Genomic DNA, 488,696 nt, shown 5'->3' with positions numbered 1-488,696 from the left:
CCAGTTTATCAGACGGCTATTCCTGTAGTCCTAGTTTAGATCCAGTTTATCAGACAGCTATTCCTGTAGTCCTAGTTTAAAGCCAGTTTATCAGACAGCTATTCCTGTAGTCCTAGTTTAGAGCCAGTTTATCAGACAGCTATTCCTGTAGTCCTAGTTTAGATCCAGTTTATCAGACGGCTATTCCTGTAGTCCTAGTTTAGATCCAGTTTATCAGACGGCTATTCCTGTAGTCCTAGTTTAGATCCAGTTTATCAGACGGCCATTCCCGTAGTCCTAGTTTAGATCCAGTTTATCAGACAGCCATTCCTGTAGTCCTAGTTTAGATCCAGTTTATCAGAGAGCTATTCCTGTAGTCCTAGTTTAGATCCAGTTTATCAGACAGCTATTCCTGTAGTCCTAATTTAGATCCAGTTTATCAGACGGCTATTCCTGTAGTCCTAATTTAGAACCAGTTTATCAGACGGCTATTCCTGTAGTCCTAATTTAGAACCAGTTTATCAGACGGCTATTCCTGTAGTCCTAATTTAGAACCAGTTTATCAGACAGCTATTCCTGTAGTCCTAGTTTAGATCCAGTTTATCAGACAGGCTATTCCTGTAGTTCCTAATTTAGAACCAGTTTATCAGACAGCTATTCCTGTAGTCCTAGTTTAGATCCAGTTTATCAGACGGCTATTCCTGTAGTCCTAGTTTAGAACCAGTGTATCAGACGGCTATTCCTGTAGTCCTAGTTTAGATCCAGTTTATCAGACAGCTATTCCTGTAGTCCTAGTTTAGAGCCAGTTTATCAGACAGCTATTCCTGTAGTCCTAATTCAGAGCCAGTTTATCAGACAGCTATTCCTGTAGTCCTACTTTAGAACCAGTTTATCAGACGGCTATTCCTGTAGTCCTAGTTTAGATCCAGTTTATCAGACGGCTATTCCTGTAGTCCTAGTTTAGAACCAGTTTATCAGACGGCTATTCCTGTAGTCCTAGTTTAGATCCAGTTTATCAGACGGCTATTCCTGTAGTCCTAGTTTAGAACCAGTTTATCAGACGACTATTCCTGTAGTCCTAGTTTAGATCCAGTTTATCAGACGGCCATTCCTGTAGTCCTAGTTTAGAACCAGTTTATCAGAGGGCTATTTCTGTAGTCCTAATTTAGAACCAGTTTATCAGACGGCCATTCCTGTAGTCCTAATTTAGAACCAGTTTATCAGACAGCTATTCCTGTAGTCCTAGTTTAGAACCAGTTTATCAGACGGGTATTCCTGTAGTCCTAGTTTAGAACCAGTTTATCAGACGGCTATTCCTGTAGTCCTAGATCCAGTTTATCAGACAGCTATTCCTGTAGTCCTAGTTTAGATCCAGTTTGTCAAACGGCCATTCCTGTAATCCTAGTTTAGAACCAGTTTATCAAACGGCCATTCCTGTAATCCTAGTTTAGAACCAGTTTATCAACGGCCATTCCTGTAGTAATCATGAACATTCAATGATCTGAAATCCGCCAACGACAATATTTCTCATGTGAATGAAACCTTAGGAATCTGCAGAGATTGTGAAGTCAACAATACACTTTATCAACTGTATATAAACATTGGCAGCTGGGAGGAGGGTGGGCGGCTTAAAGAGATTTTTTTTTTGCCTCTTGCATAAAAGGGGGAAAAGATGATCGACCTTCCGATGCCCTCTTGTCTTATATGTAGCCCAGACAGTTTAGATCGGTTATCCTCTGTAATTTATACGATTGCCTCAAATCAAATTACTCCTTTAACGCACTAACTATTGCAGGACTGTAGTCAGCACACATGTTATTCTGTATACAGCAATTTGACTTTAATGTTACTCATAAACCTGAGTTAGAACTGTAAAGACATATTTTGACTCCAGAAGTACATGCATGTAAATCGACCCTTAGTGGCACATTACGACAAAGAAAGTAAATGTGTATTTTGTAAAGTATGGGATGACCAGTCGGTAGCTGTGGTTTTTGTAGAAATTCGTACTAAGCTTAAAAATTGGAATGGCTGTGAAATTGAACGTCCCATTACAGGCTTTATTAAATTCGTTTTGTCATCATGTTCAGTATGGATTAACGGCCTTTCAAGATATATCTAAACTAAATGATAGAGGTCCGATTCCTCAAAGCCATTTCTGACAGATGAAGATTTTAGAGCTTAGTTCTGGGCCCAAGAAATGAAAACTTTGATCAACTCAGTCCACGAAAACCATGACAAGAAAGAAGGAAAGAAAGAAAAAGAACAAAAACACGATAGAACAGGTGATGTTTTTTCGTATACGGACTAAAGACAGATAAAATCCAATGTCTGGACTGGGTCACCTTTAGTTCAGTATTTTGCTTATTTGTTCATTCCTCTTTGAACTGTAGGTGTGAACTGTGAGGGTAAGCCAAACTAACAAGGTTCAACAAAGAGTGGGGGTGAGGATAGATCAAGCATGAAGGCTAAGAATCAACCATTTCTCATTAGAAAGTGCATGTTCGTGAATTACATTAATTTTCAAAAACAATCATTTCAAAAATGGAGTTTTCAGTTTTCACGATTCTCAAATTTAAAGCTATTTCAAATGACTTAGTGAATGCATCGGTTGTCTATAGGGCAGAGGATAGTGAAAACAGTCACTATATCTTGGCTGCTGGGAAATATAATAAAGTTTTTCAAGAAAGGCTGTCGACGGAAAAGGAGTTGCTTGTTTCTTGGACATTAAAGTAAATCTACAATAAGCACAATGTGTAAGAGGGATATTTGGAAACATATTCGTTGGTTTAGTAATTCGTATGTACAGCCGGACGTTAGGGAATTCCACGAAACGTGGCCAAATCACAAATGGCGAGCCTTTGACCGAAACAGCTAGTCATAGTTGAACAAGAAATGTAACACCATCCTTTCATAACTAAACAAAATTGAAACAAGAAATAAAACACCATCAGATTTTGTTTGTAGTCAAGGTTGCATTTACCTTTCCTCACTTTTCTTTTTTTATGAAAAAAATTTAAAAAAGTAGTTCTTAGATAATAAATTTTGAATATTGTAACACAATGGCCTATGCCTGTACACAGTTTAGACCTTTTGCGGTCAGTTAAAAAGTATATCTGGTTGCAAATTATGAGAAAAGTGTTTTGAAACCTTTGTTATTTAAATGCAATAAGAATTATCTGAATAACCATGCCATATTTTGAAAACGTTCAAGTCTGCTCATATATATTGCACCGAAACTCAAATGCTGCCGCTAGTTCTTCACGGTTGCTGTGAAATATTCCATATAGCGAGGTATGTCACGCTAATGAATATGAATATATGCAAGCCAAATCGCGTGGATAGGTTTGACGTCGTGGAATTCGAAGATATCAGTCAATTCCTTGATGTCAAACCTATCCGTGTATATATCGGGTGGGCATAAAAAATGGGCCGTACTTTGACACTCAATATCTCCGAAACCCTCTTACGTCAGCTTCTAAAAATTTACACACTCAAAAGCCATTATGTCCTCAGTATGCAGACCAAATTTCGGGACCGGTAGATCCAGGATCAATCCTTGATCGAGTCAGATCAGACTTTAAAAGAGGAAGTTGTAACTTCCTCGCTTGGCGTTCAGCATGAAGGCGGGATAGTGCAACGACTGGCTTACTTGCCTTCGGTAAGTCGTCTCAGTGAAGCAGCACTAAATACAAGAGCGGTGGAAATCCGTCCTGCAACATGGAGGTACATTACACGTACATGCACTTTAAGGATTCCTTCGTCGTCATATGACTGAAAAATTGTTGAGTACGACGTTAAACCCCAAGCACTCACTCACTCAAAATGATGTTCAACCTTTTTTTTTTACTTGAAAAGGTGGTCAATTCCTTGTCCGCCACAGAGGAAAACCATCTTGATTCAGTAAAACTTGTGCCTATCTGGCAGAAGAGTTTCTAGACACTAGAGCCAGAAAATTTTTCCAGACGACACTTGATTTACGCGTGTCACACAGGTGCAGCGCGCACTCTAATCATGACACCTGACAGGTGATGCAATGTGGGTCACCGGAACGTGCGTTTTTGAGGCTAGGTTTTATTTTAGCCCTTGTGAATAGACTACTCAAGCTATGACCTTGAAATTTGGTCAGTATATTAACAAAGTCATGCTATTTGAATGTCTAAAGTTTGAAAAGGGTTTTCGTTATTTTACGCAACACCTGGTTGAAAGTTGTTTATCTTGGGATTAAACAAGTTAATTCATGAAATGTATTTTGTATGGAATGTTTTTCAGCATTCCGTAAAAACCCTTTGTGTTCTATAGTTCCCGCAGGTTTGGTACAGTACGTCTTTGCATCAGAAGATCTCTTATACAGATACCAAGCAATGCATATAGTGCCGTTATGAACCGCCATCATGGTTCACAGCTGGCACACGAAGTCTGGCTATTATATACACAATTGTATGTTTTAACCGGCGTAGGTTTACTTCACTCATAAAATGGGAAGCGGGTCGTGACCGAGTGGTTATGACCCTTATCTTTTAATCACTAGGACACACGAGTTGCAGGTTCAAACCCGTTTTTGTTAAGGAATTTGTGAATTACCTCGCCCTCACTGTTTGCAGGGCTGTAGTACGCATGGACGTCTGCACAGCGTAGCCTTAGTTGAAAATCAACTGTCTTTTTACCCAAATGTTGTGCATATATGTACGCCAAATGTAGGGCAAGTTCGTCCGCAATTTGCCAATGGTCGGTGGTTTACCCCAGACACTCCAGTTTCCTCCACTCCTAAACTAACCGCCATCGCTTACATGTATAAGCGGAAAATTCTTGAGTATGGTGATAAACAACAGTCAAATAAATGACTAAACCATAAACCTCACTGCCATCATATAAATGAAATATTGTTTGTATGCAACACCAATTGAATAAATATACCTCAAACCTTCTTTTTCCATCCGAAATTGTTAGGACAAAAAATGGATTAATTTAATTAACTGTTTTTTAGGGAACGACCGATATCCATTTAAACAATCGAGAATCGCCTCTTACACTAAAGAATTGTGTGCAGTAAGTGATTACCAGGGATATTCATAATTATCATAATCATATATTCATATTCATTATCATACCCATCATAATATCAATATCAATATAAAATATTCTGGTTATTTTGGAGTGAGAATCCGTGTCATCTCGTGGGACACGCGTATTTAATAACAGCGTTCATTTATTTATTTCAAACTAGTATGATTTAAAACTTCATGTGAGTTTATACACCGTGCGAAGCGTGGAAAATGGTCTTCTTATAAAGTTGCACTTTTGGGTCAACTACCGCCATGACGCCACTTCTTTTCCACACTATAACCTACGTGTATATAAAAAAACAGAACGAAACCCGCCGTTTGCTATCAACGCAATTGATGAAATCTTACTTATCTGAAAATAAACAAGCCACCTGTCATACAAGCCACCTGTCACCACTGCAAATGACGTATCATGGTCAAGGAGTGACGTCAAGTTCTTGTACGTTGACACTTTCGTCGCAAATATATAATCTCATAAATGAAGTCGATCTCTGTCAGTTCAGAATACCTCTGACTTAGTTACCTATAGGCATGTATACGGCTGTGATATAACGAGAAGCCCCACACTTGCAGGCATCAAGTGATTGTAATATAGAAATTAGTAGGTAATTAATTGATTTTCTCTGACTATCCAACAGAAACAAACGGAAATGATGACTTGTTGATCGACTCCTGGTTTTAGATACCAAAGGCAGATTAAAACCAGTGGGAGGGTATAATTATGTGAACTATGTCAAGGAAGCCTTTGAGAAGCGTGGCAGTGACCGTGATGAATGCATTACGGGTGTATCACAAGATCGGCTGTCTTTGTACACAAGTGTACATCCTGTGTGCTATGTGACGATCGTGTCAAGTTGACAACGGCCCTGGCTGCGTGCTGGACGTGAACAGAGTGAAGTCAACTATCCACGTTTACTGTCTGCTGTAAGCAAGTGTATAGTATCTGAAATACACGAAGAAACAACAAGTGAAAACGACGATTGCCACATGGTATGACAGATGGTAAAATGGCTAAACGAGCAGGCAGTGCTTCGGGACCCAGTAAAAGGCTTAGCTGACACCCGAAATTAGGTCGTCGACAAAAGACAGGAACTTTGGGGGTAAAAAATCGAGCTTCTGGAATATTTTACCCATCTGTTTTATAGCTGACCGAATTTTGAAAGCCGCGTGGTTTGTGCGCGCGTGGCGTCTGTGTACACTACAGCGGTAAACCACAGCACTGGGAAGACAATGTCACAGTACAGAAAGCACATCGCCATCAGGGTATTGCTAATAACCTTGCTGAACATCAGTATTTGTGAACGAGCTCAGTCCGCTGGTGCTCAATATTCAACCATGTCCAGGCTTAGTCAGAGAACCAAAGAATTCTTCAAACACTCTCTACAAAGAAACCACACAGTACATGATACAGAAGCTGGAGAAACAGGCATAACAGCAGCAACAACCGCCGGTAACACCGACGAGGTCGACTCTCCCCCAAAGGTCCACGGGAAAAAGAAGCACGTTGATGTTAAGGAAGAAATGGCACAAACAAAGGAAGGTAGGCCTACTGAATTTGGCTCAAAGGGCAGCTCGAAGTATTTATTAATGGCACAAAAACAAAAGCATAGCCAAAAGACAAAACTAGCCCGTCACAAAAAGTCTAAAAGCCATCATCACGTAAAGTCGAAAAAGACGAAACCTAAGAACAAAACAAAGCGAAAGAAGTCGAGGAGTGAGGTGGACAGCTTAGCAAGAAACAGTGGAGATGTGGACACTGTACCTAAATACCAGCATCCTGTGGTGGGAAAACTAAGCCGATACGCAAAACATGAAGGACATGCAGTACAACCCCTATCCATGCCACTGCGGACTAACAAAAGTACGATGAAAGGGAAAGACAAGCTGGAATCCCGGACAGAAGAACGAGGTAAAAGTTCCGCCAAATCGGCACACTCATTTGAGTCGTCAACAGCTATTTCCAACGAAACGTTGCGGGATGCTGAGGAAGCTTTGCTCCGGGAGAGTCTTCGGAGGATGCACATCGAACTGATTAAGCTGAAAATCCTGAGGTTATTGCGCATGGAGAGTCCACCGAACATCACAAGACCCATGCCGATGATCCCGCCGCAGTTTCTGGAAGATTCGGCTCTGAGGGATGAGCCGCCTATCCCAGACACCGCCGACTCTTCCCTGCCCTCACAGGCGGTTGTCTTTGCCGAACAGGGTAAGATAATTCTCCAAATTATGTAACTTAACATGCATAAATATCTAACATAGCTGACTCGATTTGCAAAATTTGTCATTTGTCAGTTGCCATTTGTGCTATTGTGTTACCACTCCCCAATCTCCACCCCATCCCCTCCACCAACACACACCCTCCGCCACCACCAACACACACTCGTCCTCGGAACAAGAGTATTTATGCTAGCCTCTTAATTGTAAGAACTCGGCTTTATAAGATGTCACTCTTTTTTTTTTGTTCGCCCTTCAACAGGCCGGGGCCAAATCTGGGACATGTTCCTTCAATCTGTCCGTGGTATTATGGTTATTTTTGGTTCGAGTGTTAATAAACATATTTTTTCATCAGTTCGCCATTCAAATCCACTGCCATCTGTTCGAAAATTCACCATAAATTATTGGTCCTACTACCTTGAGATGATCTTTCAAATGTAGGTGGCCACGATATGGCTGAAATATAGCCCATGTGGCGTTAAGCTGGGGACACACTAGGCAGGTTTTTTCGCCCGCGAAATACGCTGACGATATTCGCAGCATGGTTGCAGACACACAAGGTGGATTTTTTCCATGAACATCGTCAGTAGGTTATATCATGTGACTAGTAAACCATTTGACACAAACAAAATTTCATAGTTCAACACAATTCCGTGTCGATCGCTTGTTATTGTATTTCTTCGCTAGTATCTGACATGTTTGATACAGGCGAATTTCGGGGCGGACAAGATTGCCTGCGTAATGCGCCGTAGAAGGCGCGGACACACTAGGCGGCTTTTTAAAAATTCACAAGATACGCCTGTACGAGCGAAAAAGTCCGTATATTTTTATTTTGTCTAAATGTAAATATCTTCTTTGTATATATAAGTTGCATGGTTAAAATTATAAGCATCTGGCTCGTTAGTGTTACACGTGCTGAACTCGGGGACTCAAACCCATGATGTTAAGGTCTAGAGGCCGATTCCAACTTTCCTTCGCTCATCCCCAATCATTGCTCATCAGAACTTGCCAGTTTCGTTAAAGTGAAAGGGTGGGGAAGTTGATAACTTGGCCTCTCAGGGACATAAAGCTTTCGGGGATTTGCAGCGCGCAGTAAATCATTTTTGCGATTTTTTTTTACACCTGGTTGTTCATAGATTTAAACCCTGGCCATCAGTAATTCCAGCTACATGGATCGGGGTCAGGGTTTTTAGCATGTGCTTCAGACCAATTCTGTTCTGGAACATTGCAATGTAACAGCCGTTGCTGCAACGTTGTTGGTATTAAAGTTAAATGTGTCTTTCCTGCTTGAGACCAGTTGGTGAAAGCATATATTTCTTCCACCCCCGGTTATTTTAAGCGAACACTGGGCAACAATGTAGAAATGCGAATTAATCCTGTTTACATTAGTACGCTTACGTGCTTTAAGTACTGTACAAAGTTCAAGAGGAGACAGACGTTTTGCCAATTTTGAACTGTTATGCGTTATAGTTCGTTAAAACTATACCGGAGGGCTAGGTTGTAAACTCGACTACAATAGCTGCAATTAGCTCCACATAGCATACAGATGTTTAGGCAGTGCATAACATTTTCATTTCGCTTCAAATATTTAAAACATGGACGTTAAACTATTCCGTATTTTCGTAATGCATATGTTACTTCCCTTGATAGAAGGTATCACGGCAACTGTCAAATGCTGTCAGCATTTGGAAGTACCGGTGTGACACAGGTGTAATCAACCACCGAATTCAGTATTTTTGTACTACATAGGTTACTTACCTTTCAATGATTTATCTCACTTGACGGCAGGTATTTGTGCTTTATTTTTAGTATTAAGGCATATGGGATATGGAAAATATTGCCGTTTACCTTGTCACTTTCGCAATGCACAAAAACGATTCAAAAGTAGTTAACCTTATAAGAAATGACACAAGCGTATTAGTCACTAGTCACAGTCAATCATTGTGGTTGATTAAATTCCATGACACTGGTACTTCTAAATTCTTACATCATTCCATGGATAATTGCTCTGATACCTTCTAGTGGGGGGGGGGGGGCTCCGTAGTCGACAGGTTTATCACGACAACATGGCGCAATGACCCATGTGCCTCTCACCAATGCGGTCGCTGTGAGTTCAAGTCTAGTTCATGCTGTCTTCCTCTCCGGCAGCAACCTGTGCATGTTCGTGGGTGCCCCCTGGGCTCTACCCGGTTTCCTCTCACCATAATGCTTTGTTCAGAAGGCTCTTATAGAAACTATAGAATTATAGGGTATTGAAGCTATGTGAATAGATCACCTAGTCGTGTTCAGTAAGACAAACTACATGTAACTGCATACTTGTAAACTTAAAATTCAAAAATAGGTCATAACGTGACGTCACATGACATTTGCAAGCTTCTGTATTTCATTGGAATTCATCGTCCTTGCATAACAGCACACCAAATATCCATTTGATCGGTGCTGTGGATTTTTTAGAAGAAAATTGCTAAAGTTTTCATCACCAAACTATATGGCGGAAAGAATCAGTCAGACTAGAAAATCACTTTTTTACGGCCTGCATAGTATTTTTATGTTTCATTGATCGCTTTGGTTTAATCTTGATGAACAGTTTTGAGGGAAATCAGTAAAAAGTAAGTGCAAAGAACACTTCTTCATTCGTCCAAGCAATATCAACAGTCTTCCAACCTTTTAGCTTGGAAATAACTTCCGCCTAGCATGAGCATCACTTTGACTTCTTTCCCTTGCAGAGCTGCTGGCTTGTCCGCAAAAAACTGCTAAATGCGTGAGCTTTGATCTGGGTAGGTACTCCGGCCAAAGGGCCGATTCTGCAGAACTGTGGGTGTACAAGGAGTTCGACCCCCAGGATCATTACAACCATACTTTGGTAGTTTACGAACTGGAGGAGCCCGGGGATGAGAACCGTCCTCAGCTAAGACAGGTGGTCGACGCCCTCGAAACAGACAGACACGGCTGGGTTAAATTCAAACTGCGGAAAACCGTGGATTTCTGGCTGGACAAGCCACACCGAAATTATGGACTACAGATATTCTGCAAGACGTGCAAAGCGGGACGGCATCGTCTGACACCAATAGCCACTTCAAGCGAGACTCGACCTGTGCTTATTGTGCGTTTCTCGGAACGCCATCGTGTGCCGAGGGGACTCCCAGATTACTGCCACTCACGGAACAAGGTGTGCTGTAAGGAGAAACTAAAGATCGACTTCGAGGAAATCGGCTGGGGAGACTGGATTATCTTTCCCAAAACTTTTGAACCAAGTTTTTGTCGCGGTACCTGCGAAACAGGTGAGAAAAGTCGCCTTTTTCTTCATTCCACAGTAATAAGCAATAAGTATTTATTTATGTATTTAATTGGTGTTTTACGCCGTACTCAAGAATATTTCACTTACGGCGACCAGCATTATGGTAGGAGGAAACCGGGCAGAGCTCGGGGGGAAACCCACGACCGTCCGCAGGTTGCTGGAAACCTTCCCACGTACAGCCGGAGATGAAGCCAGCATGAGCTGAACTTGAACTCACAACTACCACATTGGTGAGAGACTCCTGGATCATCACGCTACGCTAGCGCGCTAACCGACTGAGCCACGGAGGCCCCGAATAAACAATAAGTAAATACATCTCTCATACTATACGTGAGGCAATGGTAATGTCATTTCACCGTTAAAACTAATATGTTGAATTTCACACAGTGAAGATCATGAGGAGTGACTGCACTTATACGAGTTATCTGACCACTTTTATAAAGTGTTAATGTTTTAAGACTCGTCAAAGTGTTCACATTTCAACTGCATTAAAAGTTGGTTAATCAACATCATAAACCAACCATTGAAACAGAGTTTTAATAGAGTTGAAATGTGAACACCTTTGAAGAGTGTTTAAACATTAAGTCGTAATAAAACTGGTCAGATACATGTAATTCGCTATCATGTAAGTGCGGTCACTCCTCGTGATACTCACAGTGTTAAATGTAACACTTCAGTTTAAAGAGAGTTGCCTCCTTCACTCCAACATTTCGACTCAAATCGTCTTACATCTAGGGGTTAAAGGCCCTTGCCTTTCGATCGTTAATAGAGCCCGGCCTAGGACAGGGAATTTGTAGATTCCTGGGCTCTCACAGCCCCTGGACGCCAACAACCTGTCGAAGATGCTGGTGTGACCGTTTGTACTTTCTTTGAAAACCACTTGTCTTCCACAAATATGATGTGCACATGTGTTCGCCACGTGTGGGAAAGTTTATCAGTTACTTGCCGACGGTCGGTAGTTTACTCCGCGAAATCCGACCTTCCCCGCTCATAAAGCCCATTGTTATCGTATATGTGAAAAACTTCTTAAAGTACACTTACAATCACACTTTAGCGCTGTATAGTCTAAGCTTTGACAATTTCTGCTGCTTCCGACGCTCGCGCTTTTGTCAGGCATCTAGCAATAGTCTCTGGTTTACTCTCTGGCACTTCGGTTTTCTCGGGGCTCTTTGGTTTCCTGCGGACACTTTGCTTTCATCCAGGAACTTCGGTTTCCTCCATTTATAAACCTGACCACTGTCGTTTTAGTGAAAACTTGAGTAGATTATCGGTGAATATCGGAACACCAACCATCAATCTATTTATCTAAGAATTGACGGTTGAATACCGTGCATTCACAAGCCCACCATTGTCATGTCGGAATTTGTCATTAAATTTACACAGACACAGAGGGAGTTGTCAGCCGATTGGTGTAAAAGCTCTGTCATAAACTCACCTTGGCAAGCTGCGGTTACAAGCGTACCTGGGCGAGAAACATTTCTCAGTTCTGTAAACTTTTCCAGTAATTTTGGGTAAGAGCTACTGTGTGCTGTACGGTATGTGTGAAAAAAAAATCCAGAGACGTATATTTGTGCGTAACAGGTTATTCTAATGTCTTACCTGCAGCAAGAAGTATGCCAGGCATCAACACTCATCATTCTAACCTGCTGAAGACATACATCCACTCCATTGCGAACCCTGCGCTCGAAGAGGCCTTGCATACAGATTTACAGACTTGCTGTGCACCGACCAAGATGAGGCGGGTGTCAATGCTTCTGATGGATGATAGACAAAACGTCATCAAACAAGATATGGAATTGGTGGTTGGCGAGTGTGGCTGTGTTGTATAGCCAGCATTTCCAGTCAAAGGCAAACCAGAATGAGTTTAAATATTTTGATGACTAAAGAATACTTGAAAAGGTATTATAAAACGAAGATTATGATTTGAAGGAAATGAAGAAAGATATGCCCAAAAGAGTATAAAAAAATATATATATATTTTTAAGGTATATATCCTCTTTCTATGCATATTTTCCGTGTGAGGCCGGAAATATACGGAAATGACCTCATCGATGGACATACTGGGAACGCGGGGACAGCTTAGCACCCCAATTCGGGCTCTCGGCCCAACAAAGTTGTTTTGACAGCTACCATCGTTGACGTAACCACAGCAGGCTACTTAATTTCCTGCCTGACCACTGGAACCTCAGAAGAACTGTTGCTATTTTCACGTCCCAAAAAGACAGCTGATAGGCTTTTTTTGTACTTCAATTCCATGTTATATAGACCCTACCCTATCTGAAGAAATATAAACCAAGCGCTTCAGGTGTCCCTTAAAGCAATGCTTCTTCATTGGAATTGAGCATCATTCGCATGCGCGATAATGCCTGAAGTCACATTAAAAACGTTTACAATGCTAGTACACAATGGATGTGTATACTCGTGGTCTGATAGGAAGTAAAGAGACTTTCGTTTTAAAAGGGTATTTGACGATTATCTCCGTGAAGTGTTATGCGCAGATTCCCAACTGTCGTGACATATGGTGCTCAAACCTATTTATCGTGCTATTAATTTCTCCAAGCTTGTATCCCAATGTATCCAAACTGTAGAGTCTTCAAAAAAACTTTAACTCATCTGATTTGCATAAAGCCACGTTCACACGGTGCGATTTTCGCGTCAACTCGTTGAATTCAGCAAGTGGAACGAAAATAGGAAAAGTCCATTAGGCACGTTCACGAATCGACTTGACAATCGCGCCAGTTGAACGCGGCTTTATAAAAGAGATGGTGAACTGGCGTTTCTGTCTTGTAACATTCTGTCAAAATGAACGCAAAAGAGATCGCGAGCTGATTAACTATTAATTTCTGATTTATAACATACTGACAATTCATATCACAAAAGATCTGTGAATTTAAATATGCCATAATGCAAATACTGAGTTAATCTCTTCAGCCCAAAAAATAAGCTTTGTTGTCGGCATTTTCATAATTCCCTTACCGATTGGTTATTCAAACACCCCTTTTGTAGTTATAGATCAGACTATTTTTATCCTGTTTTTGTCTTCTGATGTTTATATTATAACCTGTTAATTAGATCTGAGTACGCTACAGAATGTCTCTCATGACACCCACACATATGGTATATTACTGTACGAAATCAATATCCCCTTATTAATTCTGTGCAGGATATGCTTAAAGTGGAATGCTATATACTGTAGACCGACTCTGAAGGAATTTGAGACTTTCAGTAATCTTTGATTACCAGCTCGCAACTGGAGGCCTGTTGTACTGTCATTATACGAGGCCCGTTGCACTGTCGTTATGAGGTTCGATGCACTGTCGTTATGAGGTTCGATGCACTGTCGTCATGAGGTTCGATGCACTGTCGTTATATGAGGCTCGTTACACTGTCGTTGTGAGGCTCGTTGCAATGTCGTCATGAGGTTCGATGCACTGTCGTTGTGAGGCTCGTTGCTTCTGTCGATATATGACTTTTGACCTCCAACTCCTGCTCTAAATTTCCCGTACATCTTTCAGACAGATGAGTGTTGGCTGAGATTAAATTGCTGGATTTAATTTCAAAAGCTTCGGTACTAATGGGACTGTTCTAATGGCGATTGGATCACTTTGTAAACAGCTTAAAAAAGTGTGCTGAACATTTCAACTGGGTGTATGCAATTGCTTAAACACCTGAGAAATGGCCATTGAACTACAATGGCACTACCGGTGCCATTATGCGATACTCCATTTCTCTTCACACAGGAGATGGAGGATAGAATTACGAAAACGCTTAAAAAATGAGTATAAGTGAGGTTTGGTTAGACAGATAACAATCCTGTATAATCATTGTGTCGTCCAAAACAAAAAGCTTATCTTTACAGTGATATTTCGTTGTATAATATCTATCTGTCCATTTGTCAGATGGAGATGTATATATAAATCATGTCCATATTTCACCAGGGCCTGAAAAATGCTCTCCCCGCTCCTTCGTTAGTTTGAGATATCAGCCCGAGAAAGTTTGAGTTCATTGTTCATCCCGGCTTGAAAAATATTTTCCCCGCCCCTTCGTCAGCTTGAGATATCAACCCGTGAAAATTTGAATTTATTGTTCATCCCGGCTTGAAAAGTGCTCTATCCATTCTTTTGTAAGTTTGAGATACCAACCCGTGAAAATTTGTGTTCATCATTCATAACGGCTTAAAAAGTGTTCTATCTGTTCTTTTGTAAATTTTTCAACCCGTGAAAATTTGTGTTCATCATTCATAACGGCTTAAAAAGTGTTCTATCTGTTCTTTTGTAAGTTTTTCAACCCGTGAAAATTTGTGTTCATCATTCACCACAGCTCGAAAAGTGTACGCCCTGGTTTCACACGACTATACGCCTATAGGCAACATTTATTTACATGTAGCTATACAATGGGACGTTATGTCGTTGCAAAAAGCTACGGAAGACAAAGTTAATACTGTTTTCCAGATAGCTTTGTGGACATTGAGCCACAGCACAGCAGACCGGAAAGGAAACGTTTGTCGGGCGCGGTAAGTACATGTGCTTCCAAACTTTAAAAAGCAAATAATACATAAAAAATGTTGTCAGGTTTAGGTTTTGCTGCACTAACTGTAAAATGAAGGTAATCCCTGTGAGAGATTTAAGCTCAGCCCATAAGCGGGGAAAAAAGGCAAAAATGACTCGGATTACTTGCACCCGTGTCAGGAACAATGTAAGCTGAGCTGTTTGTGAAGGCCTAACAGGGGTGGGGATCCACTAAACCTTTCCGGTCTCCTCAAGAAGTACACTTTACCCTCTCCTAGGTCATAGTGACACATCTGGGTCGCTTTTGTCCTTTAATCAGGTCAACATTTATCCCAAGGGTAGAAAAGACAGAGATGAAGTATTTGAAAATAGCCGGTGGAATACCGCATTGAGCTGATTAGTGACTACCCAGGCAAGAACGTTAGCAGGCAAAAATCTGTTTTACGATTACAATTCGAATTAAATTATATTGAGATATACCCTGTATGTGTTAAACACAACAGACGGCACTCATCCAAGAAATTAAGTTAAGATACAATACATAAAACAATATAGCCAATTTTGAGATGTAGTTGCCTGTGGTTTCCCTGTATACACTGGCTTTATTTATGAGTTTATCTTTCCCGTTGAAACTTCAGGTAGATCATTATTCGAAGCCGCCACCCTTGTTCATTGCTGTCAGTTTACTTAACAGGTTCAGTGCGTGCATGTGCACTGTTATTTCTTGATGTCTCATTTTTCTATGCGTGTGTAACAAAAGGAGTGATTGTTATCATTTCATTAAACCCTTTTGGATGTATTTATAGAATTTATATCTTTCGCACTTGCATTTGCATCGCAGTTATCTTTATAATTAAGTGACAATGTAGTTTATCCAGCATGTAAGCTGTACAACACATTTTCATCATTATTATAGTTTGACAATTTGACCGTATTATATTGAGAGCATGTCCAAAACGAAAGCTTTTTGTCAACCGATATAGCTAAGGTGTGGAACTCGACTACCATACGCGTACTTGATCACTTGGGGCGTCATTATGCATATGTCCTTCTGGGGTGACCCTTCCGATTCCCCAAAGTTTTGTTGGGCTTTTCATGGTTTCTTTTTGGTTTTTCTATTAACTTTAACACATAGTTTGGAACAGTGATGAAGTTTAGAGTGTAATGTTACAATTTGCCTTCAATGCTGAGAACCTTTTCCTGTCTGCAAGGGGTATTTGAGACAACCTCCTGTTACAATTTGTTTTTAACTATTATGATATGTGCGTGATTTCTATGCGTAACGTTAAATGATCGCAATGAGCTTATGTGCTGGTTTTGAAATACTGCAGTATTATTGTTGAAAATATAACTAACTGTCACATTTAACTGGTATGAGAGGATGAGAGCAATAGATGGCACACCTACTATAGCCTCTAAGAGTAAAACAGTGTAAAACATTAGTGTTTTTTTCACTTTATTCACTGAAAAAAATCATGAAACGACATATGGTATCTGTAGGAAATGGCCTGTCAGATGATGCGTACTTTATTTATAAATGGTGTTCTCTTTAAATGTAACCTTAGCATCACGTGGTAATAACTAGGCTATTAGTTACTGTATCTAAATAATACTGTAATTGAATGGAAAATGGTTGTTATAGCATGTAGAAACTGCGGATATTGTTCCCAGATTTGTTTGTATAGATGTCATCAAAATGAATCTTACTATGGTTATTAACGTAATTATGTGATGGGCATGGTTAAGTCAGTTAAGAGCTACCCAAACTTTTATGCGCACAAAAGATTGTATGAAAGATTCTCAAGATTCTAGTATTAACATATAGACGCTTAGTTTATTGTATACGAGAAAACATGAGGATAACTGTCGTTGTAATACATACCTTCCAAATTATAATATTCAGTGCAAATTTTTTACGTTCCAAACGAAGTTATCAATGCAAATCTTATTATAACGTTCCAGTGAAGTTATCAATGCAAATCGTAACGTTCCACTGAAGTTATCAATGCAAATCGTAACGTTCCACTGAAGTTATCAATGCAAAATCACGACTTTCCAATAATGTCATCAGTGTACATGTATACTGGAAGTGGTCCAAGATAAAGTCATATCAATGCAAACGTATCAATGCAAAGTTATATATGGTATCATTGCAATATTTGCCAACGAATTAATGCACAAGTTTGCATTTGTGATACATTTTTAGGGGTCACTTTACTGATTTTTATCTCATCACACCATACATTATTTCTAATCATGTTTGACTGTGAAATAAAGTTTGCTTTTGAAAAAAAATCGAGAATGCATTTGCCTTAGTTTGTTTAATTTTGTTTAGATGCACGTTGACGTGGCTAACTCTACATTATCTATCTGAAAGTAACGTTCCTTGACGGCGCATACACATTCTTTGCATGATAATTTCAATTTCGCTGATGTCATATCTATAATAGTATGTGCTGGTCCCTTATACTATATTTGAAGTAACACCTGCCTCCATCATCAGGCCATGACCCTACTTCAAATGAAGAGGTCAGGTCTTGTAGTTTTAAAGAGCATTGGCATTTAAAAACAAACGCATATAGAAAAGTAAAGCAGACAGCCGACTTTTCAAAATGCAAAAGCATAATTTTGAGTGAACGAAGAGTAGGTGGTCTGGGACGTACTCCTTACAGCGCATGTACCGCACTATACGCTCGTTTACATCACTGCCACCACTAGACAAGCTTGACCTTTGGAAGAACTTAGGCTTGTACAGACTTAGCCTCAGCACTGGTGTCCTCGCGTAGAACTATTTAATCAGCATTCATGAATAAACTTGCTTCAAATTTTGATTACAAACTATTTTGCATACCTCAGGTAAAGATAAGGCTATAGAGTATTAGGCTATAAAGTATTATTAAAAACAAAGGTCGAGACGTAGATTTGTGTTTCCTGGCATCACTTCTTGCCTCATCACTGTGATCCCGATATCAACGGTGTTGTTCAAGATGTGTGTACAAAATTTTATAATGGTGGCAGTTGAATGTACAGAGCGACGCGTGCCCTGTAAGGAGTATGGATCTGGGAATATAGGTGATAAATTCTTAAACGAGTACAAAACCGACACTTTGTTTCAGCTTTGCCCTTGTCACGCAAAACCTCCAGAAAGAACAAGTATATAGACTAGTGAGAAAAACATAAGGCAAAGGGGTATCTGAATATGGTTCAGACACTTGGACTGGCATAAACAACTGACAAACAACTGACAAGGTCAATGGCAGAATGCCTTGCATGGTTAGAATACTGTCACTGATACATGGAATTGGGCCTTAGTGGGTTTTCAGTGAAATTCACTTCACACGTTCCCGTGTGTAATGGAACCGAGTGGGCCATAGTCAACGAACTGACTCAACCACAATCGGAAACGTAACCACAATCTTAGTAAGAGAATAAGAGTTGTATAAAAGGAAATATAAAATCTACATCCTTGTATTGCCTGTTGGATTCGGTGTTTACAGCACCCGAGTGGTAATCGATGAAATGTGAACATCTACTTGTAGAGGGATTTGCCTGTCCTTCGTTTTCGCAACAGGATAAGGCCTGCTCTCTAGCGTTTTTATGTAATTACCATTCTCGAAAATATATCGATGGACAAGTAATCGCAAACGCAATCACATCTCCGTGCCTAACTGGATAATAAATATACAGGCTGAAGCGGTTTCGATTCCTCACATCAGCAGTAATATTACTAGGCCCATTGTCACTATACGCCTATTCCAGAGTGTCCCAGGCTGTACGTCCTGCTCATTTCTTAAATGCGTGTTTTAAGTGAATTCGAAACTTTCACCCATTTATATATTAACATTAGGACTCTTACTGGTACCATATAGGATTTAACCTCTGCTATCAAAGATGGGTCATCGGAGGGCTCGAAGGGTGAGGATGTCTGGGAGTAGGTGTTAGCCTACTTCACATGAATTACTCCTATCTCCTGTAATATTCTCATGGATGGAGAGTTATGCAGAGTAATAAGAGAAAGCCAAAGAAATAAGTGGGAAACAGGCGTTTAGGCACGGATCCTTGGTTAAACTAAAGATATTACATAAAACTGAGCATATACATGAAAGTAAGAAAGTCTTCCACGGCCTATCTACGTGTAGTTGTTCTCCACGTCTCCCATATAGTCCGTATACTGCTTCAATACCCTCCTTCTGAATTGGAAGGGAAGTTGAAGAACAATATATCTAGTCTCATTTCAGATCTAGCGATAATAATGGTAAATTAAAAGGCGCCGATCAGCATTATATTTGACTGGGATCGCCCAATTTATTCATACGCAACCAGGTGTACGGCAACGGTATACCAGGTTTACACACAAGGTCATACCAGGTGTATAGCAATGTCATACCCGCTGTACAGCAAGGTCATACCAATTAAATAACAACCCTACGCTAACATCACAAGAATTCAATTACAGTATTCATTTCGTTTATGGCTTTAAATGTCACTGGAAATTGCGATGGCAAAATTAGTTAACACTTTCACGGATCACAATTAAAGGGCATTTCATAACACTCGCTGGCTGAGTCATCTGTATTGAACGTCGAACTCATACTTGTATAATGAGTTAGAGGTGATTTATAGACTTTTTTGTATTTCCTAATAACCCCTCTGTTTAATGCATACTTTGCGTCAAGGCTCGGAGATATTCGGAAATGACGTCATCGATGAAAGACCAGCTAAGCGCTCCAAATTCGGGCTCTTTCCCCGATGCAAATTTGCTTTAACCGCCATCACTGTTGATGTCACCAGAGCAGGCTACTTAATCACCTCTTGGGCCTTAAGAAAACTGTAGTTTAAACCATGTTACGCCCCAAGAAAAGCCTTTTTGTACTTGTAACCGTTAGGCCTCACCATCTAATAAGAAATGAAACCAAGCGTTTCATTTATCGTTTTAATGATGAGCATGTGAAACACCCATTTTCACCCGCATACCGAGCTCAGTGCGTGTGTCAGATATTAGGCAAGTGTTCTGTGACGACACCTCAGAGGATGGCAGGCTAAGAAGCTTTCGATTTAATATTTTCATTTGTGTGTAACAATTATGTGGCAACGCGGTCAGATTACAGGTGAAGGAAACCTAAGAGTGCCCGGAGTAAGCCGTCTGAATTCGCCAAGTACATGGCGCATATTTTGATTCAAAACCCAAGAAAAGTAGCAGCAGCTGGTGTCGAGTCCGCGACCTTACTGCGTGATCATTGGTCGAAAGACTGAGGCTAGAACAACGCTCTGTCATATCTAGCCAAAGAGATTTACATCTCTTTAGCTAGACATGATTTTATTATTTTTGTATCTGAAATGAATTAGGTTGTTTAAATATTGACGTGGCTCATCTGGAATCGGCAGGGACTTAGACGTGTTTTCTCACAGCCACAGCAAACTCCGGCTGGTTTCAAACGAGTGGAATAGCGTCGTAACTATACTGAAAAAAAAATATCAACGCAACACCCAATATTTTGATGAAATTATCTGCATTATCAAATTCCTTTCAATACCGTTTTCCTGGGGGTGGGGGTGGGCATAAAATGACCTCTTTCCGTACCTGATGGAAAGCGGACATTGGAAATGGTTACGCTGAGACACTTAGGAAACAGGTGTGGGGGTCAGTTTGGGTCCACATTTCGATACCGAGTATGCCCGCCGTTTGCTGCTGCACAGCGACACATCTTCAACGTACAGACCTGATGAGATCGTGAACTGGGACTTACGAAATGTTCTCCCACACCTGTCTGAGGGTGAAACGCAACTCCGCGATGTTACCCGGAACTGGAAATCGCCGACGAACACGCCGTTCGAGAACATCCCAGAGGTGTTTAAGGTAATGCCAGTGTCGAGCATGTCGATAACTGTGTAACAACTGTGGCACCGTGCCTTGTACTGTACCGGTAGCCCCTTGTACACCTGATGGTAAGGACTGTCATGGAAGACCTAGCAGATCACTGAATACTACAGATAGGGTCAAAATGGTGAATAAATGAGAGCTTGAAATCGACAACATTTTGATTTTGGAGACTGGAATGTCCACTGGTGTAGGGTTTTGATAACCAATTAATTGTTACGTGTACACACGCATATAGGCCACCCGATGAAGTTCAGTCTGAATTTAGGCTTCAGGACCGACGTTCATAGACGTTCGGAGCGTCGCGGGATGCGCGAAGCACGTCAAGAATAACGGCAACAGTGTGGACAAAAGTTGGCTCTTGCAATAGTTTGCCTATGGTCATTTTCAAAGATTGTTGGTTCAGTTGTTGGAAAAAGTCATTTACACGAACTTTCTGCAGGTTCATTCAGAGATGCTTTCTACAATTCAGGTACCGGCCCCGATAGCACAGTTGGTAGAGCGTCCGCTTCGGGAGCGGTGGATCCAGGATTAATCCTGGGTCGTGTCACACCTAAGACTTTAAAAGAGGAAGTTGTAAACTTCCTTGCTTGGCGTTCAGCATGAAGGGGATAGTGCAAAGACTGGTTGAGCTGTATCAGTATAATGCTCGGGCGGGGCGGCTTACTTGCCTTCGGTAGGTCGTCTCATTGAAGCAGCACTAGATAAAGAGCGGTGGAAATCCGTCCTGCAGTAAGGAGGCACATTACTGGCACTCTAAGGATTCCTTTGTCGTCATATGACTAAAAAAAATGCTAAGCACGACGTTAAACCCCAAGCACTCACTCACTCTACAAGTCGGGCACCCCTTAGAGAGGCTTCAATCATCATATCGTGTATTTTGTTCACCAGCCTCTGAATAAATGCTTCCGCATTGCCTTCCCGAAATTCAGATGCAAACATGGCGGATGTCGGTTTGGACTTCTCGATTAACAAGTTTCAACAGTTACATTTGTTTCAGAGAACTACAGCAGGTTTTTATATTTGTACAAAACGGTCGAAAAGAGAAAAGGGAGTTTCTTCCAAATATATAGGTTTCCTCCGTCGTATAAGTGAAATATTCTTGAGTACGGCGTAAAAAATAAATAAATCCAAATATATATAAAATAAAGAAAGTTAGCTGTGACGTTCTATTTTGACCAAAGAAGAAAGCTTTGCTAACGCGTAAGTTTGTTTCTTAAAGCCATGCAGGTTCAGGGTTCAAATGAGTTATCTTCTCCGGCTGGTACCTTAGCTGATTGTGACTTCCACAAAAAGCTCGTCAATACAGCTGACTTCTTTCCGTAATTTTAGGCGGCTGATTCTTGTTGGAACAAGGATGACGACAAAGCACATGGAAAACTCCATGCTTTGCAGCCCTCTTCAAGTACGCTGTGTGGTTCGGCTAGCCGACATGGGATCAGTTACATCTACTAGTACGTCTTGTGGGTAGTACGCTTGTGAAGCACAATGACCCAGAAGCCTCTCACCAGCTCATGCTGGCTTCCTGTCTGGTCGAACGTGGAAAGGTCTGTCAAGCAAACCCGATAGTTTTCCCTTGACTCTGTCCGGTTTAAACCCACCATAATGTTGGCCGCCATCGAATAAGTGAAATATTCTTGAGTGCAGCGTACAACGCCAATCAATTACAACATATAAACATCATTTTACGTGGGTTCTTAAAGTATGAGCTGATTTAAACACAGAGCTCTATTTGCCTTGACCTCTCTTGCAAGAACCGAGAATGAGTATTTAAAAGACAAATCGGCAGAACACAAAAATATGTGTATCAATATACAATATCGTCTTAATACATCAAAATATACTGTATATACTAAACTAAATTTACATTATCACAGATAAAAATGGGTGAACAAAAAAACCCCCATAGACATCGTAATACTGCATACTCCTTAATATAAAGTACAATTTTACATGTACTAATTTACATGTAGGTCTGAAAACAGACGTACATGTAAATTAGATGTACTCTTCTGCAAGATATCACAGTTCTTATTATAGAGAATATTTAATCCTTTACATGAAACTCTTGATTATATGGATCGTTTAATTTGTAAGATTCTTCCGCATTTCACAAATCACTATGCACTGTCTATCTTGTTTGCCTCCATCTCTTGTGCACTCTAACCTCTTCTTCACGCCACGTGTTCATGGTCCCTTCTTCACTCAGTTCTTCATATCCACCCCACTTGCCACTCTATTTTTCTCTTTCCTTCAGAATCCCTCCTTAGTTTTTTACCTTCATGCATTCAACACTTACTCTATCATCTATTCATCATGACACATGGTCACAATTACTTTTTGGTCTGTTGCTTTTCAACCTCTTTACTCTGTCTTCTCTTCAGATCACGCCCTCTCCGTGTCACCTATTCACAGTCCCTCTTCAGCTTGTTTCCGTTTTACGTCTTCAGACTCCTGGCGTGCTGCGGCCACTTTGTTCATCTTTTCTTGCACAAGACTGCGTTCCGGTGTTTTGGATGTGCTCCTGCGATTTCCAGAGCGTCCTGTGCTGTGCGACCTGGCTTGTCTCTGTCCTTTCGGGCCACTGTTCCTGGTCTGAGCGGGTCTTTTGCTTGGAGCTGCTGCCGCTGGCTTGGCCATAGGTGTCTCTACTAATCTGGGGTTTAACCTTTCCTCTTCCTTTTGCTTGGCCACCTCTATTGCTTCTTCTATCATTGTTATGCACTGAAAAGTATAGAATATATATACATAAAAAAACATTAAGTTAAATCAACTTTATAATTTCTGTAAGAATGTGAATACTTTAATTCATCATTCATCATGATGTGATTCCACAGCTTCAATGATACATGATGCATAGGGACCTGTCAAACGCTCAACAGTAGCACCTTGACGCCATTTTATTATCGTCATACTTTCGTTTCTCAGCTCATCATTATGACGTCATCATTATCACAATAAAGACATAATGATGTTACAGAAGAAACTAATACATTGCAGACATTTTGCTATAATAAATTTTTGGACCTAACAATGGCTCGAGGTCCTATTTCACACTATTCTTAAAAGTACTCTGCAAGCCATACTTCAGGGATTAAAAAATATGCCACCTAGACACTAGAGTTATAACCATGCAATAGAATTGTTGGTACAATCTTCCAGGTGCTATCAGGTCAGTGCCAATGCTGAAGAAAGACAACGGTTGGAAATACCTTGCTTATCAAAGTTTATAAATAAAACTCCATCGAGTGTTTGAACTCTGAGGCATGTTTCATTTATTTGATTGCTGTTTTACACAGAGCTCAAGAATATTTCACTTATACTATGGTGGCCAGCATTATGGTGGGAGGAAACCTTGCATAGTTCGGGGGAACCCACGACCATCTGCAGTCCAGGTTGCTGGCAGAGGCATGTTTCATGAGCTTTACTGATAACTTTTGCAGCCAATGACATCACGATCAGTTTTTGCATGCTATACTAAAAATTTGGTGTTGTAATAGCCTTTTATGAATCAGAGCACAGATTAAAATACGACCCTTCCAATAATTGAGTTCTATTTGTCCTTCAGCTTGCTACCTAGAGCTGCACAGTATCGTTCAATGTTTGGCGTCTTTAAGGCCACATCAATTTAAATTGTTGTTGTACTTGCAGAATAAATCTTTTCCTAATGTTGGAGGACATAAAATTAAAAATAAAAAAAGAGAAAATCATTTGACTTGTGGTAAATGTTGACTGTCCCTGCAATTTTTTCTCTTGAAGACACATTTGTACAATATAAAATTTTGGACAAATAAAAATAGGGATTTTGAAGATTTTTTAATTCCATTTTTGGAATTTTTGGTGTTGTCTCACCCGTAAAACACAAAACAACCTGGTGTCATGTAAAAGCGACATATCTCTTTGCAGCTGACTGGCTCCTGATTAAAAACCTTGCAGTTTTGAATCTGCAGCAGCTTTGACACCTTGACAAAGGATGACAAAGTCATACGATGAAGACACAAGATAAACATAATTCTACTCCTTCCATACACAGTTCACCTTGTGCTTATTGTTATGTTACCTGGAAAAAAACCCCAAGAGGGATATGACTCGTCTAGGGTAAAAAAGTGACTTCACTAGTGCAGTGACAATAGTGTTGCCTCACCCAAACATAGAAGGTAGCTGCTCCAGCTGACACGTCCCTGACCTCATCCAATTCGTGTTTGTCGAGCAGTGCTTTAGCACGTGCTGTAGCTGATGGATTTAGACTACCAGGATCACAGCCCAGACATCGTCTCTTTAAGCTCTCCTTCCCAGTCTTTCCTACCAGGGCTTGTACAGCTTTCCAGATCTTACACAAGAGACAAACAAGAGATTTTATTGACTACACAGATGTTATTGTTCACTATCTACAGGGCCAAACCCAGCTTTTTAATTTGGGCACCCTTTTAGTAGACTAATCTGAGCTAAAATAGTTTCATCTATGAAGTAACCTGAACTTATACCCAAATGACCACAATTTTTATACCAAATGATAGTGTCAAAAGTGAATCTTTTTCACTTTTGCATGATCCTATCAGATGTCACACAAAAGCTATAGCCATACCGAAACTGACATTGTTCAAGCAAAACTGCCTTACTTAGTATCATATCTCACTCACCTTACATATTAAGCCAAATGGTATGGATATTATCAATGATTTTCCTTTTGAAAACACTTCATTTAAACCCATTAACCCGACCATTATGTCAGTTCTCTAATGTATCCTTGTATAATTTTTAAAATTCTGTCTAGTTTCTCTCGAAAGTGGAGTGCAATTTGATAAACCTTGAGGCTATGTATACTCTCTTACCTTAGTTTCTTTTTCTGGGTGACCTAGCAACAGGAAAGTGCAGGTCATTACGGTGTGAACAACTTCTGGAGGATTCTGATAACTTCGAATCTCAGCTACAGTTGCTTGTTTCAGTTCCAGAATCTCATGGCGAATACGCTCAAGGCGCCGCAAACGACCCAGCATCTTGTGGGCAGCAATCATTTCCTTTGCCAAATTTGCCTCCAAGCCGTGCTTCTTGACAGTTTCTATTGCACTCTCAAGTTCTGTGACTTCTCGCTGAGTCATTGCTCGCTTGAGATCTGTAAAACACCCAAAAATGACAGTGCAGGTTGCTGTGTTGCTTAGTAATTCTTCAGACAGTTGGTCAGTCGGCATGATTGTTCAACATTTCTTTCCTACACAGGCTCCTTCCAAACTGTATAAAAACACATCATTTTCTGCTGTTAGGCTGCAGGTTCATTAACTCAACTATGCAGAAACTTAGGTGTTATGGAAACACAAAAAAGTACACAGCTTTGACCAACTTGTTATAGGACAACTTTCCACATTGACATCAAATTCAAAAATTACGCTATAAATACATGTATGTCAGCAATGGACAACCTGCTGTTAGAACCTTGAGGGTTTGCCAACAAAGAAACCGATCAAACACAAGGGTGGATTCCACAAAGTTATTTCTGACTGAAGTTTTTGACACAATATTTAGATTTTATTCCTTGGGAATATGTAATGTGAGTGGATTCCTTAATTATTATTGTGTCAACTCGCTTCATCCTACAGTTTTGAATGGATTTTCACTTTGTAGACATGGCATGTGCAAGTGCTATCTGGATTTTGTCGCATCAACTATTTCCAGAGTTATTACCCTTTAAACATAGAATGGGGACTTGTAGGTAGTTAGTCCACACAACTCCTCCTACAGTTACATGTACATGTATGTTCTGACTTTCACAAAACTTTGCAGGCAAGACAGAAGCCATGTGAGGATGTGAATGTGGTATTTGGGTTGGCCACATAGAGTTTTTGCCTTCTGAACATAGACAAGGTACTTGTAGATACTGATAGTGAATGTTTTTTTGGAGTTATACAATAATCTCTCCATGTCCAAGTCCTGGTTTACATGTCTAAATCATTGTTGTCTGAATTATACTTGTAAACCATATGCACTTAGATCTCTGAGCTTTCATAGATCTTGCTGATGTGTCTCGTCAACTTTCACTATAGCACATATGTATGCTGAGTGGGAGGGCAATATAATACCACACCTCCCACCACCCTGTATACAAATCTGACCCTAATATAAGCCCATAAGGCACAGAGGATGCTGCTGATGATGTTATTTTGCAATCAATCTATTGAGTAGTCCAGAGGAATCTGCCATTTTCTGATGACTCTTGGTTGTACTGAAAGTTGCAATTCTCACATTTATTTTCACATAACATTTATGAGGTAGTAAAAACTTCAAATTTCTAGGGCCCATAAACCAGCTTTACATCAAATTTTGACTTGAGTCATTAATAACTTTGTTGAATCAGCTCCCTGATGTTTATAATCAACTCCATATTGCTGTATTATAGTGGGGAGTGGGGGGGGGGGGGGGCTTGAGCAACGTCTACTTACTATCCCCAGCTGTTAATTCTCTCAACAAACGTTCAGCCTTCATTAAGTCCATCTCATGATCCTCCAGTTGCTCATCTGAGAATTCTTTAATGGAATGCTGAAGGTGAAATTTGTCCCTTGCTTTAATTGCCACCTTAAGATCATAGCGAATCCGCTTCCTTCTGTGATCTGTACATAAACAAAACAAGAACAAAATGCGCTGTAAAAAGATCCCCGATAACAGGATAATGAGGTTCAGATTCACACACAGCTCTTCACTAAACTCTCAGCTCTCAGCATATGATATTCCGTAAAAAGTCAGGCGCAAAATGAAACTTCCAGTAAGTGATTAATAATCCCATATCCCTCGTTCACCAAATAATTGATAAATTTGTAGCCACACCACTTTAACAAATTCACAGATTAAGTGTAGGCACATGTAATCGGTCTTGAATAAAATCTGACAGCTGGACTGGCCCAGGGCACTTGGAGTAACAATATATAAGCTATTACAAACTTCGAAGCCTGCATCCATTGCCGTTCTGTCAACACGATATATGTACATGTATCCCATAACGCAATAATCCCATTTTAAAAAAAAATAGGCACAAAGGAACATTATTGGTGTCTTGAGTACCTCTAAAATTGCGCAAAGGACTGATTTTGATCACAACTTACAGGTGAACTGCTCACGAGGTTCCCCTGGGCTCATTAAATTTCCTAAAAACTTACTTGAACAATGACTTCCTTTGTGAATTTTGAACATGAGCTTCATTTATACACTTGCCATAATGTCTTGACCGCATCAGATTTTTCTGATTGGTGTTTTGTACAGTATTCAAGAATAGTTCACTTATATGACGGTGGCCTGCATATGGTGGGAGGAAACCAAGCAGAACCCATGACCATGCGCACAATGCTGGCAGACCTTCTCATGTATAGCCTGAGAGGAAGACAGCATAAGCAGTCATTGGTGAGAGGTTCATGGGTCACTGCGCTCTTACTATTACTCTAAAATGTTTTGAACTACTTAACTGACTTTAACCAAATATACTGATTCAATGTTTCTGTACACTTGGTCAGATTTCCACCCATTATCATTATGAATTTGAGGCACAGCCTTAAAATTCGAATATTTTAATGCATTAAATTCTTTAAAGAAAATTTAGAAAAACAAAACAGTGCACAGCCTTAAAATTCGAATATTTTAATGCATTAAATTCTTTAAAGAAAATTTAGAAAAACAAAACAGTGCTTCAGTTTTCAATTCAGATGGCCTTTTCTATAAAAAGTGAACACACCTGACTTTCTCTGAGCAGCATCCTTCTCATCTGTCTCCGCTTCCTTCTTGCTTCTAGCGTCTTGTGCCTTCTGCTTGCGCTGTTGAGCATCTTGAAAGTCTGTCTCAGCCTGTTTTTCTTTCTCAGCTTCCTCCTATTCATGATAAAATACAACAAGTACAGATGTAATGTTATGACTAATTGATTCAAGAGACAATAAATTAGTTGAGGTTAACCACGTATAAGCCACAGAATGCTGTATCTATTAACATATCTTCACTTTATGAACTGATAGAAAATCATGGCCTTTGATCAGTACATAGTTATGAGCTGATAGGCAATCAAGGCCTTTGTTCAGCATGTAGCTTTGGGCTGACAGGCAATCAAGGCCTTTAGTCAGTACGTAGCTTTGAGTTGACAGACAATCAAAGCCTTTGGTCAGCACATAGCTTTAAGCTCACAGACAAGCAAGGCCTGTGTTCAGCACACAGCTCTGAGCTGACAGACAACCAAGGCCTTTGTTCAGCACGCACCTCTGAGCTGACAGACAATCAAGACCTTTGTTCAGCACAAAGCTCTGAGCTGACAGACAATCAAGGCCTTTGTTTAGCACACAGCTCTGAGCTGACAGACAATCAAGACCTTTGTTCAGCACGTATCTTTAAGCTCACAGACAATGAAGGCCTTTGGTTAGCACACAGCTCTGAGCTGACAGACAATCAAGGCCTTTGTCCAACACACAGCTCTGAGCCGACAGACAACCAAGACCTTTGATAGAGCGTATAACTTTGAGCTGATCGGCAATCAAACCCACCTAGCTCCAAATAGTACTTAAGAAACAGTAAAATTAACAACGTCTTGTTTTATTTGTAATAATGTTTCTATACAGGCCCTAATGTTGTTTTCAGGCATTGGTTTAAAAATGACATTATGATCTACAAGCACATAGAAAAATTACTACAAATAAACCAAGAAGTTCTTATCCATACGTAATCTTCCTGTTATTGTTTATTATACAACAACCTGGCTCATAAATGCCTCTGGAAGAAGCTGAGCACTTAAAGAGTTTAGGAGGAGAATGAGGATCAAGAATGTCTCACTGCAGCTAGATGTTCCACATTGTGATAGAGCTGATCCTCCACTGCCTTTCTCCTCTCTTCCTCCAGTCTCTGCTGCTCCTCTAGCTCTCTCAGCCTTTGCGCCTCCTCCTCTTCTTCCTAAGGACGACAAGAACATTAAAAACAAACACCACTGGGCCCTATGTTTCAAGCTTCCATACCCTTCTTACCTGATGGCATTTCATCATGCATTCCTTTTGCACACACTGGTTCTCTGGTATAAATTTAATAGCCCTTACTACTGCATGCTGTCAGTACAGGGAAATAAAGATAGGGTGCAATACGATCAGAGGAAGAATGAGGTGTAATACTAAGCATAAAAGGCATTAATAGATATTTTTCTTCCACATCAGATGAAATCAAAGTGGTCTACATTGTTTAAATTAGCAAAACTCAGTAAAATGTCACGAAAAGTAAATCTAAAATAAGGTTTATTGTTATATGGAAAACAAAGAAAACCATGCCCAAATAATTTTTGTTTTATCTACTCTGCCAGGAATATTTCCATCAATGGTTGGAAATTTTCAGACTTTTATAGGCGGACCAGTTTTGTACCCACCCCCATCGATGCCCACCCGTACCCTGACATAGTTGTTTTGACAGCTATCACCAATGATGCCACAGTTGCATGCTACATAATTTTCAGACTAACTGCAGGGGCCTTAAGAAGGCTGTCTTTAAAAGCAATTGTTACGCACCAAAAGAAAGGCTGAGAATTTTTTGAACTTTTATATGTTAGTACATATAATAAAATAGGATATTAAGTAATGATACATCCTTTAAGGGTTAGATTAAATGGTACATTTCAGATCACTACACATTACCACTGTGTCATCCATATTATAGCAATAATTAACCATACATAATAATCAGTTTCAAGCCATATAATGTCATTTTCCAGGAATTGATACAGGGTCTGTCAGACTCTTCTTTGAAAACATTGCATGATTTTTATCCAACAAAATGAGATGTTTTATTATGAAATTTGTACTTAAACTTACTTCTGAGTAATTTACAAAAGAAACAGTTTAAAATGGCTGAGAATGCATTTCCAAGCATACACAAAATCGGCATGGCATTAATCAAATTGTCTTCTACACATTCTCCAAAAATAAATTTTCTCAACACAAATGCTTCAAATCATCCCATTTCTTTAATAAATTCATAAAACCTAAATCAAGTCAGCAAATGCAAACATATGTGAGTACAATCAGTTCATTAATCATCTAATACTTCTTACATGTAGCTTTTACTAATTACAGGTATTTACAGATTATAAATTGCTGATTATATCACTCACCTTCTCTTGTAATTTCCTTTGATGATCTGCTTCCTCTCTTGCAAGTTGCTCTGATTAAGGCAAAGACAACAGATATCATGTTTCTGTTAGATGCACGTTTATATGAGAGGCGTCGATGCCATAAAACAGCTTATTTCACTTGTACAGCGGTATTTCAATTTGTTAATAATACATAACACATATGGTGAAAGATAGCACAAAAATATCACAAAAGATACAAAAAAAAAATTTATTTAGAATGTTGTACACAGTTTTATTTGGCAGAGTTGCTGACGATGCTGTTAATATTCATTTCTTGAAAACTACTGCCCTATATTATATAACATAGCTTTCATACATTACTATATACAATTTTGTCTATTATAAAAAATGTCAGTGTGGTTTTGGAATTTTAACTGAGGTATGTATTATATAAACTGGTGTTGATTTTGGATCTGCTCAGTATTGCTTCAGAATCAGTACAATGCCATGATATGGTTGGAGTATTGCCAACTGGGCGCTATAACATCAGGATTCATTCACTTCGGTCCTTTTCTGCCATATTTCAAATAACATATGAAATGTGATCATACAAACCTTCTTCTTCCAGCTGTCTTTTATGTTTGTTTTTAGCCTACAAAACATCAGAACAGTTCTTTAAACATGCTGCTCAGGCCTAAATTAGGAAAACATAAATGCTGTTACGTGTGAACAGGTACCTTCCAACCGTTCAACCTCAAAAATTCTTCCTGCTACATTGCAGTTTCAGACTCATTTTAAATGCACTCAGGAGAATAAATCATTCTTGGTGTTTAGCGTCATACTCAGGCTTTATAATTCGCTTAATATATGACAATGTTCATGTTCATGGTTGGTCGAAACTGCAGCACACCAGTGCCTGTGACCAGTTTCCTGGGAAACCTTCTGACTTAAAGTTGCAACTGAACAAGCAAACTTTTGGGGGGAGGTGGGGTATTGGGGGGGGGGGGGGGGGGGGGCGGATGAATTACCTTAACCAAATTAACCAGAGAGGGTGCCTGCAGACTCTTTTGTCATGGTAATAAAATAATAAACTTCATAAATGTACCTGCTCCTCTCTCTTCAGTCTTTCATTCTCTTTCTCCTCTTGAACAAGTTTCTCTATTTCTCTCTGCCTCTTACGTTTGGCTTAAACACAAAACAATTCATTTCATAACAGACATGCAATTTAAAAAGTACTATTACACCAATTCCCATCGTGTTCACAATGACAATTATGGGAAGGAAAGTACAGATCTGTGTAACAAAGAAATTAGACACCAATCAAATATTAATGCCTGGATCCCCAGACAGAAAAAAAAGAAGAAGCAATAACCACCTGCAGTAAACTTTCAATTTTCAGATTATCTTCTGAATTATAATCATTCTAAGACAAATTAATAATCTGTAAAATATGAGAGGTATTGTCCAAATATCATGAATGTTTCTTGATCAGAATAATTTAAGAGATTTCCATGGTAAAAGGAAAGCCATTAAAGTTAAATAAAAAGTTCTCACCTTCCTCTTCTCTTTCTGCCTCTTGTAACTCGTGATCCACTTGAAGCTTACTTGGGATTTCGCAAAGCATGACCTCAATCTCACCAAAACTTACTCCACCACCTGGGATAAGCCGACTGGTTAAAAACTTTTCCCATCGTCGGTTGGAAAAGTACCTACCATGCACTGCCTGGACTAACCATCTAATTAATGAAGTAAAAAAACAAATCATTAAGAGAACTGCACCCCACTATACAACATTAAAAAATTCCAGAAATATGATTTGTTTGTTTACTTAAGGCTTAACATCGCCTTCAAAACCACATTGTTTCATGGTCCCCAATGCCATAAGCCACATCGTGCTACCTCACTAGAACACAATGCTAACACCTGACTGACCGGGGCATCTTTGGTTAGCGTGTTAGCATGGCGTAATGATCCAGGAGCCTCTCACCAATGCAGTCGCTGTGAATTCAAGGCCATCTCATACTAGCTTCCTTACCAAATGAAAGAATATTTCACTTCTATGATGGTGGCCAGAATTATGATGGGGAAAAACCAGGCAGAGCCCAGGGGATGCCTATGACCATCCGCAGGTTGCTGTCAGACCTTCTCACGTATGGCCGGAGAGTTTTTATATGTTATGCCACATTCTTAACTCCATCATGTCTATATTAAGAACTACAAAACAAGCCTTTCATGTATCCCTTAAGTCAAAAGCGATGTGCAGATGAGGGTTGGGGAATGTACATTAAATTATTGATAATAAAATATCACCTAGTTTATTATATTTAAGTCCTGTAAAACTGGTTACAGCAAACATACTTGGCCTGTTCCTCAGAGATGGTGTTGGACTGAGTCCTGTCTAACATGGAGAATTCCCAGCGCAGGTCCTGTATGAGGTAGTAACGTCGATCCAGCTCCTGTAGGACCTCATACAGCTCAAAGGAGTCACAGGTCCAGTCGTCTAAGCACACATAACTCATGGCTGCCTTCACCTGTACAAGATCAATGGTAGTGAGTGATAGACCATACAGGCATAAATAATTTCAGCATATACTAGTATCTGAAAATATACAATCAAGAGAGTGTTTTTACTTTTCAAAACTTATTTCAATCCGAGAGCAAAAAGATCTTATATATGATAATGTGTGTAAGTTCATACAAGAAGCAATGATAATCCTGCATAGGCCTACAGGAAATAATAGGCCACCCTGAGTGACAAGGGGTGAAAAAAAATGAACTTGAAATTGAACCTACATGCCAGAGTAGTTTTGAGTTTAAAACCACACTGAAATAAATAAACATAACATACAGTCCATGTCTGAATTGTTGTTTTCAGTGAATCTGAATGTTGTAAAAAAAAATACATGTCCTACATGGTTAGTCATCAGTTTTGAAAGAAAAGCAAGTCGCCATATATATTACGCCATAAAGAGGCCATATGAGACATCTCATATCATGGACATCTTTTCCAGAACTGGATAAGGTTAAACTAACAGAAAAACATATCAGAAAAAAAAACACAGTTGGTAGGGAACTCTTTGCTTTCTTTCCTCGTCATTCTAGTTAATGAAAAGGATAGGGAATTCACATTTTAAAGATATTAACATTGAGAGAAAAATAAATTATAAACTTTTATCAAAATCCCACTAATAAAATCCAATGTAGGGCTTTGTCTCAGAGGGCTGGCCATGTTACACCCAATGAACACATTTTTGAAGATGGCTTGGTGTGTAACTATATACATGTAAATATTTTATTTATCTCAATATGTGTTAAAATATTTTTTTAAGTCCAAAAGGCCTGCCTGAATTTTGGAACATTACACCAAATCTTTGTCAGTCCTCACAGAGTGAGTTTAAATGAAGTTCAGTATTCCAGAGAAGCTTTGCTAAATGTTTTTTTTTTGTCTGCATGTTAATTTCTTTAAAATTCCCATCTTCTTTGTTTATAGCCAAAATAAAAAAAGAAAAAAAAACAGTAAATTCCATACTGACCATCACTCCTTTTTCTAACAATAGGGTCAGGTTATGTTCAACGAACAATTTGTTAAGGATGGCCTGGTAAACATAATTTTTCTATCATTAATACTGGCCATGGTCATTCTATTGTACTAGAGTTTGGCCTAATTTTAGAAGGATATTAAGGCTTTAAAATGATACTGTTAATGCCAACACTGAAGTTTTTCTGATTAAAAGGACCCTTAAGATGGATGAATCAATCATCAGAATTAAGCAAAATGCTTCACTTAAAAAAGGTCAACAAGGTTACATGAAGTACAGTAAATCAAGTCACTAAACTGGAGGTTACATGAAGTACAGTAAATCAAGTCACTAAACTGGAGGTTACATGAAGTACAGTAAATCAAGTCACTAACCTGAGGCATACTGACTCCACCCATTCTTAAGTCCCCATGCAGTCTCTGTAACTGTTGAGCTGTTAATTCTCCACACTGTGACTCATCATAAGTCTTGAAGACAGCTTGTAAAACCTGCCTCCTGTGATCTACTTCTCCCATTGTAAGCTTTTATCTCTCGTGTAACCTGCATCATAAGTTCTATTGATTTGAAAGGTGTCTTAAACATTACAAACATATATATATATTTATTTATCTATTTGATTGGTGTTTTATGCTGTACTCAAGAATATTTCACTTATACGACGGCGGCCAGCATTATGGTGGGTGGAAACAGGGCAGAGCCCGGGGGAAACCCACGACCATCCGCAGGTTGCTGCAGACATTCCCACGTACGGCCGGAGAGGAAGCCAACATGAGCTGGATTTGAACTCACAGCGACCGCATTGGTGAGAGACTCCTGGGTCATTACGCTGCGCTAGTGCGCTAACCAACTGAGCTACCGAGGCCCCTTATATATATATATATATATATATGTGTGTGTGTGTGTGTGTGTGTGTGCTTGGGGTTTAATTGTCGAATTACTTAACAATTTTTCAGTCAAATGACGACGAGTAGTTATTAGATGAACGCACATATATTGTGTCTTCTTGTGGCAAGACGAGTCCATGCTGCCAGTGTACTGCTGCCACTGAAGTTCCATGACGACGACACCAGACATGGCACCCCACCCAGTCACATTATACTATACCCTTAATTTGCATGGGTGTTACAAAGACTAGGTTGCTTTCACTTAATAGAGTGACGGCAGTTTACTGAAGGATTTCCTTTTTATAATGAGCAACTAAGAAGTGGGTCAATGACCAACAAAGGCATTTGTTTTTCAAAAAAAAGTCTTTCAAACTCCCATTTGCACTAACCCACGTCACCAATCTAGTCCATCCAGATGGACTCAGTGAACTATTTTAAAATTTCTGACAGTCATCTTAACACTGATGACTGACAGAAATGCTAAAATAGCACACTGAGTCCAGTCATAATAAGTTGATCCAAACAATCGAAACTTATTTGTGGGCTAAAAAGAAGAGTCTAATAACCGATTTGTTTTGAAACAGTTTGCCTTGTCAGGAACTTGGGTCTGGCATGCCATTACTGAATGGAATATACATGGGGTGTTGCATGTGTGGGCATGCTGAGAGGTAGTAAGAGCCACAGGTGAAACAATTTGGGCTGCACTCTGCAGACACATTTTCAACAGTATTTATTGGATTTAGCGTGAAACGGTGTATGATTAAGGTTGTCGCTGTTGCAACAAATCTCCGCCAGTCTGGTATAACGATAGGAGCTGAAACCACCATTAGGGCTAATGCCACTTACACGTATCTTCATGTAGTATTCCACTTGGTAAGGACACACTCGACCCAAATTTATGTCACAGTCATCACTAATGCATCAACCATTTTGCCGTCACCACAGTTTTGGTCTTGAAAAACTTATCGTTCCTAAAGGCCACCTTGGTTATAAATGCTTTGTTGTGTCGTGAATTTGAGGTTGGTACGCCAGTAGGCATTACCCAATAGAATATACCTGGGATATTGCGTGTGCGGCCAGCTGAGAGGAAAGAGACAAAGTTGACACCTGTCTTGCACAGCAACCATCGTTTAGAATTAGAAAAGACTTATCGGGCATGGCGTGAAACGATGTTTGGTTTACCACTGGCGGCCGCTGGGGCTAATCTTATTCAGATAGACTCATTAACACATACACTATTGGTGAAGGGCCTATTTCCGTCACCTTTAGCTCTCACCGGGAATACATAAACAGCAAAAGTCCAAACTACCACTTGATCTCACCTTTGTTTCAACTGAAATTACTGGACATTATTTCTGTTGCAGTTTTTCCAACATATACCTATCCGTTACGCAGATAAGACATAATAAAAAGGATGTTGAGCTTCTAAATGCGTCTTTGACAACATGTTCAGCAGAAAATTATTTCCTTCCGTATTATTGGTTGAAATTATGATCAAGCCATGGTTCAGTGCCTTTGTTACCTCCCCTGTTTCTCAAGCCAGGCTAAGACACATTGGAGATCACGCGCCTTTCTATGTGATCCTACGGTACCGAGACAAGGCTTGTGATAGATGTGCGCCATCAGGGCAGTGATTCCCCCCCCTCCCCCCCAAATTTGGGGAGGATTATTGATAGAGGAGTATCAGATATTTAATGAGTATTTTCGGATTTCTTGAGCCTAAATGTGTACCAATGGTAAAAAATAAGGCACTTACCTATATCAGAGTTAATTAAAAACATTCAAAATAGAAATGAACTATTTACTCACGTATCGTGCGGCATATGAGAAAAAAGATGTGACTGCATCTAATCGGCTGGGTATGGTAAAAATCTTATATATCAGCTCATGCCTCACAGGGAAGAACCCACCATAACAAATGTTGTATCCCCTCTGAATTCTGTTATGCAAAATCAAGCGGTAAGTTTGTAAATATAGGCCTATTTAAATCGCTACGGTTCAGCTTGAGCACGGACGGAGATGATAATCATACCCACGCACGCCAATAAATAGTGCTCTACTCAACACTTCAGTAGGCTCGCCATCACGTGCAGTTGTTTACATGAGGCCAAAGTAGTCATCTCAGATTAGGTGACATAATGAGCGAGCCTCGCTTTCGACGTCGCTGTTGTAAAAAGCATGGCGGCCACCTGTATTAGGGGTGTAATCTCAACGGAGGCAGTAGGTACATTTCTAGTGTAGAATGGGCTGAGACACTGAGCACTACGTTAAAAGTGTTTCAGCCTAGCATGAGCTACAGAGCGACTGTCTGCGCTGTTGAGAGAGAGAAAACTCGTGTGTGAGTAAGGTAAAGTGCTCGAGTATGTTTGTTGTTCATTTAGAAATCACACTGGAGTATAGCGGTCAAAAAAAACAAACCTTGATTTGGAAACATGTGTCATTGTGTTAATTTATCATAACCCAAAACGACGTTATATAAGAGAAAGAGTGTACAATAAAAGGGGACATTTTTAGGTTTGAACAGGAGTAAAAGTACGCCTAGTCCATCTAGATGGAATTAGTGTGACTTGAAAATTCGCGTTTAGTTAACAAAAATGGCCGTGTAGAAATATAGAATTGCGGTCTGAACTAAATTATATATATATATATATATATATATATATATATATATATATGTGTGTGTGTGTGTGTGTGTGTGTGTGTGTGTGTGTGTGTGTACATGCGTCACCCTGTCACAGAAGTGTGCATGGTTTTATTGTCCAGTGGCGTTTAGACACACGCATGTTAAGTAAAAGTTTGTCGGACGCTAATAGCTTAATTGGACATAGGCGCTTTGAGTTTCATCCTGAGTTGCATCTGTTAACATTGAGTTTGTCAGTTTGAACTCATTAATTAGTTAGTATCATTAATTAGTTTGTACCCGTTCACATTGAGTTTGATGCTTTGAACTTGCTTGGGTTATAGTTTGAGCTGTTTTTTACATTGAGCTTCAGTCAGTTTCTATCCATTCACGCTGAGTTTCAGTCAGTTTGAATTGTTTTACATTGAACTTTAGCTTGTACTCGGTCACATGTAGCTTCAGTTGTTTGTACTTGTTCACGGTGAGTTTAACTTAGTTTGAGCTTGTTTCACACTGAGCTCCCAGTTAGTTTGTACTCGTTTACACTGAGTTTCAGTTTGTACTCGTTCACGATGAGTTTCAGTTATTTTGTCCTCGTTCACACTAATTTTCAGTTAGTTTGTACTTGTTCACACTGAGCTTCGGTTAGTTTGGGCTTGTTTCACACTGAGCTTCATCTAGTTTGTACTCGTTCACGTTGAGTTTCATATAGTTTGTACTCGTTTACACTGAATTTGATGCTTTGAACCATTTGCAAGTCAGTTTGGACTTGTATATTGAGGTACGAAGTTAAGTCAGATTGAACTCATGTATCATGGGGTTAAGTCAGGTCGGACCCCCTGTATACTGACGTGAAGTCAGAATTAGTTTTGGTATATATGTATCTTACCGCATGTGAGAACATAGAATGTATGATACGAATATATTCTATACCAAGCACAGTCAGAAACTCCTGGAAGACTGTACTTCTACTATTTTTATCTAGTATCTATGGGGCCCTACTGGTGGTACTTTTCCTTTGTATCTTATTCATGAAGGCTATAAGAGCTGGAATCATCGCTGGCTCAAACGCGACTATCAGGCCCTTGAACAATATGGCCGCGTGTTCGAATCCAGCTCTGGTCGCCTCGACTGCGTCTTGAAATTTATGTAGAAGTATACACGTCGAATAGCCTAGCGATGTGTAGGCCTTTCCTCCACCCATAAACGGGACTGGCGTCATATACGTGCACAATTTTTAGAGCACGACGTTAAACAACAATTAACAAAAAATAATTATAAAAAATAAATCGATTTCGACAGTTAGTGAAAATCAGCCTCTAGCCTTGTTCCATACTACGCATGCTTATATGTTTATAAAAGGTTAGCCCTGACCATTCATTTTTTCAGATGGTTGTTACCGTTCTTGTCACATAATCCTTCCTGGAAATCCGGTGACTTGTGGGTGGTGATGATAACCAGGTGTCCGCCGTATTATAAGTGAAATAATATTGAGTACGGCGTAAAACACTAATGAAATAACAACTTAAACGTTACATGAATCTGTTGGATTTAATTTTGTGTGTGTGTGGGGGGGGGGGGGGGAATTATATAATTCTTCATTTTCCTTAAAACCATACTCTTTGTTTTATATGACCTTTATCAGGTATCCTTTAAATAAATGAAGACATTGGCAAACTTCCTACGTCAGAGCTAGGAAGCATCAGTTCTAGATTGGGATTTTTGCATGATCTGCACTTCTTGGGGAGAAAATTCGCAAAGCCTATAATGCACCGTGCTGGCGTGCTAACCCCCTCCGCCACGGAGGCTCTTGCACCTTTTAATCTGCCAATGTTTGTATTGGCTACCTTGTCGGACAACAACCTTTATAGGGCGAATATGAATGGACAATGAGTACATCTCCTTATGAGTATCAAGCGACATGCATGTACCAGCACACAGGCTGTACAATGGCTGTTAACAGAATATCAATCTGTCCTTCCGACTTCGATAAAACACACCCAAGGAGAATATGTTTGAACGTGAACATGAGATTTAACGAGCAACGCTGAGAATGAACTGTACGAACAGCTGAAAAGGCTCAGAAGAAAACATGTGCTAAAAATGCAAATGAGTGTGGATCAGGGTAGAGAACATCTAAAGTATCGAAGCTGCTACATAATATGAATTTACTATTGCGAAAGGAATCTTTGAGGCGGAAGTCTTGAGCGCTCTGAAAGCCCCGATTTGAACGTCCTTTGAATCATTGCAATGGCGGTGAGGAACATATCCAGGCCATTACTGCCGGTTGTGTCGTCTAGGTTACATTCGTCCATGTCTTTGCGATGGTGATTTGTGGGTTATGTGCTGAAATTTAACACGAGAACAATAGTCAATCTGGCTTGGGCCCAGATCTCGATTGCGCATGATACTGGTTCTATTATATGCAACCTTGAATGTTGTACTTGAATACTGATGAAAAAGCTTTGAAACTATAAACTGATTTAAAGGCATTCTGGGACGAATCTGTATAACAGATATAAATATGTTTGTCAGAGGAGAGCAACATGATGTAAACATGCGCCAAAAAGAGAAAAGGCCTGCACTTATATCTGATCCTCTCTCTTCTTGTATTATATTATATAAATGAAAAGGGTTGTACCTGAAGACTGTGTTTGCATAAGAGTGCAACCACCGTCTTTAGGTAATTGTATTGTGCCTATAGATAAATCTTGAATTGCAATATATTATTGATGAGCAAATAAAATTCTCAGTAGCCTTGCGAAGGCTTAGATATGGTTTAGTCATTGATGTATGTGCTTGCACGTTGCTACCATATAATCTCCAGGACAAAGGCCAAAAATACAAAGATTGCAGACGGCTATACCCCATCATATACCCTGTGCAAATATACCACATATTTGAGGTAAACTACTTCTCTAAAGAATCGGCCTCATAAATTATGCTCTTTTTTCATAATTTAACTTGTGAATTATGGTTTATTTTATGCTTGGAAAAGCAATTACCGCATATCTCAAGTGATGGTTGGCTTGTTGTCATGAACGCATTTACAGCAGCCTCGTGACACATACATGCCAAACTAACTTGTCCCATGACAATAAAAAAGCTCTAAAAACTATGAACCATTATTAATACGTCAATGTTTGTGATATTAGATTGGAAAGGGAAACATGCAAGGCTTATCGCAGTGAAACACAACCATTGAAAAGCCAATAATGAATGCAGGGAAATAAGATTTAAAAGGATATAGTCTTCAACACAACAGTGCAATTTCGACCATTAGAAGTTTCTTTGTCAGATAAATTACTATCACCATATATTCTAAATTAATGGTGATTGACTGAGCCATAGTAATGAAATAAGAATATGTGTTAGTGACGGTAAACATTATATAGACCTAGCTATATAGCACTACAACCATTTAAAGTAAACCTTGAAATCTGTTTGGATGTATTCTATAATCTGAAATTCAAACATAAAGATGTTAAGTTGAGAATTAAGTAATATCTGTATATAAAAATGTATGTGTAAATCACAGGAATTACATCACAAGAGTAAATCACAAGAGTTATATTGTCAATCAATCAAGAAATCAACATGCGAATAAAACTAATCAATTAAGCAATCTATAACCAAGCTAGTATCATGGATTTATGATCAATAAAAACCCGAACTAACCAAACCTGGCATCAGGAATAAGGTCATCTCTCAGATCGATGAGTGATATATGTATGTATATGTATATGTATATATATACATATATATATATATATATATATATATATATATATATGAAGAGAATAGGTGGTAAAAGGTGACTAACCTACATGTTGTTCTGTCACTAAGACCCTGATTTTGGAAGTTGGACCATGAGTTCAAGCTGAAGCCAGCACAAGCTGGACTTCACAGCGAACTCACAGCGCCTGCATTGCTGAGAGGTTTCTGGGACATTGCGCCGCGCTGGCTTGCCTTCCGCTAGGGCACTATCATAATCATTCTTTCGTTCGTTCTGCTTCATGGTGCTTTAAGCTCTACCGATTGAACGATTCAAATAGTTATCGACAGCGTTATTCAGGTGTATAAGCCTACTATACGTACTATACGCGTACAAGTATTTATGACGATACATAAGTATTTATGCTTATACTTAAAATAGCCATAGTCGGTCTGCTTGTGTACCGTACGTTGTTTGTAGTACGCTTGGCATGTAGGCTAGGCCTATATATACACACGCATTATGCCTGCGTCTACCTGTATTATCAATACAGACATCCCGGTGAACAGACATGAGTCAACCACAGACGTTGGCCCATTTTTCCAGATCTCGTAGGCTTATACTATACCCAATACACTGTATTAGTTACAGGCTGCGTGTTGTTCACAGGTAATATATGTAGTGCTTGTATAGGCCATCATGCTCTATGTTACATATAACATAAGTATAAATAATTCTGCATTATTTTTCTGGCATAAACTGTTGACAATATTATGGCCAGGAATACGCGTATGTCCATGTATCTGTTCGCCCTTTCAGTTGAATAGATAATTTCATATATACGCCCAACACGCTGTATATCATGGAGAGCTGATCGACGCACGGGAACAGTCATTGCTATATATATATATCTATAATATTTCTGTATATGGTCTTATGATTCAACGACGATATGTTATAGTGAAGAAATGAAAAATGTACAGGCTATAGAAAAGAGGCAATTGTACTTTGGTTGACGACTGTCGGGGGATTATCCTGACCATATATGGAGGTGTAAGCTATTTGCATGCAGTTATCGGTCTTAATAAGCACATACCCCGTAGGCCTACCGGTATCACGTTTTCCATATCTGCACTGAACTGAAATATATAGGTCGCTTTATGTACTTAGAATCGATGTAACATCAAGTATATAGGCACATGTTTTTATGTTAGACCGAGCAACTTTTTCAGTCTGCACATACGTACGTTACCGGCTTAACATCTGATGATCTGTGCTGTTTGGGCTGGTCAGTGAAGATTATAGAAGTGAAGATTCCCTTAGTTCTTAAACAGTACGACGAATGCTCCGGCATTATACATTTCAAAAAGAAACATTAGATTTAATAATGAACTTTAGCTTTGCAGCCAAATGTGTACATAGGCTCCAAAGATATATGAGGTCATATATAGGTAGTTACACGATATTTTCCAAGCACAGGCCTAGTTTATTATTGATCAGCTAAGCATCTGAAGTGCAGTATAGACTCAGGTTTACAGATACAGGGCCTATGTCTTACAGGACGTCTGACACCATTTTGATGACGTGAAAAAACTTCAACATTTTTATTTTCAGATTTTGATTGGAGGGTTTTTCAATAGTTCGCCATGGCCGATGATGTGTTACAAGCGATCGTCATTGACAGTGGATCTGGAACGACTAAGGCTGGATTTGCTGGAGATGACCCCCCACGGGCAGTGATTCCGTCTATAGTGGGAAGGCCCAGGGGACAGGTAATATATGCACGACTCAACACAGCTCATAAACCAGACGTGGTTTATTTATCAAAGTACCGTAACCGCCTGGAGATTAGCTTCCTGTAAATTTCTTTCATGGACCGTTCTAGCCAGCATAAACGGTCACACGAGCGTCGTCGACAAGTTTATTATTTGATTTTTATTTATTTATTTGATTTATTTATTGTTTTACGCCATACTCTAGAATATTTCACTTATACGACAGCGGCCAGTTTTATGGTGGGAGGAAATCAGACAGAGCCCGGGGAAACCCACGACCATCCGTTGTTGACAGGTTGTTGACAGATCTTCCCACGTGCGGCCAGAGAGGAAGCCAGCATGAACTGATCTTGAGCTCATAGCGACCGCATTAGTGAGAGGCTCCTGGGTCATTACGCCGCGCTGGCGTGCTAACTCCCGAGGCCACAGAGGCTTCCGACCGGTTCTTGTCACTAAGACCGTACAACTGTAAAATAAACCAACAAGTACTTGTACAGCAAGAGAGATATCAACGAGTTCTGAACATAAGCAATAGTATGCCCTATGCAATGATTCTGATGAGTTTTAATGAAATACCTGTGTAATTTTTATTAATTTTGAGTTGTGTTATCATCTGCTTAGAGTACAATGTAAGTTTCCAAACTGTAAAACTTAGAAGAATTTTGGGCATGACTTTTCACCTTCACCACACATAACCTTTAATTTGTCGATTCTGTATCCTTTTTTTTTACCAAGTCACAGAAGAAGAAATTAGTTCACAACTGTGGTGTGCTTTCTTAATAAGATTGTAGAAAGATAGGCCACCTGACACTTTAACTAATTCGGCATGCGATTATATTATATCAAAAACACACGGTCTAGGTGGAAACAGACAGAAAGGGGCGTATCGCGCGTGCTATGTGTGTCATCATTGTAGATCATTTTACTGATATACACGTAGCTAGCGTTATCCCTGAATATGATGATTTTATGATTAGCGTTTGACGCCTTATTGGCAGTGCTTCAGCCATATCGTGGCATACTTGCTTCAGCGCTTTAAATCACTACGTGCCACTAAGCCTGCTATCAAATTTTGTACAAGACTTTTTCTCAGTTAAAACGACAACAGGATTTATTCAAGGCCAAACTGAGCCCAAAGAAAGACAGCAATAAACATAGATAGTAAATAGTTATATCATGACCACATACAAATCAATGGTATAACTGCAAGTGTGGTGATGTTAACAGGCCAGGCAAACACTCGTACAGCATAGTCATAATACCCCATAGTATTCAGCATGCTATAGTCTAGGCTAAAGCTACACATTGGCCTTCTATGTATGTGTAGTAATCAAATATAATTCTTTATTCCATATAATTCTCTATATTAAAGATGCTATTTAATATAGGAAAACCTCGAGATGCACACCTTATGGGTAGAGGTATATCCGAACACATCTGAGGTCAGACTGACATCCGCGAAATACACCGAGGAAACCTCAATTTACACCCTTAGGTCATATGACCAACCAACGCTAAATTTCTGCTAAAACGGCTCGGTAAAGCTAATTAAATTATGTTTAAATTTTAAAACCACTTAATTTAGTAGTGTTTACTAGTAGGTTTCAATATCAGCAAACAGTTTCATGTAGAGAGTGTGCAATGAGCATAACTGGGTTCATTTAGGTGCAAATGACGCAATCAACTAACGAGTAGCCAAACATGGCGGTGATTCGTAACGACCAAGTGGAGATCACACCAAAACAGTGTGATCACTATTAAACTGGAATGGAGCAAGTTTCCAAACCACATAATCTAGGCAGGGGCCTCCGTGGCTCAGTCGGTTAGCGCGCTAGCGCAGCGTAATGACCCAGAAGCCTCTTACCAATGCGGTCGCTGTGAGTTCAAGTCCAGCTCATGCTGGCGTCCTCTCCGGCCGTAAGTGGGAAGGTCTGCCAGCAACCTGCGGATGGTCGTGGGTTTCCCCCGGGCTCTGCCAGGTTTCCACCCACCATAATGCTGGCCGCCGTCGTATAATGGAAATATTCTTGAGTACGGCGTAAAACACCAATCAAATAAATAAATAAATCTAGGCCTATAATCTTCAAAGACTGTAGAATCAGAATCCATATTTCATTACAGTACTTTAAGTAATAATTTCTACAAACTCACTCAAAATAGGCAGTAGGGATCGAATATCGCGCCTAGAATAACTTTGAGGTCAACCAGTGCAGTACTTTGACTCCTACTCACCGAAAAAGTAATCCCGTAAGGATTGCTTTACACAGATCATTAAAGCTACCAAAATTAGCTAATTAACAGTAGTTAATACCAGAACAAATAACAGTGGAATAGCATCATGACCTATATAAACAGTTCTGATGCACGGAGAGGAGTCTAGTGCACATCATGTGAACATTGCGCCAACAACATGGCCGACACGATACAACAGAGGCATGAAAAACAGTCAATTTATGTATATAGCACTAAGGCCTCTCCTGTTTTACAATTCTAGTTTTATTCGGAATTTTATGAAATTCTGTTTGGTCCAAGTCGGAGCGTCCATGTTACACACAAGCACAGTTCATGCAATACATAGTACATGGGTATGGCAGTGATGTCGTTGCTCTTGTTCTACTCTCAAAGCGGGCACGTAGCGTTGTGACAGCTTTGTGACGGGCCGTTATCGTAGACTTCTCTGGCTCTCTAAGCGCACTAAAACTTATATGTCTCGCTGAGTAAGAATGCTGATCTTGACCAAATGTTGCGTTTTGGAATTGTAGCTCCGGCTAGTTCTACTGCAGCTGTAAGTCAGGAGGTTTGCCAGATACATTTTCTTTACCAAATGCGGTGGTTTCATTTGTATATATATATTGCGCAATAATAATAAGTATGGAGTGTGCAAATGCTGCAAATGTGCTTTTCTCTGAACGTAATGTTCGTTTCACGTTGTGTGTTGTAGGGGCAAAAGAGCGTCTATGTTGGGGATGAGGCCATAAGTAAAGCAAGTGCTCTTGCTTTGAAATTCCCGATTGAACATAGTTACATATCCAACTGGGACGATATAGAGAAGATCTGGCAGCACATCTTCACTAAAGAGCTGCACGCTACCCCTGAAAAGCACCCGGTCCTTCTCACAGAGCCACCCAGAAATCCTAAGGCCAACAGAGAAAAGATGATGCAAATCATGTTTGAGAGGTTTGGCACCCCGGCTACATACATTGTCACGGGGGCCGTTTTGTCGTTGTATGCTTCTGGACGTACAACAGGTATCGTGCTGGACTCAGGAGACGGTACCACCCACGCCGTCCCTATTTACGAAGGACACGCTCTCCCCTATGGTATTACGCACATTGATCTTGCTGGTAGGGAACTGAACGGATTTATTCGAAAATTCCTCACTGACCGCGGTTTTATTCTTTCGTCAGCCGAAGAAAGAAACATAATCAGGGACATCAAGGAAAAGCTCTGCTACGTAGCTTTGGATTTCAAACAGGAAATGGCCACGGCTTCTAGCTCGTCATCTTTGGAGAAGAGTTACAAACTTCCCGACGGTCAAGTCATCACCATTGGCAACGAGAGGTTCCGGTGTCCAGAAGCCCTATTCCAGCCATCCTTCCTCGGTATGGAGACGGCCGGCATTCATGAAACCACCTACAATTCCATCATGAAATGCGACGTGGACTTGCGTAAAAGATTGTTCGCTAATGTGGTCTTGTCTGGTGGCACAACGACGTTTCCCGGTATTGCTGATCGGTTGGAGAAAGAAATCACCTCTTTGGCTCCGACAGGCATGCGCGTCAAAATAAACACCCCGCTCGAAAGGAGATGTTCCGCCTGGTACGGTGGATCCATGCTTGCTTCTATGCCAACTTTCATGCAGATGTGCGTCAGGAAAGACACTTACGATGAAATTGGTCCTAGCATTGTCCACAGGATGTGCTATTAAATGTTCACAATCCTCTTGTTCGAATCGTATTGAACTGTTGGGATTCAACCCATTGCTTATATACAGTTGGTTAAAGCTTGTTGTATAGGTCTGACATTATAATTGTTTCAATATTTAATCATTAAACAGGACACCAAAGTGCTTACGTTCTGAGGTCTTCAGATAACATCGCCCAGGTTTCATGCTCTATATGTCAAGCAACCACAAGGGGTTGAGCAAACATCTTTGTTAATTAATCATGCATACCAAAAGATTTTGAGGAGTGAGTCAACCAATTCTCGAAAGGGGCTTAGCAAACATCTTTGTCAGTCGACCTCCTAAACCAAACGATTTTGATGAGTCAACCAATCACTTCTAGAAAGGGGCTGAGCAAACATCTTTGTCAGCCAATCACCCATACCAAACGATTTTGATGAGTCAACTAACCACTTCTAGAAAGAGGCTGAGCAAACATCTTTCTTAGTCAATCTCCAATGCCAAGTGATTTTGATGAATAAACCAATCACTTCTAGAAAAATACAGAGCAAATATCTTTGTCATCCAATCACCCATACTAAACGATTTTGATGAGTCAACCAACCACTTATAGAATGAGACTGAGCACATATCTTTGTCAATGAATCAACCACACCAAACGACTTTAATGAGTCAACCAACCACTTGTAGAAAGACACAGAGCAAACATCTTTATTAATTAATCAACCATACCAAACGATTTTTATGAGTCAACCAACCACTTTAAGGAAGAGGAAGAAACATTTCTCATAACTGACTGCTTTGATCAGATCAGCACCATCTTTTTGATTGACCGCAAAATTCCAGGGGCTGTATGCACGAAAAAAACCCGACGATTTAGACTTACATTTACACCGTCAGCCTACCAACTCCGGGTATTCCAATGTGAAGGGAAAACTCTGGCATCGGAAAACGACGTTCATGTGGAACTAATTTTAACCCAAAGTCTGCTGTAAAGTTTCACATTTATTGACGATATTTACCACCTATTGCATAGACGGTCTGCGAAAAATAACACATAATGACAGTCAACTGCACTGAGAGGCTTCGGTTTTGAAGAAATTTATTTTGTGACCTTATTTTTATTTGTAGATATATAGCGTGATATATTCCTTTACAAAAATGTATATATTACTTTCATGAGACATGTGGGCCAGTGAGCATACAGTGCGCAGTAAATTTACATTAGGTCTTATGTATATAGTGGGGGGCCACCTTGGTTAGCGCGCTAGCGCAGCGTAATGACCCAGAAATCTCTCACCAATGCGGTCGCTGTGAGTTCAAGTCCAGCTCATGCTGGCTTCCTCTCCGAGCGTACGTGGGAATGTCTGCCAGCAACCTGCGGATGGTCGTGTGTTTCCCCCGGGCTCTGCCCTGTTTCCACCCACCATAATGCTGGCGGCCGTCGTATAAGTGAAATATTCTTGAGTACGGCGTAAAACATTAATCAAATAAATAGATAAATAAATTATGTATATTGTGTAAATGTATAGTTCTGCTAATGATTGCAAAATGAACAGAAAACTAGAACGGATGTATTTAGCGAATGACTCCCCTATGATGATGGCAAACTGTTCGAATGTTCAAATTTCAAGTCTGGGTAAGTCTTCAGTTATACGCTATGCTCATGTATTGTTTGTTATATAAGGACCTCAAATACATGTACGATACCCTAATTCCTCTAAAGTTTGGGACAGATATTAGTAGTGTTGAAAGTAGAATATTTTTCTTTACCAGCCTTTTGGATAAGTAAAGATATGAGTATGTTCATTAGATGCCCTAACCGTGTGAGAAAACAGAAACTCAATACTTCTGCTAGAATTACATATATATTAGCTAAAATGAGCAGGCCAGGTGATCTAAATGTTAGAAAAAATAGGGTAGGCACCTCAGCCAAATATCCAAGGAGCCTCCCGCAGAAACAAAAGGTGAGTTTTATTGAAAGCCATTGTCTTGTGAACTTAATTAAAAGCATCATGGCATCTATTTATTTATTTATTTGATTGGTTCTTTACGCCGTACTAAAAAATATTTCACTTATATACGATGGCGGACAACATAACCACGTAAGGCCGGCAAGGAAGCCAGCTGGACTTGAACTCACAGCCATTGCATTGGTGAGAGGCTTCTCGGTCATTGCGCCGCGCTTGCACGTGAATCACCTCGGCAACGGAAACTCCTTCCGACAAGTTTAATGTTCTAATGTTTCCCTGATGAGTGCTAAGCAAAACGAAGAGAAAACCTTCAAAGAGCGAACACAATTTATTTTCGGCACGGATTTGGTTTATTGTGATTTAAACAAACATTATACCTACACCAGGCTAGGTAGGCTATATTTTGCTGGTGTTTATTTCTCTGTCTGCCTTTGTGCGCCGCTTTGCTTTGGAGCAAGCACCAGTTTTATCTTGGTAGCGATCTCGATCTGGATCCATATGCAAGAATTTTTAAAATAATTCTTCACCATTTATTTATTTATTTATTTGATTAGTGTTTTACGCCGTACTCAAGAATATTTCACTTATGCGACGGTGGCAAGCATTATGATGGGAGGAAACCGGGCAGGACCCAGGGCTGACCCACCATCATCCGCAGATTGCCTACAGATCTTTCCACGTACAGCGGAAGAGGAAGCCAGCATGAGCTGGACCTGAACTCAAAGCAACCGCATTGGTGCAAGGCTCCTGGGCCATTGCACCGCACTGGCGTCCTAACCACCTCAAACCTTTCCACGTAAAGTCGAAGAGGAAGCCAGCATGAGCTGGACTTGAACTCAAAACAACCGCAATGGTGCGAGGCTTCTGGGCCATTGCGCCGCACTGGCATTCTAACCACCTCGGCCACAGAGGCCCCTAATTCTTCACCATGCATTGCCAAATGTCGTAAACATTTTTCTCTTGGATTATGATAAAACTATTTCACAGCTCGGACTTAGCACGAACATTAATCCCTACATTTTGGTGGCGATCTGGGCTCAGTTGCATAAGGCAACGTAATGCCTTCTTTCCCGTACCTATGTTTCACGTACATTTTGTTGAGAAACACTCCATGTTGAACTTTTACTGGACTAAAGAAATTTTGTGAAACTGAGTCTGAACCCTGGATTCAGGGTTTTACTAATGATTCTTCACTATTGCCTAATTCTCTGTCACTAACTTTATAAAAAAGTTATGCACTGGTTTTGATGAAATTTGTACAAACCTTGGTCTATTGGTGATCTGGATCTGGAGCAATTTTTAAAACTATCCTACATCATTGCGAGATCATTATAGAGCACAAATTTAGAGTATTGTCCCTTTGTAGTGTGGATTTGTACATTGAACTCTGCTGTGACGAGTTTGCACACGTGACGTATGTTGGCGCTCTCGGAGTGAGATCTATTTTATTTATTTATTTCACTGCGGTCATATACTCAAGAATTTTTACTTACATGATGGCAGTCTGTCATACGGGCGGAGGAAACCACCGACCTTTGGTGAGTTGCTGACGAAATCCCCCACAGGTGAAATAAGGCATATTAGTTATGGACAACAAGGTAAACTTTATGTAAGAGCACACACGGCATTCTAATGCCATGGAGATCAACACGCTCTACATGAAAAGGAATTTATGTTTTTATCTTTCGGAGTTTTGATAATGTATTTGCTAATGTTTTGCAAAATGAAACACAGATGCTTTTCAGAATTCTGCCGAAATCGGATATTTCTTTCAAACGCATTTAAAGCATCAATATATAGTAAAAGTGCAGTGTTAAGCCCTACCGAGTAATTAGCTAATGATGTCATGTGTTTATTCATTTATTTATTTACTTTAGTGTTGTTTTACGACTGCAGAATATTTCACTGAAAGGGGACAGATCCGGCGGAAACTCCCAACCATCCACAGCTTTTTGGCAGACCTTCCCACGCTCGACTGGAAAGGAAGCCAGTATGGGCTGGACTGGCAGCTATGAGTTGCTCCTGGGTATTCACCTGCGCTAGCACACTAACCACTCGGCCAATGAATTCCCAAGACAGTCAATAGTTCTTGATGCCATAATGAGAACTTCCAAAATCTAACAACAATAGACAGACATATTTACGGACGGACATATTTTGGACACGGATTTGGCAAAAAAAAACCCGACAAAAAACAAACCAAAGGTCAGCTAAAATTAATACTAATGTCAAATTTATATTCTTTTAATATCTGATATGCAATGAATGAATGACCAGCACCCGGATCATGAAACTATCTTAGACTTAAGTCAATATCATTAAACTTGGTATGTTCCTTTCTCTTATTTCAGGTCAAATTTGTTTTACAATAACTTATCCAGGATTTAAATTGTCAAGCAGTAATTTGACTTTGTTACGCAAGAAATAACAATTTTAAAGTTATTTGAAATTTTGACTTTAGTCTAAGATCGCTTCGTGCTTCCAGGGCCAGGACCCATTATAACGAAAATCACATAAAATATAGTGGTGTGTGTCACAATACTACGTGTTCCACACATAGCGTATATAATCTCTTATGTATCACCAGGTCAGATGGATTATCTTGCTAGCCAGGAAATTTTCTACACTTAAAAAATGAATCTGTTGATGTAACAGAAAGTCTGTTCTTTTTGTGATGCTAGAATGTATTCTGCTACTGTAACATATTATTGTGTTAAATATAACACATATATTCTATTAATTCAACATAAGACTTCTATTAAATTAACAGAATATTATGTTGAATATAACACAGTATTACGTAATAACAGAATACACTCTAGCATCGCTCTAAACAAGAGATTTTCTGTTAAAGTTAACAGATTAATTTTTTCGGTGTAGGTTAGTTGTCTGGGTTGAAGACACTTGAATTCTCTAAAACAACCTTCGAAGTTTATACCACCTAACTTTTTGTTCATCATTTCCTTCACCGCTACCCACTTACGTCTTTGTTTCTGTGTCAGTATTCCATCATGCACTGATAGCTTATGGGAGAATTGACTTCCTTGTGCTATCTAGGCCTACATTTGTAAAGTGCCTGCCCACTGAAGTGGTTTTTCCATTAGCTAAGAAGTGAACCGGCGATTCTTATGAACACCAACAAGAAAAATCGTTTGTTTTAAAAAATCTCTTTATTAAAAACTTTTCATATGCATAAACATTGCACCTTGTACATTGAGCAAGAATTTCCAAATGGATTCTCGATGATGAAACCAAGATGGAACAACTTGGCCGAATCAGACTATGAACAACCTTTGAGATAAAACCTGGACCATACAGCTTCTTTTTTGTACATTTTGTCATGTTTTACAATTGTTAATGTTGTACGTGTTTTGCAGAAGTAATAATGAGTCAATAAATAATTCGAACTCTTTCATTGCTACATAGCACGTTCCAGCAGTGTGATTTAGAAGCACTTTCTGTGTACAATGCTTGGGCCAGATTCATCATACTCCTGTTTGCTGATCCACATCTGCTGGAAGGTGGACAGAGAGGCCAAGATGGAGCCACCGATCCAGACGGAGTATTTCCTCTCCGGCGGAGCGATTACTTTGATTTTCATGGTGGTAGGTGCAAGGGCGGTGATTTCTTTCTGCATACGGTCAGCGATGCCGGGATACATGGTTGTACCTCCAGACATAACAACATTGGCGTACAGGTCCTTACGAATGTCCACGTCGCATTTCATGATGGAATTGTAGGTGGTTTCATGAATGCCTGCCGTCTCCATACCGAGGAAGGATGGCTGGAATAGGGCTTCTGGACACCGGAACCTCTCGTTGCCAATGGTGATGACTTGACCGTCGGGAAGTTCGTAACTCTTCTCCAAAGATGACGAGCTAGAAGCCGTGGACATTTCCTGCTCGAAATCCAAGGCTACGTAGCAAAGTTTTTCCTTGATGTCCCTGACGATTTCTCTCTCGGCTGTTGTTGTGAAGGAATAGCCGCGCTCTGTGAGGATTTTCATGAGGTAATCAGTTAAGTCTCTGCCCGCAAGGTCAATTCTCATGATGGCGTGAGGCAGAGCGTATCCTTCGTAAATAGGCACATCGTGAGTGACACCGTCTCCTGAGTCCAGTACAATACCTGTTGTACGTCCAGAGGCGTACAACGACAACACGGCTTGGATAGCAACGTACATGGCGGGGGTGTTGAAGGTCTCAAACATGATCTGTGTCATTTTCTCTCTGTTGGCTTTGGGGTTGAGGGGAGCCTCAGTTAGAAGCACGGGGTGCTCTTCTGGAGCCACACGCAGCTCATTGTAGAAGGTGTGATGCCAGATCTTCTCCATGTCGTCCCAGTTGGTGACGATACCGTGTTCGATGGGGTATTTCAGGGTGAGAATACCTCTCTTACTCTGGGCCTCGTCTCCAACATAACTGTCCTTCTGACCCATACCGACCATCACACCCTATAGAAGAAAAACATAAAGTCAACAAACATAATGCAAAGGTATAAACTCTGCCCGGTTTCTTCACGCCATAATGATGGCCGCCATCATATAAGTGAAATAGTCTTGAACACTTGGAACACCAATCAAATAAATAAATAAATAAATAAATCAAACGTATAAAAGCTGACATCGGTTCATGAATGGAAGAAGGCTCACTTTTAATCACATGATTAATTAACGTGGCCATTATCACTGAATTAATCATACCTCATTGGTTCAAAACTTCCTACTTTTTTAAACATCTACATCTACAGTATCGCACAGCTTTTATATACACAATAATCTTTTCCATACATATCATTTGAAAGGTTGTAAAACACAGATTTGAAATACATTATTATGATTTAAGCTACATGGATGCAAGAGCACAACAAAACTGCCCATATACAGCGCGTCCATTGAACTGATAGACACAAATTACATAGTTTATAAAGCATCCAACGCAGCGCCGTACAAATATTTTACCCTGCTTACACAGCACAACATTGCTTACAATATTACTTCATGTAAAGACTGAAATTATATTTTGATCCATTCAGTGTAGCGCTATATTTCCATACATGCCAGCTCTTTGTTTCAGTCGTGATTGGGTAGTTTTTTACCCAATAAAAAGAAATCATTGCTAGTGTTAGTGTCCGGATATAATTCCTTGGGTTATATTTGTTTTTCCTTAAGTCAAGCCTGTGCTACTAATCATCTCCAAAGCTTGCAACTAAAAATCCCTAATGTAGCATACATGTATACATGTAGGCTAATATATACTTAATCCCTCTGAAAGATCGTGCAACGCCCCGTAGCATTTGACCTAAATTAACTGCATTGTGCAAATATGTCTGTATTGGGCGTGCTGTGTGATCTGTTAGTGACAATTCCAAAAGGGGGAATGTATGGTTGATTGATGTTATAATTAGATGTTTACTGATTTTGATATTCAGATAATATATTGGTTTATGTTTTTGGTATATATTTCTCCTTCCAGACAACCTTTTGTAGATTAAGTTAATGATAATTTTTATATATAGACAGCTAACTGTATATTATCTCTACCACATTTAATTTATGGCCATAACGGATTATGTATACAGTGAGGAATTATTCTCCTCGTTGTGCTTTCGTTATATGTGGCAAAATGTCCGGTTTCTAGCTCAGAGGTTTATCCGAGGCTCTCGCAGATACGATACTTAACGCCACGCCCCCTTTTATAGCTGTAACATGCCGGTATATTCCGGAAGAAAAATGTACTGCAGTATGTACATTCTCTTGCTGACGTACGGTGTATAAAAATGATGAGCCAGAAAGGGGAGTAGATCACTACACTGGTACTAAATATGACACGTTACTTTCAATTGGCCTCGGAGAAAGTTCTAGCGTGAAACTAACAACTATATTAATATTTAGAAAGCAAAGTCTGTAAATGCTGCGTACAATTACTTCAGTATCTATACACAATAGAACGTGATATGAAAGAAATCTGACAGGATTTGAAATATTAGATTTATATATTTTGTGAGTTAACATGCATATATAATGAAATTGTAAAACAGCTGAACGATCAATCCAAATAGTTAAGAATTACCTGATGCCTGGGTCTGCCGACGATGGATGGAAACACAGCCCTGGGGGCGTCATCTCCGGCAAATCCGGCTTTACACATACCCGAACCATTGTCAATAACAAGAGCTGCAACATCATCATCCATGGTGAAAGATTTAATAGACTGGAACAAATTGATAATTAAAGCTAAATTTTCTTACACGACCTGTCCTAATGCCGATTTCCAGAGGAGCAGACGACGGTATAGTGGTGCAGCTGCTTAAATACTCCTCACACCACTCAAGTCCCTATCTGCTTTATTATGACTTCCCCGTGCATTGATGACCATTTATGGTACTCTGTGACCATATTTGGCAACATACACTGAAGTTTTATTTCTCGGGTATGGTTTTGCGTGCTCCGGACATTACCGAAGCTGTGACGAGCAAGGCACGAAGTGAACTGGGAAGAGCCAAGCAGGTCAGTTGACAATTGAACAAATGTGAACTTTATAATTGACCTTTAGTCTGCCATATAAGCTTACATTACAGATACTGAAGTGCAAAGTGTAAGCACACCTAATAACAACATCAATATACACGCCTCCCGATGAATGGGTAAAATAGTGGACATATACATCAGCTCTGTTATCAGCCTTATATGGAAAGCACACTATAATATGTGTTGTGTAGCATGTATACATTTATTATGTATACTATGCTTGTTTACATGCCTTTATATGGTGTTTGAGAACAAGAATGATGAAACATCGACAAAAATATAAATGATTTAAGCCCGTGCCCATAGACTTTCTCCACAGAACTTTAGTCGATTAACGTCATGTGCTATCCGAGATCGGTCGACCTTGTCCCTATAGCTTAGTTTTCACATTCACAGTTTCTGTAGAAGATAATCTGGGAAGAATGAAACCTACCTGAGCTGCAGATACTATATATTTATATAATGGAATATGCATGAGAAAACGAACAACAGATGGCCCAGACCGATGTATATCGGCCTATAAATACGCGTAAGAGTATATACAAAACAAGCAGGAGTCGTCCGAATAAGCCTATTTTCTGTATAACTTCCTTACGTGTGTATGTTCGACCATCGCACTTTGTATAGCGCACTTGCCTGTACAGCGAAGTGCTGGTTGTATATAGAGCGTAAATCGACCCATTTTCATACAGGAAGAAAAGGTGCTGATAGCAAGGTTTATAACAACAAATATCTTTTGAAAGGAACGTGATGTGAACCGAGTTCATGACACTTGGTGTTTACGGGAAGAAATATATACGCATGAATGATGAAGACACATATTTATCAAAATGGCAGAGAATGTTTCTAAACACAGGATAGGCTAGTGAAATAAATTTTACGCAGTTAAATGACTTATCTAATTCGGATTATGTATAAATGAACAGTGTATGGTCTACAAACAATGAGAACCCGAGAGAAAATTTCGGCTGTTACAACCATATTGGAACCATATTGGCTTTTTCCGGTGTAACAATTTCATATCCCAAAAATATTTGTTTAATTAACAGTATTCGTAAAGTACAATGATTTTTGCCCCAGGTTATGATAGCTGATAATGGCTAGACCCGAGTGTCTCCGCGAAAAACCAGCGGAAGGCCCACGAGGTTTCATTTCCATGCATCTGACTATTTATTCGTATTTTGTTTTGAAACATACGAATCTCGTAAAACGGATATGAGAAATAAAATCATTTTGGTTCAGATGACATAATATTCCCTTCATATATAAATAATCTCTCGTTGGAACAAGTTAGTTGACGAAGGAATATATAGGAGACATGGTAGTGGGTGGCCATATGTTACGTACAGGTATAGTCGATCCTTGCTACACCCATATACCTCATCGCCGTCATATATCAGTGAAAATTTCTTGCTCATGCACGGCGTTAATCGTACACCATTCAATCAGTGAATCAAAAAATCGATATACCTATCGAAGCCGTGCACATATATAGGCTTATATATATGCACATTGAAGGAAATGATCCGTTTTGCTCAGTCCTTTTCACCTATCAGCTGTCCCATACATAATCCGCCAAACAATCATGCAACTCGTGACAGAACTTATAACGCTGCACGGAACGCCATGCAGAAGACACCAGACATGACGCCTCACTGAGTTTCGGATTTGACACCGTCAACCATGGACCGATTCCACAAAGCCATTTCTGACTTAAGTCAAAATTTGATATGGAATTATAAAGTTTATTTTACGCTTTTAGAAATTAAAATTTTGTCCACCTTATCAATGTTATCGCAAGACAAATGTGTTTAAATTTCAACTTCAGGTTCCCAAAACTGAGCATTGTGAAGAGGTTTTTAATTTTGATTATATTCTTTAATACTGAGCAAGACATAGTGCCACGAAATTGCAAACTCCTTGACGCTTGTAGTGGATACTGAACCTGTGTTTCCTTCATATAATATACATTCCGCACAATCGACTCCCTCCACCAGTGTAGATTGTATTGCCTTGTTGATGAGTTGACATCTGCCCCTATAAAATTCAAATTCAGTTTATTCAGTATGTAAGACCACAGGTCTGAATACAATTTAACAGACATTTCCGATCATTCCCATCATTTGCACATACAAATGCATTACACCAGCAACTTCTGTAGCAATGTTTGTCGAATTTTAAGGCTGCATGAATGAACTCAGAAAGAGCTTTCAAAACCGTTACATTCTTAGCAGACATGAGCATATTGAAAGGATTTAAGTTTCCAGTTTGAACAAATTTCTGCGGTAGCAGATTCGCACGCAGGGGTATTACGAAACCTGCCAGTCTATTTCAAGGCCCGCAATGCCCTCACGGAACTTACCAAAATCTTTTTTTTTTATACATGGCTTACGTGTGACTTTGTAATCACAGTAGAGGTCATATCTACTGCCCGACTTGAGTGATGCAGATCATTCCTGCCTTCAGATATGATGCAGTCGCTCACGAAAATTCCTAAGAAAAGACCTAACATCCCCAACTCCCTGAGTACCCACACATATCCAAACCCCAGGCTGAACAACATTCCCTTAACAGAGGTAGCCCAATTACGCTTCCCTTGGGAGTCCAGATGGAGCAGCATATCCTAAGCCTTTTTTGGGTATCGATCTTCAATATAGCTCACAACTCTTAACTAATACTTAACGCTGAGGTATTACAGACCAGAGGAAATCAGCCCCATTCGCTAAGAGTCATCAGCTTGCGGATGCTTTTGCCCGTTTGTAGAAAATTGTTTACATGCTAAACATTGAACTCTTTCTAGCATACCTCATACCTTTGGAATCCCCATAACTTGGAGCCGTATGTAAGTGTAGGCAATAGTTTGGTATCAAACAGTTTAAAAAATTCTGCGCATGACATGTCAACAAGGTACAACATGGTTCGCAGCACCTCAGTAGGAGTCCGTTTCCACTACCAGGCAGCATATTCTACAGATTTACCCTCACTTAAGGAAGAAGTAAACATCACACCTAGATATTTATATGATGGTACGACTTCCATCGGGTGTGTCCCAAGCCGCCATTTTTCATTTTCACCCAACCTGCCAACTTTCCGGAATACAACAACTTTTGATTTATCTAAATTTACAAAGAGGGTTCATTTCTGACAATAATCAAACAGTGTGTCTAGTTGTTGTTGCAATCCCTTGGGAGTGTAAAGTAATTGCTATGTCATCTGAAAAAAAGAAATATAAATATATGAATAAACTCGGAAGATACTAGTAGTTGAACCCCATCATTACCAAACATAAATACATCATTACTTAGCTGATTAATATATAACGAAAATAACAACGGGCTTAAGACATAGCATTGACGGAGACCGACTGGGCACAAAAATGCATCCGTTAAATCTGACGCACAAAGTACACAAGCTTTCACAGCATTATTAACACCCTTGAGACAACTGAAAATCAATCCCCCCCCCCCCCCCCTGCCATTAGTCCAAGTGTAAACAATAGATACAGCAGTTTTTGGCGATTAACTAAATCATACGTTTTTCTATAGTCTATAAATGAGACACGTTTCCCCTTACATTTACTGAGATGATTTTGGATACATGACAAGATGGTAAAGACACTGCCCGAAGGACAATGTGTCCAGACCTTATATTCTTCGGCCCAGTCTGTCTATAACTGTTGTAATTAATTTGCCTAATATACTTAAGAGCGAGATTCCTTTATAATTACTAGGATCACTCCTACCGCCACCTTTATGCAGGGTGACAATTACACCCAAACTCCAAACCTCTGGGAACTCTCCTGTGACAAATACATGGTTGAACAGTTTCAGCGTATATTACATACATAATGGGGAAGAAATTCTAAAAAATTCTCCAATGAGACTGTCCAGACCTGGGGCTTTACCTATTTTACATTTACTTATCATAAATGCAATTTCTTCCTCACAAATTCCGCTGTTCAGGATTTCATTATTTTCAAGCTGTTCTAAATCTTCATATGTACTAATGCATTATCTTGACCCACGTTAACGTTAAACAGGTCCTTAAAGTAGTTAAACGGTTCATGCTTTGGTATGGGATTACGAGGATTTGGGGAGCGAATGCGATGGAGTATGGGCCAAAAAAATTTGTCATTTACCGATTGCTAACGTGTTTGTTGGATCGTCCACGGGATTTATACTTATTGCGAAGCGATGTATATGCGGAGAGATTACTGCTGCAGCGATCCTTTCTAGGCATCTTTAAGGTAAGCCTACATTCCCTTTCCAATGCCCTACATTCCCGGTCATACCTATCATTCATGAATGTTGAGAGAGACGCTCAAATTTTCACTTTACAGCAATCTGCAACACTTAATAGTCTTGGAAAATAATTTCAAGTCCCCTCCAAAGATCAGTAACGGATCAGACTGACAGATCGCTAAGGTAACACCAAAACACCGTTTTTCTCCTACCCGCTACCGGTGGAGTAAAAAGGGTGCATTACGTGGAGGTACATATAAACAGCCGTACACAACGTCACGTTCGAGACTTAGAAATGAACTCTTTACATTAAAGATGGTCTAAGGTGGTTTCTGATGACAGGGGTAAACCATTTAGACACTGACAGACGTATAAACACACACGGTCAGATTGCACAGCCGGCACACAAAGCGCAACATAGTCAGTTAAAAATTCAGACAGTACGACTTCGGAATGTTTACACAAGATTTCAACAAAGCCTAGAACCTTGAAACCCAATGTACTTAATAAAGTCAGAGTCATTAAACTTAGATTTCAACTCTTCAATGTTCCCGAACAAGAACGATAATTCATCCTTACGCTCATTGTCCTATTCCTGTTCCGGCTCCACGTGGTTGACCTCATTTGCTTCGACGCCATGTCGCATAGCCAATGTTCTCAACCCAGACGTACATCGTTGCGTACCCTCTCCCCTCGCCCTCGAGTCACCATTATTTTGCTTTGTTTTATTCTCAAGTTATCAGTACAGCTATAACATTCCGGGTTCAATGAGTATAAAGTCGCCAAGGCAACACACATACAGATATACCGCACATCATATAACCCTATCTGCCAGTTAAGATTTTACAATAGGCAAATAGCCTGTATATGTGGAGAAATACGGCGTTAGGATATTCCCCACTTTCATGTTTGGGGTTGTAAATGCATCCGATGCACACGTATAGACTAAGACCAACTGAATACCGGTAATACTGAGGGATTAGTTGGTGAAAAAATCTATGAAAGTATAGGTCATATAATACATGTATTTATAAGTCAAACAGGCATTTCACTATATGTCGGATGCCATGGCTGGTCTACACACCGACGACAGAATAGGCCTATATCAGTTCAACAAGTCAACGGTCTACTGCTATTTGTCGGCAACAAACCGACAGTATAACAGCCCTATATATGCCACTGCCAAAGCAATAATAATTTAAGTTGACTACACGTAATTGCCATGGTAACATACATGAATGTGTTTAAGATGTTTTACGAAGTCTCATTCTTAACTGGCTGCTCCATCACACCGACTAACTCCTCAATAAAGTTACAGCTAAATTAATATAGCCTAGTTGACTTTTTAACTTTTAAAAAACACATTTAAAATGAAACAAGATCAGTCCTCTTCGAAAACACACCATGAAAGCGAAACAAGTCGGTGGCTAGTGAATAAACTTTAAACCAATCAGAGAGCGCGTTATAGAACGCCTAGGCTGGGCTTCCGGTTCGGGAATTTGTAGCAGGCGACAACATGGAGGATCACATATGTAGGCGGAACTGTTTTGTGTTGACGTGTTGTAAATAAAGAGGCATATTTATGTGGATGTGAGGAAAGCAAGAACGAAATACAAAATGAACTCTGATGTAGAATACTACATCAAACATAACTATACATGGGCAAAACTTCCTGCCAACATCAAGCAGGTAAGCGAGTATCACTATAGGCTGTCAAATTTTGGCAACAACAACATTTCCTGAATATGCGAATTTGAGTATTTGCAAACAGCCACAAATGCTAGTGCACAAAATCCTACCCTGCAGATTGCAATGGACCGTCACATGATGATTATTGACCATTATAAATTAGACACAGTGTGCCGTCAGCATGCACTCTCTTTGCCCATCAGTGATAGTCTGTTTGCTATTTTAGAATTCCGACATTCATCGTAACTACGGACCCCTCTGTCAAATTAGTAGCCCGCTTATGCCATGCTATATACCCTATACCCTTAACCTTATAAAAAATTAAAGGTTGGTCACCAAATAAAACAGTACTACCCAATTTCGATACACATCTCTACTGTAGTTCATTTTGATGGACTGGGTGTACTATTTTAAGATGCTGACATTCATTATAACACTGAGTTCATCTACGCCTCCCAAACAAATCGTCACACACCTGAGAACTTCAACTCCATGGGGCTGAGTTCAGTGATTTCCTGCACCCAAGCTTACCTGCACAAAAAACACATGTTCTTTTTTATGCCTTTTTGGGTTGAATTACGAAGATTAAAGTTGTTCTTGGAGACGGCAGTGGAAATATAACAGTTTTCTCAAGGATTTCAATGCCAAAACTCAGTTGCAATTAACCCAGAAGTAGGTCCCGTGACACATCAAAATGGCTGTCTACGGCAATGCACTCGGTTCCACCGCAGTCATTGTGACAGCAAGGCAGCAAATGAAAATCGTTTGGATTGGTGTGGAAAGTAAATTAAGGGGATGGTATTAGAGAGTCCAGTGGAAAATTTTATATGAATGCATAGAGGAAGTGAGTTTGGTTGCCCTAAGTTGGAAGGTGATGCAAGTTTGAAAAATATGTCATGGCACACTGCAGATTTTACTGATAGAAATTAAATGCCATTATTAGTCACTTAGTTCAGACGAAAAGTTGACCATATGCTGGATTCTACATGTCTTAGTTTTAACAATAATATCGTAAAATGTGTAAGTATAATCATACATGTATATTCTGGTAGAAGATGACTACAATTTGAGGTGACTATGGAACAAACTGAAGGTCATTTTGGGTAGATTGATTTTGGTGTGAAGTGAATTGAAACACACTGATTAACAATTCTGGTTTTTAGTTGTATGTAAAGCTTACTGCCCTGTATAGTGTAAGATTCATCCTTTAATCACAGATGCTCTAAGAATCGTGGATCTCTGATGTAGACTTGACAATAGTTTTAAAAATTGAGAGCTGATTATACATAAAATCAACATATGCGTATACTGTTTGAAGGTATCATGATTGTCTTTTAATATTGTCAGGTTGTGGGAAATGCTCAGAGGGAATATGAAAAGGCCATACTACTGTTCAGTGTCAAAAACCAGCTAAGGTACAAGGGGAATCTTGGTAAGTTGTATCAATATGTCCTTCATCCAGTGTAATTTTATTTTCTACTTGACAAAGTCACCTCAGACACAGGTAATGTCCTGCTGACAGTTTCAGAGTACACTATCTTCAGTCAAATGAAATCATTTAGGCGCTATTTTCTGCTCTAGCACCCCTCCAAAAGGAAGAAACACATGGAAAAGAAAATGAAAGTGCAAGATGAAAACACATATAGAAATTAAACCTTAATGGCCAAGCAGCCTAATGGCTTCTCCCAGAAATCCACTTATCCAAATATGTTGCAGGCTCCAATCCAGTTTTAGGCTAAAGCTTTTAAACAGGAGTTTTGTCATGTGCCTGGGAATGTCTTTGGTTTTCCCAGAGTTCTGCTCGGTTTCCTCCAATGCTGTCGTATAAGTGAAATATTCTTGAGTGTCATATGCTTATCCTATTAAACTTAAACAAGTTAATGGGTTTTATTGTGTGATCCTTGTAATGTAAGATTGAGTTGTTTCAGTTGTTTTCTTTGAAGACAAGTTGATATGGTATGCTCATGATTGCTTCCTGTTCTCTCATACATAGGAAGCCTGTCAGCAACCTGCAGACGGTTGTGGGTTCCCTTCTGGGCTCTGCCCGGTTTCCTCCCACCATAACGTTGGCTGCCTTCATATTACGGAAATATCCTTGAATGCAGTGTAAACACAGCAAGTAAACAAGTAAAATATGTTTATGCTTCCAGTGAAGACAGTAAGGAAGGATGAACGTCGGTATTATGAGGAGTTGCTGCAATACAGCCAAGATCACCTGATGCTGTACCCATACCACCTGTCAGACGTGATTGTCAAGGGCCTCAGGGTGACGCCCTTCTCCTACTATATCAGCATCATGTCAGACATAATGACCCAGGAGAAGAGCTATGACTCCTTACCCAATTTCACAGCAGCTGACTGTAAGTTCAAAGCATCTCCCCAGAAACTAGAAAATTTCAATAATTTGATGAATTAGATTGCACCTGGTTAAATTGTAATTCGTCAGGGATGTATGGTAGAGACAGGACTCTTACTGGCTTATTAAGCTTTGATGTCTGTCTCCCACAGCTTACCTTCTCCTTTACTGATGAGCTCTCAGGCTTAAATTCTGTTCTTATTACTTCACGTACTGTTTAAGGCAGTAGATTTTTATGGTAATGGGCAAAGGTTTTACTTGGCCTTTACAGGTTTCCTCCACCGATAAATGAAGATTTTATTGTTAAACACCAATAAAGTAAATAACTGAATAAATGTAATACATGTTCAACAATAATAGTTAGGTGTGTACATGTTGGTTTCTCCATATCAGTGTTTTATCTGTCAAGCTGAGGAGGGTTTTAATGCATTCAAAGTCCTACAGAAAGCATGCGTAATCAACTGGAAAGGTGTGAAAGTTCTTTGGGGGAAGCTACCTATTAGCTTGCTTATTATCTTGGCAAGGGAATGAGTGAATATCGTTTGAGTTTTCTACTGATACAAACATGTCTGAATGACTAAAATTATGTCCCCCTTGTGCAAATATTGGCTTACTGAAGTGGTTTTGTTCTCTTTTTTTTTTATCGAATATTTTATCAAACTTCGAAAATATTTTGTAAAAAAATTAAAAACTTCTTTTAATTGTGAAATATCTTGACAAGGTGCTCTGTTTATTTGTTTAAATGCAATAAATTGCTGTTGTATATGTAAATCAGAAAGAAAGTTTTGGTATGCTCTTTCAAATCTTATTACTTGATGTGAAAACTAAGGATTGAGTACTTGCATGTACAGTTAAATTACTGGCAAAATAGTGCTGTACTTCAGGTGTTAGGTGAACAAATCCACATCTTCATTGATTGTTATCTGTTATGACAGGCTTACGTCTGCTGGGCATAGGAAGGAATCAGTACATTGACCTGATGAATCAGTGTCGTTCCTCAAAGGTTTGTATAATCTCAAGCCAAATCAGTTTTAATTGTTAATTTATAGGCAGAGTAAATCTATTTTCTGTGTCGGAGAAGCGTATAAAAATAAGTATTAGACTTGAAAATCCTCTAATTTCTGGATAATGTAGATTTCTTAATTTCAATTCTACTTCTTTAAACAGAAATTCTTCCGTAAGAAACCGGTGAAGGAATTACTTCCAACCCAACCTGTAGAGTCTGTGAGCATTGACAGCTGGTGGCTTGTCAACATAGGGTATATCACAGAAGATGACATCAAGGTGAGAGTATGGCACCAGATTCTGAAATTCATGTTATGAATTGTATTTTTGCTATTTTATTATTTGTAAAATTTATTTATACTTTGCTCTCTTTCAATTTGCAAATGTACATGTTCCTTATGACAATAATGTTTGTTCATGATATGGTTTGTTCACATTCACTAAGGGAGATAATACATAACTGAATACAATGTTGTGGGTGAAAAAAGCTTCATTGACACCAAAAGTGATACATAAACCCCAAAACATAATCCAAACATTTAGCCACATTTAAATCAGTGAAAGTGAGTAAAGGTAGTCTAAATTAATATTTTCACTTGTCTTGTCAATATCCCTTACTTGGTTTTCTTAAAGTTTTCACTTGCACTGATATTGATTTAGGCACAAGTTTTCTCTATGTTATGATTACTTAAAAAAAGATTCCTCACTGGCTGTGATGGTTAATGGACTGACTCATTGTGAGTGTTAGGTCCTTGATCCTTGGGGTTTGAATGCAGCTCTGGCTGTTTTGGCTGTAAGGTTTATCAAGTACCTGGCAATGCTTCTGTGGTTTACTCCGATTTCCTTCAACAGTAAAGCTGACCATGGTCTTGTAGGTAAAAATTATTGAAACACCAATGAAAAAAATGAATAAATATAATCTGTTATTTTTCAGATGTGTATGATAATTGAGAAAAGTGTCATTGATGTCATCATAGACAGTGGAACACAGACAGCTGGTGATCTGGATTACAGGGTTCTCCACAGTGAGTTGCCTCCCTTTAACTCAAAACATTGTTGTATAAACACTTATCTGAGATATACATTTGCATGTCCCATGATTGTATAAAGCTCTCTTCAGTAGAATTTGATTATGTTTGAATCAGCATCCCACTTAAACTGTGTAAATGTAAGTTCTGTTTGTGGACAGCTCTGAATGTATTTTACGCATTAGAAGGAATAACGCATATTCCAAGGCAAAAGCTTCTCATAACATTTGCATGATGTTTTATTATTTGAAGAGAAAATATTTAAAACATTGTGTGCCATATATGTTCTGGTCCTGCTTTTACACTTTGTCACAGGACATGCAATGAACTCTGCCTAGGTTTTATAAGGCATTAATGATCGATTGAAAACGTCTGTGGTACTGGCCAAATCCAGCTAGTTTTCTTCGTAAACTTACGAACTTTCATGACCAACCAAATCTGGCAACACCGGCCTTTCAAGATAAATTTGATTGTATTCAGTTGAGAACCTCGTATCTCTATGAAATTCCATATTGTGTAATTTTGAATATAAGTGCCATTTCATTTATGGTGTCCAGAATCATGGTGCATTATTATTGTGGTTACACAGGAGAATATGTGACATATTGATCAGTAGGAATTCTGTGTACATTCCTTTGTTTTGCTGTTGTTCAGGTTTGTACAGGAAAGGTCTGGTCTACTTGGACGTCCCAGTCTCAGATGATGATTGCATAATAGGTAAATAAAAAGTCTTTATGTATACAGATGTTAATAGGGGCCTCTGTGGCCTAGTCTTTAGCTTGTTATCACAGCACAATGACCTAAGGGCCTCTAACCAATGTTTTCGCTGTGAGTTCAAGTCCAGCTTCCTCACCAGTCGTACATGAGAAAGTCTGACAGCAACCTGCCAATGGTTGTGGGTTTACCCCACAGTGTGGAAATGCAGAGTCATGAGTATGGCATTAGATCTCATAAAATGAAATAAATTAATAAATCAAAAAAGTGAAATGAGCTTGTTCATATGTTTGGTAAACATTCTTACCCATGTTTTGATTAGTACTCAATTGTATTTTGTAGTAAATCAGGATAAAAATGTGGGAATATGTATTAATACATTTATTTCTGATGTATTTCTTGCTTTGTGACTTGTATGACTTGTATAATGTTGATCTGTAATTTCAGTTCCTCCACTGGAAGGCTTTGTAATGAACAGAGTACTGGGAGATTACTTTGAAACATTATTGTACAAAATATTTGTGTCCATTGATGAACACACTCCAGTCAGTGAGGTATGTATGAACAGATTTTGGACATACATGTAGCTGTATTGTCTCTGTAAGTCCTGGCTATATTTTAAAACAAAACAGTAAATTTTTAGATCTAAACATTGGCTGAAGATAAAGTGTTGCTATTTGATTTAGTGTGTTAAGAAGTTCCACCTGTAGTATTACATACAAATGTTGCTGTCACATGATTTTATCAAGGTGAATAGGTTTGATGTCATCTCTGTACCATGTCTGTGAAGGTCTAAACCATCCCTGTAGAGTGCAACAGTGAATGATTGAGAATTGATTTATATCGGGTTTGGAAAAAAGGACCTACCAGCCAAGGGCCATTTCATCACAAGCACTAAATTTAGACTGGTTTGAATGATGCTTCAGTAACACTCAGTGTTTTGAGAATAATACAGAAATGTATGTGTACCTTGTCCATGATTGTAAAAGGCTGTGAAATATAGTAGATTTATCGTCAAGCCGATGAAAAGGAGATGGAAATGTATTTACTCTGTGTAACTACATGTATACTTGAAACAGACAAGTCTTGGGCCTCTACTTTTAGCATTTTAAGTCATGAGTTCCCCCAACTGATTTCACTGATGAGAAATGAGAATCAAATTTGGTGTATTTTATTTATTTATTTATTTCTTTGATTGGTGTTTTATCAAGAATATTTCACTTATAAGACAGCGGCCAGCATTATGATGGGAGGAAAACCAAGGGAAACCCACGACCATCCGCAGGTTGCTAGCGGACCTTTCCAAATATGCTAGCACGCTAACCAACTGAGCCATGGAGGCCCCCAATTTGGTATATTTGGTGCTATTAATACATGGTTACCGATATTCATTTGCAGCAGAATGGGACGCTTGCTAAACAATGTAACTGCATATGACACTGTTTTATTTTCAGCTGGCAACTGTTCTTGAAATTGACCTACAACTAGTCAAGGTAAAATTTTCATATATGCATGGACATTTTCTACATTGCATGCTTCCCATTGTTTTCATCACTTTCCTTTTATGATAGCAATTGTTACCCAAAGCAGTAAGGTAATGTGGATATTACAGAAAAAATGTTGCGAAGCAAAGATAACTAAAATGAAGTATATATCAGATGAAAGACCATTAAACTTTTGGTGGTTTGTAGTGACCCAGACCATATCAGTGACATAATATCCATAATTTTTGCTCGAAGTAGTTCGTTCCAGTGTCCATTCTGCAAATGCATTCAAAGATCTATATGTATATGCATTATGTACATATATATGTCTATATGTAAATGTATTCAGAACAGTATAATCTAGAAGTCTGTTTGTGTAAAGTGGCAATACCCTGATGTGGCGTCACTGGTCCCAGTATGGTCAGAAAAGACCACAGTAGAATATATAGGTTCAAATGTATTTTAATAGGTAGAAAAAATTCTTAAAAAATATATTTTTATGGCCTCAGTCAGGGAACTTTCAAGAACTCCCGAAAGTTCTGTTCTTAGAGCCTTAGTTAAAATAGGATTGTTTAGGTTGCAATTCAACATAGAATCAGATTACTTGCCTACCACTAAGATAACAAACACATTTCTCTCTTCCTGTGGGTAGAAATCCGTTTATATCAAATGGAGAGTTTCTTTTCACTTGCCCGAGGCGAGTGGTTTTCTGCAGACACTGAGGTATCCTCCACCCATGAAACTGAGTGTCATTTTATAATTGAAATATTGTCATATTGAAACAAGTCAGTCAGAGATTTTGAGGCAGTGGTGAAGATTCTTTTATGATGAAGTCATTAATGCTTACCAAAATGTCTTCACCTTGAATGGAGATAGTCAATGACCATTTTCTGTTATATAGAATATATTATATAATCTTACTGCTGTCTAATTTTATTATCCTACGACTGAGTGTCATTTTATAATTGAAATATTGTCATATTGAAACAAGTCAGTCAGAGAATTTGAGGCAGTGGTGAAGATTCTTTTATGATGAAGTCATTAATGCTTACCAAAATGTCTTCACCTTGAATGGAGATAGTCAATGACCATTTTCTGTTATATAGAATATATTATATAATCTTACTGCTGTCTAATTTTATTATCCTACGACTTTGTAGAATACTGTTATCTGTGTTTGTTTAAATTTACCCAGAATGCTGTTTCGATGTTCTGCCGCTTGGGATTTGCCAAAAAGAAACAAGTGGAGTCAGCTCAGGAAGATCTTCACCCTTCATGGAAAGGTGCTCAGTCATCAGCCAAAAAGTAAGACTGAAAAATCTTTAAAACTTACCAAAGTAAGTAACTTCAAATTTATCAACTTCCTCTAGTCTTACAGGAAAAGTATTGTTTTTTTTTTTTTGTTTTTTTTTAACCTACAGTATTTAAGATTCTCTTTTGAATCATGGTATAACAAAGTAAGCTGTATATTTGTCTGGATTTACTACATTATGTGTTGATGATGTTATAATAGTGGTTAGTTTGCCTTCTGCACGTGGAGTATATAACAAGACCCACAAACAAAAACAAATATAAACCGTACACCCTTTCATCTTGGAGGAAACTTTCTTGGCCATATGTAACTGAAAACTAAAAAATGAGTGCAGAAATACAGTACAGCTCAGGCTAAAAGTCAAAGCCAGGCAGGAGGTTAGTGCGATCCTAGAGGTCCTTTAGAGAGTTTGTAGATAGTTTGTAGAGGGTTTGTAGGGCACCTGTGCAGAGGCCCTCCTGCCGAGTCAGTGATCTGTCCACTTTGACTGATCACACACACATGGGTGAACTTTGATATGCCTACGCGCAAGCTGTGGAAAGTTAACAACAGAAAATCTAGTTCTTTGTTTGAATGATTTAAAAGTATTTTTGAAAGAATGACACCATACATGAAACTGAAGTAAAATATATGATGTATATCTTTTTGATGGTGAAGTGGCAGTCTTCTGTTAAAGTAGTGATTTATGACGGAATCCGTGCGAGATTCGTAGTGGATCACCTCGACTACTAAAACTAGCTCATTCTTCATCTCTCCTAAAAAGTGGACAAACAAAGCTATCTTTCGTTTCTTTCGTAGAAGGTTTTCCTTGTTGTGTCACTTACCAGCGAAAAAATATCTTCCACTCAGTAATTTACAAGACTAAATTGACACTTTCACGCCGACATGCCGAGCAACAACAACAACAGTGCGGTGTTACAGCACTAATTTCATGTGCGAATAGTGGTAATAAATGAAAACACCATAAATGACAAATCAGATTTTGTCTATATAAGTTATATGGAGAATTTGTAGTACGTATCAAACCATGTAGGAAAAGCACCCACACAACAAACACATGAAGGAGAAAAAAAATGATTCGTTTGAAAGGTTTTTTTCACAGAAAAAGAAATAGGCTAATTTTCCATTTGCATCAGTACTCTGTATTTGAATGTTTTGCTTACGAGGCACACTGTACCTTAAATATTTCCTTTTACTGACTCGCATTAACTAGAAAATGCCTTCATGGGAGTAATTTCGCTCTGTTAATTTATGTTTAACAATACATTATTTGAACGAACACTCAGATGAAATTGCATATCAAATTTAATTGTGAACTTGAATAAAAGTTGAAGCAAACTGTATGTGAATAGCTTATAGGTGTATCAATAACATATGTTTGTGAGTTGGTTTTTTTGGGGTTTGGACAGTAATGTTTTGGTGTATACTATATTTGTGTAAAATATCATGGATGTTAATAGCAACAGCAAAGTGGATTGTTGTAGGCTTAATTAAAATACTCTAAAGCTTCGCGCAAAGGCCTGGATGAATAACTCATGAAGTCTTAGTGTCCACATTTTGCCAAGATTGAAGAACAGTAGGCATGTGGTACTGGAGTAAGTAAATAATACTTACAAGTGTCAGACTTTATCAACTGACACAGACTGTATGGTTTTGAAAATCTTAAACAATAGAAATGAGTGAGTGAGTGCTTGGGGTTTAACATTGTAATGAACAATTTTTCAGTCGTATGACGACGAAGGAATCCTTAGAGTGCATGTAATGTACCTCCTTGCTGCAGGATGGATTTCAGCACTCTTTTATCTAGTGCTGCTTCACTGAGGTGCCGTACTGAAGGCAAGTAAGCCGCCCCGCCCCGAGCCATTATACTGATACAGGTCAACCAGTCATTGCACAATCCCCTTCATGTTGAATGCCAAGCGAGAAGTTATAACTTCCTTTTTTAACGTCTTAGGTGTGACTCGATGCAGGATTGACTCAGTAATTTACCGCCTCCTGAAGTGATACTCTACCATCTGTGCTATCTGGCTGGTGAATAGAAATGAGTTTATCTCTCAAAAACTGCTGTGGCTGAATTTACTGTTTCTTTGTAAATCCCTCTTCTCTACAACTTGTTGGGTGGCATTTTGGTTCGATTCTTACAGTAATATAAATACATAATGTTATTTAGATGTGACTTTTTTACAAATGCAATAAATGTTAAGACACAAGTGTGAAAGATCAAGCAAAGGCACGGCCACACGAGACTGCTGCCTGCCTGTGTTGGGGCAGTATTCTAGGCGAGAGGCACGCTTTATTGCATATGCTTTAGCCAAAAGGAATTCGTGTCAGTTTGTGAAGTTTATATGAAGATTTGTGTCTGCTGTACAGCTCTATATGGCATAACTTCAATGTAGGCCTGTATCAAAATTAGTACGCCAACCGTCGACACCAATCGGTGACTTCTATTGCATATTTTCTCCCTTAAATCACTTAATCAAGCAGATGAACTGATTTTATTTTGCTGAGATAGGTTACATATTGCTACATAAACTTTCCACTTTTCACAGTTAATATATGTTCACATAGCTGAATACACGAGGACTGCACCTTTGCTTGCAAACTAGCTAGTGTTAGTTATTAGACGGAATTTTATTCACACCTTTGACGATAATTCTATGCGTCCCAGCAGGTCACCAACACAGTTCACTAGAGGGTTTGTGTTGTGTCAGTAGAGCTTTATTCAGTATCTCGGAGTGCGATTTTGAGCGGTAAACAATTGACTTTTAGTCTGAGCTGTGCTGTACAAGTTTTCTCTCTGTCTTATTATACTTACTATTTTTATATTTCTGAAATCACAGAGGATAAATAATTGTGTATGAAATCTGGAGATGCATCTGTAACCGTCATGGTAATTCAGCATGCTTTCCTAGATGCAGACATGAGTGCTAAGAGATTCCAGGGAATCTCTGGTTTTACATAACTTATTTTGCTGGCTTTCCATGGCATCATATTTACAAGTAAAACAGTGTGTGAGACAAGTAAGTTTCTTCCATTCATTTGTACTGCGCAGACCATCAAGGACAAGTGAGGAGCACATGCTGATAGACTGGACAAGTACCACGCTGACAGAGATGTCCCTCCATGCTGAGACTAGCAGCACTTCACCAGAGACCAGCAGTGTGGAGGGGGTCATAGGTGAGTCTAATCATTATCATTGTTACATCTCATTGTGACTTACAACTCCTCCTCATTGTTACACCTCATCGTTGTTACACCTCATTATGACTTACAACTCATCCTCATTGTTACACCTCATCGTTGTTACACCTCATTGTGACTTACAATTCGTCCTCGTTATTACAACTCATTGTGACTATCACAGCTCACCTTCTTTGTTTCAACTCATTGTGACTTTCACAGCTCATTCTCATTGTTACACCTCATTGTGACTATAACAGCTCATCTTTGTTGTTACAACTCATTGTGACGATCACAGCTCATCCTCATTGTTAAACCTCATTGTATCACAGCTCATTCTCATTTTTACACCTCATTGTGACTGTCATAGCTCATCCTCATTGTTACACCTCATTGTGACTATCACAGCTCTCCTTTGTTGTTACACCTGATTGTGACTATCACAGCTCATCCTCATTGTTACACCTCATTGTGACTACCACAACTCATCCTCATTGTTACACCTCATTGTGACTATCAAAACTCATCCTCATTGTTACAACTCATTGTGATGATCACAGCTCATCCTCATTGTTACACCTCATTGTGACTATGAAAACTCATCCTCATTGTTACTACCACAACTCATCCCCATTGTTACACCTCATTGTGACTATCACAGCTCTCCTTTGTTGTTACACCTGATTGTGAGTATCACAGTTCATCCGCATTGTGACACCTCATTGTGAGTATCACAGCCCATCCTCATTGTGACTATCAAAACTCATCCTCATTGTTACACCTCATTTTTACTACCACAACTCATCCCCATTGTTACACCTCAGTGTGACTATCACAGCTCTCCTTTGTTGTTACACCTCATTGTGAGTATCACAGCTTATCCTCATTGTTACACCTCATTGTGAGTATCACAGCCCATCCTCATTGTTACGCCTCATTGTTACTACAACAACTCATCCTCATTGTTACACCTCATTGTGACTATTACTAGCACATCCCATCTGTTGTGTTTTTGCCTCCAACACTGCTGAAAACTCCAAACTGACGATTTTGAAACACTGTTTTGGAAATGACCCTTGCTTATAATATGGGGTGTTATCTCATAATGAAAAGTTATCACTTTGCTGTTGTAAGCTGCTGTGTATAAAACAGTGTATTCCTTAAAATGAATATAATGTCTGGAATAACAGTGTAAATATTTTTGACTTACCAGTATGTTTCTAAACATTTTCACATCTTCTTTAATGTTTTGTGTGATAAACTATTCCTGCAGAAATTTGAGTATTAGTTTTTGAGTAAATTTTTCATTACATAATCAAATGGTCAAAACTTGTATGTTAAAAACATTTAACTAATTAGAGGAAATTATATTAATTATTTTCAGCAGAGTCCAGCAGCTCTTCTAGTCAGATAGCAGCACCAGTGGCAGGCACAAAAAGAGTGGCGTTTCTCTTCGACTCCACACTCACAGCATTCCTCATGATGGGCAATTTGTCACCGGTAAACATACTCAGTCTGGCTGTTTGTATCACTAAGTATTGACAGCTTGTCTATTTTGAATGGATGCCATGGTATTGAATGAGAGTCTCGGGGATCACAGCATATTTTTACATCATAGAAAGCACTGTGCGAGAGTCACTTCTGTTCATCTGACTATCATGTGTTGATTTATTAATTTTTTAGATTGCTGTTTTATGCCGTACTCAAAAATATTTCACTTATAAGACCGCAGCCAGTATTATGGTGAGAGGAAACTGGGCAAGGCCCGGGAGGAAACCCACGACCATCCGTAGTTGGCTGACAGATCTGTCATGCATTGACTGCCTGTTGTACTTTGGTTTCATATTGAAATACCTTGGCAGTATTTAATATTAAATACTATAAATATTAAGTATCAGTTAGTGTGGACTCATTGAACATCACTTGTGTCTGGCTGACAATTCTGGATATCCCATCCCAGGGCATGCACTATCTGTATAATGTGTACAGAATGGTATTCCTGCCATGTCTAGCCTTGTTGTATAAGAAATATAGTCAGTGCTAGAGACAAATGTGAATGTGGATGTCCTATCAGAGTACTAGCCTTGAACAGTGTGGTTCAGTGACTTCAGATACAGCTTTGAAACCTCTCTTGTGGACATATTTTAATAGGATTTATCAGGTGCTGGGTTTGATGCAGTGGATAGTTCCTGACTGCCGTATGCAGTTTGTGGTCAAAAACTGTCATTTTTGTGGTCATTTCAGGGACTGAAGAGCCATGCAGTAACAATGTTTGAGGTGGGAAAACTCAGTGATGAGTCTTTAGACAGTTTTTTGGCAGAGTTGGAGAAGGTGAGTGTTGCAGTCGCATGTGTATCATTGCGTTCACTTTTAGATTTGACTAATGTTTAGAACAGTTAGGATTTGCCTGCGTACTGCTACAGTACACCCATGCTGGCTGATCAATGTAGACAAAACCTCAATTTAAACCAGTATTCTTTGAACAATGAGACCACAGGCTTGAATCCAATACTTGCTAGTTCTGCTGTGACTTAGTTTTATCAGGCTGGGTGCAGTGGTTTCCTTGGTTTCCTTCTGTCTGATGCTCTCCACACTTAGCCTTGGGAAGTTTGTCCTATCTTTCTAATGACAGTGGTATCCTCTGGGATCTGCTTGGTTCCTTTACCCTGTCACTTTGCTTTGGAAAGTTTATCCTGTGCCTTGTTAGATGGTGATATATAGCTGTTTCCTTGGGAATCTTTTTGGTTTCGTCCACCCTTCATCTTAGGCTGGGAAGTTTGCCCTATACGTGGCTATTTGCACTGGTTTTCTCTGGGATCTGTGCGATTCCTTCACCCTGAAACTTTGCTTCGAGAATTCGGAAAGTTTGTCCTATTCTCATTAGATGGTGTTATGCAGTGGTTTCCTCTGGGATCTGGTTTCCTCCCGCCTACATCTTACTTTTGTGAAGTTTGTCCTATACCTGGTTAGATGGTTATATGCAGTGGTTCCCTTGAGATCTGTGTGGTTCCGCCTGCGTCTTAGTCGTGGGAAGTTTTTCTTATACCTGGCTAATTCTAGTGGTTTCCGAACGGTTCCGTTTGGTTTCGTCCTAGAAACATGATCTAGGCCTTATATATAAGTGAAAAGTTTTTGAATTTTGTATATAAAATTAGTACTAACAAGTACCATAATCAGGAATGTAATGTGTAAGGTTTTAAAACTCCAGGAGTATTTTAAATTGGTGCAAATGATGCCCACACTGTTTACTCTGATTGTCAGGTAGGTGATGATGCAGAGGGTGAGGCTCGCAGGTATTTTGATCATGCTATCACACTGAGGGACACCATCAGGTTTTTGCGTCACAACAAGAGCTTATGTCCTGACCCAGATCAGCTGACCGCGGGCCTGGCTATTGACCTGATTCGCTGTGAAAGTCTCCTCGGTTTGGACCCAGCCACGAGAGCCAGAGTGCTCAACAAAAACTATATGTATGTTCTTCACTTATGTCAACAAAATGGCCACAGTTGTTTAAGGCTTTGTCAAGGTTCAGACTTGTATTATTATACATAAATTGAGGTTCAATGAGCTCTAAAGGACTTATATGATGTTTTTTTTTTTGAAAATTTGAAAATTTTTTAAAAAATTTTGGATGCTTTTTTTCTTCATATTTCAACAGAATGGGCAAACACTCACACAAATGCAAAGGTGGATTGTGGACCTCAGGCTCCTTAGTTTTCTCCATCCATGGCACTTACTTGTCTTATACACTGTATTTCAGCATTTTCAAAGTGACACAGTTTGCTTGATTCCGACTGATTCATCCACTTTTTAGGGCCACTTAACAGGTTTTTTTTATCAAGTCAGTTAAGTGTTGGTATCATATGGATCAATCTAAGGCCTATGTGTGTTTCTTAAGGTGAAATACAGTAATGGAGAAAATCCAGTGAATGCCATTAAAAACACCAATTAGTCAAACAACTACAAAGAAGTCAATGAAAACCAATGTATGGCTGTAGCTATATGCCTTACTACAGTCAGTGACCAATGTGTACTTGAACAATTGGCCCCATTGTGAAAAAAACTTTATGGCAAATTGAATCTGATACACAAATACACCTCCATGTGTTCTTCCTCGGTCAGGCTGCTGGTATCCATGGCACCCCTCAGCAATGAGATTAGACCAGTTAGTAGCTGTACTCCCCAGCATATAGGACCAGCCATACCAGAGGTAAGGGCTGAATCCCCTAGTCTTCCTTGTGTTACCACATCTTATCACAGTAAGCATTTAATTTTATTAGTTCCTTTACGGTACCAGAAAAGAACATGACAGGTTTATCAACTCTTCTGTCAGTCTGCCTGTCGGATTGATCCTTAATCTGTTAAGAAAGTGAAGTAGAATTTGTTTGTGTTTCTTGCATTTTCCCTACTGAAAGATTACTGTATGTTACAGGTGAATTCAGTGTGGTTTAAACTGTACATTTACCACCTGACTGGAAATGGTCCTCCCTCAGTGTTGCTTGTAAAAGGCACCAAACTGCGAAAGTTACCCAAAGTACTGCAGGTATTGTCTTAGAACTTGTATATTCATGGTGACTAGAGGCCCTCTGTGGGTGATAGGGCTATCACGCCAGCGCGGCGCAATGACTCAGGAGCCTCTCACCATTGCGGTCGTTTTGAATTCATGCTGGCTTCCTCTCTGGCCATACATGGGAAGGTCTGTCAGCAACCTGCGGATGGTTGTGTGTTTTCCCGGAGCTCTGCCAAGTTTTCTCCCACCACAATGCTTTACGCGTATGGCGTAAAACCTGAAAAAAATAAAATCAATGTAAAGGTATCATTCTCACTTCAGAATAGTTGCCCTTGGCCCAGGAGGATCACATGTTCAAATCCATCTCCTGTTGGTTCAGCTGTAGCTTTATGTCCGTATGTTTGTCATAATTCTACAGCCTTTTCGCGTGTTTGCAAGGTGATTATTCCAGCATATTCTGAAGGATTTATTCTGTGTAGACTGATAAAGTTATAATTTTTGTGAAGCCCTGAAATTGGTCAATCTAACCAATGTTGTTTTGTCTCGAAAATCAAATTAAGAATGTGCATAGATTGCACTGAAAGTTGTCTTTCATTTGGAAAAAGTTGAGGAACTAGGGTAGTCGCTGAACCATTCTTGGTGATCTTACATCCAATTCGTGTCCAGCTCATTATGCTGGCTTCCTCTCCAGTGATACATGGGAAAGTCTGTTGGTAACCTGGGGTCCCTCGAGCCAGTTTTTCTCCCACCATATAAATGAAATATTCTTGAGTATGGCGTAAGACACCAATCAGATAAATACAAGCTACCTGTATGAATTTTTCAAACATCTGGTAAAATAAGCTTCCCTGTGGTGATACTATTGAATGAAAAGTTGGGTATTCATGAAAATCAAGTATCTTATTCATCGATGTATCACTGTATTAGGAATGACCTTTTTCTTTGAAGCACTTTACTTGGATTGGCCGAGTGCCAAGAATGACAAAAGTTTGCTTGTTCAAATCTAGTCACTGCTGACTTGACTACGACTTTTTAAGTCGACATTTTTTCAGGTAGTTGGTTATGCCAATTGTTTACTCTAGGTAATCTGGCTCCTTCACCCAAAATTAATTAAAATTTTCTGAAGAACACCTTGCGTTTAATGTCTATCAATTCTACATCACTCTGTTAGCTAAAGTGACATATCATTTTATACTTGGTGACTAAAGATGTGATTCAGCCTGGCAGCAACCTGCGGATGGTTGTGGGTTTCCCCCCGGGCTCTGCTCAGTTTCCTTCCACCATAATATCTGGCAGTCGTCGTATAAGTGAAATATTCTTGAGTAGGGCGTAAAACACCAATCAAATAAATAAATAAATATGTGATTCCTGTGTTTAATCCTACCTTATTGTTGCATATCAGAATTATTCACCTTGGATAGTTGTTGCATGTCACTATCAATGTTTCCTGATTTGGGGATGGAACAAGTTCTTTGGAACCAAAAGCTGAATATATATATATATATATATATATATGTATATGTATATGTATACTTCTGTCAGGTTTTAAATATATGGTGAATAAAATGAAATGAACACCAATTAAATAAATGCTGTGTATGTTCTGAGGACTGTGACCGTCTACTGGTGACAACATGGGGCCATGATCCAGGTGTGATAGCCACCTCTAACATCATGTTAACATTGAATGATGCCCTGACACACTCAGCTGTTTTAATACAGGTTAGTTGCCAGAAAATTGTCTTTCTATAACATATTGGTATTGCAAAACTATCTTTTTAAGCTTGGCGCCCACATGTTTTGATGTCTTGTTTTTGATGAATTGAAGTGAAAAAAGCTACAGTTCATGAGATGTACAACTGAAAACCATGTAAAAATACATGTACATGTTTGTCCACTAATTGTTAACAATTTTTCAAAGAAAGTTAAATGCATTCATGTGTTTGAATGATATGATGGGCTTTATTTACCATATAGCAGGGGTTGAGTTACTCTGACGTTGCAAACAAATTTCCCCACTATAATCACAGCATTTAATGGTGAAATAGCTCTTATAACCCAAAAGTTATAGATAATTTAAGTAATGTCCTCACTAATTTCACCGGTGATTGAACTTGTGAATTCAAACAATTGAATGCATTTATTCCATTAGAAAGAATCTAAAATAAGAGTAAAAATACTATATACTTATCAGCAGTTGTTAAGTGATTCTTACTTCAGTATTGAGCTGTTATTCATTTGATCTCATGTTATCCAATAACATGGATTGGAGTTGTTGTTTGTATGTGAGCAGGGTCACAATACCAATTAAAGAAACACAAATCCAACCGCTGCTAAGGATAAAAGTTGTTGTTTGTGTAAAAGCAGTGTCACAGTACTATTTAAAAAAAATTTAAACACAAATCCAACCGTCGAAGATAAAACTGAAGTTGTTTATGTGTGAGCAGGGTCATGGCTGCCATTCAGAGGACCAAACTGTGTTTGTACCATTCCCGCTGCAGAAGGACACAGGTATGTACTTTACTAAACCCCCTATAGCCCAGCCGATAAGCAACTGGTTCAAATTCGACAAAGTCCACCAACATGCACGTATCGTTTCTGTCAAAAAGTTTGAGAAAACTTTTCGATTGTGAGCTTCTGATTCAGATTCAATTTTTTTTGTGCATAGATAAAACCAACCTTGATATAGCTGGATGCTTTGAGTTGCAGAAATTGCCCACAATTGTCGACGATCAAAAACCTGTGTAGATCGACTAAAACCAATTGCTCTATTGAAGTCACAAGGTTCTGTGTCGGGCTTTAGGTATAAGGCAGCCTTAAAGAATTCTTTGGTGGATGAAACCCAACCCTATTTTTGTTCATATTACCAAAGATCAGTAGTTTACCCTCTGGTCTGCTTCATCCACAATACTGACTGCATCATGTCTGTGACAAATTCTGGGGTATGGTGTTGAATTACAAATAAACAGATAAAAAGTGTACTCCATTCCTTGATAAGGCCAACATGTTTGAAACTGATCAGGATACGAAGGTATAGGAAGTTGAGAATGGCTCAGTTCTTTTCTTATTTTATGATTTCTCCACGTCAGAAAAATCATAATTTTATACCTAAATATGATACATAAACTTGTCACTGGCTAGATCTGAGTTAACGCAAGGGTCTAGCCTGTTAAACTGGTATCCTTCTTTCAGAATCATTGTTACGTAATTTCAGTTGGAGTGAGAAAAGGTGTTCCTTAATATGTATTTAGTGACAAGCCACTATATGAATTGTCTACCAGATCCACATTTAGTAAGATGTGAGTCACTCTTGTCTACAACAGAAATAATTGTGAAATGATTTTATAACTATCAATCAGTCATCTTTATGGATAACTTTTTCTCTACATCTTAACCTCTTTTTTTTTTCTCCAGGTCCATTTTCAAGACATCATTTACATAATCATTCCGCAGTACAGAAACTTGCCTCTCTCCTTGACTTGAAACATACCTGTGGTTACATCACTCTGCTGAATCAGGGAAGGTATCACCCTTACTCTGGAGGGAGACAAGCTGAATATGATCCATTCATGGAGACTCCAAAACTCAGTGGGGGATCGTCTGTCAGTGCAAGCTCTGAAAACATTGACAAACCAACAAATGGCATAAAAGACTTAATGTCTGCAGAAATGCTGGCTTCTGAAATAGATTCTTTAGATCCTGCTACTGTGGAAAAGGAATCTCTCCAGGAAAGGGACAAATTGACATTAAATCTGGCAGAGACAGATGCTAAGGGTCCGTTAGCAGCTGATGGATTAGGAGAACAAGACTGGTGTCTGCTTGACTGCTTTTTTGGAGTTCCACTATTTGACTCTGATTTGAACAAGGAAGTCTGTCAGCGAATATCCTCAAACAGTCTGTGCACAAAAGAAAGGTAAAAGCATAAAACTGTGATGATTACAAAATTTATCCTTTTTCAGGACCATGCATGGTGATCGCAGTAGCTCACTGTCAGTATTGGTGTGGTCTGTTGAAATTCATCTTACAGGATATTGAAAGCTTTGATGGGTCACATGGAAGTGTGGTAAAGCCGACTGCTTGTACAGTTGTATTACTGAAGTGTTCTTGAACATGCCATCAGACCCCCAAGCAAATAAATGTAATGTGGAGAGTATATGACTTTGTTTGGATGATCTTTGAAGCAGAGTTGTTGATCAGCGGCATACTCGTGCTTGAGGCTGCGTTTCACAGCCAGTCTACCCTCCATTTTGTCCAGACATTTCACCCTTTTTAAATCTGACTGCCAGGATAATTTTACAATAATCCAGGGCTCTCAAGGTCAGTTTTAGTGGTGGCCCTCTAGGTAGCCAAGCCAAGTTTTTTAAAATTGCTTGAAAGAAAGTAGGACGAGAAAAAGAAGAATAACAAATACAACTCCAAAATGTAATTGACAGGTTTTAATTTTGGCAACCATAATGCTGGCCAGCGTCGTATAAGTGAAATATTCTTGAATATGCCGCAAAACGCCAATCAAATAAATAAACAATTTTGGCAACACAATAACAGAATCTTATAGCAGTATAAAACACTGTTAGCATCATACATATGACACATCATTATGGTATTATAATAACATTGCAAATGAAACAAGTTTAATCATAAATAAAATCAAAAATTTTAGTCTTGTAAGATTGTTTTAACTTCTGTAATTTCTGTATGTAAGTGATGTTTCTGCTTTGCCATTATCAGGAAATAATGAGTGTAACATAACTTCAGAAAAATTAAAAGATTGTACTGTAATATGCAGTGGAAAGTATTATTTCAGAATGACCATCTTATCAAATTTCAACAGTATAAGTTGATCGCCACAACTTAGCTCTTCTTGTTTGATCTCTATTTCTTTTAACTATAAACTAAGAAAATACAACATAGTAATGCATACATTTACCTTTTCAGAGAAGAAACTAATATATGTATTTTGATATTGTTTCCACAGCTTGCAAGATTTACTCCACTCCAGTCGGAAGTTGTCTTTACAACTCTTGAACTTCATTTCTCAGTACCAGGTAATCTATCATTTTTTTCAAATTTGGGGAAGAGGTAGGTAGTGTAGTGAAGGTGTATTAAGGTAACCTATTTTGTAAAAGGGTGATATTATAATTAATACCGATAATTGGAGGAAGAGCTCTCGGTGAGTGCATGGATTTGCCAGTACTGTACACTTGCTGGTTTATATCCTCTTGGCAACATCTTCAATGTTCCTCTATCTACATTTAAGTTCTCAGTGAGTGCCAAGCTTTGCCAATACTGTACAGTTTCTGAGTTTTCTCCTCTTGTCCCATTATCTTCTTGATTAAACATGTGTTAAAGTGCGAGGGAGTCAGGAAATGTTTAATGATGAGGTGATGTGTTTGAATCTAGATTCCACCTGTCCTGGGAGTTAGGAGGTGTGTCAGACAGGTGGTAAAGTGCGAGGGAGTCAGGAAATGTTTGATGATGAGGTGATGTGTTTGAATCTAGATTCCACCTGTCCTGGGAGTTAGGAGGTGTGTCAGACAGCTGGTAAAGTGTGAGGGAGTCAGGAAATGTTTGATGATGAGGTGATGTGTTTGAATCTAGATTCCACCTGTTCTGGGAGTTAGGAGGTGTGTCAGACAGCTGGTAAAGTGCGAGGGAGTCAGGAAATGTTTAATGATGAGGTGATGTGTTTGAATCTAGATTCCACCTGTTCTGGGAGTTAGGAGGTGTGTCAGACAGCTGGTAAAGTGCGAGGGAGTCAGGAAATGTTTGATGATGAGGTGATGTGTTTGAATCTAGATTCCACCTGTTCTGGGAGTTAGGAGGTGTGTCAGACACCTGTTAAAGTGCGGGGGAGTCAGGAAATGTTTGATGATGAGGTGATGTGTTTGAATCCAGATTCCACCTGCTCTGGGAGTTAGGAGGTGTGTCAGACACCTGTTAAAGTGTGAGGGAGTCAGGAAATGTTTGATGATGAGGTGATGTGTTTGAATCCAGATTCCACCTGTTCTGGGAGTTAGGAGGTGTGTCAGACAGCTGTTAAAGTGCGAGGGAGTCAGGAAATGTTTGATGATGAGGTGATGTGTTTGAATCTAGATTCCACCTGTTCTGGGAGTTAGGAGGTGTGTCAGACACCTGTTAAAGTGCGGGGGAGTCAGGAAATGTTTGATGATGAGGTGATGTGTTTGAATCTAGATTCCACCTGTTCTGGGAGTTAGGAGGTGTGTCAGACAGCTGTTAAAGTGCGAGGGAGTCAGGAAATGTTTGATGATGAGGTGATGTGTTTGAATCCAGATTCCACCTGTTCTGGGAGTTAGGAGGTGTGTCAGACACCTGTTAAAGTGCGAGGGAGTCAGGAAATGTTTAATGATGAGGTGATGTGTTTGAATCCAGATTCCACCTGTTCTGGGAGTTAGGAGGTGTGTCAGACACCTGTTAAAGTGCGAGGGAGTCAGGAAATGTTTGATGATGAGGTGATGTGTTTGAATCCAGATTCCACCTGTCCTGGGAGTTAGGAGGTGTGTCAGACAGCTGGTAAAGTGCGAGGGAGTCAGGAAATGTTTAATGATGAGGTGATGTGTTTGAATCCAGATTCCACCTGTCCTGGGAGTTAGGAGGTGTGTCAGACACCTGTTAAAGTGCGAGGGAGTCAGGAAATGTTTGATGATGAGGTGATGTGTTTGAATCCAGATTCCACCTGTCCTGGGAGTTAGGAGGTGTGTCAGACAGCTGGTAAAGTGCGAGGGAGTCAGGAAATGTTTGATGATGAGGTGATGTGTTTGAATCTAGATTCCACCTGTTCTGGGAGTTAGGAGGTGTGTCAGACAGCTGGTAAAGTGCGAGGGAGTCAGGAAATGTTTGATGATGAGGTGATGTGTTTGAATCTAGATTCCACCTGTCCTGGGAGTTAGGAGGTGTGTCAGACAGCTGTTAAAGTGCGAGGGAGTCAGGAAATGTTTGATGATGAGGTGATGTGTTTGAATCCAGATTCCACCTGTCCTGGGAGTTAGGAGGTGTGTCAGACACCTGTTAAAGTGCGAGGGAGTCAGGAAATGTTTAATGATGAGGTGATGTGTTTTGAATCTAGATTCCACCTGTTCTGGGAGTTAAGAGGTGTGTCAGACACCTGTTAAAGTGCGAGGGAGTCAGGAAATGTTTGATGATGAGGTGATGTGTTTGAATCCAGATTCCACCTGTCCTGGGAGTTAGGAGGTGTGTCAGACAGCTGTTAAAGTGCGAGGGAGTCAGGAAATGTTTAATGATGAGGTGATGTGTTTGAATCTAGATTCCACCTGTCCTGGGAGTTAGGAGGTGTGTCAGACACCTGTTAAAGTGCGAGGGAGTCAGGAAATGTTTAATGATGAGGTGATGTGTTTGAATCTAGATTCCACCTGTTCTGGGAGTTAGGAGGTGTGTCAGACAGCTGGTAAAGTGCGAGGGAGTCAGGAAATGTTTGATGATGAGGTGATGTGTTTGAATCTAGATTCCACCTGTTCTGGGAGTTAGGAGGTGTGTCAGACACCTGTTAAAGTGCGGGGAGTCAGGAAATGTTTGATGATGAGGTGATGTGTTTGAATCCAGATTCCACCTGCTCTGGGAGTTAGGAGGTGTGTCAGACACCTGTTAAAGTGCGAGGGAGTCAGGAAATGTTTAATGATGAGGTGATGTGTTTGAATCCAGATTCCACCTGCTCTGGGAGTTAGGAGGTGTGTCAGACACCTGGTAAAGTGCGAGGGAGTCAGGAAATGTTTGATGATGAGGTGATGTGTTTGAATCCAGATTCCACCTGTCCTGGGAGTTAGGAGGTGTGTCAGACAGCTGTTAAAGTGCGAGGGAGTCAGGAAATGTTTAATGATGAGGTGATGTGTTTGAATCTAGATTCCACCTGTTCTGGGAGTTAGGAGGTGTGTCAGACAGCTGTTAAAGTGCGAGGGAGTCAGGAAATGTTTAATGATGAGGTGATGTGTTTGAATCTAGATTCCACCTGTCCTGGGAGTTAGGAGGTGTGTCAGACACCTGTTAAAGTGCGAGGGAGTCAGGAAATGATTCAGCAGAATATTCATGCCTTAATTATCTCTTCTTTCTTCATCACTAACAGGATGTTCCGGGTCAAGCTGAGCCCTCAGTAGACAAATCTCTATCTGAAGACCTCTCTGAAGTCATCCCCTACCCCACACAAAACTTGGTATTTGCCAAGGGGAAACTTCAAAAGTGGAATGGCCAGTGATACTCCTCTCTTCAAGCTGTTGGTGGAATTTTAAAAAAAAAAATTTATTACCATTTTTTGTCAAGACAAATGACTCGGCGAAGAGGGCTTTGGAGCTGTGCATGTGAATTACAACAGTGACATGCAGAATAGACTGTTATTAGTATTCGTTTATGATGATGAAATGTATAAGGCTCTTATCTCTCATGTTAGACATATAGAAACAACCTCCTTTGCTCACCAGAACAGTGGCAACAAGTTGACTCTAGAGTGTCCAAAATTTTTTCAGTGGGGAGTCCCAAAACTTTTGTTTTTCATCTCACGTTCAACTGTATACATAGAGAAGTTCTGAGCTATGTTTGAAAACATCAAATTTGATTGGACAGATTCAACCTCCCTTCAGACAGCTGGGCTCATATTTATCAAACTAACTTGCTTCAAAAATTCAAACCCACTAGAATAATAATGTTTTGCTCTTGGAAGTTCTAAATTTGTACATTGATTCTTTACTGCAGAACTATGTACACGTACCAAACACAGTTTTTGTTCTTTCCTGTTGCCAGTATGACTTTTGAAACACTGCAGTCTTTGACTTAAGTCTTACATTGTTCGATTAGTAAGAGCCTGGCTCCAGGATCATAAAGCCATCTCAGACTGAAGTCAAAATTTCATATCACTCTTAAAGTGTTATTTCTTACGTAGTAAGGTAAAAAATATTGCTTGACAACGTAAATTCTGGGTAAGTTACTGTTCAACAAATGTCAGCTAAAATAAAGGATAGAAACATACCAAATTTAATGATTGAAATAATTTTGACTTAAGTCTAAGATTACTTCATGTTCCCAGGGCCTAGACTCCTTTGGTTAAGCTTGTACTCAGAATTAGTTAAAGTCAGTTCAGCCATCTTGTTTCAAACAGCAGGGTTATGTTCTACCGATATGCATGTACATTTTACATATTGGAGAACTCATTTGTAAACAAAACAGTCCAAAAGCTAGAGTTCAATTTGTGTTTCTTGTAATGTCACATTTTCTATATACATGTACAGTTCTTTATAAGGCAATATTATGACAGTTCATGTACAGTATTGAAACCTCAGAGAGAAAAGGCATTTTTCCTTGGCTACACATCTAGGATTTGTATTTAGGTGAGTTCCAGTGGCAAAATGCTAAAAAACACTGTAATTCTATAAGCCATTACAATGTACTAGTACAAGGTATTTAATAATCTAATGCTGGGATTGTAGGGTATCACAAGTTGCCCATTATGGCTGAGCCTGAATGGTTTGGCAAATGTACTTTTACTCCACACTCATGATTATGATTCACTATTAGCTTACTTATGCTTCATCATATGCCTTTACGCTCATAAACTTGTTAAACATTTAGAGAGCAATTATCTAAGCAATAGTTATTATTATCAATAGGTATTATTTATAGTTTGTTCAAATAAACCTCCCAGATATGAAACATGAACTACCTTGGCTCTGAAAATAATTGTTTTGAACTGAGCAGTAGAGTGCTTGGGTGTGAAGATTATCATCACTTCATAGATCGCTTCATTCAAAATACACTTATAGATCAACTCTTTTCTTGCAGTTTTAGTTTCTGTTATTTTTAAAAGTGGGCTGGTTCTTGGAGGAGGCTGATTTATCAAGTTTCTGATATTTTTTAAGCAAGATAGCTTACAGTAATACTCCCAAACTGACACAGGTGATTAGCCAATGAGAAATGCAGAACTCTTGCCAGTCATTAAATTTTAGACAGCTTTTCAGATTTTATTTTTCATGAGAGAGGCATTTGCATTGTGGGACATCATAGGGCATAAGTTCTTGTATATAAGTAATATCATAAAAGTATGTATTGTTATATAGAAATTGCACTTATTATTGTCAGCTAAGGCATTTATGGGCTGATTTCAGTGCTGACTCACTAAAATGTAGTGGTGATTAATATTGTTGTACTACCTCTTTTGCACGACAACATACACGACACAGATAAGGGACCTGGAGCCAATTCCACAAAGCCATCTCAAAGCTTGTTTTGGGTTTTAAAAATTAAAATTTTGTACCGCTCATCAGTGTTATCTTAAGACAAATGTGTCCAAATTTCAACTTCCAGTACCAAAAGTTAAGCATCGTACAGAGTTTTTACATTTTGACTTAGGTCAGAAAGAGCTTTGTGGACTTGGCCCCTGGTATGCCTAAGTTACGTAAAGCATTTGCCTCAGAACAACCTATTGCCCCTTGGCCAATAAGGTCACAGGCTCCAATACAGCTTTTGCTTCCTCCTCCACCAACTGCTATTAAAAAAAAAAAAAACACTAATCACTAATTACTTTGTTGCCTTCAGCCCAGAAGGCTGCAGGGTCTCATGGTTTGGACGTGAATGTTTACTGTCCTCCTGTGAACGCTTACTGTATTTAGGTGAAATTTCACAGTAAAGATGTGTTGTGTACATCACTGTTTCTTTTTTCATGGTTTCTATAGCAACAAATTTGGAGGATAGACTCTGTCCGCGTACTATTTATTCCTTACTTTCTCTAGACAGATGACTGTGGTTTTAAATACTTGTATCATCAGATTGTGTTCATCATGACATTTACAATACCAGAGTTGCCTGGCATTGCACATGCATGTATTATTAGGTTTCACCTTTCCTGTATGTGTTCCAAAATGTTCTTGTTTATTAAAATGATGAGGCAAAGAGAATGAGACAGAATGGGGTATTCATATTTAATATTTAAATTTAAAATTTATAGCATTAGAGTTGAAACAGCTGTGTGAAGAACAGCCAGCTGTTAATGTTTGGAAAAAGCTTCAAATGTTTATTCTTAATGTTACGCAGGTTTAGAGGGCAAAGTATAATAACTGTAGATTTATTGAAGAATAAAGATAAATATGTTGAATATTATATATATTAACTTTCATACAACTGATCCCCGCCCCCAACCCTATTCATTATGTGGATTCTGGGTACCCATAGTTATTACCTTTCTTATTTTCTTCCCCTTTTGGCATAATGGCATTGTAATGTATTTTCATGTGATACAAACCCAAACCCATTATGTATATCAGTGACTGTTGCAATGCAAAATGTTGTAAATAATCTGTATATCAATGACTAAGAGTTGTGTTGTACAGCAGGCTACGCTTGTATATATGATTGACATCACACGTAAATATTATTTTGTCAGCCACTCTGGGTCTGGACATACACAGTATCCCCCAGTGGTTATTTGGGTCCAAAATGGAGTTGCAGCAGCCCAGTGACATACTACTTACTGCCCTGCATGTCACAGTGTGCAAGGCTATACTTCAACAAATTATGTGTTTGGTGCAACTCAACCCTATCTGAAAAAATAGGGTCAGTTGATAAGCAATTCTTGTTTTTATTTCAGCTAATTTTATTTTTAGCCAATTTTATTATTTTAGACGAATTTTTCCGAAATCAACATGGAGAGAAAAGAAAAACTACTGTAAATCCAAATAATCATTTCCCTTTTATTGGAGAGTCTGTTGGGTTATCCCCAACCAACATATTTTTAATGATGGCCTAATGAAGGTTATGCTTGTGCAGAAACATGTATAGGCATGATTAGTGCTTGATTTTAATTCGGGAACTTTATCAGATTTCTGGCGACGGATTGTGGTTTACTCTGGCCACTCCGGGTTCCTCCACCCACAAACGCATATATATCTGTGAATAGCATTGATCTTCCCAGTAAGACATGTATTCACACATATGAAAGCATTACAGCATTGAACAAGTCAAATAAATGAATAAATTACACTGCAAAGAGACCTGCAAACTTGTTTGCTAAGATGGAAGTAATTATTAACCCTTTCTTTGGCTAATAAAACATGAAGATAACTTTGTAATGGCCTGGTACAAGTGCTTCCAAATTTCATAATCATTCCTTTTCGTGATGTTAAATTCTTCATCTCATCCTTCTTGCAGTGGTGAAGTAAGGTCTAGTCATAAATGTTGTTGTTTGATGTTATGGTGCAGGCGAAACATTGACTTATACGTTAAAGTAAGGCAGAGAGAACAGGAATACAATGCATGAAGTGATTATGTAATTATTGCGACTTTTAAGATTTGTGACTTCTTAGATTTAGGCAAGTAAGAGCTTTTTTTGGCAAACGCTTAAATGATCGAATATCATTCATCTGTTTAGACTTGTGTTAACTAAATACGTCAACATCAAATAGATTGTGCTTTGCTAATTAACAGGTGAAATTATTATTAATGTTGCTTTCAAAACTCTCTTTTCACCTTTTTATAGACATGATTTATGTTTAAATGTCGTCAAAATTAATGGGTAATTATTACAATACTTCTATATTGGCATTATGAACAGTAACAGTTGTCATTGGCTGTGCTGTATTGTTGGTACATCACAGTCATTGATGTTGTGAGAAGTGTGTAAATCATGTATATGTTGTACCATATATGTACAAATTAATGTTGTAAAGCTATTTTGATGCTGTGGGGTATTTTGAAAACCTTTGAGACAAAGGCTTAATAAAAGTGCTGTAATTATGACTTTTAAAGTTTGTTGTGTATTCTTTCTACATTGTTATATAGTACATGGCCTATATGTTTTCTTGGTGAGCAGGTGGTGGTTGAGGTACTAGACATTAAATTGCTGGTACATGTGAGGTGTCAGTTCAAAACTGGCCTTGGATGGGGATTTTGTTGATTTCTGCATTCTTCTTGCTTTTGAGGCCTGGGCGACAATATGCGATCAACACCGATTATGTGACCTTTAGTACAGTATAAGATTTGTTGGAGACCAAACATGGAAAGTTCATCAGTAACTTGCCAAATGTCAGTGGTTTAACCCTGGGCATACCTCAGATTTCCTTCATCAATAACACTGACCACTATTGTATACATGAAATATTCTTGAGTATGGCGTTAAAAAACAATCAGATAGTTTCCTTGCACTCTTACAATTTTGGGAGATAAAACTGCATTAAGACTTCAGAAGGCATCCGGTTTTTGTTGGGGTGAGAAGCCCAAACAAGCCTGATACAAATGTTTTTCACTTGGTTTGCCACCCTAATACATGTACTTCCATGTACACATGCACATGTCTAAAATCAAATCATTTCGGTGTATTATTTTCAAACACTGGCATTTAAAAAGTAAATTAATGTACTTCATGTGAAGTTTGGTATGTAAAAGTGCACTACTAACAAGTGCACAAAAGCCTCACAGTGACACTTTTGATGCCACCACTTCGGTTTTTCTGATAAGAAATTAATAAAACTCCCCAGAAAAACCTTGAGTGACACTATAGCGTGGATGAACAAATAAGAATCAAGCAATATGTGTAACTTTAAAAAAGCTATCTTTGGGTGAAATGCAGTTGACTAAATTGAAGAAATAACAAACAATGAAGATTTAGCAGAAGCACTATAAATATGATAATGTTATGCATAAACTGATATCAGTTAAATAACACTGTGCCAAAAGTTTAACACGTAACAGACTCCTTACTATTTACATGGAATCATAAGCATTTTAAAATATGTCCAATGACTTTTTAACCAAACTGTAGAAGAAATTAGACATCAACAATGCATACAAAATTAAATATATATCCAGGGCTTAGAACTGCAGATATAGTGGTAACATAAGCACATGAGAAAGAAAACAATAAAGTTTGAAAAATTATCACATTTTAAATTGACAGAGAACACTTTTTTTTTACTAAATTAGACCTTTCATGTCAATGAATTAAAAATACATTTATGTGAATGTACATAAGTACTGTTAAAATTGAATCAACTCAGAAAACACGAGCCTGCTCTTTCCGGTTTGAGCACTGACAACAACATAAATGTAACTATCACTATTACACACTTTCCACTGTTCATCAATCAACAACTGAGGTCAATGTCTGCAGTCAGAACAAAAGTCAGCCACAGCTAAAAACATATACCTTCATTCTTCAACCTTTTCAAACACTCCTGCAACCAATATTTTGAAATATTCTATAGGTTTTATGGAGTTGGCATCTTTAGTGACACAAACAAATCATTTGGTCTCATTTTCAAAATAACTGTATGCATAATTTCCACTGAAAAAAGTGCATTAGATGTCGAAAAGGCTGAAGATAAACAGTTCCTATAACAAGTCCATGGTGCTCTATGGAAAAGCCCAATAAGTCACCACTTCTTTTACACACCATGTCAAAAAGCTGACAAACTTTGGATTTATCTTAAGAGACTTTTATCGCCCTTTGTAGTTCACCATCTGCATCATTCATCCCATGGAAACATATCAGTGTCAATAGCAACACAGTTGTAAGCTGCATAGCGAATGTTTTCTTCAGCCACTTTACCACTGAAAAAAAAAAGATGTAATAATGATTAGATGGTTTGGGAAGTTGAAACAATTTACCTATGTTCAAATTATCAAAAATGAAATAGATTTTACAAAAGAAATGCACCCTTCTTTAATATATTCCAATCAAAAAGCCAAGTGTCCTGCAAGAACACACAGTCATTAATACTCCTTAAGTAAGTTGTACGTAGGCCTTTCTAAGTCTCAACATAAAACTTAAATTTAAATTTGCATATCATTAATATGGATGCACAGATATACAGGTACATCAAGCAACATAAAATGCCTCCTTTATAATGGATAAAATATTTGTATTGATTTATTTCTTTATTAACTCCCCTGATGTTTCATGTTGTGTTAGCCTGGCTTATGGGTGAGAGAAACTGGGCAGAGCCTGGGGAAAACCATCAAGTCCCTGATTAACTTTCTAAGAAACCAAACTTCCAAAATGATTTCTGCTCCACTCAAGCTGTACCTGAGCGTAACTGGTTTTTACCACCCAGGGAAGTGAACTACCAATGTCTAAATTTCCAGTCCACACTTCTACCACTAGGCTAAAGGGGAAATTCTCTGCAGTCCTGAGGTTCATGTATTATAAAATACTGCTCATCTCCTGGCTTTTTACCTAGTTAGTTCTGTTATAATATGACAGAAATTTACCTTAAATCATATAAAAAAAGACTGATATACAAAATTATGCCAGTCGCAATCCAACAAATGACAGTACCTGCTATAACTAGGAAGATAGAGAATGTTTCCACAGGTTGATGACTCAGGCAAGACATCTACAGCATCTCTGAAACAGAGATCACAGTCCAGGGCTTTGTCATTACTTTGCGAAAATTCACATTCAATTCCAAATACTTAATTCAACCACAAGTGCCTATCCTAAATACAATGATGGCTTCAATTATTCATTTATTTGATCATGGTATTACCTTGTACTGAAGAATATTTCACTTACAAGACTATGGTCCGTCAGCTTTATGGGCGGAGGAGGAAACTGAGCGGTCTTATTCAATGCCACAGTTTTTCTATTTGCTTTGCGCTTTAAGAATCTAGTGACGAAAGTAAATCTGTCACTTCAGGTCTATTTCAGAGTTCTTCTAAAGGTTCTGCAATAATGGATGGTCATTTTTAATGACTTTGTATGGGCCATAACGAAATCTTGTCCATGTTCCAATGTATCCACGTGGTTCAGCTGAAAATAGATGCTGTGCATAACCCTGTTGGAAAGGACTGCATCTTAACTAAACTATTATACATGGACAAGTTGCTCACCCTTTGCCCTGACACACATACATTGGGGCTGGCAATCTTCTGCGACCAGTGACAAAGCGTAAAAAACGACTTCTGTCTTCATTAGAGAAAGCTTTTAATGCTTCCCACAGGTACTTCACCCTCATGTCTGTCTCCTCTAGGTCATCATAGTGAACTGCAAATTTACCATGAAATATAACAGGTAATTACTTCAATATATCTGATATTACTGGTACACTCAAGAATATTTCACTTAGATGAAAACACCCACTATTATGGGTGGAGGAGACCAGAGTGCTAAACAGTGTACAGCAAATCATGGGGCATTGAGAGATACCTGAAAATTTTCACACATATGAGTCAATGATTTTCACCAGTTTAATGTGAATATCATATTAGTGGAAGGCAAGTGATCCGCTAAGCTTCATGTAACACCACTTAAATGACCACAACACATTATAGGTGCTGTCCAACACTTATTGTCACCAATGGCATCTATATGTAAAACAATGGACGCACGGGAAACTAAAAAAAACTCTCTAATATTAAAGCTGGTATAAAAAACCATTCATGATATAAAATACCTGTGGGCTAGCCCTTATCATATAACACAAAATGACACCACAGTATCATTATTTATCCAGCTTACATTAAATCATTATTCACACATGTATATTCAAAGCTATAACCTTATAAGACCAGCTCAGATGACGCATAAATACAATTACTTATGAAAATAATTATTCAACAATTTGGCAAATGAATACATACATCAATATCAACATGAACCTGCATTGAGTTTCTAATGACATAATTGCAATAACCTTCATTAACTCAGAAAGTCTTCAACAATTAACAAAATATGAATTAAAACTTCTAAAACATTTATTTCTTAAATTACTTGACATTTTATACCATACTCAAGAATATTTCGCTGATACAACAGTATCTTGAATTATGATGGTAGGAAACTGAGGGAAACCAACTTTTATAACATGTCCTGCTAATTTTCAAACAAAAAGACAAAACAAAACAAGGATCATGACTGAAGTTACCCGTTCCTCGCAGAGCTTCTAATGTGATTTCTGGATCCCCACAAATTCTTTTCTCCAGCTCTTGCCATGTGAGAAGGTCTAACACTGCTTGCGGTACTACCTTTAGCAGACCTTGTTTGATTGCCTGGATCTGAAAGTAGTCATTTTGAATATTCCCATACATACACCTTAAAGCATTCTCTGAAGTACCGTACTCACAACCCGATTCTAACCAACATATGAAACTATTCTACTCTATTGCTGAATGATGATTAAATATATGTAGTTCCATAAGAGGAAAGCAGTATAAGTCTGAACAAGACTACGCACACAGCACAGGCTCAAAAGATTAAGCTTGTCTAATGGTGGCAGTGATATGAAGTGAGTGTGGAGAGTGGCACATGCCCTGTAACAGGAGTGTGTAATCCCGATACCAGTACACCCCACAGCTTAATCAAAGGAATATATCAACACTGCGAATGCCGTGCCTTTAGATGTAGGCCTAAATCATCTGGCCTGAAAGTAAAGGATTGTATAACTAAACCAACAAGCATTCTCAGACCACTACAGACGCACTACATATCTGTTACTGGTTTGAGCCATCAGAATAATAGCTATGTCATAGCCCAAAATGAACCAAAAAAGTCCATCAAAATATTGTTGAAAACAGATGAAATGGTCAAACTGACCCTTTAGCCTAGTCTTAATTGTTATTGTTATATATAAATACCATGTTTCAATTCAATATATTAAACTATTTTGAAAAAAGAAAAACTTTGTGACAGATAACCTGCAAGCCAATAGTTCCCTTTAGCATGGCGAGGGAACTAATAAAAAAAAAAAAAAAAGAAACATGTTCCCTTCTTGACATCCTTTTGGTATACTGACAGACTATCAGCTCCGGCACAGAATGTGGTAGACTCATCAGAAAAGAAAAAATATTCACGTGTGATCTGACAGATTTGTCCATACATATTTGAATAGAACAAAAAAAATTAGGCATTCCATGGAATTATATTGACCTTTCAAGACGAGCAATGTAAAGAAATTAATCGGCCATAAATAACAATCAACTAGTAATACATGTAAAACTCTATTCAAAATTTGTGAGATCCAGAAGCAACCAAAAAACTGGAAGTAATTGGAAGAAATTCGAATTCTTTTGTCCGTCTTTACCAGTGCGATACCTGATAACCAAGTGGAGTTACTTCCCTTGAAGAGGTCTTTGGTAGGAGAGATGTGTTGTTGTTAACGCTACGATCGAATGCCAAAAAAAAACCCCCCAGCAAAACGTTTCCTTGAAGCGTTTGGAATTTCTAAAGGACAATGGACAAGCGCATTCGGATGGATTTTGACTGCAAGTACTTCAACAGCTTGTATATCGACGCAAATGAGCTTAAGATCAATTTCAGTTTAATGCATGTATGCGTGAGCCGACTCAGGCTAGTACTGTACGGTAGCACTGACAGGTCAACCGTGTCCAACGTTACTATTACTAGGTCGTACTGGCCTACTGGCTAAAGGACAGGTGTAACCGCCATAACGTTCTTTTTGGCGTGATTCATTGACATCCCTTGCTTGCTTAAAGAATTCAAAATATATATAGGCCTACACTCAGATATATATCTATATCCGTGAGATGGGGTGAAAATACATGTAAGACATGCTAGGCATTGTAAGCCATGCTAGGCTTATATGTATGCGTGGCATGGTAATTACGAGAAACTTTTGTGTATGAGATGCAGTTTTACTTATCAGTTCGAGACTGCAGAGTTCGTGAAGACAGGAAGTTTACATTAATTGTTGTTGGTAGGTAGGGCTAAAGAGTTACCATCAACTATCAGGTGACTTGGGGTACCTAGTACTGGTGTGGTCTTTATTTTGACAAGAACTGAGTCACAACTAGACCTACGCTATGTACTGTACACGTTGAAAAATAAACTTGTCTGCACAATACACAACAAACATCACAACACAAACATGTTTTAATTTTACTGCCACACAAAGCATATTTTGGTATGTGCTTCAAGACGTCAACATTCCTTTCGGTGTAGTAGGGCACTTAGAGGACATTCAAGGCTCTGTTAAGTGATTTATCGGTGGTGAGGAAGAAGGCCTTTGGTAGGTCTGGTTGTGTACGTAATGTATCACACATCAAACTGTGTATTAATTTACACAGTGTAGAGTTGTTGTCCAAATCTTCTAGCTCGTGCAAGATTCGTGTTACACTTTGTGCGACAGGTGTGATTGTGACCCTCCCCTTTCCACTCAGGCATGTACTTTGTAAGACTGAACTGGCTTGAACTCCATTTAAGTGAACAGCTGTTGACATCTTCATAGTCTGGAATACACCTCTCCCTCATTCATGTCATTTATATAGCACACTTCTTTATAACACATCCTTCAATATTAAACAGTCACAGATGGGTCCTTCAAATTTATGCACAGGTATGTGCACACATTCAAAAGTTTCAGTGGAGAAAACTTTGAAGCTTGGTTATCATGTAAAGACTCATCAGAATCACACAATGTATGTTCCTATATCATATATATCAGATGTTATTAGTAGCTGACAAACTTCATACAATATGCTTCACTTTAACCAGAGAAGGCAGCTTTGTCCCCCAACATCTGCATTGCACTGAGGGTGGGGTGTACTGGCAGCAAAATTGGCATGCCACATGTATAATGAACAGTTGGATTCGATAAAGTTTCGCAGAGGTTTCTTTACATTGTAATGCTAATACATATAGTTTGCTTCACAGCAGAATTTTGCATATGACACATTGTTGCTTTTTTGTTCTGGTTTTCTACAGAAAGTTACAGTACTTACATCTTCATGGTCTAAACTCTTCTGTACAATGAGTGGTCATGTACTGATTCTGGAATGTGGATGTGTGCTATAATGCTGGGTTGGTTTGGTAAACTGCTATTCGTTTGTGCTGTGGTTGGACTTAACCATGAAGGTAAATATGAACATTGTTATGTAAAATATGGAACTGTAATATGCCATTCAATCAATAGGTCAGCCGGCATGTGAGTTCAGTCCTATTCCGAGACATCTTTTTCAGGGCCTTAGTGGCAATAAGTGTTAAAGAGCATTTTCTTGTGTCATCATACACAAAGTTTATTCATGGCTTCCACCAATACAACTCCGCTTTCTTCCACCCAAAAGCATGAATTGTTGTGCAGTAATTAACTACATATATCTTACAGATCAAGCAGCATTTGTTTATATGAGGACAAGTCGTTCTTCATAACCTTTGATTAAAATCTTTATAAAAGATGTATATGTATACATCATGAAAACGAATGTATTACAGGAATTCAGTTAAAATATACATAAACTCAATATTCCAGTGTTGACATTAGAAACATACATCATCTCAAAAGAGTGGCTTTTCTTGGTACAGTATATGTATTTTTTGTGTATAACTATTTATGTGCAAACAAGTGCTGGATTTGAACAGTATTGTGACAAAAAAGGATACCCATCAATGTTTCTGTGCTAAAATAAGGTGACCCAAACCTGTAAACTAAATCCTCTTGCATTTTGTAAGCTTAAAAGTAATGTGTCCCTTTTTTTGGCCTGGCCAGGCCAAGCCAGGAGAGCTGGAGAAGAAGTGGAGGAAGATGGTTTTCAGGAACTGGATGAGGAGAAGACAAAGAGACTAAGTGATGGTAAGGACAAGCATATCCCCGCTATACCAAGACCCCAGGAGTCAGCTGTCCCTCTCCAGTTCTACACGGCTCCCCATAACTGTAACCCTCATAACTACAGTTACATCATCAACCAGCCTACTCTGTGCCTGGACCACAAAGAGGTGTTACTGCTGGTCATGATCCGCTCAATCTTCTCTCACTATGACCGCCGCATGGCCATGAGGGAGACCTGGGCCATGCAAGAGAACTTCAAGAATCTCACCGTCAAATTTGTCTTTCTTTTCGCCCAGCCAGCAGACACACAGATCCAAAGGGCACTTACCAGAGAGAGCCAAATTTTCGATGATATTATTCAGGAAGACTTTGAAGAGTCCTACTCAAACTTGACCCTGAAAACTGTCATGGCATGGAAATGGGCCAAAACCTACTGTCCTCATGCCAGTTTTGTCATGGTAGGCGATGACTCTATTATAGTCGACACCCACAAACTTGTCCAGTACTTGCTCTCTGAGATATCCTTGGAGACCACTAAGGATCACTTCACACTGTGTTATCTATTCCCATGCTGCACCAGGGCCATCCACGGTCGTTCTAAATACGCCGTGTCTGTTAAAAAGTACCCCGGTTCAGCGTATCCTGCCTATTGTTCAGGAACAGCTTATGTTGTGTCATCTGACATCATCACTAAACTCTACCTAATGTCCCTTGACACACCTTCTTTTATGCCTGATGATGCCTGGACAGGTGTCCTTGTGGAAAAATTGGGTTTGAAATTCAAGGATACGTTTGAGGCATATGTGGGCATTTCCACCAAGGATTCTGTGATGGCAACATATTTACACCCTTCGTACGCTCACGGCCCAATCATGATAGGAATACTGGACTATCACTTTGCTGGGAAGGAAGCCTCAATGATGCGCTCCCTATGGAGGACGATTATGCAGTCAAAAGACCAATCCATTCCCCTGGGCAAGTTTCCTGTGGGCCTGGAAGTTACACAAAGTCCTGAAGTGCAGACGAACAATGTGTGGATGTTTGCCATCTTACTCATGTTTGTCGACGTAGGGGTGATATTTTTTATATTTTTTATGGTGTTCTGGCGAAAGCGACGCAAATGAGCAGAATCTAACCAAAGGTAAAACTATGTGTTTCTGTCTACAGCATTATACACATGCGCCATCTGTGTTATCAGGGCTGTGAGTCTAACTCATATGGTTGTGAGTCTGGTATCCAGATATCCAGATATCAGTTCCCAAAGGAATCACATCACTTTCTTTATACTAGTCTGTTTACCATTTAGTTTGAGGGGACCAAAGATACAACATACCTTAACTCTAAATTTTTAACTTTAAATGCTGAGTAAATGAAAGTAGTTTTAATTTACATACACTGAATATTGCCCTTAATCATGTCCATTTTACTAAAACTTTTACCGTACTTTCATGGTCATAAGGGTATAATATTTCTGAATTTCCTCACTGGATCTGGAAATGTGAAGACTTTATCAGACTTAGGACTGTTTCACATTTTTTCAAAAGGGTATATAAACTTCTCCAGATCTCTGGCATTTCATGCAGTTTTTAGAAGGGTAAACTAATTTTGCAAGACAAGGCTCTCTTTTACATTGGTTCTAAAGGGTATATAAACTTCTTCAGACTTGGGGCATTTCAAAGGTATTAGATGGGTAAATGAAGTTTACACCTGAGACTGTTTCACATTTATTTTAGAAGGGTATGCATATATAAACTTTTAGGACTTGGGACTCACTGGTTTTGGAGTGAATGATTTTACATCAAACTGTTCCACAGTCTCAGAAGGATAATAAACTTCAGCAGAATAGAAAATATGATACACAGAGGCAACATCTTGTTGTTAAGTCCTCTACATAAGTATTTTTATCAAGTTTAGATTGGGTATTCTCAAAAGGGGTAATTTCATTACCATGGTATCAAAAAAAGGTAACAAAATTATGTCCCATGGGATAAAAATTATATGTATTATTATATAATTATAAGAAATATATATATATATATATATATATATATATATATGATGTTTAGTAGCCTACACAGAGCATGGCCCAAACAAAATTATGTCCCTCGTGATAAAAATTATATGTATTATTATATAATTATAAGAAATATACATATATATGATGTTTAGTAGCCTACCCAGAGCATGGCCCAATACAGATAGCTTCATTGGGCAGGGCCAGTCTAACAGACATACATGTACCTTGACTCAGCACGGCCAACCACGCAGACATGCCATGGCTCAGCAGGATCAACCACACAAACATACCTGGACTCACCACAGCCAGCCATACCTACATGTACCTTGATTCAGCAGGACCAGCCACATAGACATACATGTACCTTGACTCAGGACAGTCAACTACACAGACATGCCTTCACTCAGGATGGCCAAGCACACAGACAGGCCTTGACTCAGCAGGGCCAAGCACACACAGATTTCTTGACCAGACCCCTGGCCAGGATTTGAAAAGGGCACGGTGGAATATCTATCTTAAAGGGCATGCACCGTGAGTGTAGTGAGTGTCACTATAAGGCCGGGGTCCAGGTATGCTCTGAGATGCAATCTAAGCCATTTATAGCCATTAAATTTTACCAGAATTTCACTATATTTCATGTGGAGAAAAACAGTTTTTCACAGTTAGTCAGTGTCAAATCCAGGAATTTTTGTAGCGTCAAATCAAATGACACTTGTAAACTGAAAACTTGAAGATAAATTTGGTGTAATTATGCTGACTTAATGTGCAAATATAACATTTCTATTCATCCTTTTGCAGATAACCATTTTCAAAGTGCAAAAAATTCAGAATTTCTGAATTTCATTTTGTTTGTAAATTTTAAGTGCATTGTCTTTTTTGGAAGAACCCTTTTGAAAGACGCAAAAAGACCCTGCGTTCAACCCTAATTTTGCCTACAGAGTATTACTGCGGTGAATGTAAAAAAGCAATCAATCATGCCAATGAAATGTTGTTACATAATTTACCCTGAAAAATCACTTCCAAGTAAAATACTGTCAAGAAAAATATAAACTGAATAAAAGGTTTATTCACTTGAATAAAATTGAATCATGAAGTGTTATGCTGAATTGACATAAAGGATGCCAAAGTCATGGGAAGTCTTGTAGTCTTCCACAATTAAATCATTAATATTATATGAAACAGCTGTCCATGTTTTGTTCCCATCTGGAGCGTATGTCTTGTGTTTATGACACAGGGCACAGTATGACATCGCAATGTCAGCTTTGGCTTTGTCATTCCATTCATAATAAATTAAAAGCTAGTCAAAATTAAGACTTAAAACTGCTTCTTTTCCTATAGAATGTTTTGATTTTTTTGGTTTTGACGTTTCACAAGGCACATTAGCAGTAACAGTTGCAGATTCCAAGGCATTTTCATACATTGAATTCACTATGATTTGGGATTTTGCCAAATTACAGCATGGACAAAATCATGTTTTAACAACACCTGAATTCTGGAGATTGCAAAAATAACACTAGTGAGGGGTCTGGAGAAAGGGACATGAGGAGAATTGTTTGGGGGTAGTGTGGCGCTGGAAATTGGGGCGTGGCGCTGGAAATTGGGGCGTGGCACTGTGCCAGGGCAAATAACACTGCATAGGTGCCTGTTGACTCAGCATGAAAAGTCAGCAAACAGGTATAGATGTACTTTGAGCAAGGCCAACTACATGTCAAATACCGAATCACACTGTGACTGAACAGGGTCAACTGCAGGTCAAATACTTAGATATACCTTGACTCAGTAAGGCCAATTACACGCCAAATACACAGACATGTACCTTTACAGAATAGGGCCAACTGCAGGCCAAATACATACTAGTACATCTATAGACATACATGCACTTCGATCAAGCAGGGCCAACTGCAGGCCATCAAATGTCAAGAGACAACTTTCAGATGGTATTGTTTTCAATTTACAGCATTTTCTCTTTTCAAGATGACATATCATATTTTAGTTATAGATCTATGTGTATAACAGTGGTACATTTTTCTTTATTTCTTTTGTTACTATAGCATTAGTATTATTGCATAGGCATAATAACTGGTATACATGTGCTCAGAATATGTTTTACCTGTATATGTTTGTACCATTTATACAAGCACACCAATTCTTTTTCTTTTCCAAATTGTTTATCCTATTATACATGACGGATACACATATTTGTGAAATATGAAATGTTAGACACAATGCCCTCCACCCCCCATCACCACTCCTCACCATCCCACCTTTGAAAGTTCAGAATAGATACATGTAGCTTCAGATCCATTAAAGTTTTCCATTTAATGGAATCAATCATGTGTATGATGAATGATGAGAAGGTTGAGAAATTTGCAAAATATCGTGAACATTCCACTAGATAAGAAGTACATTCAGCTAGCTTGCAAGAATAAAAATGGAGTAAACAAGTTTCTGAATGAATTGTCTCCCTTGGCCAAAAGACAGCTTTACCTGTCACAGCAAGGAAATGTCACCCACAAATATTTATGATAAAGTAAACCATGACCTATTAAAGTAGATGAAATCAAAGAAGTCAGCATTAATAGCAGGACCTCCATGCTCTTTGTAAATAAGCTTCTAGAAGTAGATCAAGCAAGATGACAAACAAGGAGGCTTTCTATTGATCCTCACCATGCTCAGTTTAGGTGCAAGTCTTTGTCTTTGGTAATTTTGTTCGTAAAATATATTCAGGAAGATTGGCTGTATGATTTTTAATATAGTTGTATTGAATATTTTTAGAAAATTGACTTCACCTTGGCTTTAATAAAGAACACTGCTCCTAAATTTCGTGGAATGTATTTTTTTTTCTATTGTATGATATGTTTATTTTATTTATTTCATTGTGTTTTATGCCGTATTGGAACTTGGGATTATTATTTCTGCCTCTATGGAATATAGCACAAAAGTGGTTCACAGGGTCAGATTTCTGTATTCTGATTGGATGATTGGGAAACCCGAGCCAGGTTGAAAGCTATTTTGATAGGTGAAAGCAGAAGATGTGGCTTATAAATATATCCATGCTGGCTTCCTCTCCGGCCGTACGTGGGAAGGTCTGTCAGCAGCCTGTGGATGGTTGTGGGTTACCTTTGGGTGCTGCCCGGTTTTCTCCCACCATAATGCTGGCTGACGTTGTTTAAGTGAACTATTCTTAAGTACTGCGTAAAACACCAATCAAATAAAATAAATCATAAATATATCAATCACAGATGGAGAAAACACTTGTGACTGTATATCTGAACAAAAAGGGACTGAAGATTGTAATGAGGTATTTTTTTTACAAAGTTTGTTGGATAGGGTTTTAAGTGTTGATGTTTCATTTATGGATAAGTTGCAGGCAGTCAGTCAGGCATTGTTTTCTGTTGTATGAAATCGGGGGCTGGCTTGTCCATGCTACCACCATAGGGGTGTAACAACCTTTTTACCATTAACATGAACTTAACATATACACCATGCTACCAGAAATGGTGACATCTTGATAGCGAATGACAGCTAACAATTCTTTGGATTTATAGGAAAGATATTAGTAGTGTTGAAAGCTACAAATAGCATATGTATCACTTTTTTTCCCGGAAAAGTAAAGATATTGATATGTTCTTCATCAAATGGATTTAACGAGTAGCTATGTATTCCTATTACAATTGCATACCGGTATGTATTAGTTAAAAACTGTAAAAAAAAAAAAAATTAGAAGCACAAGGATGGACCAAAACTGTCAAATCTGAAAGTCTTCTAGCTTAATTCTTCTCAGACCTAAACCCCAGTGGTGTGCTGCTGCTAAATATTTTTGAATAATTCATCTGTAAAAATGGTGCTCTTCTGATGGTAGGAAACATTAGGTGCGAGCTTGTTATGTACAAATGGCCATTTTAGTTGTAACACAGCAAATGACCTAAGTTTTACCCTTGACTTAGCTCCACATTTTGCCTGATTCTGAGAGTTTTAATCATCTCAAAAAGCTATTCTGGAGTTTGTTTGGAAGGTAGTTTGTTTGGAAGGTAGTTCATTTGGAAGGTAGTTTGTTTGGAAGGTAGTTCGTTTGGAAGGTAGTTCGTTTGGAAGGTAGTTTGTTTGGAAGCTAGTGGAACAAAGTATTCAGAGAATACCCGTAGCTCACCTGACTGAGCAGTTTGTAAAATTGCATAATGTTCAAGTCAAGGGATACATTCAAATACTGACCTCTTAACCCCCCAAAAAGTTGAATGATTGACACTGCTGTGATTGATTGATTATCACATCAATATATTATCATCTAATTATACAGTGCTAAGATCCTAACGTTTAATCAACAAGAAAGACCAAAATTATTATACTGTCACAACTATGACTGTTTATCCTATGTGTAAGGATTGCAGAGCAGCGACATCATAAGTTGTAGAGTTGTAAATCATTGTGGTGGTAAAAGACACTGTGGGGGAATTGGTGCACAAATTTACCCCAAAGGTCTCTGATGTGCAATTGCGAACTGCATCTGAGAGTCAATGTACTATGGGAACACTGTGAATAGCTGAACAAAATATTGAGCTATGAGGTAAGACTTCATTAGTCTCTGATATTTATTTGATTGTTTTTTTATGCCGTACTCAAGAATATTTCACCTTTATGACGACAGCCATCATTATGGTGGGAGGAAACAGGGCACAGCTGGGGGAAACCCTTGACCATCTGCAGGTTGCTGCCAGACCTTCCCACGTAATGCTGGAGAGGAAGTCGGCATGAGCAGGACTTGAACTCACAGCGACTGCATTGATAAGAGGCCCCTGGGTCATTATGCTGCACTAGCGTGCTAACCAATTGAGCCACTGAGGCACCAGTCTTTGATATGCAAATCGCTATCGATAACTGGCTATCTGTGTACTTTGAGTGGCCACTGCAACCCAATGATTGGCCAAAAACTTTAACCAAGCTGGACATTGCCAATACCACTGACAGCATCTGATCCTCCTATGGCCCTCACAATACCTCTCCTTTCTTGGTAAGGCGAATTGAAAATGTAAGCTTAAGCATCACAAGTAATATTTTTTATGGCATTTAAATTTCTTCATAAATGCACTTTTCTTGGGTGAAATTTTAGGTTATTCACCCTAACCCTAACAAACATGTCCTAGTTGGTGTTTACCTGTAAGTCTGATTCAGCCATGCGTATTTTCTTCACTGCCTGACAGTAGTCTCCCCTGTCGGTGTATGAAAGCTCTGGGGAAGTACCATCAGCACTGATCTTTAATTGTATAACAGTGCCATCACTCAAGAAAGTTGACCAAGTCCTCTTCCCAGCTATCTTTACATTAAACTCACTCTCTTCCATGCTCTCCAAAATGTCAATGAGTTTTACCTGAAAAGGTACCAAAGCATAAAATTAAAGAATGTCATTTACCCTAATTCTTCAACCTTGTCCATTGCTTCCGCAACCAATATTTTGAAACATTTTCAAAGAGCTATGGAGTGGAGAGAAATAAGGTGCACCTTTTTATGAAGCTTGTATCTTAATTCTTTAGTGACACAAACAAATCAATCTAGCATCATTATCATAATAACTATGCATAAATTCCACTGAAAAAGGTGCTTTAGAGGTTGAAAAGGTCGAAGATTTACAGTATGTTAAATGCCAATGAGAAACAATGAGAGAGAGAGGCTTTGGTGAGAGACTTCTGGGTCATTGCACTGCGCTAGCGTGCTAACCAACTGAGCCACGGAGGCCCCCAGGATATACTACACAGCCCCTCTTTATTTGTTTGAGTGAGAGTGCTTGGGATTTAACGTCTTTATTTCTTTGTGCAATGCTCTGTATTCTGTCTGCTTGAGAATAAGACTTAAAATTGGCAATTCAACTTTCATATATCTTACAACTAGGGATCTTTGTGCTGGTATCATGAAAACTTACTTGCGGTTGATTTTTTTTGAAAATGCGAAAGACTACAAATCTGTCCCACTATTCCATGATATTCATTTATTTTATTCATTTGACATTTTGTATAACACTATACTGAAGATTTTTTCACTTGTACAATGGCTATCCAATTTATTGGTAGAGCAAACCGAGGTAAACCATTGACCTTTCCCAAGCTACTGACAAACTGTGACATACATACATGCACAATACACTGGTGAAAGTCAAATGGTCTTCAATGAATGCTAGACTGCACAAACAGCCACACGAGCATCGTCAACTTAATTTCACCATGGTCCCACCAACATCTAAGGCTGGGATTGAACCTGTGTTTTAGCCATTGAAAGACACCAGTCCTAACCATATGCACCCCTTACACAATATCATTTCTCTGTGAACAGCTCACCTCTGCTGCATCCACGGTGAAGAAATCCCTCTGCCAATTAGTTTTTTCCCCAGACAATTTCTTCCACACAAAGGATGGTAGAGATAGAATCTGTAACAAAGAGAAGTTTTGTTGATCTGAGTATGTACCCTAAATACATCTCTACAACTGAGGCATTTCCTGAAATGAGAGTTATGGTAAAACCTTAGATCACCACTAATTGTTCAAGAAAGTGTGATTACATCTGCTCCACAAAATGGCTAATCAGCCAGATACCAGGCTGTGATTAACTATAAATCATTACAGACTAGTGGCCACAGACAAACCACTGGCTGACTAGTGGTTGGCCAAGGACAAACCACTGGCTGACTAGTGGCTGGCCAAGGACAAACCACTGGCTGACTAGTGGCTGGCCAAGGACAAACCACTGGCTGACTAGTTGCTGGCCCCAGAAAAACCACTGGCAGATTAGTGGCTGGCCACAGAAAAACCACTGGCAGACCAGTGGCTGGCCACACAGACAAACAACTGGCTGACTAGTGGCTGGCCTAAGACAAACTCTTGGCTAATTGGTTGCTCGCCACAAACAACTGGCACACCATAGACTGTCTACAGAAAAATCACTGGCAGACTAGTGGCTGGTCACACACACACCATCAGCAGACTAGTGCCTCGCCACAGACAAATCACTGGCTGGCTGAAGGCTGGACACACAAACAACTGACTGACTAGTGGCTGTCTACAGACAAGCCATTGGCAGACTAGTGGCTGGCCACAAAAACACCACTAGCAGACTTCTAGCACAGAACCCAGCGCTCCAAATTTTACTGATTTGATGTATACATTTATGAGTTTAACTTGGAATACAACTTAATGCTAAAGCCTGAGACAGCTTTGTGGAGAAAAGATTCAGAATGCCCACATAGAGCATTTCTACTGATGTTTATTGACATGTATACTCACCAGATTTTCCTTTCCCCTTAGACACGCTCCCATCAGCTGTCCGATCCACTCATATTTCTGAAATTCCTTACAGCTTGGGTTTGGTATATACACATCTTTGTTCACATTTGAATCTTCATTGGACTTCATGTAATTTTAAATGGAAAACAAGATAACTATCAGAAAACATCACAACCTTTACCCCTTTTTTTAACTTCATGTTAAACCACATAATAAAACTGCTTTAATTATTCAGTATATGTGCATGCGTGGTTATATATTTTTTTTCCATTTCCTTGCAATTTTATGTTTTTCATTTCTGACAATGCAATAATACTAATGTATCAAGCAGATTTATTCAAAAATGGTTAAAAGATAAATGCCAGAAAAACAGACATGCCCTCTGTTTGAGGATAAGGCCGCAGGCCGAGTTAAAACTTGATGAGTATTTTGAAAAAGAAAGTTGATAAATGCTTTTCCAGTTTTTATTTATTCTGAAACAATTTTGGACCACTTAACCAGTGTTTAAGTTGAGGCAAGTCACCTGGTTTGGAGAACGGATGAAAAAGGGAAGGGGTACGGGTGTGTCCATGCTACTAGGGCACAGTTCTTCTGACAGATCAGACAAGCTGTCACGAAATCCTCCACCCTGATCGATGATACCTTCTGATAAAAACTTACACTCCCACCACTGGTCGTAACGACTTGGCCACCTGAAATAGTCAAAATTGATTGATTGACTGACTGGTATATAATGACAGATGCAAGAATATTTTACCTTTATGTCAGCAGTCAGTGACATGGAAAATCACTGACCAATATTCCAATATGCAAATTACACATTTTCACCTTAAGTGCGCTCATTGTGTATGCAGAAGCCAAGTGATATTCAGGACCTCATGTAAGACCACACAAATGATCGTGTTGTGAATCACTTACTACATGTACCTTCAAGGCCTCCAGAACAATGAAGGAAAGGCAATCTTAAAACTTTCCTCTCCATAGCAGGGGTTGAACAAACATTTTCTGTGTCCAAGCAATTAGAAAATTAGAAGACCTCTAATCCATCAGCACTCACCCACATAATCTATGGCTATTCTGGTATTAAATTCAATCACGTTTTTCTTCTTTGTTATATGTATTTGCTTAGGATTGTAAACGTCATTCTTATTTTGTACCATGAAAACTCTTAACACAGGCACAGATGTTTCTCAGACAGATGATGGGGGGGGGGGGGGTAACTATACCTTATTAGTCTGTGCCAAGAAAACTTTTAATATAGGCACAGATGTTTCTGAGACAGATGATGGAGGGGAACTGTACCTAATATTCTGTGCCATGAAAACTTTCAATATAAGAACAGATGTTTCTGAAAGACATGATGGAGGGGAACTGTACCTTATTAGTCTGTGCCATGAAAACTTTCAATACAGGAACAGATGTTTCTGAGACACATGATGGAAGGGAACTGTAGGCCTACCTTTTTAGTCTGTGCCATGAAAACTTTCAATATAGGCACAGATGTTTCTGAGATGCATGATGAAGGGGAACTGTACCTTATTAGTCAGGGCCTTGAAAACTTTCAACATAGGCACAGATGTTTCTGAGACGCATGATGGAGGGGAACTGTACCTTATTAGTCAGGGCCTTGAAAACTTTCAATATAGGAACAGATGTTTCTGAGAGACATGATGGAGGGGAACTGTACCTTATTAGTCTGTGCCATGAAAACTTTCAACATAGGCACAGATGTTTCTGAGAGACATGATGGAGGGGAACTGTACCTTATTAGTCTGTGCCATGAAAACTTTCAATATAGGAACAGATGTTTCTGAGAGACATGATGGAGGGGAACTGTACCTTATAAGTCTGTGCCATGAAAACTTTCAACATAGGCACAGATGTTTCTGAGAGACATGATGGAGGGGAACTGTACCTTATTAGTCTGTGCCATGAAAACTTTCAACATAGGCACAGATGTTTCTGAGACGCATGATGGAGGGGAACTGTACCTTATTAGTCTGTGCCATGAAAACTTTTAACATAGGCACAGATGTTTCTGAGATGCATGATGAAGGGGAACTGTACCCTATTAGTCAGGGCCTTGAAAACTTTTAACATAGGCACAGATGTTTTTGAGACGCATGATGGAGGGGAACTGTACCTTATTAGCCTGTGCAATGAAAACCTTCAATATAGGCAAAGTTTTACCTGTAGTCCAGTGGCTTGGTAAAGCGATCTCGTGGTTTCAATCCCTCGTACATCTGGGTGAAGATGGAGTGTTTATATTCCGGGTCCTGGGATGGATCACATCTGTGCTCCATTGCTTCACGGCGATTTATGTACAGCTTGGGAATGTCTGAGGGTTGACTGACGAGAGCAAACACGAGGAAAATGTTTTAAATAAAGGATACATTAATTACTTTACTTATTCATTTGATTGGAGCTTACAGGATAAATTGAATGCTTGCTTTTCATTTCTTAATATGGAGTTTAGGATTTGGCCTAACATATAAAAGTCCAAAAAAGCTTCTCTGAGTGTAAAAAAAAAGGCTTTAAGCTAGACTTTTCCTTAGGCTCCAGTAGTCAGTCCAGAAAATAAGTAACCTGATGCGGTAATGTGAATAGTGATAGCTGTTGAAACAGCCAGAATTGTTGGCGCTAAGTTGGTCCTGCTTTCAATGTTTATTGATCACATCATTTCAGAATGTTCCCAACAACTGACGAGGAATATGAATAAAATAGAAGGCTTATTGAGAAACAAACAAAAATTTCTCATGCCAAAGACACTAGACATGATACCACCCAGTTACATTATACTGACTCCAGGCCAATCAATGCTGTTTAATTGCTCTAACCTCAGTGCTGCCTAGCTTTGTGCCAATTCTAAGGTTTTTGGTATGACATGAATTAAGTTTGATCTTGGGTCTCCAATTTATTTGATTTATTTATTTGATTGGTGTTTTATGCTGTACTCAAGAATATTTCACTTATACAACGGCGGCCAGCATTATGGTGGGAGGAAACCGGGCAGAGCCCTGGGGAAACCCATGACCATCCGCATGCTGCTGACAGACCTTCCCACGTACAGCCGGAGAAAAAGCCAGCATGGACTTGAACACACAGCCACTGCACTGGTGAGAGACTCCTGGGTCATTACGCTGTGCTAGCGCGCTAACCAACTGGGCCACTCCAGACTTTAAGGTGGATGCTTTAACCATTAAGTGGTCCTGTTCCAATGCGTAAAAGTGCTGCTTACCCAAGTGAGGAATCCCTCAAGAAGGTATCAATCAACGACAGCCTCTTTTTGGACAACGGCAGGAGCTGACGAAGAGCCTGAAAAAATAACTATGGGATTACACAGAAAACAAAGACTGTTGTCTAATGACATACTCAAGAGTTTTTCACTTTATGATGGCAGTCAGTTTTATTGGTGGAGGAAACCGAAAAGCCTTCAGGCAGTTAATGACGAACTTTCCCACATGAGACTTCCACAGACTTCCATGCCATACTGGAGGAAGACAAGATATAAGCAACAAAAGTAAGACGGCAATCCTGTGTTTGATGCTCTCTGCTATTAAGGCTTCTACAGTGATAGCAGGGAATATACATAGTCATATAATTACTATTTCATTCTTTGAAAAATTGTATTTACTTGCTTGTTCTTTAATGCTGTGTTTGAAAACGATTCTCCTGTCACCAAATTTAATCAGCTTACAACATCAGAATTGGAAGCCATTCTCATCAGGATCCCATTTAACACTAAATGTACTATGTATAAGAAAATATTTGAGGATTATATGTGTTACCTCAAGGGCATCATAAGAACCAACTGAATACTCCCAGGCCGGAACTATGTATGGTAACACACTGTCCAAAATGGTGACAAATCTTAAATTGAAAGACAATAAAAACTGTTCTATAAAAATATGTGAAATTAGTGATACCTTTTTATTGTTCAATGACTCGTGCGACTAAGCTCAAATTTAAACTGCAGCGGCACACAGCCTTGGCATGTTCAACTTGTTCTTGAGGACTTTTTTGTTGAAAATTGTCCAAGCTTGCTATTGGGTGAAGATGTTATGTGACCATAAAACTCAATATTTGCCTACAATTTTTACTGTTGATTTCTATTTATATCTTTCAAAATAGTGTATCTCCAGAGGTAGAAAGAAAATATCCATGAAATGCTGTATAACAGAAAGGGATACTCTGCCAGGAGATATGCCTTGCGGACACTGAACTCAGCTGTACAAGAAAATCTATGTGACAGGGTATTACCATATACATGTATGGAAATAGATGACTCTTGTATCTATTTGTTTCACAGATCAAACCTTGAACAAGGTAATGAGACAAAGTGAAGAAAGAAAAAAAAATAAAAACATAAAAAAGTAAACATCAACATAAAGACAACTGCTTTATTTCTCTGCAATTAGTGTATTTGAACTAGTATTTCATCCAAGACAACGTTACTCACTTTACATGATTCTGAGGCAAATAAATGTCATAAACTATCAATTTTGGTGTTGGAAACTTACATTTTCTAGTATGATATCATTACATCCATCTCCCAAACAAACATCAAAACACCTTTCTAGATCAATGGACGCTCAAAATCAAGCGCAGAGAGCGACTTGGTCAAGGATGAAATTCAGGTCAATTAACATAGGCAGTTTTGGAGATACTTAGTTTTCAGTGGTCTATCCACTTATGACCATATTTTTTTTTTTTCTTTTTGCTTTCTTTCAGTTACACATGAAACCAATATAACATTGTGCAAAAATAAAAATGTGTCCCAGGCATTTGGCTTCCCATAACTTGGTCACTCAACGGGTGTGTCTGCTGTACATACCTGTGTAATAACAGCGCCCTTCTAAACAGAACTTCAGGGGAATAAGGCTCCAGTTTAGGGTAGCGCACAAGACTGTCCTTTGTGAAAAGTTCAGTGCTGAAACCAAGTACCCTTTCTTCCGTTGACTTGATTGTTATACCATGGATTCTTGTGTCAATACCACCTGCTGCAAAAACACCCACACAGAGCAAAAAACACAACGTCACAAGCAATCCGCAGGGAATAATGATTGTAAAAAACTGCTATACTGTAGATGCCCACCCCCATAGCTGCAGTAATTCAAATGTAATAAGTTGAACTAGGTACATCTTGTTGCTGCTGTTTCACCTTTGACTGCTAATGGCAGATATGACTGTTTGAGCTTTTATGCAACTCAGTGGTCTGTTATTCACAACATAATGAAGAATTTATGCGCTTATGAACTGATGAAGGGCTTTTTAAAACTGCTGGGAAAAAAAGTTTGCCAGTAATCTAGAATACTGATGTTGAAAATATCTTTCATCTCCCAGCAATTCAAGGGCAAATTCGTCTTTACACATGAATAAACAAGCCAATTCCAGTATACCACGCCCAGCCAATTTCATAGTTCACCTTTGTGAGAACAAACTGCGAAAACATAGTGCTTGCCATACATTGTATGTATTTTACTTTTGAGCCATTACACATACATTGCGAAACGTGTGTGAAAGGACCTACCTTTGCACTCCTGTATCTTGATCATGATAATGGGGTAATGCTCTGTCAGGTTCTCCAGAACACAAATATCATGTGTATCAGAGACATTCCTACAACATACGACAGACCAATCTGAGGCACAAATTGCATTAACCAATATCATCTGTGTCAGAGATGTTCCCACAACATACGACAGACCAATCTGAGGCACAAATTGCATTAACCAATGTCATGTGTGTCAGACATGTTCCCACAACACATGGCAGACCAATCTGAGGCAAAAATTGCATTAACCAATATCATGTGTGTCAGAGATGTTCCCACAACATACGACAGACCAATCTGAGGCACAAATTGCATTAACCAATATCATCTGTGTCAGAGATGTTCCCACAACATACGACAGACCAATCTGAGGCACAAATTGCATTAACCAATGTCATGTGTGTCAGAGATGTTCCCACAACACATGGCAGACCAATCTGAGGCACAAATTGCATTAACCAATATCATGTGTGTCAGAGATGTTCCCACAACATATGACAGACCAATCTGAGGCACAAATTGCATTAACCAATATCATGTGTGTCAGAGATGTTCCCACAACACATGGCAGACCAATCTGAGGCACAAATTACATTAACCAATATCACGGGTATCAGAGACATTACTGCAATATTCCAATACAGACACATTTGAGGAATGGATCACATTCACAAATATTGTGAGCACCAGAGACATTCTTGGAACCTCTCAAACCCAGGGACTCATACAAGTCCAAATTAGAATGGGAAATTCAAACTGAGATTTTTTCTGGTCCAGATTGAGTTTATTTGTATTCTAAACGCTGACTATTGAGTTTAATTCCCCTTTAGCAACCGGTAATTTTGTGAATGTGAAAGTATATATGATATACCAGTATGTATATACATATGAGAGAGAGGAAGTTTAATTTCATTTGAGGTTCATTTTGATCATGATTTTATTATTGGTACATACACCTACTTTTACAAGTATATTATCCTGATCAGAGATATACATTGTATATAATAAAACAGTTATACACCATGGTGATGCATGTTCAGTTGCTGGTTGTTATATTAAAGGAAAGACAGGAACTAACAAACATCATATCAAAAATAAACATGTGTAAGATAAGGCAAGATAAGGCTTATCCTGCTAAGAGGCATACAGTGAAATAAACCATGCATGTTCAGTTGTTGGTTATTACAAATATTAGAAGAAAAAAGGAACTAAAAAATATTACATAAAAAATAAACCTATATAGGCCTACAAACACAAAAGACAAGAATTATTCTGATCTGAGCTATTAACGGCAAAGTATTTTTATTTTTGCACATTTACTTCAAAAATGGGTTGGCAGGAATTAATTTTCGAGTAATTAATCAAGGGAATACTGAAAAAAAATCTTAAAACTGTTTAACTTTCCCAGTTATAATATGGCAAAATTTACGCAAGCATGTCACACAGGTATTATCTAAGGTGGCTATAATCCTCTTTTGTTTCTTGAGGTGTCACTAATCCTTGTAATCTGGATCAGAGATTAAAACAATGGGGCATGGATTATCACTGTAAGAAAACCACATTCGTGCCAGTATGAGCAGTATTCAAAGAGGTGTAACTTTTTTGAATCAGCCTTTAACTGTCGAGTGAGTACTTTTAATCAACTGTCAAAGTGACCTGTCACCTTATAAGCAGTTGAATATGAAACGTAAATTCACCATTATCGGAGCCCGTCATTCATGACTGATCAACACAACCAAGCAACATGTTTAGTTTTGGATAGTTTTCGGTTTTAATCATCCTCAGTAGCCAGTCAGAAACCGCTATTACGCATTACGTATGGCTGTCAAACGGTCAGTGGTCCACAGGAGATATACAGGCCAACAGGACTGCGTGTATCAAAGCGACACTCATGGGAAACCAGCATGTGTTGTACCTACTTTTCTTTCACTTTCCCCACATACCGGAGATTGATCAAACTAAATACGAACGAACTCCCACATTGTTTTATACCCACTTAGCCGTATCACCATAGTTTGAATACATTTAACGCCTAATTTTAATTTAATTACAGCTAATACACACATGACCACTTCTGTTTGTCATGCATGCACCCGCTGGCAAGTCGACTGCTTATCTCTAAGCGCTTAGTTTCGAAAGCAATTCAGTTTTCATCCAAAATTTGAGTATTTGCACCAGAAATACACAGACTCGATTTTTTTTTAATGCAAATATTCAGTTTATAACTGAATTTTACTACCAAATACTGAGATCTAAAATTGATGTGTATGAAGCCCTGCAAACCTGATAAATCCTTTTGTTTTCCTTAATTTTTCCTAAAAAAAGTCTGAAAAAAATGAAGTGAGTAAATATGTGTGCAGCTAAAATGAAATCTGTTGAGACCATGCTTCCTTAATATTTTCTGAGAATCTGAGGAATATAAGCTTCAAAATGACACAACATGAGAAACCTATCAATGTAAGATAATTTTTTTTTCTTTTTCTTTTGCACAGAATTTTAACTTACAGAGTTAACATAAAAAATTACTGCACAATACTAAAAAGCAGAATGATGACTTATAATAGTACATGTAGTCTCCGTAGTTCTCCATCTTGAAATGAAAACATGTGCTAATTATGTAACCTAAAACAAAAGAGAGAGTAAAGTTGTTTTATGACCTTTGTTAACCAAGTCAGAGTCTGAGCTGAACTGAAACCAAAAGCCATACTCCGGACTGTAATAAGAGGTAAGACATGGGTGCGAGGGGCAGTACTCACCAGTCCTGATTGATGGTGTTGAGGAGTTTCATGGTGTCAGGCTCCCCACCCATCACTGACATCATCACAGGAAGGTAATTATCATCAGCGGTGTCCACAGTCAGGCAAAGCTTTCTGCAAACAAATTAATTATGTGAATAAACTGATCTTCCTGAGCCTTACAGTCCTTAAATTTGAAGATTTTAATCTGCCCAATGTGGGTCAGTAATGAAAGAGAACATACAAATGCAATTTTTTCTCTATCCAATAATGGCCCTTCAACAGATAGTGTTTTTCAATATGGCTTCCATACCTTTTGATGTATAATAGTTAGAATCCTCTGTCTAAATCATACTTACACGTTGGCAAAAGATACACTTATTTGAACCTTACGTTAAGAATCACAATCATTCACTCACTGTCAGATACCAAGCACCTACTTGATTATAACCCCCTTCTTCATGTGGAGCTTGATCCAGTGTTGGCCCTGACTACCATCACTCTCCCAGTAGGTTTCAGGATCTCCGTCTGTCAAATTCTGAGGGCCGTCTTCGTCCTGAAACACAAGCCCAAAAGTGCAAAAAGCCCTATAGGTATGATTTTAAGAAATAAAAAAGGCAATTTTCGGACAGCCAAATTTTATAAAAATTTAATTCACTGTATTTCACCTAAAGTTTTGTATGTAAAAATGCACTTTCAGATATGCATGTGAAATATACTTTTGATACCAACACATGAAGTTTTTCTGATAAGAAATTTATCAAACTGCACAAACAACTTTATAGTAACTCTGCAAGATAGATGAATCAATCAGAAACAAACAAAAAATCACTTGAAAAATGACAAATTTTGGATTAAAAATTTTCTCCCTATCTTCGAAACAAACCTTAAAGCACCTGTCTCAGTAAACAAAACTCTTTCCCTTTTAAATTAGCAGTGAAATTTTAAGTCATTTACCATAGTTACAAAATTGAAAATATGACTGCTTACAAACTAGCCTCACAAACTTACAAAGGAGGACACGTCAATGGAATCCACATAGTTCTTAATGCTGCCAAGCTGTTCATTATCTGGAGGCATTTGATCACAGAGCAGTTTGACAAGTGCTTCATCATTCTCTAAGCTCCAGTTGACTGGCACCTGACATAATCTGTTCACAGCTTCCACATCTTCCTGAATCAAATCGGCTTTGTTACTCAGCTTCAGGGAATAGTTGTACTCTACCACCTCTTCAAAACTGAAAGTGAAAGTCGAGAGTCTTAAAGACAGTTCTGTTTTTTATTTATTTGACTAGTGCTAATTCACTGCCCTCAAGAATTTTTCACATATGCGATGACAGTCAGGTTTACAGGTGGAGAAAACCAGAGTGCTTGAAGTACACCACCAGCTACAGCTGAATTTCATTTTCAGCAGTTGATTGTCTGCACTAAGATCAACACTTTAGCCATGTGATCCAGTGAATTAAAGCTAAAAGACAGGCCACAGACTATACTTTAAAATACAGGTTTCAGTTATGTCATAGCACTTATAGACAGTCTTCAACTGGTCAAATAATGCAATGCTTACATCTGGTGAAAGACAAGTGGTTTCAATGAACACAGGCTGTACTAATATCTTTATGGCCCCACAAGAACCATCAACATCTTACTGTACCAAGGCACAGGGGTACCTAAAAATTTCCAAATCAAGATCAAGCAGAAAATAAAAGTATTCAAAACTACTATCGTTTTATCTCACCTAGATAAATGAGTTTTCTTTCCATGTGACCCTCCATCAGCTTTCGTCAAGGTGGTGGAAGAGCTATCATGTGCAGGCACTAAAAGAGGGGATTCCCCAGGGGATTTCCCTGGACTGATCAGCAGTATCCAGGAATCCTCAGGAAGACTGATAAACTCTCCAGTCTTTTTGTGTTGATACTGAAACAAACGAGACATGCAGGTCAAAATACAATCTGCCCAAGAATTCATTCAACTGAGAAATAAGTCATACAAACACATGGTATATTGGGACTTTCTGCAAGATATGACAGCAGCTTACCCAAGAGAGAAACTTTTGACAGATTAACTGCAGTTATATGTGTAGCTTGTATTATTTGCATTTCATAGCAATAAGCAAAAAAGCACCCACTGTTGTGATTAGCTTAGCATCTTGTACAAAAGAAAGCTTGATATCTGAACCTGCTACGCAATCTATACATATATGCCATATAGTTAAAACAAATTCAGGCTAAGAGTGGTTATAATAAGTAGACACATTTGAACATCAAGATCATGTTTTGTTTGTTGTAGTAATCCTAATGTGTCCATGTCCTGCCCATCCTGTTTCATGATGGAGAGGAGTGACAGGATGAACAATACACTTAATTGAGGAAGTCATAGGGATAAACATCTAGATGGACAATCGACTGTGTGTGGCATTTTGAAATCTCCCATTTATCAGTCTCGCTAGCAAAAGTTCTATACAGCCCGCAGGTTTGATAAAAAGCAAAATTAGAAAAGCCATTAATCCCATTTGAAAAAGGCATATCTCCATCATTTTCCGATTGGCACTTTGCCCTGATGTACAGGACTGGGTGATCAGTATTAATGCAAAGCCCATTATTCATGCAAGTGAGGGTGATGATAGCCTGTAAGCCTACCATTGTTTTGTCACACATACAGGACCTTTTCAGCATATGACTGTGTTGATGTAGTTCAATGAAGTTAAACGTCGATTGTGGTGATATTTGATGATCTGATAGTCGATGGCCGGATAACTATCAGATTTTCAAATATCGCCACAAATCGACTTTTAATTTCTTTGAACTATGTGTCTATTCAGAACAGGGTATAGATAATAGAAACTGGAGCATATTAATAATGGCTGTGTGTAATTAGAGAATAGAGAAATGTTGACTGGCTGTCAATCTGCAGTGTCATGCCACAAATTAACATTAGGCTAATCATAGCATGTCCTTGCCTATTTCTCGCACCAACCAATCAGTGACGATTTTGTATCCCTTTAAATAAGCAAATAATCTTTGATTGTGACCGTCAATTCGTTGATCGTCAAAAATCATCACATTCGACGTTTAATTTAATTCAACTATTGCAATATTAATTCAGCGGTCTAAATGATCTCTCTCCTTATTGAACATTCTGACATTTACTTTACTGACGGAATGAATGTCAGAAATGTCAAATATCGAGGTAGTACATTTTAAGTTGTTTAATTAATGTAATATGAGTTTCACCTTTTTCCCTTTCACCCATTTTCCAAAGTTATTGTAAAACTCTTCTCCTGACACAATGACTTTAGCGTCGGCAGCGCATATAATTTCCTGAACCTTTTTGTTCTTTGCTTTGTTAGGTTCGGAATATAAAGGAATGACAGAATTGTTCGGGCATTTGAAGTGGACTTCCGAGGGAACGAAACACAAACTCCTCGGAAGAGGTTCGTTTTCTTGAAATCGATCTGCACAGTCCTGTAAACATCTTATCCTTGCCAAGCGCCTACGAGCCCTTGGGACGCTCATTATTTGGAGATTGGTTGGTTTTAGAACAATATCGTCTTGTTAGGGTAACTTGCTCATCTGTTGTTGTGGTTGTGAGAACGTAGTCACTTCACATTCCTAGCCGCGTTTCGTATTCTCAAAAATGAAAGTATGTAGACTGGTACATTTCTGACTTCGTTTCTCTGCGGTTAAAGTAATAAATGCATATATATTCTGTAAGATGGGTCGGAAGTTGTAAGTCACGTGACCGCCCTTCAACGTCTCAAACAAAATGGCCGCCACTTCGCAAGCGACCAGCAGGGCATAGTTGTACAAAATAACGGTACGAAAGCTCTGCAGAAATACTCAGACTATCTGGAAATCTGACAATTATACAAATACAACGGATACAAGATCGATGACAGCGATTGAAAAATAGGCATTTGGTAGAACCGTTTTTTTTCACTCACGCCGTTTTTGTTACTAAGGAGATCACGTGGTCTCTATCGTCCGATCCGTCTTACAGAATACATGCACACTGTCAGTTCGTGTATATGTGTGATTTGAGCTTTTCACGTTAGTCTCTTCTTATGACATTTTATATTATAATATTTAATTATTTTAGTAAACATGGGCAGATCGACACATTCAAGTTTTTCTTCAATTGAAAAACTAACTTGTCGTCAGCTACTGCATGATACTTACAATGAACACCTATGGCCAGTGCGATCGTTACAAATAAGCTACCGTACTGATATAGATAAAGATAAAGATATATAATAGTGGAAGGGGTGAAAAGAGTTTTTACATTTAAGACAGAAAGTGTGTAAAAGAGAAGAAAACATAAAAAATAATGCAGATGAGATGAAAAGGTGGGAAAAATTATAAGTAAACAAGGTGTTTCAATTTCCTAAAAATGGATAAAAGCAAGTACATTTGAAAATATTTCTTGTATGTTGGGTGTCTGGGACCTCCTCTTGGTGTATATCGTTTTTATCCCCGCGTTTAATATCATAGGTTACCATGGTGATGTTTTTATTAGTGTCTATAGGGTTATATTTTCAATATATGTTTCTTCCAATTGATATGGATTTCAATTAGAAATTTTAATTAGAAACTCAAAACGCATCCCGAAATGTTACGTGTAGGTACAGGCAGGCCATCTTTATTACCGATATTGAACGGTAACATGTTCACAGAGGAGGCCGATATTTAGTGAAAGATAATAATCTTGGCATTATAAACTACTGGCAAAAAAGATCTATTAGATTTATTCTTTTCGATTTTTATTAAAAAAATCTCCGGTATAGCCTCTTTAAACAGTGTACTGAGTGGTAAAAGGGACGAGGCGGTTTCTTTTTTTTTTAACTGTACGTTTTTTTCCCCACTTTTGGAGTTTTTTTTTGTTTTTGTTTTTAAGTAGCCCCAAAACAAAAAGAAAAAACTCCCAGAAAAAGAGGTCGGGTTGGAGCTTTTCTGTTTTTTAAGCAGACAAAGAAATAAAAAGAAAAAGAAAAAAACTTCCAGAAAAAGATCAGGGGCCCCGAGATAATAAGGCAATTATAGTGTCACATACATGAATGTTTCAACAAAAGCGTGAAGCAAAGCGTAATCCGATTAGCTTATTATCTCGGGGCCCAAGATCTATTTCCGGGTGTTTTTTTCCAGCTGTTTAAAAAAACAAGACAAACTCCAATCCAATCTCATTTTCTGGAAATCTTTCTTTTTTTGCGGGGGGGGGGGGGGGGGCTCAAAAAAAAAATAGTAAAAGTGAAAAAAATTAAAAACGCACGGTTAAAAAAAAGCAAACCGTCAGATCCCTTTTACGGCTCCTTACACTTATCAGATCTAAATCACGAGTGCAAAATTAAAATTAGCAATATTTTAGTAATAAAGGTATGAGTACTTTATATATTATTACTGAAAAATATCATTCACTTCGAGGTATATACATGTACAGGCATAACGACTCTTTGAAAACCAGAATGGAATTGAGAATACACCTAAATTTAAGAAAACCGCTAGACATTTACTCCACATTTTTTGCACAATTTTTTCTTCGCAGTTTTTCTTCATGTCTTCGTATAATGTACCGTCTCCATGAAAGATTTAAAATTCCCCGATAGTGCATTTTTGGAGGAAAATAAAGGTCACAAATTATCTTTTTGATGCTGAAAACCTACATTTTCCAGGTACGATATCAGCCTCTACCTTGAGACAAACCTCAAAAGATATTTATAAGAACAGCAGAGCCCTTAGAATCGAGAAAAATGAGTGACTCGGTCATAAAGGAAATGTGTATACCATGTGATGCAGCGATCAAAGGAATCAAGCTTCTCTAGTGTAAAGACAATTTTCAATCATATGACGACGAGGAGACATTAGGTTTGTGTACATATAATGTGGCTGTATATACAGGGACACAAGCTCATTATGTACTCAGACCTGTTCTAATTAAATTACATTTGTCCTTGAGCGATTAATTCTGCTCGTTCGCAGTTAGGCTAAGTCCTCGAATAAAATGTTTATAGATACAGCGAAAATGGCTCAACGTATATTGCATGGTTAGACCTCAATTCATATCCAAACAAAATGTATATAATTACTGTGGTTTGCCTCTTTTATTGATCACATCCCTGGGATAATTAATAGTTTACCAGACTATGATAAACCCGATAAGCGAAAATATATAAATGAGGTCACCGTGACATGCGAGCTAATCTATATGGATATAATTCATCAAACTGTTCTGCATTACTCTAAGTATTCAGAACAAAAACACAGAAATGTCTGAATTCCTTTGACGCTGAAGCTAACAAAATCGTTACCCAGGCAGACTGGTATATACAAGCGGCTATAATTCGCTACATGATATCTTTACAGGCTTGTTTCTCTCCGTCGAGGCCTTCGTCATCTTGAGAGTGAAAGTCTTCCACACAAGCTATACCCATATGCCATGAACCTTATTCAAATGATATACATGCGTCACCGCCACTCACTTGACGGACCATAGACCTTACTCAAATGGCGTGGGTGCATCGATCGCTTGCTTCCACTTGAAAGATGGACCATTTGAACCTTATTCAAATGGCACATAAGTGCGTCAGCTCCATTTGAAAGACGAACCATAAACCTTATCCAAATGGCATAGGTACCCCCTCCCATGTAAAACAGACCACACATCATATTCAAACGACGTAGAGGTGCGTCACTCACATTTAAATGATGGGCCATAAACCTTATTCAAATGCGTACGTGTGCCGCTGGCCACATGCAACAGATAGGCCTACCATAAACTATATCTTGTTTATAATGGCGAATATGTACGTATATCTCCGCTTGTATAGGACGTATTTATATACCACAAGCCCCATTCAAACCCCTTGCGTAGGCTACGTCGCATCCAGTGTAAAACGTATCATGCATGCATACCATATTCAAACAAGCATTCTGAAAGTACCAGAACTGCAAAAGTAATACATAGGGCCTACGTGTCCACTATCGATTTGGGTCCCCAGAATAACAGAAGCGAAGACTATATAACTGGAGAAAAAGGGACATAATTTTGTTGAAAATTGATGAAATGGTCTGAAACTTGATCTGTATTTAAAGTAGCATGGTGAAGGTATTCAGAAACAGTTTTTCGTGACGGATAATGAGAATGACAGGCTGAGAGACGAGGTGTAAACCCAGTAACGCCTCATGTCATTTGTGTAACATACGCATGCATGCACAAACCGTTGTTCTAATGATGCATGTCAGTTAATTATAACGAATTTACGTGCATAAACCTTATCTATATTACGCCACATCTCATTTACAGAGGTAATTACGTGAATAAAACCAGGCCTAAGCATATTGTAAGCCTGAATTGCGGGTGACCTGTGGTTAATTTTATGTACATATAGATTGTATGGTATGATGTGTGATGATTGTATGATGTATGATGATTGAATATATTGTATGATGTATGATGATTGGATATATTGTATGATATGAAAACAATGCCAATTGTTGCCAACGCGATATGTACCAGCGTATATAACCTAGCTATACACATATTCTCGATCTCTTGGAATGAGTGTTGTTGTAGGCTGCATTCTTCATATATCCGATCTGTAGTTTTAAAAAAAGACATGCACAATTCATACAGATGTGTTGTCATAGTCATTTCCATTGGTTTAATCCTTAGCATATATATTTGATATCCTGGTGGACTCGTCAGCTTTGCTGCGTGGTCAAGAATATTTCCCCCATTAATATGCAGAAGACCACTAAATACTTTTATTCATTGAAAAACAAAAACTGGCATTTAGCAGTGACGGGCACCAGAGGGCCTCGGAAGCCTTTGTTACAGCATGTAAAGCCAGCGCAAGTCACAACACCTATATATGTAAATCGGTATGTTCCAAAACCAGAATTAAAAGTAAGCGGAGGTAGAAGTGTGTGACAGACAGTGTCGGTTGAGGCTTGCACCCTCAACCCTCTGTGCTCAATCCTTTGTTTTACGTCAATCTCTCCATATAACAATAACCAGGCTAATGATTATTAAGATTATTGGTAGTCGTAAGAGGTGTCCACATACCAGAGCCCTTGTCAGTTATAGCTTTGGAACTGCACGCAACAACACCATAAGAAAAATACGTTTCAAATTGTTATTAAATCAGTACGTTAATATTTATACCAGTTAATTACCGGTGATCCAATATAAGGCAAAGGAGTAAAATAAGTGCTTATTGGATTTTTGTTTCTTATTAAGTTTACAACTGTTTATTAGATACACTTACAGTATGTATAGTGTCAGCATGTGTGTATAGACCTGTGTTAACAGAAATGTCAGAAACGTATGGTTTGACTCTGTCGTACATTTTATTCCAATGTTTAACGTATGATCCTATTAAAGTTTTCACTGTTCCCATGAGTACAATTATTTTTCAATGCCACGTTGAAATGAAATACAAGTTGAACGCGTAGGCGAGGTTTGACAGATGGTGACACGTGGTCAAGGGGCAGTAACTATGCACGTTCAGATATGAATCACTTCTGAGCACGCATGCGTCGGAAGACAAAATGGAAGAAAATGGGATAAACAACAGTCGAGTGATGTTGCTCTCCGTTGTTCTATAAAGAACAACTGAAGATTGAGAGAACAACAAGGCAAGGAGTTTGGGTACGACGCTAAGGGATGTCTTAATTTGGGAAGGTAAGCTGGCCGTTATTCGTAATCGTCTTCTTGAAATTGATCGTGGAAGATTCGGAAGTGTGCACCTTGTCGATGCCATCTCGCGCTCCTGTCTCAGTCCCTTGTTTGAGAATGTCATGGCTTCACGCCTGACTGGCCGTCTTCTCTTCCATCCCCTCAATAAATCAGCGTGTCATTCAGGTACGATAGTGTTGATTTTATTGGAGCCTGTGGATTCAAAATGAAGGACGTTGACTGTATTGATTGCGCATATAAACCTACTGAAATTTACCTACGAAACAACGTCCAACTCTTTGACAGAGTAGCCCAGAAAAAGAGATAGGGTTTTTTCCCTGAGATTGCTCAGACGTTGCTAGGATTGGCAAAATTTTGTTTGGCCAAGGATGGCCCACAGACGCCAGCCCTTGTAGCATGTATCCTAGTTGTAATGTATTCATCCGTATAGTGCTGGCGCCTGTGTATGGCCCCAAGCAATGTCCGAGAGTCCGCCGTTCCCTTAGTTCGCTGACGTTAGTTTTGGCTAAATTTTGTATGACTAAGGATGGCCCTGAACAACACCAGGGCATGCTCGATTGAAAAACATGATGCAGTTCCTGTGACAGTTTGTCACAGCATTTGCAAGGAAAAGTTCCCACAAAATTCGTCTCCGTGGCCTGAAGTTTGCTGACACTTACGCTTCTTACCTTTTCGTCTGTTGAGCACAAATGTCCAGTGGTTATTTCTTAGGTGGTAAGGACCCGAGATTATTTGATACTGAAACTGAATGGCTCTACTGACAGTCTGAACATGTTTGAAAACCAGCATGGCGAAAATTTTCTGTTGAGGAGAACACTTCAACCGGCACCATACAATATCTCTGAAGTAAAAAAAAATGAAGCATTCATTCTCCAACCTTTCCTCTAGTTTCCCTCCCTGGAGCTCCTATCTGCTAGAATCCACCGTTAGTAAGTCCAAATTATTTGTATTTTGTACCTTTGGCACTTATATGTTCTATCTGAGGCCACTGGTCGTCACTTGTGTCAAATCACCATCTTACTCTGCTCTATATATCCCAGAATGCTCTAAATAATGATGTTGACTGTAAACTTTTCAGTAACATGTGCCGGAAAGACACTTTTAAGGGGAGGTAACTAATAAATTTTTGACATGCATGTCAGAGTTATTGCACATAGCGCAAACGCCCTTGTTTTATAGCTAGTGAACAAAAAAAAAAGATTTAAAATATTCACCGTTTCAACTTATTTGATTTTTTTTTTTCATTGGTGTTTTATGTTGTACTCAAGGTTATTTCACTTTTACCACAGCGGCCAGCATTATGGTGGGAGGAAACCCACAACCCTCCGCAGGTTGTTGCTAGACCTACCCACGTAAGAGCATGAGCTGGACTTGAAATCACAGCGAAAGCATTGGTGGGAGGCTCCTGGGTTATTGCGCAGTGCTGGCGTACTAACCCTCTCAGTCAGAGAGGTCCCCACGGTTTGACTGTATGTCATGCTAAATTATTGTATGCAATGAAGGAAAGAAGCCATTCTCAAATGTTTGGGGAAGTTTTGACATCTAAACTCTGACATATCCACATGCTGGTAATTCGATAAATCTCACTCGCTGTAGTTTCACACCTCACTTTATAGCCATTCATTATTCGGATTAAAGCTTTCAGGATTTACTGAAAGTGTACAAATATTAATCCTTTCATTAGGTATGCCTGTCACAGTGAGCAAGCACACGTGAAAATAATGCTGCAACAACATCATGAAATCGTGCATTTTGAATCAAAATGTAACCCTCTTCCATTATTCATGGCAAAAGTCTTTTCTTTTTGCTGATATTGATGTAATATTCAACATCTTAAACCTAAAATTTCAAATAACACATGGGTCATTCAATCAGTAGAAAATGAAGTGGGTTATGTCGCACTATTTACATATTTTGTATTTCTTGGTGAAGGGCTTTGTTCATTTGCAGTTTTAGGGTTCATTTGAACTTTATCACTTCTCACATGAAAGTACACCACAAATTTTAAGAGGACAAGACTTGGGTTGCGTTATATCTGATTACATGCTATAGCGCCTTATATAGCAAGACTGGCACAGGTAAAGTTCTGGAGAGACAGGTGAGAAAAATCACTTGACAGGTCAAACCAAAAAAACATTTCGTGCCCTGCTATGGCTGCTATTTTGATCATATGTTGAGAAATGCAAATGTGTGTAAAGAAACAGGAAATCACGGGTGAAAAGGAGTGAATATCAAAATTTATCTTTTATTCTGAATATTAAGTGAAGTTTGATCATATGGGATAAAGCTGTCCTATAAAAGTGTATGAAACAGAAGTATATACATGTACCACTGATAAAATCTATCATTTACATTTTTGACACTGGTTTCAGTGTTGTTTTTATTAAATTATTAATATACCATCAGATCTATATTGGGGCCCAGTGATCCAGCTATCAATCTTGACACTTGTTTTTATATTCATGTTAAAACTTTCCAGCACCTCCACCCTCATGTATTGCTATGTTTGCTTGGATCAGCTGTTTCCAATGCAATAAGTTAAAGTTTAGATGATTAAAGTTATGCATTATGTGAAACCCGTTATAGTTTTAGTTATTCAAGTTGGGTTACAAAATGATTAAGAATGTCTTCATCTCTGACCTTTGACAGGGAATTTTTTTAAAGAATACAATAAAAGGTACAGTAAATCATATTTTCGTCACTAGTTGAAATTACTTAGAAATGGCGTTATCGATAAACATAGAAGGACCGCAAAACCATTTTAGCACCTCCAATTTGGGCTCTCCCCCACTCCCCCTCTAAAAACAAACCCTTTCCCCAACTCCACAAGCCCCACTCCCTCCCCATCCGGCAGAGTTGTTCCGACAGCTATCATTGTGAACATCAGCATAGCAGGCTGCTCTATTTGTGGACTGCTGGATGCTTGAAGTAGTCTGAAGTAGTACTTCTGTATGTTACTCTGTATTGGGAAAATGAAAAGAGTTTCATGTATCCTTTAACTTTCCCTGCCTCCACTTTTCTCTGACTGGCCTGGTTAGCACAGTTGGTAGAGCGTCTGCTTCGGGAGCGAACTGTTAATTTGGCTGTGGCTTTAAGTCAAGATGTTCCTCAGTTATCCGGTGTTGGAAGCTACATGTACATCATCATGTACTCCATTTTTCTCCATCCACTAAAGTGACTATTGCTGATTCAATGAAACATCTTGAGTTTGTTGGCAAACCAGTGAAATAAATACACAGGCTGGTCAGTACTTTCACATATGCCTTTCAGATGAATGAACTACAGGCAACACTTGAATTTTCGGTTGAGCTCAACAAATTCTACAATGTGGATTTATTCCAGAGAGGGTATGTGTTCAAATATTTTTATATTGTTGTTTACATGTGTCATCTTGTTACTTTGTCTTTATTAGATATCTTGATTTTTGGATCTAAACCTTCTATAACAAGGTTATGCTATCATGTGAGTGAAACATTCTGATCAGAACATAATAGATATATTAAGAAGCTGTGTATGTCTGTCCTTTTTGTATTCGGCAAGTGAAGCTCTTGCTGTCTTCCTGTCTGGCCGTAAGTGGTACGGTCTGTCAGCAACCTGCAGATGGTCATGGGTTTCCTCCCACCATAATGCTGGTCGCTGTCGTATAAGTGAAATATTCTTGAGTATGGCAAAAAAAACACAAATCGAATAAATAAATAAATAAATATTTGGCTGACATTTACCAGTTCTAATATTGGTATTTCCACACTTGTTAGTTATTATGCCCAGGTAGAAGCTTGTTTATGTTCCATGAAGCCCACTTTGTACACATGATGGTGCAAGCACTCATATAATCGCACAATCTATAATTGTATAATAAGCATCATGAAAATGTTAGCAGCCACATACGTGTACATGTATAGGCACATGTACACGATAAAACAGTTGTCAAAACGTTTGATGTTTCAAGTTCTTCATGGTGATGGCCTTGACAAAACCTAAGGTCATCCAATACGATTTTATAATAAAGGTATGAAATGTATTCCACTTAGAGTCATTGAAAAACAAATGGATAAGGTAGAACAAACACTCATTTATGTTTCTGGTATTGTGAATATTTGCATGATTCAAAGTCATCTTCTTGATGACCTTGGCTCAGTTTGTCGTCGTTTTCATTTTGAGCTCTTGAAAATCCGTGAATGACCAAACATTTTGACCCCAGCAAAATATGTACGGGTTTTCCATTTAATGGCCCAAATATAAGGGACAAAAGGTGGATGCATAAACTTGTCAATCACTGATATTAAAACCTGAAACTATAAGCCACCTTATGCTTCAAATATTGGCATATGTATCTTTAAGTTATTTTTCGGCAAATTTTGTTGCCTCTGTCATGTGATATTTGGAGAGATTAAGAATTGTAATGATATATGTCCCTTCAAAACTAGATTCAGATAATTTTATTGTTATTTTCTATCCGTTTCCAAAAGGTATTATCAGATAAGAGTATCTTTGAAGACTCCACCCAAATCTCCAGCTAAGATTGAAGTTAGCTTGCCCAAGAACTCAGGTAAGTTTTCACATTTATTTTGAAGCATCTCCATTTCAAGCAGAAGTCAAATGAAATGAAAATTGGTTGGATGTATTGAACAGAATAAGATATTATTTGGTGTAAGTGAGGTGAAATACAAGTTTTGTCAGGCCCATATCTATGCTGAGCTGAAATGTAAGTACTTTGACATTTGGATCCAGTTATACACATTAAATAGATACATATTTTGAATAATGGCCTGAAATTTCAAGCTTATTGCAGTGCACCACTTTGCATGTAATGTTTTCAAATGAAGACATATGTACATGCAGATCTCAAGTACATGTCCAGTTATTAAAGACGTATTTGTATCCAGGTTCTTTATGGGCTGCAGTTACATATAAAGCACAACATACATGTAATAGATGCTTATGATTCATAAAGTAAGAACTTATGATTCATATAGCCTGTCTTGTAAACAGTATAGTGGTTATGTTATTTTGATTGATGTTATGAGCATGGTTGACAGATTATTGTTAAACAAAATCAGCCTGAGTGGGGACACAGTAACACAGTCTGAAAGGCCAAATCAAATATCTTTATCAACTTTTGAATAGCATTCTGTTAACCAATAGATCTATTCCAGTGTTGATGTTTTTTGCGTGCGGAATGTAAAATTTAAATGTGCTGCTCAAGGACCTTTCTCAGGAATTTTGTTTCCACAGTAACACAAAATAGGATCAGTATATCAGAATTTTTTCTAAAATGTCAAAACAGCCCAATCAGGGGACTGGCAACTTAATTTTTGTTGACAGATCTGGTTCAGTATACTTCTGACAAGTCTAACACATCTTTATTCAGTGTTAAATCTGATTGAATATGGGTCATGTTATTTTTTTTACACTCAGCTGATTTCTTTTTAAAATAGGTTAGGAACCGTATCAGATATTCAGATAGCAATTTTTTTCTCTGATTTTCAGGTTTCTACCAAACGGATATGGTTATTTCGTTAAGCATTTCAGCATTGTTGTAGGAATCTGACTAAAATATGAACATGAATCATTGTAACCTAATCTTGTTAACACTAAACAGACTGTAGGTGTAGTGTGCAGGCTTTGTGGCTCCGTTTTTTAGGGCAGGTGTCATGTAATTACAGGTGATCGTTATCCTGTATTGATCATATTATCCCAAGGTATTGATTTACAGGGACATTTATAAGCTAGGTGATTTGCACCTGGCTCAGCCTGTTTGACTACTCAGAGAGTAGTGCTGGATATTGATTGTCTTACCTGGCTACCTTATCCTCTGGTCTATTCACAGGAAGTCATGGTGGCAAGCTTTAAAGTGCTAATTTCTCTGAGAAGCTTGAAGTTTGTCAGCTGGCAGGGCTGGGATACTACAGGATTCCTGGATTTCATTAGGGATAAAAGGGGGGGGGGGGAATCAGAATATATTATGCTTTACAAGTTTGTGATGCCAGTAAAATGTTAACCTTGGTATTTTGGAAGATATGATAACTTATTAGTTAATTAAGTACATGCACATCTTACATTTAGTCTGCTTTGTGCAAGTAGTGCGTGTTTCAGAGGATGGAGTGTAAGGAATTGCCAGCTCAAGACAAGTAATGCTAAACTTTGGTGGAGCATGAATTGAAACATCACTTTTGGCCAGCTAACAATTCCTGATATCCTATCCCACTGCATGTATTCATGCATAGCATGCCAAAAAAAAGTGCAAGAATTAAAGGCCAAAAGAAAGCTTGGGGTCTTACAGACAGTTGGTACACATGTGCTGTAAATCTGGGCTAAGCATCATCTGATTGTTTGATATGGATTTTGTTCGGTATTGTTTAATAAGCTGACAACGGAAATCTGACAATGGGTAGTTAGCTAGTAGTAGAATGAAAATACAAGATGTTGGCGCAAGATCAATGGTCATTGCCTTGCAAACATGGGATATTACCTGTGTGAAACACTCCCCTGGTTTTTTTTCTCAGTGTATTCCATTGAAAGTAAAGACAAATAATTTAACCTTAGTTATTTCAGAAGAGACATGGAAGCAGACCTATATGTAAATGAGCACAGCCATCTTTCTGATGTGCATGATATATACATTAACTTTTAATGTGGAATTTTTATTAGGGATGCGGCATATATAGATCAGAAACAAGCTCATTCAGTCTATATGGAGAAAGGCAATGGTGTATTCTAGAGTTATATTGAGAAGTTGTGACTGATTGGTTAAGATTGATAGCATTGCATTGCAAAGTTTGTCACATGGAAACAAGAAAAGGGTTTGGGAGGCTTAAGCGTTAGGGCTAAAAAAAAATGTGCCTGAAAAGAGTTGTTGTCGTTGTAATAAATGTTATGAAACCAACTGCAGAGTGTGTATGGATTGATTATGAGCCTCGCCCACACGATTCCCACTTTACATGTGCTGTCATGTAGACAGTAGAGTATAATTGATCTGGCAAAGCTGGGTTATGCACCAGCTTACTTAGCCAAAGCTTGTTCTGGTCTCTCCAGAGCACCTCCTGACCATTGAGGCTGCAGACTTGAATCTGGCTCCAGATCGGGCAAAGCTGCCTGATACACTAGCTCATGCATCAGCTCACTGAGTTAAAGCTTGTTCTGGCCTCAACAGTGCAGCTCCTGACCATTGAGGCTGCAGGACGAATCAAGCTTGATATCTGGCAAAACTGCCACATGCACTAGCTCACTGAGTTAAAGCTTGTTCTGGCCTCAACAGTGCAGCTCCTGACCGTTGAGTCTGCAGGACGAATCAAGCTCCATATCTGGCAAAACTGCCACATGCACTAGCTCACTGAGTTAAGGCTTGTTCTGGCCCCAACAGTACAGCTCCTGACCATTGAGTCTGCAGACTCTAAATCAGGCTTCATATCTGGCAAAACTGCTACATGCTGTAGCTTGCTCAACTAAAGCTTGTTCTGGCCTCAACAGTGCAGCTACTGACCATTGAGTCCGCAGACTCTAATCCGACCCCAGCTGGTTTTGGTTAGGCTCTAAGCTAGGAGACTTGCAAGTAACTTGTAACTGGCAGTGTCTTACTCAAGGTACTATGGTTTTCGTGCCGATCCCCCAATAAGCTTAGCATTATGCAAAAGCTTAGATTCTCTGAAAAAGTTGACAAGTCGCATATCGTCACATATCCTGGAGATGACAAATAAAATTGACCAAGGTTATGTATGTGAAAACGTGGGGTGTGGCGCTAAACAATCTTGAGTGAAATGAACGTAAATATTATTTCAGGCATGTTTAGTGGCTTCTGGTGACGTGGGATTTATGGGGAAAGCTCATAAAAGCCAATTTTGTTTATAGCCAATTGACATGTGCCTTGAAATTCTAATGGAAAGTATTAACACAATGTAGGACTTTTTGGGCACTTGGTGCGGAAGGGTGTTTGTAGTGTAATGTGATAACACTTAACATTGTTTCATTGTTCGAGTCAAATCCTGAGACTGTTCAGGCTTTTTCTTTCACTCCCTTCACCCAGGTCACTTTGGGCAACTACAGGTGACCTAGATATTTCCAAGTATGTCTTTTTATTGTGTGAGGCAGGAGTCCACAGATATACTTGATATAAACCGCTGAGCTCAGATTGGAATTTTGTGAAACAAAATGTTTCTTTTTGATGTCATGGTGTCTTGGTGTGAAACCAGAAATGTGGTTACAAAAGTGATATCAAGTATAAAACATGCGAGATAGCACTTTAATCACTGAAGGGAATGTTGATATTTCATATTTACATACCGTATCTTCTCAATAATTATAGACACTGAGACACACTGAAGTAAATGGGTAGATCATAGAAGTCTCCCGAGAAGGCCTGACAGCGGGTAATATCGCCATGCCACCTGGCCCCTCTGGAGTATAGGCCTACCCTGGTCTACAAAGCCAGTCTTTCTTGACAGCTTGTACAAGGCAACTCATGATGTCATTTTTCAAAAAATGAAATGAAAAATTTCAAAATGAAAGACAGAAATATTGAGACTGGAACATCGATATAGTTAAAATATCTCTTCGGCATTTCTCTACCCAAAACACTGGCCACGCTGTTTTCCCGGCTGTGTTTTACAAACTATGCTATCCAATATTTAAGTTGTATGACATAATTTACAGGGGAGCATTCAACACCCTACCACATCAGGCATTATATCTGCAGGATTGTCTTGAATCTACTGATCGCTTGTCTTCTTCCCCGTGTGTTTTGAGGCCCATATAAGAATGGATCATGAATGTGGCTGTTTGCTTATTGAATTAACAATACTGCCTTACAAATGTGGATAAAACACCTGTAGCACACATGTCCGACTTGTAGGTAGACTTCCCATTTATTACTGACCACGTGTCTGCTTTGGCGGGAACATGACATAAATCTGACAGCTGAGCCTCAATGAGGAGGGAAAGGGGTGGGGGCTACGCCCTTTTAAAATTAATTTTAAAAAGATGGTAACATATTACCACAGCTATTTCAAGAAGGAGTTAATAGTGCATGTACATTCATGTATATGTGTCATTAAATTATCTAAACTGGGCTTTACACCTTTATTACATACCAGACGACCTTCAGATAAAAACAACCTCTGAGTATATATGTGTTGCCGTGAAAGGCATCACTATGACAGAAAGTGTATAAAAAATGTTCACCCAGAAAACAAAGTTCAAGGGGTTAGATGGGTAAATGTAAAAACCAAATTCACCAAGTTAACAAGTTAAAATAGTTTTATTTACATGAACATATGGCATGAGCATGTCAGGGAGGTAAACAAATGTACCAGCTGTTATGTTGCGTAACATACACGGTGTTTGAAAGGTCATATCTATTTGAAATGTATATTTATACATGGTCTGTGCATGATATTGGGGAAGTCAGATTTGAAACCAGGGTGTCTTTATTTCCTATTCTTCTAATATTTCGTGTATTTAGTAGAAATACTATAGGGTAGGGTAAAATAATAGGGTATTCCAAAGACAGTGAGACTAAACCTATGGGTAGAATGACCTCAGGTGTCATTGCCTCAGGTAATTGTCGGATTGATCAGTCTGATCACTGTGATTTACATCTACAGCGTACATGTAGTTACATAAACAGCTCTGCTTGAAAAAGTACTTCTGCTCCTGCCGTTGCTGTACAGATTTATGTAGTGTTATTCTACTAATTTTTAGGACAGATATTGGTAGTGCTGAAAAAAGAAAATTACAACTCACACTCAGTTTTTTCAGAAAAGTAAAGATATGTATATGTTGTTCATTTGATGCACCAACCATGTGATAAAAGAGATACTGTGTATTCTTGGCACAATTGCATGTGTATTGCCTAAAAAGAGATGAGATATCCCAGAAAATAGAATGACTACAGGATGTGAAAAACAGTTATTGCAATACTTGATAGTCTGTAAATAACTGTAAAGATATTTACTTTGCCCAATTCTGGCTATGATTATTTCAGAGACACCGTACATTGTCCCAGCTTGTATCCTTCATGGAGTGGCAGCCAGTAAGACATTCCAGATCCTGTATCGCAATGAAGAAATCAGCATCAATGACACCGTTCTCTACAGACTACATACACTGGCTGAGAGTGACAAGGTATGCTGGCAGTCACACATGTATATCACTTATGTGAGTTTTCACTACAGATGAAAACTGGTATAATGTGATCCAGTTAAGTGTTATCCAGATATTAAGATGATTTATTGTCACATCCATTCTGGAAGAATTGTCTTTATAACACATGTGCCTTACCGGTATGAGCTGTCAGAATAATAGCAGTGTCAAACTCCATAGTTTGGTTGAATGAATGAATGAATGATTTTTTATGGCGTATGCCACATCAGGAATATATAGTTGTGGTGAATAATTTGTTTGAAAATGAACAAAAGATTCCTAGGATAAACATCATGTCTCCTACTGGTTTGAGCTGTCAGATTAATAACCATGACAAAATCCACAATGTCTTGAAGTGAACAAAAGCCCCCTGAGGTTCAGCACCTTGTCCATTCTTCCAAAAACAGCCTGCTACAGGATGTGTGATTGAACACAAACAAAGGTGAATGTTCAACATTCAAATTCATGTCTGTAGCTACTTGACATGGTAACCTTTACAGTGATTTGTGTTGAAGAAAAGATATTAATTTATCAAACAGTTTGGTTGTATTTTTAAGGTGGAAGAGACACTTGAAAAGATGGAATTTCAGCTAGGGATAGAATTATGGTTTGGTGATGAAGAACATGGGTAAGTGTCTGTAAATTAAAGGTTAATTGATTTACTCTTTGCATCGTACTGAGACTTTAACTTTCCTTAAAATTTAAAGGCATAACTCTAACTTCTGAATAGCTAGAATAAGAAATATTTAAATCCACTGTCACACCCATGTTCACAAGCCCAGAGCACCATACTTGGCTGAACCTATTTGACCACAGCCCAAGTGTAATGGTTGAAAGATTTACTAAGTGGCTGACACTTACACGAGGATTTGAACCTAAGATTTCTACATCTGAAGTCCAGCAGTCTGTGGTTGATGACACTCATGTTATGAGTACTGTCTAATGATCATTTAACAACATTTGTTATTCACAAATAAAGCTTGCATATCTGTACATCTCACTTGGGAAAGTTTGTCAGTAATTTGCATTGAATATAGCACTAAACAACAATCAAATAAATAAAGTATAGATGTAAAGATGGCATCCAAAAAAACAAAAACAAAGAAAACGTCACTGAGCAGGTAGTGTGTTGTTCTTTAGTCCACAGGTACAGGAGAAGTTGGAGTGTGTGAGCCAGAGGGTGCTACTGCTTCATTTCAGTCCCACCAAAGGCCTGCATCATCACGTTCCTGTCATGTTTGACTATTTCCATCTGTGCTGCACGGAGGTCACTGTGCATGCCACCCTCATTGCCCTCCATCAGCCATACATCAGGTAAATACTATATTCACATGTGCAACTGGCGCATTTTTGTCGCAAAACTTTCCAAGCCATATTCACATGTGCAACTGGCACGGTTTTTTTTTTTTTTTTTCGCAAAACTTTCCAAGCTCATGTGCAACTAGTGCACTTTTCTACCCAAAATTTCCAAGCTATAATCATGTGCCCATTTTTGTAAACATTTCCGATCCCTAGTCATGCAGGTATATAAATTCTCCATCCGTGAACATTGATCTGTTTGGGAATTTAGTCAGTCACATCTGTTGGTAGCAATCAGAAACCACTCACATCCAACCACGTAAATGGCATGAGGTAGCAGCAAGTAGATGAAAACATTGGACAAGATTCTTACAGTTACAGCTGATAATAGCTGGAAATTATAGTATGTTAGACAACAGAGCCTTCAGCACAGTATATGTAACAAAAAAAAAAGGCTTAAGAACCCATGTTATTTTGACAATGGTTTTCACCGCTATGTCTGTGTGAATAAACGTGTTGGCACGAGTAAAATGGACAATGTCCGGATGTCCCTGGTCACGAATTGCAGGCGAAACAACAACAAATGTACATGTCAAGAAGACCAACTAGCCTTGTAAAACCATGTGTTCATCACAGGCCATGTTTTGGCAAGACAAAAGAAAGACAACATGACATGTCAACAAATCTAATGGCTAAGTCAGCCTCATAGTTTTCCACAGGAAACTATTCATAGATGGAGTCACAGGAGATTGGAAAATTTCCTGGTTAGCCCACTGAGAATATGGTTTTCACGCCTCTGGGGATAATCTCGCTAAATGGTTGGTGATAGTCAGCTGATCTGAGGGAAAGCTAGATCCCCAAATTTCACAGCACAACCTATAGGTACAAGAAGTTGTTTATGGGATTTATCTTCTTAGTTAGGAGTGTGTCCATTTTACCGTGGAGAAACAGTTTCACTTGAGCCCCAGGAGCCTCTCACCTCTGCGGTCAGTGTGAGTTCATCTGGCTTCCTCTCTGCTTGTACATTAGAAGATCTGCCAGAAGTCTGCGGATGGTCATGGGTTTACCTTGTGCTCTGCTCGATTTCCTCCTGCCATATTGCTAGCGGCTGTCGTATAAGTGAAATATTATTGAGTATGGCTTGAAACACCAAGCAAATAAATAAATAAATTCCACGTAAAAATAGTAACCTTACTGTTTAAGTCCACAAGAAGTTCTGAGTGGTATGCAAGAATTAGATGTGTAAGTGTTTTCAGTTTAGTATTGAATTGTCTCTTTGTATATTGCTGGCAATATACTTGATGAAACTTACCAGTTGTGAAATTGGCTTTGGTTGAACTTTGATTCTGACTTTAACCCTAAGCGTTGTTGAATTTATCTGGTGGAACATGGCCACACCATTCAAGATTCTTCAGTGTGAAAGGTACAAAAAATACTAGCCAAGAATAAGGAATGTGAGGAAATAATTGAGTAATAATGTGAGATAAGGAAATGTATAAAAAAAACTGATGTATATTTTCCAGTATGCCCAATAGACGACCGAGCTCTGGATGGGCTGGCCGAGGTCAAGATCAGTCCACACTAGAGAATATCTACTTTGGCAACAGACCACTCTCAGGGGTAAGCAGTTGTCTGGCTGGCTGTCTGTATGGCTGTGGGTTTGGCTTGATGCTTATAAGTACCTTGTAGTTGTCTAGACATATGGGTCTGTATAGCTGTAATGAAAGGCAGTCCTTTTGAAATCATATTTAGTAAATTTTAGTTAGTAAAAAAAAACCCTGACCAAGTGGGAGGCTCTTACTGCTTCAGTAGCAAAATGAAGTCAGGAATTTTTTTTTTATAGAATTGGCCAAGGGCTGTGGTTGACTTTGTTAACTCTGGTTTCCTCCACCTGTAAACCTTATAAGTGAAAAGTGCTACAGTTGGATCTAAAATGGCAGTAAGAATGATGATAAAGGAGTTCATTTACCGCAATTTTATATGTTAAGCCGTACAGCATTCCTGAGATATCTGGTGTCCATAATGGCAAGGAAACTTCCCAGAAACATGTTTCAAGTTCACAGTTAGCTAGGTTTATTTTTGCTGTTATGAATGAACACTCAATCTCTCAGTCTGCTGTTTGTGGATTTGGATTGTAAGTATGAACCTCCACATATTTTTCAGACAGCCTCAAAGTTTTTCCTCAAATCTCGACTACAGGATGCATGTCAGGTCCACAGGAAAATCTGCAAGATTCTCCTTTCTGCATATGAAAGTCTACAGTCCAACTTTGAGCTATATTTGAGCAAGATGTCCCCTCCACCAAATGTTAAACTTGGTAAGACTCTCTGAATGATGTCGGGAGGAAAAGTTGTTAACTTGTTTGACAGTGCTGGTATCCCAAGCGTATATGTACACTAAAGTGTTAATTATAGCTTAAATGAGATGTTAATTGTTGCTTGTGGCGTTATGAAGAATTACTGAAAAAATACCATGAAAGATTGTGTGAAGAGTTAGTGTCAGATGATGTATGTATATGTATACGTACCATGCATATGCCTTCATGTGTGAAGAAAGGTAAAACAAGAAACCCAGTTTAGCTGGGCTGCATCAGGGCTTGGGATCTTCTGAACAGTCCCAGTCCTGTTTGTGGTCTTCTAACTTCAAAGCATGTGTGCTTTAACAAGGGACCAACAGATAAGAATCAACATCATTTAGATTGCTTTACTGAGTTATAGCCAATTTACAGAATCTTGCAAAATTGGAAATTTAATGTCACTTTCAATTTCACATGACTTTACAACCTACAGATACAAAAACACTTGACGACAACAATTGCTATTCTGTGGTGACTGCAGTAGGTCTATAAATATCAGGTTGGCTGGATGTATAGTCATGATTATAGTTTCCCCGAATCTTGTTAAACCTACAGGCTTTGTGGATTGTGTACATAGGTCCCCACAGTATGTAATTAACCAGGTCTTTTTCATCAATACAGTGTGATCTGCTTTATTGCATAGACTAAATGCAAAAAAATATTATGCAGTTAACCGATCTATTCGTTTACCAGTATATATATATATATATATATATATATATGGAGTTGTCTCCCTTGGTTGGGGAAATGTATGAGAAGTTGATAACTCTGGAACAACCTCAGCCTTTGTGTTTGTTTTTTTTATATTTAAAAAATATGTGTATGAATGCTGTACATTGTGCCACATTGTCCCAATTTGTCCCTTTTAGATGAGATGAAAAAAATGCGTCATCTTCTTTTGTCTGGAAACAGACCCAATTCCTGTTAAAACGTTTTTTTTTCTCATAAAAGTCACTAAAATTCTGGTCCATTCGAGAAATCTTCCGATATAGGCAATGGACTTCAACAGTGGGGGTAAATCACACTCTTTGTCATACGTTGGTTTGCTGTCCTCTTCAGCCACCTGACAAATCTCTGCACCAGTTTCTTCGCTGACACGCAGCATGTCCATGTCACAGTTAACAAGTCACGAAACTGTGCCACTGTCATGTCCCATGCTGAATCCACATCTTTTGCCTCTTCTCTAACTGTAGTCAAAGGTCCAGGTTGTTGACAAAACCAGCTTTAGGGAAAAAGTTGCTTATTGTTTTGGGCTTCATGTTCTCCCACACTGATTTTATCAAGTGGATGGAATCCAAGACCATGAACAACTTTGCAAGATTCGTCCCTGTCATAGTTTCCACTGCCAATCTCTGCTATGATTCTGGACAGCATCATAGAGGCTTTTCAGGTTTCTTACAATCCCCTGATCACATGGCTGGATATCTGCTGTTGTGCTTGGGGGTAAGAATAAGAGTTTGATGTTTTTAGTCGTACATCATTTGGGTGGGCTGTGCAGTTACCCAGGATCAATTTATTTATTTGATTAGTGTTTTACACCGTACTCAAGAATATTTCACTTATACGACGTCGGCCAGCATTATGGTGGTAGGAAACCGGGCAGAGCCCGGGGGAAACCCACGACCATCCGCAGGTTGGTGACACACCTTCACACGTACGGCCGGAGAGGAAGCCAGCATGAGCTGGACTTGAACTCACAGCGACCGCATTGGTGAGAGACTCCTGGGTCATTACGCTGCGCTAGCGCTCTACCCAGGATCAAACAGAGCCTTCTTTTTTGCTGCATATTGTTCTTGTCCAGGTCAGTGAGCACGTCGGTGAAAATGTTGCCGTTTTGTTGCCGTTGTACTGCATGGGGAAGCCACTGGGTCTGTGCTGTGAGCGGCCACTGGCATGCTATCGGGCTTATCTTTTAATCTGTGATAGTCACGATGTGCCGAGTTGGCCTGCAGTTTTTTTTTTTTTTTTTTTTTTTCATAACCAGGTGTTCAGGTGTTTTTATCTCCTGACCTGAGGAATCCCTAAGTGTTTATTCAAATAAACGGGGCTCAAACTAGCCGATCCCTGGACATGCAGTTAAGCAGATTGTCCATTAAAACAATATGCAGTTATCAGGTCTTTAAACAGTGTGTGGAAATATGATTTGGTTTTGTCATAGAGTTTACTATGCAGTGAAACAGGTTATACATTAAACCGATATGCATTTAACAGGGCGTGACTGTATTAATATTTGTTTGTGTTTTTCAGAGCATGTTGACTGTCACAAGAGACTGGAATTGATTCTTGAGGTGTTGCAGGTAGGCTGAAGTTAAAGTAAAAAAGTTTACAACTATTTCAGGAAAACAGTTGAAAGTAAAAGTTTGTGTCTATTATGTAAAAAAAAAATCTTGATCTACCTGCATAAAACCTAAATACCCTGTTTCCCCTAACCATCATGCTAGCTGCCATCATAGAAGTGAAATATTCTTGAGAATGGTGTAAAATGCCAATCAAATCAAGTAACAATAAACCTAAATAAATCAGATAGTAGGAATACTTGATCAGACCCTTGTATCCAGCTTTGATTGGTCATGGTTAAGTCAGGGTGTTTGTTGTGCACCTGAAGAAGTCTCTGGTCCTCTGCAGAGCACAATGTTTTTATCCACCAATTAAAATGACTGCTGTGTTGTAAATCCAAGTGTTTTGTTGTGTACGACATTCAGTAACTATGAAATGCATAAATATATATGGCACTTTCTTTCAGTGCAGGAGCAGGCCATGGTGTAGTGGTTAGAGGTACTTGCATTTCTACCTGTAGAACAAATGAGGTGTGGGTTCATTTCTGGCCATGCGTAGGGAATTTGCAGGCTCACAAATTTTGGTGGCAGTAAGTAATCATCGCCACACAAATCTGCACGGTCAAACTTTTGTAGAGGAAGATTAGTCTTCCGGTTAAGTGTGTATATCTGTACATACACATGGGAAAGATCCATAGTTTACCCCGGGCACAATGCCTTCCTGCACCACTCATGACTATGGTGTTAAATGACAGTCAAATACATACATACATAAATTAATACTTTCAGGGCTCTCAGGAAGAAGAGGACCTGATTCAGACTGCAACTACTGATGTAACCCAGCTGTGTGCAGAGAATGTGATTCTGTGGACCCAGTTCCTGGACGCTGTCACTCTCCAGGAGAAAGTCTTGGGGCACCTCTCTCAGGAGCACCATAATCTCAGGGTAGATTCTCTGACCTTTTTCTCACTTCAATCACTTTTTCACTTGTACTGAGGGGTTTAAAAAGGGGGGTTTTAGCCTTTTATGCCGTCTCTTTGTTAACTGAAAAATCTTGAGAACAAATTCATGTTTTCATTTGTAAAAGATTTTAAAACATATTGGAAAGTGAATATTACGATTTAGTACTTTATGCCCCGTTATTTGAGCATTCCACTTCATATATGTACTGACTGTTCTTAAGTCCACTTGAGCTTTGACCCACATGTGGTTATGACAGTGCTTGTTTTTAATATTTATGTGTTCATTTTTTTGTTACAGGTGAAAAGGCTTGCTGAAGCCTTTTTTACATTTGAATATCCAAAGCAAGAATCTATAGCCTGTTATGAGCCTAGGTGAGGAAACCTAAGTTAGTGAATGAATTTAAATTTAAACCTGTTTACATTGTCATTCCTGCTTTTGGACTTATGACCCACAGGCTGTCTGCCTGGGTCCAAACTACATTTAACTGTTCAGATGCATGTAAAATTACATCTGATAATATAGTTTTAGCTGTGGTAAGAATTGAGAACTAAAGTTATTCAGTTATATAATCTCATTAAGTTTATAATTACCTACATGTAATAGGATAAATTTTTCAGTTAAATGTAATTTCTCTTGGTCAGCCATCTCATTTTAACACTGATCATTGGCCTATTCAGTGATAATCACAGATATATAGCTTAGTTAAAAAGGGAATAGGAAAGCCTATACCTAGTGAGTAGGAAAGGACTTCGGATTTGTCCATATTGTTTACTGCAAAATTATCACTTCTATTTGTAAACTAACAAATCTATATCTCCACTATGTCTTTTAGTAGGTTTGTGTCGTTTTTGCATTTCTCCGTACGATGTTTCCACCTTTCTCTGTTGGTTCACAGTATTCATGGTCACAGTGACATTGCCACGGTTGTGAGGAATTCCCCCTATTTCCAGAACATTGCCCCTCTTCCTGTTGAGTCTCCAGAGGTGGACGGAGACGCCAATTCCCTCCCTATCATTTTTGAAGACATTTACACAGATCATTTTGATAGCCCAGGTACATTGTTTCTCAATATTTGACAGGTTATTAACTTGCCAAATTCTGCTTTATATTAAACTGTATTTACAGTTTAATCTTAAGACATATGTTATAAATCCATTTGTCCTTTTGCCTCTGGTTCTTTTACATTTCACATAATCTGTCTGTTTACCTGTGCTTCGTATGGTAGTTTGCATGTCTGTATTGTATTCTGACTGTGCCACTGAAGCAATGTTGCTTAAAGTGCTACTTCAGTCCTGAGAGAACCTGCGAAAAAATATCAAAATGATATAATGGATACTCTAGGGGACAGAGCTAACACCAGGGTTGAAAAAGATTTACGATGAATAACACTGTTCAGCTCGTATAAGTGAAGAGTCCTGAGAAACAAAATCTTCGTCTGTTTCCGTAAAATTTTCCTGATGTGGTGTGATAATGTTCCTTATGTGGTGATGAGTCAAGTAGATGTGCAGTCAAGTAAAGCAGTGATGCTGGAATGATGTCATGCACGTTTGAAATTGCGACGTCATTTGTTGGCATACGTCAGCGATGGGTGACGGCAAATATTCTTGCCTGACGTCACACCAAGCAAAATTGGAAACGACAGAAAACTTTTGTTTCTCTACTACCTTTTGAAACTAGAGACAGCGGTTTTAATACATTGCTATTTTTTAAAAATTTAGTAAAGTTATTCAGGCTGTCTCAATCCTGATCATTTAACCCTGCTTTTAAGACATTCAGGTCTTTACTGTAGTAGCTCTTTAAGGAAATCGACATGATACTAAGAAATTAAGAGAAATACTTTTTCATGTTGTTGTTGTGATGATCAATATTTAGCAGACGGGACTATGGTGGGTATTACGACAATGTTGGTTGCTTTGTCAATCAGTTTCAGGTTATTCAGCAGGGGTGTGCTATACAGAATCCTATCATGACACTTCTCCCAGAATATTATTCCAGAATGCATCATGGCGCCTTTGAATATGAACATGAGTTTGTTTACCTCTGTGATTGAGTCCACCAGTCAGTGTGTAAATATAGAGGTGCAAGATGGGAATCATGGAAAGAGATTGACACACTTCTATCTATTTATGTACTCTTCATGTTTGTCTTTCCATCTGTGAACTTAGCCTTAAGCCTGTTTTCTATTCCTAGCCATATCTGTGAAATACTTATATTTGCATATTCAAATGAAAACTTACACATTGTTCAGTCATACAACATGCCTCTGCTATTCTATGTCTGTTGCACATAAGTGATTAATAACTTGCTTATTATGTATGTATTTATGGAGAACTGGGTCATGACATCAAAATGTGTGCAGCATTAATGTCTTTTTCATCAAGCAAAACTGGGTTTTTTGATCGGTGTTTTACGCTGTTCTCAAGAATATTTCACTTAAACGACGGCGGCCAGCATTATGGTGAGAGGAAACCAGGCAGAGCGCAGGGGAACCCATGACCATCCGCAGGTTAATGGCAGGCCTTTCCACATACGTTTGGAGAGGAAGCCAGCATAATCTAGACTTGAACTCACAGCGACCACATTGATGAGATCCTGGGTCATTATGCTGCGTTAGAGCACTAAGCTCTTTGATCGTAGAACATGAATGTTATGAAGGTTTTGTTTTTTCTTGAAGAACCCTTGACTGCTAGAAAGAAGAAAGCCCAAAAGGAGAACAGCTCAGAAACAGGGAGCTTTTTGACTCCAAAGATATCTAGATCTGATTCATCGTCTAGTCACAGTGGAGACTCACCCAATTTACGCTCCAAGGGAAAGAAAAAGTTTATAAAAAATATCAAACCTGAGGCTTTCAAGCGGCCATCGTCAACCTACAACATCAATGCAGCTGAAATGGGTCCTGCAGCACGCAAAGACGTTGTTCTTGTTGGTTATCGGAAGGTACCCCCAGCAGAGTCAGTTCCACGAGTGGAGCCTGTGGAACTGGGCACCTTCAGTCCTAACATGGCCTCCATCCTGGACGAGCTGGACTTGTCTGGGGCGGGGCTGGCAAGTAGTTCCTCCATGCCCTCGCTCTTGGTCCGATCCTGCTGGAGCCGAGCCAGCAGCAACTCCATGCCTGAAATAGATCCAGAAAGTAGTCCCAACATGGCAAACATGGGCTCTAAGGCCGATAGTCCCACGAGGTCGAATTCTTCACCTAGAGAAAGCTCAGGGTCCAAGGTAGTGTTACGCCGACAGCAAGAGGCTGCTGTGAAGTCTTCTGATGGTGTTACTAAAGTAGGTAACCCGGATTACAGGCATACCATGTACGAGCCTATAACACAGAACTTGTACTCTCAACACTTCAAGGAGACTTCGGCAACTGGGAGCGGCTCAGCTCCCTGTACCCCTGAGCTTCCGCGCACATCCAAGGATGATAACTCTGTCCTGTCCAGTGTGGATTCTGGGGAAACCTCAGACAATGTCAGTCAGGATCTATCAGCTATGCATATAGGCAAGAAAGATTATGATAATTTAGCTAAGGGCATAACACAAGCTTTAGGGGAGGAGGAAGTGGTAGAGGAGGCAAAGTGTAACCTGTCCAGCTCCAGTTCTGACAGCAGCATCGTCCTAGACAAACTCATCAATGGAGAAGTTCTAGATGACAGTTGCATGAACTTTGACAAAGACAGTGGCATTTCTGAATCGGTGAACAGGAGTGGTGGCAACCTATCGGAGGCTGGACTTGGGCAAGGGGAGGCAACTGGTGTCAACAGTATGACAGACGGAGACACAGTGGTTGTTTCTCACAGTGTGAGTGATTCGTCCATATCACAATCTGGGACTGTCGTGAATTTGACTGATTCAAAATTGCCCACGGACAAGTTGGAGGATAGTTCTGGTAGTGAAGAAAAGTTAACTTTGATAGAACTTCTAAAAGAGGAGTACGTCAAATTGCAACAGGAAGGTTCACTTTCGGATAGCGCCACTGAGGAAGTGTGTGCGAACAGACGTCAGAATTCATTAAAGAGCAATGTCAAGTGCTCGAGTGATACAAATATCTGTGAACGTCAGGAGAAGCTTTTGCAGCCAGATGTCCCGCAGCATTCAAATGCCATGGCCATGTCCATTTCGTCGTCCACACCTGAACTTTCACAGTACAACGACCAGGCGGACCACCCAAAGCTAGTCAACTTAGTGCCCAATCAAACTATTAGGTATGTGAAGTCTTTAAAGGGACAAGTGGTGGACTTTTATTACTCTACTTCATTTGTTTACTCCATTTGGATACTCTGTTTCACCATTTGTTGACTCCATTTGCTTACTCTAATTCACCATTTGTTGTTTCACCTAAGATTAACAATTCTTTTAGTGATGCATTTTGCTTGATTCTTATTGATTCACCCATCCTGTATGGCCAATTAAGTTTTTTTTTTTGTCTGAAGTTTGATTAATTTCATCAGAAACACCAGAGTGTTGGCATCAAAAGTATCATGTTAAGGCCTTTGCATGCTTCTGAACATGCATTATTACCGACCAAACTTTTGGTGAAACACAGTAAATCCAGCAGTAATTTTATGTGCATTTGTGTATCATCTCTGCAATGTTCCAGTTGTTTCAGAGAACTGATGAGCTGTTTTGCTTTGATGTTTTCAACTGGATATAAAGATCTGAAGATATTTTCTTCTTTCTTCACATAAATTTAAATCCTGAAGCTAATAGTACCTAGCATTACTTTCTGGCGTTACCCTCGAGACTAGGCCAGAGCAAAATCTCTTGTTTGAGTCCAGTTACATGAATTTTCACAGAATGCAATGTTGTAGTATTTATTTGTTTTCCTTATGCAAGTTTCAAAACCAGTAAACTTTAAGAAAACAAACTTTAAGAAATAACTTCATGGGCTTGGAAAGGCCTGGAATTTTAAATTAAAAAAAAAATGTGGGAATGCTGTTACCAGTACTACTGTAGTGTGCAAAATCCACATTTTAAGTACATATATATGGATAAGAATTTAGTGAAAAAAACCAGTTTAAGTTCTTTTTGCTGTGTTTGGTGGAAATTTCATAATCAGTGCTTTTCCTGTCAAGATGCTTTAAAGCTTCTGATTGGTTATTTATGATGGCTAAACTTCATTTGTCTCTCAAAAGACCTCAAAATAAAATAAATGCATTTCTTGGTTCACCTGTATGTGAATAACAATTGAATGATGTATTAAACAAGGTTCTTTTCTCTTCCTCTGCCTACAGCTTTGTTACTATGAAAGAAAAATTAAAAAGTCAGCTACGGTTTCAAGGGCAGCTCTACAGGTATGCACTTAATGTATTATACTGCTGACAGATGTTCTGAGATTGGCTGCCAGATCAGGAATGCACTCAGCATTTCGTGCTGTGAGGCCCTGCAAAATTGGAATATTTCCCATACATGGCCTCACATTACTGTAATTTACATACAGTAAATGACCAAAAAATCACCCAGGACTATGTTACACATTTTGCATTAGTCTGAGAGTTCTATTAATTTAGACATTAGATCTGCTCATATTGAATTTTGAGAAAGGAAGGATGATATCCAACTGGAAAATATTTATGACCTTTACATGTCTCTAAGAACCTATTCTTTGGGAATTTCTCTTTAGGTGAAGCACAGTGATTTTTTTAATCATATTGAGTGTCACTGGCATTTGTTACCTGTTCTGTTGGATATTTAGAACAATCTCTCAGGCACATGTATATGTACAATGCAGCTTAAAGTTCAGATATGTCCTATCTTTTCAGCCAAGTGATGTCTTTTTTTTTTCTGATAAATACTGACTTTGTTTTGTGTTTGTTTAGTGATTTTTCCTCACTGGCCTCGCAGAATCCTTACTTCATGGTGCCAAGTGGTGTTGAGGACGAACAGGAGGGCCTCCACTTAGTCATTTGTGTTCATGGCCTTGATGGTGAGAGGCTGTTCAAATGATATACTCACACGCAAGACTTCATTACACTGCATCTGCATGTAAATGTATTTAATTAGGGGGAACTGCCAAAACAATTTTCTTGAAAATGGTGTCTGTATTATAAATTCATTTATTAATTCCTATTAATTGTGTTGGCAGGGGGGTGGGGGGTGCTCTGTGGCCGAGATGGTTAGCACGCCATCGCCCCTCTATTACCCAGGAGCCTCTCACTGATGTGGTTGCTTTGAGTTCAAGTACAGCTCATGCAGGCTTCCTCTCCGGTTGTATGTGGGAAGGTCTGACAGCAACCTAGCATGCTCGTGGGTTCCCTCACCCACCCCGGCTTCCTTCCACCATAATGTTGGCCACCATCACAAAAGTGAAATATTCTTGAGTAAGGTGTAAAACACCATTCAAATAAATAAATTAATTAATTCTGTCCAGATGATTGGAATTTATGGGAAGTAGAAAAGGTTGTATTTGTATTTTGAAGCTTTTTTCGTACATGTAACTTTGTTGAAGTCAGATTGTGTGTGTATATTTTTACATGGGCACTTGTTGCTTATGTTACAGGCAATAGTGCTGATCTGAGGTTGATAAAAACTTATTTGGAAATGTCACTTCCTGGTTACAAACTGGAATTCCTGATGTCAGAAAGGAACCAGGTAAGTCAGTAATGAGGATTTTTCTTTGCAGGACAAGTTAACCTGTCCAGCAAGATGGTGGTTTCAACAAATATCAAGTATTCTAATTGGCTGATGTAGTACATGTATTTTGACTTATCTGTTGTGGTTGGCCAGATTATTTTGATGGACAGAGATGATGGGGCAGTCAGGCAGCATTAGGATAAACATTAAAGCATTGAGACCCGCCTTGTAGCTAGGGGTGAGCGATATTACCAGTTTACCAGTAAATTGCGGTACGGCCAAGCCGATTCGATGTATCATGATACGGTTTCTCCATACCGGTTTTTGTGTGGATGTTTGGTAATTTCCGTGGATACGGTCGGAAATGCTCGGAATGTTTCCAAGCGTAATTGATAACATTTTCTTGTTGTGTAAATATATAATTAAATAAGATTTCAAAGAGTTTACACGAAAATAGGTGTAACTGTACATTGCATATAAGTAAACAAAACTGTGAAGGTTTAGTAGAAACAATTCCCACGTGTACGTGGCCGTGTCGTGCCCGTGTAACAATATATTGTTATACGTACGGCAATACAATTTTAGGGGCAATACCCACCCCCACTTGTAGCAGTGAAGGAAGAGGATCATTGGACATAGATTTAGCCAGATTTTAAAACTATTTACAGTTTTTCTCCTATTTGAAGAATGATATTAATGTTCATCCTATACTGCATGTGTGCAGAGGACAAACATTACAGCATTGGGACCATTACACCATTCGGCATAGATTTAGCCAGATTTGGAGATTTAGTTGTCTCATTTTTAGATAGCCTATCCCTCCTATTTTCCCACTATCTCTACATTGTTAAGTTCATCAGAACAGCACGTCTCAGAGACACTTAAGCACTCCTGGCCAAACATACCCCAGTCAGACCATTATGATGTTGTAATTGTTTGTTGCCTACAGGACACATTCTCAGATTTTGACACAATGACGGATCGACTGGTAAAGGAAGTTCTGTCCTATATTGAGATGTTTTCCCTGCAGCCAAGCCGAATCAGGTGAGTTGATTTTGTGTTCAGAAGTACATTGCGTAACCCTTATCTTATCTGCATTTTGCTAAATCATGTATGGGTAATGTATGGGATATAATAACAAAAGCTGAATATGTTTAGATGTGTTAAATACACAATGTATTGCCATGCGACCAATGAGAACTCATTCACTTAACTTTCATGTACGTTTCATTGGCTCAGTTTCATTGAATTTAAGAATGTCCTTTAATTTCAGCTTTGTGGGCCATTCCCTAGGAAACATCATCATACGTTCAGCCCTATCGCGTCCAGAGTTGGCTCCCTTTATCAGCAAACTCTACACATTCTTGTCCCTGTCTGGACCTCACCTAGGTACTCTGTACAACAACAGTGGCCTGGTCAACATGGGTAAGCGACCAGGCATCCACGAGGATGTAATCAAATAATTTACCTTCTTGGTATAATATCTAAGTTTAAAGGTACGGTAAATGACCTAAAGTTTCGTACATGAGTTACTGTTGGGAACTTCACATGATCTGATCTGAGCAAGATGACAGAAGAGAGCGATTAGCCTCCCGCCCGTTTCATTACCTCGCATGGCACTTAGTAGCTCTGGTCGCTGATCCTGGCCACATGGGTTCAAGTTACTGATAGTGAGGGGTGCAAGTCTCCTGACAAATAGGCCTACATCTGGATTTCCGATACACGCGTGAATGAAATCGAAGAAAGTATGAAGACTTCTCTGTGCGATATCTATTTGTTTGACCGCGCCAAACAAGGAATGTACGTTGCAGAAGAACCGATTATTGGGGTTAGGCTTACATGGAAGTCATCGCACACCGTTATATGGTGAATGGTTGTCTGCTGAGATCTCTCATTATGCAGCGAATATGTGTAAAGATGTTTTCAGCTAAAAACGAATTTTACTGAGAAATGTCTGTCATCAGTTTCCAGTATCAGTCTACACCCACATTTTGTTTCTTTACAATTGGAACAGTCATCCTATTGATGAAGAAGATTTTTCTCTGCCTTTTGAAATTGGAAACCTCCCAATAAACACAGAAAACATACTGCATGCAAGGTTTCTGAAAACTACCACGATTTACTTTTACAACCTATTGATAGCACTGTGTTTGAGGCCGGCATATCGGGAGAACGATTCGTTTGAGTTGTTATCACATTAGGAGTTAGCACAACACCATCCCTGGCTTTATAAACAACATGGTTTATGATATGTTTATGACAGTTTTGCCCAAATGTGATTTATGTATCGCGTGCGACCGATAAGATTATTGTTTTCAGCAAATATTGTATTCGCCAGCAAAAATCATGTGATCAATGGGTAGACACATGGAAATAGTGAGTCTTGTGACTGTAAGTGACTTGTATCTACGTGTAGATAAAACCAGTCTGTGTGACTAAATTCAGTTTTATGTAAATTAGGTGTGCATGTTTACGAAATATGGGCGGAACTTTGACAATCTTTCAAATTACGTCAGAATGAACAAGAAATGTTTAGTTGCGGCAGTGCAAACGCACATGTGTAGATGTTGCTTTGATCGCAATCTGACATCTTCATCTTGTCTGCTGCTAGGCCTAGTTTGCAAGTATTGATTTACACTATGCAAAATTCTGCTCCAACTTTGTATACGAAAAGCCCTTCAGTTTAAAAACGGATATTTGACATGACACTCCACATGCGTAAAGGTACTGGGTAATCACACTTAATATCCGTATTTTCTCCCAAATTCCAGTTTATTACAAAATAACGATAATAAACTGTCAACCTATTGCGAAGTGCATGTACTAAAATTGTTATGATTAAAACTGAGGACAACATTGAACTGTCGGTGGTAGGAGCATAGACCAACTGCTTGGTGAAGCGTGGGCTTGTTTATTACATTCTTGTACTGTCAGTATAATCCCCTGACCACCCCTGATGCTCTCCTGCGGCGTTCAGTCAGTAACAACCACAATCAACGCAATGAATCCTGGGATACACTTTCCGAGTCCCAGGGTGAAACTTAAGGTCATTTACTGCACTTATAAGATCATGTTCACTTGTCTGGTTGTCCTGTGTAAAAATACTAGTGGCCGTGTCTGAGTGTCGACAACCAGCTCCCTCCTTTGCAGGTATTGCAAAGGTACAGTTTAACATGGATTTTGATGATGTAAAAACGTTTTGTGATGCTTTGACCATAACATGTTGTTGTCATGTCATTTCATTTGCCTGTTGGTCTGGCATTGGAAATCTTGAGAATATGTTTGTATATGTTTGCTATAATTCGTGTTTGTTCTTCTCTTGACTACGATGCTGGTCCTGTTTGGTGCCATTTTAAGCTGCGTAGGTATTATAAGTTCGCAAAGCTTGTGACAGCCATTACCATTACGGCTAATTTGATTGTGAAGTAGTTGGATAGATTAGATTGATCCTCTGTTGTCTCTGATGTAAACTTATGTGATAAGTGTGTAATTTTTGCCTGGGTTTTCAGGGATGTGGTTTATGCAGAAGTGGAAGAAGTCGGGTTCCCTGCTTCAGTTATCTCTCAAGGATCACGCTGACCCTAGACAGACGTTTCTTTACAAACTCAGTATGAAGCCAGGTAAGACTTATCCACCCACATCACAAACAAACGAATCAGGAAATAAAGCTGCCATAAATCATTCAATAACTTATTTGTTATGTCTCAAATATCAAACGGTGTCACTAGGGAACAAAATTTAGTTGCTGAGTATGAAAATTGGAGAAGATATATGTGAAAGGTATATAATAATCAAGGATATTGGCTATCTTTGACAGAAACAGACTACTGTGTGCAAACTGAACTTAAATTTTAGAAGGGCTCAAAATTTAGTTCAAATGTACTAAAGACCAGCATAAAGATGAGCACATGTATTATTAGACATACAGATACAAATAGGATAAATGTGTGGGAGTATACTTCAACATGCAGCTGACCTCTTTGTTGGCCTAGTTCTTGAGAGGTTAAAGCAAGGAAACAGGACTCAGGACTGGTTGTCCTGGTGTCAGTATGATGTGACTGGGTGGGGTGTCATGTCTGGTGCCTTCAACATTATAGGGGCCTCCGTGGCTCAGTCGGTTAAAGCGCTAGCGCAGCATAATTACCCAGGAGTCTCTCACCAATGCGGTCGCTGTGAGTTCTAGTCCAGCTCATGCTGGCTTCCTCTCCGGCCGTACGTGAGAAGGTCTGCCAGCAACCTGCGGATGGTCGTGAGTTTCCACCCACCATAATGCTGGCCGCCGTCGTATAAGTGAAATATTCTTGAGTACGGTGTAAAACAACAATCAAAAAAAAAAAAAAAAAAAAATCAACATTATACTTCAGTGACAGCAGCCCTTTGGACTCGCCCTGCCACAAGAGGACACAGTATATACACAAAATATAATTATTATACTAATATTTGATGCCCATACCCACCCACAAACATAAATCAGAATATTAATCAAATCCTGTTTAATTACATGTAGTTCTCTGTATTCTCTGTGTGACCCTATGTTAAAATTAGCTGATTCACCCGGCTGTGAATAAAGCTATATTGTTGTAATGCCTTATCTCAGAAAATGCATATAAAATTTTCCTTTTAAACTGATGTTTGTTTTTTATGGATTGTCATTGAAGGTTTGGAGCTGTTCAGGTACGTTCTTTTGGTGGGATCTGCACAAGATCGTTATGTTCCATTCCATTCCTCACGGATTGAGGTGTGTCGGCCAGCTCAGAGGGATAACTCAACGTTTGGTAAGAATACATCCTGATCACATGACTTATTGGTTGCAGCTGATTGGCCCCTGACGACTGACTTGATTTCCAGCTGTTGCTTGTTTTTACTGTGGTTTTATTTTAGGAAGTGTGCCAGGTTCCTGCCAAAGGGTGGGTAACTCTAGGTACTCTAGAATAAATAAACATGAACAGGAAAGAGAAAGAAAGTTCACAGCTAATACCATATTTTGGGTCAGTCAGTCAAACTTTGTTCTTACCGTCATTGGGAGTGAAAGTGTTTATCATTACTGACGATGATTTTGTAACGAAACAATTATAGTATTAGATCAAACCAGAATTGTGTGAGTTTTTGACTTTTTCGATAAATTGGCTTGCTTTATTAGGTGAAAATGGGATGTTTTTAAAATGGGATTTTATTTTCCCAACATTCAGTAGACTAATGGCTTCTGTTGGAAGCCCACTAGATCACGGCCAATGAGGCAGCATTTTTCATTGTATCTCCCACCGATTGGCTTGTGGTTTTAAGTCAGGTGGTTGTAATAAGATGTGGCTAGTGTGCAGTTGTTTATCCAGGTATCTAGCTGGTTTCTTCTGCACACTTTCTTCCTACCATAAACCTGATTGCTATCTTTATATGTGAAATATTCTGGAGAACAGAATAGAACACTAATCAAATAAATAAATAAATAAATACTGGAATTTGTGAAAAATCGACTGATGCTTTTGACCTTATACAGGTGCTGTCTACTGTGAAATGGTGGAGAACATCATGCGACCCATCATCCACAACTCTGGAACCACCCTCATCCGCTATGACGTATTCCATGCGCTGCCCAGCACAGCCAATACCATCATTGGCAGAGCTGCTCATATTGCTGTCTTAGACTCGGAGCTCTTCATAGAAAAATTCCTCATGGTGGCCGGCTTGAAATACTTCCGATGACATCGTGTGATCTGTCTGGAAATAACGGTCATTCATTGTGATCTTCTGGTAGAAATTCAAATCAGCCATATGTACAGTTGATTTCCACAGTGTCTGAAACGTGGGACCTGTGGTTATCTCATTCTCTGTACCTTAAATCTTGCCTCAGTGGAGAGTTTGACCCCAAATATCCAAAGAAATCGATTAAAGTTTATTATTATATGGCATTTTGAATTTTTTTTTTTTTTTTTTTTCTGGTGTCCATGTCAACAACAGTGGCTTCAAGACACATTATGGTTAAGTATTGAGTATTGTGGCAAAATAGTAAAAGGTATTAGTATGAAGTCTTGGTAGATGATGGTATTGATTTCATTTGATATCTTAGAAGCACGGTTATCAGTATTCCTACCTGGCTTTGAATACCCCGGCCTTTGTTTTCACTTTATAATACAAGTCTTTTTTCTGTTTGTCAGTTTGTGGCATATACCGAATTTGTTAGTATTCTAAGAGGAATAAAATCTCTAACATTTTCAACACATAAATGGATCATGTGAATACACCAGATAAAGGCAGGATATTTGGATGAACAACAAGTAATACAACTTCAGTTAAGTCTAGTAACTTAGTAATGGATGTAGCCATCATTGAATGGTTTAGACACCAAGTTGAAGGTAGGATGCAGCTGCTTCATGTGTTTGTCTGTGTTTTAAACTCATACAAGCTGAATGCCCGGTTTAGATTGGGTTAAAATGAGAGGAATACTCGAGCATAATTTGTCTAGATTGCTCAATTATAATCCAGCCAGATTTTGTTAAGCTTCCCTCACCAGTGAATACGTTGTTGTTCTTCATTCTTCCTGGCCAAGTGGTATAGGTGGTTGACTTGTATAATTGATGATTTTGTACTAAACTGAGGCAGCAGGGTCAGAAACACAGTTTTTGTCCAATTTTTTCCCCTTTTTTGTTGCCTCTAGACTAGTAAACTTTAGCACCAATCAGAATCGTTTCTTCAAAACACAAATGCGCGAGCTCACCTCCTAAAATCTAGGAGAGAAAATTTGATTGGATGAGTTGGATGATTGGTGTATTTCAGATATTATTGATCCTGAAGAGAGGGAGCAAGTTTTTTCTTCCCTCAGTAAGGTTAAGGTTACCAATCTGATTTGTATTGTTTGATAAAGGCATACACGGCATATGCTTTGTTGAAGACAAATCATGAAGGGAGACCAGGATATTATTTTTGGAGGTGTTTTTGGGTGTTCTCAACATGTAGGATGATTATGCAAGTGTTAAATATGAGATAAAGTAGAAAAGCATATTTAAACTAAAACTTTCCATATGTTATAAATGCAACAAAATGAAAGAGAAAAAAAAAGAAAAAAAAGAAAATAGATGATAGTTTTCACTAAAACTGAAAATAGTAAAAGTAAACCTGGAAGTTTTGTCAAAGTATGTATACTGGCATTACCGGAAATATTGAAATAAAAAATAAATGTTTTTCTTGAATACACACTACATTATTTTGTAAGGCATTTCAGTAGATTTCCTATAAATACTTTATTTTCTCCTGTTTTGTGTTTGTAGCAAGTCAGTGTACTATGTACTTTATAAAGTGTAAGTATTGTAAGGCTTCACCTTCGGTATAAGTTTAATTTCTTTTGAAAATTAAACATTTTTCCTAAGTTTTGTACAATTTTGTTAATTTACCAATGTTCACGTTTTAATCACTAGTTTTTGTATTTTTACTTGTATGTGAGGTATTAATATTTTGTTTTTTTAGTTTCTCTGTATAGCATGAAATACGTAAAAAAATTGTAATTCCAAAAACTGAACTTACTTAGAAATGTTTGTCATCAAGAAAGCTGAAAGTGAAATTTATGGCTTGTTTTCATGGTTTATTCTAATTGCTTTTTTAAAATAAGATAAATGTAAGTTTGTGGATTCCTAATTCCCTGTCTTAGAACATCAAAATGTAATTTGATTAATAATATTATTTTCACTTCTCACAACACACTAAAAAATGCATGAAAAATATAGTCTATTGTGGATAAATCAGTTACTGGTTCTTGCATTATGTTATTATAATGTTCTGAAAAAAAGCATAAACTAACAAAAAAGAATGATTGAAAGCACTATTTATTATGAGGAAGTTAAAGGCCATTTTTCCTCCCCTTACTATGACATCAATGGGTTGTATTACAAAGTTATCATATGTTCAGGACCAGTGTGGTTGTCCCATCAGAAATTTGCCATAGGTTAGCACATGTATGAAAACATATAGCATATGACTTTTAGTGGTTGTGCTTTCCTTCAAGTGTTTTTAAACAAGAAATCCTAATTTTATTTATTCACAGGATATATGGAGTATTCTTATTATGTTATGTATGATTTGCTGTGAGTGATTTTGATTTTATATTTGATATTGTGTTATGTTCATGCCATTTCACTCTGCAGTATTAATTTATGCGATATTGTATTTCAGCTAGTAGAACACTGAAAACTATTTCCACTTCAGTGTAAATAAATAGAGGTAAATGTTAACCAGGTATGGGGTTGAGATAAATGACCAAATGCAATTCGGATTAGTGATGAAGCTTTCATCACTAAATGCTGAATGTCTTTGTGCCTTGATTATCAGTATGAGTTGTTAGACAGTCTTATGTCTGTTGTAAACTTGATCCTAGCTGTCTGAAGTCTTTTGATGTCCAGACTGACTTATCTGTAACTGGATCTGTAGTAACGGCTTCTCCCAGCCCTCAAAAGTGCACTGAAAAAGGTTTTCTTAAAATGTTGTACCAATTGAGAAGCCTTATTTTTTTCACCTTACTTTGAACAGAAGAAGAGAAATCACAGAGGAGCATGTAATCAGTTACAAGGCATTTGGTTAGCTTTTTTGGAAGTGAACAATTTCCTAATGAGAGTTAAAATAGCAAGACTTTGAAATTTTGTTCATACTAAGAAAATATCAGGAAGTCATTATTTTGTCAATCCAGCAAGAATTATTTTCTTTAATTCTTTTACAAAATTTCTTCCTTTCTAGGGAGGCCAAATTTCTTTCAAGTTTTAAAACTATATCTCAAGCGTATGATATTTAGTACTATGCAAAGGAAGCTCCAGATTGTCCTTGATCTGTATAAGGGAATATGGTGGTTTTCTCTATTAAGAAAAACATGTTTACTTTAAAACCCCTTTTTGATTGGAGGGATAGTGAGAGAAAGAATCAATTTTAACTAAAATATTCCTACGCAAACAAGAATTGGATTGCAGAAATAGTAGGTGTGCTGTGAATAGAGTTTACTTCAGATGACTAGTCAGTTTGGGTAAGAGCTGAATCATGACTGAGATTGAATCAAGACCCAGTTAAACTGTTAAAGCTCCTTGGGGACTTCAAACTTATGGTAAGGAGAAAAGGCAAGGCAACATGAATACAAAGCTGACAGCATCATTGTGTCCTTATATGAGATGACAGATATTGTAAGGCAAGAAAATAATGATAAGACAAACTGCTTCTGTGTGAAAGTAGACCCTAATGTTGTTTTGAGTAGTATTCCTTTGACTTTACCAATGTTGAGTTTATTTAACTGTCTGCCATCCTTGGCTTAAGGATACCATACTATATGTAAATGTATGTAATACCTTCAGTGGATTTATCTGTAGTGTGAAATTTGATGAAGCCTGTCAAACTATATGTTACAGAGTTGTGCCCCTTTCATAAAGTACTTCCCAATTTATTCTCTGGAGCTCTTGTGACGATAAACAGAGACGGTGTACTTTGGTAGATTTTGGTTAGCAACATTTTTTTTTTATTTATATAAATTTTTTGAAGCTTGCTACATATAAATGAAATTGTATGAATGAACAGTTTATTAAATGACAGTGTGCAGTTCTGTTAGCAGTGTGCTGATCAATGTCTTTGTTACAATGGTAGCATATACAACTGTATTTAACCTAGAATTTCACCCATGGCTGAAGTTGCATATTTTTCCTGAATCTGAGAATTCTGTTGATAGTAATATGTTATGCTGTTAATATGTCTCTATAAATACACTTCATTGGATGAATTTTTATGGCAAATACATTTAAGGTGCAATTCTGTGACAAAATGAGTATTACTTGGTCTGAAGTAGACCAATTATGAGTTGACTTGCTCTGTCGTCATCTATGTTGTGTGTTTTGAGTGGGCAATAGGTTGTTACTTTTATGCATGTTACTGCATTTATGCAGTTAAGTTGCAAGTTATTTGGAGAATAAACATACTGTCAAGATACATATAGAAATAGATAAAAAAATTAGAGTTGAATCAACACAGTTCAGTTTTGCAAAATGTTGCCTGCTGTTTCATAGAAAGACTCTATTCTGTATTCAGTATTTTGACCTATAAGCATGTTATGTATTTTAACCTTGGGAGCAAACCTGTCCCTTCGTGTGCGAGAACACTAATATTACATCTATTAAGAAGGTTCAATTCTAGTCATGTTCATACGTGTCACAAGTTTGACAAGCATTTATAAATACATCCTAATAAGATACTTAATAGTGTATGTAGCATAATTGGGTGTGATAATATTGATATTTTAGACCTAAAAATCATGCTGGGCAGCTTGAGGGGTTTTTTTTAAGTACTTACAAGCCAAATGTTTTGTCAAGAGAGATATGGAGGTGTGATTTTGTCATGGTGAGTCACTTAGTTATTCATTCTGGGCAGAAGTATTTAATCAGAATGTGTTGTTTTGTTTTTTTTTGTAGACTCTCAGTGATTCGCTTGCAAGCATTCATAACTGCTACAATGACATAATGTTTGAGTGTTAAGGTTAACCTAGTTAAAAGCATTTGAAATATTGGTTATTCTGGTAGTCTGTTTGACCATAATAGGGTCCAGTGACAGGACTCATCTTTTAGAAAATTGGTATGACGGGCCTTCACTTGTGAATCCATGCCTATCCACGTACAAGTATTTAAAATGTAAAACCTCAGAGTAGGGCTACATGTATAATTGCAATGGCAGACATCATATGACCTTTATATTATGGTCACAAGAGGTTATTAGAGAATCCAATATTATCATCATTATCTTTTAAGTTTGCCAGAAGCTTAGTGACGAACTGGTTACAACACATGTGTTATAACGTGGGATGGGAGCAGAGATCTGGTGAAAATAACTAGCTGTCTCTGTTATCTGTGGAACAGCCTATACCCATATTTATCTCTATGCTTAGACCGATTCACTGACTACAGACAGATCCAGATTTATTGCCCATGGACCAGGTCCACAAACTAGTTTTACTTCAGTCAAAGTTTTTAATGTGATGTATACGCATAATTTTAGACCCTATCAAGGGTTAAATGTGGAAAAACCTGAGAAATGTTGTATTTAGACAAATCTATCCCAATTTGAACTTCAGTATCATGCAAGAAGTTTTAAATTTAGTAAAAAAATTGCTCTGTGGAACTGAACCCAGATACTGTTGTCATCACATTATTGTGCATTGATGCGAGTTTTGTTTGTGGAGACAAACTCCTGTCACATTGACGTCTCAAGTGAGGTTCCTAAATGTTGAAATAAAACACAAAACAGGTTAGGTTTTACAATTTCACTGTATATGTGAAATTAGAATATTAAGCAATTCATGTTGCAATATTTGCGGGCTGGAACTAACAGGGTTTTCATTTAAAGTTGGAGGAGAAGGTAAGAGTTCAAAAGTAGGTGGTTGAATTGAAAACGGTTATGTCACAGTTACTATTGATTTACATTGTAAGAACATTCAAAGTAGACAACTTAACAGGGAGAGCAGAACACAGCTATCTGCAGCCTGCTACTTGCCCGTTTTGAACACCATGGACTAATCCTAATGGATTGTCACAGCTTTAATATCCTACATTTGATGTGAGCTCCCTGAACAAATCACAGTGACAATGTCAGTTATATACTGTCAGGACTGTAGTTCAATTGGCCTCAATTTCACTCAAGTCTGATGTACTGTCAAGACTGTAGTTCACATTGGCCTCAATTTCAGTCAAGTCTGATGTACTGTCAAGACTGTAGTTCAGTTTCACTCAAGTCTAATGTACTTTCAGGACTGTAGTTCAATTGGCCTCAATTTCACTTAAGTCTCATGTACTGTCAAGACTGTAGTTCAGTTTCACTCAAGTCTAATGTACTGTCAGGACTGTACTTCACATTGGCCTCAATTTCAGTCAAATCTGATGTACTGTCAAGACTAGTTCAGTTTCACTCAAGTCTAATGTACTTTCAGGACTGTAGTTCACATTGGCCACAATTTCACTCAAGTTCTCATGTACTGTCAGGACTGTTGTTCACATTGCCCTCAATTTCTCAAGTCACATCTAATATGCACCCCCACTATTTATGGTAAATGACCTAAAATTTGCCCAGAAGTTGCACATTTTACCCGATTCTCGGAGTCTTATTGATCTTAGGGTTACTTGAAAAATATATGTTTCAGCTGTGAAGTAATGTTTTGTGACATTATTTACCTCCAAAAATGCACTTTTTTGGGTAAGTTTTAGGACATTTACTCTGCATGTACGTGTCACAAGTATGAGATCTGAAGGAACACCTAGGCTAGCCTCAGCCTGTCTGACAACACTTCTTTAGTTGGACATTCCAGTTGAATTCTGATAAGGCATTAATGCATAATCCAACCTTTTCACATTAGCAAGATGCTTATTCAAGCCTGTTGTGAGGGCATTGTGCACTCTGATAACATTACCCTTCTTGTGAAGCCCTGAAATTGGCTGACCCAACCAGTGTAGTTTTGTTTCCAAAATCAAATTAAAAAGGTGCATTCATGTAAATCACACTGAAAGTTGCTGGTACAACCATGAAAAAGTTGAAGAATTGATGGTACTAAGATTTTGAACCCCTCCAAACATAGTAGAGTCAGGGGCTGGTTTGGAGGCAGGTATTGCTTTGCATCTGGTGAGAGACAAGTCAGTAGAAGGTAATGAAGGCTACCAGATCTGAGATTAATGAGATGGACTTCATGCAAAGCAATAATCGGTCATGTTCATGTTTTATGTGCCCATTTGTAAACTATGGGATAAAGAACACACAAAGTTTTTGCCAAATGCATTACTGCAAGATGTATAATAACTTCTTCTGCTTGGCATAACTATACATACATATATGATATATATATATTTTATATGAATGTTTATACTTGCCTGTGCGTACACTTTTGTGTTGACTAGTAAGCTGTGTATATCTATAAAGGAAAAAATAGCAAAGCTACATGTACATTCGCCTATCTCTGTGTGAAAAATGACATACTGTTGTAAACCCAAGCCAGGTCTGACACGTGGATGTTATTTACGTGTACTTATACATTCAAATCATGTTTGCCAATATTGTCCGTCTCATGCATATTCATGATGTAATTCTTGTACAGTTTTGTACTCCCTCTCTATTATATATATAATATATATATATATATATATATACACACATGTATATATATTTCCGATGTGCTCTCTGAGTTATCCATTGTTGAACATGTCTAAAATAAAGGATTGTTTGACATTCATTTTGTCTGTCTAGATTGATTGTGTGCACTCTCAGGCATGTATTCTTCCAATGTTAATACTAAAAGATGTGTTTTGGATCCTTGAATGTGTTCAGCCTTGGATTCATGCCTCTGTACAACGACGTAAGGTCTGTGGTGTGTGCCAATCTACTACTTTCCACACTGACTTGTGTCGAACTAGATCTGAAGAAACGCCTCACCCCAGCCTTCAAAATTCAGAAAATTGATTTGCTTCTCCAATCAAATACTTTGGGAAATTAAGTTCACCAATTTGTGTATTGAGACGGTATTACTGTTGATTGGCTCAGAGATTTGACCTCTCAAATCAAAGAAAGGTCATCCAGCAAGTTTGTGTAGCAACAAGTTAGCATAGGAAGTGTCCACAATGGAACATCCTCTTCGTGTTCCTTTTCTTCAGATGCATACACACCTGAGCTTAATACATCATGCTGTACATTTGAGATTTACCAGAGATTTCAGCAAAAAATCCATATCTGCTACTGATATCGTCTTGTCTAAATCTTCACAGCCCTATTATTACCTTTCAGGAAATTTCAGACTCATTCCTGTACTATTTGCAGTGTAAAAATGATTTTAAAATTTGGAAAAGTTGTAATACGACATGCTGTATAGAATTTCAGAACTTTATTACTGATTTGGATCTTTTACATGTGCCTAGACGAGGCTGATATTTTGTGAAAAATAATTACTGGGCTGTTTTAAAATAACAGCAAAAGTTGGCCTTGGTGTGCACATTGATTTTTTGCCAAAAATCTCTGCTTTAGCTGATAATGGGTGCTGACACTTAGGCTAAGACCTAACCTAAGTACAGGCAACCAAATAAAATATGAATATTGCGAAACTTCATCTTAAACATGCAGCCAAGAAATAAGAACACAAAAAATTATTTTTTGGAAACTTTTGTTTTATTATATGTGAAAAGATTCAAAGTACAAAAGAGAAAGTGAGAGAAGTATGATAGAGTGATAGATGTAGCAAAGATGTATGTGGTGCTTTAGGTCTTTTTACAAAACTAAAAATTCTACATTTCTACACTGCAGAGTTTGATACATGCATGGACGCCTGCAATCAGACCTCCATAAAAACATACTGTACTTGGAAATTTTGCCCATTTCACTATTTGTGCTGCTTTTACTCAGCTTAACTAGGTGATGCTGCCATTTCTCACAGTACTAAAGATAACTATAAACATTTCCATTGCCATCATCAGTATTAAATACATTTGAATACATTTAAAAAAAACTATTCCAGTTCGGAGAGAAAGCAGTGTGCAATTTACCTGATGTCACATGAAAAACATTCCTGAAATGACACTGAATGAGGCAAATAGGATGTCAGGTAGGGGTAATTTTGCTGGAATTGTTGATAAAAACATTTGATAGTACAGCATGATTTATGTCCTACATGTCAACAATTGCTGGCATCACCTGTTCTTGGATGATGTAATATGAAAGTGACGATCAACTCTCTGTATGTGTACAAGACATGCAAGCCAGGCATTGATACTGTGCACAACTGATTGTAACTCAAGAAAGCCTCCTCAGTTTATCTCCATTATCTGCATCTATTCCGCGGATTACCCCCTTTTGTTATTTGTCACATTTCCTTTATCCACCTTGAATTTCCTTGTCTGATTTTAAAATTACACAGGACTGTTTCATATCAAGTCAAACTCCAGAAATTAAACTGCTCCACTCTGTAATCTGGCTCTTTTGGAAGATGTTTTCTTTTTGCGAGCTGCGTTCTCATTTTCCTCTCCACTAACTGATGAAGATATGCTTTTGGAGGTATGATGCTGTACCGTAGCGTGTCACCGTGGACACCCCCATCAATGAACTTGGTCTTGAACAATACATTGGCATTGTTGAAACATTCCATCCTTGAGAGACACCACAATGACTATAAAAAAATAAAACAAATTGCTAAACATTTCACCCATCATACAACATAATGAACTCCAACGCAAAAAACATAAAATGTGACAACTGTTTCACTTGTCATCCTTGTGAGAAACCCAATGAATGATTATAGCTTAATGCCACATGGATAATATTTCAGCCATACTGTGGCGAGAACAAGGTGAAAAACAAGAGGCGGTTCAGGTTTTCAATATGGTAGTGAGAACATCAAAACAAAACCAAAATGTTTGGGCAGGTTTAAAATCAGGTAAGAAAAAATCAAAACAGTTAAAACTTGAAAACTAGCATATTTTAAAAATAGTTTAGCTAGAAAACTATATGTATATAACTTTTTATCAATAAATTAGCTGCAAGATAAAGTCTATCAGACCATCTTACAGGCTGATGAACAAAGATGGGTAACCCAACCTTAACATACAGTTACCTTTGAAGTGAAGTAGAACTTATAGGACTAAATGTCCATAAATCTCATCCATGACTAACTTGCCCATATTTCCTGATTCTGAGAGTTCTATTGAGTTTAGAAAGGTGTTTTGAGGTTTGAGGTATGGGACGGGCATTCTACTGGAAAATTGTCAGGTTCAGCACCAAAAGTAATATTTTGTGACATTTATTTGCCTCTAAAAATGCACTTTTGTGGGCTAACATTTAGTCATGCAGTACTTCAGCTCTCCTAATGATGTGCTGATGTAGAGAGAGTTACTGAGTAAAACCTAACAAAATTGGTTGGGTAACTTAGCTGTTCAACAAAGAACTGTTGGTTAACAAAAAAAGGGTATATTTATTCAGTAAAAATGTGTGTTTCAATAAATCTGAAATCTGACATGTCGCTTTGTCTTGGATTTGGTCAGCAGAACTGGACCCTCCTAATTTTGCTAGCTTTCACGCTGTAGCTCTCTGTACATCACATCATAGTCAGTCTATGAGTAGGAGATTTACAGTGGAGTATCTAAGCAGATCTTGGCGTTTAGTGAGCTTACCTGTGAGTGTTTGAAGTGAGAGTTGATCATCTGGCCGATGTTCTGTGTGTGGGAGAGGTCCAGGGCAGCATCCACCTCATCCAGGATGTATATAGGGGCAGGTTGAAGAGAAGCATGGCCAAGATTAGGGACAAGGCCACCAGAGATCTGACAACACAACATAGTCTTGTGCAAACACAGAGCTAACTTCATGTCGCTTTCCAGGGGCCCCTTGCACAAAGTAATTGTGGCCTAAGATGACTGTAACTACCACGGTAACATGCTGTTGTAACATTTGCCACCAAAGTAGTTACAATCAACTCAACCTTTGTGCAAGAAGCCAAAGGAGATTTCTATTTTAGATTTATGGGCTGTTTTGCAAAGATTAAAATACATGAAATGAATACAATAAGTATACAAAATAAGAAATCTTTATAAAGGTTAGAGCTTTCTACACACCTCTGGCCTCCACTCAGTTCGTGGAGCGACTCCTTCCATACGTCTCCGAAGCCACTTTAACTATGAGTCCATCAAGAACAGTCTGACCCTCAGGAGGAGACAACTTGGCTTGGGTGCCCGGTAACAGAGTGGAGAATATTGAACCAAAGTCCTAGTGAAGAAATAAATATCTAGATGGACATCTACAACATATTTGACACCATCACAGCTGCTTAGTAAAGGCTGATGCACTGAGCCTAATAGTGTTATTCTTCTAACTGTTGGAACATCAGGTTTGGTTAGCCAAGAATAAGAACAACAAAAAACAATTTCTTTTTTTTCACAGGGTTAGTCCATCTAATGACAACAAATGTTGATCTACAGTTACTGAATTTTTATGGATATATCAGCTTATCAAATAAAGCTTTGGTAAATCTAATAATTTACATGTTTATTTGTGGATGATGCATTCCTACCGCTTTATTTAGTTCGATTTGGAACACACTTGCAGTACTAGTAGTTATTTAATTTATTTTGATCCATTAGATTTTGATCCAAAGTTTCGTATTCAACACTGAAAAGAAATGGATTATGTAAACCTTACAACAAAAATTGCAAGCTAAGTGCAAGTTAAATGGACAGCAAGAGTTCAGTTAATTTTCACTTCAAAAGGCTATACCGGAGATTGTTGAAAAAAAAAAAGTTGGCCACGAGATAATCTAGTTTGTATTTTGTACAATTTTAGAAACAATTCAATCATCTCGGTTAATGCCGAAAGTTGGACAAATATGTCTAATTCTGTCTATTACGTAAATATTTATGAAGGTCACCCGCTCCACCCGTGCAACCGCTTAGAAACAGGCCTGAAAGTCTACGTGTATATAGGCCTACCATTCCACCCAAGCATGCAACAACTGCCGTTTTCTCTATTTATCAACAAGTAAGATTAAACCTTGGAAATAACAAATGTAGAGGTTTTCAAAACACAACTGCACACCCAGGAGAAGTTTCCTTCAAGCAATGTTGTGACTTTTGTTAGAGCGTGTCCTTACTATATATGAACTGCATTACACAATGTGTTCGCCTATAGGCTCTGTGTATCACGCCTGATAGCAGCCAAGCTCTTGCACACATGCTCCTGGCAGGAAATATTGCAGAAGTAGCTCTTGCATACTTCCAAGAACTCGGAATTCCACGTTTCTGACTCCCAAATAACCTGGTATGTATACACTTGTCATTTTGCTCTTTTGGTTGGAGTAATCTTTTTTTACGACATTTCATCCGAAAGTATATCAGTACTGTGTCAAAGACAGGCAATATTCTGATTTTCTCACTGTTTTCTAATGTTAATCATTGCCATAAGCAGTCAATAACTTGATATGTTATCTACTTTCACACAAAATTTATTTTTCTCAATTAATTGAAAAGTAGTTCAAAGTACGAAAAAATCTTTTAACAGCACAGTCCTTTTTCCGATCACTGTAACAACCTAACCAAGCCTCGTACAGCTGTCATCAAACATTTGCTCATAGGTAATTTTATAAGCAATTTAGAACTGTCTTGGTGACCAGCTTTCTATGATATACACATAGAGGTCAATTTATGTGTTCTTTGAGAGAAAGTTCCTTTTCTGGCAAGTCTAGCTACTCGTTGGTAACTTACAGGGTACATCAAAGACTGCATGTAGCCTTTTCATCACTCAATAGACCAGCATGCACTCGGCAAGTCGGTCACCATGACCAAGCTGAGTAGTGCCTCCTTTTATTCTACCCTCCATGGTTATTCAAACAGGTGTCATTTCAAGCACCTACCACCCTGTTTTACAGGATTTTCAAGAAACCAATCAGTTTAAAGTACAACCTTCATACTGATATTAATACATACTATTAAGCTAACTGGCTTTAGTCAGTGGTCTGTTTCAATCATCATGTAATATTATATTTAACAAAGAAAGAATCAAATCTTTTCAGAGGCTATTTCACAGGCACAAACTAACCTATTTCTAAGTGCTTTCAAGGTCCTGAAATCCTTTCAACAAATTTAGTGCTTTAAAGAATTTCCAAGGCTAGCTGGAACCCTGTCATGACTCATATAATAAAATGTTCCATCATCACAAGTACATGTAACTTGCCTTATTAACTTGTTCCCATGCTTTCTGTAAAGCTTCGTTCTTCTTTTTATCCAGTTCAGTAATGACAGCTGCGATTTTGTTCTTGTCATTCAGCACAAATCTTCCTCTTCTTCATCAGATCATTGTACTGTGATAAAGTGAAAAATACAAACACACACACACACATATTACATGAGCAATTACATAACATTACAAAATCTGCAAGCTTTATGATAAATTCATACTGTAAATTTATACACTGTGTGGAATTCTATTTTTTGAATATTTTTTTAAAGTTTTTGTAAGAGAGAAAAACGGCTTTAAAAGATCAACATTACAAAACCAAGGCACACTGAAAGTCCCGCCATATCTTAGACTTTTTCAATGAAAAGTCTCCCTTCCTCCTCTTGAACACTCTTTTTGACGTCATTTCACCTAAGACATAACTCCCTACCATACGATTAATGTGCATTTCCAGCCCCAGTTAAATAATACACATATCATGATAACCATAGATTCTAAGATCTGTCAAAGCCAACTTTAGGAAGGAAGAGTTTGGGATGTACTAGAGGGCCACATCATGCCTACATGCATGGGTGTAGGCTGCCAAACTGTGTCTGGAATGTCATGTCCTGAAGTGCTACTGGGCAAAGCTAAGCACAATGACGTATGTAAACTCTTAAATGGTGGCCTGAAAGTGACTACTGAGCATTCGATGTTTGTCAATAAATACTCAAATAAAACGCACAGCTGGCTGAAAAATGAGATATTTTGTTTAACCTTATATATAAGTATAGCTCTTTTATTTAATGTATAGGTTGTATGAATGTTCTTTTCTTTTAACTAAACAGGTCTCATCAAGTGATACAGGGACTTATTTATTTGTCGTTTAATGCCATACATGGGAATTTTTCACTCATATCATGAGACTAGGATTATGGGTGGAGACTACTGGAAAGCTGGGATAAACCCCTGACTTTTGGCAAGTTATTGACAAACTTTTCCTACATATGACATACAGATCAGTACAATCATATTGGTTGAAATGAGAAGAAAACATAAAAATGATGCCAAAATCAGATGAAAGAACATCAAACTTATTTGCAAATGACCTTTAATATTTTTTGGGATTTTTTTTTCAAAGAGACAAAAGGTATTTGAAAATATTTTTGTATGGTGGGTATTTGGGACCAACTTTTGGTATTTATCATTGTTGCATAATAATGTTCTAAATAAGGATGTGGTGATTGTCTAATAAATTAATTTGAATGTAAATTTGTTTATTAAATCAAAGCATATGCATTTAACCTAAATTATGATACTATTTATGAACATATTAAAAATATTAATATGATCCAAATTGAGGTTTAATACATTTGTTAGCTGAAAAGAACAAATTCTAGTGCAAAATATTTATTAAACCTGTGTTACATCCTCATTTATGACATTATTAAATAAAGACTATAAATGCCAAAAGGTGGTCCCAAATACCCCACCCTACAAAAAATTATTTTCAAGTGTATTTTTTCTCCTTAAGGAAAAATCAGAAAAAATATTGCAGACCACATAAAGGAATAATGTTTCCCACTCTTTCATCTGAACATTATGTCATTTTTATGTTTTCTCCACCTTTGAAGACAAGTGGTCTTAAACGAATATCTGATAATGCAAAGCTGCTGGAACCCTCTAAAAATAACAGTACAATAATGAAGAATATGACATTACTTGTTCCTCTGCCTTGCCAAGCATGTTCATGGCTCTCATATTCACACTAGTAGACAGCTTTTTCTTTGTCTCCTGTAGTTTCTGAATTCTCCGCTGAGCTTCCCTTTGGATCGTTTGTCTCAAAATCATATGCTGTGTTTTGCTGACCAAAATATTTCTTCTCGTCCACAATCCAGTCATATCTCTTCAATAAATCCCTCAATCTGAAACACAGTTCATGCATAGTGATTGATTGACTGATTTCCTTGTTTTTTGTTTCTTTTTCCCTTTTTTCTAAACATTATTTAACTTAAATGACAGTAGTCAGCTTTTAAACGGTGAAGGACAACAGAAAAGTCCTGAGGAAAACAATGCTCCTGCACCTCAACTGAAGGACCTCATAGACTTCATTTATTTGATTGTTATCTAATGGCATATCTAAGAATTTATTTATGAGTGTCTGAAATAACCACCAAACTTTGGTAAGTTACTCTCCTAGCCCCTCAGTAATGTCATCACTTCAATGCTCTCTCTGATGCTTTGTCATGTTTGGTGTCTTTTCATTGAAGAACTTTATCTAAAATCTCTAACATATTTTACATAATAATAATTTAACGAAAACATGTGAATATTATTAGAAAATACAAATACAAATGGATAACTATACATGTATGTTCGTCTCAAGTAATGAACACATGTGTATAATGTTACCTGAGCACCAGCTTCTGAGACTCTTCCTTAAGTTTGTGTTTTAAATCTTGTATCTTCACCTCAGAGGCCCCAATGTCTTTGCGAAGAGATTTAGTTTCATTTATTTTATCGCTAATGTCCTTGTTACATGATTTTAATCGGTCTTTCTGTGCATTAACCTCAGCCTGGGCATCCTTCACAGCCTTCTGTAAATGGTAATCAAAAACACAACTTTAAATGGTTAGTAAAAACACAACTGTAAATGTCAGTGGACAACACAACTATAAATGTTAATGTTAGTGGATAACACTACCGTAAATGTTAGTGGACAACACAACTGTAAATATAAGGAGGACAACACAACTGTAAATATTTGTGGACAACACAACTGTAAATGTTAGTGGACAACACTACCGTAAATATTAGTGGAAAACACAACTGTAAATAATAGTGGACAACACTACTGTAAATATTAGTGAACAACACTACTGTAAATGTTAGTGGACAACACTACCGTAAATATTATTGGAAAACACAACTGTAAATATTAGTGGACAACACTATCGTAAATATTATTGGACAACACAAATGACAACACTACTGTAAATATTAGTGGAAAACACAACTGTAAACTATAAATCTCACAGTATTCCTTCACAGTATACTGTAAATTAAGCAGTAATGCCAACCATAAACACACATCGTGCTTCCTTCACCGTATAATGTTATTGTAAATTAAAAAGTAATGCCAACCGTAAGCACAAATTTTATTTTTCTTTACAGTATAATGTTACATATAAAATAGTAATACAACCAAAAACACAAATCTTCTTCTTAGTTCACAGCATAAAGCTTAAAGCATTCTAAATACACAGACAATCCCCGTCAGTAAAATTATGCACCCAACTGAAAATCATACCATTGATGGCACTAAAATATTATTCGTTCTTTCTGCATGGCACCCTATACATGAAAATCATGCCTGTACCCAAATAGAAATACTGTCACAAAGCTACAAAATGGACAAATTAAAAAAGTATCACGAGTGAGAGCTTACCTTTGTCTCTGAGGAAGCTTGCTGCAGCTGGGGGATCTGCTCCTCATACTCTCTTATTGCCTCCTCAACAGTCTTCAGCTGCTCCTCACCATTAGCAATGTCTTTCTCCAGCTCTTCTTTTTCAAGGCGCAAACTTTCCATCTCCTGTGAAAAAGAAAAAGAAAATTAGTGACTAAATTCTGTTTCTGTAACTATATGGACACTAAACCATTTTGCCGTAGGCTAAAAACGTCAATTTCAAAAAACTAAAAAAAACACATATAGATGCCATTTAATGACAAACCATTCAAATCCATTGATTCCATAATCTGTCGCAAGACACCTGGTTTTCTGATACCACTGAAAATTGGCTGTGACAGTAACCCTAACAACAGCATAGCTTAAATCCTCAGTAAATTTGATCAGTAGAGCATAAATTTGGACGTAATATGAAAATACAATTCATAAGATAAGAGTGAGTGAGTGAGTGCTTGGGGGTTAACGTCGTACTTAGCAATTTTTCAGTCATAAGACAACGAAGCTTCACTGAGAAGCCTTACCAAAGGCAAGTAAGCCGCCCCCATAAGATAAGAAGACTAAAATGTATTGTTCAGGTAACAGGACACACAAACTTCACAGAAATTATATAATAACCCCTTCCGTCAATTACCATTAATATGCCAAATCATGCACTGTGTCTGTGGTTGAATTTGTTAAAGATTGAGGGTACAGTTTACAATAGTACAATCATTTCCATTAAACACCAATGAAATAAACCAACCAAAGCAGTCTTCAAGCATGGCTTTAAATGATTGCAATCTGAACTAATATTCTACTCTAACTTTTCAGTTTAATTTTGGCAGATTCACAATTTATGAAGATATACCTGATTTGAGGGTTAAATTGAAAAGTAAATGAATCTTGCAATTGATTCACCATGTTTAGGTGATGACACAAATACTTTTCTTTTCATGATGAATTTACTGAAAACTTTTAGGCCTTTGTGTGGCTGATTCTGGGTGATTTGTACTTCAGGTGCTCCTAACATGAAAACATGTTTAATCTAACCATAAATTGACAAGATGGTCTCTTAAAACTGTCGTGAATTAGCATGATCAATGAGATACCAAATTGGTTTCCGCTTCCTTGATCATGAAGTGACAAACAGCCTCAAAATAAATCTGTCCAACAAAGAGGGTGTGATGGGAGACAGCTTTACATATTAATTTCACTATGACTAACCATTCTTGCTATTAAAAGTCATATCTGTTCATCTTCTCAAGGTTGACTGTAGCATCTTTAGGTGGGTAATTCAAATAAAGTTGTTCTCCAGATGCAGTACTTCAGTGAAAGAACACCAAAGAGGTCACACAATTTGGACTTACATAAAAACAACATGTGAGTGTAGATATCTGCTGAAAAATTTTATTGGTAAGATAAGAGTGAGTTAAGATTAGCTTTTAACTGGACCAAACTACTAGCAGTGTTCAATTCAGTCTAGCCATAGACAACGACTAAACTTGTACAGGTGACAAACCTGTTGTTTTAGTTTGGTCTCTTTATTAGACTGTTCCAGCTTTTTCTTGGCCTTCGTGACTTCCTCTTCAGCTCTCTTCAGTTCAGTTTCTCGCAGAGCTTTGGCATTTTTTAGCTTGTCCTGAAGGTCCTTCAGTTTGTCCTTGGCCTTTTTCTGCACTTCCTCAGCATTTGACAAAATCTCCTTTTGCTCCTCTGTTCAACAGTCACAAACATTCACTCATACATGAACTTTATGTTATCCACGTATTGGTCAAAATTACATGCCTCATTTTGAATTATTTGTTGATTGTTGCATAATGCCATGATCCTTATACGACAGCGGGTGGTTTTATAGGTGGAAGAAACCAAAGTGTCCAACCTTTGGAAAGATACTGTTGTGACAACTTTCCCACATGTGACGCACACATATGCATTTATTATACAGCTTTGAATGTGGTCCAGTAAAATTTGTGGGATCATACTACGTGAACGTCCTATACTTGGAAGTGATACTGGATCCTGAAAAGCCGTATTTCTACCATATTGCACAGTAGAAAAGAGAGGTATCTTTATAGGCTAAAAGCATATAAGGACGATGCAGTGTTTATCATTTGCTCTGCACGTTTCTGTAAACACTGATAAGCTTCACCAGTCGTGACTTAACCAGTGAGGCCATGTGAAGCTACTGAGTAACTGGTCAGACTGTTAAATGATTGCTGACAGTGAACCTACCTACAGACTGTTTGAGAGCATTAACCTCTTCAAGCTGCTGGTGTTGGGTGCTCTTCTCTAGGCGTGACTTAACCAGTGAGGCCATGTGAAGCTACTGAGTAACTGGTCAGACAGTTAAATGATTGCTGACAGTGAACCTACCTACAGACTGTTTGAGAGCATTAACCTCTTCAAGCTGCTGGTGTTGGGTGCTCTTCTCTAGGCGTGACTTAACCAGTGAGGCCATGTGAAGCTACTGAGTAACTGGTCAGACTGTTAAATGATTGCTGACAGTGAACCTACCTACAGACTGTTTGAGAGCATTAACCTCTTCAAGCTGCTGGTGTTGGGTGCTCTTCTCTAGGCGTGACTTAACCAGTGAGGCCATGTGAAGCTACTGAGTAACTGGTCAGACTGTTAAATGATTGCTGACAGTGAACCTACCTACAGACTGTTTGAGAGCATTAACCTCTTCAAGCTGCTGGTGGTGGGTGCTCTTCTCTAGGCGTGACTTAACCAGCGAGGCCATGTGAAGCTACTGTGTAACTGGTCAGACAGTTAAATGATTGCTGACAGTGAACCTACCTACAGACTGTTTGAGAGCATTAACCTCTTCAAGCTGCTGGTGTTGGGTGCTCTTCTCTAGGCGTGACTTAACCAGCGAGGCCATGTGAAGCTACTGTGTAACTGGTCAGACAGTTAAATGATTGCTGACAGTGAACCTACCTACAGACTGTTTGAGAGCATCAACCTCTTCAAGCTGCTGGTGGTGGGTGCTCTTCTCTAGGCGTGACTTAACCAGCGAGGCCATGTGAAGCTACTGTGTAACTGGTCAGACAGTTAAATGATTGCTGACAGTGAACCTACCTACAGACTGTTTGAGAGCATTAACCTCTTCAAGCTGCTGGTGGTGGGTGCTCTTCTCTAGGCGTGACTTAACCAGTGAGGCCTCATGGACCTTCAGCTCGTACTGTTGCTTCAGCTGCCCATACCTATGAGAAACAATTTCAGAAACTTTAGAGCCGACGCATAATGTGCAATATGAACGCATGGATCAAGCTAGACAAGAGACCACAAAATGAATGTGGCACACAACATTTTACCAACATAGGACAATATCTGAAGTAGTTACAGGGTTCGTACAAGTATGTGAAAATGAAATTCAAGGAGTTTTCCAGGAGTGTTTTGTCATTTTCAATGCTAGTTTAAACTTACCATGGTGCAAATTATAGACCATATTTTAAGTCTGAATTATAGATGCTTTAATTTGCATGCATGTATATTGAATAGTGTGCTTGCTTTTGCAAGAAATATCTGCCCTTCACCTCTGTAATGCGAACATTCTTTGACCCGGTCTTGGCTCAGTAAAAAAAATGAATGCAATATATCATTATGCAGGGCTTCCTCTGGGTCAGTATTTTTTTTTAGCCAGTCACTTTAGCCACTCATCAAACTTTGTAGTAAATACTATTTTTCTTTAGCCATATTTCCTTAGCAGCCACGACTCTTGTAGGTCTCCTTCTGTAATTCATTTCTATCTGCCTTGGTGTAGCTGCTAGGATCAGTTTGGTATGTTCCAGCTATATCTGGAGTTCATCAAATGTTACATTTAGAACAACTGTCCTCAAAATAATGGACCAATGCTTGGCAGTATGTTTTTGCTTTTTGGAAAAAAAAATATCAATCCTTTTTTCAACCTATCTGTAGGTTCCTAGTGAAATGTAATTTCCTCTATCAGAAAAATTTGTTACGAAATTAATTAATTAATTTGTAAAAGTGCAACATTATGATCAGTACATTGGAGTAACACAGTCAGACAGGAGAAAACCCGACGGTGTACACATTTATGTAACTGCACATATTCTGAAACATTTAATATACTTTTGGATGCAAAGAAAATAGTTAATTAAGTGAAAAAGTTTAAATTTTCATGGGAGGTAACTTCATTTACAGGTGTAACTCCTCCTTGATTTATTTCCCTTGATAATTTTTTAATTTTTACATGTCATGATTCTCATTCGTTATTTGACAAAAATGATTTCAAGCGTTATTTAATGTAAGTCCAACTTGCAACAATGCTGAATCCCCTTTGTAGATTTCTGTAAAGTAATCGCCATACAACTGTGTTGTTGTTGTTTCGCCGAGATGTGGTCGATTGAAATGAAAGTGGACACCGACCGCCATTACAACTTCCTTTTTTCGGGACAAATGTAATTCTGTGTATTTTAGGGTGTAAAGTCTTTTTTTGCTGCCAGCCTGCCTTTTTGGTGTACAGGTGCATGCTTGGTATCAAAATTATGGAAATTGTCTAAGCTTTAGGCAGGTATGACTTTTAATGCTGAAAGTTTGAAATTCTGGGCGAGGGGACACAAGGAGACAGGTGGTAATGAGGCTGCGAGTGACGTCCCCTTGGCGTTGCTAGGCACCCCTCCCAGCTGCCGGCATAGAAAGGTCCAGATTTTGACGGTCAAGCTACATGTATGTCAAGATTTTTATGGCTTCTTTTTTCACGGGCTGGGCCAGGTATGCACCAAGGATTATTGGCCACGGAATGTTTGGGGATGAGCTACAGCGTTAAACTTTAAAATTGTCGCTTATGGAAAAAATCTGCTAAAAACCCCAGAAAACTCTCATGGTAGATTTTGTACAACATTTGTATTTTTTCTTAGTTTGTTGCCAAAAACATTTGCATTTTTTAAAATTTTATCACCATTTCAAAAAATTCTTCTAAATTTGCAAAAATGGCGAGTGCGAGCAGAAGCCCTCATTATTGGAGAATTATCAGCGAGCTCCCGATAAACAGACTCGGCGGTCAGCGGACAATATTTAAGTTCGGGACAAACTAAGATTTTCAAGGAGTTTCCAGGAGTATTTGTCTTTTTTAAGGACTTTCAAGTACTTGGAAATGAAATTTTATTTTTCAAGCACTTTTAGGGAGTTTCAGGACTGTGCACACCCTGAGTTATAACACACACACCAACATCCAATCAGAATCAAGGAAATCACTAAATATGCGTAGACTGAGATGGTTATTAAACTTGATCTATTAAAATTTCCGAGGAGTGAACATGCCCACCAAATTTTATTAAAACTTTAAAATATTTTGAGCCGTTAACTGCATGAAAACCAAACGTCTTTCATTTGTACTGAGTGCCTGTACTAGTAGAATGCTTGGTATACTCTCTTAGCCAGAAGGAATATGGCAATGCTATTTGCTCACCTGTCAGCCACAGTCTTCAGTGAGTACAGTTCTTTTTCCACTTGTTTCAGCTGCTCCTGTTTACTGTTCAGCTTCTGTTCTACTTCCACCAGCTCTTGTAGTTTGGTCAAAATGGAAGCAGTCTGAGCACGGGCACCTAAAACCAAAATCATCATCTCAGTCAGGTGTACCACAGAATCAATCCTAGGGGAGGCCTCTCAAACTGATCCGAGTTTGCACAATATACATGTATTTCTCACCATCATGCTGTCTTCTTGTAAAGGATCAGTGTAATCATCATATGTATGGTACTGCACGGCTGAAATGGCAAGCTAAAGACACCACAAGATTCCAATCATGATGAATGTAAATCTTGTTTCAATGTCATCAGTGATAACGTTTGAAGTTAACCCCAAGCTCTGGTCTTAAGCCCCATCCAGACTGTTCAACATCGTTCACTGTTTGTTGACTCAACAGCAACCTGAATGCTGTTGAGGTAAATTGGGTGTCCCGTCCACACTAATCAGATAGGTCAACATTGTCCAACACTGTTGTGTGTTGAACTGTGTTGAGCTGAGTTTTTTTTAACTAAACTTATGATAAATTGGAGGGAAATTTCCATCTTTCTCTCCAATGCATGAGACACAATGATGAGCAGCCAGAAGAATCATGTCATGGGTTTATTGGCTGCGCTTATGGCCATGGTCACACTGCTGTATCAATGGAACTGAGACCACTTTCTCTCTTTCGTCTTAGGTGCCACCATTTTGCCAAGGTGACATGCCTTAAAACCGTCACGTTATTTCTACATGCCTTCTGATTGGGTACATTCAATCAACTTGACAAAAAAATACACCTGCACACTACCGATTCAACAAAGCCGGATGGTGTTGAGTGTTGCTGAACGGAGCTGGAGAAGCCTTCCAAACTACTCAACACGGTTCAACTTGTTGACTCAGCTTCAAGTTGAGTGATGTTAGTTAGTCCTGACAGGGCTTTAATTGTCAATGGTGTGGTAAGAGGCTAATCTGTATAAGGATAATTGAACAGTAGTTGCACCTCTGCACAACACATACCTAGGGTTTTCATAGTTTTTGCTTCAGAGGGGAACACTCTGGCTGTAGATATTTATTTAATCAGGACTCTGTACCTTACAAATTTTAGATTTCCATGAATTCCCCTCACAGGAACAATATTCACATTTACCTGGCTACTTCTTATAAATAATCAAATTAATAACTGATGCAATTTCAAGATGCTGGAAAAGAACTTTCTGCAAGAGAATTTCATCAGGCTTTATATAGTAGCTGAGGTTGGTTCTGTAGTGTGTTTTTACATGTTCCCAGCTGGATCTCAATTTAAAGGTTTTACCGGGTCACTAACAAAAAACAACAGCTTTTTCAAGGCCTGGAAAAGTAAGTTTCAATTTCCAGACTTAACAAATTTCGTTTAATGCCACACTCCAGGAAAACCCACCACTCTTTTGTCAGGTTAATGAACCAGAAAAACCTCCTGATAAAGCCGAAGAAAACCCAGCGATAGTCAGATTCCAGCCTGCCACCTCATTTGTCAAAGGCTGCGATAAAAACAGCACTAGCCAAATGAGGCAGCAAGGCCCACTACAGCAGCCATATCAGCCAATATCACTAGTGATAACTCCAAAAATGATCTGAGACAATACCAGTCATTACCTACATGTATATTGTCCAGAGAGTTTTGGAAACAGGTGGAAGTAAATTACAAAATAATGCCTCTTATATACACGTGAAAAGGCGCCACAGTTCAGAGTAGATTGACACAGCAGCTTTTAAAATGACACTAATACAAGATTTTAAGAAGCTTACCTCCTGTAAGAGTGCCAGCAGGATCAAAAGAATTTCCATCCAGGGTGACAGATTTCTTCATGATTTTGTCATCAAAAGTTACTTTCTTTGCAATGTTCATATCCTTGCAGACAAAGCTGGATCCAAACACAAACTCCATTGCAGGTTGTAGGTCCTTCTCATAGCCAATCAGGGAAAGTGCAGTGTTCACGTTATCTTTGCCCACCTATTAAATGTGATGTATAAACAGTGTTTGAATAAGTATTTGGCAGTAACTAAAACTAAGTCATTGGTTACTGATGTAAGATTCCAATTCTAAAAAATCTTGAACTAAGGAAAACACTAATGCAAAATCTTTGACTGTGTTATCATATCATTTGTAAATAAGACAATGCCAAGTTCATGTCCTGTTTTACAAGCGAGCTGACACTAAAACTGAAAAAACAAGTCAACACTTTCAACAAATTGAAAGATATTCTGGTTTTATTTTTATACATTTCTCTACATTGAAAAAATATTCTAAAATTAAAAATTTAAATGGTGTGACCTAAATAATGCTGATGCTGACATGAATACATGGGAAGACAGAAAAACAAGTTCAGTGACTACATTTTTGTTTACTCATTTGGTGTTTAACGCCGTGATTAAGAATTTTTCAGTTACATGATGGCAGTCAGATTTATATGTGGAGGAAACAGGCATGCTCAAAGTAAACCGCTGACCACTGCCAGGTTCTTAACAAACGTCTTCAATTAAAAGCCTTGGCCAAAAAGTTGAGAGCTGGATACGAACACGCGACCTTATTGGTCAAGGGCCTGAGAATTGCAGCTAGCCAGCACCTTAACCACCTGAGCCAGCCAGGCCCCTTTGACTGTTACAGGAGAAGCAACTCCCTTACCAAACTCTCTGCTCGTTTGACTGTCTCTGCATTAATGGATCGGCCAGCAATCTTGTTTAGGGGGATGATGGTGTAGCGTCTCCTCAGCTCTCCCTTCTGCAGCAGCTTCTTCCCTGTCACTTCTGTGTCCACAATCACGTTATAGAGCTGCAAGTAAAACACATATACTCATCCTGGTGCTTCACAATGCTATTTTTTTTAATGTTTTGCTAATAAACTTTAATATAATCAGGACATTGATATCACCCACTAGATCCCTAGACCACATTGTCAGAATACTGATGTGTGAAAAAACAAAACAAAAAAAAAAGAAGAAAAAAAAGAGTAATAAGGAAGAATTTTTTAAATATGTATTGCTTGACTACACTTTTTTAATTAAGTGTTTTCATTTGTCATCTCCACTCCTGTCTAGCCTATGTCTACATCAACACGAAGCAATGATACCATCCAAATTATTACCACAGATATATTAAGAGTTATCTCACCTTGCCCCCAGCAGCCACTTCCAGCCCTAATGCAGTCTGAGGTTGCTTCAGCTTCACCAGTTTACACACCAGCCCATGCACCTTACTCCTGTCAAAGTTCTTCTCTGGGTCTCTGTAGTCAAACTGCAGCTGAGGAAATCTACAACACATTTATACAGCGAATTGCTATTCATATCAAAGCTTTCATCCACTGATCAGTTACTACCAGCTCCATTCTGCACATAACCAGGTACTTCACTCTTGTGATGTAGCGGTGAGTAGACAACAAAGTGAAAAGATCACATGCGCAGGTAAAGGAAAATTAACACCAATGGATGATATTCTGAAAACTACAACTGATAATAACTGGAAGTTGGACAATGGAATAACCTGCACAGCATATGTACAAATTGTGAACATCAACAGAGCCTGGTTTTGAACTTATGAGTTTTCTATTGACAATATTTTCACCGCCACTTATGCACAAGTAAAGCCTGGATGCCAGCAGTCTCAAATATATAATTCTGAGGAGACAGGAAAACAAAGAAATATTTATGTTTTTGGTAAGTGTTTAATGCCGTAATAAGAATTCAGTTGAGTTCATGGGTGGAGGAAAGACCCACTCACCTGGCCTCTAGCTGGTCCAGTGTCTCCTTGAGCTGTTGTACCTCCTGACTGAGAGAACGTCTCTCACTGGACAAACTCTCTTCCTTCCCATCCTCATAGCCTAGTTTCTTCATCTCAGTCTGAAACACACATACATGAGATTATATATATATATATATATATATATATATATATATATGCACCCAGTTCATCTTCTGATAACTAGATAATCATGGTTCAAAGGAGCAATAAAAGATTGCTGCCGATGGTTAGACACTGAACAGCTTGGGTGTGATTGTATGTGCCTGTTAGTTCTCCATGTTATTCTCAATGGCTGTCTTAGGCAACATTAGTTTAATTTATGTGTTTATAGTCGAGGAAACTAAAAAAAATCCAAAGATGGAATAAAACTAAAAATGAAAATCCACCCTTTTATTTTGTCCCATCTCTTGGCCTTTATGATTTGCCTGTTTTTCTAGGCTCTCCCATCAAGTAAAAATGTCTTCGCAAGGAAAACTTGTCAGGATAATCCACATTTTCCACAAATTTGATGGTTTTTCAAGTTTTCATTTTTATACCCTTCTCCGACATTGAAAAATGGTTTATTCTACTTGTAAAACAACATTTAAAATTGGTGTGACCTTACTCTATAAAACAGTAAGCTGACTACAATGTAGGTGTGCTTTAACTTGCCTGTAACTTCTCCATGTTTTTCTCCACAGCTTCCTGTGCAGCCAGGTCTTTCTTATAGTCCTGCTCTGTCTTCTTCAACTCTGCCTCTTTCTTTTTGATCTCCTGATGAGCGTGTTTTAACCTGATTGAAACAAATCAGCTGTTACTCTCCACACATAACTATAATAATGTAGGTGGGAGAGGGAAACCTAAGCAAAGTCTGGGGATGGGGGGGGGGGGGGAGGAGGGAGATTGCACCTTGCCAGAAATGACAAACCCCAAATGTAAAACTGCAGTTGAAACAGGGAGAGTACATTAAAAGATATGACCTCAGTAAGGGAGTTTCAATTTCACACTTTTTTACTGCAGAAAGTACTGTACCATGTGACCTGTCAGAAACGTTATGCAACTGTGTTTGATTCAATTTACTACTCAAGTTTCAGAAAAAGTTATTTAGAGTAGACAAACAATGGAGAAAATTAAGGACATGGACATTTGTGAACTTAAAAAGTTCCTGAAGGAAAGTGGTGTCATTTTGTGTATCCAGGATATGGCGAGACAGGCAGTCTTTAAATTAATGTCAACAAAAGCTGCTCATAATTTTTGATAAATTACATGATACAGAAAGATCATTTTTACAGACTGTTCAAACTTGAAACTTCCCTACTGTCAGAGCTTGTGTTTCATATATCTGGAGAACATTAAGCCATGTACATTATAAACAAAATATTGGTTTTTCACTTTGCAAACTTATATCACGAATAGACAGCGTTCAGCATTATAGTGGGAGGAAACTGGGCAGTGCACGGTGGAAACTCAAGATCATCTGCAGGTTGCTACAAGACCTTCCAGTGTATGACCAAAGAGGAAGCCAGCATGAGCTGGACAAACTCACATCTGCCACAATGGTGAAACTCTCATTGGCTTCAAAAGTTAAGCAAAGCTCTAGAAAAATCCATAGGGGAAGGAGACACAATTTGCGAAATATTACAAAATTTAAATTCAATAAATGACCTAAAATTTCACCCATGACTAAGTTTAAGATTTTCCCTGATTCTGAGACTTCTTAAAAAGGTGTTTAAAAGAGTACAGGGTAGAATGATATTCTACTGTAAAATTTTCCTAATTTCAGCATCAAATGTAATCTCTGATGACCTATATAAGGTGAAATTTTAAATCTTTTACTGAAAGAAGATAAGTTAAGATAATTACGTTAACAAATTAAGAAAAATACCTCATTTGAGTTTGCTTTGTTTCTGTCTCAGCCTTGCTTATATCATTCTTGGCAGCTAAAAAAAACAAACATATAGATATAATACAATTCAACATAACCAGAAAGGTTAATTATGATATCTTTTAATCTGATCGGTGTTTACTTACTCAAGAATTTTTCACTTATAAAATGTCGGGTTTATGAGAGGAACCGGGAAAGTCTAAATGTGATGCTGTCCGTCTAGAAATCTGAGCACTAGGAACAAACGGATTTAAAAACAATAACAATAACAAAGTGTCATTTATACAGCTATGGACTACCTTGTATGGAGCTAGCACTGTGTCTTACCCATGAGCTGGTCATTCAGAGTGGCATCTTCACCGTCAGCATTACTGGAGAGACCAGAGCTCACAGCCTGGTAGTGTTTCTGAGCAGCAGTATGTGCCTCCTGGTCACTTGTGCTCTGTTTCTCCAATTTCTCTACCTCAGAACGAATCTTTTCCACTTCTTTCTCTTTGTTTGCCAGGGCAGCTTTATCCTTAAAGGATACATGAAACAGTTGGGATTTATTTCTTAATATGGAGTATATGATGTGGGATAACATGTAAAGTTCAAAAATGCTTCTCAGCTTTCTTCTTGGGGCATAAAAATGACTTTAAACTATGTACTGTTTTCCTAAGGACCCAGTGGTCAGTCCGAAAATTGCACAGCCTGCCGTGTTGATGTCAGTGCTAATAGCTGTCAAAACAACTTTGGGGAGAGCCAGAATTGGGGTCGTAAAGCTGGCCCTGCATTCCAAGTATGTTCAATGTTGATATCACTGGCCCTGCATTCCAAGTATGTTCAATGTTGATATCACTTCAAACTATTTCTGATTACTGAAGCAAAATATGCATATAATAGAGGAGTTGTTAAGGAGTATAAAATCATCACAAATGAGAATACCCAGGGTGCCATGTGATGGTATAAATTCAATGAGAGGCTGGAAATGAAAGACCATGTGAATTGACAAAATGTGCATGGCTACACAAGAACACACCCAGGGGGCCAGACCTCCATGCATCATGGATCCTTCACAAGCCTTTCACATGGTCACCATTAAGAAACAGATGGGACTGGTTGGTTAGGATACCTCATTTCCCTGTTTTATGATGCTCTTCTGTTTCTTGACCTCATCCTTCAGAGCCTGCTTCTTGTGGTCTACTGCCGATGAGGCTTTGGTGTCCATGGTTTGCTGCTCTTTCAGTTTATTCTCCAGCTCGACCAATACACTGCCAGTTTCCTGTAAGCATGCATAACACCATCTGTCAGCTTGACTGCAACCTGTAATTACTCAATGTTCACGGCAATGAAGGGCACATCCATGAAAAAAATGAATCAAAAGTAAGCCCCGATGAGGTTTGTAAATTACACTTCAAATTAAAAAAAAAATTTATTATTTCCTTTTTTTAAATTCACTTTTAACTATTTAACATGCTGAGGCGTACTCAATGGTGGAAATTAAAATTTATTGAGCTGATTTGAGAATTAAAACATACATGCTTAAAATTTATAGATGGAAATTAGTGCCTTGAAAGAACATTTCAACAACATTTAAATAACTCCAGTCATAAAGTATGCTAGGGATAAAGAATCTGGCCTACTTCTAAATTTCTTTATTTAACTCTACACTCAAGAATTTTTCCTTTAAACAAGTTACACAAAGCAGTCAGGTTTATGGACGGAGGAAATCAAATTGTCTGGTGTACGTCACTGGTACCTGACAAATTTCCTGACTAAGGCTTCGACAGTTTCCAGTTTACATCTACGACCTTGATGTCATTATACTCAACTGTAAACTAGATTCCCTCGCTGCTGGGCCACCTGAACGGTACAAAATCACCATGACAGCCTGGTGAGGTAACTTGGTTTGCTTAAAACCTGTGGCACAACAGAATAAATGGGACTTCCTTGGACCTATACAGCTTACCTCATCCCTTTTCCTCTCTAGTTCGTCAATCACAACTGATAACTCTTTGATTTTCTCTTCACCCTTCAACAAGCAACACATCATTCAGATAAAAAAAAAATTGAATTCAGCTATTTCATTGTTCAGATAGCTGGGAATTAAGGTTTATATAAATATTTATTTAAATAATTTTATTTGTATTTAATCAGCAAACTGAAGAGTGTTCATTTTAAAGTTATATGACAGCAAGTTTTACGGGTAGAGAGGCTATGTAAACCATCACCCTTCCCCATGTAACAAACTTCTGGACTTCAAGCAAGCTAATTTAGCAAGGCTTGGATTTGAGCCTGCGACAAACATTGGTTAGGGATTGATAGGCTGCAGTGACATTAACATCAGAAAGAACACATAAAAGACTATGGAAATTTTAATGTTTACATGTATTAATATATGATATCAACATTCAAAAATAAAGTGTATCTACTGTAATTTTTCCATTTATAAGAAGTTCTTTATTTACATGTAATTTATGCATACATCTATTGAAAATTTGTCTATATAAGATCATAGGAATTGAGTTTGTCTGGTTTTGAGTTGTGGCATTACGACAGTGTGGGGGTGTGGGGACAGTAGTGACAACAGTGACAGTTCACACATCATTCACTTCATTCTTGTGATGTCACAGTAGCATACTTATTGCCCGACAGATAAATCTTGCAATACATAATACCATATTTAAGTTTAACATATGATAACAAAAGAATTGTAGTTAAATAGAGCAATTTGTTGAAGAAAATAGTTGGACTGAGATCTGTCATAAGACATATATTTATCACAGCACAGTCCTGACCTCAATCATTTTACTTTGGAAGGCTTTGATAGACTCCTCCATGTCTGTCAATTTAGTAGCCGACTTCTTCCAAGTTTCCTGCAAAAGAACACACAAATATGATTTAGATATGTACTTCTTATCAATTTTTCTTTCTGAGTGAATGAAATCCAACAGTGCACAAATGATTTTACTGACTAAGGGTTGAGGACAAGGTGTTCCTGAAGCATTAATTTACACATGTTAATATTTCCTGATTTATAAGATTTGATTTGGACAAAATCAGTTATAAATACATGACAGATCTCGTGGAGACTCTGGGGTGAAGAGAATAGGATCGCAGCCCTCCAGGCAAGCTTGGCGTAAAAGGTGACTAACCTAGAGCTTTCCCATTTGGGCCTGGCGACAGATTAGGTCCACATGATCTGAACATGCGTGCAGGGTTTCCCCAGAAAAATAAATTTTGAGTCTGAATGAGGCCGAGGGGGGGGGGGGAGAGGAAGGAAAGGGGGTAGAGGGTGGTATTCAACCTTCCGTTTTGAGTCTTTTGATATGGTGTAATTCACGATGTCCATAGTAAAATTCCTGTGTTGTATCAGAGCCTTCTGATGAGCAAGTCGGCAGAACGAAAATAAGTGTCAAAACTTACACGTTGTGGACAAAAATATGCTGATGACTTTGTGGTCTTGTGGACAACTTTCATCTTACTCCATGATATCTCTCTTTGACATTTTACACGTGGAGCAATTGTTTTTGCACGCTACGCATGCGCACCTGTAATTGACCTTTCTGACTTGTCGGGGCACATCAAACGTTGATATCTATTAAAAGCATTTTCCCCAAATTGCTGACATACGGAGGTCAGTCGAGTTGACCATCCTAGGACTGGATTTTCGGGCTACTATAGACCTATGCAACTATTTCCATTTCCTTCATGGAGTTAATGTGGTAACTCCAACAAACGATACAAGGCGATTCATGATTCATTAGTGCTGCATGCACTATCCCCGCGTGCATTAGATCATCGGTCTCTGACACACAGATATTAAAAATAGAGATTTTGACGTGATGCATGAACGGGACATGTCAGCGATGTCGCGGACACAAGTGTGCAGATTGGTTTGTTTGGTGCTTAACTATTTGTTACCGTCAACATATCTGTAAAAGGATTCAAATATTCCACTGGTGACTGAAAATACTTTCCTTTATTTCGCTTTTTTTGTCTGAGGGGGAATTTTCCATAGTTTTCCTGGGGGAATGGGTCCGATTACCAGATGCAAAACGGGCCTAAAAGAAACCCTATGAGTGTGATGTTTTAACCTGCTGATGATGCTGTAGATATGGATAGATATTTAAATTATATGTTTGAGTTTATTGTATAAGGACTATTTTTCATAATAATGAAAGTCATTGCATTCAATGGATTTTAAATAATTTGTGTTTGTCACAGTTGGCGAAAACTTAAAGCTTGTCTTCCATGTTTGGTATGGTTGTTTCAAAAAGTAGTTGTCTCTTTTTGTTTGTCTTTGAAGGTTTTCTCACCACAATAAGCCTGTAATATTGCTGAAGTGGTGTTCAGCCATAATCAGTCAGTCAGTCATTCATTCATTTAATAATTCATACATCACACGGAAAAATCTGTGAGTCACATTTTGTCCCTTTTGGACCTTTCAACATTAGCCAGGATTACATCAAAGGCTTCTGAGGGGCCCAATGTAGGCCCTTTCACAATAACCCTAAGTGGAAATTCTCACAAATGACAATGACATTTTTTCCCTAAAAGGCAACCTTTTATACTAAATGCAAGTAACCATGTTTCAAATACTCTGTTCACATGGGCAAAGCTAAGCTGGTTTAACTTGTGAAAGTGGCTTTTAGCCAGTTTGACACTGCTTGTGTGCACGCAAAGCAGGGCCATTTTTATCTGGTTTAATTAATTTTGTTGCAACAGATTGTAAATGATCAAGACACTAAACATGCAATTTCCTCATAACAAAATATTATGAGCAGATCAGTTGTAACGGGGAACCATGCCTGGATAATTGTTTAAACTCTGGCCTTGTTTTGTTCATTTTTGCCTTTGCTGTTTTGGAAACTACCATTGCTGAAGTCAAGACTGAAGGTTACTTAATTTTGAAACTGATTGCTGGAGCCTTAAGAAAAGTGTTTAAATCCATTTTTATACCTAAACAAGAAAGCAGAGTTGTTTTTTGTACATTCATATGTGACACATCCTAAATTGCATATTGAGAAATAAATTCTGGATGTTTCATGTATCTTTTAAGTTAGTTATCCTCACAGCTCCGTCCCACAGGGTATTTTTCATATAATTTTAATATTTTCACCCGGTTTTCTCTTGTGACTGAAGAAGCATTTTAAGAAATAAATGGTCAACGTTTCAAGTAGCCTTTAAGCTACTTATCACTCATTATTCTTACAGCTGTCTTAACAAAAGTGGATATAATTTAGAGTACAGTTAGTAGTTTTCTCCTCTGAAAACAAACATACATAACCTTACCTCAGCACGAACAAATCTGTAGGCAATGTCCAGTTTGTTAAGGTGCTCCAACTCTCGTATTACTTTCTGGTACTCCAAATATGAGGATCTCTCTTCCTTCAGTTTGGTCAGTGTAGGTGAAATTTCTTCCTTCAATATCTGTGGTGTAAAGGAAACAGTAGCCACAGCCACAGATTTATGATGTAGATGTTATTTGTTCAAAATGAAACAACAAATAGCATGGGCTATCAACTGCTTACCATAAACTGCATCTTTGACTTTAACATTTATATGCTTTGACATATTTATTGGGAAATATCCATGAAAGAGATGGTTTAACTAATTGTTGCAAATATTAAAAGAACTACATAACATATCTGATATTTATACCAAAAATACCCATCAAAAAAATACATGCTTGAACAGATTATACTGTAAGTATCATCATTTTTCTATGGCCAGCTATCTGTGGATGATCTAGACCTTTTCAAACTGTCAATCAAGAACATACACTTGACCAATCATAAACAGTATTGTTGCAAAGGGTCAACCGAATGTCCCACACATTGGTTATGACGTCACAATCGCTTTCACTGGGAATAGAATAAAAAGTAACGTTGTCATGAGAATGGGTGGGGAGACATCGGATGTGTTGGATCCATCCCTTTATTTTCCTTGGGCGATGCCCTCTTTAGTTTCAAAGGCAGATATACATGTATTAAGACGCCTGTCCAGGTGGAGATACTTTTGGACAGGCATATGTGTCACAGGTAGAAAAAATTCAATATTTTACTTTGTGTAAAATCATCACAGTTCTCCATGAAATGATTAAAAAATCCTGTAACTGCATAATAATATTAAAGTATTTGAATTCTACAATATGCACAGTAATTCTTACAGTGTCAATCTCCTTCAGTTTCATGTCTTTCTTCTCAATTGTTTTCTGGGCGGCTTCCTTTTTACTTTCGTACAGCCTGGTGCCTGTTGCTTCTTCGATCATAGACAAAATCTGATATGAGGAAATGGTAATGGAGATATATATTAGATATATATAAAGATTCACACACATCCATTCCTACAAATCTTAACACCATTGACAGGTACCAGTAGTTAGATTTCTTTACCTGTATTACTCAATGTCTCTGGCGTAAGTTAAATAATTTTGTCCTCTAATGATTATGTTCATACCAGGCTCTTGACCAATGAGGTCATGTGTTCAAATCCAGCACTAGCTGGTTCAGCTGCAGTCTTAAATCAGAAGCTTTATTTCATAACTGGCGAAGTGCTGTAGCTTACTCTAGTAGGCAAATGAACTATTTTTTTTGCTTAGATCTCTTTTTCCAAGGCTTTATCTATTGAGGTCGTTATCATAATCTGATCCATCTTTTTATACAAAACACAATTCTAACACACTAAAAATACCACATGCCACTTGTTGATATAACACTTAATGCTGATAATAGTTTTAACAGATATTCTACATGTACTGTTTGTTTGTACAACACTTGATTCAGACAAGTGATTTACCTCTGGAGGCTTCATGTTGATGACCTTGGTGATCCTACCCTGCATGATCAGGAAGTGAGGATTGTTGACGTTGAGCTGTACAGAGCGGAACAAGTCCTGTACCCTGGTATTGTTGGCATTACTGCCATTAATTAGGTATTTGTTCCGTCCTTCAACCACAACCTGAAATATAAGAGAGAAAAATGAAATTCTGAGCAAACCCCCTGTCTTAGGCCACTCAAACAGATAAACAGTTTACTCAAAAGGAACTTCAATTTTACAAAATCACCAGCTGTCATCTGTCAGATTTTGATATCATATCTCTCAACATGGCCTAATCACTCAGTGAGGGACATGAGTGCAAGATAACCTGACAGGTCTGTTTCCAAAAATTTGATGGAAAAACCACAAGTTTAAATAGGAACTTATTCATAAATTCACGCAATTTGAAGCTATCTATGAAAATTGGAATCTCCATGTTAACAGAGTAACTACTATTGTGATAACACAGCATTCAGCCTTTCCGTTTCTATCCAGTTGCCATGGAAAACAGAAATTTGATCGAAACAGTGCCGGTTAAAGAATGGAACCTAGTTAACTTCAATATGAGTCGGCATACAAAATATGAGATTCTTATCTCATGCAGTTTAACCTCTATTGTTATTATGTTGTTTAAATGGACAGACAGACAGACAGACATATGCCGTCATAATCCATTCAGCATTACATTCATTTCTTATTTTCAGTTTTTCGGCCAAGAAAACCAGAGTAAACAAGTCAATGACAAATCTTACTACGCACCCACAGACAGTGACATAAAAATTCACCGTCCAAGGCTGGATTTGAACCCACACCTTGTGTGTTCCTTTCGACCGAAAGGGCTTAAGGTAATTATCCAAATTACAGGGTAACAGCCTGCTCACCTTAGTATGCCGATAGCGTAAAGTGAATAGAAAACAAAAATATAGATGTATAAGTCTGAAGACAGGGCCTAATCCAGGCCTACTCAGCGTCCAATTATTGGCACTGCCGTTCCCTTGAAGTGCCCTTTGTGTCAAAAAAAAGAAATTTAGGAAAAAAAACGAAACAGCCCGTATTCATTATAAGACTTGGACTATCTACTTAGTCGCTAGGCTTTGGCTAGACATTTGCCACACTACTTTTGGCGAGTATAATTTCTGTGTCTTCCTTTTGCCACAGTGGAGAAAGCAATGGATGCCTTTCAACTTCAGATGTTTAGGTTTAAAGTTCGGTAAATTTACTCAAGTTTAATGTTGGGTCCAGAATCAAGAAGGAATATTTGACTTTAGTGTGAAAGAACTTGGTTATGAAAACAACAAAGTGTTTAAAGGGCAGTTAACATCCCCCTGTATGCCCTAAAGCAGGTGATGAAAACTGGACCCGGCGATATTCAATTCAGAATTTTTAGCATTCAGATTATTACTTCTAATTTACTTTCAAAAAAAAAAAAAATATGTCGACCAACCCAACTCGTCTTCAAAAAACAGGGGTTTGTTACCTGCAACAAACAACTTTCTAATTATGGTCTGGGGTAGCTATGATACAATGTGATGATCAGATGCACATGTCATCCGGGATAGCAGAGTTCTCCACATATCAGTAAATACAAGCTATCCTTACACTGAATTTTCAGGTTAGGTACGGGTTGTGGTGTGCACGTGGAGTGGAGGTCAACCCTATTAACCCAGGCCTTAAAAATGTGTGAGAATCAAAATAATCAACAATGTGGTGCCCTTCACCGGTGGTTCCACCCCTTGCCCTTCTGAGGCGAGATTAGGCCCTGGAAGACAATCAGTGCTATTTTGAATATTTTTTTGTATGTGGTTTGTAACATCTCAGAAAGACCCGGATTCCCTTAATTTAGGCAAAGCACTCTGAAACTCACCTGTCGTGTAACAGTGATTTCTTCATGTTGTTCATAGCCCAGTGGACTTTGCTTCTTGTCTTTGTTATCAAATGTGATGCTAACGGTTGCTTTGGTTATTCCAGCTTGGCCACTTTTATACACCAATTCTTGCAGACTGCTTGCTCGTACCTTTTAACACACATACAACATTCTTTAATGCAAAAAATAAGTAAAAGTAAATAAATAAATAAACAAGTCAATAAAATGCACCTTCAGAATGCAGATTAAACAAGTTCATGTCTGACTTTTGGACCAGAGCTGTAAAGCTGAAGGCTAATCTTGTAAGGCTGAGGTGGTTATGCATTGTTAATCAATGGACCCCCTTCTTAGACAAGAAATCTTGGTTGTGACAATTTTGATATTGGACGGTAACAGGGCCTGTCATCACAACAAAGAACACTTTCATAGATAGATAGTCATAAAACTTGTATGGCTTTTGGGAGACACAAGTGATTTAGGCATCAGATTGCCGTCTCTTAACCCAAATGTTCATTGTGAAAGGCAGATTCTTCAATGGAATGACTTTATAGCTTTGCCATGTGATATAATAAGCAACCTTGGCTCAACAACCCCACTCCCAGCAAAACAATGTCCATTTCAAACACTTGTTTTGCTAAAATATTAATTGGGCAAGTGCATGACTACATGAGACTAAAAAATGCTTTTCCCTCTGAATTTATTTATTTGATTGGTGTTTTACGTCCTTCAATAATATTTCACTCATACAACGGTGGCCAGCATTACAGTGGGAGAAAAGCGGGCAGAGCCCAGGGGAATTAAACCCACAACTATCCAGAGGTTGCTAACATACCATCCCACATATGGCCGGAGAGGAAGCCAACATGACCTGACTTGGTGAGACTCCTGGGTCATTGCGCCGCTCTGGCACACTATCCTCCTCGGCCCCAGAGGAACTCCGATGTACTTGTATGATCTCTCAACACAAGTACTATATCATTATAGTATGTGTTGTAAATGTAATACGTAATTGGAGTATATGAATATGATTAGATGGTCTGAAATTTTTTAAATAGACATACTCTTACTTTAGATAAATACTGGTTTAGTTAGTTCAATTAAATTAAACACTGAGGTCTATTTTCAACGATTTCTGACATACTGACCTGCCTCGACGTTTAATTAAATTTAACAAATGTTTTAGTTTGATATATCGTGTCTTTACGGTTCACTATACTATGTAAGTTCTACATAGTATAACATATCAGTATCTTTGATGTTCACAGTGCGATTCAGATGTACAGTAGGCCTACCTGTGTTAGATTTGATATTCCCAGCAGGAAACAGATCGAATCCAAAATATTGGATTTCCGCTCCCATTTAATCCAGTAATTGCGTTGAACAAGGGGTCGAATCCATTGACTTCGGTACGCTGGGCGTAGGACTTGAATCCATCGATGACTATTGACTTGATGTGCATTTTTAGTCGTATAAGACAAGCACTAACTTTTCATTATCGTTCGATTTTACAACTGAATCTGGCGCTTAAATCGTAGAAATGTAAGAGCGCATGCGTCATATAAACATCCGGCTTGTACAAGATGGCGGCTCCCACAGGTTGGGTTGGCAATCTGGTTCAATACCACGTAAAAGCGTAACAAGCTGAGAAAAGTGACACGCAGATAAAACAGTAAGCGTGGAAGTTAATAAGTGGGAAATACATTTTTGCACGACAGAATTATTTTTTAACAGGTGTGGTGCCAGGTTATCACGTTGTCACTGATTCTAATTGGCGTTAGGCTTAGTCAGCGGTCTACTGTTTCTTCCTGGAACGGCGTGTGGCAGTGTCACCAATGATCTCCCAGTTACACATTTAGATTTCTTTGAAAAGTTATATTTTGTGCACAAATTTTTAAAAGTAAACAACAAGAAAAGGACGCCTGATCCAAGATAGTTCCACGAGTGAAACAGACACCTGATTTAACGATGCTCTAACGTAGTTAGTAGGCCAGTTTCACACACTCATCTTATGAAATCGACGGTGTGCGGGAAGCAGAAGACTTGCTTCTGCCAGAAAGCTTAGGAAAAATGTTATATCAAGCACTGATTTATTTTTTTATTAGATTGATGTTTTACACTGTACTCAACAATAGTTTACTTATCTCATCTGAGCATTTTTGCATCTTCGTTTTGTAGGTTCTGGTTATGATACATAGGAAATCCTTGTGTTTCATAGCCAGGGTCTCTATTTCGGGGGAACGAGAGCATTGTTTGTATTCGACATAATTGTGCAATCTGGTGTAATGTCACATAACGTTTGCTCTGTGGTCTTCCCACACAAGGGAAGCCAAATTTTACACGCAATTAAGACCAATTAAGATGTTCACATTAAATGACCAAGCTTGGAAAGTTGTACTGCTGACAGTTCTAACTGAATGACTTCATCTAGCAGCTATAAGTTATCATGTTTGCTCGGTTCTTCAAAATGTCCAAATTTTCCATAAAAGTGTTCCATGTTGAGAGTCTATTTATAGTCTGTGTTGTTGGGTTACCTGAATATGACTGAGGTACTAGATAAGACACCTATGTATTTATAGCCCGACAACTGATGATGTATCTCGCAGGAATTCCCAAGTCACGTGAAAATGAGAATGGGTTACTTAATCACGTCTGATTTTTGCCAGGTATGAGTGTGGCTCTGTACTGCTTGGTATGTTTAGTGCATCATCTGATCAATTGACCCACATAAGTGGGGCTAGGTCCAAGATTGCTTTGAAGTTATGTTTGGCCAAATTTTGTTTTAACCTAGTATGGCCCCCAAACCAACATCAGAGGACGCTCTATTTAAAAACCTAATGCAATGACCTGCCCTTGTCAAATATGTTAGAGCTGGCAGAACAGCGAGTCATTTTGAGCATCACCAAGGAATCTCAGGGACTGCATGACCAGTGAAATAAGTGATCAACGTTGTGCTTGCGATACAATCCACAAGACAGACGAAAAGATAACGAACATAAGCGTCTTCAAATTCAGACTGTGGGATGTATTTGATGGGTATGGAGAGCGCTCTGTTTGGGGCCATCCTTCACCGAAAAGAGCAATCTCGGAGAAGGTGGCCTTTATGGGCAATGAGCTTTGAGTCTGGCAGGCTTCTAAGGAATAAATTAAGGCTGCCAAAATTGTAGCGCACATAATTGTGGAGGTCAGTACTTTAACTGGAGGACACATGATAAGTGTTTGAGGTATGGGGTGGCAGAAGTCTGGCACTACTCCAGGAAAAGTAAATATATAAATGTACGATGCAGTGGCATCAAAATATATCAGAGGGAAGTTGGAAATTTTGTAGGACAAGTCTAGAGACAAAGGTGATACAGAGCTCTTTGCTTTTCTAACTGTGACAGGACCATGATGAACTTGGCTTGGTATCAACTGGAAATAACGCTGATTTCACACTTTGTTTACAGCAAAATGGCTGCTGTTGCTTTTAGCTCTGATGCTGCTGAGCCAATCAAACGGAACATTACATCAGAAACATGCCAGTTGCGGAAAGATGAGACATAAGAGAGTTTTATGAGCTTGACAGATGTGAAAGATGGATTAAAACTCATCAGCTGAAAAGGGTGAGAGGTTGTTATTTGAGTGTATTTCGTTAGAGCAACTGTCACTTGTAACCACCCACATGTGGTTAAAAGGCGAAAGAGGGTTCAGGTGATCTAAGCGGAACATCCTAGGGTTATAGAAAAAACTTGCACCTGATTGGTTAAAATTGATAAGATGGTGGCACTTTCAATTTTCTCAGTACACTTGATTTTACTTACTTTGCACTGATATATCAGGCATGCCATATCACAACATTAAAAACGTATGTGTTGTAAACGTCATGTGGGATACTTCATTGATGGATCGTGATGTATACATTTTGTCTAGTGTACTGTTGACTTAGCTTTTAAATACCGCCACTGTCATTTCTGAAAGGACAATATCGCCATCACTTGCATTTGCTAGTGCATGTTTGTGGACAAAATGAGTAAAGATTGTTTTTTTCTTACTTTAGGTTGCACTTCAATTTCCTGATGAGTTGCTGGTAGATTCAGCAAAAGTAGCTGAATATCTGAAAGATGCTACATTGGCAGATGTTTTTATTCTTGGTGACACTTCGTATGGAAGGTACGGTATCCTTTTGTAGAACTTAAAAAGCTTGTTATATTTGTTTGATTCTGACATTTTGATTTATAATAGAAAGGTGTTCTGTTTGAAGTGAAGTTGTGTAGCTGTTGTATTACTAGTACTAAACATTATTTTTATTTGTATGCAATGTTAGCTTTTTATATGAGTGTGGAAAAATCTCTGAGGTGGGAAACAACTGCACTATAGCTCTTAGACTGCAGTAGATGCACATAAGTCAGCACCAGTTGGCTGCACAGGCATGATAGGCTCACTACTTACATTTGACAAAGCCTTATTGTTAAAGCCCTATTGAAGTCTTGCAAAGAAGGCTGAGAAATTTTTTCGCTCCCTTTTTTTTACTAAATGCTATAAACGAAATGAAAGAGGACTGGCAAAATAGCAGTATTTCATTTCTTTTTTTCGTTCATCCTCATACTGAGGCTGGACTTCTTTGTTGACCCTTTGTTTGGGTGTAAATGACATGCTATATGTGTAATACCCTTGTTACAGCTGCTGTGTTGATGAAGTAGCAGCCCAGCACTACAGCTCAGACTCTATCATACACTACGGCCGCTCGTGCCTCAGCCCCACAGACAGACTGCCAGTTTTGTTTGTGTTTGGGAAAGGAAGCATTAATGTACAAGACTGTATACAGAAGATTGCCTCCCTGTTTGCAGATACAAAGCCAAAGCTGATTTTAATGTATGATGTCATCTTTTACCATGCTGCAGGTATGATATTTATAACTTGGGACACACCATTAATGTTGTAGGTTCAAATACAGCTCATGTTGTTAGAAATAAAAAAATTCAACCCTCTAAAAGTAAATTTTTACACATACATGTACTTATGAAAGCTATATGATATTGAGGAATTTAGCTCTTTTTTTGTATTGAAAATACCATTTTTGAATATGTTGTCTAGCTTGATGCATATGTACTGATGGGCTGTCATTGGGCCAGTGAACTCAAGTGATGAAGGTTTTGTGTTCATGCCAGTTGTTTCAGCAGTCACTATTTACCAAAATCTTTGTCAGCTACTTTGGCAGGCTTGGCGGGTGACCGCAGTATTTATAATTACATATGTAGGCAAATATATCATGATGTGATGCTCACCACCAGTCAGATAATTTAAATCTAAAGATTTCATGGAACATTGTACTGCCTCACATTTAATGCTGGAAAAGCACCCTTGGACATACGTGTACATATATAAAGAAGAGATGTTGGTTATGGACGTGGGTACTGTTTTCAATTGTAAGTACAACATGGCTGCAAGTTCAGGGTGCATCTGGGCATATAAGCACCCACATTTTAGCCAGTTCACTCAGAAAAAAGTTCACGGGTTCTGTCAGTTCTCCTGTCTTGTCAGCATCGATATGTGATTTCATGGTAAGCGATTTGTTTTTGGTTACAGTTTTGGCAGTGTTCTTGCCCTTCTCTGCTCAATTCTCAGCCCTACATGCCAGTATTAATTTCTGTGGCAATCGTCGATTGGAATAAATAATATTTTATTCAGCCTTGTTTTCTCTTTTTTTTGAGCATTATACTTTCACTTTTTTCACCATCCGTTTACTATTTTATTATTTTATGCATTTTTTAATTATATTATTTATTTTATTGTTTTTCAGAAAATATTTTGGCAGGGCTTCATGAAAAGTTTGCAGATGTCATTTGCTCAAAGCTTCAAATTCCAGCCGACTATGGGAAGAACTCGACCAAAGAACACAGTGAAAAAGATGGCGACAATGTGGATACGTTGGAAACAATTTGCCGGTGTAGGCGAAAGGTCGACATTCCAAAAGAGAGCCAGTTAGAACAATACGCAGTGTTGTATATAGGCAAAGAAAGCTTGACATTGACCAATTTGTTAATGAATTTCAATCGATGTCAATTTTATACTTATGATCCCGAGGACAGAACTGTTCGAAAAGAGACTGTGAATGTTAATAAGGCGTTAATGAAAAGATATTACATGATAGAGCGAGCAAAAGATGCGAGAATTGTGGGTATAGTTGTTGGAACTTTAGGTGTGACGGATTATCTCCAGGCCTTGAATCGAATGAAGGAACTTTTAAAGAAGGCAGGAAAGAAGACTTACACGTTTGTTGTTGGCAAACTGAATGTGGCCAAATTGGCCAATTTCATGGAGGTTGATGTATTTGTATTACTCGCATGTACAGAGAGTACTCTAATTGATTCGTCGGAGTTTTACAAACCAGTTGTGACACCGATGGAAATGGAGGTGGCCTGTAATACAAATAGAGAATGGACTGGGGAATATTACACGGACTTTAGGCAACTTCTTCCAGGTAAAGTTATCTTCCCCTTATGACTCTTGGAATGACCCAACGTATAGTGATGAAAACTAGCAATCCATCTCGGTCCTGAAAATTTACTATTTAATTTGAATGAAGAAAAAAACCAAAAAAAATTCTCTTATGAATATGAGGTATAAAATCGGCTCTGCACATTTCAGGTGGCTCTGATCATGTGGAAATTCCTGCAGAAATTTCTCAAGAAGACCGATATGATGTTTCCTTGATTACTGGAAATCTGCGTCATCTTGGTGAAGCAGAAAATGAAGAGAATACTTCATCAGCAGTGTTGCCAAGAGAGGAAGCTTTACATGTAGCTGTTTCCAACACAGCAGGTTGGTAAATTTATTTATTTATTGATTTTATTTATTTGTTTATTGATTTCTTAATATTCAGTAATATTTCACGATAGCCATCATCATGGTGGGAGGAAACCATGTGGAGTCCAGGGGAACACACGACCATCTGCAGGTTGCTGGGTTAGTAAATCCACTTGTGTTGATATCTTAAATTAAAACTGAAAGAAGTATTGCCAAAAGAAACCATGTTCTTTGCAGTTTCTTTGCTGTACTGTGATGTGGATTTCCCAGCTCTCACGGCCTGAGGACCTTATTTTTGTCTGGAGACGTCTTGGCAAAATCCAAGAAAATTTCCCAAGAAAAAATGTTATTGTTAGACTACAGAGTAAACTTGGATCACAGTATGAATAGCCTGCTGTATTTTTCAGCTGATTTTCTTTCTGGGAGACAGTGGAAAGGGCTGGAGAGGAAGCTAGGTGAGACCCCTGTCAGCAAGGCTGTGATCGGCCAGAGTGGCATAGCAGCAAGTTATGAAAATGAAACGCCACATTACTCATCATAACAACACCCTATACAATAAAACTGGTGCTAGTCGATTTGTTTTTGTTCTTTGTGTGCAAAAATATATTGGTTTCAATGAAATCAGATACGTGAAGTGACTTTGATAAATGGAAGAATGTAGTTACTGGGTTCGCTCTCGTAGAACTGTGCGACCATCAATGTACATATCATTCCAATGATATTGAATGGTGCAGATTAAATGAATGCGTAAGTTCGACATTTTCTGTAGTGTTGCTAATATGTTTGCCAAACCAAGTGCTGAAATGGAGTTGAAATTATGTATGAAATGACAGTGCATCTGTGCTGTCACAGTATATTTGTATATTCTGTCCCTCTGTGTACCACTTTACTGGTAATAAATTCCTACTTGTGTCATTTAAATCTATTATGGACGAATACGCTTATTGTTGTTATTATTATTACAGTATTTTGCAATACTAATAAATTTGTACTGGTATTTAAAAAATTTATTTTAATGATCAGTTGAACATAGAAACAGTGAAATGAATAAATACAAAGATCATTTAATTTGGTAAAGTTCTCTTAACTGCTGTGATATGTGATATTTTATGTTATTGCAGACCTTAAAATGAAGGGTATGTGTGTATGTTTGCCTGGGTTTTTTTTGGTTCAGTGATATAATGATCAGGAGTCATTTGGTGCAGAGGATAGCAGGGCAATTCCATACAGCCAAAGTGCTGCCACTGCTGGAGTATCATGCCAAAGACATCAGACATGACACCCTATCCAGTCACATTATACTGACACTGGGCCTACCAGTTTTGTTTCCTTGCTCTATCCACTGGCCCCACTAGCACAGTTTGCAGAGCCTCTGCTTCGGGAGCAGTAGATCCAGGGTCAGTACTGGGTCGAGTCACACCTATGACTTTTAAATAGGACGTTACAGCTTCCTCGCTTGGCGTTCAGGGTGAAGGGGATAGTGCAACGACTGGTTGACCCGTACTGGTATAATGGCTCGGGCGGGGTGGCTTACTGGCCTATGTTAAGTCATCTAAGTGAAGCAGCACTAGGTAAAAGAGCTGTGGAAATCTGTCCTGCAACAAGGAGGTACATTACATACACCCTAAGGATTCCTTTGTCGTCATATGACTGAAAAATTAAGTACGACATTAAACCCCAAGCACTCACTTGCTCACTCCCTGCTCTATCCTTTCAGTGATGAGCGTCAAGCCAGGCAGCAAAAAGTACCATTTTTATTTGTCTTTGGTATGACGAGACCAGGCTTTGATCCCAAGGGTTTAAGGCGGATTCTCTCACCATTACATCTTAAAAACGATAGTGAGTAATCTCATTCATTCACCTTGTCTTATGTTAGATGTCCATTTGCACAGTTTCACTTAAACTGCTTATTAAGGTAATTAATATGCATATAATCTCCTGAGCTTATTATATTTTCCTCCTTGGTTGTTGGGTAAGCTATGCACCAACTTTGAGAATTAATGATTAGCCTCAGACCCCTATTAATTTTCCATAAACGACAATGTCAAAGTGTAGTGCTCTAACTCAGTCTCAAACATTCTGTGGCAAAATAAGCTTTGGTGCATACACGGTTCATGCTGTGAGTAGAAAGCAGCAATAAAAATCTTGACAAAGGTTAATCATCAAAATCTGCGTATGTGGGAAGGTCTGCCAGCAACCTGTGGATGGTGCTGGGTTTCCCCCGGGCTCTGCCAGGTTTCCTCCCACCATTATGCTGGCTGCCGTCGTATAAGTGAAATGTTCTTGAATATGGTGTAAAACAACAATCAAAGAAATAAATAAATCAAAATCTGGACCTTTGATGCCTAGCAACCCCAACGGAACGGAACGGAACGGGACGGGACGTCACTCGCAGCCTCATCAGCACCTGTCTCCTTGTGTCCTCTCGCCCAGAGTTTCAAACTTTCATCATTATAACTCCTACCTGCCCAAAGCTTAGAGAGTTTCCATCATTTTGATACCAAGCATGAACCTGTACACCAAAAAAGGCAGGCTGGCAGTGAAAAAAGACTTTATACCCTAAAACACAGAATTACATTAAAAAAATCAGAAGTGCCAGTAAGGTACTGATTCCAGTTGGAGCAGTGGAAGGGATCTTTTCATGATTGAATTTGATCACCCTAAGGTACGCTCAATTGGCCGAGTTTGCTATGTTTCAATGTCAAATGTTTGGTGACGTGTTGGATAATTCAAATAGTAGACTGCAATAAGTTGCCTTGACAGGATATGAAAAAAATTCCTTGTCAAGTTAACTTATGTGTGTTGAATGGTGAATTTACAATATTCCCTGTATGTTGACTGTAGTGTTGACAAAAATGTTGATGATAATTTTAATGAGTGGCTTGAAGGAAACTTGGTCCATAAAGGCAAAGAAAATACGAAGGTGATGAATACTGTTCAGAAAAGTATGTTGATTGACTTTTTGAGAATTTTTGCAACCTATTAATAAAAAAGCATTTGCAACTTTGTATTCTGTGGTGTTTTTTTCTGACCATACTCGGACCAATGACGCCACATTAAGTTTTTGGCACCTCAAACATGCTTGATTTCATCATTCAAAATGCATGTACATATCCATTAATGAATGCATTCGCCAAATGGAGCTTGAAACAAACTACATGTATTGCATGTCAAAAATATGGACACTGATGTATCATGGATCTCCTTTGAGTCACAACAGACCGCTGTAGAGTCTGATGTAAAAAGGATTTTACTTGGCAATATTTCGAAAAGATCAACTCTTTTCCTGGACACTATTTAATGGCCTTTCATCTCCTATATACTTCATTTAGTGTCTTATTTGCCTTCAATTCACTGAAGTATTCGGAGTAAGGGTATGGCGTAAAACACCAATCAAGTAAATAAATCATCAAAATTACCCACATCAAGTATTTCATAAAAACAATCAAATAAATATATTTACTTAAGCATAAATAATAAATTTGGTATTTAATGCCGTTTCTCTACAATTTTTCAGTTATACACCAGCAGTCAACAGGTTTACTGTTGAAGGAAACCAGAATGCCCTAAACAAACCACTGCCTTTTACACGGTACCTAACTAATCTTCAAAGTATTTATTTATGTGATTGGTGTTTTACGCCATACTGAAGTATATTTTACTTATACAACGGCTGCCAGCATTATGGTGGGGGAAAACCAGGCTGAGCTGGAGGGAAACCCATGACCAACCGTAGGTTGCTGCAGACCTTCCCACTTGTACCCAAAGAGGAAATCATCAAAGTAAAAGCCACAGCTGTTTGAGGAGAGATGGATTTGATCCTTTAACTGCATTACTCAAGAAAGATCACCTTATGGGTATTGACTGATCGCTGACTACTCCATCTCCAACTTCATCCAGTGAAGAAGCATGAAGCAGGCTGTGGCCATGTAGGTTGCTTGCCTTTCAATCGCAAGGGCACTCGAGGGTCAGGTTCAAACCTGGTCTTTGACAGATAATTTTCACAATCCCCCCACTCAGTGTTTGTGAAGTCTTCAGGACAAAAAACGGACAACAGTCTGCACATAGTGGTAAAACTGCCACAGTCCCCACCAAAAATCTGGATCAAGCATCCTTTGTTAAATAAAGACGATATTGTTCTCATAATATTTTTGATGGTGTACATCTGTACTGTGCTTACTTATGCTTAAAGAATCAAAGGCATTTTAAAATTGTATTCCAACAGGTTTCATGAGATTGATTTCAAGAGATGCAAACAATGACAATTCCTGATTTTAACAGCAAGACGTGGTTAGCGTGCAAGAGTGCCACAATGACCCAGGAGCCTCGCACACAATGCGGTTGCTCATGCTTGCTTCCTCTTTGATCACACTTCAGCAACCTGCCGATGGTTGTGGGTTTCCCCAGGGCTCTGCCTGGTTTCCTCCCACCATAATGCTGGCTGTCGTCATATAAGTTAAATATTCTTGAGTATGGCATAAAACACCAATCAAATAGATATATAAATAAATAAAAAAGGCAAGAAAAATATATCGCTAACAAGGCATCAGCTAGTTTCAAACTCTTCCTCTTAAGGAGATAAAGGGTTAACAGGCCACAAGAGCCAGTGCCTGCCATTGACACTAAAAATGGTCTGTTTGTGTCAACAAAGATGCAAGCTTCATAAAAGTGCAAATTACTTCTCTACACCCCACAGTTCTCTCAGAATGTTTCAAAATACTGGTTGCAGAGGTGCCAGAAAAGGTTGTAAAATTGAAGTAAACTCAATGGAAATCAGCACAGCATGATTCTTAATTTAGCCATTTATATTTACTGGTAAGCAACAAAAAATATAAATGTTTGAAAATTAATAAATTAAAATAGAGACATACAAAAGTTACATAATAGCGTATATATGTGTATATATATATATTAATAAAATGGCAGTATATCAAGTATCCTGGAGCACCTTAAGTAACTGTTCAGCCCGGTCACAGTTCCAACCTTTCCCACTGAGGGGACCCTTAACAGCATTGATGTAGTCTCTCAAAAGCTTCACTCCAGTGGATTTGGCATCAAAATCTGTTGCGGTGGCACTCTTGGCATAGGTGTGATACCAAAAGCACATCTCGCCACAGTACATGAGAGCAAGCACATGTACATCGCTGAACAGCCCTAAAATGCAAAATAATGATTTTTTTTACTTTGTAAGTTTGGAGAGAGAAGTATACATGTTTGTACTTCACAGCCCCAAAAATGCAAAATATTTGGTTTTCTGACTTAGTAAGTTTGGAGACAGAAGCACATGTACATCACTGAGCAGTCTTAAAAAAATGCAGTCATTTATTTTCTTACTTTGTATTAAAGTTTGAAGAGAGAGTGTAAAGTTAGCAGGATAAGGGCAATGCTCTGTACCAAATAGTATTTTGACAAGGACCAACTGTTTGGTGCAGGACAAAATAACACTTTTTTTAATAATGTGAAAAGGGAGGGTTTGCCATTATGTCCAGAGCCGACCTTACCATTATTTCCAGGCCGGCTGAAGAGGAACAATACTAATACCATTATTCCTTCAGGTATACAGTTTAAGTTAGACCTTCTATGGTTTGTGTTGCTGTCACTTACATGATAGCAGGTTTATGTATTAAGGAAGCTGTCATGGGTAAACCATATCAACTCATCAAGTCAGTGACAAATTGTAACGTAATGCTGCAGCTCAGTCAACGGAAAATATTTTTGTACAAGCTACTTCCTCATTGGTTAAGGATTAGTGGTTTAACCTTTAACCTATGTTCCGAGAATCAATATATGAAAAGGATGACTTCCCTAGTGGTGCACCGCCACACTTGATTACACGATTTCAAGCTGTAGCTTCCTTCATGCACTTCTTACACTAGAGCACAAACGTTTATGTGGGCAGGGGGCCTCTGTGGCTCAGTTGGTTAGCGTGCTAACGCAGCGTAATGGCCCAGGAGTCTCATGCTCATGCTTGCTTCCTCTCTGGCCGTACGTGGGAAGGTCTATCAGCAACCTGCGGATGGTCATGGGTTTCCCCAGGGCTCTGCCCGGTTTCCCCCCACCACAATGTTGGCCGCTGTCGTATAAGTGAAATATTTTCGAGTATGGCATAAAACACCAATGAAATAAATAAATAAATTTATGTGGGCAGAGCATTTGTAATGCACATGGTAGGTAGCTTGGTCAATCCTCTGCCTCCGCATCACATACGGAAATGAGGTCACAAGCCTGACTTTGAGAACTCAACCATTTCTGTGAATGCTAAGCATGTGTTTGTGTCCTGTCATATTGTACCTGTAACACAAAACGTGTATAGTTTGTCTTGTCACTGATCAGTATTTTACCTGATTGCAAGAGCTGCAGAGTTTCTATGTCATTAAACTCAATTTCCTCCCTACTTTCTGTCAGAGGAATTCTAACTTTGAGCATCTCTTGAAGAAATCCAACACCTTTCTGCAAGTTCTGCAAGACAGATAAAATATCTTGTTTATTAATCTGCACTGAAGTACAAATTTCAGGTGAAAAACGTTGCATTTCACAAATTCATTCCCTGATATTGACGAATGTTTGTATGTTCCTGTAAACTATGAAATATTTGTGACATGAAGTACTAATGAATAATCAAATAACAAAAAAAACAACAAAGTGCTTGACCTCAACTTTCGACCATGACTAAGTTAGTGCTCCTTTTCATCCTAGAAATATGTTTGTTTAAAATGTAAGATTGTATCCTACTAGGTTATCCTAGGCATCATACTAAAACATGTATATTGTATATTGTATGCTTGGGGTTTAACGTCATACTTAACAATTTTTTCAGTTACATCACGATGTTGTCCATAAAGAATTGTGAAAGTTGGGAAGAAAATGGAAAATTGGAGACCCGAGTACATAAAGGACTAGAAATCCTGGTTAGAAACTGGTTGCTAAGAGTTACCTCCATGAATTCTGATGACTGTGCACGAGTCTCATCCTTCTCCACGCAGGAACAGTACATGTACAATAGTGCCCCCTTCCTCCACAGGATGCACTCATACAAGTCTGGGGTAAGCACATCAACAAGCTGGCAACATAGTGAACAGAAAACTTTAAAATACAGGAAAATGCCTCGTTGCAAAAATTATTAAGACACAAAGACAAAAACAGACTGATTGCATCATAACCTCACATGTATTATATTTTTCTGTTTATATGATATGGGGTTGCATGCCATACTGAAGAATTTTTCACTTATGTGATGTTGGTTCGTGGTGGTTGGTGGAATGCCCATATAAAACCACTGACTTTTGGCATGTGAAATACAAGTGGCTTGCAACAATCACACGACTTAACAAGTGACGTCCACTGATTATTGTCCAAAAGGCCCAATGTGTAGTGCCTTCAGGAGAATTCATTTATTTGATTGGTGTTTTACGCTGGAATATTTTACTTATATGATGGCGGCCAGCATCATGGTTGGAGGAAACTGGGCGGAACCTAGGGGGAAACCCATGACCGTCCGCACGTTGCTGGTAGGCCTTCCCATGTAGAGAGGAAGCCAGCATGAGCTGGACTTAAACTCACAGCGACCACATTAGTGAGAGGCTCCTGGGTCATTGCACCGTGCTGGCATTCTAACCACCTTGACCAGAAGAATTTACAAATTCCCTGTCCAGGCCGGTTTTGAGCCCATACCTCATGTGTCCCAGAAAATGAAAAGGCAATGGGGTCCGCCAGCCCTGTATAAGGGAAGCAAGTTTTGTAACTGATAAAACAGCAGTGCCCTCCTACCTACATAAATGACAATACCACTGATTTCAATACCATCACCAGTAATCATGAAAAATAAAAGCTGACAGTGTCATTCAAATAGATACAGGGCACTGCTGTTTTATCAGCTACAAGATTTGCTTCCCTTTGTAGAAGGCTGGCGAACACCGTTACCTTTAACCACTTGACCATTCCCCCTTTACATGTATTACATTTGTTTATTTGATATGGAGTTTAACACCAAACTGGTGAGTATTTCACTAACACAACACCACATCATTTTTTCTTGGGTGGCGGAAACCAAAGTGCCCAGCAGAAACCAAAGTGCCCAGCATAAACTCCAGGCCTTTGGAAAATAGCTGACTGACTTCCCAACATATGAAGCACACATTTTTACCGGCCGAGCTTGATGTATGTCGCACAGCTGAGAGGCATATGAGCTTTATGGAAGTTCATGTTAGACCATACGTGTGGCCAGATGAGCCCTATGGTCTGAGTACTGGCATCTGCTTGTTGACACTGATGCCCCAGTAAAGGTGGATAAACTCAGGGATTTCCCGTCCAAGCCTGGGATTGAACCAACACCTTACATGAATATAAAGCTGCAGGATATACGCCCTAACAAGGAATAAGAGAGAGCTGGCAGCTCGACAATTAAGTCATCAGTTACATAGGCAGCCTAGTTGATTTGACATTTCCATCCATGCAGTGACATACAAATCTGTAACCCTCAATCAAATGATTAACTCTTTTATCCACCTCAAACAGAAGAAAGCAAGACAAATACTCAGGCATTTTTGACAAAATCCATATATTGTTTCAGGTTTAAGAAAAGATGCACATCTTTAAGGCATATCCATAAAGCCTAAGGTGTAATGAACACTATAACATTGGTTGTACCTTAGTGGTACCACATGTACAGGAAGTCCACAATCTTATAATTTGAGAAAAATTTTTTCAATACAATCCCAAAATTAAGATATCTACTACTTCAAATCACGTTCAACAAGCCTATTTAGTTTCAGGAAGATGCAGATAAAACTGTTTTACTAACTTATCCAAACATAAAAACTCACTCTTGGGCTAAATGTAATTACATAGAAATTGATTGCTAAAATTGAAATTGAAAACTAAAAAAAATCCAAAAAAATTTAAAAATTAAGACGTACTTCTCCAAAGTATGTCCATTGAGCCTATTAAGTTTCATGATACTTGATACATGCCCTTACTTTGTAACAGCAAGATAAAAATGACTGAATCAATAATTTGTTAGCCTTTTAAGTATTTTTTTTTTTGTTTTTGCACCAAACCATGTGAAGAACATTTTACCTATAGGATGCCATAAGTTTACAAATGAATGACAGAATACAATATAAAGGAACAAAAATTGCTAGGTTCCCGACAAATGGCCTGAATTAAGGTTTTATCCAAGCCATATAGAGCTGAATTCAAAAACACAATTAAGTTGAAGTGTAGTGATGGAAGTACATGTAAATGTGCCTACATATTTTACGTGTAATTGCAACATGCATCTCTGTAGGTGTGTCAGGTCAAATTTTTGACATGGATCATTCATTTTAAAGGATAAATGAAAAGCTTGGATTTTATTCTTAATACATAGTATATAATGTGGCCTACGATATGAAACTACCAAAAAGCATATCTGCTTTCTTGTTAGGACATAAAAAATGGCTTTGAACAACAGTTTTCTCAAGGCCCCAGAAATTAAGCAGCTGAAGAGAGGTGAATGGTGATAGCTGTCAAAACAACTCTGCTCGGGGGAGAGCCCAAATTGAGGGGTGATATGCTGGCCCGGTGTTCCAGGTATGCTTATTGATGACATAGTTTCAGACTATTTTTGTCCACTGACGGAAAACATGCATTGAATAGAGGGATTATTAAGAAATATAAAGTATGCCTCAAAAATAAAAATAAAAAATTGTTACATATCTTTCTTCATGTTCGTTGAAACCATATACTCTTCTTTTTACATAACCTTTTCATGTAATTGTTAAGAAAGGGCCTGGCTGTTAAACACCATTGATTTCTCGTGGGATATCGCAGTTTAACTTGTACGTGTTAAGGTGTATTGCTCTGTATAATCAAATAAGTGTTGACTTTCCTTGTTTCCTGGAGGTTAATTCATTTTTTTAATTTATTTGATTGGTGTTTTAAGCCATACTCAATAATATTTTACTTAAACAACTGTGACCAGCATGATGGTTGGTAGGAAACCAGAAGCCACAACCATCTGCAGGTTACTGTCAAACCTTCCCATGTACATTTGGAGAAGAAAACCTTGAGGTTTAATGCTTCTTTCAACATTATTTTGGTCATGTCACAAAAGTGTATCCAAGTAGCAGGTCAGTCTGGATGCCCAAACACTGATGCTAAAATAACAATGCCACCAAAAGCACCTGCAAATACATCATCATTCTTTACCCATGGTAATTTGACACCCATAGCCAATACTATTTGCATACATGCATTTGTACATCTTGTCACATCAAAAACATTCAGTAAATGTTAAAGAAGTTGGATAAAATCTCACATTTTGACTAGGGGTCAATTCAGTTGCCAGCTTTATGACATTGTCGAATTGATCTGGAAATAAAATAAAATATATATGCTAGTTAATAACAAACAGCTGAAGCAATTGTAAATCCCTACAGCTCAGGATAATCAAGGGGCATAACTCAGCATTAAAACTCCTGCAATCACGGGATCGATTTATTATAAAGTAATGATGATAATGACATGTTTAGAATAATTTGTTTATAACCTGAAAAAGTGTCTGATTAATGAACTTGCCAATACCCTGGATAACTTTTCATGAAAACTTACCAAAGACTTTCCTAATTCTTTCATCAGAGGAAGACTGAGAGAATTCTTCTTCAACCAGCAGATTTTCATCAACATAGGTAAAATCAAGACTTGCCTGTGAAGAAACAGAAAATAATGTCATAGTAAAGGTAAGTAATAGAATGAAAGTAGAACTGTTAACCTAAAACTAACCAACTTTTATGTGAATCTAATACAAGTTCATTTCTAATTTCTATTGATTTTATTAACGCTATGAGTACCTGCACAGCTGAAAAAACATACATGTAGGAGCGCAAATCCAATGCAATTTTTGCTACTGTTTTGGAACAGCCCAAATAACTAGAGAATAAAGTTAACTTTAAGAAAGTCACGCTTTTTATAGGAACAGATCTATATTTCAATATACATTTGTGCCATCATCAACTCAGGTTGAGTGGTTTGGAGGGTTTTCCACAATCTTTTGACTTTCTTTGCAGATACCTTTATTCTCTATTACCAGTAGAAGAAATTAATCAGTGGTTCCAAATTACTACCCTTCACAAAATATCAACCTAAAATACATACACGTTACCATTCAAAATCAGAAATAAAGTTGATAAAATTTATAACGTGGGTTCCTTTATAATTTTTTAAACTTCAGAATCAAATGATCATTTTAACATAGTAAACAGGTACAAGCCTGATATTTACAGAATATAATATGAGCTATATTTGTAAATACAGAAAATTTGATTTGATTAGCAATTCTACCCCGCTGACGATTGCTGGCAGCGTGCAAATATACATTAATCAGAGATGAACCTCAAATGTTTCACACAATAATATTGTCATGCCCTTTACTTGTGCTACTGAAAGGATCTGGACTTCTCTACTTGTTAGATTTGCTCTGATGATTTACGTAAAGGTAAAATATCAGCATTTCCTGACATTCCAAACTGAGATCAGAGGTATGCTATCATATTAAATGTATAGTTAATTTTCACATTCCTACATCACACAACAACACAACACATTAGCTATTCTATATTTTATTAATATATGTACATGGAGTAGGTCACTTCCCTTTTCCAGGAATTACCTCCCTTCATAGAGGGTGAATGAGTGAGTGTTTAGGGTTTAACGTCGTACAATTTTTCTGTCATATGATGATGAAGAAATCCTTAGTGTCTGTAATGTGCCTCCTTGTTGCAGGACGGATTTCCACTGCTCTTTTATCTAGTGCTGCTTCACTGAGATGACTTATCGAAGGCAAGTAAGCTGCCCTGCCCGAGCCATAGTACTGATATGAGGCAACCAGTTGTTGCACTATCCCCTTCATGCTGAACACCAATCCAGGAAGCCACAACCTCCTCTTTTAAGGTCTAGGTGTGACCTGACCAAGGATTGACCCGGGATCTACATGTACCTCCCCCGAAGTGGACACTATACCAACTGAGCCATCAGGGCCGGTACCTTCACTGACGGTATCTGTCTTTTATTTAAGTACTAAAGGATATGGAACTATGCAAAATATTTTTGTTTATTTTGTCAGTTTCCCAATGCACAGAAACAAACGACAATGATTAAAAAGTAATTAACCTTATACGAAATTAGTCACGGATTAGTCATAGGCGGATTAGTCACAGTTAATCCCAGTGGTTAATTCAATTCCCTCTCACTGGTGCTACCAAATACTAGCAGCAATGGATAATTGAACTGATACTCATCGTTAGGGGAGGTAAATCCTTGAAAAAGTGAAGTAACACGTGCATTTTGCAAATAGCTCATTAGGGATTACACTGTTGGAAACTATGAGCTATCCATACCCTGGATCCATACATCTACAAATGTACACATTATAGTTAATTACCTGGGCATATCCTTGTAAGCAGTCTGTGAGGGTTACAGTGTCTTTGCTGTTTATTTGCTGAAGAAGCTTTTGACAGGCAACTTTAGAAGAAATCAGAAGCTCATTTCCTGTAAAAAAGAATCATATGTTCATTACTTATACTAGCTTTGATGAGGACTGTCTATTAGTTATTAAATCATTCGGCTTTTTGATTTTTGAATGAATGAATGCTTGTGGTTTTATGTCATAGTGGACAATTTTTCAGTTACATGATGACAAAGAGCCATTAGGTGTGTGTATATATAATGAGTTTCCTTGTGGCCAGGCGAGTCCATGTCGCCAAAGTGCTCCAGCCACTGAAGTATCTTGCCGAAGACACCAAACATGATACCCCACCTGGTCACATCATACTGACACCTGGCAGACTAGACCGCTTTCCTGGCTCTAACCTCTCAGTGCTGAGCGCCAAGTGAGGCACCAACACGTACCATTCTTAAACTCTTTAATATGACCCAACCCGGGTTTGATTCCAGGTCTCGATCAAATTTTTGACATCCTGTCTTTTAACTGGGGTTACAAGGTTACACGAACTATTTAATGTCAGACACCCTGATTTATGCTTAAATCTATGACCTTGATGGTCTTTAATACATGATAGCTGTTTCAGTGACAGAGGGCTGGCAGACAAGCCTACACCAGATCCAAACTATTTGCATGCATCAAAACTTACCCAATGTCTTGGTGATACTGAAGTCTTTTTATGACTTGAGTCTTTTAACACTGAATGCTTACTGCTTAACACCACACTGGCAATATTTCAGCCAGACCCCAGCGAGAATCTCATAAGAAGCATCAAACAAGATAAGGTCTTTGTTTTAAGTAATTTGATTATGTACAGTGTGACCTATTAATGGACAACAAGGAGGACTGGATAACACTTTACATGCAGTTTGGTTAAAATCTACACATCATTTTGTTGTCTATAACTGTCCAGCATAACATCTGAAGCACATACATGAACATAAAATACCTGTGGACGATAGTACTTGTAGATACAAATATACATAGCTTTTTACTGGTACTTGAACATCAATATATATAATCCTTTTCTTTTGGCTGTCACAAAGTTTCTATACACTGAAAGCATCATTGCGTGTCGTCATATGAGTCAGGACTTATTTACTGTTCTCTGTGACACCAAACTGACAAAGTTGAAGCGTCGCGTCAGCATACCATTTTTCTCTTCTGTATTTCTTTCTTTTTTCTTTTTTTGGTCTCTCTCTCTCCTTTTTTCAAATATATATATATTTTCTCTTTCCTGTTACCTTTATCAGTTTGTAGCAACACTGAGCATTTTTCCTCCAAAGTTTTTAAGGCTTCTGCTACGATGTCTAACGCACACGAAGCCATTTTGACAGCTTTCAGATGGTTTAAGTGCTATCACATGGTTGAACAGGAAGACATCCTTTGTGCAGACGCCTACATCTGACCAGACACAAGATCTGATCTCCTTTAGTGACCTTTGCAGCCAAAATTTCTTTCGTTGATGTTGCACCGATGCCTGGTTGTGTGCAGAACGTGGCCAGTCTATTAGCCACACTCCATACAGGGTAAGTTAAACTCCAAGCAGGGCAAGCTATTATCTCTGCCTGACTAGACGGATTCATACGCGCACTTTCTGGACATTAATATGAATTTTTGTATCTTGAAAGTGCACTTAATGGCATTTTGTTTGTGTGGTAGTAAAACTATCTTACGAAAAAAGGCTGCATGCCATTCCAGGAACATTGTGCAAATGTTTTCTTGTTGTATCAAAGGTCAAACTCAGTCAAGTGTGGCAGAGATCAAAGGGCTGCAGATATGAGTATGAGATGTGATCACGTGACAAAGAGGAAGTAAAAATAAACATGTTCCCGCTGTAGTAAGGGGGCAGTAATCAGTAATAGGAATTCATTGGAGATACAGGGAACATCAGAGGAAGGTAGTTTGGTTGAAAAAGTGGCATGAGCTAATCAGTTCTTAGAATTTTGCGTATGATGAAGCAAGTTAAATGTGGAAATCGTGAGGTTAAAAGTTTGTGACGGTGGACGTCAGGCACGGACTCTCCATCCCGGCAATGCCAATGAACTCAATCAGTGAATGCAAAAGATCAAAGAAACTGAAATTCATATAAATAGGCTGATCACCTCTGCACTGTCCTTTTAGCACCATTTTCCATCTAACCTCTACAGAGATATAAGGGCAAGACAATCAAGATGTCGGTGAGTATATATTTGCATTGTGGAATATACGGTATAGGTAGTTAAAAACTTAGTTTAAATCCTTTTTGAAAAGTTCTTATATGTTCTGTTATTTAATAATACGCACTTTACAGTCCACCACATCAGTCTCATTCAGCTGTGTGTGTTACTGAACTTACTGAAAAATTTATTTTTAAACCAATGATGCCAGTAGGACCAAAATCAAAATTATATAAATTTGATATCAATAGGCCCAAAACCAAAACTATATTTGGTAGATGTAGGCTTACAGCCTATGATGAACCAGGATGGGAAGAAAAACATGATGAGAGGTTACAGAGGCAGCTATGAATGCCTATTGCAGAAAAACTATCCCATAAATCGCCTAATTTCCCAATAGCCTGAGCTGCTTGAGACACTACTAATGTACAGCTCACAGCATCGGTGCAAGTTATACTTTCACACTGGGAATTTGACAAAAAATAACAGCTTGAATGCTTCCTGATGTTTGGTATGCCCAGATTCCATATGCCATTCGAACTGAGGATGTGTCAAAGCCAGCCTTTGTGAACCATCTTTTAATCTTAATCCAGACATTTAGGCATTAATATGCCAAATATTAGAACATGTTTAAGTTTGTGAAATTCTCCTCGGGGAGTTAGGTTGCACCTATGCAACCTAAGAGATTCTTAAAGGCTCTGTCAGTACATGCCAAATTTGTGTCATTAGGGCCTACCTTCAGATTGTGGGAATTGGCTGCCTGGGAAAGCCTGCCGTATCATAGATGTACACACATGTGATTTTCAAGAAGTATAGGTATATGATACTGGAGTTGCATTTTATTCAGTTTCAGATTGTGTACAAGTGTAAAAGCTAGTTCAAATGTATACCAGTAAAGTATTCTAATTAAGACCATGCACATCCTGGCACTTCACTTGCCAGGGGCTGTGACTACCAGACATTGAGGTGAAAGATATAAACATTGGAAGGTATTGGGAAGTGAACAACTATGGGTGATATTCTGAAAGTTTTTGCTGAGTGGATAATAACCTTAAATTGTAGTATGTTATTTAACAAAATAATCTGTATAGCATATGTAAATTTGAACGTCAACAAATGCTTGTCAGCTGAGTTATGCATTAATCTCCATGTTAATTAGACAGTGTTTTCATCGCTGTGTTTGCACAAGCAAGGCATGCAGGCACAAGTAAAATGGCAAACTTCCCTTTCTATGGATGTGCACTCGGAATTTGTCAAGACAACTATTGGTTTGATCTCAATGATCAGCGTATAGACCCTATATTGTTATTTTTTTATGAGTGTAAAAAGAACATATTTTGAAGAAGTTCACCTAACTGTACACAAATCAGAGATATTTAAGAACACCAAACCAAATCGTTATTGTGTAATTCAGGTTGCCGAAATTCTGGCTGAACCAGACTAGTTAGGTGTCATTAAAAAATGCATGTGTTCAGCTTGTCATTTTAAATTTGCAAAAACATCCAGTAAGAGTAAATGTGTGACATATACTTAAATGATATGTTGTGCTGTGTAGTCCCTAGCTTTTTGAATGTGGTACATGTCAATTACATTTTTAACTTCTTACACTGTCCTTACCTGTCAAAACCTATTAGTGACTACCCTAAATTCGCCACAAATTCGACCACATACACAGGACATGTTTTGATGTATTAGAAAATTTTGTTTCATCTGATCAGGTTATTCTATTTATTAATTCCTGTGAAATCTATATGTACCCCTATCTAAACAATACAGTTTAGTCTTCAAAATCTTTGAGTTATGTTTTCAACTTGCATCTAAAGTTAGCCTTTACATGTCAAATTTGTTGAGGATTTAGGGTATAAGTGCATTGATATGCATTGAAGTATATGCATATTTTTGCATGCTAACATTAATTCTGACAGACGAACATAAGCTAGGCTAGAGTACATACTCGTATGTGATAAATCGCTGTCTACATGTATGTTACTGCTTGTGTAGCAATGAGGTTCATATCAGTTAGATAAAAGCAAAAAGAGGATGTGCATTTTTACTTGTATTCATTTGTATTGTGGAATGTGGATGTACCATGCTATTAAGATGCGTTACTGATGACCAGATTATTATCTAAGCCTTTGGTGAACGTTTTTTTTGCTAGAGGCCTTCAGAATAATGGGTGGCCTAATTTAACATGATTATTAAAATAAGGGATAAGTAAGAATTGTTAAGGGCAGATTATTAAAAGCGACCTGTTTCTTCTCTTCAACCTCATGATGAAAAGTTAGTTATTAGGGTGTACAGCCCTGTCCTTCAGTGCATTACTGTTGCATGTAAATATTTTAAGTGTGCATGTAGGTGTGTATGTACATGTATTTATGCTTGCTTCTTCATGTCATACTTAACAATTTTTCACTCATATGAAGACAAAGTCTTTAGCTGTGTGTCAATATACTTGGTCGCCTTGTGGCAAGGTGAGTCAATGCAGCCAGAGTGCTGCTGCCAATGAAGTACCTTAGTGACGACGCCAGACATGACACTCCACTCATTCACATTATACTGACACGCCTCCCAATCACATTATACAGACACCCCACCGGTTCACATTATACTGACACACCACCTGTTCACATTATACTGACACCCTGCCTAGTTATATTGTACTGACACCCCAGTTATACTGACACCCCATCCAGGATGTTTTTTATGAGGCCTAAGCAAAATCAGACACTATGAGGCTTACACAAAATCAGCCAGTGGCCAGAAGAAACTAAAATATTTTGTTCTCAGATCAGAAATCTGCTGAAAAATGGTGAATTTCACTGATGTACTAAATGCAAATGAACTGAAATAAATTTTGAGATGTTCATACTTTATTGATGACACCAAACTGTGACACTAAAATTTTCAGAAAAGATAGTGTCTGTTTATGATGATCCATAATCATTCATTCAAAATGTTAGGAACCTATTTTCAGGAGTTTACGTTGGTTGAAGACCACTTCACATTAGCAGCTTGTAGATTACCAAACTTGGTTCATCAAAATTTGTAAGTGCTCCAACAGCGGTATGGTGGGAAAAAAAGGCAGAGCCAGAAGTAAACCCCTTGGCCATCGACAGGCTATTGTAAGACCTTCTGAAGTACCACCAAGTACGATCAGAGAGGAAGTCAGCTTGAGCTGGACTTGAACTCATAACGGCCACATTGATGAGAGGCTCCTGGTCATTGTGCTGCACTAGCACACTAGCATGTTTTGATGACTGTTGTATCTTGACAGTTAGGTGTGGTTTTATTTAGTTATTTGTCTTTATACTGTCACCCAGAAAACCTTGCCTGATGGAAGTTAAGCATGCCCTGGGCACATACATGTGCCTGATAAACCTTCAGACGTAAAAACCCCTTCCCCAACAGAATTTTTGTGGGTTAAATTTAATAATTTGAGAGCACATTTTAAACTTAAGCAAATGACTTGGCTGAAATTTTCATCCAAGCCTTATGCTTTATTTCGTGGTCACCAAATATTGTCAAGTTTCACATTTAGTGAATACATTTGGTTGAAACTTTTTTATGTTCCAGCTGTGTGTGCAGTCATGCACGACTGGCCAGTTTTGTGTTAATGTACATGTGTCATTTGAAAACTGTAGTATTAACTTTTAAGTGCAAGAAAGTACATGTATTGAGACTAATTCTTGATATTTGATATGCATGCGTACATATATGTGGATAGACCTGCGTTATTTGTCAAACCATGTGATTGTCACTGCATGGTTTATGCAGAGTTACACTGTGTAGTATGACGTTGCACAGTGGTCAAAAGCAAATGATCAGTATGTTAAATCTGACTTAACTGACGGAATTGTATACCAGAACTTCAGTTAGGGTTTCTGCTAGTCCCATTCTGTCATCTGTTTGCTCTGTCAGATACACTCTTTAGTCTTTTTGGGAATTGTGTAGTTGTTAAAAAATGAATGATATACAAAAAACAGGGATGATTTATCGTGATTGCACTCTCGGTTAAGTCTCCGGTAAGAAAGTTTTACTGAACTACATGTAGCATGTATATATGTACATGTACAATAACTGACCTGCTCGGAACGTAAATTTGTGATGCTCATTTACAATACATGTACTGTACATGTACTCTGGCATGTGTATGAATCTGTGAGAGTTTCTGATTTGAAAAAAAAAAAAACAAAAAAAAAACAGGCAATGGACAATTACAGTTATTAATAATTTTGTTTATGATTGGTGTTAAGCATTACACTTCAGAAGTATTCAATACTATGATGGCAGTACCTGATTAGGTGTGCCCAGATTAAACCATTAGTCTTTGCAAAATACATGTAGCTTACAAATTAACCTCCGGAGTTGAAGGCACATCTGAACCAGTAAAACTTCTCTGTAGTGAGAAGAACACTTTTGTTAACTGAGCCATAAGGCACCTGTGGATAACATTTTTGAAGAAGGATATAAAGAACATTATGCACAAAGGGTGAACGTTGGCAACCATCGCCCAGGCTGAAATTTAAGCAGGTAGCTACAGCATATATGATTTTAGTGTAGGGTTAGGTTTCATTCTGGTACAGTACATGGGGACAGAATCATGTTTCATCATGGATATCTGTAAAGATCATGTTCTGTCTCGAGGACATATGTACCAGGGACAACATTAGACAGACTGTAAATAACCTAAAATTTCATACATGGCTATAGGGTTGATCATTTTTGGCATACCTATACGAAGTAAGGAGCGGCATAGTGAGAGGGGGATCAGATGCTGTCAGTGGTGGTGTCGGTATCCAGTTTGGTTAAAGTTTTGGCCAATCATTGGGTTGCAGGGACCACCCATAGTTCAAAGATAGCCAATCGTCAGTAGCAGTTTGCATGTGAAAAACGAGGGAAGTTTTTCACCTCATAGCTCAACATTTCCTCAGCCTGTCACAGGGTTGCAGTTGTCAACCTCAGTACATGGATTGCGTATCAAAGGCCTCTGGGGGGAATTTGTTTGCGAATTTAACTCCCCACAATGTCCTTTATCATTACAATGATCTACAACTCCATAACATATGAAGTCTCTAATTTGCAATCTTTACGTAAATGATAAACAGTCATATAGCTGTGACTGTATAAAAATTCTTTCTTGTTGAATTAATGTCAAGATCTTTAGCACTGTCTAATTAGAGAATGATATCTGTGGTGTCAATCATTCTACTAATATTTTGGTTTTGAGGTCAAAATTTGAATGTATCACATGACTTAAACATTGTGCTAAGGAATATATTATGACTGTTATTAGCCTGTGAAGATGAACATTTTTGGCGCAGTCTTAGGTCATATTCGTTATACCAATAACACATTAGGGCATAAATCTTGTTTTTGATTAAGAGAATTGAACTATGTTTTTTCTTCCTTGTCACTTATAAGTTTTAATCTAGTAGGCTACTTGTACTATTAAAGTTTGCCTTCTTTTTATGCGGTTTTGAAGAATATTCCACTTACCTGTTGAGCAGCAACCAAACCATCTCACACTGGTGGGCTGAGATGGCTCTGTGAGCTATAATGCTCTTGTGTGTGTGTTTTTTTTTTATGCACTATTAGAAAGTGGAAAGTGTAAAATCTCAATGCCCCTTGAGGCCGTCAAAAGTAAGGTGTCTTTCTGTTATACTATTGTTTATGTGGTGACTCTCATATTACAGTAAAAGACCTTTTCACCTACATGTGTGCGAGTATATCTGTGCTTTATTTGGTTATACGAATGGTTAAGTAACTGGGAGGTGTGCAAATAGCTGGTTCACACATCCCTGAGCCCTGACACTGAGGACGACTTGGCTTTCTCACGGCTATATAATGTTGTCTTATCTTACAATGTTTGTGTTATCACTTTACATCTTTACAAGCCAAGGACATTGTATTTATATCTAAGGTTCGGGCTATTAGATAACATGTAATGATAGTATTTGAAATGAGCCTAGCAATTATTGATTGTGAATTTTGCCTTTTTTTTTTTTTTTTAGCCCTCAGCTAACTTTGGGTGAAGGATATTGTCGTCGTTCAAAATATGTTGAGATCTGAGTCAGGTATCCGTATAAAATATCCTTATCCACTCAGCATTGAGAGGGTAAAGCAAGAAAAAAGGACTGGTTGACTCAGTATAATATGACAGGGTGTAGTGTCATATCTGGTGTTTTAGGCATGATACTTTAGTGGTGGCAGCACTTTAGCGGTACACTCATCTAACCACTCCTTGTCATATGACTGAAAAATCAAGTACAACATTAAACCTCAAACATTCATTCACTGGCTCAGATCAACATGTTAAAGCACTGATTTTCGTCCACTAACACTCCCGTGACCTGACGGGTCTAGTCCTCAAATCCAGCTCAATGCTGTTTTGGCTATGGCTTTAGTTCAAAAGTCTCGGTTTCCTCCCACCATAATGCCGCCAGTCCTATATATGTGAAATAGTCTTCAGCAGGGCATAAAACACCAGTGAATAATAAATTAGGTCAAGAGGTTTGTCAGTTGCCTGGTGAATGTACATGGTGCAGGGTGTTTACTTCAGACACTCTGCTTTCCCCTACCCATAAACATGATTGCCGACATATAAGTGAAAACTTCATTGAGCATGGCATGCTCCATTCAAGTAAATAATTCAGTACCATATTTCAGTGGTGAATTTTACCAGGTTGGTGGTAACCGTTGTTTTCTAGTCAAACCTTGTCCACATACCTGGCTAACTTCTTGACTTAAAGCCACAGCTGAAAGAGAGTATGAAGTTTGATTTCATTTTGAACACGGGACATCTCTGCTCATGGCCCTAAAAGTGGCAGTGTGCCATTGCTTTAACCACCTGAGCCAGTCAGACCTTTTTTGCATGTTTGTAAGATATTTACTCACACATATTCGGAAGGCATTATTCTGTATTGACTGATAAAATAGTACTTTTTGAGACGCCCTGAAAGTGGCCAGTCCGACCAGTAAAGTTTTGTCTCCAAAGTAAAATTAAAAATGTGCACAGAAATTTGCTTTTTCATATGCTAAAAGGTTGAGGAATTACAATACTACTGAAATAAAATCGTTTCTAAAAGATAACGTACACCTCACATTCACAAACTTAAATGTACATGTACTGTCCAAGGTCATTTGGTTTGTGATTCTTTTAAATATGTGACCATTGAATTCCACTTGTTTTGCCAACTTTGTTACAGGTTGGTGTTATCTGATTAGTCTGGCACAAGATATGAGAAAAGGAAGTTTATGGCCAACATTGTACACAGTGCACTAACCAACCAGGAAGTAATTTTTTTTTTTGTTTTTTTTTTTTTGGACAGTTGGTGCACCATGACCTAAAATATTTGTATGCCAATGGTAACAGTATTGTGTTGTGTTTTCCAGTCAAACCCTGCCCTGCTCCTTGTACAGTGGTCAGAGCATTTGATGTGCAAGCAGTCCAGAATCATTTCCAAACTGTCCAGTTTATAAGCACAGACTTCAAAAATGGTAATTCTGCCTTCTTTATTTGATCTTTTTTGGGATTACACAGGTTTATAGTGGTACATGTAGTAATCTCTTGGATTCTGGATAATCTTGAAATGTGTCATCAGATTGTACTTTAAGCCTCTAAGTCAGGTCAGCTTATAAGCACATACTTCAAAAATGACAATTCTACCTCTTTCCTTGATCGTTCTCTTGGATTGCACAGGTTTTATTATAGTGGTAGTGATCTCTGGGATTCTGGATAATCTTGATTGCACTTCTGATGCTGTTGTTCTTACTGGAAATAATTTTATGCGGTCGCTGTTAGTTTTCCACAGGCTCTGCCCTGTTTCCTCCCACCATAATGCTGGCGGCCATTGTACAGCGTAAAACACCAATCAAATAAATAAATTGCATTTGTTGTCTTCAAGGTGAAACTGATATATATCTTCAGGACTGGGTACACCTTTTTGTTCATCAATCTGCATGGCTTCTTTGTTGAAGAGGTGCCATATTTTTCTAAATTAGCACACATACTTAGCTCAGCAGGATGTGCACAGTAGGTGTAAGTGCTTGTCTTTCTAATGAGCATTGCCCTGTAGTCTTGTCGGAGCAATGTCTCCAGAGAGGTTTCACATGTTATGCTTATGACAGAGGTATAGTAGTCACAGTAACCATCATACCATGAGTCTGACTCAAATAAAATTCTTTTCTCCTTGGAGTTTGCATATTTAACCTTCAAAATGGTGTTGCGGAAAGCATTAAAATGGCCAAAAAAATTTTGGCAAAAAAGTCAATATCAAGAATAGCTCAAATTTATCACTTTTCAGTAAATATCAGACAGGATCCTGTACTTATTTATAGCGTTAACATGATTACAAATTATAATGTGACAGGCTTTATAAATTTTAGGTACATTATTGCTCATTTGATTGGTAAGACATGCACAGACGATACTGATTATTTGATTACTATTCCAAAATAATTGCAAATCAAAAATCTGCATTCATTAAAATTTTAGCTCATTCTGTGGATCTTTCCAATTGAAAATTTTGTTGATAAATATTCTTGGCTGAAATTGGCACGAGGAGATTGACAGGAAATTTGGTTACATAGTGACCAGCATAAATAATTCAGGTCACGACTGCTACCAAGACTAAATGTAAAATTCAATAACTGTTGCTAACTAGAATTTGCAAATTGAGGAAGTCTGTGATTTTGGTTTCATTTTCTCACTGTCTTCCTTACTGAATGTAAGCTTGTGTGACTGAACTTCGGCCTAAACCCCACTAACCTTATCTCCTGTGTCAATCTATTTCTCTCTCCCTCCACCCTTTGGCTCTTCCAGGTGGACCTAGCTTTATAGAGCAGGGACCCCATACAGGCTGGTTTTCATATACACAGAAAATTAACAATGCCCTTCACACAAAAAAAAATTATGTTGTGTAAGTTCATGTAATATATGAACTTTATTTATTTTTATTTACTTCCTTTGCCATTGTAAATGGTATTACTACTGAAGTATCAACTATTTTTCATAAAACACAAAACTTTGCTGTAGGGCAGATATTGTTAAAACAGTTAATTACTGTAAATCTTCAACTTATTCGACCTGTGGAATTTATGCATAATAAAATGAAAATAACACTAAAAACGATGTGTTTGTGTCAATAATGATGCAAGCTTCATTAAACTATGTAAATTATTTCTCTACACCTCTTAGTTGCCTAGGAATGTTATGAAATAATGATTAGAGCATATACCAGATACCATAGATATTTTAAATATTGTAAATGGATGAATGCATACACTAAAAGTACAGGTAAATATGATTCCCTTTAAAAGAATGAGAACAAAACACAAGCTTCTCAGATGTCTGCCTTCAGGCGGTAATTGTATTTATTTTATTTTGTCATTGTGTCTCCATGTACAGGACAAATTTTGTGCAAAATTTGTGCCTGGAATCTAGCTTATAATTGCTTTATGCCCTTGGATACTCAAGGGTGCATGGCATAATGCACATCACTGTCTGGATCTATGCGTTGAAACTTTATCATATTTACATGCACCCGAACCATGGTGTGTAAAGTCTTTATATAAAATCTACATGATCCTTGGCTTTACTATTTGTCTGTGATGTTTGTTTGCATACCGGTGATGCAACCAGGCAGCCAACTTATGAAATGTGACATATAAAGTTAATGAAGTTTCTTCTTTATTTTAATTCCTTCTTGTCCTTGACACAATGCTTAAAATGTGTGTACTGCTTATTCGTGCTTTACATAGCCATGGATCAGACTGGGATCAGTTGAGGCTTACACCTAGTAAAGACTGGTACTGGGAGAGTTTGGGTCCATGAGATGACAGTAAGGCAGCATTTCAAATATTTTGACGTAAAAGGATGATTATGTTATAAAAATACTCTGGTAACACAGTTAAACACCAAGGAATCAAACAAATACAGAGACTATCATCAGTAATACAGAACAACATCTTAAGGGGTATAAGACTATGAGCTACATGTAGGGGTACATGAACTTTCACATATGCCATGTATGCTTATGTACTAGTAATGGTCAAAGGATTTGCGCTTGTGGTCGAGCCGGAATTTGAACTCCATGTCCAAAAATGCAGCACTCTATCAACTGAGCTTATGCTCCACTTTAATCTGTTTCTGAATGGATCATTGGGATCTCACTGACAGTTTTTTTGTTCAGGCTTAATAGTACCATACTTAAAGTTAATTTAAAACTATTGCCGAGGTGGTTAGCATGCCAGTGCAGTGCAGTGGCCCAAGAGCCTCTGACCAATGGGGTCGTTGAGAGTTCAAGTCCAGCTCTTGCTGGCTTCCTTTCCGGATGAATGTGGGAAGATCTGCCAGTAACCTGTGGATGCTGGCCGACGTCGTATAAGTGAAATATTTTTGAGTATGGTGTAAAACACCAATCTAATAAATTAAAATGTGTGTAAGTTTTGAAATTATTACACTTGTACATTTACATGTGTGAATTTGTCTGCCAGACTGATTAATCGGTTTATTTACCCTAATGATGTAGAATGAGTCATTATTCTTTTATTTATTTGATTGGTGTTTAACTCCATAAAACGCTTCATTTATGTGATGGGAATATGGGTTGAGGAATTAGATGTGTGTGATCTAAGCCATAGCCTCTTAAATTTAAATAAAGCCCACATCCAACCAACGACTGAGAAAAATTATAGAAGCTGCACAAAATATCACACTATGTCTTTAGACAAACAACCTTTGCACTTGAATGTGCAGCCCATAATATGAATATTGATGATCCAGCTCATTACATTGAGCAAAAGACTAATTGTTAGCACTTCTCAGCAATACAACATGTCATTGTTCTTCAATGCTAACCCTTAATAGCCTTCAAGCAAGTCATGATATTTCATGTCAATAATGAAAAATTCATAGCCAGAATATATACTTGGGTATTGAACATTGGAATTGTTATGATGTTAAAATATGAAATTTGAGGAGTACGTTCGTGTTTGTTGAAGCATTCTTCTTTTTAATTTATGCATGAAAATATCATCAAACAGAAATCATTATAGCACTTGCATTACATGTCCAGTGTGCTCATTAGTGAAGGGTTAAACAACATGGAAGCATGATTAATTATGGTATGCAGGTATTTATAGACAGAATTAACCATGATCTGTAAATATATGGAAGCTGGAGGCCCTGAGTCAGTAAGTGCTGTTATTTAACTAGCTGGAAACTCCATGTACGAGAAGCCGATCATTGCTGCTCTCAGGTGTAGATCCACTACACAATTCTGGACATTGAATTGATACAGTCTGTCTCTGTGCTGTGCTGTGTGGTTGGTGACAAACATGGGGAATACCTCAAACAGCGTTTTGCCTTTCTATCCAACCTATGGAAAGGTAAGCTTAGAAATTAACATAATAATATGTTGTCATACATACAAACATGCAGTCACTTCTTTCGGTGAGTGAGAAACAATTAGAGGAACATGTCAGTTAGCAGAAAACGTCAGGCCTTAAATCTCTTACTACATGCATGGTTTTACTTGTTTTAGTGTTTGTTTAGTGGGTCTCAAGGTAGAGATTTAACCATCAATGGGGTGTGCTGTTCTGCATTTAAAGATGAAAAATTGATATGTGTAAAACTTGGAATATGTCCGCTATAATTTAAATGTTTCCCTCAAATAAAACATATTTTATATATGAACATGTAAGTCAGTTCTAAAGTAAGATGCTGTTATGCTAACTAAGGAGCTTACAGTGTTAAGGTAAAAGATTTCCTTGCACAGCTACATGTAAATTGAATGAGATAATTGTATTAATATTATGTTAGAGATTAACCTATAATTATCTCCAACATGTGAAGAGAAGTCTTTGATTTGAACCAGTTCAGGAGAAGTCTTAAGAGTCACACATATGTGCAAGTATCTAATATAAGCTGCTCCTGTGTATGTATTACTATAGCCAGCTTGTAGAAGCTACAAGTAACAAACATATTTTGAGGTTGATGACAGACTTTGTTGTGCAATCCTGGTACCAGTTCATAGGAGGCTTTCTCTCATAATAAACAAATATGGCATCAGGTCAGCTTGTTGGGAAGCTTGGTGATGTTACGACTCACCATCCACAGGAGTATCAAACAGTGTGGTTATTTACCCCTGACATGCCTGAGAAATTCATGTATCTTCTCCAGCTGTGGAAAACAGAACAACAATTGTCAGAATTTTGGACTGGGATTTTTCCTGTTAATTCCCTGAATTCTGCTGGAGGAGCTAGGGCCTGGCTGTGGCTGAGTGATGCAGTTATAGGGGAGTCAGCTTTTATACACGTGATCTGTGCCATTCCTGTCTTATGCCGAGTGTGTTCACATGTACCTGAGTATAGTGAGAAAGAGCAAGGGGTTAAAAACACTCTTTCTACAGAAAGGGGTTCTTTTAAACCTAAAACCTTAGGTGAGTATTGTGTTCTCAAACAGTTCATTGAATTAAAAATTTTGGTTGATTTTTAAAGAATTTCTCTGTCCATATTGTTAACCTTATACTCCTTATACAAAAATAAAATGATGCTCTCTGCAATCCAGGAATAACATTTTTGGCATTCTTCAAATTGAGATATATTTACATCAGTTTCCTGCACACATTTAGTCTAAAGTGAATGGGGTGTGAAAGTGAAAAAGGTCAAGGAATAATTTTAGAGAATATGGAGATCATTGTGATATTGTTTATTTAGGGCATCAGGAGTATTGAGGTTAAGCTTGTGTAATAACAGCCCCTTATTGCAAGAGACAATAACAGTTTTTATTTACTCTCTAAAGCTTTGGATCAAACATGTGAAAGTATTACACTCCTCAGACTCTCACTAATTTAGTATTGAGTATTAAGGAAGGTTTATTTATCATACATGCTACATGTAGGTGTACATGCTCTTTTGCTTTTTGCTGCGAAAAGCAGCTCAGTTGGTCTATCAGTCAGGCAGTCAAATGTTTGACATGCTATCTCTTAACTGGGGTCATTTGCCAAACAATGAATTTGAAATGTACATGTACCCGTAACGTTGCCATGTAACTCATTCAGACTTGTTTGTTTGACATATCAGTTTATCATAGGCAGTTGATATTTATTTCTCAACTTGTTACATATTTTTCTTCATGTTCCTTAAAACCATATACTCTTCTTTTTATATTACCTTTTCATGTATTCTTTAAGAAAGGGCCTGACCGTTTGACAACATCGATTTCTCGGGGGATATCGCCACTTAATTTGCACCTGTAAAGGCATATTGTTTTGTATAATCAAATAAGTGCTGACTTTATATGTTTCTTGAGGTTTATTTATTTTATTTATTTGATTGATGTTTTAAGTTGTACTCTAGAATGTTCGCCTTATACAATGGCATCCAGCAACATGGTGGGAGGAAACCAAGCTTTACCTGTTGGAAACCCACCACCATCTGCAGGTTGTTGACATACCCTCCTTTGTATGACCAAAGTGCAAGCCAGCATGAGCTGGACTTGAAATCACGGCGCCCACATTGGTTAGGCATCTGAATTATTGTGCCACGCTAGCACACTAACCTGTTGGACACACAAACTCCCTAGTTTTTATTTTGGGACTGCTAAGAATGGTATTGTTTTGTCTTTGGCCTTATTGCTATAACGATTGAGAAAAAGGTTTTAGAGAATCTCGTAAAATGATTTAGGTGCTCAAAGCTTCACCTTTTTGGTGCTGTTTTTTTCTACCACCTTTCATAATAGTTTTTGAAGATTGGTCATTTTAGAAGGAACTCTACAATTATTTGACTATATGGAAATAAATAATATAAGTTTTGGTGACAGTACCAGTGCATTGCGTCAAATGCATTTTACCCATGGATTTTTAACACACCTAAGATTGTCTACAAAGAAATGGAATCCTCATTGAATGTGTCATTTAATTAAAGAATAATAGTACATCACCAATTTCCATTAAACTCTAAGCTTTTTATTAAATCACCTGTCTTTATTTGTTTTGTGATCAGTTTGTTTTTTGATTTACCAAACTAACCTTGTTTAATCCCTATCCACTTCTGCATCCCAACCCAATCTGGTATGAACCTGGTATCAATCTGGTACGCCCCTGTATGTGACCTTACATACACTTGAGCATATACTTGTTGGGATATAATGTGTTTAATGTACAGGTATAACTTATGTCATACCCTGAGGATAAGTGTTGGCGTCGTATAATGGTGAATGCAATGTTAAACAATATGTTAAGGGTGGTGTCTTTAATGCTGTGTGTATTGAGCTCAGGTTTTGCGCATGTGCAGAGCACAATAACATGAAGGCGATGTTGCATCTTCATGCACTGTGTGCGTATTATGTGTAAATACCGTAAATTACAAAATTCATGACTTGGTGTATGTTTATGAGAATCTGTCTGACAATGTTATAGCGGGGAGGTGTCTTAAAAGACACTGCATGTTTTGATCTGAGGTTTTTCAGTCATGTAGAGCACATTAATATAAAGGGGATGTTCCATCGTTGATTTGCTCTGTATATATTAATCCCCGAATTTTTAACAAAATTGGTGACTTAGTGTATTGTGTATTAAAATTAAGAGTGGTGTCTCAAATAGTAGTGCATGTATTGACCTAAAGTTTTACATGCATATAAAACACAATAACGCCAGATGATGTTCTATTGCAGATTCTCTGTGTGCATATTAATTACCGTCAATTACAAAATTCTCTCTGCTAGCCTTGCCTTGCTACCAAAGCTAAGTTATTTACCCAACAGTCCGCATGGGGGTTGTTACAGTTTCATGGTTTGAACTGCATAGTGAGCTGCTTTCTGAAAGCATTCAGCAAAATGCTATGATACTCAGGCCTTTAAGTATTCATTGCATACAAATACATTGTAAGAAGTAAAGTACAGAATATTTGTAAAGAAAACCAGAACATATAAGAAGTGAAGCGTAACCTGTTGATATGATGAGGTTTATTTCCTGTAAGTTTGAGGGTAGAAACTGAATGTTGTCATTTCTGTGCTGGCTAAAGTTTGTGCAAGGTGGTGGTTTGTAATTGGTGTTCACAGTCTGTGTTACTATTTTGCCTTCACTTTGCAGGATCAGGTAAGAAGTAATAAAGGTACGTGTATTTTCAGCATAGTTTTTCTTACTAAAAAAACATGTATTGGTTGAGAGATTTACATCCAGGCTGTTGAAAGTTCGACACCCAGGTCCTTGGTTAGCGTTTTACAAGCATGTTGTGGAGGGTTTTTAGTTCTGGACTTTGGCGATGTACACACCTTGGTGATGAGAATTGTACACCCAGGTCATTGATACACATCCAGGTTTTTGAGAGTTTTCCATTCAGGTTGTTGATACACATCCAGGTTTTTGAGAGTGTTACATCCAGGCCGTTATTACACATCCAGGTATTTGAGAGTTTTATGTTCAGGTTGTTAATACATCCAGGTTTTTGAGAGTGTTACATCCAGGCCGTTATTACACATCCAGGCCGTTATTAAACATCCAGGTTTTTGAGAGTTTTACGTTCAGGGTGTTGATACACATCCAGGTTTTTGAGAGTTTTATGTTCAGGTTGTTGATACACATCCAGGTTTTTGAGAGTGTTACATCCAGGCCGTTATTACACATCCAGGTTTGTGAGAGTTTTAAGTTCAGGTTGTTCATACACATCCAGGTTTTTGGAGTGTTACATCCAGCCTGAGGGACCGGCCTCACTAGCATAGTTGGTAGAGGGTCTGCTTCGGGAGCAGTAAATCCAGGGTCAATCCTGGTCGAGTCACACGTATGTCTTTAAAAGAGGAAGTTGCAGTTTCCTCGCTTGGCGTTCAGCATGAAGGGGATAGTGCAACTACTGGTTGACCCATATCAGTACAATGGCTCGGGCGGGGCGGCTTTCTTGCCTTGGGTAAGACATCTCAGTGAAGCAGCACTAGATAAAAGAGCGGTGAAGATCTGTCCTGCGACAAGGAGGCACATTACATGCATTTTAAGGATTCCTTCGTCATATGACTGAAAAATTGTTGAGTATGACATTAGCACTCACTCACTCCAGCCTGAGGTAGTTGAAAGTATAACATCCAAGTTGTTGATACAAATCCAGGTTTTTGAGAGTATTACATTCAGGAAAGCTACAATCCATGCCATTGATACACATCCAGGTTGTTGAGGAGTGTTACATTAAGGTCATTGAAAGTTACACATTCAGGCTGTTGAAAGTTATAATCCATGCCATTGATACACATCCAGGTTGTTGAGATTGTTACATTAAGGTCGTTGAAAGTTACACATTCAGGCTGTTGAAAGCTATAATCCATGCCATTGATACACATCCAGGTTGTTGAGATTGTTACATTAAGGTCGTTGAAAGTTACACATTCAGGCTGTTACGTGAAACCCATAGAAAATGTTAAGATTTATACAAACTTACACATCGAAAAAATTACACTGTGTATTTACAGTGTTGTGAATTTTTTCCATTGTGTTTACATGATTAGAGATTCGTTTCTACACTCGACTGTATATGGTAAAATAGCTTCACACATTTCCACTTGTGAACTTGTACATGCAGGTGCTTTTATGTATATAATTGATTCTATATGCTGTGGGAATCTTACAGTTTTTATATGGTTTTGCATGGAGCATCTGCTAACTGATAGATTATCTTAACAGTGCTGAGGCAAGTATTGCCTGTCCTTTCAGTCACGTGATCAGTACTCACCTTGCCTTGACATGTAGAAATATAAGGTATATTATAACAATTAAGAAATTATATTTGGTGAAAGAAAATATTGGATGGTTACGTTTGTATAGTTTTCTGAATGTTGTTTCAGGGAGAAAAACGTTAGAAATTCATCATAGGCTAAGAAACCTATGTTGCGAACATGTTGGCAAAAGTGGTTGAGAATGGAGAGGCGGACGTGATGAACAAGGAGTTAATACTTCTCTATGTTCTCACCCCCAGTATGATAATTTTGTATTGTGGTAATGTGGATTTAGGTTGTTATGCCTATAAACAAATAAGAAAAAGGAAATTGTATACAAGGTGAACTGTTGTGTGGAAGAAAAGGATTTAAAAGCACAACAAGTAGGAAAAATCCCTTTTCCGCCTGTATTCTTTTCTTCTCCTGAAAGAGAAAATGAACTTGAAAAAATGGGTCCTTTGTGTCAGTCGGTTTGTGAGGTATCTGCCAAAAGACGGGGGTTTACTCTAGGCACTCCAGGATTCCTCCACACATAACAGAAATGACATACTATACATGACATTAAACCCCAATGAACTATAAATTAAATTTATGCACGCAAGTACAAAAAGGGTAATTATTGTTTCTGTAAGAAAATTAAGGATTGATTTGATAGTCACAAGGCATTTGCATTTGTATTTTGGGAACAGTGATCAGGCTGTGGCATTTCAGGCATGTCATTGTCGTAGAAAAAGTCCCAACTTTAAGCAGAAGTTAATTTGGCCATGTTAAATAGTTAACACCTGTGAATGTAAGGCAGCTAAAGGTCCCTGGAGAAGGTTGTGGATCATGGTGGTGGTGGAGTATGGGCGAGGGGAGGGGGGTGGGATAGAAGAGGAGAAAGAGGATGTTTGCTGAACCATTCAGTGGCTGGGCTTACCCTTAATTTAACACATACCAAAGTGACCTAAAAAATCCTCTATACTAAAACGGTTAATGAACCTTATTGCATGTATTCAGCTAATAGTAGGTAGAAAGAAAGTTGTGCAGAAATGTATAATTCCCTGTTGATTTGTATGGTGCCACAAGCAAACAGTTTTGAACTGCAGGTTTTGTAAAATCCTGACCAGTGGTATTCTGATCTTTCGTGGTTCTGTAAATTGAAGTATAATGCTTCTTCAAACTTTTAAACATGTAAAGGTGTGCCCTTTTACACTGTGTATATGATTAATGTTTAATGCCATTCTCAAGATTTTCTCACTTTTTACAAGGGGTTGGATTTATGAGTGAAGGAATGGAGATAAAGTGTGCAGAGCAATTGGAGTAAACTGCTGGCATTCAGCAGTTGCCTGACAGACATCCCGGCTCGTGCTCATAATTCCAAAATCAAAACTGGAGGCTAGAGCAGATATTGAGCCCATTTTATAATGCAGGATATCAGTGTTATACTTTGTTGCAAACAGTGCACTTCCTATGTTCCTATAATTTTAACATATGGTAGTAATCAACAATGAAATAAATGAACTAATTCTAAATACTATTTTGGTAGTCCTGTTTTTAGAGATACTACCACAGTTGCAAGCTTTGAGAGTTTTGTGTGGCTGCATCCTGTTATGTAGGGATAGTCTCTATGCATGTATGTGCACAGTGTATGTAGACAAGTGCACTATCATGCATGTCTAAGGCTTCCTCTGTGTGAGCGTCACCCACGGCTTACATGTAGCCATCAAGTGTTCACAAAATTACTGTAAAAATGGTAAATATTCAAATGTACTAAAAGATTACAAATGTATTCAAATATTCAAAAGTGAACTGAAGTTCATGTAGATCAGAATTCATACTCATATTTAGACCTGTAGCATTTTATGAAATTGCTGCAAAATGAATGTACCCTAATTCTTCTAATTTTTGGGACAGATATTTGTAGTGCTGAAAGCAGAATATTATATTTCTTTCCCAGCTTTTTGGAAAAGTAAAGATATGACTATGTTGTTCATTAGATGGACTAACCATGTGAGAAAAAAGAAACTAAATATTCCTGATAGAATTACATGTATACTGGCTAGAAAGAGCAGATCAGGTGTCCCAAAAATGAGAAGAAATAGGGTATGAGAATGACTGTTTCGGACGACTGACATACGCAGATTACATGTAAACATATAATGCATACAAGTACATGTGTGTTTATGAGATTATTCCGAAGAAGTGGAAGATTTACTGCAACCAGTATTGCATTACATTTGCTGGTATACACATTACCATGTTATTGTACACACCAGGTGTGACTGTGTGTGTACGTGTATGTCTTAGTCTTTCAGAAATACATGTATGCACCCTGCACTGTGAGCTTTGTGAAGTAAGCACCTACTCTACTGTATTTGTCTAGTTTATATGCATTTCCATACCAATACATGCTCTACACACTGTATACATGTAGATTTGGTTGTTAGTCTATTTCTGCAGCTGTATGTGCAGTAGCAAGTCTCTTTAACCTTGTATTATATTGTACATGTATGTAGACTATGTTTGTACAAATACAGTAAATGGCAAACTTGAATGTACTTGATTTGGACCAACCTGCCAAACACTGACCACGCTGGCTGTCTGTTGGCTAGCTTTTGACCATGATTTAAATAGCCCCTGTTTACGACTGCATTTTATGTTGTCATGGTTAAATGTATTTGTTCTCATTTTCTTTATTATTACTGTAATTTTATTTGCCACATTGTACATGTATGAGTACCTGGGCTCAGGTAGGTCTGATATAGTTCCACCCTTGAAAAATCATCTACAATGACAGCTTCTTTCAGAGGCATTTAGGAATTGAGATGGTATAGATTGACAGAGGCATTACTTATGGATAACAGCTCCTGGATTTATTGTGTTGGTGACGTTTCGATGTAGGTTCTTACATCGTTATCAAACCATATGATGTAAGAACCTACATCGAAACATCACCAACACAAAAAATCCAGGAGTTGTTATCCATAAGTAATGCCTCTGTCAGTCTATACAAAGACAGCTGTATATATGTAGATGAATGTACCTCTGAAAGTTTCCGAATTGAGATTGAGGTTTCGCATTATGCGCATACAATTACATTAGCTGTAAGCGTTTGAAGAACCTGTTTTGCTGTTTCCACCTAAATTTGCAGACATATGTTATGGGTGTAAGATTTGCTTTTCAGTAAATTCTACACCCTTGCACATATTTCATTCAGAAATTTTACTCCGTTTCACTGTCAGAGATGGAAGCAGTGGTGCATGTATGGGAACAGTTTCCTTATGATTAACGGCAGAATAAAGTAAGACTATCCCACAAGACATTCTTGTCCGTACTGATGTGTATGGTGCCTTGTATTGGTTGCAAACACACAAAAAGGGTCTGTTTATGGATATAAAACACAGAATGTTGTCGTGTGTATATTCTCCATGATGTGTATGAAGCAATCTTAATTGTTGTTTTCCCCCGGGCTCTGCCCGGTTTCCACCCACCATAATGCTGGCCGCCGTTGTATTAGTGAAATATTCTTGAGTACGGCGTAAAACACCAATCAAATAAATAAATAAATAATTGTTGTTGATAGCTGAATCATGATTCTGCATGAAAAGAAAACACTACAAATAATATACCTTACTTATTAACGCTAAGCGCAAAGGCATATGACTGTTGAGGCAAAACAGGGTTAACGTGACCTCAGCGAAACATCTGCGTTTTCGGGCTACAGAAATAACTTGCACCATATTGGTTAAAATTTGTAACTTGGAAGTAAATGTGCCTGTTTTAACGCACATTGAACTTCCTAGTCTGGGTATATACAACATCGCAAAAATATAAAGATACGCTTTTAAACCTTATTCAGGATACTTTATCGATGTATCGATGTGTTTGGTGTAGTGTTGTCTTTTCTGTTAGATTTTGTGCAGACTCAGTATGCTTACTCACATAAATTTAATGTATACATGTAGGATATGTGTTCAGATACATGTGCATGTATATCAGTCAGTCAGATAACATTATTTAGTGACAGACTGCCAAAATCTGTAACAGGATGTAACCAGTTAAAGACAATGTACATGTAAGGTGATGTTTACTGTGTGATGTACTGTAAGCATGTCTACATGTACATGTGTATGAGTGTATGGTATGAAGTGCATGTGAGAGGATATCCTGGCACTCGTGTATCCACTCACAAACTGTTGTGTTGTATGATTTATAAGTTACGTACATGTATACAGGCCTATCAAGCCAGTACCTCTCATGTAGTATTATCCCCCAAAGTAGTTTATTGGCTATCTGATTGGTTGGTTACCTTCCAATCAGGACAGGTATCAGGTGTCCTACCGACCCGATACAGCAAAACCTCGTTAGGATAGGATAGTTTCTATGGAAGTGCACGAAAAGTGACATATAGGCCTACTTCGTTTCAGTGTAGCACAGATAGTGCACTGGGAAACATCTCGAAAATAAACATAAAGAGAAGTATCACTACCTGTTTCCTCCAGTCCGTCAGCCGTGTCAGTACCGGCCTGTCATGTTGAGCCTTACACTGCCGGCGACAGCGATCACCGACGTCAACACCCATACATGTACCTCGCCAGTCTTTTCACAAAAATATTCTTGATTCTGACATCAAAATATAATAGGATCCTTTACTCATCACGTAGGTCGCAACATCTTTCGACTACACATCAGCATTTATGTTGTAGTTGTAAAATAGGCTCTGACACCATCTTCGTAATAGTGACAATGGAACTGGTGTCTTAAGGACTCCTTATTAATGTAATAATACCACTGAAACTTGGAGCATTTTTGTTGTAAATATTACCTCTTGCTACTTTACACTTGTTTTTTGTCATCATGTCTACCATCTTTAATCAAAAGTTACCCCGCCAAAAAGCGAACGGTCAAAATGTCAATATGCAAATGAGGATGCATGTTGTAGTGTGACGTAGCTCACATAGGCTGTAAATAGACAAGATTTGTATCGGGCCTGTTCGAGGCATCCAAGCAGTAGAGAAAAACACTGACTAACATACTGTTTTATTTTCTCCCCATAAATTCAGTACCTCTTAAAAGCTTTTTGGAATAATAAATTTGTTATCATGTTTGATTGGGAATACAAAGTATTTACATGGTGAGTATTGAAGTTGATAGCAATTTCCATACTCTCCATGTAAATACCTTGTATCCCCCCTCAACTGAACATGATAACTATTAAAATACAGCTCTATGTATGAGGGTGAAAATGGAATAAACACAGACTGGCTGGCAAGGAGGATAGCAGATCATACATGTAAGTTAAATATGTTGAATTTGGCCGCATGTACACATATGCCTGTTTATTTAATATCCTTGTAATACCCTACACATTTTTCATCAATGCAAGCATTTAATAATATGTTGCAATCACATATCTGCAGATTAGAATTGAAAATTGTCTATAATTAAACTAAAATTATCCCTGTTTTGATGTAATTATTTTAGATATTATGCCAAAATGCCTTCTTCAATCTGGCTGCATGTAAAATGAAGTCCTTATATACACATTATATGATAAACGCTAGAATAGTTGGTCAAAATATTCAGGGATTTCTACATGTACATGTAGTTAGTTTCGTGTGTTGGCTCATACCAAAGATATGAGAGCATTGCTGTCATGCCCAGCTGATTATTTTTTCCACTCCATCAGATTTAGAGACCCACTAGATTTACCTCCAAAGTCGCAAGAGCTGTACACTTTTGTGGGCAGCTGACTGTTAAAGTACAATTTAATGGACCCTGAGAAGTTTGTATTTTTTCCGATTTCGTTTTTAATTAGGCTGAATAAAATTTCCAGTGATATGCATTGTCGATGTGTTCTAAACTGACAAGTTGATTTTCCCCTAGCCAACAGCCGTCTGTTTCACGCATCTGTTTTGGGCTAGAATCCAAAACTTTTAATCTTCTTGTGAGCTGATTTCTCAAACTGGCCTGAAATTGTACTACAACAGAACTGAATCACTGATCACATTTTTATCAATTTGATGCATATTTTTAAGAGTCTAGTTTGGATTACAGTTAACCCTGAAATTACTTGGTGAAACAGGACTGCAGGCTTCGGCATTCACATGTACTAGAAAGCTGATAGCTTTCTAAAGGTATGAGTAGTAAGATAAGGCAACACTTAAGAGTTGAGGAGGAAGTGAATTAGCCAGCCTTCTTATCACGTACACGTGGCAGGTAAATAGAACTCAACATCAATCATAACATCAGCATTCTTGCGGTAACTGTAAGATTAGAATAAATGATATGTTGAATATCAAATAATACAGTTAAGTTGTACAGGAAGTTTGGACATGTATCTGATTTTATAAATCCTGAATATCTTCACCATCACATTTACATAAACCGCTATTTTAAATTAAGTTACTCTGGATTAAGTTCATGACAGACAGCTGCACTGATAGTATTAAAGCATCTCTTGAAGACTAAAACTCTGTACTTAAAAGATACACAAAATGCTTATTGCACTGTGTATATACATATATAACATATTAAACTACAAAAAAAAGTTTATTCTTGGGACGTAAAAATGGTTTGAAACTAGAGTTTTTCATAAGGCCTTAGTGGACAGGCTGGAAATTAAGTAGCCTGCTGTCGTGATGTCAGTGAGGACAGCTTTGTTGGGATAGAGCTTGAAATGGGGGCGCTAAGCTGATCCTGTGTTTCCAATATATTCATTGTTGATGTCATTTCCGACCATTGACAGAGAATATGCTTAAAATAAACAGGTTATTCAGAAATATAAAATACGCCTTGAAAAAATTCTCATTTTTTTGACATTATACTTAAAACCATAACTTTTGTTTTATGGCAACTTTTCATTTTTTCTTTAATATGATTGTCTGGACTGACCAGCAATTGCTTTAGAACAACCTACATTCTGTGTGATATACATGTATGTATGAACTGAACAGTATCAGTATATTACCATTGCCCATACATGAAGTACTTCTTGACCCTTTTTATCAACCATTCTAAATCAGGCATCTCAGGGAGTAGTGATTGATTTATTGTTTATGTTTGGATCCGTGGGTGAGGGGTAAGGGTGAGTGACACCTGTATGTTTGTTAGTGTAGTCATGACCTCTCAGTACACAGTGACTTACATGTTGTGGATGTCTCATTGGGTTCTGGATATGATATAGGTAAATTTAATTTATCCCTGTTTTGCAAGTGTGTAAATGTGCCTCATTTTATTCAGATATTTACACTGCTTGGGGCCAGACTATGTTTAATAAGGAAAAATAGTAGATATTGTTATATGGATTTTTGGATGTTCGTCTCTGCGCTTTTACTGGTTACTGTAATTGTTTTGATTTATTTTTCGATTTATGCTCTTTGATTGGTGTTTTATAAATGCTGTACTCAAGAGTATTTCACTTATATGACGGCGGACAGCATTATGGTGGAAGGAAACCGGGCATAATCTGGGGGAAGCCTGTATTTGTTTTGGTATCTTTACATGATACACTATTTCTTCAAGTGGGTACATGTATATCTTAACATGTAATTTTCACAGTAATTTTCTCCATACATGTACTAGTTTTATAAGTGCACATGTATCTTTGCATGTTATAGCATCTTTTTGTATTACGCAAACAGGGGTAGATTTATTATTTTTCGCCAAAGTTACCAGATAATTTTCATTTCCATAGGGCATTTACAAGAATTTGTAGAATTCAAGACAAATTGTATTTCCACTCCTCCCCTATGAAACAAAAGAAACAAATTCCCAGGTTTGGAAAAAAATCTATTCTAATTAATTTTTTTTCTGAAATTTTAAATTGATAGCATTTGCTTTCTTTATAAATAGTGAGCATTGATGGCAAAGCTTGGAGTGCTCTGCTTTCTGTTTTTCACCTTACTCTTTACTTTAACCTCAGACACAATCAACAATAGTGTAAATTTTCATCCATTTGGTTGGGGAGTTTTGAGTTTGAACTCTTTTATATTTGAAGGTAGAAAAAGTCCAACTGTATGAGTTGACCCGTCCAAAATGTTAGGCAACTATATTTGATCACCTTCACTATAACACGGGAAGGACACAAGAAGGAATTTTGGACCCACCGAAAACAGCCGTATCTGCTCTCACCATTTTACTGCTGAAAGCTGTGACAGGAATACAACTGAATTTCCACAACGGCACCTGAACACAGTACTTACAAAATACTGTTAAAAGAACTGAAAACTGATAGATAGGAAATCTTTGTAGGCCAACAAGGAATAGCAACGTCTACATCCTACCTGTATTTATATTGTGCATGACTCTATTCGGAATGCTGACAATAACATGTACCGGTAGTTGTCATCGCATATAGGTATGAATTTTGAATCTCTCGGGAAATGATAGAATGATATTTATTGTGAAGCCCACAGAGGGAAAGAAGAGTAAATAAATATTAAATCTTAAAATAAATGCATGAAATGTACAGCTATAGCTTACCAGTGCGGTTGGAAATGCCTGGACAAAGATCAAATTCAGAGTCTGAAAACTCAGAATCTGAAGTCTGCGCAGAGATGTCAGTGTCATAAATCAGAATTTCAACATCGTCCACTGTGGGTTAAAATTGATACAGCAGTATATTTGCTTCAGAGTAGCTAGAATCCATCTAAAAAATGACATCGTTTTGATACGAATCGCCAGGTTATTTAGGCCAGCTAGGCCCAGGTTGGCCATCTGTGAGGCCATCCACTGATCAGTACGGGGCGGCTGTCTGGTAATCAGCTAGGGCAGCAAATCTATTGTTTTTGGTGAATGTAAAGTGATTATTATGTTTCTCAGGAGCCCTCTGGCTAACATGCTGTGGAAACAGGTTATAATCTTTATGATCAGATCCAGTAGTTAAATCTGGACACTAATCCTTTAATACTGTATTGTACCCTATATTACCATACTTTATTTCTGCATATTCCTGTGTCCTTACATCTTTACATGCATCTCTTGATAATATTCAAAATGTAACTGCATCATTACTCCCCTACATGTTATCATATATCTGTTTTTGCAGGCGGATGTTGACCAAGAGATCTATGATGACTGTGTCACGCCTGTCAAACCTGCCGTCATGGAAAAGCCAAGTGTGAAAAACATTGCAGCTATGTTCGGGGGTGGAGGCCCTGCGGGCCCAAAGCCATCTGTAGGGGCCAAAAACAGTGGGAAGCCAGTGGCAGTTGTGACCCCGTCCAAAACAGAAACAGGCCCCTCAAAAGTACCCTTAAGGACAGGCCCCAAACCTTTCTCAAATTCAAATGGTGAAGTGAACAACAAGACCACCAACACAACAAAACCTGGAGGCAAAGTGGCCGTTCCTGGGGCATTTAGTTCATCATCTAATGGTTCAGCTTCATCCAATGCTACATTGGCTGGTTTAAGGAACAGTTTGAAACCTGTAGGAGGTCCTAAGGCTAATAATACTAGTACTTCAGAGAAGCCGAGCACGTCTGTGATTTCTGCAACGGCAAAAAAGTCCCCACCTTTCGTTCCAAAGTCATCAACTGAAACGCCGATAAGCAAACCACCGGTAACCAAGACACCAAAATCACCTTCCGTGTCGCCCAGTGCCAAATCATCCCAACCAAAAACAGATTTATGTATACTAGTATCAGATGATAACTGTAAGTTCCGACTGAAAGTCATGCCAAAGGTGATTGGAAGTCCTCCCATCAAACCATCCAAGTTAAAACATGTGGATTTGTCAAAAGTGAAAAGTTCCCAGCCGCCAGCTCTTCCCCAAAGTAAGTACCACAGAAGGTTTTGTATGTAAGTACATGTATTAAAAACACATGAAAAGATTTTGATTTAAAATACTTAAAAAATACTTTTTACAAAGGAACTGATACGATCTTATACATGTTCAATAGCAGGAGAAGCATGCTGATAACAAATTTTGTGAAAAGTGAAGAAGTTGCAGCTCACCTTCAAGTGATGCTTAGACTCGCTTTTAGTCAATTTTATCCACTGTTGGTAACATATTATACACTATTCTTGTAAACCATATGCATTGGACACTCACACTGCTTGTAAGACCTTGGTGACAATATTAAGCACCATTTGTTTTTTGCACCAGTATGGTGTTGGGGGTCTGTACACTTGTTTCCTGTGTGGGAAAACCTGTCAGTAACTTCCTTCTGAAAGGTCAGTGGTTTACTCCAGGCATTCTGATTTCCTCCTACCATAGGACATATAAGTAATAAATTTTTGAGTATGGCTTTGTTTATTTATTTGATTGGAGTTTTAATCTGTACTCAATGTTTCATTTATATGACACGAGTGAGTTCACCAGAAGGTGGAAAGAATCTGGAGCCACATCACTAGGCATATTCAATAGTGTAAATACATTTTGAAGTGTGTTTGTGATATTTTGTCTAACTCTCGAATGCATGCCCCAGATATGCCACTGATGAACTCATTAGCATATACGTTTGTAAGTAAGTTATCAAGATTGTGATGTACAAGTACCATAAATGTATAGACCTTTGTATATCAGTAGTCACCAATGTACTCATGACCCCATGTCACAACAAACATGACTAACACAATGACACTCCATCCGTTTTGTTTTTTGATATCCACGCAGTATCCAGGCATTTTATTCATTTACGATTTATCTGAATTTTTTTTAGGTGTATGAAAAACTGTTATTTCAGAAACACAAGGTGCACATTGGCCTACAAAGGCATGATGAATATAGATATAACATTTATCTGATGGATTTAGAGAACAGTTTCAAGGCACCTCTGCATGGAGGGATTGCCTACTATTTAAAAAGTTTAATATTTGTCTTTTGTAAAACAACAGTGTATGACTAGCTCAGGTGTCTACAAATGAATATAGGTATATGATGTACCACACAAGTAATAAAACCATAAACTAGTACATTCACATAGAAATGCATGAACCACCAAGAATCACATTTTAAAATATAATCATGTATATATATGGGTTATTATTTCAGTTATTAACACTTTTAGAAAGCATAGACGTGCATGTGTGACAGTGAACGAACCCTAGCTCCCTTTAAAATAGTTTTTACTTTAACAAATTAACTGTGTATCTTAAGATACACTGTAGCAGCATGATTATGTTACTGAGCAACTGTTAAGACATTGTCATGACGCAAATAGCTTTGTTCTCAGGCAGAAGCTACAGGCTTGGAGCATGAAACTACAGGCATTTGTGGTCAATATTTGGAATTTGAATCCTGGTACAGATTTTTTTTTGTACATTTTGCTATTCATTTTAATTTCTTTAAAAGCCTTTTCATTCATTAGACAGAATTTATAAAAAATAAAAGAATTCCGTATAAACAACCCCTTTTTTTGTGATATGGTTGGGTTTAACCCAACAGAAAACATTTAAAGATGTATTGTAAAATGCATTATGTGCCTGACACAGGATTTTGGGCTCTCATTACAGGACCTGTACCAAAAGCAGCTCCCAAATCATCAGCAGATGGCAATTTCGATGAAGTCTACGATGATGTGGATAATGTGGTACAAACTACGGTTAGACCTGTATCGGATATGTAAGTTATTAAATCATGGTATTAAGACATTAGGTACACCGTATAAAACTTCTGTAATGGACTATATATGTGTAACTCCAAGACCGCTTTGGTGGCTTCATGGTTCGAGTGTCTGCCTCAGTCCGGAGACCTCTGGATCAAACCTGGGTCAGCTCATACCAAGACATTAAGAATAGTACTTGTTGCTACCTCGCTTGGTGCTCTGCAAGGAAACAGGAATGGTGTCAGTATAATGTGATTGGGTGGGGTGTCATGTCTGGCGTCTTCAGCATGATACGTCAGTGAAGGCAGCACTTTGGCGGCATGGACTCACCATGGCACAAGAAGACACAGTATATGTGCACGCATGTGTTGACTCCTCGTGGTCACATGACTGAAAAATTGTTAAGTACGACATGCATTCATAGTGTAACAGAAGTTAATCAAGCCTTTCATTTTCATTAGGTGGATTCCCCTGTCTCAACCCTCGTAAATCGATTTTGTTTAGCTGTAATTGCTCATGATGTTATATCTACAGCGGAATATTACCATGAGGTTTGTGAAAGATAATGTGCAGCATAGCCAATGTTAGACTATCATTTAAGTCGGTGATTCGTGCCTATAAAATTCTAGATGTTCTGTTGGTTGTAGAATTCATGTCATTAATGAAATCTTCGGTAAATATATACATTTACATGTGCAATTGTAGCCAGCAGGTTTCTCCATAAAGTTAGTTTATTAATATGCGTGTAGTTAAATAAGTGAAAAAAAGGCCACATTGAGTCAGTATATGATCTGCTGACAGAAGATTCACATGGTAATATAGGCACACCTATAAATCAAGATGTCACTTGTTGACAGATAAGTACACAAATAAATCAGTATGGTATGCATTGATAGAAAAAGAATACGTATGAATCAATATGATATTTGTTGACAGAAAGTTACACATATATATATATGAATTAATGAGTTATTTGTTTACGGAAAATTACACATCGCTTGTTGACACCTAAGTACACATATGAATCAGTATGTTATTTGTTGACAGAAAAGAGTACACAGAGGAAGAAGAGCTGGGAGATGTGAGTGGTGGCCATGTAAACCAGGAAACCTATGACGATGTGGGCATTGCTCCACCTCCTCCAGTACACAGCCTGCCACAGAAACCTTCCCTATCAAACTCTTTCTCAGGTACACGGACTTGGTGTGAGGTGTAGGGGGTAGTGTCAAACTGGAATCTAACTCCTGGCAGTTCTTACCTGATCTTAAGTCATGGGATTTGCCAGGTACATGTACCTGGCTAAGGGCTCTGCCTGGTTTCCTCCACCCAAGAGGTTTGTTGTCTTGGTGAAAAACAGTCTTGATGAAAATGACTTGAAACAACAACCAAATAGACACGTGTAAATAGTAAATCAAATGTCAGGCCAACCCACATCAGAATAGGCCGCATACATTATGGGGTTTTGAAATTAACTTATGACAGCAGAGTGATGTCCCTTTGTGGGTCTAAGCAGCTGCTTAATAGCAAGGTAAAGTAAATCTGCAAAATTTTGGTAACATTGGTCAGTATATGCAGTAGTAGCAATTACGAAATACAAATACATTAATTAATAATTAATAAACAGTCATGATATAAAATAGACAAGTAGCCATGGGGTGCCATAAAAGCAACTCTGTTATGATGACCCAAGGCAAGAAATGCATGTCTCATATATCCTGTTACTGGCACACTGCTCAGACAGAATTAAACAAAAAATGTATGTGAGATGAAAGTAATCTCACTGGAGGGGAGAATGATGTACATGTTAGAAAAATAAAATATTTTGGTTGTAACCACCCAAAATCAGTCCAGCGGTTTGATTGATAGAGAAAACTTATCAACTGTCTGCCAAGTCATGAGATATGTGAGACTACCACAACTGACTGGAACAGCTTCCAATCACAACCAATCACAATTGAACTGTTTAAGATTGTAGAGAGATTCTGCGTGTGGAATTGTTTAGGATCTATTTCATTTACTGACAAATTGATAACAAGTGCATGTACCATATTTTAACCTGGTGTAATATAATATTCCATAGGACGAATGTATATACATATATATAGAAAGCCTTATTACAGATGCATTTTTTCGGCATGTCTAATAGAATGATTGTGTATAGAATTTTTTAGGGGGCCCTTTGCTGTCTTTTTACAGCCATAAGTTAGCCCTGAGATTTTTCCTCTTTTGAATGGATTTCTGTTTCTGTAAATGATTGCTTGTTCCTACAGCTATTCCTCCCCTGATCAGTGGGGTCCTAGGTTCAAATCCAACTCCCGCTAGTTCAGCTATTTGATTCATGTCAAGCTAGTAAAAGTTGCTGGTTTACAGTGGGCAGTTGGTTCTTCCCTCCCATAAATCTGACCAGCATTTTTAGAGGGGAAAGTTCCTGAGCATAGAATTAAAGTGCCAATGATATAAATAAAAATTTTTAGTGAGAGTCTTGTGTTTTAACAGAAGGAGAGACATACGATGACTGTGCTGTCGAGGTAAGTTTAAGTTTTAGTTGTCCACTGCTCTTTTCGTAAAACAAGGCAGTATTGTTTTTAACAGAGTGATGAATGAATAGATATTCTGGGAAACTTAATCTTCTCCTATTTAATTTATGAATCAACTTGTTGATGGCTTTGTTCTTTGCAAAAGGCATTTGGCAGGATTAGACTGCTGGGAGAGTGTATGTACATGACATTGTAGACTTACATGTACATTGATGTATATAATTCTAATTTGATAGGTTTAATATGTCCGTTACACATTTTTTGCTCATAGGTGAAACTTAATGATCATCTGTTACCGCATATGGTTAGTTGTACAGAAGAATGTCTTTGTAATATTTTTGTAAAATTTCCCAAACAGCTTTCATGGTGGCAGAAGTTGTGTAACCATATTTCTAATGTCACTTTTTACAGGGTGCTGTTCATATAGAGGGAGAAATGGATGAACTATATGAAGCCCTGGATGACTTTCAGGCAAAGTAATAATACATTTGCTTTTCCTTTTCCTGTCTGACATTCAAAGTTGACATATGTGCCAAGTTGTTTTGCAAGGAAACTAGTAAGAAATCCCTACTGTCAATGTATATAATACAAGCATTCATGTTTCCAAGGATCAAGTTATCACATGATTGTTACAGGCTTTGAAATATGTGATTAGTGTATTTCACCTTAAGTTTGATAAGTTAAAATGCATTTCAGCAGCACATGAAGACCGTAAAATGATACTTTAGATGCCAACACTTAATCAACTCCCAAGCCCATGATGACAGTAAACAATTTTTGTTGCATGCGGTAAACTACGTGGTTTGTCCACTCTAGTATTCTGCATCCATAAAATTGACTGCTCTTGTATTGAATAAAATAAAATGAATAAGTTAGGCTCTGTAGCCTTAGCTTTACATAGTCCTGATGTGTCATTGTTTTACAGGGCGATATCAACTGCTAAAGATGACAAAAAAGATGAAAAGACAAAAGAACGAGAAAGAAAAGAAAAACGAGAGAGAGAAAAACGAGAAAAGGATGAAAAAGTTAGTACACATTCTTTGTATTTGTTGTAAAGATAATAGCACATTGATAGGTGTCTGAAGAAAAATCATGCAGTTTGAGTCAAACTGGTTCTGAATCTTCACATGTATATAATAATACTGTATATACAATAATGTAATAATAAAGGATATATAATGATGAAAAAAAAAATTTTTTTTTAAAGGAAAGACAGAAAAAGATTGAGAAAGAGAAGAAAAAGGAGAAAGACCTTTGGAACAGATTGAAGGTGTGTGATTAAGTTGTTTAACGTGGTTTACCACCATGCTGTAGTAGATTGGCACAAATTTAAGGAGTTTTTTATTGATCATCTAAAACATTGCTATTCTAAGCGTACATGTACAGTCAAGCGGTTTCAAGTGATAGTCTTAAACATTGCTCTGAATGTACCTGGGAAGGAGAGATAGTCAAGCAATTTCCAGTGATAGTCCTAAACATTTCTGTGAATGTACATGGGAAGGGGAGATACATTCTAGCAATTTCCAGTGATAGTCTTAAACATTGCTGTGAATGTACATGGGAAGGAGAGATACAGTGTAACACTTCCCAGTGATAGTCTTAAACATTGCTGTGAATGTGCATGGGAAGGGGGGATACACTCTAGCAATTTCCAGTGATAGTCCTACACATTTCTGTGAATGTATATGGGAAGGAAAGATACAGTGTAACACTTCCCAGTGATTTCTTAAACATTGCTGTGAATGTATAAGGGAAGGAGAGATACATTCTTGTAGTTTCCAGTGATAGTCTTAAACATTGCTGTGAATGTACATTTCAAGGAGAGGTAGAGTCAAGCAATTCCATAAGCAACATAATTGAAATGAATACATAACTACCAGTTTCCAGTCAAATCCAGTGAATACATCAGCATTATAGATGAGCAAATTCCAAATAAATCTATTCGAATCTTATATTTGAACTTGGATATGTCATTTTGGGGAGAAAAGTGAATCGTCTCATTTGAATGTTGGAAGGGTATTTCAGTTTTCGAATATTATTTGATTGAAGATAACTGGGAATGAAGTTCCTGTAGCAGACGGTAAAGTTCTGGAGAACTCCAAAGGAGGGCGTGATAATTTGGCTGTGAAGAAGGGACAGAACGTGAACATTATACGTATGACTGATTGTCCGCAGTACAAATGGCTGGCTAAATCCCAGGACGGAAAAAGTGAGTAGTCAGTACTGGAATGTTAGTCTTAGTTTGTCTGTTAATGATAAAATTGCCACCAAGGTAGAAGAAAATCGCTAAAAAAGAAAGTTATTGTTGATTTATTGTACAGCTGGGTGACATTAATCTTCGGAATTATTAAACATTTATTGTTATATTGTGGAAAGAGAACATTGAAAAAAACATGCTATAAGCTTACCATATCATGTTATAGGGTAAGATTTACAAATGTCCTTGCATCAACACTGCATCAGCATTACCAAAGGGATATAACTCCAAGAAAATATTTTAATTTTAAAATTCTCACAGTCCTCACAGAATTGACTATAAAAATAATTTAAAGCACAGTATTTCACCTAATGTCTTACATATAAAAATGCATTTTCAGAAGCATATAAAGGCCTTTATTAAAAATCCCGCTAATGATACCAACACTTAAATTTTTCTGATCAGAAATTATTCAGACTTCACCAAAAACTCTTAGGTATTTGAAAAGTGCTAAAAGTGAAATTCAGTACTGTGGTACTTATGGCATCATAGCATGGCTTTCTGGATAAGGCTGGTTGTGATCAGGTAAACCTGCTTGTTGATGTGTGATGTCCACGTGACTGAAGGGTTTACTTAACAGGTATATCTACATGTACATGTACATACCGGTACATTTACAACAGCTTTTTATTTAAGCTTATAGTCTCTGTCTGGAGGGCATATTGTCTTCTTGTGTGATTGGGGAATTGCGCGTGCTGATGACATTGTAAAGACAGAAGTTGACTGTCTTAAGCTATAGTTAAGTAGAATTTGTGCGTGATTTTAGAGCATGATAAAGGTGGAATTTAGTCTTGTTGATGTATGGTAAAGACTGAATTTGCATGTCCATGTTAAAGCATGGTAAAGACTGAATTTGTCCATGCCAAAGCATGGTAAAGACTCAGTTTGTTTGTGCTATGGCATGGTAAATACAGAATTTATCTGCATTGAGGCATGGTAGAATAAATTAGTCTGTGTTATATGGCTTGGTAAAGGGAGAATTTATCTGTGTTAAGGCATGGTGAAATCAGTTGGTCATTGTTATGTGGCATGGTAAAAACTGAATTCATATGCATTGAGGCATGGTTATATTAACTGGTCTGTGTTATATGGCATGGTAAAGACTGAATTTATATGGGTTGAAGCATGGTTAAATCAATTGGTCTGTGTTATATGGCATGGTAAAGACAGAATTTATCTGCATTGAGGCATGGTAAAGTCATTTGGTGTGTGTTATATGGCGTGGTAAAGACTGAATTTATCTAGGTTAGAGCATGGTAAAATCAATTGGTCTGAGTTATATGGCTTGGTAAAGACTGAATTTGTGTATGTTATGAAATTTATCCTTAGAAAGACAACTCACTAAAGTTATGGTTTGGTAGATACTGAACTTGTCTGTGTGAGGACTTCTTAAAGAATAGTCCAAAATGCCCATTGTGAAGGAATTGTTCTCACAGTTTTTAAACAATTGACTTAATATTAGGTGCTGTGTGTTACTCTTCAGCCAGTGGTCACAATATGGCTGAAATGTTGCCGATGTGGCTAAATTCATGAAAGCACTGGAATATGAACAGGATAATGATAGAAATTGAAACCGTTTTTGTTTGCCATTAAATGCCATTATTCAGTGTGTTTGTGTATGTTTTCTCGTTTCAGTTGGCTACGTGGACATCTCCAACATTGAGGTAGATACACAGGGTATTCGACATGTAAGCTTTCTCTGCTTCTTCTAATGCTTCAGCTACTACTACATCATTCCTTCACAGTACAGTCTGTAAGCCTAGCTTGTTACCTCTCCTACAGGCAAACTCTATGGCAGCCTTGCAACAAAATCATACAGTTAAACATACATGTACATCTTGACAGGTTCATTGACCATACATCTGAAAATTTGTTAAACATACCCATAGCATTGCTATGATGTTTATGAACTGTCTAGGCTCTTTATCCCACACTTCAGCGAGAGATAATCAAGTTATATTAGTATGCATGTAAGCCTTTGTGTCCCACTGTCTTGTCCGTCCATCCATCTGTCCATCATTCATTGATGCAATATTATGTTCCGGTTCATTTTGTGGACCCTTGGATAAGTTTGGAAACCAGCTAAATCCATGTTTACATTATGTCATATTTGATGAATTGAGTGTAATAACTACTCCAGATATAGATTTTTTAATATGTTGTGAAACAACAATGAAATAAATAAATAAACCTAAATTTTCTTAATAATATACTTCAATAAATGAATATACTTTTAATGCCTATGTTCATGCAACCCTCACTGCAGAGCAACACTAAAATGAAGTACATGTATACATCAGATGAAAGACCATGAAACACTGTCCAGGAAAATAGCTTGATTCATTTTTTTAGAATTTTGCCAACCAAGGAATATGGTTGAAAAACATCAGGTTCTATGGTGGTCCGTAGTGACCCAGAAGGTATCAGTGATGTCACATCCATATTTCTTGGCTTGATTCAAGGTCCATTCAGTAAATGTATTTGTACATGCAAGTCTATACATGTATGGTTATGTACTTTTAAGGATGAAATCTTTTCAGCCTGTATGTTAAGCGGTAAAAAACATGATGTGATGTCATTGGTCGCAATATTGCCAGAAAAGGCAACTTCATCTTAGTGTTTTCTTTGCCTTTAAGTTCATGAGTGATCCTAGGTTTGTGTAACATACATGTAAGTCAAGGTTCATTAAATATGCTGTCACAGTTCAGGAAACACAACATGTGGGATCAACAAATCAGCACTTTACAAGGATATATAATTTGTTTAAAACATTCTTAAAGCAGCAGATCAGCACCTGACCAAAGAGGTGTCCATCTGAAAAATAGTTCTGGGTAGTTAGGCTGCTGCTTCAGTTCAGGAGGTTTGTCAGCTGATCTGTCTTTATTATGGTTGAAAAATACTAAATCAAGAAAATAAATAAACCAAGAGTATTTTTCTTGAATGAGTGTTTAGCTTAGGATAGCATTGACACACCTACTGCCTGACTTCAGATTAATTCTCCTTTTGCGCTAGACAGACCTTTTTTTCAGGATGATATTTAGGTATGAAGGTAATTATATTCGTATGAATATTCAACTGATGTAGCTGATGCCGAGAAGCCAGAGTGCTAATTTTGTGATGTTAGGCATCTTAGTATGAAAGTCCACTCAACTTACTACACTGCTTGCAGTCCTTTAACTTTCTTAATAGATACTTTTTGCCAACAAATTTCTGTATGAGTCTATTTGGACTTGTTGTCGTCTTGTAGTCTGCTTTGATTATTTCAAGCTCCTGTGCTTTTTGCCTACTGATATATTCATGCCTCATTGACACACTTTGAAATATTCTGTCTGGTGTTGAGTTTTTTGTCAGCTCATTATATATGGCTATATAGTTGTATTACTAAATCAAGCCAAAACCTAAAGTAGATTGCTTATACTTGTACTTTAAAACCACGGAGCAATGACTGCATACTAAAATTGCACTATAACTCATGTTAGCTTTCTAAGCTGAAGAACTCCTGAAAGAATGGCACTTCTTTCTTTGCTGGCTCTTTAGCAACTTCACCACTAGTATAAAGTAAATAGGTTACCTTGGTGTAGTTTTGCTGTTATGCCTTGTGAATGCAATTAGTTCTATTAAGGGCTGTGTCCCCATAATGTTAGAGGTCATGGTGTCCTGTGCTGCCATGATCAGGCTAGTGTCCCCATAACGTGAGAGGTCATGGTGTCCTGTCTTGTTAAGGCTAGTGTCCCTATAATGTTAGAGGTCATGGTGTCATGTTAAGGCTAGTGTCCCCATAATGTTAGAGGTCATGGTGTCCTGTCCTGTCATGTTAAGGCTAGTGTCCCCATAATGTTAGAGGGCATGGTGTCCTGTTTTGTCATGTTCCAGCTGGTATCACCGTTATGTTAGAGGGCATGGTGGCCTGTGCTGCCATGTTAAGGCTAGTGTCACCGTTATGTTAGAGGACATGGTGTCATGTGCTGCAGTGTTAAGGTTAGTGTCACCATAATGTTAGAGGCCATGGTGTTCTGTCTTGTCTTGTTGAGATTAGTGACCCCATCATGTTAGAGGGCATGGTGTCTTGCTTGTAATTGTTAAGGCTGGTGTCTTTATAATGTTGAAGGGTATAATGCCTTATTGAGCTTCAAATGCTAGTGTCACTATAATGTTAGAAGGCATGGTGTCCTGGCCAACCTTTACAGGCTAATGACATTGTAATGTTGCAGCATATGGGATCTTGATTGACCTATATAGTGTCACTATGATCTTACAGGCTATGTGGATCCTGACCTAAATAGAATGTTACAGCATAGAGTGTCCCGATTGACCTGTATAGTGTCACTATGATCTTCCAGGCTATGGGGGCCTGACCTAACTATAATGTTAAAGCCAAAAGGTATGACATCCTCACCTTTACAGGCTGGTGCTTCTAAAAATGTATACATGTATATGTAGGTTAGGATGTTTTTTCTTGCCCCTTAGATACTGTTTGTTTCATGTCTTCCAACATGTTATCAGACAATATTATGACCACTTAGTGCGTTGCAACTAGTCTACATTGTATTAAATTACATGTAGGATACTGGTAACTAAAATTCATTAGATAATCAGGTACACTCTTAATGATCTGGGTATGACAACAGCTGTGAGCAGCATGGAGGGAAACTGGAGGTCTTAGTAGACAGTCATTTAATGGTTGTTAATTAGACAATCCTACATACAGTCATGACAGTATACCAGGCTGTGCTAAACTGTCAGCCTCAATTATATACACTGAAGTATTTATTGAATTTGGATTTGCTTTGAGTGCGATTAACTGCAATAAAGTGCATCAATGCCTAAAACTACACACTTTATTGTATTTCTCACATTAACTGTAAGATGTATGAGTTTGCTTGCACAAATAACTTTTGACCTTAACTACCATGGTGGCATTCCGTCTACTACTGGTCGCCATGCTACATGTATTTACACAGCAGTAAAGTTTTATCCTCCTTTGGCAGCTGGCCCCTATTCTTAATATTATCTCTAAACTTAACCACTTATAATGTATTCTGATCAGTGCTCTCTTCTTGTCATATCTTTCTTGCCATCCTAAAGTAAAGAAATTATCTATAATGAACTGTAAACAAAATATTTAAATGTACTTTGTTCAAAATAGATTTTGGGTTGTCATTGTTTTGCAAAAGTGATAATATTGTCCATTCGTTTTCATTTGTCTTTTCAATTTGTGCCTCTGTGAAAATGTGCTTTGTAAGTCCTTCCATTTGTGTACCCTGTTTTAAGCATTTACTGTCTGCGATATCGAAATACTTGAATATGTCTATGTGATAAGCAGGTTTGTCATGTATGATGAAGACTACATGTGTACAAGGCTGTGGTTTACTACAGACACTTTGGTTTTCCTTGCTCCTACACCTCAGACCACCACCATATAAGTAAAACATTCTTGACTACAGTGTAAAAAGCCAATCAAGTAACTTTATTTATCTAATTGGTGTTTTATGCCGTACTCAAAAATATTTCGCTTAACTGAAGGCGATCGGCATTATAGTGGGAGGAAACTGGGCAGGACAAAGGGGAAATACAACCGTCTGCAGGTTCCAATCAAGTAAATAAAAAAGAAAATGTTCATACCTTCAGTGTACATCTAAATGTAAAAAAAGAACTTTGTGCAAAGATTATATAAATTTAAAGAAGGTAGATGTTTGAATTTCCCAGCTTTTAGAAGGGTTGATGTATTGGTGTATGTATTATGTATTACTGATTATTTCTCTTCAGATCATGACAGGCACATTGAAGACAATTAAAGGGGAAGTGCAAAGGGAATCTGTCATGGGGTAAGTGTTTCAGAATAATAATATATTAAGATATCCGCATGTTAAGAAGAGTTTAAATCACCCATATAGCCTTGTCATCATGCAGATAACAATTTTGTCCCTACAATATTTATCAAATATAAAACCATATCTAAAGCTGAGCTAAGAAAAATCATGCCAGCTATGTCGGCAGCAGGCAGCTCCAGTATGGTGGCGTGTATGTCAACACTTTAACCTGTCTGATCATCTAGTGGCTATCTGGAATCATGGATGCTGTAGGGACAAAGAAATCTCATCTAGACAAGTTACTTGTATGTGAAGTTCAGATTTGTGCCTCTACTTGAACAATGTATTTTTGTCTTAAAAATCTTAAGAATTATGTTCCCAAATCGTGTCTGATGCTATACTTTTCTGGTCAGATGTATTGAAAATTTATGGTATGTTAACTCCCATGGTAATGTTGTACAACTTGCCATGTCTATTCACCAGGTCCAAAGGTTGTAAAACTTATCCTATCTATACTTCAGGTCCCAAGGTATTCAAATTTTTCCTGTCTGTTCACCAGGTCCAGAGGTTGTCCTGTCTGTTGACTGGGTCTGTAGGCTGTAAAAGTTGTCCGTATGATGACTGGGTCTGTAGGCTGTAAAAGTTGTCCTGTGTGTTCACTGGGCCTGTAGGCTGTGAAAGTTGTCCTGTCTGTTGACTTGGTCTGTAGGCTGTAAAAGTTGTCTTGTGTGTTCACTGGGTCTGTAGGCTGTAAAAGTTGTCCTGTATGTTGACTGGGTCTGTAGGCTGTAAAAGTTGTCCTGTATGTTTACTCACCAGGTTTCAAGATTGTTCATCAGGTCCCAAGGCCTTAAAACTTGTCCTGTTTGCTCGTCTAAAGGGGCTGTAAGACTACTAATACTGTCTCTACACCAGGTCCCAAGGCTATAAAGCTAATAATGTCTGTTCACTGGATCCAAAGGCTGCATAACTAATAGTGTCTGTTCCCTATATTTGATTCACTCTCCTCTTCAAACCTCATGTAATCTCTTGTACTCATGTAAGATTTGCATTCTGTCTTTTGTTTTGAAAACTGCAAGGCTTCTTTTATTACTTTAATTTCATTTATGTGTGGCAAAATGTCATCATGCTAGGTGTCATGTCAAGCCATGTTAAGAGTTTACATGAATCTGTGGGTTAATTGTGAGTACTAAAATGTAGTTCTTATTTTTTAATATCCTTGTATTTATACATGTACCCTAAACTCTTCAAAATGGGTGAGCTCTAGCTGATATTGTTATAATGCCCCCTTGTGGATATATTAGGGGCATCTTGATTTACACCTACCCTTGGTGGTGGGGGTGTTTGTGTTTTAGTGTGTAGCATAATCTTGTGAGCAAGATGTCTGAAACGCTGATGGTTTAAACCTGGTACCCACTTTCTCACCACTTTTAAAGATGTTGATAATTTTGTTCATATTTACAAGGTTTTACAGATTTTATTCTTTGGCATTCTGACAATTCTCCTTGAACTTAAATGTTATACTCTGGGCTGCCTCTATGTAGTTTCTCATGAAATTGCTACAAGGCCTGCTTAAGATGATTTGTGTTCGTTTTTTTACTGTAGCCTTTTGTGTGGTTTAATTTTGCATGGATATTTTTTTGCTGAAGTCTGTATATAAGTGTCGGTTTGCTCTTTCAGGGATTTTGAAGAGGTATATGATGATGTGGCCATTGCAGAAGACCCAGACCAAGGTGCGTATTCTGTCCAATGAAATTAGCTGGTTATCTCCCTTTGATGGCGCATTGTCCGTTGTTATTGTACAGTGCATGTACAAAAACCTCAATGATACTTTGAACTGTGTTTTTGGATTGGTGTGCCATTCACAAGAATATTGCATTTGTATGGCGGCGGGTAGATTCATTGTTGGAAAAAATTGAGCAGGATCTGACAGATCTCCTGGCTAAAAAGATGTGGCAGGTCAGGCACTAGACTTAAACAAGCAACCTCATTAGTCAAGAGTTAGACAACCGCTGCTTGGAAAGCCCAGTGAATGCTCAACCAGTGCATTTATGACTCTATACTGGGTATTAACCTTCCTTTGCTGAATTATCTGTTTATTTATTTATTTGATTGGTGTTTTACGTCATACTCAAGATTATTTCACTTTTATGACGGCAGCCAGCATTATGGTGGGTGGAAACCGGGCAGAGCCCAGGGGAAACCCACGACCATCCGCAGGTTGCTGGAAGACCTTCCCACATACGGCGGGAGAGGAAGCCAGCATGAGCTGGAGTTGAACTCACAGTGACCGCATTGGTGAGAGACTGCTGGGTCATCACGCTGCGCTAGCACGCTAACCAACTGAGCCACGGAGGCCCGTCATTGTTCAATTAAGTCAAGCTTTAACTTAGCCTAAATGACGTAATATTTCGCCCACAAAAGTGCATGTTTAGAGGCAAATAAATGTCACAAAATATTATTTTGGTGCTGAAATGTACAATTTTTCAGTAGAATATCATTCCATAGCTCAAACCTCAATCACTTTTCTAAACTAAATACAACTCTCAGAATCAGGAAAAATGGTCAAGTTAGTCATGAACAAAAATTATGGTCATTTATTGAGTATACAATGGTGGCCAGCATTTTGGTGGGAGGAAACCAGACTGAACATGGGGAAACCCACAACCATCTGCAGCTAGGTTGCTGGAAGACTTTGCCACATACAATCAGAAAGGAAGGCTTGACCAGGCTTATCATTCATCCTCAGAGCTTGAAGCATTCTATTAGTCAGACAAAACCACACATATTGGACTCTTATACCACACCGCAGTTTATTCCTGATTTTTCAAAATGACTGTAATAACACGTTGACAACGTAGGATAGGTTTGAGATATATTTTCAAGTGGATTTCATGAATTGAGAGGGAACATGGTCTTTCACAGAGGTAAGTAAAGTATTAAGTGAAGATCATGTTCAAACATGCTGTGATCCTCAGTAACATTTCACTGTCAGTCTAAAACCTTTTAAATTTTCTTCCTTTTCAGATATCTATGAAGATACCATGTAGAAGAGTGTGTGCAGAAACAGTTTGCAAAAACTGGTGCTATATTGATGAAGTTACCATATAGAACAGTGTGTGCAGAAACAATTTGCAAAAACTGGTGCTTTATTGATGAAGATACCATGTAGAACAGTGTGTGCAGAAACAATTTGCAAAAAACTGGTGCTATATTGATATCATCATGTCATCCAAGTTTTAATAGCACTGCAAGTTCTTATTCTTCAAATCAGTTTCATCTAAGATAAAATCTTGCAGGATGATCAGCCTGTCATTGACAAATCATTGGCCTTTTAGAAATTGGTCTTTTCAGCTTCTACCTTTCACATTTTTTGGTTCATTATGAATGTCCATTGTAATCACACTTCAGAAAATGACCAGCAGTCATGTTTCAAAAGCACTCTGTAGTTATTGTACATGGAATTAAACGTTCACATTTATTCATTACTGGAAATCTACTACATGTATTACTTGTTTTATATAAGTTTCTGAATTATTAACACAAACCTTTATGCGCCTTTCAAATGGATCAGTATGGAATGTTGTATTAAGAAGTGTAATATTATTTCATACGAAATGTTTATTTTTCTGATATTGAACTGATTTTCAAACGTTAATCTTATGTTCATGTATGTTATTTCTTTTTTCATTTGCTTTTGTTTTGATACTTTTGGGTTATCTTCTTGAAGTTTTGAATGGATAATTTTCAGTTTTTGTTTGCTTTTCCACAAATGTCATGTTAGGTTGATTATTATAATTCCTGAGAAATAATTATAAAAAGTTTATTGTTAATTTTTTTTTTCGTATACATGTACCATATGAAATGTCAGTTTGATACATTTTTTACAGTAAAATCATTTTGTAACCGTTGATATTTGGATACTAATGGAACTGTTTGGATACAGCTTGCCCTGGATCCAATGCAGCTTATTTTGTTGAAGTTGTCAGACTTTTTGTGAATTTCTATGCATAAGGCTTGTGTCTGTCTATGTTCCTGTTTAGGTACATGGTTTAGGGCGTGTATCTGTCTATGTTCATGTTGAGGTGCATGGCTTAGGGCTTATGTCTGTCTATGTTCGTGTTGAGGTGCATGGTTTAGGGATTGTATCTGCCTGTGTTCCTATTGAGGTGCATGCCTGAGGGCTTGTATCTGTCTATGTCGTGTTCAGGTGCATGGTTTAGGGCTTATATCTGTCTATATTCCTTTTGAGGTGCATACCTTAGGGCTTTTATCTGTCTATGTCCTTTTGAGGTGCATGGCTTAGGGTTTATATCTGTCTGTTCCTGTTGAGGTGCATGCCTTAGGGCTTTTATCTATGTCCTGTTAAGGTGCATGGCTTAGGGCCTATATCTGTCTATATTCCTTTTGAGGTGCATGGCTTAGGGCTTGTATCTGTCCATGTCCTGTTAAGGTGCATGGCTTAGGGCTTGTATCTGACTGTGTGTCTGTTAAGGCGCATGGCTTAGGGCTTGTACAAGTGTGTATCTCGTTCCTTGTGAGGGCCAGTAGTTAAGGATCTCTTTGCCTTATTCTCCCATAAACTGCTATGGACAAGTGAAGTCCATTCCTACCAAATTACTCTTTATATACATGCATTTTAAAAAACAAAAATATGCATGCAAATAACATCTATTTTAATATTTTCACCATGATTAAAAGTTTGTGTCATTTTCTTGTAAGATTATAGCATTTTATGGAAAATTTTAATAAAAAATTTTTTTTATGATAATCTGGTTGATCACTAGAATGACATAAGAATTATTCAGAAATAGTTGTTGAAATGAAGTGAAAGTGCTTTATACTTTAGACATGTATACTTATAAAATGAAATTTTCACAAGGATTTGGTTTTAAAAAAATCATAAACACTCTGAGTTTTCTGAGAAGTGAGTAGTTTTTGAAATACAACTTATTTGTACATTTGGTGAGAACAAAAAGCAAAGATATGATCTGGAGGAATTTGTGTTACCTGGGTAACATTGTTTTATAGGAGGTAGCCTATTTTTGATATGGCATTATGCTATTTTTGATGGATTGTGTACATATACGAGTTTTGATGTCTGATATTTGTATTGCAAAGTATATGAGCTGTTTGTGATAAGTACATAAATGGTTGGTTACACACTGCAAATACACGGTCTGAAATTGTTCTGACCAAACTGTGTAAAAACTGCTGATTATTTTAGAGAAACTTGGTAATTTCAACATAGTGTTGTCATAATTTGAAATGTACTGGTGAATTTAATTGAAACCAAGAAAAAGGAACTTCTGTTCATTGTGCACATAAAATCAACCGTGATGGCTCTGAATTCTGCAATAACTCATGCCCCCAGATGCCTGCTGACTGTTTGGCAGGACAAATTTGACTTGTAATGTCTTATCTATATCAGTGTGACATTCTGGCGTTTCCTGGTTTCCTGGGTGTGTGAATTCCATTTTGTTCACCTTACAACCATTGAAGGAAGATGTGATGGCCACCATGGTATTTGATATTCTTGTCAGTTTCACAGATCTTATTATTTAGTTCTGTAGTGTTTGACGTAAGTTTTTGTAAGAAACACTTTATGTTGGATATTAAACTACTGACTTAAGCAATTTGGTGAAACCAGGCCCAAGATGTTCCAGTGGTGAGATCAAGAGTTGTAAAGCTGAGAGTGATTGTCACAGAACTCATGCCACTTGTGGACATGATACATTATTAGCCTGGAGTTTCTTAATTGATCTCCAAGAGACAAATTGAACACAACTCATGATGTGATGGACAGCCAGAAACATTTCAACAAACCGCATGTCAGCATAGACCTGTATCTTAACAGACAGGGAAAGCTACCTCCAACATTTTTTTGTCACCAGCTTATCTTTATTGGCTTTTACATTTTACAGGTCACCAGTTGCAGAACATGTATATACATGTACATATGCATGGCATCAACATGTTCAACATAACAGACATGATATTTGAAGTAAGATACCAATGTATGCAAAATCCATTAACTTAAAATAAAGATTGGAAAAAACACCAAGTGACTCTTGCTTCTTGTAAATGAAGTCTAGTTTCAAGTGATGTACATAGTTGTGCCAATTTTTTCGTGAAAGTCTTCAAAATTTCCATTATAGCTACCTCCATAATGTTAGGCACAAGAAAAATAGAATGTCTTAACTCAACATAGGAAATATTCAGTGACTGTCAGATAAGAAGACAATTTTAACATTTGTAAACTTTCATGCCCTTGTGCTGCATTGAAATTTAAAAAGTCACAGAGTAATATATTATTGGTGCCTCTGTTTGAAAGTAAGCTATTCATTGTCTCTGATATTGATGTAGACCATTGCACTCAGTATTCAGCAGAGGAAGTGACTCCTGCCAATCATAATGTGGCAAACCTGATTAGTGGATTTGCCTGTCACTCATCTGGACATCCTTCAATAGTTGCTTGTCTTTGCAACAGTTTGGTATGTCTTTTGTTTCTTCAAATTCTCAGGGTAGATGTGTTGTCAGCTCAAGTTTTGCACTTACAGGGTTGTTTGCAGTATGTCATTGTATTCATGGTTTCCATGGCAATAACTGCAGAGGATTCAGAAAGTTTTGCCAGTTTTAAATTCTTTAACAAATACAATTTTTGATGAAATCAAAGAAGCTACAATAAAAGGAGACTGCTGTCAAAGTTATTACTTTTATATTATACACACATGAGCTATTTTAGAGAGATAGTTCGACAGGCTTTTATCATCTTTCATGCTTATTACTGTTAACAGGTAGTTTCTTTAGTGTGAATCTTTCATGTCATTGGTTGAAAATCCCGTGCCATAAATAGTTCTTACCAGACGCCACATTACCTAGAAATATGCAACTTCCCTATAGCTACTTTCCACGGCACTTTATGCTTTTCGTCCATCTCTGACACTTCATGTGACATATCTACGCAGCCAAGTAATTTTTTTCTCTTCACTGCGTAGCTAACATTTAAGAAATGGCTGTTGCAGGGTGGGATTCTAACGTGGTTGTTTTGAAATAGACTTGGGCAATTGTTTTAGAGTTGCTTGGAAATACAAAAAAAGTCAATGGGTTTATAACTGCATACCAACAACGATTATCAAAATCGTAGTTTTTAAATTTGGAGTTTCGGTTTCAAGGTTAGGCTAGTTTTTGTATCAGCCATTTACGATTAGATTTCCCATGATTCAGTTCACAATTTCCACCCAAGAGGTTGGCATATTTCTCCACCGAGTGACGCGAGCTTCTAGAGATGACATTTCATGTGCACTGTGCCATGGAGACTAGCTATAGGGAAGTTGCATACTTCTATGTGATGGACTTCTGTTCTTACTTAACATCTGTAAGCCATGTATTGTTCATTGTTAAATGTATCTTAGCAACAGTACCAAGAGTTGCCTACAATGCTGAATGAATGTGATATTGTTTGGGAATGTATTATATTGTGTATAGTTATTACATTAATTTTGTAAAAGTTGTATTTTGATAATTTTGTAACATATACATGTACTTGTATTAGCACTCAGAATATATCTTTTTGGAGTCAGTGGTTTTTTTTACATGTAAACAAAAAAAAATGTTTAGCCTTGAATTTTTTATCATAGTTATTCAATGAAAATGAGGTGTACATGCATGATGGTGCTTTCATGTAAATCCATGCTGAACACAAAGGTATTAAAGAGTGGGGCCTATTTAACTGAATATCCAACACTCCTGTGAACTTGTTTATCGTTATCTTCAGATGAGAATTGTTCATTTACCTTTGTGGTTAATATCAGTCATGTGATCTGAATTCGGCTGTGACATATAATTGGAACAAGAATACAGTGAGGTTTCACTTTGGCACATTGCCAGAACCACACTGATGAGCAGACATTATGGTGTTGTCTGTCTTGATATGGTGCAGTAAATTTTCCAGTTGGCCACAGCTTAAATTTTTATTCACGTGGCATCAAATGTCCAAGAACATTTGCATCACAATTCTTTTTACTCTACCAACAGATTCTTTACATTTCACTATGCAAAGAAACCATATTATTTTATAAACAAATACAAATAGAACTCAAAGTATTAAGAATTACTGATATTGACTGATCTGTTTTGTAACATTAAGGACAGAAAATAAAATTATTTACAAAATCAAGAACTATATGGTTTTATTTATTTATTTGCTTGATTGGGACATTACTTTTATTTATTTTATTTTTTTATGGTGTTTCCTTCTGGCTGGTTTGTCACAATCACAACATCTTTATGGTATGGCCTTTCTGGAATGTTTTGTTGAAGACACCAGACATAACATCTCACCCAGTCACAGTGTACTGACCACACTTGGCCTACTATTACTTAGCCTGTCTAGTGAAAGCAGGGGGATGTGCAAATGTCCTGTCCAAGGCCAGTTTTGAACTTGCACCTCTTGCATTCAAGAATGTTTTCTGTTATACATGTAGTTTTATGCATTATGCTTGTTGAACCAATAATATTAGGTACATAACCTCTGCTTATATCACTAAACCGAAGCATAATTTTTTGGGGCTGTATGTCAGTTGCCAGAAAATTCTACCATGTTACATTCACCCTCTCTTTCTTTCGACAGCTTTGATACAACATTGGCTATGAGCATGGAATTGGTACGTTTCTCAACTCTCACTGGTTGTACAAACATTTACACAATCTAGACCACTTGTCTTACTGCAATATGGTGTGTACATCTCTATGTCACATGTGTGAAAGCTCGTTAGTAACATGCCAAATGCAGTGTATGTCAAATTTTTCATGCCCCATGGAAACAACCATATCCATTGTAAGGAAACAAGAATTTGTCGTATTAGGTGGGTAGGACACCTGACACGAGTCCAGATTGGAGAATAATTGACATTCCGATAGTGGAGAAACTACTCTGAGGGGTAACAAATTAATTTGTGCGGCCAATAGCTATCCACAGCTGTGAAGGCTTTTGTAATTCAAGCAATTGATGAAGGGTGGGCCAGAAAAAAAACAACATCTATACAGTAGGAATAACTGAAAACTTCATATATGACCAGTAATTTTACCATTGTATGGTTTTCTTTTGTAAAGCAGATATCTAAGACCAGCCAAGTTGGAAAATATTAAATAAGATCTTAAGTCAACAGAGGAAAATATAAAAATACAAATGCTGGGTATGAAGTCATCGATGTATTTGCAAATATAAGCAGTGAAGCCCACTGTACAATGAATTAGCAGCATATGAAAAATACAGAACACAAGGACTAAAGACATTTTTATTGATATGGTTTTCAAACGTTTAAACTTATCATTGTTTACACTTCCCATATAAAAGAGCTCGTTAACTTTAACCTGGCTGTTAAATTGTAGCACGTGGTGCCACGCCCCCAAAGCACGTGGCTAGCCCAAAATTCCCAGAATCCCTTGTAACTTTGTAAACAGACACAGAAATGGCGGGACTTGAACCAAAGGTGAATGGCAAACGGACACAGCAGACGATTTTTGTTGTGCCTCGTCAGTTTCTGATTCCCTTCATCTTTTTTGTGGTGTCATGGAAGGCAGAAGTATGCTTGGGAAATATACACAGTGCAGGGGAGGGCAGACAAATCGAAGATGATGTGAAATTGAGGAAATCCGCAGTCGGCTCGATGTCATCGAATGTCAGGCGAACTTCACCAGCCTTCACCAGTTTCAGACGACACGACCCGTTTGTGGAGTTCTACACCGGGCTTAGTGCCACAGACGTGGACAAACAAACCCTGCAGAGACGCTACAGCCAAATTGTTGACAAACTTAAGGTTTACAGACGCAGAGAAATACTTCTGGTAAAGTTTTAACTGACCTTTTAGCCTAGCATTGGAAATGAAAACGTCAGACAGATACCAGCCCCAGGAGGCTATGTCAGGTCCTCTTTTTCGACTGGGCTGGTGGAATAAGCTGGTGATACTCTGTCAGCCCAGTATGAAGAGTAGAGTTAAAATAACCATATAAAGATAGCCAGATACATACAACATTCATGAAGGGGGCCTCAACCAGCCGATGGTCGTGGGTTTCCTCCGGGCTCTGCCCGGTTTCCTCCCACCATAACGCTGGCCATCTTTATAAGTGAGTACGGCGTAAAACACCAATCAAATAAATAAATAAATGAAGGAGGCCTCTAAACTAAACTGAAGTTGCCTGTATCGAAATAATGATTGATAATAGTATTCATATAAACTTTTGAAACAAAAACAAATAAGTATTTAATTAGAATTGGCTTTATATATCGGTAGTGACAAAATTACAAAAATTATGCACGTCTTTGCTGATATATACCAGCATATCTTATTAATTTCTGCACATGTAGGGCATACCTGTTTTTATACGCATTAAAAGATTTTCAGGGCAAACGCATCATCAGAAAAAATGGTTTTGAAATTGTTTTATGATCATAATTCATGCCATCCTCCAGCCTAGGCATGAATTAGAGACAGTCTAATTCAGTCTGATCCAGAATGTATGAGTTATGTTTAGTCAGTGCTTCCCTACTATGTCGATAAACGTTGTATCGCAGCTGAACATCATAATATGTCGGGCTTCCAAAAAAATTTTTTTTCTTTGTCATATAAGAATCATAATCAAGGGAAAAGAATGTCAGATACAAATGGCCTTGGAGGCTGGATGTGACGGAATATTTGTCTTTCATGCACAACTGCTTGTTTTTAGCTTTTAATAATCTCCTGTGACTTGCGGTAAACTGCATTGTATGAGCATGAAGTCAATGTCACCTGTCCAATAGTGTTCCCCATAAAATAATAATAGGTGAGTTTTGAGTTCGAACTCTTTTTATCACTAAAGGTAAAAAAAAGTCCCACCATATCAAGTGACCTGTCAAAAATGTCAGACAACTATTGCAAGATCACATTTACCCTAATTCCTCAATATTTTGAAATGTGGAAGAGCAACTTTCAGTGCAATTTATGCACATTTTTAATTTGATTTTGGAGCCTATACTACACTGGTTGGATTGGCCTGTTTCAGGGCTTCACAAAAAGTATAATTTTATCAGTCGACATATAGTAATACCTTCAGAATATTCATGAATAATCAGCTTCCAAACATAAAGAAATGTTGAAGAATTACTGTACTATAACATGGGTGTCTGAGAAAAAGTTTCATAAAAAGTTTTTTAGAGTAGAAAAAACGGGGAGAAAATTTGGGAGCTGAACATTTGTGCCTTGGGACACGGTGAGGCCAAGTCATTGGTAAATTGATGTCAATAAAGGTTGCTTTACACTCATGAGTCACGTGACACAGGAGGACGGTTTTAACCTTGGACAAAATGAGCACACAAATGTTAGGTGAGATTTTAGCATGAGATGATATTAATTAATGTGATTTTGTGTGTTTGACATGTATGCTGTGGCAGTCAGATGACCCAAGACAAGATGGCCCAATAAGTGTATTTGACAGACTTTACTCTGCCGTGAACTATGGCAGGTTGCCTGATTCAGGTAAATGTACACACAAGTATGTGTCAGTTGTGTACCAACAATGACATTTACATGCAAGTATATAGCAGCTGTGTGCCAACAATGACATTTACATGCAAGTATATAGCAGTTGTGTACCAACAATGACATTTACACACATATGTGTCAGTTGTGTACCAACAATGACATTTACACACAAGAATATATCAGTTGTGTACCAACAATGACATTTACACACAAATATGTATCACTTGTGTACCAACAATGGCATTTAGATACATCTGTAGATCAATGGTGAAACTGATGATCCAACAATGACATGGACTCAGAAAAATGTATCAGACACTATAATTTGGTGTTTAGGCACCTTACAAAAAAATCTTCATTTCTGAAAACATTCTAGCCCTAATCAGGCCACTGGAGTGGGGTCCAAATTAAAGTATGTATTGGAGCATAACACAGCTTTGTTTAAATACATCAATGGTATGTACACAGAAGCATGTTATAGCTGTCTTTAAATAGATCAGTGGCTTGTACTCAGAAGCATGTTATAGCTGTCTTTAAATACATCAATGGTATGTACACAGAAGCATGTTATAGCTGTCTTTAAATACATCAATGGTATGTACACAGAAGCATGTTATAGCTGTCTTTAAATAGATCAGTGGCTTGTACACAGAAGCATGTTATAGCTGTCTTTAAATACATCAATGGTATGTACACAGAAGCATATTATAGCTGTCTTTAAATACATCAATGGTATGTACACAGAAGCATGTTATAGCTGTCTTTAAATAGATCAGTGGCTTGTACACAGAAGCATGTTATAGCTGTCTTTAAATACATCAATGGTATGTACACAGAAGCATATTATAGCTGTCTTTAAATACATCAATGGTATGTACACAGAAGCATGTTATAGCTGTCCTTAAATACATCAATGGTATGTACACAGAAGCATATTATAGCTGTCTTTAAATACATCAATAGTATGTACACAGAAGCATGTTATAGCTGTCCTTAAATACATCAATGGTATGTACACAGAAGCATGTTATAGCTGTCTTTAAATACATCAATGGTATGTACACAGAAGCATATTATAGCTGTCCTTAAATACATCAATAGTATGTACACAGAAGCATGTTATAGCTGTCCTTAAATACATCAATGGTATGTACACAGAAGCATGTTATAGCTTTGTTTAAATGCAGCAATGGTATATACACAGAAGCATGTTATAGCTGTCTTTAAATACATCAATGGTATGTACACAGAAGCATGTTATAGCTGTCTTTAAATACATCAATGGTATGTACACAGAAGCATATTATAGCTATCTTTAAATACATCAATAGTATGTACACAGAAGCATGTTATAGCTGTCCTTAAATACATCAATGGTATGTACACAGAAGCATGTTATAGCTTTGTTTAAATGCAGCAATGGTATATACACAGAAGCATGTTATAGCTGTCTTTAAATACATCAATGGTATGTACACAGAAGCATGTTATAGCTGTCTTTAAATACATCAATGGTATGTACACAGAAGCATATTATAGCTGTCTTTAAATACATCAATGGTATGTACACAGAAGCATGTTATAGCTGTCTTTAAATACATCAGTGGGTTGTACACAGAAGCATGTTATAGCTGTCTTTAAATACATCAATGGTATGTACACAGAAGCATGTTATAGCTGTCTTTAAATACAACAATGGTTTGTACACAGAAGCATGTTATAGCTTTGTTTAAATGCAGCAGTGGTATATACACAGAAGCATGTTATAGCTGTCTTTAAATACAACAATGTTTTGTACACAGAAGCATGTTATAGCTTTGTTTAAATGCAGCAGTGGTATATACACAGAAGCATGTTATAGCTGTCTTTAAATACAACAATGGTTTGTACACAGAAGCATGTTATAGCTTTGTTTAAATGCAGCAGTGGTATATACACAGAAGCATGTTATAGCTGTCTTTAAATACAACAATGGTTTGTACACAGAAGCATGTTATAGCTTTGTTTAAATGCACCAATGGTATGTACACAGAAGCATGTTATAGCTGTCTTTAAATACAACAATGTTTTGTACACAGAAGCGTATTATTGCTTTGTTAAATGCAGCAGTGGTAGGTACACGTACACAGAAACATGTTACAGCTTTGTATAAATACAGCAGTTGCTGAACGTCATGTACATGAATGATATCTGTAAACCACAGTGATATCCGAGATGTATATTGACTAAAAGCCTCATCACAGCAGTGTGCTGATTCATAATACTTATCTGAATATTGAAGTCCTTGGTTTATTTAGAATTTGTCAGTTTTGGAGGCTCAGTTGGGGTGAAGTCATACTGGATGGAAGTGGGAAGGGAGATCAGTCTTTCTGGAAGTTTCCTGGAAATAGGCGATTGTGTTACAGCATTCCAAATAGCAGCAGATCACCCAAACATTACCGTGGCTGCCATTGTCTCTTCAGGTATTTTACAGAAATTTCATATCTTTATATTGTTGGTGTGTTATACTTATTTTGAGAACATTTAATCAATGAAGTTTTGTCAATTTTATTCAGAATCAACTGAAGATGCAGACAGTGGCTACATTGTTGTCTAAATAAAGAGGAAAGATGTTTTCAAGATTCAAGATTTAATGCACATTATATTTGGCCAAAGGCTAATGGTATAGATGAGATGTTAAAGGGCCAACCTTCAAAATTGTAATGATCTAGAATCCCTTGCTTCTAGTGGGGTCAAGGCCTTGAGCAAGAAGAAGCGCTGTGGAGAAAACTTGTTGTCAACCATATCAACTAATATGGCATACATTTGTGTAATTTTCAGACACAAACATTCCGTTTTGCTTGGACAATGCTGACAGTGGAGGGCTGGACAACTTTAATCTGGGTTTTGTTGAGTCTGGAGATATGCAGGACTTGGTAGAGCAGTTATACTTAGACCCACAGGTGAACTTCTTCACTTAAAAAAGGTTTATTTAGCACTAGTCTCATTAAGAACAAGAATTCTGATTTTATCTCATTTCAGAGGTAATGTAAACACAGGTCAGTACTCAGTCTCTTTAGTTATTGAGGCTGTACCACAAATATTGTTGCCCTTTTGCTCAGAACCGGTTTAGAATTGTCTGCACTTTACTATCATGGGGAGATGTTACATCTTCACTACTGGCCACTGTGGTAGCTAGGTTCATGCATGTTTAAGAGTTCTTTGCATAAACTGACCACGGCTTAGTATTATCTTAACAGAATGACCTTCTATATGGCATGAATGAAATCATGACCTCATAACGCAGAGCCATACATGTGTCAGTATATGAAAGAAAGCCATCAATAAATTATATTGATGGCTTTAAACAGTGACAAGGCTTACAGTTCCCATTTAAATTGTTTGTCAGGAATGGGGCTGCCCAATTAGACTCCTGTCTGGCATATACATGTAAGTCTAAATTTCTGAAACCAGTCAACTAAAGGAAATAACTCCTTCCCGTCTGTATCAAGACAGTCCAAAGCTGTGAACTCATTTGTTCTTTCCCTTATTACGTCACAATTATCGGTGCACGTGTGCTCATTAAACATATATGAAGTACACGCGCACTGCAACATCAGTGAAGAAAAGGATGCGTTATATTGTCATTTGGACCTTGTGTGTATCTTGTCCTCGAGTCTCGCATTGAAGATGTAATAAAGTGGTTAAGAAAGACATTTTGTACATCTGGTAATGTAACACTAGCAGTTGTGATACTCACAACAGTTAGCTCTGCTATGTTGTGCGATGTCAAACATCTTGCGTAATTCTTGTATGACATGCTTGTATGTTCAGCGTCACTGAAAGGATGAAATATGGCGCATCTTCAGTCTTTTGTCAGGTATGTGGAAAGGTGTGCCAGCAATCTACCCGAGACACTCTAAGTGAAATGATCACTATAGATCAGACACCAAATCTTATAAATTGACCGCTGTTATTTTCAGGTGATGTTTGGGACAGTGTTCGTGAGTAACCTGACCCAGCTGGCAGACAGTCTTTTGCCTCACGAGCTTGAGGAAATGGTTGCTAGAGTTCTCTCCCTTGCTCCACTTGCGCTGGTCATGAACAGCCCACAAGGGAATATGGTAACATGTTACAAAAGAAAAATACTATGTTGTAGGGTCTGACCATTGAGTGAGACTTGTGATTACACTAATTCCTCAACCTTTTTTTGCATATGAAAGAGTAACTCTCAGTGCAATTTATGCAACTTTTCATTTCACACCTTGCAAACATGTGAAATGGTTGAAGAATTACAGTAGTTAAGCATGTTCCCAGCTTATCTTCTGCATTTACCTTTCTAAATGTAAAATAATATTCCTACTGTAGCGTCAGTTTTACAGTTAGTAAGATGGATGAGGTTATTATTTTATGTTGAAGGTAGAGCCTTTCTTCATTTTAGTTAAATCCGTACTCGTGGTTTTGTAGTACCTTTTCCTGTACCCTTCAAGTTACAATGTAAGAGTTTTGTAAGATACGTGTATCTGATTAAGACAGGTAGTTAAGTCAAGGACCTCAGCTTTCTTTCACCCGTAAACATTGTATTTGTGAAAATTCTCGGTCACTCATGTAAATAAAATAAATATATAAAGGTCATCAGTTTATTAATTTTGGTCATCTTTTCCATGATCATTTCAAATAAGTACTGATGAATAACTTTGGAAAGTTAGGTGAAAAAATGGAACAAGTCAGCACTGATTTCAAAGATTGGCTAAAAAAATGCTTAAAGGTCTTCAACCATATTGTATTATACCTACACACATTTGCAAATTTATTTGCTTAGGCTTTACACTGTATTCGAGGGAATTATACGTATGAAAAGCCATACATCATTTTGACTGGAGGAAAAATGAAAAAAATTTTAATTTGCTTGTCTGTTTTAAGAATCCATTTTACCCTGCAGCAGTGTTTGCACTGAAATGGCATTGTCTCTTTTGACATGAACTTTTGGGGGAAAGTATGCACTGTGAAGTAATCATTGATAAAGTTGTAAATGTCATATGCCTTGGCTAATCCTTGGACAAGAATTCTGCATGGTTGGTGTATTCTTAAGTGTGTAATTTATTATTACATCTTTTGATGAATATATTTCATTTCTTGTCCAGCTGAACTACTTCACATCCCAATGGAGCAGTCTGAAAGGTTTGCTGCAGACATCTTGTCAGCGTGCTGGGTTGGACTGTACTATTGATGCTCCTTACAGCGGTGCTCTGTGGAAGAACAATGGAACTGTGTATAAAGTCAGAGTGACCCAAGGAGCGAGAGATTTGCCTGCCCCTATCTGTAAAACTCTTACCAACACTCCTGATGTAAGGAAACTTTGTGAGCCTTCTTCTTCTCTGCTTCTCAGGAATGAATGCAACTAATTCCATCAAGAACATTTTTGTCTCTGTATTTTAAATTTCGATAAATTTTTCTCAGTATTATTCTTATGAGATAATAGCAGTATTAACCCATTAAAAAAAAAGATGTAGAATCGATTCTGATTGGCTGGTGTGAGAGATAGGCATGTCCGGACTATGTCCAGCCTAAGCTGAATTTTAGGTATAGCAGATTTCTTTAAGCATAACCAGGGTTGGATGGTTTCAGCCTGGAAACCATATCTCCACTGTCAGCCAATAAGCATCTAAGCTGTATCCCTTCAAGTACTAAAATTGTCTTTAATTATATTTTAAAGTTTGTCAAATAATCATTGTTTATCATTTATAATTTGTTTTTTTATTAGTTCCTACTTAGTATATATGGTATATTGGTTAATGTAAAATCAGTCAAAAAAAATTTGAAACTGTGCAACAAGTTTGTTACATTACATTGTTTGTTTTTTTTTTTGTTACATTTTTGTTTTCTCTGTATTCTACATTTCAGTGTGTGCTACTGTACAACAGTAACTCCTCTCGAACAGTTATCCAAGCTGTCAATGGGAAGATGTATCCATTCTCTCTGAATTACAGCACAGTTTCATTGGATGTTCTTTTAAAACTGAGTGAGTGACGATTGGCTGAAATGACTGATGACATGATGAAGTCCGCTTTATTATATTACATCATATTTTGTCGGCAACAGACAGTAATCAAAGATCTAAAAGTCAAAATTTGGCATTAGGAGTTATAAATTTTTGTATTATCTGTTTTACCTTCTGATCCTCTCATTAACTCCAAAGATAAGCTTCACAGCTTTTTTTCTTTAATTTTTTTTTTAACATCTTGAAAACAGTCAAGTGTAGCAAACGTTAGATGAATCAGTAGCAATAATTTAGTCTTCAGGTTTATGATACTTGTATATAAGTGAATGATATCAGTGATGTTATATCTGTTGTTTTTTTTACCTACAGATCCCGTGCGTAAGACAAAAGAGAAGCTTTTTCGCCTGATGATAGCATTACCCCGGTTTCTAGAGGTGAAAGGATTGGTTCAAAGGCTCTCCATATCTGGGGGCTCACTGACTTTGTCACATCCATCAGTAAGTACTCAATGAATAGGCTGGAGCAACATGTGATGAAGTACTCATTGATTAGGCTGGAGCAACTTATGATGAAGTACTCAATGAATAGGCTGGAGCAACATGTGGTGAAGTACTCGATGAATATTCTGGAGCAACTTGTGATGAAGTACTCAATGAATAGGCTGGAGCAACATGTGATGAAGTACTCGATGAATATTCTGGAGTAACGTGACGAAATACTCCATGAATAGGCTGGAGTAACATGATGAAATACCCAATGAATAGGCTGGAGCAACATGTGATGAAGTACTCGATGAATATGCTAGAGTAACGTGATGAAATACTCCATGAATAGGCTGGAGTAACATGATGAAATACCCAATGTGTAGGCTGGAGTAACATGTGATGAAGTGCTCAATGAATAGGCTGGAACAACATGTGATGAAGTGCTCAATGAATAGGCTGGAGCAACATGTGTTGAAGTACTCAATGAATAGGCTGGAGCAACATGTGATGAAGTACCCAGTGAGTAGGCTGGAGGAACATGTGATGAAGTACTCAATGAATAGGCTGGGGCAACATGTGATGATGTACTCCATGAGTAGGCTGGAGTAACCTGTAAAGAAGTACCCAGTCAGTAGCCTGGAGTAATATGTGATGAAGCTCTCAGTGAAATAGGCTGGAGTAACAAGTGATGCATTTGTTGGAGATTGCTCTGAGTTTAACAGAATATTTTTTCAGCCATAGAGCATTCCAAACCAACTTCTGAGTTCGCTCCATTTAGAAACCTGACGGGGTTTACCATTTACCATTAGCACTTTAATATAAATATTACCTGTCAAAGATGTCTCCACGGCAATATGTTGGGCCTGTTTTTGACCTTTTGTTATGTCGATTGTCTGCCAGCACAATTCAGATTGGTTATTTCCAAGCCAGAGTGGGCTCAGTACTCATATCCTGATATAAGTGACTGCATATTAACAAGGGTAGATAACTGCATGAGTAGTGTCCTCTGAGGCCATCTTGTGATTATTCTTGGCATTTTTGGACAGATTTTGAACAAATTATATACTGTCCAAATGCATGTAGTTTACTTCTGGTGACACAAGGTATAAATTATGCTTGACCATTTCACCATTACTGTGATGGACTCACTTAAAGGTCACAAGAAATTTGTCATCAAAGATACTTACATTGTGTTTTTGGATGTTTATACCAGACAGCACATTCCACCAGAGAAGAGGCAGGGCCAAGTAACAAGACATCACCTACCAGTGTACAGAAGATCATTGAAGGGGACATTGAAGATCTGTCAGTCAAAAATGCGGTTGAGAGTCTTGATGGAGGTGAAGACAAAGACCAGTGGCTAAGAGAGGATGACAATCGCATTGACAGTGAGCTTGACAAGGATAGGGCATGGTCTGACAGGATTGACAGCTTGTGGGCTCGAGAGGGGAGGGCTCAAGTGGCTGTGAAAGGACAAGGGGCTGACTTAAAAGAGGCGCCACATGTCTATCAAAATTTGCAACAAGAAGAGGAGGAGCCTGGATTGACCAGAGATGAGCAGGAATTACAGCAGGCTATTGGGTTTCTGTATGGTGATTCCAACCAGGCTCAGTCTGGGAGAAGGACAGTCAGCAGAACTGCTACTCCATCAGTATTCATGAAAGCTGAAAATTCATTTCAAAGCCTGAAAGCTGTAGACAGTTTTCCTGTCAAAGAGCATGAAGAGAATGAAGAGAACAACAAATTAAAAAATCAAAAGCTTGTGTTTCAGTTCAGCAGGCCTTATTCAAAGGAAACATTCAAGAGGCATGAACCGCAAGAGGTAGGTAAGAGGCATGAACCACAACAGGAAGCCAGAAATCATGAACCTCTAAAGGAATCCAGAAGGCATGAGCCGCAAGAGCCAGCTAGGTGGCATGACTCCCAGGAGGCAGTTATAAGACATGATCGACAGGAAGCAGCTAGGACGCACAAACCACAGGTGGCAGCTAGGAGTCTTGAACAGCAAGAGGAAGCTAGGAGTCCTGAACCGCAAGAGGTTATCAGTCAGCATGAACCTGCTCCAAATTTGGCACAACCCCCTGAACAAAACTTACATGTAGCTAGACAGATGAAAGGAGGTGAGGGAAGAGAGATAAATCACAAAGAGGAAATGTTGAATCTTGGAAAAGCATCAGTTACTGCTACGCCTAGCCATAATCCAAGGCCAAAGAAACACAGGATAATGAAGAAAAAGTTCAACCAGCCCGAGAGAGCTAAAGGGAACAAGCCAGGCCAGGTGAGTGTACATTAGGACTGTGTATGTACGAGGCTACATGTACATGTAACTTGACCTTACATGATGCATTATTCAAGGTAATCTGATTTGGACTTGAGTAATGCAAGATTTTGGGCGAATCCTGTTTGACCTTGCATAATGCAAGAATGCCAAGGAATCCATGTTAATAAAGAAGTCAGAAAGACAAAATGTACATATATATGTGATTATTATTAAGTCATCATGTCAACCATCAGTGTGAGAATATGGCTCTTATGTCATCATATCGGTATATGTAATCTGCCGGAAGTTCAATAGAAGGGCCTTAGATATCCATATTAATGCTATATAAACAGTGTTAACTTATGGCCTTCTGTTTGTCTCAACCCGTTACAGAAATCAGAAAGGATAAGTAAGTGAATAATGGTTTATGAATTGATAACCTCTTTACATCTATGTCAGTAGACTGAATTACGACAGTAAGAAATGTTAGACCCCCACAACCCCCCCCACCCCACCTGCTGCTGACTCCAAACTTAGTTGGAGAAACCGGCTGGAACATGGGGTCTAGATTCTAACCCTGCCCTGGACAGGGAATTTGTAGATTCCCTTCAACCTCATTGCTTATGCAGTCAAGATTGTAGTGGGCATTTCCTGATGCTCATGCAGTGGATTGCGCAGTCTAACATTCATTAAAACATTTATGTTGGTGTGCATATTTATATATTAGGTGGTAATGTTCATCAGTAACTTGCCAAACGTCTGTTGCTTTTCTGGATACAGTTGCTCTCATTGATACAGTTGTGCGTTGGACATTGCTATCCGGCCACAGTTGATCTCACGGATACATTGGCTATCCTTTAAAGAGTTACTCTAATGGATACAGTTCTGTTACTTTCAAGGATAAAAGGTTTCTCATAGATACTTGGGCTGTCGTGTCAGGCACAGCAGCTGGCATAGACACAACTGATGCCACAACCACAAGCACCATCAACGATACAGAAATATTTAAACGTTGTTGTGGAATTTTGAGAGCATCAGCAAGAGTGACATTTTATTTGTGTAAATTATACAAGTGTAAATGTCATTTCTATGAGTCTTCTCTTCTCAGAACTAATGTGACTTTATTCTCAGTTAAATTTGTATCCCCTCATGTCCCCCCCAAAATGATATTATTTAATGAATTGAACTTAATTAAGTGCTTCAGGCGAACATGCACTTTTGTTTCCCTTATATATCATGTTTGGTGACTTTGTTGTGCGCAGAGGAGGTTACTGATGGCGAACTCATCTATACACAAACAATACTTGACTAACCTGGAGGAGCATGCTGCACAGCTTAGATCACGCTCTGCTGCCAGACCAGGTGAGGCCATGATTACAAGTATGTCCACTGAGGGTAACCCGACTGGACTAAATTTATGTGTTGCTTCAGGATGAAGGGTGTATAAAGCTTTTTCTGTGGCTTGTGATCTTAAGAAGGGGGAATACCAAGAAACACCCCCATATACTGGGTAGTTCAGACCCTACAAGTATGAGAAGGGGGAATACCAAGAAATGTACCCACATATACTGGGAAGTTCAGACCCTACAAGTATGAGAAGGGGGAATACCCAGAAACGTACCCACATATACCGGGAAGTTCAGACCCTACAAGTATGTGAAGGGGGAATACTCAGAAACACCCACATATACTAGGTGGCTCAGACCCTACAAGTATGAGAAGGGGGAATACCCAGAAACGTACCCACATATACTGGGAAGCTCAGACCCTACAAGTATGTGAAGGGGGAATACTCAGAAACACCCACATATACTGGGTGGCTCAGACCTTACAAGTATGAGAAGGGGGAATACCCAGAAACCCCCACATATATTGGGTAGTTCAGATCGTACAAGTATGAGAAGGGGGAATACCCAGAAACACCCACATATACTGGGTAGTTCAGACCCTACAAGTATGTGAAGGGGGAATACCCAGAAACGTACCCACATATACTGGGAAGTTCAGACCCCACAAGTATGAGAAGGGGGAATACGCAGAAATGTACCCACATATACTGGGTAGTTCAGACACAACAAGTCTGAGAAGGTGAAATATCCAGAAACACAGCCACATGTACTAGGTAGTTCAGACACAACAAGTATGAGAAGGGGGAATACCCAAAAACACAGCCACATGTACTAGGTAGTTCAGACACAACAAGTATGAGAAGGGAGTCAAAATTGTGCGTTCAAGTTCATTGCTTGTAGACATCAAGTATGAAAACTAGCCGAGTCCATGCAGAATTTTTGCATTTTTATCAATTTCTTTAATTTCACTGATCATTGGTACGTGTATACATGCAATTTGTTAGCTGCGGTAAATAACCTAAAATTTCCCCAATGGCTTAGTTTCACATATTACCTGTTCAGTTGATATTACAGTGTGGGAACTTAACCTTTTGAGATAGTTGCTCTGAGGTCAGGTGATTTTCAAAAACTGGTGGCCCTCATAAACATTGACTTGCCACAAAATCAAGTAATCCTGGAACATGAATGGACAGTGAAATGAAGAATAATGATTCTGCAGTGAGTTCTTTATAATATGGCTTGTGTGTAAGGGCAACCATCAGAGACATTTTGCTAGCCCACCTGTGTTTTCACTTGCTCAGGGTAAGTGAGAATATGTTAAGTTCCAGCACTGCTTAGAGAGCCAGTGAGGTGATGAACATGAAACCAACTCTGGCTGGCTCAGTAACACCTATATTAAAGCCAGCAGGTTTGTCAGGTTCTCAGGTTTTGGTTACTGTGGGCAATCCAGCCGTCCTCCACCCCACAACCTTGCACACCTGGCAGCTGGCTTGTTAGGTACTCAGGTTTTGGTTACTGTGGGCAATCCAGCCGTCCTCCACCCCACGACCTTGCACACCTGGCAGCTGGCTTGTTAGGTACTCAGGTTTTGGTTACTTTGAGCAATCCAGCCGTCCTCCACCCCATAACCTTGCACACCTCGTAGCTGGCGTGTAACTGAGATGTGCTGAGACCAAAAGAGAAAAAAAAAGATCAAGTAAAGAAAATAAATCTAAGGTGAATGAAGTAAATGCTGGATCTTCAATATTTTCATTTTTTTTTGTTCTTTTCCACAGCTGGTAAGAGTGACACTAATGAGCTGACACAAACAATGATGTCGAAAATAAGAGTTGAAGATTCCAGAAATGGCACTTACTCCGGTCTGTGGAAAAAAGTCATTGAGTACTCAGAAGGCAGGACTAGTGTGAGTGAAAATACTTGAAAATAGGTCTCAACATTTCTTTGTCCGTTATATCTCTATAAGTAAATTATTTATTTGATTGATATCTTATGCCATACTCAAGAATATTTCACCTATGCGATGGCAGCCAAAGGGAGGATACTGGGTAGAGCCCAGGGGAAACCCACAACCATCAGCAGGTTGCTAGGAGGCCTTCCCATATAGTAGAATATTGGAATATTGTTCGATGTAAACAGGCATGATCTGGTGCCATTATTTAAGAGCCAATTAACCACTTTTTGCTAATAACAGATTTATTCATATTCTTTATAACAGCTCGCAGTTATTTTTGATTTAAAAATGTGAATGAAGCAAGTAAAGTTTACAGTCTTTGTTCAAGTTCTCAGCTGAAAGCTGTTTGTATTACGTTAGGATGTTTGTCAAATATTTAACGAAGTACAGTTCTTTCCTCAGAATTCACTTCATAAGTGTTCTGTATTGTTTATTTCATGGTTCTTTGCTGTGCTAGACAATGTGTGTGTCACAGTAACGTGATGGCATTCAGTCCTCATGGACAGAGAATGCTGGTTATCCAGGTTACCAAATTTGATGCAAACGATGGTTTCGTTCGCGTGTCGGTTACATGGAGTGTAATTGTGCAGATCAATAAATTGGTTGTGCTGATATGTCCCCGGAGCATCCCCACAAACACAGCGCTTGAACTGCGCAATGCTCAACGGGTGTATTAGAGTTACCCACACAAGGTCATTGGTCATCCTCAGCAGGAGCTACCACAAAGTAAAGGTCATGTCATTTGTTAGAACTACCTTTTCCCAGGTTGCTTTAATGCTTGTCCATTGGCAAAAAACAAGCGCTAATACGACTGTGAACGAAAGCTGTTGTTGGTGTCATAATGCTGCAAAGTGTTCTATTAAACTTGAAATCCGTGCCATTATGCATTAAATGCAGTCACCAGCTTTCCGTTCTGGGTCAGTGCATTTGCGCCAGACTCCTGTCATTTGTGGCGTGAAGTCCAGTCTACAAACCACCTATTAACTTCATGACGACGCATAGGTAACTTCTGAGAAGGCTTCGGCGTTAAAACAAAATATGAAAACTTTTGGCTAAGAAATGACTATTTGACTTTCAGTTACATTTTCCCGCCATGAGCATGTCCACTACATGTCTCCTTTGTTATGTACACAACACGTGCAGGCGGCATTATGTATATGTATTGGGCTCTTGGTGAGCAAGGTGACAGTCAATTTGAACAGAACTTTCACTAGTCAACAACTTTCCATGAACTGGTCATGATTAACCTTCCCTCGTGTCCCTCGTATATTATTTCACCCGGTGGACGAAATCATTTTATCAGACAGGGATGGTGAGGGCTCCATAAGCCAGTTGGATATTGCATACACTACAAGAACATGTAGCTACCTGTGAAAGAAAATTAAGATAGGAATATAACACATGCTGGTCTGGCCTCCAAAGCCATGTAATGCTCAGTGTATGACAAATATGCTTTATAGTGGCTTCCTGATCCACCCTGATCCATGCTGATCACCCCTCATACGGTAGCCCCTGATGTAGCCATTGTGATATCTATGATGGCGGACTGTACTGCAATACAACCTACTTCATATGCAAATTAATAGGCTTTGCCAAAATTATTGTAAAGAAAAGGAAAAAAATTTGCAAGGACGTACTGTTGATGACTTTATTAGCCATATGTTCACATAACCAATTCGCAAACGATTGGTTTGTTTTCGTGTCATGGCGAAACTGAATGATTGGTTATTCAAGGCTTAAAACCCGTAACTGATTTTTGAGTTATGTCAACCATCCAATTTTCATGGCCTGCTGTATCCAGATGCAAAGCCAGGTGCTTGACAAACAGGAGAGACCAAACTCAGGCAAGTGACCTACAGATGCTAAACTGATCTCTTATTTGCATTAAGCGTGTTTTCTCCTGTAGACTGCTAGACGATTCCGTCATGCGTTCACACACCACAGGAGTGGTCAGCAGAGTTTTGACCATTACTGGAGGATACTGAGACCCCTTTTTGTGGAGGAGACAGAGCGGGTGAATGCACACTTTAACCTGCTTACATTTGGTAAGTGTATTTAGTGAAGGAATTCATTTGTTCGGCAAACAATGAAAATGTGAGTTTAATTGTGGAACATTAACCAAAAAAAACAATCGGTTATCTTGATTTGCTGTTCTGATTAATATAAATAAGAATTTCAGTGTTTTTGTGCTGATAGTGTTTAAACCATGAAAAACCATGAAAAACTTGATACCAGAATATTTGTGTAGCTGTGTGCGTTTCTATGGTTGGCACATGCTTTGTGAACTGGCTCCTAGATGGGTGTGTTTTATTTAGTGTACTTCTGAAGTTTGTGTGGGGGTATGTGGCATTCAGTGAGAACTAGCTGTGTGCAGCATGTTTATTGACATTTTGTCCAGTGTTGTGTACATGGGTTCTTTACTTATTTTTCTAAGCTTTCTGAAGTTTTTGGTAAGTATATGTATGAGCTATAAGTATATGTGTGAGCTATCTGCTTTATTTCTGTCAGTTAAACCTGAAAATAAACAGCTCACATTAACTTTTAGTGTTGTTTTTGCAGCACTGTCTGGTAGTGCATCTGTCATTTCTCCTTCATTTCTTGGCTGCTGTTTGAGATCAGTTCTAGTCTCATTTCCACTGATATAATAGAGTTTACTACTGTGTTTGATGCTGGCTTCTGAGCATGGAGTTAATGAATCTCTGCATAGTGATGGATGTTAACTGTACTCTCAGCCAATAATCGTAAATTGCTACATTTTATAGAAATAATATATCTTGTTTCTGGGCTTAAAAAGTTTGTTGGATCCACATCTTGTATTTTTAATAAGATTTTCTGTTACTCTAACAATGATGAATTTTTTTCATTATGATATTGTCCTTTCATCATTTGGATCAGATGCTGCATTTAACATAATTCCTAGTAGTGAAACTTGCATGTTGCTTCCAAGTGCCAGCACTAATTTGAACATGCTTTATAACAAGTAACTACAAATCCTTACGTAGATTATCATGAATGTACAACTGCAATCAGCATTATTGAAGAGTGCTCTGGAAGTATGTGGGAAGGTCTGTCAGCAAACTGCGGATGGTTGTAACTTTCCCTTGGGCTGTGCCCAGTTTCTTCCCACCATAATGCTGGCCACAGTCGTATAACTGAATATTCTTTAGTGTGGTATAAAACACCAGTTAAGGAAATAAATATTGAAATAATCAAATAAGCACATTTAAGATTACATGTGATTAACTTGTAGTTACGTGTATGAATAAGCCTGTGCTATAGTGTGTTTTTGGCACCAGTAAAGGATATTTTAAATAAAATTTTGTGGTAAGGAAAACTACAGATAAAGGAAACTACAGACATTAATATTATATTGTATAACAACTGATATTTGTTATTTGGCATAAACTGGAGTTCCAGCTTAGTCCATATTTTTTCTTGACAGGAGGTGAAAGTCAGAGTTTGCTAGGTCTGAAGGTGTCCAGCAGTTTCCCAGCATCTACTGTAGTATCTGTCATGTCATCTGTACATCAGACTACTGTAGCTAGTCAAAGGTATTGCTTACAGTTAAATGCTTACGGTTGTTAATGAGATAATGTCGTGCAAGTCGTGGTTTTGTGGTTTAGTGTGCTTGCCTTTCAATCACTTAGACACAAGAAATGTGGGTTCGAACCCAACTGGCTGCTTCGGTGGCATAGTGGTTAGAGCATCCGCCAAAAAGTCTGTAGACCCTGGATCAAACCCAGATCAGGTCATACCAAAGACTTTAGAAATTGTAATTCTTGCTGCCTTGCTAGCTGCTCTGCACTCCGAGGCCTGAGAAAGGAAACAGGACAGGTTGGCCCAGTGTTAGTGTAATGTGACTGGGTGGGGTGTCATGTCTGTTGTCTTCAGCATGATACCTCAGTGGCAGCATGGACTCGCCCTGCCACAAGAAGACACAGTATATGTACACACTCCTTATCGTCATATGACTGAAAAATTTTTGTTAAACCCCAAGCATTCATTCATTCCTTCATTCATTCAATCCCATCTTGGGTTCCTGGGAATTTGTATGAACAGTTAAAAGTTTTTTGAAAGACTGCTTGTCTTTCACCTGTATGACATGCACATCAATATGTTATATTTTGGAAAGTTTTTCTGTTTCTTGCCAAAGGTTGGTGGTTTACTTCACCTTCTCCATAAAACTGTCACCATATAGGTGATAAATTTTTGAGATTGGTGCTAAATGGTAGTCAGATAAATCAATGAAAGCTTAGTACCAATCAAAACTTTCAATACATAAAGAGTTCCCTAAACACAGATGCAAGATTTGATTGGATCTGCTGTGAAGGGCAGTGAGGAGGCCTTTTTTCAGATCTGTTCACATGACCAGTATTTAAACCAGACCTGTTGTCTTGTCAGTTTTAAGGCAACTCGGGTATTTGTTCGTTCACACTGTCAGATTTAAGCCAGTTCATAAAATACTGTAGCAATGTCATAATGAAAATGTTCATCCGAGGCATTTGACCCAGTTACTGTTCATGTGGCACAGATAAACCTGCTCAAACCCTTTAAGCTTTAAGCCACGCCACTTTCTGGGGCAAATAACCAGATTAAATGCCCCTCCTTTGTGTCCACACAGGCATTTAAACCAGCTTAACTTTGCTCATTTGGACGGGGTGTAGTATAAATGGCACAGTTGTGGATCAGATTTCAGGGAGATTGGTTTCTGTCCAAAGAACCAGAAGGTGTGATATCCCGTTAACCTGCCAACTATTGTTAAATGACTTTAAATATTGCCCTGTTGCACATTTTGTCTAATTCTGAGAGTTCTACATACATTCATCTGTTGTGAGGTTTGTTTGTTCTACTAGAAATGGTATCTACACGTACCATGTAGATACACTCACCAGATAGATACACATACCATGTAGATACACTCACCAGATAGATACACATGCCATGTAGATACACTCACTAGATACATGTAGATACACATACCATATAGATACACTCACCAGATAGATACACATACCATGTAGATACACTCACCAGATAGATACACATGCCATGTAGATACACTCACTAGATACATGTAGATACACATACCATATAGATACACTCACCAGATAGATACACATGCCATGTACACACGCGTCATGTAGATACACTCACCAGATAGATAAACATGCAATGTACATGTAGATACACATGCCACGTAGACACATCCCATTCCATGTAGATACTCATGCCACCTGGATACACATGCCAGGTAGATATACAACCCTCAGACACATCCCACATAGACACACATCTCATGTAGATACACATACCATGTAGATACACATCTCATGTAGATACACATGCCACATAGATACGCATCCCGTGTAGTTACACATGCCACGTAGATACATCCCATTCCATGTAGATACTCATGCCACCTAGATACACATGCCATGTAGATACTCATGCCACGTAGATACACATCCCATGTAAACACACATCCCATGTAGACACACATCCCATGTAGATACACATTCCATGTAGTTACACATGCCACATAGATACACGTGCCATGTAGATACACATGCCACGTAGATACACATGCCACATAGATACACATACCACGTACACATACATCCCATGTAGATACACGTCCCATGTAAATACACATGCCACGTAGATACACATGACAAGTAAATCGCACAAGATCATGAGTGTCCTGTATGTTGTAGGAAGTCCATGAAGACGCTGAATAGAGAGAACTACATATTACTGTTGAATGACATAGCTCCAGATGTACTCAGTGACCTCCAACAGCTGCCTGAACTCTTCAGGTTCCAGGTACATTAGTGTGTTAAAAATCATCATGAGTTGACGGGAACAACGAAATATAAAAGCTTATTTTTGTGCTAATCTGCAGGTTTTTTCACAATCTTTCTAGCTCTTTTGGGCCTGGGGAGTGAGAAAGCATGTCTACGTTACACGTGCCTTACCACTCTTTTTCACTTTTTTGGCAACTGTCACCCCTTCCTCCCTCAACCCCTAACTATCCTGTTCGACAACCAATGCTAATTTTCAAATAATAAAAGAGTAAGAGAACTTGATCCACTGCTTGTTTGTTTAAATGGTAAATTAAAACCAGTTAGTAATCGTTGCCTATCTATACCCTTAGGTCAGTGATGCACTCTCATGCTCCCGAAAGTGTCACCTATCCAGTTTGCTTCAGTTTGTGTTTGATCCCAGTTGCACAAATAGCATTAAAGCTTTCAGTTTGTGCTCGATCCCAATTGCACAAATGGCATTAAAGCTTTCAGTTTATGCTCGATCCCAGTTGCACAAATGGCATTAAAGCTTTCAGTTTGTGCTTGATCCCAGTTGCACAAATGGCATTAAAGCTTCCAGTGTGTGCTTGATCCTAGTTGCACAAATGGCATTAAAGCCTTCAGTTTATGCTTTATCCCAGTTGCACAAATGGCATCAAAGCTTTTAGTTTGTGCTTGATCCCAGTTGCACAAATGACATTAAAGCTTTCAGTTTGTGCTTGATCCCAGTTGCACAAATGGCATTAAAGTTTTCAGTTTGTGCTTGATCCCAGTTGCACAAATGGCATTAAAGCTTTCAGTTTGTGCTTGATCCCAGTTGCACAAATGGCATTAAAGCTTTCAGTTTGTGCTTGATCCCAGTTGCACAAATGGCATTAAAGCTTTCAGTTTGTGCTTGATCCCAGTTGCACAAATGGCATTAAAGCTTTCAGTTTGTGCTTGATCCCAGTTGCACAAATGGCATTAAAGCTACCGCCTGTTGTAAGCCATAAAGCTGACTGTACAATCTCTAAAAACAAGTTACTTCATTTGCACAATGGAATTGAAAAGGTGATTGGTGAGTTGGAATCATAATCATAAGCTGAATTTAACTTGTACATAATCATTGTTCATGTAAATTGGCATGGTACCAATCTTCACTGTTCATATGCCATGCCAGTGTGCATGGTTTCCAATAAAGCAGCACATGTACAAACAACTGTGTATACATTTTTAACATTGGTGTTGGATGGTTAGTATGTGTATTGCATTAAATTGCATTTTGGTTCTGATTTATAGGTCCTGGGGGTGGAAATATTCACCAAATTACTGTCGCTGAGAGAGACATTTTTGTTTTATTTGGGCCATTGGTTGCTGCTGGCCCGCACCACCATCTTGGAGGTCCCAAGCCCAGAGCTGCTAAAACTGGCCTATAGCACCCTACACCCCAATCCCCAGGAAAATTCAGCCTCACCCATAGAGACGGTGAGACATGGATATGCTGTGCCTTTCAGAAACAGTGATAACATTCAAAGTTTTGAAATCTTGCACACATCTTTTTCAAGATGTAAACTGGTGGTGGCATAATGTTCATGCCACATCAGTATTTACAGAGTTTCCACTGTGGAGGTAATTACAGGTTCACAGAGGGGGCTTTCGAGGCCAAGGTGATTAGGAGGTCTAGAATTTTGACGCTAATCCGGGAATCGCTTGGCGCAAAGACTCACTCCAGGCTTGTCTACAAGAATCCACATAGAGGAAGGGTTATTGCTTTCCTCTGAGGCGTTCACAAGGAACACAGTGAATTCTGTTTTAATGTACATCACTTGGAAACGATCATGGCCATTCAGTTTTAACTTCCACTGGTTGAATTTGTTCCAAACTCCTTGATTGGTTGAATCAGGAAATTTGAGCCTGTGGCACAGGACACAATCATCGAACAATAAAAAGTCATGTGAGAACATAGCCATGACAACCGCTGCAGTTGTGTTCACCGAGCACTCAAAAGTATTTTAAATCAATTTAACAGTCTTTGTTAGTGTTAGATATACACCTAGTATATTCAAGGTTGCACTTAACATTCTCAATTATGATAAAAATAAAAGCACAGCGGAAGATTATACCAGTGTTTACAAAAGCAGCAGACACGTACTGGCACTGTTTGGGGAAGAAACAGGTCTTTTCCTTGGTATGTCTTCGGCAAAAAAGCAAAATGTTGATCCCGAAATGGCCTTTTGCAATGGGAAAGGGACCACAGAGACAATTTTAAGTTCGTGTTTTATGATTTGACGGATAAGGCTGTGTTGGCAATCTGCCAGATATGCCAGAAACATTGCAAGAAGATTAAAAAATCATATGATGGCAAAATTGTCATGGATGTGGTGTCATTCGGACAGAAGGCACGTGCGACCCCCTGAAGCCAAACCTACGATGGCACATCAATTCTGATGGTCATAGAAGTGCACTGAGTACGTGATTGGCGGGCCATTTTGTAAAAAGCAGAAAAATCGCAACAGTAAAACACCAATGAAATAAATAAATAATACAAGTTACCTTAAGTCCTCAACCATTTTGTATAGAAAGTGTATAGTTTGTCATATTTTTAGAGTTTGAGTTTAGAAAATATCCTTTCCTGAAAGTTTGGAAACTTCATTTACACAGTGAGATTATTTCAGTTGATAAATTTCATTTAACTTAGACCTACATGTAAACTAAAGTTTAAAATTTCAGGTGTGAAGAAAAGGCTGAGGATTAATGATTTTGGTATAGATTGCATTTGTCCAAGCAAATGATGCTTTTTGAGCTTTGGATTCTTGCAGTTTGACCTTGGAAATCTTAACGGATTCTTCAAGAAATTTCGAAATTCTAGTCCTGGTTAGCATGCTGGTGCGGCTCAATGTCGTCGTAAGTTCAAGTCTAGCTCATGCTGGCTTCTTCTCCAACAGTATGTTGGAAGGTCTGCCTGCATCCTGCGAATGGTTGAGGCTCTGCCTGGTTTTCTCCCACTATAATGCTGGTCATTGTCGCAGAAGTAAAATATTTTTGAGTACGGCGAAACACCAATCAAATGAATAAATAAATAGGTTTACAGATATTATTTTCTCGAGATGCAGGTATCACATTCTCACTGTGATGTTTTTGTGAAACAACTGGCATAACAACTCCAAACTTTGTAAGGCATAAAAATTTTGAGTGATTGTTAACATGCAGTGAGTACATGTACAGGACATTTGTTTGTCTTCTTAAAGAAATGCAAAAACCTACAGTGAATTTATGTTGTACATGTACATGTGTAGACTATTATTACAGGGATTCATCGAGGAAGCCATACGATTGGTGGGTGGTTCTGTGCAAAATATCCAGATATTGGCCGGGGTTCATCACCATGGTTACAGACCTGTCAGTCAAAGGCGACTGGTACGGGTTGACATTGACACTTTACAGAGAAGGGTAAGTTGAAATTAGTTAGCATATCAGATATTACAAATATGCAAAGAGTGAGGGTTTATTGTAGACATTCCAGCTTCCTCCACCATAATTCTGACCGCCATTGTACATAAAGTAAAACAATTCTTGAATATGACATTTAAATCAATAAACTAAATAAAGGTTTATTTGCTTATGAAAATCTTTTTGTCATGGATCATGGTTTGCATTTGGAGCAAGCAGCTGTGCTTTGGATGTCAATTGTGTTGCTTTCCAGTTTGTGTCTGTCCACATGAATGGCCATTTTGTTGATTTTAAGGCTGCATGTAATTTGGTAATACCACTCTAGTGTTGACCTTGCCAGATAAACTGGCTACAGATCTTTTCTAGGAAAAATTTGCCAAGTTTTGTTGTGCAGAAAGTTTACCTGGGCTCATTCATGTGTAATGTTAATGTTGATATTAATTTTATTGATTGTAAATTTGTTGTGACTACAATGTTCATAGGTCGTCCTGGATTGCGAGAAAAGGTCAGGTGACCTCCAGTTGAGATCAGATGGTGTGACCTACCTGAGTCACATGACTGACAAGAAAGAGCTGTCCATAACTCCGATTGGTAGAGCAGGCAGTGGGGTGGGACTGGAATTCATACTACAGATTGGTCCATCAGCAGCTGAAAGGTAAATGTATATGACATTTGAATTTCTGATAAATGCCTCCTGGATGCAATGAGCTAATTTGTCTTCCCATATAAGAATCTGAATGTATTAATTATCCTTAATTGCTTGTTTGTAAAAATCTCACCAATGCATTTGCTGTGAGTTTTGAGTTCAAGTCCAGCTCATGCCGGCTTCCTCTTCTTATTTTTTTTTAACTTTTTACTTTCAGGAAACTATTGTTTCTGAAGTACCTGAGTCTGTCCGTGTGGCCAGACATGTGTCCTCATCATGTGGTGTACTTTAACCAGAGCCTTATCTATTACCCTGTGACCACCCCGTCCACCCATCTGTCCTCCAGCAATCTGCTTCCCCAGGCTGAGGCAGACCAGACACAGGTAACATACAGCTGTCTTTACTTTGATCTTACTACTTCTCATTTCTGATATATTGTGATACAATTGTTGGACCAAGGCTTAAGTTTTGGTTTTAAGCTAATTATAGTGTCAACACTTTGTCAGAGTTTATTAAAGAGCAACTTTCAGCGTGATGTATGAACCTTTATAGTTTGATTTTAGAGATAAGCCGCATTGTTGGGTTGACCAGGTCTTCAGAAAAGTATAATGTCGTCAGCCTTCATATTAGTTATGAGAATTATAAGAATAATACCCCAGTTAGCAAACGTTGTCTGGGTGGGGGTTGTCTGGGTGGGGGTGCCGTATCTTGTGGCATTGGCAGCTTTAGTATAAAGGCATTCCCATGAGAGCACTGTATAGTGTACATGTGCAAGTCCATTGGTGATTGTTTGTATAAGCAAGGGTTCAATCAGTGTTAAGGTGCAAACCGTAAATACATAATTACCTCCCTGGAGGTTGACAAATGGCATATAATATGCATCACAGTTAGGTCGTGAAGTTTGTGAAACGCCTGAAAAAGGTCATTTTGTCCAGCGACAGCATGGTGTAACTCTACTCTGTGTCTATTGCCAGATATGGATACACTTAATCTGAACTGAAATTAAATTATCAGTGTCGCCGAACATCTATGATCAATTGGATATTGACTTCCAGTTGAGGATCTTTTTTTCATCATGATCATGTTTTTTTCATTGTACATTGTTGTCTACAACAAAGTTACTTTAATGTCACTCTCTGACAAGGTCCCATTTTATGTAATTTTTCTTGCACCAACTAATATTTTAGCTTATGTCATAGTTGTTCTTGTGTGAATTTGGAGGAGATTAAGAGATTGAAGTAATGACTTCCTCTTGCATTGTTTTCAGTTTTTACTGCAGATGTTTTCCTCAGAGCTTGGCCCTGAGCCTTTCTCATTTATGGAATATAACAGTAGAAAAGGTAAGACTTTATAAAACTTAGCTGAAAGATGATATGATGATATGATGAAGACAAAAGACCTTGCACTGTTTTTGTGCAACTCCAATTACAGTAAACGCTGTTTTCTTCACCAACATACCCAAATTCTTCAACATTTTCAACTGCCTCTGCCACCATTGTTTGGAAATGTTGTGGCAGAACCATGGGATGTACAGAATAATTTGCACAATTTTATGAAGCTTACATCTTAGGTGACACAAACAAATCATTTTATCATCGTTTTCGTAATTATTCTATGCATAATTTCCTCTGAAAAAAGGTTGAAGATTTACAGTATGTACCAAGTCTATCCCAAGATTCCTTGTGTCATATGCCAGGTGTGATATCCATGAAAACCATATGCCACATGTGATATTCATGAAAAGCACACGTCAGGTGTGATATCCGTGGAAGCAACATGCCAGGTGTACCATCCATGAAAGCCATATGCCATGTGCACCATCTACGAAAGCTACATGTCAGGCGTGATATTAGCGGAATCCACATGTCAGGCGTGATATTAGCGGAATCCACATGTCAGGCGTGATATTAGCGGAATCCACATGTTCTCACAATAGCAAGAAGTAGAACTCTTCTGCAAAGGGTTTTGATTATAAAGAAGCAACACATGCATGGAGAGTGGAAACCATTTCATCATGTTATGAAACACACATGTACATGCATGCTCTTAGCGGGCTTTCTAAACATGCATGCTGATACCATAATTAGAGGAGACCTCACTGGCACTGATACTTAAAAAGCTAGATCTCTTCAGCTGTCAAGCCCTTGACCAATGAGATCGCAGTTTTAAATCCAGCTGTTGTTGCTGCATCTGCAGCTGGAGGTTTGTCACGTGCCTGCCAAAGGTGGGTGGATGTATCCAATTTCCTCCGCAGATTGACCTGACTGCCAAAGGTTAAGTGAAATGTTCTGGAGCACCATGTTAAACTCCAGTCAAATAAATAAAGAAATAATACTAACTTGATGGTTGGGTGTGTGGTTGAGATTATTGCGCATGATTCTAACTGATGCCCTTCTCCCACCGGTTCAGTTGTTGCTTCACATGTGCATGTGGCTGATGTATACCCAGATGCTTTGGTTTTCTCCAGCCTCTCAGACTTTCTCCTTCCATGAAAATTTATATAAGTGAAATACCCTTCAATATAGCCTAAAATACCAGTAAAATAATTAAATAAAATAGGTTAACTTGAGTTTGAGTTGTACTTGTAGGGTTGTTGATATCCAGCCTGACCGCCAAGTACAGAAACAGCACATTTGTGTCCCTTCAAGAGGAGAAGACCCTGGCAGAACAGTTATATAAGGAATTAAAGGCAGAGAATTTACACAATGTTGCAATCTGCGTTTTGGACATCAACAGGGATTTCACTCAGAAAATGGTTAAAAGTCCTGACTTTCTACGATATCAGTTCATTGGTGAGTACACAGATACATCATCTAACGGTATGTCTTCCATGACATTGGCCACTGAGCTGTGTCTTTTGTGTCACTTGCCACGAATTGGTCTGTCTTGTATGTCACTTGCCACTTGGTGTGTCTTCTGTGTCACTTGCCACGAATTGGTCTGTCTTGTATGTCACTTGCCACTTGGTGTGTCTTCTGTGTCACTTGCCACGAATTGGTCTGTCTTGTATGTCACTTGCCACTTGGTGTGTCTTCTGTGTCACTTGCCACGAATTGGTCTGTCTTGTATGTCACTTGCCACTTGGTGTGTCTTCTGTGTCACTTGCCACGAATTGGTCTGTCTTGTATGTCACTTGCCACTTGGTGTGTCTTCTGTGTCACTTGCCACTAATTGGTCTGTCTTGTATGTCACTTGCCACTTGTGTGTCTTCTGTGACACTTGCCACTAGGGTACATGCATGTCCTGTATGTCACTTGCCACTAGGGTACATGTATGTCCTGTATGTCACTTGCCACTAGAGCACACTCTGTATGCCACTTGCCAGTAGGGCACATTCTGTATGTCACTTGCCACTAGAGCACACCCTGTATGCCATGTGCCACTAGAGCACACCCTGTATGCCACTTGCCACTAGGGCACACTCTGTATATTACTTGCCAATAGGGCACACCCTGTATGTCACTTGCCACTAGGGCACATCCTGTATGTCACTTGCCACTAGGGCACACCCTCTATTGCACTTGCCACTAGAGCACACCCTGTATGCCACTTGCCACTAGGGCACACCCTGTATGTCACTTGCCACAAGGGCACACTCTGTATATCACTTGCCAATAGGGCACACCCTGTATGTCACTTGCCACTAGGGCACATCCTGTATGTCACTTGCCACTAGAGCACACCCTGTATGCCACTTGCCACTAGGGCACACTCTGTATATCACTTGCCAATAGGGCACACCCTGTATGTCAGTTACCACTAGGGCATATCCTGTATGTCACTTGCCACTAGGGCACACCCTCTATTGCACTTGCCACTAGAGCACACCCTGTATGCCACTTGCCACTAGGGTACATGCATGTCCTGTATGTCACTTGCCACTAGGGCACACCCTCTATTGCACTTGCCACTAGGGCACACCCTCTATTGCACTTGCCACTAGAGCACACCCTGTATGCCACTTGCCACTAGGGTACATGCATGTCCTGTATGTCACTTGCCACTAGAGCATACCCTGTGTGTGATGCCTGGCTAGAGTGAACTTTTTGTGTCCATACCTAGCCTTTTCAACATGGTTTAAATGTTCTAGGTTCATCTGTGTTCCTGAACTTGATGAAGAAGGGCCCCAGGCCTGAGTTTAACCATTTCCTGGGAGAAGTCTTAGCCTCTGCAGTGACCAGCTTTGTTCAGGTGCCTTCTGCTGAGGTAAGTAACAGGTCAGGAGTATGATTCTAGCAGGCTCTTCTCACAGTAAACTGTTACAACCCTGGGTTCTTCACATTTTTCTGCATCAAGTTAGGATACTTGATTGGTATTTAAAAATGCTTCTGTCCTTACTCTGGACATGTCAGCTGTGGATTCCATCGCTGGTAAATCCAAACAAGCCTCAAACTGGTTGAAATTTGAAAAATTCCAACTGCAGCTGCCACGTTTGAATGCATACTCCTCACGGTTCTGGAAACTAGTAATCCCAACCTCAGTGGAAGTTTCTGGTTTGGCTTTACATCATTGCCAGCAGTGGCACAATTCTCAAGAGCTTTAATAGTGTAGCCATACCACCTTGCTATGCTTTAACCTGACAGAAGGCAAGACTCCAGTTAGTTGTGCTCTGAGTTTCCCTGTATGTATTCTTACATATTATCTTATATATCGTATTATTTTTTTGGTCTTTGGCATACCTTGTTAGAAAGAATCCCAAACATAAACATCAAACCATTTTCTCGATGTTTCCCTCCACAGCAATATTAGGCCTTGTTTTGAATGTTTATTGTGGGTCAGCAAAAGGACATTAGTCGTGAGATTGAGCCTAAATAACTCCATGTGCATCACAGGAACTAGAAAGGTCTAACTTGACCAATGGTGGCACTGATATCCCCTGTATGTTTTCCTCACACTGTGGGCGATTGAGTTGAAATTTGTCCAATTTCGACAAGTTTGAGGTTGGTGTGGAGTTACCAGTGATGATGCATGAGTGTACCTGCCTAAAATTGACAGCTCAGACCCATGAATATGAACAGACAATTTTTAATTGGCCATGTCTCCATCTTGGTTGTAATAGTTCAGTATTTCAGCTCAACAGACCTAGAGCACTGTCTGAAAATCTGTGCGCACAACCAGTTGTGCAACAGTGACAATCCACTTTGACAGAGTTGAATTGACACACCTTGTTTGTCATATCAAAACACAACTTTAAAATCTCACAAAAAATGCTAGCTTGCTTTCCAGAAGAAAGACAAAAGGATACTGCGATCAAGCGCATTGTATTATTTCGTTTAAAAGAGCATTTGAAGTTAACATTATGTAAATAGAGAAGAAAGTCTGGTCAACAAAACCCAAGAGAGTGTCAGTACCAGTTTATTGAATTCTGCTGAATTGTGAGACAGCTGTTACTGCAAATCCAGTTGTATGAGTTATCCTTGTAAGTTGCATGTTTTATATTTTTATTGCTGTTGGTTTTCCAGATCTTTTCCTTAGCGATGACGACATTTTTCCCATCAGAGGATTATTACCTGTTTGAGAACAGCCCCAGTGATTACAAGAAAAAGGTAGTTAGGTTATGATTTTTTTTGAAACCGTTATTTAATTTGATCCCTCTCTAAATGATTGCCATGAACAGATTATTTATTGTCAAAAAGTGCAGTTAAGTGGTTTGTTGTTATGTAGTTATGTAGCATTCAGTTGCACATGGTAGTTTTACCAGGGAAGTAGAAAAACGATGAACACCTCGGGTTTTCCAAAGTTTTCTGTGTATAATACCAACACAGAAGGACTTGAGCTCTGCGTTGTAACTTGTCTGCCTTGTGGATCACTTGTGGGACCTGGGCCGGGTCATACCAAAGACTTTAAAAAAATGGTACTTATTGCTGCGTGGCTTGGCTCTCTGCACTGAGAGGTTAGAGCAAGGAAACAGGACTAGTTTTCCCAATATCAGTATAATGTGACTGGGTTGGTTATCATGTCCGGTGCCTTTGGCATACTTAGTGGTGACAGCACTTTGGCAGCATAGGCTCTCCCAGCCACAATATATGTACACATATATATATATATGTGCACATGCTTAATGACTCCTCGTCGTTATACATGTATGACTGAAAACTTGTTAAATACGAAATTAACCCCAAGCATTTGTCTGGCTTGTGGTAAAAGTAAGTGCGCATTCACACCTGTGTTGACCAACCGAGGTTTTTGAGAAATTTAGAAATTAATGTTAACAAAAAAGTGAACTTACTCAAAGTAAGTGCGCATGATGGGATTCTTTTTGAGGCAGATACCCGATTCATGCACATGCTCTGAAGTATGGTATCAAAGGCTCTGTGGTCTCAGAAGGTTTCATTCAGAGTACAAAGGCTCTGACTCGCTGAGATGACTGGACAAGTTGTTCCTCCTTCTATTCCACCACGATGGTTTTACAAATCAGCTTAGAAGAAAGAATTTAGTTTAAGTTTTTAACAGTTTTGAGTTTTGAAGAATCGTCTTGAAAACTAGTCCTTCCTTCCCTGGGACCTCACTTGTGATTTTGGCTACAGCATTCCCGCTAAAGCCCATGCATCATCCTTTAATAACCAATGAGGTTACAGAGTTGACTCCAGCTCGTGCTACATGTAGTTTGGTTGCCAGTAGATTTGTCAGGCATCTGGCGGTTCAGTAGTGATTTACTCCTGTCACTGATTTCCTGTTTTTGTTTAAACCTGGTTACAGTCATCTACATGAAAAAATTCTAGAGTGCATTTCTCACCATAGTAATTATTAAATATCTTTCCATTCTCAACATCAGTTTATGGGGGCAAATCATCCTTTAACCATTTATGAAGGTGCAGAGTTAAAGTTCCTGAGAGAGGTATGTATACATCCTAATGGGTTTCTACAAGCAATTTAATTCAGTTGTATCTGACTAAATAATATTTCAGTCATGTATGAAATATTTGAAGGCCTCAAAAGTTGCCCATTAACTTTTGGATGTCAAATGAAGATACATTTATGATCAACATTTTAGCTTCCAGTGCAAACAACTGGACCAGCCTCAGACAGAGGTACATTTTTGGAAATACTGTGATGGCTTTGTAGTCTGGTACTATGTTTTTTTTATTTTGAAAAGCATGTGAAATGCCACCATATTATGTCTTTAACAATATTGTCAAATACTTGTGAAATTAAGGTGAATTACATGTTAAGCGATTCTACAGTGGTTCAGGCACACTTAAATTGTTTAAAGGAGAACCCCAACGCCTTTATTTCATCTCATATCTTCCCTTGGCACAATATTTTGGCTATGTTAGTATGTAAACTGTGTTTTAAAACATACTGTTCTAACTAGTTCCAGTTAAAAAAACACATTGAAGTTTGACCGTCTGCCTATCTTGTAAAAGTATAGGGATTGTCTGCTGCGGTCTGTGTTGTGCACATATAGAAGCCTCACATGGATGCAGTGTAGTCACAAGGTCAACAGTAGCTCTATGGTAGTGGAGTAGATTTTCTGATTTTTGATTACCAAATTCTACCGTTTTTCTTCTTTTGGCTCATTTGGTCAGCGAGCTAGCGCAGCGTAATAACCCAGGAGTCTCTCACCAGTGCGGTCGCTGTGAGTTCAGCTCCAGCTCCAGCTTCCTCTGCGGTCATATGTGGGAAGGTTTCCTCCCACCATAATGCTGGCCAGCGTCATATAACTAAAATATTCTGAGTTCAGCGTAAAACACCAATCAAAGAAATAAATAAATAAACGATTTTCCTCGTCCATTCTTTTTGAAATATCACATGGAAATCTGAAGAAGTTGAAGCCTGACACCATCGCATTTGGAATGGCTGGCAATGATGTAACAAACCATATCTGGATGTAGAGAAATACCTGTGAATGAATGTGTTGTGTGCTAATAAAATCTCTGCAAAAAGCAAATTGGCGTCGACTGATCAGTTATGTATACTAGGGCTCATCACTTTAGCGACCACAGACCACAGGGGCTCGGGGTACTTCGAGGTTTTCGCCGTGCTCTGAGCACGATTAATGATAAGGTAATTTCCGAAAAAAATCCAAGCATTGTCGGAAAATATGCATAATATAGAGGGGTATTAACAGGTATAAAAACACCAAAAAAATGAAAAATTAAAAAAAAACTCTTGGGCGTAATTTTCTTCATTTGGCTTAGAAACACAATCTTTGTTTTAGAGTTCCTTTTCACGTATCCTTTAATATACTTTTACATAGTTATTTTTTGGCCAAGTACGAAACTGAAGACTTGGCATAAAGTGAAATCTGGTATTAAGTTTTAAGACAGTTTTTGAACAAATGTTCAGCTCTTTTGGGAATTAGGATATATCAGTGAAAAGGGAATTAGTTTTATTATAGCAGAAAATGTTTCTTTGAATTCTGATGTCATCCATATTTGCAGAGTGCTCAGGCTAATGTCAATGTTACAATATCAGCTGAAGTTGTCTCCCTTCCGACTGTGGCCAGTAGCCTGCCATGGAGATTGGTACGAGTGGATGTCAAGAATTTAAGCGTACAGGTACTGGCATAACTGTAACAAACTTACATGTATGCTTAAGTGTAGCAATTTTTCCTATATTCTGGTTGATATAGAGCCACGTATAAAAGAGCTTTTTGTGAAGTTTGGTTAACTACAAATCTAACATAACCATTAGTGACTTAACATACAGCCAGTCTGTCAGCAACTTGCGGATGGACGTGGGTTTCCTCCCTCCATAATGCTGGGTGACATTGTAAAAGTGAAATATTCGTGAGTATGGTGTAAAACACCAATCAAATAAATAAAGTACTAGAGAGGACTCTAGGTTTACACATCATAAGTCAGACTGTGACAAATTTTTTGGACAGTTTGTCATATTCGATTGATTTATCAAGCTTGGGGGAAACCCACAACCATATTCGATTGAAAATATATACAAACTTCAGCATGACAGGTTACAAATCAAGTTTGACGTTTGTGTCATTTTATCCACTTTGAACAAACTTATGGATCCTTCGGTCATGTTTTGCACTTCAACACTTCTGTGGATGTCTTTTTTTGAGTTGGTATTTCAGAATTGAAAAATCGGTCTATGGTTTCACTGAGACATGTTACAGATCGTGTTTGAGTTTTCGGTCCCTTTGACCTCAAAATTATAGCTGTATTTGTTCTGGGCTCTGGTGGTTCTGGCACAAAATCCCAGCCACATCTATAATATTGGCGAGAGCATTTCTACTGAAAACAAGTGATCGTGAAAAGTAAATTTATCAGTGAAATTGTGTATTTTGTTTTGAATAGGTTGATCATCACTTTGACTACAGTTTAGATGGGCACTCAAGGAAATACCAGCAACACTGCGTGGCTCGAAACAAAACCAGCTATGATGTGTTCCTGATACGAGAACAAGATGGCTTTAAAATTCCATACGGAAATTTACATGGTGAGTCCTCTGTGGAACTATCTATATTACACCTTTCAGTTCTATCCCTCCATTTTTTTGGAGACTTGGAAACTCCGAGTTTCTTTTCCAAACCCAAAGCCTTTGTTCAGACTTGGTGGATTTAAGTTGAATTTCTTGTCTCATGCTTTTTCGGGGGATTGCTTTTCATTTATTTTGTTCATCTGTGTCAGGTTGCTTGCTTCTTCAAAACTTCATTTTCATCCAGTATCTTTGATATTGATATATATTGATATTTGTATGCTTTTTCTTGTTTATCAAACTTTCCAAGTATATAAACATACCTTCAAGAAGAAAAAAAGTTGCTAGGAAAGTCCATATTTTTTTTTTAAAACCCTTCTCTGACATTGGCAAAATATTTATTCTCTTTGTGAATTTGTTATATATCCTTTTACCGAATTGACTGATTTTACTGTTTATTTGGGACATCTTTTTGTTTACAGCTATATCTCTGATAGCCCTGTTGAGGATGGGAATTTTACATGAGATTAAATCAGACTTTTATGACAAATTTTTACAGCTGCCATTGTATGAGGATATGGCACCGTGGAACATTGGTAAGATGACAGTCTGGTTTGAGACTGAATAGTTTTGATAATAATAATACCAAAAATAATGATAATAATAATTGACCTAAAGTTTCTCAAGTACATGTCATAAAGCATTACCTTTGGTGCTGAAAATTTTCTAGTTGGAAATCATCTTGCCTTCTAGACAACATTCTGAGCAGATTCTCAACTTAATTTCCACATTTCATGACAGACACATCTATTGAATTTTAATTGTAGAATGTTCAGTTTATATCATTCATGTTGACAGTTTTGCAAGTCAGTGGAATTCCACCTTGCTCAAAGGTTAATGTGCCTCAGAGTTAAATGATGACTTAATTGTGCTAATTAACATTGTGTAGCACTTTTTATTGCTGATGGAAATTAACCCTTCAGTTTCACCAGCATTGCAAACATTTTGATTGTTTTGTTTTTGTTAATTCCACATCATTGGTAGTTTCATACTGCATCTGTTTACCCAGTGTTTCAGGCAGGGCGTTTGGATTACATTGACTATGACAGCAAGGATGTTACTTTTGATAAAATGGTTCCAGCAGCATATCAGGTTAGAAGTAAACAATCACATCATAGTTGCTTCGAAGTCAGGAGACCTCACGACCAGACCCGGGTCAAATTGTCCCAAAAACTTTAAAAAGGGTACCTGTTCCTGCCTCGCTTGGTGCTCAGCACTGAAAAGTCAGAGCAAGGAAACATAACTGGTTGGCATGGTGTCAGTATAATGTGACTGGGTAGTGTGTCATGTCTGTTGTCGTCTGCATGATACTTCAGTGAGGGCAGTGCAAGGACTGACTTAGCCATGAGAAGACACAGTATATGTTCACACACCTAACGACTCTGTTGTAATATGAAAAAGAACCAAGTAAAAACCTCAAGCATACATATATGTATATATATATATATATAAATATATATATATATATATGTATATATATATATATATGTATTTGCTGCAAACTGCAATATTATATCATTCATCAAATGAGCTTTTTGCTTGAGGTGCTTATTTTTTTGTCAAGCTGCCTCAGCAAGTCATTGAGGAGAACCTCTTAGGTACAGATTGTAGAAAGTATGTTCGGGAAATTCACGAAAGTACTAGAGACACTTGCCTTTCAATCACTAGGACACACAAAGTGCAAGTTCAAACCCAGAGTTTGTTTTTGAATTTGTGATGCTGGTGTGGCCATTTGCAAAGTTGTCAAACTTGCCAAAGATTGATGGTTTATACCAGGCGCTCTGGTTTGATCCATGCTTAAAAACTTTGCTATAATTTATGGTGTCTGCTATTACTAAAGCATGTTACTTAAAAAACGGCTCATTGTTGATCGTTTCCCGATAATAAAATCAGCTTTATACATATTCTGGACACTGTGTATGCTCTGCTGTGTTTCTTCCCACCAAAATGCTGGCTGCCATTGTATGAGTGAAATGTTTTTGAGTACAGTGTAAAACACTAAGCAGATGAGTAAATAAATAAATAAATATTTGACTAATCCACCTTATCTAAGTCAGTCTAAGGGGGTTGATAGCCCAATTGACTCTAGCAAGAACAGTGGAGTTTTCTTCAAGAAGTTTGATAATAATTTTCTCTTTTTCAGATTCTTGCAATGCTAATGAATTATGAGCGAACAGTGAAGGATTTTGGACACTGTAATGAACATGCAAAGTACGTCACATTCATGCACCCAGTAGTTAATTAATCAAAAATTGACCAGCTCATTTGGTATTAATTCAAATTTGAATTCAAAAGTTTACATTTATGTTTGTCATCATCGAAAACATAAATTTTGTACTTTTGAGTGAGCATGCCTTCATTAACCAATCTTTACACTTATCATGCTACTCGTTGCTTGTTCTTTGACTGAAAGAAAGACTTGAGCTTTGGGAACTGAAGATTTTAAACATACATTTACATAGAAAGTGTGTAAATACTTGAGCGCCTTGAGATTTGAAATGTAGACTTGGCTTTCTTTATGTATTTGGAATTATTTTTGGCCTTGTCAATGTCTTGTTGAAGGAGGACCTTCCCAGATACTACATGTATAATAGGAATAATTATGCTTCACTAAAGCATTGTTCTGAAGACATCAGACATGACACCTCATGGGAGAATACAGTACAGACTAAATCTCAACAATCGCTTAAAGTAGCATCTTGTCCTAAAAGGGTTTATTAGTGCTCAGCAAAGAAAACTCAAGCATTGAACCGCAACAACAGTGTATTAATTTGTGAAGTAGTTTAATTGACCAATGAAGCAAATTCATCATCCTGTGTTCTACATAAGTGATTACATTGAATTGGCAATTGATTTCCAGGAATGCGTACCAGTTTAAGCTGATCTCCAACTGTGTGGGTAACAGTGGATTTGATGGACCTTGCACAGTAAGTGACTTTTTTTTTCATAAATTTCTGGCCAGGCTGTCAATCCAGATAAAGTCATATCTACTAGTGGTGCTCAGTTAGCGACGTTTGGCTGGCTCAGATGGTAATAAAGCATTGGTTTGCTGACTGTCAGGCCTTTGACCAGTGAGGCCTTGTTTTCAAATCCACCTCACACTATTTTTCCTCCAATTAGCTGAAAGCTAAAGCAGCTGATTTTGGTGGAACAGGTGATTGCTAATGTAATTTGGAGGTGGGGGGAGGACTTTCAGACTTTCTTTGGAATTTTCAGACTTTTTCTGGCCATCAGTTCCCATGCCAGTTTAAGGGAGGAGATTTCTGAGTTACCTGAAATAGGTTTGTGGTTTTTATCGGGCAATCCGCTTTTCTCCACCCATAAAACAGCTTTCATGTAAGTGAAAGATTCTTGGACACTTCATTCAACGCCAATCAGTCAGTCAGTCACTCTGTTAGGGTTTTAGTAAATTGTCACTAACTAGGCCTGAAGTTGCACCTGCTTCTTGACGAGCTAGGTGCACTATCAGCTTTTTACACATTATCACGCGAGATTTGTAATATTGGAGCATTGCTGTAAACGGGAATTTGCAAGTCACATGGCCTGTCTGTCAGAGAAAAGCATTGTGTGCACCTTTATGTTGTTGACCTTCTTATGACCAGGATGGTTTAAATGTGAGGGGCAGACCTCAGGAAAAGTCAGAATTGTCGCTTCGCTATTAAATGTATGAATTGAACTCGTGTCACATTTCACTTCGCTTCTCTATATATGGAAGTATGATCTGACTTAGATGAACATCAGGATATGGTCTGAACATAGATTTTTATATTTGATCTAGTAAACAACAACTCAGTATCAGCGAGCGACTTCGAGATCTGGCTTCAGTTCAATTGCTCAGGTTAACATAAGACCGACTGGTTTTGGTTGTTTATACAAACTTCGGTAAAATCGGCAACGAGCAAGATGATTTCACTGATTTCACAGGGTAGAAATGTTCCAGAATCATTTGCCATAAAAAAGAATGTTTTTCTCACTCAGTGCTGATTAGTGAACATTGGAACATTGAAAACAGTTACCTACAGGCTTGAGTTATGAGCCTTCAAACTAAGGCTAAGTCATCAGTACAAGCTTCGATGCCATGAAAGGTTTCACATAATATGACCCTTTTCAATCTCTGTGTGGATAATGAGCCTTGCTGTTAGTATACACAATGGACATTAAGAATGTAATATCTGTCTGAAAAAATAGAAAAATCACAATAAGATGACATATTTACATTTGCTGGGGTGTTTTGCTGGTAGGCCATATATTCACCTACTAGTATTCAGGGGAGACTATGTTAAGCTAAGTGTACACAAGTAGGTCATATCAATTCCCTGATCTCATTTGGTGATTATGACCTAAAGGCTGTGACCTGCTTGTGCACACAAAGTTTAGCATTATATTCTCCCTTTATTAAATGAAAGTTTAAAGTCTATATGGGTCGAGCGAATCTGTTGGCCTCTAGCTGGGCGAAGGCCTTTAGTGTTCTCTGCTATTCTCAGAGATGTGGAAGCAATACAGACTTATGGGGCCATTCACGTCTTCTTACATGAAGTTTGGTGGAGATCTCTGTTCATCTACATACTAAGCTTGCTTTGTTGGAGTATGTAAAGTAACTGTTTGTCAGTTACTGGAAAAGGCTGGTAGTTTACTCAAGTTTCATTGAAAATATGTGTAACTGCCATCATATACGATACTAGTATTTGTGTATAATCGTGGGTATACAAGTGAAATATTCTTGAGTATGACCTAAAACCCCAATCAAATTAATGAAAAATTGATATCTTCTTGTGTAAGGCATAAAATCAATCTGAAGATTTACAAGCTACTGTGTGAGGAAGGAAAGTGGTATAAAACATCATCAAAACAATGCCAATATTGAAGACTCTGTGTGTTTGAACGCTTTATACAACATTTCTGTGTTGCAGGACTCGAGATTCCCTGTGCCTTGTGGAGACCGAAGCTGTCGCTCCACATACATAGAATGTCTACAGGTGCTCAACCAGCTTGAGAAACATAAATCCAAACTCAAAAACACAGGTACTGCAGAAGTAATTTTTTTTTTTTGCAGAGAATGATGTTTGTTGATTGAGAGCTAAAGAAACACGTGTTAAAAATACCAACCTGTATTTCTGCCTAGTGCTTAAATACATTGTATGGTTGTGCAAAATGCATAGTTGTGCAAAGGGGATGGGTTGCTTGAAATCACAAGTACATTTGTATTATTACTCAATCAAATGTATTTCAGAGTACAGTGAAACTACATCATTTCTGTAATGTAAAACACTTGTTTGTATGAAAAGAATGAGTATTTTTGCTTATGTCAGTACCTTTGTGCTGAAAATGTTGGTATATCAGCATACACCTTTTGTTCAACACATGGATATTAGAACTGTAGTAACTCTATACGTATATAAAGGTCTCATTAGTCAGGCCTAAGAGTGACCGCTCCAGCGGCCTAATGGCTGGAGCATCCACTTCGAAGTCTGGAAACCCAGGATTAAATCCCAGGTAGGGTCATATCAAAGACTTCAAACATGGTACCTGTTGCTGCCTCACTTGGCGCTCAGCGCTGAGAGGTTAGAGCAAGGAAACAGGACTGGTTGGCCCAGTGTTAGTATAATGTGACTGGGTGGGATGTCTTGTCTGGTGTCTCGGCATGGTACTTCAGTGGCGGCAGTACTTTGGTGGCATGGTCTATCCCTGCTACAAGTAGACACAGTACGTATACACACACCTAATGTCTCCTCATGGCCATTTGACTGAAAAATTGTTGAGTATGACAAAAGACATGCAAATGACAAAAATTCTGGAAAAACTATTGGACGGATAATTAGTGATAATATTGGATTAAGGATAATAATGGTTCCTATTAACATTTCATTCCATGCAGGTTATCAGAGCAGAAGTCAGCCTGAGGTGCCGAAATCAGGATTGTCAGACTTTGGTTCTGTCCAACAAGAATGGGTAAGAAATCTTGTCACTATATACTTAAGTCTATATGTGTTAATAGCCATCATGACACTTGAAGGTTGTTACTCAAAAGTCAGCCCATCAAAAGGATGTTCTTTGGCTTTAAAGAGAAAAAAACACAGAACAAACAACAATAGGTCCTCAAAAGACGCAGCACTGAAAAACTATCTAAAAATAACTTCACCTACTAGTATTTAGTTAAAGCTGTCTTGAATTGAATTAAATACTTTTAAAATTGAGTTGTGTACTAAAGTATGTTTCATGGTGATGAAAACTGGGCATAGCTCTTTGTCCTGCAGCTGACAAACCTCCTGACTTAAAGCAACAATCAACATAGTGAGAGTAGGCTGACAAGTATTACATATGGCTGCGTAAACAGAAGTTCAATTATCTTTGAAACTTTTGAGAGAAGATATTCCTCTTGTAATGATTTTATTAATAATGTTATTTATCTCTTTCAGTCCTTCAATTCCAAGGGTGCTGTCTCATAATTTAGAATATGAAAGTTCTTATCTGTCACAAAAGTGAAGATGTGTCATATTTATTGTGACGAAAAGCATAAAACCTGGGTTTGTTGTGATAAAACCAGCAAAAGCAATGGTTGATACTCTTATTACCTAAAGTATTAATAACAAATCCAGGTGAATTTTTTAATGTTTAAAATATCTTATTTCTTGTTTGTATTTTATAATGTATATGATGTAAAAGAAGTATGTCCATGCTGTGTTCAGCTGAAATTTTGTTCAAATGTCATTTTATGAATTAGGTGGGAGCAGTTAAAATAAGCGATGTTGTATGTTGTTTACTTGTTCTGTACAGTTGACGTTATACTGTATAAGTGATTGTCAGTCATTCTGAATTGATGATGCCTTAATCTGTTGTCATCATTTTGTGGTGATTTACCCACCTCCACGCAGTTCACTTTCATATTTTCATTCCAACACGTTTGTACTATGTCCCTGCTTTCTAGCTGCTAGTGTTTTTGCTATGACATAATGGGGAACTCGTAAAACTCCTTCCCGTTTGTATCAAGACGGTCCAAACCTGTGAACTCAGTTGTTCTTTCGTTTATTATCAATCGTCACAATTATCGGAGTATGCGTTCTGATAAAACATATATGAAGTACGCATGCACTGTGACATCACAGGAGAAAATCAATTTATGTCCTCTACAGGTGGCAAATTTTGTGCCCATGATGAAATATCGTAGGTCGGTCGTAACAATGAAAAACCTGCAGATATGTCAGCAAGTTTGGCCCCCAGGCGCCACAATAAGCACCTGTAAACCTTATGTACGTTTCAGTAGCTGCTGCAGAAAATCGACCAGAGAAGTATTCATGCGCATGTCAGCCTCAAAACAAAACATCAGTGCAGGTACATTTTTTACCTTTTTTCATTGAAGAGTTTCAGTTGTCCAAAGCTAAGTTGCTGATAGTGAAAAGAAGTCCATCGTAAATCCTTCATGCTGTCGTAAAGTTAAGACACTTTTGAGAAACAATCCCCAGCTCAGTTATGTTGCGAAACTGTCGCAGCAGTTTTCTCAGTTACATATTCTAACACCAAGGGAGATCACTGTGTAATGTAATGCGGTTAGTTTAATAGCTGTTCATAGTGTAAAAAGGGCTTTTGCCTACCAGGTAGCTTGTGCTGGAAGTCCTTTAACTCCGCATTGAGATCCAGCCCTGCTTGGTTCTGGCTGGACTAATTAATTAATTTAATACACTAGTGTTTAATACAACTCAGTAATATTTCATGGAGAAGACTTGGAGGTAACCTACGTGTAGGTAAACAGCCTTTTCACCCAATACCTGACTTAAAACTCTAGCTGTCTTGTACAAGTGGTAGTAGCTGTTTTCATGCAGGTGGTAGTGGCTGTTTTCATGCGGGTGGTAGTGGCTGTTTTCATGCTTGTACATGGTAGTGGCTGTTTTGATGCAGGTGGTAGTGGCTGTTTTGATACAGGTGGTAAATTGACTGGATCCATGAGTGATAACTTATCAGTACATTGTAATCTGCAAAAGATATTTTGTCAGTTTATAGTTTTTTTGTAAGTAGGACCCAGTATTTAGAGTGTTGCTGACTGTGATAATTGTCAGTCTGGTCTTTTCCACTAATGGGTTGCTAGTCCACGTTTTGTGTTCAAAAGGGAAAATCATCCACTGACTGTACTCATTGTACTAAATGTTTTGTACACATGGTAAATCTGCCCATGGTTTTGTACAAATTTGAGTTTGTCAGTTTTTATATTAGAATTGATATTCCAGTTTGACTATGGAAATAAATTTTTCAGTTGACTGTTTTGTATACAAACCTTGATGATTTGTCTGTTGACTATTTTTTGTGATAATGATAATTTGTCTGGTAAATTGTCCTTCATGAAAGTTTTTCTACAAGTTACTATTATGCAGATATTTCATGATAAGCAGTTGATGATTTGTCTGTTGACTATTTTTTGTGATAATGGTAATTCGTCTGGTAAATTGTCCTTTGTGAAAGTTTTTCTACAAGTTACTATTATGCAGATGTTTCATGATAAGCAGTTGACAACATTTATGTACATTTCTATACAAGTGTTAATGTGTTTAGTATTCATCAGTATTGTGTGGACACCAGATTTTTGTCTGCAGTTGATCACTATAAAAGCTTGACTGTTTGTGTATGCAAGAATTACTTATTTATTTTATTTATTTGAATTACAGTAGTTGTGATTTGTGGTTTCATTAAGAAACTATTTCTTATTTATTGATACATCTACATGTATATGTATTTGAACACTTCCTGGGTGTTAAATGTTTATGTAGGTATCCAATACTTTACAAGGTACAGGATATGTATCCTTCATACTTTTGTGAAAGTGCCACAATTGTGGTCTCTCCAGCATTACAGCCTTTGATTGTACATGTACAATGCTCATAATAAAAGCCAAGATCTAAATCTGAACTGGTTGGCATTGGTCACATCTGTACCTTGTTCTCATCCAGCTAAAACCTTGGCCTCATGCAGCTAATACCTTGGCCTCATGCAGCGAAAGTGTTGGTCAGCCAGCTAAAGCCTTGCCCTCACTCTGCTAATAACTAAAACTTGGTCTCACTTGGCTTATGCCTTGGTCTCAGCAGGCTTAGGCCTTGACATCAGCTCTGATCAATGAAACAGAAGTCTGGAATCTAGCCATTCTTTATTTGGCTGGAACATCGAAGTGTGGTTCTTGGTAAAGGGTGGAAGTCTACACTGAGCACAAAGATAAACAGGTTTTGAATATTGTGTTAAACAACAACCAAATAAATATACACATGCAGTAAACACAAACTGACGTGAAAGTGCCCACTGAAATATTGTGGTGCAATTTGTTTCATGTAATACAGACAAATTTTAACAATAGTGGCAATAACTTTATTACGTCTTCAGCCTCCATGTTGCTTTGATTTGAATAACTCCTCTAGATGTACTTTCTCAAGAGTTGTGATTTTTCAAACCATCAAGATTCATTATGCCAATACTCCTTTGGTTAAAATCATAAAACCCTTCTTTCCATACATGCACATTAATGTTACAAAAACCAACATATAAATTATTCGCACCATAACTGCAGAACCAAATTTACCACAAATAACATTTCATCACTGACCAAATACACATGCTGCTTTGGAAAAAAATGATGGATTCAATGATACAAAGCCCATTGTCACAATAAATATATAGCTTTTTTCAATCTGTCTCTTTCAATCTCTTGCTGAAATGTACAAATCTCATGAAAGTTTTAAGTTCACTCCATGAGTCACATCTGATAAGTCAGTATGACAAATTGCATTGTGTAAATGTGACATCAAGCTAGCCAAATGGAATCAATCTGAATGTGTTTTTTTTTTTTAAGTAAGAACCCATAGTACAAAAACAGCAAAAAACATGGTTAGAGCATAACTACTGTTTCCATTCATATGTCACAACTACTAAAGGTACCTCAATACATGTAAGGCTGTATCAGGTACATACTGGAGTTTTTACATTAAAGAAAAACAACAAGAACAAAAGAAACAAATCCAGTTCAAATTCAGGCCAATTAAGTTAATGTAACCTTAGTTATTCATCCAGAATTTAAAGGATACATGAAAACTTGGTACTATCAAACAAAAAGCAGGGTTTTAAGCAAAATGAAGAAAAACATACTGAAAGAACGAGAAATTCATTTTTCATTTTTTAGGTATATTTCTTTATAACCCCTACAGTTTAGGCACATTTTTTATCAATGATCGGAACTACTCGGAGATGAGGTCAACTATGAACACACTGGTAACAAGGGCCTGGCTTAGCGCCACCAATCTGGGCTCTCCTCCAACAAAGTCGTTGTGACGGCTATTGCCGTGAGTGATTTTTATGCAATGAGAAGAGAGCTGACAATCTTTTTTGTACCTTTATATATTAGGCCACACCTTATATTCCACATTAAGAAATTAAAAACCAAGCATTTCATGTATCCTTTAACTCTGTACTGTCATTCTACATGTACATATAATTTTATTTGCAACGTGGGCCAGACTTTATTTTACATCTGTAGCTGACACTTTAATCATTATCATAATTCAGTATTTTGCGACCCACACACCTTCCAGCAAATATATTAAATAAACAAATGAACTGCCTTAATTAAATTCTCATAAAAAGAAATATCTAAAATTCACAACCATTAATCATAGGACGTTTCTAATCCACTTTTCTGCAGTAAAATCAATCATGAAACTATCAAATACTGCTGAGTAAGACAGAAATCTAAAGTTCCATCCACAGAAACAATAGAAATCAAATATACCATGGCAACACTAATTATTTTAAAGATTCATTCATACTGCTGATAAGTGTTGACCTTTATGACATAAATATGATATTAAAATACTGGTATTTGATAGTTCACAGTTTCAAAATGAAATGAAAACATTTAGTTTTGTCGACAGGTGTAAAATTTCCAAAATAAAGCGTTATGATTTTTGGCAAGTCCTACATGTTCGGGATAATATCTTCACTCTTGAGACTGGCAAATTTAGAAAATGAAAGCAGTATTACCTGAAAAGCATTACTTATATATTATCAGGAAAAACGGTAAAATCATCATCATCATCACCATCATCAGACAAACAACTTAGAACTGTCTGTAAAAATACCATCATATTTCTTAAACCATTCATGAATAGACTTAACTCCATTTAAATACATGAATTCTAGGATGGCTTCCATGTCCAAATTCAGTTCTGCATCAATGATAATACCTTTGTTGGACTACTGACAAAACTCTTGCAAAGCACATTATGGCAATGTGCACTAACACATATAAATGGCTACTGTGAGCGTTATGTGGACTACATACATGTAGTTTTGAAGAAAAATATTTGAATACCTTTAATTCTCTTTAAGTCTTTGTGTCTTAAGTAAAATCTTCCGCAGTATCTTATAACAGTGGCTTCATCATGTCTTCTTCCTTGACTAACATTCTGTTTTGGCCTGGTACATTTTTACAACAGATTCTCGTGCAGGTTTCTAGATACTGAGAGATAAGATAGAAGAAATTTTAAAAATTACCCAATGGTATGGAATATCATCTTACACAACCCTGTTACACATCTAAATGTAACGAAATGTAAAGTCAGTTTTTGGCAGCTGTTTCACTGTAAACAGTATCATAGTCAAATTTCGTCACACAAAAATTCCATATTACCTAACCATTAATCAACAACAGATCATCTAATGGAATTCTGACATCAAGAGGCAAAGCATCAAGTTAATGAGATTCTAGTAATTAAAGCAATGCCATGGATTAACTGATACCATGACTAATTAACAAAGTGTTCATTATACATGTATGTGTGTAACAAGGTTGTATGAAACTGTTATTTCATATGGCCCGAGAATACGTTGACCAGTTTCAGGCTACGCTGGGTGTGTATTAAATATAAAGCAAATCAGCCATAAGTCCATGAAAAGAATACATGCATGAAAGAATACACAAAATACAGAATAATCTGTCTATGAGAGATATGGAAAAGCAGAAACATTTTAAACACACAAATAAGTACATTTATCATCACAATGTCAAAAAAAAACAAATGTGAAATGAAATTTCATGTTAATCACATCCCAAAAGACATGTTAAATTTAAAAACAGCAATTTCTGTAAAAATCATAATGGATATTTTCTGCAAGATGGATTAAAAATTTACCATAAAGAGTTTACCATAAAGATTGTTCTGAAAGATACATTGTAAAGAACATGTTCTTCAGTAATAAATGCTAGAACATGTTCTACAGTATACATCATATGACCTGAAAATAAGTCCAGTCATATATGATGTGATGTGTTTCAGCACATTTCACCAAGAACATGTTCTATAGGGTACAGCAAAGATTGAGTATTCCAAAGAAAATAATACAATGATATTTTAAAAAATGCTGTGTTCTAAAGAAGAAATGAATGGTTATGACTATTGGCATGTGATTTAAAGAGTACATGTTAAAAGCAAAACCTGACAGGATCATTAAAGGACATGTTGTAGAGAACATGTAGTAATGAGAATGTTTTAGGATTAATAACCAAGGATAAAAGAACTCGGCTGTTCAGAGGTCAACGACGGAATTTGTGCTATAATAGCAGGCAGTCACATCCATCATAACAACAGCAGGCAGTAAACCAGTACTTTTTAACACCATAAAAAACATGTACAGTGTGATAATTTTATTTATTTATTTGATTGGTGTTGTACGTCGCACTCAAGAATATTTTACTTATACGACTGAGTCCAGCATTATGGTGGGAGGAAACCGGGCAGAGCCCGGAGAAAACCCACGACCCTACACAGGTTGCAGGCAGACCTTCCCACATACGGCCGGAGAGGTGATAATTTTAGTCCAGGGTCTAATACACTTTTAGACAACAATCCACAGGATGGTTCACAGTTGAGAATATGTTATATCAACACAAGTGTTCATGTACACGAATATCAAATACACACAAAGCACACAAACAAAGTCCTCTACATATGATGTACATCACACACTTTACAAATGCCACAAAAATACTTTAAACCCTGTAAACAAAAACATGCATGTGACACAAAATGTTTTCTTCGTAAAACCGCCAGGTAAAGCAGTCAAGAGGTTCAAACTACACCTGGGAAAAATTTAGCAACAGCCCAACTGACTGTTTTAAAACAGAATATATTTGATTCATAGCAATGCCAACAAAGTAAAACTTGAACAGTTTATCAGGTGGATTTTTTTCCCCACCTATTTCTGTAAAGAGTGAAATTCTTTCCCTTATCCCATTTCATAGGGAAAAGAAAAAATGTAGAGCAATTCTTTCATATTAAAATTTGGTAAACTATTCCAGAAGTTTTGTTGGTCTTTCTGTTTGTAAGTAGGAAGTAGAAATATTACCAGCATTTCAAATGTTATAAAAATAAAAACTTGTATCACAAAACTGGCTTAAGCAAAACTTATTTCAGTATTCTACATAAAAAATACACCTGTCAGCATAGAATAAACTGTGATGAGCTTTGAAAATTACAAACAAGGTAATGAAGAGAAATTTTTCATTGTAAACACATAATGTGTATTCATATTCTCTTTTACTACCAGAAGATTAAAGTCCATCATTGTGCACATAAAAATACGAAAAACAGAATTTGTGCTATAATAGCAGGCAGTCACATCCATCATAACAACAGTAGGCAGTAAACCAGTACTTTTTAACACCATAAAAAAACATGTACTTATCACCAACAATTTTTATAGAAAAATGATTTGTCAGTCAACACATACACATACGATGTAAAAATAAAATCCAAACAATATGGACACACTTAAACCAAGACATACAGCATGCCTGGGAAGTGAAAATTGGGAAATATTATTCAAAAATATTCTGCATCAAACAAGAGCACTGTCTTAGAAGTTGCAACAAATATTTTAAGGAGTGCAGGCTTTGATTTAGTCTCCCTGTCATTTCTCAAAGAGCAGTTGCCGTACAAAACTGTAACACCAGGAATTTCTTGCTATATGTTCCCCATCTTATAAAGGGCAACAAATTCTCATTAAACTTTAATTGTGATTCTACAAATAACTCAACCATGTAACAATCTAGATGAAAGCCAACAATGTCTGTAGTTGAAGCCAAAATCCTAGCTTGCAACATGTGATCGTGCAAGAAATGAGAAAATTTCCAGGGCGTGGCTGTGTTAATTGTGATATGTAAAAGAATCTGAATGTCTCCTAGGGTGACATGCAGTGAAGCCTAAACTACTTATCCTTTAGCAGTTTTGGTATCTGGTAACTTTAGCTCAAAGCCACTTCCTGCAAGAGAAGAAAGTTATAAACTCAATTCATGCTATACCAATTTATTAAAGAATTGGCAGAAAAATGAATTTATAATACACTAAATACAAATAAGTAATATCGAATTTACTAACAGTTATTTTGCAGTAAATCAAATTGGCAATAGGTTTGAATTTTGCTCTATAACATATAATTTGCAACAATGCTACAGTATACAGGAATGTACATGTATATCCTTTGCGTTGTTAAGACAACATGGCTGTAAATGTACAAAATGAGATAGGGAAAGGTTGAAACCTAGACTGCAAAATCATTACTTGCCTCATTCAGCTGAAATATCACCTTATTCAGTAACATAAATGTAAAGACCCTTTCTCTGAAATCTGCCAGACAGATTTAATATTTTGAGAGTTTAACTCTGCATTGAAGTCAGGTACCTGACCATACATTCAACGGCTTCACAGCTAAGTTAAAACCAAAGATAAACTGGATATTAAAAAAGGTGAGTAACTCACGTTTCTGATCTAGTGTTCTTGTTTCAACTGCTTCATGGCGTAACCTCTGCTGAAGAATCTGTTTCATGAGTTCAGCACTACAAGAAACATTAGTTATTAGTAACGGTACGTCCCTAAACTCTTACTGGGGGGAAATCACCTTTAGTTAACACACATATTTCATCACATAAAATTCACTCACCCCTCTTTCAAATTTATTTATACACTTGGCCATTACACGAGGATTTTTTTTTTTCAAACAGGAAGCATAAAATCGCACAGGATGTCTAAATTACAATTACATAATGGCAGACAATGGGCTCCAAGTTAAAACAAAAACTTACTTGTGAACTGGGTTTGTTACCCCCATCTTTTCCAGTTTTATTTCATTTAAGCGGATAAGTGTCCGTCCTGAGAAATCGAACAGAAATTGATCAAGCATCCTTCATTAGGTAAGGATATTATTATTATTAGTGGTAGTAGTATTATACACAAGCACTATCAATCACTTTTGTGACCCAGATTATTATTATTATTTTTGTTATTATTATACAAAAGCACTATTAATCACTTTTGCAACCCAGAACAGTACTGAAAGATTTCAGTTTGAGGCTTGGATTGAATCATAGTCCTAGTGACTATGTGAAAGTGAAAGGCACGCATCTTGACTACTGTGTCTTAACTACTCTCTCCCTAACAGACCATCTATTGACCTAATGCTCTGTCGAAAGACACCTAGTTTTCTTACACAACTTAAAACTGACATAATCCAATTAGCCAATGAACAATGAGAACAACAAAATTACCATGGTAAACAATTGCATATTTTATTGGTGGAAATGCAGGTGTTTCTTCATTAATATTCACATAACTTACACACAGCCAGACTGAAGACTACCAAGCTTTGCATACATGTAAATAGTCTCCATACTTTAAACCCGACCTCTATCAACAAATTTGGTAAAATTTGGCCAGTATTTACCATCCCACTTCGTTCATTCACAATAACTTTACAACAAGATCTTATGGCTTATAATGTTACAACTGATTCCACTGGTGATTCTGGATTATGTTAACTAGTTATCTGTATCAGTTGTGAGCTCTTTCAGCAGGAGATGACAGGCTACGGACATCTGCTTGATGAGAGTAAGGGTTATAGCATGAAAATACATCTAATATTCTTCAAGTCTTACCTGTGACATCATGTTCTAGAAACAACTCCCCATACAGGTCAAAACACTGGCCTCCATGTTTTTTAAGCCACTTGTTCACATCAGCTGAGTTCCAAAAATAAAGTGGTTTGCTTTTGCTTTTCGGAGTCTTCTTAACTTCTTTTGGCTTTAAAGGCTAGTAAGTTGAAAGGAAAACAAGACATGTCAATTAACATACAATATATTATTTATGTGATAGCCGATTTAGGTCAATTGAGAAAACAATCACACATTTAGATGCAGGCTTATACACCTTTGGCCTATTCTTTCAATAAGAAATAAATTGTTTTTAGATTTAATGACCATGAAATACTGAGGTATAGCTCCTACAGGGGAGAAAAACATTAGGCATTCTGGTATTAAGCAACCTAATTAAAATAGGCAAAAATCTATTTAAAGTGCTAAAGTAGTAACTTTAGCATTGAATTTTCTGAAAATCAAAAGGTCATTCTTGTTTAATTACATATGTAAGCTCTTTGCTCATACTTAAAAAAAAGTCAGTTATTTTGAAGTTTAAGAGTAAAATAGGCAACTGACCACAGGAGTGACCATCTGTTCAGCGGAGATGGCTTTGTCACACATCAGAGGACCTGCTCGTCCAGGTGGAACTTTGACAAAACCCTCCATCACAGCTATAACCATAACCATCCAACCATAACACCACTAGCTTCACAACCCACATAAAACTTCCTCCTCTTCCACAAATAACTGTCTCAAGCCTAAAAATGTTAACAAAAACAACAAATAAATAAATAAATAAATAAAACAGAGCCCAGTGTCTAGCAGCAGTACCAGAAGGCCTACTTGACGAGCCCCTTGACTTGAAGAGGCAGCCAAAACTTCCAGAACGAGTTTCATGAGTGCTTAGTGGTCAAGGTTTGATTAGTTGCAGAGTGGAGTAATTATCATCGAGCAAAACAGTTGCAAGAGTTATGGAGAGAAAAAAGCACCAAATGTAAGAAACACTTACCACTGTTCATACGTTAATTAAAACTTCCCTAGCATAAATTGATGTCAATCAAATGTTTCTACAAATTAACTAACCTGTTCTCAACCAAAAATGGTTCATTTCAGCCATACAAATTGATAAAATAGGACATTTTCAGGGTCTACACTACTGCGGCCAACATCTAGATTCGTTTGTTTTACGTCACCTAATCAATATGGATGCTCAAAGTGTTATTTAAGGAGGATAATCCCTGGACACGGCCATACATCTGTCTGCATTTACTCTGCTAAAGGTCATGGCCTGAAGGTCAATCTTGTTAACATGATGGAGACGGGCTCACTAAAAATGTGATTACTAGTATTTTGGGTGAACAGACATGATTGCCATTAGCCCAAAGCTAAGCTGGACGTTCCTACCGTAATACCCACCTTTGGTCATATAGACTTCCACACGGACAATTTCATGAAAAAAAAGGTCAAACCCTACCTTATTTTTGCTATCCACCAATTTCCTTAAACGCCCGAAATGTAATATGTCAAAGCCAGCATTGGCAGACCATCTTTCAACAGTAACCCAGCCATTTAAACTTTCAAATAGGACCATTCAAATCAACGTCTGCCATGTTTGGAATTTTTTTTTTCATCTTTGGGCAAGGTGATGGGCTGAGATGATGGCATAATAAAATTCTGAAGTTATGAGTCAGAATGACGCTTTCATTTTTCAAAGTTACACTACTTGTGTATATTACGTGAAACTTATAAGTTGATCTACTGGATTTCAGTCTCACAAAAGATCAGTTAATTGCAGAGGCCACACAGTTAAAGTCAATTTATGCCAGGGAAGTTTAATGTGAGTGTGAACAGCAACAAATGTTCCTTACTGTCAATCCGACACATTTGGGCCTGCTTCCCTCTGTAACTCTCGCAAATGCATTGCTGAATGAGAGTTCGCCCACTTCACAACTAAGGTTTGATCTGCCACAGTGTGAGTGACACTTCAGCTAAATGAACCAACAAGGGCCACGAATTTGTGTGTACCATTTCCACACCATAAAAATCACATCAGAATACATATCTTTACTATCCGACATGAGGTTTTAACTATTACCGGTGCGGTTTTGAAAATTTGGTCTGGTTCTTCCTCACAACACTTGCATTATTCGGAGTCAGTTCTGGTCCTCATTTGACATCTCACATATATATATCAACAGACCCAACAGTCAATACATCTCACTCTGGTAAAAAGTCTTACCCTGAAAAGGTATGTTGAGAATTTTATAAAAGGAACATTTTTCAGGTCAACTGACATTTTGACATTTCTCATGACGCAAACTAATGACCTGGTATATCACCGGGCTCCCAAGCCATACCCTTTCTACCTTGTTACTGATTAAGGCTATAAAAAGTGCAGACCTTCACATTTGATCTTGATTAAGATCTGTTCCTATTAAACCATTCCTCATCTTAGTTGGCCTGTCTGACAGACAAGTGAAAATGTTTACATGTATTTAATCATAGCGCCATCTATTGGCTTGTTTCCGCTTCCGCTTTCACTGTTGCGAGGGAAAATTGAATGCATACTTTGATCGACTTGTGATTTCACTTTACCTTTTTCCTTGCAGTTTGTTTTCAAATATGCTTCTCGGGATTTTGTTTAAGTGTTAAATTCAGAGTATGTTTACAGTTAAAGGTAAGTGGTACAGCTGGCTGTCTAATCATGCACGGAAACAGTTTTTTGGTTATCCTGTTTTGCAATGAATACCGTGCAACAACAACAACATAATTAGGTAAACAGCATGAAAGGCGTGATATCTGCAGAGATCTGAGGATGAGCTGGGCTGGGGTGGGCCGTTGAATTGACATAAACATTATTGAGAAAATGTGTATTCCAGTTATTATAGGTGGATTGGGTATATTTGTCATGGGTTCAATTGTTGCCACCCAAAGCTGATGTGGCTAAAAATAGACCTGATGCAATCACACTAGGCACATTAATTCAAGCTACAGAAAGAGGTATGACACCCAGAGTATGAAAAGTTTTTGGAAATATATTATAAAAGATGTTGCCTTTACTCAGTGTGCCTTTACTAAGTGTAAACTTTTAGACTCCCTTGTTTTGGTTTAGTATATATTACGTTCAACCTTAAAAGCTCTGCACATTTGGCTTGGTGTTTCTCAGAGGCAAAGGCCCTCGTATCCATCCGACAGACTTGGCCATACAACCTCAAGTGTAGCCTACTGTATATATATGTAGAAAGACCAGGTCGGAAACAAAGTTTCACAGATTTTAGAGACATTTCTCCTCAAATTTTACACTCATCTGCACTTCCTGATGTCATTTGAGTCTCAAACCACCTATAGTTTGTCGGATGTATCAACAGTATGTACATAATTAATCAAAGCATTAATTAGTGCTTTGTCAGAGTCAGTGTCAGAATTTCATTTGTACTTGATAATACTCACGGCTTAGCGTTATTGTTTTCTGACTATTCCATCCCTGGACCCATAATATCACTTACGTCATGTTTTGTGAATGAGTGACCAAGGTTATCAGATAACCTCTTGCGCAAAGGACTTTGTTCAGTCTTTTTACGATCATCTTTACCATAAACATATACCCACTTAGCCAGCAGGGGGTTATCCAGAAATGCGAAACAGGATGCCTAAGCATCCCTTTTTGAGGCCATCTTCTTATAGCAGAGTGTCCAGATTTCATTTTTTCTTATCTCTCCCATGTTAAAAGTGCTCAAAACAGGTTGTCCAAATAGTACCATTTTTCTGTTTCACCAGTCCATTTAGATGGGTGGACGGGTAGCTGGCTAACCGTACCCTGGCCAGAGAGGCAGAAATTGTGGCCTTTCTAGGCCAGCTATATTGCTGTCTGTTGTAAAGATTTCATTCTGTAAAAAAATTTTCATTGTTGACTGGTGTATCAAGGCATGCTTGGCGAAGTGAGATCAAAGTTCACATGTTGCGGCAGAGTATATTTGTCCATACATGATACAGTACATTTGTAGTAGTATATCCGGGCCTGTTGGATCGATACGAGGGCCTTTGTTCGAGGCATGTACATGTATATACAGCAGGCCACTTAGAACACTTAGCCGTACAGCCTTGATGACAACCTGATTTAGAGACAAAGATGTTACTGTCTGTTTTATTATATATCTTTGAATTTTTTTTTTGTGGGCATTTCATGTCTATTCTAAACATTATTAAACACCTATGCTTAACGTACACAACAATGAACATGATGTATTATCCTATGCTAATACTGTGTAGAAACATGCAACTATTTGGCACATTGGTGGGACAAATCAGACAAACCTTTTGTTTAGGTAACTGGTAGGCTTAAACATTCCACAATCAATGAACCAATCTGTCTGACATGTGTATACTATTAATGTTGGATTATAAGTTTGGAAGAGAAGAAATATCTGATATTAACATATGCATATACCAGTACAGAATGCACAGAAGGATAGTGTATTATTTTTTTTATTTTTTTTTCTCATGAAGAAAAAAATGTAACATAAGAACATGGGCGTACATGTATGTGTGGTGTACATCTGTAATTGACCATATTTTGTTTTGCTCCAGGGCTATATTTTCTCAGATGGTTTGTATAAATGACACAAACAAGTCTGAAACATTACTATGGAACAAGGCTCTGCTGGGGTTAAACTAGAGGAAGAAATGAAAGAAAGCCAGATTTTAAAAGGTGATGTATTGTTCTTTTGTTAAAAACAGAAAGAAAGAAAGAAAGAAGAAAACCTAAAAGAAAAAAAAATTAATTTTAGAAAGGTACATTCATGTATATCGAAGTAACTTTTGTTTGTAATTACCCCGTTCCCCCACCCTCTCATTGTCCCATATATCAATGGAATTGTGATATTTGTTAAGAGGCATGTCTAAAATAAATAAATATAAATAAAATAAGTAAATATTTTACATGCACACTGTGAAAAGGTCAGAATTACATTTGTACTTGATAATACAGTGATCCATGCAATGCAGATCTATACCAATCCCCTTCTACCCTGCTGAAGGCAGTGTAAGCCAGTTGTCATGTGGGCTAGTAATAAGGCATTGTTTAAGACGAGTCTGAAGTTGGGGGTTACGTGACTAAAAAGGTCACTTTTTGCCACTTGGCTAGCAACCAATAAGGTCCAGTTGTACCAAATAATGTCATGAAAGCAGAAATACTCTAACTACCTGGAAAGCTGAAAATTATACAAATACAACGGATACAAGATCGCTGACAGTGATTCAAAAATAGGCATTTTCCTATTCATTAACATTGGGAAGACTTTTTCTTCACCCATGCTGTTTGTTACTAAGGAGATCACATAGTTTCTGGCTTCCGGTCTGTCTTACCGACTGAGACCTGGCTTCATCCTTTCTAAGGCCCAAAAGGAATATACAGTCAGTTCTCCTTATGAAAATGTTCAATTCAAGGCAATAAAACATCCGTAACAAACGACATGCAACCATGTCAATCAGCTCTTTATACCATATCCTAATAGATTAACTTACAGCAACTCTGCTTTAAGGGAACATTTAAGCCATGCTACCCATAACTTGAGTTCACTACACCAACTAAACAGCTTCAGTTCAAGATCAGGGGTTGTTTCTTCATATGATCTTGTTTACTTCATTGTTTGACAGGTCACAATTAATGAAACCCAGTGATCCCTGACAGTGCATGGTCTCTCCTCCCATCCCTTATATCAAATTTTTATTACAACAACATATGTGCCCCATTTTTATTACAACAACATATGTGTCCTATTTTTATTACAACAACATATGTGTCCTATTTTTATTACCACAACCTGGCAACATATTCAACATCACTGCATATTCAGCAAAAACCAACTCGATCATTGTAAAGAGTGATCACAGGGGTGATTGTTTCCTGTTGTGTATCTTGTTATGTATGATTATTTAACGTCTTCGTGTACTGTTAGTCTGCGGACCTTTGTGAAAGCATAACAGGCCCTGTTATATATGTACAGCGCGGACCTGGCCGAAAGCACCTTGTTCAATGCTCTGTTTATTTAACTGGCTGTTCATTGGCTGTTAAACTCTGTGTTTAAAAATAGTTGAATCCACCTGGCACGTATATAAGCCGTGTTTTCTGTGCAGAGGGGAGGTATTTTTGCTGCATCCACTGGGAGCCAGGAGAGTGTGTGACGCTCTCGTATCGAGTCCATTATATTTATATGAGCTGGTGATGCCAGTTTCATTTGGGAGGACAGATTTTTATGCCGGCACCGTTTGTGTACCACAGTTGTACTGATGTCTGGTTTATGTGAATTTCTGCGGAAGTCACGTTTATTGGTGTTCGGATCTTTATTATGATTATACAGTGTGGACTGTGTAATTTGTTTAACACGCTGACCTCACCTGACCGACAAGGTCGTCAAGGACTCTAAACTGAAGTTTTCAGTTTTGCAAAGGACGTTCGTTCTGCCACAAGGTGACATTACTCTACGTCTCTGAACGGCTCGTTTGTGAGCTTCTGCGGGAGCTGTGACTGATCTAAAGTGGATTATACCTCCATGCCTGTATTTACCCTGTGTTGTGCTCTGCGGGTGTGACGTCATTCAAAGGCTTGACTGTTCCAGTTCTGTGTAACCTGTGTACTGTGTTCGCGTTCGCTATCCTGGCGAAGTACCTGTCTAGGACAATTTGTGACTTGTGTGAATTGTGTGTTTATCCCATGGTCTTTACGTTGGATCTCCTGGAACACGTTCCTTGGGATGAAAAGGTGAACTGGAAACTTTTAAAGACCGGTAATACTGATGTGTATGTTTTTTATGTTGCTGTTGTTGAACTGTCCTGTAAAACTGTACGTCTCATTTTATATATATAAAGCATTGTTTACATTGTAATATTGAGTCACTGAGTCTGTTTTCTGTTGCCGTTTTCAATACCGTAACAATCTGTATGTGGAAAGTACAAGTACATAGTTGAGTGGGATTTGGTCTTGTTCATTCCCTCTGTTATGTATTTCAGGCTGTGTGTAAAAAGAGTAAACCAATGGGTTTAGGGATGATAGAATTGTTGATTGTTGATTGTAGATAAAAATTTGTGGTTTTCAGATGTGACTGCATATGTGGATGTTTTCTCCAGCAAAGACAGCAGAAGTAAATCTGTAACTCAAGTATTAGAACAGCTGGGGGCCACTGTTAGAAAAAAATTTACAGACAATGTGACTCATGTCATCTATAAAGAAGGCACACAAAAGACACTGAACAAAGCACGGAAGACAGGTGTTCATTTGCTATCTGTTCTCTGGGTGGACAGGTAAGATGATTACCTATTACAGTAGGTAATGTACATGTATGTCGTATATCTCTGTGTGTGGATGTTGGGGGGGGGGGGGGGTACAGGATTTATCAGTCTGGCATTCCGTCTGGTTAGTCTGATAAATAATTTATCACCGAACACAGAGCCATGTAACATATTTATTACCATTGTCATGAGGCTTCAAATTTTAATTGAAAACTGCCTCAAATTCTGCCGTTGGAATTTGTTTTGCCGCAGTGCTATTCATACTATGTACTGTTCTCACTGAAAAATGTTCAGCATCTGTGGTCCTCAAAGGCCAAATCAGAATCGAGAGATGGAAATCATTGCGTAAACTGCTACATTGCTCAACCCCTTGTTGACTTAGATGGTTAACAGGGGGCTTTATCAAGATGCAGTCTCAGTTAAGTAAACTCTTTTTTAAAAAAAAATCCATGACATTGTTTGTTGTAGAGATATAAAGTGGAGTTAGCTTGGGGCTACTGAAAAATAGGTATACTCCATGAAACGAGCCTCATACAGGCTTGTTACAACTGTCAAGCCCTTGACCATGTTGACTTGATGTTTGAATACATCTTTCCCTGGTCAAGCAGTTTGTAAGGTACCTTGTGAAGGGTGGGGATTGACTCTGGGCAGTCTGGTTTCCTCCACAGATGATTTTGTTCACCATCATATAAGAGAAAATGTCTGGCATATGACTAAACATCAATCAGATAAATAAATAAATAAATATATCGTACATATATGTGAGGCATACAAAGGAAGTATAATTAAATTTCAGCTGTAAACAGAACCAGGAACATGTGCCTGAGAAGCTGTTCCCTGCCAACCTTCCCGATGACGATATACCACACTTCTTCCTAGTCAAACGAAAGGTAAGATTCCAGGCTTGAATTGTACATAGACAGAAAAACAATAATGTGTGCTTCAAATGAAATGAATGGAGAACTGTGTCCAAAAAATACCTAACATTATTTTGGGGGTCTTATCGTATGAGGGCATTTCTGAGGTGGTGAAAATTGTCATTGATTTACCGAAGTAGTTGCAGTTGTAGAGTGTTCTGCGGCTGTGTGATTTAGCATGACTGTAAGGTTTTCTTCTCTTTGGGTATGTAATCCACCGTTAGTCAGAGTGGTTCAGTCCTACATGGACTTGATCTGTCAGTGCATCGTTAGATCAGTTGACCCACATTCCTGCAGTTAGTACCTTATAATCGTGCAATTGCATTGCACAATGACCAGATCCGTTTTAAACCCATGTTTCCTATTTTTCTTTTACATTATTTTTTTTCTTATAAGGAAGTGATACAGAAGCAATTATTCTTGAAATTATTGTTCTGCCAGATTTCCTCCCTTAATAATGCTGACTGCCATTGTACAAGTGAAATATCAAGATTATGACATAAATCTCCAATCAAATTACAGTGTAATAACCAAAGAAATTTTTCCAAATTTTTCACATTTTTAGCATGTGAAAAACCATTAAAACTTGTTAGAATTATGCTAGTTACATGTACATGTAGTTCATCCAAGATGATTTCTCAACCAAAAAAATAATACATTTTCAAAGTGTTTCATAGATTTTTTCATTATCCTATCATGTTATTTATTTGACCTGCAGTTTGCTTTTCATTCTATCTGCTTTAATATCCAGATATTTTTTTTTTTTAAGCTGGTCAGACTTACCCCTTTGAGGTGTTTTCTCTTATACTAGCCAGATTGATTGTTTCTCTTATTCACACACGAGATTACTGTACTTTACCTAAAAAGTATAGGATTTTTCAAATGACACATTTTTCTTGATTTTGTCTGATTCAACGTTTATGTTCTTCTGAAAGTGGACTTTTGCATGCCAAACTTGAGGGGGAATACAGTATAATGTATCATCAAAGCATCTGAATATAAATTGTAAAATGATGTTGATGGAATAGTGGAATTGTGTGAGAAGGGTCAACAACTAAATGTAGCAGTAACATCCACAGTGCACAATGCAGACTTCCCTTCCCAACATTTTAGAGGCCTGGGCTAATATCTGTTCTCATATTAACATTGTATTGTCATTTCTCTCAACAGAGGCCCAAGTGTAGGCGACCACAGGAGTTGGTTGATGAACTGGCAGATTTGGCAAAGAAGCCTCAGAAAATGCAAGCCCGTAACTGGTTAGTGGAGAGGTGGAAAGAGACAGCTGAGAGCCCTTCTCCTTGCATTGCCAGGGCTGCTGTGTTAGTGGAGGACACACAGCCAAGCACGCCGGTAGTTACAAAAATACTGCTGACCCCCCCACCCCCCAAAAAAACCACTGCAAATGTACAGTGTAGCTACCTATTGTAATTAGATAACACTAATTAATTTAAATGTTTCTTTCTATATACCTCTAAAATTGGTACAGCTTCTTCTCTGGCCTTACGTGGGAAGGTCTGCTAGCAACCTGCTGATGGTTATGGGTTTCCGCTGGACTCTGCCGGGTTTCCTCTGACCACAATGCTTGTCGCCATGTTATAAGTGAAATTATCTTGAGTACGGCATAAAACACCAATCAAATAAATCAATAAATAAATTGGTACAGGTAAAATCGGGAGATTTGTCAGGTATCTTGATTATTCTAGGCGCTCTCCTTTCCTCTGTCTATAAACTTGACTGCCATGATAGAAATAACAAATGCCTGAGTACGGCATTATATATCAATCAAATAAATAATGGAAATATTAAAATAGTGATGATTAAAATACTGAGACTGACATTCTGAGGAATTATTGTCTGTCTACTTTAATGCACATATAAATCTTTTTCATCTTTGTAGAGTAATAGACTTGGGCAGTGTACGCAGATTTTTGTGTCCAGTATGGGACTGTGGTATATTATACTAGAGGTGTCTGGTAAGTTGCCATCAGTGGCATAAGAGGTCTGGATATGTAATGTATGATAATGTTCTCTTGGCCAGCAGGATTTTAGCAGCCCTGCATGTAACAGTCCAATCAGGCTGGCTGTACCAGAGATGACTCCAGGCATGAAGGCTAAGCTAGCGAGTTTGCAGAAGGCCAGATTACTGTCAGCAGGTGAGAAAACTTTTGTGCAAATGATATGCAGTTAAACCATTTCACCAAACATTGTTCAACAATGGGTGGCAAGTGGACCAATGCTGGTATCCCGTAGATCTTTGACCGACTCTTACAAGTGGAAAAGTTTGTCAGTAGGATGCCAAAGGTCTGTGGTTTACCACACACTCGCCACCAATCATATAAGTCGAACAAGGCAATTGCTTATGGACTACTTATTTGATAACAGTGCTGGTATCAGCTTCAAAACTTGGTGTCAAATAAGTTGTTATGTCTTGGTAATTACCTTGTATGAATTTCCTTTTAAAATGTTAGGAAAATACATCAGGTACCAGTAAATAATGAATCGCGTATTGTGTCATGAACTTGATAGTTATCACCTTTTTAAGGTCTGCAGAACTCTCAGAATCCAGCAAAATGTGTAACTTGGGCACTGACAATAATTTAGGTGAAACCGGGCAGATTATAATAAAGGTGCCAATTCAAATGCTTGACTTTCAATCAATCTGACACATGATGTTGTTAGCTCAGTACAGTAAATGTGAAATCGTTGTTTGGGCCATAGTGGCAATAAGAGATGGAGATGTACGTGGTCTTGTATGAAAATATTTTGAGATCACTTGTCTGCCACCATTAGGGCATTCATATTGAGAGCCATAATCGGTGTATTATGTGACGGAAGTTTCGCCAGTTTCACTCCTTCCAATCCATCGGATTAAATAACAGTCATTCGGTTACTCTTGCGTAAAGTGATAAGCCCAGTGAAATGAACAGCAATCCATCAAATCAAGCAGATGTTTAATTGTAACGATAGGGGCCTCTGTGGCTCAGTTGTTAGCGTAATGACCCAGGAGCCCCTCACCAATGTGGTCGGGGTGAGTTGAAGTCCAGTTCATCCTGACTTCCTCTCTGCATGTACGTGGGGAAGGTCTGCCAGCAACCTACGGGTAATTGTAAGTTTCCTCATGGCTCAGCCTGGTTTCCTCCTACTATAATGCTGGCTGCCATCGTGTAAGTGAAATAAAATAAATGTTTTCTATTTACATGTTGAATAGGTAAAGAATATCTGGATTCTCCAGTGAGTGGTAAAGTTTGTGAATCGCTTCAGCGGAGGTTGTTCAGTAAACCAGGTAGGCTCTGTGTATTATATGGCAGCATTTGTCATATAAAAGCCAGTCTTTCTTTCGTTGGTGGGGGGTGGAGGGGGGGAGGGGGCTCATTAGGCTATCGTAATAATCTTTTCAAAGCAGATCAGCCCCTGACGTGATGTGCCTGACCAATGAGATTACAGGCTCAGATGCTTTAGCTGCAGCAAGAAGTCAGGAGGATTATCAAGTTCCTGCAGATAGACTGTTGTAAAATGTGGGCACTCGGATTTCCACGTCCCATAAACCTATCTGCCGCTGTAAATAGTGAAAAATTCTTGAGTAAGCGAGGTTAAAAAGTAATGTGTTTCCTTACGCTGTAGTTTTGGTTAACCCATCCATGGCAAGAAACAGAGACTGAGCCCTTTTCTTCCATAACTCAGTAAAGTTTCATTACAGTAGAATATCTTACACTTATTATTTTATTATCAAGCATCAGACACATTTTGCATGACATTGCTGGCTCCCTCGGATAAACTTTGTTTTGACAGAAGTGTTTTCTTGCCCCATTTGGTTGCCCCCTAACAAATCCAGCCCCTGCTGTGAATACACGTCAGGAGGTTTGTGAGGTACAAATACCTACCTTTAAACCTGGCCATCATATAGAGGTGAAAGATTACTGAATATTACATTAAAGATTAATTGGATTAATAAATAATTTCTGCTCTGATTTCTTGTTACTGTTAAATATAACTGTTTTTATTTTTATGTCCTTGACAGATGTTTCGTCCGACATGCTTTCCTCAGATGCTGATGAGGCTGCATCTGATGAGGCGGAATCATCAGGGTTGTTGTTGTTGAAATCTGACAAAAGTTGTGCTGGCCAGAAAACAGAGTCTCCTACTAACAAGGCTGCAGTGAAAAGTAAGACTGCAACAAGAAGGTTATTGTCTCTAAAAGAAAATAGTCCCATGATACTGGGCCAGGAAAGTGGGCTGTCACTGTCTAAAGGATACACCTGTAGTCCACTGTTTTTACAAGGTTCAAAGGGAAGGATTGTCGGTAACAGGAAGGGTAGAGGAAAGAAACGCAAAGAGATACAAAGTGGAGAAGAGTGGGAGGGGAACAGTCGGGTAACTAAGATGTCCAGACTCTCCCAGAGTGTGAACAGTGAGAGTCCAGTACCCTCAAAGCAAACAGCCATAACTGATTACTCCATGGCTGACGTTGTAAGGTCAGGGCCGTGCACACGTAAGTCTCGTAGAAAGACTATCACAGCCCCTGGGTCTGTTGAGCCAGAAAGCGACAGCACAGAGACTAGGAGTAGGGTCAGAACAACCAGGCGACAGAGTTGTGGAAGTTTGACAGTGACTCCAATCAGTAGGCACAAGACAGGCAATGACTTGTGCCTTTACAAAGAAGATGTGACAGATCAACGAATCAGCTGCAGCACAAGTGTTGGGCCAGCCAATAAGCACACAACAAATGTCAGGTCTACATTCAATGTGATTGGTTCTTACAAAACTGAAGGAAATTCTCAGCCAATTAAATCCACAGTTTCATCAGACTGTGATGTCAGTTGTGAACCAGTTGTGCCACAGAAAGGCAATAATGGATCTCTTTTAGGATTGTCCATGTCTGTGGCCTACCAGGACTCCGTGTTATCCTCCACATTCACTGGTTCATCTCTTGCACCTCCAAAGCCCAGTATTGATGAGTTTCAACTGGGTAAGAAACGTCTCAAACACAGAGCAGGTGGGTCATCCAAGTCCAGTGTCGGCTCAAGGGACATAACCAGAGGTGCTGGATCCAACATTCAACAAGCTGAGGTGGACAGTGGTAATTCTTCCGGATCAGGCTGTAGTAAAGCTGACTGTCAGTTTGTTAAGCCAGTGCTGGTGGATGCAAAAAGGAAACAACAAGGAGATTCAATCCTATCTGGCAACAGCTCTGCTAAAAGTTCAGACGGTTCAGACGAGGAGAAGAATAAGATGGGAACTCGGCATTTTACTGAGGGGAGAAAAGCTGTAAAAAAAAATGGTCAGAAGCCTAAGAGATCTATTGTGATGACTAGTCTGCATACACCGTGAGTATGTCATACATTTTCACTTATGACAGTAAAATACAATTCTGTTCTTGTGAGAAGATTTGTTCTTTCTGCTCAACAGAAGTAGGGAAATCTAGAAAATATCGGTAGATTATTTTTGTTTTGGGAAAATGCTTTAAAAAGAGTTTTTGGACCTATCATCCATAACTTGACTACCAAAAACCTAGAGCTTAATATCATCAAGGGCTTGGAATGCATTATTAATATAAAGCACTCCTGAATATGTTGATATGTTTATTCATTTATTTATTTATTTCATTGGTGTTTTATGACATACACAAGAACATTTCACTTATACGATGGTAGCCAGCATTATGGTGGGAGGAAACCTTTGATTTGCTCTTCAGATGAAAATTTGTGTCACATGTGGAATAGGTGGCTTTTGTTCTCCAGGCACCTTGTCTTCTGCCACCCATGAAACTGCCTTTGATGATTGATGACTGACTGCCTTTGATGAGTGATAAATTCTTTAGTATGGAGTCCATAGAGCAATGAAATAAATAAATTTAAGTTAAATGACTATGATGACCAAAATGTGGAGAACTTGAGAACTGAAGTAACCATCCTGTTGAAAATGCTACTACAGATTTGCTGACATGTAAACAGAAGTGTTGAAAATGCTTCAAGCCTCCCACCAGATTTATTGACGTAAACATGCCTCTGTTGAAAATCCTTCCATAGATGTACAGGACATAGATGTTGTTTGTTTCAGGAAGCAGGAGATGTATTGACATCAATGTTGTTGTTTGTGTCAGGGAGCAGGAGCTGATGGTATCTGTGGTTAAGGAGCTGTACAACACAGAGCGGGGTCAGTTCTATATGAGGGATGTGGTCAGTGAGGATACCACCCACGTGGTTTGTGGAGATGGACGCAGGACGCTTAATGTTTTGTATGCCATTGCCAGAGGTTGTTGGTTACTGTCCTATACATGGGTATGCTTGCTTCCATAAACAATCTGTGCATGATCTCTGCCAAGAAGCTTATGTTTTAGCAGGCATGTTACCAGAAAGTGTTTTTAAACAATTCTCCACAAGTGAGATACAAGACAGAAATGCAGATGAATTGGTGCAGGAATTTGTACATTTTGCTATGGTAGAGGCTTGTGCTCTTCACGACTGAATGCCTGGTGAACTGTTAAGATGTGACAAAGGCAGTTAATCTGCTGTTTTTATGAAACTTAAATTCATTATCGCATTTCTCAAAACATAATCTGGTAATATTGTGTGGAAACATGTTCTGATCTTTGTAATTAGGGTCAAGAATTCCAGAGTTACTTTACCTAATCAGCATCAGGTCACAAAAGGGAAGCAACTGTGCTGTAACAAACAGAGAATGATGTTAGTGTTCACTGTTGGTACCACTAGCAGTGGTTAACTCCTAGATTACATTGGCAGGTTCTCCAGTCATTAGAAGCAGGAAGGTGGTTGGATGAGGAGATGTATGAGTTGAGAGAAGATTTCCCTGCTGCTAAGGTCAGATAACACTACCACTCAATCCAGCATTATCAAACCTGTGTGTAATCTCTCATTCATTTTTAGTTGCTATGAGTAGATCTTGGGGGGAACAACAGCGTTCTTGTTGGGGATGTTTTGTGTTCTTAGCATTACTGAAATGCTCATGTGTACCCCCCACATTGTAGCCATTACCTCCAAGTGAGCCATTTTCTTAACATACCACACCGTACCATAACTTTATACAGTGTAGATATGATCCTTTGAAATTTGCTGACATTCTCACTGGTAAAGACACAGTGGTTTCATTAATGATGGGTGTTAAATGAAATGTCAAAATGATTTTATACCCTAATTCTTCTCATTTTTAGGGCAGATATTAGTAGTGCTGAAAACAGAACATTACATTCTTCTCCCACCTTTTTAGAAAGTAAAGATATGATTATATTGTTCATTAGATGGTCTAACCATTGTGAAAAAATAGAAACTAAATATTCCTGCTTCAGTTAAATGTATTTTGGTTAAAAACAGCAGACCAGGTGTTCCAGTAATTAGAAAAAAATAGTGTACCCTGTTTTTAAAGTCTTTTTTTAATTGATGAAAACTGTTATCATTTCATATCAGAAAGCACTACACTGCTGAGAACAATTTGTTTTATTTTTAATATCAACTCTACAGGGTAAAAAAAAGCTACACAAGAAATCATGCACTGATATGTTAACTACATAGGCATATTGTTTGTCAGGCATATTAATCTTTTAGCTATTCACATTATTATTAGTTACAATGTTATTTCCATGACAGTTTGGAAACATTGTCCTTATCCCACTGCTTATTTCCAGGCTTGGAGCACAGGAGCCTCCCACTAGGTTGGGGTGAGTTCAAATCCAGTTCATGCTGGCATCCTATCTGATCGAAAGGGGGAAGGTCTTGCAGCATCCTGCGGATGGTCATGGGTTACCTCCCACCATAATGCTGATTGTTGTCGTAGTAGTAAAATATTCTTGAGTACGGCATAAAACACCAATCAAATAAATAAGTATCTCCAGGCTTGTAAATATTATAAAGTCTATTGGTGTATTGTGTTTGATTTATTTATTTGAAAAGACGGTGAGCAAACATTATGGTGGAAGAAAACCGAACAGAGCTCACAGGAAATCCACCACCATCCACCAGCTGCTGCCAGACCTTCCCATGTACGACTGGAGCTGGACTTGAACTCACAGCAATCACATTGGTGATAGGCTCTTGGGTCACAGTGCAGCGCTAGCACCCAAATCACCAGGCCACAGAAGCTCTTTGGTGTGCTGTAAGATGATTGATCAACATAAATATCTCTATTCAGCTTGTTGTTGTTTTTGTTGTTGTAGTTATCCCGCCAAGAATGCCAGTGCAGCTCAGGCATGTACAAGAAAATATTCTTCTCTTCTGTGGGACAGATATTCATCTGTAAGAAGACAAAGCCCCCACGAGAAAACCTGGTCAGCCTAGTACAGCTTTGTGGTGGACAGGTCAGTAGTAGAGCACTCTAGGGCAGTTCTCGCTGTAAGATTTTTTATAAAAAACCCATTTTTACCAATCTAAATAAATTTTCTATATTTACCAAAAATGTCTTTTTGGTAAATAATAATAATTATTGAATTAAATTTGTTGGGTTTCAGTAACTATCAGACTCATACCTGAGAGGGAAAGGGATTTGCACTGATCAATTTTTGTCAAAAATCTCAGTCTTATTCCATCCCACCAATAACGTTGGAGGTCAAATGTCACCTCTGCCACCGCATCAATGACTTTGAAGGTCAGATTTGATCTCTTTCACCTGATCAATGACTTCGGAGGTCAGATTTGATCTCTTTCACCCCATCAATGACTTTGAAGGTCAGATTTGATCTCATCAACTCCACCAATGACTTTCATGACACTTATAAAATGGGATAACTTCACAACTATTGTATACATGAAATTATTATTGTATTTTCGTTTTTTGTCTTAAAATCAGCCGAATCATATATGTTGAGACAGGTTACAACATGTCGGAGAAAAGCAAGTGTTGTTGTGGGTACAGAATTCCATCCTGATGTCATCAGTGTCTCACCACAGTGGATTCTAGGTAGGAAAAAATATGTCCCTTTTCTAGCCTTATTAAAGAAAGCATTCATAGACATACTAAAGGTAATTGTCACTTCCATGGCAACACATTACTGTAATTCTTCAGTCTTTTCACATGTTTGCAAGGTGTTTATTCAAACATATTCTGAAGGCATTATTCTGTGTAGACTGATAAAATTATAATTTTTTGCGAAGCCCTGAAATTGGCCAATCCAACCAGTGTACATTTGTTTCCAAAATCAAATTATAAATGTGTATAAATTGCACTGACAGTTGTGCTTTCATATGCGAAAAGGTTGAGGAATTAGTGTAAAGGTTAGTTATGAGATGGTTAGTCCAGTTCCATACTGACTGATGAGAACCATTACATGTTCTGGTTTTAAAAAATGTGCAAATTACATTTTAGAAGTTGTGGATTTTTTTCTCGTTGTTTGATGCTAAATCATTATTACGACAGTTGAGAGCTTTTCTTTTCAAATCCAGTTAGAGACAAGATTTGTTAGAGATTTTATGAAAGTCCACTCCTTCAGATTTTACACAACTTTTTTTTTTTGTTTCTTTCAGACACAATCACAGAGTTTAAGCTGCAGCCATATGACAGATATTTGACTTGTGGACCTAAAAGGCAGAGCAGCCCAGAGTTTTGACTGATAATGACTCATTATTTCTGTTGATTTTAAGCGGTGGTCAAATAATGTGACTGAAATTAGAGTCATTTACATGCATGGTGTCTTTGTCATGTACAGTATTAATACAGTGTGGAAGTATTAACTTGTATACACTGGTGGAGTGGGATGGGTTGATAGCATAATGACTGGATGTATTTCATGTAAGCCCCTACACCTCACAATAGCAAAGTGTATTCAAATTAATTACCAATTGCCTGTGGTTTAATAAACAAATTCAAATGAAATAGTGTTGATGTTACATCAAAGACTTGGTCAAATGATGTAATGAACGTGCCTCAAGTTGGTTTACATATATCAGTCTTATGAGGTATTTGTAATTTGTAATTGTAAACAGTAATAATTTTTAAATGCATTTTGTTCTAGGTTACATATTACATATGTTGTCTGTGAAAAGAGGTAGGGAAGATATGGGAATTACAGATGTACCTGTACAGTTTTCCGATTACAGTCAAAGTGTTTGTGATTTACTGATTGTGATGTAAAGTTGTACTGACTTGTTTCTCAGGGATTGTTTAACAACAATGCATTGACTTCATCCTTTTTAGTCAAGAGATACTAGGAGAGATCTGAACATGCTCCTGTGGAGCTTTTTTTAAGTGGTTTGTGATATTTTCTTACACAACAGGTACAATGTCTCTGAGCAAATACAGAGCACGTTATTTGCAGATAGTGACAAAGCACATATGATGTCAGGGTAAAGAGGTCTGAAGGAAGTTTCCACAACACGCCAGATCAGTTTCAAGTGGGCATCAGTACTCCTGTCCAGAACAGCTTATAAAAAGGATAGTATATGCCTGTGCTACAACAGGACAGACTTGGCTGATAGCCCATGGCCAGTGTCCAGCCCAAATTGTGTTTATTTTTGGTTTATTTTTTTTATCTTGAAGCTGTCCTCAAATTCTTGTAAATTTTCAGGTGTCACAAACTTTCCTAATTTGCTGAATAGCATGTGACTGCAGAGAGTAACATGTGCCATAGCTTATCCCGCCGGTACTCCAGGAGGTGTCATGCGCACTTCATTGGTTATTGGATTCCCCCTTCTTTTCATGTGCTTAAAACTGTTTATTAGGACACATTTCCTAGTCCTTATTGTGTCTCATTGATGGACCATTTCTTTCAATTCTCTAATTCTTTTTTGTGGTATTTTCCCTATGTTAATTACAACTTTCATTCACTATAGCCACAGACTCAAATCTGTGTCCAATTTGTCAGGCAACATAAAACAAAAATTTCAAGTGCTTAAAAGCCAAACTCAGAACAGGAAAGAAGTCAAATTGTGCTTGGTACATTGTTTCGCAGTAAAGAATCTGTACAAATTTAAACTTCATAGAGCAAAACAGTGTAGCTGTGTTTGAATTTTTGACTTTAGTCTTTAGGTGTTTAATAAATTTTGCACCTGGCTCCTATAATTACTGTTGAGATGTTTAATTTTGTGCAATATATTTATATAACCCAACACCTCAAACTAACAGAAATGACGCGAAATGACAGTTTTTCACCAAACAAATCTGGTGTTGCCATGAAATCCATTGTAGATCCTGGAAATTGGTGAAATAATGTATTTTAAGTTGATTATTTGTTGATATGCGCCACATTCTTCCTCTTCCACCATCTTCGATGGGGCGACCTCCCCCCGCCCCCAGCGTAACTCCAGAATATTTCACTCATACGATGGCGCCCAGCGTTGTGGTGGGAGGAAACCGGATAGAGCTTCTGGGAAACCCCGACCATTCGTATTGAGAACGAGGGTCAGTTCGGGTTGGATTGGAGTGGCCATTGTGTCTGAGAAAAGGCCTTTTATCAGTATCTTCATACGCACAGGTTTTGAGTTCAGAAAGAACTCAAAGGTAAAAGCTGTTGTGCGCTATATCTGTAATGTCAATATAATGAATTTATTATTGTGTCGCCCTTTTTACAGCTTCTGAATCATTCTGTGCAGTATTTTATGGACTTTCATCTGTGTTTGGAAATGATGTTGTCTGGGTTAAAGAGACATTAGTTGATGTCCCAAGTGTACCACAAATTTGTTCACATGGTTTTGTGGAAGTGTTACTGTTTTCAGATTCAGTAATAAACTCAAATACACTGTTATAAGCTTGCTCATTCTTTAATTTTGTATTATTCATAATTTCTATTCCCAAAACACCGATGTCTGCTTTGCATAAGTATGATAAACCTCATCATTCCTGGTTAATATTGGTTTAATAAAACTAAACCATAGTGTTTATTTCATTTGAATGTCAAATATGGAAGTGAAGTGACTTTCCAGCATGGAGAATACCGACAATATGGAGTTCCGTCAATTATAAGTGGCTGGTGTTGTGACATGCTGTAAGTAATCCAAAGGTGACCCACAACAGCAATACCTCCTCACACATCATTGTCATTCCCCATCCACTGGATCAGGATATCAGTATCCGTATAATGCAGAAACGACCACCTTTGTAACAAACCAACAAAAAAAGTATATTCGTGAAATACCTTTCCAAAACTTGTATTTTACACCAAATAAAAGTGTCTTGGAAAGTACATGTAAGGCCTGGAGAGTTCTATTACTTTTACGCCGGCTTGTTTTTTTCAGTCTCAAAATGTGGAACTTGAGTAATAAAATTGGATTTCATATTGGGACATAGAGTTCACTGATTTCCTGTTTTATTTATTTAATTATTTATTTAATAAATGTAATACCCCAGACATTTTCAATTATATGTCAGCTCTCAGATTCTTGATGGAGGAAACCGGATTGTTTTTTATAGTCTGTCTTTTAGAACAATTTCAAAATAGCAAAATAAAGCATCCTCGGGTGAGGACGTGCGTTTTGTGGAGCTTTGGCAGTGCTCAGCAACGCCCTAGCTGTTAACTTAGAAGTTACCCTAGCCATACATATTGGGACCTGCTTTATACCACCATGCCACCAAAGCCTCAGAATTCGGACAACCCCAACAAAAGTCTTAGATCGACAACAAGAAGCCAAATCCAAACCGATGAAGATAAAAAGTTTCGTGATTTTATGATGAATTCGGTGAGTGACATTCCACAAACTCCATGCAAGGTACATGATATAATTTACGTTTCGGAGGAATTGATGAAAAATCTGATGAAAATGCGTTTCAGATTGTAAAGTCTGTTATTGAAGACAAGCTGGAACTGACGGACATCAATATTGAAAACGCACACCGTGTGGGAAAACAAAGAGAGGGTCAAAATCGCCATATTTTGGGTAAATTACGCGTCCCCAGCGAAGAGAAGTTTTATTTAAAGCCAAGGAACTTCTGAAAGATTCGTCTGTACTTGTAACCGAAGATCTGGCCCCCGAACACAGGCGTCGATGTTCATGTAATAGAGGTATATACATGCAGAACTACCCTGATGTAAGCAAGTCCATGTGTACCCATGAACGCCTGTTGCATTACCAGGAGGTAGAGGGTAGCTGTCGGTAGCTCCCTCAATATAGCACACCACACTTCTCTAAAACTAGTTGGCATGCACGCTGCTTTTATGCTTCTTTCACAAGTTCTTACTGAAAGACTGTACAGTGAAAACCGGTCTGACCCTTTATGAATTGTGCCATGACACTGCTCGTGACCCCCGTGTCGTAGCCACAGTGCCTGCACGCTTTCCAATCCACAGCATCTTATCATTATATCCAACCACACTGCACGGATTATGTGCTTTCGACTCTGTCTTAAAACCTCATGTTAATTACATCCACTTACCTTGTCGTGTGACTTGTAGAAAATCCTACACAACCGTATGACTAATTTTTGTTTTTTGTGTATATATTGTGGCTCTTTTACAAATCACTTTCTTTGTATTCGTTAAGTATATTTTAAGTGTATTACTTCTCTATGTGTACCTTACACCTATAATTGACACTCATCCTGGGTTTTTTTATGTGGAATAATTGTACAGAATCATTCGCATATTACTCAACTAAATATGGATAATGACACAGACTCTTTTATGCCTGTTCCACCTCACAATTCATTCTCCCACCTGCCATTCCATGATGTTCCCTACATAACACCAACTTCATCATCAGCTGCCTCGCCCACCGTCTCAACATATAATCTTGATATTATTGACCAGATGTGCTTCAATCCAATTGAACTGAATGACTATGATGCATCTAAAACACATATTGTTGACAACGAACATGAAATTGCCTATTGGGGTAATTTAGACTCTCACCTGTCCAACTCCTATAGCCCTAAAGGTTTTACTCAATAGCTAGAAACCCTCGATTTTATGATTATCAAAATCAGTTTTTAACCTTTCATTTAAATGCCCGTAGCTTAAAAAAAATTTTGACGAAATTACTTGCTTTATCCATACTCTCAATCTTAACTTTTCAGTCCTTGGATTTTCAGAAAGTTGGCTCTGCCCGTTAACCGAATGCTTATATTCTATGCCAGGCTACACTTTATATTCTGCCTCCCGAGATAAACGGAAGGGAAGAGGTGTTGCACTCTACGCGATGATCTTTCTTTTTTGGATGAATATTGTGGATATGAGTCTATATTTGTGGAGATTGCTGCTCCGTCAAATGTCTATGTTGTTGGAATTATTTATCACCCTCCAGACAAAAACGTGTGTCGTTTTAATGAAAAACTTAGCACAGCCCTTCGTAATATACCCGCAAACAAAAAATGTATTATCTTGGATGACTTCAAGATAGACTTATTCAAGTGTGATAGCCGTTTACCATCAAAAGATTTTTTTGAACTAATGAAGTGTCATTACCTTTTTCCTTCCATTACAAAACCTACTCGAGTATGTACTCGCTCTGCTACCCTTATAGATAACATCTTCACAAACTTGCATACTCAACGCAATTTCTCCGGTATTTTTTTAACACATATATCTGACCATTTCCTTACATTCAATATCTTCCAGACTAATGCTTTTTCGAAAGAAACATCAACTTACTCTTTTCGAAAAAAGACTCCAGAAGAAAATGTTCAAAATATAGACCGGCATGATGTTCTATCATCGGATGGTGTTAATGAGGCTTTATCCTGTTTTACTGGGAAATTATCCATAACATACGACACATGCTTTTCTGTTGTGACCATAGACAGCCCATTGAAACATACTCGCAAACCTTGGGTCACACGAGGTATTTTACGGTCTGTATTCGAGAAGAACAAACTTTATCGCAAGTGTATGAGATCTACCGATATATCTACTCGCGTCAAATATAGGACGTACAGGAACAAACTGAACAACCGTTTTTTTGCGAAAGCATTACTTCGAAAAAGAACTAAATGACCAAAATCACAATATAAAAGGAACTTGGAAAGTATTGAATGATCTAATAGGGCGTGGTAAATGCAAGAACATGCCTAAATGTTTTAATATTGATGGCTTATCTGTTTCAGATAAAAGCGTCGTTTCCAATAGATTTAATGGCTTTTTTGACTATTGCTTCCAGTCTGGATGCTAAGATACCCCCAAGCCCTAAACATTTTTCAGATTTTCTAGGTGAGCCTGTAGAAGAAACTTTTCAATTTTCTCCTGTCTCGCCTGGTCTTGTTGAAACCACTATACACAATCTAAAGTCATCAGCTCCAGGCTTAGATGATATTTGCATGTCTGATCTCAAACTTGTGGCAAAAGATATTTCAGCTCCCCTTACACATGTAGTTAATTTGTTCCTTATGTCGGGTTGTATGCCGTCTACGTTGAAATCTGCAAAAATTACCCCCATTTTTAAATGTGGTAATACCAGTGACATCACAACCTACCTTCCTATCTCGTTATTACCTAGTCTGAGCAAAATAATGGAAAACACAGTTGTAAACATGATGAATGATTTTCTGACAGCCAATGACATCATTTCGCCCAACCAAGTTGGTTTTAGAACTGGGCACTCCACTACCCACGCGGCGTGCACTCTATACAACTAGCTCGTAGTTGACAAAGACGCCAAACAACATTCTGTCGTGTCGTTCCTTGACCTGTCAAAAGCTTTTGACACTGTCAACCAAAAAATCCTTCTACAAAAACTGGAATACTATGGTTTTCGAGCTCACAGCGCTCAGTGGTTCGAGAGCTATCTATCTGGGCGATCCCAACCAGTTCACTTTGAGAGAAATATGTCAAAAGACCGTAAGGTAAATTGTGGTGTTCCCCTGGGCTCCATTCTCGGTCCTATATTATTTTTATTGTACATTAATGACATCACAGCATCATCAGACATTCTGGATTTTACATTATTTGCTGATGATACAAGTGTCTGCACTTATGCGCCTACAAGCACCGAGGCTGTATCCACTATGTCTGTAGAGTTGCATAAAATTTCCGATTGGCTTATCCCTTGGGATATTAGTAAATATTAGTAAAACAAAATGCATTCACATAAATGTACCCAAAAATAAGGCACTTCCACCACCGCTTTATTTGCATGGCGTTGAAATAGCCAAGAACACAAGTTCTTGGGATTTTTTTAAATTCCAGGCTGTCTTGGACATCTCACATTAACTTTATTAGTAAGAAGGTTTCCAGAAATATTGGCATCATCAAACACATTCGAGCAAATGTCAACAAAAAACACTGTTTATTTTGTACTACTCTCTGATATTCCCTTATCTTTCCTATGTAAATGCTTTATGGGGTAACACATACATGAGTCATCTCCATCACTTAGTAATTCTTCAGAAACGCATCATCCGCCTCATCACTTTCTCACAAAGACTGGATCATACGACTCCAATATTTAAGAACCTCAAAATCCTCCCACTTGCACAAATGCACAGATACTCATCCTTGCTACTCACACATAAATTCACTCACCAATCACCCTCTCTTCCTCACAAATTTCAACAGCTCTTCAAAAGACAATCTGACGTTCACAATTACTCAACCAGATCCTATTCTTTCAACCTGCATGTACGTTTTCTAACTTCAAATCTGTCCACACATTTCATCAGATCATTAGCCCCAAGGGAGTGGAATAGGATTCCTCCAGACCTCAAAGTACTTAATGCCACGTCCTTATTCAAATCCAGGTTAAAAGGTTTTTAATAAACAATATTTGATCCAAATTAGTCATAGAATCCACTAGACAGAAGGTGTCTACAAAATATTATTCACACTATTGTATAGTTAACTTAGGTTTTTGTAGTGTTACATTTCTATGTTAATTTTTTCCCAAGTAAATTTGTTTTTTGTTAATACAATTGTTCAATAATTATCGCTCCTCACCAAGCATGTATTATTATTATTTGATAATAATGAGTCAGGAATAGAACAAGTCCCTCAGACTTTATTCCCCCCATTTACAAAATATTATTCACACTATTGTATAGTTAACTTAGGTTTTTGTAGTGTTACATTTCTATGTTAATTTTTTCCCAAGTAAATTTGTTTTTTGTTAATACAATTGTTCAATAATTATCGCTCCTCACCAAGCATGTATTATTATTATTTGATAATAATGAGTCAGGAATAGAACAAGTCCCTCAGACTTTATTCCCCCCATTTACGAGATGTGTAATTATGCATATATTTACGTGTGGTGAATAAACATTCAATTCAATTCAATTCAATTCAATTCAAAAAATTTGTTTGCAGCGCCAGTAGCAGGGTCTTACTAGTGTTTGTTACGTGATGGGCCATTTCAGAACCAGCACTGGTTGCCGACCCTCCGGGCTGGTTCCCCTACAGGCCTACCCAACGCGTGGGACAAGCACCGATAGTGACTCTTGAACTCGTCAATGTTAACGTAGCAGCCCTGGGGAAAAGAAATGATATCACTTTATATACATGTATTAGTATTGATAACGACGAAGAATGAATGGTTTACAAGCCTGTAATTCAAATGAAAAAAATATTCAAGTGCCTACTATACATGCAGGAGTGATTCGAGGTCCAGATACATAACACTCTAACGATCTAACAATTTCTGACCTCAAAGTACTGAAGTTTGAATGATACGATTGAGTGTCGTAATCACTCATTCATTCCTCATTCTTTGTGGTTCTTCATCATTAATGGGTTTGCGGTAGGCCTATGAAGTACTGTAAAGATTTTACGGTATGCTTATGGAGAACTTTAATGGGTTTATAGTAGGACTAACAAGTCCTGGGAGGAGTTTACGGTACATGCCTATATGGAGTACTCTAATAGGTTTATAGTAGGCCTATAAAGAACTGCAAACGCTTAAGCGTATGCATATGGAGTACCTTAATGGGTTTATGATAGGCCTATTAAGTTTTGTAAAGATTTTACGGTATGCCTATGGAGTACTTTAATGGGTTTGTGATAGGCCTATGAAGTGCTGTTATGAGTTTACGGTATGCCTATTGAGAACTTTAATGGTTTTATAGTAGGACTAACAAGTCCTGGGGGGAGTTTATGGTATATGCCTATATGGAGTACTCTAATAGGTTTATGGTAGGTCTGTGAAGTCCTGTGATGAGTTTACGGTATGCCTATGGAGTACTACCATATATGCGGGATGTATGCCAAATTTAACTGAAGGCCATAACCTTTTAAGGCTAGGGACTCTAAAAGCATTTTATGAATAGTTGAAACCAAAGGGTGACTGAGATACATATATATTTTCCGACCTGAAAATTAATCACTGACTACGGGTTTGAAATTTAAAATTGGATGTCTTGATCAGATCGACTGGTGAAATCCTAGGCCTGACATTCAGTTCAAATCACTGAATTAAAACTGTTGACTGCTTCTCTTTTGCATGTTACCAACTTTATTTACACATTATTTCATACATATTCCTTTGGAAACTGGTGTTTTACGGAGTTTTTGTTGGAAATGGGTTTTTATCGACTTTATATGACCATATGTAAATAAATGCCCGGCTTGACGCTTATATTTATAGAACCCAATAATCTCACGCGAGAAGACACACTTTGGAATTTGCCCGTCAGAAAAAATGTGTTCAGTATTTCGAAAGTTGCAATGTTATTTTTCAGGGTTCTGGACACATTCACGATAACAACGTTTTTCTTTTTATTTAAGCCTGCTGTAATAAAACTCTTATGGTTACTGTTGCCCTAGGCATATGCCATAACAAGGTCCAGCTTTCACTGCAACTGACCATTGTTTTAAAGAAGACGAAAAAGATTTATATACTTCCCCAAAATTGATACTGTGAACATCTTGAAAGTGTCCTCCGCAAAACCAGTGAATTTTAAGGTGAATTTTAACAGCTTTCCTTGCTCACCATGAAGTAATAGAAGCTTCACAGCAACACACCCCATATAAGAGTTATAAAACATGTCAAAGAGTTAAACATTTGCATGGTTTAAGTCCAGCATCAGCATGAACATATGAGGGGAAAATGGTTTGAAAAACAAACTTAAGATACTACAGGCTTTCGTATCTGGAAAATGTCCCACAAAATCTGCAAGTTTCATGAAAATTTCCTTGCTGCGTTGATTAACACAGTTAACACAGTATAGGTTCTATATGGACGGACGCTCATTTTTCCTAAACTCATCTTCCTTCCAAAGGGAAGCCTTTAATATGGTTAAGCCTACTGTCAGCAGCTGTATCATAATTAACATCCGGCCTGCTACAAGATCTAATTAAAATTACCTCTAAGTGCCGCCGTCCCCCATTCAAGGTGAACTCTTCACGACCGTGAAGAACGCGCCGATTGTTAAACACAATGGCGTCTCCTGGTTCCAACTTGACACATTTCTGGTAATAAACCATACAACAAAGAAATTAACCCAAACTTTAGCCCGTCCAGTCTTTTTGTGACTTCGTTATTTGCTAATGCGATTAATTAAATACAAACTACAATAACCGACTGAATAGGCCGACAATCCGGTCCAAAAATACGTTATATTTACTGATACTGCTGGCAATCCTTGTGAACTAGACCTTATCCGGTTTTAAAAGTTCTCAGCTGATTTCTTGGCTACAAGTTGACATATTAAAATTCAGGTAAGCACGGTAAACATATAAGTTAATTGTTACGTTCAACATTCTGACACTTTGTCATTTTGTGCGGTATTTTAGATTCTCCTTTTGATTGCTCACACTTGTTATTGATCTCCATTCATTACATTCAATCGAACACATGCTTGAGGTGGTTAATTGGAAAAGAAATTTATAGATTCAGTCTCTCTGATTGTCAGGATGTGGTGACAATAAGCCGTGGATGCCGCGCGTGGCTGTTTGCGTAATATTACTTCATTATACTTGAATGGGTTTACCCACTTATCCACCAATATGATGTGCAATACCTGTAGGTCAAATGGGAAATTTGGTCGGTGGTTGAACCAAAGTACTCCTATATCCACCCCGGCCTCCTCTAAAACTGACTGCCTTCTTCTAAGTGAAGAAGTCTTGAGTAATTGTATGCCAGATATATTGCAATTACAGCAATGCATATTTTTGTCACCATATAAATTCTGCCATGGTGTTAGGGACGTGTTATTTGCTACGATTTAAGTATTTACATGAACGGTTAGAATAAAACCCTGACTGAGGTAAACTGACAAGAGGCCTTATTTTACTGGTTAGGTGTGACAATGAGCCAACTGTCCCACTGTTGCCGCTGTTCAGGTTTTACTCTCTATGCTGTAGTCTTTTATACTTTCGTTATAATCACAATCACATAAATAAAATTCTTTAATGCATTAAAATGGAATGGTGCAATTGAGTGTATATCTTGGACCAGAAAAGTTTTGTTATTCTTTAATCTTTTTTTTCATCATTCCCATGGTGCTATCGTATATTTATTTATTTGATAGTTGTTCAACATCATACTCAAGATTTCTTCACCTACACGCGGCCAGTGTTATTGGAAACCCGACAAACTTTCCGACATATGACGTTCAAATATGCGCACCATCTTGGTGTTAGCTAACTGGGGATCCACAAAGCCCATTCTGACTTAATTTAAAATTTAAAACTCTGTACGATGCTTAGTTTTTGGTAATGGAAGTTGAAATTTGGGCATATTTTCTTAAGTTAATACTGATGAGGGATACAAAATTTTAATTTCTAAAACCCCAAAATAAGCTTTGAGATCATACTTCAAATTTTGACTTAAGTCAGGAATAGCTTTTGTGGGATCAGACACTGATCTCCATCTAACGCTAGATTACACAAACGGCCACAGTTGCGTAGCTGGCGACGTATTGTCACCAAGTCCCACTCGTCCATCCCATTCCCCAAGAACGGTGAGCGTCTAAATTCAACATTCTCTGTCCAATGCAAGATTTGAACCCGCACCTCCTGTGTTCTACTGAGTTAAAGGAAAGCGTCTTTCACCAGCCCCTTTCCCATATTTATTGTGTAATATACACTATATGTAAGGTTTTTACATTTACAATACGATTTTCAAGCTAAAAATCATGGTATACAAACCAGCATGTCAGAGAATCTTATCTGCGCGGCAAACAGGCGATAGGCACGGTAGTAAGCTTCCACGTCCTCCTGAGAATAACACAGGATTTTGCTTTTAGTTTAGACAAAATATCTTGGACTTCAGAACATTTAGAAAATTGTATAAGCTTTTTCTGTTGGTTTATTTCATCTGGGAATCGGAATATACCCAGTGTAATCACCACATTCGGCCTTGTCCTAAAAAAAACCTCATGACCTAAATCCTCAGCTGAACCATGCAGTGAGAGCTGGAACTCATTGGTAAGGGCCTGTCGCCACAAAACAATGTACCATCTTGAATGACTAAGCCAGCGCCGGACATGTACTTTTAAGTGTAGTGTGTCAATTCGGCTTTACCTCAAGATCAAACCTGTCTTTGCTGTCAGCCAATGACCGACGACCCTGTCGCTTTTAATGAGTTGCTTACCTCCGCAACGGCCAAGGGACCTTCGTTTTGCTGTGTCCAGAATACAGCCGCAATCTGCATACAAGTTTTCAAAAAATAAATAAACAAATAAATAAAAATAATAATAATAAATATAAATAATAAATAAACCCGGAAACATTTATTTGAGTCGTTCCACGTTTAATGAAATTCAATTGTAAGAACTAAATACTGCACTAAACACAATATATTCCGCAGCCAGAAAAGTTGAAACAAAAACTTAGTAATAGGAGTATATAGGCCACACCGAAATTATATACTGTAATTGTTCAGGAGTGTTGCTGTCACTGAATGTGTTAACAATAACGTAGCTTACAACACATTCATTTTGACACAATTTCGCACAGTTATACTTCTCATATTTGAGAATTTGAGTGGGCTTCAGTATTTACCTCGTCTCTGTGATTCAGTAATATATGTGGCCTCTGAAAGGTCATGTACACGGGATTTTCTCTGCATAGAACAAAAGAAAGACGAAGACAGTTATGAAGAATGTAAATGACCACAGAATGGAGATTAAAATCAGAGCAGCATCGAGAGTTTCTGCTTTCTTGGACACAGGCAATACATAGGCCTATATTTGGTAATACTATGGCTGTGATTTTCTCAAAGAACGATGTATACAGAAGTGTTTTTTTTTATTTTAGTCGATGATGTTTTTGGTTTAGCCAGTGAGAATCTTTTATGGTATTTTAAATGTTTTTAAACGAATCACATTTTCTAATCAACTGGTCCACCTCGGTTCGGGTCACAAGACTTGGTACTTGTTGCTTCCTCGCTGGACGCTCAGCACTGAGATATTAGAGTAAGGAATAGGATTGAGAGTAACAGGAATGGTTGGCCTGGTGTCAGTATAATGTGACTGGGTTGGGTGTTATGCCTGGTGTCAGTATAATGTGACTGGGTGGGGTGTCATGCCTGGTGTCAGTATAATGTGACTGGACGGGGCGTTATGTCTGGTGTCAGTATAATGTGACTGGGTGGGGTGTCATGCCTGGTGTCAGTATAATGTGACTGGACCGGTGTCATGCCTGGTGTCAGTATAATGTGACTGGGTGGGGTGTCATGTCTGGGTTAAGCAACAGAAAACCGTGCTTAAGTAGAATTTAATTGGCTCATTTTTTTTGGAAAGTCACTCCATGGGGAAAAACATTTACTGAACTTAGTTAACTTGGAAAGTTTCATAAAGTCGGGTGCATGTAGGTCTATATACCTTTCAAAGTGGATCCTCTGGAAGGTAGCTGGGATCCTGGCCAGATCCCGGAACTCCTGTGGGTGACTCTCCCGGAACCTCTCCGCAACGTGGAAGACATCCAGCAGATGACTCCCGCCTCCCGTCACACAGGAGTCAAAACTGGAATCATCAACCATATACTTATGATAACGGCAGCAGACATATGATCTAATTCTCATAGCTTCAGGCCGGGGATAAGACGCTAGTCTGGACTAGTGCTCGGTTCATTGACTATGAGCTATACATTACTACAATGTTACTCTATGAAGATCTAGATCCAAGAAATGTAATAATGTGACTTTTATAGACATGGATGCCAATACGTGGTGAATGTTAGTGTCCATTTTTGATCGTGACTTTCGCGACCATACAGGAGAGCCCGGTTTTAATAAAACCGCAACTTTCGTGCCCAAGCCGAAGGCTTTCGACCTGCGCGACCACAGATGACGTGAAATCGCCCTCCGCGTCTTCAGAACCCCTCCGCGGGACGCTATCAGATAGTTAGGGGGCCTATTATTTAGGTCGTGTAATATAGTCTGCAGCTATCAGTCACCTTACCTATATTTATTACGAGCAACGCTATTTATGCTGCTTTTGACAGTATAATATACCGAACTAATTGTACATTAAACCACATCTGTACCACAACGATATCGTTTTCCACATTTAAAGAACCGTTTAAGGATGTTCAAATGACACCGATATCAGACTGATGCAGGTCAAACACCATTTATCAGAGAGTACTGATCACGTAGCGTCCATTTCTTTCTCTTCAACGTTTGGGATAAAAAGTTTCTAAGTCACTAAGTGAAGTGTCAACCGCACTTACCCTACCTTTTTCAGTGAGACAGCCTTTAACAATGGATCAGAAGAAAACATACGCCCAATTCAGACTCTGTATAACTGGACACCGTCTTAGCAGGAACGAAGTCAGGAGACCAGGGGTCAAAATCGGGTCAGGTCATACCAAAGACTTTAAAAATGGTACTTGTTGCTACCCCGCTTGGCGCTCAGCACTGAGAGGTTAAAGCAAGGAAACTAGACTAGTTGGCCCGGTGTCAGTATAATGTGACTGTGTGGGGTGTCATGCATGGTGTCTTCGGCATTATATTTCAGTGGCGGCAGCACATTGGAGACATGGACTCGCCCTGCCACAGGAAGACACGGTATTTTTACACACAACTAATAACTCCTCGTCGTCATATGACTTAAAAATTGTTAAGTTCGACGTTAAATCCCAAGCATTCATTCATTCATTCTTAGCAGGAGAGTGGCCTACTTACCTGAGGCAATGTAGAAGCTGGAGTCCCGGGGGTGATTCGTAGTTTAGCAGGTCCATGTGAAGATTTAGTCTGGACACACTGTAAGCTATGTTGATAGGGTCTGGTTCGTTCACAACCTGGAACGTCTGTAACAAGGAGCCACGAGATTACCGTTGTCACTGTAGCGTGCTTGACGTGCTAACCACAAACCTGGGCCCAGTTTCACTAAGACGTCTTACATGTACGATAATCGCACATATAGGACAATGGTACGGTAATAATGATGAACAAAATGTCATACTACAAATGTACGATCAAAAAATGACTCACGTCGCATAATGACTATAAACCGTGATACACCCATCAATGAATAAATCATATGAACCAGTTCAAACTATTGCATTCAAATGGCTTCTTCGATTGGTGTTTAGCACAAGGATTATTTTATCTCACATGTAAAGAATCAGCCGTGTTGTGATTTTTTTTATGTGATCATTAGCTATGAATGTAAACTGCTCACTCCACCCCCAGACACTACACAGTGGTCACTTACCCTCCCGTAGCTTGTACTCTGCACTGGGGCAATCATTTCTGCTACCTGTGAAACAACGGAATATTTTACGGGAGCTGGGGACTCACATGAGCTCGTCTTAATTTCATTTTTTATATAGAATCTTAGTTCCTTGGTGTTGTGTATTGAGCGTTATTCAAATTAGCTTTGCGATTGTTTACCTGAAATGTCCAGTTTGGTTGAAGGCTGGTATGTACGTAGGCAATGTCGATTTACACGGCTAGATTGTCTCCGGCGCTGTTTTTAGTCACAAGGTGAATGCCACGATGTCATTTCATTGAAAAACCACCTTTTCACAAAGAAGAGCTTGACAGCAACCTGCGGACGGTCGTAGGTTCTCCCTGACTCTGCATGTGTGCCAATTTCCTCCCAACATAATGTTTGCCGCCGTCGTATAAGTGAAATATTCTTCAGAACGGCCTAAAACATCAATCAATTAAATATACAAATAAATGCAAAGAAGAGTTTGGGAAGCGGTTCGCTCCCATACTCCTTACAGCGCATGCGTTGCTTTCGCATTACATCACTGCCACCAATAGACAAGCTTGACCTTTGGAACCTGTAAGACGCACTTAAACTTGTGTAGGCTTTGCGTCATCACTTGTGTCCTCCCGCGGAACTATGTAATCAAAGTCCTTCAATAAAATTGCTCTAGTTTCTTGTTAGAATCATACTGTACATAATTTAGATAAAGAGAATGCATATGTATAAAATATTATTAGAGGCAACGATTGAGACGGATTGCTTGTGTTTTCTGACATCACTTCTGCCTCATCACCGTGACCTCAGTGACCTCGGCGTTGTTCAAGATTTCTGTACAAAATTTGCTATTTTGCAGAGAGCGACACATGCGTTGCAAGGAGTATAGTTCGCTCCTACTCGCAGCTCCTTGACCAATGAGGTCGAATCCAGTTTCCGTTACTTTGACTGCAGCTTTGAGTTAGAAGGTGTTAGGTACTTAGCGAAGTGCGGTGTTTTACTCCGTGGATTCATTCACCCATAGCTCCCACCATAATCCTGGTATAAGTGAAAATATTCTTCAGTACGGCTTTAAACACCAATTTAACAAGAAGTGTTGCCTCAATCCCAGCTCCGGACAGGGAATCAGCGGTATGCCCTCACTTTTACGGTTCTAGGTGCCGTAAAAGCTCGGCGAAGGCGATCTCCCGGTTGCGCACAACTTTTAGTGAGCATTACGTTATGAGAGTTTAGTGAATCCTGCCTCTGTATGACATATATTAAAAAGTTTGTCAGTTTCTCGCCAAAAGCCGGTGGTACTCCGGGTACTAAAACTGACCTCCGTGGTATGTCCCACAATTCAAACCAATATGTACACACACAGAAAGTCCAGAATTAAGTCGTTATACGATTATTTTCAGAGAATACCTTAGCAATTTGTTCAGGCTTGGTGGGGATGTCTTTAACGAGGCACATTCCGTAGTCGCTGATGTACTCCAGCCATCTAAAACATGGCGTAATGTCATGGATCAATGACGGACTTCTTGACCTATTTTTAAAATTTCCCTTTCTTGAAAAGAATTATTGCAAATGCCTTTAAATATTTGATTGATGAATCATACAGTGTTTGGGTGTCGAGGATTTCACAAGGTATACACTGACTAAAATCGGCTAAAGGGCTACGACTGCAAACTAATTGAGCTTAAAGACTTTAAACCAGGCGGATACATGGTGTTTGAACATTATTGACTACAGCAATCTAATAAATTTAATTAATAAATAAATAATGATAGAACCTTTTACCTGAGTAAACCTTCTTGGGAATTCTGAACATCCTTCAGGGATATCTGGGGGATACCCTCCTGAAAATAAGAGCAAATAAGATGCTATGTTTGTGTCACTTTTACTGTACGGGTACTAACAACAAAAAATCCTGACTGCAGCCTGAATCCAGATATTCAGCTTGTTAAAATTTAGGCACCCAAAGATCCATAAACAAATGAGCCGAACACAGATTTTGCCCTGAATTGAAACGCTCAATGAAATTGCATTTTTAATATAGCACCTGTGAATAGGTTTTTGGTCTGGAATCCATATCTCGCTTCTCCAATACCTCCTTAGAGTAGCAATGCTGACGTAGAAACTGCAGTGGCACACGAGTCACGTGACCCTTTTCTTCATACCAAGACAGCGCAACATAGTCGTCTGCAATAGGGGGGAAATGGAAGACTTAAAGCCAGGGTCAAACTACCTAGAATTTATAGTTGACATAAAACCCGCTTTAACAACTAATCTAGATCAAATGAGAAAAGAAAGTTAATCTGGTGTTGACGTGGCATTAAAGTGAAACTCTCACTTTAGTCTTGTGTATAAAGGACGCCATGTTCCAATCTTCCGTTAAAAATGATACTTGTTGCTGCTTCGTTTAGCGCTCGGCACTGAGAGGTCAGAGCGAGGAAACAGGACTAGTTGGCCCGGTGTCAGTATAATGTCACTGGGTGAGGTGTCATGCCTGGTGTCTTCGGCATGATATTTTAGTTGCGGCAGCACTTTGGTGTTATGGACTCGCTCTACCATAAGGAGAAACGGTATATCCACACGCACCTATTCACTCCTTGTCATATAACTAAAACAATTGCTAAGATAGCTTGAATCTGCTGTTTCGTGTTTCCATTTATAAAAAGTTCGGGCAAATCGATAATAGCCCACTGATACAATGGCTAGTCTCACACATGTTCCAAGAAATAGGCTCGAATGTGATGCCGTTTATTGTTATTTAGGATTACGAATGACGTCCTTGTTTTATGCAGAAATATTTTCGATTCAGGCATAGCTATTACTTTTATATGGTGGTATTTAAATACCACCCCCCCCCCCCCCCCCCCACCAAAAGTACAAAGTTGGGAAAATAGTCCTATGCATTTTGGTTTAAGGTAAACCACTCCATTGTAGAATATAGTTATTACTATCTTTAAACATGGGTATTTTTTGCGTGTCGGCTTTCACGTGTTGCCATTTTCGCCTTTTTGGCCTCCAGTTTGACAATTTCTATGCATCTATGCAAGTTCCATAGAACTTGAAATATGTCATTTAGCATTTAAACATACATGTCAGAAACATTTAGTATTTATTTATTTATTTGATTGATGTTTTACGCCTTACTCAAGAATATATCACTTACACGAGACGGCCAGCATTGTTGTGGGAGGAAACCCAGCGTTCAGTTCCAGCGCTTTAAAATTTACACTGAGTCAGTGTTGGACAAAGTCGTGAAGATACCGTACATATTGGCTATGTATGTTTGCTGATGCTGGGGAATAATTCCTGCTGTTGGCGAATAACATTGTGTATTATACAAATACTGAGCTAACAGCCTTAACTGTAAAGGCCTGGGGCCGATTGCACAAAGCGATTGTAGGCTAAGTTGACGGTAACTACCATGGCAACATATATTTTTAACATGTGTTGCCGAGATAGTTACAATCAACTTAGCCTACAGTCGCTTTGTGTAAGCGGCCTCTCTTACGTTTGTCCTAGTAAATCAACCACTCAGTGACTCAACTGTTTACAACCTTATCGCCACACGCAATCAGCATCTGATCAGTGAGGCAGTGGAATCGTATGTGGCTTTAAGTTAGGAGGATTGTCAGGTATTTTGTGAATGGCGGTGATTTACTCTGGACACGGTACAGCTCCGCCAACAATCTGGACCGCTATCATTACATAAATAAATGAATGGATGAATGAATCAATGAATAAAAAATAATAACTGAGTAAAAGAATGAACAAATAAATGAATAAATAAATCAATAAAATAAATCAATCAATAAATTACGATACCATGGAGATGTAGGTCTGAAATTGTTGCCGTCTCTGGATAATCCAAGACGTTTTTCTTCCTCTGTCCCGCCGGGGCTCGGCATTGGTCACAGTGACAGTTATGACGTAACCATACACCGTGGAACCTGCACGAACAATGTAGAAGGTAGTTTCTTTGCTTAGCACCTGGGTAAATAATTTCTTTTTACCTGAGTGGAAACAGTTTTCACAAATGTTTTCATTTTGGGGTCGGAGGGGGGGGGGGGATACAGTTCTCGCTTGGGTAAAAACTCAAGTGAGGTATTAACTGTTTTCACTTGGGTAGAAACACAGTTCGTGGAAGTAGAGTAAACTAGAAAACGAGAGTTGAACTGATAAATACTGAGTTCCAGACGTGTCTGTAAGGTGTGCTTTGGATGACATTTCCGCCATCTTTATTCCATGTCTTCAGAAAGGAGAATAAGTCCTGTTATAGCTCGTCGAATGTTAACTATTTCCAACCTGGTGAGAACCTTTTCACCCAGGTAAACCTTTTCACTTAGTAAGAACGTTTTCCTCCAGATAAGAACCTTTTCACCCAGGTAAACCTCTTCACCGAAACAAGAAACCCTTTTCACCCAGGTAAACCTCTTCACCGAAACAAGAAACCCTTTTCACCCAGGTAAACCTCTTCACCGAAACAAGAAACCCTTTTCACCCAGGTAAACCTCTTTACCGAAACAAGAAACCCTTTTCACCCAGGTAAACCTCTTCACCGAAACAAGAAACCCTTTTCACCCAGGTAAACCTCTTCACCGAAACAAGAAACCTTTTTCACCCAGACACGTACATTTTCACCCAATTGAGAACGTTTTGGTACATGGGCTACGCCACTAAGAACTAAACATTTCTTGAAACTGACTGAAAGTCTGAACGGCTCTTGGCATAAGGCGATCATCACCCGAATGTCTTTGCTGTTTGGATTAGATTCTTTTGAGAATTTTTAATTTAAGTATCCAGATCATTATTCGGAGTGTCATTTCTGTGTCGATTACATTCTTCTCTTTAAATTGAGGATCTAGTTTATTATTATTATTCAATTCAGATGAAAGTGTCAAAGCGCTGTTATTGCTTTTTGAAGTGGAGCAAGTGAAATGAACCACAGATGGCCAAAAATAAAAGTCGACTGATCCAGCGAGGACCTAAGACATGGCGGCTAAAGTGACGTTGTCAGCTAATATTTTTGAGCCATTGGGTTCAGTACACTGATAGAAGTGTGCTATCTTATCAAAACACAGATAAGTAAAACCACATGGGAAAACTTATCCGAACAGTAATGTACAGGTGACTATTTACAAACAAACTTATCATTTAGAAAATGCACACATTGTATATCTTCATGTTCTACGAACACAGTCTATTTTCGACATAGTAGGATAAGTTACAGTTGTGGGCACCTGAAGAACTAAAGCAATATGTTGTTTTCGCCCCAGCGTGTTTGCCATTAAGTGTTAGTCATAGGTTTGAACCCGGTTCTCGCTGTTGTGGCTGCGGATGGCGCAGGAGCCAGACGATTTTTCAGGTACTCAGTAAATCCGTAATATGTCCGTCGTTACATTATTAAAAATATGAGCTTAGCATTGATGAAATAAATATTAAGCCAGTCTGAAAATGCCTATTCTGTGGAAATGGTAGGATGAGACTGCTTCTACTGAAAATAAACGCGCAGCTGAGAAAATTGATAAGAGGTCGTATTTTACTGGTTAAGTCTGGCTATTTGCTTTCTGTCACACTGTCGTCGCTGTTCTGGTTTTACTATCTTTGCTGTACATCTTTTATAGTATTGTAGACATAAGTCATGCTCCCAGATAAGGATAGAGTAGAGTAAAAATGTAGGCATACACTTACACCATACACAGAAATTAAAACGGTAGGATGAGACGAGACATTCACACTACAGATTAAAACAGCACAGGGGTCAAACTGTAGACGCTGTACAAACCGCTTGTTTCAGCCAAACAGATACATGTAGGTTAAATATTTCGCAGTTTCATGTTTCAAATAATGACTTGGATCCCAAATCAGAAAATGACTGTGCCAAAACATTTAGCCTAGGGCCATTTCGACTGTCACTCGTCATTTAGAGATGCCTTTTTCGTACTTACAATGACTTTGAAGGGTTACATGGCTTCCGTCATGTCATGAGTTGTTGATGACGCCAAAAACAAAAATCTGTCCTAGATTTATCGTAGAGAATAGTGAACATTGAAAATACCTGGCGTCTGGCCCTTCTTGCCATTTGACGTTCAATATGCCGCCATCTTTGGAGACCCCGATACTTGCTCCAGTCTCTGCCTCAAGCTACAACAACGTCATACCAATACGTGAGAAACATGCGCAGCTGACAAACCCCTAAAGGTCAAGCCGTAGTATTATTTTGTGTTCGACTTCAGGAACGGTTCCACACTGCTATGTTTAAGGCTGACCAGGGTACCAGTAAGACAGATCTCTACTCCTCAAAACCCTCACACTGCAAGTACACTCAAATTTTGTAAAGCTGTGAAGCCCCCGTTAGTGCTTATGGCTGCTAAAGCACTGCCACAGCGAGCAAGAACCCGTCTCTTTTCTGCTGGGAAATGAATTTCTATACAGCTAGCAGCTTATTTTGCAGCAACGGGTGCTCAGCCAAACCGATGCGAGCTGGATTTGAACGCACGACGTCGTTATCCAAGGGTCTGACCTCTGCAGAGCGAAACTTCCAACGGCTAAGGAAGCCAATTAATATGAGAGTTTGGGTCTCGAATTCTTTTGTCATTGACGGTGAAAAATTACCATGTGACCTGTCAGAAATGATAGACAGCAAATTTTGATTACATAGCGTTTGCTAAAAGTTTCTCATTATATGATTCAGAGTAGACGGAAACGGAGAAGGATGAGGAACTGGACGTTTGTGAGTTTACGAAGTTTCCGACGGAAAGCTCTGTCCTGTGTGTCTCTGGAACACGGCGATACAGATTCTTGGTAAATTAATGTCAACCAAAGTTGCCAAATATGTTTGACAAGTCACATGATGCAACAGGACATTTTTCATCTTTAGCGACAAAAAAGTTCAATCTCTAAACTCTCCTATATATTAATATGGTTCGTAAGCGCAATTCAATACACAGGAATACATGTAGATGACTTTGTCTTCTCCTTACCTAACTTTCCCTTACGGAAAACTGGCCGAGTGACAAAAAAGAAAACTACTAAAATCTCTGCTTCGTATAGGCCGCCTATAAAAGCAAAGACATCAAATGTGATACTTACGGAGTTTTGAGTAAGAGAGGAAAGGGAGACTGCTTGGGTTAAAGTGAGTGGTGTGTTATACGAGGTATCTGCTATAACAAAGAAAATCCCACAAAGAAAACAATAACATGATCATATAAAAAACAAGAAGGTACCTTTAAAAGTCCTATACATTCTTGAAGATGTTGATCTAGATAATTCATTCACCCTATACCGGAGTCCGTTGACTGTGTTCGAAATGTTCAGAACATATTTTTTTACACATAAGTTATACATAAACATATTCAATAAATTGCAAGTAGTGTTTGTGTAAACGTTTGATCAATATGGTACACCTTTTCTGAGTCATAAGTGATGAAACAGTGGAAAGTCTCAAATCCGATGGATTAATTTGAAATTTGCCTTATGACAAATACCATATAGTCTAAAGAAAACACTGATGTTCCTACCCTTGAGAAGTTCCACTGTGGAACGCGGTGGTCTGGTGGTACAGGGAAGTCGTGCAGAAAGTGGATGATGCCGTTGAATCTGAGCGAGTGCCCTTCTGAAGAACATCGTGTGCGACCTCTTGGGGTGTGAATGACAAAAAATTTCCCAGGGCTAATGAACGCAACAACATTCGATGATGGTTTTATGAAGGCAACTGACGGGAACCGGTTACAGCCGGATTCTGAGGTCGCCATGGGAATGTACACAGGTGTTCCTTTCAGCATAAATGAAACCCAAGCTTTTTTTTTCGCCTACGCGGATTTTGGTAAGTATAGGTCTATGCAGGGTCAGGATACGATAGATAGTGCGTCTCTTTAGAAAACTTATATCCCATTCAAAGACAAGAACAAAAAAAAAAAGGAAAAGTTATACTTTAATGTATAGGCTATTATTTTATACTAGTAATTAACACTACGGTTTTGCATTTACATGAAGATTGTCCAGTTTCAGGACTCATATAGCAAAAGCTACAGGCAACATAATTATGCTAAGCAATCTCTTAAATATGTTAGATGTTGCACTGCGCGAAAGTAAAAATTACAAATTTATAGAAAACTGATAAGCTAGTCAAATTGTTGGCTTCTTGGCAGACTTCCATATTCACGCCACGAATAAAAACATATTCACGTCACGTCTTAAATCAGTGTCGGCCAACAGTAAATCTTTTCAGATTTATGGGTGCAGGTGATTACGTTAATTGGAGCTAATCTACGTTGTCTAACTATGTCAAATTCTCAAACTTTTGCCTAATCTAGCGTACTTACATACAACGCTTTTCTGTGTGCTTACCTTTCTGATCTCCTTATTTTCTCTCACATGTTTATTTATTATTTACCTAAGCTTATTATCTTTTAAGCTTCACACATATTCGTGCACCCCTTCCCCTCCAACTCCATTTACACAAAGGTATAAAAGAGCAATAAAGATTTGAAATAGGACAACGTCTACTGTGTGATTTAGGTTGATATTTCGTAACATCGAAGACATATGTATACATTGGTAAAGTTAGGGTACGCACAGGTGACCCGTGTTTTTCTGGCACAGGAAAACCAGTTTTAACCGGTTTACTGAAATCAGTGCAAACCTGCCAACATAGGTATATTTATATATCTCCTTTGATATTTAATGAGTGGTATACATTCACTCTGCCGAACTTACATCTGGCGACCCCTGTTGTATATAACAACGTTCAAATAAACCATGAATATTAAACACGTACCAAAGGAATATCTTGTGACAATTTACGAATGAAATGAGGGCGGGTGCAAACATAGAAATAGGAGTCTAGGTATTCTCAGTCAGACAATTTATGGTTGTAGAACTGAATCCCTGTTGATAATTAATGATTGTGAAGTTGATTTCTGTTAGTAAAGAATGGGTGTGGAATTGATTCCTTGCTGACAGTTAATAGTTGTCAAAAAATGAGTCCCTGTTGACAGCTAATGTTGGTAAAATTGATTCCCTCTTGACAGTTTATGTTTGTGAAATTGATTCTTTTGTGACAGTTAATTGTTGTGGAATTGACGTTCTGATGACAGTTAATGGTTGTGAAATTGATTATCTGTTGGCAGTTGATGGTTGTGAAATTGATTCCCTGTTGGCAGTTAATGGTTATGGAATTGAATCTTTGTTGAAAATTCGTTAGTGAAATTGGTTCCCTGTTAATATTTATTAATGGTTGTGCAATTGATTTCCTCTTGAAAATTCATGGGTGTGAAATAGATTTTCTGTTGAAAGTTAATTGTTGTGACAATGATTCCCTGCTCAAAATTTACCGTTACCGTTGTTGAATGAAATCTCTCTGGACCATTCATGGTTGCTTAAAGTATTTTTTGTTGACAATGATGGTCATTTGAAGTTGCAGTCTCCTGAGGGCAGTATCATTTAGGTGTACAATGAGTAACGCAAATGTAAAGGTCGTAAATTTATTAATTTAAGTGGTGATTACGGTAATGAAACTTGAGATAAAACCCCGCTCAAGTTCATGGGTGGACGAAAATGGAGTGCCCGGACCTTGTAAACCATCGGTCTCCTCAGGTATATAAAAAACCTCATATACCTGAAAATGATGAAACAACACGTCATGCGAACAAATAGTTATAAGTCGTTGTTCATGAAAAACCAGTTTAATTATTTACTTTATTGGTTACTGGCAATCATCATACAGGCCTAAGTGATACGTTCTTTAGTAAGGCGGTAAACGCTAATGATTTTTGTTGTTGATATTGCTGCATTGTTACCGGGTGTAATATTCTTGACTAGTCTGCTAATTACGCCGTCTTATATGTACTTGACACACTTTCTAGCATTATGCCATTTGACCGCCCAACTTGGACCGAGATCTTCATGGATACTAATATACGTGGTTGCTTAAAACCAATCACAATACTGTTTGACTTACGTACTGAGAGATGGGGGATTTTAATTAAAAACAACCACCTTACGCCGCCTGACTTTACTGAAAACGAAACTGCCACCTTGGCAACATCTTACAAACCAACATTAGTAATAAAAACAGTCTGCAGTGAGCATTCACAAATGTACACATGTAGTTGGTTGCTGGTTTACATATACATGTTTCTCCAATATTAATTCTCACGCACACTAACGTACCGGTATGTTCCCTGTTAAGACGATTTTCATGTACCAAACTTGGAGTTGCCTGACCTCAAAGTTTATATAACTACCCCACAATGTTCGCATCAATATCACAACTAATTCTGGGGAGGGCGCACTCGTTGGCAACAGATTCCTTTATGTTGAAGCATTCAGTCAACAATAGAAAACGCCAGCAAATCGTGAAAGAAATATCCCGTAAATCCCACAAAACCCGGAAAAGAATGCAACTGGAGGTATACGGCGGCAGAATTGGAGAACTGGAGGTATACGGCGGCAGAATTGCAGAACTGGAGGTATACGGCAGCAGAATTGCAGAACTGAAGGTATACGGCGGCAGAATTGCAGAACTGGTCAAGCGGAAAGAGTTAAACACCGTTATGACATCGGGTTTTCTATATGTCCCATCCTCGGCAGTCATCCATGACTATTCAGAACCAACACTGATTGCCGACCCGTTTCACAGAGGTTAGTCTACCTTTGCTATGTGACAGAAACCGGAAGTGACTCAGGAACTCGTCAATGTTCATATAACACCCCTGAAAATTAAATCACACATAGTTCAAAGCTTAAAGATACTGGTAAATACTGGAGCACATAATGTCCCAGGTTCTGTGTCTGACATTATCAGAGATGTTAATACTGATAACCAGACAATGAAGCTGATATTGTCAGAGATATTAATATCGCCAGAAATACGATATGTTAATGTTTATAGTTACTGTTAATAATATTCACAGATACTGTGATGTTGATGTTCTCATAAATACTGTAGCTAATATTATCAGAGATACTGTTGCTCATACTGTCAGAGATACTATTGCTGATATCTGTTGTCAGAAATACTGTAGCTGATATTATCAGAGACATAATCTCCGATATATACTGTCAGAGACACAGTTACTGATATCGTGAGAGATACTGTTGCTTATATTGTCAGAAATACTACTGCTGTAACTGTATGTATTTACCAAAATATACACTGTTGCAGGTGCTGATCAAGATACCGACACAACGACTGATATACACGAGCGCGTTGCAATCTCCATTAAACAATGTGGCATCTAAACCTTAATTCTAGTATCTAATCTATAGTTTACCTCAAAATGTCTTTGGCCGCCATTGAGTGAGAACTCATTACGCCCGTGTAGTATTCGTCTGTTGTTGAAGACAATAGCTTCCCCGGATTTAGACGGATAGTTCTCTGTTGGAAGGAAACACGATGAAGTTAGATGATAAGTTTTACCTCTTTGGATCTTTATTCGTTAATAAGGGTTCGTTAAGGGACATTATTAAAATGTTTCATCACAGCTTAAACAGATGAATGTCCTTGGATCAGTTTTGTCTAACTCCCCTTACATGTCAGGATGTGGAGAGAAACAGCCTGGGGTAACCAGCACACTTGACAGACAAACCACCAGAGAAACCTGCTAAAGATTCACTTGACAAACAACAACGAAAAAACACACCAGACAATCCACCTCACAAACCTACTGACAAACCCACCTCACAAACTATCAGACAAACCACCTGACAAGCAACCTGACAAACTAACGAAAAAAAACACCTAACAAATCACCTGACAAAGCCCTAGACAAATCATTATCGAGAACTAAAAGGACTATTAACCTTCTTGTCAAACAACAAATTACTATGTGACCAATTTCTCCGACTTGCCGCTTAGGCCTACATAAGGCGATGTTCTCCGTATTCTGAATTGCAGATTACTGTATCTGTAGTACAGAACTTACTCGTCCGTTGACCCTTTTTGGTTGGAAACCGAATACCGATCAGCATCAGTGTACAAATGTTGAAAGAACCGACTCTATTTTCCAAAACACGGAACGAATGAATGGTTGAGTATTGCTTAAACGCCAATATTTTAGCCATTTCGTGGCGAGAACTAAATAGTGCATGGAGGGGATAAGTTGAACTGTTTTGATTAGAGCTTAAGCCTGAGACAAGTCTGTATATGAATCTGTTGCTAGACCTGATTTTGGTCAGGCTGTCAACACACACGTACACTGTAGGCCTATCTATATAGCACATTATGAAATCCAGCCAGACACTATGAACATCGCCGCGCTTTTATATCATGCACTACGTTCACTGTCTGGATACGATGCTTATGCTAAAGTCTTACTACCCGCACTTAAAATACAGCAATCGTTATCGAATTCAAATACTTACCCGCTTCTCAAAGGATTGGTTTAAATTAAAAGATTTCAAACGTGAGAATCACATTGCAATGTATATAATGAAAGCACTTAAATGCGAAGCGGACCAATATGATGAGGAAATCGAACGCTGTAAGAATTTTGACATCACTCCAGCATCTAGCGGTTTCCGGCATCAGGACGTTTTCCTCCGCTCATACAAAAGTGGAAAGTACTTGTGCTATCAGACTTCATACAACCTATGTTTCGCCTCTGCTGTCCATAATTAAGAAATCTATAATTTGTTTTGAATCAAACTGTATTTATTGATATTCATCAACTATTTATTTGGATAGATTGTTTCTGCCTGTTAAATTGCTTCAAGCCCGTGACCGTACATGTAGCTATAAGCGTTTCACTCGATTAAATGACGATGTGTTTAGGAGAGAAGAACCACGATGGGGACGGATCGATATACAATGAGACTTACCCGTAAGGGTGATGCGCTGATGGCCTTTGCCAATAGGTGATACGCTCGATAGTATAGCTCAACATCTTTCTGTCACATACAACAACAACGATCAGTATCAATATCATTACAAAAGAATAAGCTTTACTTTACATTAAACTAAGCGATCAGTCAATATTATTACAAAACAATGCAATTGTATTTTAGATTTTACTGCGTTATTATTTATATAAAACTGACATTATCATCGTATTCAGGGAACATATCAAATGGTTAATGACTCGTTTTTTCACAATGCAAATCATCACTGACAATACTGGCCTGAATTAGACTTGAACTCTCGACCATTAGCGGTGAGTAACCTCACCCCCTCGGTTGTACACAATTTCCTTGATAGCTTCATATATCAGTTAGAAAAGAGTGCAGTTTTGTACGTATACCTTATATGTACTAAGAGAAAAGGTGTATTCTGAATTCTTGAATCCAAAACGCGCACGATGGAAACAAATCCTCTTTCTGGATTGTACACCGTTCTCTTTCTCGACGTACGCTTGAACATTGATAAACATTTTGCAAAGTAGGGTGAATAAACGACAATAACCAAACAATCAAATGTACAATACATGTGAAAAGTGAAAACAAAGGGAACTCTGACAACATCTGTACTTCTAAAGGGATTAACAAGCATTCTGGAAGTACTGCGACAGTGTTCCCTAACGGTTTGAGTCATCAGAATAACAGTTACGTCAATGTAAATAGTATGACTTAACCACAGCAATGTAAAACTGCCAAAGGCTGGAACTTGGTCTGAAATATGTTTTGATAAAGGTTTGTACCAGGTTCCAATTCAGAATAAAAGAAAACTTAGGACAAAAAGCACTATAATTCTGTCGAAAACTGACCGAAACTCAAACTTGATGTGTAAATCACCACGGAGAAGTTATGCACCAAGTTTCAATCCAATACGATCATACCTTCTAAAAAAAAGGAGTACGACGTTAAACCCCAAGCACTCACTCATTCACTCACTCTAAAAAAAAGTCCGGAGAGCTGAATCTTTACGGAGTGACATATGATGTGTAAGCGTATGGTCCCCTCCGATACTTGTAGGGGAATAACAAATACAAACATTGTTTTAACAATTTATAATTTTGAAAGCACATATTTATACAGTTTACAGAGCTAGTATACCAATAACTGGAGCTTCAACATGAAAACACGTGACTTACTTCTGGGACGGACAAAGGCCCTTCGAATGCGGGAGACCAAAACACACCAGTAATCTGTAATTCCCAAATGGAAGGCATATATTCTAAATGCATAAAGATGTGCAGGGTAATTCTGTAACTCCGTGATGAATTTTGAGGGTAAAGGAGTGCTGGATTTAAACCACCCACCACTAGCAAGTTACTTACAAACTTTAACTAGCTATGACGTACATATTCATATTCTTCAACGAACTTTGGACTGCGCAAACGGCCAAACGCGAGCACATAATACACTTAAAGGATATACGAAACGTTTGATTTTTGTTTCATAATACGTAGTACATGATTTGTCCTAACATATAAAACTACAAAAAATTTATCAGCTTTCTTCGTGGGGCGTAAAACTGGCTTTAAACTACAGTTTTCCTATAAAGGCCCCCAGCGGTCAGGCCGGAAATTAAGTAGCCTGCTATGGCTACGGCAATTATGATAGCTGTAAAAACAAATTTGTTGAATTGGGGCTCTAAGCTGGTCCCGCGTTCATCGATGACGTCATTTCCGAATATTCATTTCCGTCGGAAAATATGCGTAAAACAGAGAGGTTATTAAGAAATATTAAATAAGCCTCAAAAATATTTTTCTCTCATTTTTCTGGCATGTCTTTCTTCTTGTTCCTTAAAGTCCTACTCTTCGTAGTACTTTTTCATGTATATCTTAAGCAAAATACATCAGCATTCCCTCACCTCTTTGTCGGCATTTATCGCAACATGTGGTCTTTGGTAGGTCATATATACTGGACGGACCCTGCGAACCGGAGACGAAAATGTCATCGAAGATCATTATATTCAATGTTGTTTGATATACACTGCACATTTTCAGAAAAAAAAAAATGATCGAATTTATCAATTTAAAGGTATAGTTTTATCGTAGCTGGTGCAATGTAAGAAGAAGATATTTAAAGAATATTCTGTGTGATGCAAGCCTTATGTACTGAGGAACTCAACTATGTTGTAGTTACCTTACACGGTAGTCACGTGGGGAGTGATATTATTCGATCAGTGAAGTCAGCTCCGGTAGTCTCTCACAATACAAACCTGTCACTGACTATATCTAACGAAACAACTACGTTCAGTCCGTCTGGTATTGGCCCAATCAAATTCTTACATCCATATTTTGAAAATCTTGAAATAAGTCGGACCTTTTCAAATATGTGTGTATCGAACACCAGTTGTGTTTGCTACTAAGATTTGATCAGGCAGGAATACGCATTTCTTCAGATCTGACTTCAGGCTGCTACATCTGATTTTAGTGAGACTGTCAGGTGCCCGATTTATTTGCAATATGGTGTGATATATAAAAAGATAACGGAGAATTTCTTACCTGTTGAAGTGTATTTTTTGAAAAGTAGCCGGAATTCTGGCCAAATCCTCAAACTCTTGGGGATAGGTAGACCGGAAGTCCTCCATTAGCGGAAACACATCCAGGAAAATGCTTTCACCTCCCACGACCAAATTGTCAAACCTGGTCAAGGTACGAAATTAAGATCATCCCTGTTGTTTTTGCAAAACATAGTATCCATGTTTTTTTTTATTTAGCCATACGTTTCAACACAGGTTCGTGTACCAGCCATGAAATGTACATATGTGTTCTTTGAGGTCTTATGTCGTACTTAACAATTTTAGGTGTGTGCACATATAATGTGTCTTCTTGTGGCAGAGCGAGTCCATGCCCCCACTGAAGTATCATGCCGAAGACACCAGACATGACACCTCATCACATTATACTGACATTCTTTGGGGCTTGGGTTTTATCTCGGGGTCTCCCAACTTCGAGGTGGACGCTCTAACAATCGGGCCACCCTTCTTTTTTTAATTTTATTTTTGCTCAAATTCAGTCGTGGAGTGAAGAGGCTGCATGCGTCAAATTAACGTACCATCCAAACCAAACGCTGACTAGTTATTTATTAGGCTGATCCATAGCTATGCAAATCGGGAGAGTTCAGAAAACACACCTGACACAGTTGAAAACCTGCAGCCCCGGTGGTGACTCGTAATAAGCTAAATCCATATGCAGGTCAAGACGAACAGAGCTGTAGGCGATGTTGATAGGGTCTGGGGTGCTGACAACGTCAAACCTCTGTGTGACATGGAGAACAAAATCACATGTGTTGACTAGTCTATATTTTGTTCAGATGACTGATGGTAATATTTCAGTTTAAACATGTAACCATGAGATACCCGTGATTAAGTCAAGTATTTAAAGCGCTATGTATTAACCTGGGGATAATTCGAGATATTTTGCTGCAGTGTGTGGTTAGTAGGTCGGGGTGGGGGGGGGGGGGGGTGGGGGTAGGTGTTAGACGTGTCTATCAAGGTGCACTGACTTTTGAGGTCAAACGAGACGCAAATAAAAATAACAGAGGCAGAAATAGTACAACTGCAACACTCCTCAATCCCTCCTCAATATATTTTATGCAGCTTTTGATGTAAATCCCAGCAAATCTTCAAAAGATATACTTGTGCCTTGCAAAAAAGCACACGTTCACGAATTTGGTTTCAATAGGTTCAGAAATGTTACAGTCATAAAGATGACAGACAGACAAACAGACAGACAAACAGACAGACGGACAGGACCATAAGTAAAACGGGACTCTCAAAAAATAATGTGTTAAATTTAACAGAAAGTCGGTTGTTTGAGTGATGCTATAATGCATTCTTTTACTGCAGCAGATTACACTATTGCATACAGCACACATATTTTATTAATTCAACATAAAGATTATATTAGGCTAACAGATTATTTATGTTGAATATGACAGTATTTTGTTTCGATAACACATTCTTGCATCACACAGACAACAGGCCTTCTGTCAAAATTAATACATTTATTAGAAGTCGAGCTGAGCTTGATCCGAGAGGACAGAATGGATGTGGTGCCATCCGACCTGTAATCCCCTTGTTTTCGCGCGTGGCCAACGCTGTATGACCCTTCTCGCCAGCTACAAATCTAGATATTTCCAAATAAACTGCCTGGGAGACTGACTCACCTTTCCGTATATTGTATGTTGAATGGGAGCGATCTTTTCCGCCAGCTGAAGAAGAAAGTTAACACTCCAGTTGATGGGTTGATGATCTACATGGAAGATCAATGCTATTTTTAAACTAATGTCACAACCTTTTTTTATTTATTAATTTATTTGATTGTTGTTTAAGGCCATAGTCATTAATTTTTCAATCCCCGATGGCGATCAATATTATGGGTGAGGAAAACGGAGTGTTTGGGGTAAACCACTGAACTTTGGCAAGTTACTGACGAACTTACCAACGTGTGATATAGCACGCCTTTAACGAACGTTAGACGGTATAGGCGGCAACAGGAGCTTCTTCGACTGCTTATCAACATGAACAGCGAGAGAAACCTAGTACAAATTACCTGTTCAAGTGTTTGTACCCGCATATCGTGTGCCTAAACGACTGACACAACCCGCTTCCTTAGCACTGCTTCATACAAGGCTCCTTTTCTAGGATCACAATACAACGAAATGGATGTAGCTTAACACGGGCATGTCTTTGACGTATTTGATTTATTTATTTGTGTTAATCAAAAATTGTTTAGACTTGTACGGCGGTAGGCAGGGTTATATAGGGTTCTAAAGTAAGCCCGTATACATACTGATCTGCTGCCGCGAGAGCCAAGCTTTATTTAAGCCAGCAAGAGACTTCTCATAATTTAGGAGACCTGCATAAACATTTGACCAGAAAGTGGTTATCATGAAATAATGAAGAAAAGCTTTGGGGGGAGCCTAAGGCAGATGAAGCGTCATCATACTCCTCACAGCGCATTCGCCTCACTGCTAACATTAATTAAGGGTATCTGTATCACTCACCTCAATGGCGCCTCCCCGTGCTGTGCGCATGTCCTCCACCAGACACATACCAAACTCATGCACCATCGACATCATACTGCAGCAACAACAACATACCGTCGTAAACTACGCATACAGTTAAAAACGTTTCACTTTATAATCGTTTCGACGATAATCTCAGAAAAATTGGACAATGCAACAAAAATAGAGGATATAATATTAAAGACTACAGCACAGAGAGTAAAACCAGAGCAGTGACGACAGTGTGATTGTTATTAAACAGATATTAAAGTTGAAACTGATTGAATTCATTGAGTACAGTGTAATGTTAGCCAATTGGTATATGGTCACGCCACGTCATATTTGATCGGTGCAATGTTAGCCAATTGGTATATGGTCACGCCACGTCATATTTGATCGGTGCAATGTTAGCCAATTGGTGTATGGTCACGCCACGTCATATTTGATCGGTGCAATGTTAGACAATCGGTGTATGGTCACGCCACGTCATATTTGATCGGTGCAATGTTAGCCAATTGGTGTATGGTCACGCCACGTCATATTTGATCGGTGCAATGTTAGCCAATTGGTGTATGGTCACGCCACGTCATATTTGATCGGTGCAATGTTAGCCAATTGGTGTATGGTCACGCCACGTCATATTTGATCGGTGCAATGTTAGACAATCGGTGTATGGTCACGCCACGTCATATTTGATCGGTGCAATGTTAGACAATCGGTGTATGGTCACGCCACGTCATATTTGATCGGTGCAATGTTAGACAATCGGTGTATGGTCACGTCACGTCATATTTGATCGGTGCAATGTTAGACAATCGGTGTATGGTCACGCCACGTCATATTTGATCGGTGCAATGTTAGACAATCGGTGTATGGTCACGCCACGTCATATTTGATCGGTGCAATGTTAAACAATCGGTGTATGGTCATATTTGATCGGTGCAATGTTAGACAATCGGTGTATGGTCACGCCACGTCATATTTGATCGGTGCAATGTTAGACAATCGGTGTATGGTCATATTTCATCGGTGCAATGTTAGACAATCGGTGTATGGTCATATTTGATCGGTGCAATGTTAGACAGTCGGTGTATGGTCACGCCACGTCATATTTGATCGGTGCAATGTTAAACAATCGGTGTATGGTCATATTTGATCGGTCCAATATTAGACAATCGGTGTATGGTCATATTTGATCGGTGCAATGTTAGACAGTCGGTGTATGGTCATATTTGATCGGTGCAATGTTAGACAATCGGTGTATGGTCACGTCACGTCATATTTGATCGATGCAATGTTATACAATCGGTGTATGGTCATATTTGATCGGTGCAATGTTAGACAATCGGTGTATGGTCACGTCACGTCATATTTGATCGGTGCAATGTTAGACAATCGGTGTATGGTCACGCCACGTCATATTTGATCGGTGCAATGTTAGACAATCGGTGTATGGTCACGTCACGTCATATTTGATCGGTGCAATGTTAGACAATCGGTGTATGGTCACGTCACGTCATATTTGATCGGTGCAATGTTAGCAATCGGTGTGTGGTCACGTCACGTCATATTTGATCGATGCAATGTTAGACAATCGGTGTATGGTCACGTCGCGTCATATTTGATCGATGCAATGTTAGACAATCGGTGTATGGTCACGCCACGTCATATTTGATCGGTGCAATGTTAGACAATCAGTGTATGGTCACGCCACGTCATATCTGATCGGTGCAATGTTAGACAATCGGTGTATGGTCACGTCACGTCATATTTGATCTCAGTTAGATTTCTATTCTGAACTGTTCACAGCAGGTGTCCTTTGACTTTATTAAGGGGAACACCATATATAGTGAGACGTCGAATGAAATTGGCCAAATTATTTCCACCATATATGCGCAAACAAGAAGTTAAAAAAATAAGCTGTCCCTATCATACAGAGACAGTTAAATTTAAATTACCTTAAGTTGTTCCCATCATACAGAGACAGTTAAATGAGAAGAAAACATAAAAATGATGCCAAAGAAAGAGTGTCAAAACTTATTTGCAAATATGATCGTTAATATTTTTTTGGATGTTTTTTTTTTCAAGAGAAAATGGTATTTGAAAATATTTTTGTATTGTGGGTATTTGGGACCAACTTTTGGCATTTATCGTTGTTGAATAATAATGTTCTAAATAAGGATGTGACGCTTGTCTAATAAATTTATTTGAATGTAAATTTGTTTTTTATAACGAAACATAAACATTTAACCTAAATTATGATAATATTTATCAACATATTAAAAATATAAATATGATCTAAAATTAGGTTTAATAAATTTGTTATCTGAAAAGAACAAATTCTAGTGCAAAAATATTTATTAAACCTGTGTTACATCCTCATTTATGACATTTTTAAACAAAGACTATAGATACCAATAGGTGGTCCCAAATACCAACCATACAAAAATTATTTTCAAGTGTCTTTTTCTCCTTCAGGAAAAATCGGAAAAAATACAGAAAACCACATAAAGGAATAACTTTTTGCACTCTTTCAGCTGAACTTTATATCATTTTTATGTTTTCTCCACCTTTAAAGTCTGAAACGTAGTTCCTTGAATCTTCTGTAAACCTAATCTTTAACTGTATCAGAACAACATAAGCTTTTGTAACGGTTTTTAACATGAATGGTTTTTATCATTTTCCACAGCTAGCTAGTTATTCCGTTGGTTTCCTTCCTGTTGGAAAGCGCCTGCTATCACGAACGTGATATATATTTATTTATTTATTTGATTGGTGTTTTACGCCGTACTCAAGAATATTTCACTTATACGACGGCGGCCAGCATTATGGTGGGTGGAAACCGGGCAGAGCCCGGGGGAAACCCACGACCATCCGCAGGTTGCTAACAGACCTTCCCACTTACGGCCGCAGAGGAAGCCAGCATGAGCTGGACTTGAACTCATTGGTGCGACCGCATTGGTGAGAGGCTCCTGGGTCATTACGCTGCGCTAGCGCGCTAACCGACTGAGCCACGGAGGCCCCAACGTGATATATAGCCTAGAGACTTACCTAAAAAGTCCATCTGTCGAGGCTCTTACGTCGCTGAAACGCACCCTAGGCATGCCTTCCTAAAACAAACAATTATCTTTTATACACCACAACACCAACCGCGGAAAGCTCAGGGAAATGGACTTAAAAACAATATGGTAAATTTAAAACTACACACACAGAGTTGAAGATGTGAACAAAATGTACAAACGAGCTTGATGTAGATATGTATGTAAACAATCGGAGTCCATTGTGAAACCGGCTCAAAACGACAGGATACATCTGATGTATTTATTTATTCAGTTGTTGCTTAACCCCATACTTTAGATTTTTTTACTTATACCATGGCGGTTAGGTTTATGGGTGGCGGAAACCAGAGTGCTTGGATTAAACCAAGTTCATGATTAACTTTACCACATGTGACGTCCCACGTCTTCAATGCACGTTAGACTACACTGACAGCTACACGTGCGCATATCTATTTATTTGAACCTGCGGATGGTCGTGGGTTTCCTACGGGCTCTGCCCGGTTTCCACCCACCATAATGCTGGCCGCCGTCGTATAAGTGAAATATTCTTGAGTACAGCGTAAAACACCAATCAAATAAATAAATAAATAAATAAATTTATTTGATTGCTCAAGAATATTTCACATATACGACGGCGGCCAGCACTATGGTGGGGGAGTGGGGGATACCAACGACCATCCACAGGTTAACGGCAGACCTTCCCACGAACAGGCCGTGAGGAAGCCAGCATGAACTGGCCTTGAACTCACAGCGACCGCATTGGCAGAGGCTCCTGGGCCAATGCGCCGTGCTTGCGAGCTAACCCCCTCGGCCACGGAGGCCCCTCAAGTGCGTCTAATGAAGAAATAAAAAAGTATATAGGTCATATAACAACGGCTGTCAGATATGATCCGAGCCGATTTCAGCAAACGACATCCACTTAAAGACAGCATAAAATCCACACCAGGATTCATAATTCATGAAAAATTTCCAGTTCGAATTTTGGATAAACGGAAACATGTAAATCTGTTGTTCTCCACAGTGATTTGAATTACGAGTGTCAGCGTAAAGAACAATGGGATCCTTGGCAAAGGGTGTAAAGGATTCTTTAAACGTTCTAATCATATATATCTACCTGACAGTATTACTCACATCTTGGTATGCATGAGGCCTCCTATCCACCTGCTTGCGTGTTAATGTGGACTCGTCATAACTGTTGTCTTTCAGGAACTGTAAGGGGAGATAACCAAAGTGATTGGGCTCTTCCCGCCATCGGAGCTCAATTTTGTCCCCTGGTGAGAAAAGTAACCAGAGCCACTAACAAGTCACACGTTTCACTCACACATTAGAGGTAGAATTCAGCTGAAATGCAAAGACTGTATGTGTTAAAGAGCTCATGGTGATGGCGTCTTTTGTGTGAGTTGCTATAATGTCAGTTAACATAATGTCAGTTGAGGTTTACCCTATTTATTTTAGAAACAAACATGTACGGGTTATACCTTTACCCTGGCCTAAAGGTTCGAGCGTCCGCGTCGAAGTCGGAAGACCTCGGGATCAAACCCGGGTCGGGTAATACCAAAGACTTTAAAAAACATACTTGCTGCTGAATCGCTTGGCACTCAGCAAACATGAATGACTGGCCCAGTATCAGTATAATATGACTGGATGGTGTGTCATGTCTGGTGTCGTCAGCATGATACATCACTGGCAGCATGGAGTCGGACTGCCACAAGAAGACAATATATATGTACACGCACTTAATCACTTTTCGTCGTCAAATGACTGAAAAACTGTTAAGTACGACGTTCAACTCAAGATATACATAGCATACCTTTCAGCACAACCTCCGAAATGGTCAACCTATCCGGCAAGTGGGCGGCGTCCAGGCATTTCTGGCCACTCCCTTCTTGTTTACAGTCAGCACAGTGGCAGTTGTGACGTAACCAGCTGCTGTGGAATCTAGTCAAAAGAACTAACATATTGACAGTATATGTCACAAGTGAAATACGGCGCACAATACAAATAAATGAAATAAATTAATAGATCCATAAGTTATCAATACACCGTTTCGTTTGTCACAATGAGCAATGTATTTACTTTTTTCTTATTGTGGCATATAGCACAAGAACTACAGCGATGAACAGAGGCATTGTAGCGTACAACAAAAGAACAGCAGCGATAAACAGAAACATTTTAGCGTAGAACAACGTAGTGCAACGTAAAACGTAGAGCAATGTAAAACGTAGTACAATGTAAAACGTAGTGCAACGTAAAACGTAGTACAATGTAAAACGTAGTGCAACGTAAAACGTAGTACAATGTAAAACGTAGTGCAACGTAAAACGTAGAGCAACGTAAAACGTAGTACAATGTAAAACGTAGTGCAACGTAAAACGTAGAGCAATGTAAACGTAGTAGAATGTAAAACGTAGTGCAACGTAAAACGTAGTACAATGTAAAACGTAGTGCAACGTAAAACGTAGTACAATGTAAAACCTAGTGCAACGTAAAACGTAGTGCAATGTAAAACGTAAGAATACTGCAGCTTAGAATACAAGATCTGACTGCATCTTAGAACACTAGAACTACATGTACGCTACTATAAACGCTGAAGCATTGTAGAGCAGTCTCAAGCGATCTAGAGAATGACATGTTTTTACACAGCTGTTGTGTAAAGTCACAAGACTGTCATAAGCGGGTTAACTTTAGCATTAATATAATTAAGAGATTAATGGAAACTGATTTATACCTGGAATGTAAACCGGAATCCCAGAAAAGGCTTACCACGCTTCCATCACATTCTGACAAAGACGGTGGAGTGATGGTTTCCTACAGAGAATAAAAAAAAACATGCGCATTATATCAAGTGAATATTTTTCATTTTCCATTTGAGGTAGCAAAATATTTGCCCTGACGATTCCTCACGATTCCAAATAACTTAGATAGATCCAGTCGAATATAGTATTTTACTGTGAAAACCAGACCAAGTGTTCAAAAACTATAAAATAAACTAAAATAACTATATAAATAAGCCTACATCACTGCAATCCGGAAAATTTAATTCAATATTAAATATTTAATAATATTAAACTGAAATTTTATGCAATATCCCCAAAATAGTTTGAACTGAGTGGATCTAAATCAGAAGCCAACCATACCGAGCCTTAGCGGAAGTTTCATGAAAGCATGAAAAATCTGCATATACATGTTTATAGCTTTAATTATACAGTGGCTAGGATGAGAGTTACTGAATGGGCATCGCTAAGCGGCCGTATCTAACGCATGGTTTCCATGCCGATGTATAATTTACAACGTGTTAGGATTATCGTATCTTCAGTCCAAGGGTGCAGCTGCTTCAATGCGACAGAAAACTAAAAAGTGAAGTTATGGCTTATCGGCTGACTGCAACTGGAAACCATTCAATGAAATACTGTCATTTATATTTTTGGCTGTTTTAAATGAAAGTTAAATGTATTCAAACGTTTGAATAGCGGACTAAAGAACCTCATAGGTACACTTAATTCATGTTTACACACGCCAGTTACCCCGGCTTTTAATGTTGGTATATCTGTTCACAAAAATTTTGTCTGCATGTGGATATAGAGATAAAAAGGTGATGTGCCGTCAGAGTACATATCTCAAACATCTGAATGAATTCTAAAGTCTAAATGCAGGAGTAAACATACTTTAGTCTAGTCTTATAGATATATTATATATAGTATCCAGCTGTCTATCTAGCGATGCTTCTTACTTAAGCACTGAACTGTCTTTTCCTTCAAGAAATTTTATCTTCTGGACGAATGTTTTCTTACCTGGTATTTGACTTTAGAGCTGACTTTTGGGTTAGCCGGTGTCAAGAAGCACATTTCTCGCAGCAATTCATTGGGCCTTTTGACTGAAAACACCACCGCATACACAATGATCACTTTTACCGTAAAGTACATACATGTACAAGAAATTAAGCACATTCAAAGTGTTCAAAGCTTTATCTAAAATCAAATTTTCGTAACTCCCCTCGCTTTACGGTTGCATACCTAAAGTAAAGAAAGTAACAATAAAATGGATACACAAGGTGGTTTAAGGGAGATTTACATTAAATCTTTTTTTTCAGAAATGCTGCTGTCTATGTTATAGGGTCATATGGTGACATGATTTACGAAAAAACTTAAGAATCGGAAGAATATCAGCATGCAGTTTAAATGTTTTTTGTTGCTGTTGCTGTCGTTGTTGAGTGCCAGAAAAAGTTGTCAATGAGAAAATGGTAAATGTCCTATTATGCACGAGGAACGTCTGTTACAACCAGTGGTGATACAAAACTCCAGTAATGAAATAACTCCCAAAAAACAATCGGTAGCGAAATAAAAAAAAAACACCTAGTAATGAAATAAAACCACTAGTGAAATAAAAATTAACCAGTTATGAAATGCCAGTCCTGAAGTAAAAAACAACCAGTGGTGACAAAAAATGAAAATTTTTTCATATACGAGTTTAGATATACTTTTTAAAATTTCTTTATCTTTTATTTGACGAGTGGAGACAGGTCATTTGTGTAAAGTGGCATGAAACTGTTGATCATGCTGAGTACATACAATTTTGACTATTATCCGAATAGGTTAAATAGCATTGTATGTTCCAGCAAGAAATATAAATGTTTATACTACACACTGCGCTTGAAAAAGGTGTCTAGGACAAAGTTGTGTTTGTTTAGATCGGCCCCTTGAAGCGTTGTTAGCTATACTGTAATTGTGATGACTCCTTTGGGCAGAAAAATGACTTCCCGAGCTTTTAGCTTCACGTTGTAGACAAACTTGGCAATACCCGAATAAAAGATTTGCAAGGAATTATAAGTTATACTTCAATTTAGCCTGAGTAGTTCCATATACTGTACGTTATAAATGTATATATAACGTGGAATGTATATTGGCCTTTATATGATGTTAATCAAGTGGGAATCAAAGCAAAAACTTTGGACAAACAATGTCGAAACAGTGGAGGATAGAAATCCAAAAGATCGTACATGTATGCTGTTGTGCTCTGCTGTGTAAGATGATAAACTACAAGGGACTTATAATAAACCGGAACCAGTAGTGAAATAAAAATCAACAAGTTGTGAAAAAAATACGTTTTATATCATTACTGGTTGATTTTTGTTTCATAACTGGTATGTCAGTACTGGTCATGTTTTCATTGGTAATAAAGGGTTTTATTTCACCACTGGGTGTTCACTACTGGTTATTTTTGGTGAGCTACTTCATTACTGGTTTTATATCAACACTGGCTGTAACAACGTCCTTTAAAGTTTCTTTCCTACTGGTAAACGGTAAGTTAGAATGCAATCGATGCCCATGTTGTGATGATGGATATATCTTGCTCTCTCTCATATTTGAGTATGTGATAAGAGTTTGTAACTGTGAAAATCAGCTCTATAAATCACTTTGTCGGTCTGTCAGTCGGTCAGTTTGTCGATCAGCCAAATTCTCGACATCCTACCTTTTCTCATAAGCCACTTCATGAGTGGCATTCATCGACTGCGGGATGTCGTATAATTATTGCGAATTTGCGCGTGATTTACAGAAATAAAGCTATCATAGTGCGACAGGCCGTTTCACTGACTATCGTATGTGGTTCCAAATAAGGAACCTTTCACGCTAAACTTCGGACCTGAGCTCTGTGGTTTGTTTTTCATAGCGACTTTTGCGATGGCGTACTGTGGGCAGACGCATGACGTATGCACCTCCTGCACGATGCAGAACAATGATAAATTCAGCAATCGAGTCGTCACACATTGCTCAGGAACAGGTGCCCCAGATTCAGGCTTAGGCTGACAATGTTGAATGTATGATTTTGTGACAGTGGCCGAAAACGTCCAGCTCTTGAAACTGTATGCACTGAATTTTGTATATTTTTTTGATTGGTGTTTTACGCCACATTCAAAATAGTTCACTTATACGTCGACGGCCAGCAGTATAGCGGGAGGAAACCGGGCAGAGCCCGGGGAAACCCACAACCATCTGGAGGTTGCTGGCCGGCCTTCTCACTTACGGCCGGAGAAGGAGCCAGCTAGTTGGTTAGGAGAGAGACGAAATTGTCCACGCTGAAGAGCTGTCCTGAAGAGTGGGGTGTACGTGCAGGTGTGGTGAAACTCCACTCGGAGGCGGAATAGTGTGGTGGTGGAGGATGTTCTGCAACTGGTAATAAGAGGCACTACTTACACCTAGTGACTTTGGGTATAATTGTCATAATTGTACTAACATCACAAAGTATAAGTTAAGGTAATACAAAATTCTTTTTGGGGCCTCCGTGGGTCAGTCGGTTAGCGCGCTAGCGCAGCGTAATGACCCAGAATCCTCTCACCAATGCGGTCGCTGTGAATTCAAGACTAGCTCATGCTGCCTTCCTCTCCGGCCGTACGTGGGAAGGTCTGCCAGCAACCTGCGGATGGTCGTGGGTTTCCCCCGGGCTGTGCCCGGTTTCCACCCACCATAATGCTGGCCGCCGTCGTATAAGTGAAATATTCTTGAGTACGGCGTAAAACACCAATCAAAAAAAAAATCAAAAATTGCTAATTTAAGTTTTTCCCTATATATATATATATATATATATATATATATATATATATATATATATATATATATATATATATAGGCCTATATGTAGTATATTATCATTATCAGTCAACGCAGGTACGAATGTCTTACTTTAATAAAGTAGATCACGGGTACGATTGCACTAAAACTGTTGAAATAGACGTATTTACTTTTAACTTTTAGCTTTAAAGAGGGACACGCGATGTGTGTGCGTGCTCTTGGGTGGCCTGGGTAAGAAATGAAATGGGATATGTGAGAAATGGAAAAGGATGTGTGAGAAATATGTATGTATGTATGCTTTGACTTTTACGTCGTACTTCACAATTTTTTTTCAGTCATATGATGACGAGTGTGTGTAGATATACTGTGTCTTCTTGTAGCTGGTGAGTTCACGCTTTCAAAGTGCAGTCGTCACTTAAGTATCATGCCGTAAAACACCAGGCATGACAACTCACCCAGTCATATTATACTGACACCAGGCCAGACGGGCCTGTTTTCTTGCTCCAACCGCTCAGTGCTGAAGGTCTCCCGAATTCGAGGAGGACGCTCTAACCGTTAGATCACCGAAGTGGTCGTGTGTGAGAAGTAGAGCATAGGGTGTGTAAGAAAGGGAATGGGATATTCGAGAAAAGGAATGGAATGCGTGAGAAGTGGAGTGGGATGTGTGAGAAATAGAGTGAGATGTGTGAGCAGTAGGGTGAAATGTGAGAGAAGTGAAATGGGATGTGTGAGAAGTGGAATGGAATGTGTGAGAAATAGAGTGAGACGTGTGAGCAGTAGGGTGGAATGTGAGAGAAGTGAAATGGGATGTGTGAGAAGTGGAATGGAATGTGTGAGAAGTAGAGTCGGATGTGTGACAAAAGGAGTGGGACATGTGAGAAGTAGAATGAGATATATGACAACAGGAGTGGGGTGTGTGAGAAGTAAAATGGGATGTGTGACAAAAGGAGTAGGTTGTGCCACAAAAGGAGTGGGGTGTTTGAGGAGTGGAGAGGAGCGTGTGAGAAGTGGAGAGGGGTGTGTGAGAAGTGGAGGGGGTTGGGGACAAGTGGAGTGTGCATGTGAAAAAAGAGTGGACCAAGCGTGTGAAAAGAGAGTTGAATCTCGTGTACCACGGTGTGTTATTCTCAAGCTGTACCTACCACTTAACTAATAATTAATAATTTGTGCTAAACACACTGCGACAAATCACCTCAAAACATTTAGCTGAAATTACTTTGTGGATGGAGTTATGTAGAATCAGAAGTCCATTACCTAGAAGTGTGCAACTTCCCTATAGCTTGTCTCCACGGCACTTATCTGCGCAGCCATATATTTTTTTCTCTCTCTATTGCGCAGATAACGTTGAGAAACGGCTGATGCATTGTGGGATCCAATAGCGGCTGTTTTAAAATAGACTTAAAGAAATTACGATGGCGGAGAGATTTGTAAAAGGACAACAATGTCATTGATAGTAACTCATTTAGAGTTCCTTTGAAATATAAAAATAGTCAATGGGTTTATAACTGCATACCAACAATGATTATCCAAATCGTAGTTTTTAAATACAGAGATATTGCTTCAAGGTGTGGCCAGTTCTTGTAGCAGGCGTTTACATTTAGATTTCTCATGATTCAGTTCACAATTTCCACTCAAGAGGTTGGCATATTTCTCCAGCAGGTGGTGCGACCTTCTACAGATGACAACATATGTACTGTGCCCTGGGGCCAAGCTATGGGGAAGTTGCATACTTCTAGATAATGAACTTCTGGTAAAACTATATGCAGAATGTAGGCTACCCAGGCATGCTCTGTTTAGGTTTGTGTACTGGTTTGTCATTCACGACATATGACACATTAAACATGTTTGGCTAGAGTATAAATAGGCTGTACTTCACAGATTTGAAAATATGTATCACTTCTGTCATCAAAAAATAGACTATAGCTCGCTATGTCACTTTGAGAGCCTCATCACGGGCAAAATATAGACTGAGGGTAAATGCTTGTAACCGTAACAAGAAAAAAAGAACACCAAATCCACTATACAGATATTCGAGTGGCTTGTTGTAGCCTACGAGACGACCTGGTTTAAAGGTCAGGTTATGTCTACGTGTACGACTGCATTGAGATTGTTTACCTGCTGTTAGCCGGGACCGGGAGCGTTGAGTGCGAGTCATTAGGACTCCTGTCCTGGATGTCAGCGGAAGAAGGCGTACATAAAAGGCTACGCTGGATAACATAGCGGACAGTAGAAATATATAGGACGACTAGATCGCGCCTCAAGATCTTCAACGGAGTGTCTGAGCCAAAGCTGTGAGAAGTCCTCTCAGATGAAGAAGAATGCGGCGAACTCACGGGCCATGACTAAAAGCACTGAACCTGTAAAGTAGGCTAAGCCCTTCTGAACTCTCGTTCCGCTGCAGGCTGCAGGTCGTCTCGCCAATGGCCAGCATTTGTACCAACATCTGAGCTCGCACCAAGGCCTTAGTAGATATGGCAAACCGTAATGTCGTATGGTTACATACATATTTTGAACTTTTCAACAATATAAAAAATTAAATATGATATGTTGACTGTATTTCATTATCGGATGCATGATTGTTTATTTTTAGGTAGAGGATGGGGGTGGGTTAAGGTAGAGGTGAGGTGTAGGGGAGGATTGGCCAGACATTGAGGAGACGACAGATATAAATGTAGGCTGATTCTTGCCCCATACGACATTTACATTATGTTTCTCGTGTGCTGTTATTTACTGGGAGAAAAAATACAACTCAGATAGAGATAAAGGAGATTTTTGGACATTTAAGCCTGTATGTCAACAATCTCGTACCCAAGAAGTTTGTTACCGCCTCGGTGGCCAAATGGTTACAGCGTCCACCTCGAAGTCGGGAGACCCGGGATCAAACCGCGCGTCGGGTCAGTTAAGAACTTCAAAAATAGTGTCATCGAAATGAGACTTCAGCAGTGACAGAACTTTGGCGGCATGGACTTGCCCTACCACCAGGAGTCACGGTGTATATGCCCACCTTGTTGTCATATGAGGGGAAAATTGTTACGTACGACGTATAACACCAAGCATATGTACATATACACACCAAGCATTTGTTTAACGCTATACTTATGACTTTTTCACATACACTATGTCCGTTTTAATAGTGGAAGAAACCGCAGCACCCAATATAAATTTCCCCACGTGTGACTTGAGTGCAACACTGTTGTTGGAAAATACGGACAGAGCTCCCAGGCTCTCTTGCGATCTCTTAACCCGGGCACTTTAGGAGTCAAGGCTTTCATGTTCAGTATATCACCGTAGTTTTTCATATGAACGGATTTCAATCAAACGTAGATACCTATAGACAGTATAATACCTAGAAATCCTTCGTGAACAACGAGTTGGAAATTTAATTCGTATATTATGCATAGAATAGCCATTGTCTTTCGTGCATGATTGGAAACAGTCTCCCTGTTTCAAGTCACCGGCTTTATTTACTATAGTTACATAGTCCTGTTACATGGGATTTGGTGGTTTTTTTTTTATTGTTTTGAAGATCTTGCAATTATCAGTTTACAATGCCCCATCATGGTCTGCGAGTGGGATACGAATCTTAGGCCGCATGGGACTTAGAAGTACAGACTTGCACGCTAGATCATTGAAAGAAAGTACCGTAATCTTTAACGAAGGTAAGACCGTGCAATTAGTCCTTGTATAATGATTCTTCACTGCAGAACAATGTACTAGCCACAGTTTGGGTCCCTACTTGTTCTGAGTCCGGGTTTTTAAGGCCTTGCAACTTGTGACTTAAGTAAAAAAAAACATGTTCCTAATAAACACTACGGGATTGAGATCACAAATACTTGTGATACACTGAGAGAAAAATTTGGGTCAACTGAATACAATTGAGATAATTCAACTCAGAAAATATGAGTCATATGACCAGATCAGTTGAGTCATTAAAGACTCCTGTGAGTTTTCCGACTAACAATATAACCAGATGAGTTTCATGTTATAAGATCAATTGGCTCAATCTTATACCTCACATTTTTGAGTCAGTTGACCCAAACTTTTCTCTCAGTGTATCAGAGAGTTAAAATGGCTTCTAATCCTGCCTTTCGACATCAATGAAAAACTTCGCATGAAACCGTCCTCATTTCTAAATTCATATACTTTTCTTCCTTCATAATTTTATAGTTTGTGTTATTTTAGAATGTCCATTATGGCTGTCGTCGGGAATACGAATGTCTTTTTCGACGCCCCGATTCCATTTGTCACGTGACAAAGCGATGACATTTGTAGCTGATCCGCTCGTTTTATTGACATTTAGAGGCACTGTCTTGCTTCCGATGAGGTTTGTCATGGATCTGGTGAGGTCCGGTGTATATTCCGGGCTTTGACCGATAAACTCGCTCGCATAAACCTGACAAAATAAACTGCATAATTCCTGAATCGGCTGTTTTTTTATGGCTTTGTCTCTATTTTAGCTGTGTGTACCATATTGTTTTCAGTTTTCATTCTCAATTCCCTTGCTCGTGTCGACCATATTGTTGGCGTACATTATGTGCATAACTTCTTTTCGCCTATGCTTTACCATAGCTCTGTGTATATGCGTTAAGATGTTGTTTCAGTGTTATTTTCTGATACTTGTTCTGGTCTTAGGTACTGTTTATTAGCAAAGTTTGGTAGTTTTAATACACAAGAATACTCACTTATACAACGGCGGCCAGCATCATGGTGGAAGGAAACCGGGCAGAGCCCGGGGGAAACCCACGACCATGCGCAGGTTGCTGGAAAACTTTCCCACGTACGTGCACGACAATATAAAGCTTATATATAACATGCTGGACACTATGGGGTCATTATTTCTAGGCTTTGAATATTTACTTAACATGTTACCTCAGCACACTTGTAGTAATACCACGTCAGCGGCAATGAAACTGACCTTGTGAACCTATTTTCTCTCTTTATCTAACGTTGCTTTGTTTGAGCTCAGCCTGCCTTGAATACATCCTATTGTCGTTTTAGCTGAGCAAATGTCGCTTGTTAATTATTACATGGAAGGATAACTAGCCAAGGAATCGAGCAGCTGGAGTTTACAATGACGAATGGGGACATCAATAAAATCAGAGTTTCAGCCAAGCATGATGACCTATTTCTGTGACAGATTTCACAGAATACGCCACGTTATATCTAGGTTATAGTTATAGGAAACGAAGTACCGTAGCCTCACTCACACTACTGTAATTACCACGAGACTGCCGTCATAGACGACGTGATAGTCTAAAACGTAGACATCTAACGGGGGTACACATCGATACACATTTATTCGACGTCAGAAGCTAATTGAGGATCACTGCTATAGATAACCCAACAAAAGTATTGTGGAATTGGACGTGTTCAGAAGGTTACGAATGCTACCAACAGGTCATATATCGAGTACGGGCTTGATACTTGCCTCCTGTTTCCAAACTGCTCCTGATGGTATAAGGATAGTACTTTATGATTCCCCACACGCTTGGCATTTCCACTTTCATGATGTTTGCCCTTCAGCAGTGATTCCTGATCTGCATGAAACTATCCGAGGCGATACTCTCGGGGGTAAGGTATGCATTAGTGCCATCGGACAGGGTGAATCACTAATTATTGTTGCAGTGAGAATCCTTCCCATTATACGTTGATCCAAAAGTATGTGAACTGATATTCTGTTATATACCAATAACATTTTCTTTGTCATTTTGCTAAAACCTAAATCTTACAACAGAGATAAATGCAATCTTTTTGTTCCCTCAAGTAATGCAACGAAACGTACAAAAGACCATCGTATCTTTCTTCATGGCGCAGTTCTTCGTCACTGTTCACTTATTGTGTATTTGTCCAGTAGTCTTCATTTAACCTATTTTATTTATTTCGCTGTTGTGGTAGAACAATAATTATATAATCAGCAACACGTACAACGGGTTACGAGTGACACTTTCAGCTCACACTGATTAAGTGGGTGTTATTTAGATCATATTTAAGAAGAAACACGTGTCAATTCTGGACTGTAAGCATGTTGTTAGCGGACAATATTTCAATGCAAAGATACCAGTGGCATTACGAATTACAATGGCCTCGACCCCGTTTTTTAATATTTCACATGACGGAAAAGATAACGACAATAACGGATTCGTTCCATTTATAATCACTATCCAACTGGTCTCGCAAGGTTAGTATAATTTGAAAGAAAAGACAACTAATAATATAACTTGAGATGTTCAGTAAAAGTTGTGAAAACAGGCCTAAACGGCCACAGACATTCCTTTTCTGACGTGTTTGGTACCTATAAATCAGGAATTCTCACGAGGCCATGGAATACCCCATGTTAGAGAAACGCGAAATACGATGTGACGCCACTCCTACTCCGCATATGGTTAAAAGGCAAAACAGGGTCCGGGTGACATAAGCGGAAACAATTGCGTCATTTTTGTTATAGACATAACTCACGCCTGATTGCTTAATACGATAGCACTTTAGAATGTCTCACTTTGAACTGAAAAACCTCGGTTGTGTAACATCGCAAAAACAAAAAGTTATCTTCTTTAGTCTTCCTGTGGGATACTTTATCGATGCATATACGTTTGGTCTCGTGTTATTTATTTGATTGGTGTTTTACGCCGTACTCAAGAATATTTCACTTATACGACGGCGGCCAGCATTATGGTGGGCGGCAACTGGGCAGAGCTCGGGGGGAAACCCACGACCATGCGCAGGTTGCTGGCAGACCTTCTCACCTACGGCCGGAGAGAAAGCTAGCATAAGCAGGACTTGAACTCACAGCGACAGCATTGGTGAGTCATTACGAGTCATTACGCTGCGCTAGCGCGCTAACCAACTGAGCCACGGAGGCCCCCTGCTCTCGTGTTGTCTGTTCGTTTAAACAATTAAGCCTTGATGAACCAGTTCGCAAATCCAGTTCCGGATAGCTCGGTCTTCGGTAGCATTTTTAACGGACATGCCAAAGGGCGATGTTTATTCCGGGCTTTGACCGATAAACCTAAGCCCATAAACGTGACAGCGGTCATGTACAGGAACCGAACAAATAAATAAATAAATAACAAAGCAATTTAATATTAAAAAGAAAGAAATCATATAAGTCAACAAATTTGTCTGTTTACATGTAATGGTGACGAATTAATTGTCAATGGGGATTTATCCCATAAGAAACAGCTCAACTCAAAGTGGTTGCTGTCTGCTTTCATCATATCTTAGAAACCTTGACCCAAAGACGTGATTTTCCTTCTTTCTTTCAGATCTTAGACGACTGGATGTGAATGGGAGAAGATGAGTTCGTGACATTGGTTGACTGAGACACTGTAGAAACTGGCAACGGTTTGAACCTTGTTTTAAGCATGTCTATGACTCTTTTGTTGGCACAATATGCCAGAGCTATAAACACGCCCTGGAGACCATTCAGAATGACAAACAGGTACCAGAAGACATCACTTTGAAGGGCAGAGGCGACGAAGCCAAACACCCAAGTAAAACCCAGCAGCACGGATAAGCGGCAGTAGGCGTTCAGGTGAGTTTTGTTAGCTCTGTTTTTGACAGATTTCATGTCCGGGACACTTCGGATTGCCAGCACGGTCTTTACGAAGCAAAGTGTATTGAAAGCCAATATTATTGCCAGGGGCAGAGCGAAAAAAAGACCAATATCAAATGGCACGTCTATAAAACACTTCTTTCGTCCATACCCAAATGTCTCCCCAGAGGAGGTGGCTAGATTATAACCGAGGCAGCCGGACACGAAGATTAGAGCTAGCAAATGACTCACGCATGTGTATTTGAACAAAGCTCTACCATGCCCCGTCTTTGACCCGGCGCTGCTGATTACCGACATGTTGGTGAAGGCAGCATACATGTGGTAAGCGCTGACGGCCATCCAGCCAAATGTGGCCAGCCAAGCGTAGTGTATGACTACACCAATCACCCTACATGTTGTGACATCGTCTGTGCCGTCAATACCGGCTTGGAACAATAACTGAGCAAAAAACAGATGTAGTATAAGTGCCATAGTGTTTTTACCTGGTAGTGTTCGTAGTTGTGGAAGGAGACAGAAAATGATGAAAGTTAACAACAACCACACAAGTGAGAGACTCAGACAGATGATGGAGATCAGACCAAGGACCTCACCGCTGACTTTGTTAAGTTGTTGTTGTATATCAGACACTGCAGTCGCGCAAAGTTTCAGCAAATCGTTACAATATAGATAGGATGTTCTGTTCAACTTGACAAAGGTATTCTTGATATACAGAGTTAAATTGTGTTCATCGTAACTATGCTCGATGCCAGAAAGGTTCACTTCTATTTGGGGACAGTTTAGAGTATTGAATAATGGGATGATTTCAAATGTACATTCGTTATGCAGACAAATCTTGAAGCTTGCGGGTAGGGCCTCTTGAGCCAGAAGACCAGGCGTATCTTCTGACATAGAATCCAAACAATTGACAGGTTCTGTATGTAAGCTGACATTCTGCCCACCTACGGTCAAACCTTTCAGACGATTCTCGAGGGCGCGGAGCTTATCTTCAGTGTCAGATAAACTGTCAGCTGATGATGGAGCGAGAGTAATGTTGAGAAAGAACCCCAACGCGCGCTCAGCGTTGTTGTCATCGGGGGTAGCGGTACCGTTGATGAGAATTTCACGATACTCAGCGTAGAAAAGATGAAATGGTCGATATTCCAGCCATTCTTCCTTCATTTCGTCCACGTAGGTTGTGACGAGATCTTGAAGATGACCATTGTCCAGGGGCGGGGAAAGGGTCACTTTCAATAACAGTTCATAACCCTGAGCGTCTGCTGTTACGTACACAGGCTGACAAACTCCATCAGTGTAAACATGTCTTGGCGGACACTTCGTAGGCAGACAGTTTTCCTGAAGAAAAAAAAACGTGAAAAGATAAGTATGCTGTGGGTGACAAGTGGTCTGGTTAAAGAACTTGTGTCTGAAGGTCAACGGTATTCAACCTGTTTGCCCTGAGGCTAAACTGAAAATGTTGTCAACAGGTTAATCTTTGTCTCCCAATCTTTGGCTGCACTTTGCACATCTCGTCTCTCGTTTTGACAATATTATAATTACACAGTATGTAATGTACATTGAGAGACAATTTATTTAGTGCTATGTCTTGATTGTAAATATATTGTGTAGAATCAACACGGTTGGCCAGTGGCATCATCAGCGGCGCCCAACACGCCCATCCTAAAATTCAAATGCATTTAAATTTGTGGAAGAAAAGTTTTTAAAGGAGGAGAATGTATTTTAGATATATATTTTAGATATAGATTTATTATCAGATGACTATTATTTTTCCTTATATTTTCTTCAAGTGGAATAGCTCAGGTGTTTCAATGGCGTCTGGAAGGCGATAATCGTCAGCATCAAATTATGGTATAACACTGAAAGACACCAAGACAATGGCCTAACACTGTAACTCATTAATCATCAACAGCAGTATTTCATGTTATAAAATCGTGTAATGAAGTTCCAGGAATGTTTCATATCTTTGAAGTCAAAAAGAAGCATATGGTTTTGTCTAAACAAATACTTACCGTAAGGGGGTCATATGTTTCAGTTGTTTGACACGAGTCATTCAAGAGAGAGTTGTCTTTTCCTGTAGCTTGGTCAGAGGATTTGGGGTTAAGATCTAGGAGGACGTTTAATCCATGATATCTTGGAAATGGAGCAAATTCAATTTCAAAAAATGTACAATAACGGTCAAGCACAATACCATTACAGAGAGCACAGAATACGTTACGGTAAGTCTCCTGGTTTATAGTTACAGGAGCTCCAGACGATGAGTAACACAGTCTCTCGCTCACACTACTGTAATTACCACGGAGACTGACGTCACAGGTGCTGAAGTAGGCGCTGTAACAGGGTCTGACGTAGACATCTGGCGGGCGTACATCTCTGACGATACATTTATCCGACATCAGAACCCGTCGAGCAAGTTCTTCTCTAGACACACCTGTCACATGAATTGCTCCTACCTGACACTCAACTGAAAGTCTCCACAGTGTAATGTTAGTGACGTCATAACAGGCAGCGCAGAAACGGTTCCTGTAGGTGACATTGGTGAGGACATCAGTGACTGGCGTCATCTCGTCGATGTTGGTTTCAGTGGCTTGCTCGCATTTACGTTTGTTGTTCTTGGTGTTTCCAGGTCTGTTGCCAGCCTCTGTGCAGGAAGTTACCATGAACGCATAAGAATTCATATCTATCCCCATGGACTTGTCAAGCCGCTTCACGCACGTCCAGGGAATGGACTGGGTTTTCTGTGTTCCACCCAGATCGGCACAGCAATCCCCGAAATCATGGCACAGAGAATCACACTCACAAGGCTCGCACTTCGCACAAGGTAGTGAACGCTCGTACCCTCCATATGTGGAATTACAGAAAGAGTATCTACCGCACGCAAAACTGTTAGCCTCTATCAGAGTATCCAAATCGGTTAAAGATTCATTGACGAAATATATCAATGATGGTGGAAATAGCGCAGGAATATACAAGTTTCTGACTGGCAAAGTTACGGATGGAATGGTGGTAAAGTTATTGCCATGGACACAACTGCCAGTAAGCAAAAATACGCAGAACACTGTTATGTCTGTTAGATACTGTGGCATGTTTACAGACTGATGAGTGACTCGCTCAACTCCTTGCTGAATGCACGAAGCTTTGTGTCAGATACTATGGTATCAGCCTGTAATGGCAAACCCAGAACTGGGTAATTTATATCCATCCATTACTGTGAACAAAAAATAGCAGTAAACGTAGCGGCCCAAATTAACTCGTGTATGTCACAAGCTCACTGTTGCAGGCAGGGATCTCCGAATGCGGCTGACAGTTAAACATTTAATATCAGTGGTATTCAAATGCCGCAGTCTGCAACAGCCATTAGCTGCTGAGTAATTACTGAAAGTGACTGCATGATAATGAGATGTGACCTGAATTGTGCTTTAACCGCTGATGAACCTCTAGCGCTAACACTAATTTGTTGATGGCTGGAAGTTTGGGTCTGATCAAATATTGGCCGTCACTAGCTAACACGCTGTGGAAAATGATCAAAAATGAAAAAAAAACTTTTGGTAAATACCGATAGAGGGTTCGGAACCATTTGCGTTTTGGACATGTGTTACGATCATCAAATAAATAATAATAATATTATTAATAGATTGCATAATTAAGATGTAACTTCCTCTTTTGGCCTTCAGCATGAAGGGGATAGTGCAACGACTGGTTAACCCGTATCAGTATAATGGCTCGGGCGGGGCGCCTTACTTGTCTTCGGTAAGGCGTTTCAGTGAAGCAGCACTAGATAAAATAGTGGTGGAAATCCGTCCTGCAACAAGGAGGCACATTACATGCACTCTAAGGATTCCTTCGTTGTTAAGGACGACGTTAAACCCTTAGCACTCACTCACCCACTCACTCATGATTAAGACTTGATTTATGTTTCATGAATGAAATATGATTTTTTTTAAAATGACAACTTTTTTTTTTAAAACGATGACCGTTTACTAACGTTGCGAATTTATATTTATTATCACGATGAATACATTTGAACGTCAGTTTCGACATGAACACCATTCTTTAAAGTGATCACAGTCTGCCACCATACATACGTAGAGAGAAAAAAAAGGTGTCACAGAAAATATTTCTAAAATTCTACGATCTTTCGAAAGCCAAGACGGTTTAGCACTATGTACAATTTTGGTTTGTACATAGCTAGCGCAGCGTAATGACCCAGGAGTCTCTCACCAGTGCGGTCGATGTGAGTTCAAGTCCAGCTCATGCTGACTTCCTCTCCGGTCGTACGTGGGAAGGTCTGCCAGCAACCTGCGGATGGTCGTGGGGTTTCCCCCGGGCTGTGCCCAGTTTCCACCCACCATAATGCTGGCCCCCGTAGTATAAATGAAATATTCTTGAGTACGGCGTAAAACGCCAATCAAATAAATAAATAGTACCTTTTGGGGTCTTTTTGGCAAGGCTTTCTTTGCGCTAGTTTCCACTTTAGTGTCATTTTGTTTGAAAGGTTGTGAAATTTACTGTATGTGGATGGGTTGTAGAAGGTAATGAGGTAAACATGTTCGCTTCACTATTAAATATTTTTATTGTCAGTAAAGTATCACAGGTCAGTTAACAATATCCTAAGACGGTTTCAGGGCTGGCAGGCTAAGGGAACGCTCAGCAGCTCTGAACTTTAAAATAACATTAAACTGAATGGATAATAAATTGTAATGTGGAGACATTCCGAGAGTCTCGGAATCACGAAGGTAACAGTCTTATGATATTCCACTAAACACCTTTGCATTATTGTGATGTATCTGTATACTGAATGTGATGACAATACAGCTTTTCCGGTAATTATAGACCAGGCAGTTCAAATATTTTGGAATCACTGCATATTTTTTTTACCTAATTTTGATTAAGCCATGGTGTTGAGGAGCGTGTAATTTACCCTGAATAAAAAACTACCTTCTAGACACAAGCAGTTCTAATCATCACTCTATTTGGTTTGTTTTAATTTGAATTAACATGAAAACAAAGGGGGAGGGAAGGGTCGATGATCAAGTCCTTAGTTAATGTATTCACACCGCCCAGATAACCATGACAGTCAAAACATGTTCAGGAAGTTGATTTGGTTGAATTAGAAACATCGGCACCACAGGCATTTCTATGACCACAAATCTTGTCTGCGCTGCTCACCATTAATACGTGCATATTACATCAGCATTCCTTCAACCATATACCATCCTAGCAATGTGGCAGAGATTTTTGGTCAGTAAGCCCCCATTCGTTCAGTGTACAAGGTTCAGGGGCTAGAAAAGGGTAAAATTGCCCGGTCGCACTGAAATTTATCTCCAAAAAAGAAGATTGGAGCGAAAGAGTGCTCGATTAGAAGCAAGAATTACGCAAAGATAAATAAATATCAAAAAAACTTATCTTATCTTTTTAAACAGTACTCTGTATATATTAAATCTATTAGAGGTATAAAAAGACAGTAACTCGCAAACCCTAAAATGCTGGACGTAAATAACGGTAAGTTGTCTCACGTCATATCGGCTCATCTTGGAGTGACTCTTTATATGCTCTATAAGCAGGCCCCAAACAAACCAGCAACAATATGTAGACAAACAATGTTTTATTAGTTTAAGAGAGCGTTCTGCTCATTGTCATGTAAGGAGTACTGCGCTGCGAGCATTTATCATAAAAGCAAGTGCTGAATAATTCATGTCCCGCAGTGGATAGTCGTGAATTACCATTTTGCATAAAAATGTCCACAAATGTAAAAGTGGTTCAAGCGTTACGAAGATAAAATATTATGTCTCCACCAGCTAAACTTTGAAAACTTGCTTTCGATTAGCTATTTGAAGTCTATCACAATTTCACTGGTTGATTATGACAACTATAACATATCGTTGGCGACTGGAAAAATTGGGGTTGTATAGTGCAAAATAGTGCTGTAAATCTGAGAGTGAAAGGAATTAATTCATGCCTCAACTAGCCAGGCCGAATGCTTAAATGTTGGTAAATCTTCGGTCAAAGAACTCATGTGATATTATTAAATCTTAAAACAGTCAAAGCCTCTATGTAAATGTAATAGGTTGCAAATAAACAATGCAGGAGTTTAGCCGCAGAGGATTCCAGATTTGAATAATTGCAGTTTGGCATGGTCCATTGAATATTATGGCCGCCATTGAGCCATTTGGTCTCCAAGGATAACCCTCAACGGGGGATTCTAACCATCGAGTCTGATAAACATGACAAATGAGTAATATCAAAATACACCTTCTCCATTGACCAACCACATCTTCCATTTGATAATATAAATGCACGAATACATGACAGCTGAAGGTTCCAAACTGCCACTCATCCTAGCTGGTCTTTAAAAGTTATCCGGTTAGCTCATGCCCTCTCCAGATGAAAATATGCATTGATGTACACGAGTAATCTGCATAGCTGATACAGGCCATTTGTATTCCGGAAAGTGGCCCAAGGTATTGGAACTACAGATGGTGCAGATACAGGACATGGTGGTGCGATTCATCCAAATTTCTTCTCCATCTATCGGTTTCTTTCTGTGTAGTCTACGTTTGATATGCTCAGATTATGTTAAATTTGAACCAAACATGACTGTGTTTTCAGGTCCGACAGGCCACTTTAACGCCCAAATTCCCCTACAACCTAGTCTGCAGTTATCCTTGATATATGCCGTAAATGAATCTTTGTCAGACTTTGATTCTCTCATTGAAGCTAACAGTTTTGCTTGCGGTAGATGCTCTTTCTGTAATTCCACATATGGAGGGTACGAGCGTTCACAACCTTGTGCGAAGTGCGAGCCTTGTGAGTGTGATTCTCTGTGCCATGATTTCGGGGATTGCTGTGCCGATCTGGGTGGAACACAGAAAACCCAGTCCATTCCCTGGACGTGCGTGAAGCGGCTTGACAAGTCCATGGGGATAGATATGAATTCTTATGCGTTCATGGTAACTTCCTGCACAGAGGCTGGCAACAGACCTGGAAACACCAAAAACAACAAACGTAAATGCGAGCAAGCCACTGAAACCAACATCGACGAGGTGACGCCAGTCACTGATGTCGTCACCAATGTCACCTACAGGAACCGTTTCTGCGCTGCCTGTTATGACGTCACTAACATTACACTGTGGAGACTTTCAGTGGAGTGTCAAGTAGGAGCAATTCATGTGACAGGTGTGTCCAGAGAAGAACTTGCTCGACGGGTTCTAATGTCGGATAAATGTATCGTCAGAGATGTATCCCCGCCAGATGTCTACGTCAGACCCTGTTACAGCGCCTACGTCAGCACCTGTGACGTCAGTCTCCGTGGTAATTACAGTAGTGTGAGCGAGAGACTGTGTTACTCATCGTCTGGAGCTCCTGTAACTATAAACCAGGAGACTTACCGTAACGTATTCTGTGCTCTCTGTAATGGTATTGTGCTTCATCGTTACTGTGACAATTACGTTACTTTCAGAGACATGACTGAATATCATGGGCTGAATGTTCTTTTAGATTTCAACCTTAGACCCTCCGAGAACGCTGGAAAAGGGAAAGAGCAATCGAAGAATGACCAATGCTCCAAGAACGAAACGTTTGACCCACTTATGGTAAGTTAATGTTCTATGACGAATTCTTATCTGCCGACTTAAAAGGATAGTAATTGCCCATTACGTGGTACTTTTAGAGCTTCCTTTATTTCTGTCTACTTCTATTTAAAACAAATAAAAATCCGTTCTGATGTAGAATGAGCATGTCATTTTACATGTATTCTCACAGTTCCGTGAAAAATTGTACCAGTTTTAGATGCAGAAACGTACGAGGAATATGAAAAAAAAAAAAAAAAAGAAAAAAACAAAGAAAGCTCTATGTTATGTAAGACCTGTTTGTCTGCGGTTGAATCACCTGCGAGACTATCTTACGTTGTCGGGTGGACACGTGAGTGGCTTTTGGGGGAACAAGTGTTAAATATATGCTGGACAAAGAACGCAAATGCTCTGGTGGATTTTCACAAGTGCCACAGCCTGAGAATTTATTATGTGAGACAGAGGTAATCAGTATAAGAGTAGGGGTATGTGTAAATATGTTCCTTTCCCTTCCTTCCTTCCTTCTGAGTTTGGGTAGTGTTCCCGCTGAGGGACTCGCAAGGAGAAGCAGCCTAGAGGGTAACGTCTGGCAGTCAAGACGGTACAGCACCTGGGTGAAATGTATGAATGAAGACTGGCTGTGATCTTGGCAAAACACGTCTTGACTGCTCGGCTGTCTTGGAGGGAATGGGGAGCTACTAGAGCTTTCAAGTATTAATGAGTAAATAATTCAGAACTTAGCTTTCAAAGACTTAATAGAAGTGCCATATGGTCATAACAGGTAAGTTAAACAAGTTCAGGTGTTGGACATGATTATTAACCCAATTATATAATATACATGTTACATGTGTGTCCACATGTATACACAGCGACCTGTACACATACATGTAGGTCACGGTAGGTTGAAGTTGAGAGGTCAGCCTGACAGTCAGACCATAATGCATGTAACGTTTAAGCATGGCATCTAGAAACCAAGTGACATCATGCTAACAATGATTGCAATATAGTCAATACTAGAGAGGCCAAGGGTCACAGGGTTACCGGTATCCTGTTTAAGGGAGGCATCTAAACATAATGTCGAGTACGTTGCCAGGCTAATAAGGGGCCAGGCTCGCATTAGAAATTTAGATGACTCAGTGTATCCACATGATGGGTACAAATGCATTTTATGATGCCAGGTCATATCTCATATATAACAAGACATACTGGTCTATGCCAGCTGACCTTCACCTCCAACCAAAACATAACATTCGTAAATTACTCTTTCGATCATTTAACATACAGGTTACAAATCAATAGTGTATGCTAATGTATGCATTAATAATCTGAGTGGTACATTTTCATGCTAGGGGCTGTATACATGTTGTACAACCCAGAACGGTTACTGCATGAGGAACAATGATACGGGTCATGCATGATAACCACATGTATGTGATATGTCATTGTATAGTATGTGCTGGTAACTCTTGTTCTTAAGGTAGTCAGAATGTCAAATTACGCATTTAGACAGAATAACAAATTATGACGGAAACATTTAAACATGATAACCATTTATCAATGAGATATATGTATGCAATTCCTCATAAGGGAACAATAATTGACCAGGTCTACATCAGTCGAACGATATAACATCAACATGATTGTCAGACAGGGGATTTGGATAATATCTATAAACTAAATACAATATTACCACGCGATAGCCCATATGCACATTAACTGTATATACAAAGTCAATATCCATATATATGTATCTATCAACAATAATAACAAATGCTTACTGACTGGCCATAGAGAACATGTACACTGGACTCAAAATGTCAAAGTCCAAAAGTATGATAAATTCCAGTATATGTGCATCTGCAGTGATATGTAATTTCTGAGGATTGTGTTGTGTTAGGACAATCACAGGCATAATTAAATACAAAAACTCAGAACAGTTACAAGTGGTTGCTCTTGTACTGAGTTTTCATTTGGCCTGTGTACTGCTGGTGCAGCCATCTTGTTTAGCCACTGGATAGAGGCTGGGCTGATAGGATGAGATTAACCAGCAGGGGTCATTAGGGGCAATAGATGCCAAGGAGAAATTAATCCCTTCCAGATGTGCTGCCACCTTGCTTACATACACTGGGGTAATACACATGTCTGTAGCTACTGGAGGCTGGCATGGTCAGCTCAAACAAAGGAATTAAGCTTGACCATGTGTTAACCAGTGTAAGAGGAACTATCTGCTTTGGAAGTTAGGAGATCAAGTTAAGTTTAGGCAACAGCTAATTTAAGGTATAATCCTTAAATTCCAGATTAATTTAAGTAAACAGTCGTCACTTTTTAAAACTAATGAACTTAAGTGGGTTAATAGTTCCAATGTGGAGGTTTACCCCAAACTAACACAGCTAACCAAATATTTTCACTGTAAACAGGTTGATGGGAGAAGCAGTTATCCCACCTGTTTCTTAGTGTAAATTCCTGAAATCTATTTAGCCAATCCTTTTAGAATGTGTGTATCTCTTTGCAGAGATCACACTAACTCGTGAATGACTACCCGAAGTAATAACTTAAATTACTCAAAAAGATGTGCATAATATATCCTATATGGCACAGTCAGATAAGTGCATATGTAACAACAATTACATATATCAGTTTATGGAAGTGTTCTGAGACCACAAGGGTTTAATTCTTACCTGGGTGAAATGTATGAATGAAGACTGGCTGTGATCTTGGCAAAACACGTCTTGACTGCTCGGCTGTCTTGGAGGGAATGGGGCTAAAACAAAGGGCCGCATGGCAAGGCTGGGGTGTGGAGATCATGTGACCTCCCACCCCCTCTCAGGCCATGGGCACTCCCCCACAAGCATAAGGCTTGGTTACTGATGTGACTAGCTTACTGGTGAACACCCAGAGCAGATCTGGCCTGGAGGTTTGGGCAGATCTGACCTGGGGGTTTACAGTTATGTGCACTGAAGGAAAAGTCTGAGTCGCCTGACTCAAAAACCTGAGTAATTCAATGGAGCTGATTCGGTTGAGTCATATTTTGACTCATTTGGTTAGTCGGAAAACTCACGTCCATGGTATCGTCCATGACTGAGATAATGTGGTCATATGACTCAAATTACTAAAATTTTTGAGTCAGTTGACCCAAAGTTTTCTCTCGGTGTGGAAACATTCTTGTAACAATTTGAGAATTACGTTTTACATTGTTATAACGCAAAAACTTAGACATCGTTTACATTAAGTGAACTTACAAAATCGTAGAGTGTAGAGACCCGAGGCGTGCGCTGTAAGGAGTATGCGCCTGGCCCACGCTCCCTGCAGCACATCATTGTATTTTTTGGATAAACCCGAGCGATTCCTTTTTCGTTAAACTTCAGCAACCCGCAATCAGAATCTTTGTTACTATATTTGTACTGGTATGTTATTTTTGTTACAATCGAAATACACCGTAAACTTATTATTGTCCTTTAACACCCATTGCGACAATTTTAGGTACGCAACTGTATATTTAATCAGCCAAGTTGCGTCATTTTCTGCGTCGATCGCACCTGTTTAGGTAAACGTTGTTGGTCTCTAATCAATTCTTTAATCAGATCTATTTTCCCACTACACCTCAGTTAAAGAGTATATAAGTCTAGAATATGAAAATCTAGATTGTATACCACAATCAAAAGCTCAGATGATTTTGTGTAGATTATTACCCTTGTCTTCAACGTCAATATTGTTATGGTAAAGTTGTCACCCACAAAATATGTCTAAAAATATTATTACCACTTGGTAAGAATATTCAGCTTTTCCCAACTTCTTTGATATGTCAGATTTGTTTCATTCAGCAAAACTGCCTGCCTCTAACCTGTGCCCCAAGACGATTCCTTTTAAACCAGGTCTGAACTGTTATTGAAATAAATTGTCTCTCAATGCACATTACATACTGTGTAATTATAATATTGTCAAAACGAGAGATGAGATGTGCTAAGTGCAGCCAAAGATTGGGAGACAAAGATTAACCTGTTGACAACATTTTTAGTTTAGCCCCAGGGCAAACAGGGTGAATACCGTTTTCACGTTTTATTTTTCTCAGGAAAACTGTCTGCCTACGAAGTGTCCGCCAAGACATGTTTACACTGAGGGAGTGTGTCAACCTGTGTACGTAACAGCAGACGCTCAGGGCTATGAACTGTTATTGAAAGTGACCCTTTCCCCACCCCTGGACAATGGTCATCTTCAAGATCTCGTCACAACCTACGTGGACGAACTGAAGGAAGAATGGCTGGAATATCGACCATTTCATCTTTTCTACGCTGAGTATCGTGAAATTCTCATCAACAGTACCGCTAACCCCGACAACAACAACGCTGAGCGCGCGTTGGGGTTCTTTCTCAACATTACTCTCGCTCCATCATCAACTGACAGTTTATCTGACACTGAAGATAAGCTCCGTGCCCTCGAGAATCGTCTGAAAGGTTTGACCGTAGGTGGGCAGAATGTCAGCTTACATACAGAACCTGTCAATTGTCTGGATTCTATGTCAGATGATACGCCTGGTATTCTGGCTCAAGAGGCCCTACCCGCAAGCTTGAAGATTTGTCTGCATAACGAATGTACATTTGAAATCATCCCATTATTCAATACTCTAAACTGTCCCCAAATAGAAGTGAACCTTTCTGGCATCGAGCATAGTTACGATGAACACAATTTAACTCTGTATATCAAGAATACCTTTGTCAAGTTGAACAGATCCTCTCATCTTTATTGTAAAGATTTGCTGAAACTTTGTTCAAGTATATTATCTGGTATACTGGAACAACTTGGTGAAAATCAAACAGCTACTCTTACGGATAACACAATAGGGATTGTTTCCTTTGCTTGTCTATGCTTATCAATGTTGTCTTTGTTGTTAACCTTCATAATTTTCTGTCTCCTTCCACAACTACGAACACTACCAGGTAAAAACACTATGGCACTTATACTACATCTGTTTTTTGCTCAGTTATTGTTCCAAGCCGGTATTGACGGCACAGACGATGTCACAACATGTAGGGTGATTGGTGTAGTCATACACTACAGCTGGCTGGCCACATTTGGCTGGATGGCCGTCAGCGCTTACCACATGTATGCTTCCTTCACCAACATGTCGGTAATCAGCAGCGCCGGGTCAAAGGCGGAGCATGGTAGAGCTTTGTTCAAATACACATGCGTGAGTCATTTGCTAGCTCTAATCTTCGTGTCCAGCTGCCTCGGTTATAATCTAGCCACTTCCTCTGGGGAGACTTTTGGGTATGGACGAAAGAAGTGTTTTATAAGCGATCCCTTAGACATCGGTGTGTTCTTCGCTCTGCCCCTGGCAATAATATTGGTCTTCAACACATTTTGCTTTGTTAAGACTGTACTGGCAATCCGAAGTGTTCCGGACATGAAATCTGTTAAAAACAGAGCTAACAAAACTCACCTGAACGCCTACTGCCGCTTATCCGTGCTACTGGGTTTTACTTGGGTGTTTGGCTTCGTCGCCTCTGCCCTTCAAAGTGACGTCTTCTGGTACCTGTTTGTCATTCTGAATGGTCTCCAGGGCGTGTTTATAGCTCTGGCATATTGTGCCAACAAAAGAATTGTCCAAATGCTGGCTAGGAAAGTAGGAAAGGAATCATTGCCTTCAGTAACTTTGTCGACGGACCTGTTCACAGCAGCATCTAATAATTCAAGCCTAACCACGAAGGCCTGATCATTTCAGTGTCACGCAAATGTGTGACACTTGTTTGCACAGACAAGTCACGATGCTGCTCGGGTCTCGCACAAAGCGCTTATGTCACATTCCTAGTCGCCACCGATTTAGTCCCCAAGAGACGCCGATTAGTTCCTGGAAATGATTACAACTAGTCCTGGTCCGACGCAACTGAGGCTAAGTTACAAATCACAGAATCTTCCGTGATAAGCGCCTTGTTGAAAATGTCATGTTTTTGCAAGGGAAGTTGCTTTGATACTTCCCTCTAAATTTGTCTAGTATCAGGATTGGATAAAGGCAGACAAATAAAAAACGCCCAGACTAACCACCAATTCTTCCACTAGGTGTGACAATGAAGTGCCGGGTCCAACATTTCAGTGTTTTACTGGTGCAGGTGCTTTGTTATTTCTTCTCAAATTTGGCTTTTTACTCTCAAGAACAGATAAGGAGAGAAAAACAGCTGACGTAGTGATTCTCACGTCCAGGACTTCAAAATGCCATGACTTTGCTTCAGTAATGCTTGTCAAATTCGTACATTTACCATCATGCGTGACAAATGCCTGATTGCAAAGGAGATGCTTCTGATGCTGCATTTGTTTTGGCGCTTAAATGTGTCAATTTATAATCAAGATTAGAACGAATGAATAAATGAAAGAATGCTTAGCTTTTTATGTCTCACTTAACAATGTTTCAGTCACTTTACGACGAGGAGTCAATAGCTATATGTACATATACTGTGCCTCCTCGTGATAAGGCGTCGATGCCATCAAATTGCTGCCACCACTAAAATGTCATGCCGAAGACACCAGACATGACACCCCACCCTGTTTTACTGACAACGGATCAACCAATCCCGTTTTCTTTCTCTAAACTCTCATTGCCAAGCGTGACAGCGACAAGTGCCATGTTAGTCTTAGGTGTGATTCCACTCGGGTCTGGTGCCAGGTCTTGGCCTCGAGGCGGACGCTCTAACCATTAGGATACCGAAGTGGTCATCATGTTAGAAGTAGTGTGCAGTGTCTTAGGTGCCTAATTACTGAATCTGCCAGGGGCGTGGTAAGTTTCTAACTGAACCCGTCATGTGTCTTGATGGCTGATTTGTTGTTTTATAATCCAAATATCTGTAAGGGAAGGCAAAAAGTACTGCGCAGTGTTTTAAAAGCGCTCCCTGTTCTGACAGTGATTTCCAAAACTCTTAGGACGATTTACCGCCTAGACATATTAAGACAGATTGATTGCTCTGAGGAGTATTGTATCTTTATTGGGAGAATAAAAAAATCGTTGAAATCAATTTCTCTGAATTACTCTATTTGATACTGCACTCGTGACTGGCGCAGGGTTGAAGTTTTGCTAATCTTGAATGTTAACCACGCATGCATGGATTGGGGGTACTGAAATAAACAAACTTTAATTACCATTGGTGACAAACTTTAATTGGTGATGTCCTTCTGGCAAGATGTAAGTTTCAGCACCAAAAGTAATATTTAGTGCACATTACTGGTCGAAAGGTATCAATTACCGAATGTATTTTGGGGTTTATCAATTGCATTCAGACACTAGAAGTTTTAACCGTGATTTAATCAAGCGAATACATACAGACTGATTGACAAGTCTGAATGCATATTACGGATACCAGACGACAGAAGATCGTACATGAGAGATGTCACAGCTAGTGTGCTTGGTTTATTTGTCTGGGATTTTATGCCCGCGCGCAAGAATAGTTCACTTATATAACTGCAGTCAGTATTGTAGAGTGAGTGAGTGCTTGGGGTTTAACGTCGTACTCAACAATTTTTCAGTCATATGACGACGAAGGAATCCTTAGGGTGCATGCACGTGTAATGTGCCTCCTTGTTGCAGGACGGATTTCCACCGCTCTTTTATTTAGTGCTGTTTCACTGAGACGACTTACCGAAGGCAAGTAAGCCGCCCTGCTCGAGCCATTATACTGATACGGGTCAACCAGTCGTTGCACTATCCCCTTCATGCTGAACGCCAAACGAGGAAGTTACAACTTCCTCTTTTAAAGTCTTAGGTGTGACTCGATCAAGGATTGATCCTGGATCTACCTGTCCCGAAGCGGACGCTCTACCAACCGTGCTATCCGGGCCGGTCGGTATTGTAGAACCTGTATGTCCACGGTAAATGTACAAGAATTCTTTTTTGGTGATAAATGTTTATATTATATATTTATTAATCCGCAAAAGAAAGCCATCACCGCTTAAACAGTTCTTTTCTAAGCTGTATAGTCTATTGTTCATATCTGATATAAGAATACATATTTGTGCGTGGGAAGCGGGGTGGGGGCATATAGTGCGCTAAAACATCATATTATGATGTCTATCAGTAAGTCGTCAGGGGGGTGGAAAAGTAAGTTAACCTAGCCTCACCAGCAGTGCTTACCACTGACGACAAGTAAATTGAAATCGCGTCTGGGCGTCAAGTAACCATTGGTGGTATGACACAAATAGCTTTATGACGTAACAAGAGTAGTTTTTGTCAAGAAATAAGAGAAATATAAATGTGGACAACAGTTTTTTATATACAGGTCTCACAAATTCAGGGAATGGCGTTTATTTTGTTTGTTCTCTAATTCCAAGAGAAAGTTGCCGTCTCAACTACTAAATTACAATACTGTCGGGAAGATAACCCTTTTATTTAGTCGGATATGAAGTTGTCGCTATGACCACAACATCTAACGAATCACAGACTCCATTGCTCCAACAGATATGGTTGCACCGCCAATCTTCTTTTCGTAGCTTGGACTTTATAGGTTAGTGCTACAGCCACTAGCGTACTGACGGCAGACAGAAATCCGAGAACTGTGACAGACATGGTCTTTCTATCAGTTGATTCGTCACACGCAAATGCAAAGATGGAATTCCCCTTCATAAGATGATATACAAACTGTCCAGTTCCTTTTGCCTTCTCAACAAGTGTTTCAGACTGAAGCTTGCTGTGGGTATCGGGTAACTTGTCTCCTTTAACAGGTTTTCCGTCAGGTAAGGCAATATTTCTCCCATCTAGAAGAATACATAAAAAGTAAATTTAAAGTAAAATGAAAAAATGAATAATGGAGTTTCGAAATCCCATTACACCATGTGATATGGAAGACGACAGAGGACATTTCGTTACCTGACGTTTCTAATACAGGGCCAGGTAGCGAAGAGAGGTAGTGAGGTAGCGAAGCGAGTTAACCAAGTAGTGAGGTAGTGATGCGACACAAGGAGGTAGTGACGCAATTCATCGAGGCAGCGAGGCAGGGAAGCAGCGAGGTAGTGGGGTGTTATTATTATCACTCTAGTGTCAGACTGAGGCTGAGACCGGTTGAAATCAACACACTCTAATAGCCAGGCCCTGATTCTATTACATAACAGAGCCAGCTCGTCGCGCTACATCCCGCTTGGAGTTCGGAAATTAACTGTGAGGTCAAACAACTTGGCAGTCTGTCTGACTTTACATCTTCATTCTACCTTTTTGGTAACATTATATATTACATTGGCGACACAATATTTACCATACCTTGATTTGGATAGAACGAAGTAAAAAAAAAAAAAATCCCCCGGGCTGTGCCTGGTTTCCACCCACCATAATGCTGGCCGCCGTCGTATAAGTGAAATATTCTTGAGTACGGCGTAAAACACCAATCAAATATATATATATATATATATATATATATATATATATATATATATATATAGGTGTGTGTAAAAATTAAAAAAAAAACATTTTATACGCCAACAAGTTCCCAGAGCAAAAGGCGGGTCATACACAAAAAAGTGAAAAAGGCATTGTTTGCAAACCTTAAAAACGGCTGTGCATTTGAACTGGGTCTTGAGGCATAAGTGATCGTGAAAATTATTGTTAAGCAAAAACAATCATAACAAGCGAACATAGATAAAAAGCGAATTAATTATACCTAACTTGGAATCTTAGTAAACAAAGTTTTGGGGCTAGACACCAGATACCAAGTGGTCATCTCGAGTCTCAATCGAGAATTTTCACTACCTGGCGCCCAGTACATTTATGCCAGTTTGCGCTTGTATAAATCTGATCCATTTCTGATTTACTAGTATCACAGCAGCTGAGCCAACAAATGCAGTTGTTCCCAAAATTTGCAACTTGCTTTCTCGTGGTTACGTCGAAAATACCAGTGACATGACAAAATACAATCTGCTTCATTAAAGGTCGCACAACAGTCGACTAACAATGGGCTAGAGACAGCTGTCTGTGATGTAGTCTCACAGGAAATGAAGAGTCGATCTGCAAAACGGTCATTGTAGAATCTGAAATTAGTCTGGCGCCTGGCAATTAGCATTGGCCCCAGACGAACAGGTATGTAAGAGCAAAGGTCATCTCATCGGAAAATGTCAGTGCCATTAGCTTACCATCCCTGAAGGTTATGTTGAATGTTTGACCGCCGGTTCCACGTATCTGATATGTCCCGTTACGTGGTGGCTGTGGCGTCACAATATCGGCCTCAGGTACAGGCGACCGCCGTCTCCGACCAATCGCCGAGCACATCTGCAGAAAGGAGGTACGGAGTATTGGGTTATTATTGAGATTGTTGTTAAACTTACTACTTCAGCTTGGCCAACCAGATTTTGGTCAAGGACCGATCGGCCGTTAAGAGAACATCGCTTATCGACTAAACGAGAATAGAGCAGTTCGAATTCGAATTCTTTTATCACCAGAGGTAAAAATATTCCTTCTGTTTTATGTGACCTTTCAAAAATATTAAATAACATTTGTTGACATTAATTTACCGATCACCTGTCTCGCCATTTCCTGGACAGGCCACTGACACGACTGTACATTAAGAACTTCTTAAGTTCAGAGAGGCTCGGTTCCTCAGTTGTCTGCATTATTCGTTTATTCTAAATAACTTTTTCCAAAACCTTTTTCCATCGCCCATGTTACAGTAAATGTTATGAAAAATAGTTGCCTGGCATTTCTGACAGGTCACCAGGTACAGTACGACGTTTTTTACCTTCGGCGATACAAAGAGTACGCACTCGGCACTCCCCTGAAGATTAGGATTCGATTAGACATGGCCATCCTAATACAACGTATCGAAATCTCACAGCAACCAGACATTTATCGTTATCCTACAAGAAATATCGAGGACTACATGCAAGCACTTCAGTAACAATGGTTGCTACAACCACGTCCATACTTACGTCATTACAAGCTGGTGTAGCGGCCTCACACACGGACTTCTTCCCTTTAAAAAACATCCTGTTTCCATTTTCCCATTTGAACATTTGAAAACTTTGAGTCTCGTAGATATGAGAATCCACGGTATCTCGAACAAAACCGCGAGTGATTATAGTTCCCACGCCGGCGTGCACTGTGGGGCACCTGCAAGGATTTCAACAGACCTGTTTCTAGTTTTACGTTTTCAGAATTGTTCTTTATTTATTTATTTTATTTTATTGCTGTTTTGCGCTGTGCTCAAGAATATTTCACTTATACGACAGCGGCCAGCATTATGATGGGTGGAGACCGGTCAGAGCCCAGAGAAAAATCGTTCTTTAAGATATCTCCTGACATACATGGGGGCCTCCGTGGCCGAGGTAGTTAGCGCGCCAGCACGGTTCAATGACACAAGAGCCTCTCACCAATCCAGCTCATGCTGGCTTCCTGTCCGGTCGTGCTTGAGAAGGCCTGCTTGTAACCTGTGGATGGTCGTGGCTTTCCCCGGGCTCATCCCGGTTTCCTCCCATCATAATGTTGGCCGCCGTCGTATAAGTTAAATATTCTTGAGTACGACGTAAAACAACAATCAAATAAATAAATAAGTAAATAAATCCTTATATATATATATATATATATATATATATATATATATATATATATATATATATATATATATATATATATTATAAATATGCAGGACATTAACTTGATACCTTCCCACGTACGACTACGACGTTAAAACCCAAGCACTCACTCTCACGTACGCCCGGAGAGGAAGCCAGGATGCATGAACTGGACTCTAACTCAAAGCGACCTCATTGGTGTCAGGGTATTATGGATGAGAGTACCTGTGGTAAACCAACGACCTTTGGCAAGTTAATAATGATCTTTCCCACATGTGAACCACAGAAATGCACACCGTATCGGTGAGAGACAAGGAGTGTTCAAAGAATATAAAGTTGCACTAGGGGAATATGAGTGTCGTCGATTGCTTATTGTCATAAAGGCCACACAAATCTATGATTTTCCAGCCTATCGTTTGGCCCCACAAACTAGGATTTTGACTACCCCATAAATGTTATCCTAAGACAAATGAGTCAACTTTCAGTACCAAAAAAACGAAAATCATTCTAACGAGGACTTAACATTTTACTGAAGTCAGTAATGGCTCATTGGAATTGGCCTATACACCTTACCCGTTTTGGTCAAGGAGCTGTATGTTGTAGGAGCTACAATCAGCATTGTCACAGGCGCGGAGGTCGTACAGGCTTATCCCGAAACCTGTGGAGCAATGATCATCCAACAATTGACGGAATTTTTTCTTGGAGGATGTGTACTTTTAAAGGAAAAAAAACAACTCCGCCCATGTGCATTCTAAAGGGATATACAATCCAAAAATCTCGTCTGAGTAAATTTTAAAGGAAAACACTAAAAAATTTAATTTACGCACTTTTAGATGAAAAGACAACTCAGTTCTTTTCTCTCCCTTTAAGGATTTGTCCAGATACTACTGGGAATCGACTACAGGGAGAACAAAGGTTGATCACAAGGCTTTCATGCCTTAAGAAGCTTGAAGCGAAATATCTTGCAGTCTGCTCGACAATATATAAAAGTCAAAGGACTCACTGGAAATGATATAAAAGGTTAAATCACAGCATAGAGAAGACTAGAGCAGCGATAGTTGGCAATAGTTGGCAAATGGTCACACGTAACCGGTGAAATCTGGCCTCTCGTCAGTTTACCTCAGGGCTTTTATTTTAACTACTGGGATTTTATTGTAATCACTGGTGATTATTAGATGTGTCTTAAGAGTTGGAAAAATATATAGTTTTCACGCAGTTTGATAAAAACTTGTCTGTATAACTATAAAAAGTGTGTGGAACCAGGTTATTTCAGTTTAGCTATGGCTTGGCCTATTCCTGAAAATGTACAAAAAAAAAATCGCCATCCATTACACTTCAAATTAAATCTAAATTGGGCCCGCTTAATTTTTTATTCTTTTTTGTGTTAACAAGACGGTAAACGAAAAACAAACCATATTTTCTGATATCTGAGCATTTGATTTTCAAATTTCTTTGCAATTTACTCGAAAATTAGTATGGCCGTCCTTAAACCACTCAATAGCTCAAAACGCGTGTCGATCTGGCAATTCATATGCTATAGACCTATAGTTTAACTCACTTAACAACAATATACTGATTTGTAGATTGGTTTATTGATGGCGACAATAAAGTTCCTAGTATATGGCTCTGTCCCTTACAAAACAGCCAATAGTTTTTAGTCATAACTGCGGAGATAGATAACAAAAGAATGTAATCAAACAAATTGAAACAAGCGTTATGAAAGTATCTCGCAGCGCAATACATAGTCCATTACATCGGCTTTTATTTGCTATTTAATTAGATATCCAGTTGTTAATTTATTAATTTACTAGTTAATTTTAGGTACCGGTAGTTTGTTATCTGTACCTGAAGGCTTCAACAAGGCATGACCAGGCAGTTGAGCACGACGCTAGCTTACCTGTAGTGTTGTATCGAAGATAGATGTTTTGCGAATCAGCAAAAGTTGTCACCACGGTGTTTGTACTGCTCTCCACTACGATCAGCTCGGCTGAATTCACAGTTGGTTCGACTGGTACAATTGTCTGGCTCTAGACAGAAGCATGCAATGGTGAAAACTTGTTAGCCTTCGTAATTCCATATCCAAGCTGTGGTCTATGCATTGGTGGAAAACTGATTGAATTGATAGATGGATTTCTTTGTGTGCTTCAAGTTGGTGACCTTTAATTCTCTTCAGGAGCGAACTGAGTCCAAGTGATGAAGATGCTTCCCTTTCATTTGTTACAACATCGTATAGATGCGGATTCAAACCCGGCCTTGGACAGGGAATTTGTATAGTCACTGTTCGTGTTTCCCCTACAGTCACTGTTCGTGTAAAGTTCGCTAAAGACCATTTGCCACCTTTGGGAAAGATCGTCATTAACTGGCCAGAGGCACGTGGTTTAACTCTGGAAGAAATGTCTTATAGAAATCCCATAGAACTCCATGGAATTCTATAGAGCACTGAACAGAACTCGTTTCTTATTGAACTTCATGATAAATTGATTTTCTATTGAAATTCTACAGAGGGCTATTTGCAAGGTTACCCCAGGCACTCCTGTTTTCTCCATACATAAAACTGACCTCCAGTGTGTAAGAAAAACATTCTTGAGTATTCGGTTGAACCACAAGCAAATCTTTTGGTTCAACTTTTAGATTTTGAGCTACTAGTATTTTGGAAATGCTAGGTATGTGATATTCACATTCTATAGGAGGAGGAACAAGGAGGTATTAAACCGGGATAAACCACTGACCTTTGGTAAGTTAATAGCCATCCCTATTGAAGGAAGAAAAGTTGTCTTCGTAGGTAAAGCTTCGTTCTGAAGTTTATGAAGTGTTTGCTTTATTTCCTCAGATTGTGATAGTTAGGAGACAATTTCTAGTAACACATATTAGAGATAAGTCATAATTTGAGGTACGATACAAGAAACTTATTAAATTAACCTGATATTATAATTGCAAGCCAGGTTATCAGCGAGCTCAGAAAAACTCTGCGTAGATTCTTGCAAATCTTGTGGGCTTTGGTTTCAAAGCTAGAAAGTACGACAGCGACATGATCACGCGGAAATGACTTACCACAGTGTATGCCGACCATGCAAGTCCCACACACCACAATTGTAGAACCAACCAGACTTCCAAGACGTGCATGGCGTCAGATGATAAACATTATCTGAAAAGTAGAGCATACGAGTTATATTTTCCTAAAGACGACCCTCCTTCTAAAATCCCAAAAATGTTATTTTACTACGATTCCATCGGTGAAAGTTTGATTCCACGACAAATAATACAAAAGCACTTCAGAAAGCAGAATACATTTTCAGTGTGCGTCAAATATTTTAACGGAGGCAAAACAGGTTATGTGATATGTTCCACCCATGCTCGTGATAGACGCGCCATCTTATGCGTCTTGCGACACACTGACTAAGGAGGTTACGTATTCCATTTCTGCCGCATCATCTTATGGGTCTTGCGACACACTGACTAGGGAGGTTACGTATTCCATTTCTGCCCAATGCAGGTGCTTCTGGGCACAGCTTTACGAAAAGAGGTTAATTGCCATGTACCAGGCGGGGTGCACAAACTATCGGAAACTGTAAACCCGACTGTTATCCTTATAAGTGATATATTAATCACAATTTAAAACAAACAAAAATCTGAATGAATTAATGAACTTATGTACTTCATTTCTTAACATTTTTCCCTCATATGATGTGACTTAGTTTTATCGGTGCGGAAACAATAAACTTTTTCACGCGTGACGCACAAACATCCACACCATACTGCTGGTAGACAAGTGGCTTTCAATGAACGCTACGCCATTATTGCCAATAAAACTCAGTGAAAAGAGAGAACTAAATCAATCACTGACATTACGAACTAACCAAGTCTTATTATTTTTATTTTCCGTCTCTGATATTATTATCTGTACATGCTTTTTCAGCATTGGTGTTGTGAAAGAGAGACTCAGAAATGCTTTCCAATGGGAGATAACTGTTTTATAATATCGCTGTGGCAACATGTAAGATTTATTTATTTATTTGATAGGTGTTTTACGCCGTGCTCAAGAATATTTCACTTATACGACGGCGGCCAGCATTATGGTGGGAGCAACATGTAAGATCAGGTGTTCAAAGCCAAAACAATGGACCGTATAACAAAGCGCCAAGTAGATGTTTCAATATATAATACTATACGGAAGGGTGCAAATAAGCACAATATTTATTCAGTCACGGTTCAGTAACCAAACAGCTCTGAAAGATTTGCAACTGCTAAAAGTTAGTGGTCAAGCTTGATTTAACAGAAACCAACCCGACTCACTATACAAGGTTAGACAGCCGTATAAATCTTCCGGAGGACTCCAAAGCAACTCTTTCTTGCGTCTCAGCAAGTATGCTATAGAATGTTTATGGTATTGTTATAGAAAACAAGCGCCACGGTGCGCACTGGCCTAAATCAACGTTAACCCGTTTAAAAATTTCAACGAACCTGGCCCTTGAGAATGTAACTCATGATGTTAATATCCAAGGGGAAAGGTGTTTAAATGGATCTTTTTAATCTTTTTTATTCCGCTATATCTTATTCTTTTTTATTCCGCCATTGCTTAATTCATAGTAAAGACAAAAACAAAAACTACTCACGAATGCCACTTCAAAGAAGGTGACCCTGCATAAACACCAGGTCACTTCGAGCTAAGTTAAGCTGTTCAGTTGGTGAATGTGTTATATATTTGTTTCAAACCGCCCTGTTTTGAAATATGTGATTCATGACATGGTCATGTCCACATTTATTCACCCATTTGCAATAACTATATCTCTGACTGAAAAGAGTGAGCCGCTATCTTGAGGTGTGATGTTGGGTAAGGTGTTTGAGGCCCATTACGCACTCCAAAGGCTGACTTCAGTCTAGTGTTAATTTAAATAACTTTAATCAACTTTCAGTATATTTAGATATATTTTACATCATTATCATTTGAAGAGTGATTAAAATATAATTCCTTGTAAAATTTTTAAGAGTCACTAAGATTAAAATTTGCCGCAAGAGACACGTTTAAGAATGTAGGTACATTTTAGTTTCGAATCCAGTTCTCTCCGGTTTGCCAACAGCTTTGGATCAGGAGGCTTGCAAATTACATGCTAATGTGCGGTAGTTTCCCGTGCAATGGCGGTTTCATTCATTAATGGCTATTATGAAATTATTCTTGAGTGCGACGTAAAATACAGGTAAACAGTATAGACTAAACATTTGAAGACATCTGTGGTATAAACATTTGAAGACATCTGTGGTATAAACGTCTAAAGACATCTGAATTATAAACATGTGAAGACATCTGAATTATAAACATCTAAATACATCTGAATTATAAACATCTGAAGACATCTGTGTTATAAAAAATGTTAGAAAGTGAGGAAAACCGAGCAGCGGTCAACCCGTAAAATGTTGCAATATTAACATGATACATGTTAAAATATTAATGTCAACATCCCAAAATGCTTCGCCTCGCAATGACTATGTGCAGGTTGTAACATTACAAGAGTTGTCACATTAATAATGCGAAACACGACGCTTGAAAGTGTTACTTTGACATGAGAGTAAGATATCTCATGAAATGTGAAATATGTCTTGAAGTAAGATAGCGGGGTCAAAGCGTCCCGGATTTTCTCCCTGGACTGTGTTGTTTAGTGATATGTCAGGCGTGAAAACAATGTGTTCACTCGATTTGCCCTTCTCGAACTCGGTGACAACCCATAACTCAGATTATTGGGTGCCTACCTAGCCACTTAAAATTCAAATCTTGAAATTCCGCATCTGTTTCGGAATTTCCTAAGCTGAGAGAGAAGCGTTTTAACTTTTTAGCCTACTGATCGAAGCCAAGGCCTTATCTGTAAATATCAGAACGCACAAATAAAAAAACAACAACTGCCTTACCCGCTGAAAATGTTCTCCCGTGGTTCCTCGGAATGCCTTCCGACTGCCAGACTTACTCTGTATTGAAGACCCACTGGAACAACTGCATAACTTTGACCCCATATGTAATCCACGACGCAGTGACGTGGTTCGCCTTGCCGGTTAGAGTACACACCCTTTATGTCTGCAGTCGACTGTAACGTCCAGTTGTGTTCGGTTGGATGGGTTATGCACCCATATTATCTGCATGTACTACCCCGTGGCTATACTTACCCACTCCTTTCCGCCCCCCAGCGATGAAACCATTTGACTGTGCATAAGTAGTAGCGTTTTACCGCTGCAACGACTGATTGGTTATTTTAAATTTCGGTAAAAGAAATGATTTCTCCGCACTCACATTGAGAGAATAACAACAGTTAATTTGTCACTTTTATTGACACTAGGATTAGCATGGAGTCTCAAAGTGATGATGATCATGATGATGACTTGTTTTAATCAATTTTAGCAAAGCCAATATATATTGATAAATAAATAAATTAATTAATTAATTTATTGTTCTTTAACACCACAGTAAATAATTTTCCACGTACGCGATGACAGTTTTATGAGGGGAGGAAAACGGAGTGCCCGGTGTAAACTACCAACCTTTGGCAAATTACTGACTATCTTTTCCCAGGTGTGAGGTATTTGTATATATATGCACACTAGACAAGACAAGTGGTCTGCAAGGCAAGGCCCATGTAAAGTGCGATGGAGGAAATCCGCAAATTCCTGAAAACTGGATCTAAGATAGCTTCACTTGTATATAAGTATATGTCTTAAACATAATTAAATACGTCCAAATTTGCGAATTGTCAGGGATTTATGCATATGGTATTATTATACTGTTCTTTTTTTAAAACATTAGGCCTATATTTTTAATGTTGTTAGGGAACATAAAATAATGCACTTTACAATAATTTTGCCAAAGAGAAACTCCATTTGATGCCAAATAATATTTAACTATAGCTCATAATGCCTACCACATAACTCAGATAGTTAGATGAAAAGTTGAAAAACACTGATGGCATTTTTAGAAACAGTTTTTGTGAGTTTTTGAAAGATTTCTAGTGAGGATTTCTCCTTTAAAACACTTTTTTGTGATGTGAGATGAATGGTACGGACGCTGACATTAAACCAGAAGTCACCGTTGCGGATAATACATAAATTAGTATTTTTTTAATTATTCAATTACCAATCAATAATTTTTTTAAAAAATCGACTGTAATTAAAACATTGCGTAAAAAATCTTTTAGATGATTATTGAATCTTAGGTAATTAAATACTAAAAGGTTTGTGTTCAACGCCGTGCTCAATAATTTTTACTTATAAATATGACATGGGTGATTTTATGGGTAAAGGAAACCCATGTGCCCGAAATAAATGTGACCGACCTTCGCCAGTCACCTGTCTAATTCCTGACTCAAAGTCGCAGGCGATTCAAACAAGCAATCTTGTTAATCAAAGACCGGACACTCGCAGCGAGCAAGCCGAGGACTTCATGCATCTGTGGGGTTCACGGCCTGAATTGTATTGAAATGTTTTATTAATATACACTAAATTTTTACAGTAAGGTAATAAGAACAGGGTCTATATATACCTTTATGCATACATAGCACAGACCTAATCTCACTTACAGGGCTAGCAACGACAACAAGTGTGTATACCTCGAGACAAAAAGAAATATATAACTGGATTAAATATGCTGTTGAACAATATCACATTAGATAACACTATTAAGCATGGGAAAATGGATTCAGAGAATTCTATCTTAAGTAGGTAGATGGCAAAAATCATGAGGTTATAGAGGATGTTACATAACACGTACGTTATAATGATTGCCATGACAGCACGTGCGGAAACGTTCCTTTGCGCACCGCTTGTCTCGCTTCGTACCGCGTGTTTTCTAAAACTCACCAGCTTTTTCACGTGAAATCCCGAGATTAACAAAAAAGGCAGTACAAAATCAAGTATGGGAAGAGTGCCAAGAATAAAGTCATAGCCCGGCTTAAATACACACATGGCAAAGAAACAGTTTGATGTGAGAGCATGACCAAATACCACTGCTCCAAAACAGAATCCATTTTCAGCCATTAAGACGGGCCACATGATAAGGCAGATGACAACCATTTTCTTTGCTGTCACATGACGTCTAGCGAACAGTGGTTGACAAATGAGCAAATACCTTAACACTGAAAAGGTAACAACGCTATAGGCGCTGACAACAATAGTTACACGGAATATGAAAATAGAAAATATACAAATGCCGTCCGACAAAGTGCCTTTAAGATAGGCGTAGAACTGGGCGGAAGGAGGTATAGTTAAAAACAGTAAGTCCGATAAAGCGAGATTAACTAGTAAAATATATGTAGGAGAAGATCTCATCGATTTCTGTTTTAACACGCTAATGATTAAAACAATATTCAAAATGCCACCTGAGTAAGCAATAGCTATGTAAGTAAATTTGAACCACAGGTGCGACATGCCATAAGAGTTAATCACCATCAGGTCGTCCGATACACATCGATTCATTCCTGTTGGATCGCTGAGAGATCTGTGAAAAGTCTGTGTTGAGTGAGAGTATAGTCCTTGGTGTTGATCAAGGATACACGATCAGGCTGTGAAGCAAGACACAGGGGATCTTTCTGTCACAGGATACACGAGCAAGCTGTGAAAGCAAGACACAGGGGATCTTTCTGTCACAGTGTACACGGCCAGGCTGTGAAAGCAAGACACAGGAGATCTTTCTGTCACAGGATACACGAGCAAGCTGTGAAATCAGGACACAGGAGATCTTTCTGTCACATCAGGCTATGAAAGCAAGACATGGGAGATCTTTCTGTCACAGGATACACGATCAGGCTGTGAAAGCAAGACACAGGAGATCTTTCTGTCACAGGATACACGATCAGGCTGTGAAAGCAAGACACAGGAGATCTTTCTGTCACAGGATACACGATCAGGCTGTGGAACAAGATACAGGAGATACGAGGGCCCTCTTTCCTGAAAATACCAAATCCTTTTGTGAAGCAGGTAACAGATCAAACTGGACCTTTACTAGGCACATTGTCAGAATGAGTGACAGCACCCGGAGAGTTTCAGCTTAGAGGATTCAAAACCAATCGTGGAGCAACGAATATGGCGGACAGGACTTCGAACATGGTCTACATGACGTTAGCAACACCGAATGAGTCAGAGTAGTAGATTAAGCTGGATGTATCAGAGAAGTTCCTTGAGTGGAAACCACACACATTATAGTGAAATCACTTCTCTTGTATCTCTCCAGAAATATCATCCGATATATTTGTTTATGTTTTGAAATGTTGACACAAGTGATTTCGCGCAAATCGCGGAAATGCACTCTCTCCCCGAAAGTGTTTAGATCACATATGAGCAGTGTGTGAGTCAGAGCGTGGGTCAACACAGCAGATAGCTATCACCATTGCCATAGCTTACTATTAATAAGCACTCTCTCCTCGCTATCACATATAGACATGTATGTTAAACAGTTTTTAAACTCGAACAAAAGTTGAAGACGAAATCCACAAAATCTATTGACTGTGTTCTATAGAACTATAAAAGGTATACGTATAATGTTGAATGTAGAATTAACTAGGTTATGAACATATCTGAGAAATAGTAGATATGCCTAACGCTGTTTAGCCATTTGTGTGTAACCTTCACTGACTTCAACCATTTTAGCCAAGTTAAAAATGTCCCACACTGAAACCCATTTGAGGTCACTCACGTGCAGGTTAAATGTCCAGTAACAAGTTGACTGTCAAGAGCTGGTCTCATTTTGTCGTCAGATTTTCACGTCACATGATTACACACATGATGTCTGCTCACCTCACGTGACAAGTCCGGGTCAAAGAGAACCAGTCAAAATCCAAAACTACTATTTTGTCTCGCTTGAAACAATTTGCCAATATTCGGACTGGATTCACTTGTGTTCTCGAATATGTGTGTTACCAAGTTTTCGATCAACTGCTTGACCATAATTCATGAATTCATATGACAAAATACTTAATGTATACTCGCCTCAACAGTCTTAACACGATAAGAGTATGGTGTTAATGTCGCTATGGCTTTTAGCACGGTAAACAGTATCTTGCAGTGCACGCACTAAAAGTAGGCAAACTTATCAGCAGAGTCAATGAAAATGCATTAGAGATATGTACATACAGCCGACGCCCTCAAACCATGCTTTTCCTGTATTTCAAATCATTGTAATTTTATGGCCTTTCTGCACATGAAACCCAATTTATTCCATTTCATTAAGAGGCCTCAACGCTTTTAAACATTCCCCACTCATAAACACTCACACACGCACACACGCACACTGCTAGTTAACCAAGAAAGAGCTTCCCGACCTAGTCCTAAAACAACGTGATTGGGGGCCTATGACGTCATAAGATTGAGTCCAGACGCCACTGTCTAGATAGTTCCTTAAAGATGTCCCGATAGCGTAATCCTTAACGAGGTTAGATAAATTCCTTGACGAGCTAGACTGATACTTCATACAATGAAGTACATAAATCCTTGAAGAGGCTATACAATCTTAGGGACAAGAAAAGGTTCGATCGGAACAATAAAGAGGCATTTGGGGTGACTCATTAGAGTAATCCCTTTTGGTTCAAAGTCAAAGCATTTCCACTGCGTTCATTACATGGGTTATGTATGGAATTTGTACAGAAGAACATCTTTCCCTCGCTCGACCCTTTTTTTTAATTACAGGATTTGCAACATACGTGTAACATTGATACATCATATACCTCAAAATATACATACATATTTACAAGGACATAGCATGAATATGTATACGTACATAAATACTTATATATATATATACGTATGTTACAGACAAAACATTGACGTAGTACTGGGTGATGTAATTTGTTACAGTGAAGTTTCTTCATAATGATTTAACCAATTAGCTAACCTGATCTCTAATGGCTGACCATTTTTTATGAAATATGTCAACAGTGTCGTTCTTAGTTGCACACGTTTTTTCCATAATGTATTCATTCGACAATAACTGGAAAAAAAATAATCTTAGCCTTAGTGTCATCAGATCATCAAATCATCATGTGAGATGTGTATTGAATGTTAAATGTGATGACACAGCATTTTGAGAAATTCTAGACCATTCACGTCTATAATAAATTGCTATTAACATTACCTAATTCTACCTAAGCCATGCTGCTAGGTGGCGTGTAATTTGCTACTATTTATGCATTTTCATGAACAGTTAGAATAAAACCCTATCTGAGATAAATTAGCAAGAGGCCATATTACACCGGTTACGCGTGGCCGTTTGCCAGATATCACACTTCGTCGCTGTCCAAGTTTTTCTATCAATGCGCCACGTCTTAATCATATTAACTGGTAAAAATCTCGACAAGGTGTCACGATAGAAATAAGACTAACACAACAAAGGTCTGGATATATATTCCATTTGCAAATGTTTCACCTTTTATATCATCAGATGCACACATGGCGGCAAAGCCAGTCCTAAAAAAAGTCACCTATCAATGGCCAGAAAAACTGGAAAATGACCACAAATACACAAACGACAACATGAGTCTGGAAATGATTGCGGTCTGTATTCATGCAACGTCACCGAGGCCATTGCAGGACAACACTAAAACCTACCTTCGTACGTGGGAACGTTTGGCAGCAACCTGCCGAAGGCTGTGGTTTTGCCCCGTGCTCTTTCAGGTTTCCTCTCACCATTATGCTGGCCGCGGTAGTATAAGTTAAATATTCTTGAGCACGGCGTAATACATAAATGAAATAAATAAATAAATAAGCCTCCCTGAAACAGGCTTAAGGCCGCTTGAAGGTAATACTTGCTTGGTGTTGAGTTTCAGGTGTTCAAAATGTTATTCATCTCACCTTTCCTCTTAACTGAGGACGTCCGAAATATCCTTGCAGAAAACAAACTAGGGTTTTCAAACTGGCTGCTTTCGGCAGATCGAAAAAACGAAACATTGGCGGCGTGATAAAAAGAAATATAAAATGGGGTTAAAGATACTGTTAGCCAAGGTTAAAGATGACAAAAGAACAATTATTGGGTATGTGACATTAGAAAATTCTATCCGAAATAAGTACGTCGTAAGCATCATTACGTTGTAAGGCAAGTAACAAACGAGAAAGACCATGATTATTGCCATGACAGCACGGGTAGATACAGTTCTTTGTGCTCCGTGTGTCTCGTTTTGTATCACGTGTTGGCGAAATCTCACCAGTTTTGCTATGTGAAATGCCGTGACTAACAGAAATGGTAAGACAAAATCTGGTAGAATAAGAATACCTAGGACGAGGTCGTAGCTAGGAATAAAAAGACAAAGTTCAAAAACACAGGTGGCTGTTTCAAATTTACCAAAAACCACACTCCAGAAAGTAAACGCGTTTTGCGCCATAAACGTTGGCCACATCAGCAGACAAAAAAGAAGTTTGCGGCTTTATGTCACGTGACTTCTGGCAAAAAGCGGGTGTACCAGTAGTAAGTATCGCAGAAATGAGAAAGTCGCTAAACTGTAAGCGCTGAGTGACATCGACACACGGAGGGTAAAAACGACAAACGAACACACTCCATCCGTTAAACCATTTGAAAAGTACGAGTAAATAAGCATAGAAGCAACGAGTACTAAAGACAGACAATCCGCAAATGCGAGATTGACAAGGACAATATAAGTGGAGGACGACCTCAACGTTTTCTCCTTCAAAACCCGGATGATTAGGATCATGTTTAAAACAGCTCCTATATAGGCAACTGCTATGTACGACACCATCCCAATCCCTGCCCCCGGGGTGTCTTGAGACCCAAGGAACACAAAATTTTCCGAAGTACACTGATTCATCGTTAGTTAAGCAAGTATTGTATTAACAAGCAGGTTTTGAGAATGGAACCTTTTGTCGCTGAAGTTAAAAAAGGTCCTCTTGTGCCTAGGCACAGTGATAGGCAACTTTTGTAAGCGGTAATTTACCAGTCACCTGTTTCTCCCTGTGATGGAGGCACAAATGACACTTTCCTTATGAACTCCTTAAGTTCTCAAATATTCAGCTCCTTAATTTTCTCCTTTGTTCTCTACTCGTAATAACTTTTTTGTAAAACTTTTCACGAACTCGAACTTCCGTATCGTGGTTAAAAAAGAAAGAACACTATTTCTTCAGAAATGTCGTGCATGCATTCAGTCATAGCATTGATTGATCCTCTCCAGAAAGGGAGAAATGATCAGATGATTCGGATAGTCATTATACTGCAATGTTGTCTGTCATGTACACAAAAAAGAGAGATCCTTAGAGGATCCAGAATCAGTGTGCTAAACACAATTTTTTTCCTGTGGAGAACACACAATCCGATTCTATTAGACTCCGCGAAATACAAAGGAAAATGTTGGACGAAAACACAATCAGTGTGTTAAGCACAAATAGACTGCAAAGTACACAAAGGTAACTTCTATGTCACAAGATACCGATACGCCATCAGCCCATGAAGCATAGACAAACTTTGGGTAGAGGTTCAATAAGAGAAACACGAATCACTTCGATTTAGAAGGTACATATACGATCACTCAGCGTACCAAGACGGAAAACTTTCTGATAGAGGAAACACGATCAGTCTGCTAGCACAGAGTTCATATTTCAGAGTACGCGATCAGTCTGTTAGCACAGTGTTTGTGTTTCGGAATACACCATCAATCAGTGAAGCACAAACTTTCAGTTGCAAAATACACGATCAGTTTCTGAAGCACAAAGACCAATGTGTCGAGGGGTACATCATCAGACTTTGAACCACAAAGACATGCTTACAGGATACATGATCAGTCTTTGAAGCACGAAGACAAACGCGGTGTTAGAGGATACACGATCAGTCCGTGAAGCACAGAGACAAACTCTGTGTTAGAGGATGTACGATCAGTCTGTGAAGCACAAGGACAAACTCTGTGCTAGAAAATACACGGTCAGTCTGTGAAGCACAAGGACAAACTCTGTGTTAGAAAATACACGGTCAGTCTGTGAAGCACAAAGACAAACTCTGTGTTAGAGGATGCGCGTTCGGTCCGAGAAGCACAAAGACAAACTCTGTGTTAGAGGATACACGGTCAGTCTGTGAAGCACTACGGCAGACTTTGTGTTGGTGGATACACGACTAGCCTGTGAAGACATATCTTGTACTAAATGGTGCACGATCTGTCTTTGAATCACAGACACACAATTTGTGTTAGAATATACACGACCAGTCTGCAAAAGACAACGGAAAATTTTTTGTTGCCTGTGAAGCACGAAAACAAAATTTCAGTTACAGGATCGCGCTCACTGAAACATTCCGTGGAAACATAACATTTTGTTGCACAGAAATCAGGACCGCCACCTCCCCCCCTTCACATTATAAGCACAATAATGCAAAATTTATCACGATAATAAATCAGTCGCCAACAAGAGATACAATCTGTTTCTGAAACAGGACTCAGGAACGCTATATTGAGGACAGTATATATTGGCCGTCTAGATGATAGCATTAAGTGTTCCCTGGATCGCGCATTGATTTTTAACACTGGTGATGATTGTTGCACAGTGTAATTTAGCGTAGCTGAGATTTTATCAAAGGTGTAATGGAGTCAGCAGAAGATATTATATGTAGTGGCCTTTCCGTTAGACACCATGGGAATTTGTGTACCAATCACTACCTAGGCCCATTTTGGCGGAAGATCACTTAACCGAGTCATGCTATTAGTTGATATCGATCTATGATTTTAAAATATATAGGCCTATTTGTCCAAAGAGTGAATTGCATTAACATCACTGTTGTCTAAAGTCACAGTCGTAAACACTAGCTCTAACGACTAGTCGACGATTGAGGAAAGTCAAATATACGTACGCATGTATATGTAAGAAAGAGAATACAACTGGTAAAGGGTCATATTTATACAACACGTTAACGAACGGCGAATGACAGATAGTTGCTAAAAACAACGGGTACATCTGACAATACCCTGCGTTACCTTCAGGTGCGGGCAATTCAGGTGTTCAATTGCCTAATGTCAAGCTACATTTTTCGTGGGACAGATATTTCGTTTGTCCTCTGCAAACAGTGAAGATTTCAGATGGCCTGTTTCTGATGGTTATGCTGTTTCAGAGGACTTTCTGTAGCCCTGTTTTCTGATGGTGTATCCTGTTACAGAGGACTTTCTGTAGCCCGGTTTTCTGATGGTGTATCCTATTACAGAGAACTTTCTGTAGCCCTGTTTTCTGATGATGTATCCTGTTACAGAGGGACTTTCTGTAGCCCTGTTTTCTGATGGTGTATCCTGTTATAGAGGACTTTCTGTAGCCCTGTTTTCTGATGGTGTATCCTGTTATAGAGGACTTTCTGTAGCCCTGTTTTCTGATGGTGTATCCTATTACAGAGAACTTTCTGTAGCCCTGTTTTCTGATGATGTATCCTGTTACAGAGGACTTTCTGTAGCCCTGTTTTCTGATGATGTATCCTACAGCAGAAGATTTTCTGTGCACTGTACCTGGTGGTGTATCCTACGCCCTGTTTCTGACGGTGTAACGTGTAACGGAAGATTTTGGGTGCCCTGATTTAGATGATGTATCCTGTAACAAAAGATTTCAGGTGCCCTGTATCTGATGGTGTATCCTGTAGCAGAAGATTTTCTGCACACTGTTTCCAGTGGTGTATCCAGTAACAGAAGATTTCCTGTGCCCTGTTTCTGACAGTGTATCCTGTAACAAAAGATTTCAGGTGCCCAACATCTGATGGTATTCTGTAAGATGGTGTACCGTATAACAGAATATTTCATGTGCCCTGCTTCTGATAGAGTATCCTATGACAGAAGATTTCCATTTCCCTGTTTCCGATGGTAACAGGAGATTTCCTGCGCCCTTATGTAGATGGTGAAGCGTGTAACAAAAGATTTCAGGTGCCCCGTATCTGATGGTGCATTTTGTAACAGAATACTTTATGTGCCCTGTTTGTGATGGGGTATCCAATGACAGAAGATTTCCATTTCACTGTTTCTCATGGTGTATGCTGTAACAAGAGATCTCCATTTGTCCTGTTTATGATCCTGTAATGAGAATTTTCACATTGACGGTGTATCGTTTAGCGACATTTTCTCGGGAACCAGTTTTTGTAACTGTTGGCGTATCCTGCATCGGAATACGTGACCCTCAAAATGTTATAAATCTTATTGTGTCCTTCTTCATGAGTACAAGGGTTCCTCTCAAACTTATCGTGTAAACAGTTTTGCTGATTGCTGCATAGTGTGATCTTATATTCTGTTAGAGAAAACTTCCCTTTTTCATGCTTTATATCTGGTCGTTTTCCTATGCCCTTCTTTACGAGTGGTTCGTGTGTCATGTCTTTGGGTGTTCAGTTTGACGGAATTATTTCCTGAAGTGGTTGTCCATGTATCCTGTTACAGCTAATTTGCTTGTGTTCCCCGCTTTGCTATGCTATACAATTCGATCTTGTTTCCTGTAATTCAAAGTTTTCATGTGCTAAGGGAAGTAACAAGACAAACGTGTACGCTGACTTGCCGCATATGGTATAATCTTATATCCACGGAAAGTTACCTTGTTTCATTCTTCACATTTCGACAACAACAACTTTCCAGGCAGCCTTCTTCACGAACCGATCGTGTATCATGTTTTCCTGACGGTACCATTTTTCTGAGGTCGTTTGTTCTGTTACTTACAATTAGCTTCAGTCGGTTACCTACACCTTACAAATTGATCGTGTACCCTTTCATTTAAAATTTTCTGTGCTTTACAGTGTGCTGGCATGCTAAGCTAAATATTTCTTTGTTTCATTCGAACGCTAGTAACCAAGTTACACCACAGTTCCGTACACCAGAACCCCTATTCCACAACTCCTCAATGAATCAATGCATTTCGGACAACTTCATGTTGTTTCACTCGGCGGACACTGCACGCCCTTGGGCAGGTCCAGCGTCTTACGCCGTAATTGCATATTCCGGAACTTTTCTGAACATCGTGTTGATAATCAGTGTATTAAAGGACAAAATGATGAGGTCATCTCCCACATATATAGTGCTCATGAATCTCGCAGTAGCAGATGTATTCACTCTCGTAGTGGCTCCGTCGGCACTCCTGTACACTCATTTCATGGATGGTCAGATGACCGATACTTCTTGCCGATTCACGGTGTTCGTATTTCGTGTTACGATGGCTATTAGCGGTTACAGTGTCGTAACTTTCTCAGTTCTGCGATACCTGCTCGTAGTGCACCCGTTCTTTGCCAAGCGACACGTAACGGCCACACGAGTAAAATTTGTCTGTGTCTTGATGTGGCCTCTTTTCATTGCTGAAAATTCGTTTTCGTTTGCCGCCGTTATTTTTGGTAAGTTCGAGACTCCCACGTGTTTCTTTGTAACGTGCGTTTTTACTAAAGACTACGATCTCGTTCTCGGTATTCTCATCCTTCCGGATTTCGTCTTACCGTTTTTATTAATCTCGGGTTTTCACGTTGCAAAATTGGCAAGATTCCGAAATCACGTGATACAAAGCGAGACTCACGGAACACAGAAAACGGTATCCACACGAGCTGTCATGGCAATAATTGTTGCATTCCTCATCTGTTATCTCCCATACAACATCATGTTGATAACAAATTATCTACTTCGAACAGAGCTGACGGAAAGTACCTACCCAATTTTAATAGTGTTGTCATCGCTAAGTTTAGTCAATAGCATATTTAATCCTATTATGTATTTCTTCTTATCAAGACGTAACGTTTCGCCTTGCGTGAAGTGCAGAAAATAATTCAGTCTGAATATACGAATATTGATTTTGTCTTGCATGAAGTGCCGAAATAATTACATCGAATAGCCAATATGCGTTTCGTCAGTGCCGAAAATAATTAGCACTGTTTGAATTAAAAGGCAACATAGAGGCTATGTCAAAGTACGAGGTACTATTTATTACAATTTTTCTAGAAATTTCACAGAATAAGTTTACTGAATGTAAATATCGAATGCATTAACCAGACTTTGTGTCACTAAAACTGCTAGCACCGAGACCTGTCTATTTCGATTTTATTGGGCTAAAGCGTTTACATTATATACAGTACACACTTTACTTTCCGATAAATAGACAGGTCGCTAATCAAACTCCCGTAACCGTGGTAACCAAAAGCCTTTTCTAATAGACGTGCTATCCGATAATACACGCTTCGTCGACCACACATCTATAATACACGCTTTATATGAGGAATTAATAACCAAATCGTCACGTCCACTGTAATATATGTCAAACAGTGCGTTTGGTAGTGCTTGTGTATCAATGGTACAGGTAGCAGAAGAATTGAAATGTATCCAGTTATAATGCTACGCCATGTCGAGGCCTTCGTGGCCTGGTTCTTGACGTACTATAGCGCAGCACAATGACTTATAAGCTTCGCTGTGAATTTAAGTCTAGCTGATGCTACATGTAGCTTCCTGTCCAGCCGCACGTGGGAAGGTCTGTCACCAACCTGCTGATGATCGTGGGTTTACCCCGGGCTCTCCATAATGCTGGCCGCCGTCGTATGAGTGAAATATTCTTAACTGCCGATAACTAACTTAACTAGTGTCAATAAATACTAGTCTTTGTCACCTTTTGCCCTGTAATAGTAGGGTAAATTGTGTACAATTAAACTTTTTCTCTCTCCCGTTTCAAGGATCAACGTAGTGTGTCTCTTGTCAAACCAGTAGTGTAGTTAACAGTTTACATGTGTGCCAATATATGTAAATAATCGTGCAGTAGGCAGTTTTCATTGACTGTATGTAAACAGTCGTGTAGTAGACAGTTTTCATTGATTGTATGTAAACAATCGTGTAGTAGACAGTTTTCACGTGTGTCAATATATGTAAACAATCGTGTAATAGACAGTTTTCATGTCTGCTAATATATGTAAATAGTCGTGTAATAGACAGTTTCATGTGTGCCAATATATGTAAACAGTCGTGTAGTAGACAGTTTTCATGTGTGCCAATATATGTAGACAATTGTGTGGTAGACAGTTTTCATGTGTGCTAATATATGTAAACAATAGTGTGGTAGGTAGTTTTCATGTGTGTCAATATATGTGAACAATTGTGTGGTAGACAATTTTCATGTGTGTCAATATATGTAAACAGTCGTGTAGTAGACAGCCTTCATGTATACCAATGTATGTAAACAATCGTGCAGTAGACAATTTTACTGTGTGCCACTTTACAAACCAATCGTACAGAAGACATTGTTCTTGTGTGCCACTTTACAAACCAATCGTGTAGTAGACAATTCTCCTTTGTCACACGCTACAAACCAATCTCGTAGTAGACACTTTTCTTTCGTCACACTTTACAAACCAGTCGTGTAGTGGAAACGTTTCCTTTGTCACACGTTACAAACCAGTCGTGTAGTGGACACGTTTCTTTTGTCACACGTTACAAACCAGTCGTGTAGTGGACACGTTTCTTTTGTTACAAACGTTACAAACCAATACTGGATACAAGGAGGAATACTCGCTCAATCTGTGTTCTTAATCGGAAAGTTCCCATGACCATAATATATCATACTGTAATGTTTACACGTGAGCTGCTTGATAGATTGATACTGTAATGTTTACACGTGGACTGCTTGATAGATTCATACCCGTGTATTTACATACATGCTGCCTCACAGCTTGATGCTGTGGTGTTTACGTACCAATTGATACTGTTTTGCCAATGTGCCACTTCACTGGTAATGCTGTATCGTTTTCCTGTGTGTTGATTCACATAGTAATACTGTAACGTTTTCCTATGTGTTGATTCACAAAGTAATGTTGCAACGTTTTTCGGTGTGTTGATTCATTTAGTAATACTGTAACGTTTTCCTGTGTTTTGATTCACAACGTAATATTGTAACGTTTTCCCATGTGTTGCTTCACTGAATAATGCTGTAACGTTTTCTTATGTGTTGTCTCACATAATGATGCTGTAATGTTTTCCTGCCCTATAGTGATACAGAAGGGTTTGTTTTGTGTTGTTTTTGTAACGTTGTCCTCTGTGTTAATTCACATAGTAATACTGTAACGTTTTCCTTTGTGTTGCTTCACAGAAAGATGATGTAACGTTTTCTTGTGTGCTAATTCACGAAGTAATGCTCCAACGTTTTCCTGTCTGGTGCTTCACAGATTGATGCCGTAACGTTTTGTTGTGTGTTGTTTTACAGATTGATGCTGGAAGGTTTTGTTGTGTGTTGCTTCATAAACTAAGGCTATAACATTTTCCTGTGTGTTGCTCCACAGAGATACGTTTCTGTGTGTTGTTTTATAGATTGGTGCTGCAACATTTTTGTCTTTGTTGCTTCACGGAGTGTTGTCGTAACTTTATTTTAATATGTTCCATGCGCCTCTTTCAACGTGTGTATCATATTATGGAAATATACGAATTTATATGTCATTGTTTGTCTTCTACAGTCAAATAAAAGAGTCTGTCAAAACATATTACTAAATATTTCTTCAAGAGTCAAATAAGTTCTAAAGAAAAATGATAAAATATGCAAATCTCAGCATAACTTCTTCCATAAAGTTGTTGACAGACATACAGAGAGAAAAACAGAGGTAAGTATATACACACAGCCAGGCAGACAAATAAGGCGGATCGAGGTAATAAATATATAAAATTACTGACAGATCGCATAACCTTCACAACCATAAGGGTTGTGGGCTTTATTTGTCTTTCTGTCTCTTTGCTTTTCTACATGTCTATCTGTCTGAATCTGTCTGAGAATAACTTTACGGGAAGTCATGCAGCGTGTGTGTGAAATTTTGTGCACGTGTTGGTCTTGGGCTAAGGGTCAAACAGTTAATAGTTTTGCGTTCAACATCCATTTCACTAATCCACCATTTTTTAAAGATACATATTATTTGCAAATATGGTTTGCAATATTTTTTTCAATTTTTCTTGCAGGAGGAAAGGTTATTTGAAAATATTTTTGTATGCTGGGTATTTGGGTACACCTCTTCGTATATGTCGTCTTTGCATACTAATGTGCTAAATAAGGATGTGATGCCTGTCTGATAAATTTATTCGAATGCAAATTTGTTGTTTATATTCAAACATATTAATTTATCCTGAATTATGATAATATTTATGAATATATTAATAATATAAATAGAATAAAAATCCAGGTTGAGAACATTTTTAGCTGAAAAGACTAAATTCTAGTGCAAATATATTCATTAACCCTGTGTTACATCCTCATTTATAATATTATTATGCAAAGACAATATACACCAATAGGTGGTTCCAAATACCCACCATTCAAAAATTACTTTCAAGTGTTTTTTTTTTTTCTCTCTTTAAAATGAATTCGGGGGAAAAGGGACCACGTTTACCACTAACTTTTCACACTCTTAAATTTGAACTTTAATTAATTTTTATGTGTCTCCAGCTTTAATGCTATTAACAGACAGGATGAAGAGGTGCAGAGTACTAGCCCTTTCCTGGAGTGCGGTAACTTGTACATTTAACATTGGCGGACGTATGCACTCTCTGAGTGACCCTTTGCATGATTGTTGTTTAACAACACACCCCAAACACGCCAAAAAAAATGTTCACTTATAGTTTGGCGGTCAACTTTATGAGTAGACTGCCCGGAGTAAACCACTCGCCTTTGGCTAGTTACTGACAAACTTTTCCACGTGTGACGCCCAGATTTGCACACCATATGCATGTGGTTGGAAGACTGTTAAGTGGTATTAAGTGACCGATGGACTGCGCAAACAGTCACGCTAGCGTAGTGAACCACTTAAGGCCTCGTGAACAATAGGAGTGGGCGAGATCTACAATTAAGATGCCTGCCCGAGACCGGGATTGAACCCTCGCACCTCGTGGGTCCAAGCCATTGAAAAACATGCTTCTTAACTGACTTGGATTTAAGGTCAAAACGCACTGCACTGAGATGCCTGGTTAGAACGCGCACTTTACATGCCAGGGTCGAATTGTATAAGACTTTAAGATTTGCAGTCTTGGCAATTCCTAGCTAACGTGGCATTTTGCGTCAGAAATCAAAGGGTTCTGGTCGATCCTTGTCTGGTGATTTCGGATTATAACGGGGCCATACATAAATGACACCATTGTGATACAAGAGGACGGACTGAGTAGGCTACTTGCAGAGACGTTAAACCCAAAGACAGTAAATTTAGCAATCAAAGACGCGTATGAAGGTAAACTTGAAAAGAGAGCTCATTATGAAAGGATTTTTGCAAATAGCATAAAAAATAAATATTTGCATTCAGGAAAATTGTTGATGATGCATAAAATCAACCTTGCTCTCCAAAAATACTTTAAGCCTTGGAATCTTAAACAATAAAACTTTGAAAGTAAGACTTAACCACCAGCTGCCACCAGTTTGTAACGCCCTCTTACCCAGTTAAAAATTCGAATCATTGTAAAATGCATCACTCTATCCAGACTGGTGAAACAACATGACAAAAGCTGTTGTTCTCCTTGACCGTCATACAAACCTTACTCACAAGATGCCCTCACTGGTTGGGAATATCACTTTAAATATAACCTGTAGGGCCTTTTTAGGGCTGGGGATTTTTTTCTCACTATGCAGTCGATCATATATTGCCTAAATAAAACATTTAAATATAAATGAACACAATTACAGCGCACAGATATACCACAAATGGTGTCATGTGTTTGAGCGTCGCCCCTTTGGGAGCGTGTATGAACTTGCATTGAATTGCTCTGTCGGCATCGATGATATGCTTGGCGTGGTTACCTCCCCGTCCTTACCAATGCGTGAGGAATTTCAACCAATGGTGTCGACGAAGTTTAGATCTCTGCGGGACTCGACATAAACAACGATGGCGGAAGACGGTAAGCGGGCTATTTCAAGAATTGTCATTCTTACATTACTAATTTCTATGCTTTGACAATCACGATCTGTCTATAAAGGTAAACATGGAACATTAACGATCAAGTGTTGATTTGGAAACAGCGAATGTAGCACAACTTGACCAAAGGAAAATGACTGGAGAAGAGAGCGTTGGAAACGTGACAGGACATGCAGTTTAAAATACACCATGCATTGTGATTGGTACGGTGCACACATTCCATTTGTATTTCAATGCATAGAAACGAATAAATCTCAAATACGTGATTCCCTCACGTTTTAACGTAATCAAGTCCCAAAATGCCAATTATCAGGGTTATGTAGAAACCATCAAGATAGTCACCTGTTGTCCGAGATTGCTCAGACGTTAGGCTTGGCAAAATAAGTTCTGCCAGGGATGGCCCCAAACCAACGTCAGAATGCGCTCCATTGGAGAAATTTTCATTTCTGCTCTAATGATTGTGTTCTGCCGTCATGCAAAATCGCCGTAGAACTCATCTTCAAATGTTGTCATCTTAACTATGCTCTTGCGAATCATGGCAACACATAATAAAGATTCCAAGTTACTCCAAGCATGCCTAATGACATAAATGAAGGCACGAATGAGATTAAATAAACAAGTATTTGCGTGGCTACATGTGCATAACCAAATGTACTCTTCTGGAGGCTGGGAAGGTGCCCGATTTTTTTCCTTTTGAGCCATAGTAAATTTGACATTGGTCTTTTTAGGAGAAAACCAGTTGCTTTCACTTTTCTTTGCTGTATGTTAAAAAACGTTATTGTGGAAAGTCACTAGAATCCGTATTAAAAATATATAACCAATATATAAATATCTGTAACCAGTATTAAAAACACTGTAAAACTGGTCATACATCTTGGGTCTAGCTCTTTTAGCTCAGTTTCTGTATATGTGCATACTACCGTTTATACACTCTCAGGGATTTATAGAGGATTCTTCAACAAAATTAGTTTTTATTAATATATATTTTATTTCAAAAATGTAAGTGAATACTTAAAAACAAAATGTATTTTTTATGAAAAAAATATGATACAGAAAGAAGTAATAGTACAAATTCATTAAAATTCATTCGGCTATATGATACACAAGGTGCCTGCCTGTCTACCTTTGTCTCTTTAGAAATGATTTATTTTAATTCCTTTTTCAGTTTTAATTTCTGATAGCAGTACCAGCCTTACAAAGTCTAAGAAAAAGAAAAGTGAAAGGACAAAGCTTGTGAAAGATGTTGAGGAAATTCCTTTAGGTATGAGAAGAAATCTGTCTTACGTATCATAAATAGCATATTTTGTTGAAGGTTTTGCTTTAAATGTATGTCAGCAAAATGTGATATTTTATATTTCACATTGTCTGTGTTGTCAATATATTTTTATTGTAAATTTCAAATTCTGTGATTTGTACTGTGTCCATTGAAGAAAAAAAAATTTGCTTTTGAAAATATTCAGCTGCAATATTCACAGCTGTTTCCTGATGATATATTCAGGAGCCTTTGTACGAGATGCTGTATAGCAGTTTTGTACCATCATAAGATTAGACATGGGTTGTCTTAGCATCTGTGAGGCACCCTATTCTGACAGAACTAAAGTGGGAGAGAATAGAAGAAAAAGTGGAAATGAGACAACCAGATTTCAGATTCTGGCTACAGATATAAAATCTATAGTTACTGATGCTTCAGCTGGGCGTTACCAAGATTCTGCTGCCTTTAAATCAGATACATCTGAAATGCATGTACATGTAGTCTTTTATATGAGACATGAAAATCTTATATTTCGGAGCTTTTGCATTTACCTTCTCATTCAATTATTAGCCCCACAAAGTGATGCCACAAGAAAGACCAAGGCAAGATTTGATCAGTTGCTGAAACAAGCGGTAGACCAGGGCAACAGGTAAGATAATCTCTGATATTGCTTACAGAATTATGGTGATAGAATTTACACAGTCTTTGAAAAATGTTACAAAAAGCTATTTATTTATAACTGTATTTCTCCTAAAGGTTAGCATTTTTCAAGTGACACATTTTGAATGTGATTTATACCTCCACATTACAGTGGCACATAAGATTTTTTTGGAAGTTAACTAATTTAAAAGAAAAAAAATACAAATGTTGGCATCAAAAGTATCATGTTAGGGCCTTTATGTACTTCTGAAAATGTATGTTTACATACCAAACTTCAGGAGAAATTCGGTGATATTTTCAGCTTCATGTAGTTTATGCTCAAGTATTCAGGTTCTGTCTATCTTTTAAACCAAAAATTTAGATATAGAAAAGATAATGCAATATGGCTGGTGAAAATAATGTATCAAAAATATCTGATAATATCACTATTAATATCTGAAGCATTTATGCGATAAATGAACCAGTGGCATCTAAATTCCAAGACGTAGCACAATTATCATGATTGGTCATCCATCATGTGTTTTGGCAGCGAAGCCCCCCCCCCACCACCCAGTACATTCTCATCCTGTGTGGAACTTTTCAGTTTGTCTATCTCACAACTACTTATCCTTCATCCAATGAGGTGACATGCACAGTGTATGTGCTACCATCTGATTCAGTGGCCTGGCATACTTACATGTTGAAGCGAGCCTAATTATTGTCCAAATTCTCAGTTGCCGTAGAACGTTTATTATACTGTAAAGACCAATCCTCCAGTCCCCAAGATTATAAAACAAATTCATAGTTCTCTGGATTAAGGGTCAAATGTGCTGTAAAATCCAGTGATCATTTTGAAGATGCAGATAAATCAACTAACAACAGTAAATCTATCTCTAATCACATTTTTATCAAGCAAGGTGGTTACATATATGTGAGAAGAAAATGTACAAAAGTCGACATGCGCATAGTGGGAATTGTATGTTGGCGAAATTGTCCATACAGTGGTAAGGTCCCAGGGATAATCATTGTGGGACCTGTAGGGCGGTGGCTATCTGCAGGCACTCTAGCTCCCTCCACTAAAATAACAGACATAGCCATTGAGTATTAAAGTGAACATTTTCTGAATACATCTAACACCAATCAATTGACTAAATAAATCATTGCTTGTATAGAATAGAGCAGGGGGAATTTTAACCACCTGTTAGCAGCAAGTATCATGGAGACAGCTAAAAAAAAGACTTGTATCTAAAGGCAGAATGTAAACATTGTTTCTTTGAGCAAGTTTAATTTGTGAAGAATTTTTTTTTTTGAATTTTTCAAGCAACAAAAAAGTGGTTCAACTTTGTCTGTATTCAAGCTTTACCTGTATTCATGATATAAGGCCAGTGTCTGTTTTTGTTTTTTATTAACAGTGATGTGAAGGTTGGGAAAAAGAAGAAGAAACCCAAGGATAGTGATGATGTGGTAAGGTGTTGTAGTACATGTAGCACAAAGTACATAGTAAAAGTAGTTGTGGGGAAGTATACATGTTGAGTTTTAGTTATGTCTGTGCATCAGTATTTATGTGTTTGTTTACAACTGTGTCGTTATGTTTATGTATGTGTGTGTTTTTTTCTTTGTGTCTGTGTTTACCCTAATTCCTCAACCTTTTTGCATATGAAAGAGCTATTTTCAGTGCAATTTATGCACATTTTAAGTTGATTTTGGGGACAAAACTGTATTGGTAGGATTGGTCAATTTCAGGGCTTGACAAAAAGTGTAATTTTGTCAGTCTAAACAAACTAATGCTTTCTGAATATGCTTGAATAAACACCTTGCAAAGATGCAAAAAGGTTGAAGAATTAAAGTAATACACTGGTGCTAGTGTCAGGATATGTAACTAAACATCGTAAGTTTTTTCTGAAAAAAACCTATAATTTGTGGGACATCTGGTCTGCACTTCTTAGAAGAATTGCAATATGTGTAGGTGTTGAGAGAACAGTGATTATGGGAATGAGAGATGTTAAATGTTTTAATTCACAATTTTGCTGATAAAATTTTGTTTATTATTTAAAATGCATTGTCACGACTGTGAAAAGCTCTTCATGTTGATAATTTGTTACACATGCTGGTGAGATTATGGCATACTAGTATAAAGCTGACTTATATCTCTGGCAGGAAGTCCAGTGGTCTGTTATAAACTGAATCCATCTTAGGCACACAGACCACCATTGTATACATAAATAAAAATTTTTTTTTTGAGAATACACTCTTGGAATGTGCAGCTTTTACACAGATGTTGTCAGATGGTAAGTCTAGTATGTGTACTAAATAATACTGTTCAGTATTTTCTTGTTCACAGTTAGAGAAGCTGAAGAAAGGAGAGGGTTTGGTGAAAGATGAAGATGCAGCCATTCTTGCCAATACATATGTACCTGGAGACAGCCCTAAAAATGAGAAGAGCAACAAAAAGAGAGATAAAACACTGGGTAGGTTTGAGTGTAATAGTAAAGCCGACTAAGGCTGGCCATGTGGTGGTCTAAGGAAGAAATATTGCTCGGACAAATGAGGTGTGAGTTCAAACCCAGCCTTGGAGAGGAAATCAGTAGATCCCCTTCTGGCTGTCTGTCAAACTTGCGTTGAACAGCATTTGTCTTCCAGCTTATGGTTTGCATGTCTGTAAATCACGTGTTGAGAGGTTATCAGTAACTTGCCAAATGTTTGTGCTTTAGCCCGGACAATCCTGTTTTCCTGCATCCATAAAAAATGGCTGCCATCCAGTGAATAAAAAATCGTCAGTATGGTTTACACTACAGTCAGATAAATAAATAAAATAGGAGGAGATTTTCTCTATTTCTGATGCCAAGGTGTGAATTGGTAGTATCAAATGTAGGGTTCTATAAACCTATGTTGGGGTGGAGCAACTTTCCTTGATTTGTACCTTTTCATGAGTGGGTTTGTTTGTCTTGTGAGCATGCTACCTTTAAAACTAATTGTGTAAAGACTGTTTAAATTTGGTATGCACTTTTGTTTCTTTGAAGGACAATGCTGTGTTTTTTTTTTGTTTTGTTTTTTACATTTTGATCCCATTTCACAGGTTTTGGGCTTGAATGAGGAGTGTATGTGGGTGTGTTTCCAGATATTTGGCGTATTACATGTACAATAGGGACAGATTTAGGTCCAGTATATACTTCCCTTTCCTATATTTCCAGAAGGAACAGAAAATCTTGCCTATGAAGATGAGACAACATTTTCCACCCGAAATAGCAAACGTCTACAGAAGAAAAAGGAGAAAAATGACTCAGACAGGTAGGTGATGCTGGACAGTCAGTCCTAATGATATAGTGTCTGTTACAGTTTGGTTACTGTTTGGGAGGTCTGAGAGGCCTGGACAGTTTAGGAGGTCTGAGAGGCCTTGAACAATTTGGGAGATCTGAGAGGCCTGGAACAGTTTGGGAGATCTGAGAGGCCTGGAACAGTTTGGGTGATCTGAGAGGCCTGGAACAGTTTGGGTAATCTGAGATGCCTGGAACAGTTTGGGATTCCTAGAACAGTTTGGGAGGCCTGGGACAATTTGGAAGGCCGGAAACAGTTTGGGAGGTCTGGCGCATTTTGGGAGGTTTGGCACAGTTTGGGAGGTGTGGGATAAGTCTGACAGATGGAGAGTGATATGTTAGACAACCCGGGACAGGCAACTAGATATGGAAGAGCTTGCAATACTGTTCATAAATACATGTACCTGTGACTGCCAGCAACCTGCCCAGCTTCCTCCCTTCATAATGCCATCATATAAGTGAAATATTCTTGGGTATGATGTAAAACACCAATCAAATAAGCTTGCAAATATTAATAAGACATTTAAGGTTAGTGGCCAAAAATTTTGCCCCAAAAAGTGCATTTTAGAGGGAAATACTGGTCATAAGATATTACTTTATGCATGTACATATATGGTGCTGAAACTGACATTTTTCAGCAGGACATAATCCTACATTTGTCTTTCAAACAAAGCTCAAACACCTTTCTGTATAAAAGAGTGATAGAGCTATCAGCATCAAGCAACTTAGTCATTGGAGAAATTTTATATCGTTTACCATATTCATAATAAGTAATGATGAAAGCCCTGTAAATATAAAGCGCATTGAAAACTGTTTTTTGTTTGTTTGCTGGAGTCCAGGAAGCAAAATGTGAAACGGACTGCAGTTTCCTCTTATAATCAAAGAACATGCCCCGGTCACATGTAACTGATAGCACCAAATGCACAAAAACTATTCTCACTTTTCGCATATGACTCTGTACACAGGACCATGTCAATATCTGATTTGGCACCCCCTGTGGTTACCTCTAGTTCATCAGAAACCCAGAAAAAAGTGAAGAAAAAGAAGAAGGAAGCGAATTCTGAGGCTGTGTACCCAGAGGAAAAAGAAGTTGTCTCCCCTGGTGAGGAGAAGAAAGTAAAGAAAAAGAAGAAGCGTATCCCTGAGACATTGAGTCCTGAAGAAACAGAGTCTGTAACATCACCAGTTGTCTCCCCTACTGCTACACCTAGGAAAAAAGGGCATGCCAAGAAAGTGTTATCAGAGACAGGTGTAACTGGAGAGGAAGCAGTGCCACATGATGTTCAGAGGAAGAAAAAAAGAGAGGGGAAAGAAGAAGATAGATCAGCCTCTGTAGATGATCTAACAGCAGAAGCTCCTGTCAAAGTGAAGAGAAAGAAGAAGACAAAGCCTAGCCCCAGTCCGCCACAGGTAGATGGAGAAAGCATTGAATCTCCGGTATGTGTAAAATACATGTGTTACAGCCTGATAAATGGCTTATGCATTGAGGTTATTTTCTCTGTGTTTTTATGTTTTTTTTAAATTTTTTTATAGGACACTTTAATGCTTGATGCAGTTTCCCTTGTGAAAAAGAGACGAGCAGTTGTGTTTAATTCAGTTAAAGCTGCGGGAAATGACTTGTACAGGACAAACACTGTATGGTGGCCTGTCTGCATGATAGGCGGCACACTTAGGACATCATATGATATGGATGGATTTGGTGCCATGTTGTTGTTAAGTTTTGCTTTTTGATAAACAAATCAAAGGTTATCATTGAGCACATCATTTGTCATACTAATTAGTGAATTTTACTATTAGCTGTGCACTTGGTTTAGTCATGACCCAAATTCACTGATCTTCACAAGACAAATTAAGGGCTTTCCTGGGAAAAAAAATTTTAATATTCATAAATTCACAGATGTGAGTTAAAACTGCATTAGCAGAAGCAGTTTTTAAGAAATCTGTGTGAAAGCAAGCTCTGATGTCTAAAGGTCTGCAAGATTCTAGCAATGCACAGTCTATAGGTGTAAAGTAAGCAGTGTGTTTTTGTGTTTTGTTGAAATTACCAAATTCTATCTTTGGTTTTAGAGAACAGTGTTCATTTGTAGTCATTTTATATACTTGTGGAGATTTTGCGCGATATCTGTCTTTGTATGTGACTAACATCTTCAGTTTAAAAATGACAACAACTGTTTTACTATGGACTGGTGGTTGGGATTTCCAGAGATCCGCCCTTTCATTAACTGGGGACGAAGCAGACACAGCTCAAATTGTTGATGAAACAACAAAAATTAAAAAGAAGAGAAAGAAAAAGAAAGAGGAAGGTATGTGCTTTCGATTCTGCTGAAGTAACTAGACATTATTGAAGATTACGTCATGAATGTATTACTGAAATCCACACTCTAACAGCAGACATATACAATTTTAATCATGGTGTTTTAATACCAGTTAGTGATTTATGCTACCTTTCAGTTTTTTGCCTAGAGAAGCTTGTCTGACTGTTGTGATCACTTATGTTCCACCAATATTGTGCGCATATCTACGCCACATGCTCAAACGTTCTTCAGTGACTCACCAAGTGTGCGTCATTGTCATCCAGAACTCTGTTTTCCTTCACCCATAATACTGATTGCCATCATACGAGTGAAAAATCATCCAGTGTGACATTAAGAAACAATCAGATAAATAAATAAATAATGTTGTAAATGTATGGTTTTCAGAACCAGCTGATGAGTTTGCCGAGGCGGAAGCTGTCCCTGATGTGGAGGATGATGGCCGTATTCTAGCTGTGACCATTCACAGAACAGACAAGCTTAAAAATGACTTCTATATTTTACATCCTTTGGTGCGCGTCCATGTTGTGAATGAAAAGACGGGAAATTATTTACGTAAACAACATAGGTAAGTTATATGTGACTGGTGCTTTGTGCTGTCTAACATATTAAGATGGCTTGCATTTAAGTATAAACTCCAGGCAACATCAGAAATTAATGGTTTTGAAAAAACATAATTCAAAATTAGAAAGAATATGCAGCAATCATTAATTTGTTTTTTGTCACCACTGATCCTGATCAGATGTTACCTAAATGATGAGAGTAGGTGACCCTGAAAGAGGTGGATTAACATTGGTTTGCTGCAGTACACTACTTACAGTTTTAATCACTAAATGATTTAATACTCTATGAAGAAATTACAGTGTAAGACAATGTGCACTGTCATTCATACTATAGTCAAAGTATATTTTACATGTACAAATAGTGTGAGGTAGAGCTGCTGGACACTGGTACGCATGTCTGTACATCAGATGTGATGAATTCATCAATCACTTCCCAAAGGCTGGGCACTCCTGTTTCCTCCACCCATAAAACTGAATGCCACTGAATAAGTGAACAAATTCTTGAGGATAACATTTTAGAACATTGAAATAAATAAATCTAGGACACGTTCAGAGAAGGGGTTTGTGAATGTGCACATCAAATGTTAAAACAAATCTGTCTGTGTATTGTAAAGTGAAGGGATAGGTGTTTCTACTACATTAAATGGACTGAACATTTTGGTAAAGAAATGCTTTGTCAAGAAATATCTTTGCATTATACCACAAACTTATTACGTTATGTCATACAGAATTATACATTTACGATTTTATTTTCAGTGATCGTCCTGTCACGTCTTTTTATGAAAACAATCAAGATAACTTGGGGTATATTCAGCCCATAATCACCCAGCCATATGATTTTAAGGAGAAAAGGTGAGTTAGCTGATAAACCTTTTGTGCTTGATATAAAAGTTATACCTGATGTACTTTATCAATTCAAGTCAAAATATAGAACTTATCTAATATAGCCGCTTTAGTCAACATCTTTTAGCATTAATGGTTAACAGATGCATACTCACAAGCATTCTGTGTCAAAACACAACCTTCCTAAAGATGCGCTTACAATTTGTACCATTTAGGCCTTTTTTGATTTATCTACAGGTTATACTGTTGTCTTGATCAGCATTGTTGATGATAGATATATGAAGTTAGTTTATGAAAACTTGACAACAGCTTGCCCTTTTTTTTTCAGGTCAACATTACCGATGTGGGAAGAACTTTTGGTATTTAATGAAAACTTTAATTATTTTATACAACAAGATCCAAAAGTTATCATATTTTTTGAGGTGAGTTCTAGTTTTAATGATTGTGTATATATGGATTGCAATTAAATTATAATGTATAAACTAGTTGACAACCTACCTTTAAGACAGATTTTCATTTTGTAAACTTATCTGCAGAGCCCAGGATATGTATTTTTGTGACTGTCATGTCACAAACCTATATACTGCATACTTTAATAGGCAAGGTCCCACTTTTCGCAAAATCACGCATCACGCATAGTCTTGCATTACATCATAGGCGCTGTCATGTAACAAGGGAGATTATTCAGAGCAGGTTTATTTAATATAACTTGTACAAAATAATAAAACACTCAATCATATTCATCACCAAGCGTTCACTATAGTAAATATCAGATACAAAATGGAAACCATTGCATCTGAAAGCAATTGCTTAAGGAAGAAATACTTGGTTGTATGTAGAGAGGTATTTGCATACGATCATGAGACTTTGACTGTTTTCTTTTCAGCTATTAGACTTTGTGAGTATGAACACAGCCAGTCGACAATATGACCAGGCAAAGACTCAGGGAGGCTGGCACAGAATAGCATGGGCCTTTCTTAAGGTAAGCTCTCTTGTCAACTACACCTGAAATATGTAATTGGATATTATTGGGTTAGCATGAGCCCAAATCCTTAACAATTTTGACTTGTGAAGTTTCACCTAAGTGCAATTTAGAGACAATTCATAACTAGTATGTAATATTTCAGGTTGAGGCACATGCGGAATTGACAGAAATCATAGAAAATAATGTGAAAAAATAAAATAATACATGCATATATGCTTATGCTTTATAGTAATATATAACAAATAACCTGTTAAGATCAGGTGACATTCCTCTAATATACCATACAATTTGTTGAGGATTTAGAGGTAGGAATGGCACATGTAGTTGGCTATTAAACAACATAACACCCATTTGTCTTCTGATTTTAACAGCCTCCCCTGACAGGTTCCTTTTTATGGGTTACAGGTGACATGTATTTATATAGCTGTGGAGCTAAATACAAGGATTTTGTCAATGCATTAACCGATACTCCAAAAGAGTATAGTGTTTTTGGAAAATAGGTGTACAGTGTGTCACATGTAGACGACCATGTCTCAGTCGATAATCATTGTGCCTTAATTTTCACTCTTTCTGATGATAACTCCTGATATTTTCCTGTTTTTGGTAATTGGTTCCAGTCTTTTTGATTTACATGGAGCATTGGAAAGCTCACCTCCCTTACCAGTAATGCACTGATGCAGTGTCTATTCCCACACATTTCAAAAACAAAATTTGATAGCATTTATCTTCCTTTTGATATTTATTTGTCTTGAACTGTAAAAAGCATCCTTATTTTTCTGTGCAAATATTTTGATATCCTGCACTGTTGTTTTCAAAAGTCATGAGATTAGCCTCTGGTTCTTTGTTAACAAGCTTTTCTATAATGACACAGCCAACTGTAACATGCATATTGCGGTCAGAATTTCAGTTAATCAAATGTACCCCATTTGTAGCTTAAGCTGGGACATGTCATTTAGTTACAACGAGACATCTCCATGAATGATGATTTGATTAAGCTGATTGTCTGTGTTGGCTTGTGTAGGTAGTGGGCAGTAATGACAAGCTGAACGCAGGCAGTAAAGTAAGGTTACAGTTGTATCATCCCCCAGAGAGATTCCGATTGGATTCTGGTCAAGTTGAGGTAGGTTATACTATATCATATCTAATTCTTAAAGAAGCTATACCAGAGATTTTTGTCAAAAAATCAAACCAAAGGCATTCAGATTTTTAGTATTGTTTTAGAATAACCTAAATGACCTAACAATTCGACCACAAAATGCATTTTTGGAGGCAATTGAATGCCATGAGATATTACTAAAAATTTACATTTTTCCATTAGGATACCATCCTACCTGCCTAACACCTCTCAAAGCATCTTTCTAAAAGTGGAACTCCCAGAATCTGAAAAACTGAGCAACTTCGCCATGGACAAAATTTTAGGTAGCTCAGATAACTACCTTTCACAAAATATCAGCCTTGATAAATAGAGAAAAATTGATTTGATGAGGTGTAATGGATTCTTTTCCTAAAAATACCTGGTATAGCGTCTGGCTAGGCTTTTTATATAGTCAAACATTCCGAAGTAAAAGATTTATCCAAGCAAGGAAAGCCAAAGTTCTCACATTTCCTAAGTAGCAGATTTTCAGCTGGGATCATTTTTGACCAGCATTTCTGTTTAATTTGCTGACTGGTACAGATAAAGTAGGTTGTGCTGTGTTTTTGTTTTTTCAGCTCTACCAGTGGTGGGAGACCGCAACTCGTCGTCCTTACCCCTCCACACTTTATGTGACCCTAAAGGGTATCACACCCCCGTCTACTGTTCAGCCATCCATGAGGTCACTCTATGCAACTCAAGAGGTCAGTGGGAGTTGTTTTGTTTTTTTCCCCCCTCTTTTATCTGTCATGTAGAGGAAATGCCTTAGAATTATACACCATATCTCTCAACATCTACACTTTTTTGTCATTATATTATCATTATAAATCAGACAAACTGTATACAGTCTAAGATTTTTGCTCCCAAACATTTAATACTGTCCATTTATTGTCTGTGAACAGGAGGTAGGAAAAATGACATATCAGGATCTGAAGAAAAGTCTGCATGTCACAGGCTCAACAAGGTAAGTTCTCCACCTCGTTCCTTACTGAGACCGGGGCCTCCGTGGCTCAGTTGGTCAGCGTAATGACCCAGGAGACTCTCACCAATGTGGTCATTGTGAGTTCAAGTCCAGCTCATGTTGGCTTCCTCTCCGGCCGTAAGTGGGAAGGTCTGTCAGCAACCTGCGGATGGTCATGGGTTTCCCCCACTCTCTGCCGTAATGCTGGCTGCTGTCGTATAAGTGAAATATTCTTGAGTACGGCGTAAAACACCAATCAAATAAATAATAAATAATACGTTACTGAGACATGGGGCCTTGTTGATTAGTCCATACCTGACATCAGTTATCAGCGGCAGGTTCCAAAAAATTCACCTGTCGCACTGACAGGTAGGCTCAATAAGTTTACGGTCATGTTTAGGTCAACGTCAATGCATGTCTGTGTTTGTGAAGTCTCTATATTTACTTTGTGTTCCCATAATTAAAATGTTGTCGCAAGACTTTGTCATTGTTGGCCCGAACAAATCAACACTGTTAGGACGTCATTTAGTGGACAAGGCCGTCATCAGTGAACCTATCATATATATGCTTTCAATTCCGAGACCAAATGTACCTTCAACATTGAAGAACGCGCTTCAGTTATTATTGCAACAGCAAAATTAGATCTTTAAGAAGTCATTTTTGTTAGGAAAAATGGTTTTCCAACACCTTTGGCAAGGGTCCACAGCTATGACAGAATGAACAGCGTCAACATGTGCCAATCAGCCTGAACTAGAGAACAATCAACGCAGAGCAGTGAATCAATCAAAAATTGAAGTGTCACACACAACTCGGGAATCTTTCACCATTGCATTTGTAGTCAGTGCGAGTTGCTGGCCACCATCACATAAGTTAAATCTTCTTGAGTGCAGTGTGAAACGCCGGTCCAATAAATAGTAATAAAAGTTAATATTTATAGTCCCGACCTGAGGGGAATTGGGTGGGGTCAAAACTTGTGCTATGCTGTACAAGTTTCCATGCACATGTAGAACTACATTGTAAAAAACATGTGACTGCCCAAGTATGAAATGTGGAAAAGAGAGAAAGCTTTAATACTCTTGTAAGCCATTTGACTACACTCATGTAGTAGATATGTGTTCAGCAGAAATGCAAACAGAAGATGCTGTCAGACATGGTACTTTAGTCGGACTGGCACTATAAACACTGACTTACGTACAGAGTGACTTTATTACTGTGGTGAGTGCATGGCAATCTTCTAGAAAATTAACCATCAGCCATGTGACTGTTTGCTCAGTTTAGCATTTGTTCATGATCATTTGTTTTCCATCAATATGGTATGCATATCTGGATGTCACACTTTAGAAGGTTAATCAGTAACTTGCCAAAAGTGGGTGGTTTATTCTGCTATATCTGTATATCATGCGGGAAATTTGACAGACTTGCTGAATGTCGGTACTTAATGGTGGCACACCCACACAAGTGGCCATCATCATATTAGTGAAAAATACTTGAGTATAGTGTTAATAAACAATGATGAAATAAACAAATAAAATAATAAATCTTTTATGTCAGTGTATCACTGATTCACAGAAGGTAAAATCCTTTTATTTTTTGGATTTCTAAAAATGGCTTTAGTAGTCCAGCAGTTAAACATTTAAATATTGTCTGCATGTTTGTAATCAGGCTATAGTTATTTCAGTGCACATTTGAATAGGGGAGTTTTGAGGTGAAAACAATCCCACTGTACCATATGAATGGTGAAAAGCAACCTTCTTAAAATCGATTTACCGATCACCTGTCTCACTCTTTTCCAGAGGCACAAATGACACCTCTTTCCTTTAAGAACTTCTCCAGTTCACAAAACGTTCAGATTCTCAGTTTTCTCATTCATTCGTCTACTCTAAATTACTTTTTATGACACTTTTTTTACAGATGCCCATGGTATAGTGAATGGGACCAAAAATAGTTCCTAAACATTTTTGACAGGTCGCTTGATACAGTTGGACTTATTTTACTTTCAACAATAAAAGAGTTTGAACTTGAAACTGCCCTATTGCCTTGATATAGTAAGTGAAGTGCAAATTCACAGTTGTGGTACTAAGTGTATAGGATTTCATGTCATCTTGCACCCAGGCCTCACATGAAATGAATGGCCCATTTTACCAGATAAGATGTCTGAAATTTGACTGACTGACTGACTAACTGACCGACAGAAAGAACAGCTGACTCGTAGAGCTGTTTAGTCGCAGCCTAGGTCATGTCTGTTTTACTTGTGAAAAAGGACTGATAAATTGATGCAGTTGCTGATCCTTGTGTTTTGCATATGTGTATTTGTAGGCGTGATCATACCCAGAAGAAGTACATGACCACCTGGGCCAGGCTAGCAGGACAGGCATGTAAAATCCCAAACAGTCTCTTACTCAGTCTTCATGGTGGCACCAAGGGCTGCTTCGTCATCAAGTTCTCCCACAATGGAAGGTAATTTACGCAGCAGAAGTAGTGTTGGGGTTAATAGCCAGAATAATTATTACATGTAGCACAATGTCAAACGCCTGATCGATTTACAGAGGAACTGAAAATCATTTTAAATACTCATGGTATTCTGTATATATGTAGATATCCCAACAAACTCACTCTAGCAATCTTATATATATATATACCACTTTTGTCATAGTTGAAAGTATGGTCCTCAATAATGTATAATGTGATGCAATCAGGATTCATAAATATCCCAACTTGGGATGCACCGTTTTCTGAATTTTCATTCAAGAACATACATATGACTGTGTTAATTAATATTGTTGTAAATACAGCAGCCAGATTTCTTTCTTTGTCATCATGATATCACAATTGCTTTTCTTTTGGGTGGATGTTCTAATGTTTGTTGAAGACCAGTCTTCTACCAGTACGCATGTTTGGAAAGCTCCTTAGTAATTTAACAGATGTTGGTGGTTTACCACAGGCACTCCACTTCAACAGCCTGTTAAACTGACTGCCATTATATAAGTGAAAAATTCTTAAGTATGGCATTAAACAACAATCAAATAAATAAATAAAGACGAAATCATTGTCAAAAACTAATTAAATGGAGAAGAAGTTGTTTATAAGCATTGGAAAGAAAAAGAACAGTTGGTATACCCCTTGAGCTAATTATGGTGTTAATTATTGTTTGCAGGAGCCTAGCATGTGCTTGTCAGGATAGGGATGGCTACCCCATTCTGTTGTATGAGGTGAATACTGACTTAATTACTTACTTCTTTACCCACCTTTACATGTTTATGTATCTTAGAAAACGGAAAATAATCAATAATAAACTTGGGTGTTCTTTAAATTAACATATTCCTATATCTGCACTCTTGTAGTCATATTGTTGAAAACCTGTATGGGTGGAAGCATCCTAGTTTTCTTTCAGTCAGCCTTGCGTAAAAATTAAATGTGAAATGTGTATTTGTAGGACATGTACATGTACATGTATGTAGGGCAATGAGCACTTGAAATGAAACCTGAGGGCAAAATGAGGTACAGTGAGCTTTTTTGTTTTCATGTCCTGATTGTGTCAATTCAGATTCCATCTGGAGAATTGCTTGCCCGATTATCAGGTCATTTTGGCATAATATACGATCTGTGTTGGTCTAACATGGACAGCCACCTGTTGTCAGCCTCTTCTGATGGCACAGCCAGGCAAGTTACCTTCATCTTCAGTCCATAGGACATCTCTGTCACTTCCCTTACATTGTAGGTAAAATAATTGTATTATTCCACGTTGACCTAAGCGTATAAATTCCTTAAGCAAATTAATGTTTTGAAAATCAACCCACAAATATTTCATTTCCAAACATTTGAATGTCCATCCATCTGTCCTAAAATTCTTGAGGACGGTGTTGAACAAGAATCAGATAAGTAGGGTGCAGCATATCTATGTGTCACATGTGGGAAAGTCAATCCTGGATCAAGTCACACCTAAGACCTTAAGAGAGGAGGTTGTAACTTCCTCGCTTGGAGTTAGGGGATAGTGCAATGACTGGTTGAACTGTATCGGTATAATGGCTTGAGCGGGGTGCCTTACTTGCCTCCGGTAAGGCGCCTCAGTGAAGCAGCACTGGATAAAAGAGTGGTGGAAATCTGTTCTGCAACAATGAGGCTCATTACATGCACCCTAAGGATTCCTTAGTCTTCATATGACTGAAAAATTGTTAAGTATGATGTTAAACCCCAAGCACTCATTTACTCACTCATGTGGGAAAGTTCATCAGTAACTTGCCCAAGGTTGGGGTTTACCCAGGCAGTCCTCCACCCATAGAACTGACAGCCATTGTGTAAGGAAAAATTCTTGAATATGGATTTTTTTTTTTGAAATAGATAAATAAATACTTTTAATTTATAAATTTGTAAATATATTTAGCCATAGAAATGGTTTCTAATATTTGGTTGTGTTTTTTGTGTGTAGATTGTGGGATTTACAAGATCTCAGTAAGGTGTCTGAGCAACTACTGCCGCACCCAGCCTTTGTGTACACTGCCCAGTTCCACCCCCGTGTGCCTTCTGTAATCGTGACTGGGGGGTATGACCAGGTGATACGTGTCTGGGGGACCTCCCCTAACAAGACCAACCCAGAGGTAATGTCATATGTACCAAGTCCTTTGTTAGTGTCATTCATCCTGTAGCAGCACTGTTTTACAGTATTTATTTTAAAGTGAATGTTGATGATTTTCGGTGATATTTACCATGGGAAACAATGCTTTTCTGTAAGATTAATGTATTGTACCATGAATAATTATAAATCTTTTCTCCCAGTTTAATTTTCACCTGTATGTACCTGACCTCAGTTTCATGAAGCATACTTAATGTTGTGTAGCCATTAGCTAAGTGCATTTCATATCTCTACAATATATGTCATCGTGGTAGTTAAAGGAAAAGACCTTTAAAAATCCAAGTAGGTATCACTTAATAGACCACATAAAATTATGCATAAATATACATGTACTTTCAACTATTTTGTTAGATTTTTGTAAAGAGAGATAAAGGTGTTCAAACATTTGGATTCTAAGGTGGACTTTATGGGCCATACAATCAGAGTGTAGGAACTCTGACATCAGAGGAAGTTTTTCCAACTCTAATCATCACACTGATTGTTGGAATAACTCTTTTTACTCATGACTAAATGATTACTGGAATAATGTTCCCAAAAATTTTTTTCTTGTCAGTATCAGGAAACAGAGGTGATGTGACATCAGAGTTCCTAGATACCGTCAGCATGGGTCATAAAGCCCACCATAGAATTCAGATATATGAATGCTTTTCAACACTCTTCAGAAAAATGTAGAAAAATAAATGAAAGTATTTTTACACATAGTTTTCACTGGCCTGTTTGATGAACCTTACCTCATATTTTAGCTTTCTTTTACTTTAAGGGCTTACATGTACTTAGCTAAAGTGAACTTCATGAAACTGGCCCCAAATATTATTAGTACTACTCTGTGCCTAATTTTTTTTATATACACGTAATTATTTTCACCCATAAATCAGGCTTCTAAAAATATCACCTTTCTACCTTCAGTTGGTGTTTGAACTGCTTTGGTATTACTGTTCTATTTACAAATTACAGTAAACGGCGTATCTGTCCACTATAATTTTAACTCTTCAGTGAAATGTGTGACAACATCTTATCAATTTCATTTGTTATAAATCAGGATAGGATAGGATTCACGCTTCATTGAAGTTTTATTTAGTAGATGACTTAAGACACAAATTTACCTTCTTTATGCAGTTGTTACAAGAGATTGAGGGTCACCGTGGCAATGTGAACTCTCTCTGTTTTAATGATGATGGAAGCAAGCTCTACACAGCAGACAGTCTGGGAAGCATAAAAATATGGAATGTCTATGTTTCTGAAGAACCAAGTAGAAGAGGTGATAATTTGTACCAAGCTTTGTTTTAATAGAGAGACTGTTATGACTATTCATGGTTTCCATGGAAACATGTAGACTGAAGTTCATTGGTAAATGTACATTTAATTATTTCAGTATTTCTCTCATAAAACATGTTAATGAATGTGGAAGTATGTTTTCTTGATATGTAAGTTGTACATGTCTTTAAACATGTCTGTTTTTTACTATATATGAGTAAAATTTGTACAGTTACATTAAGCATTTAACTGATGTTGAGTAAATGTATAAACACATGAGTACCAGTTTGCTGGTATATGGTCTATATACCTGTATAACTTATTATTGATCAGGATTTATTCGGGACTGGGGATTATATCAGGAAATACAGGAAACAGAGCTAATGGTAAGAAAAGAATTTGTGCATGCTTTTAATGAAAGAATTAAGAGAAGAAAAAAAAAAGAGAAAGAATTTTCATGTGTATAGCTAGTTTCACATTTTAAATTTTTAAAAGTTATTTTACGGATTTATATTCTTGAGATGTGAACAGTGTTATAAATACATACGTGTATGTATAATTAATCCATATTAATTTATTAATCACTTACTATATTTCAAAATGTATCCTTTACTGTGAAAATTTATAAGTGGCGACAACTTATAGCGACAGTTACCCTTTCTGTGAAAATGAAAAGTCAGTCAGTCTGGTTAAATACATGTAACATTTGTGTGAGGAATGATATTATACTCCCATTCGGGAGCGGTAGATCCAGGATCAATCCTGGGTCGAGTCACGCCTAAGACTTTAAAAGAGGAAGTTGTAACTTCCTCGCTTGGCGTTCAGCATGAAGGGGATAGTGCAACAACTGGTTGATTCATATCAGTATAATGGCTCAAGCGGGGTGGCTTACTTAACCTTGGTAAGTCGTCTCAGGGAAGCAGCACTAGACAAAAGAGCGGTGGAAACCCGTCCTGCGACAAGGAGGCACATTACATACACCCAAAGGATTCCTTCGTCGTCATATGACTGAAAAATTGTTGAGTGTGACATTAAACACAAAGCACCCACTCACTCTCTCAATCTTATTAATGACAAGATTTCCCATTTATTTGATTCAGGAAGTGCTATTGACTTTAGGCATTCTAGAAAATTGTGCTTAGCTTTGTTTCGAAGGTAAGATGGTATCCTAAAGGGAAAAATCAAAACCAAAAATAACATTTCATCGACTAAAATTGCTTCTAAAAATACACTGTGTCATAAGTGAGATAGTTTGTTATGCACTCCTGTTTCCTGGACCCAAGAAACTGACCGCTGTCATGTGCATGTTAGTGAAGCTTTATAGAGTGCAGTATTCTGTTGGCTTGGCTGGGAGCTGGGTAGCTGCATAAGGAACATAGGCTGGTTGTTGCGTAAAGAATTTTTCAAAAGAATTTAGGAGGTTGGTTGTTGTGTTAAGAACTTTCCTGTATCAAAACAAACAATCTGAGGAGTTGTTGTCCACATGTAATATTCTTGGCCTTTAAAAATTCTGTTGCTCTGTGTGAACCTGATGGACCTGCCATTGCTATTCACTCCAGAAACCTGCAGTGACACCTGATGTTGAATGGTTTCTGTTTTCTGAGTTTGTCATGTTGTTCTCCACAGGGCACACCAATAAACTACCTCAAGATGCACCCCAGTGGGCGCCGCCTTCTTGTTCACTCCCGAGACAACATGATTCGCATGATTGACCTTAGGATGTGAGTTGGTAGAAGCCATATACGTGTACTGGTTTATTGGACACTTTCCCTGTTTGCCTATGTTTATAACGATGTGTCTATCATGGGGCATATTTCCCATGGGCAAACTTATTAATCTACAGTTACTTCACATATGCCACAGAAAAACCTTTAGCTGGTCATGTTCTCTGTTACGGAGTAATTGGTAAATGACCTGACATTTTATCTATGATTAAGTTATTGTATTTATTTATTTATTTATTTAATTCGTGTTTTACGCCGTACTCAAGAATATTTCACTTATACGATGACGTCGGGCCAGCGTTATGGTGGTAGAAAACCGAGCAGAGCCCAGGGGAAATCCACGACCATCCGCAGGTTGCTGGAAGACCTAAGTTACATTAAATCTTCTACCTTTTCAACCTCTGCAGCACTTTTTCAGTGAAAGTTATGCATACAGTTATTATGAAAATGACTCTAAAAATGATTTGTTTGTGTCACTAAAGAGGAAACTTTCATAGAACTGTGTTTTTTTATCTTAATCCCACAGTTCTCTGAGAATGCTTCAGATACGGGTGGCAGAGGCAGTGGAAAGGGCTGAATAATTTGCGATACTCATTTTGTCTCATTCTGCAATGTCTGTGATTTTAGAAAGGTGTTTTGAGGTTTTTTCTAACTTAGGATAGCTTATCCTCTTGGGAAAGTAAACGTGTCATACTATTTTATGACATTTAATCACCTCCAAAATTTATCATTTATCTATTTAGACATTTATCTTACGTTGACATGTGGATAAATAAATGTTTTTACTGACTTACTTGTACTTACCGGTAGTGTTGTGTGTCTTTATGTGACAGATTACGGATAATGCAGAAGTATATCGGAGCCCTGAACTTCCGTGAAGAAATCCATAGTACAATATCACCGTGTGGCACATTTGTCTTAGCTGGCTCAGAGGATGGATCAGCCTATGTGTGGAACACGGAAACAGGTAAGCCATGGCTGACTGGCACAGTGATATGTGTGATACCAACTTGTGGTATTATTTATTTACTTGATTGGTGTTTCGTCAGCTTTATGGATGGGGTCAACCAAAGTGTTAGCAGTAAACCACTGCCCTTCACTAGATACCTGACGAACCATCTGAAATTCTGACATTTATTTATTTATTTATTTGGTGTTTTACGACGTACTCAATAATATTTTACTTACACGATGGAGGCCATCATTATGGTGGGAGGAAACCCACGACCATCTGCAGGTTTCTGTCAGACCTTCCCCCTTACGGCCAGAGAGGATGCCAGCATGAGCTGGACTTGAACTCACAGCGACGGCATTGGTGAGAGGCTCCTGGGTCATTACACTGTGCTAGCGCGCTAACCAACTGAGCCAAGGGGGCCCCCTGACATGTATTAAACATGGTCAATCTTCCAGAATACAACATCCCTGTGTGAAGATGTCTTTTAAGGGAGAGAAGAATATTCACATAAACTTCATATAAATTATAAGGTAACATTTTCATTGAGACAATTCCACTAAGTAAGACTGTAAGCCCAAAGAAAACACAGAGAATGGATACACCGGTGAACGCAGAGATATTTACAGTCTGTCTCATACCATTTGTAAATCCAGGGCAGATGACTCATTCATGGAATACTGAAGTCATCAGGCATGAACATTTTCACTTGATGAGCTGATTTTTTTTATAGGGAAATCTTGATTTTCAGAGTGACTAAAATGGCCAGACCAAATCATTTTACCGAAGGGGGTGTAGCCTATAGAAGAAATCTTTATCTGGTTGGGATGAAAAAGATTTTCTTCCCTGAGTCATGATCTAGTGTAGGTTTTGAGAATTCACTTATGGCTTTGAGACAAAGCTGAAACGGATATATGCAGGATATATGTTGAATTAATGTGTAATTTTGCTGGTGTTGTACAGGTGACCAAGTGGCATGTTACTCTGAGCTGAACTATCGCCACCCTGTCACAAGCCTGGATTATCATCCTCGTGATCATATGATCGCTTTTTGTTCACTTGGCGACAACCAGGCTGTCTTTGTGTACAACTACAACCCTCAAGGTAAGTTGCATCTTTACACTGGAATTCCTCAAGCCCTTTACCATGGGTGTATCATTTTAGATATAAAATCCCTAGAATGATTATAATTTTCCTGTAATTTTCCTGATACTTTTATTAGTTTGTATAATGATGAATAGAGCCACAAGTATGAGCATAATATACTTCAATTATATAAAAATTAATATATGCAAATGACAACAAAAACGTCTGGGTATGAAAGCACCATAAAACAGAGGTTTGGATGTTCTGTAGGATTTGCTGAGCAAGAATGAAGTCTTTAGTGTTGAGCATAGACTATAGACTTCACACCAACATCTTTATTTTGTTGATTATTGTTTCCAGTGTGTGGACTGTTTAGTAAAACGTGATGTTTCCAGGTTAATTGACACTATTCACATTGTGCTTTGTTTTGTTTCAGTGGCAGCTATTGGTGCAGGAATACCGGTGAAACCAAAAGAATCTCTGTAAGATATCTTAAAAATATATGTGTCGAGGCTGTATACATACTGATGGTCATACTGTTTATTTATTTGATGACTATTTAATGCTGTACTTAAGAATTTTTTACACATAGTGGTCAGGCTTAAGGTGGAGTGAAGAGAAGTGAAACATTGCCCTGCTAAGGAAGCTTACTGCAAACTTTGTGACTAGAAGCCACCGCCAAGCAAGCAACAGCTGGATTTCAGCCAGCCCATATATTGTTAAACAGACAAAAAACATCTCAGACTGGTACATTGTTAGATGCCTGATCATTAGAGGAATAATGTAAATTCACCATAACATTAGCTGTTTTGTAGAAGTGGTGTAGAATCTGTGCTGTAGCCAGAAAGTGCAATCATACTAATAGTGCTGACAAATTAGTATTTTATTTTTACATTGGACGGGTGCAGCACAATGGCTCAGGAACATCTCACCACTGTGGTCGCTGTGAGTTCAAGTCAGGCTCATGCTGGCTTTCTCTGGGGTCGTATGTGGGAAGGTTACCCAGCAACCTGCAGATGGTTGCGAGTTTCTGCCCAGTTTCCTCTTGGCTCTGCCCGATTTCCTCCTACCATAATGCTGGCCTCCATCTTATAACTGAAATGTTGTTGAGTACAGTGTAAAACACGAATCAAGTAAATAAATATAGAAATGTTATTACTTTGAATTCAAATTTCACTCTTGAATTTAGGGATGGATGAAAGAGCCATTCAGTGGGATGAATATTTCCCAAACTGCTGAATCTATACTTTGCTTGTTAATTTTTTCAAATACTGTTTTAATAAATTTTTGTCCACATTTAAATGCTACTTATTGTATTGGTCTAGTCAATCCAAGTGCTTGCCACCATAATGCTGATCACTGTTGTGTAAGTGAAATATATTTGAGCAAGTACTAAAAAAAACAATGAAATAAAAATAAATGAAGAAATCAATGCAAGTAATACTTTACATTAAGTTAGCTGAAAGGCTGATTGGTCACATGAATTTGTGTCCTCAGCAGTGCTACAAAAGCAGGGGAAGTCAGCTCAACTGTTATCTCCAAGGATGACTTTGAAGCCTCAGAAACGGCACGTTTGGAAAAAGTCATGAAGAAACTGGCTTCTGTTTCGGTATGTCATTGTCAAATAGGTAACAGGAGTCATGTGATGGTTTCTCATCAGTGTTCTGCTAAAAACACTAGGGTTTGACTTGTAAAAGGCAGATAATCATTCAAGAACAGACCTTCTACATGTCATCATATATAAAGGAGGTGAAAACTACTGCCTTCACACAGTGTACTTTTCATTAACAATATCCATATACTTTAATTTGCCAGAACTTGTTTATTTACTGTAGAATGTGTAACCTGTCCAATGCTGAAATGTCTAACCTGTCCAGTGTTCAAATGTCTAACCAGTCCAGTGTTCAAATGTCTAACCAGTCCAGTGTTCAAATGTCTAACCAGTCCAGTGTTCAAAGAAATATTTGCAAACAAACTAGTAATAATGTCAGGCTTGTAAATGAGCTTATAATCTGTGGTAATTTCATACAGGATATCAGACGTATGTGTGTTGTCATTTATTTATTTTTTTTTTTTTCTCACCATTTTCATATTGTTCCCTTTTTCAGCTATCCTCTCAGCCTATGATCCTGGCAGAGTTACATCCCCTTGGCATTCAGGAACCCTCACCACGTACTATGAGGACAGGCTTGTTGGGTTCCTCCTGGGGTTACGATCAGACCTCATCATACATCACTTCCCGCTCCATGGTAAGGGTCATGTCAATGCTACTGAAGAGTTTTAACAAGTACTAAGCAGTGTTGTGTAGTAACTGTAATTGAGCATGGTAGAAAATTCACTAAAACCTAAAGCATCAGGGGTCAATTCCACCAAACCATTTCTGACTTACATGTATGTCAAAATTTTAAGCCTCTTCAAAATGCTTAGTTTTTGGTTGAAATTTGAACACATTTGTCTTAGATAATATTGATAAGGTAGACAAAATTTTGATTTCTAATGCTGAAGGTTAGCTTTAACATCATATTTCAAAATCAGACTTAAGTCAGAAAAGATTTTGTGGAATCCACCCCAGTTCTAATATTTCCTCTAATATAATGAAGACCCAGAACTAAGAGATATGTTTAGGTTTATATATGACATATATATTTATGTGGATAATGTAGTTTGTTGTTTGCCATGACAGAGTCCTCCACCACAGATGTTTTCTCCCCATGCTCCTCACTCCCTGGGCTCCACAGTGCAACAACAACAAATGGCCTCTCAAGACCTCTACTTCAAACAAGCTGATGGTGGTTGGAGACCAGGCTTCAGTTCAGGTATAGCAATTATTTACTTTTTCGGCCATTCTCAGGAAATCAGTTTCTCACACTGTGTAGTAAACAGTGAAATTTTGTTTACGCCAATCTCACATTAAAATGAAAGCTGTGTAATATTGGTGTGATGGCACATAAAACTTGGTCGTAGGCATTGATGGCCCTACTGGAAACTACAAGTTTTACTGAGTGAATAATCGCTGAATGGGACAGCAGTGTCCATGTCCAAAAGACCAGCAAACACCCCTCAGGATGTCTGACACACATGTACTCTGTATGCAGTTTTCTTTAAATGCCATTTTAGTGTCAATGTCAGTTTGTCAATGGAAAATTGAAAAAATATTTTGGATGAAAGTTCCAAAAGATAAGAGAAGGGATAAATTTTAATTGCCATAAATATTTTATATAATTTCATCCCTGATAATGACCATTAAGATTTGTCATGAAAGAGTGAAGCTTGTATTTCTGCTCTCTGCCTTCCAGTTGGTCGCCATGGAGCTCGGTCCAGCAGCCCTACTCTCTGGGGAAAACCTCCCACTATGTCTATGAGTGCTGTGAGTAGTACTTGCCTGTCATCACGTAGTCTGAGCCATTTGTACATCAAACCATGCATGTAGTCACATGAATGAAAACGTGTATTGTAGACTTGCTGTGGGTGCAATAGTTGCTGTACATTAACTGAAGCAATGTCATCTGTTTTTAAAATTATATGTTTCAGTCATGTTTTTTCTTAACTTATTGCTCAGTCTTTGCTGCGTATTAACAACTTCTTCAACACTTTTTTATTTTCAGTCTCAGGGTAAAGCTCAGTTTAGTTTCCAAGCTCCACTAGGAAAAAGTGGCAAAGTGAGAAAGGTAAGGTGCATTGATAACTAAAGTTTGGAGTTCATGACTTGGTCTCTGACACCTGTGTTTTATTAGCGTATCTCCGTCTGTCATATTTCCTCACATTTAGCATATGATAACAACCTCTCACATCTGAGGTCAGTGCCAAATTTACTGGTTAGCCACTATTTCCTCACTTATCAAGTTGTCTCCCTTCCCAAACTAGGTGGTAGCCTTGTACGACTACAAAGGTCAAAGATCAGATGAGTTGACCTTCCTCCAAGGGGACATAATCAAAGTGCTGTATAAGGACAACGAAAATTGGTGGATGGGAGAGCTACGCGATGGCCAGCAGGGATTCTTCCCAGCCAACTATGTGGCAGAAGATGGTAAGACCCATTTTTTTTGTATGTTACATTTTTGTCTTACAGGCACAATAACCCTTTTTTTTCATTGTTGTACAAGGGTATAGAAATACAATTTGAAAATCACGTAATGTGGACTATCTTCCTAGCAATACAGGTATTTCCTGTTGAAGACATTCATCTGTTTACATCATCAGAATGCTGTGAAATACGGGAAATTTATAAAAAAACTGTCATGATCAGACAAAATAAAATGGTAGATTTTTCAGTTTTATTTTTATGCCATGTTTTGGATTTTTATAGTGTATAATTTAATTGATGTTGCCTAATTGTGGTTTTGCACATTTTGATGTATTGTGTAAAAAGTTTAATATCTGGTGATTAGATTTTATTCATGTGTGTTTGTAATTGATGGTTTATAAATACACCCGACTCGAGAATTTTCCACTCATGTCTACAAATATATTTCACTGTCCTGTACATGGATGCAATTTCATGTCACACAAAATCTATTTACTTGACAAATACAAAATTATTGCCATATATAAATGTTACTTTCAAAAAGATTCTAAATGTGTTAGTCTCATTGGCACTTTAATAAGCTTAAGTGTAGTACTTAGCTCTTCATGAGTGATATTCCACCAGTGAAGGTTCTGAGTGGAGAAGGGAAAGGAAAAGAAAATAGCATAAAATCCAATCAGATAAATACATAAATCAAAGGAAAAGAAAGCAATAGTTACACATATTCAGTATCATCAGTAGGAAGGAGCCCAGTTACATATATGCTCCTGGTAAGTTAGATGCCTTTAGGCCACATGAAACCCAAAACAGGAAACAACAGACTGGTTAATGTATGGAACAGAAAAAAATCCTCATGATATATAGACATGACTGTCCATAAATTGTCCATATAGAATTGTTATTTCAAAAAATGATCGGTGTATTTTTACGGTTCGAATGATTAGCCTGTTTTTGACAAGCAGCAGACAAATTATTGGTTTTGAATAATGCTAATTGTTTCAGAAACTTGCTACATATTTTGTGGTTATACATGTACAATATTTTGCATTGTGAATACTGTGGTTCTGGATGGAACCTTGCTGTTCATTGTTGACTTACAGGGCTGCACAATACTATGAAGTTTCAGTGCAGTATTCAGTAATGCAAGGTTTAAATATGCATGGTGCTGCATGTATGTTGTACTCTTACAGTTCATTACCATGTACAGTAATCTCTGCTGTGATAGAGGCCCCCTGGGCCAAGTGTGATTACAACTCTAGCCTGGGCCAAGTGTGATTACAACTCTAGCCTGGGCCAAGTGTGATTACAACTCCAGCCTGGGCCAAGTGTGATTACAACTCTAGCCTGGGCCAAGTGTGATTACAACTCTAGCCTGGGCCAAGTGGTTAGCATACTTATGCTTCCACTGGTCATAATAAGTCCAGCTAGTGCTGTCTTCCTCCTTCTCCATTTGTACGTGAGAAGTGTGCCTGTACTGTCCAATTTCCTCCCACCATAGTACTGGCTGCTGTTGTGTATGAAAGTGAAATATGGTTAGCATAAAACATCAAATAAGTAACTATGTCAACAACAAACTACATTTTACATTGGGCTGCATGTCATGAGATAATTCTCCTAAAGACAGTGATCATGGTGATAGTTTGGTGCTGTGCGCTCTCTACTAGTGCAGGTAGATACTTGAACTGCATACTGGCAGAAATTGTACACTTTCCAAAAGGCATAATGTCTCCATTGATGCAGGTGGGTGGAGGGATGAGGGCAGAGGGGGTGATCAGGGAGATGGGAAGCTGGACAGTCATTCTCAATTTCTTCTTCATTCACACTTCCAGTGTGGGAATATGACAATAATTGCATGCTGTGGAGACATCTGGCATGTAAGAAGATATAAAGTAAAAGAAAGCTAAATTGTGAAGTAAGGTTCTTCATACAGACAATTGAAAACTATGAGTAAAAATACTTTCATTTATTTTTTCCAGATTTTTTTAAGTGTTGAAAGGCATTCAAATATGAGAATTCTTTATAAGCCATACTGATGGTATCTAGGAAATCTGACGTCACATCACTTTTTTTTCCTGATGTTCACCAGAAGGAAGGAATTTTTAGGAATCTTAATCAGTCATCTTTCACTCATGAGTAAAAAGAGTTATTCCAACATTTAGTGTCGTGATTAGAGTTGGAAAAACTTTCTGTGAACTGAGAGCTCCTCTACTCTTATGGTATGGTCAATACAACCCACCCTAGAATGCAAATGTTTGAATGCTTTTAACTCTCTTCACAAACATCTAAAAAAAATAAATAAATGAAAGTATATTTCTGCATAGTTTTACATGGTCTGTTTGGTGATGACTACTTGGATTTTAGAGGTCTTTTAGAGGATTTAGTGGAAACCAGCATTATGGTGGGTGGAAACCGGGCATAGCCCGGGGGAAACCCACGACCATCTGCAGGTTGCTGTCAGACCTTCCCACTTACGGCTGGAGAGGAAGCCAGCATGAGCTGGACTTGAAGTCACAGCGACCGCATTGGTGAGGGGCCTCAGGGTCATTACGCTGCACTAGCACGCTTACCGACTGAGCCACGGAGGCCCCCAACCTGGAAAATGAGCTAGTATCCATCTGTCAGTGGTTTTTTTAGACCTGGCCAAGGGCTTTTTTTTTCCTCTGGTCATTACAACCTCCTCTACACATTATAAAAGTGGAACTGGTGATATAAGTGGAAATGTCTTATATATATAATTAGGCAGCATGAAAACAAATAAGTAATAAATTATGATACGCCCATGCACATTCATGGTAGATCTGTAAAAAGAAGATATAAATCAATACCTGGATGCCTTATGTAATACTTATATTTTTCATTCTGTTTTGATTTGTTAATTAGAAGATGGACAATGTTTTCTAATCCGCAGATGTCACTACAGATGATTTGGCCGATGATGTCTCTCAAGATGGAAAACAGAGTGAGGAGGACAAGCAAAAGAAAAAGGTGAGATTTGACTGTGTTCAGAACAAGAAGAGGATATGGCATTTACATTTTTCTTCACAGTCCAAACTATTCCTGCAAGTTCAGTATACCAGTTTCATTATTCTGCCATTTCATGATTGATCAGGGTTGTTGTTCAGGCTTGTTATTCATTTCATATGATATGTACAACCTCACTAGATCTCGCTGCGACTTGCATATTAAAGGACAAGGATTTTAAAGTGAAAGGTAACACCTGACTAATGTTTATGTCCACTGAATGACTATCATTCAAAGTATCTTAAACCATTAATATTTTTTTTAGATTTTTTTCAACCCAGTTAAAGTTTAGGGAAACTTTATCTTGACACAGCTTCAGCACATCTCCATTATTGAGAGCAAGGTGATGTCACGACTCTAGCTTTTTAACGTCAAAGGTTTTTTCTGCATAGTAGTCTAAGCATTGGCCTATGGCAGATAAAAGTTGTGGACTTTGGCGATGAAGGCTCAAGTGGTGAATATAGTTTTCTCGTAGAAACTGGACAATTCTGGAACAATATTTTCTTCCACTGCTTGAACTGTTGATATAAAAGGTCTACTATACCATATACAAGGAACTCCAGGGGCTACTTTCACAAAGCGGCGTACGACATTCATTTATCATACATTTGTCGTACGATATTTTTGTACTTCACTGTTAACGAATCATTGTCCTATATGTGCGATATCGTACAAGGACGACATCATTGTGAAAAATGGCCCCAGCGACCCTGTTTAAATGGGCTACCTGCAGATGCACAGCTGGAGTATTTCAGGTTCACTTCCTAGCCCCCAAAGGAGTGCTGGTGATTTTGACCCTATTAACTGTTTACAAAATTACAATAGGATTGTTGTACAACTAGATTCATTCTCAATTCTTACACAAATACAAATAAATCTAAGCATCACTGAGGCTGACCTAGGCATTCGACTGTCGCTGGATTTTATGCTTCCGTTTTCTAGCGGTGGCTTCTAAGATGAGAGCAGTGCTGACCTAGTTATCGTGGATGTCAGAGAAAGCACCTTGGCTTGAACACAGCATGTCAATAATTTTACTGTATTTCATAAAAGAAAACAGAAAATAAAACATTATATCATAAGATTTAGATTAATTATTTAAAAATTGTCCAGTGAGATGCCATCTTCTCATTCCCACAAACCATTGGCATCCCTTAGGAATTTTTAAATGACTGATATTTGTTATTAAGAAACTGTTGACTAAACACTAAAATGAACAATATAAAATGTATTTTGGTAGATGAATGTGGTTTGGGCAAGACTGTATACTGCTGTCTGATATCATTTGTGATATAGTTGTTGAGTATTACACGGCTTGTAAATCAACTGATTTTACATCTGTGGTGGTCTGTAAATGATACAGACCGGCCCCATAACACTTTGTGAAATGGTCCTTCGGGTCCACATAACTGAACATAACTGTAAACGATCTGAAGATGGTATCGTATGCAGTAGTGTTGTATTATCATATATCACTTCATGGGATGAATGGGTAAAAGGCTATGTCACAGTTTAGGCTGCGCAATCTCATAGCAATGTGTTGGATTGGATAAAATTCTCAAGATGGCTGCCGCAACTCACACCAGTCATTCGTGCGGTATTGTCATTTTGTTGTACATGTTATTGGGTGAAATCGCATTCAAATAATGAAGTATCCTGTTTTTGATTGAAATATGTTTTAGCTAGGTGCTGTCTTGTCCTTTAAAAACAACCAGGGGGTGAAGCAGGGAGCCCAAGTGTGGTGACTATACTAGTCCTGCACTCATTAACGAAAAAGAATTCCACAAATATAAAATAGAAAAGGGGAAGGGTAATTATAGACATAGTTTTTGTAAAGGTAGAACACTCTGGAAACATCATGTTTTCTATGCATGTGATGACATGAAAATGTTAACCAGACTTATTAGGCAACCTTATGTACATATGCATGTAGTTAAGCTTGAACAAAGCCTTCAGTTGACAAATGATCTGCTGATCTTCTTGGGGAGAGATGGGCATGTAAACCACAGTTCTTTTCTTAAATAAACAATGTGTTTGAGGGAAGGTGAAGAAAGCTTATCCCATACTTTCTTTGTGCCTTGTTTGTATGGTGGCCACTTGAACTAGAAAACAAATACACCCTGCTATTTTATTCATACGTTCGCTTGTCTAGTGCAATGCATACTTAATGACTGTTAAACTCAACCTATTATTCTTCTGGCAGAAAAATATTGCATTCCAGGATCAGCCGAAATTTAACACCCGTCAAAAACTAACATGTGACATTAATACCTCTCTGGTAAAATGGGACCTGTGAAATATTGATCATAAATGCTAAAAGGTACATGTATTATAAAATGAAGGTTTTGTCTCATAAACTTCATTAACAGATGAAACCTTTGATACTAATATGAGCAAATTGTTTTTGTTTCCGTTTAACATGTGCTTTGTGGAAAATACTGACATGCATGTACATGTTCATTGGTAACTTGTGGTTAAAAATTGAGTTAATCTTAAACCTACTGTAATTCTTCAACCTTTTCACATGTTTGTCAGGTGTTTATTAAAGCATATTGTGAAGGCATTATTCTATGTAGACTAATATAATTATACTTTTTCTGAAGCTCTGAAATTGGCCAACCCAACCAATGTAGTTCTGTCTCCAAACTCAGTTAAAGTTACTGTTTTATAAGCAAAAAGCTTGAGGAATTAGGTTGTACAGTTTTAAAAGTTAAACTGAATGTGTAAGTCAAGCAATTAAGGCTTTTTGAGTGTAATATTTTACATTCCTTATGTTGGAGTAGGTGTTAAAACAATGTTGATCTGAATGTGAATATTGGTGCAATTTCAGTCCAAAGTAATTTCAGTTCAAAGCCAAGCAGTTTGCAAAAATCCATGTATCGATCTAAACTATTTGTCATTTATTTATTTATTTATTTATTTGATGTTTTACACCCAAGAAAATTTCACTTTTATGGCGGATGCCAACATTATTGTGGGAGGAAAACTGGGCTGAGCCAGAGGGGAAATCCTCAAGCATGCGCAGGTTTCTGGCAGATGTTCTGACGTATGTCCAGAGAGAAAACCAGCTTGAGCTGGACTTGAGCTCACAGCGACCACATTGGCGAGAAGCTCCTAGGTCAATGCACCATGCTAATCAGACTAACCACCCCAGACTATTTGTCATGGTACAGTACTGAAGACTGTGATTGCTATAGGCCTGGAAAATCTTGGAATAGTTGAAAATTGATGTGGCATTTCAAGGCTTGAGAAAGTCTTGAAATGGGTATGAGAAAATAAAGCACCAAAATAATTGAAATATTCTTTGTGTATAAATCAATAATTAATTAAACATGCAAAGAAAGCAAATAATAAACAGCACCTTTACGCACATTACCATTGGCGTGTGAGCCAATCATCCCCTGATCTCACGGTTGTAGCTGTGGCTTTGACTGCCGTCAATGTGAGTGAAACATTCTTAGATCAAAATTAAACACAAGTTTAAATTGCTGATTTAACCAGGTGACAGCAGTGAAGACAAGGACTGGGGAACTCAAGTTCATGTCAGCTACAGAGGACAGTGAAGATGATCACCTGACCCCAAAGAAAAGGTAAGATGCCCTGGGCAGAGGTCATTGACATACATGTACCCTAATAGTGGTCAAACACTTCTGAAGGCAGGATATGAATACACAGGTAACCTAACCTCACAGTAACTGGGTTATCTAGGGTCAGGAATTCTCTGAACGAATCATCAGGGTTTTTCACCACATGAGCAGCATTTGTTTGTTTTGAGAAGTTGTTAGAACTAGGAAACAGTTGTTTTTTGACACAATCCATAGAAATCAGACTGAACCAACACTATTTCAACCAAGTAAAATAAAGAAATAAAATAATCACAGAAAATTTAATTCTTACAGTAATTCCTACAATAATCTTGAAAATATATCTTAAATATTTAACAGCACTTTTGCCTGTTATGCTGTCAAATAATTTAACTACAAAGTCAACTGTCACACAGAACACATTAGCAATTCAGGGTTATCGACAAGGGTGGGAAGGAAGAGGAGAGAGAATATTCCAACTCTTTCTTGTCTGCTTTTCTGTCTGTACTATAAGTCGTATTGTAAGAATACCATCTTCTTGAGAGTATGTACCAGTTTGCAGTGTACACTAAATGTGGGATTGTGAGAATCAAATCTTAATTCAGACAATTTGTGTGTGAAAGTATGTATCAGTTGACAGTGTATGTTGTACTGTGAGAGTACAGTCTTCAGAGAATTTGTCTTTGAGAGTATGTACCAGTTTGCAGTGTACACTAAATGTGGGATTGTGAGAATCAAATCTTAATTCAGACAATTTGTGTGTGAAAGTATGTATCAGTTGACAGTGTATGTTGTACTGTGAGAGTACAGTCTTCAGAGAATTTGTCTTTGAGAGTATGTACCAGTTTGCAGTGTACACTAAATGTGGGGATTGTGAGAATCAAATCTTAATTCAGACAATTTGTGTGTGAAAGTATGTATCAGTTGACAGTGTATGTTGTACTGTGAGAGTACAGTCTTCAGAGAATTTGTCTTTGAGAGTATGTACCAGTTTGCAGTGTACACTAAATGTGGGATTGTGAGAATCAAATCTTAATTCAGACAATTTGTGTGTGAAAGTATGTATCAGTTGACAGTTTATGTTGTACTGTGAGAGTACAGTCTTCAGAGAATTTGTCTTTGAGAGTATGTACCAGTTTGCAGTGTACACTAAATGTGGGATTGTGAGAATCAAATCTTAATTCAGACAATTTGTGTGTGAAAGTATGTATCAGTTGACAGTGTATGTTGTACTGTGAGAGTACAGTCTCAGAGAATATGTATCAGTTTTGTAGTATTTGTTAGGATGTGAGATAATGTCTACAAAGAATTTGTCTTTGAGAATTGGAGAGTATGTACTGGTGTGCAGCGTATGTTGTAGTGTGTGAATACCATCTTAAGAGACTTGGCATCTGAGAGCACTATCAGATGCTTGGTAATTAGAATCCTCCCTAATAAAACATGCCGATGTTTTTGTGTTAATTGATGGAGGAATTATATTATGTGTCTGACCAGAACAAGGAGGAAGAAGAAGGCTGGTGAATCCGGCTCAGATATCAGTATGAAGGAGAAGTCGAGTGGGAGCAAAACACAGCTGAGAGCACACTTTCAGGAGGAAGAGTCGTACGCCTAGGTGACCCTGACCTTGGCCTGATTGGTAAAAGGTGGAAAGGACAAGGTCAGCTCAGTGTCAAGGAGAAACCTTATAGGAGTAGGTTATATGAAAAGGCTCATTTCTAGAAAAGAGGAGTGTATGATTGTAATGCAGTGGAGGCAAAGAGTACATGGTTCACATGTAGGAAGAGGATTCCCATACATCAGTTACCTTACTCTGATTGGCTAATGGCGTAAAGGACAAGGTCTCTTTATACAAATCCATGGTGGCAAAGGACAGGACAGATGAAAGTTCATTTCCCAGGGAGAGGATGACTGTATATCTATTACCTTGACTTTGATTGGTTAGTTAAGTGTAAAGTACAAATCATTTGCCATTGTATCCAGCAGGAGCAAAGGACACAAGTGTTCACTTGCGGGAAGAGAATTAATATTCATTCAGTACCTTGATTCTGATTGGTTAATATAAAGGACAAGATCATTTACAATTTAATCCCTGTGGAAGCAAAGGACAGAAGGGCTCACTTGCAGGAGAGTATTTCCTATGCTTACATTACCTGGACTGATTGATTATTGGTCCACAGGACCTTGTTGTGCATATGGTGCCACCTCTGTACTCTCATCTACAACAAGGCTTCCACTGAACATTAAGTTTTTATGTCAACTTGAAAGTAGTTGAGCCTGGATAGGTATTGTCTCAGTAGAGCTACAATGTTTTGCTACTGTTATATTTTACACAAAGTTCGGACATCTTCAGTGGTTCAGAATTGTCACAGAGTTGTGGTTTGGATCTTAATGAATGTTAACAATCATTATTAAGCTTTAAAAAGTTTAAACGTCTTTCTTAGTGCTTGTTTCTTTATTGTACTGGTTAAAGGATCACATCCTCAAACACTCGTGTGTGGGAAAGCCTGAGATTTTTATCCAACTTTTATTATTTCTTTTATTTTATGTTACTGCTTTGTGACTTTTATTCAAAATTTGAAGCATAGTATAAATACTTAATTTTTAAGTTAAAGAAGAAATCTTTGCACAGTTTTGAATTCTGTATTTCATAAACTAAGCATATTACTGAATTTTAGAATTTTTACTCATTGTCAAAAATTCCTGTATAAAATTGGCCAAATGGTCCTATAGCTAGATGTGTCACTAAAATCCAAGATGCTATTGTTAATTAAAGTTCATCTGTTTTAACAGTGCTCATATCTAGTCTTGAAGTCAGTCATAATAAAATAGCTTGTACCTCAGATATATCCAAAACACTCTCTGGGACCAGATCAGATCAAGGCAAGGAAACGGTTGTTAAGTAAATCTATAATTCTGTTGTTTATCTATTTTAACATTGCTTAAGTCTTGTCCCACGGTTATATTGACACAGGCAAAAGTAAACAGCAATGAAAAACAGATTGGATCAAGTGGAGTGAATAGATTGTATCTGATCTAGATTGAAAACCAGGTTAGATTCATCTTCAGTCGGTTGTAGAAGAGGCCTTGGCTTAGTTCTGGCCGAAACAGCTGCACCAGCCCACGGCCTTGGCCACATGTGGCCACATGTGTTACCAATGCTACTAAATATACATGTGACATATCACAAAATTCCAGTAAAATGATACTTTCCTGGGGCTTGTTGGGAGAGATTTACGGCTTTGTGTTATACCAGCTTTGAATCATACAATGTAAACAAAGGGTTGTACTTAGTATCTTTAGGTTAATTTAATACCACCATGAGAACTGAGTGCACGTGTATAAGATATATGTTGTATTTATTTTTACCTCAAGGACTTGACGTATGCCACAGGCCTTTTATCACTCACAATGGCTAAGATAGGATTTTATAGCAGAACTCCTGATAGTTTCTGACTTATGTAACTTATATGTTTAATATAATGTATTTATGTAACGCATATGTTAATTGAATGCGTGTTTTAAGGTAACTCTGATTAAGTTTTAGCTGAAGGCAGTCAATATTTGAAAGTTGTTATCGCCTGTTGTATTAACTTGGTTTGGGAAGAAATGTCTGCCATGCATTTTATTAATGTTTTACTGTTTTCCAAAGTCCTTTTCTTGATTTTGGTCATCGTTTACCTAATACATGCATATTCTGATGTCTTATTCGTCCAGGAAGGGGATATGTGAAGTTTACAGTTATGAATTGGTCAGAAACCTGATTCTTATGCTGGAATGAAGTTTGTGCTAGGAAAGAACTTTGTGCGAGGTGTAAAGTGCCTTCAGATAAACTTTGTAAACCCTGAAGTTAAAGAAATGAAGCAGAGGTGTTTATTATTTATTCTTCCACCACAGTGCTGGTCGCCGTCACTGTAAGTGAATATTCTTGACCACGCCCTAAAACTTAAATCAAATAAATAAATTTTCTTTTATCCAGCAGTGTCCATCGGAACTGGATGATGTTATTTACATGGGCAGAGATAGATTTGAGGCATTTCATATCTTGTGTTGTAGGTAACTTTGTAAAGTTGTTTAATAGCACTTCTAAGACGTCAAGTTTGATCTTCATTTGGTCTTTCAATGAATTTGTGCCATTTATTTAGACTTGCATTAATTTTTGTAAGTGTGTTTGAAATTGAAATCATCGCCATCCGTCCAAGGTTTCCCGTGTCACACTCAAAGCGTCACATTTTGGTGCGGTGACACATCGGGAAAGCGGTATGATATATACTGTGTCTGTCCACAACTTCAGGGCCACGGATAGATTTGGAGCCACAAGACTTCGTAAATCAAAGCTCTGAGAACATTTTTCCTAAATGATGCTATTTGGGTTTAGAGTGCCAAGTAGAGTGAAAAAAAATATTTACCAAGTTTTGTAGTAATGGTCCCAAATATTGTTTAAAAGCTTTTGACAGTGATAACGAAACTATAATCCACCTCAATCATAAATTACCATATGATTAATGTGATAATTATTTTGAAGACGTAACTATTGGTTACAACTTGATGCCTGGAAATATGACGATGTAATTGTCAACGTTCTTGACAAAAATTTGTTGCTGTGTTTTAACTGTGATACAAACTGAAGTTTGAAGCCGTGAGCATTCTAGTTTTCGTGCATGGACTTACATAGAAGTAACTGTTCCACACATAAGATTTTCCAGTTATGATGGGCATATCCATTGCTAAACATTGTTTTCATCAACGGTTATAGCTCAGTAGTTTGTTTTTCCACATGGTAAGATCCGGACGTAACTTTCATGCATAGTAGAGTTTTTCTCTGTAGTTAAGATCATATGATAATGTATAACTGGAAGTCTTAAAGCAGTCACAGATCAGTATTTTGATATCGGCTTTTACTTATGAAAATGTAACGACAGTCTCCGACTTAACCACAGTTTACGCACAGTGGACAATATACTGTCGCTTTGGTTCATGTGCAAAACTTTGTGAAACACATTGTTAGGGTTGACAAGGACTGTTTTTAAATGGAGCAATTCGTGTTCTTTCCCGTCTAATAGTTTTTCATACGTACCGTTTTCTTTGTTATTTTTCTCAGGACATGGTGAGGTAGGGGGGCATACGTATATCATGTGTCACAGGACAGAACTTTTGTATGGTCTTAGTCTGAAACTCATTTTTCCCATATCTAATAAACAGGTAAAATCGCTCATAAACAATATCCACGCATACACTTGTTTGTCAGAGGCCATAGATTTGTTCCAAATATTCTCGGTAAGTACAAAATATAACCCCTATTAATAAACTACATGATATTTTTTCAGTAATATTTATTGTACCATATAGTGTCTTAAAATTTGGTCCGCTGATCAAGATTTAAAGACCTGTTAAAGAAGGTAATTTTTGGCGAAATATTGTATGAGGTGAGTGTATAATTGTTGGATGATCTGTTACAGTTTACAGCTCTTTTAACAGTTTAAAATGTTTCTCTGCAGTTTATGTACATGATGATATACTCTCTTCATTTGAAGAAGCCGTCCCTATACGTATATGCATACGAAGCGAATGTTTAGTTTGTATTTTAATGACGTGAACGGTACACTGTTAGTGACATAAGGAAATAAAAGTTCTTCTTTAGAATATCAAACATGTTCTGGTTCATTATTGGGGCTATTTTTTTTCCAAACATGAATGTCATCTCATATTCTTACGGTGATGTGAATCTAAATAATTTGGTAAGCTCACATGAAAGCCATTGGCTCATTATATCCGCGACGGATATACCACTGGACAGTGTGGTCACGGGTTAGAATTCAGCTCTAGCAGGTTTTAATCGTATTTGAAACACTTTTATTTCTTAATGTGGAGTATATGACGGTGATAGCTGTCAAAACAAAGTTGGGGAGAGAGCCCGCTAAGCTCTTCCCGCGTTCCCAGTATGACGGTGTCATCATTTCCGAATGTTTCCGACTTTGATGGAAAATATGTTTAAAATAGAGGGGTTATATTGTATATGCCTCGAAAGTGAAAAAAAAAAAAAATCATATTTTTTTCGAAGGTATATCTTCTTTTTTTAAATCACACTCTTAGTTTTATTCTACCTTTTCGTGTAGCCTGGTTGTAGCCGGGCGGGCGGGCGGGGCGCTGATAACGGAATGTAACCCAAGGACTAAGGTATGTAACTCTTAACTACAAGGTCGGCAAGCTGTGGGTACATACCAGACCTTAAACAGGGAATCTGTTGACTCCCCAACTCTCACTGATGGTGGACATCTTGATGACAATATTAAAGCAATTGAACTGGCGCTCGAACAGCGGTTTGCGTAACCAATATGGCATACATACAAGTCAGCATTGTACCTCGCACGAGGGAGATTTCGTCAGTGACCTTTCAAAAGTCGGTGGTTTACCCGAACAATCTGGTTTCATCCACTCCTACAAATGACTGTTATAGTATAAGTGAAGAATTCTTGACTATGGCGTTAAATCGGGCGTATCAGCCATAGGTTCGCCGCGAAAACAACCGTAACACCTAAAAGTGTTGATTTGACCTGAGTTCGTGTTATATTACAACATGTTCTAACCGTGTTGTAAAGTATTAAATTTATAAAACTTAATAAAAGTATTGACACCTAGCACTGTACATGCAGTCTCTAAATATACATGTAAGCTGCATGAAACATTTCAGCTTTAAGACATTGTAGTTCCAACACAATATCGCACAGTTTTCCCAATTACAGCTTGTGGATACGTACAGACCCTAACTGCCTGGATAATAACACGGTACACTGTGCGTGTCAAACGAAATTCCCCAGTAATTATTGCCGAGCACTTGTCTGATGTACCGTGAGGTTACAGGACGTTACTGAACGGCTGAGGTGCGGCATAGGACAAGAAGAACAGTAAAAAATAGTGCTGTCAACATGATTTTAAGTATGCCTATGTCGTACGGTGGCCGATAGCGGCCATTTTTACCGCGCCTTCCTTGCCCCCGCGGAAAGCGCGGTTTTAAGAAAAAGACTCAGTCAAAAATGGATGCTATCAGCCACCATAATATCAACATGAACACAAAGCGAATGAACAAAAAAGGGCATATACCTCATTAATCTTGGCGCTTTCGTGTTGAGACAAATACAGACACACATAAACTGACTAAAAAGTTTCTAGGCTTCGTGGGCCGATAAATTTTATTAATTTTACCTGATGTGCTGTTTGCCAGAAAGATATTAAATCAATGAAGGGTACGGGTTGTTCGATATATGCAAGTCACAGCGTTCAAGATTCTGGTATGTGTATGTAGAAATGTCAATAACTAACACACATTCCCCTCCCACAAATCCCCCAGCCTCAAACAGATCGACATGCCCTTAACTATTCTGATGTTTATCTCTGTGTGTAAACGCGTGTAAAAAGTGATCAAAACAATGGTGGTTTGTCGCAGATAACGTTTAGGCATGCAGCATATTTCAGCTAACTGTCATTACCATGCATGGTTCGATGGGCACTGCTTGGTCAGCTGGTCAAACGTCTTGCACATATGCCAGTCTACATTCTAGTTTTTAACCAATGAGGTCGCATGTTCTAATCCAGCCCTCGCCGATGTGGTTTTGTTTTTTACGCCTAAGGATTTGTCACTTACTAGTGTACATTTTAGAATGTGCAACAGTTTTATAGGATTCAAATAGCGTTCGTTCAACCAGTGTGTAAATAATGCTCTGGAAGACGTAACAATGAGCATACAGCTAACGAAGCGGTTAATGCGGATCCAACACTATAATGCATATACACTTCCCTGTAGGTGCAGGTTCAAAACCAATCCTGGACAAGGATTTTGTAGATTCCCCCTCACCCACTGGATACGTGGCTATATAACAAGTGGTCGACAATGCTCATGTGGCTGTTTCCGATCAAATAAATAAATAATATGATAATTTCACAATCGAAACTACTACATCTCGACATCTCGATAACGGTCTCTAACCTGATATATACACCCATATATATATATATATATATATATATATATATATATATATATATATATATATATATATATTTATTTAATTATTTGATTGGTGTTTTACGCCGTACTCAAGAATATTTCACATATACGACGGCGGCCAGCATTATGGTTGGAGGAAACGGTGAGAGGCTCCTGGGTTATTGCACCGTGCTGGCGTGGTAATCCCCTCGGCAACGGGGGCCCTCTATACTCTCGTATACTATGCCTACTTTTCTCTTTAATGTCAGTTCTACGCCCACCAGTATTTCCCACGAAGACATGTAAGAAAATGTCTACGTGCACAAAATTCATTAGCATTTAGTCTTTTATCTCAGCTGATAGAAATTCTGACGTAATTCATAACTATAATCGTCGTCATATGACTGAAAAATTGTTGAATACGACGTTAAACCCCAAGCACTCATAACTATAGTGTTATACATGGGCCTATTATAGTATACATGCGGTCCCTCCATACGCCCTATACGTGTATATGCCAAACATTGTTGATTACTCGATTGTGAAATAGTGTTTGTGGTTCGTCGATTATCACCTCATATATGATGTGTAGAGGCAAGGGTGGTGTTCGTTTATCCCAGGATAGCTGATAAAACCGAGCCATAAGCTAACGTAACACTAACAGTTATTCTGCCCCGAGTATGCCTATTGATTAGAAGGCCAGTGGAACAGGTCTGATCCCGTCGCTCCACACCACCCACCCAACTATATGCAGAGAAGCATTTCATATATTTTTATTATTTATGAAACAGTGTGAACTACTGTTAGAAACGGTTCATAAATATTTGACACGCCTCATTCAATAAAGCAGAGAAGCTTCGCCATTAGACCCTGAAGCAAGTTCAGTGAGGTTTGGTCCTCTGCGATGTCCCCCGTACAGTCACAGCAACGCACTGGCGCTGCGTAAAGGTGAGTGGCTATACAGCCTGGCTAGCTGGCTCTCTTGGTACCAGCCATATGACCATGTGATGCATGCAAGGAGTCTGCAGTGACCACGTGTGAGTGAGTGATGGCAACAGACCCGACCTGAGTGACATTTCAACAGACGAGTCAAGCTCGCCGATGTAGTTTTCACCACGGGGCTATCTACGTTACACAGGTGAGTCGTTAGCAGTAATTGTTCAGCGATGAATCTACCGGAAACTCAAGACATGGCATAGTCACTTCTTTACCTGTATCAAAATCCGCACTGAGCATCGGTGGCACAGTAGACTTTTGGTGTTGTCAAACTTTCCCATTTCTGGGCCTAACATGTAAAGAGATGTAAGTTGGCTTTTAATTCCAATTACGGCAAGTTTATTTGGTTTAGTGTTGTTGGTTTCTGCGTAGATGCGGCTGTCTATATTGACTGCGTCTGTGTTCGTAGCCATCCATCAATTCTAGTCCCGTTATGAACGCGCTGTCATTTATAGAGCACACGTCGATTTGCCTAACCGGCCGTAACAAAATGATCCCAGCATCCTGTGTTTTATGTACACTGCAATCGAAAGCAATTTAATCAGTTTGCCGTCGGGTTTTCTGTGCTGTTGAGATCTAAAAGCAACAATAATACCTGCATGGCATTGCTGCTCTTGGGTAGTGACTGTACCATACGCCTTTGTTGTGTGGTATTTTTGTAGGAAATGTACAATATGTTACACCATGGTATAAATATAAAACAGCAGACGTTATAATATCGCCCCAAAACATAGAACAGCATATAGATTATAATATCACGTAAATATAGAACAATAAAGGTTATAATATCGCGTAAATATAGAACAGCAAAGGTTATAATCCCGCGCAAATATAAAACAGCATATGTTATATATGTATAAATGTAAATAAAATAAGTTTATAATATCGCTTAAAAATAACAAAGGCTATCATATTGCGCAGATATAAAACAGCCTATAGTGTCCAAAATCGTATTGTTATACAACACTCATTACAGGTTATGGGCCTAATATCGCATAAATGTAAAACAGGATAGGTTAGACTATTCTGTAAACATAAAACAGCACATATAGGTTATAATATATATCGGGGCAGATATCAAATAGCATACCCGTATAAACTTCCGTGCAGCATATAACTATTTTCTCCTCGTCAGATATGTGAAAGTCGTCCGCAAGAAAAAGGCATTGTGCAGTGGCGTAATACGATACGATGCAAGTTTATTCCAATAAATCCACCATTTCGGTAAAAGGTTGTTAAGTATATATTTCGCCAGCTTGGTTAGTCTTGCAGATTTATTTATTTTAAACGGAAGCGAAATTTTATGGAAAATGTACTTAATATCATCAGTTAACTCCCTTTGAAAAGATTTTGATGCAAGATAACTACCCCGTGCATATATGCTTGTACATGGCTGGCGCATGTGTGATAATGTTCGCCGAGAGAATGACGGGAAACGCGACGCAGGGGCAACAATGGGATGGATACTGTCCATACAAAGAACAGTGTATATACATAGCCCAAAGTCCGCCACATCCCGTGCGTACATCAGTATGACTGAGTTATAGAGATACAATTCCATTTGTATGATTTGTGTTGTATTGATACACTACTGACCTGCCCGTTCCGAGCGGCAGATTTCCCTGCACCCCTTGGGTCATTACTGGGAAGCGACCTGAGGCCCGGGGGTATAGGCCTGATGTGGCGTGCATATGGCTGTACTCCAGTCCCTGTCATCACACGCAACGTCAGCGAGTCTAAATATGCGTGGATAGTACACCCATTGTATATATCACGGCATTTGTACGCTACATAAAAATATGCACGGCTTTCTCATCGAAGACCTTTTATTGCAAAAAGTTATTGTAGAGTAAATATAACGTTTATGTGATCATGTTGACGTACACAAAACACCAATATTTCCAGAAGAAATGAAAGATGAACTCGCGTATAACTAAAATGTTGCATCGATCATTTATAATGAATATAATTGCGTTATTTATCCCCTATCTTAATAGGATCTGTGGATTTCCTATCAAATGAACTTCCTGTGAAAGCATTTTAACGGAGTAGTTTAAACTGTCTCAGTTCTGACCATAAATCTTTGACCAGTGAGATCTCAAGTTCGAATCCAGTTCCCGCCGCTTAGCGAGCGACCTTATACACCAGTAGTTTTCCAGGTAAGCCCACGTGGCGAGTTGGAGGATATCGTATTTGCATGTTTTCGCATTATCAACATCTTCGACAAGACTGTAAATAATTAAGGTGTATAAATACGCATGTACTAATTTTATTTTCTTCACGAAATTCACGAACAATTTTGCAAAAGTTCATCGTTATTATGTACAGATTTACGGCCATAGAAGCCATCGTTTATATAGCTACGTATACATATGCTACCAGATATTTGCTTTAATTTTAGTCTACATCTCGTCCTGTACGTAGTTTAATTTGCGTGCATGGATAGACCGAGTCCATAATGCTGTCGTTTTTAGAAAATTGAGGCGACTCATGGGGCCACCAATCAATGAACTCGTCGCATTTGTATGTTTTATGGCGCATGTATATGTTTTATGGCCAAGGACAGTGCTGGATTATAATCTGGACAACAACGCTCATCAGCTGTAACATCACCCACGTGATCGTATCGCGGGCATCGCCCGGTTTTTATTTGCTCCCAACTGAAACTACTTTTTCAAGTGCTACCTGTTCCTCGGAACCAATATAAAGGCTTGTATCATATACTACACATGTACTTCCAGCACAAATCACAAAAATGTCTAGAGTAACGGGAAATGACCACCTGTTAGAAGCTGTTTAAATTAGCTGCTGAATAAATTTTACAATATACAGGTAATATTTGTTACTGATTCTTGCTTTCAAGAATCTGATTTCAAGAACCTATGCTCGCCTCACATCACTGCCACCACTAGAACCTTTGGAACCCGTACGACGCACGTGGGCTTGCCTCACCACTGGTGACCTATAATCAGCATTCATCAATGAAATTTTCACCAGTCCTGTTAAGGTGTAGGTCTAAACAGAGAAACGAACCTACCTATTTTCACATAAACTATATTTTGAAACACCAAAAGGTATTTGGATGCCATGTGTATTTCGTTTTTTTGTTTGCTTTTTAACGTAAAAAAACGTGGCATTAAGTTGTTACTATTTTTGATAAGACTCCGCTGTCCCAGAGGAACATTGTGATGAAAAAAATTCTGCATGGAGAGTGCAGAGAAGCGACGGCTATTGTAATAGCTGGCAAATAATCACACGTAACCGATGAAATGAGTCCTCTTTTCAGTTTACCTCAGTTTGCTTAAATTGAACGGTCGGTGGCAAGTACAGGTGGGTATCTGACCTGAAAAAGCAAATCCAACTGTCTGCTTGATCGTAACCATTACATTACAAATAAGACGTACAGCACAGAGATGAAAAAAAAACAGAACAGCGACGACAGTGTGATAGCTTACAAATGGTCACAGGTAGGCCTAAATGGTGAAATCTTGTCAATTTACCTGAGCTGGGGTTTTATTCTAACTGTTCATGTAAATGCTTAAATAGTGGCCAATTACACGCCCCCTATCACCATGTCGTATCATTGCCACCAAATGATTTATTTATTTATTTGACTCGTGTTTTATGCCGTCCTCAAGAATATTTCACTCATATGACGGCAGCCAGTGTTATGGTGAGGGTGGGCAGAGCCACGACCATCCGCAGGTTGCAGGCACACGACCGGAGAGGTAAGCAGAATGAGGTGGACTTGAACTCACAACGACCGCATTGGTCAGAGGCTCTTGGGTCATTGCGCTGCGCTAGCACGCTAACCACAAGGCACCGTTTGAACTTGGTCGCGACCAAGAATAAATGATTATGGCCTAACGCCACCTCGGCAGTATTGCACCCATATTAGCCGACTAAATGGTTCTCCCCTTTTTGCATAGAATTAGGCCGACATTTCCATGTGAGGGGGAAATGGGCTTTCGGAATATTGCTACCCCTTCTCAGTATCAAATGTAGCAGTCATGTTGTGCATACAGCTCCATGGCTAGATCAGTTTTGGGTGCAACAAATCTTATTTAGGATTTCACATCATAGCAATGTTAAGTAAAGAGTAAAGATGGTCCGATGGAATCGGTGTGTTTTCTCAAAAATTTGGCGGCTTTGTTGCGAGAACAATGGCCTCATTATAGTCATAGGATTGAGCCAACCTTTGACCACTTTTTCTTAAAAGACAGCAGGATATCATCTCCTGTTCTGTGAGCTTTCTGTTTTGGGATTTCTACAAGGAACTTGCTCATCAGTAGAGAGGAGTTGTCATCAAATGAAAATGCAGAGAATTACTCCAACTGCTGCTTGTACATGTATGGATCTTCATCACTTCTTTAGAAGCTCTGAAGACACATAAGGATATCCTTCATTTTCCTCGAGGTGTTTGATTGTACCAGTGACTCTCAACTATGATCTTTCCTTGTTATACAGAGCTACCAAGTGGGACAAACGATACGTAAGCTCATGTGCTTATATTTGCTGCGAAGTCTAACTAGAAGTTTTCTTTCCGTTTGGTTTCAGGCACATTTATTCATACTGTGTTGCCATTACCTGTCTGAGTTCGGGCGTTAGAATGCTACTTTTTTCTTGGCTTTCTAAAATTTGATGAACGTCTGCACGTTCACACCCCTGGGTTATATTTAGCATTTTTCATTGCAATGATGTGAATAAATGAATGGTTAACGCCACTTCGACAATCATGTAGTGGCTGCAGTCATGTATTGTTGTTTGCTGAATATGTTAGATCGCAATCACTCGTATGTCAATCGGCACAAATACAGCCCATTGGCGCAAATATGCAGTATTTAGACGTCAGTGGAAGAGACATCGCCTTCACAGCAAGCTAACTTCAAAACACAGACTTTCCTAAATCTAGATTGAAAGTGTTTAAGGCAAACTGATTGTTATTTTAACATCTTAGATCTGAGGTTATTCTAAAATCGGTGTATGGCTTCAGAAAATGAGTTCTAATAGTATACTGCGCAACCTGTTTGAATCAGATATCAGGTTTACGTCGACACTTACGGATAAGTTGCATAATACTTTATATGTTCATGGTCGTGGGTTTACCCCCGGGCTGTGCCCGGTTTCCACCCACCATAATGCTGGTCGCCGTCGATAAGTGAAATATTCTTGAGCTCGGCGTAAAACATGTATCAAATAAATAAATAAATAAATTCATATCTTCAATAATGTCTGTTGTACATTGGTGTAGCCCAGAGCTTTTGTGATTGTAACATTTTGGCGTTTCTCTTAGTTCTGTTGTAAAACCGTTTATTCATATGGACCTTGGTGCCTGAGATAAAGCACTATTATTATTATTATAAAAATTGTCATACGGATGATTTTGGACAAAACTGCTCCGGTCCTTCATCCAGTGTCGTTTTCAGTGTTCTGTACACCACGTGGATATGCGTTATCCTTGGCTCTAATTGGTGCTACCTCTAAATTTACAATAAATAACACCAACAAAACTACTCCACAGCTATAACTAGCTGCCTTAAAGAAAGGCATATATCTGCCACAGAAATTAATGAAATCGGTCTACTCCTCGAAATTCATCGGCGAACATAGTTTTTTGTTGACCAACTTGAAAAATGGCTGCCGTTTTGAAACTGTCTAACGGGGTTTTCCGAACAAGGCGCCCTCAAGAAAGATCCATGCCAAATTTAGTGCTTGTATCACCGAGTGATAGATTTTCCTGACTATTGAAATAATCATCTGGGATTATTTGTTGTCTTCTCTGACGCCTGCCGATGTTGTTTAATGCAATGCAGTACAATTCATTACAAGTGTTGTGGGCTTAAACCGAGTGGCGATTACAGAGCGATTATTGGTATCTGGTTAGGCACTGAGATTAAACCTCTCGCAGTTGATATCTCACCCTTAATATTGTTCTAACCGTTCCTGAAAATGATTGAGAAGGGTTGAGCACTCCCCCCATCACCTAAGCTTGTTAAGAACTAAATAGGGTAATAATACCGAGGAAAATAGAATTCCACTGGGCTGTGTCATTGATGTGAACAAAGACAATGCTACTGAAAGTATTATCGGTGTTTTCCCTACATCGGTGGAGAAGTGGCAACAATACCTGTTCTTGACATATGAACAAAGCTTGAGAGCTTGCCTTGAACGAGTCAAAAAGAAACTGTCTCAACTGTTCATAGTGGCTTTATATCCATAAGAAGCATGTTTCACAATGTATTTTGCGGGTGTCCCAAATACCTTCGCCATGTACATACTGAAACCTTGGCTTGCTCAACGCTACTCTATGATATATACATATTCGCCTCCATAACAATATTAGCCTTGTTCAAGCGGTGCCATGTTAATAAACCGACATTGTTGCCAGCAGCTGAATGCGCAAATCTTCAAACGGAGCGTCCCAATACACTCCTGAGGGCATCGTTAATAATTACTGAACTGAGATGGACAGAGACAAGTGCACTTGGTCTGCACATAAGTATAATGGCTGAGGATTGGAAGCTTGTCATGTGTTTTCTGCATGGGTAATCACATTGCAACAAATTTGCAACAAATCAGTTTGCGGTGTCTTGGATTTCCCTCTCAGTTGTCTGTAGCACACAACTGTAATGTTATTCAGGATCTGGTCGATTGTAGCCATGTTGTCAGTGTGACATAACAGTGGTAGTTGTTATAGATATAAAAGAACTGACCACATCAATAACTTGCGCTCAAATATCGTATTTTCCTTATATGGTGAGAGGTCATGAATATGCATGAATCACCAGATAACGTTCACTGCACATTGATGACTTGTTTAATGATGGGTTATGTGTCACGCCTCATTGATAACCTGTGATGTTCTCGGAATAAAGAGACTGTTGTACTCAATCAGTATTATAATATTTTATGTTCTTAAATTGATCTTCCTTGTTCACATAATTTTTTTTTCATTTCAGTTCTGTAAGAAAAAGTTTTGCACTGCTGTAATGCCTGAACGTCCCTGAGCATCTGATTAAGCGTGGAAGGATATACGCAAGACTGGAATTCAAGGTTAGAATTGTCTCCCGACGCTTTCATGGTCGCCCCGACTCCCTAGTATACACAGAGCGATATCATCATACATAAAGTGGAGGTGTTCGAATTCATGGACGGATTTAATGGCCTCATTATACCTACAGGGCATGTGTTTGAATTCATTGACATAGACTTCATGGCATATTAAATGGCATATGTTCGATCAGCATTAGCACTATGTGATTTCTGTGGCATTCCAAATAACCACCGATGTTTTGGCATGTGTGGAATAGCCACAGTATGTAAATATGGCTATCCTTCCATACCAAAGTATCGAGGGTTTTTCAAACGGCTCATCTCAGGAGCGCAACAGAGTTACAGAGCTCTGCGCGAAATCTGACCCGTTATGATCAGGGCAAGAATGTACAGAGCTTTGCGGGAAGATACAGAACTTTGCAGGAAGTTACAGAGCTTTGCAGGAATTCTGTCCACACAAGACTGGGGCAACAGAGTTAGAGAGCTCTGCGTGAAATCTGACCCGTTATGATCAGGGCAAGAATGTACAGAGCTTTGCGGGAAGATACAGAACTTTGCAGGAAGTTACAGAGCTTTGCAGGAACTCTGTCCACATAAGACTGGGGCAACAGAGTTATAGAGCTCTGCGTGAAATCTGACCCGTTTTGATCAGGGCAAGAATGTACAGAGCTTTACGGGAAGATACAGAACTTTGCAGGAAGTTACAGAGCTTTGCAGGAACTCTGTCCACACAAGACTGGGGCAACCGAGTTACAGCGCTCTGCGTGAAATCTGACCCGTTATGATCAGGGCAAGAATGTACAGAACTTTGCGGGAAGATACAGAACTTTGCAGGAAGTTACAGAGCTTTGCAGGAACTCTGTCCACGCAAGACTGGGGCAACAGAGTTATAGAGCTCTGCGTGAAATCTGATCCGTTATGATCAGGGCAAGAATGTACAGAGCTTTACGGGAAGATACAGAACTTTGCAGGAAGTTACAGAGCTTTGCAGGAACTCTGTCCACGCAAGACTGGGGCAACAGAGTTCCAGAGCTCTGCGTGAAATCTGATCCGTTATGATCAGGGCAAGAATGTACAGAGCTTTACGGGAAGATACAGAACTTTGCAGGAAGTTACAGAGCTTTGCAAGAACTCTGTCCACATAAGACTGGGGCAACAGAGTTACAGAGCTCTGCGCGAAATCTGACCCGTTTTGATCAGGGCAAGAATGTACAGAGCTTTGCGGGAAGATACAGAACTTTGCAGGAAGTTACAGAGCTTTGCAGGAACTCTGTCCACACAAGACTGGGGCAACTGGGTTACAGAGCTCTGCGCGAAATCTGACTGGATACGATAGGGGCAAGAATGTACAGAACTTTGCGGGAAGATACAGAACTTTGCAGGAAGTTACAGAGCTTTGCAGGAACTCTGTCCACACAAGACTGGGGCAACAGAGTTCCAGAGCTCTGCGTGAAATCTGATCCGTTATGATCAGGGCAAGAATGTACAGAGCTTTGCGGGAAGATACAGAACTTTGCAGGAAGTTACAGAGCTTTGCAGGAACTCTGTCCACGCAAGACTGGGGCAACAGAGTTCCAGAGCTCTGCGTGAAATCTGATCCGTTATGATCAGGGCAAGAATGTACAGAGCTTTACGGGAAGATACAGAACTTTGCAGGAAGTTACAGAGCTTTGCAGGAACTCTGTCCACGCAAGACTGGGGCAACAGAGTTCCAGAGCTCTGCGTGAAATCTGATCCGTTATGATCAGGGCAAGAATGTCATAGAGTTCTGCACGAAATCTAACAGCACACGATCCGGGCAACAGAGTTGCAGAGCTCTGCACGAAATCTCTCACCACACACGACCTCGGCAACAGAGTTACAGAGCTTTGCAGGAACATGGGAGCGAAAAAGACGACATTGCAATGATATTTTGGCATGTTTGGAATAACCTGCCCAATTTAATACGAGAGGGTTGTTCTATTATGCCATTTTATTGTCAGTGTCTTTTCAACTTGTAACTCTCAGACCGAAAACTGACTAAATTTGCCAAGAAGTTTTACGTAGGAAAGTTGTCTCAGCCCAGGCGGATCTCGTATTTGAAGAGGTGTTGCAGTTTGTTTTGCCACCCTATTAAAGTGTCCTTCAAGGATTGAACATTTGGGATATTTGTGAAAGTTGTGGTCCGATTTCTAAGAATACACATAGCGGTCTGTGGTGGTTGAAGCGTTGTATTTAAGTCCGTATCTGTTAGCAAAGGCCGAACACCTTGTACTTGTTGGCTTTCAACATTTCGGGAACGTGCAAGGACAACGCTAGGTAAACAATAAAAACTATACATTGCATTCAATGCCTTTTAAATTTCCTCAGTTCGATGAAATACCAATTTAACATATTTTACCTATGTCCCCCTGCGAGTAAATTATTGATTGGGAATTAGCCTTATCAACGTTGGCATCTCACGACCGTGTTTCCTTGTAGCACCCCAGTCCCAATGTCGAATTAAATATATAGACATACACTTGAGTCCGCCCCCCCCCCCTCTCTACTGACTGCTTGTATTTAACCTATTGGTAAGCGTCGTACGGTACCTCATTATGGGGCGCACTTATGTTACAACGAAATAGTGCCCTATACTGTGTTCCCCCGATGGAGTATAATAGGTGTATGGTTATTTATTTATTTATTTATTTGATTGGTGTTTTACGCCGTATTTAAGAATATTTCACTTACCAGGTATACGACGGCGGCCAGCGTTATGGTGGGAGGAAACCGGGCAGAGCCCGGTAGAAACCCAAGACCATCCGCAGATTGCTGCAGACCTTCCCACGTACGGGCGGAGAGGAGGCCAGCATGAGCTGGACTTGACCTCACAGGTTCCCTGTAGGATGGTGCTGTGAAACATAAAACATATGCCATAGATGACGTTTGTAAATCTCCCGGTTAGCATATTTATGTATTGAACACGATCATAAACTGTGTACGGTTCACAGTACGTATAGCTGCCTGCTCAAAGACCGTAAAAATGACTTCAGAACGAAAGTGCACTCTTAATTTGTGTGTATAGTGGGAACATTAACAATATTATCTCGTCAAAACTATTACACCAGTAATTCAGCTCCAATAAAATGGCCTCGCTGTTCCTGAATAAAATATAGGCCTCATTTCACGGGGTATCGGTTTTAAATGCACTTTATAATGATTAAGCGAAATGTTTTTGCACATAAAGCTGTTCCCGTGACAACACAATACCGTTAGATTGAATGTCAAGCAAATGGAGTATAGTTAAAATGATATCGTGCAACTCCAACGCTATGTGCTTCCCGTCATCTATATGAACTCACTGGCAAATTTATTAGCCATTTTTGTGTAAGTAACAGAGTTAAAGTGAACAAAAAGTCAGCCACTAAAACTGAATTGATTAATAAAGTATGGGTCCAGATATGTTTTAAAAATATTTTTAAAAATTCTACACCGCTTATCAACAAAGTAAATGGTAAACAATGGTCAGTAACAAAAGAAGGCTGATTCCCTACCAGCAGAGTATCAGCTCTGTTCCACGTTCAGAAGGGCCGATCTTTCTTTAGTCTGGTGCTTGGTCAGGGCGATGTCCGTGGACACAAGTCGTGTTTTAGCGGCCCTGATCGTCCTCATCCTGCATGAATGTAAGTATTTGGCCTCATAGGCTGTGACAGGACCTTCTAATTGATAACAGACCCTTTCATTCAAATTTTTGGAGGATATTTTCGTAATAAATCTGACTTTGCTAAGGAAAATAATGCAAATTTACAATATTTTTCTTGAAGCAATGACTCTCCCAAGGCGGTTTTCTTGCCGGTTTACCCCGACAAGTTACTGCAGTATGCTGCCCAACATGACACGGGCAGCCGTTCTCAGTTCCCTGTTCATAAATGTGTGGTTCAAATGCATCCGTTTAAGGCTTAAACTAACTGCAAAATCCAATTTATTGCATCGATATCTGTCTGTACTTTAAGAAGCCACACTGACAATCGAGAACTAATAGTTTTTTTTGACGCGACAGTCAATTATCACGTGAGTCCTATATCATTTTTTCTATGCATATATAGTGGCAGGCTTTATGTTCACTTAGACAACCGTTTAATGTATGTTCATTTATTTATTTATTTATTTATTTATGGCATTTATCCTCTACCGATGAAACTAAGCGCCATTGCATAAGAGAAAAATTATTGAATTTGGCATTAAACAACACTCAAATAAATAATAAATAAATAAATATTTTATTATTACAATGTGCTTAAGACACAAAACGCGTGAGCTCGATTCCGGCCTTGGGCAGAGAATTTTGTCCATGGATTTCCCAGCTCTCAGCGTTCTCACGTGGGGTCTGAGTGACAGCATAAAGTCGCACATGGGGTCTGGGTGACAGCATAAAGTCATACATGGGGTCTGGGTGACAGCATAAAGTCGTACATGGGTCCGGGTGACAGCATAAAGTCGTACATGGGGTCTGGGTGACAGCATAAAGTCGTACATGGGATCTGGGTGACAGCATAAAGTCGTGCATGGGGTCTGGATGACAGCATAAAGTGTATAGCGTACACGGACAACATTTGCTGCCGGAAATCGGATTTTTACATCCCAAATGATCAAATGATCCAGAATGTCGGTTACCTGCACACTAGCAACATTTGTCGTCCATTTTTGAAGATTCTAGCTGCGTGTCACATGTAACGTTTAAGGTAATGTGACCCCAAAAAGTTGTGCTACAACTTCCACTTTGTACCTACTCACGTGACATTTCCACAGACAAACAAGCTGAATCTTTGCATAAAGCGTTTCAGACTCATGAATTCTTGTTGTAGTTACCCGCAGACGAGTACATTTCGAGGAGTTTTTGTTGTCTGGATCAAGAAATCTCGACAACAAATGCTGACCGTGTGCTCTGGGCTTTAGCGGTCAACGACGCTAGTGTGGTATTTTGTGCTGTCGCTGGAGCTACATCGTCTTCAATCAACATGGTGTGCATATGTACCTCACAGGTGGCAAAGCTCGTCAGGTGTACTCTGTACACCAAAGCTTGGTTGTTAACACCAGCCTCTCCATATTCCTCCATCCATAAAACGGACCGCCATCGTATATAAATGAAAAAATACTTGGGTATGGCGTTAAAACATGAATTAATTAGGAAAGCAATTCAGACTATCCCATTCTTTATCAATTCACCTTGCTTTTAAGACGCAGATGTTTTGACACCAAAGTAGCGCTTTAAAATGATCAGATTAATTTTGTGAGTGCATGTACTTTAAATTACTTGACCAAACATTAAAGGAGGCCTATAGCTTTTTCGATTCCAACTGCTACTGGTGTCGCTGCAGCTATAAATCTAACATTCAAATACCCAAACAAACGAATCATTAAAAAAATTGGAGTAATTCAGTGACAGGTAGCAGTCAGTTGGCGCCTGACCATGTATATATATGTCGTGTGTTCAAATTCTGCTTTGGCAGGTTCGGCTGCGGCTTCATGTTCTAAGTGGTTTCTCAGGTACATGGCATACGGGAATATGTATATGTGGGTAAGAAATTAAATTACGTTAAATTTATTTCTTTGTTAATTTTTTAACGCCATACTCGAGTACCTTATATATGTATTGTGGGAGTGGTGAGGACTGTGAGAATTGAAAGTCAAAGGCACAAACACGGAAGCAATCACTTCGTGTCAACATCAAGGAAATTTCTGTCCCACAAACTTATTAAACTTCACATAGAGAGAAGATCTACACTCCCAGAGACAATAAAACAATAATCTCATTTTTAGAATTACCATACTCTTCGTTTTATGTAGGACCATTTCATGTATGGGAAAGACTACATACAAATGAAGTAAGCATTTATCGGTAGAAAGACCATTAGTATTGGAAAATATCTTTTGTCTTAGATCTCCGATCTGAATAATATTCCTGTTAAATGTACTCATGTAATGCGTGTCGGTGCACGAAAATGCGAATCCAGCATTACATACCTGTTTTAGAATTAGGAATAATCGAAGTGATGTCATGTATGACAAATTGAGAGAAACATTTGAGTTAACTGACTCAGAAATCTGAGTTGTACAACTGAGCTAATTCAACTCGGGAAACTGAGTCATATAATCACATTCGCTTAGTCATGGAAAACTCCTGTGAGTTTTCCAACTAACCAAGTGAGTCAAGAATAAATAACCCATTGTGTTATTGTGCTCTAAATACACGTAAAACTTCACGTCAATACATGCTGTACATTTTGAGATGCCATTCCTAACATTTTGTTTAACCTGGATTCTAATACTCAGTCAGGAATTTGGTAATTTACGGTATTTAATATGCACACACCATATAAACGACGGAATATCCTTCTCGTGTTACTGTGCTCTACATGAGTGCAAACCCTGAGATCAATAAATGCAGTACTTTTTGAGATACCACCCCTGACATTTTATTTAACATGGATTTTAATATACCATACGCTAAGTCAGGAATTTAGTAATTTACGGTATTAAATATGCACACAGCGAATCAACGATGCAATATCCCCCTTGTGCTATTATGCTGTACATGTGTGCAAACCCTGATCTCAATACCGGCAATACTTATAAATTAAGATAACACACATTTTGTTTAACATTGTCCCCCCCCCCCCCCTCACGCCCCTTTAATGGATTCTGACGTGGAGGCTCGGCACAACACATAAGCTATGCCTGTACGAAGGGCTCAAAAAGTGTTTATTTTTCATGCTCTGACATAGGACTCCCCTTACGGCAGTCATGTTTATGATCAAAATTAAATCTCTGTACAGTCAATTACTTCTTTAATTTGAGGATATTGGTGGGTGGACTTTGACAGAAGAATATGTTGGAAATCACGTTTAAATACCACTCAGAAAGATTCATAAAACATAAAACTGTGTGTAGTGTCGATGTCTGGAGTCGTCTTTTACAGGGAGGCGTTGTTTCACTTCAAGTTGTCTCCCTTAGATCACATCAATATTGTCATTATCATAGGCGGGGTGATCTTCTCGATTGCTAATGACGCAGCTGTGTTGCTACGTAATGAATAAGGGTATGGATGACGGTTTTTAATTTAGGAGTACGGAATACTAATAGCCCTTAACTTACGTGAAATCTACCAGTTACTATTTTTAGATGAATATCTGTAACAAAACAAACAACTGGCCCAATCGTGAAGGCAATATCCACTTAATTGTTTTCACGCTTCGATCGTTTTAAACCAGGGTCTCTTGACTTTTAAGTAAATAGTTGTTAAATAGTTGTTTTCAGTTTTAGCAAAATCAGTCTCCTGTCTTAAGCATGGATTGGCAGTCTGGCTTCAGTTATATCTAACCTGTTGTTTTCAGTGGATGACAGCCCAGCATACTTCATCAGACCTGATAAATGCGCTAAAAGAGTGCTAAAAATGGATAAATGGACGGTTATGTGGTCGTAAATTATCACCAGTGTCCTCTACCCTTCAAAATGTTTTTTTTTCTCTATGAAAATGGCCTATTTTAAACCAAATTCAGAGACTACTCCAATAGACGCCACAACAAAGGGAGGTAACTCAAATAGCACAGGCACCACTACAAGCCACCGCTACCCCAACAGACTATAACTCAATGCGATATATCATTCAGAAAAACTACTCAGACAGTACAATTATATATTTAAAGACAGATCCTAACAAATTACCCCAACAGAGAAGTCCCAGAAAAATAAACCCCTGGGTAAATCGATCGATCACAAAAAAAGACCTCCCATACCCCAACAGACCAAGCCCATCTTCTATTATATAAAAAATAATTTTTCAGACGTCTCATTCCCCAACAGACAAAGCATATCTTCTAACATATAAAAATAATTTTTCTACGCGGAGATAATTAAAAAAAATTATACCTCAATAGCCTAGCATATATATATCCATATTACATATCCCAACACTGAATTTATAAAATTACTCCACTAGACCTCTCATACCCCAACAGACAAAGCATATCTTCTAATATCTAAAAATATTTTTTTAACGCAGACAGATAATGAAAATTTTTTTTACTCCATATGACTGGCATATACATACCCCAACATTGAAATTACAAAAATTACCGCATCAGATGAAACACATGTTTCTATATAAAATTGTATAATACATCACATACTTAACAGACCAAGCATGCATATCCATAGGCCTCCTTATCCTCAACAGAGGTTTTACAAAACATTACCTCAGTAGACCTCTCATATCCCAACAGACCAAGCATATTTTGTAATATATACGCCCAAAGACTAAGAATGCATCTACAGAGGCTTACTAACCCCAAACAGAGTCAAGCAAATTGCAAAAGAAAAATCTATCATACCCAACAGACCAAGCATATCTTCTAATATATATTTATTTTATTTCTTTAATTGGTGTTTTACGCTGTACTCAAGAATATTTCACTTATACGATGGCGGCCAGCTCTAATATATATTTATTTTATTTGCTTAATTGGTGTTTTACGCTGTACTCAAGAATATTTTACTTATACGATGGCGGCCAGCATTATGGTAGGAGGAAACCGGGCAGAGCCCGGGGGAAACCCACGACCATCCGCAAGTTGCTGTCAGACTCTTCTAAATATTTCATACGCAGACAGAGAATTAAAAAAAAAAAGAAATACTCACAAAGACAAGGATACATTCCCGTATTACATACCCCAACATAGAATTAACAACAATTTTCTTACACAAAGAGTAAATTTATTTAGTAGCATTATATTTTATACCCCAACAACAGGCCAAACATAAATTCTTACAAATGTAAACATATATCTCTTACTCAAGCAGAGAATTAAAAGACAGGTATTCAAATAGACCGGCCAAATGTCAGAAGGAAGACAGCTCACCTATCCCAACGCACCAAGTATCTGTCTGAACACATTTATAAATTGCGTTCACCAAGTGTCAAAGATAAATAGTCGTCCGGCCGAACGTGAGGTCTGCAGCAACCTGCCGATGGTCGTGGGTTTTCCCCGGACTTTGTCCGGTATCCTCCCACCATAATGCTGGCCTCGTAGTATAAGTGAAATATTCTTGATTACAGCGTAAAATACCGATCAAATAAATAAATATTTGTCTGTCGGGCGTCATGCGGAGTTGAATTGAGACTAGCTGAAAAGAGCTGTACAGTACATGTAGCTTTCCGGTATAATCACGCTGCGATAAACACACCAGGTGGGAAAAGGGATTAAGGCACCTCCTTTGTTATACCTCGCTAGGATTAAATAAGAAGATTAAAGGAAATGCATTGCCTGCAACAAAACGCTTATAAGAAAACCGTCTATACCCATAAAATCGGCCAAGCCTTGGCTATTATTTGTAAAATCCGTCAACTAAGTTATTCGATCGTATGATGAATATTTTCCATAAATGACATGAAGTGTGACTTTGGATACACGTAGGCTATTAAATAGTAAATAAATGTAAATAGTGTAAAATGAACCATATTATCCTCATATTCGTTGGTCTAAAAATTATAAATGATATATTTTTATGATGCATTATCTGAGTTTTTTTAACATACAAATATATATTATTTCTAATAATTTGACAGTGTCTCTTGTTAAAATGTATAAGCTCAAATGTGGAAAATACAAACTGATCTGCATTTATATCACACAATAATGATAACAGGTTGACCAAAAAATTCCCGCACAAAAAGTCCTATGGAGATGACAATAATAAAAAAAATGTATTATTGTCAAGCCTTCCTATAAATGAAACACATAGTGATTTAATACTCCCTAGAGAGATGTATATATGTGTATTAAATAGGGAAGGCGGATACTAACCTACCATCGTCGTTTTCTTAGGTCAAGGTCGAAAATGCGAAAACTCTAAAAACTTATTGGAAACCAAGTGGTCTTAACGGAATTACACCACACAAACGTGCCCGATGGTTATCCACGACATACTTCTTACAACGCATATGTAGCTCTCTACGCTCGCTTTACATGCACCACTGCCACCACTAGCAGACAACTTGACCTTTGGAACATGTGCAACACACGTGGAATCAATACCTTTTGAGCACTTCCGATTCTGTGTATTTTAGGGTGCAAAGTCTTTTTTTCGCTGTCAGCGTGCAATTTTTGGTGAATAGCTGCTGGCAGAGGTCCAGATTTCGACGGTCAACCTATGTCAACATTTTTATGGCTGCTTTCTCAAAAGTTGGAGCAGGTAGGATGCAAAGCTTATTGGCCACGGAATGTTTGGAGCTGAGTTACAGCACTATGCGTTAACATTGTCGCTTATGGAAATTTAATAGGGGTCTGAGGCCACGCAGATCTAGGCTTGTTTAGGCTTTTCCTCACCACTGATGACTTCGAACCTACAATCAGCATTCATCAATAAAACTGTTCCACCCACCATAATGCTGCCCGACGTCGTATAAGTGAAATATTCTTGAGTACGGCGTAAAACACCAATCAAATAAATAAATCAATAAAACTGTTTCAAAAATTCGTTAGAATCATGTTGTTTGCGTACTTTAGGAAAAGAGAATGCAAATGTGTCAAGACTTTACAGAAACAAAGGTAAGGTTTTTGTGTGTTTTCTGACGTCACTGCCTGCCTCATCATCCCGACGCCAATGACCTTGGAGTTAAAAAATTTGCATGGTGGCAGCGATGTAAAACAGACGAAATGAGCAGCGCCTGCGTTACAAGGAGCATGCATGCACTGCAAGGCCCTACGAACAATAACAGCGGGCGTAATCCTCAGTAAAAATGATTGACAGTTTAATTTTCAGATGAGAGCTGTTGCGCAGGTCCGGCATCCTTGGATTCAAACACCTCTGATTTTCTCGCAAACAGTCGAACAAGTTCTGGATGTATCCTACAAATGTACAACATGAATGATAATTATCAACGAACAGCTGCACAGATTAACGCGTCATTTCTACTCATGTTAGAAGAACCGGTAACCTGTAAAGGAAGTTAATCTACGCATCTCGGTCTAAAAGGCTGATTCCACCATTTTTCGTGACTTTTATCTTGTTTTTTTTTTTTCAACACTGAATAAAAAGCAAAGAAAGACTGGGGTTCAACCGTGGACTTTTTGGGTCATATATTAAATCAAGCTGAAGCTCACTGACGTCATCGATTCTTTTTAGCTGTTCAATATGATCTGATACCTATACTTCTATCTTTAATATGAATTAATACACATGTATAGTGCTACATCAATACCTGCATTTAATGTGGAACAGTTACACCTCACAGGGACCAAATCTGTTCCCTGCTCATTTGCTTTTTTATGGAGGGGGGGGGGGACATTTTGTTGCCCAAAATTAAACAAGCTCAATCTTTGGATCTGACTTTCCAGAGTCAGGAATTCTTGTTGTGGTTACCCGCACACGAGTATATTTCCAGAAATGATTGTTGCTGGTCTGATAAGAACTGTTGTCCGTGTAAGCCTTATTTATTGCTGTCACTCTTACCTGACGCTATAACTCGCTTCCGGCAGACAGACTATGTCACCGTCCACATTCAGGTAATGGTTGCCCTCATTATTTTTCCAGTTGCCGATTGGTTGTAGTTTGTAAGCTTTCACTTTGATATTTTCTACAAATTCAAAGTCATACTGAAAAATAATGTAAAAATGGGCCATATTAGCTAGGTACCGGTAGTCGAATATCACACAACTCCCATAGGCCTGTGAAGGCGAGCTGTGAACTCTGCCGTGGAGGCGAGCAGTAAACTCTGCCGTAGAGGCGAGCTGTAAACTCTGCCGTGGAGGCTAGCTATGAAGGAAACTGTGAACTCTGCTGTGAAGGCTAGCTGTGAACTCTTCCGTGAAGGCTAGCTGTGAACTCTGCCGTGAAGGCAAGCTGTGAACTCTGCCGTGGAGGTGAGTTGTGAACTCTGCCGTGGAGGCGAGCTGTGAACTCTGCCGTGAAGGCGAGCTGCGAACTTTGAAGTGAAGGCTAGCGGTGAACTCTGCCGTGGAGAAGAGGTATGGACTCTGCCGTGAAGGCTAGCTGTGAACTCTGCCGTGGAGGAGAGCTATGGACTCTGCTGTGAAGGCAAGAAGGAGTTCAACAACTTCTCACTCTTGACTCTTTTAATTTTGTCAAGATTGCTAGAAGTGATGTAATGATAGAGTACAACTCAGTTAACGTACATGTAAAATGTAACGTACATGTAAATATATATATATATATATGAAAAAAATAATAATACGCCTTCTCAACTTTCTGCATTCTGTTATATTCCAACTGCAGTTTCAAACTTCATGTTATTTTCAAGGAATATTTTGGAATATAACAGAATGTAGAAAGTTGAGAAGGCGTTTTATTATTTTTTTGCCTATATAAATTCTCCATATTCCTTGAAAATAACATCAAGTTTGAAACTGCAGTTGGAATATTACAGAATGTAGAAAGTTGAGAAGGCGTTTTATTATTTTTTTTTTGTATGTAAATTCTCCTCAACAGGGGATCTTTCTATATTTCTTCAAATATATATGTATTTACTTCATTCAACATCGTTTTCAAAACTACAGGTGAAGATATTTTTAGACAGTTTTCCGTGGTGTATGTGATGGCGAAGACCATCGCTGCATTCCTTGTCATCTTACCGCTTGTGAATCTTGCTTGAAGAATTTCGCCAGGAACTTTACATGTGCTGTCCTACTGCACGGTTTGACGAGTATCAAACACATCTGTCCGTTAGCGTAAGTCTTTCGCACTGGATGTCCGGCAGGGTCAATCACATAGCTGTCACACTGGACAAACTGACCACTGACCTTACGCCAGCCTTTGATTTATACAAGCACCACGAGAAAGCAAAAGAAAGCAATGGTTATAGCTATCCCTGTTTGTACAATAGTATTTACAGTCCCGAATTAATGCATTTCACAAAGGAGACAGATGTGACCAAATTATAGAATTCAAACCTTCGGACACATTTAATTCTCTTTTAAAAATCTTAGAAAGAAATGAAAATATCTTTATGCATAGTTTTCACTTGTCTATAAAAAGTTAACCCATAAATTAGTTAACTCTGCATGGGATCCAAGCTTACCGTTACTTAACTCTGAAGACGAACTGCTGGCTTCCGCCTCTGTTGCTCTTTCACTACAAAATGATCAGGAATAATAACATTTTGTAAGCACTTATGTGGAGAGACAGTATATATAAAAACAAAACAGGGAAAACATCTTCTCAGAAATGAAAATATTTAGAAAAGATACCGTTGAACCTGAATTTCTTATTACGAAGTTTCCTATCATAAAAACGCATGAGGCGTAAAAACGGATTCAAACTATAGTTTCCAAAGACCCCAGCAATCAGTTCGAAAATTAAGTATGGTACCCTGAAGTCGTGACGTCAGTGATGATAGCTGTCAAAACAAGAGTTGTTTTCTCTGCCCATAGAGGATGCTATGCTGGTCCCTCGTTCCCAGTAATTTCCTCAATGGCATGCCATGTAGTAATTTCCGAAAAGTTCCAACCACTGACAAAAAGTACGCATAAAATAGACAGGTTATTAACACATATGAAATAGACGTATGCCTCTAAAATAAAAAAAAAAACTTTCAGTTTTGTGGTATAACTTCCTACTTTTCCACATGAGCCAGCATGGCAAGACTCCAGCACAGTAGAATCAGCACCATTTGTGTTGCTATCTAAAACTCAAAACATTATTCTGCATATGCTCTGTTTGTGTATACCAACCTACTCTGGGAACTGTCCACCGGTAAATACTCTATTTCCACTTCAATCGAAGAGTGTTTGGCCAAAGAGTACACTCCGCCCCCTGTTAAGAAACATTCCAATGCTCACTGTTATCATCGACACACAATACAGGTTATATGTGGTTCGATCTGACAGCTTCAAGTTGACAAAATAGTGTATTTCCAGGGATATTCCCATTGGGCTCTAAACCATGAATCAATGGCTCCATTAAGAATTCAGATTACGTATTGTGGAAAAGAAGATGGCGACGTAATTAGGTTTGGTTAGATTGCAGTGAGGGCGATGTATTGTGCCACAGACCGCTTCTGTTCCCTAATGTTAAAGCGTCTGCCTCGATGTGGGGAGACCTGGGATCAAACCCCCAAGCATACATATATACATACATACACACACACACACACACACACACACACACACACACACACATATTGTGCCCAATCCAGGATTTGTGATGACAGAAGGCAAAGTGACTTACAGAGTAGTCTCCCCATGCCCATCCATCGGCTCCTCTCGGCTCTTCGACTCCAGTCCACGAAGAAGCCGACGGCTGTCGAGAGATTTGTGTAGCGAATTAGCTTCTTTCCTGAATGAACGCTGGCCACATCTTTGCCAAGGGTTTCTCCTGAAACATGAGAGGTGAATATCTGATGGAAATATACACCTCTAGGGCTGCGTAATAATGCATCCCGCTGTGTTTCAGTTATGTCAGTCGACACTATGAAAATTTGCATCAAACGTCTTGCCTTTTCTTAAAATAAATGTCTCAGTAAGAAATGTTTGAACTAGAAACCAACATACTTAAAGGCGATCTGATTTATATTTCGTCGGGCCATTATCGTGTAAAGGTAAATAAAAAATTGCGTCTATTTGGCACAGAAAACAATAACTAAAACCTAATCCTGATGTCACGTTCGTTTGACACATCTGTTGACGGCAAAAGTAAGCAAACACAAACTGCCGAGAAATGCTCTACGAATTTACGAATGCATCCTGTTGAGAATGCCCTACGAATCTTGGAATGCATCCTGTTGAGAATGCCCTACGAATCTTGGAATGCATCCTGTTGAGAATGCTCTGCCAATTTGGGAATGCATCCTGTTGAGAATGCTCTGCCAATTTGGGAATGCGCCCTTACATGTTAAAAGGAAGTCCACCAATCATAACTGGACTCTCTGGATGTAGAGATTACTGTCTGAACTAGAAAATTGTGTATCTCTTATTTACGTATGTGAATTAGTACTCTGCACTTGCTGCAACCACCCCCACCCCCACCCCTCCCCCCTTTTTTCACAGAAAGACAGTATGTTATGGTTTCGTACCTAATATAATACACAGTGTGGCGGTCACAACATCTCTGCTAGCGTTGGCATTGTGCAGAATGATGTTCCCAGATCCTGGAGAAAACAAGAAGCAGTGATATTTCATTCTTGATAATTTGTTCGTCAGTTACCTGACACAGAGCCGCAACAGAACCAGCTAGAGCTGTAATCGAGCTTGCATGCGACCTCCCTGAACAGAGCATGGATGTAGCATGAAAAGGTTTAAGCAAATCTATACTCTCAATAAAGTTGATTCCCAGTGTAAATCGTGGCTGGTACATTCTTGAAATAGATGCAGTCAGTTAAAAGGAAATTGTCATTTTAAATTGGTGTCAAGGCAGATGCGTAGGTCTGAGCGCTGGATCAGGTAGAAGGGGTCCACTAGGGACCATACAGAAGAGGCCTACCAGGCAGAAGGGAACCGCTAGGGACCAGACAAAATTCCACAAGTGACCACGCAAAAGGGGACCAACATGTACCAGGCAGAAGGAGACCACTAGGGACCAGGTAGAAGGGGATCACTAGGGACTAGACAGAAGGCGACCACTATGGACCATGTAGAAGGGGACTACTAGGGACCAAGCAGAAGGGGACCACTAGGGACCATGTAGAAAGGGACTACCAGGGACCAGGCAGAAGGGGACCACTAGGGACCATGTAGAAGGGGACTACCAGGGACCAGGCAAAAGGGGACCACTAGGTACCCGGCAGAAGAAGACTACTAGGGACCAGACAGAAGGGGACCACAAGGTACACGGCAGAAGGAGACTATTAGAGACCAGGCAAAAAGGGACCACTAGGGAGCAGTCAGAAGGGGACCAACATGGACCAGGTAGAAGGGGACCACTAGGGATCAAGTAGAAGGAGATCACTAGGTACCAGGCACATGGGGACTACTAGGGACCAGACAGAACGGGACCACAAGGTAGCAGGCAGAAGGAGATTAATAGGGGCCAGACAAAAGGGGACCACAAGGTACCAGGCAGAAGGGGACTACTAGGGATCAGACTAAAGGGGACCACTAGGTACCAGGCAGAATGGGACTATTAGGGACCAGATATAAGGGATCCACTAGGGACCAGGTAGCAGAGTACACTATGGACCAGACAGAAGGGACCAGTGTGGACCAAATAGAAGGGGACCACTAGGGACCAGGCACAACAGGTCTATGGGGGACCAGGAAGAAGGGGACCTCTGGGGAGGTCCCTGGTAAAAACCTCTTCTGTCCGGCCCGTCGTGGTCCTGTTCTGCCTGAAGTAACAGATAGGACACCCACTTTGGTTGTGGACAACATGATCCCGAATCATAAAGCAATTTCAGTGAAGTAAACTTCAATTTGAAGTTAATACTGTCAAAGGCAGCTTTCTCATCCTGGGGCAAGAGGCCTAACCGTTAAACCTAAAGGGAATATCCTGGAAGACGTTGTAACGCACCCAAGGGAAACACCAAACGAAGAAATGAATTTACCCCTAAACCTAAAGGGAATATTCTGGAATACGTTGTAACGCACCCAAGGGAAACACCAAACGAAGAAATGAATTTATAGACAGGTACAAGAGATAAATAAGAGACTGAGACAGCACATAAACATATTTCTTGAAACAAGACAAACTTTCTCGATAGGAACAGAAGATAAACATGAGTTGCAGATCACGCCACATCAGCAATACCACTGCCATACCATGGTAGAGAGTAGCTTAGTAAGAGGACACAACACGAAGCAGTGTATAGAAGGTCCACAATTATACCTACGCTACGAGCATACATTTGGACTATATATACTTGAAAGAAAAGACAACATCATGCAGACTAAATGGATACATCCATCGATAATGTATCCCACATGAAGTTCAAAAAGGATAACTTTTGGTTTTTGAGACAATGCACAAGCGAGATATCGGAGTTCAATGTAAGCAAAATCGCACACAATGAGAAAATCGAAAGCACCTTTGATCAATCATGCGTGAATTATCTCTATATACCAAGAACGCAAATGTTTCCGCTTACGTCACCTGATTCCATGGCCTTGTAAGAAATCCAGTGAAAATAAAAATGATTTATTGAGTTAATAAGCACATTAGAAAAAATGGTTGAGGTTGTTTAGGTCTGCTTCCACTGCTCTTCCTGACAAACTCAGGTTGTATCATTTGTTGTATTTTCTTTAAGAATGGGAAGAATATTTTCTCAAACCTCTGTCTTAACATAGGTGTTTTGTTGATGATGTAGTGAGCCTTGGGTACTGTAAACAAATGTCATATGGCTGGGTGCAAACTCGCGCGATTAAATTATTGATGGCTCATACCTGTTGGCAGGATCCCTATTGGGTGAGGAGATGGGGACAGGCTTATCTCACAGTTCTCGTCCAGCCCGAGATCTGGTGTCGATCTCCGCACGAGCCCATTCACGACCTCTGCCAATGTACCGTCACCACCAACGGACAATATCCTGTAACCAGAATTCAAATCATCATCTCGTCATTATATGTGGCGTTCAGCATGAAGGGGATAGTGCAACGACTGGTTGACCCATATCAGTATAATGGCTCGGGCGGGGCGGCTTACTTGCCTTCGGTAAGTCGTCTCAGTGATGCAGCACTAAATAAAAGAGCGGTGGAAATCCGTCCTGCAACAAGGAGGCACATTACACGTGCATGCACCCTAATGATTCCTTCGTCGTCATATGAGTGAAAAATTGTTGAGTACGACGTTAAACCCCAAGCACTCACTCACTCACTCGTCATTATATGTAGGATCTTCTATAAGGTTTAAGTGGAGATCCTCAATTCAAGGGTGTTTCGCATGGTGCCGCTTGCATATATACCGGGATTTGACAGAATAACATAGCGGTTAAATTTATTTATTTACGTGATTGGTGTTTACACGCGTTATACGACAGCGGTCAGTATTATGACGGGAGGAAACCGAGCAGAGCTCGAGGGACACCCAAGGCCAATGGGTGGTTGCTGACAGGCCTTCCCACGATAAAGACGCCAAAACTCGAAGGCCTTTTCAGAAAGCCATTTTAGGCTTAAGACCAAACTTTGAGTTACAACTTTGTTAAATCAACAAAAAATATGACAAAAGGTCGTTCATATCCATGAAATGATGATCAAGCAAGATACGTTTCACTCTTGCAAACAGACGCCAATCGCCACATCATCGTTTGGCATGTAAAAAGTTTCTATTCACCACTTATTGCATTGTCGTGCAATTGATTAAAATAAATGACTCTAAAGGATAATTAATAAGATGAAACACTCACCCATCGTATTCTTCCAGATCTTTGGATTCCAAAATCTCTTCTATGTGGCCAGATTTTTCTGTGACTTGAAAAGAAAGATAAACCAAATTCTTAAATTAATAATAGTCATACATCCGATAAAAAACAACTTGTAAAATAATTACATTTACCGTCACACTGTGATATATGCCACACAAGGGTGATTACAATTTCCGCATACACAGTGACACACAATTCGTAAAAATGCTTTCGCATATACGTTCCCACACAATTCAAATCACCATTTTTACCGTTGTTTAAAATTGGGTTATTTTCTATTCAAACTGGCTTAAACACCTTGAAAAATAGGGCAAGATCAATGGAAAGCAATGAAGTTCTTGTGCATATGAGAAACAACTTTACTGGGCATTACCTTCCCAAAGACTTCCCAAGATATCGTGTGTATAAGCTTGATACAAAATTTAAATAAAAGTCTCAGTGTCTAAATGTGCAAGTGGTATAAATTCTGTCCACCTGACTTCAAGTGTTCACCAGATAGAGTAATTTACAATGTAATGGAGCCACTGATCCAACGAAAAATAGATCAGTGAAAACCAATAAGGTGTATATGAGAGACAAGTTTAATGGACAGACTTATATCGTGATAAAATATCGTGTATGTAAGATTGTCACAAAATATAAATAAATGATACCAATGACTTTGAAAAATTGGCCACGGTCACGGACTGTAAAATGCCGACTTGTACATGTATAAGTTTGGTAAAATTGATATTTATAAAGAAACGGTCAGCCAGGCACACGACAGATGGACGGACGGACACCGATGATTATGTTATACCCACTGGCCAATTTTTGGAGGAGGGGTAAAAACACATACAGTTTAAAAATCATGCTGACTATCCACAAATTTCTGTTTACCGATGAAATTAATATGCAGAAAAGTACAAACGCATACCTATGACGTCTGTCTCAGTGATGAATTTGTCCAACAGAGGGCGTGCTTTTTCTTCAAAGATCTTCACTCCATTTCGTTTGCCACTGATGGGATTTATGAAAGCCAGCAAGCGTTTTGGTCGATGAGGAACTAAATGGAAGTGAGAGTTGAAAAGGGAACAAAATCAGCAGACATTGGCATAGAATGTAGAGATATGTACAAGTCAGGTTTCATCATTATACCACAAGGGTGTCTCCCATTCGCAAATCGGACCCATTATTTATAGTGCTGCCTCAGTGAACGTCTTGCTGAAGACACAACACAAGACTAGACTTAGCTTTCGAAGAAATATCTTGAAAATGAAATGTTATTGTCTAAAATAATACTTCTTCAGTTGGGACAAATATTAAAACCTCGCTCACACTTTGTGGACAGCGCATTCTGTATACTGTCCACCCATTCTTTGCTGTTTTCTTTCGTCCCGAAAAAACGGACATTGCTAGTACAGATGCGTGGTTCTTTCTTCTCATGGATGTGACTCGCATAATGGATGGTAAACGAGACTGTAGTGGGATTGTCTTCCCCGTCCTGCACATCGTCAAGTTCTGCCAGAAGAACATCGTCTATCAATACATTTCCTTTGATTGCGCCCAGATCTGTAAAAAAAACGGAACATAAACTGTATTAGGTTGGCAATAGGGCCTATATCAATAATTTCACAAGAATAAATTCATGCTTCTAATAGTATAGTAGGTCATAAGGCCCGTACAGGCCATTTAAAAAAACTGAAAAAATTGAATTATGTCTTAAAATATCTGAAAGTGAAACGTGTTTTGAAATATATAACTATTCTGATTTGCAGCTTCGAAGATACTTTTGGCTTTGACACGAAGGACTTGGAATCAGTAGGTAAATGCATACAAAAAAAAATCTGAGCATGCATGGTTTCTATTTATGACAGAGATGATGCACGGAACTAAAAACTAGGTTGTCACGCGTGGAGAGTTTTCCCATTCAACTTTCAGTTGATGTACAGGTTCTAGGGTCTGATGAACTAGGCACGCAGCTGATAATTCAGTAGATCCGTAAACAGTGAATTATCTACTGGGAGTTGCTCAACTTTGTGGCTTGAAGGGGTACTAGGTCCAGTGTACATAAACCATCAGTTGTGGGCTATACATAGTCTTCCAGTCCCCAGGCAGCCGACACTAGCTGTCTGACAAAGAGTAATACCTAAGGGATGTATGGGCATCCACTATAAGCAAGCACGAAATCTTAGTCTGGGTACATTTGATACGCAATACATTTACAAAAGCAGTCAGCCTTTTCACAGACCTATATATATATAGGCCTACCATACCGCACCTTATGCAGAGGCAAAAATATACATGAACACGAAGCACGACACCCTATCACGACACTTAAGCAAGGATCGAAGGAAAAAAAAAAACGTCCAGTAATGGTGTTTACTGAACAACATAAGTAGCACCAATAGTTGGTTTATTGTTCTGTCACCAATTCACCTTTCCTTTGGGAGTCCGGTTTGTGCCCAACAGCTCCCTCTACACTGCTCTCCTCAGTCTCCCAGCAGATCCTGCCCGCGTCAAAAGTTACTGTCATTTCTCTGCCACTCCCGTTTCTGGCTGTGTTGAAAAGAGCCTGCAGCATAACACCGTCTCCATCGGTCATTTTAAAGGACGCCAATCGAACCTACTCGGCAGCCACCGTATTTTCAGTATAACCCTCTTAAACTTATGTCATAACAAACCATAAATAGTCCCCTCTGCATTCTGGGTGAGAATCCAGAACACCAACGTATCACCCCTTACAATACAGCGAGAGGTGGACTGATCCACTCGGGGACGACTTAGTAACTAAGAGGCATATGACATGTGGCTGGTTGTGACTGTCATGAGCTAGCAGTAGCGTGCACCTGGTGGGGAAATAGCTACGCCAGGCCCAAGTTGACACATGAAAGACCTTTTAGCGTGCATTACAAATCTGATTTAGAACATGCAACTGACCCTTTGGCTCCAGATAGCTATTGATTTTCCATATTAAGCCTTAATTTTTTTTCCTCAGAAGAGAGCCCAATCTTTGGGAGAGCAACCGTATTAGCACGTGTTACAGGTCTGGACTTTCCTTTCCTAAAGCAGCCGCTATGAGTACCTATAGATATTATCAGTATCAAGGGGACGATACTCGGAGCCTCATAACTACCTGATCGATACATAAGCCCACCCTTTCAAACGTTCATCAATTATAAACGCATAGACTATACCTGCCCATGTTAACCCGAATGGCTGATTTGCTGGGAACTAAGACTTCACCTACCAGGTCACAGAATTATACATCGATCGGTAATGTTATGTAGCCTGACTTTAGGTGTGTGAAAGGTGTAGACTAAGGACTCACAATCAAGTACGTCAGGTTTGTTGCATGCATCAGGCAAGGTAGGAGTTAGGGGTATATCCCAGGGTGCAGAGCGCGATTTACTTATTTTCCACATATTCAAGAGTATTTCACTTTATTCACGACTGTGGTCAGTTTTATGTGAGGATCAAACCTGAGTAACTGATTCCGCCAGTGCGTAATTGCCAATTTACGAACGTCTGACAATATTTGTTATATTAGTCCCACGTCTGACACACAGCTTAAAAGCTTCACATTACCCATGATGCACACTCACATTGGTCGTACATTCACATCCGTCACACTGTGTTAACATTCACGTCCATCACACTGTACTTAGGC

At 38.5% G+C, this 488,696-nt stretch overlaps 21 protein-coding genes across 38 annotated transcripts; 11 read left to right on the top strand and 10 right to left on the bottom strand.

The window, feature by feature from the left end:
* The first annotated feature begins 6,053 nt into the window (after positions 1–6,053).
* LOC135470048 (inhibin beta B chain-like) lies at positions 6,054–13,250 on the top strand. Its single transcript, XM_064748759.1, has 3 exons — positions 6,054–7,251; positions 9,986–10,540; positions 12,163–13,250. The coding sequence occupies exons 1-3, from the start codon at positions 6,276–6,278 to the stop codon at positions 12,384–12,386; spliced, it is 1,755 nt and encodes a 584-aa protein (XP_064604829.1). The 5' UTR covers positions 6,054–6,275; the 3' UTR covers positions 12,387–13,250.
* Positions 13,251–22,755: 9,505 nt separating this feature from the next.
* LOC135470467 (trichohyalin-like) lies at positions 22,756–37,468 on the bottom strand. 2 transcript variants are annotated; one of them, XM_064749433.1, is made up of 13 exons: positions 37,248–37,468; positions 34,929–35,094; positions 33,374–33,546; positions 32,570–32,751; positions 32,121–32,200; positions 31,631–31,667; positions 31,055–31,104; positions 29,737–29,853; positions 28,658–28,790; positions 27,378–27,545; positions 25,776–26,056; positions 25,088–25,273; positions 22,756–23,667 (listed from the first exon to the last, which is right to left on the bottom strand). In XM_064749433.1, the coding sequence occupies exons 2-13, from the start codon at positions 35,067–35,069 to the stop codon at positions 23,353–23,355; spliced, it is 1,863 nt and encodes a 620-aa protein (XP_064605503.1). In that variant the 5' UTR covers positions 35,070–35,094; positions 37,248–37,468; the 3' UTR covers positions 22,756–23,352. The 2 variants fall into 2 exon arrangements, with proteins under 2 accessions (XP_064605503.1, XP_064605502.1); XM_064749432.1 differs by lacking the exon at positions 37,248–37,468 and adding an exon at positions 36,761–36,899.
* Positions 37,469–37,609: 141 nt separating this feature from the next.
* Positions 37,610–49,213, top strand: LOC135471900 (actin-like). Of its 3 annotated transcripts, none has more exons than XM_064751324.1 (3): positions 37,610–37,776; positions 43,388–43,545; positions 46,490–49,213. In XM_064751324.1, the coding sequence occupies exons 2-3, from the start codon at positions 43,420–43,422 to the stop codon at positions 47,474–47,476; spliced, it is 1,113 nt and encodes a 370-aa protein (XP_064607394.1). In that variant the 5' UTR covers positions 37,610–37,776; positions 43,388–43,419; the 3' UTR covers positions 47,477–49,213. The 3 variants fall into 3 exon arrangements, with proteins under 3 accessions (XP_064607394.1, XP_064607393.1, XP_064607395.1); XM_064751323.1 differs by having other exon boundaries at positions 37,611–37,785; XM_064751325.1 differs by lacking the exon at positions 37,610–37,776 and adding an exon at positions 43,077–43,106.
* Positions 49,214–52,573: 3,360 nt separating this feature from the next.
* LOC135471924 (actin, cytoplasmic 1-like) lies at positions 52,574–55,738 on the bottom strand. Its single transcript, XM_064751365.1, has 2 exons — positions 55,494–55,738; positions 52,574–53,875 (listed from the first exon to the last, which is right to left on the bottom strand). Exons 1-2 carry the CDS (start codon positions 55,614–55,616, stop codon positions 52,871–52,873), a joined length of 1,128 nt encoding a protein of 375 aa, XP_064607435.1. The 5' UTR covers positions 55,617–55,738; the 3' UTR covers positions 52,574–52,870.
* Positions 55,739–61,712: 5,974 nt separating this feature from the next.
* Positions 61,713–85,885, top strand: LOC135471484 (protein FAM91A1-like). Of its 2 annotated transcripts, none has more exons than XM_064750740.1 (21): positions 61,713–61,881; positions 63,229–63,313; positions 64,032–64,241; positions 65,173–65,240; positions 65,405–65,521; positions 66,177–66,267; positions 66,925–66,987; positions 67,432–67,538; positions 68,439–68,477; positions 69,664–69,773; positions 72,833–72,957; positions 74,348–74,460; positions 75,205–75,291; positions 76,222–76,430; positions 77,083–77,170; positions 77,393–77,503; positions 79,079–79,192; positions 79,918–79,981; positions 80,885–81,383; positions 82,446–82,515; positions 85,566–85,885. In XM_064750740.1, the coding sequence occupies exons 1-21, from the start codon at positions 61,810–61,812 to the stop codon at positions 85,692–85,694; spliced, it is 2,571 nt and encodes an 856-aa protein (XP_064606810.1). In that variant the 5' UTR covers positions 61,713–61,809; the 3' UTR covers positions 85,695–85,885. The 2 variants fall into 2 exon arrangements, with proteins under 2 accessions (XP_064606810.1, XP_064606809.1); XM_064750739.1 differs by having other exon boundaries at positions 74,345–74,460.
* Positions 85,886–89,399: 3,514 nt separating this feature from the next.
* On the bottom strand, positions 89,400–119,160 carry LOC135471483 (E3 ubiquitin-protein ligase HECTD3-like). Its single transcript, XM_064750737.1, has 18 exons — positions 118,787–119,160; positions 117,292–117,470; positions 116,566–116,791; positions 115,995–116,110; positions 115,576–115,689; positions 112,796–112,884; positions 112,100–112,265; positions 111,054–111,135; positions 110,504–110,580; positions 109,456–109,614; positions 107,789–107,957; positions 107,266–107,388; positions 106,324–106,413; positions 105,150–105,362; positions 94,345–94,474; positions 93,311–93,464; positions 92,757–92,825; positions 89,400–92,029 (listed from the first exon to the last, which is right to left on the bottom strand). Exons 1-18 carry the CDS (start codon positions 119,066–119,068, stop codon positions 91,945–91,947), a joined length of 2,523 nt encoding a protein of 840 aa, XP_064606807.1. The 5' UTR covers positions 119,069–119,160; the 3' UTR covers positions 89,400–91,944.
* LOC135471482 (beta-1,3-galactosyltransferase 1-like) lies at positions 97,146–100,841 on the top strand. 2 transcript variants are annotated; one of them, XM_064750736.1, is made up of 3 exons: positions 97,146–97,289; positions 97,921–99,121; positions 100,232–100,841. In XM_064750736.1, the coding sequence occupies exons 1-2, from the start codon at positions 97,211–97,213 to the stop codon at positions 99,102–99,104; spliced, it is 1,263 nt and encodes a 420-aa protein (XP_064606806.1). In that variant the 5' UTR covers positions 97,146–97,210; the 3' UTR covers positions 99,105–99,121; positions 100,232–100,841. The 2 variants fall into 2 exon arrangements, with proteins under 2 accessions (XP_064606806.1, XP_064606805.1); XM_064750735.1 differs by lacking the exon at positions 100,232–100,841 and having other exon boundaries at positions 97,921–99,208.
* A 4,932-nt stretch (positions 119,161–124,092) lies between the features above and the next one.
* Positions 124,093–160,939, top strand: LOC135469620 (protein FAM135A-like). The gene is made up of 21 exons (XM_064748131.1): positions 124,093–124,229; positions 127,515–127,591; positions 128,714–128,793; positions 134,224–134,363; positions 134,939–135,009; positions 135,522–135,695; positions 137,204–137,300; positions 137,844–137,997; positions 140,284–140,333; positions 141,102–141,257; positions 141,573–141,646; positions 142,171–142,328; positions 143,950–145,471; positions 146,501–146,560; positions 147,086–147,192; positions 147,766–147,857; positions 148,789–148,883; positions 149,113–149,264; positions 151,349–151,459; positions 152,498–152,614; positions 153,334–160,939. The coding sequence occupies exons 2-21, from the start codon at positions 127,515–127,517 to the stop codon at positions 153,537–153,539; spliced, it is 3,693 nt and encodes a 1,230-aa protein (XP_064604201.1). The 5' UTR covers positions 124,093–124,229; the 3' UTR covers positions 153,540–160,939.
* A 1,065-nt stretch (positions 160,940–162,004) lies between these two features.
* Positions 162,005–191,391, bottom strand: LOC135470130 (structural maintenance of chromosomes protein 2-like). The gene is given in 34 exon segments (XM_064748893.1): positions 162,005–162,883; positions 162,885–162,908; positions 162,910–162,951; positions 162,953–162,981; position 163,632; positions 163,982–164,085; positions 164,088–164,128; positions 164,420–164,474; positions 164,477–164,570; positions 166,530–166,625; positions 166,627–166,656; positions 168,234–168,335; positions 168,337–168,436; positions 168,924–169,108; positions 169,960–170,103; positions 171,476–171,669; positions 173,035–173,159; positions 175,388–175,523; positions 177,211–177,415; positions 178,088–178,234; positions 178,573–178,711; positions 179,179–179,297; positions 179,851–179,971; positions 181,064–181,118; positions 181,391–181,580; positions 182,175–182,324; positions 183,012–183,074; positions 183,841–183,918; positions 186,338–186,475; positions 187,215–187,325; positions 187,844–188,005; positions 189,729–189,878; positions 191,021–191,076; positions 191,079–191,391. Coding segments are annotated over 34 exon segments (3,615 nt in total). The 5' UTR covers positions 191,188–191,391; the 3' UTR covers positions 162,005–162,763.
* Positions 191,392–192,763: 1,372 nt separating this feature from the next.
* Positions 192,764–197,848, top strand: LOC135470851 (2-(3-amino-3-carboxypropyl)histidine synthase subunit 2-like). The gene is made up of 7 exons (XM_064749898.1): positions 192,764–192,819; positions 193,270–193,327; positions 193,762–193,874; positions 194,385–194,605; positions 195,505–196,185; positions 196,353–196,526; positions 196,919–197,848. Exons 1-7 carry the CDS (start codon positions 192,764–192,766, stop codon positions 197,050–197,052), a joined length of 1,437 nt encoding a protein of 478 aa, XP_064605968.1. The 3' UTR covers positions 197,053–197,848.
* A 1,972-nt stretch (positions 197,849–199,820) lies between these two features.
* LOC135470327 (RAB7A-interacting MON1-CCZ1 complex subunit 1-like) lies at positions 199,821–210,521 on the bottom strand. The gene is made up of 7 exons (XM_064749192.1): positions 210,234–210,521; positions 208,930–209,036; positions 207,102–207,195; positions 206,809–206,861; positions 203,446–203,571; positions 202,853–202,970; positions 199,821–201,665 (listed from the first exon to the last, which is right to left on the bottom strand). Exons 1-7 carry the CDS (start codon positions 210,316–210,318, stop codon positions 201,442–201,444), a joined length of 807 nt encoding a protein of 268 aa, XP_064605262.1. The 5' UTR covers positions 210,319–210,521; the 3' UTR covers positions 199,821–201,441.
* A 308-nt stretch (positions 210,522–210,829) lies between these two features.
* LOC135469941 (FYN-binding protein 1-like) lies at positions 210,830–255,392 on the top strand. Of its 7 annotated transcripts, none has more exons than XM_064748595.1 (13): positions 210,830–211,169; positions 236,879–237,605; positions 239,287–239,395; positions 240,426–240,568; positions 241,875–241,906; positions 242,327–242,391; positions 242,841–242,940; positions 243,123–243,185; positions 243,965–244,124; positions 245,808–245,860; positions 249,939–249,997; positions 251,663–251,715; positions 253,010–255,392. In XM_064748595.1, the coding sequence occupies exons 1-13, from the start codon at positions 211,164–211,166 to the stop codon at positions 253,030–253,032; spliced, it is 1,593 nt and encodes a 530-aa protein (XP_064604665.1). In that variant the 5' UTR covers positions 210,830–211,163; the 3' UTR covers positions 253,033–255,392. The 7 variants fall into 7 exon arrangements, with proteins under 7 accessions (XP_064604665.1, XP_064604666.1, XP_064604664.1 ...); XM_064748596.1 differs by lacking the exon at positions 210,830–211,169 and adding an exon at positions 218,540–218,645; XM_064748594.1 differs by lacking the exon at positions 210,830–211,169 and adding an exon at positions 222,433–222,536.
* A 4,092-nt stretch (positions 255,393–259,484) lies between these two features.
* LOC135470257 (uncharacterized) lies at positions 259,485–301,725 on the top strand. Of its 3 annotated transcripts, none has more exons than XM_064749081.1 (23): positions 273,385–273,481; positions 275,436–275,574; positions 275,964–275,979; positions 276,972–277,080; positions 279,244–279,352; positions 280,612–280,797; positions 282,622–282,762; positions 283,245–283,417; positions 283,626–283,791; positions 284,676–284,748; positions 285,997–286,200; positions 287,499–287,614; positions 288,871–288,954; positions 290,184–290,246; positions 291,793–291,909; positions 292,669–292,810; positions 293,272–293,385; positions 293,859–293,941; positions 294,993–295,060; positions 295,710–295,776; positions 297,760–297,871; positions 298,725–298,798; positions 299,266–301,725. In XM_064749081.1, exons 2-23 carry the CDS (start codon positions 275,548–275,550, stop codon positions 299,293–299,295), a joined length of 2,274 nt encoding a protein of 757 aa, XP_064605151.1. In that variant the 5' UTR covers positions 273,385–273,481; positions 275,436–275,547; the 3' UTR covers positions 299,296–301,725. The 3 variants fall into 3 exon arrangements, with proteins under 3 accessions (XP_064605150.1, XP_064605151.1, XP_064605152.1); XM_064749082.1 differs by having other exon boundaries at positions 300,108–300,129; XM_064749080.1 differs by lacking the exons at positions 279,244–279,352; positions 280,612–280,797; positions 282,622–282,762; ... (14 more) ...; positions 298,725–298,798; positions 299,266–301,725 and adding exons at positions 259,485–259,830; positions 261,414–261,498; positions 263,802–263,966; ... (5 more) ...; positions 269,183–270,247; positions 271,492–271,591 and having other exon boundaries at positions 273,354–273,481; positions 276,972–277,008.
* Positions 301,726–306,225: 4,500 nt separating this feature from the next.
* Positions 306,226–311,282, bottom strand: LOC135471635 (protein aveugle-like). Of its 3 annotated transcripts, none has more exons than XM_064750936.1 (6): positions 311,187–311,282; positions 309,363–309,544; positions 308,808–308,961; positions 307,959–308,025; positions 307,636–307,712; positions 306,226–307,138 (listed from the first exon to the last, which is right to left on the bottom strand). In XM_064750936.1, exons 2-6 carry the CDS (start codon positions 309,471–309,473, stop codon positions 307,089–307,091), a joined length of 459 nt encoding a protein of 152 aa, XP_064607006.1. In that variant the 5' UTR covers positions 309,474–309,544; positions 311,187–311,282; the 3' UTR covers positions 306,226–307,088. The 3 variants fall into 3 exon arrangements, with proteins under 3 accessions (XP_064607006.1, XP_064607007.1, XP_064607008.1); XM_064750937.1 differs by having other exon boundaries at positions 311,026–311,248; XM_064750938.1 differs by having other exon boundaries at positions 311,081–311,248.
* Positions 311,283–311,337: 55 nt separating this feature from the next.
* On the top strand, positions 311,338–328,661 carry LOC135471478 (microcephalin-like). The gene is made up of 13 exons (XM_064750730.1): positions 311,338–311,463; positions 313,374–313,494; positions 315,881–316,085; positions 316,870–316,963; positions 318,161–318,340; positions 319,032–319,143; positions 320,199–320,273; positions 321,009–322,314; positions 323,091–323,268; positions 323,731–323,808; positions 325,158–325,298; positions 325,810–325,897; positions 326,461–328,661. Exons 2-13 carry the CDS (start codon positions 313,431–313,433, stop codon positions 326,541–326,543), a joined length of 2,604 nt encoding a protein of 867 aa, XP_064606800.1. The 5' UTR covers positions 311,338–311,463; positions 313,374–313,430; the 3' UTR covers positions 326,544–328,661.
* Positions 328,662–328,668: 7 nt separating this feature from the next.
* On the bottom strand, positions 328,669–349,094 carry LOC135471479 (probable gamma-butyrobetaine dioxygenase). 2 transcript variants are annotated; one of them, XM_064750732.1, is made up of 15 exons: positions 348,961–349,094; positions 348,533–348,603; positions 347,499–347,584; positions 345,266–345,390; positions 343,491–343,630; positions 343,229–343,287; positions 342,854–342,929; positions 340,918–341,042; positions 339,614–339,754; positions 338,793–338,853; positions 338,383–338,436; positions 337,938–338,006; positions 336,153–336,257; positions 334,181–334,320; positions 328,669–329,025 (listed from the first exon to the last, which is right to left on the bottom strand). In XM_064750732.1, the coding sequence occupies exons 1-14, from the start codon at positions 349,064–349,066 to the stop codon at positions 334,207–334,209; spliced, it is 1,332 nt and encodes a 443-aa protein (XP_064606802.1). In that variant the 5' UTR covers positions 349,067–349,094; the 3' UTR covers positions 328,669–329,025; positions 334,181–334,206. The 2 variants fall into 2 exon arrangements, with proteins under 2 accessions (XP_064606802.1, XP_064606801.1); XM_064750731.1 differs by lacking the exon at positions 328,669–329,025 and having other exon boundaries at positions 333,874–334,320.
* A 2,953-nt stretch (positions 349,095–352,047) lies between these two features.
* Positions 352,048–366,239, bottom strand: LOC135470850 (probable gamma-butyrobetaine dioxygenase). The gene is given in 14 exon segments (XM_064749896.1): positions 352,048–352,155; positions 352,717–352,820; positions 354,263–354,299; positions 354,302–354,331; positions 355,471–355,524; positions 356,193–356,253; positions 356,830–356,970; positions 357,461–357,585; positions 359,336–359,411; positions 362,387–362,445; positions 363,526–363,665; positions 364,205–364,332; positions 365,123–365,202; positions 366,186–366,239. Coding segments are annotated over 14 exon segments (1,197 nt in total).
* A 9,781-nt stretch (positions 366,240–376,020) lies between these two features.
* LOC135471429 (uncharacterized) lies at positions 376,021–379,756 on the bottom strand. Its single transcript, XM_064750661.1, has 2 exons — positions 378,519–379,756; positions 376,021–377,844 (listed from the first exon to the last, which is right to left on the bottom strand). The coding sequence occupies exons 1-2, from the start codon at positions 379,590–379,592 to the stop codon at positions 376,219–376,221; spliced, it is 2,700 nt and encodes an 899-aa protein (XP_064606731.1). The 5' UTR covers positions 379,593–379,756; the 3' UTR covers positions 376,021–376,218.
* A 32,809-nt stretch (positions 379,757–412,565) lies between these two features.
* Positions 412,566–413,324, top strand: LOC135470849 (uncharacterized). Its single transcript, XM_064749895.1, has 2 exons — positions 412,566–412,674; positions 413,191–413,324. Exons 1-2 carry the CDS (start codon positions 412,566–412,568, stop codon positions 413,322–413,324), a joined length of 243 nt encoding a protein of 80 aa, XP_064605965.1.
* A 5,024-nt stretch (positions 413,325–418,348) lies between these two features.
* Positions 418,349–452,308, top strand: LOC135470250 (jouberin-like). The gene is made up of 34 exons (XM_064749070.1): positions 418,349–418,399; positions 419,582–419,677; positions 420,239–420,317; positions 421,720–421,771; positions 422,649–422,775; positions 423,499–423,595; positions 424,587–425,058; positions 425,825–425,924; positions 426,321–426,501; positions 427,253–427,348; positions 427,668–427,761; positions 428,226–428,321; positions 429,346–429,444; positions 430,035–430,160; positions 430,359–430,420; positions 432,734–432,874; positions 433,572–433,626; positions 433,962–434,077; positions 434,844–435,012; positions 436,164–436,305; positions 436,635–436,687; positions 437,928–438,022; positions 438,859–438,992; positions 439,941–440,081; positions 440,500–440,545; positions 441,561–441,672; positions 442,172–442,312; positions 442,747–442,879; positions 443,360–443,430; positions 443,669–443,731; positions 443,928–444,090; positions 446,996–447,072; positions 450,607–450,695; positions 452,184–452,308. The coding sequence occupies exons 1-34, from the start codon at positions 418,387–418,389 to the stop codon at positions 452,299–452,301; spliced, it is 3,849 nt and encodes a 1,282-aa protein (XP_064605140.1). The 5' UTR covers positions 418,349–418,386; the 3' UTR covers positions 452,302–452,308.
* A 22,946-nt stretch (positions 452,309–475,254) lies between these two features.
* Positions 475,255–487,730, bottom strand: LOC135470512 (ceramide kinase-like). 2 transcript variants are annotated; one of them, XR_010444397.1, is made up of 12 exons: positions 487,466–487,730; positions 486,365–486,598; positions 485,964–486,092; positions 485,030–485,093; positions 484,071–484,213; positions 481,769–481,843; positions 480,925–481,071; positions 480,429–480,510; positions 479,777–479,829; positions 479,331–479,509; positions 478,192–478,315; positions 475,255–477,587 (listed from the first exon to the last, which is right to left on the bottom strand). XR_010444397.1 is itself a non-coding variant. In XM_064749496.1 (12 exons), the coding sequence occupies exons 1-12, from the start codon at positions 487,629–487,631 to the stop codon at positions 477,491–477,493; spliced, it is 1,512 nt and encodes a 503-aa protein (XP_064605566.1). In that variant the 5' UTR covers positions 487,632–487,730; the 3' UTR covers positions 475,257–477,490. The 2 variants fall into 2 exon arrangements, 1 of the variants encoding a protein (XP_064605566.1); XM_064749496.1 differs by having other exon boundaries at positions 475,257–477,587; positions 478,192–478,334.
* Between the last annotated feature and the right edge of the window lie 966 nt (positions 487,731–488,696).

The sequence above is a fragment of the Liolophura sinensis genome, chromosome 7 (assembly GCF_032854445.1).
Source record: "Liolophura sinensis isolate JHLJ2023 chromosome 7, CUHK_Ljap_v2, whole genome shotgun sequence".
NCBI classification, from domain to species: domain Eukaryota; kingdom Metazoa; phylum Mollusca; class Polyplacophora; order Chitonida; family Chitonidae; genus Liolophura; species Liolophura sinensis.
Note: the sequence above shows the minus strand (reverse complement) of the source record. Positions and strands in the feature narration are given on the sequence as shown.

Bases quoted from the DNA above. Each gene is read 5' to 3' on its own strand.
- LOC135470048 (XM_064748759.1), top strand. From the start codon at position 6,276: ATGTCACAGTACAGAAAGCACATCGCCATCAGGGTATTGCTAATAACC. The intron at 7,252-9,985 runs GTAAGATAATTC...TTTCCCTTGCAG, and splicing joins GGTTGTCTTTGCCGAACAGG to AGCTGCTGGCTTGTCCGCAA. The intron at 10,541-12,162 runs GTGAGAAAAGTC...TCTTACCTGCAG, and splicing joins TCGCGGTACCTGCGAAACAG to CAAGAAGTATGCCAGGCATC.
- LOC135470467 (XM_064749433.1), bottom strand. From the start codon at position 35,069: ATGGGAGAAGTAGATCACAGGAGGCAGGTTTTACAAGCTGTCTTCAAG. The intron at 32,201-32,569 runs GTGAGAACTTTT...TTTGTGTTTAAG, and splicing joins GGCAGAAAGAGAAGAGGAAG to CCAAACGTAAGAGGCAGAGA. The intron at 28,791-29,736 runs GTGAGACATTCT...TATCATGAATAG, and splicing joins ATGTGGAACATCTAGCTGCA to GAGGAAGCTGAGAAAGAAAA.
- LOC135471900 (XM_064751324.1), top strand. From the start codon at position 43,420: ATGGCCGATGATGTGTTACAAGCGATCGTCATTGACAGTGGATCTGGA. The intron at 43,546-46,489 runs GTAATATATGCA...TGTGTGTTGTAG, and splicing joins TGGGAAGGCCCAGGGGACAG to GGGCAAAAGAGCGTCTATGT.
- LOC135471924 (XM_064751365.1), bottom strand. From the start codon at position 55,616: ATGGATGATGATGTTGCAGCTCTTGTTATTGACAATGGTTCGGGTATG. The intron at 53,876-55,493 runs GTAATTCTTAAC...TTTCTTCTATAG, and splicing joins TCGGCAGACCCAGGCATCAG to GGTGTGATGGTCGGTATGGG.
- LOC135471484 (XM_064750739.1), top strand. From the start codon at position 61,810: ATGAACTCTGATGTAGAATACTACATCAAACATAACTATACATGGGCA. The intron at 65,241-65,404 runs GTTTGTATAATC...TTCTTTAAACAG, and splicing joins ATCAGTGTCGTTCCTCAAAG to AAATTCTTCCGTAAGAAACC. The intron at 77,171-77,392 runs GTAAGGGCTGAA...TGTATGTTACAG, and splicing joins TAGGACCAGCCATACCAGAG to GTGAATTCAGTGTGGTTTAA.
- LOC135471482 (XM_064750736.1), top strand. From the start codon at position 97,211: ATGTGGATGTGTGCTATAATGCTGGGTTGGTTTGGTAAACTGCTATTC. The intron at 97,290-97,920 runs GTAAATATGAAC...TGGCCTGGCCAG, and splicing joins GGTTGGACTTAACCATGAAG to GCCAAGCCAGGAGAGCTGGA.
- LOC135471483 (XM_064750737.1), bottom strand. From the start codon at position 119,068: ATGAGCGTCCCAAGGGCTCGTAGGCGCTTGGCAAGGATAAGATGTTTA. The intron at 94,475-105,149 runs GTAAACACCAAC...GACTACTTTCAG, and splicing joins TGGCTGAATCAGACTTACAG to ATCCAGGCAATCAAACAAGG. The intron at 92,826-93,310 runs GTGAGCAACTTG...TCTCTGTTTCAG, and splicing joins TATGTGTGTCAGGGCAAAGG to AGATGCTGTAGATGTCTTGC.
- LOC135469620 (XM_064748131.1), top strand. From the start codon at position 127,515: ATGAATGAACTACAGGCAACACTTGAATTTTCGGTTGAGCTCAACAAA. The intron at 146,561-147,085 runs GTATGCACTTAA...GTGTTTGTTTAG, and splicing joins TTTCAAGGGCAGCTCTACAG to TGATTTTTCCTCACTGGCCT. The intron at 151,460-152,497 runs GTAAGACTTATC...TTGTCATTGAAG, and splicing joins CAAACTCAGTATGAAGCCAG to GTTTGGAGCTGTTCAGGTAC.
- LOC135470851 (XM_064749898.1), top strand. From the start codon at position 192,764: ATGGAGAGCGCTCTGTTTGGGGCCATCCTTCACCGAAAAGAGCAATCT. The intron at 193,875-194,384 runs GTACGGTATCCT...CCCTTGTTACAG, and splicing joins GGTGACACTTCGTATGGAAG to CTGCTGTGTTGATGAAGTAG. The intron at 194,606-195,504 runs GTATGATATTTA...ATTGTTTTTCAG, and splicing joins CATCTTTTACCATGCTGCAG to AAAATATTTTGGCAGGGCTT.
- LOC135470327 (XM_064749192.1), bottom strand. From the start codon at position 210,318: ATGGCTTCGTGTGCGTTAGACATCGTAGCAGAAGCCTTAAAAACTTTG. The intron at 206,862-207,101 runs GTAAGTTTTCAT...TTTTATTTCCAG, and splicing joins AAGAATTAGGAAAGTCTTTG to ATCAATTCGACAATGTCATA. The intron at 202,971-203,445 runs GTAACTCTTAGC...TCTGTCTTGCAG, and splicing joins AGTCATCAGAATTCATGGAG to AACTTGCAGAAAGGTGTTGG.
- LOC135469941 (XM_064748592.1), top strand. From the start codon at position 226,977: ATGAAGGGGATAGTGCAACTACTGGTTGACCCATATCAGTACAATGGC. The intron at 237,606-239,286 runs GTAAGTACCACA...CTCTCATTACAG, and splicing joins GCCGCCAGCTCTTCCCCAAA to GACCTGTACCAAAAGCAGCT. The intron at 245,861-249,938 runs GTAAGCTTTCTC...ATTTCTCTTCAG, and splicing joins ATACACAGGGTATTCGACAT to ATCATGACAGGCACATTGAA.
- LOC135470257 (XM_064749080.1), top strand. From the start codon at position 259,654: ATGTCATCGAATGTCAGGCGAACTTCACCAGCCTTCACCAGTTTCAGA. The intron at 266,832-267,387 runs GTAAGGAAACTT...TCTACATTTCAG, and splicing joins CTCTTACCAACACTCCTGAT to TGTGTGCTACTGTACAACAG. The intron at 271,592-273,353 runs GTGAGGCCATGA...TCTTTTCCACAG, and splicing joins ACGCTCTGCTGCCAGACCAG to CTGGTAAGAGTGACACTAAT.
- LOC135471635 (XM_064750936.1), bottom strand. From the start codon at position 309,473: ATGGTTATGGTTATAGCTGTGATGGAGGGTTTTGTCAAAGTTCCACCT. The intron at 307,713-307,958 runs GTAAGTTTTTGT...TGTTTCTTGTAG, and splicing joins GTAACAAACCCAGTTCACAA to TGCTGAACTCATGAAACAGA. The intron at 307,139-307,635 runs GTGAGTTACTCA...CTTCTCTTGCAG, and splicing joins AAGAACACTAGATCAGAAAC to GAAGTGGCTTTGAGCTAAAG.
- LOC135471478 (XM_064750730.1), top strand. From the start codon at position 313,431: ATGGAACAAGGCTCTGCTGGGGTTAAACTAGAGGAAGAAATGAAAGAA. The intron at 313,495-315,880 runs GTGATGTATTGT...TGTGGTTTTCAG, and splicing joins AGAAAGCCAGATTTTAAAAG to ATGTGACTGCATATGTGGAT. The intron at 316,086-316,869 runs GTAAGATGATTA...ATTAAATTTCAG, and splicing joins TCTGTTCTCTGGGTGGACAG to CTGTAAACAGAACCAGGAAC.
- LOC135471479 (XM_064750732.1), bottom strand. From the start codon at position 349,066: ATGTTCTTCAGAAGGGCACTCGCTCAGATTCAACGGCATCATCCACTT. The intron at 342,930-343,228 runs GTAAAAGGTTCT...GCCATGTTTTAG, and splicing joins TCCCAAGAAGGTTTACTCAG to ATGGCTGGAGTACATCAGCG. The intron at 338,437-338,792 runs GTAAATACTGAA...ACTTGTATGCAG, and splicing joins TACTGAATCACAGAGACGAG to ATTGCGGCTGTATTCTGGAC.
- LOC135471429 (XM_064750661.1), bottom strand. From the start codon at position 379,592: ATGCCACAGTATCTAACAGACATAACAGTGTTCTGCGTATTTTTGCTT. The intron at 377,845-378,518 runs GTAAGTATTTGT...TTTTTTCTTCAG, and splicing joins AAACATATGACCCCCTTACG to GAAAACTGTCTGCCTACGAA.
- LOC135470849 (XM_064749895.1), top strand. From the start codon at position 412,566: ATGATGAGGTCATCTCCCACATATATAGTGCTCATGAATCTCGCAGTA. The intron at 412,675-413,190 runs GTCAGATGACCG...TACTTCGAACAG, and splicing joins GTACACTCATTTCATGGATG to AGCTGACGGAAAGTACCTAC.
- LOC135470250 (XM_064749070.1), top strand. The intron at 425,059-425,824 runs GTATGTGTAAAA...TGGGATTTCCAG, and splicing joins GAGAAAGCATTGAATCTCCG to AGATCCGCCCTTTCATTAAC. The intron at 443,431-443,668 runs GTGAGTAGTACT...TTTTATTTTCAG, and splicing joins CCACTATGTCTATGAGTGCT to TCTCAGGGTAAAGCTCAGTT.
- LOC135470512 (XM_064749496.1), bottom strand. From the start codon at position 487,631: ATGACCGATGGAGACGGTGTTATGCTGCAGGCTCTTTTCAACACAGCC. The intron at 485,094-485,963 runs GTATGCGTTTGT...TTTCTTTTCAAG, and splicing joins CACTGAGACAGACGTCATAG to TCACAGAAAAATCTGGCCAC. The intron at 481,072-481,768 runs GTACGAAACCAT...CTCATGTTTCAG, and splicing joins CACACTGTGTATTATATTAG to GAGAAACCCTTGGCAAAGAT.